This window comes from Microcaecilia unicolor, chromosome 4 (genome assembly GCF_901765095.1).
Source record: "Microcaecilia unicolor chromosome 4, aMicUni1.1, whole genome shotgun sequence".
NCBI lineage: Eukaryota > Metazoa > Chordata > Amphibia > Gymnophiona > Siphonopidae > Microcaecilia > Microcaecilia unicolor.
The window spans coordinates 102,047,718-102,624,433 of record NC_044034.1 but is presented as its reverse complement, the minus strand read 5'-3'; the positions used below and the strand labels follow the sequence as shown (position 1 = coordinate 102,624,433).

The 576,716-nt window shown below is 43.7% G+C and overlaps 2 protein-coding genes and 1 non-coding gene across 7 annotated transcripts; 1 reads left to right on the top strand and 2 right to left on the bottom strand.

Moving 5' to 3' along the window:
• Nucleotides 1-14,589: 14,589 nt before the first annotated feature.
• MTRF1 (mitochondrial translation release factor 1) lies at nucleotides 14,590-104,244 on the bottom strand. Of its 4 annotated transcripts, none has more exons than XM_030200552.1 (10): nucleotides 104,161-104,244; nucleotides 97,492-97,927; nucleotides 91,902-91,993; nucleotides 68,679-68,760; nucleotides 44,480-44,587; nucleotides 44,224-44,396; nucleotides 34,697-34,814; nucleotides 26,118-26,254; nucleotides 23,014-23,112; nucleotides 14,590-15,756 (listed from the first exon to the last, which is right to left on the bottom strand). In XM_030200552.1, the coding sequence occupies exons 2-10, from the start codon at nucleotides 97,907-97,909 to the stop codon at nucleotides 15,631-15,633; spliced, it is 1,353 nt and encodes a 450-aa protein (XP_030056412.1). In that variant the 5' UTR covers nucleotides 97,910-97,927; nucleotides 104,161-104,244; the 3' UTR covers nucleotides 14,590-15,630. The 4 variants fall into 4 exon arrangements, with proteins under 4 accessions (XP_030056412.1, XP_030056410.1, XP_030056408.1 ...); XM_030200550.1 differs by lacking the exon at nucleotides 104,161-104,244 and adding an exon at nucleotides 103,176-103,256; XM_030200548.1 differs by lacking the exon at nucleotides 104,161-104,244 and adding an exon at nucleotides 100,185-100,254.
• Nucleotides 104,245-109,110: 4,866 nt separating this feature from the next.
• Nucleotides 109,111-553,587, top strand: NAA16 (N(alpha)-acetyltransferase 16, NatA auxiliary subunit). 2 transcript variants are annotated; one of them, XM_030200546.1, is made up of 20 exons: nucleotides 109,111-109,461; nucleotides 142,521-142,605; nucleotides 176,798-176,902; nucleotides 203,597-203,754; nucleotides 241,041-241,175; nucleotides 284,467-284,620; nucleotides 329,352-329,471; nucleotides 345,063-345,158; nucleotides 355,204-355,310; nucleotides 400,612-400,684; nucleotides 403,217-403,386; nucleotides 421,563-421,715; nucleotides 435,611-435,739; nucleotides 462,534-462,747; nucleotides 487,927-488,120; nucleotides 505,320-505,428; nucleotides 525,027-525,125; nucleotides 526,544-526,687; nucleotides 546,524-546,621; nucleotides 550,198-553,587. In XM_030200546.1, exons 1-20 carry the CDS (start codon nucleotides 109,408-109,410, stop codon nucleotides 550,396-550,398), a joined length of 2,598 nt encoding a protein of 865 aa, XP_030056406.1. In that variant the 5' UTR covers nucleotides 109,111-109,407; the 3' UTR covers nucleotides 550,399-553,587. The 2 variants fall into 2 exon arrangements, with proteins under 2 accessions (XP_030056406.1, XP_030056407.1); XM_030200547.1 differs by lacking the exons at nucleotides 355,204-355,310; nucleotides 421,563-421,715; nucleotides 435,611-435,739; ... (5 more) ...; nucleotides 546,524-546,621; nucleotides 550,198-553,587 and having other exon boundaries at nucleotides 403,217-403,302.
• On the bottom strand, nucleotides 492,930-493,059 carry LOC115469808. Its single transcript, XR_003942072.1, has one exon. It is a non-coding gene; the product is annotated as a U8 small nucleolar RNA (small nucleolar RNA).
• Nucleotides 553,588-576,716: the final 23,129 nt, after the last annotated feature.

The window sequence follows — 576,716 nt, the reverse complement described above, 5'->3', positions numbered from 1 at the left end:
GTTGGAGGTGCATTGTAGGGTTTCAATAGGGCGAGGTAGAGCTTGTGTGCAGTCGATTAGATTTGTATGAGTCAGATTCCAAATGGGTAAGTAATGGTGTGCTGGAAGGTGAACGTAGTTGTGTGCTACATTGAGAGATTGGGTAAAGGGCCACTGGCGCTACTTGTGAGGATCAGGAATAGGCACAGCCAAGGGCTTTGTTCCATGATTGTGGTGTGTTGTTTCAGTATTCGTCACTTCGGTAGATAGGTCTTATGGTGCTAATATGAATTAGGTTGAAATCTAGGAGCATTCATGGTGCTAATATGGATTAGGTTGAAGTCTGGGAGCATTCAGAATCTTTTTTTTTTTTTTTGGCTATCAATAGCTCTGCTGTGGAAGAGCTCATTTAATGTGGGTTGAGTGGCCAACAACTGAGTCTTATTGTGGGCAGAGGGACATAACCCATATAGCTGTCTACCTCTCTGTAACTGCTTTCTTAACAAAGAATTCATTTATCTCTACTTCTCTTTTTATTACTGGAGTAGGCAATTTTCTCACCTCTCAGTATTGCCTCGGCCGTTTCCCAGTATAGGACTGAGTCTACTGCATAAAGGTGGTTATATATAGTAAAATCCTTCCATTTTCCAGGATATAGTCCCCAAATTTCCCACCCATATATAAGTCCAAGGGGAATTTCAAAAGAGGTCTCGGTTTCTCCATCCCATACCAGTCCAGTATAACCCTATGATAGCATGATCTGATATTTTGATTGGACCGATCTCAGCCGCAATTACTTTAGAAAACAGCTCCCGCAAAGTCAAAACATAATTGATCCAAGAGTGTGTAGAATGGGCTTGGTAAAGGTGAATAAGAACCCATTCCGCAGGGTGGAGAACCCTCCAAACATCCAACAGCTCAAAAGTGTTACACAAAAGAGGAATGCCTTTCAAGAAGTCCAGCTTCCCCACACCAGAGACTTGGGTTTCATCTAGGGAGGAGGGTCTACAACCCTATTAAAGTCCCCAAATATAATGGCAGGCATGTTGGTATAATATTGTAAATGACATATAAGTATTGTGTAAAATTGTTTATTTTAAGTATTAGGTGCATCTTTGTTATATAATAAAAGGGGTTGTCTCTGTATGGTCACCTTTGCTATAACGGCCTTCCTGGTCCAAAATAATCCTATTTTTTTCCTATGAGGAGGCCTTTTCTAAAAAGGATAATTACACCAGCTTTCTTTGCCATAGCAGTGTTCTCAATATAATCAACCACCCACCACATCTTAAGTTTGGCATGTTCCAGGGAGCCCAAATGTTTCTTACAGATAGGCTTTGATATAAGGGTGAAGGTGGAGTGCGGACACACAGAACTCAAAGTACTGGACTTCAGATGTACTGATTTTGTATAAAATGGGGGAGAGTACCTGAAGGAGGAGCTGTTGGCGTGGGAAGACATAGGAGAAGTGGAAAATCAGTGGTTAAGCTAAAGGTTGCTATAAATATGGCAACTGATTTTTACGCGAGGAAAATAAAAACAAGAGAAACAGGAAGCCTATATGGTTCTCCAAACAAGTAGCTGAATAAATAAGAGCAAAAGAAGCTTTATTCAAGAAATACAAAAGAACGCAACGAGAGGATCACAGAAAAGATTATTGGAATTAAACTCAAAGAAGCGAAGAGGGAAATACGGCTAGTGCAAGTGGAAGAAAAAACGGCTAAAGATGTAAAGAGAGGTGACAAGACCTTTTTCAGATATATTGGAGAAAGAAGAAAAAGATATGAATTGAATTGCAAGATTGAAAGATAATGAGAATGGCTAGGAGGAGAGTGATAAAGATAAAGCGAACATGCTAAACAATTACTTTTCTTCAGTGTTAGTGGAGGAAAATCCTTGTGAAGGACCGCGGTTGACTGCCGAGGGAATATCTGGGAATGGAGTAAATACTGCGCTGTTTACGGAAGAAAGAGTTTATAAACAGCTGGAGAATCTGAAGGTGGGCAAAGCTATGGGACTGGATGGGATAGATCCCAGGATACTGAGGGAGCTCAGAGAGGTCCTGGCGGGACCTCTTAAAGATTTATTTCATAGATCTTTAGAGATGGGAGAGGTTCCGCGAGATTGAAGACGAGCAGATGTGGTCCCTCTTCACAAAAGTGGAGACAGGGAAGAAGTGGGAAACTTCAGACTGGTAAGTCTCACGTCGGTGGTAGGAAAAATAATGGAGTCACTGCTGAAAGAATGGATAGTTAACTTTCTAGAAGGCAATGGGTTACAGGATCCAAGGCAACAAGGCTTTACCAAAGGAAAATCCTGCCAAATGAATCTTATTGACTTCTTTGAATTGGGTGACCAAAGAACTGGATGAAGGACGTGTGCGGGATGTAATCTACTTGGATTTCAGCAAAGCCTTTGATACGGTCCCCCACAGAAGACTCGTGAATAAGCTGAAAGGGCTGAACTTAGAACCGAAAGTGGTGAACTGGATAGGAAACTGGTTGACCGACAGGTGGCAGAGGGTGGTGGTAAATGGAATCCGCTCAGAGGAAAGGAAGGTGAGCAGTGGAGTTCCTCATGGGTCGGTGCTGGGGCCAATTCTGTTTAATATATTTGTGAGAGGTATTGCTGAAGGGTTGGAAAGAAAGGTTTGCCTTTTTGCGGATGACACGAAAATAGCCAACAGTGGATACCCAGGAGGGAGTAGAAACGATGAGAAGAGATCTCCGAACCTTAGAAGAATGGTCGAGGGTCTAGCATTTAAAATTTAATGCGAAGAAGTGTAGAGTGATGCACTTGGGATGCAGAAACCTAAAAGAGAGATACCAAATAGGAGAGGAGAGAATAGTAAGCTCGACTCAGGAAAGAGAACTTGGGGTGTTGGTGTCAGAGGATATGAAGATGAAGAAACAATGTGACAAGGCGATGGCTGAGGCCAGAAGGATGCTAGGCTGCATAGAGAGGGGTATAACCAGCAGAAGAAAGGAAGTGTTGATGCCCCTCTACAGCTCACTGGTGAGGCCCCACTTGGAGTACTGTGTTCAGTTTTGGAGACCGTATCTTCGTAAAGATGTAAAAAGACTGGAAGTGGTGCAAAGAAAAGCTACAAAAATGGTATGGGGTTTGCGTTGCAAACCATATGAGCAGAGACTTGCCGACCTGAACACGCATATCTTGGAGGAAAGGAGAAACAATTAAAATATTTGAAAGATATTAATCCGCAAACAAACCTTTTCCGGAGACGGGAAGGCGATAGAACTAGAGGACATCAATTAAGGTTGAAGGGGGGCAGACTCAGGAGTAATGTCAGGAAGTATTTTTTCACAGAAAGGGTGGTAGATATGTAGAATGCCCTCCCACGAGAGGTGATGGAGATGAAAACAGTAATGGAATTCAAACAGGCATGGGATAAACACAAAGGAATCCTGTTTAGAAGGAATGGATCTATGGAATCTTAGCGGAGATTGGGTGGCAACGCCGGTAATTGGGAAGCAAAACCAGTGCTAGGCAGACTTCTACGGTCTACACCCTGATCGTAACTAAATAAATATGGATGGGCTGGAGTGTTTAAGGGGCTTCAACGTTAGCTTCAGAACTTTTGGTAAAAGAACAGTGGTGGGCAGACTTCTACGGTCTGTGCCCTGAGAATGGCAAGGACAAATCAAACTTGAGTATACATATAAAGTATCATATACCATGTAAAATGAGTTTATCTTGTTGGGCAGACTGGATGGACCGTTCAGGTCTTTATCTGCTGTCATTTACTGTGTTACTATGTAGTCTACTGTGAGCCTGCAGTATCTTTTGACTCTTGAGAGGAGAGGGGTACCACTGGCATTGAAACAAACAACTTTTATTTTTTTAGTTCCAATAATTTTTATTTGATTTTATCAATGAAACAAAACACAAATGGCTAAAATGTTGGCCAGTATACAAATATGAACAATAAACTGAGAATCAAACAATATACACATTAGATACAAGATAAAATATTAATTATTATGATTACGGATTAGTAACGATGGGTAGGTAGTCATTAAACAGTTAAGAGTACATATCTACACAAGAGTACTAATATTTGATCTTGAAGGGGAGTCCATATTTTCCTGTATTTAGTTATTGAATTACTAGCCGTTAAGCCCGTTAAAACGGGCGCGTATTGGAATGTTTTTTTTCCCAAGGCCCCCTCCCGTTGCAGCTGCAAGGCCCCCTGCCAGCTCCAAGGACCCCTCTGTCCCTCCATCCCAGCTCCAAGGCTCCAGTCCTCCCCCCTTCCCAGCTGCAAGGCCCCCTGCCCGCCCTCCCTCCCTCCTAGTTCCAAGGCCCCAGGCCCTCCCCCCCAGCTCCCAAGGCCCCCTTCCCTCCCTCCCAGTTCCAAGGCCCCCTGCTCTCCCTCACAACTGTAAGGGGCCCCATTCCCTCACAACTGTAAGGGGCCCCCTCCCCCCCTGCCTGCCTGCCCGCCCCCCCAGTTCCGGCCCCCCCCCCCCCAAGGTAGCCGCTACCGCCCCCCACCCCGGAGTCGCCCCCGCCCCCCCTTCACCCGGCCCGGGCCCTCTCTTCGTTATTCAACTTACAGCAGCGCCAAAACAGCAGCAAGCAGCAGCTCCCGTTGGCCTTCCTTCACTGCCTGTGCCTCGCCCTCGTGTGACGTCACGTCGACGAGGGCGGGGCACAGGCAGGGAAGGAAGGCCGACGGGAGCTGAAGCTGAGCTGCTTGCTGCTGTTTTCGGCGCTGCTGTAAGTTGAATAACGAAGAGAGGGCCCGGGCCGGGTGAAGGGGGGGGTGGTGGCGACTCCGGGGGGGGGGGGGGGTGGGGGGCGGTAGCGGCTACCTTGGGGGGGGGGAGCGGTAGCGACGTCAGCGGTTCCCTCCCTCCACTTCCGCGCAGTTTCCCTCTCTGTCCCGCCCCCCTCCCCTCGTCATCACGTCTTGACGCGGGGGCGGGACAGAGAGGGAAGGCTCTACTGCGCATTTGCAAGTGAGTACGGTCACTTGCCTTTTATATGTTTGATACTTCTCAGCCACTGCATATTCATACTTGGCAAGTATGCATACTGAGTTCCACCATGTTAAGTAGGTAACCTTGGATAAGTCTTTCCAGCAGAAGAAAAGTATTCTTAAGGCCGTTTGGAGAAGTATATCTAGAAGTTGTGATTGATATTTATCCAGTGGGCAATGTATAGCTAATGATCCTAATATGGCTATTTAATATGAAAAGGACTCCGGGATCTTCAATGTAGATGATATGGTATTCCATATTGATCTCCAATATTCTTGTATGAAAGTACAGGAGTAGATAATATGTTTAAGAGTTCCTTTATCTTTATTACATGACCAGCATTTTTCCGTGTTGTTTTTGGGAACTGATGCTTTTAGTTTGGCAAGTTTACTTGGAGTCCAGAGAGCTCTATGTACCAGGTAAAACATGGATTGCGATGTAGATGCAGATCTAGTAGTATGTGTAGTTCTAAACCAAAATTTATTCCATAGTTGTTCATCAAGTTGAAGATTTAAATCATGTTCCCAGGATTCCATAATATGAATAGGTGCTTTGAATTCTGCTTGTTGAAATATTTTGTACCATTTGGAGGCAGCACCTTTAGATAACATTAAAGTTCTACAAATTTGCCAGCAACTAGGAAGATCAGTAGAAAGTTTAGTAATGTCAGTAGTAGCAGTTATGCAGTGCTTAAGTTGTATCCATTTATAGTGGTGGGTATTAGGAATACCAAATTTCAAACATAGCTGAGAGAAGGGAACCCAGGTTTTGTCTTTTATAATATCATTTAATGACCATATGCCGGCTTTTTTCCATAAAGGCCAGTTTATACAAGCTTTGTTAATTTTAAAGGTAGGATTGTTCCATATTGGGGTAAATATGGAATGTCTTATTGGCTTTTTAACAACAGTATCAAGTTCATTGAATACAGTATTAAGAGTTATAAACATACCATTCTTATTTAACTTAGCATATTGAGACCATGGGAGGTAATGTACAAATCCTATATAATAAAACTCACCCTCAACGTTCTGAAGACACTGACATCAGTGAAGCCAAGCCACTGACGTCACTTCCTTCAAGACGGGTTCGAAGGGTTCGTGGTGGTGAAGTCACTGAAATCGCCAAGTCTCGGGGCCCCGCCCTCGCGTCAAATGTGATGACGTTGAGGGCGGAGCAATGGCGTCACACACCGAGGGCGGAGCAATGGCGTACGGTGCGCTCAGGAGGTGCGGAGCAATGGCGTCAGAACGACGAAGGGGTCGGCAGATAGGTAGGGAAGGAGGGAGAAGGGGGGGGGGGGTGTTGGGGAGGAAAACCTTGCTAGCGCCCGTTTCATTTGCTCCAGAAACGGGCCTCTTTTACTAGTGTAGTAATAATAATGTAAAGGCACATCTTTATGTTTATGAGTTTCTATGTAGAACCAAGAAGGGTAATTAAGTAGTTCCTCTTTAAGCATAAATATTGAATTTTGTTTCAGGAGAAAAGATATGTGATAGTCATAAAAACTAGGAAAATTTACTCCACCATTTATTGGACTAGCTTTTAATTTCTTTATGGCTATTCTTGGGGTCTTATTTGCCCATAAAAATGTTATTAATTTTGATTCAAATTTTTTTTTATAAATTGTTGATTTTAATAATATTGGTAACATGCTGAGAGTGTAGTCGATTTTTGGTACAATCATCATTTTTATGGTTTCAAGTCGACCCCACCAATTAAGTCTTAATGGTGACCATTTTGTGTTAGGTTTTCAGTTATGTTAATTATATTAGTAGAGTTAAGGTTAAGAGTGTCCTCTATAGTTGGGCCAAACAGAACTTCTAAATATTTAATTTTTCATTCCACTGAAATTATATTGCTGAATTTCATGCTTTAAATGTACACAATTTTATAGGTAGTAGTTCCGTTTTTGTAGTATTTAATGTATATCCAGAGATCTCTGAATATTTCGATATTACCTTTAATAAGTGTGGAATTGAGGTAGGTGATGTGAAAATGAGTACATCATCAGCGTATGCAGCTAACTTAAAGTTTTGTTGATCAATCATTACACCCTGGCTGAGAGGATTTTGACGTATGGCTAATAACAAAGGTTCAAGCGCTACATTAAATAATAAAGGAGATAAAGAGCAACCCTGTCTAGTACCTCTAGTTGGATTAAAAGGTTTAGATATGACATCATTTATTTGTATATATGTAGTAGGAGACGATTCTGAAAAACCATACCATTTAAGAACTTGGAAAAGATATGGCCACTCAACACGATCAAATGCCTTTTCAGCGACTGGACCTATTGCAATCAATGGGTTGGAATGTTCTTGGGCATGCACTAATATATTAGAAAAGAGGCTGGTATTAACAGATGAAGATCTACCATGCATGAAACCAGTTTGATCTGCATGGATTATTTTAGGTAGAATGCTCTGTAATCTTTCAGAAAGTATTTTAGCAAATATTTTGGCATCTAGATTAATTAAAGAAAGAGGTCTATAATTTTATACTAAAGTATGATCTTTGTGTGGTTTCAGAAGGACAATGATGACAGCTTCAGTAAAGAGCCTCTGATGATACCTGTTCCTATCATATGATTAATCACAGATTATGGGATACAAAAGAGTTTTAAAGGCAGAGTAGAACTCTATAGGTAAACCATCAGGTCCTGGTGGGTTTTTTTGTCGCCGTGTTTTGGATAGCATCATTGACATCATCAGCTGTAATTTTTTTTTTTAGTGTAGTTCGTTATCTTCTGATGAGATAATAGGGTGTTCTAATTTTTCTAAAAAATCATACTTGGTTGGTTCTTTAACAAAATTAGATGTATATAGATTTTTATAAAAGGATTGGAATCTGTTAGTAATATCAGAATTATCAGTTAAAGAAAAGTGCTATAGTATTTTTTTCTTTACGAGATTTTAAATAATTAGCAAGTAGGTGACCTGCTTTATTACCTTCATAGTAGTATTGAGCATTTTTACTAAATATTTCCTTACTAGCTTTAGAGCCTAGTATGGAATTGTATTTAAGTTTTGCTAATTTAAGTTCTTCTAATATAGCTACATTAGATGTATCATGAATGATGAAATTAAGCTGGAACAAAAAGATATGGAAATGTTGAAACACATACCAGGAAATGGAAAGTGATGACCACAAATGCTCGCAGTCTTGGCAACAAAGTTCATGACCTTCAAGCCCTGATGTTGGAGGCAGACTTAGACATTGTTGCAATCACAGAGACATGGCTCAATGGTTCCCATGAATGGGATGCAAACATACCAGGCTAAAATCTATTTAGGAAGGATAGAGAGGGTCGTAAAGGTGGAGGAGTAGCTCTATATGTGAGAAATGATATCACAGCAACCGAAATGACAGGGACCTGGGGTAAGGAAGAAGCGATATGGATCACCTTAAAAAGAGATGATAGAACCTCTCTCCACGTGGGTGTTGTCTACAGACCTCCAACACAATTGGAAGAATTAGATAAAGACCTGATCACAGATATTCAAAAGTTGGGAAAGAAGAGAGAGGTGCTGTTGCTGGGAGATTTCAATCTGCCGGATGTAGATTGTAAGGTTCCGTCTGCGGAATCGGAAAGAAGTAGAGAGATTGTGGATGCTTTCCAAAGTGCTCTGCTCAGACAAATGGTCATGGAACCCACGAGGGAAGGAGCGACGCTGGATCTGGTGCTCACAAATGCGGATAGCGTGTCAAATGTCCGTGTGGGTGCCTACCTAGGCGGCAGTGACCATCAAACGGTTTGGTTTGATATGACGGCTGAAGAGGAGGGTGGCCACTCAAAACTCAAGGTCCTGGATTTCAAGCATGCTGACTTTAGTAAAATGGGGGAATACCTAAGGAAGGAGCTGATGGGCTGGGAGGACGTACGAGAAATGGAAGGACAGTGGTCCAGACTGAAAGAAGCTATAAATAGGGCCACAAACCTTTATGTAAGGAAAGTAAATAAAGCAAGAGAAAAAGGAAACTGCTATGGTTCTCCAAGCAAGTGGCTGAGAAAATAAAGGCTAAAGAGTTGGCGTTCCAGAAATACAGAAAAACTCAAGACGAGGAACACGGGGAGAAATACCGGAGGAAACTGAAAGAAGCCAAGAGAGAGATACGTCTGGCGAAAGCGCAAGCGGAAGAACAAATGGCTATAAAGGTAAGGAGGGGTGACAAAAATTTCTTCAGGTATATTAGTGAAAGGAGAATGACTAAAGGGAATTGTGAGACTAAAAGATACTGCAAACCGCTATGTAGATAATGATGAAGAAAAGGCAAATTTGCTAAATAGATACTTTTGTTCTGTTTTTACTGAAGAAAATCTGGGAGAAGGACCACGATGGACTGGCAAAAGTTCATTTGAGAATCGAGTGGATATAGCACCGTTCACGGAAGAGAGTGTGTATCAACAACTAGAAAAGGTTGACAAAGCCATGGGACCGGATGGGATCCACCCCAGGATATTGAGGGAGCTCAGAGAGGCTCTGGCGGGTCCTCTTAAAGATTTGTTTAATAAATCCTTAGAAATGGGAGAGGTTCCGAGGGATTGGAGAACGGCGGAGGTGGTCCCACTTCACAAAAGTGGTGATAGGGAAGAAGCTGGAAACTACAGGCCGGTAAGCCTCACTTCGATTATTGGAAAAGTAATGGAAGCGATGCTGAAAGGAAAGGATAGTGAATTTCCTGGAAGAAAATGAGTTGCAAGATCTGAGACAACATGGTTTTACCAAAGGGAAATCGTGCCAAACGAATCTCATTGAATTCTTTGATTGGGTGACCGGAGAATTGAACCGTGGATGTGCTATAGACATAATCTACTTAGATTTCAGCAAGGCTTTTGACACGGTTCCCCACAGGCGGCTCTTAAATAAACTGGATGGGCTGAAGATAGGACCCAAAGTGGTGAACTGGATTAGGAACTGGTTGACGGACAGGCGCCAGAGGGTGATGGTGAATGAAGTTCGCTCGGAGGAGGGAAAGGTGAGTAGTGGAGTGCCTCAGGGATCGGTGCTGGGGCCGATTCTGTTCAATATATTTGTGAGTGACATTGCCAAAGGGTTAGAAGGTAAAGTTTGCCTATTTGCGGATGATACTAAGATTTGTAACACAGTGGACACCCCGGAGGGAGTGGAAAACATGAAAACAGGATCTGAAAAAGCTAGAAGAATGGTCTAAGGTTTGGCAATTAAAATTCAATGCGAAGAAATGCAAAGTGATGCACTTAGGGAGTAGAAATCCAAGAGAGGCATATGTGTTAGGCGGTGAGAGTCTGCTAGGTATGGATGGGGAGAGGGATCTTGGGGGTGATAGTATCTGAGGATCTGAAGGCGATGAAACAGTGTGACAAGGCGGTGGCCGTAGCTAGAAGGTTACTAGGCTGTATAGAGAGAGGTGTGACCGGCAGAAGAAAAGAGGTGTTGATGCCCCTGTACAAGTCGTTGGTGAGGCCCCACCTGGAGTATTGTTTCAGTTTTGGAGGCCGTATCTTGCTAAGGATGTAAAAGAATTGAATTGGTGCAAAGAAAAGCTACGAGGATGGTATGGGATTTGCGTTACAAGACGTATGAGGAGAGGACTTGCGGACCTGAACATGTATACCCTGGAGGAAAGGAGGAACAGGGGTGAAATGATACAGACGTTCAAATATTTGAAAGGTATTAATCCGCAAACAAACCTTTTCCGGAGATGGGAAGGCGGTAGAACGAGAGGGCATGAAATGAGATTGAAGGGAGGCAGACTCAAGAAGAATGTCAGGAAGTATTTTTTCATGGAGAGGGTGGTGGATGCTTGGAATGCCCTCCCGCGGGAGGTGGTGGAGATGAAAACGGTAATGGAATTCAAACATGCGTGGGATAAACATAAAGGAATCCTGTGCAGAAGGAAGGGATCCTCAGGAGCTTAGCCTAGAATGGGTGGCAGAGCTGGTGGCTGGGAGGCGGGGCTAGTGCTGGGCAGACTTATACGGTCTGTGCCGAGGCTGGTGGTTGGGAGGCGGGACTAGTGCTGGGCAGGCTTATACGGTCTGTGCCGGGGCTGGTGGTTGGGAGGCGGGACTAGTGCTGGGCAGGCTTATATGGTCTGTGCCAGAGCCGGTGGTGGGAGGCAGGGATAGTGCTGGGCAGACTTATACGGTCTGTGACAGAGCTGGTGGTGGGAGGCGGGACTGGTAGTTGGGAGGTGAGGATAGTGCTGGGCAGACTTATACAGTCTGTGCCAGCGCTGGTGGTGGGAGGCGGGGTTGGTGGTTGGGAGGCAGGGATAGGGCTGGCCAGACTTATACGGTCTGTGCCCTGAAGAGGACAGTACAAATAAAAAAGTAGCACATATGAATTTATCTTCTTGGGCAGACTGGATGGACCGTGCAGGTCTTTTTCTGCCGTCATCTACTATGTTACTATGAATGTGTGCAGACTCTAATACTTTTATTGTTTTTTTTCTAATGTCAAAATTTCTTTATTTAATTTTTTATTACTAGTTGCTACAAAAGTAATTATAGCACCTCTGATAAAAGGTTTGAAAGCATCCCAGAAGTTGTGCCAAGAGGTATGCTGGGTGAATTAAAACGAAGATATTCTTCTATTTCTTTGGAAATTTTTTCTATGAATTCTGGGTTAGTTAATAATGTGGAATTGAACCTCCAACGAGGATTATTTGTTGAAGTTTGACCCATTTGAATTTGAAGTGTGATATAAGCATGATCAGATAGTAAAATATTACCAATGCATTAGATATTAGGGAAGAAGAAATTAGAAAATAATCAATTCTAGAGTAGGAGTTGTGAGGATTTGAAAAAAAAAAAAAGTATAATCAAGTTCTGTTAAAGGTGTAAGTCGCCATATATCACAGAGTTTAAATTGTGACATTAAGTCCTGAAGATTTTGTAAAGCTTTTGGGGATTTATATGGATATTTAGATTTCCTATCTATGTTGGGATTAAGTATTAAATTAAAATCACCCTTCCTCTGCAAGTAGATCAGCTAAAGATAAAAAGAATTCAGGAGTATCAGAATTTGGTGCATAAATATTTATCAAAGTTAATGGATTATTGAGTATTTTAATATTTACTTTAACCCATCTACCTATATTATCATTTTGTAAGACAGTATATCTATATTTTTATGTTTTTTAATACCATAACTCCATTTTTGTTCCCTATTGCTGGAGGGTAAAAAACGTTTAATACATATTTTACTAGATTCATTCGAACATAAATGAGTTTCTTGTAACATTATTATGTCAGGGGAAGATTTTGAAATATAGTTCTTTTGATGGGGTTCTTTAGACCTTTTACATTAAAAGAAATTATCTTGTTAGTCATGTTAGTATATACATATACAGTGGGGGAAATAAGTATTTGATCCCTTGCTGATTTTGTAAGTTTGCCCACTGACAAAGACATGAGCAGCCCATAATTGAAGGGTAGGTTATTGGTAACAGTGAGAGATAGCACATCACAAATTAAATCCGGAAAATCACATTGTGGAAAGTATAAGAATTTATTTGCACTCTGCAGAGGGAAATAAGTATTTGATCCCCCACCAACCAGTAAGAGATCTGGCCCCTACAGACCAGGTAGATGCTCCAAATCAACTCGTTACCTGCATGACAGACAGCTGTCGGCAATGGTCACCTGTATGAAAGACACCTGTCCACAGACTCAGTGAATCAGTCAGACTCTAACCTCTACAAAATGGCCAAGAGCAAGGAGCTGTCTAAGGATGTCAGGGACAAGATCATACACCTGCACAAGGCTGGAATGGGCTACAAAACCATCAGTAAGACGCTGGGCGAGAAGGAGACAACTGTTGGTGCCATAGTAAGAAAATGGAAGAAGTACAAAATGACTGTCAATCGACAAAGATCTGGGGCTCCACGCAAAATCTCACCTCGTGGGGTATCCTTGATCATGAGGAAGGTTAGAAATCAGCCTACAACTACAAGGGGGGAACTTGTCAATGATCTCAAGGCAGCTGGGACCACTGTCACCACGAAAACCATTGGTAACACATTACGACATAACGGATTGCAATCCTGCAGTGCCCGCAAGGTCCCCCTGCTCCGGAAGGCACATGTGACGGCCCGTCTGAAGTTTGCCAGTGAACACCTGGATGATGCCGAGAGTGATTGGGAGAAGGTGCTGTGGTCAGATGAGACAAAAATTGAGCTCTTTGGCATGAACTCAACTCGCCGTGTTTGGAGGAAGAGAAATGCTGCCTATGACCCAAAGAACACCGTCCCCACTGTCAAGCATGGAGGTGGAAATGTTATGTTTTGGGGGTGTTTCTCTGCTAAGGGCACAGGACTACTTCACCGCATCAATGGGAGAATGGATGGGGCCATGTACCGTACAATTCTGAGTGACAACCTCCTTCCCTCCGCCAGGGCCTTAAAAATGGGTCGTGGCTGGGTCTTCCAGCACGACAATAACCCAAAACATACAGCCAAGGCAACAAAGGAGTGGCTCAGGAAGAAGCACATTAGGGTCATGGAGTGGCCTAGCCAGTCACCAGACCTTAATCCCATTGAAAACTTATGGAGGGAGCTGAAGCTGCGAGTTGCCAAGCGACAGCCCAGAACTCTTAATGATTTAGAGATGATCTGCAAAGAGGAGTGGACCAAATTCCTCCTGACATGTGTGCAAACCTCATCATCAACTACAGAAGACGTCTGACCGCTGTGCTTGCCAACAAGGGTTTTGCCACCAAGTATTAGGTCTTGTTTGCCAGAGGGATCAAATACTTATTTCCCTCTGCAGAATGCAAATAAATTCATACACTTTCCACAATGTGATTTTCCGGATTTAATTTGTGATGTGCTATCTCTCACTGTTACCAATAACCTACCCTTCAATTATGGGCTGCTCATGTCTTTGTCAGTGGGCAAACTTACAAAATCAGCAAGGGATCAAATACTTATTTCCCCCACTGTATGCTCTGTATGACAACTTCCATATAACTAGAACATTTAGTTATTAATTATTATCATTATTACTTATTGTTAAGGGCTGTTATTTCAATTAATAATTAATTATCATAAGCATAACTACCACTAAATGATGGGAGCTATCTTAATCTCTATTTTTTTTCTTCTTTCTCTACATGTGCTTTCCATCCTGTTCCATTTTCCTTGTGCTTCTGTTTTATCTGCACAAGTTTAGTATCAATACATGTCTGAATTACTTAATAATTAAAACATACAAAATTTATTTCTCACTGTTGAAATGTCATATCGTGTATTACAACACAAGATACAGAGGAATCTTTAAAAATATACTAACATGACTAACAACTTTTATTTAGGTTATAGAGGATTACAAAACCAAAACACACTCCAAAATTTCCAAAAGAAGAACCATCCCAGCTTTCAGTTCCTCCTTCTAGTTTAAACTGGCAAGGGAGACCCCCCCCCCCCTCCCCAATACCAAGCTATCCCAAGATGGTATTTGGCCAACACATTTATGTATTCCTACCTCCACATCTATCCCCTCAGATCATCTCCTAAAACTTAAATATATAATAAATCCATCCCATCCCTCGTCTCCCCCTTCCTTCCCAACCCAATCCCCTACCATCCCCATTCCACTCATTTACCATTTGCCTCCAATCACCCCCCCCCCCTTTCATACCAGGATCCTCAGAGTTATAACCAAGGATTCCTTCACACAGTCCCTAAGAAGAGCCCGAAGCCCCCCTAAAGGGAGAATATAGAAGCTTAGGAAGTAGTAACAAAGCTTGCATAACCAGGCTATAGAAACAGGACAGCAAAGCCAAAAGCTGTCCCTTTATGCAGCATTATTGTCAGCTGAACCCAAGGAAAGAACCACTCTCTCTGGCATTTCCTGCCCAATGGCAATCAACTGAGGAGCTCTGTGCGCTATAGGTGGTTCAGGCACCAGTGCACTTTGCATTGACAAAGGCTCCACCGCCACTTTCTTAGCATTATCACTATCACCTCTCAGAGCAGGGCCTCCTGAGATGCTCCTGCAGTTTTGTGGCCGAGTCACTGAAGTTGATGCACTCCCAGATGCTTGTTTTCCCATATGGGATTCCCGTGTTAAAGTTTTCAGCAGGTTTTTAATTTCATTAGGAATGGATAAAAATCTCCTCTTGTGCGAATAGTGACCACTAACTTGGCGGGATACCAGAGACCTACTTGAAGCACCTTAGCTTGCAAACCTTTTTTATATTGCCAAATTTCCTTGTAGCATTGCATGGTCACTAGGCTAAGATCAGGGTAGATTCACAACTCTTGACCCTCATAAATAGTAATTTTCTCCTTCACCCTATCATACTTCAACCACTACAATAACAGTCCTTTGATTAGGGACCAGCTTCCTTTAGAACCCAGTATAAATGCACCTTGAACCTAGCCAGAACATGTTGCTGTTGTGCAATACTGGGAATTCCTCACAGACTGATCACAGCATACTCAGCCCCTTCACCAGCCTGAAGAAGAGGAGGAGGGAGCTAGGTCTGGGTTTGGAAATATGGCAGTGCTAATGAACCATAAAGCTGACTCCCAATAAAGGTGATTACATAAGAATAGTGATTAGCACTGTTGTGCAGTACTTCAAACATGCACAAAGGCAAACATCCGGAAATGTTCCTTTTCACTAAATACTGAAAGATATCAGTAGTTGATAGAAGGTTTATATCAACTGTTTTTCAGCATTAATGTTATTTTCTATAAATTCAAGGATCATCTCCGTGTCTGCCAACTTCAGCAGGTGGTCAATAAGCTCATCCAGTAGCCTTTCCCCGCACAGAAACTCCTGCTAAGAAGAGTCAGAAATCAGTTATCATGCAGCAGTTCAACCTAATTTATCTAGAACTAACAACTTTTTCCATACACACTAAACTAGAAGGAACCTCCAATTCTGAGCATAACAGAATTTGAAATTTTGTTATCTGCAGTTTCAAATCTCAAACATTTAAACTAGTTTTTAATCACTCTTAGGAGACTTTTGTGGATATCTGGGCGTTACTAAAAATATTTTGCATGGTCTGCCACAACAGTGAGAACCATTTTCTCCTTTTTCAAAACTAAAACAAACTGTATAACAAAGGATAAATAAATTCATACCCACACATTTCTAGGAAACTTGTTTTAGATAAGAACACTACCACATGTGAGCATGTTTAAATGAAGAAAAATATACAAGAGTAAGGGCCCTGTTTACTAAGGTGCGCTAGTGTTTTTAGCACGCGCTAACGCTAGAGACACCCATATGAATATATGGGTGTCTCTAACATTAGCACATGCTAATTTTTAGTGTGTGCTAAAAACGCTAGCGCACCTATAGCACGGCTTAGTAAAAGGGCTGTAATTGAGGTTGAGAGGGCAAGGCGGTGCCCATTTTATAAAGACACAGAGGCATATTTTCAAAGCACTTAGATTTACAAAGTTACATAAAGCGGCATTTTCAACTTTGGACGTTTTGCTGAAAATGTCCAAAAATCAAGTAGTGAAAATGACCGTTTTCAAACCAGAAAAACGTCTATATTTTTTTCTTTGAAAATGGCCATTTCCTAGATGTTGTTGTGTTTGGTGTGTAATGTTTTAGACCATTAAAAAAAATGCACAAAATCAAGCCATTGGAATATAGGAGGAGCCAGCTCTCCTAGTAGACTGGCCACACAGGCATCCTAGCAGAGCAGTGGGGCACCCTAGGGGGCACTGTAGTGGACTTTACATAAAAGGTCCCAGGTACACATCTCACTGTTAACCCCCCTTATACTGTATGATGACCCCTTCAAAACCCACCAAAAACCTACTAAACCCAACTATACACCACTACAGTAGCCCTTATGGCAGCAGGTGCCACCTAGATGTAGGTACAGTAGGTTTTGGGGGGCTGACACTTTCTACCACAAGTGTAAAGTTAGAGTGGATTATAGGCCTGGGTCCCCTTCTCCACAATGCATTTCACAGACCACTAGGCTATTCCAGGGACCTGCTTGCTGCTCTAATAGGACTGGCTATAACATCTGAAGGTGTCATACAGGCTGGTATGTGCTGTTTCATTTACATGTTTGGTGGGGTGGGAGGGAGTCAGTGATCACTGAAGGAGTAAGGGGGTCTCATTTCTTTATTCCTGCAGTGGACATCTGGTCATTTAGGGCACTTTTTGTGGCTTATTCATTAATAAAACAGGTCTAGACCAAAGCATTCAACTTATAGCCCTGGACGGTTTTATTTTGTTCCATTATGGCAAAAAAACGTCCAGTGTTAGGACACCCCTCACACACCCCCTTGTGAGTTGAAAGCACTTCTGACGGACTTCATAGAAAAACGTGTAAAAATTGGTTTTAAAAATACCAATTTGGACGTTTTGGGGAGAAAAACATCCAAATGCATATTTATGCCACTTTCTGGATGTTTTTCTTTTTTGAAAATGAGCCCCATAGTAACCTATGGAACTTTGTAAGTCTAAGTGCTTTGAAAATGAGCCCCATAGGCATCTAAGGGTAAACCATCAGTAATCACAGCTAAAGCCATGGATATTTACTCCTGCTCAGGAACAACTGTAAATTTTAGTGCATAAAGTACACATTTTATATAAAGCACATGACTTCACCCGTGCTCTGCACACCTTCCACCCCAGAACATGTCTACATGCAGATCACTTAAAAGTATACATAGTCAACATGCACATATGTACCCCCCAGGACAATTTTATAAAAGTCTTTATATATGTGTAAAATACAGTTTTACACATGAAAATAAATTTACAGAATTTCCCCCACTTTCTCAGTTTCAGAATTTGCATTTCTTCCATGTAAGCCTATTTGATAGTTTCATGCAATTGCTCTGGACACAACTTATTTACAGTGATGAAAATGACATTTGCTTTCATCACTCACTAAAAGCAGAGAGATCCACGTGAAATCTCAAAAGCTCATGTACTACAATATCTTTTCTGCTGATTCTTTAGATTTTATTTTACTTTTGTAAAATTAATGCTGGAGGCTATTAAATTTCTAGGAGATTATGGGTCTGATATTGAAAGGGGTTTCCTGCCCAGTTAAACCCCACTGAGCTGGCCAGCTGCTATTTAGAGGCATTTAAACCAAGTAGTGCTGCTGAATATTTCCACTAACGGGCCATTCCCTAACCAGCTAGATTAGAGGCGGTCTGGATTGAACCACAGTTTAGCTAGTTAACATCAATATTCTGTGAAAAGTACACTCTCATAAGAGTTCTGAAATGGAATTCACATAACTTGGCACTACAAGTTAATGATGGAGTCTAAAGCCCGACCGAACCGAGGATCTTCAATTTCTGTCGAAACTGAATCTGCAATTGAAATTGGCTGCTTGGGTTTGGCAAAAACCGAAACTGTAAACTGAACTCCCTCCCCATGTCTGACCAAAACCTCCCCCTCCTGAACCGCCACCCCCCTGGTGGCAGCCCCCTCTGTTTCCGTCCCCTCTCCCACAATCACTTCACCCCACCCAGTAGGTCCTCCCCAGGCCTACCTTAGGAAGGCCTGGTGGAGTCTTCGGGGGCAGGAATGAATCCCAATCATTTCTACCCCGTACTGCTGTTCCATTTGCAATGGCTGCCGAGACTGCTGTGGGAGGTCCTGGCAGCTATTTTGTGACTGGAACCAGCACAGACAGGAACGTCCTGCCTATGCTAGTTCCAATCGTAAAATGGCTGCTGGAACCTCCAGCAGCAGACTCAGCCATTGAAAATGGAACAGCGGTACAGGGCAGGAACAATTAGGGTTTGTTTCTGCTCCCGAAGACGCCACCAGGCCTGGGGAGGGCTGAGTGAGTTTCAGGTTTCAGCCAAAAATGTACAGGCATTTTTGGTCTAAACCCAAATCCATATTTTGGTCTGGTTTTGGTGCCAAAACCGAAACGGAAATTCAGTTGGTCTCTAATGGAGTCAGACTCAGTAACTGAATGAACTCCTTATTTGTTAGACATTGCCTAAAATCCATGACCCATTTTAAGGTCATTGCTGTGTAGTCCTTTGATAGGAGATTCCTGCGTAAGCCCTTATGTAACGTAGAAATAGACATAGAATTTTTTCAGGTGGATACCCCATGCCCTAAGAGTCTTGTAGCAGCCCCAACAAAAATAGCTGACTCTACACAAACTGGAGATATAATGAGCAATTTGTCTATATGGAAAAAAAAATCCTCTATGTTGCTGTGGCACTGTTGGAGCTCCTCCAAGGAACACAATGTGCCATCTTCCTGAAGAACTTGGTGTAAAGTATTGTATCCCTCCGATGCCTATATATGGAACGTTACTGAATTTATTCCTGGTTTAAAGTCTAAGGGCCCTGTTTACTAAGCTGCACTAGCGTTATTAGTGCACGCTAAATGCTAGAGTCACCCATATGTTCCTATGGGCGACTTAGTGTTTAGCACACGCTAAAAACACTAATGCGCCCTTAGCGCCGCTTAGTAAACAGGGCCCTAAGTTGCCAACTATAAGAAATAAATTGCTATTATATGGGCTCTGCTCCCAGAGGCACAGAAGCCTCTGAGCCTTCCATATCGGCCATACAAGGATACTAGATCTCAGATGTGGGGAAAGTGCTTGTGAACAGGCATGAAGTACAAAATTAAGGTGTAGTGGCACCAAGCCCTCTCAAATGACAATGGGGTAAAGATGTCAGTGTTTAGGATCCAATCCCTTAAGTGTCATAAAATACAAGCTTCACTGTATAAAAACAAGTCTGGTAATCCTAATCCCCCCCTTGACTCCACTTGATTAAAAATATTCCTGCTCAACCCCCTGGAATATGATTGGGTAGAGGGGGGATTTTGACTCGGGGCTTTAGGAATCAAGGCCTTCTGGGGATTATATATTATAGGTTTGGGGATCATTATGGCGGATGAGGTAAAGAGGTGGAAATGGGAGCTTTGGGTGGGTTTAGGTGCTGAAATTACATTTCAATTGTTGATGTTTTCAAACATTGATTGTGTAGGTTTATTGGTATGGAAAAACTCATAAAATTGTTTGAACATAAAAGATCTCTGCTCAAGTTTATAGTGCGTATCTATGTGAATGTCACTTTAGATTCATTCGCTGAGCATACCTGTCCCAGACTCAGTCATATAGGGCAGGCTGTGCTACACCTCAGTGTCTCAGGTGTAGGGTGGGGGAGAACAATTTAGTACATACTTTGTGGAAATGTGGTGGAATAAAAAAACGTTTTGGTTTCTGATTTTACAATATATGACTCGCTTACTAAGGGAACTGGTATAAACATCCTCCTTAGGATTTTTATTTTGGAGAGCAAAAGCTTGGGGGGATTCAGGGCAGAGGAGCCCATTTATTCTTTAGTAAGGCTAGCGTAGTAGGGAATAAATGTATTTTCCAACACTGGACCCAGGACACACCTCCTTCATATTGGCCCTGGTGGAATACATGCTATGCTATGTAAGTGTAGGATACTAAATTTACTCTTAAAATACAGGGAAGCCTTTTTGATGGTATGGGATACATACATCCAATCTCCTCCTCCAAGGGCCTGCCCTAGGATCTTCAATAATGTAAAAAAGGATGGGATATGACCACACGGTACTCACCTGACTACCTTGAGATTGTTATTTTTATTATTTGGTTTTTTTTTTTTGGGGGGGGGTGTAAGGGTGGTGGTGGGAGGGGGATGTTTGTAAGCATAGGAAGCTATAAGAATACAAGACTTTTACATTGTGGAAGTATGAATTTCTCTAATCGTTTATATACTGCCTTTCATTTTGGTAAAAACAAGGTGGTTTACAAATGTATTAAAATAACAGTTCAACAGAAAAGAACACCATAATTAACTTTGGGAAGGGGAATAAGAGAGCTAACTAAACTAGAAAACTGTTTGGTAATTTTCTGATGTTATTGTGTCAGTTTCAGTTGTACCAGTATCCTATATAATAATTTGCACCTCCAACGTTCTACATCTGGAAGCCTGGGTTTGTAACATCCATAACCACTCATTGCCCCGCCCTCGCATCAAAATGTAATGATGCCAGAGGGCGGAACAGTGAGAGGGAAGGGAAGCCAATGCCAGCCAGCCAGCCAGCCAGCCAGCCAGAGAACGTTCAGGTACAAATCGAGGGGAGGAGAGAATCACGGGAGAATTGCCCCCCAGAGGTAAGAACTTTTAAATTCTGGGCGGCACGCAGGAAGGCGACGGCCAGGCAGAGGACTGGGAGAAGAGGGCGGCCAGCGCAGGTCGGGCTAGCACTCGGAGGAAAGGGAGGGAGGGGGCCTGGAACTCGGAGGAGACAGAGGGGGCCTGGAACATGAAGGAGAGGGGGCCTGGAACTCGGAGGGGGGCCAGCAACTCGGAGGGAGAGGGGGAGAGAGGGAGGGGAGCCTGGAACTCAGAGGAGAGAGGGGGCCTGGAACTCGGAGGAGAGAGAGGGAGGGAGGCCTGGAATTCGGAGAGGGGGGCCTGGAACTCAGAGGAGGGGGGAGGGAGGGGGCCAGGCTGGAACTCGGAGGAGAGGGGGGCCTGGAACTCGGGAGAGAGAGAGGGGGCCTGGAACTCGGAGGAGAAGGAGGGAGGGGGGCCTGGAACGCAGAGGAGAGAGAGGGAGGGAGGGAGGGCTGGAACTCAGAGGAGAGAGAGGGAGGCCTGGAACTCAGAGGAGAGGGAGGGGGCCAAGCTGGAACTCGGAGGATAACCTTGCTAGCGCCCGTTTCATTTGTATGAGAAACGGGCCTTTTTTACTAGTCTTTTAATATGAAGGTATGCATGATTCATATTATTATTACCAATAATAATAAAAAAAAGTTTTAACCTAAATATTGTTCTGGAATTGACATACAGTGATGCAATAGACCACCCGCAACCAGTCAGCTGCGATGCATGTCACAGATGGAACAACACAGGACAAGCACAGGGGTAATAACATCCTGAAGAAAGCCATTTTAACAATTATTAGCTAACCCATGCAGAATTCATACACTAGTTTATGAAGAAATTCATCTTTTTAAACAAAATGATACTTCCATATTATCAAACAAGTGGGGAAAGCATGTGGAGCATGGCTTATGCAATTCTTTCCAATGTGCGCATACATGTGTGTGTGCAGCTGTGTTGTCTCATGCGTATTTTGCTTAGAGGAGCAAGGGGAGGGTAGCTTTGTTCATGGAGACTGTGGGGGCAGATACTTTAGCTTGTGCATCTATCCAACCCCCCCCCCCCCCCCCCCCCCCCCGAGATTTTGAAGTGTAGGGGATAGTTGTGGAGGTAATTTTGGGAGTATGAGTGGGTAGTTGAGGGGGAGATAGCTGTAAGGCAGAAGGAGCTGGGGGATAGTGTTGAGAGTGGGAGGTAGTTGTGATTGAAGGATAGTAGTAGGAGGTGGGTGGTGGAAAAGAGTAGAAAAACAGGGAAAGGCAATTTGAAAGGTGGGAGGAATCCCCTAACTGCTATATTTCACTGTATCAAAGTTTCTATGTTGAAGAAGCTGAAACTACTTGTTCCATAGAAATGCACTGAACCATTTTTTTAAGGAGGTGGGGGAGAAAAGGAGAGAGAGCTTGTTCTTTGGACCTCTTTGTCCGATTTGGCTCTTTTTTTTTTTTTTTAACTCCATACGCTTTTCCACCGTTTTTTTTCCCCATGCCAACTTTGATTCCAATCTATTACATTTTCAGAGAGTTAGTTCATCCCCAGACAGACATTCTCAATCCCTTAACTATAATTTTTTCCAACTTCCTGTGGGTTAGAAGGAATAAGAAAAAAGAAAAAAATGGTAACAGTGTCTACTGCCTCCAAGGAATATTCTTATTGCTCAAATACAAAAAGAAGTGTTTCTGTAAGTACTATGTGAATTATAGAAACATCACCCCTTAATCAGAAGGCATAAGAATAATCAAATTTATGACTGCTTTACATTTAATTACTATAGAGTGCTGCTATGCCAAAGTTATACTTATCATTACAGAAGTAATTCAGGGTGATGATCAAATCTCCAAATTGATCCCCAACATACCCAAAACAGAAAGCAAAAAAACTCAGAGAGAATATCCCAAGAGAAAACTTTTATTTTGATGAAATCTACCTTGATATTGCGAACTTCATAGGAGATTCTGTGATCTGTGATTCTGTCCTGAGTGAAGTTATAAGTACGAATTCGTTCCGACTGGGCTCTTGTTCCTACCTGTGCACACGAAAACATAAAATAAATTGTTCTACCTCGCAGATGTTTATTGCACTCAATAGGTTAAACACAAGTCAATTACCATAAATTACTAATACCCTTGAGAAAACTTACTAGCACTTAACTTGTGGCTGTTTTGCACATTTTATGATTGATATCTGCTTATTTCAGCTCCTGCACAGCCAATATCCCAATATATCCCACTATGTATGGAGTGCAGACAGGGATTAATGCAACTTTTTAGCATGACAGGAATTCAAATGAGATTCAAGAGACACTTTGTTGAATAATGGATAACGGTCTTCGTACTCATGTACAGCAGCATAATCGCTGTGGCATGTTAATTCCTATCTTTGAGGGCTACAAACAAATTTGTGTTCAGACTGACTCAAATATCACTATTAACCTGGCTTAACGAACAATGTATGTAAATATCTGTTGAACATCTCATCATAATATGAGGACCCTTACCAGGAGAATATCAGGCTCATTTTCGAAAGAGAAGGACGCCCATCTTTTGACACAAATCTGAAGATGGGCGTCTTTCTCAAAGGGTCGTCCAAAACGGTATAATCGAAAGCCAATTTTGGACGTCCCCAACTGCTTTCCATCGCAGGGACGGCCAAAGTTCAAGGGGCGTATCGGAGGCGTAGCGAAGGCGGGACTTGGGCGTGCCTAACACATGGACATCCTCGACCCATTATGGAAAAAAAGGGCATCCCTGACGAGCACTTGGACGACTTTGCCTGGTCCTGTTTTTCTTATGACCAAGGCCTCCCCTTACTCCCCCAGTGGTCACTAACCCCCTCCCACCCTCAAAAAACATCTTTAAAAATATTTTTTGCCAGCCTCAGATGTCATACTCAGGTCCATCACAGCAGTATGCAGGTCCCTGGAACAGTTTTAGTGGGTGCAGTGCACTTCAGGCAGGCGGACCCAGGCCCATCCCCCTCCCTACCTGTTATGTTTGTGGAGGAAATAGGGAGCCCTCCAAATCCCACCAGAAACCCACTGTACTGACATCTAGGTGCCCCCCTTCACCTGTAAGGGCTATGGTAGTGGTGTACAGTTGTGGGTAGTTGGTTTTACGGGGGGGTTGGGGGGCTCAGCACACAAGGTAAGGGAGCTATGTTCCTGGGAGCATTTTTTGAAGTCCACTGCAGTGCCCCCTAGGATGCCCCGGTTGGTGTCTTGGCACTAGAAATGCTGGCTCCTCCCATGACCAAAGGGTTTGCATTTGGTCATTTCTGAGATGGGCGTCCTTGGCTTCCATTATCGCTGAAAATCAGAAACGACCAAGTCTAGGGATGACCATCTCTAAGGACGACCTAAATTTCAAGATTTGGGCGTCCCCAACCGTATTATCGAAATGAAAGATGGATGTACAAAGCCAGGAACTTGGGGAGCAAGGTTCAGATATGCCCATAGAGGGACGACATTGGTGTAGAGATACGCTGTGAAAGCAGCAGAGCCTCACCGCAGGCTGAGGTCCATACAGGGCTGAGTGGAGAAGCATGGAGAGTGCAAGCACCCTCAATGCCGATGCACTAGAAAAAAGAAAAAAAAAAACAGCCAGCCAGCAGCTCATGGAGCAAGGTGCCTGGTTTTGATGCTCCGAAATGCACACAGTGGCACAAGCTGAGAGTCCTTCTGGCGTTGACACTCTTCAGTGCCCTGGAACTCGTGGCACCTGCATCCAGGGAGTTAGATGCTGATACTTTGCAATTCTAGGCATCCACAATCCTCAGTACCGACAAGGACAAGGCTGAAGCCTTGCGTCGATGTCGACATTGGTCAGTCCCAGAGGCTCTCATGGTGGCTGACGCCGAGGCAGGTGTCAATGCAATCACCAATGTCGACACCAACATCAATGCCAACGTCAAGGCCTCAGTGTCAAAAAGAGTTCCAAATGAGCCACTCTGGCTAAGTTCTGGTTTTGATCTGAAGATACAGAACCCAGTTAGAAGGGGTACGTTCAGACCCCAAACACAGAAAAATGCTGTGCCAAAAGTGGCCCAATGGCACAGGAAACAGTGGGAACTACCAAAGGAAAGAATCAATGGTGCCTCAAAAGGGACTAGGCACCAGTGGAAAGACAAGGGAAAAACCCAACCAGGGCTCAGGCCTAAGTGCAGCCTACTAAGTGCAGTAAATAAAGGTAAAAATAAAAGAAAAATCAAATGGGAAGAAATCAACCCGGATGAGCACAGAAGAAAAATAAAAAGGAAAAAGGAACTAAAAAGAAACTCTGTAAAAGAACCGAACCAAAGCTGTGAGAAGAAATAAAATGCATCCATTCCTCTCCTCACTGTGGAAAAAAACAAGACTGTTGTCCCGTGTTTGCACTGCAGGTAGGAAGTCACTCGCGCATGCACGGTGGAGCGTGACTCAAGCTCCAAAGAGCTCTGTTTAAAAGAGTGATACAAGCTCCAGACTGGGGCAACGAGGACCCCGCTATCCACATGTGAGAATATTAGCCTGCTTGTCCTCGGAGAATAAACATGATAGCTTGGATATATTTGTAAACTTTGATAAGCTAGTGTGGGAATTTGTGTCAAAGTGTGAAATTGGTGAAATTCACATTGGAATCAGGTGCTCAATTCATATTGTGTTTGTACCCAGCTGTATTACTTGATAAAACACTAAGGCGGTCTTTTACAAAGGCGCGGTAGTGTTTGTAGCATGCGCTAAACGCTAGAGACGCCCATAGGAATAGCGCATGCTTATTTTTAGCGCACGCTAAAAACGCTAGCACACCTTTGTAAAAGGACCCCTAAGAGAGACAGCAGAGCTCTATTTCTTATGTCTACTGTGTTTCTTCTCAAACACTTTGTGATTTGGATATCTCCTAATTGTGGGTTGGTCAGTTCTTAGATAACTGACGGTGGATGTTTGTTATTTAATATGGTATTATTAAGCACTGTTTGGTGACTGATTTTGTTATCTTGCAAAACTTAGCATAACTAGAAATAAAGTTATAAAGTTAAGAAAAAAAATTCACTTGCCTGCAGTTTTCGGGCACTCTTCCTGTGGCTCAGTTCTCTTTCTAAGGAATGTTCATATAGTTTTGCTCGTAGCATTTTTATGGCTTTTTCCCTGTTCATCAGCTGTGAGCGCTCCTGCTGGCACTCGACTGCAGTTCCTTTAGAAGTAAAGGAGAATGCTCAAAAGGCCCATTGTAATCATCACAACAGTTATAGGAAACAAATCAAAGAGCAATGCAAATGAAAGCAGTCATTTTACAAACATTGCATTTAAAATTCAGTTGGTAGCAGAACAAACAATATCAACATTTCCCCTTTTCTTCCTGGAGATTTAAATGTTATCCCAGTACACTTTCCTAGAACATCCTATAGGAATAAAATAAAATGTAGTTAACAACTGGAACTTATCTACCATGGACGAATAACCACCCACGTCAAACAAGCTAATACTTGATCCAATGAACCATATGTTTATAAAAGAGCACAAGATGTAGTTTGCCACCATAGTTTGGAGGGGAGGAGCAAAGAATAAGGAGGTCAGACAGGTGGGGAAGGGTGCTAATGGCTTGTCTCCTCCCCATTCAGACTGGCATGCGCTCTCCCTCCAATATTCACACACATTCGACCCCTCCCCCCTTCACAAGCCTGAAGCCATGGAGTTCAGAATAAAGAGGAAGCTCTAAAAACAAATGGAAGCCTTGGAATTAAGAGCAGGAATGCATAAGCCCCAACAGGAGAAGGGGGCTGCACAGGCAGAGTGGTGAGGGACTGCCCAGATAAGAGCGGCAGAAAACAGTGGGTTTCAGCAGCAAAGAGAATCCTCAAACTCCAGTAGCACAAGAAGGCTGTGAAAGATGCCAGGCCTTCCTTCCAACTCACCTGAACTCTTCCAGATGGTAGTGAAAGTACCACCATCTTACTACTACTAATCACTTCTATAGCGCTACTAGACGCTAACTCCGGGCTTCTGAACCCAATCCTTGGGGCACATCCAGTTAATCGGGTTCTTAGGATATCCACAATGAATATGTATGAGAGAAATTTGCATACTAAGGAGAGAGTGCATGCAAATCTATTTCATGCATATTCATTGTGAATATCCTGAAAATTCAACTAACTGGGTATGCCCCAAGGACTGGGTTGAAAAGCACTGTTGATAAGCATAGCTCAGGAGAGAGACCTCAGGGTGATGGTGTCCAAGGATCTCAAGGTGACAAAACAATGTGACAAGGTGGAGCCTGTTCCGGAAGGCATTTAAAAAGGAAAGACAGCAGCAGCTTTTAAACTAGAAGCTGGGGAAAGCTGACAGTCATTCAAACACACATGGTTCGGAACAAGGTATCTTTCAAAGATATCACCAAAACAGGGAAGACAGGGTATCCCGATAGCGAGGTTGCAAAAGAGACCATAGCAGATCAGGTGTCCTTAAATAAAAATCAGACAAAAGAATGCAAATTAACATTGTCAACTACTGAGCAAGATGTAAACAGGAACAACAAACATAGTTTGAAATGTCTATACGCGAATGCCAGAAGCCTAAGAAATAAGATGGGAGCGTTAGAATATATTGCACCAAATGAAAAATTAGATATAATAGGCATCTCTGAGACCTGGTGGAAGGAGGCTAACCAGTGGGACACTTGTCATACCAGGGTACAAATTACATTGTAGTGATAGGGTGGATCGAATTGGTGGAGGGGGAGTATTGTGTGTTAAGGAGGGCCTTGAATCAAATAGATTGAAAATTCTGCAGGAAACAAAACACATCTTGGAATCCTAATGGATTAAAATTCCATGTGTAAAAGGGGAAAAGGATAATGATAGGAGTGTACTACCATCCACCTGGCCAGGATGAACAGACAGATGTAGAAATGTTATCAGAAATTAAGGAGGTTGGGGGGAGGAAGTGATGTCACCAACTGTAATGGTCGCTTGAAATACCAGCTCCTGCTCCCTTTCTATTATAATTACATTTAGCGTCTTTCAGCTTTTGCCAACAGTGTGGAAAACACGAGCCTTTGAATTGGCTTGCTGGCAAGACTTGAAGCCTGACCTGAAAAGATGAATCGGCAGTCAGAATTATCGCAATATGGCTTTTCCGGAGTGGCCGCAAGCCGCGTGGTGGGCCCGACACCGGAGGATCCGAGGCAGACCTCGTGCTCGGGGGATTCGTCTCCGAAAGATCTGTTTGACTCCCAAGCAGATGCAGCAGCGCCGGATGCGGTACCTTTCTCTGAGTTTAAAGAATGGATGCAGGAGATTAGGAGAGATCTTAAGGCAGTACGTGACGAACTGGTGACCTTGGGAGCAGATTTGCGCGGAGAGATCCGCGAGCTTGGAGCGCGAGTAGAAGACACCGAAAATAGACTGGACGAACAAGTAGAGGAAGTCTGTGCTTTAAATCGGAAATTCTCGGATACACAGCTAGATATTCAGCAACTTAATGAAAAAATAGACCTCGAGAACAGAGGCCGGCGCCGCAACTTACGTTTTCGAGGTTTGCCTGAAGTTCCACTGTACCAGGATTGTGAGGCGACAGTACAAAAAATTGCTAGCTCGCTACTGGCGGCGGCGGGAACAACTGTGGAGCCGCACGAGATTCGGCTAGAATGATCACACAGAGCATTTGGTCCTAATCGAGGAAATCAGGCTAAAGACCTTATAGCCTGCTTTGAAGACTTTAAGCTTAAGGAGCAAGTAATGCAGGCAGCTCGAAAGGCTCAGAACTTCAAATGGGATACCTATGGCATTGAGGTGTACCAAGATTTAGCCCTAGCTACTCTGAAACGTAGAGCTGAGCTGAAGCCTGTCACCTTTAAACTTCGTGATCTGGGAATCAAGTATCGTTGGCGCCATCCTTTTGCGCTAGTTTTTTATAAAGATGGCCGACTGCATCAAGTTAAATCTCTCCAAGAAGCACAATTGATTTTGCCTGAAGAGAATGCAAAAGAAGCGACAGCTATTCAGAGAAGCGCTAGAGGGGCTTCAACGCCAGCACGCCCACAATGGCAGCGGGTTGAAAAAGGACATAAGCGTCTGCAGCGGCAAAAAACGGATGGCTGCCTAGCATGAATGACTCAACTCAAATGCTTTAATACCATGGTCAGGTTGTAATATTTGATAAGAAAATATTTCTGGTCAGGGAGTATATGTATATGACTTACCAAAAATTGGCTTATACTGTTGGGATCAGTTTGCTTATAATATATATAAGTGTGTTGATAGTTTAAGATTGGGAGGGGGCAGTGAGAGCACATCACTTTCCTCCGTTGGATATCTCTCTGTAGTTAGTCAGAGAGGATCAAAAGGTTATGGTTGGGAGGGGGGGGGGGAATATGTTCAACAAAATATGCTTGCTAACAGGTTCGATGATATGGTGGTTAAGAGAGAGAGGGGGGAGGAGGGGGTTGGGCACTCAAGCTTTGAAGAAACATTAAGCACAATAATATGTTATTCTAAACAGAGATGTCTGATATAACCTTGGTTAGTCTAAATGTTAGAGGCTTGAACACTCCAACAAAGCGCCAATTATTGTATAAGGAGCTGTTGCGCTTGAGGGCAGACGTTGCTTTTATTCAGGAGACACATTTGAAACCAGCCCATGAGTCACTTTGCAGACACCGAGGGTACCCCTCCCATTACTTTGCGTCCAGTAAAGACGGCACTAAAACTAAAGGGGTTCTTATTGCACTAGGTGAGTCGTGCCCCTGGACTGTTAATAAGGTGATCAGAGATAGGGAGGGCAGATATCTGTTACTCAACATATCTTTAGGGGGTTGTAATTATACTTTGCTGAATGTGTATGGCCCTAACTCAGATCACAAAAATTTCTTTTCTCAATTAGACCAGGTTTTACTGCAACATAAAACTGGACACTTGCTGATTGGGGGGGATTTTAATTTGACCCTTAACCCCTATTTGGACAATTCTACCACAGCAGTGATGTATGCGAAGAGGGATCGGGCATTGTTTCGGGATTTTTTGACACGCTGGCAGGTGTCAGATTATTGGAGGCACATGAATCCTGCTGCCCGGGAGTATACTTATTTTTCCCAGGTTCATAAGTCCTTCTCAAGGATTGATCTCTGGCTGGGAGATATGGAGATGATTCATAATATCCTTGAACATCAAATCACCAGTAGAACATGGTCAGACCATAGCCCCGTAATGTTGCGGTTGAATGTACGAGTGGAGCGGCGAGCCCGGCCAGAATGGCGCCTAGATGATTCTATCTTATCGGAGCTATCATATGTTGTGCAGTTGGAAACCCAAACAAAAGAGTATATTCAATTCAATGATAATGGTGAGGTTCCTTTAGGGGTGGTCTGGGATGGACTGAAAGCAGTGCTTCGTGGCCATTTTATAGCATTAAAGACTCATGTGCAAAAGGAGCGAAGGGCAGTAGAAAATGGCTTGAGGAGAAGATTGCTAGCAATTGAGAGGATTTTGCATAGGAGAGCTCCACAACATACCTCATTCTTGTTAGAGCAGATGCAGAAATTACAGCATGAGTTACAGGGACATCAGTTAGCTGATGTTGCTGAACACTTGCAGCGAGTACGACAAAATCAGTTTGAGTTTGGGAATAAATCCAGCAGGCTCTTAGCCTTTAAGCTTAAAAAGCAGGCTTTCCAGAATCATATTTCTGCCCTCAGAGCGGAGGACGGCACAGTTACCACAGACTCAGGTCCAATACAAGACATGTTTCAGCACTTTTATGAAAACTTATATACTCCAGATGTTGACCCCTCGGGGGAGGATATTTTGAGATTTTTGGATAAGGCTAAGATGCCGATGCTCTCGGAGGGGGCCCAGCATCAGCTGGCGCGACCTATTGAGTTGGATGAGGTTTTGGGGGCAATTCGCACTTTAACAGTAGGTAAAGCTCCGGGGCCAGATGGCTTTACGGCAAAATTTTATAAGACCTTTGCTAAGGTTTTGGGGCCACTACTAGTGCGCTTGTTTAACTCATTTGCTGATGGTCAACCGATCCCGACCACTTGGAACTTAGCGACTATTTCAGTAATATTAAAGCCGGGTAAAGATCCCCTCCATTGTGGTTCTTATCGGCCCATCTCCCTGTTGGGGGTGGATTACAAAATATTTACTAAGATCTTAGCTACCCGCCTGCAAAACTACCTCCCTATCTTAATTAAAGAGGATCAGGCAGGCTTCATTCGGGGTCGGCAGGCCTTTGATAATATCAGACGAGTACTCCACCTGATTCATTACGCTGGAATGACCGAGATGCCGATGGGGCTGCTTTCATTAGACGCTGAAAAAGCATTTGATAGGGTGCACTGGCCATTCATGTTCGCAGTCTTACAAAACGTGGGAATCCCGGATCAGTTCCTGTCTTGGCTTCTGCTTATATATAAAGAGCCTTGTGCTTCTGTGAAGATCAATGGGCATAAGTCTCCCTCATTTTTGTTGAGAAGAGGCACGAGACAGGGTTGTGCTCTATCGCCTTTGCTCTTTGCATTGGTGGTGGAGCCCCTGGCTTGTTATATCCGTGAACATCCAGATATTAAGGGGATGAGTATCAAGGGGGTAGAATCGCGAATCTTGCTATTCGCGGATGATATTTTACTGACTTTGACTGAGCCAGAGAACTCTTTTCCTGCCTTGTCAGCTGCATTGAAGTGGTATGAGCGGGTGTCCGGATTCAGAATTAATTTGGAAAAGTCGGAGGGTTTGAATGTCGGTTATTCTGATGTTCAAATAACATGGTTGGAATCCGACTTCCCTTTTCGTTGGGCAAAGAAATTCATTCGTTACTTGGGGATTAATCTAACTAACAATGTAACAGATCTGTATGAGGTAAATTTCCCGGGGAAATTACGAGAATTGTTTTCAGAATTAGAGCGATGGGAGGGTCTCACGATTTCTTGGATGGGCCGGGTGAATGCGGTTAAAATGATAATATTACCCAAGCTGTTATATTTATTTATAGCTCTCCCAATCTCTTTGCCAGACAAGTTTTTCCGAAATTTGAAAAAGAGGGTGTTCTCTTATATTTGGAAGAGGAAACCCCCAAGAGTGCGAGCGGCAGTAATGTTTCAAAAGCGGGAGCATGGGGGTATGGGAGTTCCTTCTTTTAGAGAGTACTATCAGGCGGCCCACCTACGGGTTTTGGCAGAGTGGCTCAGTGGGACAGGAAAAATGTGGCAGTCTTTTGAACAGGCGGAGCTTGCTCCTTACCCGCTGAGGGCGATTCCTTGGTTACCGGAGAGGCTGGTGCGAGGGGTAGCCCTTGCGGCCCAACCACTTATTAGATGGCCCCTGTTGACCTGGCTTGCAATTCGAAATAAGTTTTTCCCGGGGCGAAAATATTTCCTACACATGTACACTAGATTTGCACCGTCTTTTCTACCAGGGGCCCTTGATCCCTGTTTTCGTTCCTGGGAAAGACTAGGCCTATGTACATTGGGCCAAATTTGGGAGGAGGGTGAGATGATATCATTTTTAGAAAATCAGGAAGAGTTTGGCCTCCCACTATTCCATGAGTTTCAATATCAACAGGTACGAGATTTTGTGAGTCGGAAAGCCAAAAGTGAATTGAATCTTATGGAAACACCTTTAGAGAGGGCAATGATGAGTGGGGCAGCTAGGGGCTGTATTTCTAGAGTATATAGCGCCCTCTTAACCTATCAAAGACCGATAATGTATTACTTAACTAAGTGGGAGACTGCCTTGGGTGTGTCTTATGAATATAATCAGTGGGAACATATATTTAAATCTTTGCTTAAAGTGTCGATTTCTAGCAATTTGATGGAAAATGGCCATAAGATCTTGTATAGCTGGTACTATACACCAAAGAGGCTTTCCAAGATGTTCCCCACCAGCTCAGCACTATGTTGGCGTCATTGTGGATCGGAGGCGGACATGGTGCACGTTTGGTGGACCTGCCCGCGAGCGCAGGAATTTTGGACTATTGTACTGGACTTCGTATTTGCTCTTACAAAGACACGCTATCCGTTGAAAATGGAGCATTGCCTTTTACATGTTAAACCTTATGGAGTGAAGTCATCTATTCACCAACTGGCAGCCTATGTCTTTGTTGCAAGTAAGTTGTCATTGGCAGCAGCTTGGAAACGACCAGCCCTCCCCAATATACGGGAGATATTGCGTAAAATGGACTATATCAACTTAATGTCTAGATTGACCGCCCTACGTACGGGACAGCTGGGGCCCTATCATCGGGTGTGGGATCTTTATACGCAATGGACTGCGGAACCTGGTCCCTCATTATTAATGAAGTAAGGGTACTGGCTCATGTCAGCAGCAAGCATAGGGAGGAGGGGGGGGAGGGGGGGGAGGGGGGAATATAGAGCAATGTTTGTAATGTTCTTATATGCTGTGTGACTGACACAGGCATTGGTTTTTCTAAGTGACTTGATTGTTATGCATACTTAAAATCTAAAATAAAGATTTAAAAAAAAAAAAAAGAAATTAAGGAGGTTAACAAACTGGGCAACACAATAATCATGGGTGATTTCAATTACCTTGATATTGACTTAATGACTGGGTAAATGTAACATCATGGCATGCTAGGGAGGTAAAATGTGGGAGAGATACCAGTGCCAGAAATGGTATTCAAAGCTGGTAAGTCAGCGAAACTGATTGAAATCTCAATAAAGCTGGAGGATGGAATGGTGCAATTTGACAAATTGAAGAGTAGCAAATCTCCTGGACCGGATGGTATTCGTCCCAGAGTACTGATAGAATGAAAAATGAACTTGCGGAACTATTGTTAATAATAAGTAATGTATCTTTAAAAATCAAGCATGGTTCCAGAAGATTGGAGGATGGCTAATATAACGACGATTTTTTAAAAAAAGGTTCCAAAGGAGATCCAAGAAATTATAGACCGATGAGCCTGACGTCAGAGCCGGCCAAAATGGTAGGGACTATTATGGGACTTTATAAAGAACAAAATTACAGAGCATATTCGAAAGTATGGATCAATGAGAAAAAGCCAACATGGATTTAGTGAAGTGAAATCTTGCTTCACCAATCTATTACATCTCTTTGAAGGGATGAACAAACATGTGGATAAAGGGGAGCCGGTCAATATTGTGTATCTGGATTTTCAAAAGACGTTTGACAAAGTACCTCATGAAAGACTTCAGAGGAAATTGGAGTATCATAGGATAGGAGGTAGTGTCCTATTGTGGATTAAAAACTGGTCAAAAAATAGAAAACAGAGAGTAGGGTTAAATGTTCAATATTCTCAATGGAGAAGGGTAGATAGTGGGGTTCCCCAGGGGTCTGTGCTGGGACCACTGCTTTTTAACATATTTATAAATGATCTAGAGATGGGAGTAACTAGTGAGGTAATTAAATTTGCTGATGACACAAAGTTATTCAAAGTTGTTAAATTGCAAGAGGATTGTGAAAAATTACAGTGCCTCAAAAAACTTTTCAACAAGCAGTGAACACGTAATCAAGTCTGACATATTACTGCTCATTTCACTTGGCTATGTATTAAGAGTTTACTCACCTTTGATATCTAAAAAACCCCCACTAGGATCCTTTGAATCACGTTTTGAAAGGAACAGTAAGCAAAATGAAAATGCATATTTAGGTAACAGACTTACCAGTAGGGATGTGAACAATTCTCACAGCACTATCAGTTGTGTTGACATGCTGTCCCCCTGCTCCTTTAGCTCTACAAGTATCTATGCACAAATCCTTAGGGTCCAGTTTAATTTCAACCTGGGAATAAGAAGAAATGTGGTTTGCTTTTTATTATCTCTGCTGAAGTTAACATTGAATACTACTTTATTTTCAGCGCTGTATTATTTTACAAGGCTCAATCCTCCTAATTTGGCCAGGATCGAAATGATTTCATGTTCCCAGTTTGGTTCAAGTAACAGAGAATTAACTCTTCCCTCCAACCATACTGTATGAGTTTCTATTTCAGCCATAAGGTAAAAAAGGGAACACTTCCATTTCAGGATTCAGATCTTAACAGGTGATAAGTCAAAAAGGAGCTAAGAAGCGCTTTATGTCTTGCTTGTTAGTTAACTAAAGCAACCTTGTCCTGGAATTTGAAAACCTCTAGGAGACTTATCTTGTTAGCTCAATATGTATCATACAAGGGATAATTTAAAAACTACTACTACTACTACTACTATTTAGCATTTCTATAGTGCTACAAGGCGTACGCAGCGCTGCACAAACATAGAAGAAAGACAGTCCCTGCTCAAAGAGCTTACAATCTAATAGACAAAAAATAAAGTAAGTAAATCAAATCAATTAATGTGTACAGCTCATTTGCTGTTTTTACAAAGCTTTTTACTGAGAACCTGACAGTTCTATGTCAAGGTATACTGTGTTCCAAAGACTGGAATGCATTTGGAACCATAATGCGGCAACAAAGTTTTGAAGCCTAACATAAGAACCAGTCAAGCACCAGCAATAGCTTAATGGGATAAGGTCACAAACTAATAATTTCTTTTGCTTCAGTTTGCATGTCTTAGCTGCTGCACAACATTTATAAGTAAATGCCAGCGATGTTAATGTTTATTTTGATAATTTAGGGGTCCTTTTCTAAAGTGTGTTTTAACACGGGACGTTCCTATGCACTAAGCTCAGATTTAACACAACACTGTTTTATGGCCATTTATTTTTTTTCTTTAAAATTTGCAGGTTGTGCACTAATAGTTCCATTAGTGCATGGTACCTGCAACAAATTAACATGAGAGCACCCATTGCCTCCTATTTAGGAAGTGCTAAGTGCTCCTGCATTAACTGCATTATTCAGTTACTGTGTGATTATCCAAATGTCCTAGCTGGGTAATGTGAGAATGTCACAGGTCCCTTCCCTGTTCTTACTATGCCTTAAGGGCTTAACACCATTTAGTAAAAGGGCCTCTTAGGGCAAGATGCACTAAAGACTCGTTAAAGCCCTTTCCTTACCGATTCCCTTAGCGAATCGGTAAGGAACGGGCATGCATCAAGGAATAGGAATGCAAATGAGCTGCTCGTTGTAGCTCACTTGCATTCTCTATTCCGTCGTTAAACAGTCGGCCAGTCGAGCATGCGCAGAGCAGCCAAGCGTTATGCTGGATGCTCTGCGCATGCCAAGGACGTCCTTTATGGATGTCCGCCCCCCCCCCGAGATCGCCGCCGCTTCCCCCTCCCCCCTGCATTGAAATGACAGCTTCCCGCAGCCCCGGCCTCCCCGCTCCCCTCCGTCTGCCACCGGGCCGGGCCCTCACAGCGCCTCTCACCTCCGTGTGAAGGCGCTGCAGCAGGCAACAGCTGATCACTTCCCTTCGGACTTCCCTCGTTTCCTCCCTGGCCCGCCCTCGTCTGATGTAAGTTACTTACGTCAGACGAGGGCAGGCCAGGGAGGAAAGGAGGGTAGTCCGAAGGGAGGCGATCAGCTGTTGCCTGTTGCAGCGCCTTCACACGGAGGTGGCAGGCGGAGGGAGGCGGGTGGAGTGGTGGGGGCGGGGCCTCGGGGGTGCGGGAAGTTGTCATTTCAATGCAGGGGGGAGTGGGAAGTGGCGGCGATCTCGGGGGGAGGGGGCAGTGAAGGAAGTCCATAGGCACAGCTCGTCTTTTTTTTTTTTAATATATAGTGAAGCCCCAACGACAGGTACAGACCTCTCGTTAGATTTTCCAGCGTTAAGGCAATCCGAAAAGGTTAGTGCATCTCATTACAATAGGGTTTCTACACAATTTGCTGATCTCCATTCCGTTTTCATTAGCTGCTACCATCGTCGGAAAAAGGCTCGGAGAAACCTTTAGTGCATGCCAGGGTTTACTACTTGTACATAAATACATAAGTAATGCCATACTGGGAAAAGACCAAGGGTCCATCGAGCCCAGCATCTTGTCCACGACAGCGGCCAATCCAGGCCAAGGGCACCTGGCAAGCTTCCCAAACGTACAAACATTCTATACATGTTATTCCTGGGATTTTGGACTTTTCCAAGTCCGTTTAGTAGCGGTTTATGGACTTGTCCTTTAGGAAACCGTCCAACCCCTTTTTAAACTCTGCTAAGCTAACCGCCTTCACCACATTTTCTGGCAATGAATTCCAGAGTTTAATTACACGTTGGGTGAAGAAAACGTTTCTCCGATTTGTTTTAAATTTACTACACTGTAGTTTAATCGCATGCCCCCTAGTCCTAGTATTTTTGGAAAGCGTGAACAGACGCTTCACATCCACCTGTTCCACTCCACTCATTATTTTATATACCTCTATCATGTCTCCCCTCAGCCGTCTCTTCTCCAAGCTGAATAGCCCTAGCCTCCTTAGTCTTTCTTCATAGGGAAGTCGTCCCATCCCCGCTATCATTTTAGTCGCCCTTCGCTGCACCTTTTCCAATTCTACTATATCTTTCTTGAGATGCGGCGACCAGAACTGAACACAATACTCAAGCTGCGGTCGCACCATGGAGCGATACAAAGGCATTATAACATCCTCACACCTGTTTTCCATACCTTTCCTAATAATACCCAACATTCTATTCGCTTTCCTAGCCGCAGCTCATTAATGGCTCGTTAAAGCCTCGTTAAGTTTAGTGCATCTAGCGCTCAGTCTCTTTATTGCAGAGCTCTATGATAATATTGTAATTTAAAAAAATATATTGTTAATTTGCTGGTATATTAACTTTTTTTTTAATACTTTTTCCACTTTTCAGTGACCTAGTTACAAATATTTTGAGAGAAAAAGAAATATTATTTAACTGTAAAAATAAAACTATATTGTTTGGTTGACTGTATTTTTCTTAGAAATACTCAATGTTGTCATTATTAGATCTGGGATAACATGACATACAGTATCAAAACTCATACCAAAGCAAAGTTGCTTACCTTTAACAGCTGTTCTTCCAAGACAGCAGTTTATTCACATAAATGGGTCATGTGACTATACTGGTCATCAGACATTTGGTTTCAAAAATTCTAAGAAGGCCAAGGGTTTTCATTGCATGTGTTTGGGAGCTCCTGTGATGCTAACATCCTGTAGCTCTCTTCATTTTGTGACCATTTATAATTGTGGGTTGGAAATACTTCCCTTTTTGAGAGAGCTTAATATCCCTTGAAACAAGCATGGATAACGCTGATACTCAGCCTGCTCAGGAATAGGGGTATTTGTGCTAGAAACAATTACAACTATTTTAAAAAATTTCTATCACTACACCACCACCACATTTATTCTATTCTGTTCAATTGTTTCTATTCCACCTATAGCCATATAGGGGGAGATTCTATATATGACGCCTAAAAAAAAATTGGTGCTGAATCAGTGCTAAGTGTAGTCTATAATCAGTGCCTAGATTTAGGCGTCGATCATAGAATACGCTTAGTTAATATTTCAGCACCTAAATCTATGTGCATCCATTTACACCAATGAAAATGTGGTGTAAATCCCAGCACGTAGATTTAGGAACACTAAGCCATATTCTATAACTAGGCGTGTAAATTTCAGAATGCCCACAAAATGCCCATTTCCCCACCTATTAGCATGCCCCTTTTTGCCTGCACACATTAGAAGTTCAGCGCATATCGTTACAGAATACTCTTAGTGACTTGTGTGCCTAAATTCTATTCAGTGCCAATTAGTGCTCATTATTTCTTGTTGAGTGCTGTTATCAGTGCTCATTAGCATGTTAAGATTGTTAAATTACGAGCAGTGGTGTGCTGCAGCCAGCTCGCACCGGCTCACCAGAGCCATTTGTTATTTTTTAAAAGAATTTTGGGAGCTGGTTGTTAAACTTTAACAACCGACTCCCAAAATTTGGGCTGGGGTGACTCAGCTCCCCTCCTGGTGGTGTCACCGGCATCCAGCTGCCCTGTGGCTTGGGTATCTCATTTGCTGTCCTCCTCTCCGACCCTCGCAGTGGCAAAACAAGAAAACAGCATGAAACCATAGACAGGGCCATAACCAGCTCCCTTCCTCCTCCCTCTCCAAAACAGGAAGTTACATGATTCTTAGGGGAGAGAGGAGGAAGGAAGCCAGCAGCAGCGCGTGCAGGGCTACGGCCCTGTGCACAGTTTCATGATGTTTTTTGTTTTGCCTGCCGCGTGAGAGTTGCAGTTCGTGGTTCCTTCGGGACGCCGCAGTACCGACCCAGGAGGAGGAAGGAAGCTGGCAGCAGTGCATACAGAGCTGCAGCCCAAGGATGTCAGATTGAAAACAGGAGACGCGTGAAGTAAAAAAAGTTGAATCCACGGAGGATTGTCCCTCTTTTCCCTTCCCCACACAGCCGTCATCCCCGAACATTCAAAACAAAAGCAAACAGTCCTTCGAGCTGCTGCATCCACATTGTCATTCTGTAATGTTGGTAGCATTTTTATTTAATCTCACTTATATGTTCAAATATGCCAGCTTGTGCAGCCTACGGATGTACACAGAGGAAGCATAACAACAGAATAACTTTTCATAGGTAGAGTAGTAATTTGTTGTAAATCGTAATCAGTGTGTCATTTGGAGGGGCTGGTTATAGGGACACACTAGCACTGTTTGTGCAGAGATTTTTTTCTCCTAATAAAGGGCCACTAAAACAGACATCATGATATGAGAATCAGCTGCTCAACATCCAGAGTTTCTATCTATTTATTTATGACATTTATATCCCACATTAAACATGAATTAGGTTGAAACCTAGGAACATTTAAAATCTTTTTTTTTTCCTTTGCCTATATGAAAAGAAAAAGATGGTCGGCATCCCTGCCAGCAAAGGTATGCCTAGCGTGCCCGCATGGAAGGGAGAGTGAGGAATGCGTTGCCCCTGCCCTAGGCACCCCGGGCCCACTCCAAATTGTACGGCTGGCTATGCCCAGAGAAAGAGAGCCTGTTGTTAAAAATTTTCCAGCGCACCATTGGTTACATGCATTGTTATAGAATCTGTGTCAATTTTGGTGCAGATCTCTAGGCGAGCTATATAGAATCCAGGGGATAGTATAAAGCTTATTCCAGATTCTAGCCCCTTGGAATCTGAATGAGCATTTCCAATATACTTCGAGTTCATACCCTTTACAGACGAAAAAACCACTGTCGGTTTTTTCCTACCTATATGGCACTACAAAGCATACACTGTGCTGTACAGATATCCAGATATCTACAGAGCTACCGCTTATTTGACAGCCATGTTAGTTGGTCTCAACTCCCTACCTTCTATAGTTTAAGGAAGAGAATAGTTTGAGGGGGTGTATGTTAGATCATTTGGATTAAAGATGAACAATCAGAATTTATCCTAAATGTTTAGCAGATGACCAATCTTATACTAGTGGGAAGTCTTCCTGTACAGTTAGAAGAGTCAAATACAAAAAAAAAAAAGGATACCACGCATCATGGGATACATTTTTGGCCATCACATGGGTGTATCCAAAATCTTGGGGAGAAGTTTAAGTTCTCTAATTACTAGGCTATGAATAGTGCTATACAGCGTACCTACTTTCATTCTCAGGAATAATGGAAGGTTGGATACCTTTGTGAGTTGTAAACTGATCTGAGCGAATCCAGGGAAGACTGTAGGGCCTAAAACAAAGATGCATGATTTGAATATTGTTCCTTGATGTAGGAGAAGATTACTGTAGATGCCAAATATACACTGGTTGCCAAAACAACCAGGGAAAATACCTTACTGGCTAATTTTCTTTGAGTCCTGCCAGACCAGTCCAGAAGCAATGGGTTATGCCTGTCGACCAGCAGATGGACATAAAGGGCAAAGTACTAAGAACTTTTATCTAAGGGCACTGTACAGCTGAAGCTCCTTAGTATTTTGAATAACCAAGCAATAAAATGCTGTGAAAACATTTAAGTAGGGTTATATATTCCCTTCAACTCTGTTATAATAATAATCAAGTATAGTATTTATTTTTTTAATGAAACATCTAAAGAACACATAAGGCAAAAACTAATAACAGCCAACAAATTCTAGAAGGGAAGGAATCTGTACTGGTATATTAAGGACGATAAGGAAACAAAGATTTAAACTTTACTTGCTAATTTTCTTTCCTTGAGTCCTACCAGACCAGTCCAGAAGCTGTGGGATGTAATAAAGCATTTTTCAAGATGGGAGGGATTCTGATCTCCACCCTCAAAATGTCTGTTCCAAATGCAGCCTCTTCTCTTGCTGCCACATCTAGTACTTAACAAAGATAAGCAAAGAGGACTAAGTCACTACTCTGCAAATTATTAGAGATAATGCTCGAACCTCTACCCATGAGGTGTCTAGCTGGATAGTGGACTGAACTTTCAAACCTTTGGGGTGGGGGGTGGGGGGGAGTTGCTTGCTGTGAAGAATATAGGCTGAACAAATGATGTCTTTTAGCCAACAGGAAATTGTAGCCATAGAAGCTGCCAAACCTTTTTCATTATCCCCCAAAAGGACAAATAACCTGCCTGATTTGTGAAAATCATTAGTCACCTCTTAAGTATCTCACAAGTGTTCGTTTAACATCATGCAAATGCAAAGCCTTATATTCATGACCATAATCTTCCCTTTGAAAAGGGAGAACCACCAGCTGATTCACATGTAAAGGAAAGACCTCTTTTGGAAAGAATGATAGCACTGTCCTTATAGAAACTCCAGCTTCTGTAACGTGCAGGAAAGGATCTCTAGAAGAAAAAGAGCCTGGAACTCAAACTCTGCATTCTGAAGAAATAGCTAGAAGAAAAACTGTTTTCAACATGAGATCTTTAAGCAAAGCTCTTTTAAGAGGCTAAAAAGGAGAACAACCTAACAATCTGAGTAAGAAATTCAGATTCCATTCTGGACAAGCAGATCTGAGAGGAGGCCTGAGACTATTGACTCCTATGAGAAAATAAACTATCAGGGTGAGCTGCTAGAGAGAACTTCTGTAAACAAGCTTGAAAGAAAGCAAGGAGGTATTACCTGAACCTTTAAGAAACCTAGAACCAAATCCTTCTGAAGACCAATCTTGAAAACAGGCTAAAATGTGGGTGAGGGAAACTGAAAAAGGAGAGACTGCATATTCAACACACCAAGCTTTGAACCTACCAGACCCTAGCATATGTCACTGAAGAGGATCTATTTCTAGCTTACAAAAAATAGCTATCACTTCATCTGAGCAACCCTTCTATTTGAGGCACAACTGTTCAACAGCCAGGCCATAAGACAGAAGAAAAGCGACAGATCCATGATCACATCTTGAATCAACTCCCTCTCTTGAGGAAGCTGAAATGGTGGTTGTAGATCTGCAAGCCAAGGCCTCTTGGGCCACTTATTTACTTATTCTGGCTTGATATACCTCAAAATAGATCCAAACAGGCAACTAAGTGGTTTGCAAAAGCAAAAGAAATTTCATATTACACTGCAGATGAGAGCCAGAAGGGAGGTCAAGGGAGGCCCTAGGAGGGGGAAGTTTCAAAAGCCATGGAAAAAAGGTGAGTCTTAAGAAAGATTTTAAATGAAGGAAGGGAGGGAGGGGGTGGACCGAAGGGGAGAAGAGAGTTCCAGAACTTTGGGCCCAGATAGCTAAAAGCAGTGTCGTGAGAGATTGTAAGGTGAAGAGCGGTAGGTGAGGGGACACACAACAAGTGATCAGAAATGGAGCGTAGGAGATGGGATGGAGACTAAGAAATCAGGAGCTGTTGCAAATAAGCAGGTGTGGAAGGGAGGCGCCCTTTGAAAACTAGCAAAAGGAGCTTGAAGCGGATACGGAAAGAGACAACCAGCGTCCAAGGCAGAGAAGTGAAGTGACGTGATCAAAGTGGTGTGCACAATGAATGATTTTAACTGCTGTTGATTGCATAAGTTGAAGACGCTTTAAGGAGTACAAGGGCAGACCAGAATAGAGGGAACTGCAGTAGTCAAGTTTTGAGATTACCAAAGAAAGAAGAAGGGTACTGATGGACCCAATTCCACAGGATGAAAGTCCGCTGCACTGACCACTAGGCTACTCCTCCACTCCACTCAGTAACTGCTGTAATGAAAGCATCTACTTTAGGCAGTTCAAATGTATCCTTATAATCTGGTAATAAAGGAGCTCTGGATGCCGAAACATGTTGGGCTGTTTTTACAATTGTTTTTCAAGTTTAGTTATATGCAGCGGGAACCACCTTTGACCAACATCATTTGAGCCTTTTTGTTCTCTATTTAATTGGTGCTACCAATATTTGGCTTTAACAAGCACTAATTGGCACTAATTTATTGTTACGCACGTAATTGACAAATGCCCCTATAAACTTTTTTCTATAAACTTAGTGAGTAGAAATTAATCAATTTTTTTAACTCTTTCAAAAAGTACAAAGACTAGGGGACGGAACTCATTGCCGGAGGATGTAGTAACAACAGTTAGTGTATCTGGGTTTAAAAAAAGGTTTGGACAAATTCCTGGAGGAAAAGTCCATAGTCTGTTATTAAGATGGACATGGGGAAGCCACTGCTTGCCCTGGGACTGGTAGCATGGAATGTTGCTACTATTTGGGTTTCTGCCAGGTACTTGTGACCTGGACTGGCCACTGTTGGAAGCAGGATACTGGGCTAGATGGACCATTGATCTGAACCAGTATGGCTGTTCTTATGTTTTTAAGATTCTATGGTGTGCAGCTGCAAAGGGGGTGTAGACCTGGGAGGGGTCAGGGGCATGCCATGCAATTAAGCACTAAGTTATAGAATACTGTCAGTTTTGCGCCTAACTGCCAGAATTTAGGTACATCAGTTATTCACATGGTGTAAGTGCTTGTGACTAACGTGAGGCACTAAAATGAGGTGTTACACTAGTATTCTGTAATGGCAATTACACGCTTAATTGCCAAAATAGAATTCGAGCTTAGTGCCCAGCATTTTGACACCTAACTTTAAGTAACCTATATAGAATTACCTCCAAAGTATATAAATCTGTAGGGTTTGGGGGGGGGGGGGGTTTGGATGGAGACCTCCCCCCCCCACTAAAAACAGAAATGAGCAATGACAATCTCCTTTGAAAGCTCAAGATTACACTTTGATGCAGCCTAATAAGTAAAGGCACTTTTCCATTGACCCCAAACCTTGTATGCCCAAACTAATGAAAATAAGCTCTATTGAGCAGGGACTGTCTCTCTATGTCAGGTGTTCAGCGCTGCGTGCGTCTGGTAACGCTATACAAAGGTTAATAATAATAAGACTTGAAGACCCCGTTAATTTGCTATTTGGGTTACCTCATCTGGCTGAGGAAGGACAATAACCGTCATTGTACCAGTGTGAATACGCTGCATTCTGGAAGAGAGGCCAACTTCAGGGATTCGTTGAACTCTATGTGTCCCTCCTTCAAACTTCAAACGTTTATAAACACTTTCCCCTGAAACTCGGGCAGCTGCATGATGCAATCCACCTGGAAATGAAATTTAAGGTAAGTCACAAAATTCTCTCATCTAATATAGGTGGGTACAAAGGGAACATATTTCCTTATCATACCGTACTCAGATGTTGTATAGTTCAGGATTTCAAAAGTCCAGGATCTGTAATGTGCATAGCCCTGGTACATTTCAAACATTTCTTTGGTGAACTGCTGGCAGATGTCACCTAAAACAAACAAAAAAATTACTAGTATTGCCTATACTCCTGCTTCTTAATTTGCAGTGTGTATTATTAAAAGTATTTGCTTATATTCTTCTAGAAAAAGGTACCACCCTCCTTCATTCCTCTGCAAGCACAATAAAAATGTTCATGCTGAAATTTTGTAGGGTTACAGTTCTTTTCTAGTCAACTGGCAGAATCACATATTTGGAAGCAGTAGGTATTGCAATGCATACAAGTTACTGCTTTGCACTGCACATTTCAGTATTTAAAATATTTCTGCTAATGAAAAAAAAAGGCAGTCACTTAGAGCCTGATTTTATGTTTCAAATCATTTTTATTAAACCACAACTGGAAAACAGTCGACATCTGATAAGAAACAATAACTGTGGCTATACAATATATCCCCATCCCAACCACCCATCCCTTCCCCCCCTCTCGCCCTTTACGTAGCTAGCTCATATTCAAAACAATCCTGAGTTGGTCAAATGTTCAGCAGCCGACTTTTCACCACTGGAGACATGGTCGTCCAAAATGGGGACCATCTGTGTTGAAACTATAGGCCAGTAGCCGAGAAAAAGTCTCAAACTCCCAGCTGCTCCATTCTCATTAGCATAAACATTTGGCTACGCTACTGTTTTAGGAAAAGGCCGCATGTTGAAAGCCACTCCAATAAAATTACTCTTTTGGCCATGATGATAGCTCATGACACAAATTCCTGGAAATGAGGAACTGGTGGACCCAGACGCGGTTGGAAAAAGAGAAACAAAGGATCATAATGCCAACCAACCGCCCAAAGCTGCGAAACCTGGTGCAAGAGGCCTCTCCAAAAAGCACTGATCAAGGGGCAGGACCAAAACATGTGTTCCAACTCAGCTCCCTCTCCATGACATTTCAAGCAGGAACCAGTGGAAGACAATCTCATATGAAAGGCTCACCTTGGAGGCACATACAGTTGCAAGGCAAACTTATATTGGAGTTCCCAGTGAGATGATACCATCAATTGCCCATGCAGCAACAGAACATAGGCCTTGAAGTGTTGGATTGATATGGAGATGCCAAGGTCCGCACTCAAAAGGGTGGCCAATGTGCAAAATTAAGTTCTGGTGTAGTGTCTCTAATGTGATGATGGTGAAAGGAGAGGGGTACCTCTTGTTGTGCTCCTAAAGTATACACTGTGGAGAGTTCCTCTTGAACATCTTCGGCTAGGTCCATACAGGGCAAGCTATTGACAGTGTCATAACTGTTAATAATAGAAAATGTCTGTTGCTGGTATTGAAAATTCCTTTTGCGGGTTGATGAACGGTTTGATCCGACCCTCCTCAGTCACCACATGTAACAGATAAACAACACCTAAATGCCTCCATCTGCGAAATGCGGCATAATGGCAACCAGGAGGAAAGGCTGGGTTGTCACACACAGCCAGGAAGGGGCCACTTTTGAAAAGAAGTGGTGATGTCGACATATCCATTGCCAAACTGCTTTAGCTGTCAGAAAAATAGATGAGTGACGCAATACCAGAGGAATGTGCCCTCCCACCATAACAGACAGATGATATGAACGTCGGGAGACAGTTGCATTTCCAAGGCTGTGGCAGAGAAGTCCTGTGTTGAGCAAAATCAGTCATTGATATGTCTCATTCCACTGGCGATACAAATTCAATAGTCCAAGACCCCAATATGCCACAGGGATCTGTAGACATTGATTTAACCTTTTCTCATCTGAATTTTTAAGATACAGGGGTAAGATTTGAAAAACATAAAGCCAGCGAGGAATGATAAACATGTTAAACAGTGCCATACGCCCCAACAATGAAACTGGGAAGGCCCGCTAAGCTTGCACTTTGTACAAATATCATTAAGTAATTGTTGAAATGTTCATTGACTAACGTTGAGATAAATCATAAGGAATATATACTCCTAATATTTAAGGGAGTCTTCCACACATGCTAATGGAAAAGTCCCTACCCATTGTTGTTTCGTGCCTGGAAGAACTGAGAGCGCCTGCGACTTCCGCAGATTTAAGGTAAAGCCTGAGAACTGACCAAATTGCTGAATTATGTGAAGCAAGTTGGGCAGAGATCTATTAGGATTGGTCAAACCACTAACAAGTCATCTGCAAAAACAAGGGTTTTAACGTTGTCTTCTCCCAGTTCCACCCCCAAACCCCCCACCGCGGTCTTCAGGACACGCAGCAGGGGTTCCAAGGATAATATTGAGGACAAAGGACACCCCTGGCATGGGCCCCAGCAAATCGGAAAGGATAGGGCTCATATCTCATTAATATAGAAGCCATTGGGGCAGAATAAAGTGTCTGCAAGGCTCAATAAAACTAACCCCCAAATCCAATGTGATGTAATACTTGAAATAAGTAGTCCCAGCCCACTTTATCAAAAACCTTCTTGGCATCCAGGCTTACTACCCGAGAGGGTATCTTTCCATGTTGACAATGCGCCATAGCTAACAATAAGCAACGTATGATACCTACCGACTGGCAATGATGAATAAAGACAACCTGTCCTCTGCCCATTAATCGGCGAAGAATCCCCACCAAATGCTCTGCCAATACTTTTGCCAAGATTTTAAGATCTACACTGAGAAGGGAGATAGGACAACACAAGTCCAACCGATCCACTAGCCATCCAGGCTTCAGAATCAAAGACACTAAGGCTGAGTTAGCGTGCTGTAGGAACTCACCATCGACTATAACGTCTTCACAGAATGCGGAAAGAGGCCCTAGAAACTCTGGAGGTAACATTTTATAAAACTCTCCCGAGAAGCCATCAGGATCAGGAGCAGAATAAAACTTCAGTGGTTTAATGACAAATTGTATCTCCTTTACAGTGAGGGGAATTTTAAACTGCTGTGTCTCCTGAGGAGTCAGGTGTGGGAGCCCCGCTGCCTCAATACAAGCACTCAGAGAGACCTGGTCTAGCTGCATAAAGTATTGGGTAAAAATTTGAGATATATCCTCACTTTTGTTGAGTATTTGTCTGCGGGTAATCGCCCATGATTCCCCCCCCCCCACACACACACACACAATATCTAACCAAGTATGCAAGCAGGCGCCCCGGACTTATTTCCAAAATTCTGAAATTGAAATTTACGGAATAGAAGTGACTGTGTTGCTCGTTCATTTAATAAAGAGTTCAGGGCCACCTGGGTGGCATGGAACTGCTCCCGTGTAACTGGGCAGGACCTACGCCTATATACTTATTTTTAGCTTTCAGCAATTGTGATTCTAAGAGCAGGACAGTCGCTGACAGCCGCCTGTTTATTATTTATTTATTAGGTTCAAAATGAGAAATTCTGTGCTGTGGAGCCAGCGATGCAACATCACAAAACTCTCCACGGAGTCTCTTGCTACCAATTCTGCTTTGCAGGCCAATCCCTTCTGAATTAAAATAGCCACTCCCCTCCCCCTGACCCGGAGAAGAAGCAGAATAGACTTCTCCAATCCATGATCTTTTTAACTTCTGGTATTCACCTTCCGTGAGGCGTGACTCCTGAAAGCATGCAATATCTATTCCGTGTCATTTCAATGCGGACAAGATTTTTGTGCATTTTACAGGAGATGTAATTCCACCCACATTCCATGTAATAAACTGCGCATACCCGGGCCCCGCCAAACTGAACCCACTGTCTAGAAAGGACACCTCTTTTGGCCTGGAGGCCAAGAAAGAAAATTCAGTGCAGAACCCCTCCCCTAAGTTATGTGAGATGTTCAATCCAGTCACAGTAATGCCTTGTCTGAATTCAGCTGCCAATTCCCCAAGTGTTATCTTGAGCCTGACATGCCCTATAATCACACTTACCCTACCTTCCCTTCCCAACCTCCCCCAGAATTTTCCCCCCTCCCCAATCCAAACCCCTAACCCCCCCCCCCCCATAGTAGCCCGAAGGTTCCCTACCACAACAGTGAATGGGAAAATGATCATGGGTGCACCCCCGCACATACCACACACACACACACACATATATATATATATATATACACACACACAGTGCACTCCATTTAAGTGCACGTCGGATAAGCACATGCTCTGTTTAACTGCATGCCGTACTTCGGTCCCATTTTTGGCACCATCAATTTCTATGGGGGCAAACTTCGTTTTAGCGCACCACTGATAAGTGCAAGATTCACTTATATGCATGGTTCAAGACCGCTCCTCTGCAGCGGAGTCTTTCGACTCCGCATAAGCGCATGCATGGAATATGGAAGCCGATTGACGCGTGACAACCAAAAAGATTTCAAATTTACTGCCTCTTTAACTGCCACAGGCAGAATAAGCAAAGGAATGTTGTTAGAGTGTACACCGGGGTTGTTGTCACGGCAGCAGAACTATAAGACTTTAACACTAGCTGAACGAATAGAAGTTCTTAAAAAATTAGAAAACGGGCAGGAAAAGCTGAAGAGGTAGAAGATGCTCTTCTTCGTGGTTTTCTCGAGTCAGGAGCAGACAGTTTCCTGTCAGTGGTCCACTGCTTATGGAGAAAGCTAACCAGCTAGCTGAAAGTCTTGGACTAACTGAATTCAAAGCCACTGTTGGATGGTTGGAAAGATGGAAGGAGAGGAACAGCATCAAATTCAAGAAACAGCATGGTGAGAAACAAGACGCTGATGACTTTGGTGTTGAAAATTGGGTTGTTTCAGTTCTTCCTATCTTGAATGAGTTTGCATCTCGGGACATTTTCAATGCTGACGAAAACGGTCTCTACTGGCGAGCGATTCCTGATGGAACACTTGCATTCAAACATGCCGAAACTACTGGAGGTAAAACGTTGAAGGACCAACTGACGATCCTCCTTTGCTGCAATATGGATGGGAGTGAGAAGCTGGAACCCCTCTCGTCATTGGAAAGAGCAAACAGCCCCGTTGCTTCAAGAAAGTTAAGCGACTTCCTGTGTCATACGAGGCTAACGCAAATTCATGGATGACTGGGGAAATTTGGAAGCAGTGGCTAAAGAAGTTAGACACTAGAATGCGGGCACAAAAGCATCAGATTTTGCTGCTTTGTGATAATTGTACTGCACACAGGGATGATGTCAGGCTGTCTAACATCAAGGTGGTCTTCCTGTCACCAAACACTATCTCTCTGATCAAACCTATGGATCAGGGCTTAATAGCCAATTTCAAACAACATTATCAGGCTCTTGTGCTACGTCGTCTGATGAGCGTTATGGATGACCAGACTGGCAAGGATAAACGTGCTGTTGAACTGGTTCGTAATCTATCACTGTTGGATTCCCTACATATGCAGAAAGAAGCCTGGAATCATGTTACACAGGCAACCATTGTGAACTGCTACAAGCGGGCAAGCTTTGTTAAGGATGTGGAGAGGGACGAAACAGATGCAGCTGTTGCAAACGCGTCAGATGACGAGGTTATTGACATCCCAGCCGGTGTTACTGAAGAGGAGTTCCATTGCTATGTAGCTGTTGATTATGATCTACAAACAGCTGAAGACAGCACTGATGTCGAAATATGCGCCTACACATAGGCAACAACAGCTGATGATGGAACAGATGAAGAAATGAGCAGCGAGGCACATGCTGACGAAATTCAACAACCTCCTCCTGTCACTTTTGCAAGAGCGCTGGAGAGTCTCAATACCGTGTGGGCCTATCTGGAGGCCACTGGATGTCAGTGCTATGACAGTTTTTTTTTTTTTATTTGCATGAAGTCTTTATTGAACAGGACAACAATACAATTTTGCCTCATACATTTCAAACAAAGTAAACTACCAATATTTTTTAAACATACAAATGTAACATTCCTTTTTGCATTCCAGTACGTCATCCAGTATCATCATATTTAAACCTCTGTAAACTTCAATGTTTTAAGATACATTTTCTATAATTATATTTATCAATAAGGCCTCCTTCCCCCCAACTACCCCCCCTCCCCTACCACCCACATCCTCCCAGTCACTACCATATCTTATTTTATACAGTTAACAGGTTAGATCATTATTCTTAATCTTTGGATAACGGTTCCCAAACGGAATGCCATCTATTTAACTGGTGTTTTCTTTCAGCAAGCAATCGTTCCATCTCACAAATATATTTTAACTTATGAAGCCATTTTTTGATTGAAGGAACCCCTGTCTGCTTCCAATGCGATGCTATGACTATCTTTGCAGCCCCTAATGCCTGCCGCACCAAGATCCGCTGATGCATTTTTAAGCCCTCCAATCTTGCAGTAAACAAGAAAAACTCAGGGGACCATGGAACTGCACATCCCACCCATTTCTGCAACCTGGTCTGAACTGATTTCCAGTAAGCTCGTACTTTGATACAGCTCCACCACACATGACCCATAGTCCCCTGCTGCCCACATCCTCTCCAGCACAGGCCCGATGTACCAGGGAAAATGCGCCGAATACGGTCCGGAGTAAGATACCACCGAAATAGCACCTTCACCGCATTCTCCTTGAGGGGCACATGTACAGACACACCTATCGCCCCTCTTTCTATTCTCTCCCACTCGGTCCCCTCCAGGGCCACACCCAGCTCCCGCTCCCAACTAGACCTGTGTAGAGTGTATCGAGCACCCTGCGCATTAATGCTTCTATATATACGGCCAATCAATCCCCTGGAAGAAACAGCCTTAGCACATATCTCTTCCACTTCTAGTGTGTCCCGTTGAAAGACCTGACTGATCGCTTTTGTTGTAAGGAGATGTTTAAGTTGATGGTACGCAAATTCATCTCCATCCCCGATATCATATCGGGCTTGCAGCATCGTAAATGACATTATTGAATCATTTTCCATTAATTGTCCCCAGGTCTTCAACCCCCCTTTATACCATCGTGTAAACGGTCCAACTTCAGTCCCAGGCAAGAACAATGGGTTGAACGCTATAGGTGACATCTTTGTAAGGACACACTGCCCCCTAGGAAATAGACTATCCCAGTAGTGGAAGGTGACACACATGGACGGACATACCCCCTCCCCTATCTCCCGGAACTTCTTAGGCACCCACATAATCGCCCCCAGTGGCATCGATCCCAAGGCATGCTGTTCCATACACACCCACTGTCTATCAGGATATCCCTGGTACCATTCAATAGCAGCCTTCCCCTGGGCAGCCCTATAATACCAGATAAGATTCGGGACACCTAACCCCCCTCTTCTCTTGTCTTGATAGAGAAGCTTACGTGCTAAACGCGGACGCCTACCTGCCCAGACGAAACGCATTATAGAATCCTGCAAGGAAGCAAGGAAACGTCTGGGCATCATCACAGGCAGCGCTTGAAACAAGTATAGCAATCTCGGTAGCACGTTCATCTTAACTATTGCTATTCGCCCAAACCAAGAAAATTCCTGTTCCCCCCATCTTTCCAGGTCTGCCTTTATCTTACCAACCAGTCCCGTATAGTTAGCTGCGAATAGTTCAGAAAGATCAGATGTTATACTAACCCCCAAGTATTTGATACGCTTAGATGCCCATCTGAAAGGAGTCGATGTTTTCAGAGATGCCACTACATTTGTCGGAAGCGTAACGTTCAACGCCTCCGACTTGGTCATGTTGACCTTAAACCCCGACACAGCAGAGTATTCCTTCATAAGGTGCATTAGGGTAGAGAAAGCGGTCTCAGGGCGAGTAACATACAACAAAATATCGTCCGCAAAAAGGGCCATCTTATGCATGGTGTCCGCTATTCTGGCCCCCGAGATGCCCGGATCTGCCCGCACTCTTGCTGCAAATGGTTCAATGACCATAGCAAACAATAGCGGCGAGAGCGGGCACCCTTGTCTTGTCCCTCTGTGCAAGGTAAACAAAGCGGAGTTACTCCCATTCACTCTGACACACGCCTTAGGAGCTACATAAAATGCCTCGATCCACCGCCTAAATTGAGCACCAAACCCCATAACCTCCAATACCTTATACATAAAAGACCAGTGGACTCTATCAAAAGCCTTCTCAGCATCTAAACTAAGAAGGCATAACGGCTTTTGATTTCTCTTCGCAAAAAACATGAGATCTAAAGTTCGTCTAATATTGTCCATGGCCTTACGATGGGCCACAAATCCCACTTGATCTGGGTGAATGAGCGTCGGCATTATAGGCCCAAGTCTATTTGCCAGAACCTTTGCCAGGATTTTGACATCTGCATTCAGGACCGAAATTGGCCTATATGATCCACATTCCATTGGATCCTTGTCCGGCTTGGGCACCACCGCGATCCATGCCTCCATCGTTGAGAGGGGCAAAGCTCCACCCCTTCCCACCCGATTAAAGAGGTCTGCAAGCAACGGGGCCAGGTCAGAAGCAAACTTCTTATAAAATTCATTGGGAAGCCCATCCAACCCCGGGGATTTATTCGCTGGTAGGCTTTTAATGGCCATCTGAACCTCAAGAGGCGTAACTGCCTCTTCAAGCGAGTCCCTGTGACTAACTGCCAGCGGAGATAGCGGACAGTTCTCTAAGTATTCCTCAATATCTTCCCTAGTTGGATTTATCTCTTGGGCATATAGTGTTGTATAAAATTCCGCAAAACGATTACGGATCTGTTCAGATGTAAATAACGCCGTATTGTGCTCATCCCGTATTTGTTGCACCGTTCTATCCACTTTTTGCCTGCGCAATTTTATTGCAAGGAGCCTACCTGCCTTGTTAGAAAATTCGTAAGCTCCTGCCTTATACTTTGCCTGCAACATACTAAGGTGTTCTGAGTAGATAGAATCTAATTTCATCCTCTCCCCGCTCAATTGTTGCATGATCTGGGGTGACTTGTCAACTTTGTGCTGACCTTCAAGTTGACGTATGCGCTCCAGGCAGCGTGTTATTTGTTGCCTACGTATCTTTGCTCGCTTACTAGCAATTTTCAAAAAGTACCCCCTGGAAACAGCTTTCAGAGCATCCCAAATAGTAGCAAGAGGGGGCCCTGAGTCTATATTGAACTCCAGGTACTCCTGTAACATTGCTCGGTAACCCGCCTCCACCTCAGGCTCATACAGTAGACTAGTATTTAAAGTCCATCTCCTCTCTTTAGTTTCGGCTCTTATGGTTGGTAGGGTAACCCATATTGGAGCATGGTCTGAGATTGTTACACTGCCCAGTCCCGCCGATGGCCCCCTCTCCACCAGTGCCACATCTACAAATATGTAATCTATGCGGGAGTATGAATCATGAACTCTAGAATGAAATGTGTAATCTTTAACCGCCCTGTGTGTCAACCTCCACAAGTCTAGCGTTCCCAGGGAATGCACCATGGATTCTAAGGCCAATGCCTCCTTCCTCCCTCCGTCTATTTTAGGAGAACCAGATCGATCCAGGGCAGGGTTCATAACTGCATTAAAATCACCTCCCATTATTAACGAACCCCGTACAAACCCCGCCAAGGAGTTCCTCACCTTTGCAAAAAATTCAACCTGTCCAGAGTTAGGGGCATATATAGATGCTATCGTTAAGTCCACTTGTTTAATCTGAACATGCATAAAAATAAAGCGTCCTCCCGGGTCTTTCTTTACTGCCAGTACCTGCGCCCCAACTGATGAATGAATCATAATTGCCACCCCACAAGTTTTAGAAGCTTCCGTGGAAGCACATTGGACCCCAGAGTAACCCGAGCAGGAGAGAAGTTTTTCATATCTACGCTGAAGGTGTGTCTCCTGCAGAAGGACCACGTGTGGCTTGAGCTGTTGCAGCTCTTTATATATTTTCTGCCTTTTTTGGGGCATATTAAGGCCCTTTACATTATAAGACAATACCTTTAAGTCAGTATTCATAAGTTAATTCAAAATGAACATGTTACCAACATTTTTAACTTTAAGTTTGCATTCCAAATAACTGTATATTCAATCATTGTTTGTAGAACCATCCTCCAGATCATATCCCCATTGACTCTAACCTTATCCCCTAGCAACACTTCAACCCCCTCCCCCCTCCCTACCCTTCTATTCCACCCTCTCCCCATCTCTAACCTCCCATGATATGCCCCAATTCCCTCCCTTCCACCCCTCTCCCCCCTTCCAACCATCCACCAGCCAATGCCTCTCGGCACTGAATGGGATTTATAGGGGAAGTAATACACTAATCCATCTAGCCACTCATCCCCTCCCCCCCCCCGCATCAATCCTACACCCACGTCCTCTTTTACCCATCGCACATGTTACCCACTCATCCAGCACCCATCCACCACTGCATTAATAATTACCACTGGTGCATTGTCCAGATTCCAACCTGCGTTACATGTCCCAAGGTTAAGATATTGCTCAAGTCCATTGCTACGCAAGCCAACTCAGGTCCCTCGCTTCGAAGACTTCTGCCCTACTCGCTTCCACTTCTGGAGCTTTGCTTGTGTAACTGGTGCCAATCCCATCGGTGGCGTTGCCGTTGCAGTTAATCCCGCTTCATGAAGGCTCTGCCATGCGTCCTGGACTCGACGAAACCGAAGCTGTTTGCCTCTGAGCTCGAAACACACCGCAAAGGGAAAGCTCCAGCGATAAGCAATCTTCTCTTTTTGCAAAATTTCCAGGACCGGCTTCATAGCCCTTCTTTGCGCCAGTGTACAATTTGATAGGTCCTGAAATACAGTGACCCTCGCCTCGTTGTACTCCAACGTGTTGTTTTTTCGGGCCTGCTGCCAGACTCGCTCCTTGAACGGGTAGGAGGCGAAGCGCACCACTATGTCTCGTGGTCTGTTACCCATTGCCTTGCCCAAGGACCGATGCGCTCGCTCGATTTGTAGCTCGTTAGGGACAGCAGCTTCGCCTAGAATCTTCTCGCACAGGGTACGTATAATGGTAGGAACATCTTCTCCGCCTCCACTCTCCGGTACTCCCCGGAATCGCAGGTTATGCCTACGACCCCGATTTTCAAGGTCGTCTAGTTTGTACTGTAATTCCTCTGCTTGCTCCACCAAGTGTGACATTCGCGATTCCATCGCCACTGCTGTTTCAGCCTGCTCCTCTACTCGTTCCTCGAGAACCTCCACTCGCCCGCCCAGCTCTCTCAGGTCTAGGCTAATGGCGTCCACGTGCTCCAGGATCTCCAACCGCGAGGCCTTGATTTCTTCCCTGATCGCCTCAAGGCATTTCGTTAAGTCTTTAGTTTGACTTTTCTTTTTTGCAACTGTGTTTTGACGATCAACATGGGAAGATGCAGTATCAGAGTCGGACGATCTCCGTGTTTCTGGGGACTCGCGGCGGGATAGGCTCTTCACCAACTGTCGGGTGGAATGCCGCTCCCCCTCTCGTTGCTGCGACCCCGGCGTTTTGCTCATCCTGTTCAGTAGTAACTACACTACCTGCCGGTAGGTCAATCTGCAATTTTTATAGTGGTTGAGCCCAGATGGTAGTTCTATGGTGTAAGACAGTGCAGGAGCTAGAAGTTCAGGCAGCCATCCAGCTCCGTGACGTCACTTCCTCCAGTGCTATGACAGTTTTTACCGTCTGGCAGATGTAGTCTATGGAACTCACAGACCCAAGATTGTACAGAGGACTATAACTGATTACTTCAAGTAAGCCTAATGTCAGTTAACGGAGACTGTATACTGTACGTATAATAATAAACAGTACTGTACATATGTTTATCAGATGTCAAGCTTCTTTGGGTCACAATGGTTAAGTGCATGCTCTGGTTAACTGCATGCATTTCTTTGGTCCCAGACCCTTGCACTTAAGCGGATTGCACGGTATTTATATATATATAACTTTTTAAAGTTAATACCTTGAACATTTATTATATACTGAACTCTTGCATTATAGATATCTGCATTATTACATGGCAATCAAAATCTACATTCAGTCAGTGGGCCAGGAAGCTTAGATAGTCATAAAGGCTACTTCTTAACAAGGACTCCATGCCCAGAAGTATGGAGAGACCTATGGTTTAAGTATAACAAAATATCTGCGTATTTACATATAACCTGGTGCTCAATGCCAATCCATATTCAATCAAAGAGCCAGGAACTCAGGCCGCCAAAAAAGCAACACCATATCAAGGCCTCCCTGCACTGAAGTATGGAAAGAAATGTGCACTAAGTAACAGAAAGTATCTACATATTCATATATAATGCAGTAATAATTCCACATTCAAACAAAGAACCAAGAACTGAAAGAGTCATTAAGGCAACACCTTATCTAGACTTCCATGCTCTGAAGTATGGGAAGAGAAAAACATGCATTAAGTGTCTGAGGAAGGTGATTTCTGAAGTTCTTTCAAAAAGTCCTGGGCCTCCAGAGGAGTGCCATAAGCATGCCACTTTCCATGGTGGAATATCTTAAAGAAAGCGGGACAGATAAGCATGAAGTGCTTTTGTGGTTCAGGTAATGCCTTGCAGATGGGTCCAAAGTGGCATCTGCGCTCCTAGAGCGCCATTGAATAATCTTGGAAAATTTTTACTGGTGCTTCATCATAGGTCAAGGTGTCTCTTTTTTGTCTGAATCCACGCAATATTTTCATCTTATGAACAAAGTTAAGCACTTTAGCAACTATAACATGTGGCCAAGTCCCACCTTCCTGCTCACGGCTCACTCTATGTACTCACTCCAAGCACAAAGGACTTGTGCTGTCCAAGAGAACAAATTCAGTTTTCATCTAGTGTTCCAAAAATGTTGGCAAGGCTTGATCAGGGACCGACTCGGGTATACCCACAGGAGACTGTCTCTCCTAGATCTATTTTCCAGGTCATCTATCTGTGCTGCTTGGTCCCGGACTATCTTTTGCAAGGCAGTAAAAGCAGTTGTTGTTTCAGTCCTCGCATCCTCCATTACCGAGACCCTCTGTTCTAGCTCACCAGTATGGTGGGTGGTATCTGCCAAGAGAGCTTCAACGCTTGACAGCTACTCTGAAATCTGGCCCAACTGGGGTTCCAATGCATGCTCTACTGCCTCCGTTAACTGTTTTAATTGCATTGCTGTGGAAAGCAGGAGCGCAGTAGCTGTCGTCTGCGCCATCTTGAATTCTCTGGTACCGCATGCTTCTTCAGAGTCTTTTTTGTTGGATTTCCCTGGCATCGCTGCCTTGGACTGCATTACAAATGGATCCATACACTGGAGAATCAGAAGGCCGTAATTTAGTGCAGACTGCTCGCTTGTTTCACCAAGGAGCAGGAGCCCTTGTAGAAGAACAGAAAAACGTCCGCTCTCCTCAACTTATTATGTGATCCTCCACAGCCTGATTTTATAACAGAACGCCTAAGTGAAAGGCAACTATTTCTGACCCCTCAAGGAAAAAATCTAATACAAGACAAAATTGTTAAAAATTAATTTCAGCTAATACTTGATTTCACTTCATGCCGTGATGCATAACGTTGGCTGAAAACAGTTCTGTTCTCTTTAATTGAAAGACAGCACCCAGAACAAACTTCTGTAGCATACAGATGCCAAAGCACACATTTATGCCTGCTCTGCCCAATCTATGTCCATGGGAATGTCTAAACCTTTATAGTATTATTGCCACATCTAATATATGATGTAAATTTGGGAAAACAAAACCACCTGTCTTAACAAATGCATTCCTTTTAAATATTGTTTAACATGATAATTGTATTTAAATTTAACTGAACTTTTCTGGTAGCTGTATGGGAACTCAGTCTATGCCAGGGGTTCTCAACCCAGTCCTCGGGACACACCTAGCTAGTCAGGTTTTCAGGATATCCATAATGAATATGCAGGAAATAAATTTGCATGCCCTACTGCCATTGTATTCTAATTTTATCTCATGCATATTCCTGAAAACCTGACTGGCTAGGTGTGTTTCAAGGACAGGGTTGAGAACCCCTAGTCTACATTAAATATTGTAGAAAGTCCAAAAAAGGTGCCTTTATAAAAGGCAATGAAAAATAGTGCAGACATGGCATGTCCCTGGACTGCAATGCTTTCAGTGGTCCTAGACTTCTATGGACTTGCTTAACACTAATGTCCCTCACTGGGTCCTCTTGCTTGTCTCTCTTTAGGATTTCTCTGCAGCGTGCTTACACCACTTACATGAGGTCCCAAATCCAGCTCCAACAGCACACAAATGCTGATAGAAAAATTTAAACCTGCTCAAAAAAGGTGTAAATTTGTGTGTGAATTGCTGTATTCCATAAGAAAACTTTATGCCCTGGGAACTATGTGCATATTAAATACATTTCTGTGCATACATTTTACGTGACCACACAACTGTATAAAATTGTATAACTCCTAATCCTTACTCACTTGTTCAGTACCCCTATTTTATCATCCCCACCTTAGTAATTCCCTTATATCTTATTTGTCCTGTCTGTCCTAATTAGATTGTAAGCTCTGTCGAGCAGGGACTGTATCTTCATGTTCAAGTGTACAGCGCTGCGTGCATCTAGTAGCGCTACAGAAATGATAAGTAGTAGTAGTAGTAAAAGCCCTTTCTGCATATGAAACAGACTTTACAAAAAAAAACCTTTATGAATAACCTCAGGTATGGAAATATAGAGAAGAATGTTGGACTTTTATTATAGGGTTATGCTGCTGTTGTTTGGTATATAACATACTTATTTATCATACACAAGGGCAAATAATTCTCTTCTTTTCAGTCTCAAGTGGAAATTTAGCAGTTTTATCTTTGTATCAGTTGTAATTTTTTTGCATTTCACTATTGAGTTTAGACTTTTTGAGGCCTGTGATATATTTTACTTGGCTGCCCAAAAACATTTAGGGGGTCTTTTACTAAAGATTAGCTCGAGTTATCTGCTTCAGGGCCCATAGGAATAAAATGGGACCTGCTGCTGGTAACGCAAGCTAACCTTTAGTAAAAGACCCCTTAATGATTCGTGAATTTCTGCCACGCCCACTGGTCCCTACTTCAGACATTGTGGGACCAAAACAAGCTATCACAGTCTACAAAGATGCCAGATTTCTCTAGGGCCTACCCAGAAGTTAGATCTGCAAATTTAAGTTTTAGAACTGATCTGTGTTCATTTTGCAGAATTTGGGAAGACTCTGATGGGCCCAGTATCTTTATCTGCTGTCATTTACAATGCTACTATGATGCTTTGTGCTATAAAATTATATATATTTTTTAACATTCTATGCTTGTTTATAGTTTGTTTTAAAAATCTGTATGCAGTTTTATTGCTTCTGCTTCAATGTTATTTGTGGGAAGCAAATTATAAAATGAGCATAAAGACAGAGAAAATGATGGCAGGTAAAGACCATATGGGCTATCCAGTCTACCCATTAACACAGCTCCTCTGCTGTACAACCCTTTCTCTCCCTCAGAGGTCCTTAGTACTTGTCCTATGCTTTCTATACTGTCCTCTCCTCCATCACCTCCGGAGGTTCCATCCATTTACTAGTTCCTTTCTGTATGAAAATATTTCCTTAGAATACTCCTGAGTCTACCCCCTTTTACCCTCATCATATAACCCCTTGTTCCAGAGCTTCCTTTCCACTGAAAAAGGCCCAACTCCTATGAATTTAGACCCTGGAAATATGTAAATACCTCTATTCAGCTACAGACAGTAGTTGGCATTTTTTTTTTTAATGCTGGTTGCTGTTCCTGAAATTAGTCTGGATATTTAGTGCCAGTATCCACTGAGGTTATAGGTGGTATATATATTTTTCAAATAAATAAAATTAAAATAAATAAATAAATAAATATCCAGAGATTGTGGCTGGCACTGAATATTCAGGCTTCAGTGGCAATTGCCACTGCTATCCAGACAGCTAACCAGATAAAGTTAGGACAATTAGAACAGCCTCTTTACTGTCTTAACGCTATCTGCATAGTTATCTGGTTAGTAGACTGAATATCGCTACTAACAGGATAACTTCTGGCTCTGCCTTTGATCCACCCCTGTATCGTGCTAGCACTATCCAGATAGTGCCAAGGCAGTCTAATGATATTCAGCAGCACTCCCCGTCTCTGGATGGTGCTACTGAATATCTGCAGATAGCTGTGGCTGAGAAAAATAGTGAAGTTACTCACCTGTAGCAGATGTTCTCTGAGGACAGCAGGCTAAGTATTCTCATATCTGGGTGATGTCATCTGACAGCCCGATGCAGATGCTGATTAGCTATGTGTAGAACATTCTAGTAGCATCCCACCGCGCACGCTCTGGTGCCTTCCCGCTCGATGTGCAAGTGTGGGTCCCTCAGTCATGTAAAATAGCTGAAGAATACAACTCCAAAGGGAAGTGGGAGGGTATGTGAGAATACTTGGCCTGCTGTCCTCGGAGAACACCTACTATAGGTGAGTAACTTTGCTTTCTCCGAGGACAAGCAGGCCATCTGTATTTATTTCAATTTATTAATCGCTTTTATGAAGAGATTCACCCAAGGTGGTGTACAGTAGATACAGTTTAACATCAAACTCACAATTTTGTTAACGGCATAACAATAATAAAATGTACAAGTATTCTCACATCTAGGAATCCCTAGCTACCAGCCTCACTGAAAACAACAAAGCTAGGACTATAGGGACTCAAAACATCGGGGCCTTGAAGTCAATTGACCTTAAACTATATACAATCTAGTGCAGCCTGGAACACAACAAAACTAGGTTTAGGAGGGTGGAGTTGAATTCTAGACATCAAACAAATTCTGAAGTACTGTTTAACCAAACCGGCTGTCACGTCAGATATCCTGCTCATGGCAGTAGTGATATGTGAATCTGTGGACTGAAGACCATGCTGCAGCCTTGCAAATCTCTTCAATGGAGGTTGACCTCAAGCGGGCTACCAACGTAGTCATGGCTCTGATATTATGAGCCTTGACATGACCTTCTAGTGTCAGCCCAGCCTGGGCATAAGTGAAGGAGATGCAATCTGCTAGCCAGTTGGAAATAGTGCATTTGCTGATTGCTACCCCCATCCTGTTTGGGTAAAAAAAAAAGCTGGATGGACTATCTATAGGCTTTAGTGCACTCCAGATAGAAGGCTAAGGCTCACTTGCAGTCCAAGGTATGCAGAACACTTTTGCCAGGATAAGCATGTGGCTTTGGGAAAAACGTTGGTAGAACAATGGAGAAATCAGGTCTTACCTGCTAATTTGATTTCCTTTAGTCTCTCCAGACTAGCCCAGGATTGGACTGATGGGTTATGCACTCCTTCCAGCAAGTGGAGACTGAGAACATCTGAGTCTAGAAAGCCAAGCTATGCCACCATCTACCGGAACCCTATTGCGCTTCATGACGGCCGAGACCACTGTGTCAACCACCGGCACCTTTAAAAGAGACCTGTTGGAATCCGAGACCAGGTAAAGGCGCACCATGGATCTGGCCAGCTGAAAGGGGGAATCTGGCACATCCTACTGAGCCTGAATAATATCCCGAATGTCCTGATGCATAGGAAAGGTTTTCCCAGAGATCTATTACCTTTAACCAGCTAGTCCACCTTATAGACTTCAGGTACCAAGGGCTGCTCCTCTTCAAAGTGAAGCGTGGAGGCCACTAAGGAAATGAGTTCCTGAAGATCTTCCTTATGGAAGATCCAGATGACTGAGGGATCTTCTCCCGGTGGTAAGGGGTCTGAACTTGTCTCAGAAGAGACCTGATCCTGTAACTGTCTATCTTGCAGGCCTTCTTCCTCCTCCAGGGAGAGCATCTCCAAATCCGGGTTTAAAGTAAGGTCCTCCTCCGGGTCCCAGGAGACCCTAGCCCTCTTAGCAGGAGCCAATTGTCTAGACAAGTGATCCCCCACAGAAGCAGCCCCAGCGCCCAACTTTTTAAATAAAAAGGCCTGGTACATTTGGAGGACAAACTCAGAGGGAAAACCTCCTTCCTGTGCCCCCCCAGGGACACTGCAGCATTAACAGACGCTTGAGGAAAAACCGGAGCAACCCGATCCTCAGCAGTGTTCAGTGCTGACAAAATGGCGGATTCCCCCACCAAAACTGAGGGCCCTGGTAACTCTGAAGATGGACCCGAGGACGCCAACTGGATCGCAGCTGACGGAGGGGCTGGAGAGGGAGCCGCTGCCGGGTCCACCACTGTGTAAAATTTACATATTCCAAGCGCGTCAATGCTACGCCGCTGGCAGACGGTATATTGTTTGAGGTTCTCCACCATAGCACGGGAGCGCAAACTCCCCTGCCAAGCCTTTTTTTTTGCCGAAGAACCGCTCTACCGCAGTAAAGACCAAGATATAAAAACACAAGGCGTGCCACTCAGGACACCGACAGAGCTGACCTGCTCACTTATGCCAAGGGGAAAGAAAGCAATTTAAACTTTTTTTAAAATGAATTTAGAACATGGCTGCCTCACCCTGAAGCTACAATACTTCCCGTCAAAAGGGGGTGAGCTCTTACCTGCGAGACCAGTGGGAGACAAGAGGGGAAGGGACCCGGGAACTCCCAAGTGTAGCACCCCTGAGGCCGGGAAAATCCTCTAGCAAATGCAGCCTCCACAAGACAGTTCCTCAGTGCACAGAAAAGACAAAAAGGTTTTGTTTTTTAATCAAGAGCTAAAGAAAAGAGAGAGAGAGAGACTAAGGGCTGTTGACCGAGAATACTAAATCTAGGGTCACATGGCCAGGGCGCTTATTGGCTCTCTAGAGTCAGAAGTTCTCAGTCTCCACCTGCTGGAAGGAGTGTATAACCCATCAGTCCAATCCTGGGCCGGTCTGGAGGGACGCTAAGGAATGACTGGTTATGCTTGAACTCTGACACTACTGTAGGAAGGAATTTAGAGTGCACGTGGAGAACTACTCTATTGTGGTAAAACTTAGTGTAAGGTGGATCAGCTACTAGGGCCTGAAACTCATCGTTTCTGCAAGCTGAAGTGACAGTCACCAAAAACACAACTTTCCAGGTTAAATATTTCAGATGGCAGGAATCAAGTGGCTCAAAAGGAGCTTTCATCAGCTGGGTGTGGACAATGTTGAGATCCCATAACACAGTTGGACGTTCGATGGGAGCTGGGAGGGTTTGTCAACATCAAACCTCTCACGAGGCAAACAACTAGAGTCTGTACAGAGATGGGCTTACCTTCCACATGGAAATGGTAAGCACTGATGGCACTGAGATGTTCCCTTATAGAGTTGGTTTTCAAACCAGACTCAGAGAGGTGCAGGAGGTATTCAAGCAGTTTTTTTTTTTATTTTCTTTTTATGCAATTAAAAATAAATTTACAAGATTCCTCTTGATTCAGAAATACAGGGGGTCTTTTATTAAAGCTTAGCTCGAGTCATCTGCAGCAGGATCCATAGGGACAAAATGGGCCCTGCTACAGATAACTTGAGCTAAGCTTAAATAAAGACCCACATAGAGAATAATATAAGATAATGGGCAACATCAGCTTAGAACTAGAAATAATTCACTCTTCCTTAGACCACAAATTGTGAGGGAAGGAGGGAAAACAGCAAATAAAAAATATAGGAGTTATCTAAGGAAAACTGAAAAATAAGAAAGGCTTAACAGGTACACCCTTGCATCCTAAACAAACAAATGCAAACTAGCTTATACAACTTCCTTTAGATCTAGAAAGGCATGCAATTGTTCAGGCACAAAAAAAACAACAACATACTTTGATTGTCTATATCTGACTCTACATTTGCATGGAAAAGCCAATAAGAAGGTGGCTCCTAGATCTTGTCCACAACCGCAGCAGCTTTAAAATCTTGAAGACCTTTAACATCAGTTAGAATCTGCTTAATCTGTCCAGCAAAGTCCGATTTTAATATTTCAACATTCTTATTCATTACATCAAATTTGGAAACCAAAGAAGTTACTTCCAAAGCAGTTTTGCCCAACGTTGCATTGAAATCTTGAATTGCCTTCCAAATAAAGACACTGCCATGGAAGCAACCATCACTGCTTCTGCTCTCTCTCCTAGAGGCCCCATTTTCGGCGTCCCCTCCTCACCAGACCTAACTTCCCAGTGGTTTCAGGCAGCTGGGAATCTAGTGAATGTCATTTACAGTCCTCCAGAGTTGATGCATGCTGTTCTCTGGTGGACAATTCGGCCATAAGAGTCTGCGCATCCCCACACCCATGGCGGAGAGTCTGGATGCAATATCAAAAGAAATGTAAGTGCCTCTAGCCAGATACTTTCTGTACTTCAGCTACTTACTGGCCACCTGGTAAAGCTCTGCGGCCTGCTCCTGAGGGATAGAATCCGCAAAATTAAGTGTACTACATAGCAAAGATTTCAAGTAAAGGCTCATGTAGGGCTGGGAGGTCTGGATGTGGGCAAAAAGTATCGAGGCCCAGTGGCGTACCAAGGGGGGGGGGCGGTGGGGGCGGTCCGCCCCGGGTACACGCCGTTCGTTTCCATGCTCCCTCTGCCCCTTCCGGGGCAGAGGGAGCATGGAAATGAACGACGCTGACTGGCGCGCGGCACCCCCCCCCCCTGGCGTGCACCTGGGGGGGGGGGTTTGCACCCGGGGGGCGGGGCGCATCGGCGATCCGCCCCGGGTGTCAGCGCCCCTCGGAACGCCACTGTCAAGGCCTGATAAACCTTCCTCCCAAATGAGTCTAGTATCCAAGCCTCTCTATTTAGGAGAGCCAAGGCATCAGTCCTAGAGTTCCTAGCTCATTTGAGAACGTATTCAACTGTCATGCCCCTCATCGGGTTCAGGAATCCACTAGAGTCCTGCAGCATGTCGTGCCTAAGAGTTTTGTGAGTGTTAACTTTCTGCCTACTCCACTTCCCTTTTATAGCCCTAAACAGATGACTTCACTGTATATAAGCAACAGGCTTCCAGAATTGTGCCTCTCCAATGTTTGTTCCCTGGACAATTCCTGCTTCCAGCCCTGCTTGCTCCAGTCCTCCAGTCTTGCTGTTCTTAGCCTCGACTCTATCAGGCCAGCTCCCAAGGGCTTTTTTAAGCGCCAATCCCAAGGCTCTTTTAAGGAACCCGAACTATAGCTACGTAATGCAAGGTTCCACGTTAGGAGTCACAGTCCAAGAAAGGGATCTCGGCGTTGTTGTTCATGGTACGATGAAATCCTCTGCTCAGTGTGCTGCAGCACCTAAGAAATCAAATAGAATGTTAGGTATTATTAGGAAAGGAATGGAAAACAAAAGTGAGGACGTTATAATGCCTTTGTATCAGTCCATGGTGTGACCGCACCTTGAATATTGTGTTCAGTTCTGGTCCCTGCATCTCAAAAAAGATATATTGGAATTAGAAAAGGTACAGAGAAGGGCGACGAAAATGATAAAGGGGATGGGACAACTTCCCTATGAGGAAAGGCTGAAGTGTCTAGGGCTCTTCAGCTTGGAGAAGAGACGGCTGAGGGGAGATATGATAGAGGTCTATAAAATAATGAGTGGAAAGGAATGGGTAGATGTTAATCGTTTGTTTACTCTTTCCAAAATTTCTAGGACTAGGGGGCATCCGATGAAGCTACAAAGTAGTAAATTTAATACGAATCGGAGAAAATATTTCTTCACTCAACATGTAATTAAACCCTGGAATTCGTTGCCAGAGAATGTGGTAAAGCTGGTTAGCTTATTGGGGGTCCAGACAGCTTCCTAAAGGAAAAGTCCATAGACCATTATTAAATTAACTTGGAGAAAATCCACTGCTTATTTCTGAGATAAGCAGCATAAAATGTATTGAGTTTTTGGGGGATCTTGCCAGGTATTTGTAACCTGGATTGGCCACTGTTAGAAACGGGATGCTGGGCTTACTGGACCTTTGGTCTGTCCCAGTGCGGCAATACTTATATACTAGACAACCCTGTCATGTTCCATACTGTGTCTGCTAGGCACTGCGTATTCCTATACTTCTGCCTGTCCGAGTAAGGTCCTGCCTTTTCCAGCTCTTGGACTCTGCCAGGCGGTCCCATCAGCAATGATCAACGAGGGCCTGCGCAGCGCTTATGCTGCACAGATAGAACCAACCTTGTCATTGTCCAAGGGTTCACCTTCCCCAATCGTGACAGTGACAACCTGAAAGTGGTGAGGTACTTGTGCCTTAGGGTCTTCCTCCAAATCCCATGATCAGTCCTAGCCAGACTCCTCACAGACTGGACTGAGTGAGTCTGTGCCTGCTCTAGCTCAGTGGAACCATGTCCATGCCCTGAAGGGTACCAAGGTACAGCCCTACCCTCAAACTCTGGGGAAGCTTCCTCCCCCAACATTGAGAGTGTTACTGCATAAGTCGATGTTAATACACTTTGAGACGCTGGCATCAAGGATCTCTCCACGGGCATGGTCAGAGCCTCAGGAAAAATCTGGGGCTGATCCGCAGTTGGCACAAGCGCTCTTGATGCCTGAGCGGAGTGCAACTGCAGTATCTGCGCTAGCTCCTCCCTGAGCATGGCTCAGTACCGCTCATCGAAGGAAGGCATCGGCAAAGATGGGGGAGCCAGGACAAAGGCAACCTGAGAAGAAGTCAGTGCCAAATTGCAAGCGGGATCCTGGCTGCTTGAGACTTGCGCAACAACACCTCTACCAAGGAGGGGGAGTGCTCCTCCCAGTGCCGGTGCTTGTTGGGTATTGGTGATGCTGATGCCTTGGCGCTCCCAGTACCGTGCATCAAAGAGGGCTGACACTTATGCTTCCCACAACACTCAGCATCACGGTCCTTTGGTGCTGATGAGGATGCTGCTGAACCCATATGTGCCCTTGGTGTCGGGCCTGATGCTGACCGGTTCCCATGGCTTACTTTCAGTGCCCGATGACAAGAGAGGTGGAGACCTCCTCGATGCCAGTGCACTCTCATTGGTAGTCGAAGTCTGAGCAACCACTGAGGTCGATGCTTCTGGTGCCAATGTCAATGGACCAGCCTTTGAGGAGCTAAAAAGTTTCTCCTCCTGGACCTGCTACACCCTCTGTGTCCTCCGCTGCATTTTCAAACACAGAGAATAAGTGTTAGGCCCAAGGCACCCGATGCATCATGAGTGCGGGTCTATCACAGAAATCACGTGACTACATTGGACGCACCTCTTAAAACCACTAGGGGGTCTTCTTAGACATCAAAAATAGAACTGTGGAAAAACAAAGACTGAGGAAAGGCACCAGTGCATGCGTGGTGGGACGCTGCTAGAAATTTCTATAAACATCTCGCTAGTCAGCATCTACACCAGGCTCTGTCGGATGATGTCACTCAAATGTGAGAATATGGATAGCCTATATGTCCTCGAAGAAATCCAGATATTTCCCTTTGAACGTGGACCCTATACTTAGAGCTTCAAGTTTGTCCTCATATATTTTATGACAAAAGCTGCTAACTAGAGAATGACACGGGGACCAAGTTGGTCCCCATCTCCATGAACTCTGTCCCTATTCCCGCAAATTCTGTTCCTGTCCCTTTCCTGTACCTGTCAATGCGTGCTCTGTCTGATCCCATCCGCACAAACCTCGAGCAGTTATGATTTTAAATAATTTTATCAAAGTATTAAAAGAAACAATATTCTGTACAACTGTCATTTAATAAATCACAAACAATACAGAACAAGGATCAACAAAACCCCTGTCTCCCCTCCCCCCCTTACAAGCATCCTCTCTTCTATCAGGAAAACTGAATAAGCCAAATTACTACAGAATGCTACATAGAAAATTCATGCTAACAGAATACCTTGGTCACACACACAACACAAAATTTAAAAAAATGCATATTAGCTGATCACAAATGATAAATATAAATTAAACCAATACTGTGCAAAATATAAAGATCACACATGCCAGAGATGGTGTTAGGGGAGTACAACTAGGACAACTGCCCCCTGGCCAGAGAGAGCCTTAGACCTGCTAGAAGCTGAAGAAGGCAGGGTCTGGTGGTGGGTTTTAGGGTCCCCTCTCAAAATTTAACACCAGCTTTGGCAGGATACACATGGTAGAGGACCAAAAAAGGGGAGATGACAACATGGATGCGCTTGTATGGTTGGAAAATATCCTTAGCTGCAGCAATATAGGCAGATGTAACCAGGCAGGCTGAATGGGCCAGCTGGCCTTTATCTCTCAACATCTATCTTCGTTTAATAATGTCATTCTTTTCTGTATTAATGGATCTTAGACAATAGTTAAAGAGTATTAATACACATATGCATGGGTGGTCTAAATTTTGAAACAACTTCACATATTTGTTTCACATTATTGAGATTATCTTTTAAAATACAATTTCTGCTAATACCTATATTTGGATTTACAATTAAGAAAAATCAACTCTATAGAGAACCATTCTTGAGAAACTGCATGGAAAAATAATTTTTTAAAAACAATTTTTGAAAGATGTCCTGACCTCCAGTTGTTCTGCCAGATGTCACCTCCAAAAGAACATCACGGTCATCATATTTGTCCTGTGGCACTAGAATCTGGAAGAGCTAAGAATTGGGAGAAGGTATTGTTAGTACACATTTCATAAATTATAGTAAGCCTTTCAAAAAGGTACTAGCTACTGCTTTGAAATTCTCACAATCTTACCCAATAAAACAAACAAAAAAAAGTTAATTCACAGCTAACTAAAGGGAATCTCACTATGTGAATTTACTACACTCATGTGTCAGTCGCTCTGTTATATTAAAAAAAAAAAAAAAAAGGTTTGCCCTGCCTCTTCAAGAAAATGAATCAGTTTACTTTTCTTCTTCTTAGGACAGGACCCCCAAAATCAGTTGAGTTTTCAGGATATTCACATCATAAATTTGAATAGGTTGATCTCCAATTTATAAAACATTATCTAATGTATATTCATTGTGAATTATATATATATATATATATATATATATATATATATATATATATATATATATATATATATATATATATATACACACACACCAAGAACAGACATTAACCATTTGTGTGAATAAAACAGAGATTTGCACATAGAAATGGCTTATTACAAAACTGCCCAGAATATGTAGGTAGTATGTCATCCAGTTTTATGCATGCTCTTATCTACAATGTGCAGTGGCATACCTTAGGGTGGAATCTGGACCGACACACATACTTTGGATTTTCAAAAGAATATATATACATTTTCTGGAAAACTCTGTGATTACTAAAAGCTAGTTGTAAGGGTGTGCATGCAGTTTCATTGGGTTGTGCACATACACAAGGACTAACACTGACTGCATATACTGTACTGTAGCAGGACTTTCTTATTCACTCCTTCCCTGGCTGAGATTATATTCATGCACCTTTCTAACTTCACATGCAACTTCCTTTAAATGAGTCCCCTTATTTTCTAACTTAAAGACTGTGTTATTTCAGTGAGCATTTAATACTGATAGAGTTTGAGTTATCCAAGGTGTCTCAAGTTACTGTGCCTTGTGTAGAAGATAAGACATTTTTTTTATTAATTTTCACAGTAATACAAACAAATCCAGGTTGTAAGGCAATACAGAGAAATTTGTAAAAGGAAAAAAAAATTAGTTTAAACATACATACTAAACATATTAATCTTTTCACTCTTCCTTAGACCACCAAAAGTAAGGGGGAGGAGACCAAACAAATTTAAGGAGAAATATCACTCAAAGAAAAAAATCCTAGTTCAAATTGGCATAGTCCTGTTTTTACATTCTATTAATTCACTTTACTCGCTGATGTTGATCGTTCTTCCTATTCAGTTAGATGGATTTTTAGCGTCTAGAAAGGCCTTTAATTGAGGTGGCTCAAAAAATACATAATTCCAGACATGCAAATTATACATTTACACGGATATGCCAAGGTAAATATTGCACCCAATGCTCTCACTTCATCTCTCAGTGCTAAGAATTGTTTTCGCCTCTGCTGCGTTATCTTGATAACATCGGGATAGACCCATATTTTCTGCCCACAAAACAGGACAGAAGAATATTTAAAATACAATTTCATAATTATATTCAAATCCTGTTCAAATACCATAGATACTATAAGGGTCCCTCTTGATGTTATTTCTATCATTGAGTCTTCCAATAGTGCTGTTAAGTTCTGCGTGTCTATTGCAGGGGATTCAGGTGTCTCTCCACGCATTTGCAAATTAGGTAAATAATAAACCATATTACAAGGAGGAATATCCAACGGAGATAACTTCAGAATCTCCTGCAAGTATTTCTTAAGAAAGTCACGAGGGGTCAATGCTGGTGAAATAGGAAAATTCAGCATTCTGAGTGTGAGACGTCTGTTATAATTTTCCATCTGCTCTATTTTACGAGCAGTAAAAATTTTGTCTTTCATAAGGGAATCAACAGTTGTTTTAACCGTGTTAATTTCTTCTTTTATAGTGGCAAATTGAGTTGCAGATTCTCTTTTAGCTTCCTCGTAAGCTTCTGACATTAAAGTCAACTTACTTGCAATCGTGGAAACTTCTCTAGTGGATTTAGCCACCTCAATGGTCAGTCTTTGAAGCGCAATCCATATAGCTTCCATAGTCACCTCCTGGGGCATTTCTTGCTCCAGTGTGTTCTCAACCGCTATTCCAGGGGAGAGACCGCCAGATAGGGACAAGTCAACGACCACATCGGAACCCGCTTGATCCCCTGACTCCGCTCTGGCTCCAGCGGGACGAGGATTCAGCGTCGGCGGCGATAGCGTGGTATCTAGGCCCCTGATCGACGTCGCTCCTTCATCGTCGATCAATGCGGGGCTCGCCGAACCGGGTTCGAATGGTAAGCTTCTCATGAAGCGGTCCAATGTCTGCTGGATTGGGGACGACGTTAGTGCAGTTGGCGGTTGCACTTTTGTCGTCCCCTTTCTTTTAGTATGGGGCATACTTGAGTTAGAGGAAAATATCTTGAAGATTACCAGCAAACAATTAGAGAGTGTCCGTGAGCACAGCTAGGACGCCATCTTGTTCCGCCCCCAATACCACCTGCAGAAGGTAAGACATTTTGAGTCTAATAAGGTTATTTGAATTTTTGAAACCAATGTCAATTAATTGAATATTACTGCTGTTTATTGTTTTGACGTTATTTTGAAATTATGTAATCTGTTTAGGATTGTAAATTATTAAATAAATAAACTTCTAGTACTCTGTCTTAGGTCTATGTGTTCCACCTCTGCTTACACCTTATAATGTCTATTTAAATGTTTTATTGTGTATTATATTGACAATTTAAGTAGCATATTATGTATTGTTATTTGAATATGTTTACTGCTTTAATTGTTGCCTATGATCAATTTATTCTTCCTGTGGTATATAAATTACAATAAATAAATTTCCCTTTTAAAACTGGTCTAAGTTATCCGCACATTAGCTGGACAAGAGGCCTCTTTTTAAAAAAAAGGAGGGGGGGAGGTTATAATTTTTGTATTTTCATATTATAGAATCCAGCAGCCGACATACACTGTTTCATCAACATGCAATAGAGAACACATTATCAAGACAGCTTCTATTCTTAGGTGTTTAGGTGTTTTTACCAAATACTTAGGGTGTTTGTATCACTTACCAGTTACAATGTAGAAAAGGCACAAAAACTGAGTGGAGGGTGCAAAACAAGCTAGGAAAGAGTTGGTGGTTTCCAGTGTTTATCAATAAAGACCTGTTAATTTTCTTTGCATTGGAGCGTTTTATCAGTGTTTATCAGTTAACAGCTCACTACTAATCAACTAGAAATTCAACTTCCTTTTTCCTTTCTCGGAAAATATGGAACATTATACCTACATCTATCTGATCTGAATTTTCTTTTACTAAATTTAAGGAGCTTCTTAAAACACATTTTTTTCCAGCTCTCATTGGGAACTCCTTCTGCTTGCCCATAGATTGATGTACAACTAGCTTGTCTATAAATGCAATTACTATAAAACCTTATTTTGTTTTTTCAGTTCTTATTCCTTGGTATGATTTTGTTCTCTCCTACTTTAATTGGCATTCCTTTTCTTTAGTATTATTATTTTAAATTTAGTAATGTAAACTGCTGTGACCTGTGATCCAGAAATGGCAGTGTATCAACCTTTTAAATAAACAAAAATAAAACGTAAAATTAGAAGACCTAATTATACAGCATGCAACATAAAGAAAACAAAGCACAGTACAACTGCATCTGACCAACAAAAGATATACAAAGTAAATCCCTGTATAGGTCTAAGAAACGTTTCTATATGTCCAGTATCTGTACAAGGTTTTAAATCACTTGTTAGCATTCCTCCTAAAGGTATAAGTGATTTTCTCTTTTAGAGTTAATTTGTAGCGCTGCACCTTCCAATGAACTATACTGGAGTACTTTTCCCTAAGGCCCTAATTGTGTCCTCATAGCATCTATTTATTGATTAATAAGCAGTTTATCACTGGCTGAGAAAGCAGTGTCTCTTTTATACAGGGCTTTTTTTGAGGGGGTACTCGGGCGTACTGAGTACCGGCACCTTTTCCAGTGTCTCCTAAAATTGACCCATGGACCACATGTTTTAATGAAAGAGCTCAGGCTCAAGACACCAATTCTGCCTTGTCATATATTCTGTGACTGATTGCAGGGGGCCTGGCTATTGTTGAGTGAGTCCCTCAGTGATTACCCCACCCCTGAAGGGTGGCCTGGCATTTGAGTACCGGCACCTTTTTTGCTAGAAAAATTGTACTGCTTTTATATCACAGAAGTCCACCACATATGTAGGTGGCTTGCCATCTGTCCACAACCCATCAACACGGTGAGGAGGCTTACCATAGAAGTATAAGGGATATCTATAAGTAGATATAATAGACTAATCATGACTTTTACAGTAAATGGAAATAAGAGTATTCCTTTTCTTAAATGTCTTCCCAACCGCCTAACAGTAGAGCTTAAATTCTGGCAGACACATGGCCCTCTGGAATTTAGGTATATAGAGGGGCTCATTTTCAGACTTACACCTCCGAGTGTCTCTAAGCTTACGAATGAAACTTGATGATGACAAATTAAACTGGACATGGAGCCGTTCATAGAATTCAGCACCAAAAGTGGGTATTATATGAATATGATGGCAACAGCACAGAAGCACAGGTAGAATATTCATCTTAATGAGGTTTATGTACCTAGCCCACGAGATTGACTAGAAGGGCTACCCTTTCAGGTTCCTCAAATATTCAAACAACTCTGTCAAAATTGGTGTCACAGGCCCCTTAAAGTGTTTGTAAAAGTCAATGCGGTAGCCATCAAGACCAGGATTACCAAGAGCGTCTATAGCTCTTTGAACTTCTAATAACAAGATGGACTTTTTCAACTTCCCAATAGCTTCCAGTGGAAGTGAGGAAAAATCAATCTTACCTAGGTATTCTCTAAACCTTTCTCCTCTCTGAGTCCTGGTATTACCATACCGCTTCTTAAAGTAAGGAAGCATGAACTCTTCCAGTTTCTTCCCATTGCTAGTTGGCCTACCTCTCATGCATGTGAATATAAGTTTTAAGGGCCCTGGCTAGCAGGCAGCTTATCTTATCCCTACGCCCATATTAGTGTAGTTTAATATAGAATAAAATTGTCTCCATTTTATCAACCTTCAGTGCCTTAACTTTCTCTCCCTCTCCCCTCTGCTGTAGCTGCACATACATTTTTTTTTCCAAAAACAAGTCTGTTTAGATTTTCCTTCCAATTCAGCAACTGAACATTCTATTTGCTCTTGCAAGACCCACCTACTTCTATTTACATGGCTGGCATATCCAAGAATCCTGCCCTTAATAACCATCTTAAAATAGTTTTCCATCTCAGGGCTGGGTTGTATGCTTGGAGTTATGAATCTCCACAAACTCCTGCACTACTTCTTGAATGAGCTGCAAAACAAACTCTCTTTTTCCAAGAGATAAGTGCACTGATCCAAAGCCTTACTGGATGGTGGTCCAACATTTCACAAGAAGATAACACTCTTCACAAAAACAAACAAAACAAAAAAATCAAGGTGACTATGAGGGCTCATTTTCGAAAAACATGCAGAAAGTGTCATAAAGCACCATTTGGAAATTTTTCTTCTCAAAACGTCCAAATCGGTATTTTTAAAACCTATTTTGCAGATGCTTATCTATGCAATTCGTCTGCAGTGCATCCAAATCACATGGGGGTGTGTCAAGGGCGTTTCAAAGGTGGGGTTAGGGTGTGCCTAACACTTGGATGTTTTACAGCTATAATGAAACAAAACAAAAACTTCCAGGACTAAAACCAAGATGTTTTAGACTAGACCTGCTTTAAGAACGAATAAGGCACAAAAATGTGCCCTAAATGACCAGATGACCACTGGAGGGAATCAAAGATGACCCCCCAATACCCCCTCTGTGGTCACTCACCCCCTCCCATCCCAAAAAAATGTAATTAAAAATATGACTTACCAACCTCTAAGACAGCCTCAGATGTTAGACAGGTCTATTAGAGAAGCATGCAGGTCAGAAGCAGAGCCAGGTTGACGACACGGGGGGAGCGAGAGCGGACTTCCGCCGGCGCTGGCGCACATTTTCAATGCAACACATTGAGAAAAAAATAGGCGCCGGAGCTGGCAGAACTCCATTTGGGGGAGTGGCCGCTCCCTTGGCACCCCCCCTGGCTACGCCACTGATGCAGGTCCCTGGAGTAGTGTAGTGGTCAGTGCAGTACACAATGGAGGACTCAGGTCCCTTATCTCCCTCTACCTTTTACACTTGTGGTGAAAACTATGACCCCTCCCAAAGTCACCAAAACCCCATTGTATCTACATATAGGTGCCCCCTTCACCCATAATTATTTTCTGCATAGTGAATAGATGTTTGTAGAAATATGAAAGAGACTGCATATATTTATAGCTTTCTAAAGGTGCAGACTATGAGCCCTATTTGTTAAGCACCTTCCCCCAAAGACAGCAATTTTATAACCAGTTACTTAGGATGAAGGCCAAGTAGGTGCTTATTTTGAGGTTATTTTATAAAGAAACAGATGTCTATGTGCCTTTATAAAATTACAGAGCAAGATTCCTGAGGTTATCTTTCAATTCTGGATGATTCTATGCTACCACATGGGTTTTTTTTTCCTGTGGGCTGCAATTGGCTTCTTTTCAACTGCTTTTCCACCCCTCAATTCCAAAAGGGGCTAAAGGTTTTCTGAAATGTGCAACTCTACTGGCCCATAAATGTGTCCTGTTAAACTGGTCAACTCCTAAGGCCCCTTCTTTATCACAATGGAGATCATAGATGATATCGCTATTTTCTATTAAAATAATTTTTTTTGGGGGGGGGGAACTTGGACTCTCGCAAGGGACAAATGTTTTTGCGAGTGTGGGAGCCCTTTTCCGAACTCTTAACACACATGGCGCATAGTACAATATTAAATACATGGGGCAAGCATGTATTTTGTCATATGGTATACTTTCTTTTTTTTTTGTCTTACTATTTTTATTAAATTTTTCATACATAACAGCAAAACAGACATCAGCATTGATAAATTTTAACATAACTTCAGTAGTACAAGAGTATTAAAGTACTAGTATAAATTAAAATTAAAGGAGGGAAATAAAAAGTGAGAGGACATATAACACTATATGAATCACTGAACGCAACACATATGAAGAATAATTAGAAGACTACTTAGTCTTCCTTTAGGTACGAAACCAGGGAGGACCATTTTTTCTTATAAAATGCAAGGCGCATCAATTTTTTGGCATAATGATTTTCATATTGATATGTTAAAAAGAGTAAATTCTACCATTCTTGGTAGGTACCTTGGTTAAGGGATTTCCAATGTGAAAAAACTACTTTTAAGGCTAAAGTTAACAGAGTATTGACTAATAAACAATCATTGTCCTTTAAAGTATTAATAAAGCATTGATATTTGAGTATAACATATTTATATAGCATAGGACCAGAAAGATGAAATATATATGCCAATGTGGACCAAACATCTAGTCAAAATTTCTGGGAACTGTGGAACCCCTGGAGTGTGGCCCCAGTGTCCTAAAAATCACTGGGGAATAACCTGAGAGTGGGAGACTATCCAGAGTAGGGTTACCATATGTCTGGTTTTACTCAGACATGTCCTCTTTTTGAGGACACGGCCAGGCAACCGGGCGGATTTTCCCAGCCTGCCTGTTTGTCCAAATTTGTGGACGAACAGGCAGGCTGGTGGGCAGAAGGGCAGGCGGGCATCCTATCCTCCCCTCCTTTACCTTAGTGTGGTGCCCTGGTTGTCTACTGACCTCTTTGGGGCAGGAAAGAGCCCTCGCTTTCCTGCCTGGCGCATCTGCAGACTGTCTTTCTCCTGACAGAAGTCTTGCAAGGTCACTGCTTGAACTCTCAGCAGTCATTTTGAATTGGTGCCAGGAGAAAGACTGTCTGAAGACACACCGGCCAAGAAAGAGGGGGCTCTTTCCTGCCCCGAAGAGGTCACTAGACCACCAGGGCACCACACTAAGGTAAAGGAGGGAAGGGGTAGTGAATGGAGTTATGTGGTTGGAGGGAGGCTGGAAAATTGGGGAGGGGTTCTACATGGGGGAAGAGAGGAAATCTGGCTTTCTTTGGGGGGATCAAAGTGATGGAAGCAGGGCGGGGTGTGATGGGGCGGGGCAGGGTGCAACAGGGGGTGGGGCATTTGTCCTCTTTTTTTTCTTAATGCAGATATGGTTACCTTAGCCCAGAGGCAAATGGGACCAGTTGGTGGGTGGAGGGTGCTAGCATTGAGCACAAGCCCAAGTGCAGGCAAGGCTGGGCAGTGCTGGGCAGACCCTTCAGGTGGCCGCAGGGTAATCCTAGGTGGGTGCTAGGCATTTTGTGACACATAGTCAAAGCCGTGGGCACTAAAGAGGGATTACGTGGTCAAAGCGGTGGGCATGATGGAGGAGTTTAACAGCAGTGGATTGGATTAGTTTCAGGCATTTCAAGAATTAGAGAGAGAGACTGGGATAGAGGGAATTGCAATTGTCCAGATGTGAGATGACCAAGGCAAGAAGAGTGCAGATTTGAGAGAGGGAAAGAACAAAGAGAGGAGATTTGATGCATGGCGATGAAAGAGGAATGGACGATGGCATCAATCCGTGGCTTGAATGTAAGCGTAGAATCAAAGATAATATCCAGTGTGTTTATTGAGTCTTTAAATGGCAGTAGTTGACCATTAATGGAGGAAGGAGCAACATTTGTGAGTGACATTGCTGAAGGATTAGAAGGAACGGTTTGTCTTTTGTGAATACAAGTCATTGGTGAGGCACTACTTGGAGTTCAGTTTTGGGGCCTTATCTAGTCAACAACATAAAAGACTTGAAACAGTCCAGAGAAAAGTGACAAAAAATGGTATGGAGTCTGCACCAAAAGCCATATAAGAAAAGACTTGAGGACCTCAATATGTATATCCTAGAAGAGAAGATAGGGGAGACAAGATACAGACGTTGAAATACTTGAAAGGTTTCAATATACATATAAATCTTTTCCAGAGATGACGAAGTGGTAGAACTAGAGGACATGGGTTGAGAACTAGAGGGTGGTTGACTTAGGAATAACATTACAAATTACTTTTTCATGGAGAGGGTTGTGGATACTTGGAAATTTATTTATTTACAAAATCTTGATATGCCGCTGATTACAAATGTTACAGCAAAGCGGTTAACAAAATATAAAAGCTCAGAGGAAGGACAAAAAGAAAAAAAAAAAAGAAAAGAATATATATTGTGTTGAGGATGTGAATATGAAGTTTATGTGATGAAGGTTCAATTGAATAACAAGGTTCTGAAGAGTTTCTTAAATGTAGTGTAGGAAGGTTCAGTTGGTAATATGTTCCAGAGTCTTGTGGTGGCAAAAGCAAATGCTTTCTGACGGATTTTATCGAAATGTTAAAAAAGATGGTGAAAGGAGTTGTAGAAGCAAACTTTGGGAAGATTAATGTGTGCAAGCTGGAACATAAGAAGTGAATAGGTTAGAAATGTAATCTGGTGCAGAGGCCTTTAAGCCTGTATATTCCAATGTTATGAGTTTGGAATGAAATACACTCCTGGGAAAGGCGGTAGAGACAAAAATGGTGGTAATGGGGCCGTTAGGAAAGGTACTGTTCTCCAAATACAGCAAAAATACACAGGCTCCACAGAGAGTCAAATAATATCAATCAGGTACCTACATCAAGCAAACAACAAAACCATCCTCTCAAAGCTTATAGCACATCAGAGAACAGTATCTTTGCTTCAATACAGTGCTCTGACCCCTGAGGCAGGTGGTACACCTGCCAAAACATGGTCCAATGTTGGGACAGTTTACAGCTGTGGTGCTTATTAATGACCATTTCTCAAACACATTCGACTACAAGATTTCTTTGATCCACCTCTACTTTTTTGGCTTTGTTCTTGTTTGTATGTGTTTCCTTTTTTGGCTTGTGGAGACGAAAATGGTGACAGAATTCAAAAACACATGGGATAAACATAAAGAGGGGCATTTTCAAAAAAATTAGCTTATTAAGTCATCCCCCCCATCTATCCTAGAGCCATTTTTAAACAGGAAAAATATCTGGGTTTCCCTATTTAAAATGGTTCTAAGATGGATGTATTTTGTAACCAGGTCCCCCTTCCAGGTGGGAGCCGGGGTTGACCCTGCTTAGCTTTCACTGGCTTCCGTCTGCTTTCCTAGCCAGCCACCGCACTTTCACTTGCTCTCTCTCTCCACCTTGCCAGCTGCTGAGAAAATCAGTCCCACTCCAGCAGAAAGAGCAATCCAAATTCTTTATTGTTACAGATGTCAGCCTTGTCTAAACACCTCCAATTATCAGCAAACTATAATCCATTTTCAATTACAGGCTTTTGTTTTAAATTCTCCCTCCCCAAACCTCCAGCCACACTATCTTCACCGCAGATAGTTTTGGAGATTTAGCTGGAACCACCTCCTCCCTCACCTCTTACAGTTTAAGTTCCCCCAAAATGCACATGCCTTTCTGTCTTAAAGCCCTTCCCCCCCCTTCCACAGCACTACCTCTTGGGAACAGCCAATATGGTAGCAAGTTGTGCTTTCCAGTTGCTCCCCCACTGCTTTGCTCCCAGCTTCCCCCAACTCCACAACCGGGGCAATGCTGAGGCCACAAAAGCTCTCACCCTGTCTGCACGGGTTAGAGCCAAACCACCCACCTCCATACATTCCCCTTACCTTCTCCTTCTACCTCTGCTTTATTCCACTCCATCTCCTCCTCCTCCCCAAGCTCCACCAGCTGTTCCCCATCTCCAGGATCAGACCTCATCTCCCAATCAGTCATTCCACCCTCCCCCTCCTGAGAGTTCAGCTGACCCTGCACTGGCTTCTGGGGAGTGTAGTTTTTCTCCTGCATTACAGCTTTCCCTGGCAGTTTGATCCCTAGAGGGCGCCCTGCTCTCCTAGCTGGGCTGAATGACCGGGGATGATGCCGGCTGAAAGAACCACTATCCCCTCTCCCTCGTACCAGCCCTCCAGAGTGCTCACACACCCCCCGGCTCAAACGATTGCCAGTCTTCTCCTGTCCTGTACTGGCAATTCGAGAAAGAACATCCGCGTTTGTCAGAAATTTGCCTGATCTATGCTCCACCTTGAATTGATAGGGCTGTAAAGCCAGATACCACCTTGTGAGACGACCATTACTATTTTTCATCTGGCCTAACCACCTCAAAGGCGCATGATCAGTAACCAGAGTAAATTTACGCCCATCTAAATAGTAATGGCACATCTGCACTGCCCATTTTATCGCTAAACATTCTCTCTCTATGGTCGAGTACCGGACCTCATGGGGGAGCAGTTTCCGGCTCAGATACATCAGGGGATGTTCCTGTCCCTCGTGTACCTGAGACAACACAGCCCCCAAACCTACCCCCGAGGCATCAGCTTGCAGTACAAAGGGCTTATCAAAATCCACGGCTCTCAGCAGGGGTTCCTGACACAGGGCCAATCTCAATTCATTGAACACCCGAAGCCCTCCCTCCTCCCATCGTAGACTGTTGGGGGACCCCTTCTGAAGTTTATTAGTGAGGGGTGTAGCAATGGAGGCAAAGTGGGGTATGAACCTCCTATAGTACCCCACTAGGCCCAAAAAGCTCCTTAACTGTTTCTTATTTTTGGGGCAGGGAAAGTCCCGGATACTCGCTACCTTATCCCAGAGCGGAGTTATCTGACCATTCCCCACCCGGTATCCCAGATATTTAACCTTCTCCTGCCCAAAGCAACACTTTTGAGGGTTCAAAGTCAAACCTGCTTGACGGAAAGCCTCTAATACCGCCCTCACTCTTATCATATGAGAGGGCCAATCCTCACTCTGAATGATAACATCGTCCAGGTAAGCCGCCGCATATTGCTGATCTAATATAATAAAACGCACCGTGAACGTTCTAATGAGGACAACGTTCTGAAGCCATCTGACGTCACTCCCTGGCTGTAGGGTTCGTGGGGTTCGTGGAGTTCGTGGCGTTCGTGGTGTGAAGCCATCCAGCCGTCTCTGCCCCGCCCTCGCGCCTAAACAAACAAATACGGAAGCGAAGCGTCAGGGAAGGAGGCGGCGCTCCCGACCGTGAACGTTCTAATGAGGACAACGTTCTGAAGCCATCTGACGTCACTCCCTGGCTGTAGGGTTCGTGGGGTTCGTGGAGTTCGTGGCGTTCGTGGTGTGAAGCCATCCAGCCGTCTCTGCCCCGCCCTCGCGCCTAAACAAACAAATACGGAAGCGAAGCGTCAGGGAAGGAGGCGGCGCTCCCGACGTCTAGCCTTCCCTTCGCTGTGTTCCGCCTTCAAAACAAGGCGGAACACAGCGCTGAGCGAAGGGAAAGCTAGACGTCGGGAGCGCCGCCTCCTTCCCTGACGCTTCGCTGCACGAACCGCCACGGAGGTAAAGTTAAAAAGAAAAAAAAAAAAAAAAAAGGGGATGCATGGATGCGAAGGGGGGGGGGGGCATGGATGCGAGGCATGGATGCGAAGCGGGGGGCATGGATGCGAACGGGGGGGGGGGGGGGGAGAAGAGGGCGGGCCAGGCTGGGACATGGGAGAGAGAGTAGCATGGATGCGAGGGGGGGTCATGGAAGGGCGAGAGGGGATTTGCTGGAAAAGGATGAATGGAGGCGGCAGGGGACAGAGGAGCATGGATGGGTATGGATTAGGAGGGCAGGGCACAGGGAGAGAGGGGAATTACTGGAAATGGATGAATGGAGGGGGCAGGGGACAGAGGAGCATGGATGGGCATGGATTGGGAGGGCAGGACTCAGGGAGAGAGGGAAATTGCTGGATAGGGAAAAATGGAGGGGCCAGGTGACAGATGAGCATGGATGGGCATGGATTGGAAGGGCAGGACTCAGGGAGAGGGAATTGCTGGATAGGGATGAATGGAGGGGACAGATGGGCATGGATGGATATGGCTTGCAGAGCAGGCCTCAGGCAGAGAGGGGAAATGCTGGATAGGGAAAAATGGAGGGGCCAGGTGACAGAGGAGCATGGATGGGCATGGATTGGAAGGGCAGGACTCAGGGAGAGGGGAATTGCTGTATAGGGATGAATGGAGGGGACAGATGGGCATGGATGGATATGGATTGCAGAGCAGGCCTCAGGCAGAGAGGGGAAATGCTGGATAGGGAAAAATGGAGGGGCCAGGTGACAGATGAGCATGGATGGGCATGGATTGGAAGGGCAGGATTCAGGGAGAGGGGAATTGCTGGATAGGGATGAATGGAGGGGACAGATGGGCATGGATGGATATGGATTGCAGAGCAGGCCTCAGGCAGAGAGGGGAAATGCTGGATAGGGAAAAATGGAGGGGCCAGGTGACAGAGGAGCATGGATGGGCATGGATTGGAAGGGCAGGACTCAGGGAGAGGGGAATTGCTGGATAGGGATGAATGGAGGGGACAGATGGGCATGGATGGATATGGATTGCAGAGCAGGCCTCAGGCAGAGAGGGAAAATGCTGGATAGGGAAAAATGGAGGGGCCAGGTGACAGATGAGCATGGATGGGCATGGATTGGAAGGGCAGGACTCAGGGAGAGGGGAATTGCTGGATAGGGATGAATGGAGGGGACAGATGGGCATGGATGGATATGGATTGCAGAGCAGGCCTCAGGCAGAGAGGGGAAATGCTGGATAGGGAAAAATGGAGGGGCCAGGTGACAGAGGAGCATGGATGGGCATGGATTGGAATGGCAGGACTCAGGGAGAGGGGAATTGCTGCATAGGGATGAATGGCGGGGACAGATGGGCATGGATGGATATGGATTGCAGGGCAGGCCTCAGGCAGAGAGGGGAAATACTGGATAGGGATGAATGGAGGGGGCAGGTGACAGACAAACATGGATGGCCATGGATTGGGAGGGCAGGGCTCAGGGACAGAGGGGATTGCTGGAAAAGGATGAATGGAGGGGGCAGGGGACAGATGGCCATGGATTGGGAGGGCACGGCTCACACTGTCTCTCTCATATACAATGTCTTTCTGACTCTCACTCTCACACACTCTGTCTCACACAGTATCACATTCACTCTCTATGTGCCACACAGTCACTCACACACTCGCTTGGTGTCATACACTCACTCTCACAGAGAATCTGTGTCTCACACACACTCTGTCTCTTGCCCACACACACACACACTCTCTCTCACACTGTGTCTCACATACACACTTGCACACACTCTCATTCTCACACACACTCTCTCACAAACACACTCACACCCAGAGTCACTCTCTCTCTCACACACTCACACTTTCACTCTGACTCTCAAACACTCACTCTCACATACACTCTCCCAAACATACACACTCCAAGGAAAACCTTGCTAGCGCCCGTTTCATTTGTGTCAGAAACGGGCCTTTTTTACTAGTGTGGTCTTAAAACCTGATCTAACAACCGCTGGCAGGAAGCTGCTGCGGAATTAAGACCAAACGGCATGCGTTTAAATTGATAGAGCCCCATGGGTGTAGAAAAGGCTGTCTTAGGCTTGGCCTCCTGAGTCAGAGGGATCTGCCAATACCCTTTGGTCAAGTCCAGGGTGGACAGATATCGGGCAGTACCCAACCGATCCAATAGTTCATCGATACGGGGCATCGGATAGGCATCAGAATCTGACAGCGCATTAACTTGTCTAAAGTCGGTGCAAAACCGCCACGTACCATCGGACTTGGGCACTAACACCACAGGACTCGACCATGGACTGACAGATTCCTCAATGACCCCAAAATCCAGCATCTCCTGTACCTGTCGGACCACCTCTTGTTTCTTTGGGGGTGAGAGACGGTAAGGTCTCTGTCTGACCACCCGGCCCGGCTCCGAGATGATATCATGCATGATAAGGTGGGTTTCCCCTGGGCAAGGAGTCAGGACATCCCGAAACTCCTCCACAAGTGCCTGAACCTCTTTCTGCTGACTCCCTGGCAATGTAGTCGCAATCTGCGGTTCTCCTGCCTTAAATATCTCCGTGATCTGTGGTCCTAATTCTTCCTCAGCTTCTATCCTAGACTGACCAAATAGTCCCCTTCTCTCCTGCCAAGGTTTAAGCACATTAATATGATAGGTCTGCCCCCGGCCTTGCTCATTCCTTACTAAGTAGGTGACTGGACCTAACTTCTTTTCTATGACAGCAGGACCCCTCCAGCGTCCCGTGAACTTATGAGGTGAGTCTGAAACCATGATCAAGACTTTGTCCCCCACCTCCAATGCCCTCTCCTCCCCTTTCCGGTCATAATAGGCTTTCTGATAATCCTGACTCCTCTCCCAGTGTTGCTGAGCCCCGCGGCTCAATTTATGCAACCGTTCCTTCAGCTTCACTAGATAGTTCACTACATCCCGATCCTCCTCTTCCGGAGGAACCCACTGCTCCCTTAACACATCCAACACTCCCCGGGGTGATCTCCCATACATCAATTCAAATGGTGATACGCCCAGAGAGGCCTGAACATTCTCCCTACACACATACAAAACAAATGGTAACAATAGATCCCATTCCTCATGGGAGGAACCTAACCCTTTCCTCAACAATATTTTCAAGGTTTTATTGAATCTCTCCACCAGGCCATTAGTCTGAGGATGGTAAGCTGCGGTCCGAATATGCTGTATCCCGAAAGCCTCCCACACCTGGGCCAGGGTTCGTGACATGAAATTGGTCCCCCGGTCGGTAATCATTTCCCTAGGAAACCCCACCTCACAAAAGATCCGAATTAGCTGGGCCGCAATAACTTTCGCTGAGGTGGTACGAAGCGGCACGGCCCAGGGATACCTTGTGGCCATATCCATGATCACTAGAATATAGGAATACCCCCTTCGGGACTTATCAATGGGCCCGATCATATCCATTGCCATACGGGTAATAGGAGTCCCTATACGGGGAAGGGGTCGTAGGGGCACTCTGTTCGGTGTTTGCTCTGATACCCTCTGACACTGACCACAGGAGCTGCAAAATTGTTCCACCTCTTTATACACCCCGGGCCAGTAAAATCTGTTTAATACCTGCCGGAGAGTATTCTGAGCCCCCTTGTGACCCCCTAGGATATGATCATGAGACACCCGTAACACCAGGTCCCTAAACCCCCTCGGTACTACTAACTGTTTCTGAGGTTCCTTCCCCCCTGCTAAACAGGACAGCCGATATAGCAACCCCTTGTCACTAACAACCGAGGGAAGCTGGTTTCTCCCTCTTGATCTACCCGCTCCCACGCATACTGCAATGTCTGGTCATCTTTTTGCTCTTTGGAAAAATCAGGGAATCTCTCTAACACCTGTTCCGTATCCCCTGGGAACCTCCCCTGATGAAGGAGCTCTTGACAATGCTGCCGCCTTTGCTCCTGACCTCGTTTCTTTTGCTGAGAGCCTTTCCTGGTCTTCCCCGGCCGCCCCATAACCTCTCCCTGGAATGGAAATACTTGTGCCAGGGACAGTTCCTGCTCCTTCTCCTGCCTCTCCTGGGCCCGGGTAGATACCAAGGCTTGCTTACCACCAAGGCAGTATGTGAATGGAGCCCAATCCCGTCCTAAAATGAGATCCTGAGGTAGCCTAGGAAGTACAGCCACCCACACCCACTGAAGGCCCTCCTGGTCCTGTATGTCTACTAGCCGGACCAGATACCTTGAGGAGGCCCCGTGTATGCACTGAATAGCCACGGACCGGTCTCTCTTCCTACCCTGCTGACCCCCTTTCCGGGCAATCTGCCCCCACAACTTCTGGGAGCACATTGTCTGGTCCGCTCCTGAGTCTAAAAGTCCTTCCACCGGGACCCCTCCTATCTTAACCCAATGCGTAAACTGGGGTTCCTTAGAGGGGGTTACCTGAGATATGAGCCCCAACTTGGCCCTACAATCCCTCCTCACATGTCCCGACTTCCCACATCGGTAGCACATTCTATCATCCTCCTTAGGACCGTCCTCCCTCCACCCAGATCCTTTGAACATTTTACCCCGACCACCCCGCCAGACCCCCTCTCCCCCCCCTGAGTATTGTGACTCCAGGAAGTATTCAAAGCCTTTGATAGCTTCTTCCAGAGTCTCACATCCCTTCCTGATCAAATTAACCCTGATACTGTCCGGTAGAGCCTCTAACAACTGCTCCAGCACCAGATCCTGCATCAACTGAGTCACTGCCCTCTTATCAGGCTCTAGCCATTTGGTAGCCAAGTCCATCAGCTTCTGAGCCAAGGCCTTCGGAGTCTCCCCCTCCCTCCACCTCCAACTCCGAAAGCGCCTGCGATAAGTTTGTCTGCTTACCCCATACCGGTCCAAAATAGCCGTTTTCAGCTTCTGATAATCCACCACGTCCCCTGGCAACAGGCTCCGAAAAGCTGCCAGGGCTTCCCCCGACAGGGCAGGAGCCAGTCTAATGGTCCATTGCTCTGGAGGCCAGGCAGCCGCCAATGCTACCCTCTCAAAAGTCCCCAGATAATCCTCAATGTCGTCCTGCTCTATTAATTTGCCCCAAGGCAACCAATTAACTCGTCCAGGCTCCATGCTTCCAGGCACAGCTCCAGTAGCTGTAGACTCCAATGAAGTACTCTCCTTCCTCGGTAGGGGTACTGCCCGTAACAATTCCTGCACCACCTCCAGCACCGGTTGTATCTGTGCTCGAGAAGCAGCCAAGGAATCCTCTAGAAGTCTCTGAGCCATTTCCTGCTGCTTTTGGAACTGGTGGGCCATAAAAGACAGCAGCTCCTTCGACTCCATGTCGGCTTAGCCACTGGTACCTGTGAGAAAGGGAAAGACAAAGAACACTCTCCAAGTGCGGTATTACCACCACTCTGGCCCTCTATATCCCCCTCCTCCTGGTTACCCGAGTCCCGTATATGCTTACCGGAACTCGGAGTAATGCACGCTTCTTTATCCGGCGGGTTGTTCAGATGATCCCACCACTGCCACCACTTTGTAACCAGGTCCCCCTTCCAGGTGGGAGCCGGGGTTGACCCTGCTTAGCTTTCACTGGCTTCCGTCTGCTTTCCTAGCCAGCCACCGCACTTTCACTTGCTCTCCCTCTCCACCTTGCCAGCTGCTGAGAAAATCAGTCCCACTCCAGCAGAAAGAGCAATCCAAGTTCTTTATTGTTACAGATGTCAGCCTTGTCTAAACACCTCCAATTATCAGCAAACTATAATCCATTTTCAATTACAGGCTTTTGTTTTAAATTCTCCCTCCCCAAACCTCCAGCCACACTATCTTCACCGCAGATAGTTTTGGAGATTTAGCTGGAACCACCTCCTCCCTCACCTCTTACAGTTTAAGTTCCCCCAAAATGCACATGCCTTTCTGTCTTAAAGCCCTTCCCCCCCCTTCCACAGCACTACCTCTTGGGAACAGCCAATATGGTAGCAAGTTGTGCTTTCCAGTTGCTCCCCCACTGCTTTGCTCCCAGCTTCCCCCAACTCCACAACCGGGGCAATGCTGAGGCCACAAAAGCTCTCACCCTGTCTGCACGGGTTAGAGCCAAACCACCCACCTCCATACATTCCCCCTTACCTTCTCCTTCTACCTCTGCTTTATTCCACTCCATCTCCTCCTCCTCCCCAAGCTCCACCAGCTGTTCCCCATCTCCAGGATCAGACCTCATCTCCCAATCAGTCATTCCACCCTCCCCCTCCTGAGAGTTCAGCTGACCCTGCACTGGCTTCTGGGGAGTGTAGTTTTTCTCCTGCATTACAGCTTTCCCTGGCAGTTTGATCCCTAGAGGGCGCCCTGCTCTCCTAGCTGGGCTGAATGACCGGGGATGATGCCGGCTGAAAGAACCACTATCCCCTCTCCCTCGTACCAGCCCTCCAGAGTGCTCACAATTTGCACAGAAAGTGTCTAAAAAGAAAAGCCATTTTCCAAACTGACATGTCCAACTTATAAACACCAAAAAGAAATACAGGCACAATAACTTTTGTCTGGTATCATGAGAGAAATGGCCACACAGATGTGTCTGCAGATCAGTGGAGAAGCCTAGCGGTCAGTGCAGTGGACTTTAAACAATGGCACCCGGGTCAATTCCCACCATAACTCCATTATTTTGGATTGTGCACCCTGCAGGAACACAATAAAACTGTACCTAACTTACACCATGACAATAGCCTTCAAGCCTGCAGGCGACTCCTATATTTAGGTACAGTAGGTAATTTAATGGTTTTGGAGGGCTCGTAATTGCCACTACAAATATACTAGGTAGAGTGGGAATTGGATCTGTAAGCGCTGAATATCAGCACTAATCCAGTTAAGTACTGCCTCTGCACACAGACTACCCACAAAATAGTCAGTGGCCCGTTTTAGAGTTTAGAGAGAGTATTTAGTGGGGGTAAATGCCACTGAATATCCCTGGATAGGCAGCTGAGCACTATTTAACTGGTCAGGAACCTCTCCTACCCAATTAAATGGTGTTGAATACTAACCCTATACCTTTTATTTTTTATGACAGATTCTGAAGGGGACCTCTTTGATGTTGTATTTGGTGAAGATGGATTTATTGGTTTCTGATTAGAATTCTTGACATGGGGGATGTTGGATAAAACTCACTCACTTTCAGTAGTAGTTTAAAGCAAGTTGCATTCAGGTCCAGTACCAGACCATAGAGTGCCAAAACACAGCCAGTATCTTGTTCACAAACAATAAAGCTGTGTCTTAATTTCACTTGCTTAATAAAACAGCATTTTCTAAAAATCAAAATTACAAAAATGAATATTTTCAAATTAAAATTAAAATATCAGCTGTGTTAAATGATTACACCATGTACAGTGCAGTATGCATTAGAGCACCCTGCATTATACATGAAACCATAAAAACACAATTCCTTTACATTTAGAAACATTTCTGCTTTTGATATTTGAAAATCGGCATTTAGATCCATATTGCATCTACAACTCCAGTACATCCTTATAGCAAAGGAACCTGGTTCGGGCAGGACTAGGAAGGGGCCAAAATATGGCCATCCAAGTCTGATTGCACAAAGGGAATGGATGTCTCTGTCCAAAACAATGGATGTTGGTATTTATACCTGGTACCCAGCATGCCTAGGTTACAGAAAGGTGCTTTGATTGAGCCGCTCTCCGCTGGAGGGATTAAAGGAAGTCATCCCCTTAATCTCCCGGTAGTTGCTGTCCCCTCCCCCATCCCAACCTGGATATGAAACTGGAAAGGGATAGCAAGCTCAGTGACAGCTTCAGGAAATATGGACAGTCATGCAACTAATTTTTTTTTTAAATAAATTTCTCATATACCACCTGCAAGCCTGAAAGCTATTGAAGCAGTGCACATTCAGGCAAGGTTCTGTTCCTGGAGGGCTCACAATTATATATTAAAAACAAAACAAAAACAAAGAGTTGAAGTGGGATTAGAACGAGGGTCCTCAGGTTCTTAGCCTGCTGCTCTGACCACTAGGCCACTCTTCCACTCCACGTGGATGTCTATCCAGCTTATTTTTGAAAGAGACTGCCGGCCATCTTCCGACACAAATCGGGAGATGGCCGGCCATCTCCTGAACCCGGCCAAATCGGTATAATCGAAAGCCGATTTTGGCCGGCGCCAACTGTGTTCCATCGCGGAGCCAAACTTCAATGAGGCGTTTCGGCAGGGTAGCGAAGGGAGGACAGGGGTAGGACGGGGCATAGTTACGAGATAGCCGGCTTCGCCCGATAATGGAAAAAAGATGGCTGGCTCTGACGAGCATTTTGCCGGCTTCACTTGGTCCATTTATATTTAGGACCAAGTGTCAAAAAAGTGCCCCAATTGACCAGATGACCATCGGAGGGAATCGGGGATCACCTCCCCTTACTCCCCCAGTGGTCACCAACCCCCTCCCACCCAAAAAAAAAAAAAAAGAAATAAGAAAATTTTGCCAGCCTCTATGCCAGGCTCAAATGTCATACCCAGCTCCATGACAGCAGTATGCAGGTCCCTGGAGCCGTATTTAGTGGGTGCAGTGCACTTCAGGCAGGTGGACCCAGGCCCACCCCCCCCCCCCACCTGTTACACTTGTGGTGGTAAATGTAGAGCCCAACAAAACCCCCCAAAACCCACTGTACCCACATGTAGGTGCCCCCCTTCATCCCTTAGGGCTATGGTAGTGGTGTAGAATTGTGGGAAGTGGGTTTTGGGGGTGGGGATTTGGGGGCTAAGCACCCAAGGTAAGGGAGCTATGCACCTGGGAGTAATTTTTGAAGTCCACTGCAGTGCCCCCTAGGGTGCCCGGTTGGTGTCCTGGCATGTCAGGGGGGCCAGTGCACTGCAAATGCTGGCTCCTCCCACGACCAAAAGGCTTGCATTTCGCCAGGTTTGAGATGGCTGGGCCCAGTTTCCATTATGGCCAAAAATCGAAGCCTGCCATCTCTAAATCCGGCGATCCCTAAACCCGGCGATCTCAACATTTGACCTAAATATTGAGATTTGGCCAGCGCCAACCGTATTATCGAAAGAAAAGATGGCCAGCCATCTTTTTCAATAATACAGTTGGCACCACCCCTTTACGGTACCGGCCATAAAGATGGCTGACCATCTATTTGGCCGGCGCCGTTTGATTATGCCCCTCCACATGACCATTTTATAACATGGACATGCTTATGCTACTACAATGATGTTCATGCCCCTTGTTTTGCCCTGGTCATAGTTTGGATGCTTCAATTTGTAAAATTAATGTCTATGTTGGACATAACCAGCACATGAATGTCCATGTCTCATATATGTGACCGCCTCTGGGGAAAATATAAGTCACCAGAAACAAAAAATGAGGTTTCAATAAATTGTATTAGAGCAAACAATTTGTAATATAACATTCCAAACCTCAGCCTTTTATGTGAAAAAAAATTAACAAGTTACAGAAGTTCAAATGCATAACTTTTCCAGACTGCTTATGGACCCGTGACATGAAAACTGGCCATTCTCAACATTTTGGATCTGTTACTTTAGTCATGTTTTCCTAGAGACGGTCACATCTTAGAACAGGCTGTACATCGGCAGATCTAAACTACTAGTATCACCACCGACGTACTGATTTCGACAGCCTTATTCCAAGTTGGACATCCTTTCTAAAATGCCATGCTGTGCTTTTTGTGCACTTCCTTTTTCTACTTCTTTCTGATTTGTATCTGTTACCTGCTGGGAACAATGAGCTATCACTACTGAAGAGGGAAAAAAGTGATGTGCCACTGGTCAAAGGTGACCAGTCTTCATTTATTTTTTGGTAAATCAAGTATTTGGCTTGGCTGGTGTTCCCTTTGAGTCATATTCAACTCAATTAACATTTTTGGGTTTTCTTAATAAGCCAGCTTCTCTAAAAGTGATGTGGTTGCTATAGAGATCCACCCACTTATGAAGAAATATAGTAACATACATAGTAACATAGTAGATGACGGCAGAAAAAGACCTGCACGGTCCATCCAGTCTGCCCAACAAGATAAATTCATATGTGCTACTTTTTATTTGTACCTGTCCTCTTATCAATAAGTTGTTGGTAATATAAACTCACTCTTCTCTGTAGCTGTAATGTAACCTAACTTTCTGATATACAGATAATGTGTTCTTAGCTCATTAAGTACAAAGTAAGCCTGCTGCAACCGCATTGTTTCTTCACTGATCTGCAGAAGGGGGCCTAGTTTTTCAGAATTAGTCACAAATATATTAATTTAGTCCAATAAAAAGATATCACCTTTACTTTACCTAGGATTTTTATTCCACTCACACCAAATAATGGTTTAGAGCCGATTACATTTTTTAACTAACCAGTGACAACAACTGGAATATATAAACATAAAACAAGATTACTAATGAATAGCAGAAACTAGCATGGTAGAACGTTTCCTAAATAAAATAGTTCGGAAAACCAATCACAGATGTAGGTAAGATGTTCCAGGCCTTAGCAGATCAATAAGAAAACAAGCCATAAAACATTCTCTTTGAACGGAAGCCCTTAAAGGAAGGAAATGACAGCCTTAGAAATTTTTCTTGTATCATGATGTGAGGTTAAAACTATAATTAAAGAAAAAACATGTATGCCAGAGCAAAGCCCTGAACTATTTTAAATACAAAACAATAGAACTTAAAAATTATTCAGCAACCAGTGAAGTTGGACATACAGATGGGACACAAGATATAGCATGGACTGCTTAGGTGTCTCTAACAATAGACAATACATCAAATATTTAATCAACTTGGTAAGGATTGAGTGTACAAGGAGCTTTTACCACCTTGACAGTCATCTGTTAACCTGCTTCCAGTTTACCTTTCTGTACAAGCTGTAGATTACTTGGTTGATGGATTTTCTTTCCTCTAGAACTAGGTCCAGCAGCTGCCCCTCCTCTCTGCTGTCTAGATCTGAAGTTAAAAGTAAGGGAACGTTAAAAACTTTCATATCATCAACTCTACCCAAACTGCAATTGCTGAGCTTTACTAACTTATGAACAGTATCAGATTGTTAAAAGAGTTCCAAGACTTACAATCCTAAGGCCACGACATAAAGTATCACATACCATGTAAAATTAGTTTATCTTGTTGGGCAGACTGGATGGACCATTCAGGTCTTTTTCTGCCATCATTTATTATGTTACTATCAGACTGTCATACTATAGACCGCTTGCTAACTAGCATAGTGAAACATAACTGCTAAATCTCTGGTAAATACCTGCACTTATATTAAGTGTTCTCAAAGGAAGTGAGGTGGAATCGTGAGGTGTCTGCTACTACTATACTAACATTTCATTAAAACTGTGATTATTCTAGGAGTCACAGCAGTGCTGTACAGCATATATGATAGTATGAACGCTTTGGCATGATGTTTCAATTTATATAGTAAGAAATGTGGAACTATTTACTAAAAAAGTTACAAAATTATAAGATAAATTCATAACACCCATCCTTTTCCCTCTCCCTTACTCCTCACATAAAACAAAGCCTCCTAAAACAAGCATCATCTTCAGCTATGCTAAAAGTTAACTCCTCCCACCACATCAACACCTATTAGATACCTATTCACTACCCAGATACGTCTGTTTCAACTACCAGATCTTCACCAACCTATGGAACTGCAAGCAATCTGTACCTAACTCCTTCAGAAGGGAATTCCACAACAGGTGACAAATGAAAAAGCCTTTCCCATGGTTTCCTATGTTTCTGATCTGCCGAGAATAAAAAAAAACAACAACAACAACAACAAAACATTTCCTGACAGCTGGCAACTGGGCACATAAGCTTCTAATTTACCTCACAGCTATCTGAGGCGTAATCCCTCTAGGACCTTAAAATCTTGGTAAAAATGTAGGGGCAAAACAAGCACTATGTATAGACTTGCATGTACTTATATGGCCAAATATATGTCATAAATATATGGCACAATCCAGCATTAAAAACCTGATTATAACATGCAAACTCAGAGGTTTCATCTTTAGGACATGCGGAGACATCCAGTCTGATAAAGGCAAAACAACTGTTTGCAACAACTACTCTTGTTTACTATACTTGGGACAGAAGCTGCTGATAAGGTTCCCAATCAGGCTGTTATCAGAATTGACAGCCAAGGACAGAAAGTAGGTCAGCAATACAGCTACGGCTTCTGATTTCTCTATAAAAAGAGGCTCTTGTCAGAGATAGTGGCTGCTGTGTCAACATCCCATCCGAGGGATTAAGATCTGTGTTGGACCAGACTGATATCCGAGAGATACGCCGACATATGAAGGATGGCATCAGGTTGTATGTGCCATGTACCTTTGTAAGTGCTCTGGGCTCAGAGTAACTCTTTGTACTTCGGAGTCTAGTAAGGGATTTAGGTGTGTTTACTCTTGGGCTTTGTCTTCATTTCTGTCTCTTATAACATGTTTGTCGCTATTGTAATTAAAATAATTGCCCTATTTTTTTATAATACTTGGGTATGGTGTTAGTTCTTTCTATTGTTTTGGCGCAGTGGGCTTGGATCTAAGGAAAAGAGGAATACATTTGCACCTGACATTTCACTCACTAAAGCTGGTCCTGTCTGGGACCCATTTCTTTCAGAATTTATACTAAGTGTCAGGTACCCCAAAAACAGTGTTATCTGTATTGTGCCTACAACATAGAATATGTGATTCTAATTTCACTATGAGGTTCTTAATTTACAAGAGTCACACATATTAGACACAAGGGAAATTCTATAAAGGGCACCAATTTGGAGCCTGTTCTGTGAAGGAAAGTAGTAGGCACCTACTTTCTTTTATAGAACACTAGTGTAGCTGCATATATACATGCATATGCGTTTAGGCACAAGCACTTACATCAGCCACAGAGCTGGTATAAATGATTGTACCTAGATCAGGGAGATATCTGTGTAAAGTTACATGTATAAGTATGTGTTCTGAAGGTGGGTGTTCACATGGGCAAAGTATATGTTATTGAATATATGCACTTACTTACAGAATATCATGTAGCTGAACTATTATTTGAATACTTTTTTTTCCACATACACACATACATAACAATGATATGGGCATTTACGTGTGTATTTGGCACCTAAATCTACGTGGCTCCTTACAGAATTACCTCAAACATGAGAAAAACCTCTTCAGAAACAATGCCCGAGTGTAACTTATAGCTTGCACTTCAATGTCCTCAAATAATCTGGACTGTTTTAACTGATCATGGTAATTAAAATGTACCAACAAACAATTTAATCTAACTCCAGCACTAACATACATTCAAAATGAATCATGACTGCAACAGAACCAAGTTACTTACTTATTGGAGGTGTTTTCCTGGGAGGTCACCCGATGCAGTCCATGCATAGAACAGCCCTGCATCACTGCATGGGTCTACTTCAGATTTTTTTCTTTTAGCTTAACATGGAATGCAACAATATACCCAAATGCGCCCTCTGCAAACTCCAATTCAATAAGGTCAAGTGGGTGACAACTGAGAAACTCTACTACTAGTTTGCACTCTCCTGCAATCTGATGCCAAAAATGCCCTCAACGCTTTGCCCAAATCATTAATGCTGCTTCATTGCCACATGCAAGCTCCTAGTACTGCCCTACTTTTTCACATATGATACCGAGGTGGCATGGTTCAAGCATATTCAAACTACCTGTCCCACTACTTGCAAGAGAAAATTGTGCAGTGAAAGATCAATTGCACTCATCTGTTTATGGATCATGTTCTTTCCTTTAATGACCACTAGCCTGGAACAAGCCATCCCCGATAGTGGACTCCAATAGTTGCATCCAAGGAATTACCCGTTGCAGTGGATCCTACCTTTGCTTAAGTTCTCCCTCTTGGGAGCCACCACTTCAGGCTGCTTCTCACTTCCATCCTCAACAAGAGTCTCAACTTATACATAGAGTTCAAAGGAGCACATCTGACAAACAATGATCACTGCAATGACATGCGAGTTTGCGTCATTGTCCCCAGATACTTCAAGTAGTCTTATTATTATTATTTATTGCATTTGTATCCCACATTTTCCCACCTATTTGCAGGCTCAATGTGGCTTACATAGTTTTGTTAACATTGTTATTCCAGGATATCAGATACAGTTAGTATTGTGCAGAGATTAAGTAAAGGAAGAAAGAAGAAGGAAGGAAGGGAGTGATTAGGGTAATTATAGAAGGTGGGGTTTAAGAACTGAGTGGGTTGGTGAGGTGGATTAGTGAGGCTATCGGTTCTCATTGTAGGCTTTGTTGAAGAAATACGTCTTGCGCTTATGGGCTGCTGCTTTGTGCATGCAGTATCTATATCTGCTAAGTCTCATTCTGTATCAAACTAAGTCCTCAGGTACTCTAGTGACTGGGACAGGTTGAAACTGCTCTTACCTTTGTTCACAAACCAGCTTGGTGGATCACCATGACCATAAACTGTAAGCTCTCCTCCTCTGACTTTGCTCTTATCAGCCAATCAAGTATAGATGGGTTGGTACTTCTTCCCTTTTTAGGAAGGCTGCTACAACTACCTTCACTTTCAAGAAAATGTATGGGGCTGTAGCCATTATTCCTGAGTTAAATCAGATCTGCAGAGCCCTACACCCACTTCAGGATATAAGTATGTGCGTGAACGGCAACTGCCAAAACAGAACTACCCCCTATTTTCTCTAGGACTCTGAGGCCTGATCTCCAGTGAGCATGGTAACCTATTTCTGCTTTCCGTTTTGCTTTGCTGAACTAGTCACCCTGACCCCTCTGTTGGGGACAGAGCAAACAGTGGGGGAACACCTGGGATCCATTTGATGGCAGGAGGGCTGGATCCAATGGTATGGACTATCTGGAAAGATTGACAGGAACTAGGTGCTCTCAGCATCATGCTCTGATGAGGGCCAACATCTGTGCTTCTTTGCCTTCGCTTGATGCTCAACATCGAAAACCTTCAATGATGGTACCAAACACACAGAGAACTCTTTGTCTTTTTCAGATGGGTATCAATCAATATCTGATCACTCAGGGACTACCTGATGCTCACTGACAGACACTGATGTCTTCTTCACAGAAATGCATTTCCAGTATCCAGTGCAAAACAAGGGTCCTTTACATCTGATGCAGTAAATTCCAATCAACATGGATTTGACCTTGATAAACTAAAGAGCCTTTCCTTTTGTTCTTCATCGCTAAAAAAACATTTGTATGTCAGGCCTATGCACCACAAGCACCAGTTACGAGTATCTATACTGGATATTGCCTTACTTGCACCACCTTTACCCGTAGTTCTTGAAGCTGCTGCATCCTTTTGGGACATATCTCCAAAAAATAGATAAAATTTTATTTAAAAAATGGCCCAGCCATGCCATCAAAGAGCACCTAAAAATGGTGAGAGGCAGGTGCAAAAAGAAAAATGGAACCACTACCCCCCCCCCCCCCAAAAAAAAAAAAACCCACCCACAAGATAGCACAAAAACCTAAACTAGGGAAAGGTATGAGGAAAAAGAGATGACACATATGTAACGTAATTATATAAAAAAAAATGTTTACCATGAGCTAGAAGTATGTTTGACCTGCTCTGTGGAAAAACAAAGAACTGAGGCTACCCACGTGATGACGCAATGTGGGAACTAACAAATAAGGGCAGTCAAGCTCAACATTCTTAGACTTGAAAAGCTAGGGAAGACTTTTCCATGCATGGGCTCTACTAGATGACAGCATTCATTTGTGAGGGTATTCCATCTTGCTAGCCCTTGGAGAAAATCATCTACTCTCAGAAAGGAACAATAATTTTAAAATACTCTTTCAATCTGAATTCTGAATTATTCCAACAAGTCTATTAATCCGCATGTTAACACGTAAAATGTAAAGGCTTGCCAGGAGGGGTCTTTTTTATATGTTTCTCCTAAGGTGTCTTTGCACATCCCTTTTATTCCACACAAATATTATCATATCAGAGTCCTATTGCTTGCCCACTCTACCTTCCAAGCACAAAGTTTAGTCTGAGAAAGTAAAACCAAAGAGGGAAGTCTGAAACACCCTTGTGCCATAAAGGGAAAGGGAAATGGGACTTAATATATCGCCTTTCTGTGGTATTTTTGCAGCTACATTCAAAGCGGTTTACATATATACAGGTACTTATTTTGTACCTGTGGCAATGGAGGGTTAAGCGACTTGTCTACAGTCACAAGGAGCTGCATAAAGCATTTTTATCTCCTTCCCTTCCACTCCCAACAATATCTTCACAGAAGGTGGCAATTGTTGAACTCTTGTTCACACAAATGGTTTTTAGCAAAAAGAAAATAGGATTGTTAAGTCATTCTTAACTCCAAATTATCATGCTCAGTTCATGTTACAATTTTTGTTGGGGGTAGTCTACAATCTTAGAAAATGAGATACATCAAGTAAATATGGAAAATGGATCCTCTTCCATTTGTTACATACCTGCACACATGCTTTCTAATTCCTCAGCCTCTCTTTCTGCCTGCTGTATTTCTTGAAACACTTTAACAAGTGGAGACAGGTAAGCATGTCTTTTTCCAAAAGCCTGGCGTTCATCCTCACTGACCGATGAAAGACTTAGTACATGACTAATGCGTCCATGCTCTTGTGTCACAGCCTCCAAGTACTTCTGCACGGCTTTATGCTTCAATGGAGCTCCAGAATCCTGATGGAAGCATCTCTGGCTCTGGTTTTGAAATTTATGACAAGGTCTAACTGCTCTCAGAAAATACGCCTTCCTGAAAACAGCTAGCGCTGTAATCTGACCTCTCTTCTCAAAAGAATAAAGATAACGGTGACAGAGATGGCAAGAATTAGCAAGCAAACTTTTAAAAATGTTGATGCATTTGAGATGTTTCATCTTGGTGGCTTGTCTGACCTGAAATTAAGAAATACATACATAGTTAATTAAAAGGGCAATTCCAGTCTGGAACATTTCTGGGTTCAGCACCTGGTGTAGGACTGGCAAAAAACATCATTCCTTGTGGCAAAACCTAAGTAAAGAAGTAGCTACTGTAGCCACAGTTACAGGAAATAATTATAATTATCAAAGAAAGGTTCAACATAATTGAGACCTGTCAGCTAATTTCTGTCTATGCCAAGTTTTAGTCCCTCAGATTAATCATGGGACGTTAGTCCATTAGGCATTTTTTTTCTTTAACTTTAGAAAATTAAAAATCACAATATGCAAACATGTACATGATTCTACAGCAAGTGTGTTCAGTTGCAGGTCTTTAATACACCATGTGTGGAGTTACAATTTATATCTGCTTACTATGTTTATTTCAAATGTATATCCAATTATCACAGAGGGTTACAACTAAATATAGATAATGAAATACATGCAAACATAAAATGGTGTAAATGTCCATGGCTTCACCATGTGTGGAGTTACAATTTATATCTGCTTACTATGTTTATTTCAAATGTATATCCAATTATCACAGAGGGTTACAACTAAATATAGATAATGAAATACATGCAAACATAAAATGGTGTAAATGTCCATGGCTTCATTTTAGCTGTAATTTTTGTAGCTTTTGAGGCAATTATAATAGAAATCTTTTTTTTAATTATAATTATATCCCTCCAACCTCCCTTTCCTGTTTTGCTGGATTCTACTACCGGTACTTAATTGGGGAAACTGAGGATTCTAAGTGAGAAGATTGGCTGGTAGGGGGTGAAAGGAGGAAAGAGATCAGCTGGAGATAGGGCAGCAGGTTGATAGCAGAATATATAAGACAGGACTGAAACTACATAGTAGTTTAATGGATTGCAGACCAGAGAAGTCAGGGCTCAAATCCCATGTAAGAGCTTGGGAAAATCACTTCATTCACCATTGCCTCAGGTACAATTTAACAAGTGAGTTCACTTGTTCAGATAACTCACCTTGTGTTTGGAAAAGGCAAGTAATAGATCTAAAACTTAAAAATTAGATGTGTATGTGGAAAATCTACTTTGGACTTTCCCCTTTCCTGATATTACCCTGCCTCTTTTCTTAAGTGGGTACTTTAATCCATAGAGGGTGTGGTGATTTGGAGTACACTACTTACCCATGGGAAATGCTTTGAGAATAGAGAGCTGCATGGGAATGGGACTGCGGGATCTCCACTGGGATGGAAGAAGTTGCTATAGAATACCCATGAGAGTGTAATCAAAATCTCTGGTGACTCCATAATAAGGTTTGGAATGCACGGAGAGCGGCAACTGGAGCACCAAAATGAGGCTTGGAGCACATGGAGAGAGGCAGTTGGAGTGCTAGAAAGAGGACTGGAATGCCCAGAGGCAGCTGGAACACTCACTGGTTGAATAGTGAATACCATCCAAAAAACACTGGAGGCTGCTTGGGTTGGGAGGAAACAAAGGGCTGCGAGCAAATAAATAATAGGTGCCAACTCCTGCGGGTATGGGTGAGGATGGAGGAGATTAATTGTAGGAATGGAATGGATCTTAGTGGGTACAGGTGTGTATGTGTTAGATTCCATTGGGGATGGGTGAAATTTCTGGCCCTATGCAACTCTCTAATTGAAAACTGTCCTCATAAAGTATGCATTACTAACAGGAGGGGAGAGGGGAGAAGTTGGAAATGCCAATTGTTATAAGGAATTTGATTCACTCTGGTTGTTGTTCTTGCTATTGTTCTTATATATATTTGATGTTTTTGTTTACCGGATTATACAGTCAATAAAATATTTATTTAATTTATTAGGATTTATTTAACGCCTTTTTAAGGAATTCACTCAAGGCGGTGTACAGTAAGAATAGATCAAACATGAGCAATAGGCAATTACAGCAGTCAAAATACTCAAAAAACAATTCAAAGTATGGTATAGTATACTACTTACAATGTCAACACAATATGTAATAGAACATTATAACTGATAATGAAGGGTAAAGCAAAGATGGAACATATAGATAGGTAAGAGAGTAAGAAGTTAAAAAGTAGGTGGCTGGTTTAAAGAAAGTTGCACATGAGGTCAGAGAGATGGTTAAATATTATCTCAGCTAGGGTAGGAGTGGGTAAACATGTCTTGCTGCAGTAGGTACAGCCCGAGTCACTCCTTGTGTGTGCAAGTGAGACTAACACATTAGTTACTTCTTCCATTAAAGGTCTGGTTGAACAGCCAAGCTTTCACCTGCTTCCTGAAGTAGATAACCTTGTGTTCAGCGGAGCCTTTAAGGCAGTGCATTCCAGCTTGTTGGGGGCTACTCCGGAGAAGGCTTGCTTGTGGGTATCACATCGTGTAATGTCTTTTGGAGAGGGTGTGATAGTCCTTTAGTGGACCTTAGTGTCCTTGGCGGTGTGTGGAGGATCATCCTATTCTTCAGGAACTCGGGGCCATTTCCTTTCAGGGCCTTGAAGATCATAGAGTTTTAAATTTGGCTCTGTATTGTACTGGTAGTCAATGAAGTTTTTGCAAAAATGGTGTGATGTGGTCACACCGCTTGCAACCTTCTATCAGTCTTGCTGCTGCATTCTGAATCAACTGGAGCTGGTGCAGGCCCTTTGTAGTCAGACTATTGTATACTGAATTGCAGTAATCCAGTCTTGATGTTATCATGGAATGCACAACTGGGATAAGATTTCCATTCTCAATGTAAGGAGAGAGGCAGCTTACATTACTTATCAAGAATGTTCTTTTTTTTGTTGTTGTTTTTTTGCAGATTTGTTAAGATGTCTGAGACAACCCCATCTACCTGATCCCATCACCCTGCTGACTTTGTTTTGTTAGACTAGAGTCATATGAATTTTCAAATGCTAAAATGGGGTCATGTCATCTAAAACTTTGAATAGCAATGAGTTATAATATAACCAAAATCCTCCATTTCCATTCTGAACAGCCTACTTAAAAATTCAGCTGCCTAACCCAAATTTATCTTCCTCTCATGCTGTTATGACTGTGTTGCCCCTCTTCTCAGATTCTACATACTACTACTTCTCACTTGCAACTATTATTTGCTCTGAAGCTCCACTCTAATTCTCCTGTTCCCCTATGCTATATCCCTCTTCATAGCAGCCAATGTTTCAAACGATTAGACTATCTATATAAATAATTCTCACCTCCAATTCTGAAGCTCACTGTGTGGCAGGGAAACACTGAAGCCCTGTACTGTTGTAGGCTGTCAGCACCACTCACTCTCACTCAGACACCCGCCCTCAGCCACGCCCCATCCGGACATAATTCGTAACCGCAACGTTTTAATGAAGCCCCCAAGCTCCACCCACTTTCGTGAAGGGTTCGTAACTTCATGGTGGTGAAGCCTCTCCACTGCCCATGTCTCTCTGTCACGCCCTCACGTCGAACGTGATGACGTCAAGGGCGGAACAATTTCGGGGAACGAAAGGAACGCGAGAAGTTCGCCTCCGTCAGCAGAGGTACGCACAGGCTTCGGGGAAGGTTTTCCGGATGAAAGGCTGGTGTCCACAGGGTCGCGCCACGAGGGGGCCAGGCAGTAACACCAAGGGGGGTGGGGGTCAACTCGGTGGGAGGGGCGTGAACGGGGCCTTGAACTGGGAGGGAGTGGGTCTGCAACTCACCAGGGAGGGAGAAACGGAGGGACAGAGGGGGGTATGGAACTCGGCAAGGAGGGAGGATGGATGGGGATTTCCCTTGCTAGCGCCCGTTTCATTGCGTTTCGAAACGGGCCTTTCTTACTAGTAAGAATGTAAGTGTTACCATACTGGGACAGACTGAAGGTCCATCAAGTCCAGTATACTGTTTCCAACAGTGGCAAATTCATGTCACAAGTACCTGGCAAGATCCTAGAACAGTAAAACAGATTTTATGTTGCTTATTCTAGAAATAAGCAGTGGATTTTCCCAAGTCCATCTTAATAATGGCTTATGGATTTTTTTTTTAAGGAAATTATCCAAACCTTTTTAAAACTCTGCTAAGCTAACTGCTTTTACCACATTCTCTGGTAACAAAGTCCAGATTTAATTACCCATTGTCTGAAGAAATATTTTCTCTGGTTTGTTTTAAATTTACTACTTAGTACATTGGTTCCCAAATCTGGTCCTGGAGGCACCCCATCCAATCAAGTTTTCAAGATATCCACAATGAATATTCATGAGAGACACTGCCTCCACTGCATGCAAATCTCTCATATAAATATTCATTTATGCAATTCTAACAAAAGACCAGTTTCATTATTTATAGATTGGATTTTATTCTTCAGAACCTACTTTTGTCACCCGATTCCCGCTACCCTCAATGTCAGACATGTTTCCTTCACCACTTCCTCCATTCTCAGCACTGTAACCCGGGTCTCGCGATCCCCACTAGCTCAGTTTTCTTTACCACCAGATGTGTCAGGGGACCATACTCACGGTTCCAGATCACCTGCATAGTAACATAGTAGATGACAGCAGGAAAAGACCTGCACGGTCCATCCAGTCTGCCCAACAAAAACTCATATGTGCTACTTTTTGTGTATACCTTAGCTTGATTTGTACCTGTCCTTTTCAGGGCACAGACCATATAAGTCTGCCCAGCACCATCCCCACCTCCCAACCACCAGTCCCGCCTCCCACCACCGGCTCTGGCACAGACTGTATAAGTCTGCCCAGCACCATCCCCGCCTCCCGCCACCGGCTCTGCCACCCAATCTCGGCTAAGCTCCTTAGGATCCATTCCTTCTGAACAGGATTCCTTTATGTTTATCCCATGCATGTTTGAATTCCTTTACCGTTTTCATTTCCACCACCTCCTGGCTTTCTTGGGGGGGGGGGGGGGTTGTGACTGTATAGCGAGGTGCGATGAGGTGCAGCGGTGTGACAGGAACAGAGCTGGGTAGGCTGGGGTTTGGAATGGAGATTACTTGTGGAAGGGACAGGTTAGATTGTCACAGGGATGGGTGGGAACAGGTTAGATTCCTGTCCCCATGCAACTCTCTACTCCACTCTTTTAATATTTCACAAACTCCACCACTACTATCACTCCCCAAAGAAGCTCTCTATTTCTGCACTTTATCCTGCCAACCCGTTCCCTGGGCAGGCCTCACTATCTCACACTTCAGCCCACGGGCAAGAATCTCCCTATCCATGCACTTCTGGAAAAAAAATCTGACACTGCTGTCTCAATAGGGTCCGGGTAAAACACAGATCCTACGGATATTTTCCTCACCACCTTAACGCCAGTGTTTTGACTGGCGTTACTACTTTTTACCGATGCACACTGTCTCGCCACACCACAGTACAAGATCAGAGTCTGCCGGGTCCCCCTCCCCCCCGACGCATCAGTAAGAGCGTGAAAAAGTGGAGGGGAGGGGAGAATAAATCCACAGTGCTAAAAACATCAACACTTTTTTTTTAAAGCACAATATTTGTTCAACAGCCAAACAAGAAAAAGGTGAACTTTTAAAGGTTTTCTAAGAGGATCCGGAAGGATCCCACTGTATCCGTCTTTTACCATTTGATCGTGCATGGAGAGGCGTGGGTGAGAGGGCTGTAAAAAGGGAGGGAGGGAGGGAGCTGGAATAAATTTTGGTAAGGGGGACATACATGGAGAGGGAAGAAGGGAAATAGATCACATGGAATAGAAGGGGATGGAGAGGAGAGGGGGACATGCTACTCATGGATGGGAGGGAAAGGAAAGGGGACCTGCTGCTCATGGATTTTTTTTATGTGCATTATTTTAAAATTGTTATTTAGCAGAGTATGGAAGAAAATGTATTTACATTACTTTTACCAGTATTTATAATCTGGCTTTCTTGTTGGGGGGGGGGGGGGGGGAGGTTGTGACTGTATAGCGAAGTGCGATGAGGTGCAGCGGTGTGACAGGAACAGAGCTGGGTGGGCTGGGGTTTGGAATGGAGATTACTTGTGGAAGGGACAGGTTAGATTGTCACAGGGATGGGCGGGAACAGGTTAGATTCCTGTCCCCATGCAACTCTCTACTCCACTCTTTTAATATTTCACAAACTCCACCACTACTATCACTCCCCAAAGAAGCTCTCTATTTCTGCACTTTATCCTGCCAACCCGTTCCCTGGGCAGGCCTCACTATCTCACACTTCAGCCCACGGGCAAGAATCTCCCTATCCATGCACTTCTGGAAAAAAAATCTGACACTGCTGTCTCAACACAGAGCCTACGGATATTTTCCTTACCACCTTAACGCCAGTGTTTTGACTGGCGTTACTACTTTTTACCGACGCACACTGTCTCTCCACACCACAGTACAAGATCAGAGTCTGCCGGGCCCCCTCCCCCCATGACGCATCAGTAAGAGCGTGAAAAAGTGACGTTAACACGTTGAAACCAATTAGGTTAATCTGTTTCCACTCTCCCGTGCAGCCGTCATCCAGAATTGAACAAACTCAAAACGAAACATTGCAAACGTGTGAGCTGCTGCATCCATGTTGTCGTTCTTTATTGTTGGTGGCATTTTTATTTAATCTCACTTATATTTTCAAACGTCGGCTTGTGCAGCATACGGATGTAAACAGAGGAAGTATAAAACGGAATAATATTTAATAGGTAGAGTCATTTGTTAGAAACTGTAATCAATGTGTCATTTGGATAGGGCCATCCTAGCAGCACTGTTACATTTGTGCAGAGGGTCGTCGCCCCCCCCCCCCCGATAAAGGGCCACTAAAACAGATATCGTGGTATGAGAATCATGTGCTCCACATTCACAGTTTCTATTTATTTATTATTTATTACATTTATATCCCACATTTAATATTAATTAGATTGAAACCTGGGAGCATTTAAAATCTTTTTTTTTCCTGTGCCTAGATCAAAAGAGAAAGATGGTTTGTGGAATGCAGTGGTATATTATAAAAATTTAAGATCTGCGGGTCCGTATGATCTGTGCTTTACCCAGACCTGTCTTAGTAATACTCGTACCATGGGATATTACAGCACCAATAAGTTATTTCACTTTTTGACATCCAGACTCTGCTACACTAAACGCTTCCAATCTGCCAGAGGCTGAGCATAGGACTACACTTCCCACAATACACGCAGCAGAACCCAGGACCTGGGTAAAAAGTAAACTGTCCCTTGTTCTTTTGATGCCTTTTTATTTTTTTATCTTATCATATGAAAATGTTAGCGTAAGATCCTAAATTCTGTAGTGATCTTCCTAAAAATACTTAAGTCCGTATTACTTAACGAGCAATCAGCGGCGCAGCAAAAAAGTCATTCGGCCAGTTCTGCATATCGGCAACTAACTACTAGGACTTAACGCATCTACGCAAGTAGATTGTAAATTGTACAATTTAGATTGTAAGCTCTTTGAGCAGGGACTGTCTCTCTTTGTTAAATTGTACAGCGCTGCGTAACCCTAGTAGCGCTCTAGAAATGTTAAGTAGTAGTAGTACGCAAGTGGAGTGTTTTTGACACTTCCTACCAAGGTTACCTACTACTACTACTACTACTTATAATTTCTAAAGCGCTACTAGATGTACGCAGCGCTGTACACTTCCAAGAAGGAACAAAAAGAGATTTAATAGACAAGAATGGAAGAGAGCCTATCTAGTCCACTGCAAGCAAGGAAGCCAATCTGTTCCACTTCCCCGCGTAGAAGTCATATAGTACACTCAAAACAAAGCAATGACCCTGCAATTCGGAGGGAGGGAGGGGCCCCTGGCACACACTCTGATTCTCACACACACACTCTCTTTCTCACAGACACACTCACACCCAGTCTCAGTCTCTCTCTGTCACATACAAACACTCTCACACTCGCACATTCACTCTCTCTCATGACCCTGGAACTCGGAGGGATGGAGGGGGGAGGGGAGGGAGGGGCCCCTGCCACACACTCTGAGTCACACACACACACACTCTCTCTCTCACGGACACACTCACACCCTCTGTCACATACAGACACTCGCACATTCACTCTCTCTCACACAATCTCACACACACTCTCTCAAACATACACACTACGAGGAAAACCTTGCTAGCGCCCATTTCATTTCTAACAGAAACGGGCCTTTTTTACTAGTGTAGATATAAATATCATGAAATAACAATTGAATATCACTAACACTAACACAGATTTCAAAATTATTATAGCTAGTAGAAGCAAAACGGCTAAATCCAGGGGCGGGGAAACCTGTATTTTCAAAACAAGATGGGCATCTATCTTTCGTTTAAAAAATACCGTCAGGGATGTCCAAATCCTTAAATTTGGACGTCCCTAGATTTGGTCATTCCTAGACATGGACGTTTCTGTCCATTTGGTTGTGGGAGGAGCCAGCATTTCTAGTGCACTGGTCCCCCTGACATGCCAGGACAGCAACCGGGCACCCTAGGGGGCACTTCAGTGGATTTCACAAATTGCTCCCAGGTAGGGTTACCATACGTCCGGATTTACCCGGACATGTCCTCTTTTTGAGGGCATGTCCGGGTGTTCGGACGGATTTGGCCAGCCTGCCAATGGCTGCCGAGAGTTGAAGTCTCGCCAGGCTGCTTCAACTCTCGGTGGCCATTTTGAAACACCGAGAGTCGGACTCGCACAGGATACAGCAGGGCAGCTAGCAGCAGCTCTCCGGGCAGGAAAGAGGGGGCTCTTTCTTTCCTGCCCCGAGCGAAGAGGTACCTCTAGACCACCAGGGATAGTAGCGTAAGGGGAGGGGAGGTGACAGGGAGAAGAAAGGTGATGGGGGGAAGAGGGGGCGACCGGGGCGGGGCGATAGCGTGAAAGGGGCGTGGCGATGGTGTGAAAGGGGCGGGGCGAGGGTGTGAAATGGGCGGGGCAATTGTCCTCTTTTTATGAGGACAAAAAATGGTAACCCTACTCCCAGGAACATAGCTCCCTTACCTTGTGTGCTGAGCCCCCTAAACCCCACCCAAATTCCACTACCCACAACTGTACACCACTACCATAGCCCTTATGGGTGAAGGGGGCACCTATATATGGATACAGTGGGTTTTGGAGAGCTCGCTGTTCCCCCCACAAATGTAACAGGTAGGGGGGTATGGGCCTGGGTCCGCCTGTCTGAAGTGCACTACAGTACCCACTAAAACTGCTCCAGGGACTTGCATTTGCTGTCATTGACCTGAGTATGACATCTGAGGCTGGCATACAGGCTGGCACGACATATTTTGAAAGATGTTTTTTGAGGGTGGGAGGGGGTTAGTGACCACTGGGGGAGTAACGGAAGGTCATCCCTGATTCTCTCCGGTGGTCATCTGGTCATTTTGGGCACCTTTTTGTGACTTAGTAGTAAGAAAAACAGGTCCGAGTGAAAACATCCAAGTGTTAGGGCCGTCCTAGTTTTTTTCGATTATGGGTCAAGGACGACCAAGTGTTAGGCACGCCCAAGTCCTGCCTTCGCTATGCCTCCGACGCCCCCTTGAACTCTGGCCATCCTTGCGACGGAGTGCAGTTGGAGACGTCCTAAATCGGGTTTCAATTATACCGATTTGGACGTCCCTGGGAGAAGGATGTCCATCTTCTGATTTATGTTGAAAGATGGACGTCCTCTTTCGAAAATGAGCCCCATAGAGGCTCATTTTCAAAGCACTTAGCCTCCCAAAGTTCCATAGAAACCTATGGAACTTAGCCTCCCAAAGTGCTTTGAAAATATGCCTCATAGTATACTACTTACAATGTCAACACAATATGTAATAGAACATTTTAATTGACAGTGAACGGTGTAAGCAAAGATGGAACCTATAGATAGGTAAGAGATTAAGAGGAGTTAGAAAATAAGGTGACTAATTTAAAGAACAGTGCACAACAGGTCAGAGAGATGGTTAAACATTATCCCAGCTAGGGTAGGAGTGGATAAATATGTCCTGCTGCAGTGTGTGCAGCCTGTGTCACTCAGTGTGTGTATGAGTGAGACTAACAAGTTAGTTACTTCTTCCATTAAAGGCCTGGTTGAAGAGCCAAGCTTTCACCTGCTTCCTGAAGTAGAGATAGTCTTGGGTTAAGCGGAGCCTTTCAGGCAGTGTATTCCAGAGTGTGGGGGCTCGCTTGAGGGTATCCCATTGTGTAATGTAATAGTAGTAAAAAACAATATTAAGTGCATTTGTATAATATACCACTGCTTTCCACAAAACAAAAGGAACAAGTTCCCACAAACCATCTTTCTCTTTTGATCTAGGCACAAGAAAAAAAATTTAAATGCTCCCAGGTTTCAACCTTATTAATGTTTAATGTGGGAAATACATGTAATAACTATAGTGTGTTTTTTTTTTCTAGCAAAAAAAGTGCCAGTACTTAAATGGTAGGCCACCCTTCAGGGGTGGAGTGATCACCCTACCCACCTGGAGTGATCACTGAGAGGGACCCACCCATAGGAGCCGACTCTGTGGGTGCTGGGGGTGCTTGAGCACCCCCAATATTGAGAAAATTCCTTGTATGTGTCTGGGGAAGAGTTATTTCCACTGGGCTTAGCACCCCCAATAATTTAGAAAAGTTGGCTCCTATGGACCCACCCACCCCACAATGACCAGGTCCCCTGCAACCAGTCACAGAATGTATAACAAGGCAGAATTGGTGTGTTGAGCCTGAGCTCTTTTATTAAAATTTGGGGTCCATAGTGGTGTACTCAGTACCCCCTAAAAAAAGCCCTGCTTACATAAGTAAGTAAATAAATAAATAAATAGCTGGAAACTCTGAATGTTGAGCACCTTATTCTCATAACCTGATTTCTGGTTTAGAGGCCCTTTGTCAGGAGAAAACAATCTCTGCATGAATATAACACATGCTAAGGTGTCCCTATAACTAGCCCCTCCAAATGCCACACTGATTACGATTTATAATAAATTACTACTCTACCTATGAAAAGTTATTCCGTTATTATACTTCCTCTGTGTACATCTGTATGCTGCACATGCATGCTGGCATGTTTGAAAATATAAGTGGGATTACAAAACTACCAACAATAAAGAACGACCACATGGATGTAGCTCACAGGTTTGTGTTGAGTGTAATAGAGATGACGGCTGCGCTGGGGAGTGAAAACAGAGATTAACCTAATTGGTTTAAACGTGTTGACGTCACCTTGAGAAAGCTCAATTCTTGGGTGCACAGCGCGCATGCGTCTCATCTCAGTGGTAATATAGCAAAGGGCGCCTACAAGGAGGTTGGGTAGCCCAGGCTGTCGTTCACTGACATAAATTGGTTGCGCGCGAGCCGCAGGGAGAGGGTGAGGAGATGTGGGAGTTCGGCCTACCGGCAGCCGAATGAATTAAGCGTAGGAGGAGAGAGACCACTAGAAGCTGCAGTGGTGACCGTGGGGTGAGAGGGGGGGTTCCCGAAGCTGTCTGCCCCCTCAGTGCCGTCCACGGAGAGGCAGGAATCGCCGCCGTGAGTGACGGTTAAACGAGAACGAAGCCAACGGAGGAGACTGGCAAGAGAGTGCGTGAGCCCCTAAGTGGGAACCCGCAGCATGCCGTCTGTCCCGCTTCCGCCTAAAGAGAGCAACCTCTTTAAACGCATTCTGGTGAGGGTTCCGTCTATTCTACTAGCCTGAGAAGAAGCAGATATGAGAGCTTCAGCTCTGTGAAAAACACAGCGCGGGTGCTTTTTCTTTTAGGGGACATTCACACGCCGGGTTACTTGTTCTCGATCTTCTAATTCCGGAGCCTGCTAGGCCTGTCCCCCTTCTTTTGTTTGCGGTTCTATTGTAGTCTGAAGCTTTCTGGGGTAGGGCAACCCCTGAGTATGCAGCCCCTCTCTCTCATCATCAACCCCCACCCCCCCTGGCAACGATCAAGAGTCTTGCCCTCTCCCATGGTTTCTTCCCCTTCCCAACCCCACAGTGCTTGTCTCTAGGAGGTTGTGTGGCCACATTAGTTTGTGGGAATCAGTTTTGCTGAAAAATATAGTTTTGCCGTGTTTGTATGTGTTACAGATTTGGCACAGGGAGTGCTTTAGTTAAATTGCCCTATCTGGTAGCTGTCAAGGGACCTTTGAACTAGTTTGGAGGGAGTGAGACTTTGTCTTGAGTGTGCATGAACACCCGAGGCTCTGTGTTGGCTGTGATGAAGTTCCTTTAAACAAGCTGATGGCTTCTGTGCCACCTTGGAGAGGGTAGCAAGCAGACAGATGTGGGGTGTGTCACATACCCTTGATCCAGCCCCAAGTAATAGCGCAGTGTTAGCTGCACTGATTCCCTACTTTAAAAGCTAAGTAGAAAATGCCACGTTGGGGTGTGGTATGGGCACGAACTCTGAGCTGGCCCAAGGGTGGGGTATGGGCACGAGCTCTGAGCTGGCCCAAGGGTTGGGGTATGGGCACAAACTCAGGGCTGGCCCAAGGTTATCTTAACATCTTAGATGACACTTCAGGTATATGCATGCCACACCCCTGTAGTCCAGTGTCTCCTCGAAGTGTCCAGTATCTCCTTGTCAGTACCACCCCTCCCCTCCTCAAGTTATTCAGCATGTTCCCGTCCATACCACTCCTTGAGGTGTCCAGCATATTCCTGCCTGTATCAATCCTCCATGAGGTGTCCAGCAGCATCTCTCTTTTCTTCCTCCTGCTGTGTCCAGCTGTCCTTCCCCCCATCATCTGAGCAGGCAGCAGTACTGGGTTTTTGATTTCCTCTCACACTCTAGGCCTGAAGCATCCAGCTCCTTTCAGAGGTGGTGGGATGTGGCCAGCCTAGCATGCACATGAGCGCACAGAGGTCTGCTTCTGCAGCTGCTTTCTTGCCTGTTCTGTTGGCTATGCAGATGCTGTACTGCTTGCCCTCTTCCTCCCCCCCCCAAAAAAAAAAAAATTCTGCCACCGTAAGGACTGTGCCTTAAAGTGAATGAGGAGGTTATTACTAGGCTGACTGTTAACTGATTTCCTTTATCTGCCACCAGTTAACATCACCTCAAGAGGTGTAGTTAGCTGCACTGTGTGTTATCTGCTGTGTAGTAAAGAATTATTAGTGACTTTCTCTGAGTTAACAATATGATAACTCTTTCAGAAATGCTTGGAACAACCCCAAGAGTTAATTCAGAGGTTTTGCAGTTAACTATATGTTAACTGACTAATAGTATGCTACAGCCACAAAATCTTAGTGCACTTAAATTGTAGGCTTTAATAAACAGGTTCTTGGGGTGTTTTGCTTATGAAGAATAACTAATTTTTACTGGTTAAAGCATGCTTATAGGAGGGGCATTTGTTTTAAACTGTTGGTTTTAGTACTGCTGTACTCTTCTTGCTTTTTGTACTATAAAGGACTCATTTTAGCACCGATTATTCTTACCTGTTATAGACAAGCATTCACAGTACTGTAGTAGGTTTGTAGCATAAGTTCTTTGTTTTCAATTATCTTTATAGTACAAGCTTTGCTGGTAACTAATTTGTTGCAAGTCAGCTCATGTAATGTATTCTTTGAGTCTCAAAACTTGTATGGAAATGTTTGTGTAAATTTTTTTTTTTTCTGCAAAGAAATACACACATCTGTTTTTAAGGATATTTGTGACAAAAATATTTAGGGCCATATGTACTATATCAATTGTACTTTGAACTTTGAGTTTTGGTTATGTGTGTGGGGGGGGGGGGGGGGGAACAAAAAAACAAAACAAAACACTGGCCTCGTTACCCAAAAGTTCAGTCAATTGAAGTCTTTTTCCATGGATGTAGAATGGGAGAAAACTGTTGGGGAAATGCAGATTGTTTTTATCTCCTTTCTGATCTTGTTTTAAATTTGTTATATATGTAACCAGTGAATGGACTTTAACAAATGCAATGACAGGAAGGACATCCAACAAATGTGTGTCATCTTCCACCGTTATTCCGGCCTACCAGCAGGTAGTGACATCACCAGCATAAAGGGGCCAACTTTTAGAATGCTGGTGCTGTATGGAAAAGTGCAGAAAAATAACTCCCCAATGTTCAACACTAATAGCACGGAAATTATATTTAATTTCATTTATTTATTAGGATTTATTTACTGCCAGAATTCACTCAAGGTGGTGTGCAATAAGAGTAAATCAAACAAAAGCAATAGACAATTACAGCAGTAAAAATATTCAAATAATACAAAGTATGTCATAGTATACTACTAATGTCAACACAATATGTAATAGAACATTTTAATAGTGTAGGGTATAAGCAAAGATGGAACATATAGGTAAGAGAAGTTAGAAAATAAGGTGACTAATCTTAAAGTTGCACATGAAGTCAGAGAGATGATTAAATGTTATCTCAGCTAGGGTAGGAGTGGATAAAATGTCCTTCTGCAGTATATGAAGCCCGTGTCACTTGTGTGTGTGTGTGTGAGTAAGATTAACAAGTTAATTACTTCCATTAGAGGCCTGGTTGAAAAGCCAAGCTTTCACCTGCTTCCTGAAGTAGAGATGGGTTTGTGTTAAGTGGAGCATTCCAGAATTTGGGGGCTATTCCAGAGAAGGCTCTCTTGTGGGTAGTATAGAAGAGCAAACAAACTTCAATGAATACACTGTGAAAAAGCACTAGTAAAGCATAAATTAATGTAGCAATAATCTTTTGTTTACACACAGAATATTAAAATAGCAATAGTCCTTTAAAATTAGTTCTTCACTACAGATCCAAATGGAATAATTTGAAACATGTACTTATCTTCACGCTGCTGGGTAAGAGACATTCCCACCTGGCAGCTCCACAATCGCAGTGCCTTGGAAAACCGAACAGTAGCTGTGTCAATCCTAAGCCCCACCCCTACCCCCAAAACACAAAAACCCTGGTGGTCCATTAGGACCACTAGTTTCCTCCATCTGCCACATCAAAACAAAAACACCATGGTGGTCCAGTGGGACTGCTATCTAGTTAGCTCCCCTTCCCTCCCACTGCAGCCTACCTCTCTGTAATAGTAGATGGGAGGAGGGAGGGACTAGCACTCCCTCCTCTTTGGGCACAGTCTTAAAATGGTAGCGTCCCTACCTTCCCGGTGCAACCAAGTGTCTGTACCAGGTGACTTGCTGATCTCAGGGAGGCTGAAGTTTGTGGGGGTTTTTTTTTTCATGAATGTGGCCCCTTATTAACTCTGATCAGTGAGTTATTCAAATAGTCTGTATTAGATATGCCCTCAGCATCAGAAAATTCCAGATTGCCCACCAAGAGCTCATTTCTTCAGCTCTCATCACGAGCAGGTACTTGCAAAGGAGCTCTCAGTCCGTGATGCTCTCTGGATTTAATGGATGCATATACACACATCTCAATACTTCCAGCTCACCGGAAATATCTCCAGTTTCGGCTGGGAGCACAGCATGTCCAATACCGTGTGTTGCCCTTTGACCTCGCATCAGCTGCCAGGATATTTACCAAAGGTCTAGCAGTAGTTGCAGAGTCACTACAAAGACTGGGAGTCCATGTGTTCCCTTATCTTGATGATTGGCTGGTGAAGAGCACGTCAGAGGATGGTGCTTGGGAGTCCATGCAGAGGATTAATTGGATGCTCAAACTACTAGGGTTCAATTTAAACTACCTTGAGTCCCATCTTTGCCCGGTCTAGCAGTTGGAAGTTTTTGGAGCCCTACTGGATACACAAGAAGGTGTAAGCCTTCTTTCTGGGACAAATAGATTCTAGTCTCCTTGGCCTCTTGGGTTTGTACTTCTCAGCAAGTCATGGCCCGGCAGATGTTGCGGGGGTTTGGACACCTGGTGTCCACAATTTGTGATGCTCATGAGATGTCACATGAGAACTGCCTAATGGACCCTAGCTTCTGAGTGGTTTCAAGCCATGGGGAGTCTGGAAGATGTCATATTGAGTGTCCCTGAAATTTCACTCCCTGTTTTGGTGGACCATTCGATCCATTTTGACTCTGGGACTTCCATTCCAAATTCCTTAGCTGCAAAAATTGCTGACAACAGGTGCATCACGCCTGGATTGGGGAGCTCATGTGGCTGGGCTCCCCACTCAAAGTACTTGGTCTGCCTAGGAAACAGATCTCCAGATCAATCCTCCAGATCAGTCTCCTGGAGCTTTGGGCTATTTGGAACGCTCTAAAAGTTTTCAGAGGTTGGCTGTCTCACCAAATTGTACTAATTCAAACTAAAAATCAGGTTGCAATGTATTACACTAACAAGTAGGGGGCCACCAGATCATGCCATGTTAGGAGGCCATTCAAGTTTCGTATTGGTCTCTTCGGCATAGTATGCTCCTTTGTGCCACTTATGTGGTTGGCAGAAACAACAGCCTGGCCGACAGACTGAGCAGGGTCATTCAACTTCACAAGTGGTCTCTGCACATGGGCGTTGCCCACAAGATCTTCCAAGTGTGGGTTACCCCCTTGGTGGATCTCTGCTACTCGCATCAATCACAGTCCCTCGGTTCTAATCCAAATGTCAGGCCCATGACAGGCTAGTGTCGGATGCCTTCCTCCTTCATTGGGGGATAGGTCTTCCTTGTGTGTATTTCTCCATATCTCTTGTGGGGAAGACTTTGCTGAAACACAAGCAAACCTGCAGAACCATGATTCTGATTGCTCCTTACTGGCCTCGACCAGATCTGGTTCCCTCTTCTGGAGTTATTCTCTGACAAGCCATGGAGATTGGAGTGTTTTCTGACCATCACACAAAACGAGGAGTCTCTCTCCTTCAGCCCAACCCTCAGTCTCTGGCCCTCACAGCCTGGATGTTGAGAACCTAGAATTTGCTTCCTTGGATATGTAGGAGGGTGTCTCCAGGGTTTTGCTGGCTTCCAGGAAAGATTCCACTAAGAGTTGTTACTCTTTTAAATGGAAGAGGTTTGCCGTCTGGTGTGAGGGCAAGGCCTTAAATCCCATATCTTGTCCTGCACACACCCTGCTTGACTACCTTCTACACCTTTCCAAGTCTGGTCTTAAGACCAGCGTTGTAAGGGTCCACCTCAGTGCGATTAGTGCTTATTGTGTAGAGTATAAGCTCATTTCTGGGTAGCCTCTAGTTCACTTCATGAGGTTTGCTTTTGTCAAAACCCCCTGTCAAACCTCCACCTGTGTCGACGTTTTCTTCCAGCTGATGAAAGCTCCTTTTGAGCCACTGGATTCCTGCCGTCTGAAGTACTTGACCTGGAATGTAATTTTCTTGGAAGCTGTTAAGCTCATAGGGTTAGTGAGCTTTAGGCCTTAGGGTGGATGCACCTTATACAAAATTTAATCACAACAGAGTAGTCCTCCGCATGCACCCTGTTCCTGCCTAAGGTGGTGTCGGAGTTGTATCTGAACCAGTCGATTGTCCTGCCAACATTCTCTCCCGGATCTCATGCCCATCCTGGCAGAGCGCTTTGCACACCTTGGACTGCAAGCGAGTATTGGCCTATTACATGGAGTGGACTAAGCCCCACAGACAGTCTGCCCACCTTTGTTTCTTTTGATCCCAATAGGATGGGGGTTTCTATTGGGAAAATACACAATCTTTAATTGGCTGGTAGATTGCATTTTTTTTCACTTTTGTCCAGGCTGGGGTGACTCTGGAGGGTCATGTCAATGCTCACGATATCAGAGCCATGGTTGCGTTGGTATCCCACTTGTGGTCGGCCTCTGAAGGAATTTGCAAGGCTGCAATGTGGTCTTCGGTCTACACGTTCACATCTTAATGCTGCCCAGGATACCCAATGCGACAGTTGTTTTGGACAAACAGCATTGCAGAATCTGTTTGTAGTCTAGAATCTAACTCCACCCCTCTAGTCCCTTTTTCTTCTGTTCCAGGCTGCACTCTCACAAAGATTGTATATAGTTTAAGGATAATCTGTTATGTCTTTGTCGTTGCAAGGCCCAGTTAACCAATGGTGGTTTTCGGTGAGCCTGGATGCTAGGGGTTCCCCACTTGTGAGAAAAAATAGGCCTGTGTAGAAAATTAAAGTTAAATGGGAGCAGGACCTTGGGACTTCACTGGCATCCTGGGATATAGCGGCCTCACTGAAGGGGATCAGACAGCTAGTCACGGATGAAAGACTGAGAGAATGTGGGTACAGAGTCATACTAAGGGGATACATGACCAAAGCACAGCTGGCTCATATGCAGAGGTCGGAGAGCGCTAACTGTTCTAAGTGTGTTGGGGGACTAGGCACGTTTTACCATGCCCTTTGGCAATGTCCTAAGGTGCGGGCATTTTGGCAACGTGTTCGTGGATTTTTGATACAACTAGGAGTTAAAGTCCATGGAACTGAAAGGCAATTTTAGCTAGATCAGCCTAAGGCTTTTGTCCCCACCAGGGTGCCGGCGACTCTTCTATGCAGGAAACCGAGTTTGGTGGCTCGCAAATGTATTATGCAGTACTGGGCTTCTCCGGAAGCACCCGCCTACTGGCACTGGAGGAACCAGGTCCACCTCCTGGCCTCGTGGGAAGCCCGAGAGTCCAAAACATCAGTTAAACGTAGAAGGCAGTTCCTTCAGATTTGGTCTCCTTACTTACAATTGTTGAGCCCACGTGGGAGAAGTCTGCTCGTTAACTCCAGCTAACAACTACAGGGTCTGTTAGAGTTTACTGCGGTTACTCCCGACTCAGTCGTGCCTATCTAGGAATGGGTGGAGAGGGTGGGAGGGGGAGGGAGGGAGGGAGGGGGTGATTTGGGGTATATTAAGCTCAAAGTTTGTAACCCATGGAGTGCAGAACCGTGGGGTAAGCTGGGTGAAAGATTATGTTCCCACTGCTCTGAGAAAGCGCTGTAAATTTGATCTGCTCTAAGTCTCTGCATTATAGCCTGGTACGCAATAGCTGCTAACAGGCACCTAATTCTGTATGGCAGTTCTTCTTAAGAATCGCATCCAGTTATTTCACCAGTCACTTGAGCGTAGCAGTAAAGATCAGCAGTATGGAGTGCTCATATAATGGGCTTTTATAGAAGGAGGGGATATAGGTACGGGGCTATCAGAGACAAGGCCCTTTGCCTTTGCATTGTATTGTTTTGATTTGCATTGAAGATTTTGCTGCAGATTCTTTATGTATTGCAAAATGTTCACTTCTATGTTCACTTTGTAAAATTAATCAACAGATTTAAATATAAAAATAGGCCTGTCTTTCCTGTGAGAAAGTGAAGATACTTACCTGCAGGCCTTATATTTTCAGTCCTCTCACCTCCTCTTGGAGTTCTTTTTTTTTTTTTTGTCTTTTGTTCTGTAGTAGTATACTGCAGTAAAAGCGATCTCACGGTGGGCAGGAAGGGACTTGCACATGTGCAGTGGAGTGTACCTCGCACTCAAAACTCTTAATAGCTTGTAATAAGCTCACTACTGCATTAACCATCTGTGAGAATATAAGGCTTACTGTCCTTAAAGAATACCTGTAACAGGTATATATCTTCACTTTTGGAGTATGCAGGGTAGAGAGTGCCACTTTGTCATTTTATATTGTGCAGCTGCTGTGGTTGATAAGGCATGGGTGCATTCCATGAAGGGATTTTTGCTAATGTGACAGATGCATACTGGATAATTTCCAAGAGCACCACTAGCTAATACCAGCGAGGTCTCTGGTAAAACATAATCTTTCTCTAACTTCATCTTCTGGTAGAAGGGGATAACTCCTACTTGTGCAGAACAGTGTAGGTTACTAAAGGAGAGAAAGTTATCATATAAGATGTAATTTCTTAACTCCCAAATTGCAGTATGCTCCCATCATTTAATTTCTTTGTATTCTGGGGAACCTATTGGTAGTGAGTGGTGGATGGAAGAGACCATAGATGAAAAGGTACACAGGTCGGGCACTTGAATGTCACAAACAGCTCTAGTTATAAGGATTATGTAATGAATATATTTGTATACAGTAGAGGCAATACATGGATCTATTGAAAATCGGGTCTTCTGCAGTATTTGAAGACCAGAGTTGTGGGTTTTTTTTTTGGTAGTTTCAGCTAAGTGTGCAAGTACAAATAGGTGAATCAAGAGGTTTTTACCCGTCTACTTATTTTCTTTTATTTAAATGCTTTCCTTAATATTATTTTTGTAATTCACTTTAATACCTTGTTGTGCAGTACATCAAACATTTTCAAATGTAGAGACATGGAAAATATCCAGTTAAATACATCCTTCTTGTACAGTGGTCTACCATACTAGTAGTGTACTGAAGCATATTCTTCTAAACAAAATTTCCTTATCCTGATAGACCAGGGTAGACGAATAGGTTATACTCCCCAACCAACAGGTGACATTACTGAAAGCTTGGTGATTTTTGCCTTCATCAGTCTTCATTTTTCTTATGTCCTTACTTTTCTATGCTTGTATAGGATGTCTAAGGGAGAAGAATGGATAGTAGATGGCATGGATTGGCAGAATGGATAGGCCATGTAATCTTTATCTGCCTTCATGTTTTTCTTTTTGTATCCGTAAGTAGAGGTGCAGTCCTGTTGCAGTTTGGACTGGTGCAGCAGTTTGATCTTTGTTTAGGCCTAACTCCCTGACTCCCTGTGGCACAGTCCATGGACTGTGGCCCTGGGGGTGGCTGAACCCTTCAAGCTTATGGGATTGATCCAGGGCCTTCCCCTTGATTTGAGTGGTAGGAGGTACTCCTGTGATTGCCCGGGCTTTAGTCTGGGGAGGGAGTTTCCTGGCGGTGTCCTATGACCTGTGGTTCTCTGCCCTGGAGCTAAAGGTGCTCAGTTGGGGGCTCCGTGGAGTGAGTCCCTTTCAGCGGGGTTTCCTCTCCTTATTCTCCCACTCTCTCCTTTCCCTCTCTCTTTATCCCTTTATACCTCCCTGGGGTTGTTTGATTCTCAGAAGCATATAAAGAAGTATTTAATAAAAAAAATAACAAAAATCAAAACAAAAGAAGGCTGCAGGAGGCAAGGGCTTTTCAGGTGGTAGAGGAAACATGAACAGATAGGCCTGGGCTGCAGTTTCTAACTATATATATCCTTGGCATGGTGTTCCTAGGTGAGGAAATGGGCAAAAGCATGGTAAGCCTGTTGCTGTGGAGGTTGGCAAATGCTTTTGAGACATGATTGTCTTGCTCTGCTTTGCTGGCGTTGGGTCTGTGCTCTGGTTCATAGGGTGGCATTTAGTCTTGCTGGTTTATTCTTGGCTGGAGCCATTAGGGGCCAGTGTGGCTAAAGATTTCCTTCTGTCAGGGCAGTCACCATTTTGGATTTGACGTAAGGATACTGGCATCTAGTACAGCCTTCAACAGCTGGTAGCAAGCAGACAGTGGTACTTTTGGTCAGGGTGGACCCCTGGAAGCCCCTCCACTCTTGATCTGCGAGTCCCATATTTGTTGTAGCAGGATTTTCCCTTCTTGCATGCAGTTGCCTTCCCTGTGGATTCAGGGCCAGAGGAATCTGTTCTTGTATGTAGTTGCCTTCCCTGTGGATTCAGGGCCAGAGGAGCCTGGATCAGGTTTTACTTAGAGGCTGACCGAGACTCAACGTGTAATTAAACTCTGGAATTCATTGCTGGAGAATGTGCTAAAGGCGGTTAGCTTAGCGGAGTTTAAAAAAGGTTTGTACGGCTTCCTAAAGGAAAAGTCCATAGACCACTATTAAATGGACTTGAGGAAAATCCGCTATTTGTAGGATAAGCAGTATAAAATGTTTTGCTGACCTGAACATGTATACCTTGGAAGAAAGGAGAAACAGGGGTGATATGATACAGATGTTCAAATATTTGAAAGGTATTAATCTGCAAATGAACCTTTTCCGGAGACGGGAAGGCGGTAGAACTAGAGGACATAAATTGAGGTTGAAGGGGGGGCAGACTCAGGACTAATGTCAGGAAGTATTTTTTCACGGGGAGGGTGGTGGATATGTAGAATGCCCTCCCGTGGGGGGAGGTGGAGATGAAAACGGTAATGGAATTCAAACATGCGTGGGATAAACATTAAGGAATCCTGTTTAGAGGGAATGGTTCCATGGAATCTTAGCGGAGATTGGGTGGTGATGCTGGTAATTGGGAAACAAAACGGGAGCTGGGCAGACTTCTATGGTCTACGCCCTGATCATGACTGAATAGATAGGGATGGGCTGGAGTGTAAATTTTAAGGGGCTTTGATGTTAGCTTCAGAACTTAGTACAAGAACAGTACTGGGCAGACTTCTACAGTCTGTGCCCTGAGAAAGGCAAGGACAAATCAAACTCGGGTATACATATAAAGTAGCACATACGATGTAAAATGAGTTTATCTTGTTGGGCAGACTGGATGGACTGTACAGGTCTTTATCTGCAGTCATTTACTATGTTACTATGTTGCCAGGTATTTGTGACCTGGATTGGCCACCGTTGGAAACTGGATGCTGGGCTTGATGGGCCTTTGGTCTTTCCCAGTATGGCAATACTTATGTACTGAAACTGCCATCAAAACTGAAAGCTTTCAGCTAATACTGAAACTGCAGCCAAACCCAAAAGCTTAAGTTTGGTTGTGTAAATGTGAGCCAGTGAGGCTGCTGGTGATGTTGAAACTTGCAGTCTGCATCCTTCTGCTAACCCACAGTATCCAAACCAGACTATATCCAATTTAGATAATAAAAAGACCGTAGCTTAACCTCCAAGCAAAATAGCCTCCACACATATGAAACGTAGCTAATGAAAAGTGATACTAAAAGCCATATTAGTTTACAGTTACTGACTGTGCCACACATGGGTCCCTGTTTACTAAGGTGCATTAGTGCCTACACTTAGCAAGTGCACTAACTATGTAGACGAGTACATGGTTAACGTGCGTTAAAAATGTTAACGCGCCTATAACTCTGCTTAGTAAACAGAGCCCTTGGAGTGACAGCTGATGTCATAATGCCACAGAGAAGCTAATTCGTAATTGTTTTTTCCAAATTTACATATCTAAATTACTGCTAAAATATTGTGTTAAAAAAGAGTGTTTTGGAGCACTCTGTTTAGCATATAGATTGTTCTGCAAGATCATAACTGCATTACTTGCAATCACAGTATAAAAAATAAAAATACAAAGAATAACCCGCCCCCCCCCCACCCTCTGGCAGGAGTAACTGGGATCACTCCTGCCGTAACTACACGCCAAAATAACCATGGATTGTAAGATAAGCTCAGGAGGGCCTACAGGTGAGGGAGGAGGTATTTTAAGGGAGTTTGGGAGAAGGGGCAGCTTTTGTTTAGGAGGAGAGGGATGGAGACATGGGACAAAACACACTTTGTTTCCACTGAAAGTCATTTTAGTCTGAAAATTAGAATAATCTTTCAGCTGAAACCAGAACAAGGATTATGGTCTGGTTTTGATTGGTCTCTACTAGATTGATTGGGTTGGCTGATTTCTGTTTGGGGGAGGGGGATGAAAGAATGAAGACAAATAGGTCAAAGCACAAATTATTGGCTTTCATCAAAAACACATTTTCTGCTGAATCTGTAAACATGGCTGAAAATTAAAATAACTTTTAGGCCGATACCAAAACTAGACAGAGGATTTGAGGCTGGTTTTGGTGCCGTAACGAAATCTGGTCATACTCTAGTTTTACTTTGGCTGCCCTGGGGGGGGGGGGGGGCACTTTGGTTGTCCAGGTCCAAAGGTCTCTGGGAGAGCTTGGTGCTCTGCATTTAGCCTCCCTCCTCACATTACCAGGAGGGTGCAATATACTTTGCATGTCACAAAGTCTTTTTCAGGCTTAGTCTCATCCTTGAACTGCCTACAAAAATGCAGGATGTGTGCATTAATTTTGTTCTTCCATACCTACTAAATTATCCAGTTTACATTTCACTAGGGCAGGCATGGCATTCTGTCTTGCCTGGTAAAATAAAGGTAACATACTAGGATCATCAAAATTTTTCTCTGTCTGCCTCACCCACTGCTCCTGAAACTCATTAGTGAAAACTTGAATTGGTGTAGTTGTGGGGTCCCAAGCTCTGGACATTTGACTCCCCAAATCCCTTTGGGAAGGAAACTGTTTTCTTAAGGCTTCCCAGATATGGGGTCTGTTATTGCTAAAGCCAACCCCATCATGTGTAGAATTTGCCATAGTTGCTATACTCCTTCCTGCGTTATGAAATATACTGTCTGCATTGACCCCAGGTGATTTAGCTAATGAAATGTAATATCACATACACAAAGGGTCTGTCTTGCAATGTTTTTTTCAAAGGCAGCAATTCACATATTCTGTTTTCTAAAGGGGGAAACTGCTGAATCAGTGTAGTCAAATCTGTAAAACTCCAGAGGATGTATTTCTAAAGAACGTTCTATTCTGGCTGTTTACCAAATAACATAGGCAATTGTCTAGCAGCTTTACGTTCCTACTTTTGCCACACCTTCAGTCCAGCTGTCATATATTTCATATCCCACTGTGAGTTAGCCACTCCTCTTCTAATACAGAGGCTAGCTACATTATATGCTGGAGGTCAAATGAACCTTCTCTAGGGAAAGGCAACATTTGGCCTGCCATTGTCTTGGACCATTCTGCCACATTATTTACCCAGGGGTCTGTGTCTACAAAATAGTCTAACCTCTCTTCCTGGGCAGCCACCTGTTTGGGTGTCAATTGTACCATTTTGGGGTGCTAGATCAGGTTGAATACCATGAGTCTGAAAAGTATCCCGATGCTGAGCTCCGGAAGATTGTTTTCCTCTATACTTATTTCCTTCTATGATGCCAAAGAGAGAGGGAACGAGAGTAGTTTCCTCCTTATCCTCTGTGATCCCAGCTCTTCGTTAGGCGCCGATTACAGCATATGCGATGTCTACTGCACCCCAGGGCATTCCTTTGACCGGTACATAGAGGAGCCCCGGTCAGAAAAGTGAGATTTCACTTAGCCCGCGAAGTCCAGTACAGCAGGTACAAGGAGTGGGGAGCATGTCAGGAAGTGCATCTGGCGAGACCTCGGAAGTCGGGACCTTTGAACCGGCCAAGGAGGGGCTTTCTTCTGATATTTCCCTCTGAAAATCTGAGCCTCTGTTACCCCTTCGGTTGCTGGGTTGAATTTGTCAGGACTAGAGAAATTATCTGGACCGTCAATGGTAAGTGAAGTACAGACTAAATACAGACTAAACCTGATACAACTTTACAACCATTGGTGAGACCTGCAAAGGTAATGTTGGAGTCCTTATGGTCGGCTATGGAGTCCCTGCATAAGGTTTGTCTTTTGTTTCCAATTCAAAGATGAATGCTTCAATGATTGAAACAATCTCTACTAATCCATCAGGAGAATAATTTAAAGGACTATGAGTTATCTTTATCCCAAGTAAAGGAGGTAGAATATAAACTGCTACAAGGTGCAAATGTAGTTCATCGAAAACTGGAGAATCTAGAAAACGAAGTGTTCCAATATTCTGAAACTGGGCTTCCACCAGTACAAAAGATTTATTTACCAGTTTCTTCTATTCGGGAAGCTAGATTACAAGGTCAAGAGGTGGCTGAGTCATCTTCTGATAGTTTAAATGTTTCAGCTCTTTTAGAGAGATCACAAGAAGAGTTGCATTTTTGTGCCACCTTATTGGTGTCTTTTGTGTTTCTTCAAGACAAGGAAGCTTTGCTGAGACTTTGAGATCTGCTTTAGTTACTTTTATGGGCGGAAAGATCCAGGTTTTCCCTGATGTTTCCAGATGGACACAGGAAAGAAGGAAGAGGTTTCTCTCTATGCAGCAAGAAGCTTTGAATTTGGGAGCTAAATTTCAGTTAATCTTTCCATGTAAATGTGTATTATAATGTTTCTATTTCTTTGAACCTTCACAGCTTCATTATTTTTTAGATGCAAGAGCTCCTAAAACCTGACTTGTAATGGCTTTTGGACTTTCTAAAGAGTTTAGGTGCAGTTAACCAGACCTTTGAATATATTTTTTTCTTTTTTTGTACCTCTTCTCAGGTTACGGTGTATTGATCAGTTCTCCTTCTTGTGGACTAATGCCTGTAAAATTTGGTAAAAGGGATTTTTCCTTAAATATTATCTTTTGTACCTCAAGGTGCCTCCACCCCCAACTCCCCCCTCACTATCTCCCCAGATCCTAGCTGAGTTCTTCCACGACAAGGTTCAGAAGATAAACCTCAAATTCTCTACCAAACCAAACCCTCCCCTTGTCCATTCTCCTATTTCCTCAACCCCTCTGTCCTTTTTCTCCTTTCCTGAAGTCACTGATGAAGAAACATCACATCTTCTCTCCTCCTCAAAATGAACTACCTGTTCCTCTGATCCCATTCCTACCCACCTTCTTAACACCATCTCTCCTACTCTCACCCTTTTTATCTGTCATAGCCTCAATCTTTCTCTTTCCACTGCGACCGTTCCTGATGCCTTCAAACATGCTGTGGTCACACCGCTCCTGAAGAAGCCCTCACTTGACCCTACCTGTCCTTCCAACTATCGACCCATCTCCCTCCTCCCCTTCCTTTCCAAATTACTTGAACGCGCCGTTCACCGCCGCTGTTCTTGACCCACTCCAATCTGGCTTTTGCCCTCTTCATTCAACTGAAACTGCACTTACTAAAGTTTCCACCGACCTGTTCCTGGCCAAATCCAAAGGTCTCTATTCTATCCTCATACTTCTTGATCTATCTGCCGCTTTTGACACTGTTGATCACAGCCTACTCCTTGATACGCTGTCTTCATTTGGATTCCAGGGCTCTGTTCTTTCCTGGTTCTCCTCCTACCTCTCGCTTCGCACCATTAGTGTACACTCTGGTGGATCCTCTTCCACTTCTATCCCTCTACCAATTGGTGTACCTCAGGGTTCTGTTCTCGGCCCTCTCCTGTTCTCCATCTACACTTCTTCCCTTGGCTCTCTGATATCATCCCATGGCTTTCAATACCATCTCTATGCTGATGACTCCCAAATCTACCTCTCTACCCCTGATATCTCAACCAGCATCCAGACCAGTGTTTCAGCCTGCTTATCTGATATTGCTGCCTGGATGTCTCAACGTCATCTGAAACTTAACGTGGACAAAACCGAGCTTCTCATATTTCCCCCTAAAGCTACCTCTCCTCTCCCCCTTTCTCTATTTCTGTGGATGGCACTATCATTCTCCCTGTCTCATCAGCTCATAACCTTGGGGTCATCTTTGACTCCTCTCTCTCCTTCTCTGCTCACATTCAGCAGATTGCCAAAACCTGTCGTTTCTTTCTCTATAACATCAGCAAAATCCGTCCCTTCATCTCTGAGCACTCTACCGAACCCTTATCCACACTCTTATCACTTCTCGTCTTGGTTATTGCAACCTGCTTCTCACCGGCCTCCCTCTTAGCCATCTCTTTCCTCTTCAATCAGTCCAAAACTCTGCTGCGCGACTCATTTTCCGCCAAAGTCGCTATGCCCACGTTAGCCCTCTCCTTAAGTCACTTCACTGGCTCCCTATCCGTTTCCGCATTCAATTCAAACTTCTCTTATTGACCTATAAGTGCATTCACTCTGCCACTCCCCAGTACCTTTCCACTCTTGTCTCTCCCTACACCCCCCCTCGAGTACTCCATTCTGTAGATAAATCCCTCTTATCTGTCCCCTTCTCCTCTACTGCTAATTCCAGACTCTGTTCCTTTTATCTTGCTGCACCTCTCGCCTGGAATAGACTTCCTGAGCCTGTACGTCTAGCCCCGTCTTTGGTCGTTTTCAAGGCCAAACTTAAAGCCCACCTGTTTACCACTGCTTTTGACTCATAACCACTATTGCAGTCCTTTTATCCTCACCTCTTTATTCCTTTCCCTTATTCTGTCTGTTTACCTGTCTTATCTAGATTATAAGCTCTTTGAGCAGGGACTATCTTTTTGTGTATGGTGTACAGCGCTGCGTATGCCTTGTAGCGCTATAGAAATTAGTAGTAGTAGTACTTCTTGGTAAATTGCTTGACAAAGTTATCTTTGAATATTTGTAAATCTTTCTAAATAAAAATTTAAAAAGTACCCCTCAGATCCCTAACGGGGAACTCCTGCAAGAAGTGGCCTGGACCATGAACTACATATCCTGTTCCTTTTTCTTCTCTATCAAATTCACTCTCGGGACTTAGGTTCTCAAATTCCAATATTCCTTTTGTAAATACTTAATTGGGTCAGAAATGGATGTGGTTTGAACGGCTCCCGATATCTGAACCAGCTCTAGCAGGATTACCAGTTACTGTCCCACAAATTGTCTCCTGTGGACTTAGAATAGGAGGAATATTTTCTTTTGACGTTTTGCCTAAAACTATAGGCTTAACCGCCTCAGCAGTAACTTCTGAATGTATTACTAGATATAAGGAAGGGGGCTGGGTGCCTGTATCCTGGGGTGCATACTGCGGGATCTCTGATGCGTCCACACCAGAGCCCAGTCTTTCGCTCCCTTTGCCATAAGTCAAAAATCTCTGTAAATGCTTTACCAAACTCTTTCTTTCCTTTTCTTTCTCTTGTAGATTAAGTAAATTTAATAACATAGCAGTTAAGGAGTCCTCATTAGACCAAGCAAAAACATTTTTGTTTGTTAGTTTAACCCATTTGCCATTATGTCTTAATATCCTTCACAAGCAATGGATTAGCAGCACATACTTTTCCAAGCGGAGTACTCCTTGTCTAAATCTAAACAATACTTATACTTAAAGCACAACATTTTATACTTACAAGCTGATGTCTTCTTGTGAACTGCAACGATATGTCCTTCATGGACATTCGTCCGGCTACCTCGTATGTTCTCCCTCGTTCAGCAAGGGGCTTACCTCTTGATATGAATGGGGGGTCCTCCCTCCATTGGGGTTACCAATTGTTTAGCCCCCTCCTCCTCACCTTACCAGGAAGGTGCAATATTCAGAAGGCCAATGAAGGCTAAACCTTCAGATGCTTCTCACTGGATTACCTTTACCTATTGATCACAGGAAAAAGTTAATTCGTTTTAGTTTTCTTTTAGAAAGGGGAAAGAAATGTAGTAATACATTTAAAAAGAGACCACCAACATATTCTAAAAGGCAACAGCCAAATTTATTAATCAATAGGTTATAACACAGGAAAAGCAGTAAATTCTCCAAACAGAATGTTTAAAGCATAAATCCTTATTTCCTGTGAGAGGAAGTTTCAAGCAGATGACAGCAAGTCAGTGTAGTGTGCCCACAAATAACTAAATTTGCTTATCTCGCTCTTTCTTTATATTCTTTTATTTTCCCTCTGTCACATGATCATGTATTTCCCAACAAAAATCTCCTTTGGTCAAATTGTTCTTTTCCCCTTGTCTGGTTACTTTCTCATATTTGGCCCTAAATGTGCCTGTGTGCTCATGCTCACCTCTCACATCCCATAACTCACCACCTCTTTATTTCAATGTTGTTTCCTTGCAATGTCCTTGAAAATGCTGTGCTTGTGGCTTCTGCTCTACCTCTCCCCGTCATGTTGCACAGTACCCTAGAGACCTTGCTCCTTGTATTCTTCACCCTCAATGTGAGTCACTTTGGAATCCATCTTGGGATTCTTTTCTTTCAAGGTTCACCAGGCACACTAAAATGGCCAATTTCAGTGGCTAGTAAAACCCTGTGTTTATACATCTGGGGAGGGGATGAGAGCCAGCTTCCATCTCCTGGGCTGGGCTGAGGTGAGGTGGAGGAATAGATGAAGTAGAAGTAGAGAATGACATGGGGACCAGCAGTAACCACCGGGGTGGGGATAAACTTTGTCCCCATGTCATTTTCTACTTTGAAGCTTGTTAATTAACTGGACTGTTATTTATGCTTGAGTGATGCAGACAACGATATTTTGATTTTTAGTTTTTATCAAATTTTCACATATAATCAAGCATAATACTTGTACAGAAAAGTATAGTCTGACTCAACATTACCATGTTACTAAGAAAAAGAAACAAAAGAGCAAAGGAAAACCTTTTTTTGCTAGACATTCCTCAAGGCCACTAATCTAGATACAAGGTGTTAATGGAAATTCAAATTGTAGGATACATTTCAGGAATTTGCTTTGACTGATAACCCTAAAAGTACTGATTTAAATATTTATAAAGAGAGCTGTTTATTGGGACACCTCAATACTTTTTTAGTTAAGAAAGCTGTAAGTTGGGGAGGATCGAAAAACGCATACTTAATTGACTGGTATTTAATGATATATTTACAGGGATATCTTAAGAAGAAAGTAGCTCCCAATTGAAGGACACCTGGCTTCATCAGCAAACATTGTTGACGTCTTTTCTGAGTTTCCCTGGAGACGTCAGGAAAAAATTGGATTCTTAGACCCAAAAAGGTTTTGTCTCTTTAAAGAATAACTTCATTAACCAGTTCTCGTCAGGAGTCAAAGCAACTGTGTAAATCAAAAGTCGATGCCACCACCAAATCATTATCTGAAGAACAGTGCTGAAACAGATACAGATATATAGATATATATATATTTTTTGAAAAACAAGCAAACATGCTGGCCACAACTAGCCAAATTTGCATGGGGGATCTTGCACATCTTCTAAGAAGACATCTTCTATTGCAGGAAGGACTGTGGAAGACAGGAGAGCTAGACTGTGTCCTGAGATTGTTGATGATTACTTATTCATCCACAGATTAAAAAATCATAACTGTTCTGCATAGGGCATATTTCTCCCCTCTAGGGCATACAGAACAGGTTGTATTTTGTATCCCTGGACACTTTAACAGGGTGGATTAGGATTTCTAGGGGTAGTGGAAATCAGCTGCTGTTAGGGTTGGAAGGGTAGAGGGTGGTGGTCAGGAGGGTTATTATAGCTGCTTGCTGTTATTGTTTGTAATTTATACACAATAGTTGCACAGCATATTGTTCCTTTTTATCCTTTAATAAAAATATTTAAATATAAAATCATAATTGTTTGAGGCTTCTGCAGATGGGGACGGAGAGGGGGCCTGCGGGGATGGGGTAGGGATGGAGACGGAACCCACGGGGACAGGGTGGGGACAGACTGTGTCCCCGTGTCATTCTCTAATTAAAAGCTTGCTGGGTTGTTGGCCTTTCCCTGGAGTAGGTATCTTCCTTGGGCACGGAGAGGAGTTTACTTGATAGTTTCCAGTTGTGAGCTCTTGGCGTTCCTCAGCCTTCAAGGAGTTGTTGCCCTTCGATGTGAGGTTCCACGGTTGGCCCCGCTGGAGAAAATGCTCCCTGTGGCCTTAAGCACATCTGCGTGGAATGCAGATGGGTCCAGTTAGAGCAGTGGAATATCTATAGGAAAATCCTGATATCCAGTGGTGGATCCCTAGGACTCAGGAGGGAAAGGCAGGATTTGGGTGTTTTGATGCTGATATTAGTCATCATCCTGCAGGCAGTCTCTTTCAAACAGCTGATTTGGGGTCTCTTCTTGGAGGAGGCTGTCCTCGGAGAAGGAAACTTCTTCATATGAGGAAAGGCTTATGAGGTTAGGGCAGTTTGGAGAAGAGATGGCTGAGAGGGGAATATGATAGAGTTCTACAAAATACTGAGTGGAATAGAATGAGTAAATGTATATCGATTGTGTACTCTTTCAAAAAGTATATGAAGTTACATGTTAATCCTTTTAAAACAAATAGAAGAAAAATAACAAGTTCTGAAACTCATTGCCAGAGGATGTGGTAACAATAATGTATCTGGGTTTAAAAAAAAGTTTAACAAGTTCTTGGAGGTAAAGTCATAATGTGTTATTAAGAATGATGTGAGAGAGGCTACTGCTTATCCCTGGGATTGGCATCTTGCTACTCTTTGGGATTTTTCTAGATACTTGTGACCTGGATTGACCACTGTTAGAAGCAGGATAATTATGGACCATTGGTCTGTCTGAGTATCTGATTCAGTATGGCTATTTCTATGTTTTTTGTGTGTGAGATGAGGAGATAACAGGGAAAGGCAATTTGAAAGGTACTGCATTTCAAGCTTTTTCACCATATCTGTAACATCAAGTAGTACATGGTTGCACGGATCACCAGGTAGCAATGTACTACATAAGCAAACAAGGAAGGATGAGGTACCACTCCTTATGCAGAAACGCCTTACGGCTTTGGAATCTAGCTCTTTGTCATGGATCTCCATTGATAGCATCTTATCTCCTGGGAATCAAAACTGCATAGCAGATAGACTGCCATCAACTTCAGGCACACAAGTGGTTCTTAAAGACCACTTGTTCAATATCTGTTTAACATATGGGGAACACTAGAGATCTGTTTACCTCCCAATAGAACACTATAAATGCAGCAGATTCTGTTAAAGGTATCCAGCGAAGAACAGAGGAGAAGCTGCATTCCAACTGTCAAGGAAGACCTACCTTCTGTATGTGTTTCCTCCAATTCTGTTAACAGGCAAAATTAGAGAGAGACAATAATTTTGGTAGTTCCACGTTGGCCTTGTCAGCCATGGTTTCTGAGGTCTAGAATGTCTCTTACACCAGTATTCCTACCTCAGCAATAAGATTCTCATGCAGAATCAAGGTTAAATTTTGCATCCAAATTTGAAGTCGCTGAACCTTGAGGCATGGCTGATTATACAACTACAGAAGAGAGCACCTCTTTTTCACTGGGAGTGTGGATGGTGTCTAGGAAAGACTCCATGAGAGCTGTGGAGGAGTAGCCTTGTGTTTAGTGCAGTGGATTTTGATCCTGGGGAACTCATCCCACTGCAGCTCCTTGTGACTCTGGGCAGGTCACTTAACCCTCCATTGCCCCTGGTACAAAATAAGTACCTGAATATATGTAAAATGCTTTGAATGTAGTTGCAAAAACCTCAGGCAGTATATTAAGTCCCATTTCCCTTTGTATAATGCCAAGTGGCATAATTTCTAGTTATGGTGCAATGCCTTGATCCAATTTTAAGCCCATTGACAAGCCTGTTAAAACCATTTCCCGTCTTTAAGTCTAGGAGGACTGTTGTATGCTTTAGTATGAATGCATGTAGTGGTGGTGTCAGTTTACTATGATGTTATTGATAATGTTGCATTGTTACACATTGATAGTAAATTGCTCCCTCCAAGGGTTGCTTAGACTAAATCCACCCATTTGCCCTCCTACACTAGCATGTGACCTTAATGTGGTGTTAGCAGCCCTCATGTTACCTGCATTTGATTCGTTGCATTCTACATTACTAAAGTTCCTTACATGGAAAGTGGTGTTCCTTATTTCAGCAAGGCAGATAGGGGAACTTCAAGTTCATTAGTCCATACAAACTCGCCCAAAATTTCTTCCCGAAGTGGTGTCTGATTTTTATCCAAATCAGATGATAACCTTACCTTATTTTTATCCACCGTTACATAACAGTAACGGGGAAGAAAAACGCTATACATTAGATTAAGCGACTTCTAATATCTTCAATTCACTACTTTGCCTAATGAACTGTCACAGTTCCTTTCATATAGATCTACACTCATGCAGTTTCCAGAGACAAAAAGAACTCTCTCAAACTGGATAGTGGAATGTATCCATTTTTGTTACTTCTACTCGTCAATTGTAACAGCTCATGTCCGCTCAGTAGTGGCCACACAAGCATATCATTAGCCATGGCATAGGACAGTGGTTCCCAAACCTGGTCCTGGAGGCTCCCCAGCCAGTCAGGTTTTCAGGATACCCACAATGAATATTAATGAGAGAGATCTGTATGCATTGCCTTCACTGCATGCAAATCTATCTCATGAATATTCATTGTGGACATACTGAAAAACTCACTGGCTGGGGTGCCTCCAGGACCAGTTTTGGGAACCACTGCCATAGATTTGTAGAGCAGCTACTTTGGTCAATTCCTCATAAGTTTGCAAAAACCTATTGCATAGACAATTAGTTGACCTGTGGATTCATCTTTTGGACAAGCAGTTCTTGCCTCTGGCCTTTGACACTTCAACTGGCCTCCACCTCTGAGGAGAGCAGGTAGAGGTCATATACCTACATCTATCTGATGTGTTCATAACATGTATGCCTGCTACCTTGAGCTAGGGAGAATTCATTTGTGTGGCTCCAAGATCACTGGCCATGGAGAAAGTAGAGTTACTTAACCTGTAATAGACATTCTCTGTGGACAGACGTTCCAGCCACAAAAACCCTCCCTCCCTCCTGGATTTGAAGCTACCTCCTCATTAACTGAGTGAAGAGGGTAGGTACATTGGTTACATTGCAGTAGGAATACACACACATGTGCAGAAAGCTCTTCTAGAGTTTTCTGAGCTTAGAATTGCCAGGGTCGATTTACCTTGACATAACCATTTGTGTGGCTGGAAGATAATCCTGTTCACGAAGAACATCTGTTACAGGTAAGCAACTCTACTTTCTATAGCACAGAAACGTTCTCCAGATCACCACCCTTCCTGTGACTAGAGCTGCCTTGCCATTGGCTGGATCCTTACCTACACACTCTTAGGTCCTGCCTAAACATGTGGACATGGGATATATACAGAGTTTGTCAATGGCTTATTCTGACACTCCTACAGCAGCAGATATTACTTAGCAATACACACAGCAACCAATAAACCCCACCCCTATGATCCTTTAAGTAGTTTTCAGAGTGGAATTAACAGAATAAAATAGGGAGTTATTTATATTCCTTGTGTGTATGTATCTTTGGGGTCTGCATATGTTTGTGCATATTTCTGTCTTTGTGTGTGTGTATGTGCTTGGGGATATGTTGTATCTGTGGGAGAGTTAGTGTGGATGAGGGGGGGATTTGTGGGCAGTGAGTTTTAGAGTGTGGGGTAATTGTGGGGGGCTATTTTAACCTGGGACAATTTGTGTATGGGTGGGGCAGTTGAGGGTAGGGTAGTGTTTTAGTGTTGGGCATTTTGATGATGGGGCAGTTGCAGGGGAGTAGTTCCTGGGGCTCGGCAAGTTTGCAGGGGGTAGATTTTGGAGGTAGGGTGGGTGATAGTTGGTAGTTCTTGGAGTGGGGCAATTTGCGGGTGGAGGAGAAACTGTAGGAGGGAGGTAGTTTTGGATGTGGGGCAGCTTGTTGGGTGGTGGGGTAGTTTTGCATGTAGGGCTAGTATGTGGGTAGGTGGAGCAGTTGCCCATAGGGAGGGGATGGGGCACTGGCGTTGGAAGGGAAAGTACGTCTACCTTGTAAACTTCCTTTTCTGGTTTAACTGCTAAATTTGTCTAGCTTTTTGTGCTACAGAAGCTGTAACTCCTCGCATAGAAATGCATTGGGCTTTTTTTGGGGGGGGGGGGGGAGGAGGAGGAGGTAGTAGAGTTTGTTTCTTTGAAATCCCCAGTCTGATTGGACCCATTTTCAAACTCATATGTTTACCAGTTTTTCCCTCGTGCTAAGTTTCATCCTGTTAAGTTTTTGGAAAGTTATTTTGCCTCCTGGCAGGTGGATAGGTAGACAGACATTTTTAACCTCTTTTGTATAATTCTTTCCAACCAATTCTGATTTGGAAATAAGAAAACACCAAAATGCCAGTTGCTTCATTCTTAGATTTGGAGACGGGGACAAGTGGCGGAGACTATTATGCTCTGACCTTGGTCCAGAGGGGCAAATAGGAATCAGATGATTAGACATGTAGCAAGAGAAACCATTAAAGAAGCCTTTGTAGGCAAGCAGTAATATTTTTAAAGAGATCCTAAAACTGATAGGAAGCCAATGCTCCTTAACCATTAGAGGGGTGATGATATCAAATTTACCAGAATCATACAGCAACCAAACAGCAGTATTGTGGATAGTTTGCAGCTTTCTGTTTTCAAAATAGTCTTTATTAAACTTTCAAGGGCAAATCAGAGAACAGCAAACATACACATCATTGTCAAACATTGCAATCGGAAGAGCAAGAGGCACAACACAAATATAATACTTCAAGTGCTCAAGGAAAACACCTCCCCCCAACCAAACATCCCTCAACCCCACCTATGTTCCAAAAGTAAGAAGCAGCAGTGCTAGCTGTTTAAAATCTGACTACACTACTACGCTACTGTGGAGGATATATGTAAGATGGACTTTTTAGCCATGAGATGAAGCGCTTTAGAAAGGTTCGCATACCAGCTGAAGATTGGCTGTGCAACTGAAACGCATCAAAAGATGAGGTGAAGTTCGTCAGAGTATGTGCCAGAACTGAGATGTGAGCACAGCTGTGTCCTAAAATGCAGAATGTTGGGACAAGCCCAAAACGTGGCTCAGGTGTGCTCCACTCGCTGATCATTTAGGACAATCATCATTGGCTTGCAAAGTGGCATGAAAAGCTCTATGAGGAGATATGTGCAGTCTCTTAACAAACTTTAACTGTAATTCCTATAGAGTGTACTTACGAACATAAGAGTAGCCATACTGGGTCAGACCAATGGTCCCTCTAGCCCAGTACCTTGCTTCCAACAGTGGCCAATCCAGGTCATAAGTACCTGACAGAAACCCAGTTAGTAGCAACATTCCATGCTACCAATCCTGGGGCAAGGAGTTGCATCCCTCATGACCATCTCAAAACTGGACTTTTCCTCCATGTACTTGGCCAAACTTCTTTAAAACCCAGATATGCTAACCGAAGTTATTACATCCTCTGGCAACAAGTTATTACATCCTCTGGCAACAAGTTCCAGAGCTTAACTATTCTTTCAGTGAAAAAATATTTCCTCCTATTTGTTTTCAAAGTGATTTCATTGAGTGTCCCCTGGTCTTTGTACTTGTTGAAAGAGTGAAAAATCGATGATTTCCTACCTGTTCTACACATCTCAGGATTTTATAGACCTCTATCATATCCCCCTTCAGCTGTCTTTCCAAGCTGAAGAGCCTCCTTTCCTCATATGGGAGGTGTTCTACCCCCTTTATAATTTTGATTGCTCTTCATTGATTCTTTTCTAATTCCGCTTCTTTTTGTACGGAGACCAGAACTGTATGCAATACTTGAGGTGAGGTTGCACCATGGAGCGATACAGAGGCATTATTATAATCTTGGTCTTATTTTGCATCCCTTTCCTAATAATTCCTAGCAGTCTGTTTGCTTTTTTGGCTGCTGCTGCACACTGTGCAGAAGATTTTAACATATTGTATGCAATGATATCTAGGTCTTTTTTGAGTACTGACTCCTGAGGTATACCCTAGCATCAGGTAACTATGATTCGGATTATTCTTACCAATGTGCATCACTTCGCATTTGTCCACATTTAAATTTCATCTGCTATTTGGCTGCCCAGTCATCTTCCTAAGGTCTTCCTGCAATTTTTCACAATCCATGGGTGTTTTGACAGCTTTGAATAGTTTTGTGTCATGTGCATATTTAATCACATCGCTCTTTCTGATTTCCAGATCATTTATAAATGTTAAATAGCACTGGTTCCAGTATAGATCCCGGCAGTACTCCATTATTCATCCTCCTCCATTGAGAAAAATAGCCATTTAACCCTACCCTCTGTTTTCTGTCGAACCAATTTCTAATCCACATTGTGTCCTCTCCCATGAGGAACTCTGGTGGCCGGTTCAAATCCCGCTGCTGCTCCTTCTGATCTTGGGCAAGTCACTTAACTCTCTACTGCATGAGGTACAAACTTAGGTTGTGAGCCCTCCTGGGACAGAGAAATATCCAGTGTACTTGAATGTAATTCATCTTGAGCTACTACTGAAAAAGGTGTGAGCAAATCTAAATAAATAAAAATCTGTTGAAAGCTTTCTGAAAATCCAGATACACTACATCAACTGGCTCACCTTTTTCCACATGTTTGTTTATGCCTTCAAAGAAATGAAGCAGATTTGTGAGGCAAGACTTCCCTTGGATGAACCCATTCTGATTCTGTCCCATCAAACCATGTTCCATAATTTTATTCTTTATAATAGTTTCCACTATTTTTCTGGCACTGAAGTTGGGCTTACCGGTCTGTAATTTCTTGGATAATCCCTGGAACCCTTTTTAAAAATCGGCATTACATTGGCCACTCACCAATCTTCAGGTACTACGGATAATTTTAACAAGTTACAGATTACTATCAACAGATCAACAATTTAATGTTTGAGTTCTTTCAGTACCCTTGGATAAATGTCATTCGGTCCAGGTGACTTGGCATATTTTCAAAGCACTTAGCCTTCCAAAGTTCCATAGAAACCTATGGAACTTTGGAAGGCTAAGTGCTTTGAAAATATGCCTCTTTATCACTCTAAATTGTCAGATTGGCTCAGTACGTCTTCCAGGTTCTTTTCAGTTCCTCCATATCATCACCCTAACATTTCTGGTACAGGTAGATCTCTTACATATATTCACGCAAAGCAAATAATTCATTCAATCTCTCTGCTATGACCTTATCCTCCCTGAGTGACCCTTTTACTCATTCATGATCTATCTGTTCCATGGATTACCTCACAGACTTTCTGCTTCTGATGCACCTGAACAAGGTGTTTGAGGTTTTTATCTCCATGGCAAATTTTTCTTCATATTCTGTTAGCCTTCTTTCAGTGCTTACGCTTCTTATTTTCTTCATTTGGATCCTTTTTCTATTCTTTGAAGAATCCGAATGAATAAAGCCTTTTCTGCTTCAACTTTTAACCATGCTGGCTGTATTTGCTCTTCTTTCCACCTTTGTTAATACGTACTTAAATATTGCCATGCTGGGACAGACTGAAGGTCCGTCAAGCCCAGCATCCTGTTTCTAACAGTGGCCAAACCAGGTCATAAGTAACTGGCAAGATCCCAAAACAGTATATTAGATTTTATGCTGCTTATCCTAGAAATACACAACCTAGAGCAGACAAAACAAATTTACTACAACAGGAAAATATTGATTATTGAAGGTGTCTCATATCATCATATAGGCATATTAATGCCAAATTGCTCTTAAGCTCGCAAGCTTATGGCTTGGTATAATCACAGACCACCTCCAGCCAACCAATAGTGCACGTTAGCTGCCAATTGTGAATACCTAAATGTCCAAGTGTCCAAGTGTTTACTCAACTAAATATTTTTTTTCCAGCAAAAATTTTTTTAAGTGCACTACTGTTCAAAATGTACACACTGTTGCAATAAATATACTACTGATACAAAAATCAACTTAACTTGATAGCTCCGGGCATTGCACGCCGTTTTCTTAAGCTGGAGCTTATCACATTTCCAGAGTTCAATGTCTCCAACGTTCATACAGTCTCCGGTATCGCTGTGAGCCCGACAGGACCCTGTTTCGCGGTCAACTGCTTTCTCAAGGGCATATCATTCTGAAACACGAAGAACAAAACTTTACCATCGACATTGTCATAATTTCAGCCTACTTAGTACTTCAAGGCTGACAAAGGTGGAGCTGTCGTCGTACAAAATAAGTCCCAATATCTGGCTGAAGCGACTTTACAACTATCAGACAACACAGCTTATGCTGAATTACAACATGATTGCACTCAGCAGTTGCAACAATTGATACAGGATATTACCAAGGAGGGCTTAGAATTAGGCTTCCTTACCAATAAGGAATTTCAATTTTTGAACAACAAAACCCCCCTGATACCGGTCATGTATCTATTACCCAAAATTCATAAAGATCCGAATAAACCACCAGGCAGACCGATCATTTCATCAACAGGATCGCTTTTGGAGCCTCTTTCCATCTATTTAGACACATTTTTGAGGGACAATGTCCAACTATGCCCCTCATATATCAAGGATACCAACCATTTCTTGCAGATTTTGCGTGATGTAAGTCCACTGCATTCTCACTGTATAATGGCAACATTGGACATCAAATCCTTATACACGATGATCCCACAAGATGAACTGATCGAAGTGGTGAATACAGTGCTAGAGGACAGACAGAGACCACACGAGGTTCCCACAAAATTTTTAATGTCCTTGTTGAAATGGGCGCTATGCAAGAACTTTTTCAAATTTGGCAGTAATTTGTGTCTGCAGACCTCTGGTGTGGCCATGGGCGCTACGTTCGCCCCGACCCTGGCCAATTTATACATGGCAGCATTTGAAAAGAAATGGTTGTCTAATTCTTCTTTTAATCACAACTTATTGATTTGGCGCAGATATATTGACGACATTTTTGTCCTTTGGAAAGGCACAGTAAGCGAATTAAAAGATTTTCATCAATGGCTAAACAGTTGTCACCCACGCATACAGTTTACTGTTACCTTTTCAGACTACAGGATCCATTTTTTGGATGTTGAAATCATTTTAAGAGATCATACCTTTCAAACAAGGGTATATACAAAATCTACAGATAGGAACATGATCCTAGAATACGGCAGTTGTCACCCGAAAACGCTTCGTAAAAGTTTGCCTTTTTCCCAATTTTTACGCTTCAAGCGGATATGCACAGATGAAACCGATTTTCGTCAGCAAGCACACACATTTGGCTCTAGATTATTACACCGTAGTTATCCTAAGGCAGTTCTTAAACAAGCGTATACTAGAGCCAAATACTTAAACCGTGACCTATTATTACAAAGCACTATACCAGAGCCACAAGAAGATTTGGTCATGACCTTTATTATGAGATACGTACAAGGAGGGGAAGCAGCATCACAAATCATCAAACAACATTGGGATATTTTGCGAGTTCATCCCATTTTTGAGAACTATCGATTAAGAATGGCTTTCTCTCGAGCACGTAATCTCAGTGAAATTTTAAGTCCGGCTGATTTCTCTGCCACTGCAACTACTGATGTTACCAGCCAGGGCAGCCATAAAAAATGTAACAAAAGCGGATGTAAAACATGTCCTTTATCCATAGAAACGTCGAACTTTTGTCATAATGGCCAGACTTTTCAGCTTAGACACCAAACTACCTGCCGTACAACACACATCATTTATTACATTAGATGTCCTTGTGACAAGGTATATATTGGTAAATCCAACAGGTCATTAAATGCTAGAATGGTGGAGCATAGATCGAGAATATCCGCCAACTATGTTGGAGCTCCACTTGTGCAACATTGCATCACAAAACAACACTCCAGTGAGTCATTAAGATGTATGGTGATAGATTGTATTTTTCCAAATGCCCCTGGCGGTAATATCAACAGACTGTTGCTGCAAAAAGAAACTCAGTGGATTTATCATTTAAACACTGTAGAGCCTCATGGTCTGAACTCACATCTCCAATGGAACTGTTTCTTTTAACAAATCAGCAGATTGTGACGTAATGTGGTGATAGGCGGGGCTTAAAGACTTCAAAACAAAAACGCCAGCGCCATTTTGACTGGTTACAGACCGGTATTGGATGCTGTTGAAGTGAGACTAGTTATCGCCTTGATGTACTAAGTAGGCTGAAATTATGACGATGTCGATGGTAAAGTTTTGTTCTTCGTGTTTCAGAATGATATGCCCTTGAGAAAGCAGTTGACCGCGAAACAGGGTCCTGTCGGGCTCACAGCGATACCGGAGACTGTATGAACGTTGGAGACATTGAACTCTGGAAATGTGATAAGCTCCAGCTTAAGAAAACGGCGTGCAATGCCCGGAGCTATCAAGTTAAGTTGATTTTTGTATCAGTAGTATATTTATTGCAATAGTGTGTACATTTTGAACAGTAGTGCACTTAAAAATTTTTTTGCTGGAAAAAAATATTTAGTTGAGTAAACACTTGGACACTTGGACATTTAGGTATTCACAATTGGCAGCTAACGTGCACTATTGGTTGGCTGGAGGTGGTCTGTGATTATACCAAGCCATAAGCTTGCGAGCTTAAGAGCAATTTGGCATTAATATGCCTATATGATGATATGAGACACCTTCAATAATCAATATTTTCCTGTTGTAGTAAATTTGTTTTGTCTGCTCTAGGTTGTGTATTTGTGCAAAGATACAATTAGACAAAGCAGAGCCATTTTTTGGTTTTATTTTTTGTATCCTAGAAATAAGCAGTGGTTTTTCCCCAAGTCCATTTTAATAATGGTCTATGGACTTTTTTTTAGGAAGCCATCCAAACCTTTTTTTTTTAAACCCCACTAAGCTAACTGCTTTTACTACATTTTCTGGCAACAAATTCAAGAGTTTTATACGTTGAGTGAAGAAAAAGTTTCTCCAATTTTGTTTTAAATTTATTTCTTTGTAGCTTCATTGCATGCCCAGAGTCCTAGTATTTTTGGAAAGAATAAACAAGCGATTCATGTCTACCTGTCCCATTCCACTCATTATTTTGTAGACTTCTATCATATCTCCCCTCAGCCCTCTCTTTTCTCCAAGTTGAAGAGCCCTAAGCGCTTTAGCCTTTCCTCATAGGGAAGTCGCCCCATCCCCTTTATTATTTTTGTCACCCTTCTCTGTACTTTTTCAAATTCCACTATATCTTTTTTGAGATGCAGTGACAGAATTGCACACAATATTCGAGGTGCACACTGAGCAGATTGTTTCAACTTGACACCTAGATCGCTTTCCTGGTCAGTGACTCCTAATGTGGAACCTTGCAATACACAGCTATAATTCGGGTTCCTCTTTCCCACATGCATCACTTTGTACTTGCTTACATCAAACGTCATCTGCCATTTGTATGCCCAGTCTCGTAAGGTCCTCTTGTAATTTTTAAAATATAGAACAGGAAAAGTTCTCTACGATGACGAATTACAGAAGGCAAAAGTAGAGACTAATAGACGATTCACCACTGGAGACGTGAGTCCAACAGTCTTTATTATATAATAAAAGGGTCGTTATCTTTGATATAATAAAGACTGTTGGACTCGCGTCTCCAGTGGTGAATCGTCTATTAGTCTCTACTTTTGCCTTCTGTGCCTCTTGTAATTTTTCACATTCCTCTTGTGATTTAACAACTTTGAATAACTTTGTGTCGTCAGCAAATTTAATTACCTCACTAGTTATTCCCATCTCTAGATTTATAAAAATGTTAAAAAGCAGCTGTCCCAGCACAGACCCCCTTGGGAACCCTACTATCTACTCTTCTCCAGTGAGAATACTGACCATTTAACCCTACTCTTGTTTTCTATCTTTTAACTAGTTTTTAATCCTTGTATATAAGTCAAGAAGTTTTGATTTCAAAATACCATCAATAAACCAGGGTCATCTTATCTATGAGTCGTCTTCATATGTGCCATAGCATTCTTGCTATTGTAAGCTTCGTGAAAGTATTGTAGACAAACTGTGGCTGTGCTGAAGTTGCTTTAGAGCAGGGGTGGGCAACCTTTTATACATAGAGGTCCGTATGAACGATAGTAGTATCCCTAGCGGGCTGCAACATTATGTAATGTCAGAACTGAAAATACAGTGCTCCATAGACAACCTGTGACTAAAAAATTTGTAAACATTTTACTAAAAGTAATGAAAACTGCTAAAGGAGCTTCTGAAAATATTTGTGAAATTCAGCATTTAAAATCGCCAAAGCTCTGGTTAAAGACATTTTCAGACATTTTCTGTGTATACATCCTATGGTTTCGTGGGCTGTAGGTTACCCACTGCTGCATTAGAGGATACAGCCAGTGCTACATGTCTCTGGTGCAGGAAGAACTAATTCTGAGTGAGCTTGTAGCGTTCAAATTAATGAGAAGAGGTTTGGAGGAGGTATGCAAGCGAGACTGGGCAGAGAGAAAAATTAGTAGTGTTTAAAATCTAAATGTTCTAGCTGGTTGAATTTGTGCTGAGCATGTACATTGAGATGAGGGCATGCCTGCAGGAAAGTGTATGTGACAATTATCAGGTGACCTGGAAATAGCTGAAAGCTATTTGGTTGATGGCTCAAGCAGTAGTTTTAAAGAAGAATTGTATTCAAGATGGCTGGTGTGGAGAGAGATGGTGAGTGAAATTGCGATTTGCGTGTTTTTGCTGAGAAATATTGATTCCTGAACAAACACTTTGCTTGGATAGGAAGGGTGAATGATTTGTGAAAATATTTTTCTAGAACGTTTTCTTTAGTCAAATTATCAAATTTTAGAGAGTGGTGAATAAAACTCAATTGAAGATTTATCAGTGAGGGATAGATACAAATCAACTTATGCATTCAGCTTTTCTTACATAAGTACACAACTATGGAATGCTCTGCCCAAAACCGTGAAATCTATTCATAACCATCTTAACTTCAGGAAGTCGCTGAAAACCAACTTGTTTAGGAAGGCCTACTTAGCCCTCTGACCCAAATTAACTTTCTACTTCCTGCAACACAGCAAAACTATGGACCATATTGGACTTTTAACACCACTCCCTCTTTATTTCTTCATTGCTTTATACTTGTGTTACTTATATGCTTACTACTATATTATGTATTTGTATTTTTACCGAACTGGAGCCTGCCTCCACAGTACTGTGTAAGCCACATTGATCCTGCAACTAAGTGGGAAAATGTGAGGTATAAATGTGTTTGTTTTAAATAAATAAATAAATATATAATCCTTACATACCGAAGTCCGATTTAGCTGTTTCCTTCTGGCTTTCTGTTCTGACCGCTGTTGAAATCTGTGAAACTGTTGGCAATGGGAAGGGGAGGTAGATTTGAGAGAGAATGGGAGGGAACAATGTGGAACCACCTCAACTTATATGTGGGTCACAGCATTTTTAGTCCTAAAACTGCCCTTTACTTTTACACGAGTATATATGGTTTTCTCTTTAAGCAACGGAGTAATTTTATCAAGGCAGGTGTTCAAGGGCAAAGAATCTGGTGCCCTAGGATTTGTGAAGTATAATAATTGAATATCATCTGCATAGTAATATACAGAGATGGTGCAGGTCTGAATTTGGGTGACAAGGAGCCTCATATAGATCTTACAAAATGAATTGGGGACCTATTGCTTGATGTAAGTTCACGGGGATGCTTACTGATCTCAGAGGTAGGGTGGTTCAAAAAAATTTTTTTTTCTGAGTCTTAAAATGTCTGAATTATTTTCATGTCAAATTTACTATGGCAGCACAGAAAAAAGTTTCTACATGAAAGCATTTTAATGTAGCCTTCTTCCTCTTTTATGCAGAAATGTTATGAACAAAAACAATACAAAAATGGACTCAAGTTTTGCAAGATGATCCTTTCCAATTCCAAATTTACAGAACATGGAGGTGAGAATATGATTCAGAAACTCAATTGCTCCTTTTACAAAGCGGTGCTACTGATTAGTAGTGCGCTGAATGTGAAGAAGCCCATGGGAATTGAATTCGCTTCTTTACATTCAATGCACCACTAATCAGTAGCACCGCTTTATAAAAGGAGCCATCTATATGTGTTTAATTCAGAGTTAAATTTTCACTATTTAAAGTAAGCTCTTCCTTTTATTGACAGTAGTATATTAAATTAATACACGTTTATGTACATTTTGTTTAATCTGGAAAAGATAAATTCCTTGTCATCAGCAGCAGATGAATCCATTAACTGATGGGTTGTATCCACCTACCAGCAGGTGGAGATAGAGAACACTGAAAAACCACAGTGACCCTTGGATGGCTAGCCCCAACTGCCTTCAGTATTTCTCTTTCTCCCAGCAGGTGTGGACATAGCTTGATCAGCTCCTGGATTTCTGCCTGGGGTGGCTCCTGTGCTTTGCCAGTTGAGCAGGGGTGTTGTGGCAGCTGGTGCCCACTTTAAAGGCATATAGGTTCGCCCTTTCCCTGCCTTACCTATTCTCCCGTCCTCCCGGAGTCCCTCTGTTGCTGCCTGCCTCCCACTTTCCTCACAGTGTTAAAAAAAAAGTGCGCGCGCTTTTACTGCTTGGCTGTTCTGAGGCTTTTTCCAGAGATTCTGGTTCAGTGCAGCTTGACTGGAGTTCGTTGACTCGGTCTTCTGAGGTGAGAGTGGTGCCTAGCTCCTCCGGAGAGGTCCTGCGGATGCCGTTCCGAGCGGGGTAAGTTTTGGTGCGAAGCCGCCATTTTATTGCTATATTTCCGTCCAGTCAGGTGATTGCTGCTGAGGGAGTTACGCGCTGCTCCCGTTGTGGTAAACGCAGATCAGCAGCGGGGCTGTGCAAAACGTGCTCCTTAGATGCTCGTGCTAGTACGAGCATGGCGAGTGATGATTCTTCCCGCTCGATGGAGCTGGCAGCGGGCGCCATTTTGGAAGAGCCGCATATCTCGACCCTCGCGGTTGCGGAGGAGTCTGAGTGTAGGGGGACGCCTCATTTAGAGGCTGCCTGAGGAGCTCCAACATCCGTTTCTCCTAATTCGGAGGCGGAGGGTCAGGGTGAGTTTTTCTCCCCTGAGTTTGTGCTTTTAATGCATAAGGCCTTCATGCTGAAAAGAGCTCTGCTGCAGGTGTCTGACACTGCGTTGCATTCTGGATCCCCTCCGGCTGTTGATGGCCCAGGGCTGGCTACAGAGGTTATTTCTTCCCCCGAGCATTGGAAGGACGCTAAACGTAGATGGGTAAATTTCCCATCTGAAAGTGGCGTATCTCCCCCCCCCCCCCCCCCCCCCGGTGGTCAGGCTGTGGGGAGTATGAGGGATCGGGCAGGCCCTCATGGATGGATGATCCAGATGAGGGTGCCTGTTTGCCACTGGATTCGGATGATCCCATTGTGGTTTGGATTTTCCACTGCGACGAGCTTCCAGCGCTCATTACTGAAGCCTTGCAGGCCCTCTCGATTGATGATCCTGCTGAGGGCGATGCCTCCTCTGTTAATCTTAGGATGGCGAGTACTAAGAAGCCTACTCGGGCCTTTCCTGTGCATGACTCCATCCAAGAGCTTATTTCAGCTCAATGGTCTGACCCCGATGGGCCTTTGAAAGTGGCCAGGGCTATGGGTCAGGTTTACCCTCTGAGTGAGGAGCACTTGGCCCAATTGGGGATCCCTAAAGTGGACGCGTTAGTCACGGCGGTGACTAAAAAGACCACTTTCCCAGTAGAGGGAGGGGTCGCTTTGAAAGACATGCAGGACTGGTGGCTTGAATCCGTGCTGAAGCGGTCCTTTGAAATATCGGGCCTTGCCTTAAGGGCATCTATTTGCTGTTCCTATGCAGCCTGGGCATGTCTTTCCTGGTTATAACAGGCGGTGGAGCAGCCCGTGGATGGTGCGGGGTCCCTCTCTGAGGTGGCCCCGCGGATGGAGTCGGCCCTGTGATTTTTGGTTGACGCCCTTTAGGATCTGGTCAGAGCTTCGGCTAAACAGATGTCTGTGGCGGTTTCTGCCTGCCGCCTGCTTTGGCTGCAGCATTGGGCGGCTGACATGGCCTCTAAGCAAAGGCTGGTGAGGTTACCCTTTTAGGGCCTCCTGTTATTTGGAGAGGAATTGGAGAAGATTGTGAAAGACCTGGGGGATTCTAAGCCCCAGCGGTTACCTGAGGATAGGCCGAGGCCTTTTTCCAAGGGTCCTGCGTTTCCCTCCTCTTCCAGACCTCGCTTCCGTGAAGCTCGCAGGTATCGCCTGGGGCACTCTGCTGGGTTTTCTCAGCGTGCCCGCTTTCAGCAGAGGAACTCCTTTCGCTCAGACAAACGTTCTGCAGCGGCCGGTTCAAGGCCAGGAGTTCAGGGGCGTCCTCCACAATGATGGGACGCCGGTCTACTCCTCAATTTCCTGCTGTAGGAGGACGTCTTTCCCTCTTTCTAGAGGAGTGGACCAAGATTACCTCAGATTAGTGGGTCCTGGACCTGATCAGAGAAGGTTACCGACTGGAATTCGGTGCCCCGGTGAGAGACTTATTTGTGGAGTCCCGATGTGGCACTGCCATAAAATGGGCGGCGGTAGAGGAGACCTTACAAGTCTTGCTGCACCTCGGGGTGGTGATCCCGGTGCCTCCCGCCGAACGCGGCTGCGGCCGCTATTCCATTAATTTTGTCGTTCCTCGAAAAGGCAGGTCTTTCAGACCGATCCTCGACTTACGAAGAGTCAATGAGGCCCTCAGAGTACTACACTTTCGCATGGAAACCTTGCGCTCCATCATTGCGGCGGTACAGCCAAGAGAGTTTCTCACGTCTTTGGACCTAAAAGAAGCGTATTTGCACATTCCTATTTGGCCCCCGCATCAGCGGTTCTCCGGTTTGCGTTGTTGGGACAACATTTCCAGTTTTGGGCCTTGCCTTTTGGCCTAGCCACAGCTCCCCGTACCTTTTCCAAGGTAATGGTGGTGGTAGCTGCCTGTCTCAGGCGAGAGGGTATCAGAGTTCACCTTTATCTCAACGACTGGCTCATCAGAGCAGATTCGGCAACCGAAAGTCATCTTGCCACATCCAGAGTGGTTACAGTCCTGTGGGCGCTAGGCTGAGTGGTCAATATACCCAAAAGTCACCTGACCCCCTTCTGTCTCTCAAGTATTAGGGGGTCCAGTTCGACACGGCCTCGGGGTTTGTCTTTCTCCCCGACCAAAGGCGGTGCAAGCTTCAGAATCAGGTCCGTCTGCTCCTGCGGATGCCTAGCCCGTGAGCTTGGGACTTTGTCCAGCTGCTGGGGTCGATGACGGCCACCTTGGAGGTGGTTCCTTGGGCAAGAGCGCGTATGAGGCCTCTGCAGATTGCCCTGCTTCAACAATGGTCTCCGATATCCCAGGAATATCAACGCAGACTAACGTGGCTTCCTGCGGCCCGGCTCAGTATGGAGTGGTGGCTCTCCGACAGGATGCTGCGCCAAGGAATGCCTCTGGCGCTTCCTTCTTGGTGCCTGGTGATAACAGATACCAGCCTTTTGGGCTGGGGAGCGCATTGCCAGGGAAGCTATGCTCAGGGTCAGTGGACAACCGTGGAAGTGGGGGTGGTCCATCAATCGCTTGGAACTGAGAGCAATATTCCAGGCTCTTATGGCCTTCCAAAAGTCGCTGAAGGGGCTTGCTGTCTGGGTCCTGTCAAAGAACACGACAGCGGTGGCCTACATAAATCGTCAGGGCGGCACTCAGTGCCGGGCCCTGGCCGCGGAGGCCGCTCAGATTTGCCACTGGGCCAAGCTCCACCTGCAGCTTCTGTCAGCAGCTCACATAGCAGGTCAGAGCAACGTGCAAGCCGATTTTCTCAGCAGGCATCAAATCGACCCGGCGGAATGGGAAGTGGCAGAAGAAATTTTTCTTCAGATTTGTGCCAAATGGGGGACACCCGGAATGGATCTAATGGCGTCAAGTGCAAACACCAAAGTGCCTCGCTTTTTCAGCAGAAGGAGAGATCCTCACTCGGCAGGGTTGGATGCTCTGGCCCAACCCTGGCCCTCGGGCCCCCTGTATGTGTTCCCTCCTTGGCCCTTGATAGGGCGAGTCCTACTTCGGATTCGACTACACCGGGGATTGGTGATTCTTATCGCTCAGGACTGGCCAAGGTGTCCGTGGTATGCGGATCTCCATCAGATGATGGTGGAGGCTCCATTTCATTTGCCCCTGGTGCCGAACCTGTTGGTTCAGGGTCCGGTGTCTATGGAGGATACCTGCCGATTTGGTCTTACGGCCTGGCTCTTGAGAGGGCGCAATTGAGAGACGAGGGCTACTCTAACAAGGTCATTTCCACTCTCTTGCAGGCCCGCAAGCAGTCCACCTCCGCAGCTTATGCTCGGATCTGGCGTAAATTTGAGGCATGGTGTGTTTCAAAGGCCATCACTCCCCCATGGGCTTCTGTCTCGCCGGTGCTGGATTTTTTTTTAGGGTGGCTTACAAAAAGGCCTGGCTTACAATTCCCTGTGGGTTCAAGTGGCAGCATTGGCATGCTATTGAGGGAAAGTCTCTGGCTTGTCCCTTGCTGCTCATCCGGACATTGCCCAATTTCTCAGAGGGGTGCTTAGGCCTCGTCCTCCCATTGCAGTCCAGCCTGGAACCTGGGGCTGGTGTTGAAGGCTCTCCAGTGTTCGCCTTTCGAGCCGCTTAAGCGAGCTTCGAAGGATGTGACTCTCAAGACAGTCTTTTTGGTGGCCATGACAAAGGCTAGACACGTGTCTGAGCTTCAGGCGCTGTCCTGTCTGGACCCTTTTCTACAATTCTCGGAGTCCGGAGTAACGGTATGTACAATGCGTTCCTTCCTGCCTAAAGTGGTTTCAGCGTTTCACCTGAACCAGCCCATTTTTCTTCCATCCTTTTCTAGGGAAGATTTCCCAGACTCCTTTGGGCAGTTACATCTTTTGGATGTTCGCAGGGCGCTGTTGCAGTATCTACAGATGTCAAATGACTTCAGGACTTCTCACCTTTTTGTATTGTTGACAGGTCCTCGACGTGGGTGTCCGGTGTCTAAGGCCACTATAGCCCGTTGGCTCAAGGAAGTCATTTTTTCTGCATATCTGCTTTCAGGCCGGTCTCCGCCTGAAGCGTTTAAGGCGCATTCCACGAGAGCGATTTCCTTCTCGTGGGCTGAAACGGGTGCACTCTGTCTTCAAGAGATCTGTAGTGCGGCTACTTGGGCTTCTCAGCTCTCATTTGTCCGGCATTACAGGCTGGATGTTGCAGCGAAGGAGGATGCGATTTTTGGAGCACAAGTGCTTGCTCGCGGTGTGGCCTGTTCCCACCCTACTTACGGAGTGCTTTTGTACATCCCATCAGCTGCTGATGACAAAGAAGGGAAAATTAGGTTCTTAACTTGGTAATTTTCTTTCCTTTAGTCACAGCAGATGAATCCATGATCCCTCACTGTCTGACTTTGTTTTTTGTTCAGATATTTCATGCAGATATATATCTCATTGGGAGAAGTTGGAAGGGAGAAGTTGGAAACCAGTTCTCAGAATTTCTACATGATGTTCTACTACAGGAGGTTGAGATCATCCCTCCTTTGTATGGTTATTATTCCTGTTCTGGGGCGTTTGTTCGCTGTGAGGAAAGTTTATGTTGTTCTACCTTTATGGTTCACTCTGCTTTGGAAATATCAAATACTGAAGGCAGTTGGGGCTAGCCATCCAAGGGTCACTGGTTTTTCAGTGTTCTCTATCTCCACCTACTGGTAGGCGGATACAACCCATCAGTTAATGGATTCAGCTGCTGTGACTAAAGGAAAGAAAATTACCAAGGTAAGAACCTAATTTTCCCTTCATAATAGAGTTCAATTGAAGAAAGCGATTTAGGAGGAGCAGATATGTCTGTGAAGACTACTTGCATATAAAATCAAGGAAAAGTAGATTGAAGCCATACTAATTTACTGATATGATGTGTTCTCTGAGGACAAACAAGACAGTGGGTATCCTTACATATGAGTGACGTTGCGGATGCTGCCCGGTGTTCTATAGCTTTTCAAGGCTTTTGGCAGCGGCTCCATCACGCATGCATGAGTGTCTTCCTGCGTGACTCATGGGACTCTTTGTCTTGTTTTTGCTGTGGAGCCTAGAAGGTTGTATCTCATTGTTCTTGGTGCTTTTTCACTGCATGTTGTGACTTCCTGTGCAAGTATTTAAAACATTTTTGGTGTTCTCTTCCCTTCCTTCTTTTTTTTTATTTTTAATGCATTTAAATTTTTTACAAGTCATATACATACTTGAACAAGCAATACGGAACTTAAATTATAAACACAATTATATTTTTATAAGAAAAACTTTTTCCCCCCTCTTTAGACCACTATAGAGAAGGCCACATGAAAGAAATTACATGGAGAAATATAAGGAAAACATTAAACAATATAGCTTAGCACACATCTATCCAAACTAATTATACCCGATTAGTTGGTTCTAGCCAGCAACCAATTTCTTCATTTTTATAAATTCACTAAGATGTTCAGGCTGAAAAAAAATGTATTTTATCCCCAAAAATTTAATCACACATTTACAAGGATAGTTAAGATAGAATAACGCTCCCAGAGCCAAAGATTCAGCCCTAAGAGCTAGAAAAGCTCTCCTTCTCTCCTGGGTTGATCTAGTTACATCTGGAAACATCCAAATCTTTTTACCCAGGAAGAGTGTCTTTGAGTTTCTAAAATATAGGCGTTTAATTGCCTCCAGGTCTTGTTCAAATACAGACATCACTATCAAAGTCATCCTTTCAGATTCCTCGGAAATAGAAGCCTCTAGGAAATCAGTCAAATTCAAAGTATCTTTATGTACTCTTAGTGGGTCAGAAACCTCCGGAGATTGTAAATCTTTCTTTGGTAGAATATAGTAAATTTTACTTATAGGCGGAAAAGTTTCTGGGGAATAATGTAAAATCTCCATTAAGTATTTCTTAAATGCATCCAGAGGACTGACTCCCACGGACTTTGGAAAATTCAAAAAACGTAGAGTTAATCTGCGCTGAAAATTTTCTATTTGTTCTATTTTCCGGTGAATAGAGGTTCTATCTTTGATTGTAGTTATATTAAACTCCTGAAGAGTTTTCAATTCTAATTTTAAATCTTTAACCTGCGAACCAAGTTCTTGTTTTATATTTTCCATATTTATAGAAAGTGAATCAACTTTACTCACAAGAGATGAAACTTCTTTGGTTGAATTGACCACTGACATGTCCAAACGCTGGAGAGTTTCCCAAATTCTCTCCAGCGTCACCGTCCCGGTTCTAATGATTGAAGCACTTGGCTGAGGAAGGGGAACATTCTCTCCCTTCCCTCCGTCGGTAATCGCCACCTCCACTCCTCGCTCCAAGGGCCCCTGCAAAACCACTTCCGGTCCCGGGAACCCTGTCTGAGGGTAGCGTCCTTCGGGCTGGGGCGGTGGGTCGAGTTCCGGAGGCGATAAGGTGACATCGGGTCCAAAGCTCCGTTGGTCTCCTCCCAATGGGGCAGCTGGACTGCCTCCGGATTTCGGGGTAGATGTAGTCGTGGTGTATCGCTCCATTGTTTGTTGCCGAACGGGCTGTCTGGGCAGCGAGGACTCGCCCCTGACAGAACCTTTTCGCTTTGTATGCGGCATACTTAGAAGAAAAAGTGTTTTAGCAAACTAAACTCTGGAGTTCTCAACCCACGATCTTACGTGCCGCCATCTTGTCATGTGACCTCGCCGCTGCTTCATCTCGCCACTGCTTCATCCTCTTCCCTTCCTTCTAACTTAGTTTTTGGCTGTTAAGTTGTCTTTCTTTTTTTGCAATTTCCAAGATCCTCTTACACCGGAGTACCAAGCTCAATTTGAGGTAAGCCCCTTTTTGGCCACACCGTTGAGTCTTTTGATTTAGCCACTGTTCTTTTTGACATACCCCAGAATGTCCCAGTGGTTTCAAAGGATGCAGCTGATGCAATCGGGTGAGTTCTAGCACTGACCCACACAATTTGTGTGTGGGGTACCTGACCTGATCTATCTGTGTTCTTTGTTTTAAAAATGCAGAAAAGATCACAGAAAGCACATGGAGCCCCCCTGTAGAGGAAACTTTTTGGATCCTCAAAACCCAGTCCATTGGCATCGGACACATCAACTTTGGCTGCCAGGGCACCATCCAACACTGGGAGTGCATCTGCGTTGAGGAGGTCTCCACTTCCCTCAGCATAGGATCAGATACTGAGGACATGTGGATTTGATGATGTCCTCATTGGCACCGAGGGTCCCCGATGTCTGGCATCAGGCGAAGGCCAAGAAGCATTGTAATCGGTCCCCTTCAATGCATGGTGCTGGGAGCTCTGCAACGTTGGTGATCACCGGCACCCGAGAAGCGTCTGTGCTGTGAGGATTGCTCCCTCTCTTACCCTGGTGCTGTTTCCTCTGCCCTCGTGCATCGGGACCTTGTGTCCGATCTGGCACTGGTCCAACTGAGCAGGCTGTCTCCACACTGGCACTGGTCCCAGTCTTAGCGATGCTTGTCCTTGATGACCGGTTCTGAGCCATTCTAAGGGAGGAGTTAGCAGATCTTTTATAGTTACAAAATGCTCAGGCATTGAGTGCGCTTGTGCCTGTTGCAGCACTCAGCCACTCTGACCTTGAGGCTTATATCTCTCTGTGGAGTGGTCTCGTACTTCGTTGCCTTGAGAGGCATCGGTGTTGGTGCCTCTCCATGCATGGCAACACTGACATCAGGAGAAGAAGTTCCCTTAAAGTTAAGATGTGAACAGGCACCTTGGCACTTACTCCCAAGGCTTGGATTTGCTTCCAGTTAGTCAAGACAGGTGCAGCCTCAGAAGTCCCACCAGGACTATTTCAATGAGTGACACAGACTGTTCATGGGGAAGAGCTAGACTACCTCTCAGAGGAGGGGTTGTATAACATAGTGTTGGATCCTCTCCAAGTAGCGCTATAGAAATTAGTGTTGGATCCTCTCCAAATAGCGCTATAGAAATTAGTAGTAGTACTGATGAGCGAAGAAAGTCTTCACCTGAGCCTCTCTCCACCCCTTTAGTAAGAAAATGGCGGAGGCCATTCCCTTTAAGTTGGAAACAGAGGACAAACCTAGGGCTGAGTTGTTTCAGGTCCTACAGTTTGATTCTCCACCCAGAGATGCTGTGACAGTCTCTCTGCACAAGATTCTCTGGAATGCACAGATGAAGAACTGGGAGATCCTTCTGTCTGTGCAAGTGGTACCCAAGATGGTGAATTCCATGTATTGAATCCAGAAGGCTCCCAGACTTGAGAAGGCCTAGTTGCGACACCACTCCCTGATGGCCAAATCCACTCCCAAAAGGGGCTTGGAATTCCAAGTATCGTGCTTTGGTGCACCCACGCAGAGAGGCGTGGATCTTAGACACTTTTAGGAGGAAGGTTTATTAGGCCTCAGTGCTAGTCTTCTGCATCCAGGACAATTGGCTTTATGTGAGCATATACTTACAGTCCTTGGTTTGTAGTGTGCTAGACTTTGCAGACACTCTCCTACAGGAGCAGACTGCTGAGCTTGGCCAGCTGGCCAAGAAACAGAAAGAGTGGTGAAAATATTTGGCAAGGGGCTCATATAAAGTTGATATTGTGTCCAGACTCTCTGCTTTGGGTGTGGGGATGCAGAGACTCCCAGAGCTTCTTGTCTCTGACCTTGAACCCATGGTTCAGGAGAGGATAGTGGACATACCTTGCCAGGGAGACGACCTTTTTGGGGACAAGGTGGAGGAGTTTTTCTGATCTCAATAAGCACATTGTGTTGCATTCTCGAGGGCCTTGGCATTCTGTCAGGTCCTCGAGGCAGGACTGGAGTTCGTGAGCCCTTGGGCCACTGCCGAGGAGCGGCAGCGGCAGGCAAGACCACCTCGGGACTGGAAACACAGAAGAGCAGTACTGGAACTCTGGACTGGAGTAGTACAAGGCAGGCAACTAGAACAGATGAGACAGGAACAGCTTCACCTGCACCTAGCCATCGTTCCTCCGGAGTTGAGCTCCGAAGTGCAGGCGGCCGGCAGGACTTGCAGGATAAGGCAGGAACTGAAGATCCAGAGGACCCACCCTGGGTCTGGGATACACGAGGGCGACAGGGCACGGAACTAGACAGACAGTGTGCTGCTGCACAGCCACTAGCAAGACCCAGAAGACAGACCAAGGAACACAAGGCGTACAGAAGCTAGCAGGAGCAAGAACTAGGGCAGCAACACACTAGATTAAATGGGGATCCGGGAATACCCACAGGGTAACCCTCTAGCTAGGAGGAGACAGGATACAGGAATAATCACCCAGGAAAACACACTAGCCAGACAGATACAGGATTCAGGATATACCCTCAGGATATACAAGCAGGGTAGGCACACAGGCTAGGCAAGGCAGGGTTCAGGGTAAAGAGAGCAAACCAGGAATAACAGGCCAAGGGTCTTGGGCAGGCAGCACAGCAAACAGAGTAATCAGGAAGAACAGGCCAAGGGTCTGAAGCCACAGCCGTTCCATACACAGACTGGGGAACCCACAAAGGCTGAGGCTTCGCATACAGACAGAGAACAAACCCTGACAAAGGCTTCACCCCAACCCAGGGTAAGCCAGGAACAGAGGCTTCACCCCAACCCAGGGTAAGCCAGGAACAGAGGCTTCACCCCAACACAGGGTAAGCCGGGAGCAGAGGCTTCACCCCAAACACAGGGTAAGCCAGGAACAGAGGCTTCACCCCAAACACAGGGTAAGCCAGGAAGGACCCGCAGTCCACAGACAGACAGTGGCAGGGAAGACCCCCCACGGAAGGACAACAGAGACACAGACACAGAAAGAAACTGGGCTGGAACCCAGAGAGAGGCTAAGCAGTAGTGCAGCAGACACTTACTAACCTGACCTGGCCTAAGAGCATAACACTTATGCAAAGGCCCTGACTGCAAGCACAGCACTTCCTTATGAAGGCTCTCACTGATGAGTCACCAGCAGTAGGACAGAAGCAGGAAGTACACTGACCCCAAAGAGAGGCTTGACACACATAGGAAGTAAGCCCACAGGAAAGACAAGCAGGAGCCACCTTGGAAGCTGGCACAGAGCTGGTGGAAGCCATCTTAGATGCTGGCTTCCTAGAGAGGCATAGCCCACACAGGTGAGGTCTAGTGAAGCAATCAGCACAGAGACTAGAGACAAGACAAACACAGACAGAAGCCAGCAGAGCTGCTGACCCCCAGAAAGAAGGTAGGGCTGAGGGTGGTCACGGCCACAGACGTGACACATTGACACCATTCAGTCTCTCTCCTGGCAGCTTCCTTCTGAGGCCTCTACTACTAGGTTCACTGGTGGGTTTCGAAGAGGTTCTCAAGGCATAGGTTTACTTTTTCCACCCATTTTTGACAGCAGCCTTAGACCCAGCACCCTTGGGCCTGCTAGCAATATTCACAAAAGTCACACCCTGCTCCCTAGGCAAAAGTGGTGGCATGCTTCACTGGCTCCATGAGAGCATAGCAGCTGTCTGTTCCAGATTACCTGCTGGTAGGTAGGAAACTGATTTTTTTCCCCCCTGTAACCTTTGACCAGTGGCTTCTCCAAGAGTGGGGTACTCTCTTTTAGCAACTTAACTTCTACAAATTGTCCACCACGAGCATCTCTTCTCTGCGCTCAGCATGAGCAGGTACTTAACTTCTTGCCCTCCTTCAGGCCTATGTGGTCGATCCTGTCCCATCAGGGCAGGAGAGTCATGGTTTCTGTTCCACATGCTTGTAACCAAGAAGAAGGGGGGGGTGGGAATTTCATCCCATCCTGGACCTGAATAGATATTTGGTCAAAGTTCAGGATAGTTCCCTGGGCACCCTTCTCCCCATGATTCAGGGTATTGATTGGCTATGCAGTGTGGACTTGAAGGATGTATATACCCACATCCATATTGCTGGAAGAATCTCTGATTTCTAGTAGGGAAAAGCTAGTACTAGCACTGTATCCTTCCATTCGGTCTCGCATCCGCGCCCAGGGTATTCACCAATTGCCTTGCAGTAGTTGGCGGTGTTGCTACGCAGGCCGGGAGTGCGTGTTTCCCTACTTGAATGATGTGCTGTTCAAGCATCAATGGAGAGAATTATTTGGGTGCTGGAGTTACTAGGGTTTGTAATCAACTACCTAAAGTCTCATCTCCAACCAGTCCAGCAAATACATAGAGCCCTGTTAGATAACAGTGCATGCTCAAGCTTTCGTTCCTCAGGATTGGGCAGTGTCTGTCATCACAATCAGGTTTGCAGCAGCCATCAGGTAATAGCTCAGCAGATGTTGAGATTACTAGGCCACACAGCCTCCAGAGTACAATATATCGCACCCTTGGCACATCTCCATTTCAGGAGAACCCAATGAACACTAGCTTGTCAATGGCACCAGGCAATGGGGAATTTAGAGGATGTCATTGTGATCACACCACTGCTTAATCTCTCCGCTGGTGGCTAATTCAGTCCAATTTGACCCTGGGACTACCATTCCAAATTCCACCTCCCCAAAAGATATTGACCATAGATTCATCCAACCTGTGATGGGGACCTCGTATATATGGGCTTCACACTCAAGGGACCTGCTCTTGCCAGGAGATACCGTTACATATCTATCTCCAAGAATTGTGGGCAATATAGAACACTTCAAAAACTTTCAGATATCGACTGACTAACCAAATTATTCTAATTCAAATGGGCAATCAGGTGGCCAATATGGAACGCTCTAAATGCTTTCAGAGATTGACTGACCAAACTATTCTAATGCAAATGGACAATTGGGTTGCAATGTACTGTGTAAACAAGCAGGAGGGTAATGGGATCCTACCCCCTTGTATCAGGAGGTGGCAATGGGCTCTCAAGTACAGCATGGTGTTCAGGGCCACATACCTGGTGAGTGGAGGAGTGGCCTAGTGGTTAGGGTGGTGGACTTTGGTCCTGGGGAACTGAGTTTGATTCCCACTTCAGGCACAGGCAGCTCCTTGTGACTCTGGGCAAGTCACTTAATCCTCCATTGCCCCATGTAAGCCGCATTGAGCCTGCCATGAGTGGGAAAGCGCGGGGTACAAATGTAACAAAAAAAAAAATACAACTGTCTGGCAGACAAAGTAAGCAGGATTGTGCAACCACATGAGCGGTCTCTCGGTATGGCCTTTCCTTGCACGATCTTTTGATATTGAGGCACTCCCTCGATAGACCTCTCTGTCACTCATCTCAACAACAAAGTCCCTCATTTCTGTTCCAGACTCGGGTCACACGGCACACTAGCATCAGATGCTTTCCTCCTACATTTGGGGATGGAGGGAGGTCTCATGTATGTGTATCCTCCCATTCCTCTCATAGAGAAAGTTAAGCAACATCGGAGAACCATGATCTTGGTCACTCTCTACTGGACAAGGCAGATCTGGTTCCCTCTACTTCTGGAGTTGTCTTCTGAAGATTTGTGGAAGTTGGACTTTTTTTTATCCAACCCTCATCATGCAGAACAAGGGGTCCCCTTCTGCATCTCAAGATCCTGACCCTGATGTCCTGGATGTTGAGAGCAATAGAGTTTTCCTCCTTGCAACTGCCTGAGGATGTCTTAAAGATTTTACTGTTTTCCATGAAAGATTTCGCTAAGAAATATTGCACGTTAAGGGTTCCTGTCTGCTGTGAAGGGGAAGGCCCTAGATCTACTATCTCGACCTACACAAAAACTGTTCCTCCTCCTACCTCTCTTGAGTTTGGAATAAGGGTTCACTTCTCTGCAGTTAGTGCATATCGGGTGGAGGGCAAACCAATCTCTGTACAGCTTCTAGTTGCTCACTTCTTAAAGAGGTTTGATTGTTGATGAAGCCCTTTCTCAAACCTTCCAAGGTGTCTTGGCATCGCTCCTTTTGAGCCATTAGATTCCCATCATCTGAAGTACCTGACCTGGAAGGTCTTGTTTTTGGTGGCGGTCACTTCAGCTCATAGAATTAGCTTCTGGCCCTATTAGCTGATCCACCTTACACTAGATTTCATCATAACAGGGTAGGTCTCTGCATCCTGAATTCCATTTTAATTGGTCAGTCATTCTGCCAACATTTTTTCCCAAACCTCATGCCCATCTTGGTGAAAGTGCTCTGCATATCTTGGACTGCAGGCAAGCCTTGGCCACCTATCTGTGTTTTGATCCCAATGGGAAGGGGACAGCCACCGGTAAACACACATCCAGTTGGCTAGCAGATTTCAATTTTCTTTACTTATGCCTTTTCTGGGCTGGCTCTTGAGGAACATGTTGGAGCCATGGCTAGGTCGGTAACCCACTTGAGGTCATCCTCGATTGAGGAGATGGGCAAAGCTGCGATGTAGTCTTCAATCCACACATTCATATCTCATTACTGCCTCAAACAGAATACTTGACAGGACAATTGGTTTGGCCAGAAATTCTTGCAGAATTTGTACAGTGTCTAGAATCCAACTGTACCTCCTAGGCTGCACCTTCACAACCAGTTTGTATACAGTTTGAGGTTAATTGGTTCAACATAATCTTGCTGTTGCAAGACTCTTGTCCTACCGTTGTTTTTGGTGAGCCTGGTATCTAGGCATTCCTATGCTTGTCCTTGGAGAACGCAAAGTTACTTACCTGTAGCAGGTGTTTTCTGAAGACAGCACAACGGGTATCCTTACAACTCTCACACCTCCCCTTGGAGTTCTTTTGTCTCTTAGCTATTTTATGTTACTGAGGGTCCTGCACTCACATGTCAGGCAGGAAGGCACTCGTACATGCGTGGTGGGGCTGCTTCCAAAAGCCTCTAAAACTATAGAATGCTGGGCAGCATCCACACCGGGTTCCGTTGGGATACTACCCATATGTAAGGATACAGTGTTCTTTCCTCTGAGAACCACTCACAGGTAAGTAACTTTGCTTTTCTGCTGGTGCCAACATGAATGCATTGTATTGGAATTGGTATCTTGAACAACCTTATCCTCGAGCTTGCTTTGGATGATGCTCTGTTTTAATGTGTGTGTTTTATTTATTTATTGGTGTCATTTATAACATTACATCCCAAAATTTGCCACCTTACCAACAACTGCACTGTGACTAATATATTGAAGATACTATTCTCCCTCCCCCTGAGACTTCCCCTGCTATCCTCCCTCCTTTCCTCTGTAAAAGCAGCTGCTATATTATCCCAGACTATCTCTCCTGGACCCACAGAAACTTCAGTTATCAACATTGTCAATTAGCTCCCATTACAAATAACACTCCTACATCTTTTCATAAACATGTCCTATGCTTTGTCTCAGAGCAGAAGTTTATAATGCAGCAAAACTGCCAAAGTGGCATACCAACATGTTTCCAGAATTCACTGTCAGCTGAGCTGCTGCAAAATCCAGTGGTAGTAGTTTAGTATGGACCCTTTGAACTCCCTCTACTCCGCTATTTAATAAAGCACCTTCTATATCTATACAGAGAGATTTCCTAGTCATTGGCATGAATTGTATTTATCCTCAGCCAAAAAGGCCTCTTCGTCTCGCAATCCCACCACGTGTACTTAAATTTTCCTGTAGGTCCACAATCTGTTCCTCCAGCATAGACCTATACCTTCTGTGGTTAATAAATAAGTAAAAATTTAACTAGAAATGATGAAACCAAACTGCTATAGTGGCTATTCTGAAGATATTTGCGAAACTCAGTATTTAAATTCGCCAAAACAGAGGTTACCAGTACTAGACTGGACCTGGTAAAGTGTGAAGGTTTGCCCCACTGCCCTCTGTCACGCTTCTTAGCATCCACTGGGTGAGGGGGCTGGGCCCTACCAGAGAGGTTTGGGTGCACATCCCTCTTTACACATTGCCTGTGCACCTTGTCCAGGTGTTTCTCCCTGGATTCTGCCTGCAGCTCCCAGGCTAAAAAAAAAAAAAAAAAAAATCATAATTGTCTTGTGTGGTTTAGCTTTCTGCCCTTGTTGGGGCAATAAAGCTAATTGAATTAAAAAAAATAAAATTAAATCTGAAAGCACACCCCAGTGACTAAGGGGGATGGCTACCGGCTTTGTCTGCCCCACCTTTGGAAGAGGGTTGTGGGGGGGGGGGGGGGGGGGGGGGGGGGGGGATGCACCGTAGCTGCTGTGCAGGTTCTCTACGCAGAGGCATTAGGACCTATCGTCCTCATGTCATTGATGGGAACCCTGGCTATTTTCTCCTGCTGCAATTTGTGTGCAGCAGGAGAGTTCAAACCCCTTTCGGGTGTAGGGAGATTTCTGTCCTACCAAACCTGCTCTGTCTGCAGGGGCAGTCCCAATGGGCTTCCCTGGGGGATCTCCTAACAATTCATGCCTCCAGAGCATAATCCAGATGGTTCAGCAAGCCCTGCAGGTGGAGGCTGACCCCTCAGCAGTGGGACCCCTAGGGGCCAGGGGGTCCCCAGCCATGGCCCTGTTCTGGGGGCTATACGCTGCAGAAGGGACTGGGGGGGGGGGGGGTTCTCAAGCTTCGGATGGTCCCCAGTGGATCTGGATACTTTTTTGGACCCCCAGTTCCCTTCAGATTCAGACCTTGAGCAGAAGGCTCCTCTCAAAGAGGGGGAAGGGGAATGGTCCTATGTGATCCATCTCTTTCACTGGGAAGAACTGTCTCGTCTCATTGAAGAGGTTACTGAGGCCCTTGGATTTCTCAAGGCTCCTACTGCATATCCCTTGGATGGGGACCCTCTACTGAAAGGATTGGCTGCGCTCCCAGGTATGTTCCACTCCACAGGGCCCTCTCCCATATGATAGTGGAGAGGGAGTCCCCAGATGGGGACACTTTGTGTACCTTTGCTCTTCAAGAGGTGGAAAGGTACTGGACATTCCCCAAAGTAGATTCGCTGGTCAAGGCATTCACAAAGATGACCACCATTCCCATACAAGAGGGGCTCCACCCTCTGGAAGTTACACAAATACAGATAGAGCAGCATTTTTGGCTAGCTTTGGAGCTTCTGGTGTCCAGGCTGCCACTTGAGGCGGCAAGATGGACTTGGGGAAAATCCACTGCTTATTTCTAGGATAAGCAGCATAAAATCTGTTTTACTCTTTTGGGATCTTGCCAGGTTGTTGAGTGCCAAGCTAGCCAAAAGCAGCTCCCCCTCCCCCCCGGGGACCGCTGAGAACCCTTCTGCCTCAGCTCAGGAACATGGAGACTAAGCCTCCCCCATCTCCTTCACCAGTTTCTCCAGGTCCTCTCCAAACAGCAAATGCCCCCCCTCTCAAAAGGGCAATGGCGCAACCACAGCCAATAGTGACAGACCACAGAGGTGGCCACCATCTGGGAGGAAAGAGGCACCAGGTTGTATACCACACATCTGCCAGGAAGCCTGCCCCTGACTCCAGGCAGGAAACTTCTGGGGATTCTAGCAGCTGCTGCAGCATAGCCCAGGCCACGACTTTAGTTTAACTGTAGGTATCAGAACAAATTAGACACTAATATCTAATCTGCATCCTGGGATCCGACCAGACAAGGGATTCTTTGACATCCCTGTCCTTATACCAACACTAGGTTTACTGGATTCTATCTCTTCATCTGTTCAGAGTTGTATGTCTTTAATTGGTGCTTGGATGTTGAATTATATGCTCACATTAAACTCTGAGAAGACCAAATTTTTGCTCTTGGATAATAATCCTTATCCTCTAATTGACAATATTATTGTTGATAAAGAATTTACCTTGTATTAAGATTTTGGGAGTTCTCCTGCATGAATCTTTTTCATTAGTACCAATTCTTTGGTTAACTTTTTTTTTTTTTTTTTTTGTAGTTGTTTTTTTTCCCCTCATAAGGAGCTTAAGAATTGGAACATTTTTTGATATTGATCAGTTTACTTGTTCAAGCCCAACTCCTATCAAAATTAGATTACTATAATCTTAATCTCCTACGCTTACAAATGATTCAGAATTTGACAGGTTGATTTACTCTTTACGTAAATATGACAGGACTTCTAAATTTTATGTAGAACTTCACTGATTGTTGAGGCTAGGATTAGGTTCAATTTCTCCTGCTTCTTGTTTCAGGTACTACATGGAGAATGTCCAGCATATTTGCTAGCTCATTTTGAGCTTCTTGGTCCTAGAAGTAGAAGAGCTTGTTCTTCATTTTCATTTCCCTTTAGTAAAGGGATAAAACGGTTGAAGATTTATGATACACTTCTCGTTTATCAATCCCACAAAATATGGCACTCGTATGCTAACTTTCTGGATAATTATGATTGTATTAGCTTTAAAAAAACTTCTCTTTTATGGATTTCTTTATTTCTGCTTGAGTTTCAATGTTAGTTTCCTTTTATTGTTTACACAGATTGTATTGATTCTTATCTTATTGTAAACCACTTTGAACCAGTTTTTTGGTACTAGCGGTATATAAATTGTAACTGTAAGGTTTCTGTGAGTTTGGAGAGACAATTGCTTGATGGTGCCATCAGGTAATGTCAAGTTACTTGATATCTGCAGAGAAACTCCCATAACAGGGAAACTTCTTCACTTTATTTCATAGTGCCTACAAACAAAGTACATGTATCATTTACGGGCAGGCAGTTGGGGTTTATAGCAGTGGTGTAGTTATGGGTGGGCCTGGGTGGGCACAGGCCCACCCAATCTTAGCTCAGGTCCACCTAGCTGCAGCGCCACACTGCTCCCTTTCCTTCTGTCCTCCGCAGTGTCCTGGCATCTGCACTCTGGTCTCTGAACCCCTTCCCTCCCCAGTGGCCTAGTGGTTAGGGTGGTGGACTTTGGTCCTGGGGACTGAGGAACTGAGTTCAATTCCCACTTCAGGCACAGGCAGCTCCTTGTGACTCTGGGCAAGTCACTTAACCCTCCATTGCCCCAGGTACAAATAAGTACCTGTATACAATATGTAAGCCGCATTGAGCCTGCCATGAGTGGGAAAGCGCGGGGTACAAATGTAACAAAAATAAATACAGGTGTCCTCGGCGCCTGCAGCGATACATTCTTGCTACATGCACTGGCCCCACAGGCTTCCATCTGCCGTGTTCTGCCAGACAGGAAACAGGCAATGACATCAGCGAGGGCTGGACATGGCAGATGGAAGCCTGTGGGGCCGGTGAAAGCAGCGAGAATGAATCGCTGCAGGTGCCGAGGATGCTTGTACTGACATCGGGGAGAGAAGGAGTTCAGAGACAGGAGCACAGATGCCGGGACACTGCAGAGGAGAGGGAGAAGATGCGGGGTAGGTGAAAAAAAAATCTCTTGTGTTCTTAAATATATCCGGGAAGATATTTGTGCTGTGTGGTTGGGGGGAGGGGCACGGGGGTCATCCAATTGACCTCTGGGCCCATCCAAAATACTTAGTCTGGCTACACCTCTGGTTTATAGACTGGAGTGGAGTGTAGTTGATGATAGTCATTTGCCTTGTCTGTCTGATTTTATGAATGCTAGTTTGTGAGTTGCCTTGAATGGAAGATAGTGGGACAAATTTACAAAAATAAAGAAAGCATTGGTTAGAATTTAGTGTAGTCTTAAGAACTGTGTTTTCTTGAATGCAGAGATAGGCAGTCTGCTCTGTCTCTCTGGCAGGCCTCTTTGGGTTCTTCTGCTGCCTTCCAGGCTTTGGTTACCTGGCCACCTGGCCATTATCTCTTCATTGTTCCGGATGTCCCAGCATCTCTCAGCCTTACCTCTGCTGGAGCAGTAGCAGGTTCTTCCCTGGGTCCTTCTCTGTGTGGGTTGTCTGCACCCTGTGGGTGGTTCTCTTATGCACCCGTTTCTGCAGACTTTCTTAGATGGACATGCTGGGGAGGGGGGGAGGGTCACATTTCACGATGCCCTTGACTGTGGCAGGTGGGGTCTCTTGGACCTTGCTCCACTTCAAGCTGTCTCCTCTTGTCTGCCTTCCGCTTTTGTCTGTGCACTGGTCTCTGGTACTGCTTGTTGAGTGCGGCCTGGCTGGGGATCTGACCACATGCCTGATTTTTTGCTCAGCCTCTGGCCACAGCTCTGCCCGTTGGGGCTGAACCTAGTTCCAGCTCTGGCAGTTGCACTGGTCTGCATCTGGCCTTGACCGTCCAGTGTGGCCTCTCTTTTGGTGTTTTTCAGCAGGCCTGGCCTTCCTCTAGTTGTCGAGCTTTGTTGAGGTCCAGCCATTGAACAGTTCTGGTCGTCAGGTTGCACTGGATTCCAGCTTCATCCGTCACCCTTAGCTTAGGGATGGCACGGCCGTGGTCCATGGGGGTTCTTCAGGACCGGCTGCCGCACTTGGCCCTGGCCACGGGGTTGGTTTTCCTGCCTACCCTTGTTTCAGCTTCGGCTGTCAGGCCTTGCCTGCATCCAGCTTTGGCTGTCATGTCTGGTCATCGAGCCTTGCACCGACCTTGGCTGTTTGGCTTTGCCTAGATCAGGCTCTGGCGGGTGAATCCGATTTCCTTACATGTGTGGACATTCCCCCCCCCCCCCCCCCCCCGACCTTAACCATTTGGCTGTCAAGATTTGATTCTGGCTGGTGAGCGTTGCCTAGCTCCAGCCATCAAGCCTTACCTAGCATCTGTCCCAGCCCTCCGCCTACTTTTTTGCTGAGCTGCAGCTCTACTCATTGAGCGTTATTTTTCTTGAACTCTGGCCACAGTACTTTGTCTAGTTCCAACTCTGACCATAGAGCATTGCCTGGGACTGGTTCTTGCTGGGGGGGGGGGGGGGGGCTTGCCCGGCCCTGGCCACAGCCATAGAACCCAGCCTGAGTGGACTGTAGCCGGGGAGCCTGGCCCAGCTCCGGCTGCTGTTCCTGGCCTAACCATGGCGCTGGCTGTCCCATCTTGACAGCAGTTACCCTCGATTCCTGCATTTGAGCCTGACTTAGCTCCAGCTCTAGTCACTGCACTTGTGCTAGTCTGTCATTGCCTTCGGGTCTGGCTTGGCTCCGCTGCCTTCTGACTCTAGACGACGTTTCCTTCCTTGGCTCCAGCCATGTACCTGGAGCTCTGCCTCGCTTGCCTGGTTCTGGCTCGGGGTGGGGGCCCTTTTTTATGTTGTTGTTGCTCTTCTGGCATTGTCCTGGTTCTGTTCGTGTCCTTAGATTAGTCGTGTTTCCTTCAGCATGGGCTTGCGGCCTTCGCAGCAGCATGAGGATTGGCCTGGTGTTGGCTCTGGCCAGGGATGCATTTGTCTAAACGGCTGCAGTCCCTGCACGTTGCCTATATGGGGCGTACAGCGGGGTTGCGTTGGTCACGAGAATTTTTCTCCGGTCTCGGGATTTTCCCTTTCTCATGAACACGGATTACCTCTCAGTTTGTTGATCGGGATCCCGGGTTTACATGGAGAGCTCTACTCCTGCTGTGGTCACTCTTCCGAACACTCTCCAGTGGACCAGGTGGGAGCTCACCATACCCAGCTGCCAGCTTGGGACTTTGATCTCATTCTTAGATTCCTTTGTAGGCCATTTTGTTCTCTGCCACTGTGGCAGGTCACATTCCCCTGCCTTGCACCTTGTTCTTTGGTTCTGGTTCTGCATGCTCTCTGCTATGGGCCTGGGTGCTGCAGGGGTTTCCTTGCAGGTGGTGGATTCTTGTCTTTGTTTCCCTGTTTGGGACACTGCAGTGCTCGCCAGGAGGCTAAGAGTTTCTCCCGCTGTTTGCCCGGTCAGGTGTTGCTTGCCAGTGGTCTTTGGTCCTTGTGCTAGGTTCTGGTGGCCTTAGACATATTTCCCCAATTTCTGGATTTCCTTCGGGATTCACCTGACTTGGCTTGTCATGGGATTTGTTGCGCTTTCCCTCAAGCAGTGCTCGCTCTGGGCTGCTCAGCATTTGCGGCACCTTCTCTGATTGTGGGCTGATGGCCAGCAGACCAAGTTGTATTTGTCTTCAGGGATTGTAGTGTCTTGCCCTAGTTGTGGACTGCTTTTGTACATTCCACTCATCTCTGAATTGATCTGTGGGACGCTATGGAATGTAAAATTAGTCCTTACCTGATTAATTTTCTTTCCATTAGTCCCAATAGATCAATCCAGAGGCCCGCCCTTTGTTGTGTGCTTCTCCCGGTCATTCCAGTTCTGTTAGGTTCCTTGGTTCATTTTGATTTCCACCCCCCCCCCCCCCCCCCCCAAAAAAAAAAAAAAACAGACAAAAAAAAAGCCTACATGTGCTACGGTTACTTTGGATGTTCCCCTCCTGCAGGAGCAGTTGAGGAGGAGCCTACAGGGGCTTTATAAAGACAGGAGAGAGGCTTGCATGTTGGATTTACTCCTTCAACTGCTCTGGTATCAACAACACTAAGGTTAAGGTGGCTGCACATGACCACATATAGTAAACCTCTGAAGTTCTCTCTATCTCCACCAGCTGGTAGAGGGACATAACCCACTCGTCTCTGGATTGATCTGTTTGGAACTAATGGAAAGAAAATGATAAGGTAAAGACTAATTTTACCTTCTGCTTTAAGCACATTTATGCTTTGAGTATTTTATAAAGTTATTTTAAGGACTTAACAGTGCCACCTGTTGAAAATAAAAAGGAAAGCCCAGTTCTGGAACTTCTCCAGCATATTTCACCTCTCATCAGCTTAAAAATGTGGTCTTCAGTTGTTTCTCTAAGCAAACCAGGAATCATTGGATCTCGTTGATTTAACTGTTGTTCAAGGGAGAAGCTCCTGTTTCACCAGATTTATTTCATCAGTGATGACTTTTCTATATTATTTGCTAGCTTTTGGATTATTCCTGTAGGGATTCACTAGACTGGATATGTAAGAGCTACTTTGTAGGCCTCCCATTAGATCCTTCACCTACTATACTCATAAGCTCTTCTCTGCTGAAAGGTATGAACTTTATGAGTAAAAGGGAAAAAGAAGGTGTTCTGTTTTGTTCAAGAAGGTAGGAAGCCTAGGGCTGTTTGCAGTTCCTGTCCACAAGCTACATAAGCTGCAGTCGGTGACAGTCCTAATTTTTGTAATCCCATGGCTAAAACAGTATGAATTATAGCTGGGCCTAGACTTAGTACTATATAGCCAACCCATCATTTTGTCGCAGTGGAGATGGCTATAAAAAGCATGAAATGGATCAAGGAACACTCAACATTCCACTTGGGAAAGATCTCAAGATTGAGTCTTACAGAAAGCATTTTAAGTAGTAATGCTCAATCAAGGATAGTCATGATCATCTCTGTATAGTTCAATCCAGTATAAGTGAATACAGAAACAAAAAACATATTCAGAATAGCTGTATCAAGAAGACAAATGCAACACTTATTGTCATAGAGGAGTGTGAAGAGAATTTGACAAGATAAGTGTATGAAGTGTGTGATATCTGTTTGTATTTTGGTGGTCAGTAAGGAAAGATAGGTCTGACTCTTGGGATCTGGCCTCCCAGAAAGTGTCCATTTACTACTACTCTCTGTCGCCTTCCACTCAACCAATTCCTAACCCAATCAGTCACTTTAGGGCCCGTACTGAGGGCACTCGGTTTAGTTGTCTATGTGGAACCATGTCAAAGGCTTTGCTAAAATCTAAATGCACCACATCTAGCATTCTCCCTCGATCCAACTGAACACCCAGTCAAAGAAATTAATCAGATTTGTTTGACAAGACATGTCTCGGGTCCTGTAAGCCATTGGATTACAAAAACATTACTATTCTTTATTTTACTACTACTACTACTACTAACTAACATTTCTAAAGTGCTACTAGGGTTACGCAGCGCTGTACAATTTAAACATAGAAGGACAGTCCCTGCTCAAAGAGCTTACAATCTAAAAGACAAGAGAACAATCTAAAGACAAGTGAACAATCTAGAGGACGAGTGAACAGTTAATCTGATAGGGTGGATAGATTGGGGCATTCTATATTTCTCGAGTGGTTAGGCGCCGAAGGCAGCATTGAAGAGGTGAGTTTTAAGCAGAGATTTGGAGATGGGTAGGGAGGGGGCATGGCGTATGGGTAAAGGAAGATTGTGCCAGGCATAGGGTGAGGCAAGGCAGAATGAGCGGAGCCTGGAGTTGGCAGTGGTGGAGAAGGGTACTGAGAGAAGGGCTTTGTCCTGTGAGCGGAGGTTACAGGCGGGAACATAGGGGGAGATGAGGGTGGAGAGGTAGTGAGGAGCCGCAGACTGAGTGCATTTGTAGGTAAGGAGGAGGAGCTTGAATTGTATGCGATATCTGATCGGAAGTCAATGAAGTGATTTGAGGAGAGGGGTGATATGAGTATATCGGTTTTGGCGGAATATAAGACGTGCAGCAGCGTTCTGAACGGATTGAAGGGGGGATAGATGGCTGAGTGGGAGGCCGGTGAGAAGTAAGTTGCAGTAATCAAGGCAAGAGGTAATGAGAGCGTGGACGAGAGTTCTGGTGGTGTGCTCAGAGAGGAAAGGGCGAATTTTGCTGATGTTGAAGAGGAAGAAGCGACAGGTCTTGGCAGTCTGTTGGATATGCGCAGAGAAGGAGAGGGAGGAGTCGAAGATGACTCCGAGATTGCGGGCAGATGGGACGGGGAGGATGAGGGTGTTATCAACTGAGATAGAGAGTGGAGGAAGAGGAGAAGTGGGTTTAGGAGGAAAGACTAGGAGCTCGGTGTTGGACATGTTCAGCTTCAGGTGACGGTTGGACATCCATGCCGCAATGTCGGATAAACAAGCCGATACCTTGGCCTGGGTCTCCGCGGTGATGTCAGGTGTGGAGAGGTATAGCTGGGTGTCATCAGCATAAAGGTGATACTGAAAACCATGAGACGAGATCAGCGAGCCCAGAGAAGAGGTGTAGATTGAGAAGAGAAGGGGTCCAAGGACAGATCCCTGGGGAACTCCAACAGATAGTGGGATGGGAGTGGAGGAAGGTGCGGTGGGACAGATAAGAGGAGAACCAGGAGAGGACAGGGCCTTGGAACTCAAAAGAGGACAGCGTGGCAAGAAGTAAATCATGATTGACAGTGTCAAACGCGGCAGAAAGATTGAGGAGGATGAGGATGGAGTAGTGACCTCTGGATTTGGCCAGGAGCAGGTCATTGCAAACTTTAGAGAGTGCCGTTTCTGTTGAGTGCAGAGGGCGAAAACCGGATTGAAGTGGATCGAGGTTGGCATGAGAGGAGAGAAAATCAAGGCAGCGGCTGTGAACGGCGCGCTCAAGTATTTTGGAAAGGAAGGGTAAAAGAGAGATGGGGCGGTAGTTGGAGGGGCAGGTAGGGTCAAGTGAAGGTTTTTTGAGGAGAGGTGTGACAACGGCGTGCTTGAAGGTGTCAGGGACAGTTGCAGTGGAGAGAGAGAGGTTGAGGATGCGAAAGATGGAGGGGGTGACTGTGTGGGAGATGGTGTTGAGTAGGTTGGTGGGGATGGGATCAGAGGGAACAGGTGGTGCATTTCGAGGAGGAAAGAAGGTGGGAAGTTTCATCCTCGGTGATCTCAGGAAAAGAGGAGAGAGACCTGGGTAGGTTGGTTGAGGGAGAGGGTTAAAGGGTGAAGAGGAGGTGGTGGCTTGGTCGTGAACTCAAGGTTGATCTTTTGCACTTTGTCGCGGAAATAGTCGGCCAGTGATTGAGGAGAAAGAGAAGGGGGAGTAGGAGCGGGGGGCACTTTTAGGAGGGAGTTAAGGGTGGTGAAGAGACGACAAGGGTTGGAGCTGAGAGAATTGGTCAATTGGGTGTAATAGTCCTGTTTTGCTTTTAAAAGCATTTCCATTAATTTACTTACCACAGAAGTCAGACTTGCTGGCCTGTAGTTCTTGACCTCTTCCTTTCTCTTTTGTGGCAAGGAACCACATCTTTTCTTACCTAGACCTCTGGGACCACTCCTTACTCTAGACAACCATTGAAAAGGTCAGCCAGCAGAGAACTTCCCTAAGTTCCTTCAGTACCGTTGGATGTATGCCACCCAGTCCCATCACTTTGTCCACCTTTAGTTTAGCGTGCTCCTCACGAACACAGTGTTTGTCTTCTGTGGTCTTGCTCCTGACCCTTCAGCTGTGAACGCAGAACAGAAATATTTGATAAGCAATTCTGCCTTATCTTTATCAGCTTCTACATATTTCTTCTGTGAAGAAACTGTTTTAAGCCTGTAAAATGTCTTTGATATTTTCCTGCATTATGTTCTGAAGTGTATTTCTCGTATTTGGACAGCAGATGGTTCATGTTTATGCTTAAAACTGTTACAGAGGACTAACTTCTTTCTTTTAGTTGGCACACAGATAATAGGAAGTGCCTGTAGTGATCTAACCAGTTTTTATTTGAAACTTGACTGCTCAGGGCTCTGATTGGCCTGGAGTTTGAAATTACCCAGCAGAAGCTGGCTTTTGCTTCAGTTTCATCCTGGGAGAAGAGAGAGAGAGAGAGAGATCTCTTTGCTGAAGCTGTGTGATCTCCCCAGGTACTTTCTAGGAAATATGCTATGTTATCTAATCCATTTATCAGTTACTTGTAACTGTTGCTATTTGCACTTTAAAAAAAAAATTTTTTGTCCACTGTTTCAAGTTCTGAGAATAAACACGTTTGTTCGTTCTGCCTGTCAGAACTGATAAAGAATCCTGGTGGTTTGTGTGTTGGCTCTGTGAGTGCTTTCTGGAAACTGTGGGACCACTGGGAATGTGGCTCTAGTAATCTAGAAATCTCTGGGGATAATTGACAGCGGGAGACTTGCCCAGAGGTGGCTGTGACCCAGTTGTTGGGAGGAGGATGCTAGTGTAGAACACGAGCGGCAGGTGCAGGCAGACCTGTGCTGTGCTGGGGATAGACCCTCTAAGTGGCCTCAGGGTAACCCCAGGTGGGTGCTTAGGTGTTTCGTGACACCTCCCCTTCATCTTTGAGTCTCACAATGCCACTAAAGTATCTAAAAATATGTCTTGTCTTCCCATTTTACCATATTGGCTATTTTTTCTGCCGTTTGCATCTGTGCTTTTCATGATTACTCTACTAACTTGTCTTAGCTCTTCTCCAGATATTGCCACCTGTCTTTTTCCTTACATTTTCAGCTACTGCTTTTGAGAACCAAATTGGCCTTTTCCTTTTTTACTTTTCTTAGAAAAAAGACTTGGCCTTACAATAGGTCCTTTCAGTTTTGCCCACTGCTTTCCAGCTAATTCCAGATGTTCCCATCTAGACAACAATTGCTTGAGGTATTCCCCCAGCTGAAAGTTAGGTTAAAAAAAAAAAGTCTAGAACCTTCTCTTTTGAATGAACCCTTTCCACACATATCTTAATATTAAACCACATGATTTATTTATTTATTTATGGTTCATTTCTATCCCACATTTTCCCACAAATGCAGGCACAATGTGGCTTCCATGAATTACAAAAGATGATCTAGTAATAAGTCCAGTATGGCCTTTATCCCACATTGGTTCCATTACCGACTGCTGGAATAGTTCCCCCCCCCCCCCCCCCCCCAGAGAATCCAGGATATCCCTGCTTTTAAAACCCCCCGCAATAATACCCCAATCAACATCTGGCATATTAAAACACATTTTAGTAGTACTTCTCCTTCCATAGCTGTATTTTGAATGTCTTCAATTAAATCTTTCTACTTCTGCCTGTGAAGGAGGCCTGTATATCTCACCAGTGTAAATATATTTTCCATTCCCTCTTTCCAGATTGCCCCACAGTGCCTCTTCCTTACCCTGTAGGTCCTGTAGTTGTGTGGCTTTAATATTAACATATGCCATTCCCGGTATAACTATATCCCAGTCATTGTTCTTTTTGAATCTTGTCTCTGTGATTGCCACTAAACAGAGGCTTCTCTCAACTGGTATCTGCTGTAGACTGATGTTATTCCAAGCTCTAAAACGAAACCTTAAAATACTAAACTAGACTCTAAAACACTATTTCCATATCATCAAGCTGATCAATCCATAGACTGGTGGGTTGTGTCCATCTACCAGCAGGTGGAGATAGAGAGCAAAGCTTTTGCCTCCCTATATGTGGTCATGTGCTGCCGGAAACTCCCCAGTATGTTCTCTATCTCAGCAGGTGGTGGTCACACACAGCAGCAGCTCTGGCTAGGCCTCCAAGCCTAATTTTTAGGTTTTGTTGAGTGCCTGGGGTTGAGGGCTCTTTTGAGCAAGTGCAAACCTGGTGGTGCCAGGTCCCTCCTTTTCTCCCCCCTCCCGCTGGCTCCGTTAAAAAAAAAAAAAAAAAAAATTTGAACGTCCTTAAAGGCGTTTATTTCGACGTTTATTTAAGCATCTATTGCAGCTACTCACTGGGACACCAGGTCGTTACAGCTCGGAGCGGACAGCAGGTAATTTTTACCTTTTTATAGCGGGCAGGGGGTTCCCCGATTCTTCTCCTCGTGGCATATGGCGTCGGAGGGCGAGGGCGCAAAGGGTCGCTCCCCGGGTCGCTTGAGCGCTTCTAGAGGGGATGCGGGGGTCTTCAAGCCTGATTCGCCCTTGTTGGGTGACAGTTTCGTGACCGATGAATGTCCCGGTCCTTCCTCCGGCGTGGCGGTTTTTCCCGCCATAAACGCCCATCCCCCGCTCCTCGCCTCTGCCATCTTGGCCGGCCACGCGGCTCGGACGGCTTCTTCTTGGGCCGCCCTTGAGGTTGGAGACATTAATGCCATGAACGCCCTTAATTTGGGCGACGGCACAGAAGCGGCTAAAGTTAAGAGCCGTTCTTCCCGCGCGGCTCCTTCGCGGAGTTTCGCGCCGGACGCCATTTTGGATGCGCAGCATGTCTCTCCCCCGCTATTGCGAGCGCCGGTTGAGGGTGCGTCTAGGGCTGTTGCCCAGACTGCGGAAGTGCACAGTCTGGGGGGTTTCTCCCCCGAGTTTGTTTTGCTGCTGCATCAGGCCTTCCTCATGCACAACGCTGCCCCTGCTCCCTCGTCTGGTAAAGAGGTTGAGGTTCCCAGAGGTAAACGCCCTCGGGTTGATTCCCAGGCCTTGGAGGAATTTGTCTCCTCCGATGTAGATGAGGGCAGCGTGTCTGAGGTCTCCCAACGGTCCTTTGCGGATTCCTTGGAGGAGACTGATCCCCGCTCGGATGGAGCGGATGACCCCTCTGCAGCGCGGCTTTTTAGCCCAGAGGATTTGCCCAACCTGTTGTTACAGGCCATGGACACTTTGAAGATTTCCTCTCCGGAGGACATCTCTCCCTCAGCCCCTGTTGGCTCTGCCATTATGCTGGGGACGAAGCGCCCGCCTAGAACCTTCCACGTGCATGATGCCATGCACACCTTAATTTCGGCTCAATGGGATGTCCCTGAAGCGAGCCTTAAAGTGGCTAGGGCTATGTCCCGCCTCTATCCTTTGGCTGTGAGTGAACGTGAGGCCTATCTGTGGCCTACCGTGGATTCTTTAATCACTGCGGTGACTAAGAAAACGGCGTTGCCGGTGGAAGGTGGCACGGCCCTAAAGGACGCCCAAGACAGAAGATTGGAGGCGGCCTTAAGGTCGTCCTTTGAGGCGGCTGCTTTAAGTTTGCAGGCCTCAGTTTGCGGCTCCTATGTGGCCAGGGCGTGCCTGACTATGGTGCAGCGGGCTTCCCCCTCGGATCATTCCTTGAGGGCTGATTGGCCGGCCCTGGAATCGGGCTTAGCCTATTTGGCAGACTTGCTGTATGATGTCTTGAGGGCCTCAGCGAAAGGCATGGCTCAGACAATCTCTGCGCGGCGGTGGCTTTGGCTGAAACATTGGTCTGCTGACCACGCCTCTAAATCCCGCCTGGCTAGGTTGCCTTTTAAAGGCAAGCTGCTCTTTGGGGTCGAGCTGGACAAAATCGTGACCGATCTCGGCACGTCTAAGGGCAAGAAATTACCAGAGGTCAGGGCTCGGGCTAGTACTCGTCCCGGTACCTCCAGAGGACGGTTGCAGGAAGCCCGTCGGTACCGCACGGGCAAGTCGGGTTCCTCTGCCCCCTCTTCCTTCAAGAGGAATTTCTCCCCCAAGCAGCATTCCTTTCGCAGAGACCGCCGTCCCGGAGGTGCTCCCTCCGGTCCTCCCCCAGGGTCTCGTACCCAATGACGGGGTCTTGGTCCACGCCCCAGTGCAGATTGGAGGATGGCTGTCCTCGTTTCTGGGCGAGTGGACCACAATAACTTCAGACGCGTGGTGCTGGAAGTCATCAGAGACGGCTACAAACTAGAGTTCTGCCGACCCTTAAAAGACGGGTTTGTACTCTCTCCCTGCAAGTCTCCGGTCAAAGCTGTGGCAGTGCAGCAGACCTTGGACAATCTGATCCGCCTGGGCGCGGTCGTTCCGGTGCCAGAAAGTCAGCTTGGCAAGGGACGTTACTCCATTTACTTTGTGGTACCAAAGAAAGGAGGTTCTGTCCGGCCTATCCTCGACCTCAAAGGGGTCAATCGGGCCTTGAAAGTGCGGCACTTTCGCATGGAGACTCTCCGCTCTGTTATAGCGGCAGTGAAGGCAGGAGAGTTCCTGGCATCCTTGGACATCAAGGAAGCGTACCTGCATATTCCCATCTGGCCTCCTCATCAACGCTTTCTGCGTTTTGCAGTCCTGGGACGACACTTCCAGTTCAGAGCCCTCCCTTTCGGGTTGGCTACTGCTCCGCGGACCTTTTCCAAAGTAATGGTGGTCATCGCGGCCTTCCTACGAAAGGAAGGGGTACAAGTCCATCCTTATCTGGACGACTGGTTGATCCGAGCCCCCTCTTATGCAGAGTGCGGCAAAGCTGTGGACCGGGTAGTTGCTCTTTTGAGCTCCCTGGGATGGATCATCAACTGGGAGAAGAGCCAGCTGCGCCCGACTCAGTCCCTGGAGTACCTGGGAGTTCGATTCGACACCCAAGTGGGCAGAGTGTTCCTGCCAGACAATCGGATTGTCAAACTTCAGGCTCAGGTGGACCAGTTCCTAGTAGCCTCTCCCCTTCGGGCTTGGGACTATGTGCAGCTGTTGGGCTCTATGACGGCCACGATGGAAGTTGTGCCCTGGGCCAGGGCTCATATGAGACCGCTTCAACACTCTTTGCTGCAGCGCTGGACTCCGATGTCGGAGGATTATGCTGTGCGCCTTCCCTTGGACCCAGCAGTGCGCAAGGCGCTGAGCTGGTGGATGCAGACAGACAAGTTGTCTGCGGGAATGCCTCTGGTGACCCCAGAGTGGATTGTCGTCACGACGGACGCCTCGTTGTCGGGCTGGGGAGCCCACTGCTTGGGAAGGACAGCGCAGGGGCTCTGGTCTCCTGCAGAGGCAAAGTGGTCTATCAACCTCCTGGAACTCAGAGCCATTCGGTTGGCGCTTTTGGAGTTCATCCCGGTACTGGTGTTGAAGCCTGTACGGGTCCTGTCGGACAATGCCACGGCTGTGGCCTATGTCAACCGCCAGGGAGGTACCAAGAGCGCCCCTCTAGCCAAGGAGGCTATGAATCTTTGCCAGTGGGCGGAAGTGAACCTGGAGCAGCTTTCAGCGGCCCACATTGCCGGAGTCATGAATGTCAAGGCGGACTTTCTCAGTCGCCATACCTTGGAGCCCGGAGAGTGGCAGCTATCTGCTCAGGCGTTCTTGGACATCACGAAGCGCTGGGGCCAGCCGAGCCTAGATCTGATGGCGTCATCGGCCAATTGCCAAGTGCCGCGCTTTTTCAGCAGAGGACGGGACCCTCGATCCCTGGGAGTAGATGCTCTTCTCCAACAGTGGCCGACACAAGAGCTTCTCTATGTGTTCCCGCCCTGGCCCATGTTGGGCAGGGTGCTAGACCGGGTGGCAAAGCATCCCGGCAGGGTAATCCTGGTGGGTCCGGATTGGCCCAGGCGTCCCTGGTATGCGGACTTGATCAGGCTCTCAGTCGACGATCCTCTGCGGCTGTCAGTGGAGCAGGGCCTGTTACATCAGGGTCCCGTGGTGATGGAGGATCCCTCCCCCTTTGGTCTTACGGCCTGGCTATTGAGCGGCAGCGTCTGAGGAAGAAGGGCTTCTCAGACAAGGTCATCGCCACTATGCTGAGAGCGAGGAAGCGCTCTACTTCTACTGCTTACGCCAGGGTTTGGCGTATCTTTGCAGCGTGGTGTGAAGCAGGCTCCCTTTCTCCCTTCACTGCTCCAATTTCTTCAGTGTTGGCGTTCCTGCAAGAAGGTCTGGAGAAAGGCCTGTCGCTCAGTTCCCTTAAAGTCCAGGTAGCGGCTCTGGCTTGCTTCAGGGGCCGCCTGAAGGGTGCTTCCCTGGCTTCGCAGCCAGATGTGGTGCGCTTTCTCAAGGGAGTTAATCACCTGCGCCCTCCTCTCCACTCAGTGGTGCCTGCGTGGCATCTCAACCTGGTACTAAGAGCATTGCAGAAGCCGCCTTTTGAACCCTTGTCGAGGGCATCTCTGAAAGACCTGACGTTGAAAGCAGTCTTTTTGGTGGCTATCACTTCAGCCAGAAGAGTTTCCGAGCTCCAGGCGCTCTCATGTCGAGAGCCTTTTCTGCAGTTCACTGAGGCAGGAGTGACTATTCGCACAGTGCCTTCCTTCCTGCCCAAGATTGTTTCTCGCTTCCATGTGAATCAGCAGCTCTGTCTCCCTTCCTTTCGTAGGGAGGACTACCCAGAGGAGTACTCTGCTCTTAAATATCTGGATGCGAGACGAGTCATCATCAGATACTTGGAAGTGACCAATGATTTCCGGAAATCGGATCATCTGTTTGTCCTGTTTGCAGGTCCTCGTAAGGGTCTGCAGGCTGCTAAGCCTACAGTGGCAAGATGGGTCAAGGAAGCCATTGCAGCGGCTTATGTGGCCGCGGGGAAGGTGCCGCCTATCCAGCTGAAGGCTCACTCCACGAGAGCTCAGGCGGCCTCGATGGCAGAGGCCGGATCCGTCTCCTTGGAAGAGATATGCAAGGCGGCAACTTGGGCTTCGGCTCATACATTCTCCAAGCATTACAGGTTGACTGTGGCTGCACGGGCGGAGGCCCGGTTTGGAGCTTCAGTGTTGAGGTCAGGGATTTCAATGTCCCGCCCTGGGTGAGTACTGCTTCGGTACATCCCACCAGTCTATGGATTGATCAGCTTGATGATATGGAAGGTAAAATTATGTATAATCATACCTGATAATTTTCTTTCCATTAATCATAGCTGATCAATCCATAGCTCCTCCCAGATATCTGTACTGTTTTTATTCTGGTTGCATTTCAGGTTCAAGTTTAGTCTTCAGTTACTTCAGAAAGACTTCGTGTTCAAGTTTTTTCACTTGGATTCTTCAAGAGTTAAGACGAGTTTGTGTTACAGTGAGCTGCTGCATTCCTCTCCCCTCCGTTTTACGGGGCTGGATTGAGACTTAAAATTCTGCCGGCACTCCCTCCCGCTTCGTGCGGCTGTAGGGCAGCTTTGTACCCCTCCCGCTTCGGCGGTGTTAGGGTCAGTCAGCTCCTCCCGCGGTTGCGGTTGCAGGATAAGCCAGATCCCCCCGCATCGGCGGGTGTGGTGTCCCTCCCCCGCTCCGCGGGGATGAGCTGGACGGATTCCCCTCCCCCACTTGTGTGGGGATGAGCTGGGTTAATTCCCCTCCCCCGTTTCAGCGGTGGTGAGCTGGGCAGAGTGTCCCTTCGTGGGTGTAATTCTCTAAGTGCTGAGTCCTGCGGATGGAGCTTTGATATCGACATACTGAGGAGTTTCCGGCAGCACATGACCACATATAGGGAGGCAAAAGCTTTGCTCTCTATCTCCACCTGCTGGTAGATGGACACAACCCACCAGTCTATGGATTGATCAGCTATGATTAATGGAAAGAAAATTATCAGGTATGATTATACATAATTTTACCTTATATAAATCCCTAACAGAATCTTAAAAGGCTGCACTATTGCCTAAATGGAGTTTGTTAAATTACTCTACTTTATTTAGCAAAAAAAGGGCAGTAAAATTACCTATTCAACCCTAAGCTTACCTTTTCCCAAGTTTGAATTCAATTTCCAGCAGATAAGATACACCAGTGAAGTTTTCCTCCCCTTAGCAGATCCTCTCTCGGCACCTCTTCAGGAAGTTCATTTAGTCTGTCCTGGGCTAGAAAGAAATATCTAATTACTGGTGAACGAAAAGAGGTACAGAAAGATAAGACTTGACTTCAGCTATTGGGGTGGCCAGTAGAAGAGTTTTTTTTTTTTTTTAATTTAAATCTCATAACTTCTGACTTCTTAATTAGCTCTGAAACCTCTAAATTATATGCTTTCTCCCTGTAACACGTTTTACAGATTTACTCGTTGATTGAATTTAAGACCACTTGTGTTCCTAGCCTTTCTTTCTAGTTGGAAATTCTTTATGGTGTAGCTATTTGTTTTGAGATTTGTATTTATAGTTTGAAATGCATTTATGAGTGCACATCCGTTCCTATCGTTTACAGAGACCCTGGCTATGAAGGGATTGACGTTAAACTGTTTGGGAAAGAAAGATGAAGCATATGAATTTGTTCGGAAAGGACTTCGTAATGATGTGAAGAGTCATGTGTGTATCCTTTACTGATCTAATCATCTAAACGCATGGTTGCATCTTTCATGCTGAACAATTTCATGATCGATTAGTTAACATAAAACATATTTATATGGCAATTTAACAATCCCACAAGAGGGTGTCTCTTTTCTTTGGATGGGGGATCATTTAGGACAGTGGTTCTCAGCCTTGTCAGGTTTTCAGGATATCCACAATGAATATGTGTAAGATAGATTTGCATGCACTGACTCATTGGTACGCAAATCTTACCTCATACATATTCTTTGTGGATATCGTAAGAACATGACTGGCTGGATGTACCTTAAAGATTGGGTTGAGAGGCTCTTATTTAGGGGCCACAGGGATTCCTAGATAGTGGGATCTGTAAGCAGTGGTGTGCTGGAAATTTTTTTTTAACAGGCTCTGTCTCTGGGCATAGCCAGCCGTACAATGTGTGTGTGTGTGGGGGGGGGGGGGGGGGGGGGAAACGCACTCATCACTCTTCTCCCCCCCCCCCCCCCCCCCCAATACGGGCATGCTAGGCATACCTTTGCTGGCAGGGATGCAGACTATCTTTCTCTTTTGATCTAGGCACAGGAAAAAAAATTTTAAATGCTCCCAGGTTTCAACTTAATTCTTGTTTAATGTGGGATATAAATGTCATAAATAACTTAAAATAAGTAAATAGGAACTCTGGATGTTGAGCACCTGATTCTCATAACATGATGCCTGTTTTAGTGGCTGTTTATCAGGAGAAAAAAAATCTCTGCATGAATAAAACATGTGCTAGTGTGTCCCTATAAACAACCCCTCCTCCAAATGACACACTAATTACGACTTATAACAAATTACTACTCTACCTATGAAAAGCTGGCTTGTTTGAACAATGATCCATAATTGAAACTGTAACGCATCACTACTTACCTGATATCCTGAATGTTATCTCTCTATACCTGATTGCTTAATGCTTAATTCTATTATGTTATCCATGTTCTTTATGTAATACTAATTGTATCTTTTACTCTGGAATGGCGAATGCCATGAAGGAACATTGTAAGCCACATTGAGCCTGCAAATAGGTGGGAAAATATGGGATACAAATGCAACAAATAAATAAATAAATATAATTGAGATTATCTTTAAACGTTTTTTTATTGATGAACAAACATTTGGAACAAAATTATAAAAGGCAAACATTCTATAATCATAGTAATACATCATATGCGTTTATGTACATCTTAACTGTTTCATCAATTTGTTTTTTTCCCCCTCAACCCACCCCCCTCCCGAAACCTCTGTACGTGGACTTCTTACTTCATGGTATCTTCCTTCAAATTCTGTCTCCAGCCTACCTATCTAAAACAAGGAGCATATGTCTACTGGGTTCTTCACAAGTTAGGATTTGCCAAGATTATGAAGTACAGCACTTCTTGCTTTGTGAGAAATATTTTGCAAGTATGGCAGGGGCGCAGGCACGGGTGGGCCTAGGCCCACCCACTTAAGCCCAAGGCCCACCCAGGAATGGTGCACCCCGAGTCGTGGCATTCCTCCTTCCCTCCCTTGCCCGACCGTCAGACTTCCTCCGTTCCCCCCTCAGTTCCGTCCGTCCGTCCCCCCCCCCCCCCCCGCAAATGTTTTTAACCTGTCCTTTTTGTTTAAGCAGCGACCGACGTGAAGACACTGCTTCAAGTTCTCCCTTTCCTCTTCACTCAGTGTCCGTCCCGCCTTTACAATGACGTATTTCCTGTTTACGCGAAGGCGGGACGAACACTGTGTGAAGAGGAAAGGGAGAACATGAAGCTGGCGAGCGTTGCAGTGCCTTCACGTCGCTCGCTGCTACTGAAAGAAAAAGGCCAGGTTCGTGTGCGGGGGGATGGAGAGGACTCGGAGGGCTTTTGGGGAGCTGAGGGAGGGCAGGGAGACTCGCTGGCCATGGGTGGGGTGGGATGGGAGGGGGGAACAGAGAGGATTCGGAGGGCTTTTGGGGAGCTGAGGGAGGGCAGGGAGACTCGCTGGCCATGGGTGGGATGGGAGGGGAGGGGGGAATGGAGAGGATTCGGAGGGCTTTTGGGGAATTTAGGGAGGGCAGGGAGACTCGCTGGCCATGGGTGGGAGGGGAGGGGGGAACGGAGAGGATTCGGAGGGCTTTTGGGGAGCTGAGGGAGGGCAGGGAGACTCGCTGGCCATGGGTGGGATGGGAGGGGAGGGGGGAACGGAGAGGATTCGGAGGGCTTTTGGGGAGCTGAGGGAGGGCAGGGAGACTCGCTGACCATGGGTGGGATGGGAGGGGAGGGGGGAACGGAGAGGATTCGGAGGGCTTTTGGGGAACTTAGGGAGGGCAGGGAGACTCGCTGGCCATGGGTGGGAAGGGGGGGGGGGACGGAGAGGATTCGGAGGGCTTTTGGGGAGCTGAGGGAGGGCAGGGAGACTCGCTGGCCATGGGTGGGAGGGGGGAATGGAGAGGATTCGGAGGGCTTTTGGGGAACTTAGGGAGGGCAGGGAGACTCGCTGGCCATGGGTGGGAGGGGAGGGGGGGACGGAGAGGATTCGGAGGGCTTTTGGGGAGCTGAGGGAGGGCAGGGAGACTCGCTGGCCATGGGTGGGAGGGGAGGGGGGAATGGAGAGGATTCGGAGGGCTTTTGGGGAGCTGTGGGAGGGCAGGGAGACTCGCTGGACATGGAGAGGAGGGCGGGGGGGAGAACATTGCAGGAGGGAAGGGGACAGAGGAAATTGCTGGACATCAGGAGATGGATGGATGGAGGGGAGAGAGGAAATTGCTGGACATGGATGAGGGGAGGGCAGGGGCAGAAAACATAAGGACACAGGAGGATGGTGGACATGGTGAGTGAAAAAATATCAAATAGAAAGAAGACACTGCATAAAACAGAAGACAGTGGGACCAACGCAAATAGAAAAACTAAATGATCAGACAACAAAGGTAGAAAACATTTTTTAATTCAGAATTTATTAATTGGAATATGTCAGCTTTTGGAAATGTGCATCTGTGATATTTTGCATGTATGTTTCAGTTTTTCTAGTATTGCTGCATGCTGTCTGACTTCTTGAGATAACTTTCCAGTTCAGAAATTTGCCTTCATATCTGTTGTGTCATGTGTTTTTCATGTGTGATCAAGGTGCAGTATTCTGCTAGCGTGTAGTATTTGCAGCCTTTTTTGTTTTGTTTTTTTTGTTTCACTAGGTTGTGTACTGGTGTTTTAGAGCCCGGTGTAATTATAGTGCTGCCTTTCCACGCATAAGGTTGTAGCTCGTCCTGTCCTTGGAATTAGTGCTGTTATGGTTTGGTAAGGTTATAAGTGTGTTTTTGCACAAGTTTGTGTATAGTGTTTTGCAGTGGAGTATTTGTGTATTGGCCTTACTGAGGTGGCACCAAAACATCAGAAAGGGTGTAGAGCCTAAATCATGACACACTACCTCTTGAAGGATCTATATATGGTCGTTAATAAAAGGAGCTCATTGTGAACACTATCCACCCTAAAAAGGTGTTTTGTGGCTTTACATGAGAATTGTGATATGATCCCTTGTTTCATATTGTTGATGGTCTGCATTTTCTGTATCGGTATATTGGTGTATTAGGGTCTGCCCAGTGTAATATTTATGGTACAGTAAGGTTCTGAGTGTGTTTTTGCACAAATTTGTGCATAGTGTTTTGCAGTTGAGCGATTGTCGCTTTGATTGATGCTTTGAGCAGCCACTTTATTCTTTGACATATGATACATATCTAATATCTAAATTTATTTAAAGGTATTAATTGTCAGTGGGGTGGAGCTAGGGAGAGGTGCCAGACCATAGACTGGAGGCGTGGAAGGAAGAAAAGTGCTGGACTGATTGGTATTAATTGCCTTTGGAGAAAGTCTTCAGCTAACAAAGCTTGAGGATCCTCATTAGCTAAAGTATTTATATTTTGAGGTGGAGGTATGGCGGAGCAGTGATAATTTTGTGCCCACCCACTTTAGGCTCAGGCCCACCCAAAATTGGCTGTCTGGCTACGCCACTGAAGTATGGGTTCCATATAGTAATAAAATTCTTTCTTCTCTTTGGGTTGCCAAAGGCCGCCCTGGCTTCCCAGAGCATTAACTCATGGAACCTATTCCTCCAAAGCCACACGGAGGGTGGTTCGTCCTGCATCCAGTGCCTGAGTATACATTTCTTCCCCACTGCGTATGCCTTACAAAAGAGCAACTCCAAATTTTTATCTGAGATCCCAAATGCATTGCTTTTATTCAAAAGTACTCCTCTCCAGGAGGGGAACAGCCCTTGCCTTGATAATTTTTCAAGATATTTCTGTACTGCTTTCCAAAACAATTTTATTCTATCACATCTCCAGAATGCATGCATAAAGGTATTTCTTCCTCTGTGACATTTAGGGCATTGGGCTTCAGATATCCAGCCAGCCCTAGCTGCCTGTGACTGTGTAATGTACCCCCGATGGATAATCCTATATTGACTCTCCTGTAGCTCCGCCCCACCCACCTGTTTGGGTATATCTTTGATCAATTTAGCAAAATTTATTCCCTTCAGCTCATATCCCAGGTCTTTACTCCATGTATCTTTAAGCTTTTCATATACGCGAGGGGGACTGAGCAAGGTTAAAGCTCTATGTAAGCTTGATATTGACACTTGTCCATGTGCATCCCCTCTCAAGAATTCGCGCAATTTTTGTCCTAACCTCGTGTCCAAAGCTGCTTGGTCCAAGCTATACCAATAATGGTGTATTTGTCTATATGTATAATAATCTTTATTGGTAAGTGAGAGCCTCTGCTGCAAGTCCTGAAATCCATACAATCCCCCTACTTCATTCCTCAAATGTTCAAGCAAGGTAATTCCCAAATCCGACCACCGATCAAGTATCCCTTTCTCTAATCCCGGGGAAAAATCCCCGTTCAAATATAAGTGAGATTAAATAAAAATGCTACCAACGACAACATGGATGCAGCAGCTGTTAGACTGTTTGCTTTGTTTGGGATGATGGCTGCACAGGGTAGGGGAAAGAGACAAACCTCCGAGGAATCTTGACTTAATGTATCTTCTGTTCTCAGTCTAACCTCTTTGTCCTCCTGGGCTGGTACTTCGGTGGCCTGAAGCAAGATCCATGAGCTGCTATTCTCATGCTGGCAGCAGGCAAAACAAAAAAGCAGCATGAAACTGTGTGCAGGGCCGTAGCCCTGCACGCACCACTTCCAGCCCCCTTCCTTCTTCCTTCCCACAGGATGTAACGTCCTGTTTTGGAGAGGGAGAAGGAAGGGAGCCAGAAGCAGTGTGCACAGGGCTATGGCCCCGCTCACGGTTTCATGCTGTTTTTTGTTTTGCTGCGAGGGTCAGACTCGGAGTGAGACGTCCAGCCACAGGGTAGCTGGAGCTGACGCTGCCAGGAAGGGACCTGAGCCACCCCAACCCAAATTTTGGGAGCCGGTTGTTAAACTTAACAACTGGCTCCCCAAATTCTTTAAAAAAATTAACAAACTGCTCTGGTGAGCCTGTGCGAGCTGGCTCCAGCACACTACTGCCTGTAAGTTCAGTGAGATCCACAAATAGTGAGTGATATGAAAGATAGGTGGAGGACAAATAGGATATAGTCCATTAAGGTTATTAATATTGTGAAAGATTTGCAAAGATTTTTTTATATAATTTATAATAAAGATTAAAAAAAGCATTTATAAATAAGGAATGTGGTTACTTAAGGGGTATTAATAAAAGTCCTTGAGGTAGGTTTGACTGCATGTTAACCTTCTTTGTATGTATATATAGTTCATGGATATCCTGACAACCTGACTTGTTTGTAACTCTCAAGGACCATCAGTGAATACCACTGTACTAACTGGCCCACCGGAAAATCAATAGTTGAAAGCAGGGCAGGTCAGTTAAGTGAATAGGGAATTCATATTAAGGTAATCTGGGAAAAAAATGAATTTGACTGAGGCTATTTTATAATTGTTACAAATACTTCATAGTAATTCTTAGCTGAAATATCTGTTAGAACATGAAGTTGAGCAGCAACTGAAGGACCCCATGGAACTGGGATAGCTGTCCATTACAGGTTTATTGTTCTAACAGTTCCTCTGCTTCCCCCAGTGCTGCTAGGACAGTGCTATAAGGAAGCAAGAAACAGAAGTGTGGGTAGAATTTGGCCAGCTACGGCTGTAAATGTCGTCTGAGCCTGTGGAGAAAGTAAGAAAGATTTTTAAGTTTAAAGATTTTGTTGTACAATAATATGTAAAAAAAAAAAAAAAAAAAGAAATCAACTTGTATTTTATTTTATAGGAAGTCACGGACATAAATGTTAAGTGTTAACCTGCACTAGTTAGAATGTCATGGGGATTATGAGGTATCTTAAGTATTAAAAATAGTGTTTAAAGTGTATACATTCTTTAGCTGACAAGTCTTTTGCTATTGTTTTAAGTGGAACAAGTTTAGGAATCTGTGAGGTAAGAAAATGCAGAGTTCTATATTCTGTCATTCCAGAAATAATTTTCCCTCTGAGAATATTTGTCATCTTTGTACAGAATCTACATACATATACAACCTTAAGACCTTGGTGATCATTCTCGGTTCTTGAGGGCCGCTGATGAGCCAGGTTTTCAGGATAATCCCTAATGAATACGCATGAAGTCTTGCTTGCCTGGTGCCTGCACTGTATATAGTTCTGTCTCATACATTTTAAGGACATTGTGAAAACCTGATCCGTTTGACCTTAAAGACTGGGAGTGAAAAAGGCATCAAGAAGAACCTTCAGGACATCGATCTTAAAGAGAAATACTGCAATCCCATCTGTACTATTTAATTCAATTCTTACATGTCAGTGTTTATGGGGTTGTTACTTGATCAGTGTAGCTTACAAAAATAGGTACATATCAGAGTAATAAATATTAGAAAAATAATCAGATACAATTTACACATATGATTGTGTTAAATTTTATCTACCAGGAAAAAAAATTAAGTGAGAAATTATAATAAATAACGCCATACTTTCTTATTCTGCTAAACCCATCTTGACCAATAGGTTATGCTTCCATACCAGCAAATGGGAGGCAGAGAAATTTGATTATTGTAGTGACCTCCCCACTATAAGATGTGGTGCTGCCTGGAACACTTAGTATTTCTCTGTAATGCAGGTCATATGATCAAGCAATTAAAGGTGAGTGCCATCTATTTGGCTCTTCAACACTTTTTTTTCCCCCAATCCCGTCCGAGTTCCATACCCCCCCCCCTCCGATTTCCACTGCCCAGCGCCTCCCTCCCTCTCTCTCTCTCTGTGGCTTCCGAGTGCAAGCAGGACGTGTACGGCTGCCCCTGCCCTTTGTAAGTGCCGGTTGTTCTTTAAAACTTTTTACCTCCTGCTCTGCAGCCAACAGTGAAGTCCAGCACGCACGGACGCCACTTCAGACTGCCTTCGATCTTGCTTCTGTTCCAGCTGTGCCTCTGGTCCCGCCCTCATTTCCTGTTTGGGAGGGGTGAGGGGGTTAGGGGAATGAGGGGGGGTTGAGGGGGTTAGGGTGAGGAGGGGTGAGGGGGGAGGGAGCCCTTGCGCACGTTTCATTTCGCATAGAAACGGGCCTCTTTTATATTCTTTTATATTCTTTTCAGTGACTCTTAAAGATGTTTAACTTCCATAAAGTAACTTATGTCCAAAGCATTGCATTAAAACAGGAACAACATCCTAGTCATCATGCAAGGTTCAAGGCCATGCAGTCAACAACGGCAACAAAGAATGACAAGAAGTAGAATGCTGAAGGAGGTGATCAATCCAAAATTAGAGCCACCAGCGAAAACATTTATCCAAGTTCATTCAGCAGCTGTCTGCCCAGACCATGAACTAGTTCACAGAAAGTTTGATCATGAACTCTTGCTGCTGATTGCAGAAGATATGATGCTGCACGCAATAGTTGAACGAAGTGGCTTCAGAAAGTTTTCCAGTGATGTATTCCTGCTGTCCAACTTCCAAATAGATGGAATGTAACACAAATCTTAAACTGTATGACATTCTTAGTAGCTTGTTACAGAACTGTAACAGGTGGAATATGTTTCTGTAACAGCAGATCTTTGGAGCAGCCGCAAGCACAGTTTTGTTGGATTGACTGTGCATTACATAAACAAGGAGACACTATTGCACCATTCCCATGCTTTGGCTGTTTGAAGATTTAAACATTCCCAACTGGAAAGAAGATTATTCAAATGATGGCTGAACTGTTTGTGGAATTCCACATAATTAAAATCATCTGCTGTGTTACTGACAGTTCAGCAAATATTACAAAAGCCTTGCATCTTCTGCAACATTTGCACTGATGGCAATGAAGAGATTGTAGCAGTTGTCGACATTTGTAAAAGAGTTGGGCTGCAAGTGAATGTTTGATAGAGCCATGGGGAAAGTACAGGTTTTTAGTAATACAGACAACTGGAGTATCAAACATGCAGATGCAGTTGAAAAGGTGTCTGGGTCTATAACCTGCACGAGATGGGTTTCAGATACATAGTCATCAGTCGTCTGGTTACAATTGGAGTGAAAAAGACAAATGACTAGAACTGATGATTGATACTGAGATGGTGTACCAGAAGAACTACATCAGCGTCAGGAAGCCATTGTCAGCCGCAGCTGATATTCTGCAAGCTGACTGCTATATTGAACATATAAGCTTCACAATAATAGGAATTCAGTCAACATTATGGGGATTGGCTGATGATGTAAACATGGATAAGACAATGTAGCCAGTAATCACAGCTCTGACAAAAGGAATTGCTTCAAGCTTTGGTCCAGTATTTGAAGATGACTACCATATTGCAATGATGCTTGTTAAGAAGTTCAAGTTGATTTCTACCAGAAAAAAAACAGTATGAGAAGAGACAGCTGCTGCTCCTAATTGTGTAGGAGAAGGTGGTGGCATGCATTGGCTTGTATTTTAGTCCTTTACAGCTGAGGAAGTGCAAGTTGAGAAATTTGCGGGATGTTCTTAAGGCGTTTCTAGGAGGTAATTCCACGAGGTTTAGCATGTATATTGGGGCATCTGCGTGAATGATTTTGTGTACCATTGTACAGATCTTGAACGCAATGCGTTCCTTAAGTGGGAGCCAGTGGAGTTTTTCTCTTAGGGGTTTTGCACTTTCATATTTAGTTTTGCCAAATATGAGTCTGGCGGCAGTGTTCTGGGCTGTTTGGAGTTTTTTGATTGTCTGTTCTTTGCAGCCAGCATACAGTGCGTTGCAGTAGTCCAGATGGCTTATTACCATTGACTGTACCAGGGTGCGGAAGATGTGTCTCGGGAAGAAAGGTTTTACTCTTTTGAGTTTCCACATGGTGTAGAACATTTTTTTCGTCGTGTTCTTCGCGTGGGTATTGAGAGTGGTGACTTCCCGAACGCTGCCCCATTAAATTCCCTGACTCACGCTTTACTGTCCCTTTCCTTTCATTCCGTCTATTCTTGGACGCAAGAGGGGATATTCTCTCTGTGCGTCCATGATTAATAGGTCACGTTGTTACTTGCGCCCCTTCCCCTTTACTCTCTGTCCCATGGTTTTCTTTCTCTCATTTCCGCCATTTGTTCCCTCTTCTCTGATTCTTCAACACTCTGTTCTGACCCTTTTTCCACTCATTTTTCTTTCTTCTATTAAGTCATTTTTTGATTTGCGTTATATGCGCAAGACTGTGTTTGCTGTCCCTGTTCTCTTGCTCTTATTATTCTGTTCTTTCTTTCTGGCTCCCTGTGGATCTTCTTTCTTCTTCTGCCAGTCTTACTCCCCTTCCCCATCCTTTTCTCTGTTCTCCTTCACCCTCAGTTTTTCTGCCTCTACCTGTGTCCTTGAGATGTTAGCTCTCTTAGTTGTCCCGGAGTCCCTTCTTTCCCCCCCCTCGTACCCGTGACTGTGATCTAGAATTTCCTTTTCGGTTTCTCCTGTCCCTCATCAAAGCATTCTGCTTTCTCACTCTCTATGATTTCACCCTGTTCTGTGGTTAAGTCAGTGCCAATCTCCCTTCCGTTATACTTTCCTATCGCAGTCAGTGAACTCTGTCCGTCCTCTCGTATACTCTCGGCCCTGTTCTCCCGTCTACCTTTATCTATTGCTCTTGTGACTGGGTCTGTATGACTTCTGTGCGGCATTGCGCTCACAAGGTTGCACCATCTGTCTCTTTGTTTCTGTAGAGACTGTTCACTAGGAGGGTATCTTCATTTCCGTCCTCCCTTCTGTCTCACTTGCCTATTTTGTGTATTCCCGTTATGTATCTTATGTATGTCTACTAACGCTATTCTTCTGCCTTTATTTCACTGGACTGGCATATACCCTGGTGAAAAGTGCCCACTTGAGGGGTACTGGGAACTGGTATTCAGTCCGCTCCTTTTCTAACCCCTTCCTCTGGTACTATTCTGTTTTTCTGCTTTCTTCCTCTGTTCCCTTATCGCTTTCTCCTTCTGCGCTTGGCTGGCGCATTTGTTTTTCTGTTCCTGTCCTTTTGTGAGTCTGTCTAACGATTATTATGTGATAAGTGCCCTTATATCTTTTCTTTTATTCATCACCTATACCCTGTCCCTTTCGAGCGCTTGGTGTGTGCAAGGGTACGAGTGGCATCTAGGTTCTAGGCTGGGAGACCACGCCTAGCAGATGCTGGCTGTTTTTTCTCGTTTCGCCACGATTGTCATTAGCGGTCTCATGCTGGCTATTCTTAGCCTAACGCCTTGACATTTCGTGTCTTAAGTCTCCGTCCTCCCTTGAGCGAAGCTTCTCCTGTCTTATTAGGCTATTCAGTGTATGTTGAAGTTAATCCCCGTTATGTTTCCCACCTTCCCTACCTGTAGATCATGTGTTCCTACTTTTGTCTGAGCTCCTATTCACTGCAGTTCCCTGAAATCCTATATCTCTCCTTTAAAATCATTCTGTGTGTTTTCTGAACTACTCTTCAAAACTGACAGCCCACAGAACCCCCACCTCCTTTCCTGCCTATACACTTCTGCTTCTAGATCTCGTACGGAGGGAGTGTCCCTTCCCTGCCCTCCAAGAGATCTGTGCTTATTTCCTCTGTGCGGTACTTAAACCTCCGAGAGGTACTTAACCTCTACCTTGCATGTCTCTCTGATTCTGTTTCTGGCCACTGTTGATTTCTCCCCATCCTTGTTAGAAACTTTCCTGATGTGTCTTTGTGAAAGATTTATAGTTTAAACCTAACAATTCTTTGTCAGCTTCTTAGCTGCACTTCACCATTTTCTGCTTCCTTATTTTGCTGTTATTGTCAAGCTCTATGGGCAGCATTAGAACTATGCTTCAACACTGACAGGCTTGCCCCCACCTCTGTTCCTGCTCCCTCAGATGCTCGCTCTCGTCTATACGCTTTTGTTACCTCTGTCTGACCTTCAACTGCTTATAGACTAAATCTGTTGTCTGAAAGCTCCGGTTTACGGTGCTCAGCATTCTAGCCACTTACGGGCATAATACTTCTGCCTGTTTCCTATCTACGGCTGTGGTTTTTCTCTGCACTATTTTGTTTTTTTCTCTTGCTCTTTTTAGTGTCATTCTCCCAATTCCTCCCCCTTCCTCTATCTAGATTTCTTTTTTTTCTATCTTTGCATGCATTTGCGGTCCCATTTACAAGTGCGTAGCTGTTTAACTTTCTCTTTTCTTCTGTAAGTGCCTGGCTCCTTGGGTGGTGCCCACTTCCTTCCTCTTCTTTGCATTTTCTCCCTCTCGTATCTGCTAATCTTTAGCTTTGGAATCTATTATTAAATCCTGTTTCTAATAATCTTTTGTAATAATGTCTTGCCCTGTACTTTGTATTTGCCTCCGTTGGTTACTGCTACGGCACCTTCCTTTTCTTCTGGCTATGTTCCCTGCTCCTATATACAGGCTATCTGTCAGTAAGGTTACGTTTCCTTCTATGTTAGTTATTTCTCTGCCATACCATTTTGTCAGTTATTTCTTTGATTATAAATATTCCCTATGACAGGTCTGTTGCCAGTTCTAAGTATTGTTAACCGGTGTCTCTATTTTGCAAGTGCGTCTCATGCTTTGAGAGCTTGCTGTCCGTTCGTGCGCTGTAAATGTTTTGTGCCATTACTTTTGACAGACTGTCACCATCTTCCGCTCTGATAACTCTTTCTGCCCCCCCTTCCTTCCTGTCATACAGCTTTATACTTGATAAACCACACTTTCATAACATTAGAAATCTCCGCTTGAGAAGTCCCGGTCTGTATTCTGTCTCTGTTCCCCGCAGCCACTTAAGATGCTTCCGGGTTTAATTTTCGCTGCATAGACCCCGTCTCTGCCACTTTCGGCACCTTTCTGCCATACTCACTATATATGAAACTGTTACTATGCTCTAAGCCTTCTACCTTTGTATTTTGTCTTTGCTAAAAGTCCTGCACTAATCCTAACAGTTGTCTGCCTTAAGCTCCCGTTGTTACTGCTCCTCTGAGTGAATTTGCCACTTTTTTCCTGTACTCACTCTCTCCTGTCACAGCCTCGGTTGTAAGACTGTTAAATTTATCTCACTTCCACTTATACTTTTTCCTTGCAAAAGGTCTCTTGGCTACTATTTTCAGTTGTAATTTTAAATTTGTACTTGTCCTAGTAGCTGTTATCACACCCTTTTAATTTACAATTTGTTTTGGGACAATGTTATACTTTCAATTAATAATGCTTAAGGTTTGTCATTTATTTTCCTATTTGACATTTGCTTTTGGTCCCTTCTAGCTTGTGTATTCGGTTCTGAATTCACTTTTATATTAAGGTTTCCTGTTGTTGACAATGCCAGCCGATGTTTCTTTCTCCCAAGCTGTGCATAATTTCATATATAATTGCTGAGGTTTTCCTGAATTTGTCGTTTGAAATGGGGCTTTATTGTGACATAATTAGGCAACATGCCTTTACAGTTTGCTGTTTAGACACTATATAGATTATATCTTGCTCTCTCTCGTTATAAGCTGGGCGCTATGCTGTTCCCGCCCATCAGCTTCTATTGCTTGTACTATATATGGACATTTTACTGTTATTCACTCTCTAGATAAGATTCTCATATGCATAGCATTTCCGATACTCATATAGTTCTGGTTTCTTGTGCTCTGTTTTAATGGCGTACTCGTTAAACAGACTTATGGTATTATTTAAAGTCAAACCATTAACTAAAACGATATTTCTTTTAATCTTCAGGAAACATGGGTTTTTGAATCCTGGTTTTGAACAGTATTATAGATTGTCAGAACTATAAATTGTCCTCATATTTAAGTCTCATTTGAAGGATGCTTTTTGATAATTTTAATAACCGGTGAGCCTGACTATATTATAACGTTATCTACAGGAAATACTGCATTTCCTCACTTGCATTGTGGTTTTCGTCCTCCGAGTGCATACAACTTGGACTGGCTTATTTTTAACACTTGCAGTAATGACTTATGTTATAATGTTTCCTAATGAATATTTCCACGTCCTGAGAATGACCATCACTTTTAAATAATATGGTTCTATAAAGAATTAAATTGTGTAAGTCTTTATAACAAGTTTTCTGTTTTTACTCGACAGCATTGTGAACTTGGATATAACACAGAAAGACACATGAAATTACAATGGTTTATTGTTACATTAAGAGCTAGATAACCCCTTGTATAAATTATATGATAGTAGAAGTATTATGTACTATATAGAAACATTTCTTTGCTTTTACCTTAATAGATATGTATATAAAATAAGTTTTACCTTTCCGGTTGAGAAGATGATGGCTGCGTGCCATGAGAATACAGCGTTGCTTCACTTCTTCAGTTATTTCCTGTTGGTTCTTTATAACCCAACCCACCTTCTCTTTCCTTTTAATGCTGCAGCTGTCCTGTTTGTCATCATTTAGACATATCATTTCAGTCACTGATTAGTATGTATGTTTTATGCCGTATCATTGGAAGTTCTTGGTGTAAGAATCACATGCTTTAATTTGTTTTTTTTTCCTTTCACCTGTTTAGGCACAAAAGCTTCCTGCCATCGCATTCGGGCTTATTTTATTTACTATGTTCCTTTTCTGAGTGTATGGGTATTAATTTGTCATATTTATGGGTATTAACTTGTCATATTTGCACCACGATTCTGGTGTCCTGTTTCACAATTTATTATAATATATGCTTCTCTTATATTTTCCTGTTTAGATGCTACTTCCAACCTATCCGGTACCCGCCCCAAAAGCATTTAATATGTATTTACCTTTATTTCAATTATTCCAGGGGTATAGCTCTGGACTACACATGTTACAATGCCTTTCTTGTCTTTTGTTGAAATCGGTGTTTCATTAACATATATGGTTATCCCCTGTTACTCTTATTATAGTATGTAGAAGTCTCATGTCTTGTTTAGTGTCTATATTTTGTTTCCATACACAGCTCCCAAAACTTTACAGTTTATTTTCTGCCTTACATTACAAATTAGGTAGGCCCAGTTTTTACCATATAATATGTACACTTTATTTTTATTTCGCAGCTGGATCCTTAAAGTCTTCAGAATCGGCTGCTGCCCTTAAGGTGCCCTACAGTTCGTCCCTCATATACGTAAATATACAGACATGATGCCAAGCTCTGCTGTTACAGGCTGGAGATTATTGCCAGGTCCTTGTTTACATTTTGTAATTTAAAATTGGGAAATTTTTACTCCAATTCCCTATACTCTATACCTTTTCTATTTCTATATCTTTATCTTACAATAAGAATAATTGACAATTACTGGTACTGGCTGGGATTGCGGTAAAACACCCCATATTGGGACTAATATCTGCCATAAGCAAGTTAACCGTGGTTGGGGTGACAGTAACTAAAATTATAGATTTTGGAATATACACCTGTTTTAAGGTGTCCTCTAGTGAGGTGTTTGATTTTGCGTAACTGGTATATCTGGCCCCCTTGGATATACTTATAGCTGGTGTCGATCAGTTGCTTGGGTTTCACTACTGATCTAGAGGTTAGTCGGGAGGGTGCCTGTCCTAATTCCGGCAGGGTATATCCTGGATTTCTGAGTCTAGAACGCTTAGGAATGTTAACTGGGGGTGTGTATAGGTCAATGACTAGAATGTACACTATGTATAATCCCTAATCTTCAAACTTTTTTTCTTTAACACTTTTACTAATTTTAACGCTGATATTGGGTTGTGAGCAAATGTTAGTTCTCTGTCTCTCCGAATTATGGGGATTCCTTTACCATCCATTTTGTGAGTAGTTAAATCTTGTACAAGTACTTTGATGGTGGAGTGAGTTCTTATTTCTTTGGACAGACTACATAAGGTCTAGACATTAAAAGATATTTGAGTTATGAAAGATACGTAAGAGTTATTGGATTTATTACTGAGGATGCATAAGAGTTTTTTTGGAGTTATTACAGAAGATACATAAGATGTTTAATATAGTGTAGAAACAGTTAGATAAAGTTCAGGGACTGATGCTCTGCGAAGCTTCCACTTGCTGAGGGGCAAATTCTTGTGTTGTCCCTATGGTAGGTGACAGTGCCTAGTTAGGGATTGTTACAAGGTTTAGATACAGCTAGGGTACTAACACAAACATAGTTTTAGGGACATGTAAATACTTGGATATAGCTTAGGTACTAACCCGGATTTAGTCAGAAATAGTGTAGGGAATTTAGTAAGCATGGTTAGAGTAGTTAGGGAATGACGGAACGGACATTTGAGTCCTTTAGCATAGATTTTGCACGGTGCGGTGTCCCCCGCCTTATATCTATCTGTCTACCCAGCGCAGGGTAACACAGTAGTGGGGGTGTGCCGTTAAGGTATCCCCACCGAGACGGTGGTGTGACCTTTCGGATTTCCTCCGTGTACCTGTAGTTTATTGTCACGTTAGTTGTGATAACCTACGGTGTTGGTGATTTTTAGTTGTATTCATAGTTGGATTTCTATTGGCAATTTTATATTCGGATTTCTTGAGGAGATAATAGTAACAGATAGTAATGATATAGGTGTTGTATAAGACTAGATTTGCCAGTACAATTTGACACAACCCAGATATCGGTGTTCTACCATACCAGAGTTCTGGTACCCAATTCATTATGCTGCCTCTTGAAAGAGTGATAAATCACTTCCCAGGAGACCGCATAAATCTTATAAAGTTTTGCCAAATATGGCATTCCTGGAATAAGTTTCAGCCTGGACTCTCGTGGCCCCGTAAGGGCACCTTTAATACCAAAAATCTGCAAAGGTTATTAGACTTTATTTACACATACACACCCGATTCCACCCGTCATCTCCACTATCAGATTCTCAGTAGATGGGTATCGACTATCACTGATCACGTGATCCCAGACACTGTCGATCTGACATCGTTATTGATACCTGGTGAGGTCAATCTTAATCCGCGGCCTAGTAGACGGCCCCCTGCAAGAGCCGATTCACTCATTCCACATAAATCCAATGCTCCTAGTGCTAACAATCAGTGCCGGGACTATCGCTCTCAGCCTACTCCCAGCCACCGAGCTGAAGTACAGTGCAACCGTTGTTTCCAATTGGGACATTACGCCATGGAATGTCCATGCCGGCACTTTCCTCATAGTCAATACCGTCAACCTCCTTCAGACTCCCCATCGCTACGTGTCTCCCGGATGCAGATACCACAGCCACAGAGAGACCGCAGGCGACCGAGTGACCTCCCCTCGCTAGATAACCCACATCGCCAAAACTGTAGGAATGATTACCCTGATAATCGTGGCCGCCGGTCTCAACCTAAAAAAGGCCCACCCATCACTAATATACGACCTAGAGACTACCATTCTGGCCCTAGTCCTGATCGCTATCCAGATGTCCAATGTTATCGCTGTTACCAATATGGACATTACGCACGTAAATGTCCACAACCACCACGGAACAGACCTAGAAATCAATTCCGCCAAAATCCTCCGGATCGCCGGTCGTTCCCTTAGTGGAACCCGGATCAACGCCGTCCGCAGTGACCACAGACCTAGGGATCAATATTACCCACGCCATACTGACTGGGCGTAATCCGAACCCGATCTGATTTTGTTGCTCTGTTACTCATACTACTCAGCTCCTCATTTGATATCCAGAAACCATTTATCTGTATATGTGTTGGTGTGACGTTTCTGTTTCTATTACAGGTGATATGTCTTTATTTTATATTTTTCTAGGTTTAATTGCAAGTGTATATTTATGGTACCATACAAATGACCTAACTGAGTCAGCAAGTTATTTATTTGCTTTTATGCATACCTTCCCTGGGGAGTTCTTATCAACTGCAGGGATGAGCGATCCCCAGAGGATGTTCATTTTATGTTTTTTATATATATCTTAACTGACTTATTTATGCCATTTTACTTTATACGGGATCCCTTTTAAATAAAAGCTGTGTATTGCTCATTGTTAAAATGTTTGCTGCTTTTACTGTTACGCTGTTTAAATTGATGTGACATTCACTTCTTTAGTTTCTTCATGAATATAAAGCCTTTATTTTTGAAATCTCTTTATGGACTGTGTGATGTCTGAAAGCGTTTCATTATTTCCTTGTCTAAGAAAGAAGAAATATTTAATAACCATTATCCGTTATATGGAATAAATGCGAGAAATATTCCCTTGAACTGGCCATTTGGGGGAGCATTTTGCGCTGATCATAGATTTGGTAGTATTCTTGAACAGAGAATTGGTGAAGCTTTCAGACATAAATAAGGAAAATTATGCATTCCACCTTCTGATTCCTTTCTATTTAACATAGGTAATCACTATAACCCCTTGAATGCCAACTATTGCGCCTTTTATCTCTCTGTCTTTCACTGCGAGTGATTGTGAGAAAAACTGGTGTAAACTATTTGTATGCAACGGTCCTGGAATGTATGCTTTGTGTGTTTGACTAACACCTTGCTTCAACTAACTCTTGCCACGTGGTGGTTTTGTCTTGAAGCGATATGCTTCTTCCTACTTCTTTGATTGATTGAAAAGGGTTACTTAAACTCTATGTGAAGGTCAATCAAAGGTGGCTGCACTTTTGAAAGTTTTTTTTCTTCAATTTATCTTTTTCAAGGAACCTTTTTCTTGCATTGCCATCTGAATATGCCTTGCTGCAATTCAGATGTATAATATTTTGTTTTATTTTTATTTTTATTTTTTTTATCCTATTTTTATCTTACACCCCTCAGGATGGTTTTCTAAAATTTTTTTTTTTAATTTTTCATTTTCGATGCTTTGTTTCTTACCCTGCCTCCTTCCTGGCCCCCATTTATACCCACGACCCGCCTCCTAATTCTTGTATTTACGCAATGGTTCTTCATGACTCCCGCTAGCATTATGACTTCTTTCAATAAATTAACCACATAAATTGCACTACTGGTCTGTTTAAGTTTTGCCTTTCCCCAGATGGATACAGGAATTCCGTTGACGTCCCTCACCGAGGAGACGACTGCTAGCAAAGAAGAGCTACCCAATAATGTATCTGATCTGAAGGCTATGTTGCAGCAAAGAATCGCTAGATTAAAGGACAGATGCACAGACCCCAACATTACCCGGTGTGAGATATGAGACATTATTGAGCGTGAGTTTCAACAGATGCATCGATTGGTCCATGAGCGAAAGAGACAGGCTCTCCACTTACTGGAGTTGCAAGAAGCTTTGGCCTCTACCCTTCTTTCTGAATCATCTAGCTCGTAAGTCCTGCTGGCCTCCTGCAGCTGAGGGCCCAACCCTTGGTGAATGGTAGTCATCCCAGGTGAAGATTCCATACCTACTGGCGATAGATTGCAACGCATTATCCGTGCCTTTAGACTATTTTTGTTCACCATATTTTTGACCCTCCATACATCAATAACTCGAACAATCAATTTTTATTGTTAGTTTATTTGTACTCTTTTCTTTTGTTCCATAAACTTTACCATTGTTATTTGATCATCTCTTCGTAATGATTACCAATCTGTCTTGCACATTATGCAAGCCAGAAGTGGGGATATATTATGCAAATCCCAATTCCTAGTATTAAGAGGGTTGAAGTTGAAGCTCTGATCCCTACCAATCAGGAGATATAATTTCATATATACTATTGCTATTTATGTAAATTGGCTTTTCATTATTGAACCCTTATGGTTTCGCTTTTGCACTTAATTAGCACTGTTTTCTCCATGTTTACATTGTCTTTCATGTCTCTTGACATCTATATATTATTTTTGCTTATTCAGTTCACGCTGATTATGCCCACCAAGATATAGCAATGTATCATTCAGGCATACAGTCATTTTGCTTATTCCTTTGCCAGCCTCTGACTCTTGATGGACTGATTATGATGGTGCATGCCTAGAATAAAGACATGGAAAGATCCAAGTTTGTACACCACAAGTACGTCTTCAAGATCTATCCAGGCCCAAATGATGTTAGATCCCCCAAGGTTGTGGCAATAATCTTTACACCTTGCAAACTACTGGACCACAAGTCTTGGGTCCATGTGACAGATATACGGGTTTACTCAGCCTAACCATCTCAAGACCGGCCACTTCCTTCAGCAGGCCAGCCTGAAAACCCAGATCTCCGTCCAGATTCTTCAGCGCTTCCACCGCCTCAACCATGATCGATGAAAGAGAATTTAGAACTGATACTTCACTTGAGATTTACTGTTGCTGTTTAAGGACATTATAGATTCATATTTTGTTTTATTTTTAGTTTAGCAGTAATCCTGTCTATATATTGAAAAGGTTTTATTTTTATTTTCCTATTATTTCCTTTATTGTTCTAAATGTTTTTCCAAGAGTTTCCCCGTTATTTCTGTTTATGTAATTTAAATTGAAGTTGATATTGCTCAGATACAAGGGTAACATCAAACCCTAATACTGGCTATGATATCATAATGTAGGTGTAAACCCTGTTAGTATCAACCAGTTATGCAATTGTTTAACTTTGGTGTAGGCTTACTTAAGCTGCATGTCTTTCTGTATAAGGCAACCTCATACTTGCTATCCACTTTTTAGTGCTCATGATTGGATGCCAATGATGAGTAATAGTAAGGTCCAGGAATTCCGACCTGTTTAAGGATTCTGAATACCTACAACCTAAAACAGCTTGCAATCTGTGTACTAACCATATATTTGTTGAGCCACCATAACAATGCTTAATCAAAACCACTATTCCTTCCGAGGACCACTGAGATAGATACATTAGATTATCCCTCCATGCGCTATGCAACAGATATAACAGACGTCATAGAAAGACCTGAAAGTGTTTATTAGTATGATCCACCTGAAATTGCTAGTACCCGCATACCTATACTTCATGGGATTTTGTAGATGAACTCATGGATTTGTCCCATTCATAAAACCTCAAGAGAGATGACATCAGGATTAAGCCCAAGGGATTAGGTAATATAAAGGGAATTCCATATGCCCAAATAATATATAACCTAAGAATGAAGTTTCCTGTCTTGCACCATACCTTCCAGCAATTTTTAAGACCAAAACTCCCCCTCTGGTTTGATAGCTTGCCACCTTCTGGAATGGATGATGACGAGCTTGACGAGCTTTGTGTCACCCCTCCTCAGAGGGGGTGACAAGTGGGGAATGTATAATTATACTACAGCAAGAGGCCCTCACTGGATGCCCACCGGAAGGGTGGAAGGCCAGATTTTAGGACTCAGGCTGTAAAAATACCAGCTAGGTTTAAAAATCTATGACTGGCTGAGCAAGGACTTGCTTTTCCTGCAAGTTAATATGTGTTCTAGCTTAAGACCTATCCACTGGAATAGTGGTGGGCCAAGCTACATAGCTTTAAACAGCTGAAAAGCACTGAGTAGGCCTGATAACAAGATGATGGCCTTATAGCAGAGAGCCTGCAAGAGCAAGGACTGCTTGGTGAGTTCTAATGAAACCTGGTGCAACTTCCAAATTGAGTGTAACACATATGATGTAGAAATTATGGATGAAAATGGAAATTTTGGTTTGTAAGATGGAGAATATTTTTAATAAGTTGGCACCCAGATCACAAGATGATATGAACCTGATATATCCAAATTTAGATATCTTCATAACAAGAGTTGTTTTGTTCTTGTTTGGATGTTTGGATACCCGTATCTAAGGAAATGTTTACAAAAAGGGAAATGTCTCAATCTCTCAAAATAGCTAGAACAGGAAAGGAGATGGTACAGATGGACACCTGGCCGGAAAGCAAAGTATGATTCATAGATTGAGCAAGATTAGAAAAAAGTCCCTCTCAATAGACTTGTATGGGGACCAGATGGTATATAAGGACTGGTCACCCAAGCATATTTCGGAGGTTCTCCCCAACGCATCTAGGACGCAGAGCTCCAGTCAGCTTAATCCAGAATTTGTCTGATGAATGTATCTGATTAAAGTCTGATTTGGTAAGAATAAAAAGACTATTTCTTTAACTACACTGTTTCTGTCCTTGCTTCAATTTATTCTCTATCTTCTATCTGTTTTGCAAACGAACACACACACACACACAAGTAAGATTTCTCACTGAACATAAATAGCCAAAGATTCATTTAAATCCAAAGAGACAGAAAGCCGTGGTCATGGGAATAAGGTGTGAACTCCGCCTTCTGATGCCTTCCCAGAACAGACCCCCATGGGTAACCCTGGAGGGGTCTAAAAGGGGGGGCATTAAAACATGTGTTACTGACAGTTCAGCAAATATTACAAAAGCCTTGCATCTTCTGCAACATTTGCACTGATGGCAATGAAGAGATTGTAGCAGTTGTCGACATTTGTAAAAGAGTTGGGCTGCAAGTGAATGTTTGATAGAGCCATGGGGAAAGTACAGGTTTTTAGTAATACAGACAACTGGAGTATCAAACATGCAGATGCAGTTGAAAAGGTGTCTGGGTCTATAACCTGCACGAGATGGGTTTCAGATACATAGTCATCAGTCGTCTGGTTACAATTGGAGTGAAAAAGACAAATGACTAGAACTGATGATTGATACTGAGATGGTGTACCAGAAGAACTACATCAGCGTCAGGAAGCCATTGTCAGCCGCAGCTGATATTCTGCAAGCTGACTGCTATATTGAACATATAAGCTTCACAATAATAGGAATTCAGTCAACATTATGGGGATTGGCTGATGATGTAAACATGGATAAGACAATGTAGCCAGTAATCACAGCTCTGACAAAAGGAATTGCTTCAAGCTTTGGTCCAGTATTTGAAGATGACTACCATATTGCAATGATGCTTGTTAAGAAGTTCAAGTTGAGATTTCTACCAGAAAAAAAACAGTATGAGAAGATACAGCTGCTGCTCCTAATTGTGTAGGAGAAGGTGGTGGCATGCATTGGCTTGTATTTTAGTCCTTTACAGCTGAGGAAGTGCAAGTTGAGAAATTTGCGGGATGTTCTTAAGGCGTTTCTAGGAGGTAATTCCACGAGGTTTAGCATGTATATTGGGGCATCTGCGTGAATGATTTTGTGTACCATTGTACAGATCTTGAACGCAATGCGTTCCTTAAGTGGGAGCCAGTGGAGTTTTTCTCTTAGGGGTTTTGCACTTTCATATTTAGTTTTGCCAAATATGAGTCTGGCGGCAGTGTTCTGGGCTGTTTGGAGTTTTTTGATGGTCTGTTCTTTGCAGCCAGCATACAGTGCGTTGCAGTAGTCCAGATGGCTTATTACCATTGACTGTACCAGGGTGCGGAAGATGTGTCTCGGGAAGAAAGGTTTTACTCTTTTGAGTTTCCACATGGTGTAGAACATTTTTTTCGTCGTGTTCTTCGCGTGGGTATTGAGAGTGAGGTTTCGGTCAATAGTAACCCCAAGGATTTTCAAGTTTTGTGATACAGGAAGAGAACAGTATGGTGTGATTATGGTGGAGAAGTTTTTTGTGTTATGTTGAGAGGTGAGTACAAGACATTGTGTTTTTTTCTGCATTAAGTTTTAGTTGAAATGCATCTGCCCAGGTGTGCATGATTTGGAGGCTTTGGTTGATTTCGTTGGTGATTTCATTTAGATCATAGTTGAACGGGATGGAGATTCTGACATCGTCAGCATATATGTAGGGATTGAGGTTTTGATTGGCTAGAAGTTTGGCTAAAGGTATCATCATTAGGTTGAACAAGGTTGGTGAGAGGGGGGGGGGATCCTTGGGGGATTCCGCATTCAGGTGTCCATGGAGGTGGTCTTTCTGCGTTTGTTGTTACTTGGTATGATCTTGTTGTCAGGAATCCTTTGAACCATTTGAGGACTGTGCCTCCTACTCCGAAGTATTCTAGTATATGTAATAGTATTCTATGATTGACCGTGTCAAAGGCACTGGACATGTCGAATTGTAGGAGGAGTATGTTGTCACCCGTTGCAATTGCTTGTTTGAATGAGTTCATTGCGGACACCAGAACAGTTTCAGTACTGTGATTTGACCGGAATCCTGATTGAGAGTCATGCAGAATTGAGTGTTTATTTAGGTATTCGGTAAGTTGTTTCATCACTACTCCTTCCATGAGTTTGGTTATAAGCGGAATGGATGCCACTGGGCAGTAATTGGTTAGGTCCAGTGTGTTTTTCTTGGCATCTTTTGGTAACGGTGTGAGTAGGATATTTCCTTTATCCGAGGGGAAGAGCCCATTTTGAAGCCTGTGATTTATGTGGTTTGTGAGGTCTGTTTTGAATTGTTTGGGTGCAGATCTTAGTAGACTAGTAGGGCAAATATCTAGTTTGCATTGCAATTTGGCGTATTTTCCGAGCCAGTGAGAGATTTCGTCTGTTGAGAGGGTGTCAAATTTGGTCCATGATCGATCTGCTGGGTGTTCCCCGGGTTTTGGGTCTAGACTTTCAAGGGTGTCTGTGTAATCTGTTGTATTGGTAGGTATCATGAGTCGGAGCTTTACTATTTTTTCATTGAAGTAGTTCACGAGATTGGTTGCTGATGGGGTATCTGTGTTATTGGAGGTAACCATTGTGGTGTTTAGGAGCTTGGTTACAAGTGAGAAGAGTTTGTGTTTATCCTTGTAATTTGGTCCTATTTTGCTTTTATAACACGTCCTTTTAGTTTGTCAGATCGTATATTTGTATTTTCTTTGTAAATGTTTCCAGTTTTTGTGTGTGTTCGTCTTTTTTCTTGCTCCATGCTCTTTCCAATCTTCTGACCTGTGTTTTTAGTTCTTTCAATTCTTCGTTAAACCATGGTATTGAGGTTTTTCTGTGTGAGGTTCTGGTTTGCAATGGTGCTATGTTGTCTAGTAGTGTTCTGCATCTGTTATCCCATTCTTGGAGAAATTGGCTTGCAGATAATCTTGCAGATAGTGCCTAGCTACGTCTTAGTGTTAAGAATAAGCATCCCGCTGCTCTTCAAATGTCCATTTCTAGTTTAAACTTTACCCTCTGAAAGTAAAATAAGTTATCTAGGGGCCTTTTTACTAAGCTGTGGTAAAAGGGGTACTATGCTAGTGGTGGCCGCCATTTTTACTGTGCACGGAGGCCTTTTTACTCCTGCGGGTAAAAAGCCCAGAAAAAGAAATAGCCATGTGGTAAGTTTGTACATACCATGTGGTTTGTTGTAAGGGGGGCACTTACTGCCACCCATTGAAGTGGCGGTAAGTGCTCCCACACTAACCTGGTGGTAACTGGGCAGCGCCCAGTGCTGCTCGATTACTGCTGGGTAACTCCCTGTAGTAGTAATTTTCTGGAAATTTGTGGTAGCGCCAGAAATGCTGCATACTGGGGCGGAACTATCACTGGAGGCTGCGTTTGGCATGCGGTAGTTCTGATTTGCTGCTCGGGAAGCCCATTACTGCATGACATCCCTTTAGTATAAAGGCCCACTAATTTAGTTATTTCTTTAATACTGATGTATTCTTCCATTGACCTTATTTTGATAGAAAATTGTGTCATTCCTCTTGGCTAAAGAAGCAGGGAAATGTTAGTTCAATGTTGCATATAAGATGAATTATGATCATGTCCACAAGTAGTTCCTTGCATCTGTATCTCATATACTGAACATACCAGTTTACGCTATAGATGCTACATCTGCTTTCCTTACTGTATAGAAATATAATGTCTATTTACAGCCATAGTGAGCTGGTGAGACAGTAGATGGTCTGTTCATAGACTCTGCAAAATATTTGGGTAGATAAAAATTGGTGATCTAAAAACATTTAGGGGCCCTTTTACTAAAACACACATTGTGCTCTTTGTTTTAGGGGCTTTTTGTGGGTAGAGTTTGTTTGTGTGGAAGGTGCCTTAAGCTAGAATGCAGCTACCTTAGTTGGCACTTTTTCAGTTAGCTCAAGATAACTTACCACTTCCTATGTAGGAGATAAGTGCTTCTGCACTAATTCCAAGCAAAGTACCACATACTATGTGCTACTTTAAAGCATGGCCTTGAGCTTGGAGATGGCTAGTTTTTAAAAGCCTGTGAAACAATACTGCTAGTAGCCAATTGACGGAGTCCTGTGAAAGCCAGGCAGTGATCTTACATAAAGCCTGGTTTGGGGGCTGCAAGGCTGACTGAGAAAAATATTCAAGGCACTGCACAGCAAGAACAAGACAACACAGGGAAGAGGTGATAACTGTAGCAACACATCTGGAACTGAATTTCCATTTAAGGTAATAAATAGAAATAAAACAAAACAGTTCAATAGAAAGGGTATTTTCTTTTGTAACTTAATACATTTTTTGATTAGCTTGATTAGGTTTGGAGGAGTAGCCTAGTGGTTAGTGCAGTGGACTTTGATCCTGGGGAACTGAGTTCGATTCCCACTGTAGCTCCTTGTGACTCCGGGCAAGTCACTTAACCATCCATTGCCCCTGGTACAAAATAAGTACCTGAATATATGTAAACCGCTTTGAATGTAGTTGCAAAAAACCTCAGAAAGGCAGTATATCAAGTCTCATTTCCCTTTTCCCTTTCAAAGGTAACACTTCACAAGCAAATGTTGGTAAATAACAGTATAAATAAGTGAAACACCAAACCATTCCAATGACAGTCTCACAGGAAGAAGGTGGGGTGGATAAGGTGAGAAACATGGGGAGCTGGGTGGGTGAGAGACGGGGAGAGATGCTTAGTAGATAAGAGGGTGACAAAGCAGTAGAATTTTTATGGTTTATAATGGGCTAGAAAACCCAAATCTTAAGTCCTGTCTGGTGGGTGTCAGAATACTTAATCATTTTACTTCAAAGGTTTTAATGTTCCTGGATTGTTATAAAGTTTCCTTTTAGTATTCTTACTATAAAATCATTGATACAGTGGTGTTTTTGTAAAGTACTGTCCCACAGAGGTGAAATCCTGGCTGGCACTGACATTTTTCATGTATATATGTAAATTAAATATTTTAGCATCTGCTTTTTCTCCAATATAGTACCCATCCGCACACTTTTTACATTGAATGATATATACCATACCTGCTACAGGTAAGTAACTTTGTTTTCTTAGTAAATTTTGCTGAAGCATGTCATATATTGGTTGTTTCCTTTCCCCAAGGGAACTGAAGAGAAATTAATTGTATGAGATAAGCAGATCCTCTGTTGTGCAAACCTTGCAAAATATTTTAGCGTTTTGTGGGGCTCTGTTATTAACCTTGATGGTTTTACCCTCTAATTTTCTACCATAGGCAAGGTATTAATCATTTTTATGATGAAATTAAATTGAAATATTTCAGATAGTACCATCTTCGTGTTTTAGTCTTATACCACTGTCTTATATCTTGGTAATGGTTGTGGTTGGGAGGGGCTGTTGCTTAATTTGTTTTAAGTAAGGCACATATCTCATCTGAGAGATGCTTTTCTATTACTTTCCTTAATCTGTATCAGGCTGGCATGTTTATGGTCTTTTGCAGCGCTCTGATAAGAAGTATGATGAAGCCATTAAATGTTATCGGAATGCACTTAAGCTAGATAAAGACAATCTACAAATTCTCAGAGATCTCTCGCTCTTACAGATTCAATTGAGGGATCTGGAAGGTTACAGGGTAAGTGTATTTGTAATTTTACAGTTTGCTCTGTGTACACTTTTTGACCTGTAATTTGTGCCACATAGAGGGGCATTTTCGATATGACGTCTAAGTTCAACTTTGGATGTTTTGCTAAAAATGTCCAAAATTGAAGTCCAGGAATATAGCCTTTTTCAAACATGAAAATGTCCTCGCCCCACCCCACCCCCCAAGATGGCTATTTGCTAGATGGTTTTTGTGCTCTGTTTTTATATTTTTGGTCCATTTTTTGGAAAAAAAAAAAAAAAAGTTCCCAAGTGAAAAAAGCACTAAATCAAGCCATTGGGATGTAGTAGGAGTCAGTAGACTGGCCACACAGACATCCAAGTGCACCCTAGGGGGCACTGCAGTGAACGTCAAATGCTTCCAGGTACACATCTCACCATTGCTCCCTTATCTTGTCTGCTGAGCCCCCCCCCCCCCCCCCAAACCCACTACTGCCAAATGTACATCATTACAATAGCCCTTATGGTTGAAGGTATATGCGGGTACAGTGGGTTTGTGGTGAGTTTTGTGGAGGGCTCACAGTTTCCACTGCAAGTGTAACAGGTAGGAGGAGGTATGGGCCTGGGTCCACCTGTCTGCAGTGCACTGCATCCACCACTGGACTACTCCAGGGGACCTGCATGCTACTGTAATGGACCCGAGTATAACATCTGAGGCTGGCATAGAGGCTGGTAAGTAATATTCTTTAATCACATTTTTTGGGGGTAGGAAGGGAACAGTGACCACTGAGGGGGGGGGGGGGGAGTAAGGGGAGATCATCCCTGATTCCCTCCAGTGGTCATCTGGTCATTTGGGACACACATTTGTGGCTTATTTGTTGTTAAAACAGGTCTATATCAAAATGTCCAGCTTATAGCCCTGGATGTTTTTGTTTTGTTCCATTATGACAGAAAAAACAAGTGTTAGGAACGCTCAGATCCCACCCTTTAACACGCCCCCGACATGCCCTCTTGTGAGAAAATGGTCCAAGTACATCTTTATACTACTTCGACATTTTTCTTTCTTGAAAATGAGCGCCATAGTGTGCTGGACTATCAAAACTGTTAATTATAGATGTGTATTCAAATAGAAATAGAGATGGTGCCAGCACTTCCTATCCATGTTCAATGTTATGTATTTGTGGGGATATATTTTTGTTTTGTGAAGCCAAATAAGCATTAAATATTTTTTAATATCTTCATTTTCTGAAGTCTAAACCTGGCATAATATTTGTTCACCTAACTTTAGTAGTTTTCACTGTTAAAAGTAATAGAAACAAAACAAAGAAAAGTTGATACAGTTTTATTGCACTATCTTACATATTTTGATTAGCTTTTAAAGGCAATACCACCTTCTTCAGATCAGAAATGAACAAATGTTGGCAAATGCCAGAATATATAAATAAAACATAAAAGCATTCAGTGACAGTTTCAAAGATAAGGTGGGGGGGGGGGGGGGGGGAGGTGAAAAGCACAGAGATTGAGTGATTAGAGGGTGACAAAGCAATATAATTTTATGGTTTATAGTAAAAGTTCAATCTTGTATGGTGGGTGTCAAGGTGTCAAAATATTTCATAATTTTAACTTCAAAAGTCTTACGTTCCTTGATTTTTTTTAAATGTCATTTTAGTTTTCTCACCATAAAGTAAATGATGCAGTGTCCTGTTCTTGCAAAGTACTGTACCACAGAGGTATTGCCTCAAATTCCTGACTGAATCCTTCAAACAAAAGGGCTAAAATCCCAAAATTTCCAAGAAGATTGCCTCTCCTTAAAACACCCAGGGTAAACCTACTACAGTACAAAGAAAAGTAAACCACAGAGAGTGCTCCTTGTGACATACAGAACTGGAAAAACTAAGAATCATCATAATAGATCTACATCCACTACTCCAGGAGGATGAATTACTGAAAGAGATTCCCAGCTCCACCAGTGCTGTCCTTTTGACAGCCATCTAATCTGAAGCACAAATTAGTAAAAAGCAGACTCCCAATAGAAACTGGAAAAAAAAAGAGACTAGCACACGCCCTTGCAATGTATCAAACTGCAAACTGTGCAAACACATATCACAGGATCCCACATTGGAAAAACATTCAACATAAGGGGATTCTATACTGCTGATCTTAAAATGTAGTGTTTTTCTCTCTGAGGGCAAACAGGCCAGGTCATATTTGCCTGGTGCAGCACGTCTTCATAGAGTGTACAAATTTAAGAGTACGCGCCAGCACCTTCCCACCTGCAGCACAGGACCAGCAGTCTCTCCATCTACCATGAGAGAACACGCTGTTCGCTGCTCCTCGCAGTGTTGCATCTTTTTCAGTGAGTTTGTGCCTTTCTTTAGTGTGGGTTTTTGCCCTTTTTTGGTATTTTTTCTTTTTTGGAAGAATTTTCAACCCTTCCCTTGCAGTTTTTAGATTTTTGCCCTACTTTTAAGTTTTATTGTGTTCTTGCTGCTTACTTAGGCCCGAGCTCCAGTTGGATTCTTTTCTCTTCTTATTTTTTCTAGTGACTTGCCCCTTTTTGATATCACCATTGAGACATTTAATTAGACCATGGCAGTTTTTCCTTTCTTGTCATCGAAGGTTCCCAGTGGCCTCAAGCGCTGTGTTCGGTGCAGTTGGTACCTCCAGTATTTGGTGCCATAACATATCCCTTCCAGCTGTCTTCTTTGCCTGCATATACAGAAAAAGGCTCAGAGAAAATTTCTGGGGCCTGGTCCAAATTGTCAACATCGGTGTCGGTGCTTGCACAGGCATCGGGTGCATTGGTCCCCATGTCTGCTAGATCCATGAAAGACACCAGGAGGGGGCATGCATTGAGCAGGTCTGCACCTGCCTTGGCGCCAGCCCTGTGCAGGGCCCCCAGGACCGATCAGACCCATCACTGAGGACACTTGAGGATTCGACGTTGACACTGATGAGTGTTCATGCTCAACATCGGGCAAGGGCCAAGAAGCACAAGCTTTGATCCCACTCGACGCATGGTGCTGGGAGCACCAGGGCACAGGGAGTTCTGGTCCCAAAGAAGCATTTGCATCGGTAGAAGTGCTCTCCCTCCATCAAGGAGGTGCCAACGCAGGGGTCTCCATGCAGCCAGGACCAGGCACCCGCACCAACCCCGATGGTTCAGCAGGTTGTCTCTGATCCAATGCCCCAGCCTTTCCCATTGTTTGCCTTGATGAGTGCATCCGGGCTATGCTCCAGGAGCATCTGGTGGGGCTCTTCCAACAGAGTAGGCTGGCATCTGGGGTGCTTGCACCAGCCCATGTCTCTGCCTGCTGCCCCGCAAGGTTCTCAGCTTGCAGTGAGGTCTCAGACGCTGGTGCTGTGTGCAGTACCAGTGTCTACAGCCTCCTGTGCTGGCACCCCCTAGATGTGGATGGCGGAAGCTTTGCTGGAGTCGAAGGTGGAGCCTACACCTCGATGCCCTTCCAAGCAAGGACGTGATGCCTGTTTGTTGAGGCAGGCTGAATCTTGGCTCTCCCATGAGGATTTTTGTGCTGATGCTGACACGGAGTGCTCATGTACATCTGAGGAGGATCCCACATTACTTCTCAGAGGAGGAGTCCTATGGTATCCTTCTGACCCCTCTCCACCTGAGAGTCTTTTCTTCCCAGCTTTGTCAGGGAGATGGTGGCTGCTATCCCTATTCATTTGGAGATGGAGGATGAGCCAGGGTTGAGATGTTCGAGGTCCTGGACTACTACTCTCCTCCTGGAGAAGCTGTGACAACTCCACTTCACAAGATCTTGTGAGACATTCAGATGAAGAACTGCGAGTCCCCTCTGTTGGTCCTTGTCCTCCCCAAGAAGATACACCATGTATTGGATCCAGAGTTCCCCTGGATTTGATGGGTCACAGTTGCTGCCTCATTCCCTGGTGGTGGAATCCAAGCTTAAAAGAGCAAGGAGTTCTAGAGACTTGATTTCAGCACCCCCAGGCAGTGAAGCTCATAAGTACATAAGTGTTGCCATACGGGGACAGACCGAAGGTCCATCAAATCCAGTACCCTGTTTCCAACAGTGGCCAATCCAGGTCACAGGTACCTGGCAAGATCCCAAAACAGTACAATGCATTTTTTGCTGCTTATCCTAGAAATTAGTGGATTTTCCCAAGTCCATTTTAATAGTGGCTTATGGACTTCTTCTAGAAAGCTATCCAAACCTTTTTTTTAAACCTCGCTAAACTGATTTTACCACATTCTGTGACAATGAATTCCAGAGTTTAATTAAACGTCATCTGCCATTTGGATCCCATTCTCCCAGTCTCATAAGATTGTCTTGCAATTTTTCACAATCCTCTTTCGATTTAACAACTTTGAATTAACTTTGTGTCATTGGCAAATTTAATTACCTCACTAGTTATTCCCATATCTAGATTATTTATAAATGTTAAAAAGCAGCGATCCTAGTACAGACCCCTGTGGGAACCCCACTATCTACCCTTCTCCATTGAGAATACTGACCATTTAACCCTACTCTTTGTTTTATATCTTTTAACCAGTTTTAAATCCACAGTAGAACACTACCTCCTATCCCATGACTTTTCAAATTACCTCTGGAGTCTTTCATGAGGTACTTTGTCAACTGCCTTTTGAAAATCTAGATGCACAATATCGATCAGCTCACCTATATCCACATGTTTGTTCACCCCTTCAAAGAAATGTAGTAGATTGATGAGGCAAAATTTCCCTTCACTAAGTCCATGTTGGCTTTGTCTCTTTAATCCATGCTTTTGAATATGCTCTGTAATTTTGTTCTTTATAATAGTCTCTACCATTTTGTCTGGCACCAACATCAGGCTCACCGGTCTGTAATTTCCCAGATCCCGTCTGGAACCCTTTTTAAAAATCAGCGTTACGTTGGCCACCATTGACCCTCTGGAGTTTTTTGGGTGGAAGATGTTTCAGGACTCTATGCATCTCCCGAATACAGTCATACCAGCTCTACATGAGCCTTTGCTTATGGAACTTGGTGCGCAGTATGCCTGATGTTTGGCGGACTCGCTCCCACTGGAGTAGGCTGAATCTCTTCGCCAGCTGGCCAAGCAGCAGAAGATATGTTATAAGTTTTTGGCTAGGGGCACTTATGATACTTTTGATGTGACATACAGGATATCTGCCCAAAGTATAGCAGTGCACAGATTCACATTGCTGCGCGTCTCTGACTTGGACCCCATGGTCCAGCAGATATTGATGGATGCCGCAGGGTGGGGGATAACATTTTTGGAGAGAAGGTGGAGAAGGTTGTTGACCTCACAAAAAACCATACTGATGTCACTGATACTCTCTCCCGCCGGACTCCTTCTGCACCCTCCTCATCCAAGAGGTTTTCAGGCAAGACTGAGAGAGCTCCTTGCTAGCCTCAGCAGACTGAGCCCCAGCACACTAGTTCTTGTCAACAGCATGGCCTAAGGCCCAGCCGGCTCCCCAATCAAAATAGGGGACAAATTTTTGACTCCAGCAGAGCATAGCTGTTGTAACAGTGACTGTTCAGGGCATCCTCCCAGTGGGAGGGAGGCTGAGTTTTTCCAAGAAAGGTGGCCTCTTGTAACCTCCGATGTTCTCTTACGCCCTTCATTGACATCAAAAACAACCAAATTGCCCTTTGAGAGTGTGTTCCTTCAGCTCTTAGCACAGAGGGGAAGTACTTGTAGAGGATCTCTCCACCCTTATAAAGGCCCATGTGGTCAAGCCCATTCCACCAGGGAAAGAAGGACAGGGATTCTATTCTGGGTACTTGTCCCAATGAAAACAGGGGATTTGTCCTATCCTAGACCTAAAAGCTCTGAATAACTTTCTGGTCAAAGAGTTCATGATGGTTTCCCTGGACACTCTTAATTCAGGTTCAAGATTGGCTATGCTCTCTGAACTTAAAGGATACCTACACTTGCAGTCTGATGCTTCCCATTTGAAATGCTTCCTGTGGTCTGTAAAAGTCAATTCCAGTTCCACGTGTTGCCATTTGGCCTCACATTGACTCCCAGGGTTTTACTGTGTCTAGTGGTAATTCGCATTGTCACTAAGCAGACTGGGAGTCTCTTTGTTTCCCTATCTGAACAGTTGGCTGATAAAGAGCACGATGATGGATGATGCTCAGGAGTCCATGCAGTAGGCTGTCCAGAATAGGATAGTTCTCAGAGCCACATACCCGGCGGGCAAATCCAGCACCCTGGCTGACAGACTGAGCAGAGTCATTCAACCATACAAGTGGTCACTCTGCTCAATTACCTGCAAAATCTTCTGCGAATGAGGCACCCTCTCGGTGGATCTTTTGCCACACCATTCAACCACCAAGTTCCTCAGTATTGTTTCAGGGTCAGGGCACATGACAGATTAGCATCTGATGCCTTCCTCTTCCACTGGGGAAACGGTCTTCTGTATGTGTATCCTCCCATCCCTCTCACAGGGAAGACTTTGCTGAAACTCAAGCAAGACTGAGGAACCATGATTCTGATCGCCCCTTACTAGCACAGGCAGATCTGGTTTCCTCTTCTTCTGGAGTTATTCTCTGAAGAACCTTGGAGATTGAAGTGTTTTCTGACTCTCGTAATGCTGAGCATTGGATCTCTTGTGCATTCTAATGTCCAGTCTCTGGCCCTTGTAGCCTGGATGTTGAGAGTTTAGAATTTGCTTCCTTTCATCTTCCTGAAGGTCTTGCTGGCTTCTAGGAAAGATTTCCACCAAGAGGTGTTGTTCTTTCAAATGGAGTAGGTTTGCTATCTGGTGTGAAGGCAGAGCCTTAGATCTATTTCTTGTCCTGCACAGGCCCTGCTTGTATTCCTTCTGCACCTTTCCAAATCTGGTCTCAAGACCAACTCTGTGAAGGCTCACCGCAGTGCAGTTAGTGCTTACCATCACAACCATTCAGTACTGTTTTGTTCTTTGTGGGTTCAAACACCTTGAGAATTGTGAAAGGTAAGCCCATCTGTGGACAGCTTCTAGTTCGCTTCATGAGAGCTTTGCTGTTGACAAAGCCCCCTATCATACCTCTGCCTGTGTCATGGGACTTCAGCATCATCCTCACCCAGCTGATGAAAACTCCTTTTGAGCCGTCTGATTCCTGTCCTCTGAAGTACTTGACCTGGAAGGTCTTATTTTTGTGGCTGTTAACTTCAGCTCACAGGGTCAGTGAGCTTCAGGCCCTATTAGCGGAACCACCTTCACACTAAATTTAACAGAGTAGTTCTCCACATGCACCCTATGTTCCTGCCTAAGGTGGTGTTGGAGTTCCTTCTGAACCAGTCAATCATTCTTCCAACATTCTTTCCCAAACCTCATGCCCATCTTGGTGAATTGCACTGTACGCCTCTGATTTCAAGCGATCATTGGTCTTTTATGTGGAGAGGACTACAGACAGTCCACCCAGCTTTCTGTTTCTTTTGATCCCAACAGAATGTACATTTCCCCGATGGTGACCCCCCAATCTCCAATTGGCTGTTAGATTGCATTTCTTTTACTTTATGTCCAAGCTTATTTGACTATTGAGGGTCCTGTAAAGGCTCAGTGTCAGAGCCATGGTTGCATCAGTTTTCATCATGATGTGCTAAAATAACAATATTTTCATTTACCATAATATTGTCAGCTGTAACCTGTTTGTGCAATTCTCGAGGTGTTTGAACCCACAGAGAACAAAACAGTACTGAACGGTTGTGATGCTAACCTTTCGCCAACTAACAGCAATAAAATGCACTGCTTGTAAAAGTTCAATCTTTGCACTGACGACCTTTTGCTGTTGAAGATTTGAGCAAATTTTCTTCAGTATCTTCAAGGATGTAAGTTACCAGTTTAGCGCCATATAAGGTCTTCAAATTTTTTGATTCCCATGTCCTTTGGGTTGTACCAGAGATATGGTGTAGGGAGAATGAAAAATATGTAAAGATTTGATATGTGGGTATGCTGCACAAATCCTCCTTTGAAATTCAATGTCCCAAGTCATTAACCAGTTCCTAAAACTTTCACATCGTCCATACCTGTTAGCATGATACAGAACAGGTAAACTTTCCATACTGATCCATTTAGAACACAGAGACTTTACACTTTTTCCAATAACCAGTAGCTTATAACCTGTCGAACTGATAAATGTCCTCACATTTGTCAAGTACTCACTTTACACCAGTATTATGATGTTACATTTATATACTTTATTTAAATAGCTTGCAATGCCTTACAAACATTATTTTATTTATTTTGTTACATTTGTACCCCGCACTCATGGCAGGCTCAATGCGGCTTACATATTGTATACAGGTACTTATTTGTACCTGGGGCAATGGAGGGTTAAGTGACTTGCCCAGAGTCACAAGGAGCTGCCTGTGCCTGAAGTGGGAATCGAACTTAGTTCCCCAGGACCAAAGTCCACCACCCTAACCACTAGGCCACTCACTAATCCTCACTCATTCACCACTCACTCCAGCACTCCTAATACCTAGCCTTCTTTTCATATATAAACACCTCGCACCTGTTCTCAGTACGGGTTAATAATACAGCAGCACATAATATACAACACACAGTGTATAAACAGCTCACATATGCGCTTTCCTGTCTGTCCACGTTTGTTCTTATCTCAATGTCCCATATATATATATCACAATAGAGCCAAGTAAACAGTCCATCGGGATGCCGAATTGAGAGCTTTAAAAATCTGGTATCCAGTTATACAGCTGCATTCAATGTATATAGTCGTAGGTATAGGTAAGGCTGCTGGCAGTGCCACACCCATCCATTCAACTACTCTTCATAGAATCATTATGGTTCCCAATGCGTGACCGCATTTCGTCAGACTTCATCAGGAGAACCAAATCATCTTTTCTATAAATCAAATAAACATAATGTACGAACTTTGGCATGCAACGTCTCAACTCAGTTAAATTTTCCATTTAATACATCAAAATATATTAACGGCTATTGCATTATACCAGTTTTCATGATGTGGCTTTGCGAAAGGGTGTTCCTGTTGTGCAGTTTTTGAGATTGCGCCGTTTGTGCTCATCTTTGGATGAGTTTAAAATACAGGCGGAAGATATGATGATAAGGTTCAGAGAAAGAGGGTACCCATTGCTTAAGAAGGCATATAAGAGGGCCTGTTACTCACACAGGGCATGGTTATTGACTCCTAGCACTACATCGGTAGCCAAATCTTTGGCATGCGTCCTTCCGTTTTCCCAACAAGCACCTAAGATTGGACGGGCTATACATAAATACTGGCACGTGTTGTTAGTTTATCCGGATTTAAAGACCACCCCAAGATGGCATATCGCCGTAAGGCGAATTTGGGGGAATTGCTAAAAAGATCATTCTCCCTTACCTTTGAAGGACATCATTCTCCATGTGGCATTGTTAATTCCAGGATCTAAAAGGCGCTTTTATTTACAGTCTAATACGACATGTAATAGTGAACGTGTGGTATACTGTATAATGTGCCCATGTTTAAAGTACTATATTGGACACATGAAACGAAAATTGAAAAATAGACTTGCAGAACATCTTAGTAATCTGAGAAATCATAGAGCTGAAGCGCCCCTTGTAGCTCATTGGATTAGCCATAACCATATGGTTGAAGATCTGCAATGCTTGGTACTTATACAGATACCGCTGTCTGCACGTGGAAGTGATGTAAGTGAGCGGTTGTTAAATCTTGAACAAAGGTATATATTTCAGTGGAATACGGTGGCCCCTAGTGGGTTGAACCTTGAAGTTGAATGGGTTTGACTCCACAATTTGATAGTAGGGGGAGGAGTTCCAGCCCTATTTAAATATGGGTGTCAAAGGATCATGCTATTACGCTTTGAGGCAATTTCCGGTAATCCAGGCTTGTATTCCAGACCTGATGGTAAGCAGCTGTTAATAAATTTTGATGTATTAAATGGAAAATTTAACTGAGTGGAGATGCTGCATGCCAAAGTTCGTACATTACGTTTATTTGATTTATAGAAAAGATGATTTGGTTCTCCTGATGAAGTCTTTGACGAAATGCGGTCACGCATTGGGAACCATGATGATTCTATGAAGAGTAGTTGAATGGATGGATGTGGCACTGCCAGCAGCCTTACCTATGCCTACGACTATATGCATTGAATGCAGGATATTGAGATAAGAAGATCTAACAAACTGTGATATTTTGCTTGGTATACAAATGTGGACAGACGGGAAAGCGCATATGTGAGCTGTTTATACACCGTGTGTTGTTGTATATTATGTGCTGATGTATTAGTAACCCGTACTGAGAACAGGTGCGAGGTGTTTATATACGAAAAGAAGGCTAGGTATTAGGAGTGCTGGAGTGAGTGGTGAATGAGTGAGGATTAGTGACATGTTTGTGTGTAAGGCATTGCAAGCTATTTAAATTTTAAAGTATATAAATGTAACATCATAATACTGGTGTAAAGTGAGTATTAATAACTGTACTCTAGTTTAAGGCAGTTCCTCCTGTAGTAAAATCATTGAGAACTGATAAATGTAACAGCATAGCACTGTGACACAATCTGTCGTTTTCTTTGAGCCTGCTAGTTTTGTGTATTTATAAGTCAGGGAACCATCTGGTGTGGTACGGTAGAATAACCCTGTTTCATTGGCGTTGTAGATGTCGTCCGCACAAAATTTACAAAACAATGTTTTGTGGCTTTCCTTTGTTCAGCACTTATAGCATCAGCACTGTCTTTTTCACCATGTGCCCTCTTATACTTTATCCCAAACCTGCATTTCCACCGTGACAACCAGCCATCTGTTGCTTTAAAATCGTTGCGACTGCTTTTTGTTAACTCCTCTGACTTGCTTTTTAACATTGGTCCACATATATGAACACCTCATACTGTTACAATTGAGAACCATTGATTCAGGGCCTCTTCAACATCAGGATCCTTACCGTCACACTTCTGTTTTTGTGAAACTTCCTGTTTCTCATGTAATGTCCGTGCATTTCTCAGTTTCTCTTGTTGTACAATGCTATTGTAGATCTTGGCATTCAGTAATCTCTTCCGTTTGGTGCTGACTGGTATTTGGCGGCAGTTTTTCCAATCGTTCAAGCAGACCAATTTTTGTCTCCAAGTGTTAGGTCTTTCCTAGGTATTTTTGATGCACATGCGGTGCAATGTGACGCACCCTGCAGTAGCACATGTATGCAAACGCAGCTACCACTTTATACTTAATTGGAAAATGAAACATCAGTGACATTCTGTGATTGCTACTGGCCCAGTTAAAAGGCACGGTGTCCCAATTGAGTGAAAATTGTCACCCTTATAAATGTACTTTGTTTTTGTTCTCCTGGTATTGGACCAAATAAATGGCCACCCAACTTAACTGGTGTCCCGATTTATCCGGAATCTACTGTATGTAGTTTCAGGTTGATTTACTATTTTGAATTCGCTAGTTCCAGTTCCAGTATTGTTTTCAGTGAGCCTGGTAGCTAGGGATTCCATGGCTTACTTGTCCTTGGAGAAAGCAAAGATACTTACCTGCAGCAGGTATTCTCCAAGGACAGCAGATCTCACATACCCTCCCACCTCCCCTTGGAGTTGCAGTTGTTTTTGTATAGCTATTATACTGTACTGCTGGTTGCACGCTCTTGCGGCGGGCAGGAAGATATTTGCACATATGCAGTGGGATGCTGGTGCGTGCTCTGAAAGTTGTACATGCTAAGAAAATGTTCCACATTGGGCAAAGTGGATTAAGTCACCCACATGTTAGAATTACTGGCCTGTTGACCATGGAGAATACCTGCTACAGGTGAGTATCGTCACTATATCATTCAACACAAAAAATGTGAAAAAAGGTATGTGAAAGACAGATGCTTAAGACAAGAATCAACCTATATAAACACAATATTAAACACCACAAAGCTAACCAGGGAACACCTCTGTGGGAGAGTACTTTGTAAAACCAGGACATTGCATCAATGACTTTATGGTGAGAAAGCTAAAGCCTTGTAATGTAACAACTAAAGAGGAGGGGAAAGAATAAATTATCTACCAACAAAACTTCCAAAGTCGTCATAAAGCAAGCTAGACAGGGCCTAATTAATTTACCCTCTTTCGTTATTATCAATACTGCAATGTAGAGAGAGAGCTAAAAGGAAAATTAAACATTAATATGGAGGAAATAGCCTCAGAGCCCCACTTCTAGCAGTAAATTTTAGCGAGGCTTTATGGGCAGTTAGTTCATAGACATAAGACACCCGTAAATGATTCACACTCGGCTTTGTACAATGTAGAAATTACAGTGAAAGAATCATTTAGAAACAAATGTAACTTTTAACAGAACACTCAGTTTTGTTGAACTTCTGCTTAAGGGATTACATTGATCAGTCTTAGCAGCCACTGCATTCATTGAACAACAAAAAGATATAAACTTAAACCATTATCTTCTTACTTTAACCATTTAAATAACTACATGTGCCAAAGTTACTGCTCACTTGAAAATCGCACCACTTCAAAATGTCAGCTTCCTTTCAAACCATGGCCGCAGGGCATTTGCAGTGTTTAAAAAGACCCATGATATGTCATATCCTGTGTGCAGTCTTACTAAACTTTACTGCTAGGGGTGGAGCTCTGGAGCTTTTTCCTCTGTTTTACTATTTTTTTCATTTTAGCTCTCTCTTTACATTGCTGTATTGATAATGAATGTGGGTAAATTAATAGGCCCTATCTAGCTTGCTTTTTGATGGTATTGGGAGAGTTTTGTTAGAGAAAACTAAAAGGACATGTTTAAATAATCCAGGAACATAAGTACTCAGAGGACAAGAAGGCCATTAATTCTCACAGTTGGGTAACATGATCCCACATTGTCCAGTCTGAAGTGTAACAGAGCTTTGTGGAGCACGAGACAATGCTCCATCGCGCAGGCTCGGTTGCCTTCCCGCCTGCCATGAGGGCATGGTTATCAGTTCTTTTTCTGCTGCTGTGAGAAGACTGCATCTGTGGTTCTTCCTTACTCCCGGTCTGGACGAGCTTTTTTTTTTTTGGTGCATTTTGGCTTATTTTTCACTGTGCCTTTTTTTAGGCCTTTGTCCCCTTCTCTTCCCTTATATTTTTAATTTGCCAGTTTTTAAGTTGCCTTTATTTTCTGTGACTTAGGCCGCTTTTAGGTCTAGTCTCCAGTCTGGTTTTTCCTGTGTTTTTTTTTTTTTTTTTTTTTGTGTGTGTGCTGGTGCCTTGCCCCCTTTTTCAGGCACCATTGTGTCTTTTGATTTTGCGTCAGACGTTTTTCTGTTCATGTCCAACAAAGCTCCCAGTGACTTTAAGCATTGAACCTGCTGCAGTCAGACGATCTCTGGCACAAGACACCCATTCTTTTTTATTTATTTATTTTTATGGGTTTTAAGAATAATACACAAGATAACTCATGTATCAGAAATACAGAACATATTATTTAATAAGAATAGCAAATAATATAAACAAGAAACAATTTACTTTTCCTTAGACCACAATTATGTAGAGGAGGAGAAACCTGAGATTAAGTAGGAGACAAATCAAAAGAAGAACAAATTTACTAAGGAAAAAGCTTAACAGGCTATTCCTTAAGGTTAATTACATTAAGTGCAAGCAAAGATTGTATCATACTAATTTCTTCAGATTCAGGAATTCCCTCAACTGTTTTGGGGTAAAGAAGACATACTTTGCTTGTCCGTGTCTAATCCTGCATTTACAGGGATAAGCTAACAAAAAAGTAGCTCCTAAATCTTTTACTTCTTACCTCATAGCAAGAAAAGCCTTTTTAAGTTCTTGTGTTACCTTTGTCGTATCAGGAAATATCCACATTTTATAACAAAAAAAAAAATAAATCTTGAGAATGTTTAAAGTACTGTCTCATAATAGATTCTGCATCAGGTTCAAATACCAGTGACAATAAATAGTCATTCTCTGGGATATTTCACTAACAGTTTCTTCAAGGGTAGCTGAGATTATTCAGATTTAGAGATTGTTCAACAACTGACTCGTGGCCCATTCCACCTTGTATATTTTTTGTGAAGAAACTGGCAAATAGAAGATCTTGTTTATAGGGGGCAAAGCATCTGGGGAAAACTTCAAAACATCAGTTAAATATTTTTTAAAGAGATCCAAAGGTGTCATGGTCACCAGTTTAGGAAAGTTCAAGCTATGCAGATTAAATCTATTTTGATTTCTAGCTGTTCTAATTTACGTTGCGGCCAGGGGTGTAGCAAGGTGGGGGCATGGGCCCCCGCAGATTTAGCCCTGGCCCCCCTGCTTTCACCCCTCCCCTGTTGCCGACCCTCCCCCGCCACATTTGACCCCCTCTTCCCGTCGCCGTCAATCCTCCCCTGCCGCCGCCGTCTGGTACCTTTGTTGCTGGGGGTTCCCAAACCCTGCCAGCTGAAGTCCTCTTCAGTGCCGGTCGCTGGTGCGTTGCTGATCTGGATTCTGTTTCTGTGAGTCCTGATGTCCTGCACGTAGGAATCCAGATCAGCGAACGCGCCGAACTTAGAGACGGCGCTGAAGAGGACTTCAGCTGGCGGGGGTTGGGGACCCCTGCCAGCAAAGGTACCTGGCGGTGGCAGGAGGGGGAGTCGAAAGGGATGGGTGGGGGTTGGCGGCGCCGGGGGGGGGAGCTAAAATGTGCCCCCTCACCTTGGGCTCTGGACTCCCCTCCTGCCAGTCTGGCTACGCCCATGATTGCGGCATCAGTCTATCCACCACTGCAGAATCCTTAAATTCCTGTATAACTTCAGTCTGAATTTGATTAATTTGACCAGATAAATCCAACTTCAACTTCTCAAAATTGTTACTCATGTTATCAACTTTAGAGCCTAATGATGTTACCTCTGTAGTTTGTCTTGGTATTTCACCAAATTTCGGAACGGATTTCTAAATATGATCCAAAGAATCTGCCACAGAAGCCCCTGGTTCGGCTCTCTTATTTCTCTGTAGCCCAGTTTCCGGTGATTCATCCTCACGAAATGCCACCAACGCCAAACTTGTGACGAAAGATGTATTTTCCGGAATCACTAGTTTGGCCGTTGGACACAGTGGTATGCTTGCTGCTGGGGGAGATAGAAGTAATTGAGAACTGCCAAGGGAGGGGGCATTTTGCTCTTGTCTACAATCCTAGGACTGGCACCTGCAAGACGTCATGAGCAAGAGTTGCTATGGTTAAGTAGAGATAGTACTGGGTCAGCTGCACCCCGGGTGAGAACATCCAAAGGAGGGAGCTAGGGGAGAGTTTGGGGAATATGCAAAGTCATCTAATAAGATGCGCTCTGAGCATATCTTGTTTCTCCGAGGACAAGCAGGCTGCTTGTTCTCACTGATGGGTGACGTCCATGGCAGCCCCTCCAATCGGAATCTTCACTAGCAAAGTCCTTTGCTAGCCCTCGCGCGCCTGTGCGCACCGCGCATGCGCGGCCGTCTTCCCGCCCGAAACCGGCTCGAGCCGGCCAGTCTTCTTTCGTCCGCACTCGGTACGGTCGTGTTTTCGCCGTGTCGAGCCCCGGAAAGTCGACCTCGCGCGTCCTTTTTCGACGTGTTTTTTCTTCGGAAAATCCTTTAAAACTGTTCGGGAAGTGTTCCGGAAGCCCCCTCGGGTTTCGTTTTGCCCCTTCCCGTATTTTCAGATTTTGCCCCAGTAAGTTTTCTTTCGTCGTCGGGGTAGGCCTCTTTTCGGCCTCGGTCGAGATTTTTCTCCCTCAAAGTTTTGGTGCTCATTTTCGCCATTTCGGCTTTTGATTTCGCCGGCGTGATTTTTCCGCCCATGATATCGAAGCCTTCCAGCGGCTTCAAGAAGTGCACCCAGTGCGCCCGGGTAATCTCGCTCACTGACAGGCACGCGTCGTGTCTTCAGTGTCTGGGGGCCGAGCACCGCCCTCAGGCCTGTAGTCTGTGTTCCCTTTTGCAAAGGCGGACTCAGGTAGCGAGATTGGCCCAGTGGAACGTTTTGTTCTCGGGCTCTTCGTCGGCATCGGCACCGGGGGTATCGAGTGCATCGACGTCTTCAGCGTCCAGAGCTTCATCCTCGGCCGCCAGTGCATCGAGGCATCGGCCCTCTGCATCGGCGCCGAGACATCGGATAGCTGCATCGACGTCGGTGGTACCGGGACCTCGTCTGCTGATGTCGTCGGACGGTGGTGCATCGTCTGGAGTGCAGGTGAGGGCTGTCCATTCCCCTGCTGGTGGCGGTGAGCCTTCGGGTGGGTCTCCCCCTACCCTGAGGGCTCCTGCGGTACAGCCCCCCCAAGACCGACCTCCTTCGGCCTCGGCCCCGAGGAAGTGACGGCTGGATTCTACGTCCTCCTCGTCGGTACCGGGAAGCTCCGGTGACATGCTTCGTTCCAAGAAGTCGAAGAAGCATCGTCACCGGTCCCCTTCCCGTGTCGGTACCGAGAGCTCTGGGTCGCCGAGGGAGTCGGCCCCCAGCAGGCATCGGCACCGAGAGGACCACTCACCCTCTGTTCAGGAGGTGTCGATGCGCTCCACTCTGGACAGCCCGGAACAGCCTCCACGCCAGGAACAGGTTCTGACGTCGACGCCTGCATCGACTTCCATGCCTTTCTCTGCAGCCGCTCTGAACGAGAGCCTCCGGGCCGTTCTCCCAGAGATCCTGGGAGAGCTGTTGCGCCCTACCCCTCCGGTACCGGCGGTGCTTGCGCCACCGGTACCGTCGAGCGTGGCGCTGGCTGGCCCATCGCCCGAGGTGAGGTCTCCGGCGTCGGTGCCGCGTGCGGTGCCGGCTGCCGTCACCTCCCAGGAAGGCTCCCCGACTACGTCGGCGGAGGGAGCTTCGCCGATGCGGGTGAGGGAGTCTACCTCTCGACGCCCCCATCGTGGACGTGGCTCCACGGAGTCGAGTCGGGCACGGTTGCAGACACAGGTCCGTGAACTTGTGTCTGACACCGAGGGTGAGGCCTCGTGGGAAGAGGAAGAAGACCCCAGATATTTCTCTGACGAGGAGTCTGAGGGTCTTCCTTCCGATCCCACTCCCTCTCCTGAAAGACAGCTTTCTCCTCCTGAGAGTCTGTCTTTCGCTTCCTTTGTCCGGGAGATGTCTACGGCCATCCCCTTCCCGGTGGTTGTGGAGGACGAGCCCAGGGCTGAAATGTTTGAGCTCCTGGACTATCCTTCTCCACCTAAGGAAACGTCCACTGTTCCCTTGCACCATGTCCTAAAAAAGACATTGCTTGCGAACTGGACAAAACCTTTAACTAATCCCCACATCCCCAAGAAGATCGAGTCCCAGTACCGGATCCATGGGGACCCAGATCTGATGCGCACCCAGTTGCCTCATGATTCTGGAGTTGTGGATCTGGCCCTAAAGAAGGCTAAGAGTTCTAGGGAGCATGCTTCGGCGCCCCCAGGCAAGGACTCTAGAACCTTAGACTCCTTTGGGAGGAAGGCCTACCATTCTTCTATGCTCGTGGCCAAAATTCAATCTTACCAGCTCTACACGAGCATACACATGCGGAACAATGTGCGGCAGTTGGCGGGCTTGGTTGATGCGCTCCCCCCTGAGCAAGCCAAGCCTTTTCAGGAGGTGGTCAGGCAGCTGAAGGCGTGCAGAAAATTCCTGGCCAGAGGGGTGTATGACACCTTTGATGTTGCGTCCAGGGCCGCTGCTCAAGGTGTGGTGATGCGCAGGCTCTCATGGCTGCGTGCCTCCGACCTGGAGAATAGAATCCAGCAGCGGATTGCGGACTCGCCTTGCCGTGCGGATAACATTTTTGGAGAGAAAGTCGAACAGGTGGTAGAGCAGCTCCACCAGCGGGACACCGCATTCGACAAGTTCTCCCGCCGGCAGCCTTCAGCCTCTACCTCTACAGGTAGAAGATTTTTTGGGGGAAGGAAGACTGTTCCCTACTCTTCTGGTAAGCGTAGGTACAATCCTCCTTCTCGACAGCCTGCGGCCCAGGCTAAGCCCCAGCGCCCTCGCTCTCGTCAGCAGCGTGCGACTCAGCAAGGCCCCTCGGCTCCCCAGCAAAAGCAAGGGGCGAGCTTTTGACTGGCTCCAGCAGAGCATAGCCGACATCCAAGTGTCAGTGCCGGGCGACCTGCCAGTCGGAGGGAGGTTGAAAGCTTTTCACCAAAGGTGGCCTCTCATAACCTCCGATCAGTGGGTTCTCCAAATAGTCCGGCAAGGATACACCCTCAATTTGGCCTCAAAACCTCCAAATTGTCCACCGGGAGCTCAGTCTTACAGCTTCCAGCACAAGCAGGTACTTGCAGAGGAACTCTCCGCCCTTCTCAGCGCCAATGCGGTCGAGCCCGTGCCATCCGGGCAAGAAGGGCTGGGATTCTATTCCAGGTACTTCCTTGTGGAAAAGAAAACAGGGGGGATGCGTCCCATCCTAGACCTAAGGGCCCTGAACAAATATCTGGTCAAAGAAAAGTTCAGGATGCTTTCCCTGGGCACCCTACTTCCCATGATTCAGGAAAACGATTGGCTATGCTCTCTGGACTTGAAGGATGCCTACACACACCCCGATACTGCCAGCTCACAGACAGTATCTGCGATTTCAACTGGGCACACGTCACTTCCAGTACTGTGTGCTACCCTTTGGGCTCGCCTCTGCGCCCAGGGTGTTCACAAAGTGCTTGGCTGTAGTAGCAGCAGCACTTCACAGGCTGGGGGTGCACGTGTTCCCATATCTCGACGATTGGCTGGTGAAGAACACGTCCGAGGCAGGAGCCCTGCAGTCCATGCAGATGACTATTCGCCTCCTGGAGCTACTGGGGTTTGTGATAAATTACCCAAAGTCCCATCTTCTCCCAGCGCAGAGACTCGAATTCATAGGAGCTCTGCTGGATTCTCGGATGGCTCGCGCCTATCTCCCAGAGGCGAGAGCCAACAACTTGTTGTCCCTCGTCTCGCGGGTGCGAGCGTCCCAGCAGATCACAGCTCGGCAGATGTTGAGATTGCTGGGCCACATGGCCTCCACAGTTCATGTGACTCCCATGGCCCGCCTTCACATGAGATCTGCTCAATGGACCCTAGCTTCCCAGTGGTTTCAGGCTGCTGGGGATCTAGAAGACGTGATCCACCTGACCACGAGTTTTCTCAAATCCCTGTATTGGTGGACGATTTGGTCCAATTTGACTCTGGGACGTCCTTTCCAAATTCCTCAGCCACAAAAAGTGCTGACTACGGATGCGTCTCTCCTGGGATGGGGAGTTCATGTCGATGGGCTTCACACCCAAGGAAGCTGGTCCCTCCAGGAACGCGATCTACAGATCAATCTTCTGGAGTTGCGAGTGATCTGGAACGCTCTGAAGGCTTTCAGAGATCGGCTGTCCCACCAAATTATCCAAATTCAGACAGACAACCAGGTTGCCATGTACTACGTCAACAAGCAGGGGGGCACCGGATCTCGCCCCCTGTGTCAGGAAGCCGTCAGCATGTGGCTCTGGGCTCGCCATCACGGCATGGTGCTCCAAGCCACATATCTGGCAGGCGTAAACAACAGTCTGGCCGACAGACTGAGCAGGATTACGCAACCTCACGAGTGGTCACTCAACTCCAGAGTGGTGCGCCAGATCTTCCAAGCGTGGGGCACCCCCTTGGTAGACCTCTTCGCATCTCGAGCCAACCACAAAGTCCCTCAGTTCTGTTCCAGGCTTCAGGCCCACGGCAGACTGGCATCGGATGCCTTCCTCCTGGATTGGGGAGAGGGTCTGCTGTATGCTTATCCTCCCATACCTCTGGTGGGGAAGACTTTGTTGAAACTCAAGCAAGACCGAGGCACCATGATTCTGATTGCTCCTTTTTGGCCGCGTCAGATCTGGTTCCCCCTTCTTCTGGAGTTATCCTCCGAAGAACCGTGGAGATTGGAGTGTTTTCCGACCCTCATCACGCAGGACGAAGGGGCGCTTCTGCATCCCAGCCTCCGGTCCCTGGCTCTCACGGCCTGGATGTTGAGAGCGTAGACTTTGCCTCTTTGGGTCTGTCAGAGGGTGTCTCCTGTATCTTGCTTGCTTCCAGGAAAGATTCCACCAAGAGGAGTTACTTCTTTCTGTGGAGGAGGTTTGCCGTCTGGTGTGACAGCAAGGCCCTAGATCCTCGTTCTTGTCCTACACAGACCCTGCTTGAATACCTTCTGCACTTGTCTGAGTCTGGTCTCAAGACCAACTCTGTAAGGGTTCACCTTAGTGCAATCAGTGCATACCATTACCATGTGGAAGGTAAGCCGATCTCAGGACAGCCTTTAGTTGTTCGCTTCATGAGAGGTTTGCTTTTGTCAAAGCCCCCTGTCAAGCCTCCTACAGTGTCATGGGATCTCAATGTCGTTCTCACCCAGCTGATGAAACCTCCTTTTGAGCCACTGAACTCCTGCCATCTGAAGTACTTGACCTGGAAGGTCATTTTCTTGGTGGCAGTTACTTCAGCTCGTAGAGTCAGTGAGCTTCAGGCCCTGGTAGCCCAGGCCCCTTACACCAAATTTCATCATAACAGAGTAGTCCTCCGCACTCACCCTAAGTTTCTGCCAAAGGTTGTGTCGGAGTTCCATCTGAACCAGTCAATTGTCTTGCCAACATTCTTTCCCCGTCCTCATTCCTGCCCTGCTGAACGTCAGCTGCACACATTGGACTGCAAGAGAGCATTGGCCTTCTATCTGGAGCGGACACAGCCCAACAGACAGTCCGCCCAATTGTTTGTTTCTTTTGATCCCAACAGGAGGGGAGTGGCTGTGGGGAAACGCACCATATCCAATTGGCTAGCAGATTGCATTTCCTTCACTTACGCCCAGGCGGGGCTGGCTCTTGAGGGTCATGTCACGGCTCATAATGTTAGAGCCATGGCTGCGTCGGTAGCCCACTTGAAGTCAGCCTCTATTGAAGAAATTTGCAAAGCTGCGACGTGGTCATCTGTCCACACATTCACATCTCATTACTGCCTGCAGCAGGATACCCGACGCGACAGTCGGTTCGGGCAGTCAGTTCTTCAGAACCTGTTTGGGCTTTAGGATCCAACTCCACCCCCCGAGGGCCCTGTTTGTTCTGTTCCAGGCTACACTCTCAGTTAGTTGGTAAATTTTTTAGGTCAATCTCAGTTTTGTCCTCGCCGTTGCGAGGCCCAATTGACCATGTTTGTTGTTTTGAGTGAGCCCGGGTTCTAGGGATACCCCATCAGTGAGAACAAGCAGCCTGCTTGTCCTCGGAGAAAGCGAATGCTACATACCTGTAGAAGGTATTCTCCGAGGACAGCAGGCTGATTGTTCTCACAAACCTGCCCACCTCCCCTTTGGAGTTGTGTCTTCCCTTGTCTTGTCTTGCTACATATGGGACTGGCCAGCTCGAGCCGGTTTCGGGCGGGAAGACGGCCGCGCATGCGCGCGAGGACTAGCAAAGGACTTTGCTAGTGAAGATTCCGATTGGAGGGGCTGCCGTGGACGTCACCCATCAGTGAGAACAATCAGCCTGCTGTCCTCGGAGAATACCTTCTACAGGTATGTAGCATTCGCTTTATAGTTAGAGTTTGAGAATATGTGAAGTCATTTTGATCAATTGATAAGGTCCAAGAACCCTGGTGACAAAGCTAATGTCCATTGGAATCAATTGGGTCAGAATAGTATATAAGCAGCAGTTTGAGGGGTATTAGATCAGTGAGTGAAGGAGAAGGGAGAAGGAAGGTTACAAGAGAAGGAGTGTGACAGACGTGTCGTGAACTGCTGTTCAACCATACGAATATCTGATTTGCCTGTACTGCTATTGGTAAGATTGAAATAAACTATCTTCTTATATCCCAGTGAGTCCTTCTGATTATGGAGTTGGTTAATTCCTGGACTGTGTAAGAGCAGTCTGGGGGAGGATGAGGTCAGAATAGGTGGGGGAACACGCAAATTAAATACACTGCAGAGGGAATGTCTGGGAATGGAGCGGATACTGCACCATTTACAGAAGAAAGAGATTATAAACAGCTGGAGAATCTGAAGGTGGACAAAGCTATAGGGCCGGATGGGATACATCCCAGGATACTGAGGGAACTCAGAGAGGTCCTGGCTGGACCTCTTAAAGACTTATTTAACGCGAGATTGGAGATGAGCAGGTGTGGTCCTTCTTCACAAAAGTGGAGACAGGGAAGAAGTGGGAAACTACAGACCGGTAAGTCTCACGTCGGTGGTAGGAAAAATAATGGAGTCACTGCTGAAAGAAAGGATAGTTAACTTTCTAGAAGCTGAAGGGTTACAGGACCCGAGGCAACATGGCTTTACTAAAGGAAAATCCTGCCTAACGAATGTTATTGACGTTTTTGACTGGATGACCAAAGAAATGGATGAGGGACGTGCACTAGGTGTAATCTACTTGGACTTCAGCAAAGCCTTTGATACGGTTCCCCACAGAAGACTCGTGAATAAGCTGAAAGGGTTGAACGTAGGACCGAAAGTGGTGAACTGGATAGGAAACTGATTGACTGACAGGTGGCAGAGGGTGGTGGTAAATAGAATCCGCTTGGAGGAAAGGAAGGTGAGCAGTGGAGTTCCTCAGGGGTCGGTGTTGGGGCCTATTCTGTTTAATATATTTGTGGGAGATATTGCTGAAGGGGTTGGAAGGAAAGGTGTGCCTTTTTGCAGATGACACGATAATATCAAATAGAGTGGATACCCTGGAGGGAGTAGAAACGATGAGACGGGATCTCTGAACGTTAGAAGAATGGTCGAGGATCTGGCAGTTAAAATTTAATGAAACTCCAAACACAGCTTCACACACACTGCGTACAGAAATGCTAAATACTCCCGCTGTCGCCCAACCAACCACACGCAACGCTTTCAACAGTGGAGAAAAAAAAGCCTCAGTAAAGCCACCTGCAAGCCCTAGACTTTTTTTCTTGAGCCAGATGATGGTACGGGCCCACGCCTTATAGTCCAAAGTCTAGGGCTGGCTGGGTGGTGTTACTGAGGCTTTATTTTCCTCCACTGTTGAAAGCATCATGTGTGGTTGGTTGGGTGACAGAGGGAGTATTTAGCATTTCTGTACTCAGTGTGTGTGAAGCTGTGTTTAGAGTTTCATTTAATTTCTAAGCTTGAGTGGATTTTTAGTTAAAATTTAATGCCAAGAAGTGGAGTGATGCAGTTGGGGTGCGTAAACCCGAAAGAGAGATACCAGATAGGAGGGTAGAGATTAGTAACCTCGACTCAGAAGAGAGACCTTGGGGTGTTGGTGTCGGAGGATCTGAAGGTGAAGAAACAATGTGAGAAGGCGACGGCCGTGGCCAGAAGAATGCTAGACTGTGTAAAGAGGGGCATAACCAGCAGAAGAAAGGTGTTGATGCCCCTCTACAAGTCGTTGGTGAGGCCTTACTTGGAGTATTGTGTTCAGTTTTGGAAGCTGTATCTTGCTAAAGATGTAAAAAGACTGGAAGCAGTGCAAAGAAAAGCTACAAAAATGGTGTGGGATTTGCGTTGCAAACCGTACGAGGAGAGACTTGCTGACCTGAACATGTATACTTTGGAGGAAAGGAGAAACGGGTGACGTGATACAGATGTTCAAATATTTGAAAGGTATTAATCTGCAAATGAACCTTTTCCGGAGACGGGAAGGCGGTAGAAATAGAGGACATGAACTGAGGTTGAAGGGGAGCAGACTCAGAACTAATGCCAGGAAGTATTTTTTCACGGAGAGGATGGTGGCTATGCGGAATGCCTTCCCGCAGGAGGTGGTGGAGGTGAAAATGGTAATGAAATTCAAACATGCTTGGGATAAACACAAAGGAATCATGTTTAGAAGGAATGGTTCCATGGAATCTTAGCGGAGATTGGGTGGCGACGCTGGTGATTGGGAAACAAAACGGGAGATGGGCAGACTTCTACGGTCTTTGCCCCGATTGTGACTGAATAGATAGGGATGGGCTGGAGTGTAAATTTTAAGGGGCTTCGATGTTAGCTTCAGAACTTAGTACAAGAACAGTACTGGGCAGACTTCTATGGTCTGTGCCCTGAGAAAGGCAAGGATAAATCAAACTCGGGTATACATATAAAGTATCGCATACCATGTAAAATGAGTTTATCTTGTTGGGCAGACTGGATGGACTGTACATGTCTTTATCTGCCGTCATTTACTATGTGACATGGCTTCCACAGTATGTGACACGCCTTCACATGAAATCCTCCCAACAGACCCTAACCTACTGTCTACGAGAGAACTGGGAGATGTCATCCGAGTGTTTCCAGACCTTGTTAGCGCTGCTCTGGTGGACTGTTTGATCCAATTTGACCCTTGGACTTCCATTCCAAATTTCTCATCCTCAAAAATTACAGACAACGGATGCATCTCTTCTCAGTTGGGGAAATCATGTAGATGGGCTTTACACTTGAACATGGCCCTTTCTAGGAAACGGGTCCTTCAGATCAACCTTCTGAAGCTCTGAGTGATCTGGAACTTTGAGATTGGCTGGCCAACCAAATTGTGCTCATTCAAACAGATAACCAGGTTGCAATGTATTACACCAACAAGCAGGGTGCACCGGATCATGCCCTCTGTGTCAGGAGGCTGTCCGGATGTGGTCTTGGTTTTGCCAACACAGTATGTTCCTTTGGGCCACTTATCTGGCAGGTAAAAACCTTCACTCGACCCTACTTGTCCCTCTAATTACCGACCCATCTCCCTCCTTCCTTTTCTCTCCAAATTACTTGAGCGTGCTGTTCACCGCCGCTGCCTTGATTTTCTCTCTTCACATGCTATTCTTGACCCACTACAATCTGGTTTTCGCCCTCTCCACTCAACCGAAACTGCGCTTACTAAAGTCTCCAACGACCTATTACTGGCTAAATCCAGAGGTCAATATTCCATCCTCATTCTTCTTGATCTTTCCGCTGCTTTTGATACTGTCGATCACAGCATACTTCTCGATACCCTGTCCTCACTTGGATTCCAGGGCTCTGTCCTTTCCTGGTTCTCTTCCTACCTCTCCCTCCGCACCTTCAGTGTTCACTCTGGTGGATCCTCTTCTACTTCTATCCTTCTGCCTGTCGGCGTACCTCAGGGTTCTGTTCTTGGTCCCCTCTTCTTGTCTATCTACACTTTTTCCCTTGGTTCATTAATCTCATCCCATGGCTTTTCCTACCATCTCTATGCTGATGACTCCCAAATCTACCTTCTACCCCTGATATCTCACCTTGCATCCAAACCAAAGTTTCAGAAGTGCTTGTCTGACATTGCTGTCTGGATGTCTCAACGCCACCTGAAATTAAATATGACCAAAACCAAGCTTCTCATTTTCCCCCCCAAACCCACCTCCCCGCTCCCCCCGTTTTCTATTTCTGTTGATGGCTCTCTCATTCTCCCTGTCTCCTCAGCTCGAAACCTTGGGGTCATCTTTGACTCTTCTCTCTCCTTCTCTGCTCATATCCAGCAGATTGCCAAGACCTGTCGTTTCTTTCTTTACAACGTCCGTAAAATCTGCCCCTTTCTTTCCGAGCACTCTACCAAAACACTCATCCACACCCTTGTCACCTCTCGTTTAGACTACTGCAATCTGCTTCTTGCTGGCCTCCCACTTAGTCACCTCTCCCCTCTCCAGTCGGTTCAAAACTCTGCTGCCCGTCTCATCTTCCGCCAGGGTCGCTTTACTCATACTACCCCTCTCCTCAAGACCCTTCACTGGCTCCCTATCCGTTTTTGCATCCTGTTCAAACTTCTTCTACTAACCTATAAGTGTACTCACTCTGCTGCTCCCCAGTATCTCTCCACACTCGTCCGTCCCTACACCCCTTCCTGTGCACTCCGCTCCATGGATAAATCCTTCTTATCTGTTCCCTTCTCCACTACTGCCAACTCCAGACTTCGCGCCTTCTGTCTCGCTGCACCCTACGCCTGGAATAAACTTCCTGAGCCCCTACGTCTTGCCCCATCCTTGGCCACCTTTAAATCTGGACTGAAAACCCACCTCTTTAACATTGCTTTTGACTCGTAACCACTTGTAACCACTCGCCTCCACCTACTCTCCTCTCTTCCTTCCCGTTCACATTAATTGATTTGATTTGCTTACTTTATTTATTTTTTGTCTATTAGATTGTAAGCTCTTTGAGCAGGGACTGTCTTTCTTCTATGTTTGTGCAGCGCTGCGTATGCCTTGTAGCGCTATAGAAATGCTAAATAGTAGTAGTAGTAAAAACAACAGTCTGGCTGACACTGAGCAGGGTTATGCAACTGCATAAGTGGTCTCTCAATATGGGCATTGTCCACGAGATCTTCTGATAGTGGGGCACCCCCTTGGTGGATCTCTTTGCCACTCAGCTGAATCACAAAGCCCCTCAGTTTTGCTCCAGGCTTCAGGCCCATGACAGACTAGAGTCAGATGCCTTCCTCCTGGATTGGGGGACAGGTCTGCTGTATGCGTATCCTCCCATTCCTCTTGTGGGGAAGACTTTGCTGAAACTCAAGCAAGACCACAGGACCATGATCTTAATTGCGCCTTACTGGCCTAGGCGGATCTGGTTCCCTCCTCTGTGTTTTCCAACCCTCATCATGCAGAACGAGGGATCTCTTCCTGGATGTTGAGAGCCTTGAATTTGTCTCTTGGTCTATCAGAGGGTCTCTCCCGAGACTTGCTGGCTTCCAGGAAATATTCCACTAAGAGGTATTATTTTTCAAATGGAGGTTTGCCATCTGGTGTGAGGGCAAGGCCCTAGATCGTGCTTACTGTCCTACACTGTCCCCTGCTTGAATACCTTCTGCACCTTTTCAAGTCTGATCTTAAGACCAACTTCCTAAGGGTTGACCTCAGTGCAGTTGGACTTACACTGTACACATTGATGATAAACACTATCTCTGGACAGCCTGTAGTTCGCTTCATAAGAGGTTTGCTTTTGTCAAAGTCCACTGTCGAACCTCCCCATGTGTCATGGGACATCAATGTCATTCTCACCCAGTGATGAAAGCTCTTTCGAGCCCCTGAATTCCTGCCATCTGAAGTATTTGACCTGGAAGGTCATTTTCTTGGTGGCTGTTACTTCAGCTCACAGGGTCAGTGAGCTTCAAGCTCTAGTAGTAGATGCACCTTTTACTAAATTTCATCACAACAAAGTAGTTCTCCGCACACACCCTAAGTTTCTACTGAAGGTTGTGTCTGAATTCCATCTGAACCAGTCGATTGTCTTGCCAACATTTTTTCCCCGACCTCGTGCCCATCCTGGTGAGAGCACTTTGCACACTTTGGACTTCAAGTAAGCATTGTCCAACTATGTGGTGTGGACAAGGCCCCACAGACACTCCACTCAACTTTGTTTCTATTGATGGATGGGGGTCGCAATCAGAAAATGCACAATCTCTAATTGGCTAGCAGATTGCATTTCTTTCACTTATGTCCATGCTGGGCTGATACTGGAGGGTCATGCCAAGGCTCATAATGTCATAGCCATGGCTGTGTCTGTAGCCCAGTTGCAGTCAGCCTCCATTGAAGAAATTTGCAAGGCTGCAATGTGGGCATCCGTTCACACATTCACATCTCATTACTACCTCAAGCAGGATATCCAACACAATGGTTCGGGCACACAGTGTTACTTAATCTGTTTGGGATCTAGAATCCAACTCTACCCCCTAGACCTGTTTTATTCTGTTCCTGGCTGCACTTGCTCAGTTTGTATATAGTTTCAAGTTAATCCGAGTTATGTCCTTGGCTGTTGCAAGGCACAATTGACCAGTGTTTGTTTTCTGAGAGCCTGGATGCTAGGGATACCCCAACTGTGAGAATTAATGGCCTGCTTGTCCTTGGAGAATGAGAAGATTACCTGTAGCAGCTATTCTCTGAGGACAGCAGGCCTTATATTCTCACAAACCCTCCCACCTTCTGTTGGAGTTGTCTCCTATTTTTAATTTTTCTACTGTAGTATTTTACTTTGGTAACTGCGCCCTTGTGGCATGCAGGAAGGCACCCATGGATGCACGATGGAGTATGTCTCTCGCTTCACAAAGCTCTGTTAAGCTTGTTAAAAACTCCAAATTAGACAACTTGGGAGCACGTTACCCAATTGTGAGAATATAAGGCCTGCTGTCCTCAGAGAATACATACTACAGGTAAGTATCTTTGCTACCTTTGAAGTTAAAATGATGAAATAGTTTGACACCCACCAGACAGTACTTATCAAAGATCTGGGTTTCTTATCCCATTATAATGCATAAAATTAAATTGCTTTATCACCCTTTGATCACCCATCCGTCTTGCCTTGTTTCTCACCCACTCCTACCTCTGCCTGTGACGCTGTCATTGGGATGCTTTTGTACGTTCTGGAACCTTAGGAGGAGAGTAGAGGACAAAATGGCCTTCCACAAGGGGTAAAGTTTGTTTTGCTCAACACACCTTGTGTGGAAATTGTTGTTGTCCTCTACTTTCCTGCTTTATTGTGGACTTATATATTCTGACACTTGCCAACATTTGTTCATTTCTGATCTCAAGAAGAAGGTAATGCCTTTGAAAGCTGCTCAAATAATGTATTAAGTTTGTCCAATATTATGGTGTCATCTTATTTTCTTCATTTTATTTGTATCTATTACCTTTAGGAGTGGGCTACCACACACCACTTTATTCACTGTTAAATAAAAACAATTTTATATTTGTGATGTATACAGGCTGAACACTGAGCAGAGTCAGCCTTCTGAATTTTAAAAGTGGTATATCTTTTCTTTCAACATAAGTAGGTTCAGCAACTCATAGATGGGTCAAGTGATTCTGCTTGACTCAGAATGGGTGAATTTTATCCAGGGCTTTATGGAATAGGTAAAATCCCTTGACTGCTCATGAGTAGTAGTTTCCATGTGATAGTGGCTCCTCTTAGCTCCTTTTTGTTAAATGAGGAGGTTTGATTTTTTTTTTTTCTGCCTGCAGAGGTACAGAAATGTTTTTCTGCCACTGGAACATCTTAACCTTTATTTTCTTAAATTCTATTAAGTCAGTCCATATTCTTGAATTCAGCCATGTTAGGATGTCACTCATTTTGGATTTTTTTTTTTTTTTACTTCTGGACAGTTTTCAGTTGGAAGAAAATATGCTTCATGTAGTTTTGTCTTAGTGACTTGTCTACTTTTAATTTAGCTAGCTTATCACAGTCTTCTGAAAATTGGCCTGGGCTTACTGCACATCTTTTCCTATTTGTGTTTGTCTTCTGTAGTCCTGCTTCCCACTCTTTATTTGTAAACAAAGAACAGAAATATTTATTATGCAATTTCACTTTCCCTTGTCAGCTTCTCCATATTGTTGACTTTTACACTTGAGCCTCAAAATGCCACTTTTGCACTTCCTACTATCACTAATACATCTTTAAAAAAAAAGTCTTGTTCCCCTATTTTTCCTTATAGACTGTTTTTTCCTCCATTTGCATCCTGATTACTCTGCCAGCTTCTCTTTAGCGTTTCCACATAAGAACAAAAGAACATTAGCCATACTGGGTCAGACCATTGATCCATCTAACCCAGTATCCTGTTTCCAACAGTGGCCATTCCAGGTCACAAGTAACTGACAGAAACCCAAATAGTAACAACCCATGCTGGAAATCCCAGGGCAAAAAGTGGCTTCCCCATGTCTCAATAGCAGACTATGGAGTTTCCTCCAGGAACTTGTCCAAACTTTTTTTTTTTTTTTTTTAAATCCTCGATATCTAACCGTTGTTACTACATCCTCCAGCAAAGGATTCCAGAGCTTAACTATTAGTTGAGTGAAAAAATATTGCCTCCTATTTGTTTTAAAAGTATTTCCATGTAATTTCATGTGTGTTCCCTAGTCATTGTACTTTTTTGAAAGAGTAAAAAAATAGATTCACTTCTACTCGTTTTACACCACTCAAGATTTTGTAGACCTCAATCATATGTCCCCACAGCTGTCTTTTTTTTTTTTTTTCCAAGCTGAAGAGCCCTAACCTCTTTAGCTTTTCCTCATATGAGAGGAGTTCCATCCCCTTTATCATTTTGGTTGCTCTTCTTTGAACCTTTTCTAATATCTTTTTTTGAGATACAGTGACCAGAACTGAATGCAATACTTAAGATGCAGTCGCACCATAGAGCAATACAGAGGCATTATAGGATTCTCGGTCTTATTTATCATACTTTTCCTAATAATTCCTAGCATCCAGTTTTTGTCTTTCTTTCTGTGATCACTTGTAGGCTAACCTCTTTTTCCTTACCTTTTCAGCTACTCCTTTTGAGAACCAAAGCATTCTTCTTTTGCTCTTGCTTTTATTTTCTTTCCTCACAACAATGTTTGTTGCCCTTAAGATAGATCCTTTTAGCTTTGCCCTTTTCTGCTTCCCCCAGGATTTTCTATCTAGCTAACAATAACTTGAGAGATTCCTCTATTTCAAAAGTTATTATTTCTTTTAAAGTCTAGAACCTTTACTTTTGAATAAGTTCTCTGTTAATGTTGATTTCCTCTGTTCTGGCAATTAATAACGCAGCAAGCAAAGCACATCAAAGGATGCACAGTCGGCCTCAAGAAGAGGGGTATAGGAAGCAACTTCATTAGTGATCTGACATGGGCCATGTTCCAGTATATTGTGTGCATTGTGGATCATTAGACAGTAGGAGTCTGCAGTGCATTGCTTCCTAAATTCACTCAGTCCATAAAGTTAATCCAAATTGTAACATCATGAAGACTAAACTGTTCTTCGGTAATAGCAAAAAATGCTGTGAAGAAAATTTTTTTTTTTTTTGGTGGTGATTAGAGGAAAGCAGTTTTCAGTTTTATGCCTTTTGAAGTTGACAAGATCTTTTCACATTTGTAATGTCTTTTGCGATTACCAAAGAACAGTTTTTTTTTTCTTTGTGATTTTACAATATCAGATAAACTTTTAAGGACTGAGCAAATTTAGGAAGCAGTGTACCACAGACTTCTGTTTAATGATCCCTGTCACAGACAATATGCTGAAACATGGTCTGTGTCATCACCAATAAATATTGCTTCCTATAACCCTTCTTATGGCCAGCTGCGCCTCCTTTGATACCTTAATATTGAACACCACCATCTGGTGAGCACTAGTTGCCAGATCATCCACTAGAATTTCAGAAACTTTTTCCATTTGTGAGCACCAGGTCCAGTATGGCCCTGTGCTGCTTGGGTTCCTTTACCAACTGCTAGAACAGTTGTCCCTGTAGAGATTCCAGGATCTCCCTACTTCTAGATGACCATGCAGCAGGGATGTCTAACATCTGGCATATTGAAATCATCTATTAGTATTACTTCTCCTTTCTTAGCTGTATTGTGAATGTTTTCAATTAAATCCCTGTCCACTGCTTGTGCTTGTGAAGGAGGCCTGTATATGACACCAATGTAAATAGATTTTTCATTTCCTCTTTCCAGATTAACCCAGTGCTGCTTCCTTACTACACAAGTCCTTCAATTCTGTTGTTGTTATATCTTTAACATATAACAGCATTCCCCCTGCCTTACTCTGTCCTTCCTGAATGGATTGTATGGTTTCTTTTAACATTTGTTTATACCATCTTTACTAATCCAAGGTCAAAACGGTTCACAACAAAAGCAAATCAAAGAAAATAAGAAAGAAATGCCAGCAGATGATAGGAAAGATTACTAGCAATGCACACTGAAGAAAACAGAAGTCAAACGTTCTAGTGCTTTATAAACAATCAATAGCGTGGTAGCTTAGATGCACCCTTCTCTTCCCCCCCTCCCCCCCTTGCAATTAGCCAACTGTATAGCCCAGTATAGCTTTGCTCAATCGTGGGTTTTCTGTGAAATATGTCTCTCTAACCTCAGCTAAATCCAAGTCTGCCCCTTCCACATAGCCTATAGATCCAGAACCTTATTTCTCTTACTAAGGGGCTTTAGTAAAGGCTTTCCAGATGTTGCCCTTTTCCCCCATTTCTACCTGAGTATTTAGTGTTTTATTTAGCTGAGCGATTTTAATTACTTGGGAGCTTTTCACCTATCCCCAGCAAGTTCAGTTTGAAGCCCTCTTCAGTATGCTAGCCAGTCTGCTGTGGAAGACATTTCATCCCTTCTCTGATAGATGGGATACCATCTCTTCTCAGTAGCTCTTGGAAAATTATCCCATGGTTCAGGAAGCCCAATACACTGCTACTGTCCACACAGTCACACGTTCATCTCCAGGATGCCCACTTCTCTGCTTTGGCCTTTATTCTTGACGGAGGATTGACTAGAACACCATCTGTGCACTTTTCTGTTTGATTTTCTCTGCCAGAGCCATGAAGTCTCTTTTGATATGTTCAGTGGGACATTTAGCAATATCATTGGTGCCACTATGAATAAGCAGCACTGGATAATGGTCACTAGGCTTATGAGTCACAATAAACTCTCCATAATGTCTCAAATCTCGGCACCAGGCAGACAACACACTTGGAATATTATGTCTGGTTGGCAGATAAATGCCTATGTACACCTCAGAAGTGAATCACCATCCATCAGTACCCTTTGCTTCCTAATGATCAGTGATCAGTAACCTTGGGGTTTTTGAGCTTTGGTTCATCCTGTGCTTGTTCCTAGGATGTTCTCACCTCCTCCACTTCAGTGCTGCTTACTGGCTCTTCTGATTGAGGGAAGGTGACAGGGTATCTGTTCTGCAGGGTCTGGTGATCTGTGTCCAGTTGTCTTTCAGCACAGCTTCTTATTCTCCTTTGATTGAGATTCTCAATACCTTAAGTAGCATTTCATCTGTGTGTTTCTTGTCTGCTGATGATTCTCAGCCTTGCCAGCTCCTCTCTGTTCCTTCACTTTTTTTTTTTAAAAGAGATTCAACCTGCAGACATCTCACACACATGGAATTAGTTTCTCACCATGGATCATGTTTTTTTGTCTAGACAGAGGCAGAAGCTGTTCTGTGAGATAAAAGCAACTTGATACTTTTAGGTGAGATCTAAACCCCCCCTATTCTGTTTCTCTGTGTTCAGTTCTGCTTGCTTTCTCACTTATATTGGTATATATTGGTTTTATCTTACCTGACCAAACTTTAGGAATGTGTTATGTATCTGAAATGTGAAATCTAGTGTGTCCCTGGTGTAGGCTTAGTAAACTTTTACTAATTAAAGCCCCGAGCAATATTGTTTTCTTTTACAGATAACTAAAATATGACTTATTTACTGACTTGCTAGGTTTCCCTTCCAACCAATACCAAACATTTCTATCAGTTGCAAGCTGAGTGGGTCTCTAGAGAGTCTATATGCTCAGAAAAGCCTTCTAGGCTTTTCTGAGCCATACTAGAAGCTTTCTGCATGCCTGTTGGATGTTGTCTGGTTTTCACAGTACCTCTAATTAATATGTACATGAGAGATTGTATGCATACTACCTCTCTTCAGTAACATAGTCGGGAATTCTTTCGGAACAGGCAGTGGGTGATAGGGGTAGGCACCCATTTCCACTTACCTCCCCACTCCCCTATCAAACTTAAAAGTATCTTAGCTGGTGGGGATCCCTAAGGTTCCCTAAGCCCAGCTAGCTGAAGACATCTGGAGTCCACTGCTCCCATTCTCAAAAGTGCAGCCCCAGCACTGTGAGCATTCTCAGTGCTCATGCATGAAAACTGAGCATGTTTCTGGTGCCAGCATCAGTCACTCAAAGTGCTGCCGCCACCAATTGTGCTCTTCTCACTGGGAGCAATAGACTCTGCATGGTGTGCTGGCTGTTAGGTGGGCCCGAGTCAAACAGAGGGGTCCAGGCCCAACTGTGATTATGCCCCTGCCTATATTATATGCAGATTTGCTTCATGCATATGATTGATAAACTTTTTCTTGACCAATTCTCAATTACAATGCTCTACAATTAAAATTGTAATATATAGATAGTAAAATACATATAAATTGTGTAAAGGTTATGAATGGTGCTCAGTAGATCCCCACAATTTCCCTCAGGGATACTATGGATATATGATGAAAATCATTGCAATGTGAGACCATATATTCAAATCATTTAAAATCAACCATTGACATGCTGGCAATATGAAAATGATACTTACCTGTGATCTTCTCCACGGAGCTTACAGGTTGATCTCACTTTAGTCTCAGAGGGATAATTAAATAGCCACATGTCAATTTTTTATAGTGATATTGTGAAAAAACATAACCGAAGTTCATGAAAAAGTATATAAATCTGTGTATCCACAAAATACCAAAATCCAAAGTTTCTGTTATAAAAAATAGTTAACCATCCTGCTCAAAATTTCTCAAGTCAACCATGTCCAATGCTGATCCACTGTCCCAGATGAGACAAGAATTCCACTGTAAACCAATTTTGTCAAACAAATCTGTGTTCTACTGTTGTTATGGTTTCTCTCCAATATCTCTTCTTTAATCCAGCAACATTGAAGTCACAGGATGCAAAATGCTACTGATGGTATATCATGTTCGGTTTCAACATGGCTCAATGTTTCATTCCTCATTTCCTCAGGAGACCAAACTGGAACAAAAAAATAATAAAACTGATTCTCTAACTTCTACAGCTTAATCTACAGTCTAAACTTAATCACCAGTAAACTCACTGTTTCAGCTCCTCATATTGACTGAGACTCTACGAGCTGCGCAAGCATGGTATCTAACTCCTAGAGCACCAATGTATACACAGCTCATGTTTCCCAACCTCTCAGATCCATGGACATGTGATGATGAACTGAACTTGGTAACAGATCAGAGGGGTTGGGATTTAAGAGTCGCACATGTGTTGGTGTTTAGGAGTATGAAACCATGCTTGCGCAGCTCGTGGAGTCTGTCAATATAAGGAGCTGAACAGTGAGTTTACTGGTGATTAGTTTAGACTGTAGATTAAGTTGTAGAAGTTAGAGCATCTTGTTATAATTTAGTTTCCTAAAGAAGTGAGGAGCGAAACATGGAGCTGTGTTGAGACCGAGCCAGGTATCTATTCAGGAGCATTTTGTAACCTGTGACTTAAGTGTTGCTGGATTAAATAAGAGATATCTGTGAGAACCCATGGTAATTACAGTAGAACACTAAGATTTGTTTGACAAAATTACATAGTAACATAGTAGATCACGGCAGAAAAAGACCTGCACGGTCCATCCAGTCTGCCCAACAAGATAACTCATATGTGCCACATTTGTGTATACCTTACCTTGATTTGTACCTGTCTTTTTCAGGGCACAGACCGTATAAGTGTACCCTGCCTTCCACCACCGGCTCTGGCACAGACCGTATAAGTCTGCCCAGCACTATCCCCGCCTCCCACTACTGGCTCTTGCCACCCAAAATTGGTTTACAGTGGAGTTGTTGTCTCAGCTGGGACGAAGGATCAGGGTTGAACAAGAGAAATTTTGAGCAGGATGGTTAACTAAACATTTTTTTTAGGGCTGTTCATTTAATTTGATTAATTGCACTAAGAATGTTTGATTCGCACTGATAATTTTAACGCGATTAATCGCATCATGCTGCGCTCTCTTATGAGGAGGAAGAAAAATGGCAGGAAGTTGAATGTGAAAAATGTTATAGGGGAAGGAGAGAGGAGGCCCTGAAAATAGAATTCAGAGCACAGACAGAGGAACAGAACCAGAGAATGGAATAAGATGATTTAGAAAAATAAAATCACTAGACAACAAAGGTAAGAAAAATTTTATCTGTAGTCTATATTTTGCACTATACAGGTGAAAATGTGAGGGGGACACTTTATGCGATTAATCATGCGATTAAAATTTTTGATCGGTTGGAAGCCCTAATTTATTTTTAGAAATGGAACTTTGTATTTTGGTGTTTTGTGGATCCACAGATTTATATACTTTTTCATGGATTCTTCCATTATTAATTTTTTAATCTATCGTTATATAATGTTAATATGTGTTGTAGCTTAAGGCCTATCCACTGGAATGGTGGTGGGCCAAGTTACAGGACTTTGGTCAGCTGAGAAGCCTTGACTAGGCCTGATAACCCACTAATGGCATTACAGTTGAGAACCTGCAAAAGCAGGACTATATGATGAGTCTTTATAAAACTTGGTACACCTTACAAATTGAATATAGCACATATGATGATTGAATAATGGACTAAAATGGATAAAATCTGGTTTTTAAAATGAAGTTTGTGGTACTCAGATCATAAGAGCATATGAAAGTAGATATGAAACTGAGATGTCAATAATAGGATATTTTTATCAAGAAGAGAAAAATAAGATGTTGACAAAAGCGGAAACAGGTGCAGATATTTTTGTAATAAGAAAAAAACATGTTATTGACAATAGCGGAAATCTTGTAATAGCTAAAACCGGAAAGAAGAAGGTACAGATGGACATCTGCCGGAAAAGGGAAAAAAATGATTCAGAGGTTGTGAAATATTAAGAAAAAAAAGCTCTTGCCATTAACTTGTATTGAGACCTGTGCCTATAAAAGAGAGAAGATTTTGCCAGATAGTTGAAACATTCCCCAACTTGTCTTGGAGAACAGAAGCTCTGTTCCATTGAACCCAGAACCTGTCTGATGAATGTATTGAATAGAAGACTTTATTTTGGTAAGAATAAACAAAATCCTATTTCTGAAAACTATCCTTGTCTTTATTTCTACTTATTCTTTATCTGTCATTTATTCTACAAAGAAAACCATACACAAGAGATCCTCACTCCTTGAACTAACTAAGAGAAACAATGATATGTGGCTATTTAATTATCCCTCTGGGACTAAAGTGAGATCAACCTGTAAGCTCTGTGAAGATCATCAAAGCTAAATATTATTTTCATTTTCATATTGCCAGCATGTCAATGGTTGATTCAAAATGATTGTTTTAATATATGGACTTGCAGTGCGGTGATTTTCATCATATATCCATAGTATCCCAGAGTGAAATTTGGGGATGTACTGAGCACCATTTACACAATTTATATGTATTTTACTATATAAGGCTTTAACAATCATATTTTTGAAACTTTTATTGTAGAGCATTAATTGAGAAAAATTGGGTCATGAAATAGTTTGAGAAGCAGGCCTAATTTTGACATTAATACAGCCCAGATATATAGTGCATATTCTTTAGAGGTATACAGAAAACCTGGCCTGATTGTAGCCCTTGAGGATGGTTAGTGAGTACCACTTTGTTTTGGTCTATAGATAACACCTGTTGGAGCTAAAGAAGTCAATTATGCTGCAGTGAAAAAATGCTTCTGTTTTGATTGGCTTTGTTTTTGAGTTTTTCTTGCTCCCCCTTCCCTAGCCCTTTCACTTTTTTTTTTTTTTTTTTTTAATCAGAGATCTTGAATGTGTTTTGTGCTGGAAATATGTATTAGCCATTGGTGATTTCATGCTGTTCTTAATTTTTTTTCTTGTTAAAGGGAATCGGTGTCTAAAGTTTTGTAATTTAATTCAGTTTTGTGGGGGAGGGGGGGGTTGTGTATCTTGGAGGGAATATATAGGTAGACTCAGTGTGGTGTTTCTGCATTGTTTGTGTTTTTTTTTTTTTTAGGAAACAAGATATCAACTTCTTCAGTTGCGCCCAACCCAACGGGCTTCATGGATTGGATATGCTATTGCATACCATTTACTTAAAGACTATGATATGGCATTGAAATTGCTAGAAGAGTTTAGGAAGACTCAGCAGGTAATATATTTGTTTCTGGTGAAACAGGCCATCTTTGACTACATTTTGTACAAGTTGATGTTAATAATGAATGTTAAAGGTAGAATTATCCTCTGAGGACAAGCAAGTCAGAGAAATCCTTACACGACATGGGTGATGCTATCTGATGTAGCTCTGTGTGGGAACGTTTCTCAAGCCCTAAATGCAGAGTTTTTAAGCTCTTTCAACTGCACGTGTGGGCCTCTTCTGCCTGCTGCTGTCTTTAGTTTTCTATGGAGCATTTTTTTTTTTTGTAAATTTTTCTTCACTGTTGCTGTCATGTGGTTTTTCTTCTGGATGGTTTCCCTAGTTAGATATGGCCAGTCAATTTTGTTTCCTTTTTTTCTCATTAGCTTGTTATAGGTCTCTCTAGACTTTGAGCCACCCATCTAGGAGTTTTCAACATTGAGCCGTTGATTATGCTGTGGCTGTTTTTCCAGATAAATCCCCAAAGAAAACTCCAGTGGCTTCTAAAGTTATTCCCAACTTCACATACATTTGCCTCAAGATATGGAACGCATTTCATTACCTTCTAAGAAGAAAACACTAAAATCACACAATATACCATATAAAGACATTTTTATATTAGGCTAATATCCTTAATACCTTAGCAAGTTTTAAATTATTGAAAAAACTCACAAATACTAAGATGGAGTCAGAAGTCCAGCAGTGAGAGAGGTGCTATCCAGTCTTTTGCATTGAGTGTAACCAGTGGCGTACCAAGGGGGGGGCGGGGGGGGTCCGCCCTGGGTGCACACCGCTGGGGGGGGGGGGGGGGGGGGGGGGGTGCCGCGCGCCTGTCAACGTCGGTTTCCATGTTCACTCTGCCCCAGAACAGGAAGTAACCTGTTCCGGGGCAGAGGGAGAATGGAAACCAACAACGCTGACCGGCAAGCGGCACCCCCCCCCCCCCCAGCAGCGTGCACCCAGGAGGGGGTTCTTTCGCCGGGGTGGGGGGGGTCGTGCTGCACGGGTGGGGGGCGCTGCACCCAGTGGGGGTGGGGCGCATCGGCGATCCGCCCCGGGTGTCAGCGCCCCTCGGAATGCCACTGAGTGTCACATGTATTATCTCCCAGCTGGTGAGCGGTTATATGTGTGTGCCTGATGCTAGAGTAGCAGACTTGGTGGAGCTGAGGGAGACGAGAGGTACATACCTACAGGGATGTTGTAGAGAAGTCCCTCCTCCAGTCTGGTAGCCCCTGTGCTGCCTTGGAAGAGGGAGGTCTCCTAGAAGGAGAGCATCACCCTGGTGAAGTAGGAAGTACTCCTGTAGCCAGGACCTACCCACCAGGGTATGTACTATCCTCTTGCACCGAGGATATGTCTTTGAGAACTTCTGCCCAGGAGGGAAGGGTTAGGATAGCTGTTGTAGTTGGTGATTCGATCATTAGGCATATAGATAGCTGGGTGGCTGGTGGATGTGAGGATTGCCTGGTGGCTTGCCTCCCTGGTGCCAAGGTTGGACCCAAAAGGCAGGCAGAGTTCTGAAGTCAATGCGTAGTTCAGATGATGGTGCAGGGATAAGGGATTTAGATTTGTTAGGATCTAGGTGACATTCTGGGAAAGGGGGAGACTGTTCTGAAAGGATGGGCTCCACCTTAACTGGGATGGAACTAGGCTGCTGGTGCTAACTTTTAAAAATGAGAGAGAGCAGCTTTTAAACTAGAATTGGGGAGGGGGGAAGCCATCAGTCACCCAGGAGTGCATGGTTCAGTGTGGAGTATCCTTAAAGGATACTATTGAAACAGGACATTTAGGGAATCCCAGTAGAGAGGTTTCAACAATGCTTACAGTAAGCCAGGTGTGCTTAATGAGAGAGCAGGATAAAGGATGCGCATTATCTCCTTCAACTTTTAAGCAGCTTGTAGATCAAAGGGAAAAACACAATTGGAAGCAGGGGCGTATCTGCGTGGGGCCTCAGGGGCCTGGGCCCCCGCAGATTTCGCCCTGGACCCCCCTACCGCTGCCAACCCTCCCCCTCCGTTGCTCGCCTACCTTCGCTGGCGGGGGACCCCAACCCCCGCCAGCCGAGGTCCGCGTCCTCCTGCCGCTGCCGGCTGCCTTTGGTCCTTTAATTCTTCCATTGAAGCTGGCGCCGACGAAAGTTTCTTTTGAGTCTGACGTCGCTGCACGTTGTACGTGCAGGACGTCAGACTCAGAAATTGTTTCTGAGTCTGACGTCCTGCACGTACAACGTGCAACGTGCAGCGACGTCAGATTCAAAAGAAACTTTTTCGTCGGCGCCAGCTTCAATGGAAGAATGAAAGGACCAAAGGCAGCCGGCAGCGGCAGGAGGACGCGGACCTCGGCTGGCGGGGGTTGGGGTCCCCCGCCAGCGAAGGTAGGCGAGCAACGGAGGGGGAGGGTTAGCAATGGCAGCGGCTGGGGGGAGGGGGATCGGCAATGGCGGCGGGGGGGGGGGGGGCTATAATGTGCCCCCCCTCTCTGGCCCTGGCCCCCCCTACCGCCGCAGTTCAGATACGCCCCTGATTGGAAGTGCTTGTATACAAGTGCTAGAAGCCTAAAAAATAAGATGGGAGAATTAGAATATATAGCACAAAATGATGAGGTAAATATAATAGGCATCTCAGAGACTTGGTGGAAAAAGGACAATCAGTGGGACACTGTGTTAACAGGTACAAATTGTATCACAGTGATAGAGAGGATCAAATGGAGGTGGGGTTGCACTATATGTTATATTTAAACGGTTTTTATTAACACTTGCACATGTTATTACATTACAAGCTAGCATAGATCAAACCTCAGAACACATACCATGCCATAACATTTCAAGCATTTAACTGAACATTATCCAATGTTTTGTTTTTAATCTTTTCTCCCCCTCCCCCCCCATTTTGTTCCAATGCAGTTGCTGACAATTAAACATGTCGTGTAACTGCAACGTCCCCCTCATACTGCAGCTTATATGCAAATCTTCTTATATGAACACTTTAATAATACTAACATCAAATCAATTTTAATACCTCTCCCCCCTCCCCCCTCCCCCCTCCCCCTCACAATAAACTCAATCACCCAGCAATGTCGTCTGTTACATTAATTTCCATCTCATACATCCCTATCATACTCCTTCCATGCACACTGACTAACCCAATACATTTAAGACTTGACTCCGCGCTCGTGGGGATATTTTGCGTAAATAAGCCCCCCAAACTTTTATGAACCGCTGCCGCCTCTTTGGTGTGCTGCGGGCATCCTGCATTTCCCAAAACATAAGCTCATGTAGTCTGTTCCTCCAATACCAATAAGAGGGGCCACTATTCCATCCTCATCCTCCTCGATCTATCCGCTGCGTTTGACACTGTCAATCATGATTTACTTCTTGCCACACTGTCCTCTTTTGGGTTCCAAGGCTCTGTCCTCTCCTGGTTCTCCTCTTATCTCTCCCACCGCACCTTCAGGGTACACTCTCATGGATCTTCCTCCACTCCCATCCCACTATCTGTTGGAGTTCCCCAGGGATCTGTCCTCGGACCCCTTCTCTTCTCAATCTGCACCTCTTCCCTAGGCTCACTGATCTCATCTCATGGTTTTCAGTATCATCTTTATGCTGATAACACCCAGCTATATCTCTCCACACCAGAGATCACCGCCGAGACCCAGGCCAAGGTTTCAGCCTGCTTATCCGACATTGCTGCCTGGATGTCCAACCGCCACCTGAAGCTGAACATGTCCAAAACCGAGCTCCTCGTCTTTCCACCTAAACCCACCTCGGAGTCATCTTCGACTCCTCCCTCTCCTTCTCTGCGCATATCCAACTGACTGCCAAGACCTGTCGCTTCTTCCTCTTCAACATCAGCAAAATTCGCCCTTTTCTCTCTGAGCACACCACACGAACTCTCGTCCACGCTCTTATTACCTCTCGCCTTGACTACTGCAACTTACTCCTCACCAGCCTCCCACTTAGCCATCTATCCCCCCTTCAATCCGTTCAGAACGCTGCCGCACGTCTTGTATTTCGCCAGAACCGATATACTCATATCACCCCTCTCCTCAAGTCACTTTACTGGCTTCCAATCAGATACCGCATACAATTCAAGCTTCTACTCCTTACCTACAAATGCACTCGGTCTGCGGCTCCTCTCTACCCTCATCTCCCCCTATGTTCCCGCCTGTAACCTCCGCTCACAGGACAAATCCCTCCTTTCTGTACCCTTCTCCACCACTGCCAACTCCAGGCTCCGCTCATTCTGCCTTGCCTCACCCTATGCCTGGAACAATCTTCCTCAACCCCTACGCCAAGCCCCTTCCCTACCCATCTTCAAATCTCTGCTTAAAACTCACCTCTTCAATGCTGCCTTTGGCACCTAACTTCTCGAGAAATGTAGTATGCCCTATCAGATTGACTCTACACTTGTCTTTTAGATTGCACACCTGTCTTTTAGATTGTACACCTGCCTTTTAGATTGTAAGCTCCTTGAGCAGGGACTGTCCTTCCATGTTAAATTGTACAGTGCTAGGTAACCCTAGTAGCGCTTTAGAAATGTTAAGTAGTAGTATCTACTGTCCAATGATTAAGGATGCACTTTTCCCCCAAAATACAGAGTTTACTAAGAAAAATCTTTTCTTTTAGAGATCCTTTATTCCATGTCGTCATAGAGCTCAATATTACTCGCTCAAAGGACAGATCCACTTTATATCCAAGAACCCAACTTAGAAACCGGGAGAGAGCCAACCAGAGCCCCTGTATCTCCCTACACCGCCACATACCATGAAGAAACGATGCATTTGTAGCTGCACTATGTTAAAGAGGGAATTGAGTCAAATAAAATAAACATTCCACATGACACAGATAGTAGTTGGGAATCATTGTGGATAGAAATTCCATGTGTGAAGGGAAGGAGTATTCTTGTAGGGCTGTACTACCGTCTGCTGGGACAGAACGAACAGATGGATGAATAAATGTTTACAGAGATTAGGAAAACTGGCAAATTGGGCAATGCTATAATGGTGATTTCAATTATCCTGTTATTGACTGGATAAATGTTACATCAGGGAGTGCCAGGGAGAGAAAATTTCTAAATGTGATAGATTGCTTCTTGGAGCAGCTGGTCCAGGAACTGACATGAGGGGGGGAGCCATTTTGGATCTGGTCCAGTGGTGTGCTGGAGCCGGCTTGCAAGAGCCAGTTAAAATTTTTGGCATCTTGCGAGCCGGTTGTTGGAGTGCGAGCCGGCTTGCCTTTCCTCCTCCCCACCCCGTGAGCTGCAGGGTCACAGACTCCCAGTGCCGGCTCACCTGCCCGCCCTCAGCTCCCCGTTAGCCCTCCTTTCATTCCTGCCGCCGCCCTGCCTTTTAATATCTTATTTTACCTCGAGTCGCGGTGCAGGCACTGAAAGCAGCAGGCTCAGCTTTCCTTCAGCCTTCCCTTCCCTTTGTGTCCCGCCCTCGCGGAAACAGGAAATACATTGGAAGAGGGCGGGACACTGAGAGGGAAGGGAAGGCTGGAGGCGAGCCTGCTGCTTTCAGTGCCGGCGCCGCGACTCAAGGTAAAATAAAACATTTAAAGGCAGGGCGGTGGCAGGAAGGAAAAGAGAGCTATTGGGGAGCTGAGGGCGGGCAGGTGAGCCGGGGGTTGGAACTGGAACTCGTCTCAGGGGGCTGAGAAGGAGGGCAGGTGGAGGCTGGGGTGAGTCACTGCGCATGGATGGGAGGGGAGGATAGGGGGCAAAGGAATCGCTGGACATGGAGGGCAGGAGAGAGAGGAGAATCGCTGGACGTGGATGGTTGGCGGGGAGAGAGGAGAATCGCTGGACGTGGATGGTTGGCGGGGAGAGAGGAGAATCGTTTGATGTGGTTGGATGGCGGGGAGGGCAGGAGAATTGCTGGACGTGGATGGATGGCGGGGAGGGCAGGAGAATCACTGAACGTGGATGGAGAGCAGAAGAATAGCTGGACGTGGATGGATGGCGGGGAGGGCAGGAGAATCGCTGAACGTGGATGGAGGGCAGGAGAATAGCTGGACGTGGATGGATGGTGGGGAGGGCAGGAGAAATGCTGAACCTGGATGGAGGAGAGAGAAGACAGGAAGGAGATGCACACAGATGGAGGGGAAGTTAGGAGAAATGCTGGACATGGATGGAGGGGAGGGAGGGAAGACAGAGGAAGTAGAAAGGTTGGATATGAATGGAGTGGAGGGAAGACAGAGGAGGAGATGCACATGGATTTAGGGGAGAGGAGAAATTCTGCACATGGATGGAGGGGGGAGGGAAGAGAGAGGAAGTGAGGTGAACATGGATGGAGGGGAGGAGAGAGGAGAAATGCTGGACATGGATCATGGAGGGGGAGAGAAAAAAAGCTGGACATGGATGGATGAGAGGGAAGAGAGAGGAAGGAGATGCATATGGATGGAGGGGAGGGAAAAAAGAGGAAGGAGTTGTCTTGCGAGGCTGCCCTTGTAAGTCTTGGCAGCTATTTTAAAGAAAATGCAGCAGGCAGGAAAGACTGGGGATCTTTCCTGCCCCGAAGAATCCACTAGACTACCAGGGACGCTGCCTTCAGGTATGCGCTGGGAGTGGGACCCTTTGGCTCTGGGGATCGGGGAGGCGGTCTGTAATAGGTGGGGAGGGGAGGATACTGTTTAAGAAAAAAATTCTTATAAATGTCGCTGTCTTGTGTATAGGGATGTACACAGAGGAAGTATAATAAGGGAATAACTTTTCATAGGTAGAGTAGTAATTTGTTATAAATTGTAATCAGTGTGTCATTTGGAGGGGCTGGTTATTGGGACACCTAACCCTGATATTGGTGCAGAGATTTTTTTTTCTCCTGGTAAAGGGCTTCTAAAACAGACTTCATGTTATGGGAATCAGGTGCTCAATGTTCAGAGTTTGTCTATTTATTTACTTATTTATGGCATTTTATCCCACATGAATTACATTGGAGCCTTGGAGCATTTAAAAAAAATGTGCCCGGAGAAAGTAATGCATTGTCTTCCCCCCCCCCCCCCCCCAAAGGCTCTCTCGGGTATAGCCAGCTGTGCAAATTTTTTTTTTTTTGGGGGGGGGGGGCGCAGAGGTGGACCGAGGAGAGAGCCTGTTAAAAATTTACCAACACACCACTGATCTGGTCCTTGGTGGCGTGCATGTGGTGGTTTTGGGTCCCCTGGGAAACTGATCATAACATGATCAAGTTTGAGCTACTATCTGGGATGAAACTGTAAAAGAAATTTACAGTAGCTTCATTTAATTTTCGAAAAAGGGTGACTATAATAAAATGAGGAAAATGGTTAAGAGAGAAACTAAAAGGATCGGCTACAAAGGTTAGGACACTAAATCAGGTGTGGGCGTTATTCAAAAATACCATCTTGGAAGCCCAGTCCAGATGCATTCCACTACTTGCAAAGGTGGAAAGAAGAGAAAACATCAGCCAGCATGGTAAAAAGGTGAAGTAAGAGGCCATTACAGACAAAATATTGTCCTTCAAAGAATGGGAAAAGGACCCAAATGAAGAAAATAAGAAGCAACATAAGCACTGGCAAGTCAGATGCAAAGCATTAATAAAGAAAGCTAAGAGAGAATATGAAGAGAAACTTGCAGCAGAGGCTAAAACTCACAGTAACAACTTTTTCAGGTACATCAGAAGCAGAAAGCCTGTGAGAGAATCTGTGGGACTGTTAAGATCATGAAGGAGCAAAAGGGGTGTTCAGGGAGGACAAGACCATAGTGGAGAAACTGAATGAATTCTGTAAGAGATCTGCCTGTACCGGAAATGGTTTTCAAGGGTGATGATGTGGAGAAATTGAAAGAAATCTCAGTGAACCTGGAAGATGTACTGAGTCAAATTGACAAATTAAAGAGTAGTAAATCACCAGGACCGGATGACATACATCCAACAGTACTCAAAGAACTCGAGTTTGAAATTGCTGATCTGCTGTTAGTAATATGTAACCTGTCGTTAAAATCGTCCGTAGTACCTGAAGATTGGAGGGTGGCCAATGTGATGCCGATTTTTAAAAAGGGTTCTATGGGTGATCTGGGAAATTATAGACTGGTAAGCCTGATGTCGGTGCCAGGCAAAATAGTGGAAACTATTATAAATAATAAAATTATAGAACACGTAGAAAAACATGGTTTTAATGGGACACAATCAGCAAGGGTTCAGACGAGGGAAGTCTTGCCTTGCCAATTTGCTTCATTTCCTTGAAGGCGTGAATAAATGTGTGGGTAAAGGTGAGCCGGTTGATGTAGTGCATCTAGATTTTCAGAAAGCTTTTGATAAAGTTCCTGATGAGAGACTTCTGAGTCATGGGATAGGAGGGAAGGTTCTAGTATGGATTAGGAACTGGCTGTTGGACAGAAAACAGACGGTAGGGTGGAGGAGTGGCCTAGTGGTTAGGGTGGTGGACTTTGGTCCTGGGGAACTGAGGAACTGAGTTCGATTCCCGGCACAGGCAGCTCCTTGTGACTCTGGGCAAGTCACTTAACCCTCCATTGCCCCATGTAAGCCGCATTGAGCCTGCCATGAGTGGGAAAGCGCGGGGTACAAATGTAACAAATAAATATATATATATAGAGGCGTATTTTCAAAGCACTTAGCCTTCCAAAGTTCCATAGGTTTCTATGGAACTTTGGAAGGCTAAGTGCTTTGAAAATATGCCTCATAGTCATTTCTCTCAATGGAGGAGGGTGAACAGTGGAGTGCCGCAGGGATCTGTACTGGGACCGGTAATATTTAACTTATTTATAAATGATGTAGAAATCGGAACGACGAGTGAGGTGATTAAATTTGCAGATGATAAAACAATTCAAGGTTGTTAAAACACGTGTGGACTGTGAAATATTGCAGGAAGACTTTAGGAAATTGGAAGACTGGGCATCCAAATGGCAGATGAAATTTAATATGGAGAAATGCAAGATGATGCACATTGGAATGAATAATCCAAATCACAGTTACCTGATGCTAGGGTCCACCTTGGGGGTCAGCACTCAAGAAAAAGATCTGGGTGTCTTTTAGATAATACGCTGAAATCTGCTCGGTGTGCGGCAGCAGTGGCCAAGAAAGCAAACAGGATGCTAGGCATTATTAGGAAAGGGATGATGAATACCACCGAAAATACTATGCCTTTGCTTCGCTCCATGGTGTGTCCGCACCTTGAGTATTGTGTTCAGTTCTGGTCGCCGTATCTCAAAGATATAGAGGTATTAGAAAAGGTTCAAAGAATAGTGACTAAATGATAGAGAATGAAACTCCTCTCATATGAGGAAAAGCTAAAGAGGTTAGGGCTCTTCATCTTGGAAAAGAGATGGCTGAGGGGAGATATGCTTGAGGTCTACAAAATCCTGAGTGTTATAGACTGAGTAGAAGTAAATCGATTTTTTGTTTTGTTTTGTGTTTTGATCGTTCCAAAAGTACAAAGACTAGGGGACACTCAAAGTTACACGAAAATACTTTTAAAACAAATAGGAGGAAATATTTCTGTCAACGAAAAGTTAAGCTCTAGAAATCTTTGCTGGAGGAGGTTGTAGCAGCGGTTAGCGTATCTGGGTTTAAAAAAAAGTTTGGACAAATTCCTAGAGGAAAGTCCATAGTCTGCTATTGAGCTAGACATGGGAAGCAACTGCCTGCCCTGGGATTTATAGTGTGGAGTGTTGCCGTGATTTGGGTTTCTGCCAGGTACTTGTGACCTGGCTTGGCCACTGTTTTTGGAAAACAAGGATACTGGGCTAGATGGACAATTGTTCTGACCCAGTATGGCTACTCTTATGTTCTTATTACCAAAGGCCCTTGAATGCATGCAGAACTACTTAATATTCTGAAAACACCTGAAAGCTCACTTCAGAAAATTCTTCTTCGACCCCCAGATAATGGAACAGACTCACCAACCGCCGCACTATGATAACCTGAGCACTAGCAGAACATGAATCAAGGACAGATCTAACTACAAATGGCTATGTAATGTCTAATTGAAGTGACTTGTAAACCAAATTGAACAAATACCTGATTGGAAAATGTGGGGTACAAATGTATAAATAATAATGGGAAAAAGGGCTATATCTATTATGGATACTTATGGTTAGTGCCTGCAATATTTGGGACCCGAAAACACACAGCAAAAAATGGAAAGGCATCCTCCATGTGTAAAATACAAATGGGGAAAAAGCAGGGATGTACAAATAGCCCTCCAGACAGGAAAAAGTAGAGTTGCACAAATAGCTGTAGTTTTTGTTACATAGTAATGTATAACATAGTGAGCGATGGCAAATAAAAACCTGAACAATCCATCCAGTCTGCCCAATAATCACATTCATTATCAATCTAAAATGAAATCTACAGTGAACATGATATTATATACTTAATTCTCCGAGGACAAGCAGGCTGCTTGTTCTCACTGATGGGTGACGTCCACGGCAGCCCCTCCAATCGGAATCTTCACTAGCAAAGTCCTTTGCTAGTCCTCGCGCGCCCGCGCGCACTGCGCATGCGCGGCCGTCTTCCCGCCCGAAACCGGCTCGAGCCGGCCAGTCTTCTTTTGTCCGCACTCGGTACGGTCGTGTTTTCGCCGTGTCGAGCCCCGGAAAGTCGACCTCGCGCGTCCTTTTTTCATTGACGTGTGTTTTCTTCGGAAAATCTTTAAAAAATTGTTGGGAAGTGCTCCGGAAGCCCCCCGGGCTTCGTTTGTCCCTTCCCGTATTTTTCAGTCTTTGCCCCGGTAAGTTTTCTTTCGTCGTCGGGGTAGGCCTCTTTCGTCCTCGGTCGAGATTTTCTCCCTAAAACTTTTTGGTGCTCAAATTCGCCATTTCGGATTTTGATTTCGCTGGCGTGATTTTTCCGCCCATGACATCGAAGCCTTCCAGCGGCTTCAAGAAGTGCACCCAGTGCGCCCGGGTAATCTCGCTCACTGATAGGCACTCGTCGTGTCTTCAGTGTCTGGGGGCTGAGCACCGTCCTCAGAACTGTAGTCTGTGTTCCCTGTTACAAAGGCGGACTCAGGTAGCGAGATTGGCCCAGTGGAACGTTTTGTTCTCGGGCTCTTCGTCGGCATCGACACCAAGGTCATCGAGTGCATCGACGTCGTCAGCGTCCAGACCTTCATCCTCGGCCGCCAGTGCATCGAGTGCATCGAGGCATCGGCCCTCTGCATCGGCGCCGAGACATCGGATAGCTGCATCGACGTCGGTGGTACCGGGACCTCGTCTCCTGATGTCGTCGGACGGTGGTGCATCGTCAGGAGTGCAGGTGAGGGCTGTCCATTCCCCTGCTGGTGGCGGTGAGCCTTCGGGTGGGTCTCCCCCTACCCTGAGGGCTCCTGCGGTACAGCCCCCCCGAGATCGACCTCCTTCGACCTCGGCCCCGAGGAAGCGACGGCTGGATTCTACGTCCTCCTCGTCGGTGCCGGGGAGCTCCGGTGACATGCTTCGGAAGAAGTCGAAGAAGCATCGACACCGGTCTCCTCCCTGCGTCGGCACCGAGAGCTCTGGGTCGCCGAGGGAGTCGGCACCCAGCAGGCATCGGCACCGAGAGGACCGCTCACCCTCTGTTCAGGAGGTGTCGATGCGCTCCACTCTGGACAGCCCGGAACAGCCTCCACGCCCGGAACAGGTTCTGACGTCGACGCCTGCATCGACCTCCATGCCTTTCTCTGCAGCCGCTCTGAACGAGAGCCTCCGGGCCGTTCTCCCAGAGATTCTGGGAGAGCTGTTGCGCCCTACCCCTCCGGTACCGGCGGTGCTTGCGCCTCCGGTACCGTCGAGCGTGGCGCCGGCTGGCCCATCGCCCGGGGTGAGGTCCCCGACGTCGGTACCGCGTGCGGTGCCGACTGCGGCCACCTCCCAGGAAGGCTCCCCGACTACGTCGGCGGAGGGAGCTTCGCCGATGCGGGCGAGGGAGTCTACCTCTCGACGCCCCCATCGTGGACGTGGCTCCACTGAGTCGAGCCGGGCGAGGTTGCAGACACAGGTTCGTGAACTTGTGTCTGACACCGAAGGTGAGGCCTCGTGGGAAGAAGAGGAAGACCCCAGATATTTCTCTGACGAGGAGTCTGAGGGTCTTCCTTCTGATCCCACTCCCTCCCCTGAAAGACAGCTTTCTCCTCCTGAGAGTCTGTCTTTCGCTTCCTTTGTCCGGGAGATGTCTACGGCCATCCCCTTCCCGGTGGTTGTGGAGGACGAGCCCAGGGCTGAAATGTTTGAGCTCCTGGACTATCCTTCTCCACCTAAGGAAGCGTCCACTGTTCCCTTGCACCATGTTCTGAAAAAGACATTGCTTGCGAACTGGACCAAGCCATTAAGTAATCCCCACATTCCCAAGAAGATCGAGTCCCAATACCGGATCCATGGGGACCCAGAGCTGATGCGCACCCAGTTGCCTCACGACTCTGGAGTTGTGGATCTGGCCCTAAAGAAGGCTAAGAGTTCTAGGGAGCATGCTTCGGCGCCCCCGGGCAAAGACTCTAGAACCTTAGACTCCTTTGGGAGGAAGGCCTACCATTCCTCTATGCTCGTGGCCAAAATCCAGTCTTACCAGCTCTACACGAGCATACACATGCGGAACAATGTGCGGCAGTTGGCGGGCTTGGTTGATGCGCTCCCCCCTGAGCAAGCCAAGCCTTTTCAGGAGGTGGTCAGGCAGCTGAAGGCGTGCAGAAAATTCCTGGCCAGAGGGGTGTATGACACCTTTGATGTTGCGTCCAGGGCCGCTGCTCAAGGTGTGGTGATGCGCAGGCTCTCATGGCTGCGTGCCTCCGACCTGGAGAATAGACTCCAGCAGCGGATTGCGGACTCGCCTTGCCGTGCGGACAATATTTTTGGAGAGAAGGTCGAGCAGGTGGTAGAGCATCTCCACCAGCGGGACACCGCATTCGACAAGTTCTCCCGCCGGCAGCCTTCAGCCTCTACCTCTACAGGTAGAAGATTTTTTTGGGGAAGGAGGACTGTTCCCTACTCTTCTGGCAAGCGTAGGTACAATCCCCCTTCTCGACAGCCTGCGGCCCAGGCTAAGCCCCAGCGCGCTCGCTCTTGTCAGCAGCGTGCGCCTCAGCAAGGCCCCGCGGCTCCCCAGCAAAAGCAAGGGGCGAGCTTTTGACTGGCTCCAGCAGAGCATAGCCGACATCCAAGTGTCCGTGCCGGGCGACCTGCCGGTCGGAGGGAGATTGAAAGCTTTTCACCAAAGGTGGCCTCTCATAACCTCCGATCAGTGGGTTCTGCAAATAGTCCGGCAAGGATACACCCTCAATTTGGCCTCAAAACCTCCAAATTGTCCACCGGGAGCTCAGTCTTACAGCTTCCAGCACAAGCAGGTACTTGCAGAGGAACTCTCCGCCCTTCTCAGCGCCAATGTGGTCGAGCCCGTGCCATCCGGGCAAGAAGGGCTGGGATTCTATTCCAGGTACTTCCTTGTAGAAAAGAAAACAGGGGGGATGCGTCCCATCCTAGACCTAAGGGCCCTGAACAAATATCTCGTAAAAGAAAAGTTCAGGATGCTTTCCCTGGGCACCCTACTTCCCATGATTCAGGAAAACGATTGGCTATGCTCTCTGGACTTGAAGGATGCCTACACACACATCCCGATACTGCCAGCTCACAGACAGTATCTGCGATTTCAGCTGGGCACACGTCACTTCCAGTACTGTGTGCTACCCTTTGGGCTCGCCTCTGCGCCCAGGGTGTTCACAAAGTGCTTGGCTGTAGTAGCAGCAGCACTTCGCAGGCTGGGGGTGCACGTGTTCCCATATCTCGACAATTGACTGGTGAAGAACACGTCCGAGGCAGGAGCCCTGCAGTCCATGCAGATGACTATTCGCCTCCTGGAGCTACTGGGGTTTGTGATAAATTACCCAAAGTCCCATCTTCTCCCAGCACAGAGACTCGAATTCATAGGAGCTCTGCTGGATTCTCGGACGGCTCGCGCCTATCTCCCAGAGACGAGAGCCAATAACTTGTTGTCCCTCGTCTCGCGGGTGCGAGCGTCCCAGCAGATCACAGCTCGGCAGATGTTGAGATTGCTGGGCCACATGGCCTCCACAGTTCATGTGACTCCCATGGCCCGCCTTCACATGAGATCTGCTCAATGGACCCTAGCCTCTCAGTGGTTTTAAGCTGCTGGGGATCTAGAAGACGTGATCCACCTGTCCACGAGTTTTCTCGAATCCCTGTATTGGTGGACGATTTGGTCCAATTTGACTCTGGGACGTCCTTTCCAAATTCCTCAGCCTCAAAAAGTGCTGACAACGGATGCGTCTCTCCTGGGATGGGGAGCTCATGTCGATGGGCTTCACACCCAAGGAAGCTGGTCCCTCCAGGAACGCGATCTACAGATCAATCTTCTGGAGTTGCGAGCGATCTGGAACGCTCTGAAGGCTTTCAGAGATCGGCTATCCCACCAAATTATCCAAATTCAAACAGACAACCAGGTTGCCATGTATTACGTCAACAAGCAGGGGGGCACCGGATCTCGCCCCCTGTGTCAGGAAGCCGTCAGCATGTGGCTCTGGGCTCGCCGGCACGGCATGGTGCTCCAAGCCACATATCTGGCAGGCGTAAACAACAGTCTGGCCGACAGACTGAGCAGGATTATGCAACCTCACGAGTGGTCGCTCAACTCCCGAGTGGTGCGCCAGATCTTCCAAGCGTGGGGCACCCCCTTGGTGGATCTTTTCGCATCTCGAGCCAACCACAAAGTCCCTCAGTTCTGCTCCAGGCTTCAGGCCCACGGCAGACTGGCATCGGATGCCTTCCTCCTGGATTGGGGGGAGGGTCTGCTGTATGCTTATCCTCCCATTCCTCTGGTGGGGAAGACTTTGTTGAAACTCAAGCAAGACCGAGGCACCATGATTCTGATTGCTCCTTTTTGGCCGCGTCAGATCTGGTTCCCTCTTCTTCTGGAGTTATCCTCCGAAGAACCGTGGAGATTGGAGTGTTTTCCGACCCTCATCACGCAGGACGAAGGGGCTCTTCTGCATCCCAGCCTCCGGTCCCTGGCTCTCACGGCCTGGATGTTGAGAGCGTAGACTTTGCCTCTTTGGGTCTGTCAGAGGGTGTCTCCCGCATCTTGCTTGCTTCCAGGAAAGATTCCACTAAGAGGAGTTACTTCTTTCTATGGAGGAGGTTTGCCGTCTGGTGTGACAGCAAGGCCCTAGATCCTCGCTCTTGTCCTACACAGACCCTGCTTGAATACCTTCTGCACTTGTCTGAGTCTGGTCTTAAGACCAACTCTGTAAGGGTTCACCTTAGTGCAATCAGTGCATACCATTACCATGTGGAAGGTAAGCCGATCTCAGGACAGCCTTTAGTTGTTCGCTTCATGAGAGGTTTGCTTTTGTCAAAGCCCCCTGTCAAGCCTCCTACAGTGTCATGGGATCTCAATGTCGTTCTCACCCAGCTGATGAAACCTCCTTTTGAGCCACTGAATTCCTGCCATCTGAAGTACTTGACCTGGAAGGTCATTTTCTTGGTGGCAGTTACTTCAGCTCGTAGAGTCAGTGAGCTTCAGGCCCTGGTAGCCCAGGCCCCTTACACCAAATTTCATCATAACAGAGTAGTCCTCCGCACTCACCCTAAGTTCTTGCCAAAGGTCGTGTCGGAGTTCCATCTGAACCAGTCAATTGTCTTGCCAACATTCTTTCCCCGTCCTCATTCCTGCCCTGCTGAACGTCAGCTGCACACATTGGACTGCAAGAGAGCATTGGCCTTCTATTTGGAGCGGACACAGCCCAACAGACAGTCCGCCCAATTGTTTGTTTCTTTTGATCCCAATAGGAGAGGAGTGGCTGTGGGGAAACGCACCATATCCAATTGGCTAGCAGATTACATTTCCTTCACTTACGCCCAGGCGGGGCTGGCTCTTGAGGGTCATGTCACGGCTCATAATGTTAGAGCCATGGCTGCGTCGGTAGCCCACTTGAAGTCAGCCTCTATTGAAGAAATTTGCAAAGCTGCGACGTGGTCATCTGTCCACACATTCACATCTCATTACTGCCTGCAGCAGGATACCCGACGCGACAGTCGGTTCGGGCAGTCAGTTCTTCAGAACCTGTTTGGGCTTTAGGATCCAACTCCACCCCCCGAGGGCCCTATTTGTTCTGTTCCAGGCTGCACTCTCAGTTAGTTGGTAAATTTTTTAGGTCAATCTCAGTTATGTCCTCGCCGTTGCGAGGCCCAATTGACCATGGTTGTTGTTTTGAGTGAGCCTGGGGGCTAGGGATACCCCATCAGTGAGAACAAGCAGCCTGCTTGTCCTCGGAGAAAGCGAATGCTACATACCTGTAGAAGGTATTCTCCGAGGACAGCAGGCTGATTGTTCTCACAAACCCGCCCGCCTCCCCTTTGGAGTTGTGTCTTCCCTTGTATTGTCTGGCTACATACTGGACTGGCCGGCTCGAGCCGGTTTCGGGCGGGAAGACGGCCGCGCATGTGCGGTGCGCGCGGGCGCGCGAGGACTAGCAAAGGACTTTGCTAGTGAAGATTCCGATTGGAGGGGCTGCCGTGGACGTCACCCATCAGTGAGAACAATCAGCCTGCTGTCCTCGGAGAATACCTTCTACAGGTATGTAGCATTCGCTTTATGGTCTTTCTTTGGTGTTTCTGGGACATAGACCGTAGAAGTCTTCCTGACTCTGCCCTTATGTTCTAACTACTGGAGTTGTCGTCAAATCTCACTCTAGCCTATCCAAGTCCGTCTTGTAATTTGTGGGACACAGACTGTAAAAGTCAGCCCGGCACTGTCCTCATATTCCAAATATTTGGAGTTTTCGTCGAAGCTCTCTCTAGCTCTTCCTAAACTGGATCGCTATTTGTGGAACTTAGTCCGTGTATAAGCCAGCCCAGCACCGGCCTTTAGGTGATTTGCATCCAGATTTGCAATCTAAGCACCACTTGACATTCGAGCACATTAAAAAAAAAAAAATTAAAGGGTAGCATTTCATTCATTTTTCTAAATTAGAGATCCTCTGTGTTCATCCTATGCCTTTTTGAATTATACCAGTTTCCCTTTCTCTTCCACCTCCTTCAGGAGGGTATTCTAGGCCTCAACCACCCTCTTTGTGAAAATTAATTTTCTGGCGTTACTCCTAAGTCTACCACCCTGCAACCTCAGTTCATGTCCTCTAGTTTTACCATTGTCCCTTCGCTTGAAAATATTTGTTTCTATATTAATACCTTTCAAGTATTTAAATGTCTGTATCATGTCTCCCCTGTCCCTCCTCTCCTCTGGGTAATGCTTATTCAGGTCTTTCAGTCTCTTCTTGTACATCTTTTGACAGAAGCCCCATATCATTCTTGTTGCCTTCCTCTGGACTACTTCAAGTCTTCTTACATCTTTAGTTAGATATGGCCTCCAAAACTGAACACAATACTTCAGGTGGGGCGCCTCCAACAATTTGTACAGGGGCATCAACACCACCTTTCTTCTGCTGATTACACCTCTCTCTAAACAGCCTAGCAGCCTTCTGGCTGTGGCCACCGCCTTGTCACACTCATTGCCTTCAGATACTATAGCCCAAGATCTCTCTCCCTGTCTGTGCATATCAGCCTCTCACTGCCTAACACATAAGTCTCCCCTGGATTTCTATTCTCTAAGTGCATCACTCTGTATTAAATTTTAATTGCCAAACAGTAGACCATTCTAGCTTCTGCAGTTCCTTTTTCATGTTTTCCACTCCCTCCAGGGTGTTCACTCTGTTACAAATCTTGGTATTGTCCGCAAAAAGGCAAACCTCACCTTCTAACCCATTGGCAATGTCACTCACAAATATGTTGAGCAGAATCGGCCCCAGCATCGATCCTTGAGGCACTCCACTACTCACTTTCCTTTCCTCCAAGTGAATTCCTTTAACCACCACCTCTATCTGTTAACCAGTTCCTAATCCAGTTCACCACTTTGACACGATTTCTCATAGGAGGATATTGAATAAACTTGACCGGCTTTGCTGAAAGCTCAGATTACATCTAGCGCATATCCTCAATCCAGTTCTCTGGTAACCCAGTCAAAGAATTCAATAAGATTTGTTTGGCATGGTTTACCTTTGATATAAGTTGCAAGATCCAAGCAATAGTTTTGTGATACCAGGAAATTCATTATCCTTTTCCTTCAGCATTGCTTCTGTTACTTTTCCAGTAAGCAGTAAGGCTTACCGGCCTGTTACCACAACTTTTTTTTTTTTTTTTTTAGTGGCTGCACTAGCGTTTGCGCACTTGGTTTCCCACGCAGTCCAGCGGTGTTTGTGCTACTGATCATTTGCAAGGTCCATGCATGTACTTTTTTGCTGACACTACACCCTTCTGTTGCTTGTTTTGATAAATTCTGGTTAAGCAGGATCTGCAGATACACAGCTCCTAAGGCAGGCGCTGAAACACGGGTCTGTGTCTAATCTGCCTATATATTTACTGATATTCTTCAATAAAATACTTTCACCATTATCTGTGTCTCTGTGATTGGACTGGAGGGCTATTTGTGTATCCCTACTTTTTCATGTTTGTGACTCGTCCATGATCCCTCTCATTATTGACTTTGTTCTCGAATGTAAAAAAGAGGGGGATCCGTAGTAGAGAGAAGCAATTTTGAGAAACTTTCAGCACAGAAACAGCAAGCCGTTCGATGTCTGTATAGTAAGCACTGGTCTCAGTGGGTCCTAGAGCTCCTTCAGACTCTGGTGGTGATGCATTGGCATTGAGGGTTTCCTTGTCATCAGCAGCAGATGAATCCATTAACTGATGGGTTGTGTCCGCCTACCAGCAGGTGGAGATAGAGAACACTGAAAAACCATAGTGCTCTATGGACGGCTAGCTCCATCTGCCTTCAGTATTGCTGTATCTCCCAGCAGGTGTGGACGTAGCTTGATAAGCTCCTTGAAAAATTCTGCCTGGGGTGGCTCCTGTGCTTTTGCCAGTTGAAGCAGGGGTGTTGTGCCCACTTTGAAGGCATATGGGTTCGCCCTTTCCCTGCCTTACCCGCCCCCTGCCTACCGGAGTACCTCTGTTGCTGCCTGCCTGCCTCCAACTTTCCTCACAGCGTTTAAAAAAAAAAATAAAAAAAGGAATACACATTGGCTCTGCGTGGCTATTCTGAGGCTATTTTCCACGTGCAGCTAGACTGGAGCTCGTTTGACTCGATCTTTTGAGGTGAGAGTGGTGCCCAGCTCCTCCGGGGAGGTCCCGCAGATGCCGTTCCGATCGGGGTAAGTTTCGGCGCGAAGCCGCTATTTTACTTATATAATTCCGTCCGGTCAGACGATGGCTGTTGAAGCAGTTAAACGCTGCTCCCATTGTGGTAAACGTAGATCAGCAGCGGGGCTCTGTAAGACGTGCTCTTTAGACGCTAGAGCTGGTACGAGCATGGCGAGCAATGTTCTCGCTCAATGGAGCTGGCAGTGGGCACCATTTTGGAAGTGCCGCACGCCTCGACCCTCGCTGTTGCAGAGGAGTCTGAGTGCCGGGGGACGCCTCGGTTAGAGGCTACCAGAGGAGCTCCTGTTCCCGTTTGTACTGATTCAGAGACGGAGGGTCAGGGTAAGTATTTCTCCCCGGAGTTTGTGCTTTTAATGCATAAAGCTTTCATGCTGAAAAGAGCTCTGCTGCACGTGTCTGACACTGCGCTGCTACCTGGTTTCTCCCCTGGGTGTTGATGGCCCGGGGCTGGCTGATTCCCCCGAGCGTTGGAAGGACGCAAAACACGAGTAAATTCCCCGTCAGAGAGGGGCGCACTTCCCTTTTCCTCCCCGTGTTCGGGCGGTGTGGATTCTGAGGGTTCTGGCAGGGCCTCTTGGTCTGAAGAGCCAGAGGAAAGTGCTGGTTTGCCACTGGATCTGGATGATCCCAATGCGGTTCGGATTTTCCACCACGATGAGCTGCCAGTGCTCATTTCGGACGCCTTGCAGGCCCTCTCGATTGATGATCCTGCCAAGGGCAAGGCCTCCTCTGGTAATCCGAGGATGGCAAGTACTAAGAAGTCTGCTCGAGCCTTTCCTGTGCATGACTCCATTCAAGAGCTTATTTCAGCTCAATGGTCTGAACCTGAAGGGCCTTTGAAAGTGGCCAGGGCTATGGGTCAGCTTTACCCTCTAAGTGAGGAGCACTTGGCCTCTTTGGGGATGCCTAAAATGGATGCCTTGTTCACGGCGGTTACTAAGAGGACCACCCTCCCAGTAGAGGGAGGGGTTGCCCTGAAAGACATATAGGACTGGCGGCTTGAATCCACGTTGAAACGGTCATTTGAAATCGCGGGCCTTGCCTTAAGGGCATCTATATGCAGTTCCTGTGCTGCCCAGGCCTGCCTTTCTTGGTTACAACAGGCAGTGGAACAGCCTGTGGATGGTGCGGAGGTTGCACCGCGGATGGAGTCGGCCCTGTCATTTTTGGCTGACACCCTCTATGATCTGGTCAGAGCTTCCGCTAAGATGTCTGTGGTGGTTGCAGCCCGCCGCCTCCTTTTTTTTTTTTTTTTAAATCGTTTATTTATAATTTTTCATTTTACAAGGGTCACTTGCAAACAGTAATAAAGAGATGACTGCACATTAATACAAGATAAGAAAAAAACAATCCCAACTATAAATATATGCATTATATACAATCTTTTGCTTTCTTAGACCACAAAGTGAAGAAAAATAGGGAGAGTGAGATAAGACAAGGATATCAATTAAACAGTAAACAGAAAAAAGAAAACATGGTATTAACCTGATTATCCCCAGATATTATCTAATTCATTATTCCACATTGATCATCTGGTTGGCTTCTTCAAGACCAAATACGGTGTCAATTCATTTCATTGAGAACATACTTATTGTCCAGATTTTAGTTAGAAATAATACATCTGATTACATTCTCTCTCTTTTAAAAACCAGAAATTATTTAACAATACATATACTTAAGTCTCTAATTCAAATCCCACTGATTAAAGCAATCCCAGTTTTCACAGGCTTCACTCCTTTCGAAGTAATAATTAAGGAAATATTTCTGAGGAAAACTTTAGGAGTCATACCTGGAACTCTGGGGAAAAACAATAATCTCGACATTAATCATCCACAATAACATTCACCTTATTCAAAGTTTCTGGTCCATTATCATTTTCAGGATCATAACCACTTCTAGCTTATGTAGAACTTCATTTATTATATCAATTTTTCACTCTCAAATGGTTCAGTCAAATTGTCCATGTAACTCTCCAATAAGATTATATCTGAAACAAAGTTATTTACTACCGCCGTCAGGTCCCGAAGCGCCTTCCAGATGGCATTCAATGTAACCTCCACGGAAGCCAAAAACTCCAAGGTGATTTCTCTTGAGGTGTTTAGGAGTGGTTCCGCCGATTCGGGTTCTGCTGTAAACGTCCTCCGTTTCAGCATATGCCTCTAACTCACTCCTCCACTCCTTTGGACATGGTGGTTGAATAATTCGGGAGCGACGGAGTTGTTTTTCCAGGTCCAAGAGCGTTGACGTTCCTTCACCGGCGCTAATCAAAGGACTCGCCAACCCTTTCATCTGTGGGCAGTTTGACGCGCAGCGGTCCCGCACTTGCTGCTCAGGAGACAAAACACTGGCCATCAGCGGCTGACCGCCGGTTGTTCCCATCCTCTCAGTTAAGGAAAGTGCAATTGCAGAGAGGGAATTTACATAAAGAAGACAAAACTTCAGAGGGCAGCTGGGCCACTGGGCATACGAACTTCAGGTTACCATCTTACCACTCTCCCAGTTTGGGACACTCTTTGTCTGGTTTCTCCTCAGAGGCCTGTCTGATATGGGTAACCCTTCAGCATAGCGCTCTGAGTCATTGAAACACAGAAGCCCCTCCACCACTACAAGGTGGTGTCCCTTCAGAGGGGCGCCGCCTCCTATGGCTACGGCATTGGGCAGCTTACATGGCCTCTAAGCACAGGCTGGTGAAGCTTCCCTTTCGGGGCCACCTGTTATTTGGAGAGGAGCTGGAGAAGATTGTGAAAGACCTGGGGGACCCTAAACCCCAGCGCTTACCCGAGGATAGGCCGAGGCTGCCGGTCAAGTGTTCTGTTTGGCCCTCCTCTTCCAGACCTCGCTTCCGTGAACCTTGCAGGTATAACCCGGGGCACTCTGCTACGGTTTCTCAACGTGCCCGTTTTCAGCAGAGGAACTCCTTTCGCACGGACAAGCGTTTTGCAGCGGCCGGTTCCTGGCCTGGAGTTCAGGGGCGGCCTCCTCAATGACGGGGCGCCGGTCCATTCCTCGATTCCTCTTTCTCAAGGAATGGACCAAGATTATCTCCGATCAGTGGGTCCTGGACCTGAGACCTGGACCTGAGAAGGTTACCGATTGGAATCAGCGCCCTGGTGAGAGACATGTTTTTGGAGTCCTGATGCGGTACTGCTGTCAAATGGGCAGCGGTAGAGGAGACCTTACAAGTCTTGTTGCACCTTGTGCCTCCTGCTGAATGCGGCTGCGGTTGCTACTCTATTTACTTTGTGGTGCCTCGAAAAGGCGGGTCTTTCCGACCAATCCTCAACTTAAGGTCAGTCAACGAGGCTCTAAGAGTGCGACATTTTCTCGTGGAAACCCTGCGCTCCCTCATTGCGGCTGTACAGCCAGGAGAATTTCTCACGTCTCTGGACCTAAAAGAAGCTTGCTTGCATGTTCCTATTTGGCCCCCGCATGAACGGTTTCTCCGGTTTGCTTTGTTGGGAAAACATTTCCAGTTTCGGGCCTTGCCTTTTGGCCTCACCACAGCTCCCCGCACCTTTTCCAAGGTTATGGTGGTAGTAGCTGCTTTTCTCAGGCGACAGGGTATACAGGTTCACCCGTACCTCGACTGGTTCATCAGAGCGGATTCGGCGGACGAGAGTGGTCTCAGTACTGTAGTCTCTGGGCTGGGTCGTCAATATACCCAAAAGTCACCTGACCCCCTCTCAATCTCTCGGATATTTGGGGGTCTGGTTCAACATGGCCTTGGCGTTTGTCTTTCTCTCCGACCAAAGGCAGTGCAAGCTTCAGAATCAGGTCCGTCTGCTCCTGCGGATGCCTCGCCCGCGAGCTTGGGACTTGGTCCAGCTGCTGGGGTCGATGACTGCCATTTTGGAGGTAGTGCCATGGGCGAGAGCGCACTTGAGACCTCTGCAGATTGCCCTGTTTCAACGATGGTCTCCTATGTTCCAGGATTATCAACGCAGACTCACGTGGCTCCCTGTGGCCTGGCTCAGTATGGAGTGGTGGCTCTCCGACAGCATGCTGCGGCGAGGAATGCTGCTGGTGCTTCTCTCTTGGTGCCTGGTGATAACAGATGCCAGCCTGGTCGGCTGGGGAGCACATTGCAAGGGAAGCTATGCCCAGGGCCTGTGGACACCCGCGGAATCGGGGTGGTCCATCAATCGCTTGGAACTAAGAGTGATATTCCAGGCTCTTCTGGCCTTTCACAAGACTCTGGAGGGGCTGGCTGTCAGAGTTCTGTCAGACAACACAACAGCTGTGGCCTACATAAATCGACAGGGCGGCACTCAGTGCAGAGCACTGGCCGTGGAGGCCGCTCAGATTTGCCACTGGGCCGAGCTACATCAGCTTCTGTCAGCAGCTCACATAGCAGGTCAGAGCAATGTGCAGGCCGATTTTCTCAGCAGGCATCAAATCGACCCAGCGGAGTGGGAACTGGCAGATGAAGTGTTCTTCAGATCTGTGCCAAATGGGGAATGCCCGTAGCGGATCTAATGGTGTCAAGCGCAAATGCCAAAGTCCCGTGCTTTTTCAGCAGACGGAGAGATCCTCGCTCGGTGGGGTTGGATGCCTTGGCTCAACCCTGGCCTCCGGGCCTCCTGTATGTGTTTCCTCCGTTGCCCTGGATAGGGCGAGTCCTCCTGCGAATTCGGCTGCATCAAGGAGTGGCGATTCTCATTGCCCCGGATTGGCCCAGGCGGCCGTGGTACGCGGACCTCCAGTGGATGGTGGTGGAGGCTCCTCTTCCTTTGCCTCTGGTACTGAACCTGTTGATGCAGGGCCCGGTGACCATGGATGATCCCTGCCGCTTTGGTCTTACGGCATGGCTATTGAGAGGGCGCAATTGAGAGACAAAGGCTATTCTAACAAAGTCATCTCTGATCTCTTGCAGGCCCGCAAGCGGTCCACTTCCATTGCTTATGCTCAGATCTGGTGCCAGTTTGAGGTGTGGTGTGTTTCAAAGGCGATCACACCCACGAGGGTTACAGTCTCGCTGATACTGGAGTTTTTGCAGGATGGTTTACAAAAAGGCTTGGCCTACAATTCCCTGCGAGTGCAAGTGGCAGCATTGGCATGCTTTCGAGGGAAGGTCTCTGGCCTTTCCCTGGCCGCTCATCTGGACGTTTCCCGATTTCTAAGAGGGGCGCTCCGGCTTCGCCCGCCAGTGCGACTACCATGTCCGACTTGGAACCTGGGGCTAGTGTTGAAGGCGCTCCAGTATTCGCCCTTCGAGCCGCTGAGGTGAGCTTCGGAGAAGGATGCGACTTTTGGTGGCCATAACCTCGGCGAGTCGTGTGGCTGAGCTCCAGGCTTTATCCTGTCGAGACCCTTTTCTGCAATTCTCCGGGATTGTGTTTTTAACTTTTTCAGTTCATCGTTGAACCATGGTATTGTGTTATGTCTACATGAGGTTCGTGTTCGTGAGGGTGCTATTTCGTCTAGTATACTTTTGCATCTTTTATCCCATTCTATGAGGTAGTAAATGGAGTCGGTTTGTGCTGTCCAGTTGTTATTGTATATCTGTTGCCAAAATGTTTCCGTGTCTACTTGACCTCTTGTGTTGTAGGTTGTGAGTTCTTGTATACGGTAAGAACCCTTCTTCCGCCAGTTTACGGGTAAGTTTAGCTTGTAGTAATCGGTCCACTGTGTTTCTGTCTATTTGATGTCTGTTATTATTAGGTTCTGGTCTGTTGACAATTTGTGTGCGAAGAGATCGAGTGTGTGCCCTTTGACATGGGTTGCTTGCATATGTGGCCAGTTAAGATCCCATAGGTGGAGGAATTCCTTGCATTCTTGTGCGTTAGTAGAGTTTGGGTCTTCTAGGTGCAGGTTAGTGTCTCCTAGTACTAGTATATTGGAGTTGGTAACACAGGTGCTTGAATGAAGTCCATGAAGTTACTCTGGGCTTCGTTTCAATTACCTGGTGGTCTATAAAACAGGGCACAGTTCAGTTGATCGCGTAGAGTTTTGTTGTGGATTCTGATTGAGGCAGTTTCAAGTTGAGGTGTTATGGACTCAGCAGTGGTTTCAGCGGTAAAGTGGGAACGGCAGATTAGTGCTAAATGCCTCCGCCTCTCTTTTCCTTTCTGGTCCAGTGGATGATTTTGTATCCTGGAGGGCATAGGTCTAGTATTATAGGGTGCTTTTGATCATGGATCCAGGTTTCGGTGATGAAAAGTAGGTCAAGGTTTTCTGACAGTATCCAATCTGTTAATGTTGTTGTTTACAACGGATCTGGCGTTGATATAGCCCACTTGGATTGTTTGGTATGGGTCTTCTGTGTTTGGTGTTGTGTGGATTTTTGTTAGTTGTCGTTTCTTTGTTAGTGTGAGTTTATGACCTTTCTTTCCCTTTTGTTGTGGTTGACCACATGTTGGTATTTTTCCATTGTTTAGGGTATCAGTTTGATGAGGTGGGGTGTATCTGGTTAGTCTTTGATGATTTAGTAATATGGGTATGATGTTGCTTTCTGCAAGTGGGGTGGTTAGTGTAAGGTGGATCAGTGATAAGGAATAAATTACTAGGAGTAGTTTGAAGGTATTCATTTTGGTTTGATTCACTATGGCTACTAGTAGACCGTGTTTGATGAGGATGCGTGATAAGATATAGTTCTTTGGGATGGAATCTGGTGTTCTGGTCTTGTGTGTTTTTCGGCTTGCCTTTGAACTGTAGAGATCGGCAGTGATGGTTTTCCTTTAATTTGTCATCTAGCAACTAATTGCTTCCACTCTCCTTGCCCATTGATAAGGCTTTTGCTCTTTGGGGTGGGTCTGTTATTCTAGTCTTGTGTGTCATTTTAGCTAGCCCTTCCTGCTGTTGAGACTGGTGCTGGATCAGGTTTCAGTGATGAGTCAATTAGTCAGGGTCCTCCGTTAATCTGTTTCTTAACAGCTAAATGCTTCCCATCCTCATTGCCCTGGGAGCCTTAGTACTCCTAGTTCTGTGTTTCCAATCTGTGCTGCATCACCCTGGGGCGATCCCTGGGACATCCAGCAGACCCCCAGTCTGGTTGGTGTGCCACTTTTCACTCGCTGAGTGATCCTCTGCGGTTTACTCATGGTCTGGTGCTCAGTAGTGTGCCCTGGGGCATAGAGATCCGAGCCCTTTCCCCGAGTGGCCAACGTGCCAGTCCCTTCACGATGGATGGCGTTGGCAGTGTGGCACCGCTCGGACGAGCCTTACGAGCACTGCCGGCAGTTGCTCCTCTCGCCACCCTCTCCGGCTGTGCAGTCACGCTCCCTGACTCTGCAGCGGCACTCCCCGCTCTTCTCTTCACCCCACTGCCTCGGGCTGGCGTCCAGCCGGCTGGTGGCTCCCTCCATATTCAGCGGGGTTGGTCAGGCTCTGTGGCCTTTGATCTTGTCAGTCATTCTCTTCTTCTCTCACAATTCCTCATCTCTTGGTATCTCTGCTACTGTCCTTGGTTGGTTTACCTCTTTTTCTATGTGAGCACACTTGTACTGTTACCCTATCTTCAGAATCAGCTCCCCCCCCCCCCCAACACTCTTTTTCCCCTGTGTGGTTCCCCAGAGCTTAGTGCTATTGCCTTTTTAATATCTTTCTCGGCCCACTGACTACCCTCCAATGAAGAATCTAATATCACTGCTACATTTATGCAGATGACATTCTTCTAGTATCAGTTCCTACGTACCAGATATCTCCGTTCTGTAGTCTTGTTTTCTCATCCCATTGGCTACCCTCCAATCAAGAATCTAATATCCCTGTTAAATTTATGCAGTTGACATTCTTCTACTATCAACTCTTAATCCCTGCGTACCAGATCTCTCTTCTGTAGTCTTGTTTGGATTCAATCATTCGATGGATTACTTCAGATCCCTTGGTGCTTAATCTCTCTCCAAATCCCTAACCCTCTGGATCTCTGGTCACTCTTATTCTCCTGTTTCTCCTACCCTCCAGGGTGCCCTGCTATAATTGGTAGAGTCCCTGAAATATTTAGGTGTCATTTTAGATGCAAATTGTTCATTCCGTTCTCAAGTTTCCTCTGTTGCCAGATCGTGCTTCCTTTCACTACGCACCATTCGTTCATTGTGTCCATACCTCAATGTTAAATCTTGTGCCACAGTTGTTTATGCTCTTGTATCTTCCAGATTGGATTACTGTAGCATTTATTTTGCTCTTCTAGCCTCCCTTTTGAAATAATTTCAATTGGTTCAGAACACCTGTGTTTGTCGTTTTATTCACACACACCTCTATGACCATATTACTTCTCTTTTGAAGCAATATCACTGGCTTCCAGTTCCTTTCAGGATCTAGTATATTGTTTGACTTTAACTCATAGCTTTTCCCTCTCCTTGTCCCATACTGTGCTGCTCACACCCTCTTCCCCTCTACGAGTACCCAGTTTTCCATCCCTTCTGTTCATTGTTCATATCTAGAATCTACCAGACATTCAGCTTTACTGCATCTTCGCTTTGGAATTCTTTCCCTGCAAAACTTAGTGAAGCATTCCTGTCTCTGATTTCAGACATCTTTGAAGGTGCATTTATTTTGTGTAGCCTTCCCTGGAAATATCTAATTTAGCCGAGATGGCCAGGCTGAGGCACTGCTTTTCTACTGTGTGTAATTTTTAATTTTTTCCTTCCTCTTCTGCCCTATCATTACATTGTAGTTCTTTTCTTCCTTTATAAACTATCATATCGAGATTATAAGCCACTTTGATTTTAGCCTGAAAGGCGGTATATCAAGGATGAATAAACCAATTTCCGCTGTACCGGTATCTATTTCCAGTCTTTCAGTGGAGAAGCTTCACTGGTACATCGGGAATCAGCTTCTTAAGGACCACAGTCAAGGCCTTACATGGTGGAGTATTTTAATGTCTGATTCTGAGCACTGCTCCTGGTCTCCCTTCAGATACCTCCCCATCTCATGAGAGGCCTAGGTCCCCCACCTCTTAGTCATTGGTTTTTAAGAGAAAAATGGTGGATGCCATCCCATTTAAGTTAGAGATGGAGGACTACAGGAAAGAAACATTTGATATACTCCAATTTCTTGATCTACCCAAGAAGGCAAGGACAGTGCTCGTTCAAGAATCTTGAGAGGTTCAGATGAGAATGCGGGAATTCTCTTCTATTTCTAGTTGTCAAAAAGATCAACCTATATACAGAGTCCAGAAGGCTCCCAAATTGAGAAGTAGCAGCTTCCTCACCATTCCATGGTGGTTGAATCCACTTTGAAAATATCCAAAAACTCCAAGGCTTACTCCTTGGTGACCCCTGAGAAGGAGGCTCAGATATTTGGAGTCTCTTAGAGAGGATTTTTTTTTTTCATAATACTATGCTCACATCCTTTATAGCATCCTACCAGCTCTTCATAGGTGTGTACTTAAGTGACACAGTGTGCAGCATAGGGACGACTGGGGTCATATCTCCTGTGTTGGGAGATTGTCAGAATGTGGAAATGGGCTGCTTCTCACGGAATGTCTCTCATGGCCACATCTGGCAGGCAAGGGCAAGATCCTGGCAGTCAAACAGATGAGTTAGAGAGATCTTTTTCCATATGCAAGGTAGATACCTTTCTCCCTTATTGGGAAGGAGGTTTTCTGTATTTGTATATTCTGTTTCCTCCTAGCAGGACTCTTCTGAAGCTCAGGCAAGATCAGGGGACAATTATTTTCATAGCCCCCTGTTGACCCAGGCAAGTCTGATTCCCACTTCTGTTAGATCTCTTTATCAGAAGTCTGAGACTGGATTGTTTTCTAGCTTTGATCAGTCACGAACAGGGGACATTGTTGCACCTCAAAATCAAGCTACTAGCCCTCGTAACTTGGATGCTAGCACTTGCTGGCTGCTAGAAGAGATTCTACTAGAAGATCATATAGTTTTAAGTGGAAGAAGGTTGCTGTCTGGTGTGATGGAAAGGCCCTAGATCCTTTTTTGTCCACCACAAAAACTGCTTGAATACTTTTGCATCTCTGATTCAGGTCTCAAGACCAATTCTGTTAAGATAGAATTAGAATTTATTACTTCCAGTCCGCCCTTTTCCAGAGCGGAATACAACGGAACATATATAAAAACCTCAAATCACAAACACATGACAACAGCACATGCTTAAACAAAATATAGTCCAATTCAAAACTCCATAAATTGATTCCAGCAGTCAAAGCACGGATGTCCAAGCAATGTTCTTTGAATGGAGGTATAATAGGCCAGACATAGCAAGTACTCTTTCAGCTGTCTTGCAACCTTTACTCATTTTTCAGCTGCAATGGCAATCTGTTCCACTCCACATGGCCTATAACAGACAGGGCACTATATCTTGTCAGCTCCAATTGAAAATGCTGTATGGTGAGGACCAAAGTCCAATGCAAGTGTGTTTTGTGGCATCCTCTACAACCAGCCAATGGGATGAAGTCAGAGTCCTTTATTCAAAGCACCAGTAACTGGACCTGATATGGTCTGTGTTTTGTGGTAAAACCACCTGCTTCTGGGGTCACAGTGCAACTATATTAATAAGACAAAAAAATGTAATCTGAATCAAATATAAAATAAAAAATGTACATACAAAAGGAAGATATAAAAATGAAATTAAAATCAGTATAATAGTACAACTATAAGAAATGGTCAAAGAACAGTGTCAAAAAAATAAAACTCTGTATATTAATAAAACTGCATATGGCAGGGATTCAAATCATAAAACACTTATAAAATTAATTGGTTGCATGAACAGACCAAGGAACATAATCATAAAAGCACCATAGGCTTTAAAACAAATTCAACAAAGGAGTAAAAGGACACCTTAAAAAAAACTTTAGCTTGTTGAAAACTGATAAAGGAAAGCACAGCCTACCTTGCCAAGCAAAGGTAAGAAACAGGGAAACCTGGTGCAAAACACTACCACAGCCCAGTAAATCTGAAAAAAAACCCCCCCCCAAACAAGCCAAGAAGGATGGGCACTTGTAAACATTAGAACATCATTTTTGTTAAAAAAAAAAATAAAAATGAATATCAGAGGCACTAAAGCTGTACAACAGGCATGGACGCTGTTCAAAGATACCATCCTGGAGGCCCAGGCCAAACATATTCCACTAATTAGAAAAGAAAGACGGAACTCCAAAAGACAGCCGGCCTGGTTGAAAAGTGAGGTGAAGGAAGCTATTAGGGCTAAAAGAAATGCCTTCAGAAAATGGAAGAAGGAACCATCTGAAAATAACAAGAAGCAGCATAAGGAGTGTCAAAGCAAATGCAAGGCGCAGATAAAGAAGGCCAAGAGGGATTACGAAAAAAAGATAGCATTAGAGGCAAAAAAACATAGTAAAATTTTTTTCGGTATATTAACAGCAGGAAGCTGGCAAAAGAATCGGTTGGGCCGCTGGATGACCGAGGGGTAAAAGGGGCGATCAGGGAAGACAAAGACGTAGCGGAGAGATTGAATGAATTCTTTGCTTCAGTCTTCACCGAGGAAGATTTGGGTGGGATACCGGTGTCGGAAATGATATTTCAAGCGGACGAGTCGGAGAAACTTACTGACTTCACGGTAAACCTGGAGGACGTAATGGGGCAGTTCAGCAAACTGAAGAGTAGCAAATCTCCTGGACCGGATGGTATTCATCCTAGAGTACTGATAGAACTGAAAAATGAGCTTGCGGAGCTACTGCTAGTGATATGCAATTTATCCTTAAAATCGTGCGTGGTACTAGAAGATTGGAGGGTGGCCAATGTAACAACCATTTTTAAAAAAGGTTCCAGGGGAGATCCGGGAAATTATAGACCGGTGAGTCTGACATCGGTGCCGAGGAAAATGGTAGAGGCTATTATTAAAAACAAAATTACAGAGCACATCCAAGGACATGGATTACTGAGACTAAGTCAGCACGGCTTTTGTGTGGGGAAATCTTGCCTGACCAATTTACTTCAATTCTTTGAAGGAGTAAACAAACATGTGGACAAAGGGGAGCCGGTTGATATTGTGTATCTGGATTTTCAAAAGGCATTTGACAAGGTACCTCATGAAAGGCTACAGAGGAAATTGGAGGGTCATGGGATAGGAGGAAAAGTCCTATTGTGGATTAAAAACTGGTTGAAGGATAGGAAACATAGAGTGGTGTTAAATGGGCAGTATTCACAATGGAGAAAGGGTCGTTAGTGGGGTTCCTCAGGGGTCTGTGCTAGGACCGCTGCTTTTTAATATATTTATAAATGATTTAGAGATGGGAGTAACTAGCGAGGTAATTAAATTTGCTGATGACACAAAGTTATTCAAAGTCGTTAACTCGCGACAGGATTGTGAAAAATTACAGAAGGACCTTACGAGACTGGTGGACTGGGCGGCTAGATGGCAGATGACATTTAATGCCGTTGTATCGCTCCATGGTGCGACTGCACCTTGAGTATTGTGTTCAATTCTGGTCGCCGCATCTCAAGAAAGATATAGTGGAACTGGAAAAGGTGCAGCGAAGGGCAACTAAAATGATAGCGGGGATGGGACAACTTCCCTATGAAGAAAGACTAAGGAGGCTAGGTTCAGCTTGGAGAAGAGACGGCTGAGGGGAGACACGATAGAGGTATATAAAATAATGAGTGGAGTGGAACAGGTGGTTGTGAAGCATCTGTTCACGCTTTCCAAAAATACTAGGACTAGGGGGCATGCGATGAAACTACAGTGTAGTAAATTTAAAACAAATCGGAGAAACATTTTCTTCACCCAACGCGTAATTATTCTGGAATTCGTTGCCGGAGAACGTGGTGAAGGCGGTTAGCTTGGCAGAGTTTAAAGAGGGGTTAGACAGTTTCCTAAAGGACAAGTCCATAAACCGCTACTAAATGGACTCTGGAAAAATCCACAATTCCAGGAACAACATGTATAGAATGTTTGTATGTTTGGGAAGCTTGCCAGGTGCCCTTGGCCTGGATTGGCCGCTGTCGTGGATAGGATGCTGGGCTCAATGGACCCTTGGTCTTTTCCCAGTGTGGCATTACTTATGTACTTATGTAAAGCACTGTAAAAGCAGACACAGGATGCCTTTGCCAAAAAACACCTTGGCACCAAACCCAGAGAAAATAAAAACAAAATGCTGGTTAAAGTAATTAAGTGTAAAACTGGTTAAAACATCTGAATGCGAGATTGTGTATGATATAGAATAACTCACCTGTCTGTAGTGTTTGATGGATTCATAGGGTGAGGACCACCAGGTTACAGTCTGTTGATGACAATGAACATGTTGGCACATATTTCTTCACAACATTCTTTAAATAAAACAAAGCATGATTGTTCTCAGCACAGTGAATCTTCACTAACAATTTATACTTTAAATTACAGGCAGCCATTTCAATTTCTTTAAATACCCTGTAATATGTTTAGACCTCGATAGGCCAAACAATAGCCTTACAGCTAAATTCTGAGCAACCTGAATTGAGTGCATGCAAGTAGCTGATAACACCAAATAAATTGCACTGCAATAATCTATACTACCCAATGACATCGCTTGTATATGTTCAAAATCTGACCATTGTAAGACTTCAACTTGACATTTGCAATTTAAAATATACATGTCAAATTAACATTTGAACTTGCAATCTAAAAGTAATCCTGAATCAGTCAGAAAACCTAAATGTTTTACTCTAACAGCAAAATAGTATCTGCATTTGCAATACCGAATCTGACACAACATACATAATTTTAGGTGTTTTTTTTCCTTTTCATATTCCGTTTTAATCTTAACAATCAAGACTGCTTTATGGAGCAGCTGGTACAGGAGCCGACGAGAGAAGGAAAAATGTTAGACTTAGTCCTTAGTGGAGCACATGATCTGGTGCGGGAGGTAATGGTGCTGGGGCCGCTTGATAACATTAATCATAAGATCAGATTTGATATTAGCTTTGAAGTAAGTATGCACAGGAAATCCAATACGTTACAGTTTAAGTTTAAATAAGGAGTCTATGATAAAATGAGAAGAACGGTGAAAAAAAAGAGGAGCGGCTTCGAGGGTCAAAAATTTACATCAGCCGTGGATGCTGTTAATAAAATACCATCCTGGAAGCCCAGGCCAAATATATTCCGCGTATTAAAAAAGGAGGACGGAAGACCAAACGATAGCCGGCATGGTGAAGGAAGCTGTTGGAGCTAAAAGAAAATCCTTCAGAAAATGCAAGAAGGAACCAACTGAAAATAATAAGACAGAGCATAAGGAATGTCAAGTCAAATGCAAAGCACGGATAAGAAAGGCAAAGAGGGACTTTGAAAAAAAGATTGTGTTGGAGGCAAAAACACAGAGTAAAATTTTTTTAGGTATATTAAAAGCAAGAAGCTGGAAAAAGAATCGGTTGGATTGCTAGATGACTGAGGGGTAAAAGGGGCAATTGGAGAAGACAAAGCTATAGTGGAGAGATTAAATGAATTCTTTGCTTCGGTCTTCACTGAGGAGGATTTGGGAGAGATACTGGTGCCAGAAATGGTATTCAAAGCTGACGAGTCGGAGAAACTGAATGAAATCTCTATCGATCTAGAGGATGTAATGGGGCAGTTCTACAAACTGAAGAGTAGTAAATCTCCTGGACCGGATGGTATTCATCCCAGAGTACTGATAGAACTGGAAAATAAACTTGCGCAACTATTGTTAGTAGTATGCAATTTATCCTTAAAATCGAGCGTGGTACCGGAAGATTGGAGGGTGGTCAATGTAACACCAATTTTTAAAAAAGGTTCCAGAGGAGATCCGAGAAATTATAGACCGGTGAGTCTTAAGTCGGTGCCAGGCAAAATGTAGAGACTATTACTGTGTTTCCCCGAAAATAAGACCCTGTCTTATATTAATTTTTGCCCCCAAAAATGCGCTAGGTCTTATTTTCAGGGGCTGTCTTATTTTTCGGGGAAACATCGGGGTTGGATCGGGGTTGGCCCGCCCACCCTCCGTCGCTCCCGGAACTAACCTTAAATGCCTCCTTTCACCTTCGCAGCAAGCAGCAGCAGGGCAGGCCACTCCTTCCTTCCGTGTCCCGCCCTCGCCTGACGTAACGTCCGCAAGGGCGGGGCACAGAAGGAAGGAGAGGTCTGCCCTGCTGCTGCTTGCTGCGAAGGTGAAAGGAGGCGTTTAAGGTTAGTTCCGGGAACGACGGAGGGTGGTTGGAGGGGGGGCCCGGCGACCAAGGGTGGGGAGGGGGCGGCCTTGTCCGGCTCTCAGAGGCCCTGCTTTCAAACAAAAATTTGCTAGGTCTTACTTTCGAGGGAGGCCTTATATCTACCAATTCAGGAAAACCTCTATTACAGTGGGGGAAATAAGTATTTGATCCCTTGCTGATTTTGTAAGTTTGCCCACTGACAAAGACATGAGCAGCCCATAATTGAAGGGTAGGTTATTGGTAACAGTGAGAGATAGCACATCACAAATTAAATCCGGAAAATCACATTGTGGAAAGTATATGAATTTATTTGTGATGTGCTATCTCTCACTGTTACCAATAACCTACCCTTCAATTATGGGCTGCTCATGTCTTTGTCAGTGGGCAAACTTACAAAATCAGCAAGGGATCAAATACTTATTTCCCCCACTGTAGGTCTTATTTTCAGGGGATGTCTTACTTTCGGGGAAACAGGGTATAAAGAACAAAATTACAGAGCATATTCAAAAGCATGGATTAATGAGACAAAGCCAACATGGATTTAGTGAAGGGAAATCTGGCCTCACCAATCTACTACATTTCTTTGAAGGGGTGAACAAACATGTGGATAAAGGTGAGCCAGTTGATAGTCTATTTGGATTTTCAGAAGGCATTCAACAAAGTACCTTATGAAAGACTCTAGAGGAAATTGGAAAGTCATGGGATAGGAGGTAGTGTTCTATTGTGGATTAAAAACTGGTTAAGAGATAGAAAACAAAGAGTAGGGTTAAATGGTCAGTATTCTCAATGAAGAAGAGTAGTTAGTGGGGTTCCCCAGCGGTCTGTGCTGAGACCGCTACTTTTTAACATTTATAAATGGTATAGAGATGGGGGGTAACTAGTGAGGTAATTTGTTGACGACTCAAAATTATTCAAAGTTGTTAAATCGTGGGAGGATTGTGAAAAATTACAAGAGGACCTTATGAGACTGGAAGACTGGGTGTCTAAAAGGCAGAGGACGTTTAATGTGAACAAGTGCAAAGTGATGCATGTGAGAAAGAGGAACCCGAATTATAGCTACGTCATGCCAAGGTTCCATGTTAGGAGTCACTGACCAAGAAAAGGGATCGAGGTGTCGTCTTTGATACATTGAAACCTTCTGCTCAGTGTGCTGTGACGGCTAAGAATGCAAATAGAATGTTAGGCATTATTAGGAAAGGAATGGAAAACAAAAATGAGGCCGTTATAATGCCTTTGTATCGCTCCATGATGCGACTGCACCTCGAATATTGTGTTCAATTCTGTTCACCGCATCTCAAAAAAGATATAGTGGAATTAGAAAAGGTGCAGAGAAGGGAGACAAAAATGATAAAGGGGATGGGACGACTTCCCTATGAGCAAAGGCTAAAGCGACTGGGGCTCTTCAGCTTGGAGAAAAGACAGCTGAGGGGAGATATGATAGAGGTCTATAAAATAATGAGTGGCGAGGAATGGGTAGATGTGAAGCATCTGTGTACACTTTCCAAAAATACTAGGACTAGGGGGCATGCGATGAAGCTACAAAGTAGTAAATTTAAAATGAATCGGAGAAAATATTTCTTCACTAAATGTGTAATTCAACTCTGGAATTTGTTGCCTGAAAATGTACAGGCGGTTAACTTAGCAGAGTTTAAAAAAGGTTTGGACGGCTTCCTAAAGGAAAAGTCCATAGACCATTATTAAATTGGATTTGGGGAAAATATTTCTGGGATAAGCAGCATAAAATGTTTTGTACTTTTTTTGGAATCTTGCCAGGTATTTGTGACCTGGATTGGCTGCTGTTGGAAACAGGATGCTGGGCTTGATGGACCTTTGGTCTGTCCCAGCGTGGCAGTACTTATGTAAGAACGGCTTGAAAAATAACTTTCAATTCAGGGGCCACATGAAGATGGGATCCAGCAATGGGGAAAAAAAACACCCAAGAATTTCAATAATGCACACAAAGGCCTTAAATAGATGTTAAACAAAATTGCGGACAACAATGATCCTTGTGGTACCCCTGTGTTCAAAGGATGTGAAGTAGAAACTGCATTCCCCGTGTGCACCTGGTTCTGTGGAAAAGTCTCAAATCATTGTAGAACAACCCCCGTAAGGCCATAAGCATGTAGCCACTGCAATAGGCTTATGATCCAGTGTATCAAAAAATTAGTATGCTTGTCCAAACCCAGTCTCATTTAATCTACGGTGGTAGCTAGCAATGCCTTTGTGCTGTGGACTTTAGAAAAAGTCATATTGGAATGAATCTAACAGAATACATATGAAGAAAATCATTTAGCTGGTTGTACTCTGCTTGTTCTAGCACCTTAGCTAAAGTAGGCAAGATGGAAATTGGTTGATAATTAGACAAAACATTTCCCATCTTCATATCCTTAGTGCAGTTGGAACTTATGTGGAAGGTGACCCATCTTTATACAGCCTGTAGTTGTTGGTTTTGTGCAGGGCTTGCTTCTGTTGAAAACCCCTCCCCCCCATCAAGTCACTTGAAATGTCATGGGACCTCAATGTCATTTTAACCCAGTTAATGAAGCCTCCTTATGAATTGGATACCCGCCACTTGAATTACCTGATCTGGAAGGTCTTATTTGGTGGCAGTTAGTACTTTAGCTTGTAGAGTTAGTAAGCTTATATCTTTAGCGACTGATCACCTTACACTAAGTTTTTCAAAAACAGTGGTTCTGCATACTCATACAAAGTTCCTTCCCAAGATAGTGTCGGAATTACATCTTAACCAGTCTTTTTTTTTCCATAATCTTATGCTCACAAAGATGAGTGTACTGCACACTTTGGATTGTGAAGAGAGTCTTAGTGTTCTATCTGGAGCAGACTAAAGCCTATAGAAAGTCCACCCAGATTTTTTGACACTAACAGGATGGGGCTACTGTCAGCAAAAATGCGCTTTCCACTTGTCTAGCAGACTGCATTTCCTTCACTTATACCCAGGCAGTCCTGACACAGGAAAATCATGTCATGACTCTTAAGGGTAGAGATATCGCCAGTGGTGTAGCCAGAAGGCAATTCTAGGTGGACCCAGGGGTGGATTGGGTGAGGTCACACATTTTCTCTCCCTTTTCCTGCTCACTGACTACCCACCAAACATTAAAAATGAATGCCTTGTTTGGTTGGAATCCCCATGCTCTTCACCTGGAACCCTCAGGCCATCTGAATACCATGGTAGTCAATGGCTGTTTTCCCTGCTGCTGATGAGTGGCATTGCTGCACATGCTTAGCTCTTGCATATGAACTGAGTGGCTGGGAGTGTAGCCACTGACTGCCGCATTGTTCAGATGGGCCAGAGGTTCTGGCAAAGAGGTCTTTACTGATGGGGCTTGGGGATCCTGGCCTGCTACACAGATATTCACCTCTGCTGGGTGGACCACTGGCTGTGGTGCTGTCAGTGGCACACTTAAGTTGGGCCTTCATAGAAGAGATTTGCAGGGCTACAACATGGACTTCTTTCCACGTATTCAACTTGTATTACTGTCCAGAGCAATGTTTTTCAATGCAAGGCCTCGTCATTCTGACTTTTTTCCCTGTTATTCTTTGCCTCTCTACCCATGCTCTTGACAGAAATGGAGAGTAGATGGGAAGAGACATCTGTATACTTGAAGAAGGCATTTCTCAGTAGATGAAGAGAATGCATTTGGAAATGGCCACCTTCTTGAAAAGTTTGAGTGCAGTCTGATGGTGTAGATGTCATTAACAGATACTGGTTAGCAATGTTGCAGCGTCACATGGGAAGATATTTGGCAGCTCTCCTTCAGCTCACTGTAATCCATGGTGGCCCGGACTTAAAAAATTAGTGAAGACTGGTGGTCTACAAGATTCGTGACATGACAGTAGGTTTGGTCAGAGTCTTCTGAATCTATTTGATGTTTAGAATCCATCCCCCCCCCTCGTCCCATTTCATTCATTTTCAGGTTGCCTTCAAATATATTAAAAAATAAAAATAACCAAGAATTTTTGCTACTAAAAATATTTGTCTCTGCCTGTTGAATAGTGAAATTATTCCCTTTTTTTTCTGTTGAAGGCAGCATTTAGCTAGGTGTCTGTGTGAGGATTTCTCAGTCCTGCTTGTCCCTGGTGGTGTAAGGACAGCAGGACAGAATCCCTCAACTCCCTGAAGAGTTGTATTGTACTAAACTTGTAATGCACCGATGAGGTCCTGTGCAACAGCAGCAGGCGGGAAGAGGCAAAGGAGTAAGGGGTCAAGCATTTGATTATACCACCTTTTGTGGTACAACCAAAATGGTTTGCGTATTATACTCACTTTTTCTGTCCCTAGTGGGTTCACACTCTAACCACGCGTGATCAAGGAAGCTAAAAAGCTCTGTGTTCAGGGCTGGAGAACATTCCTATGCAGGGTTCTATTGGATGACATCACCTATATGTGAGGCTTTATGTCCTGCTACCCTTAGAGAACACCTTCTACAGGTAAGTAACTATTAAATTGTATTGTTATAGCTAGCTCTGTTTGTGTTGTGTATGTCTATGCTAGTCATTTTGGAATTGGTTCTATTTCAGGTAAAATAGATCTTATGCTGCTTATGCCACAAATAAGTAGTGGATTTCCCTAAGTCGATCTTAAATGGCTTATGGGCTTTTCTTTTAGGAACTTGTCCAGATCTTTTTTTTAATCCTGTAAGCTAACTGCTTTTACCACATTCTCAAGCAACAAATTTCAGTTTAGTTATACATTGAGTGAAGAAATATTTTCTCCAATTTATTTTTAATTTACTATTACTTCTTTATTGCATCATCCCTAGTCCTTAGTTTTTTAGGCTGTATGAGTTGCTGTTTGTTGAGAATGTATCTGCAATGTTGCTTTCGACATCTGCTGGCTGTGTGATGTGTTCTTCACTTGTTGGTCTCCCTTGGACTTCGTTAAGGTGTCACGATGGTGACTGTTTCCTTGTCTGTGCTCGCCTTGCCCTCTGGTGGCCAGAACCAGTGGCTGCTATGAACTGTCACCTGTTCCAGACTTCAGCCCAGTCCGGTCTAGATCTTCCGGGCTGCCAGACTTGCTCCTCTTGTTTGTGCCTGAACAGCACCCGTAGCTGCCTTGTGATTCCTGCATCTGAACTTCAGGAGCTGATGGGCTTTATTAATCACCTGGAAACTTCTGTGTTTGCCTTTGCATCGTCTAAGGTCCCTGGTTTATTGGTGCTTTGTTGCACTTCTGCCTAGTCTGGTTTCTTGTCTGGTTCTAGATAGTCTGTGTGTAGTTTAGCTTAGGTTTATTGCTTATTTCTTAGTCTTGTTTCTGGTTTGTATTCCTGGTCTAGTTTCTGTTTGTCTGTGGCTCTTGCTTAGTGGCTGCTTTGCAGCTTTCAGTCCTGACTCTTGTCTGTCAGTATTTGTACCCTGTTTCAGTGGCTGCTTGGCAGCTTTCAGTTCCTGTCCTTTAGCTTGTCCATTTCCTGCCTTGTGTAATATTGTCTGTCTGTGAGTCCTAGCCAGTTTCCTGCCTTGCTGCCCATGTATATTCCTTACCCCTCTGACCCTCAGTCCCTGTTCAGCCCAGTTGGTATCCAGTTCCTGCCCTGTCTGGTAAGTCCTGCCGGCTGCTTGCACCCAGGGGCTCAACTCCTGAGGAATGGCAGTCAAGTGCAGGTGAAATCTAGCTGTTTCTGTCAGAGTTCTGCCTTGTCCGGTAAGTCCTGCCAGCCACCTGCACCCAGGGGCTCAACTCCTGAGGGACGGTGGTCAAGTGCAGATGAAGTCTTGCTGTTTCTGTCAGAGTTCTGCCTTGTCTCTGGTGTGGGGTGGTTTTGCCTGCCACTGCCGCTCCTCGGCAGTGGTCCGAGGGCTCTCGAACCTAGTTTCTGCCTTGAAAACCTGACATAAGGTTTATAGATTTTGTGGAATGAGGTCAGAAGAATGTTACTGTTGCCCTTCAGTAATGTGAAGAGGTGGGTTAAGAAGCTGGGGACATCTCAGGTTGCTTAAAATACTGTGGAACATAGAGGCCCTTTTACTAAGCTGGGTTAGGCGCTTATGTACACCTAATGTAGCAAAAATGGCCTAACATGGGATGTGCTAAAGCATTCCATGTTTTATTTTACTATGAGTGCGTGCTAACCGTGAGCTAATTTTTTTTTTTTTTTTTTTTTTAGGGGGCTTGTTAGGGGTAGAAAGTTGGGCGTTCCTGTGCTAAATAGCACATCTACATTAATGTGCACTAACTGGTTAGTGCATAGGTATATATTGTAGGAGCCGTTAACGCCTACAAAATTGGTGGTGGTAAATGCTTCCTTGGTGGTAATGTTAAAAATGGCAACAGTAGCATGTATACACAAATATATGGCAAGAGTTCTCTTGTACAGTCTGATTTACAAGGAGGAAAAAGCCTCAAGAAGTTCACAAGTGCAATAAGCAACAAGAGCAGGGCTGCTTCATCATTGGCACAAAAAAACTCCTGCTGTGAAACTATAAAGCAGTCTTCGAAGAAGAGTACTTAACTTAAACCGGTCTTCCTTGCACTCCTCAAAATAAAGGACCTACAGTGGTCAATGTTTTGTTGCCTGCTTCAGGGTCCAACAGTCAAAAATTGTCGAGAGCCTAATCCATCTCTTCACAAAAGGTCTGTACAAGGTTTGTGTATATTTGAACTTAATTTTAGGGTTCCTTCCCTTACTTTTGAATTTAGTTCATAGTCAACAGTAGCATGTAGCCGTTAATGGAAAAGAATTGAAAATAGGGATTTTTACTGCTGCAGTATAAATGACCTTAGTGCATAGGACCCCTTAGAGGGTCTTTTACTAAGCTGTAGTAGCGTTTTTAGCTCACGGTATAGAAATATAATGCCAGCTGATTTCTACCACAAACTAAAAATGCTACCATGGCTTAGTAAAAGACCCCCTTAGTGTTTTAGCAGAGGCACTTTAAAAAAAAATCTGGTGGTGAAGAGTTTAGTGTTTAAAAAAAAAAAAGTTAAAGATATTTCCTCTTGCATTCTTACTTTTTGAAATAGACTGTAGTTTTATAGTTATAAATATTTTATCCATGTATAGCAGCAACATTAATCATGCTTACATAATTTCCTTTCTTAACCTGTTTTTTTAAATATATTTTTATTAAGTCATACAAAACAACGTAATGGGATCAGAAAACCATACAATACAGAATGCCATTAAGAATAAACCGTCCACAGCAAAACTACTGCCAAAGTTTTCACATTCTCACCCAGTTCCCGGCCTCTCCCCCCCCCCCCCCCCCAAAAAAAAAGTTTCTTTATCTGTTTTTTAATTTTTTTTTTGGAGATACCACATAGCTTACCATTGTACTCTTTCCATTTGGATTATTTTGAGCCAGTTCTGGTTTTCTATCTGCAAGCACTTTGACATTTCTTCCATTGGACTTCATATTGTCAGCGTAGAATAAATATCTGAAAAGTTTACAGATGGAAATGTAAATGCCAGGATTGGCTGGAAGTTTCCCAGAAGGTTTGGGCTTTTTTTTTTCTTACACATGGATATTAGGATGTTTAAAGCTTCTCCTGCTTCTCAGGTTTCATCATTATGAAACTAACTTGGGTTTTGCTGTGTTGACATAAGGAAGATGGGTTTAAAGAAAAGTAAATGTCTTAAGCTACTTATGCTAAAGTGAAAAAAAAAATGAGGCCAAAAAGAGAAAACAAAACAGCCATAAACCAACAGAACAAGCACTTTTTCTGCTAACCCACTTGCCCCCTTGTCTACACCTGTAGTTCTTTCAGGATTCTAGATACTGTCTGCAAGTAGAAGCAATATGTATCCTAGGAGTTTTATTTAGAACTGTCCTTTCATCCACAGATTTCCAAAGTAATTCAAACTGCGTCTAATCCGATCCATAGAATAGTTAACCTAGTCTTCCTCACGGAACATATTAATCCACTCACTAGTCGTAACACAACTGGATTACTGCAACTCTCTTTACACAGGAATTAGAACTAAAGATTCACTTCTATTGGAAATCATTCAAAATACAGCAATTTGACTCATTACAAAGATTAGGAGATAAGATCACATTACCCCTCATCTAAAAAACGCACATTGGCTACCTATGTCGCACAGAATTATTTACAAAATCCTACTATTAGTCTTCAAGATCATCGCATGAGCACTTTACCTTTCCAAGCTTCTTATTTCCTACTGTCTGACCAAATCACTTAGGTCCGCTCAACAAAACCAGTTTATTGTTCCAAATTATCGCATTATTGTTCATTAACATATTAGGGAAGCTACTTTTTCTTTACAAGTCCCTCAATTATGGAATGCCCTTCCCAGCTCGCTTAGATTGCAATCTTCAATGGCTATGTTCAAAGCAGATCTTAAAATTCACTCTTTTAAAATTGCAGTTCTGACAGGTTGACAATGTAGAATTTCCCTACTGTTCTATCCTACTCTCGCTCCTGTCTAGATTGTAGCTGTATCCTTCCTTTCCTATTGTATCACGTCTTGAGTTATTGCATTGATTTCTTTTTCTCTTCTCCCCCACTTTTATAGATTGTAAACTGCCTTGATGGTTTCTGGAAGGCATGGTAGTAAATTTTAATAAACTTGATATCATTATAGCCTTTTATTTAGTTGTGTCCATTCATAGCCAGTAATGTAGCCTAAAATGTAGAATGGAAGAAAGTAAGTCTGTGTTACTTGGTCTTTTAAATATGAATATCTTCCTTATAAATTCCAAGGAGAAATGAAGCCATAGGTAAAGTTCCCACAAATTTGTGGTAGTACTCCTTAAGACACAGAATTTACATTAGGAAAACCATTTTTTGCATAGATGAAAACTATTTTCATAGAACACAACTTTAAATTTTCCAAGTGGTTTGGTATATAAAGAAAAACTTGCAAGAACTTGATGCCATTTCAGTAGATCTGGCCTGTGATTAAGGCTGTCATTCTGGGAGATGAAATATGTAGATATGGGAATGTTTTAAGTTGCTGCATCTCCATTCTGCAGAGAAATGTGCATCTCTATTCTGCAGAGAAATGCACATAACATACTGTAGCTTTAAACTTGACTGTATAAAATTTTACTGCTAATTTACATGATATTACAGCTTTATTCTTGTTCTAGGTGCCTCCTAATAAAATAGACTATGAATACAGTGAACTGATACTGTACCAAAACCAAGTGATGAGAGAGGCAGATCTGTTTCAAGAGTCTTTGGATCACATAGAAACTTATGAGAAACAAATATGTGATAAACTTATGGTAGAAGAAATTAAAGGTAATGCTATATATCTTATCCTAAAACACACAAAACAGTGTGATCAGTAGTGCTCCAAGTTTTTGTTTTTCAACCTTTTCTATACTAGGTCCTAGCTACCTTCCTAAAAAAGATGTAGACAAACTGTGATATTAGATTAATGGAAGGGGGAGCTGAAATTGAAAAGGGCCCCTTTGTCATGTTCACCTCTGCAGCTTGTCCAGAACAGATTCAGGTTTGGAAGATTCTCATTGATAGAAAATGTGGGGTGGAGGGGGGAGGAGCATGTAATGTCCGCATAACGTAAGGCTCTTAATGATTTTGCTTTTTGTTTTTGTAAGGTTTTGTTCATTCTCTGGGATCAGGTGTTAGAAAATTGCTCCAGGACATCTTTTGTTTTTGACTGTAATTTTGTTGTATGTTTTTAATTCTTTGATGCTAAAAGATTAATTATTTTATATATACTGTATACTAGTTATATGATCCATCTTGTATGTGCCATCAAATTGAAAAGGTGAAATACAAGTTTATTATTAAATTCTTTAGTCCTAATCCCTTTTATATCCTTACCTTGCCTCCTACTAAATCTTACTTATGAACATCTGATGCCATTCTCTTCCTTGTCATCAAGCAGATGATGCCATTACGTATGGGTTGTGTCCATCAACCAGCAGGGGGAGATAGAGAGCACTCAACTTTTCACAGTGCCTCATGGCCAGCCAGCTCCACTGCCTCTTCAGTATTCTCTATCTCCCCAAGCAGGGTGGCTGCAGCTTCTTCGAGCTCCATCAAAAATCTGCCTGGGGGTGGCTCCTGGCTTGTCAGCTGTTAGCCGGGGTGTTAGAGGCTATAGCAGCTTCACTTTGAAGGCACATAGGTTAGCCCTTTCCCTGCCTTACCCATGCCCCCTTGGATGTGGACATATTAGCTTGCTTTTCCCTGTCCTTTCCCACTCAGTGGATGCAAGCACATTGGTTTGCCTTTCCCACTCATCTGAGCCTCCGGAGTTCTTATTACCTCTGCTTTCCTCACAGCGTTAAAAAAAAAAAAATGGAACAGAGGTTTTCCTTTGATTCTTCTATGGGACCGGAGCTGTGATACTCGGTCCGGTGAGGTTAAGAGTGTTTTCTAACTCCTCTGGGGTGGGCCCGCGATTGGGGCGTTTTTGGCGCGAAACCGCCATTTTGAATTTTCCCGCCTTTTTTGGCGATGGCTGCAGAGAATGTAAAGCGCTGTTCCCAGTGTGGCAAGCGCAAATCAGCAGTGGGGCTCTGTAAATCGTGCTGTACAGGTGTAAGAGCCGGCCCGAGCATGGCGAGCGATGATTCTTCCTGCTCAGAGCTGGCAGCGGATGCCATTTTGAATTCTCCGCATGGCGCGGCCTCCATGGAGACAGAGAGCCCTGAGCCCGGGGGGGGGGGGGACCTCGAATTGAGGCTATTCAGGGAGTGGCTAGCTCTGGACGGGATCTGGGTGTCCAGGGCGAGTTTTCCTCCCCTGATTTTGTGTTGTTATTGCATAAAGCATACATGCTGAAAAGAGCTTTCCCTCAAGGGTCGTCTGAGGCCCCTTCTATTGTCCCCCCCCCCCCCCCCCCGGTGGATTCTGGCTTGGGACTGCCCGCTGAGGCTATTTTCCCTGATAATTGGCATAAAGAAAAGTGTAGAAGGGCTAATTCCCCTTCAGATTGTGATGCACCTCCTTTTTTCCCCCCGTGGTCGTGCTGTGAGGATTCGGAGAGTTCTGGCAGGCCTTCGTGGTCTGAGGAGCCAGAGTCAGGTGCAGAATTACCACAGGATCTGGATGATCCCTCTGCGGTGAAGATTTTCCACCGTGATGAGCTGCCAGCGCTTATTTCAGATGCCCTACAGGTCCTTTCTATTGAAGAGCCTGACAGTGGCACGGCCTCCTCTGTGAATCCTAGGATGGCTAGTACCAAAAAGCCTGCTTGAGCCTTTCCTTTGCATGACTCCATCCAAGAGCTTATTTCCGCCCAGTGGGCTGACCCTGAGGGACCTTTGAAAGTTTCCAGGGCTATGGGGCAAGTATACCCTCTGTGTGAGGAGCATTTGGCTCGCTTTGCAAGGCCTAAAGTAGATTCCCTAGTCACTGCGGTGACAAAGAGAACTACCCTCCCTGTGGAAGGAGGAGTTGCCCTGAAGGATATACAAGACCGTAGGCTGGAAGCAGCACTTAAACGGTCCTTTGAAATTGCAGGTCTTACTGTTCAGGCGTCTGCATGCAGTTGTTATGCTGCTAGAGCCTGCCTGGCGTGGTTGCAACAGGCAGTGAAACAGCCCGGAGATGGAGCGGAGCCCTTCTCGGATGTGGCTCCGCGTCTGGAGTCAGCCTTGTCCTTTTTGGCTGATGCCCTTTATGATATTGTCAGAGCTTCGGCTAAACAAATGGCAGTAGCAGTGGTGGCTCACCGTCTTATTTGGCTACGACATTGGGCAGCGGACATGGCCTCTAAGCAAAGGTTGGTGAAGTTGCCCTTTCAAGACCTTCTCCTATTTGGTGAGTTGAAAAAAAAATTGTTAAAGGCCTGGGAGATCCTAAACCCCAGCGCTTGCCCGAAGATAGCCCGAGGCCTTCCTCCAAGGGCCAGGCGGTCTACTCCTCTTATAGACCTCGCTTCAGTGAAGCTAGAAGGTACCGTCCGGGGCGTTCTGCTGGGTTCACTTCTCGTGCCCGTTTTTCAGCAGAGGAACTCCTTTCACTCGGACAAGCGTTCCGCAGCCACCGGCTCTAGGCCTGGAGTTCAGGGGCGACCCTCTCAATGATGGTGCGCCGGCCCCCTCCTCGCTTCCTGTCATCGGAGGACGTCTTTCCCTCTTTGCTGAGGAGTGGGCCAATATTTCCTCAGATAAGTGGGTTCTGGACCTGATCAGAGATGGCTACAGAATAGAATTCAACGCCCCAGTAAGAGACGTGTTTGTGGAGTCCCGATGTGGTTCTGCCGCCAAACGGGCGGTGGTAGAGGAGACTTTGCAAGGTCTGATTCAGTTAGGGGCCGTGTCCCTGGTACCTCCCGCCGAACACGGCTACGGCCGATACTCCATCTACTTTGTGGTGCCGCGAAAAGGTGGGTCTTTTTGCCCTATTCTGGACTTTAAAGAATTAAACAAGTCTCTGAAAGTGCGGCATTTCCACATGGAAACCCTGCGCTCCGTCATTGCTGCGGTACAGCCAGGAGAGTTTCTCACGTCTCTAGACCTGAAAGAAGCTTACTTGCACATACCAATTTGTCCCCGCACCAGAAGTTTCTGAGGTTTGCGGTGTTGGGAAAACATTTCCAGTTCCGGGCCTTGCCTTTTGGCCTTGCCACAGCTCCCCGAACCTTTTCGAAGGTAATGGTGGTAGTAGCTGCTTTGCTCAGGCGAGAAGGTATCAGGGTTCACCCGTACCTAGACGACTGGCTTATCAGAGCAGACTCTGTAACAGAGAGCTATCAAGCTACAGCCAGAGTGGTCTCAGTACTTCAATCTCTAGGCTGGGTCGTCAATATGGCCAAAAGTCACCTGACCCCCTCGCAATCTCTAGAATATTTGGGGGCCAGGTTTGACACAGACTCGGGCTATGTATACCTACCCGAGCTAAGGCGGTGCAAGCTTCAGAATCAGGTCCGTCTGCTCCTGAGGATGCCCCGCCCGCGAGCTTGGGACATTGTCCAGCTGCTGGGATCGATGATAGGGGAACTAATCTCCTCCATATTTTAAGATATACAATGTAGTTGTTCAGGTAATATATTCAGAATAATACTGATAATTCAACAATAAGGAAAGGGGATGGTGTTAGATAATACTGCCTTACTGTGGTTACAATCAAAGCAGTTTATATATTATATACAGGTATTTATTTTGTACCTGGGGCAATGGAGGATTAAGTGACTTGCCTAGAGTCGCAAGGAGCTGCAGTGGGAATCTAACCTGGTTCCCCTGGTTTTGAGGGCACTGCATTAACCATTAGGCTACTTCTCCAGCATATAAGATTCAAAACAATTGGGGCATCCCAACCCCACATTATTAAATGTCTGTGTTGAAGAACAGATTTAAAAATTCTGTGAGCAACCCCTCCTATATTTCCCACCCATTGCCTTCCCTTCCATCCCGTTGAAGATGGCAACACAAAGAAACTCTATCCTGCTCTCCCAATACCCAAGATCCTTTGGATACTCTCCTAAGACCAGCCATATCTATACCATGGGCCCAAACCACCCTCATCTCCTCCCATTGAAATTTGAAACTTTTAATAATATATCTTTCCCAGCAATAACTCCCTAACATCAAAAGCAATGTTAACACCCCCATCTGTTCTATGGCAGACCATTGTAACTACTATTTCTTAAACCCTTAACCATAAACAATAAGATCATGAAATATAGATATGAAAGATGGCACACAAAAAGCATGCAAGAAAGAAAAGGATAGTTTAGTCAGACTTAATATATGGCCTAGTATGCAGATGTAAGTAAAATGAAGTGAGGAGAATCCAGGGAGGATATTAAAAAAAAAAACACCTTTTATTAGAAATACTAAAAACCAACCCGACACGGCCGTGTTTTTCCTCTATGGCCTGCCTCAGGGGTCTTGATCAATCTACATAAAAAATAAACATGAATATATTGTATGTAGTTTGAAAATAAATATATGTATTTATGTATCTTTGTATAAATATTACATTTAATAATTTTTTTCTATTTGATTATAGTGATCATTTCTATTATCTATGTATATATATATAAATTGTTTCCTAAAAAACTTTTTTATTTGTAAAGATATAATACTTATTTTATACATTTAATAACATTTATATGTATGTCATACCATGCGTTTCATTTGTTTGCTATTTGTTCACATTTTTAATGTTCATATTATAAATGATTTGTTCTATTTTATTCTCACTGATAATTCAAACGGTTTGTTTAATTTCACTATATGTTTATTGAGTAATTTATTTTTTATTTATTTTCAAAACTTACATACAACATATTCATGTTTATTTTTTATGCAGATTAATCAAGACCCCTGAGGCAGGCCTTAGGGCCGAAACACGGCCGTGTCGGGTTGGTTTTTAGTATTTCTAATAATGTTTTTTTTTTAATATCCTCCCTGGATTCTCCTCACTTCATTTTACTTACGTCTCACGGTTTCGTGAGGTTTTTTACCTCCTTTTTTTGTTTGTTTACTAGTATGCAGACATATCAAGGTAGTTTACAATGTATAAAAGAAACTTTAAAAGAATGAAAGGAACTCTTTCCTTGTCATCAAGCAGGTGAATCCATTACGAATGGGTTGTGTTCATCAACCAGCAAGGGGAGGTAGAGAGCACTGAAAAACCATAGTGCCTCATGGCCAGCTAGCTAGCTCCATCTGCCTCTTCAGTATTCTCTATCTCCCCAGCAGAGTGGACGCAGCTTATTCAGCTCCTTCCAAAATATCTGCCTGGGGTGGCTCCTGTGCTTTGACCAGTGGTAGCAGGGGTATTGGGGGCTATTGCAGCTCCACTTTAAAGGCACATAGGTTTGCCCTTTCCCTGCTTTACCCGGCCCCCGATGTGGTTGTAGACACGTAGGTTTGCCCTGTCCCTGTCTTTTCCCACACTCTCCTTTGTGGATGCAGGCACATTGGTTAGTCCTTTCCCTGCCTTTCCCACTCTACTGATCCTCTGGAGTTGGAAACTTGCCTCTATTGCTGTTGCCTCTAACTTTCCTCACAGCGTTAAAAAAAAAAAAAAAAAAAAAGTTGCGTCGCGCTTTAGTGCTGCAATTCCAGAAAAGAGGTTTTCTTCTGATTGTGCAGTGTGACCGGAGCTCTGGGACTCGGTCTGGTGAGATAAGTGTTTTGTAGCTCCTCCGGGGAGGGCCCGTGATCGGGATGTGTTTGGCACGAATCTTACAGCAGACGGAGAGATCCTCGCTCGGCGGGGTTGGATGCCTTGGCTCAACCCTGGCCTTAGGGCCTCCTGTATGTGTTCCCTCCGTGGCCCTTGTTAGGGCGAGTACTCCTGCGGATTCGGCTATATCAAGGAGAGGTGGTTCTCATTACCCCGGATTGGCCCAGGAGGTCATGGTATGCGGACCTCCGGCGGATGCTGGTAGAGGCTCCCCTTCCTTCGCCTCTGGTACCGAATCTGTTGTCACAGGGACCGGTGACCAAGGAGGGCGCCTGCCGCTTTAGTCTTACGGCATGGCTATTGAGAGGGCGCAATTGAGAGACAAGGGTTATTCCAATAAAGTCATTTCCACTCTCCTACAGGCCCGCAAGCGTTCCACTTCCGTGGCTTATGCCAGGATTTGGCGCCAATTTGAGGCTTGGAGGCGTATTTTCAAAGCACTTAGCCTTCCAAAGTTCCGTAGGTTACAATGGAACTTTGGAAGGCTAAGTGCTTTGAAAATGAGCCCCTTGGTGTGCTGCTAAAGCGATTACACCTATGCAAGCTTCTGTCTCGCCGATATTTGACTTTTTACAGGATGGTTTACAAAAAGGCTTGGCCTTTAATTCCCTGTGTGTTCAAGTGGCAGCCTTAGCATGTTTTCGTGGGAAGGTCGCTGGCCTCTCCCTGGCTGCTTATCCGGATGTGGCACGGTTTCTTAGAGGAGTGCTTCAGCTCCGTCCTCTCGTGCAGGCTCCGTGTCCGGCCTGGAACCTGGGGTTAGTTTTAAAGGCCCTTCAGTGTTCGCCCTTCGAGCCGCTAAGGCGAGCTTCAGAGAAGGATGTGACCCTAAAGACGGTCTTTTTGGTGGCCATTACTTCGGCGAGACGGGTGTCTGAGCTCCAGGTGCTGTCCTGTCGAGACCCTTTTCTGCAATTCTCAGAGTCCGGAGTTATGGTACGTACGGTGCCTTCCTTCCTGCCTAAGATGGTTTCATCGTTTCACCTAAACCAGCCTATTTTCCTGCCTTCCTTTTCCAGAGAGGAGTTTCCGGAAGCTTTTGGGCAATTGCACCTCCTAGATGTGCGAAGGGCTCTGTTGCAGTATCTGCGCATGTCAAATGCTTTTAGGACCTCTGATCATCTTTTTGTCCTGTTATCAGGTCCGCGCAGAGGGTCTCCAGCGTCTAAAGCCACTATAGCCCGTTGGCTCAAGGAAGCTATTTTTTCAGCCTATCTGCTGTCTGGCCGGCCTCCGCCTGAAGCTTTCAAGGCACATTCCACAAGAGCGATTTCCTCTTCTTGGGCTGAAACTGGAGCACTCTCTTTTCAAGAGATATACAGTGCAGCAACATGGGCTTCTAAGCTGTCTTTTGCCCGACATTACAGGCTGGATGTGGTTGCCAGGAGAGACGTGCATTTTGGAGCACAAGTGCTGGCGCGTGGTGTGACTTGTTCCCACCCTATCTAGGGATTGCTTTGTTACATCCCATTCGTAATGGATTCATCTGCTTGATGACAAGGAAGGGAAAATTAGGTTCTTACCTTGGTAATTTTCTTTCCTTTAGTCATAGCAGATGAATCCATGAGCCCTCCCTCAGTGATTCATTGTGTGATTGATGTTGATTTATGTTCAGATTTTTCCTGTAGATATGTTCCCTCATTGGGAGAAGTTGGAAAACAGTCTTTAGGATTTCTGTTCTGTTATAGGAGGTTGAGTTCGTCCCTCCTTTGTGTTGTTGCTCCTGTTCTGGGGCGTTCATCCGCTGTGAGGAAAGTTCATGTTATGCTACTTTGCGGTGTAACACTGCTTTGGAAGCTTCAAATACTGAAGAGGCAGATGGAGTTAGCTGGCCATGAGGCACTATGGTTTTTCAGTGCTATCTCCCCCTGCTGGTTGATGGACACAACGCATTCATAATGGATTCATCTGCTATGACTAAAGGAAAGAAAATTACCAAGGTAAGAACCTAATTTTCCCATGAATAAATAGGAAAGATCATAATATACCTAAGTGCAACAGTCTGTCCTGGGATAAAGATCCTGGGCTCAGCTTGTCAACATGTCTAATCACTTTAACCATTCTTCTGAATGAATTGGGAAATGCTAGTTGGAAAAAAATGGGTTTTTAAAGCTGATTATAAATCATGTATAAGAGGACTCAGAACATATGGAAAGTGGCAGGGCATCCCATAATGATGGTGCTAAAAAAGAAAAATGAGTATCGGTAATATGGCCTCCGGTTGGCACAGAGCCAAAGTGCTCTGTGACCCTGAGCTGATTCGGAGCACAGGGGAGAGTCGGTAACCACCGCAAAGCGAGCGCAGTAGACCGGCAACACCAAAATCAGCCCAGGCATGGGAGTGACGCTGAAACCTCAATGAACATCAATGACCTCAGCAGAGAGGAACGGCAGATTGGACACGTGTCCAGTTGACACCTAGGAGCTGGGAGAGGAAAGTCGATGCCTCCACAGCGAGGGAGAGCCCCCCACAACTGCCGCACAAAGTTCTGCCACTTACCTGTGAACAGGAGCCAAGCTGCCGAAGTAATTGCTGCAGGGTGAGTACTGCAAGTGCGAGAGTCGGGTTCAGTGAAGGCTTCCTGGCACCAAACCCGAAGGGTCTCATCTCGGTGGCCAGAGAGCACCGAGGCAACATGCAGCGGTAGGAAACGCGACTTTCTGTTGGAGGTATGGGAAGCGAGTGGCAAACTTAGGGAGACCTACACGGCCAAGATTCGTGTGCAGTTGGAGACCAGCTCACTTGAGACCCACATGGTTGAGACGCGTGTGCTTTTGGAGAGAGAGCCCGTGAGCAGTGAGAGGAAATGCGGCTTTCTGTTGGCATCACGGAAAGTGAGTGGCGAACCCAGGGAGGCCCACACAGCTGTGACGCGTGTGCAGTTGGAGAGAACCAGCGCATCAGAGATGAGCAGGCATTCCAGGGCACAGGAGAGTGGGAAATGGATGTACAAAGCACACAGCAAGACACAGAGCAAACTAACTGAGACCGTAGACACACACACACACACACACACACACACACAAAAAAGCTCTCCCTAGAGGAAAATATCCAGAGAATACTCTGTCACGAAACAGGGCTGACAGGACCCACAGTAGGACTTCCAATAGGTAGTCCGACGCCTAAACGCGTTTCAGAATGGCCAACGTAAGAACATGGGCTACCTACTATATGACAATAATATGGATAACAGAGATACTAGCAACATCACCTAATGAATGGAACAAAACCCTCATATGAATCACTGAAAAAAGACCCACTGTCACCTGGAAGAACCAAAAAACAACCCTCGCAACAAAACGGAGACTAAATCAACAACCATCAACAAAAAGGCAAGCCAGAAGAACACACAACAAGATCACAATGTTAAAGTAGACAGACCGCACAGACAGCTACAAATAATCATACAAACCAAAACCAGCCACAACACATACACCGAAATATCCACTGGATACATAAACGCACAATCGGCAGTAAAGAAGACAGAACTACTGAGAGACTGGATTGAAATGGAACAACTAGGGCTACTGCTCATAACAGAAACGTGGCTGCACCTGGAAGATGACCCAGCACCCATAAACTGCTACCAAGTCCATAAACCGCTACTAAACGGACTTGGAAAAATCCAAAATCCCAGGAATAACATGTATAGAATGTTTGTACGTTTGGGAAGCTTGCCAGGTGCCCTTGGCCTGGATTGGCCGCTGTCGTGGACAAGATGCTGGGCTCGATGGACCCTTGGTCTTTTCCCAGTATGGCATTACTTATGTACTTATGACCTGTGCCTGCCAGGATACAAAACAATACACATCAACAGAAACAAAAAGAAAGGAAGGAGGGGGAGTTGCAGTAATATACAAAACCACTTTCACTGCAGAACCTGTCGCCAAACATTCATCCACAACGTTTGAAATTCTGGCATATTAAATCACTGACACAACATTTGAAGGACAATTATGTATCATACTGTTTTATCGACCCTCCTTCCCCCCAGGGAACTGGACAAGCGCCTTGGGGAAGACTTTCCTTGGCCATCATTTACCATATTTCACAATTTCAAATTAGGCAGATGGTGACGTTGGCAAACACCTCCCACAATAGGCAACCTGCTTTTAGATGTGGTGTCAAAGGGGCATGCCCCTTTGTGAACCCCTTTGTGAGCAGCTTCACAAGCAGTTAGCAAAATACACTAATGGCCTAAAAATTATTGGTCAACACAAGAGGAGAAATATTGGAAGTATCTTCAATTTCCCACAACTGAACTGCAAGTTCGTTATGATACTTTCTACTATAACAGTCAATGTTCTAAATATTAAGGTAACTTATTTACAGTGTTATTGCACTATTGATTACTATTCTTCATATTACATTTCTTCTTGAGTTATCATATATATGCTGTAGATGAGTTTTTCAGTATCCCAGCACTTAATTTTTCTGAACGAAAACTGAAAAGACCTATTGTTCCTGTTAAACCACACTCCAAATGCCAACTTTCTAATATCACTGATGGACTCCAACATAAGGTTTAGCATTCAGATCATTACAAGGAGGAGTTTCATCCAAATAATCTAAAAAAAATATATATATATGACAGCTTAGTTGTGAAAATACCATCAATATCACCTTTATCCCTATCCCTGTTGGGTACGTAAATGCCTGATCCGTTAATAAACCTGAACTGATTAAGGACTGGATTGTTGAAGACAGTCTAGGTCTAGTTTTCATCAGAGAAACATGGCTGAAATCCAAGGAAGATCCAATCATAAAGAATTTATATCCCCCTGGTTACAAATTACTCCACATCCTTAAAATCAAGAAAAGGGTTGGGAGGCATTGCTGTTCTTTACAAACCATTTTTCTTAATTGACTTAAATTGAATCAATCTGATTTCTCATCTCGTACACTCAAAATATTGGCCTGTAAAATCAGATGATTCCTTACACAGTCACCTAACTGCAATTCTATTTTATTGGCTCCCTGGAATTGGACTGAGGCTCAATCATTTATTGAATTTTTGTATCTAATATATGCCTAAATGCTCAAAACACTATTCTACTAGGTGACATTAACATACAATTAGATAATCCAAATGATCCTCATACTAAGGAACTTAACTTTCTAAGTTTTTATTAGTCCTCCAGCTCATTCTTCCCATCAGAAAGGATATCTTTTCGATTTATTTACATACAGGTTCACTTCTCAGAATTCACATTTCATAGATAATTATGATGGGAAGTCTACAACAATGCCAAACCACAAAAAGCTAACATTCACACTTAATTGGAGTGAAATGTCCCCAGAATCTAAGACTCTTCACTCTATCACGACTTAAGTAACAAGGGGCAAAATAGACATAACAGAATTTTGGTCCCAGTTCCAAGTCAATTTAAATTTATTTCTAGATAATCCAAGTAATTTTTTCACAGTTCTGGGATGAAACAAACAAACAAAAAAGACCTTAGACTGCATAGCTCTGAAAAAATAAAAACAAAAAAGAAAACTAAATCACCGTGGTTTGATACTAACACTGTGAATGCATAAAGATTATGCAGAAAACTTGAACGGAAATGGTGCGAAAACAAAACCGAGTGGGGGAAAAGCATTAAAAAAATACAAATCGGCTATAAACTCTGCCAAATTCAAATATTATGAAAACTTCATTGGAGAGGGTCACAAATCTAACTATTTATAATTTAGTTACTACTCTACTTGATACCAAAGACCTCCAACTATCAAGTGAATCTGTTCCATCTTCCCTTGACCTAGCAACATTGTTCGAGCAAAAAATTACCAAAATTAGAACGTCTAATTAGCTTCAATCCTTGTAGCAGTTTCATCAACTACTTGAATAGAATATCACACATCAATATGAAGACATAAAAACTGATAGGATTTGCCCCTATTTCAGTCCTCCTACCACAGAGGTCAGATTCTTTCTCAGCAAATATGCTTGCATTGTACTCTTGACACATGCCCTAGTTATATTACCTCAAAAACCCCTGTTTTCATCAAAATCTTACATAACTACATATGCTCCATGTTAAAAAGTGGCTCCTTTCCAACTGAGAAGGTAAATATATAATTTTAACTCCTATTCCTAAAAATCCTTTAGGTAAATTGAATGAAACATCCAATTACAGATTGGTGGCTTCAGTACCCCTGTTCTTAAAGGTAATGGAGGGCTTGGTAGTAAAACAACTAATGGAATACATATCGCACTTCTCCTTACTTCACTACCTATAATTGGTATTTCATTGGTATCTAAATTCAGATGAATCTTAACCATGGGTAGGAAGATTATTATACTACAATTCGACATGTCCATTGCATTTGATGTGGTAGATCATAACATCTTATCAACAATTCTTGATGCAGTGGGCATCTGTGGAGATGTTCATAAGTGGTTCATGGTGTTCCTCAAATCCAGAACATACAATGTCAAAATGGGAGGATCTACTTTTCCAGCCTGGTCCCCAGATTGTGGCGTTCCACAGGAATCTCCAAAATCTCCCATTCTCTTTAACATCATGATGGAACCCCTGAGTCGACTCCTAGAGGCTAAAAAGTTTGCAGTTTTTTAAAAATATACATTGGCAACGTGACTATATATCTTACCTTTGAAACTCAAATTCAGGGTATCCTTTCCTACATGCAGTCAATCTTAGATCTCATGGAGAATTGGGCAACATCCTTCCATCTAAAATTAAATAGGGAGAAAACTAAATTTGTCATAATTTGTAGTCCTAATGGCTTCCACAGTCAGACCAGTTTTACCATCCATCGGGCGAATTATCCATTGGAACATAATTTGAAAATTCTGGGGATCATCATCGACTAATTCCTATCATGTGAAGATCAAATGAATTTAGTAGTAACCAAAACCTTTAGAACTTTATGGAAGCTGAAAAGAATCGGATCTTTGTTCCCGTTTTGTTCATTTTGTTCCCTTGTACAAACATTAGTCATTTCACAGTTGGATTACTGCAACTCAGTTTATTTAGGGAATAAGGAATTCCTCATCAAAAAAACTTCAAATTAGCATAAATACTGCTGCTAGATCCATATGCAAAGCTTCAAAATTTGATAGGGCATCCCTGCAATTATCTAAATTACATTGGCTACCAATCAACGCTAGAATCATCTTTAAAACATGTACATTTATCTACAAAATTAGCTATGGCATGAGCCCAGGTTACATGATAAAGCTGTGATAGTTTCTTGATCTAGTAGACGTATTGAAGGTAGGTAAATCATCTCATACTACATTTTCCTAGCTATAAAAACATCAGATAATAATCCTTTTTATCTCACTAGGGATAGAGTTCCACCATTTTGAACTTGAATGTGAGAAATCTCTGTTCAATATGGATTTATATCTAATATTTTGCAAATTACTCAAGGCATTCCTTTTTAACAATTTTTTGCATAGTTAGTGAACTAAACCTCAAATGTTATCTTTTTGTTTGCTCTTTTCAAAAGCTCGCTGGTTTTCTTCAAACTTGTAAAAATATATTTGTATGCATTTCTAGTCTTAATTATTGTAAGCCACATAGAACTGAATAATTAACATTCGGATTATGTGGGATATAAACACCAATAAATAAATAGATAAATAAGAGACTGTAGCTGGGTAAAGATTACGGACTGTGTGAGTTTTTTTGAAAGGAACTGTAGATTAGAAATAGGACAGTAGTTTGACAGAATGGAAGGCTCTAAGGAGGCCTTATCCAGTATTGGGCAAACAATAGCAAGCTTGCTTTTGAAGATGGTTCTGTACCTGTTGAAATGCTGTTTGATACAATGTGATGTATAAGTGGTATTAAGCCTAAGGAGGGCAGTTTCAACCAAGTGGATGGGAAAGGATAAAGAAAAACAAGTTGTTGGATTTAAATTAGCAAAAGAGCTTACAGAGGGAATATTAAATGATGTCCAAGAATTGCTATTCAGTCCTCTCACAATAACATTAAACTATGAACATCTCGTACTTGCAATAATCATGGACAGAGAAATATAATCGAAAAGAAATACCAGAACATAGTCTTCACTCCTCTACCAATAAGGTGGCATCCCATAATGCTGCTGATGAAGATATAATGTCTGGGAGTAGTGAAACAGAGAGGAGAGAAAACACAAAAAAAAAATCTTTACATATCATGACTGGCTATACATTGGGATCTTCCAATGCTAAACCAGTTTCTGAGGAGGATTGGATCCAGTATCATGACAAAGGCTGTTCTTATGTCTCTAATCTCCAGAGTACATAGCTGAGGATAACATGCATACCAATGTCCCAATCATTATCCAGCATGAAGTCAATCTCCAGATTTAGGAACACCCAAAGAAATCAGTGCTGCAGCAAGTGTTGGTCGCTGTCCTGCATCTGTACCATCTGATCTTTTCTTCCATAGTAATGCAACACCCTGAATGACAGGTTAAGCCTATCTTGATGGTATCCGAGAGCCGAAGAGTAAATACAAGTTCATAAGTACATATGTACATAAGTATTGCCATACTTGGAAAGACCAAAGGTCCATCAAGCCCAGCATCCTGTTTCTAATAGTGGCCAATCCAGGTCACAAATACCCGGTAAGATCCCAAAAATGTACAAAACATTTTATACTGCTTATCCCAGAAATAGCAGATTTTCACCAAGTCCATTTAATAATGATCTATGGACTTTTCCTTTAGGAAGCCATCCAAACCTTTTTTTAAACTGCGCTAAGCTAACCGCCTTTATCACATTCTCTGGCAACGAATTCCAGAGTTTAATTACACGTTGAGTGAAGAAAACTTCTCCGATTCGTTTTAAATTTACTACATTGTAGCTTCATCGCATGCCCCCTAGTCCTAGTATTTTTGGAAAGCACAGACGCTTCACATCTACCCATTCAACTCCTCGTTATTTTATAGACCTCTATCATATCTCCCCTCAGCCACCTTTTTCTCCAAGCTGAAGAGCCCTAGCCACTTTAGCCTTTCCTCATAGGGAAGTCGTCCCATCCCCTTTATCATTTTCATCGCCCTTCTCTGCACCTTTTCTAATTCCACTATATGTTTTTTGAGATGCAGCAACCAGAATTGAACACAATATTCGAGGTACGGTGGCACCATGGAGTGCTACAAAGGCATCCTCATTTTTGTTTTCCATTCCTTTCCTTATAATACCTAACATTCTATTTGCTTTCTTAGCCGCAGCAGCACACTGAGCAGAAGGTTTCAACATATCAACGACGACACCTAGATCCCTTTCTTGGTCCGTGACTCCCTAACGTGGAACCTTGTGCATTGTGTGTGATGTATCCAAAGAGTCTCTGCCAAAAAGAAAACTGGCAGCCCAACCACACTAGTGGCAGAAAATTACCTTTGATTTGATGTTTCCATCTGGTCCACATATTTTGCCATCTCTGCTGCAGAATCAAAAGTTTGTGGAGTGCTGTTATGTGCAAATCTCAAATGAGCTGGGTATGCCAGATCTAAACGTACCTGCATCATACCAATTTTGAGCAGATGGGGGAAAGTGCTTTTCTGGCATTGGAAACAGCACATGAATAATCTTGAAAACAGAGAATCATTTTTCCTTTATATTCCAATGATTTGCCTTTTCAAAGCAGTTGCAAAATCTCCAGTTTATGGACATTGTTGAGACATTTACTACTACTTATCATTTCTATAGCGCTACTAGACACATGCAGCGCTGTACACTTGAACATGAAGAGACAGTCCCTGCTCGACAGAGTTTACAATCTAATTAGGACAGACATACAGGACAAACAAGAGATAAGGGAATATTAAAGTGAGGATGATAAAATAAGGGTTCTGAACAAGTGAATAAGGGTTAGGAGTTAACCTACCGTTAACCTACCTAAACCTAACTGCAACCTATCTCTAACCATCACACTAACCTGATACCTACCCTTAGTTTCAATCCATAACTGTAATGATTTATACTTGTAACTCTAATTTTGACCCTAAATATGGCCTTAACCAGAACACTTCTATATTGGACCAACTCTAATCTCTAAATGTTATCCGTAATCCATAACCCCATTACAAATCTAAATCTAGCTCTGCCCCATGGCCTAACTCATAACCATTAACATAACCTCTAACCCTTCAGTCTTATCCCAATCCTCCAGCCTGTATTGTGCATTTGTAGATAAGATTGTCCTGTCTAATGACATATGTATTTTGAACTGCCAAGAAATATATGTTTGTCAGTATTAACATATTTGAAATAAATGAAATAAACTGTTGGCTATCCCTAATCCTTCCTCTTGCCCAGCCGTGTGCTGCTTCTTGTAAATAAGGAAAAGGCTTCTATTGGAAACATTACCACTTTCCAGTCATTCCTCACCCAGTCTACCCCCTTGCATCCTCCCCTCATCGCCCCGATCTCTCTCTTTTAACGTTCTTGACCAGATTAGAATCTAAATTCCAGCAGCCCTCCAGATTGGATCTGTCTATATGGAGGTACAATAACTCTTCTTAGGGTGAGCTGATCAGGATCAAACCCTAGATGAAGGTCAACCTTGGGCCTGGACTTTACCCCATTGAAATTTACCTCCGTATGGGTGCATTTTCTACTGCAGGAGTTCTCAACCTAGTCCTCAAATAAACTAAGTTAGTCAGGTTTTCACGATATCCACAATTAATATGCATGAGATAGATTTGCACAATGGAGGCAGTGAATGCAAATTTATCTTCTGCATATTCATTTTGGATATCCTGGAAACCTGACTGTCTGGGTGTGTCCCAAGAGCCCCTGTATAGGCACTGGAAAATTCAAGCATATGCACAATCCTGATTTCCTTCTATATTTGATACAGGAAGTAAGGCTTCTATTTTATAATCAAGAACAGGATATGACATCACCTTGTCTTAACATACGAGAAATGACATCATCTTCACCACAAACTACCCGTGACCACAGGCCTAGTCAACAGGGGAATCATCACATAGTTTCTCCCTGGGGGATGTTAAAGAGCCCAGACTGTATTTGAGTTTGACAAAGACAAGGCCCTGCCTCAGTCTGTGCTAAGTACTGCAGAAAGCTCTTCTCTTTTCAGGCTTTGTTGGTTTACATATTAATGATGATTGATTATCATGGGTTTGCGATGGTAAAGGATCTGTAGGCAGACAAGGAGGGAAGGCTAGAATCTGTTTGCCTGCTTGAGGCCTGAGCTTTTAAAGTCTGACATCACAACTGTCTGTCATCAGAAACATAGGGGAAAGGGGAACACTGGGGTTAAAAATTCCAAACCCAAGATATAGTTAAAGTAAAGCAGATGGAGGAAAAAACCTAAACTAAATTAAAAAGAAAGTTGCAAAATAAGTCTTCCTCCAAAAAGGACATTGAGAAATCTTGGAAAGGACAATTTAGCCTCATGAAAACAGTATGTTCCTAAAAAGATCACAGCCCTTGGCCTTGCCAAGTTTTCCTGCCTTTGGCTTAGGCGATGTCCTATTCGAATAGGGCCTGCAGAATTGATAAATTCTTCTTTGTTCCTTTCTCAAAAAAAAAAAAAAAAAAAGTTCGAACAGCATAGCAGCTGTGGAGACTCTCATGGAATATATTAGCCATAACACCTCTGCGCTATATGTTCTCTGTTACCCAGCAGATAATACGTTATCTGAATAAAATATGTTCCTCGGCAATCAGTGTCCTCGTCAGACTATATTGACAGACTGAATTAACAGTTCCAAAATGTTCTTGTCACCTATTATAATCCATTAACCCTTCAAAGAATTCAATATTGCATGTTGATGTGGCAGGGAAGTCATTAGCCACTTTTATCATCATAAACTGCGGAGTTTTTCCAAGATGGTGAACCTGAAGTTTTGATGGATACAGGAGGGTGAAATACATCTTGCTGGCATAGCGATGAGTGCACACTGGGGCAAACTTGCATCTCGGTGCTAATACTTCAGTTGAATAATCTTGAAAACATAACACATTTTTACCCTCCTGCACGCAAGGCATATAGGATCATCATTTTATGTGCAAAATTAAACAGCTTTGAATATTATCTCTCTGGGGTCCCACTCAGTGTGCTCGCTCAATATAGGGAGGCCCTGCCTGAGATCAGGGCTGGTGCTAGGGTTTCTGGTGCCCTCCTGCAGCCTCTAGGCAGGTCCAGTGTCAGAGTACCTTGACACAGGTTGTGTCTGACACTGAGCAGGAGCGCTCGTAGGAATCCGAGGAAGATCCCAGGTACTTCTCTTCTGATGAGTCCTTTGGGATTCCCTCTGACCCTTCTCCTCCTCTGGAAAGAAGACTGTCTCCACCAGAGAGTCTGTCTTTTTCCTCTTTTGTCCGGGAAATGGCTACGGCTATTCCCTTCCCTGTGGAGATTGAGGATGAGCCCAGGTCTGACATGCTGGAAGTCCTGGATTATTCTTCTCCACCTAAAGAGGGTGTGACAAGTACCTCTGCATAAAGTACTGAAGGAAGTCCTTATGAGAAACTGGTCCGCCCCTCTGTCTGGCCCTGTGGTTCCCAAGAAAGCTGAGTCCCAATACTGGATCCACGGTGAACCTGGATTGATGAGGTCCCAATTACCCCACAATTCCATGGTGGTGGGTTCCGCTTTCAAGAGAGTTAGGAGTACTAGAGACTATGCTTCGGCGCCCCCAGGCAGAGAAGCTAGGATTCTTGACTCTTTTGGGAGAAAGATGTATCAGGCCGCTATGCTCATTGCCAAGATCGTTATACCAGCTCTTCACGAGTGTACACTTGCGGGACTTGATAAATCAACTGTCCAGCTTGGTTGAGGCGCTCTCTATGGAGTTGGCCGAGCCTTTTCGCCAGGTGGTCAGGCAGCAGAAGGCGTGTTACAAGTTCCTGGCCAGGGGTACTTTTGACACTTTTGACGTGACATCCAGGATCGCTGTTCAAGGTATAGTGGTGCGCAGACTCTCAGCGGATGGCGGATGTTCCTTTCCGAGGGGACAATCTGTTTGGAGAGAAAGTAGAGGATCTCGTTAATCAGATTAAGAAGCATAATGATGCTATGGATTCTCTCTCCCACCGGGTGCCTTCTGCTACAGCCTCCTCATCTATGAGGTTTTTTGGAGTGAAGAGAAGTGCTCCCTATTCCTACTCTAGGCGTAGGTACACTCCTGCTTCTTGGCAGCCTGCCCAGGCTCAGCCCCAGCGCGCTCGTTCTCATCAACAGCGTGCAACTAAGGCCCACTGTGCTCCTCAGCAAAAGCAAGGGACGGGCTTTTGACTGGCTCCAGTTCAGCATAGCCTCAGTAAAAGTGTCTGTACCGGATGAAGCCGGTAGGGGGGATGTTTTTTCACCAAAGGTGGCCTCTCATAACCTCTGACCGGTGGGTTCTTCAAATAGTCTGGTTAGGATACACCCTCAATCTGGAATCCAAACCTCTAAATTGACCCCAGGAGCTTAATCTTACAGCTCCCAGCACAAGCAGGTACTTGCAGAGGAACTCTCCGCCCTTCTAAAGGCCAGTGCGGTCAAACCCGTTTCACCAGGGGAAGAAGGGCTGGGATTCTATTCTAGGTACTTCCTTGTGCAAAAGAAAACAGGGGGGATGCGTCCCCTAAGGGGCCTGAACAATTATCTGGTTTGAGAAAAGTTCAGGATGGTTTCCCTGGGCACCCTTCTTCCCATGATTCAGGAGAACGATTGACTATGCTTTCTGGACTTAAAGGAGTTATGGAGAAGACAGCCTCAAGGAAAGTGAGAGCAGCCCCGGAGAGAGATTAAAAGACATTTGCAAATGTACCCTCTAGTGGCCAAGAGACCGATTAGAATAAGGGATAAGCCTAGGAACCATGATTCCCACAATGCATCTGACCCAATACAAGACTCACAGGAAGTGGAGGGGGAGGAGCAGGATTGGGAGATGGATTCTAATCAGGGCGATGAGGAGCAGCTGGAGGAGCCCTGTGAGGAGATAGAAGAGATGGAATGGGATAAAAGGGAGGAGAGTGAGGAGGAGAGTATGGAGGTGGCTGCATTTACACAGTCTGCTGGTGCTAAGGTGAGGGGTTTCTTGGCCGAGGTAGTTCCCCAACTGTCTGGGATAGGAAAGACAGAATTGATGCAGCTGGGAAGAAATCTGTGGCAGCAAGCAATTCAAAAGTTTAAGGGTGCCAGAAGCTAAATACTGTGTGTTGTAAGGAACTGATGATTAACAGGCTGATTAGTGACCAACTAGGAAGAAGAGAAGGATGGTGTTACAGAACATTGGACTATGTCCAGCAAACTGACAAGAAAAGCTCTGTCTGGCATTGTGAACGTGGAAATTGTCAAGAGTTTATGATACAGTTTATTGCGCTGCTGAAGTTACTACAACTGGATGGATGTGAATAAAAGTGAACCCTTTATTATAAGACTGTTGGAGTTTCTGTCCGTTTGTTGGGGTTATCACTGAATGGTGAGCTAACTGAACAGTTGCTCACGGAAGCTGTGAGCAGAGGGGTAGAGAACTGGAATTAACTGGTGCTGCGAGGGAGAAAGGCTAGCATTGAAGCATATCAGCTAAGCAGGGTCAACCTGGGCTGAAGAGCGAAAGGGGGACCTGCTGACAACACATATCTCGATTTTTCCAGCTCACAGGAAGTATCTTTGATTTTGGCTGGGAACTCAGCACTTTCAGTACAGTGTACTGCCCTTTGGTCTGGCGTCTGCGCCCAGAGTATTCACAAAGTGCCTGCTGGTAGTCGCAGCGTCGCTTCGCAGACTGGGAGTGCATGTGCTCCCTTATCTCGACGATTGGCTGGCGAAGACCACCTCGGAGGCAGGCGCTGTACAGTCCATGTGAATAACTATTCAGGTGCTAGAACTACTGGGGTTCGTGATCAATTATTCCAAGTCCCATCTCAAACGAGTTCAGAAATTGGAATTCATTGGAACACTGTTGAACACAAGGACAGCTCGAGCTTATCTCCCTGAGGCGAGGGCAGGCAGCCTCCTGTCCCTAGTGTCCTTGGTTCGAGCATCTCAACAGATCACAGCTTGGCAGATGTTGAGACTTCTGGTGCACATGGCCTCCACAGTTCACGTGACTCCCATTGCACGCCTACATATGAGATCAGGCTTGTCGTCGAGGCATGTTTCTCCAAGCCACGTATCTGGCAGGCGTAAACAACAGTCTGGCCGACAGATTGAGCAGGATCATGCAACCTCACAAGTGGTCGCTCAACTTGCGTGTGGTGAGCAAGATCTTGGTGGATCTTTATGCCACTCAGCTCAATCACAAGGTCCCTCAGTTCTGTTCCAGACTACAGGCCCACGACAGACTTGCGTCAGATGCTTTTCTCCTTCATTGGGGGAAGGGTCTTCTGTATGCATATCCTCCCATACCTCTTGTGGGGAAGACTGCTGAAACTCAAGCAAGACCGGAGAACCATGATTCTGATTGCTCCCTGGCCGCATCAGATTTGGTTCCCTCTTCTTCTGGAATTATCCTCCGATGAACCGTGGAGATTGGAGTGTTTTCCAAACCTCATAACTCAAAACAAAGGGGCGCTTCTGCATCCCAACCTTCAGTCTCTGGCTCTCACGGCCTGGATGTTGAGGGCGTAGAGTTCGCCTCTTTGGTTCGTTCTGAGGGTGTCTCCCGAGTCTTGCTTGCTTCCAGGAAAGATTCCACTATGAGGAGTTATTCTTTCAAATGGAGCAGGTTTGCCATCTGGTGTGACAGCAAGGCCCTAGATCCTCTTTCTTCTCCTACACAGACCCTGCTTGAATACCTTCTATATTTGTCAGAGTCTGGTCTAAAGACCAACTCCGTAAGGGTTCTTCTTAGTGCAATTAGTGCTTACCATCAACGTGTAGAAGGTCGGCCTATCTCGGGACAGCCTTTAGTTGTTCGCTTCATGAGAGGTTTGCTTTTATCAAAGCCCCCTGTCAAACCTCCTACAGTGTCATGGGATCTAAACGTCGTTCTCACTCAGCTGATGAAGCCTCCTTTTGAGCCACTAAATTCCTGCCATCTGAAGTACTTGACCTGGAAGGTCATTTTCTTGGTGGCTGTTACTTCAGCTCGTAGAGTCAGTGAGCTTCAAGCCTTGGTAGCCCATGCTCCCTATACTAAATTTCATCATAACAGAGTAGTCCTCCGCACTCACCCTAAGTTCTTGCCGAAGGTGGTGTCGGAGTTCCATCTGAACTAGTCAGTTGTCTTGCCAACATTTTTTCCCCGTCCTCATACCCGCCCTGCTGAACATCAGTTGCATACATTGGACTGCAAGAGAGCATTGGCCTTCTATGTGGAGCGGACAAGCCCCTTCAGACAGTCCGCCCAAATGTTTGTATCATTTGATCCCAATAGGAGGGGAGTCTTTGTCGGGAAACGCACCATTTCCAATTGGCTAGCAGATTGCATTTCCTTTACTTATGCCCAAGCTAGGCTGACTCTTGAGGGTCATGTCACAGCTCATAGTGTTAGAGCCATGGCAGCGTCAGTGGCCCACTTGAAGTCAGCCACTATTGAAGAGATTTGCAAAGCTGCGACGTGGTCATCAGTCCACACATTCATATTTCATTACTGCCTTCAGCAGGATAGCCGACGCGACAGTCGGTTTGGGCTGTCGGTGCTGCAGAATCTGTTTGGGACTTAGGATCCAACTTCACCCCCCTAGGCCCATTTTTGTTCTGTTCCAGGCTGAACTCTCAGTTAATTGTTTTCTTCGTAGGTCAATCCTTGTTATGTCCTCGCTGTTGCGAGGCCCAGTTGACCTTTCTTTGTTGTTTTGAGTGAGCCTGGGGGCTAGGGATACCCCATCAGTGAGAACAAGCAGCCTGCTTGTCCTCGGAGAAAGCGAAGATACATACCTGTAGCAGGTATTCTCCGAGGACAGCAGGCTGATTGTTTTCACAAACCCGCCCGCCTCCCCTTTGGAGTTGTTCCTTTTTTTGATCTTTGCTTTTTGATCTAACTGGTGTCCCTGCGCATGTGCGGTGTGTGTTCCCACGCGCAACCGAAGGCTCTAGCAAACTTTTGTTGCTAGGTAGGTTTCCGGACCTCAGGGCTGCCGTGGACATCACCCATCAGTGAGAACAATCAGCCTGCTGTCCTTGGAGAATACCTGCTACAGGCATGTATCTTCGCTTTCTTTTCAAAAAGGAAACTAATGTAATGAATTTTATTTGTGTGCTTGCTCCTGTTATTTAATTGAATTTAATCATGTTGTGAAGATTTGTTACCATGCGGCCCCAGCAGTTACAACTTGCACCAAATCATGTGTTTACTAAGGGCTATATCTAGAATTGCTCCTGAACCAGCTGCTCCATGGAGCAGTCCTTTATTTCATCTAGGAATATTGCTTCCCTAGCGTGCCCTTATATTACATTTATTCTGCCAATATGGGGATAAATGGAATCAAAAACACACAAAAATAAATACTGCTATAACTATCTTGAAGGTGAGAGGTTTAATAATTTACTGAGCTTCCACTGAAAAAAAACTAGTATGTGGAATCCCTCATTTTGGAGGACTGTTTTCACAAAATCCATTGATTGTAATACAATTCTACGCTTTGATAATATGGTATTCTTCTTTAGAATATCATCAGATGTCTGTTTTGGCTGAGAAATTGAGAGCAAAAGTATACCCCAAACAGATATGAGCCCGTAAAACAAGCACTATGTAATAATCATGATAGCTCATTACAAGATAGGGTGCCCTATACTGATAACATTACAGTAGCGTAAGCGTTAAAATCCAGTATTCTTATTTCAGAACATTTTGTGCAAACAAGATGCATTGGAAGATTCTAAAGGTTCTTGTTTGCTTTTCTTCTAAATGTTGCACAATTGCATATACTAGAAATAAAAATCTGAAAGACATCTTGTGTAAAGCTGATGTATGGATGGGGCATACCTTCAGGGTAGCTGGGACATACATGTGGGCACTGTACCATATGTGGAATTACATTGGAAGGAGATCAGTGGATAGACCCCAAGATGGGTTGGGTGATATTTTTTTTAGATATGCTAAAATATGTGTGATGATGAATGGGATATATCTGTATTTTGTAATTTATATTACTTTGGGCATACTTGTTGAACCTTTGAAATCAGAATGATTGTACATAAGAATTAAATTTTGTGATAAAAATTTGAGGAACCTATGGTACGCCGTTCTTTTTGAGCAGCTGAAATGCATTGTGATTGATCACATACCCAGTTCAAGTCACAGAAGAAATAAATTTGTCCTTGTTGATGGACAACCTATGTGGATTTTTCAATTCCACACCATTGAACCTTTGAAACATTTAGAATGGACTGCATTTTATAATTAATACATTTGGAACATGAGATTTATGCACTTTGTTTTGGGAGAGTGACGTCAGTTTTCATTGGTTTGAATGGTGCTAATTGAATTAGTTGAACTTGGAGCTTTTCGTTTTAAGGGTTGGCCATCTTGTACCTGCTTATTGTTTTCATTTACCTCTTTCTGACTCCATCACACGGGGGACTAAAGGTACTTATTTCATATATCAGGTTCTGTATAGTTTCTCTAACCTCCATTGTCACCCAATCATAAGGATCTGTTCTAGGGTGGCATTAGGAGTTGTAATTTAAAACTAATTCCCATAACTACTACTTTCTGTCCAAAACTGAGTGTCACTTGTATGTGATCTACCTTGTAGGCTAAATGTTAGGTAAAGAGCAGATAGAATCAATAAAAATAAAGACAGAGATAGGCTTAGATAGATAGGTACATTTTATTTCTTACCCAAAGACAAGTCTTCAAGTTGATACAAATACAGACATCAGATTCTGCTTTCAACCGCACAGGGCTTCGCCGTCTGACAAGAGCTCTGGAGATAACTCTCAAACTTAAGCGAAAATCTCCCATCTTTTATACTCTTTTCTCTCCATAGAAGTGAATGGTGGGAAGTGAATGGTGGGATACCTAGCTCCTAATATTTCGCAATTTCTGAGAGCATACTTTCCCATGCGATCTGCTGTCTGATGTGCCCACCTCCTTCCGTTCTCAGCTACTGCTAATTATCAACATGTTTTGGGAAGCGTTGAGATAACAGTTTCACATCTTCCGGCTGCAATACCTTTCTCATGAACTCTGTATTACCTCTGTATCATTGTATACCAAAACTAATAAGCTCCATTTTATTCATCTGATCTTTCATTACAGGTGCTATATTCGAATTAAAAGTTGTACCAGTTTGTAATCAGGACTCATTGCTCAGACCTGCTTTTTGCAGATTCTCAAATATTAAATCACTTGCTTGCTGTTTGGCCTACAGTTGTTCTAGGCTGCATAGCTCTGGCCATCACTATTCCAGTGGTAGCCTTAAAGCTAGGCCATATATTAACATTCCCCTCTTCACCCTATCCCATAGGGTGACACCAGGGTTAACGTACCTTGGTACCATCCATTCCAGAAGGTATTCTATGAGGCCATAAAATTATCTGAGTCTTAAGATCACCTGGTACAATTTGTTTCGTGTTCGGTTTGAAATTATCATCTTGGCAGTACTTCAATTAGGTCAATCCTACTAAAACATATAGTTACTACGGTTTTATTTTTCTTCAACCTTTTAATATGCAGGTTCTATCTTATTCTTATCTATGTGAATATATATATATATTGATATAAATCACAAATTCTTTGGTTATATACCGATTATATCTTAATTATACATTTGCATAGATTTGCACAATTGATCACATCATCTTATACAGCTTTATATGGTTACATTATATCCCTGTGCGCTATTATCTGATTATACCGTTGCAGACATCTCTCCAGTGTCTCTAACAGTTGCATAGCGATTGGTACTTCTCGGAGGGAGATAGTCCAATGTGTTTTCTCCTGTGGTGTTGGGAAGGAGATTTTCGTACAGGGCATATTGTCCTGCTGTGGTCCTTTTCATTATTGCAGTTTCAATTAAGCGTTCTACTAAGCCTCTAGCACAAGGGATTATGCAACATCCTACTAAAACAAAAATTGCTACCACTATGATTATAGTCGTGGCTGCTGAAATGATAAATGTTTTCCATTTACCAAAAGCTCTATCCATCCAACCTGTCCAGGATGTATCAACGCCAGAGTTCTCTGCCAATTCTTGCGACAGTGAAGTTAAGCCTTCTAAAGCTCTGGTAATTGATCCATCTGGAGCTGTATTGTTGGGGATAAAGGTGCAACACTGGGTACCTATCTTTTGGCACACCCCTCCATCCGCTGCTAGAAGTTGGTCAAGAACTAATCTATTTTCCAACGTCATCCGGCTAGTGGCGTCTAATTGTGTTGCAATTCCTTGAACTGCATCCCTAGTGTAATTCACAAATCTCTGCTGATTGTAATATATATAGTTGATCCAGTCAAGGTTCTTATTGATAGTCGCCCACCAAAAGAAAACTGATTCAAATCCTGCGGCTATCTGGTTTCTAGCTTTAAACTCATCAGGAACCCCTCTTGGAACTCCAATAGCATCTATATAGACCCGATCATCAAAAGATCCAGGCATTGCATTTCTCTTCACTCGTGAGGGAGAGCTGCTATGAGGAGGAGGCAAGGATGCTATAATGATTGGAATGACCAATTTGACTAGGGCACATCTGCCTGTCCAATTGTTAGGAAGTGTATGGCGGATAGTGCGGGTTCCACAGTACCACCATATGTCTGCTCTAGCTTGTGAGAACCGTGTTAGGTTCAGATTTTTCAGCGTCCCATTTCCTAAGGTTGTGTTACAATTGGTTAAGTTTCCTAAAAACCGTGTCTGTTTCACCCCATATCGTTCCAGACATGTATGATATCTGGTAGCAGGATTTGGAATCCTGAATGCAGGTGGAATCCTCATCCGAGGGGGTAAGTAGGGGTGGTGCTCGTCAAGGTGCTGACAAGACTGATTAATGTCGTCTTTAGTCTGCAATAACTGCAACATACACCAAAATCCATCTGGATCATTTTGGAGATCTAAGGGGAAAGGAACAACTGTTGGTTCAGCTCTTGCATGGGAACAAAAATAACAATTGGAGACATTCAAACTGTTTGTAGTATAATGTGCCCATTCGAGCCATAGGTTTGTCTCTCCAAATCCTGTCTCCAGTGCCACTAAATCTTTAGAATTATTAATTGGTACAATCTGGTAAGGAATTTTTATTTCTGGGATCTTTGTCGGCACTAAAGGATTGGTCGCTGTAGGTTGGGCTGGGGGTGGAACAATCTTGAATTTTCCAATGGGGTCTCTACCTGTGGCATCAATTCCTATGGAATAAGTTCTGTATGTAACATCCGTTACTCCTCTAAAAGTGATAGCCACTGGATTACATTTGGTCATTTGGCAGAGGCCAGTGACTCGCAATTTCATGATGGAAATGCTCCTTTTTAGATCTGGAATCTCAGTACCTGAGTAGGGAACCCAAGAACCTGTATACCACCATACTTGTGCCCAACTTCCACAATTGGGGAAGGGACACAGGTATACTTCAAAAGCTGACAAAGATTGCTGCACAGGATGTTCCCCACACATTGTGTAAGCACATACATCAAGGGTGATAGTGGTTGTGTCCTTGGTAGTGGGTAATGTTATTTCATAAGTGGTTGTAAATTGTTCTTGAAAATTTGCTAGGTACTGTGTTCCATGTGTCATGGGTGTGGTGAGCACACACAACAGGAGGGCTAAACACTTCATGTTGGTAGTTTTCATAATGAGGCACTGTATCACAATTGTACGAAGGGTAAGTAACGGCTACTGATTAAGGACAGCGACAAAATAATCCCAAGGGTTTTAGCAACAGCTATTTGGGTATGGGGGGTAAATTCTAATAGCCCCTATTTCAGTAGGTTCTGGGATTTGGAAAATACCATATACTTCCAAAGGTCTCAATCCAACCTCTCTGATAAACAGGAAGGGAATCCAGTCAGTGCCCAGTACGGCGTATGTAATTACCCAAAAATCTACAATGTCACCAGTTTGTGGCCTGATTAGGAGGTCGTCTGTTTGTTCAATTTGTAAGCCTAAGGTTCCTCCAAACAGTGACTGAGTGTGTGTAACCGTACGGCTAGGACCTAATGTCCAACTGTCAAACAAAGGTTCACACAGTGTGTGGTATCGGGTGAAGGGGTCCCAATGAGGATGAATCAATTGTCTTAGATATTCTGGGGGTTCAGGCGACGGTGGGGGAGAATCAGGTGGAGAAGGCGGAATGTCTGGTAAATTCTGGGACATATATTGATGGTCACTTAGGCGTGTTGGGCTATCTGGGAGGACGAGTGGCTGGGACGGTGATGTTTGACGTGGCTAAAATAGTATGTGTGGGAGGAGGAACGCCACTAGCAGGAACCAAAGAATAAAGAGGAGGGGTAGGTCGTAATTCAAGCAAGGCAATATTATCCTCAAAAGTAGTTGTACAATTGGGGACAATATGGACCGAGCTACTGATAGGATTGGGAACAGTTGTAGAATACAAAACAGGAGGATCAGTGAGGAAAGGAGTAGTTGCAGAGGTTTCAATAGGCTCTGGAGGATTGCCAGTTGAAAAGTCTGTCGTGGCAGATGTGTCTGCCCAGGGGGTGGGATGACTGGTGGCAGCGGGGCTGATCTTTGAGATCGTCTGGGGGGGGCTATATCCAAACGGGCGTGTGAATGTGGTGTACTGTTGGAGCTTTGTGTAAGATGCTGTAGTGGGTGGTGGAGCAGGAGTGGAAGCAAATACAGAAGTAGTTGCAAGTATTGCTGGGGTAGTCGCAAGTACTGAAGTAGTTGCAAGTACCGTAGCGTTTCCGGCTGGCAAGGTAACGTTGCCAGTGGGAAAGGCAGTAAGTGGAAACAAGGTAGTGAGAATCAAAACCAAACCTATACACAGTATGATCATGCACATGAGTCCAACAGCAAACAGTCTGGCAGATGGGAAGCAGAAGAAGAGGGTGTACTGATGTAACACCGTTACAGCAGAGGCAACACTTGGACGAGCGCTGGTTCCGTTCTTGTCGTCAGAAATGGTGTCGGCTTCCAGATAATTGTCATCAAAATCGGTGGACCAATGGGAATTTGTATCAGATACCTGTTCAGTGTCACACTTATGTAGAGAAACAGTCTGTAAGGGGATAAGTTCTTCTGAAGTGCACAGCTGTGGCATTTATCTGACTTGATTCGGGAAATACCGATGTAAAATGTCGAGCAGCTCACATGTGTTGCTGTGCAAAATGTTTACTGTTGAAAACACAATGGACTCTCGTACTTCCGGGGTCAACTGTCCTGCTAGGCTGCGGACTTGGAGGAGATCGTCTGCCAGATTACGGATTCTGATGAGGCGGATGCGAAGATCCACGTAGGGAAGTGGAAAAACAGGAACTGTGGGAGGTGGAGGTGAAGAAGGCAACTCAAATACTGGTTCAGATACAGGTGGTTGTTCAGATGGTGACTCTGGAGATTCTGCGAAGGCTTGGATAATAATGTCAGCCAGATCAAGGAGGTGTGATTCAGGAGAGGGGGTAAGGTGGTTAAGTCTTTGGTCAAGTTGATCAAGATGATTCAAAAGTGTTGGGTGCGGGGTCGGTGGTCTCGGGCTCAGTGGCGGTGGTGATGGGGTTCGTGGTGGGACTGGTCTCTCCAGTGACTGCTGTGCTGGAAACAATGGCGGTGGAGATGGGGTTCGTGGGAACATCAATGAAAACATCCAGGAGACCTGATGGGGTATTTGGATAAGCTCGTATATCTTTCAGATGGACCCAGGATGTGTGGTCCTCCAGCTTTGCAGCTGTGGCTGACAGGGCTTCTATCTTGAAGGGCCCAACGTAGATCGGATCTCGCCAGGTCTTGTGCGTGTAATAACGCCGGTGCACCAGATCACCCACTTTATAAGGGGGGGATCTATCGGCATCACAATCCCCTCTTCTGTCCGAAATGGCCTGTGGAATGGAGGACAGAGAACTTACAATAGTCTGCAAGATATCCCAATATACTGAGTATTGATCGGGTACTTGAGTGTCTGGATTGCCAGGTATGAGTCGCATCTGGCGACCTGTACATAATTGAAACGGCGTCAGTTTAAGGGAAGAGGATGGAGTGGCACGAAGAGATAATAGTGCCAAAGGAAGGGCATCAAGCCAATTCTTTATCCCATTTGCCATAAGCTGACGCATTTTTGTTTTGAGCAAGCCATTGTATCGTTCAACCAGACCATTACTGGTGGGTTTGTAAACACAGACAGTTCTGTGAGTAATGCCGAGTGCAGGAAGAAGGTTCTGCAAAAGTTCATTTACAAAGTGTGTACCATTATCTGTGGTAATTTTGCCAGGAATCCCAAATCGAGGAATAATTTCAGTGCACAGTGATTGTGCCATAGTTTGGGCGGTTTCTCTAGAGCAAGGGAAAGCTTCCACCCACTTCGAGAAAGCGTCCACGCAGACAAGCAGATATCGTTTACCACGAACGGGCGTCTGCATATCTGTGAAATCGATATACCAATGTTGGCCAGGTCCCTGGACAACAGGTAAATGACCTGAAGGAATAACAGGTCCTCGTTTAGGTGTGTACAGAAAACATTTGTAACAATTATGAACTACGGTGTGACACATGGGCATCATTTGGGGAGCCCATAATCTGGAAGACAATTGATCATACAGTGTAGTAGCATTTAAATGTAAGGGGTAGTGGAGGGCATGCAAAAGAAGAGATAAAACATGCTGTGAAACACATAATTGCCCATTGGGATGGGTCCAAATTCCATTCGGATTCAGGAAACATCCTGCCTGCTTCCACAAAGTGAGTTCTGCTTGTGAAAGGGAGGAAGTAAGGGTAGTAGAGAAGTCTGAGATTAAGGATTCTGAGGGAGGGGACGTTACCGGGGGCTCAGCTTCAGGAGATAGCAAGGAGGTGATGACAGGAGGGGTTTTGAAAATAGGTGGGATGTCAGGGGAGGAGGATTCAGAGGGTGATGAATCCGTGGGAGTAGAAGGGGGCGTCTCAAAGGGAAGCGCTTCGGATGCGAGTACAGGAAGTGTAACATCGCAAGTGGATATAGTAGGAAGATTGGAAAAGGAAGTGACTTCACGGGCTAGTTCATCTGCAGCATGGTTACCATTAATGGCGAAAGAGAAAACTGTCTCCTGATGTGCTTTAATCCAGGAGATACTGGTGCGAAGGCCTTTTTGATGGCGCTTCTCCAGTGCTTCAAAAAGTGCAGTCCACAAAGGTAAGTGACTTAGGGGTTGCCCGGTAGAGGAGATCATACCCCTCTGGTTCCATTTGCGAACATGGGAATGCAAGGAAGTGAATACATAGTCCGAGTCGGTGACAATACTCAAATCTGAGTGTAGTGCTTTAAACAGTAAGACATACAAAACCGCTGCAAGTTCTGCGGTTTGGGCTGTGAATGAATCAGGTAACCTGAATTGTATAGGATCCAGAATATCTTCATCTGGTGTATAACGGAGGGCGGCAAAACCGGCTACTCCGTTTTGCTGAGAACCATCTGTAAACCAAACCTCGCCACTTTGCAAGATTTCTGAATGTAGATGGAGTGAGTCAGGAACAGATAATCGGGTAGTGCATTCATGGGGAAAAATAGCATTCTGTGCTGTCTCTGTTATAGTGAGTAATGGATCCAGGCGTTGAAGATCAGTTAAAGTTAATGGGTGAATAGAGTGCACTACACTGAACAAAAGCACTTGATACTTTTGTAACCGGCAGACAGTCATATGACTGATCTGTTTATCTAATAGATATTTAACATCATGGGATGTGTGAAGAATCACCGGAAGGTGAGGAATGTAGCTGTATAATTTTGTAACAGCTGTGCTGGCGGCAACAAGGCCTTTCTCACAAGTAGCAAAGGCTCTTTCAACAGGTGAAAAAGTACCTGAGAGATAACCACAAGCGAGGTCATCATGTTCTTGAGTGATCAGGCAAGACCAGGTATTCTCAGTATGCACAACCCAAAGGTGCACATCCTGAGAGACATCAATGGTTGCCAATGGTGAGGAAAGCATAACATCCTTTACAAGGGCCATAAGATCAGCTGTTTCTTGAGGTGTAAAAAGAACGGGTTCATGTTTGGCTTTCTGTTTGCCTTGTAGTTTTATATAAAAGGGCTGGGTCCGGGCTGAATAATTTGGTATCCACAGGCGACAAAAATTTAACATGCCAAGGACACCTCTGAGATCAGAAATGGTGGTGGGCATCCGCAAGGAGGAGACATGTTGGAGAGTATCGGGACCCAGGCCCTTCTGACGGGGGCCAATGTGGTGGCCAAGGAAGGTAACATGTGTCTGAGCAACTTTTAATTTCTTTCTGTTAACCTTGTAACCCTTCGTAGCAAGAAAGCCAAGAAAGTCACAGGTGACCTGAACACATGTGTCAAAATCGGGGCAGGTGATGAGCATGTCGTCTACATACTGAACAATGGAAGTTTGTGGTGGGAGGCTATATCTGTACTGTTTGAATTCCTGTATATGTGCTGCTAAGGTCTGGGAAAAGACTGTAGGACTGTCAGTAAATCCTTGAGGGAGGCGAGTCCACTGATATGTTGTGTTATTGAATTGGAAAGCCGTTAGCGGGCGGCTTACGGGGTCAAGGGTGATGGAAAAGAAGGCGTTGGACAAATCAATGGTGGAATGATATGTCTGCAAGGAGATACTATTGAGGAGTGTGGTTGGGTTTTCCACGTTCGGGAATACCGCGTAAGTGAGGTCATTTAGCGCGCGTAAGTCCTGTACTATACGGAAGGCGCCAGGTTCCTTCTTTGGAACAGGGAATAATGGAGTATTGTATGGTGAATTACATTTTTCAATGATACCTTGCTGTAATAAGGAATCAATTTGTTCTTGAGCTCCAGCAATGACTTCAGGTTTCAAAGGGTACTGGGCAATTTTAGGACCTTTACAACCAGGTAACAGCTGAATACGATGGGGAGGGCCTGCAACCTCACCATAGGGTTTTTCTGGTGTGGCCCAAAGAAAACCCGGTAGGTTATTCAATGCTACCTTTATTTGTTTTTCAACCATAGAGGTGACAGCCATCAAAAGTGAAGTGGTTTCACTAGGGGAAGGATCAAAATGAATGTCAAAATGGAACAGTGTCAATAGATCTCTTCCAAGTAAATTAACAGGGCATAGCGGAGCATATAAAAAGGGAGCAGATAGTTGTTGATCTGCATATTTAATTGGCAGGGGCTCAAGCAGTGGTGTGTCCGTAGGAACACCATCAAATCCTGTAGTGGTAACATTGTCTGGAGAAACTTTAAGAAGTTTCTGTAGTTTGTGTGGGACGTGGGCTAGCACAGAGCGAGAAGCGCCTGTGTCAATTAAGAAGGGGACAGGAACTTCACAGATAAGCAGGGTGATCATGGGATCATCCAGTCCTGCAGCAGTGTGGACTACGCCTAGTCACTGTGGGCGGCGTTGGTCTGGGTTCCATAAAGGGAAAGACTGGCGTTCTTGTTGACGTTGACGGATCTGACTTCTCGGAACAGTATGTGGACGTTGTGAGCATTCACGTGCATAATGACCATATTGGAGACAGCGATAACACTGAATGTCTGAATAGCGATCTGGACTAGGGCGAGAATAATCGTTTCGGAACCGTCTGTTATCATTAGGAGGGCCCCGTGGAGGACCCCGCAGCGGTTGGGCGCGACGACCTCTTTCTTCTGGGTAATTATTCCTACGGTCTGGACGGTAGGGCCGTGGGCCCTGATTTCGGCCGTTGTTGTCATAGCGTTGGTCAGCATACATAACAATAACAGGGGGAGAAGTGTCAGGGGTATTGGTATTAGTGTCTGAGCTCTTAGAGGCTCTTTTCTCTTTGAGATCCTCAGTCTGTAGCACTTCCAGGTTAGTGTGTACTGTCTTACGATGTTGGGCTTCATCTTGCTTGCTTTTAATAAGCCGTCTGCAATGATGAAGGATGTGTTCACGAATTTTAGGCCATTTTTCCAATTGGAGACCCACTGTATTTTCCAACTTCAATTTAATCTCTGAGGGTAAGGTTCCCTTCAGTAAATGGTAGAATACTGGGAGGGCATTATCAGAGTCAAATTTTTCCTCTGTCTGTTCTTTATATAGGTCTTGGAGTCTGAGTAAATAAGCTTCAATAGGCTCTGAATCCATTTCCCATCTTTGGGAAGTGATGACTGAAAAGTCTTTAAGGGTCGGATACATGGTCCGAATTTCCTGAAATACTTTGGTCTGAATTTCTGTCAAAGGGTTGCCATCATACTGAGTATCGGTGGCAAATTTTGCATAGCCCGATTGAGTGAATATGTCAGTGACACTAGCGTGTGGGGTTCTGCCCAGGAGCGCTTTCATATCGCCGACTGATAGAGTAGTCCCCAGGGTTATGTCCTGTAATTTCTTTAACCATCGATTGCCTCCCTGTGCAATATCCGGGAGCTGTAGTATGAGGCTATTCAATTCAACAGCTGAAAGTGGGGTGTATTCCGTATGAGGGACACCACCTGACATTTTATTCAGCAGGGGAAAAAGTTTCACCGATTTAAGGAGATCAATCGAGGTGGTTGGGGGAAACTGATTCTCATACTTTTTCCAAACCTGAAGACCTTGGATTAGATAGAGGGTTGTTTTCTGATCCCAATGGGGGTCGGGGTGGTCATAAATAAGATCTCTTACAAGTGAAAGCTCGTCTGATCGTAAAGATCCTTCACGTGGGAAGAGGGCGGACTGGGGCTGGAGCGCCTCAGACCATCCTGCGAGATTATCAACCCATGGTTGAACATAATGCCATGAATTCTCATGCAAAGCCACATATTGGGCAGGTGTGTTGGGTGGACCAGATAGGATGGGTTCTGTACTGATATTCAGTCTTGTGGGGTGTTGGGGACTGTCAATGACTGCAAGGCAGCGGCTAGATCCTTCATCAGTAAGATAACTGTGAGGATCGCGTTGTCTAGTATGATGAGAAATAGCATCATGTTGTTGGGGTATCTGGGGTATTTCGGATTTAGATGCAGAAGGTGCAATAGTGTCAGGGAGTGTTGACATGGACTTACGTAGGGAACGAAGTCCTTCTGAAACGTATACGAGATCATCTCCTATACTGGCTAAGGTGAGGGCGGGTGGCGGTAGACAGCCTGCACCTGAAGGAACTGGCGTGTCAAGGGGAAGGGGCTTGGGTAGGTCAAGGTGAGAAGAATTTCCTTCCATAGAGGAGGAGAAACTTAGTATCGGGGGGGGTTCGTTTCGAATATCCATCAAATCTGTTTTAATTGGAAGTTGTTGTTTTAAAACTTCCCATGCTTCTTCCAATGGGGAAGATATTACTTTTGGTAGACCCCCAGTACCTGGTTTGGCTGGAAGTATGAGAGGACGGCGGAGAAGAGCCAGATCCTCTGCTAATTGGGGAATTTTATCCTTGGGGCGTGCACCCAATTGATCCCATCTAGGAGGAGTAGAACACTCAGGTTCTAGAGTAGGCATGGAAGAGTTCACTGGAACCGGGGGTGCTTTAAGGAAACCCCGATCATAGAGTTCCTGACAAATTGCCCGTGTCTGTGTGGCAGGACTACATGGAATGAAACCCATCTGTCGTAATTGGGACAGAATAGACTGTAGGGATTCAGCGGGCAAGGGACCAGTTTGGACAGAAGAGTCCAAATGTAGTGGTGGAGGTGATGTCTGAGTTGTGTGCCCCATATGTGGGTAGGTAGAAGTTTGGGTGGTCATGTGTGAGGTCAATCCTGATCCTAGCCCAGGATAAATGGAGGTCTGGGCGGCCACATCAATTTGATTGATAGCAGGGTGTTGGACGGTGACCGGAACCGATGGGTTCGGGACACAAGGATACTGCTCAATAATGGGTGGGGGTATCTCAATCTCATAGCCTCCAATAGTACGATATACATGAGGCGGTGGTGGGGTTAGCGTCTGGGTTGTTACTTGCATCGTTGGAGCAGTAGCAATAGCAGGCAATTGAGCGGTGGTCGTGGTCACTGGGATTGTTGAAGGGGTTAGGGGCGTCTGAGTTTGTGCCGACCCATGGGATATAGAAATTGAGTCTTTTTGTGATGAGGGAAGAGATAGATCAACTACACCGGCAATGTGCACGGTAGTGGGTGGGTCAAATATCATAGGAGCGGGAGGTACCGCAGGCAGCGAGGGTATCACTGTCTGAGATCCTTGAGATAAGGGGATCTGTGTCTGAGATCCCTGAGAAATCTGTAGCTGAGGTTTATCACAATATCCTGGGGGTATTGGTGTATATCCCACTGCACATGGTAGAAGCTTGGTAGTACCTGCAGTATCATAAGGCGGAGGGGCCGTAGGTGTTATTGCCTCTTGGCAAGGGGCTTGATCGCAATCAGACTTCGCTAGGGCTCTGTCATGCTAGTTTTGTGCAATAAGTATAAATTTATTAATAGCAGCTAAATGCTTATCCCTAGATTTGCCTGTTTTGTTGGATTCATTGTAGCAGACCAAGGCTTGGAGCTTGCCCTGATCAAATGAACCCTTTGTTGGCCATTCTAGTCCCGGGTCTTTAGCGGACCAAACGGTATGCCAGGTCTGACATAAACGGGAAAGTTCTTTTTTATCAGCGGGGAAAAAGTTGAGAACTCTTTCCAGGGGGCTAGTGGAAGACTGAGTAGACATAATGGAATTAGGGATAAGGGGAAAACAATCCACATAGGTGGAGGTGTGCAGTATAAAATGGCAAATTAAATCTCAAGTTGGATCCGAGTACAAAAATTTACAATAGGTGCCTCTAAAAATATATATATAAAAACGTGCAAAGGAAAATTATTTAAACGAAAACATGCATCATGCGTACAGAAAACACCTTTATACTCACGCGTCTTCAAGAGCGTCCCAGAAATGGAACCTAGAACATAAATTACTAATTGGCGGAAAGCCCAATGCTTTTGCCGCAGGTTAAATAAACAGACAATTGAAAGGCACAAAGGTGAAAAGAGGGTGTAAGCAAAATAGAGCAGAAGGTGATTAGTGTCAGCTATTATATATTTATACTACTCTTATCCCAAATTAATAAAAACTACTCCCCAGAGTGTGCTTCTAAAAACAAGAGTAATCCCAAACTATCTTGTCTGCTAACAACTGTCCCGGCTATCAGCCATGAGTATAAACCCATGATAGAGCCCCCAAGAAGGGACATTGCAAACACTCCCAAAAAGAACTCAAAAGACCAGCGAACAAGGTCTCGCAAGTTGAAGAGTAGCGGTCCAACGGGGTTCCGCTGTTTTAGGGAATCACACGCAACTAACCATCCCAATGGACCTTTAAAGCTTTGGCGGCATCCCACACAATAGCGGCATCCACTCAGCACCCAAGCATGCAAAAATTTCATGGCTAGGCAGCATCCACATTACCTAAATGTCCTAAAAATAATTTAGATGCCCTAGTCAACCTGTATACAATCGCAACGAAAGTCGTTAGACGTCTCTTTATTAACCCCGCGGTCATCTATACAAGTAACTCATAGGTGGGCAATAGTGCCGAAACCGCAGGCCATTCCGAAAATGGAATGGAAGTCTGCTCCTACTAATCGAGATACCGTCATCCATTGAAGGATTCCCTTCAATGCATGTAAGTCCCAGACATCGGTATCAAAGTTAATTGCATGACACTACTACAATAAAGTAGAGAAAAAATTAAGAAATAAAGGGAAAAAGAAAAAAGGAAATAATAAATATGGCATGTTCCTAGAAAGAACCTCTGAAATCTAATCCAGAAGTAGCAAGCAAAAAAAATTGTTTTAAAAGGGGAAAAAAACATGTAAGCCCTTCGGATAAGGCACAGTAATCAGACAACATAGAATAAGTTTGCCACATAGCAAACTATGAAAGGAAAGCTTGAAGGTGGTAGAGCAGAACAGGAAGGAACGGTTTTGGTATACGTAGCTTAATGTTTTCTTGTATGGCTGATAAGATTAGTGTTATAAACATGTAAAGATTATAGATGAGCAGCGGACCAGCGCAGCCATCACGAAGGTAAAAGGTATGAAGATTTGAGCACAAATATTTTTACAATATGCCTTGAAAACCACGCTATACCCCTGTGTCATAGAACACAAGCACAATATGATATCATTTAAATAGAACAATAAAACAAAATATGCAACAGCCTTCCTAAAATACTGCTGGTTAAGCATTTAGCAAGAAATACATTATAGTGGACTATTAAGACATATATCTAGGAAGTGAGTAATACCATTTACAGTATAGGTCATGGGGGGGCCACTAGGACAAAGAAGGAGAAAGCCGGTTTTTTTTATTTTTTATTTATTTTTTTTTTTTTTAAGGGAAAAATCAAGTAATGTATGTTTGAAGGAAAGATACCCTTTTAAAACTTTGTAACCACATGGTGTAGTATAATAAGGTCTATCAAGATGTCAATTGCAGCGCAAAAAAAGAAAAACCTGTCTCGGGGTTAAAATCATGGCTCAGAGACAGAATAAGAAAGCCTTTGTTTAAGGGAGATGGAATGAAATAGAGAGCAACGCCCAAAAGTCAAAGCAGTATGAGCAGTGAATTTTGGGGAGTGGGAGATAACGTCCTAATAAAATGACACAAAAGAGGAGAAAAAAGTATGCCCTGATAAAAGGAGAATGCAGAGTAAGACTAAGATACAGTGAAAGCAAAGAAATACATCCGTACATTCTTATATGCTCAGAAGTGCACTTACAACGGACTTGGCAGCATGGGGCATGAAAAGATAAGTCATTTTACAATTATGGTGCCTGCTTAAGGAACCAATTTTGAGGGGAAACCGGAGTTGAAAGATATGAAAAAGATATGAGAGGGAGTTAGGTAGATAGATTTAGGAGCAATACAGTTGACAGAGGATAGACAGCGAGAGGTTAAAAAGAATACCTGTGTAAATGACTGTTTAACTTGTACCACTTCAGCATAGAACAGGGACGAAAACGAACGGAAAAGGGGGAGAGGAAAAGAAAAAAAATCACTTTCTTAGCTTTTAAAAGTGAACTGTAGAGCCTCTTCTACCAAAGCAGTGCTGGACTGATAAGACAGCTAAAGTGGGCAAGCTTCCCAGATTCTCATGTCCTTGAGATAGTGAACTACAGCACTTGTTAGGGAAAACCTTTAAAAGCTACAGCAAGAAATGGCAGTTTCGGAAGCCTGGATAAGGATATTAAAAAAAAATGTGAGAAAAAAAGGGGTTTAGAACTTACAGCTCTTTGGGCAAGTTTAAATAGATTTACAAAGGCAGATTTGGAGCCCAAGAGGGAGTATATATTTACTAGTAATGTAATAAGCTTTGTTCCGGAAAGAAAATTAAAACTGACACCACATAGGACTGAGAAGGAAAAAGAATAGTTTTATAGGAAATCAAAAAACAAAAAAAAATAATTTCTGGTTTGCACAAGAAGCCAAAAAGGTGTATGTTAATGTTGAAATTCCCTGACAGAGCCCTTGTCAGGAGATGTAGATATGATGCATCAATAATAAATTTTGGCTTTGTGATTGGATATGATACATCAACGATAAATGTTGGCTTTGTGATTTGTATTGACAAGTGGGGCTATTATATTTGGAGAGACTTTGAGCTATTTTGTTCTTTTTGAACTTGAAGCTGACCAGCACTTTTTTTTTTTTTTTGCCCAAGAATTTTTGTTAGCAACATAAGCAGCATAAAAGGAACATAGAAAACAGCTTACAGAGATGTACATATCAGTTTCCATATGAAGAAACAAAGAAGATATTGTAATACGGTATGAACATTGTCATTCATCTGAAAGAAAAGTAGCAGTGATACTAGCAAGATAAGTTAGACTGGGACTAAATTATTTGTTTGCTTAATGTCCCTTTTCTCTACTTTGCTAGATTTTAATGAATTCTGGTAAATCCAGTGATTATAGTTCTTTATATCCTACTGTTTTATATACACTGAGGGATTCCACATCCCAGTTTTGTCTGTGGAAGTTCAGTAAATTATTAAACCTCTCACTTTCAAGGTAACTGTAGCAAAATCGTCCTGCGCGTCCAGTTTCACGTACTTAAGTACTCAAATATGGAATTCATTACCAAAAAGAGTGAAAGCGATACATGACCATCTAGAATTCCGGCAAACTTTATAGACCTATTTGTTTTGTAAGGCCTACCCTTCTGAATCTGCCTAGCTGCCTCAACCCTGCACTGATTTAAAAGACAATGTTATTTCTTATTTCCTTTGTCATTTGTTGTTCCCATCTACCTCTACCTTCCCTTTCCCTGTTTCTGATTGTATTTGTTTAACATTGACCCAGTACGGTGTCTTGTAAGCCACAATGAGCCTGCTAGTGTGTGGGAAAATGGGGGATACAAATACTGCAAATAAATATAGTTTTTGTATGTTTGATGTCTGCTCTACTATCCCATTTTTTGTTTAGGTAATTGAAATCTCCCACTATTATTGTTATCTAATTTGTTAGCTTCCTTAATTTCTTCTAAGACTTCAACATCTGTTCATTCTGGCCAGATGGATGATGGTATACCCTGCTCGTTATTCTTTCCCCTTTTACGCATGGAGTTTCTATCCATAAGGATTCCAAGGCATGTTTGTTTGTACAGAACACTTACTGGTCATTGATTCAAGGCCCTCTTTAACATATAGTGCTACCCCTCCACCAATTTGATCCTGTATCACTGCAGTATAATTTGTACCATGATATGACAGTGTCCCTTTGGTTATCCTCCTTCCACCAGGTCCCTGAGAGATCTATTATATCTAACTTTTCATTTAGGTCTATATATTCTAACTCTTCCATTTTATGTTTTAGGCTTCTAGCATTTGTATATAAGTACATAAGTAATGCCACACTGGGAAAAGACCAAAGGTCCATCGAGCCCAGCATCCTGTCCATGACAGCAGCCAATCCAGGCCAAGGGCACCTGGCGAGCTTCCCAAACGTACAAACATTCTATACATGTTGTTCCTGGAATTGTGGATTTTTCCCAAGTCCATTTAGTAGTGGTTTATGGACTTGTCCTTTAGGAAACCATCCAAACCCTTTTTAAACTTTGCTAAGCTAACCACCTTCACAGTGTTTGAACATTATCACAATCAACTGCTGAGGAAGTTGACAGTCTTTCAAGTCTTCTCTTTATTTAAAGGCACCTGGTCTACTACTACCTTTATTGTAACCTGTTGGATTTCCCTGTTTTGATGATATTCTTCAAAGATACCTTATTTTGAACCATGCGCTCTTGAGCGACTGTCTGCTTTCCCTGCAAGTTGCAGTTTAAAAGCCAGTATTGTCCTTTCTAGTTGAGTCATCTCTATGAAAGCTCATGAAGTTAAACATTCACTGCAAAATAGAAAATTTTAAGAATGAGTTTTAACTAAGAAATGATTTTAACTCCCTCCCTGCTTTCCTTACCTTCTAAATAAACTAAACCCTACCACCACTCCCCCTTCAATTTAAAGCAAATATAACATTGTATGAGAAGGAAACAAGGCTAATCCCAACATGATAAAGCCAAGAAATAAACTTTTATATAAGAACTGTTCTTAGAAAAGGCAGTCTTAACTGCTGGCCCTGGACTAGTTAAACTTTGTGCGTTTTTTTTTTTGTTACATTTGTACCCCGCGCTTTCCCACTCATGGCAGGCTCAATGCGGCTTACATTGGGCAATGGAGGGTTAAGTGACTTGCCCAGAATCACAAGGAGCTGCCTGTGCCTGAAGTGGGAATCGAACTCAGTTCCCCAGGATCAAAGTTCACCACTCTAACCACTAGGCCACTCCTCCACTCAGGTGTGGTGGTGGTGGGGGGGGGGGGGGGGGGAGTTGAGAAAGCTTTATGGAACTGTTCAAGAGTCAGCTACACAATCTGGAGGTTAGAGAGTTCAGAAAAGCGCTCTAAATTTTTAAAAATCGTTATCTTTTTCCACCCCACTCAAAGCACTTATAAACGTTCCATCAGTAACAAAGTGTGTATTTATATTCTGTCATGTAATAGTAGGAGGCTCCAGGTAAATCCATTGAGCACATTTCTTAGCCATCAAACATGATTTTTTGCACAAATAATACCTGCTCATTTCTTAACTCCAGCTCATCATCAATATCTAAAATACAGAATTCAATAGATTTAGGAAATTCTTGATCCATTAAACATGGTAAGTCCACAGGGTGTCCCAAAAGGTGTCAATATAATCATACTGCTAAAAGTAATAAATGTATGTGCCCTCTGCAGTGGAGCACTTAGGACAGGAAGGCAGCACATTTTTCCAGACTTTGTGAGCCATGGGGAAAGGATTGACTTATATTTATACCCCTTATAATATTTACCGTATTTTTCGGACTATAGGACGCACCTAGGTTTTAGAGGAGGGAAATAGGAAAAAAAAATTTTGGACTATAAGACGCACCTTTTTCCTCCTCTACAACCTAGGTGCTCCGGTGCGTCTTGTCCGAATATCTCCCGTTTCCAGGGTCCCCCGTTTCCAATGTCTCCCTCCCGAGTTCTGGGATGACCAGCCCGCCCTCCCTCTGAGATCGCCCGCCCTCTTTCTGAGATCCCCTTTTCTTCCTCTGAGTTCTAAGTAATTTTACCTAGTCGGGGCAGCAGCAGAAGCGAAAACCATGCAACCTCGGCACGTCACTCTTCCCTGTTCTGCTTTTCTCAGCTCTGGTCCCGCCCACTGAGGGCGGGACCAGAGCTGAGAAAAACAGAACAGGGAAGAGTAATGTGCCGAGGCTGCATGGTTTTTGCTTCTGCTGCTGCCCCGACTAGGTAAAATTACTTAGAACTCAGAGGGAAGGGGATCTCGGAGAGAGGGCGGGAGGGAAGGGGATCTCGGAGGGAGGGCAGGCTGGGGATCTCGGAAGTCGAATTTCTCTACGTTCCGACTATGACGCACCCCCCATTTTCCTCCCAAATTTGGGGGGAAAAAAGTGCGTCTTATAGTCCGAAAAATACGGTACCTGTGAGCCCTCATAAGTTTCTCTTTCTTGTGACCAACATGTATCAAGCCTTCATCATTCCACACCACTGAATATTGCTTCATAAGTATTTGTGCACCTGAAGATGATCTCACGCTCTCTCAGCCAACCTGTAAGTAGCCCCCAGGAAATCAAGACTGACTTTGGAATTTATCATTCTCCTTCAAAAACTGTACTCTAGTAATGCCCTTGGTTTTCCCATAAACTAAATCCCTATACCTTCCATCTCTGCCATTTTTAAATGTTGATTCCAGCAGCCTGGTTTCATCCTGGCTGCTAGCATAAATACTGAAAATCTGTAGCCCTCACAGCATGGAAATTGAGCAGTGTTTAGTCTGTACTCTCTGTTTACCAACACCATCCTGATAGATACAAGAAAATTTGCATACCTTTTCAGATGGATGAGGTTTTCTGTCTGGTGCTTTACAAATGGTTACAAGCCTGCTATGTGTCCCTGACCCACCATACTTCACTATTTGTTTCATTTATATTCTCTTGGTTTCCAGACATTTTTCATCAGAGTGCATCTTAGTACCCTCTTGGCCTATCATGCTCCAGTTGATATGCTTCTGCTTACTAGTGTCCTATTGTTTTCATGAAAGAACATTTGTATTAAACCACCACTATAGAATCCTACTGTTCCCTGGAATCTTAATATTGTCTTAACTTCCCTAATGAAGTCTTCATATTAACCACTGGAGTCTGTTTCTCATAAGTATCTTAAGTGGAAAGTGCTCTTAGTGGCTGTTAGCTGTGCTAGAAGAATAAGTAAACTCCAAGAACTTAAGGAAGTTCTACAAATTAAGTTTGTGCTTATGGTACTACTTCTTTGCACATCAATGAATGGTGCTTCCCACTTCCTGTTTAAAGCCTCATAAAAATTCTTCTGAGAAATGCCTTCACACTGTGGACAGGCCCTTGCATACTACCTTAGAAGAATGGAGTCAGTCAGAAAGTGTGTGCAGCTCTGTCTCCTTTGACCCTAACAGGATTGACATACCAGTTGTCAAAAGAACTACTGCAAATCAGCTGACATCCTGCATCCAATACTGTTAAGAGTAAGTGGGTACTCCTGTGAGCTCTAAAGTATAGCTTCAACAACTTAAAGCCACCATAGCTATAGGACCTCTCCTAAAGTCTGCTTCATTTGAATACTATCTGTAAAGCAGTGACTTGGTCCTTCCTTCATTCATTCACTTCACAATACTGCTTAGACCAAGACACAATAAAGGACAGTTCCTTTAGTCAAGCTGTGCTGGCCAACCTGTTTGTATAAAGTAGTAACTCTTGCCTTTCTACTGTTGGATACTCTTGTATGGGACAATGCAGAAAGAAATGAACAGCCTTAACCTTGTACTCCTGATTCAGCTCAACTAGATGAAGGAAAAACTATTGTTGCTCACCTGTAACAGATCTTTTCTGTAAACATCAGGGTTGATGAGGCACACAATCCCTCCTGCCTCCCTGAGACTTTCCTGAATGTTTTGAACTTTGGAACTGAGAGGCCGATGCACAAAACTAACTGTGCTGTTAACATTTTCTTTAGACTGGTTGTAGCCAGTCTAAAGCAAACGTTATTTAGTCAGTAATGCACAAAGGGGCCTTCCGTAGTTCTAATGTGTGCTGTTAGCAGCCACCGAGAACCCCATGCAAATGTATTAGTGAGCTCATTAGTGTTCTAATGAGCATTCTGGGTAATGCACAGCTGCAGAGCACAACTTAATAAGTTTTACTGAGAGAGCCATATTTTACTGCTGCTTTTGTGCATCGGGCCCTGAGTAGCTGAGGAGACTGCTGTGTGCAGGAAGGAATTTGCATGCTCAGAACCTCTGAACTCTGGGCGAGCTGTTCATCTTGGTGCTCTTGTTTGACGACATACACTCCTGTGCCTGATCAGTACAGTCTGTGGAAAACACCTGTTAAAAGGTGAGCAACAGTTTGTTTTCCTGCTATATTTTCAGTGCTCTTCTATGAACATAGATTTCTTTTGAATTTGTAGGAGAAATGTTGCTGAGATTAGGAAGAGTTTCAGAAGCAGCTAAAGTATACAGGGACTTGATTGATCGGAATGCAGAAAATTGGTGTTACTATGAAGGCTTGGAACAGTCTCTACAACCCAGTAAGTAATTTACTCTAAGTGGTGACAAATCCATTACTACTACTACTACTATTTAGCATTTCTATAGCGCTACAAGGCATACGCAGCGCTGCACAAACATAGAAGAAAGACAGTCCCTGCTCAAAGAGCTTACAATCCATCACTATATGCAGCAACTTGGGTTTAAGCAGTAGTGAGCTGACTGTTGGACAAGAACCCAGGAACAACTTGCTAATACTGGTATTTATTTTTGTTCATGTCTTGGGAAATAAATACACTATATGAAATTTTCCGTATGTTGGCACCTGTTAGCTCAGCAGAATAGCTTCAGTTGGGAAAGAAGAGTTCCTATGTTGCCTCCTCTCTAGAATCCCTTTTGCTGCTGCTGCTACTACTGCTTCCCTAGTCTTCACCCAGGTATGCTTAAATGCGTAAACTGTATACTTTTGCTGCTGTTCTCTTCTGTATGGGAGTTTAGTCTGTGTTCTATTTGTACTTAAGCCTATCTGAAATGCTGTAGAGGTAGTATGACAAATCTTTCTAACAGAGGGGTCTACATTAGAGCTTGATATAAGTTGCAGGGTTATATTTTCATGCCCAAAATTTGCCTGCAGTCTTTTTTTTTCCATCCCTGGATATTGCAGGATGGAAGTGTTGCGCACAGCCTGAGGGTCTGTGCCCAGAGTAGCATATGGTGGCAAGCTGGGTCATGCTAGATCAATGTCCTGTGAAAACCACCTTGACGTAGAAAGGCATGTGTCTACTCCTGAGATACACTGTATATATAGGTTTAGTTGGCCCACTGAACCTGCCTGATTGCTACAGTATTGTAGCTTTCTTTCAGCTGTGTGCTTGCATTTTTTTTTTTAACATCCATACGAAGGTTCTGATTTCAGTTCCAGAGGTAGCATGTTCCAAAGTTTGGGAGCTGCATAGCCAAATGTGACTTCTTGAGGGACATTTTTGTGTATAAGGGAAGGGGGGAGGGGGAGAAATTTGCAAAAGTGCATGTTGAGAAGGTGCAGGGAACAAGTTGGAAAGGGGATGAGGCTTACATTCAAAGTGGTTTACACATTATATACAGGTATTTATTTTGAACCTGAGGCAATGGAGGGTTAAGTGACTTGCCCAAAGTTGGAAGGGACTGCAGTGGGAATTGAATCCAACTACCCAGGTTCTCAGTCCACCATACTAACCACTAGGCTAATATAATCAGGAGCAGAAGACTGTAGACGACATATACTAGTGTTTATATGTTCAGAAACTGATAGCCAATGTTGAATTTTAAGTAAAGGTGCCATATGGTCAAACATGTGAGCATTATGTAAAAGTTTGTTGTTGTGGACTCTTATTAATTGACGTTATTTAAGTGATGTGAGAGGGAGACCAGAGAATAAAGAATTACAATAGTCCTAATGGATAATGACTAAAGACAAAATTAAGTGATCAGATGCATGATAAATGACCAGATGCATTGCAGTGCAAAAAAGGAAGCTTGGAGGATGTTATCAATATGCTATTTAAATGTTAAGTTATGATCAGAAAGAACCCCAAGAAATCTAACCTGATCTTTATGAGTCTGGAGAACAGGGTGCGATGGAACTATATAAAATAGATTGGAGAAATGTATTGATTCTGATTTGGAGATATGGAGAGACAGTTTGTGAGTTTGTTGCCAGGTAGAAGCGTGTTCAAGACAAGAATTTAAAGGTTTGGTATCAGTAGAATTGGATGAAAATGTAAAGAGACTTAGTATATCATCTGCATAACAATATGGACTGCAGCCGTACGAATGGATCAGGGTAATAAGAGGGGAAATAGATTGAAAAGAATAGGTGCCAAAATAGATCCTTGAACTCCAGAATTATAGTATTTCGCTGAGAAATTATCAGAAAATATTTGGTAAGAACACAGAGAAGTAGGAAGTGAACCAGGACAGTACAGTACTCGAAATACCCATTGATGAGAGGCTATGGAGAAGCAAATCATGATCAATCATGCCAAAAGCTGATGTGAGGTCTACAGAAACCACAACCACAGATGATTTTTGATCAAGAAAGGTAGGTAGTTCATTGTGAAAAGCCATGAATAGTTTTGACGTTGTGGGCTTTTCTAAAGCCAACTTGTCTAAGATGAAGAGCAAAAGTTTTTATCAGAGAAAGAAGTAAGTTAGGCCAGGACTACCCTTTCTAAGAGCTTAGAGAAGAAAGGAAAGTTAGAAATCGGATGATCGTTTATGGAGATAGTGGGGTCTAAACTTGGTTTCTTCTGAATAGGTATTATAGTTGCAGATTTCCATGTATCTGGAACAGTGCCAGATTCTAGTCTCTTAGAAGGAAAGATATCAGAGTGAGATGAAAGCGCTTAAACGTGTTGGCCAAGGATCCAGGGAGGGGGGAATTTAAATGAAGGTTAGGGAAAATGGTTAAATGATCTTGCATGGAGGGAATATTAAATGAAATACCATTGATTGTTAAGAGAGCAGTTTAAGTCAAGGATATCTGTGAACTTAAATTCAAGCTAAGACTGGTAATTTATGCTGCCCTGCTAATGCTAAAGTATTTAGTGAAGGAAAATAATCAGGTTACTGGAAGGGGAAGATGTGACACAGGAGGTTTTATTTAAAAGCTGAATAATTTTTGTAGTTAATTGTTAGCATGTTTTATAGACTAGATAAAGTAATTAAACATAAATAACACCTCACCATACGTACCACTAAATGTAGCTTTATAATGAAAGTAGGCAGAGATGGAATGTTGTTTGTGCCATTAAGTAAGCCAGGGTGAAGTGTCAAGAAGAGCAGCTTAAATTGCTCTTAATAGGAGCTGAGGTGTTAAGGATTTTAACAAATATTCTGAAAGTCCACAGCCTGGTCAGAAAGGGATAGGGAGTAAGATTCTGTTTGGCATTATTGATTTTAGTTTTTTTGTTTTTTTTTTCATCCTAGAGTTCTAGTGTAGGTAGTAATAAGATTGGTGGAATTGGGAGGAAGAGAGAGAATAACTTGGAATGTAAGTAAGACGTGGTCTAACTATGGAACAGAAATATGGGTGAAAGTAAGGGAGGAGAGAAGAGAGGAATTAAAGGACAAAACTAAATCCAGAGTATTATCAAGGGAGTACATGGAAAGTCAACATGTGTGTTGAGAGTAGCTAATGTTGAGATTTACATGTAAATAAGACAAAAAATATGTGTTTTTTTAACCTTTTCAATTGCGTGGTTTTTTTTTAATTCACAGGGTAGTAGGGAGGAGAACCAAATGTTAAGCTGATCAGTTTAAAGGGGTAACTACCTGTATCTTTTTTTGTAATATTTCCTATATCCAACTTCCTTTGGCGGTAATCATGGATCGCTCTTTTATTTGTGGACTAAATAACCAATTTAATTTACAGTTGTTTTTTCTCAGAATGTATTTCTTTTGGAAATTGTTGTATTGTTTCAAAGATTATAGTATCTTTGTATTTAATTGAAAATTTATAAATAAATAATAATAAAGAGAGTAGCCAATGTTAAGTAATGAGAGAAAATCAGAAGAGGAACTTGTAAAGGGAGATTAAAATTACTGAGTAGGAGAGGAGAAAAGGAAATCCTGCGTTCGGAAATAAAGGCCAACAGCTCTTCAAGGGAAGCAATAATAGCTGGGGGGGGGGGGGGGGAGATAATAGATTAAGGCTAGATTAAAAAGTTGGATTGGAGGAAGTAAAACTAAGAATACCGACATGGATTGTCCTATTCTTCACTTCTGGGCCTTCTTCCTCCTGGGTGCTCAAAACAAGCAGAGGAACAGGAGGAGAGAGGCTGCATGCCACACTAGTTCTCACTGCTGGAGGGGGAAGGGCTCTGTATAGAGAAACACAAACTTCTTTAAAGCATTCCATGTTCTGGACCTGAACCATAATACTTCTACTAAGTGTTTTGATATTTTTATTCTTAATTTGTGAACTTTCAGTCTACAGGTTTATCTATTCTCTGGACTTCATTACTTATTGCTTAATTAATTTGTCCTGGTGTACTTCTGTCTTCTAATCCAGACCCTAAAAAGACAAAAAAACATTCTCTTCCTTTCTGCCTAGCTCTGATAGTAGCATAGGGTTTTCAAACTGTTTCTTGTCCTTTACCTTCTAACTCTTGCTGTAACATTCTAACTTTGGCTACTATACTGTGGCCAAGTTCTGCTAGGTTTATTTTCTATTGCTAGTCCTAGGTAAAAAAAAAAAAAAAGCAGCTTTAGTCTTAAAACTGGCTTAATTTGCATTTACATTTTAGGGACTGCTATAATTGGGACTATTTAGATTTACAGCAGAAAAGTTAGTTTCTATCTGGATTTGACTGTTGTATCAAACTGAATTTGATTATTTTAGCAAATTTTTTTTATAGAGAACTTGGCTGGCTCACTGAGACTTATAGTCCCACTCAACCTCCCCACACCCCACCATCCCCAGAGTTTTCTACTCATATATAGACAACCCAAAAATCATTAACGTTACTCCTCAGTCATACACAGGCAATCATACTGACTTAACCCTATCATAGTACACCTGTTCATACCCATTCCAACCAATCAAGATGATTTTTATTCTGTGTAATAATCGTGGTGCTTTAGTTCCAAGGCACACCATCTGGAGGCTTAAAGCTTGTCTTATCTGTTTTCAGTTTTTTAGTATAAAACAGGAGCTCAGCAAACTAAAGTAGGAATTAGATGCAATTAAAGCAGCTTCTATTGCTGCACAGAATCATACCAATTTATCACCACTGCCCCAGAGAATAAAACCACCTAATAATAGATGGATCATAGTAGGCTTAGGTAGACTATGACATGTGGCACAGAAGCATCCACCACCCCCCCCCCCCCCCACAATTGTTGCCCCTACAGAATTCTTTTGCTACATTACAGCACTATGATGATCCAGAAAACAGAACTGAGGTGGAACAAAAAGTGTCCCAAGAGAAAAGACAACCTCAAAGCACTAATAAAGAATCTCATACCAGAGAACTGTTGTTGCTGGGCATTATCTTTGAAACATAGTTCAAGGGGTCCAACAAAGTGAAATACCTTCCAGGCTACTTGGCTACTAGGAGAACCAGACAGGTACTGAATATAATCAGAGAAGAAACTAAGGAGTGTAACACTGATGTAGATATCCACCTGGGAACAAATGACCTGGCCACAGTGCAGAGAGTTTTTTCAGGAGCTGGGGGAGGGTTTACAACTTTTGGTACAAATGGTAGTTTTTTCTGAAGTACTACATACTTTTGGAAAAGGAGAGAAAAGTTTACCAAAATACTGAGAATTTCAATAGGTTGATCAAAGCCTGGTGTCATCAAGAAGGTTTTAGATACATAGGAGGATGGGGGCAATACATGGAAAAACAAAAGACTATATTGTAACAATGGACTATATTTCACTGTGGCAGGTAAAATCCTTGTGTCAGGTTCTCAGGTTCAGAGCCCGCGGGGACGGGCTCTTGGAGCAAACGTGAGCCCTTGGGCTGCAGACGAGGAGCGACAGCAGCAGGCAAAACCCACCAACCAACGCTGGGCAAGCACACCGACACCGGCAGGGACTGCAGGCACTGCCCAGCGAGCCGGAACACACAGACTAGAACCCCCTGGACTGGAACACACAGGACCGGAACACACTGGACTAGAGTACACCGGACTGGTCCGCACTGGACTGGAACACACTGAACTGGAACACACCGGACTGGTCCACACTGCTTCACCTGCACTTAGCCACTGTCCCCCAGGAGTTGAGCCCCTGGGTTCAAGCAGCCGGCAGGACTTACCGGATACCACGGGGGCTGGGATACTAGAACAAGCTTGACAGTACCAAAACCAGAAATGGGACTAGGACTGAGGGACCACCTCAGACCCTGGAATACCACGCAAGCTTGCACAAACCAGGAGCAGAGGGCCAAGACAAGACGGAAGTGCTCCCAAGCACCAAAAGGAAAGGCAGGGAAACCCAGCAATACAGAAGTGTTCCTATAGCATAACCAGACTGAAGTGCTCCTAAGCACCTAACCACACAAGTGCTCCTAAGCACTATACGAACAGAAGAATGCCTAAGCACTAAACTAACAGGGGTGCTCCTAAGCACCAAGCTACAGCAGTGCTTCACAGCACTAAACTAACAAAGGGGAAGCAGGTGAGCCACAAGGAGAAAGTAGGAAAGCTAAACACATAAACTAACAAAGGTGCTCCTAAGCACTAAGCTACAGCAGTGCTCCACAGCATTAAACTAACAAAGGTGCTCCTAAGCACTAAGCTACAGCAGTGCTCCACAGCACTAAACTAACAAAGGTGCTCCTAAGCACTAAGCTACAGCAGTGCTCCACAGCACTAAACTAACAAAGGTGCTCCTAAGCACTAAGCTACAGCAGTGCTCCACAGCACTAAACTAACAAAGGTGCTCCTAAGCACTAAGCTACAGCAGTGCTCCACAGCACTAAACTAACAAAGGTGCTCCTAAGCACTCCACCAACAACAGTGCTCCTAAGCACTAAACTAATCAGGAGTGCTCCTAAGCACTCCACCAACAACAGTGCTCCTAAGCACTAAACTAATCAGGAGTGCTCCTAAGCACTCCACTAACAGAAGTGCTTCTAACAGCACCAAAACCAGAAGTACTTCTAACAGCAAAACAGAAGTGCTTCTAACAGCACCAAAAGGGAATGCAGGGGAGCCACAAGGAAAAAGCAGGGAAGCTAAACACAAGTCAAAAGTGCATACTGCACCAACACTAACCTGGACCTAAAGCAAAACGTTGCAAAGGCCAAGGCAGCAAGTTCCCAGGTGGCTAATAAGCTCATCACAGCTGAGCTCAGCTGCAACAATCACAAGGCAGCTATGGGTGAGGCTAGCTGCCAAACTTCCACACAAGACTGGAAGGCTAAAATATCTGGACCGGAATGAAAAGAGTCTGGAAAGTCTATGGCAGCCACCGGTTCTGGCCACCAGAGGGCGAGAGGAGCACAACCCAAGGGAAAAAAGTCACAAACGTGACACCTTGGAAGGAAAATCGGACAATATATAGGCATTTAAACTAGAAGGTGGGGGTGGCAAATGGAGGCAGGTCACTTCCAGTGGTCAACCCCAGCTAAAGACAAGGTGTGACGACAGTAAAGAAAACAGCAATCTTTTCAAATCACTTCTTACCAACACAGCAGGAAGTGACAAGACAAAACTAAACAGGAGATGTGACTGCCACTGAAATGCAGCTGGAAAGCGATGACCACAAGTTCTCGCAGTCTAAGCAACAAAGTTCATGATCTGCAAACCCTGATGTTAGAGGCAGACTTAGACATTGTTGCTATCATGGAGATATGGTTCAATGACTCACATGAATGGAATGCAAACATACCAGGCTACAGTCTATTTAGAAAGGATAGAGATGGTCATAAAGATGGAGTAGCAGCTCTGTATGGGAGAAATGATATCGCAGTGACTGCAATGCCAGGGGCCTGGTGAAAGGACGAAACGATATGGATCACTTTGAAAAGAAATGATGGAACCTCTGTCCACATGGCTGTTGCCTATAGACCTCCAACACAATCTAGATAAAGATCTGGTTACAGATATCCAAAAGTTGGGAAAGAAAGAGATGCTGTTCCTTGGAGATTTCAACCTTCTGGATGCAGATTGGAAAGTTCCATCTGCGGAATCGGAAAGAAGTAGAGAGATCATGGATGCCTTACTAAGTGCTCTGCTCGGACAAATGGTGACAACCCACAAGGGAAGGAGCTATGCAGGATCTGGTGCTCACAAATGGGGAAAGTACGTGTAATGTCTGAGTGAGTGCCCACTTGGGCAACAGTGATTATCAAACAGTTTGGTTTGATATAACAGCTAAAATGGCGGGTAGCCACTCAAAATTCAAGTCCTGATGTCAAACATGCTGACTTTAGCAAAATAGGGGATATTCCTGAAGAAAGAGCTGATGTGCTGGGAGGACATATGAGAAGTGGAAAGGCAGTGGTCCAGGCTGTAAGGAGCTATAAATATGGATACTAAACTTTATGTAAAGAGAGTAAATAAAAACAAGAGTAAAGGGAAACCAATATGGTTCTCCAAGCAAGTGGCTGAGAAAATAAAGGCTAAAGAGTTGGCATTCATGAAATACAGAAAAACTCAAGAAGAGGAACACAGAGAGGAATACCGGATGAAACTGAAAGAAGCCAAGAGAGAGATATGCCTGGCAAAATCATAAAGGGAAGAACAAATGGCTAGTAATGTAAGGTGAGTTGACAAGAATTTTTTCAGGTATATTAGTGAAAAGAGGAAGACTAAAAATGGAATTGAGACTGAAAGATGCTGTGAATCACTATTTGGAGAATGATGACAAAAAAGCAAACGTGCTAAACAAATACTTTTCTTCTATGTACACTGAAGAAAATCCTGGAGAAGGACCATGATTGACTGGCAAAGGTACATATGAGAAAGAAGTGGGTATGGCACCATTCATGGAAGAAAGTTTTTATGAATATCTTGAAAAATTGAAGGTGGACAATGCTATGGGACAGGATGGGATCTATTCTAGGGTATTGAGGGAGCTTAGAGAGGTTCTGGTGGGTTCTTTTTAAAGATTTGTTTAATAAACACTTGGAGATGGGGGAGGTTCCTTGAGATTGGAGAAGAGCGGATGTGGTTCCTCTTCACAAAAGTGGTGACAGAGAAAAAGCTGGAAACTACAGTCTGGTAATCCTCACTTCAGTTACTGGAAAAGTAATGGAAGTGATGCTGAAAGAAAGGATAGTGAATTTCCTGGAATCCAATAGACTACAGGATCTGAGACAACATGGTTTTACCAAAGATAAATTGTGCCAAACGAATCTGATTGAATTCTTTGACTAAGTGACCAGAGAATTGGATGAAGGTCATGCGCTAGATGTAATCTACTTTGATACGGTTTCTCATAGGAGGCTCTTGAATAAATTTGACAGGCTGAAGTTAGGAGCAACACCAAATGGTGAACTGGATTTGGAACTCGTTGACAGCAGAGGTGGTTAATGGAATTTACTCAGAGGAAGGAAAGGTGAGTAGTGAAGTGCCTCAAGGATCGGTGCTGGGGCCGATTCTGTTCAATATATGTGTTTGCGACCTTGCCAAAGGTTTAGAAGGTAAGGTCTACTTATAGCAGATGATACCAAGATTTGTAACAGAGTGGACACTCCGGAGGGAGTGGAAAACATGAAAAAGGATCTGCAAAAGTCAGAAGAATGGTCTAAAGTTTTGGCAATTAAAATTCAATGCTAGGAAGTACAAAGTGATGCACTTAGGGAGTAGAAATCCAAGGGAAACATATATACTAGGCAGTGAGAGACTGATATGCAGAGACAGGGAGAGGGATCTTGGGGGGGATGATAGTATCTGAGGATCAGAAGGCAACGAAACTGTGTGACAAGGCAGTAGCCATAGCCAGAAGAATGCTAGGCTGTATAGAGAGGTGTAACCAGCAGAAGAAAGAAGGTGTTGATGTCTCTGTACAAGTCATTGGTGAGGCACCACCTGGAGTATTGTGTTCAGTTTTAGAGGCTGTATCTTGCTAAAGTTGTAAGAAGACTTGAAGCGGTCCAGAGGAAGGTGACAAGAATGATATGGGGCTTCCACCAAAGGACATATGAGAAGAGACTGGAAGACCTGAATATGTGTACCCTAAAGGAGAGGAGGAACAGGGGAGATATAGCAACCATTTAAATACTTGAAAGGTATTAATATAGAAACAGATATTTGCCAGAGAAGGGAAAGTGGTAAAACTAGAGGACATGGATTGAGGTTGTGGGGTGGTACACTTAGGATTAATGTTAGAAAATTCTTTTCTTTTTCATGGAGAGGGTGGTGGATTCCTGGAATGACCTTCCAAGGCAGGTGGTAGAAAAAAAACTGGTGGAATTCAAAAAGGCATGTGATGAACACAGAGGATCTCTAGTTAGAAAATGAATTATATAAAAAACAAAACTTAAAGGGTTGCATGTGTTTGCATGTCAAATGGTACTTAGATGGCAACTCTGGCTGCATCAGCTAAGACCGGTGCTGGGCTGGCTTGTACAGTCTTGAGTGCTGCATATGGCAGTCAGGTTTAGAATGGGCTAGAGAGCGCTAAGATAAACTTCAGTGGTTTTGGAATGTGAGAACAGTGCCGGACAGACACTTACGGACTTTGTCCCGCAAATGACAAATCGAATTTGGATAGGCTGGAGTGGGCTTTGACGGCAACTCCAGTAGTTGGAACACAAGGACAAAGTCAGGTGGACTTCTATGGTCTATGTCCCAGAAACACCAAAGAAAGACCATGATCAATTATATAATATCACGTTCATTGTTTTAAATCTTGAATTGTTAATGAATGTGACTCTTGGGCAGACTGGATTGAACATTTAGTTCTTTATCTGCCATCACTTACTATGTTACTATGAATTTGGATCATGCAGGACACTGTGGAGCCCAATGGTTTGAATTCAGCAGTGAGCCAGTGAGGTGGAAGTTCAGGATCCGGCATGACATGCAGCTGGTCTCTTCCTTTTCCTCCTCTGCTTGTGTTGATCACTTTTCTTCTTGGAGGAAATATGTATGGTGGTTATTGTCTTCCTTGCATACCTTCTCTGGATTCTACCATTTGAATGTCTCCGTTCGGTAGGATACATTTTTTTGGAGTATCGATTCTACCTGCGGGAGCTTCAGGTTCCCACCCTGCTTAAGGACTGCTTTGCTACATCCCAAAAGTCTCTGGATTTATCTGCTGCTTATGCTAAGGAATAATTTTCTTTCCTTTAGTCGCAGCAGATGAAGAGGCCCACCCTGCCTTTTTCTGGCAGTTTCTATTGGTTAATTCCCTGTTGGACTGTGTTGCTGCATTTTTACATTTTAGATGGATGTGTTACAGTTCTTGGTTTATCCTTTTCCTTGTGGAGAAGGAGAAAGGCTATAATTCTGTTTCCTTCTGCTTTGTTATGAGAAATACTGACTGACCAAGGAGCATTCTGTCCTTTAAGACAGTTCAGCACACTCTAGCTCAGGGGCGTATCTGCGTGGGGCCACAGGGGCCTGGGCCCCCGCAGATTTCGCCCTGGCCCCCCTCCCCGCCGTCAACCCTCCCCCGCTGCTTACTCTTGCTGGCGCCGAGGTCCGACCCGCAATCTCCGTTTTTCGTCTTCCTCCGTGGCCATGCTTCCAGGAAGTAACGCTGCAGTGCTGATTCGTTGAATCCAGTTCGGGGTCTGACGTCAGACGTCGAACTGGAGTCAACGAATCAGCACTGCAGCGTTACTTCCTGGAAGCATGGCCACGGAGGAAGACGAAAAACGGAGATTGCGGGTCGGGACCTCGGCGCCAGCAAAAGTAAGCAGCGGGGGAGGGTTGACGGCGGGGGAGGGGGTGGAGAGAGGCGGCGGCGGCGGTGGGGGGGGGGGAGGGAGGCAAAAATGTGCCCCCCCTCTCTGGCTCTGGCCCCCCCTACCGCCGGATTCCAGATACGCCCCTGCTCTAGCTCCACTTTAGATGGTCACAACCCACAAGTCTCTGGATTCATCTGTGACTAAAGGAAATTACTAGGTAAGACATTATTTTTTCAGTTCCTATCTTCTTGGACATATGCCTTCAACCAGTCAGGGAATCCATTTTGATCTGGGGTGATGGTAATGTCGATCAGGACTTAGTGCACAGTTCTTCCGCACCTTGCTTTCTTGCACCACTCAGCAGTGCCTATTTGTTAGCTGTAACAGGCCCCGAAGCTTTAGTATTTCTTGATCTTAGAGTATCTTTCTCTGCCAGAAGTGGTGGGGACCCTGCTTCCCTTATTGTAAGCATTATAATCCAAAAATTTTATAAAAGATTCGATTTCCTTATGTGATTGCAAAAATCTTCTCTTCATTAATGACCAACTTTGCTGGAAACCAAATTCCTGCATAGACTCCTCTGTCCTGCAGAGCCTGTTTGTATTTCAACAAATTTCGTCTCCTGTGCGTTGTTTCTAGTGCCAAATTGGGGAAGATTCTTTTTTATATTATCAAATTTACACTCCCACATTTGATGAGCTTGCTTAAACACATAGAGGCATATTTTCAAAGCACTTAGCCTTCCAAAGTTCCACAGGTTTCTATAGAACTTTGGAAGGCTAGGTGCTTTGAAAATATGCCTCATAGTCTACTTCCTGATATTGTAGTAACTTCATGATAATGTCTGTGGGAGGCAGTTATGGATTGAGTTTTGCCCTCAACTCCCCGGTGTGTTCTGTCCATTTCATATTGCAGAGTCACCGGGAAACAGTGGAACATCAAGTTTTTGCCTTGCTTTTGAATACACTTTTACACGTTTACTGAAAATGTGACTTAAACAGGTGCATAGTAAATCATGTTATGGAATAAAATGTGCAGGTTCCCTTTTTTCCTCTTTACAGTGTAGTGTAAATATCACACAGAGATCATTTTTGCATGATAGGAAAATAAGAAAGCATCAAATTCTGGTGGTCTATTAAGCAGTGTTGCTTAATATTTCTTTTGGTACGTTAACCCAATTTGCATAAATTACACTGTTTAACAATTAAAATTTACATGGTATTAAAATAATTTCATACATCAGGGGAACCAAAAGACTGAAGAAATAAATGAGTTTTCAATGCTTTTTTTAAACTGGTCCATATTTTGTATTGAATGAAGTTCAATGGGCAGAGCATTCCATTCTAAGAGAGCAAGTAGGTTGATAACATCTTAGAGTGACACTAAGAGTTGGTGAAATATTACCATTCAATATTTTGAAAACTAGCAATAAAACTTTAAATTCAATGCAAAATTTTACAGGGAGCCAATGCAGTGATTTCAAAATTGGAGTAACATGATTATAACAAGAACCTTCCTTAATCACTTGGGCTATAGCGTTTTGAACTACTTGTAGCACCTTCAGCAAGTTACCAGTAATCCCTATTAGCAAACCATCACAGTAATCTAACAGTGGTCAAACTACAAACTGGACAATTTTACGAAAGTTTTTGACAGAAACCCATGATCTAATACGCCGTGCAATTCTTAATTTATATAAAATACAATAAAATACCTTTGCTATTATGTTTCCAACCTGGTTTTTCATAGATAATGTAGTGTCAACTTGCAAACTCAAATTTCAAATCTGATGGACAATAGAGAGATTAGCAGAATCAATGTTAAACATCTTAGGACAATTTTGTACCAGAGAGGACAAGAATTTGAATTTTCATAATGTTCAATTTCAAAAAGATTTTCCTCCATCCATTGCAATATTTTTGAAATTCAATATTTTTGAAAGGTAAAATCTCAGTTTAACAAAACTATCTTTAAAAGAGTTGTCGACAGGCAGTACAAACTGTATGTCATCAGCATAAGATGATACCTTTTTTTCTTGGACTAACTTAATACATCTTTTGATTAGCTTTTGAATATAACCCTTCTTCAGATCAGAAATAAGCAAATGTTGACAAATATCAGACTATATAAGTAAAACAAAAGCATTCCAATGACAGTCTCGCAGGAAGAGGGAGGGGTAGATTAGGTGAGAAACGGAGAGCTGGGTGGATGTGAGTTGGGAAGAGATGAATGGTTAAGATGGTGACAAAGCAGTAGAATTTTATGGTTTATAATGAGCTAGGAAACCCAGATCTTTGAGTTCTGTCTGGATGTCAAAATATTTCATCATTTTGACTTCAAAGGTCTTAACGTTCCTGGATAGTCTTAAAATTTTCTTTTAGTATTCTTACCATAAGATGATTGATACAGTGTTCTGGTTTTGTGAAGTGCTGTCCCACAGAGGTGGCATCCTGGTTGGCACTGGAATGTTTAATGTTGTATCTATATAAATTGAGCCTCGTCTTTAGCATCTGTCTTGTTTCTTCAACATAACATCGTTCACACTTTTTGCATTTGAGAATGAGCATATAAATGATCCCTTTATGCTGAATGTTTTTCCCATGTGAGTGTGGGATTCTGTGAAATGTGTTGGCACAGTTTGCAGCTAGGCATATTGCAGGGATGCATGCCATTCTCTTCTTTTTGAACTTGTATTGGGAGTTGCTTTTTACTAATTTCTGTTTCAAATTAAAGGTAATCAATAGAAATAAAACAAAATAAAACATGGAAAAGAAAATAAGATGGTACCTTTTTTATTGGACGTAACTTAATACGTTTCTTGATTAGCTTTCGTCAGATTGGAAATAAGTAAATGGTGGTAGATGACAGCATATATAAGTGAAACATCAAAGCATTTCAGTGACAGTCTAACAGGATGGGGGTGGATGGGTGAGAGACAGGAAGAGTCGGGTGGATGAGGGACAGGGAGATATGCATGGAGATAGGAGGGTGACAAAGCAGTACAATTTTATGGTTATTATGGGCTTGAAAACCCAGATCTTTGTTATCCTGTCTGGTGGGTGTCCTGTCTGGTGGGTGTCAAAATATTTAATCATTCTGACTTCAACGGTCTTATGTTCCTGTATTGTTTTAAAGTTTCCTTTCAGGATTCTTACCATGAAATCACTGGTAGTGTTCTGGTTTTGTAAAGTGCTGCTCCACAGAGGTGACATCCAGATTGGTACTAGCATTTTTCCTATGGTGTCTATGTAAATTAAATCTCTTCTTTAGGATCTGACTTGTTTCTCCAATGTAGCAGCCTTCGTTGCATTTTTTACACGGAATGATATATACCACATTGGAAGATGAGCACGTGAAAGATTCCTTAATGTTGAATATTTTTCCTTTGTGAATGACCGTAGGGTCCTGTGAAATGTTTTGGCATAGTTTGCAGCTGGATATATTGCAAGGATGTGTGCCATTCTCTTCTTTTTGAATATGTGTTGGGAGCTTACTTCTAATTAGCTTGTGTTTTAAGTTGGATGGCTGTTGGAAGACCAGCACTGGTCCTTCCCGTGCACTCCGCTCCATGGATAAATCCTTCTTATCTGTTCCCTTCTCCACTACTGCCAACTCCAGACTTCGCGCCTTCTGTCTCGCTGCACCCTACGCCTGGAATAAACTTCCTGAGCCCCTACGTCTTGCCCCATCCTTGGCCACCTTTAAATCTAGACTGAAAACCCACCTCTTTGACATTGCTTTTGACTCGTAACCACTTGTAACCACTCGCCTCCACCTACCCCCTCCTCTCTTCCTTCCCGTTCACATTAATTGATTTGATTTGCTTACTTTATTTATTTTTTGTCTATTAGATTGTAAGCTCTTTGAGCAGGGACTGTCTTTCTTCTATGTTTGTACAGCGCTGCGTATGCCTTGTAGCGCTATAGAAATGCTAAATAGTAGTAGTAGTAGTAGTAGGATGGGAATATCTCTTTCAATAATTCATCCTTTTGCAGTAGAGGCTGTAGATCTTTTATGATTTTTCTTAACTTTTCCAGTTCTGGGTTGTTTGTCACTATAAGGGGAATTCTGTCTGTGGCTTTTTTTTTTCTTTGTGCACTGGTGCACAGAAATAACTATCACAGTTGAATTGGAAATGAATCTTAGGACCGTTTTCTAATCTTTCCATGTTTCTCCATCCTTTCCTTTAAAACAGCAATCCATGCTGTTGCAACTACTAAAATATTTTAAACTATCACACCTTTCTTCTAATTTTTAACATATAGTCTTTCCCCAATAGGCACTTTAGAAGAGAGACTTCAACTGTATGAAGAAGTTAGCAAGAGGTACTCCAGAGCTTTGACACCTAGAAGGATTCCTTTAAACTTTGTTACAGGTAATAAACAGCCTATAGTAGCTTGATTGTATTTAAAGCAGCACTTAAATGTAGCTGCCTTGAAAGCCTCATTTAAGTATCTTCCCATAGGTTTATAGTGCTGTTATATATTATAAAAGTGACTTCTTATTTTTGAGCATCTTGCAAAATGGTAGAGGTTTGCAGCAGTCTCTTTTGGTGTGTTCTCTGATGACAAGCATTTCAATGGAAGCCATGTACATGGGGGTCACATTACTCTTGGCATGGAGGATGCTTCCAGGGCATTTATCTCACTTGATTACTCACCTTACCAGATCTCAATGCATGGCTGCATGGCAGAATAAAATATATTTCTTTTTGTCCTCAACAGATCAGCCCAGAACTTGTGGATTATGACTATCTACCAATGGATGAAGACAGACAAAAAGTAGTTCTTGGTGATTTGTCCCTCAAGGGTATTGTGCAGCCCATGGAATTCTTAGTATTTTCTCTGTTCAGCTGGTGATAGATGGTGCATAGCGCAGCACCTTCACAGATTTGTCTCTATCAGTTCCTAAACTAGTTATCAGTAGTTTTATTGGGCTAGCGTTCTTCTGGATATTCAGGAAGAACAGAGCAGTTTCTGTGGACATAGGTTCCTAGTCCCTTTCCTTTCTCTCCCTGCCCCTGGTGGGTTTTTGGGGCTGAGGTGTCTCCTGATAGTTTCCTGGCTGGGGAATTTCCTTAATCTAGTGGATAACACTTGGCGGTGCCGAGTCCCTTCCCTTCTCTCCCACCTTGACATGAGGTGCTGCAGACCAAGACCTTCAGCTGCAAACAGCAAGCTGCTTCCAGTTAGCTATGGCTAATTTATAGCAGTCTTGTAATCTCTGTGTAAATAGAAGTTAACAGTGATATATACTTTCTTTGACTTTTTTGTCCTATTCTGCTGGGCTGATGTTGCCATTTATATAAATCCCTCCTTTTCTCCCTGATAGACCTCTGTCAGCTTTAATAATAATAATAAACAAAAACAACAAAAAATCGCAGGGTCTTTCTTCAGTGTCGGTACACTCCCATTTTTATTTTTGATGAGTGTTTTTCTGCAGGATCGTGGTAAACCCGGTGTGCACCCTGTGTGACACCCCCCCCCAAGCACTGCTGATCCTTACCACACCCTGCCCACTTTATAAGGGAAACCAATGGTAGTGGCACAATTTTTGCGCCCCAGTTTCCCCTGTGCCCTGTGCTGCTGCACCGCCCGCACATAGCTTGCTGAGGCCCTGTTTTTCTGTCTGTACAGCATTGGCGTTTTTTTCTGTACTCTGTCCTTCCCACCAGAACTTTCATTTCCAATCTACCATTTTATTCTCAAAGCATGCATCTCTACCTGGTATTGGATCCCGGCAGTCCCTTCTTTCTTTCTTTTGTCTCAGAGCTTATTTCCTCCTTTCTTCAGTACTACAGGCTGGTTAGTTTTGCATCTATTGTGAAATTCTTAGAGAAAGCACATTACAAAAAAAAAAAAAGAGGAGGACCAGACCAGAGAGCTCTTTTTCAAGATTCACAGTTTTTTGGCCTATGTCACTTTTGCAGTTCTCAATTGATGTTTTCTTTTGGTTTATCACTCTGAGGTTTCTCTTGATTTTACCTATCAATTCTCTGGGCTCTTTTTTTTTTCTTTCTCACCAGCAGCTATTGTACACCAGCTATGCTGGCTCTACCTGAGTAGGCTGGATGTGTGCTATTACCTGAGCAATCCTACTTCCTTTGCATATGTTGCTTGGTCACGGCAGCTTTTGTTTTCATACTGTTCTATTGTGCTTCTCTAGCATTGATCTCCTGGGGCTTTCAGCTTCCACATGAAAGGAGTTGTCTTTCTTGAAGCTTTTGCTGATTTCAGCATTACTTTCAGGTTGTGTGCAACTAAGAATGTGGGTCTATCATTTCTTTTATTTATCTGGCTGAATTTGACCATTCCAGTGTGTTTTTGGTTCTACTTCACATGGCCACATTATGACTGGAGGATTTCCCATTCCAGTTCACTGGACAGTCTGGCTTACTGTTATTCCGGCACACTGAACCCATGTTACTGGTCCTAGATATATTTGTCCATCTGTTTCGCATTTAAAGACGTTGCCTCCATTAAACACCTCTCTTCAGATAGGTCTTTTAAATATTTGATCTCTTAAAGGGAAGCAACATTTGGTTCATGACTTTGTAATGTTTACTAGAAACTTTATTTAAAAAGCCTGAATTGGCCTATTTCACAGTCAGCCCCCTCTGGTTATACCTTCCTAAAAAGCACCAGATTAGATAGGAAAGGGGGTGGGGGGAACTAGGTATTTCCTTAATTGTAGAGCGATGGATATCTTTAATCTCAGTGCAATCAGGCCCCTTAGAATCGTTTACTGTACACGTAACCTCTCGCCCATCTGTAAATCTATGTTGGTATATCTCCCTCCTTTTATTTCTTCCCATTCCTTTCAACTTTTACAAACTTTGGTTTATTTATTTATTTGTAGCATTTATATCCCACATTTTCCCACCAATTTGCAGGCTCAATGTGGCTTACATTTGCCGTAATGGCGGTTGCCTTATGGTTAGCTCTTATGTTCTTACCTCTTCAGTTCTGTTGATTTTGGGAGACTTTAATATTCACTGGGATGATCCTGTGGTGCCCTGTACCATGGATTTTATGACTTTATCCCAGGATTTAGGACTCTTCCAGTTTGTTGTGGGTTCAACCCATGACAGGATTCAACTCGTAGTTCCTTTGGTTTGGGTAGTTGCTTCAACCCTATTGTGAGCTAATCATTTTGTTTCTGTAGTCTAACTTTGTGGAATACACTGCCACTCGATGTACACCAACAGTCATCTGAACTGTATTTTAAGAAACAATTGAAGGCCTTTTTATGTACAGCAGTCTTCGGTAGTTAATTTTTTATTTGGGAGTGTTTTCTGTTATGTTAAGATTGGGAAAGGGGAAGACACCTGTGCAGGCATCTATGCATCTGCTGATACAATTTGTGTGTTTTTTGCTTTGTTTTATCTTTCCTGTTTAAAATGGTGGTTTTGTTTTTCATTTTATGATTTTTTATTATTATTCTGGGCAGTATATCAAATTTTAATAAACTTGGAAACTTAGAAGGGCATATCTGGGTGAGTATCTTAAATTTCTTTCTCCCTTTGTTTCGCGCTTTTTTTTTGAGTGGATGGAGGCTGAAGTGGTCAGACACTGCTCCCACTGTGGGAAGCGGCAGGCAGCATCAGGGAAACGTTCAGGGGACTTCTTAGAGCTGTTTACAAGTGAGGGAGTAGGCCACATAGATGACGGATGTTTTTCCTACACAGACGGTTTGCTGAGGCGCGCTCCCTGCGACACAGTTCTCCCAATGCGGTTTCGTGTCTTGCACCCGGCTTCAAGTGGCTCCCGCATTTTCTGTCTCTTCTCCTCCCCCTCCCCTGTTTTCCAGTTCTCGGATCTGCTGGTCATCTATCTCAACCCTTGGAGGTTAAGGCACCGATGCCAGACACTGCTGCTGCTAGCTGTCTGCAGACTTTCTCTGGAATTCATTCTTCTCCACCAGGCTTATCTTCTCAGGAACTCAGTCTGGGCTGCATATATCCGGGTGGCATTCTACTAGCAGTGCCTCTTGTAGCTTGCCTCTACTACTGACAGTGTCCCTGTATCTTGCCACCTTCTGAGCCTCTGCCTGGTCACTACTTAGCCAAATGGAGGCATTTAGATCCTGTCCTTAAAGGTGTGAAGCTCTAGCTCCTCCATCTCTTCCTCATTCAGAGACTGGGTTATCCTTCTCCATCGCTGTAGGCCCACATTTCTGAGGATTTTTAGGAGGGAGATTTGCTTCCTGATGAGCATGGTGATCCTTTAGCTGTTCAGATTTTCCATAAGCAAGAGCTGCCTTTCTTTATTACTAAAGCTTTGCAGACTCTCAATATTTCCACCTCGGAGGAGCAGGACGCTGAGGTTTCCAATCCTAAGATGGCTAGCACTAGGCAGCCACCTAAGGCCTTTTCTTTACAGGAAGATATTCAGGAGCTCATATCAGGCCAGTGATCCCCCCCCCCTAATGTGGGTCTGAGGGTGTCACAGGCGATGGCTAGGCGTCATCTTTTAGTGCCAGTGGAACTGGAAAATTGCCTGAGGTGGGTGCATTGGTGGCAGCACTCACTAAGAAGACCACTCTGGTGGAGGGTGGCGTAGCTTTAAAGGATGTACAGAACAAGAAGTTGGAATCTTCCTTGAAGCTGGCTTTTGAGGTCTCTGCACTTAATCTACAGGCGGCTGCCTGCAGCTCTTATGCTGCTAGAGCATACCTTAGTTGGTTTCAGCAAGCAACAGATGCGTTGGCATACACTGACTATCCTTATTTCCTTGAATTTCCCTTCTTCAAAACGGGTCTTGCTTACTTGGCAGACCCTTTATATGATATGGTTAGGGCCTCGGCCAAGCAGATATCATTGGCAGTCACTGCCAGACGTTTGCTATGGCTTCGTCATTGGGCTGCAGATACGCAGCTTCTAAGCAACGCCTGACCAAATTGCCTTTCTGTGGTTGTCGTCTTTTAGGGGAAGATCTTGAAAAGTTGGTAAGAACTTGGGGGACTCTAAAAACCCAGCACTTGCCGGAGGATAAGCCAGGGTCCTTGTTTAGGGCAGCACAGTCATGATCTCACCTCAGGGTTGCTAGAAAGTATTGTCCCGGCAAGCTTCCTTATGCTTCAGCCTCTGCCAAACCCTAGTTTCGACAGAGGCAGTCCTTTCATTCGGACAAGTGTCTTGCAACCCAGGGTTCCCGAGTTGCCCTGTCTCCAGAATTCTAAAATGATGGGATGCCGGTCCACTCTGATACTCAAGATCAGGGGATGGCTGTTCCTTTTTTATGAATTGTGGGGCCAAGGTTACCACAAATCAGTGGGTACTTGAAATTATCACAGAAGATTACAAATGAATTCTATTCTCCCATTGGACATTTTTTTCTTGAAGCTCCGTGCTCCGCTTCTGTAATGAAAGCAGTGGTTGTCTCCACCCTTTCTTCCTTACAGGAGTTAAGAGCACTGATTTCAGTGCTGGAACATGATCTCAGGCAGGGCCCATTATCCTAGTTACTTCATGGTACCAAAAGAGTCCTTCCATCCGGTTTTGGACCTCAAAAAGTTCAACGAGTTTCTTCACAAAACATTTTTTAATAGAAACCTTGCACTCTGTCATGGCAGCAGTACAGCTGGGGTAGTTTCTCATGGCACTGGATCTCAAGGAGGCTTACTTGTACATTCCCATTTGGCCTCTTTATCAGTGTTTCCTTTGGTTTGCAATTCTGGGCCGCCACTTTCAGTTCCAATCTTTGCCCTTTTGGTTTAGTTACACAGCACTCAGGACTTTTTCCAAAGTGAAGATTGTGTGGCTACGTTCCTCAGAACAGGGAGAATATAGGTTCATCTGTACCTGATTGACTGGCTGATCCTGGCGTCTTAGCTACAACCAGAGTTGTCCAGCTGTCACGATCTCTTGAGTACTCAGTTTACCCAGAAGTCATCTTCTTCCCTCTTAGTCTCTCGAGAATTTTCGACACAGCTCAGGGCAAAGTCTTACTGGATCAGAGGATCCTCAAGCTGTGGGCCCAGGTTCATCTTTTGTTGCAGGTTCCGAATCTCCACACGTGGGTTTATGTACAAGTTCTCGGGTCCATGGCTGCGACTCTGGAGGTGGCGCTTTGGGCCAGGGCGCATATACGACGGTTACAACAGTCCCTCTTGAGTCGTTGGTCCCCAGTTTCTCAGCATTACGAGGTATGTCTGACGCCGCAGGCCAGGCACAGTATGGCATGGTAGCTGAAGTTGGGTCACCTGTTTCGGGGAATGCCACTCATGAGACCGACTTAAATAGTGGCGGTCACAGATGTCAGCCTTTTTGGATTGGGGGCTCATTGCAGTACTCGGGCGGTGGAGCAAGGCGGAGTCTGGTGGCAGATCAATCATCTGGAACTCGGGGCGATCTGGCTGGTGCTTTGGGCAAGTTGGTTTGAGTTCTTTTGGACAACATGACTGCTGTAGCCTACATCAATTGGCAGGGAGGGACTCGATGCCTTTCTCTAGCAATGGAATCTTGTCTGCTCTTCCTTTGGACAGAGGAGGTTCACTTGCGACAGAACTCAGCTGCACACATAGTGGGATCTCTCAATATTCAGGCAGATTTCCTGAGCAGGGAGTCATTGGATCTGTCAGAGTGAGAATTTTTGGCTGCGGCCTTTCAGTAGGTGGCTCAAAAGTGGGGCAAGCCCATCATGGATCTCATGGTGACTCAATGCAATGCCAAGGCTCCAAGATTTTACAGCTGAAGGAAAGAATGCAGTTTGCAGGCAATAGATGCTCTCCTGCAGCCTTGTCTGGTGTCGCAACTTCTCTGTGTTTTCCGCAGTGGCCCACAGTTGAGTCCGGCATCCTGGTCTGGTCATTCTCATCACTCCAAATTGGCCCTGACTGCTGTGGTATTTGGTTCGCCTTGTGCTGGACAAAACCGTTGGTGGCTTCCTTTGGATCAGGGTCCGATTCCAATAGATGATCCCTTCTGCTTTGGTCTTAAGGCATGGCTCTTGAGAGGGTGCAGTTGAGAAAGAAGGGATAGTCTGACTTGGTTATTTCTATCCTTCACATCAAGAAATGGTTTGTCAACAGCCTATGCGAAGGTCTGACGACTTTGTGAGTCATTGTTTTCCAGGTCGGCTATTTATCCCTTTAAGGCATTGGTTCAGCACATACTGGCTTTCTTGCGGGATAGACTTCAGAAAGGTTTGACCTATAACTTGCTTTGGATTATTATTATTACTATTATAGGGGATGATTGCTCCATTCTTCTTTGGCTTGTCATTCAGATGTGGTGCGTTTCTTGAAGGGAGCTAACCATCTTCATTCATCCTCTTCGGATTTGCCCAAAGTGGAATCTTAATCTGATGCTCAGTTCTCTGCGGAGCGCTCCCTTTGAGCCTTTGAAAAAGGCTTCTTTGAAAGATCTTACCCTGAAAACAGTTTTTTTTTTCTGGGTGCAATCTCCTTGGCTCACCGAATTTCTGAGTTAAAGGCCTTGTCCTACAGGCATCAATTTCTTTGCTTTACCTTGGCAGGGGTCTCTATATATCTGAGTTTTTCATCTGGTTTGCAATGACTGCTCCCCAGCTGTGCAGCAGGAAGTTGGGAATCCCCTCCAGATTGTGTGAACTTCCTCCTCTCACCCCTTGGGGGTCTCTCCTGTCCACCACAATTTTTCAAACTGCAGTAGCCAGCAGGTATTAGAACAGGCCTTCCTCTGATCAGCCCCAGGGTCCTTCCTTCTGACATGACTTCCTTTTGCCACACAGCAGGGATACAGCAGAGGTAAAGCCTTGGGATTGCCAGTTTTGAAGAATTGGCGCAGAGATGAGAGAGAGGCCCAAGTTGTAGGAGGAGGGAGGTAGGAAAACAGCTTAGACCCGCTAGAGAGGGGAGACGGGCTGCACATAAAGGGGAGAGAAAAGGGGAGACCAGATTGATTTGAGAAGGAGGCAAAGAAATTGAAGAAAGCTGAATGTGAAAGATCAGTACCAAACAGACATATAGAGCAGGAGGTGAGAAAATAAATTGCAAATGGAAAGGAGGCCCTGGAAACAGAGTTAAGAGCACAAACAGAGGAAAGCAGAACTAAAGATTGGGAACAAGATGACTGGAATAATAAAATCACCAGACTACAAAAGTAGTAAAAAATTTTATTTTTAGTATAGTGATTGAATTTTGTCAGTGTTGAAAATGTACATCTGTTGGCTTTGTGTTTGCACTGTACAGGAGGATGTGCATTTCTTTGTTTCTCTGATGTTGCACAGTATGCAGAGTCCTGTATCTCTGCTTTCAGTTTTGTCTGCATGTTTTTTGTGGTTCCCTGTTTTGTATGAAGCAAGTCATACTCTGCATATGCAATTGAGGTAAAAGATTCTTCTGGCATGAGGTGTCCGTGTAGGAATCTTTAACAATCCATCTTGTTCCAGTTTCCCAGTAGCAGGTATATTGGTGCTCTAATGTATTTCAGTAGCGTAATTGAATGAATTAACTACTTCCGAAGGCTACAGGTATGGGTGAGGATGGAATGGATCTTAGCGGGGATGGGCGGGTATGGATTAGATTCCGGTGGTGTGCCTTGACAATTTTGCACCTTGTAAGTATGCTACGAGATGAAAAAGGTTGAAAATCACTGCTCTGTACGAACAGAAAAGGGATTACAGCACTGACTTCTGGTCCTTGCATTTGTTCGATGTTCATCAGGCACTTCTTCAGTACTTGACAGCGACTAGTTCCACTGCTGTGTCCATTTTTTTGTTCTCCTCAGGCCCCAGGCATCATACGGCAGCATCCAAGGCATCCATTGCACATTGGATCAAGCAAGTGGTTTCTGATGCTTACCTTTTGTCTGGCAAACAGCTTCCATTTTTCTTGCATGATCATTACGCAAGAAGTAGCCACATCGTGGGCCGAATCCACCTCTTTTTTTTTTTTTTTTTTTCCTTGGAGGATATCTGTAAGGCAGTTACGTGGTCCTCTTTGTATACTTTGTGCAGACATTATCATGTGGATGTCGCAGCGCAGGAGGACTCTTCCTTCTGGTGGGTGGAGTTCTTGGCGGAAGTGTCAGTTTCCCATTAGACCTTAGGACTGCTTTGCTACATCCCACATGTCTCTGGATTCATCTACTGCAGATGCTAAGGAAGAAAAAAAATTGTCTTATCTGATAACTTTCTTTCCTTTGGTCACAGCAGATGAATCCAGAATCCCACTCTTTTTGGGTTTTTTTCCAGATACTGCTGCGCTGTGCGTTAGTTTTTTCTCTGTTTCAGTGCTGCTTGTTCGTTTGCTTTTTTTAATTATTTCAAGTTCTCTCTGTGAGGAAGGGGACAACGCTGTCTTGTTCTTCCTTCTGCTTCTGCTTTGTGATGAGTTATACTGACTGACCAGGAGTATTTGCCTATAAGACAGAGTTCAATTCAGTGCTCGCTATCTCCACCTGCTGGTAGATGGTCACAACCCACATGTGTCTGGATTCATCTGCTGTGACTAAAGGAAAGAAAGGTTTCAGGTAAGATATAACTTTTTCTTCTCTGTTGCCTCATGTTCAAACTTTTAGTCCTTTGGGACAAGGAAAATATCTACTGTACTTAAATCTGTCTCCTTGTGCTACCAGTGAAAAGCTGTGAGCTAAGTAAAGAAAATCACAGTTCTTGATCTACATAGTTTGAAGTCCAGGTGACTACTCGGCTAACGCCCTAATTTGCAGAATACTAGACAATCTGGCTACTGGTTTAGTTTTTTTTTTTGTTTTTACATTTTTTTCTAACACGATGGAAGTTGGAAAACATTATACATAAAGGTTCAAATTCTTTCAGGGTGCATAATAAAGTTTTTAACAGAATGAAGTTAAAGTTGGTATGTGGGGAAAAATAGTGAAAAGATGACAAATTTTAAAATGGGTCAGATTGGGACTGGAAGTTTCAAAAAAAATAACCCCCCCCCCCCCCCCCCCCAAAGAAAAGAAATGACCCAGTGCATTTCTGTGGAAGAAGCAGCTCCAGATGCTGGAACATAAAAACTTAAAAAGCAGTGAAACATAACAAGGAATTGCTTCTTTCACACTACTACCCACCCTACAATCTCTGTAACTACCTTCATTCCCACCCCTTACATCCACCTCAGCTACTCCATCACCGCCCCAAAACAGCCTACATTGCCAAATCTACCCCACCCCCTGCTTTCTGCCCCTTCCTGTAGGTCACACACACACATACATTTTGGAGGTATTGGAAAGAATTTCATGAATCATCCTCTGTGTGCTGTCCCCACTTGTTCATCTGTACTATAGTGGTATATCCTGCTATTAGTACCACATGGTTACCCCATGGCCTGCAGTGTTGCTGGGTCATACTCTTGCTCTCTCTTCACTTTTTGCAAATAAAGATTCTCTGTGCTTATCCCAGGCCTGTTACTCTAACTGTTTTAGAAATGCTTTTGTAAGTTAAATTACAACCAAGCGCATGTTTGTTTTGCAGGGGAAAAATGTCAAGAACTATTGGATAAGTTCTTGAGAGTTCACTTCACTAAAGGATGCCCACCATTGTTTACCACATTGAAATCTTTATATAATAATTTAGAAAAGGTAAATTGTTTTCATTTTGTGTGATCATTGAATTGCTAGCTAATTTAAATGTACAAATATGGTATTTGTTATGGCAGCATTGTTGTGTTGCTGCTCTTTGACCTAGGGATTATTTCATTTTCTATATTGTAAGAATGACTACATTGTCTTACTTTAATAATCTGGTGATAGTTAAAACCTGTGCTGAAAATAAAAACTTCTGTAGTTAATCATTGGTGTTGAAGAAATGGTAAAGATTGCTTATTTAGAAATAAGGCACTAGGGCTGGCCTAGTGACTCAGTGATAGTGTTCTACATTCCCATATGGAAATCCTGGGGTTTTCTCCAGGATACAGCCTCTTCTCCCTAGGTCATCTGGGGTTGAGAATACTGTAGAGGCAGTGTTTGTAGAATCTTAGGGGTATGGAGGAACACCAGTTCTTGTTCAAATGTTAACAGCTACTGTACAAATTTAGGGCTAATGACTTGAGGGTTCTGTGGAGAGGGTAGAACCCAGATACTTGGCCCACTGCTGAGGACTGTTGCTTCAGTGACTGGGCTAAGCAAATTGGGAAGGGATAGATGAAAACTCTGGAGTACTTGAAGAAAGGTGTCATAGTTCAGTAAAGGTTGCTTTTGTTTGAGCTGTAAGCCCAAAAGAATAGGAAATAGCTAGGCCAAAAATTTTTATATAAATAGATTACTTATACAGAAAACCCCTTTAAAGAAAAAATAAGGACCTGGACTGGCCTAGTGACTCATTGGTATCTGGAGTACTTCAATCTGATGTACAGGTTCAGTTTCTGCTGACTGGGGACTTACTTTAGCAGCCCATACAGGGCCACTGAGAGACAGAGCCAGGCCTGGGCTTCTACCATCTTCCCCTGCCCTGGGTCTCGACACACAGGAGCAGGAGAGAGAGAGACCAAGGGAGCATAACCTTCTTTCACTGGGCCCCCCTTGGAGGCTGAGTCTGAGGAATCTTGCCCCCCACCCCCCTCTGTGGCCCTGTGTCCATATGGGTGGAAGAAAGTCCATCACTCACTGGTAACATTGAGTCCATAATATATAATAGTCATCAGGGCCCAGCGTAATGGGAAGATCCCCTGCCACCGAGCAGGCAGTCCCTCCGCAAGGCTTTAGGCTTCTGACTTTTCCATATTGATCCAAAGCCCCAAAACATGGCCAAAGTCTACTGAGACATGGCTTTAGGGAGGGATAGATGAGGCTCTGTGAGTGCGATTAACAGATCACCTGCAAATAAGGCATGCATAGGGCTGCTTCCCCTGCTGGAGGAGTGGCCTAGTGGTTAGGGTGCTGGACTTTGGTCCTGAGGAACTGAGTTCAATTCCCGGCACAGGTAGCTCCTTGTGACTCTGGGCAAGTCACTTAACCCTCCATTGCCTGCCGCATTGAGCCTGCCATGAGTGGGAAAGCGCGGGGTACAAATGTAACAAAAAATAAATAAAATCCCAAATTTCATCATCCCCCAACATCTTCAGTGCTAAACGCTCAATTCATAAAATAGGGTGGGGGAAGGGTAGCAAATGGGGAGGAAAGGATGCCATTGACCAGGACCTGCGACCATGGTTCACAGTAAAGAAGGGTCCCTGAAATCCGAAGCAAGTGAGTACTTCCCAAAATTATGGCCACGAAACATGATCAAAGGCATTTTCCAAATCAAAATTGACCATAATACATCAAGGTGATGGGTCTATATGTATTCCATGGCCGTAATGAGTGTACGGACGTTAATCACTGCAGTGCGTTGTTTGCCAAAACTGGTTTGATGGTGACCCTCTAGGGTGGGAATAACATTAAGCGATTCGCAAGGATATTGGCATATAATTTAAATGTTAGCATCTAAGAAGGAGATGGGCCGATATGAGCTTGGAAGCTGAGGGTCTTGACCTGGGTCAGAATTGTGGGACTATTGCTGCTCCCCCGCATGGTTTGTGGGAATCACCCCAAAAGTAAATCATAGTCATATACTGCTAAAAGTGTAGGCAATAGTGGGGCATTCAAAGGGGAGCCCATCAGGTCCGGGGACTTATGTGCAGGGGAGATTCGAATTGCATGTTGCACCTCGCCCAAACATAGGGAGAACCTTCAGGTCTTGTGCAGAGATTTGGGGCAAAGAGAGTTCCTCTAAGAACTGAATGTCCAGAGGGCCCTGGTCTGTGGGAGCTGTATACAATGTGTGAAAGTAATTGCAAAATAATTGGTTAATCAACTTATCTGTTAATCTGCTCCCTGCAGATTAAAGCACAGGCCTGCCATAGTGTGGGCCAGGTGGGCCAAGCAAGTACCCATTCAATTGTCATAGCGAAAAAACTTATGTTGGTTATATCTCAAATTAGTTAGCATGTGCTAATGGAGTAAGCCATTTAGCGCAGTTTGTATCTGGCAGTACTGCTTATTCATCGCTGTCAAATTATGCACCAAGTCCCTTTGCCCATGTCCAAGCTGCTTCTGTAGCAATAAAATTTGGCAATTAAGACACTTCCTGCAGGAGGCCATATATGAGATAATCTCTCCCCTCGTAACGGCCTTGCCCGCCTCCCAAAAGAGGCCTGGGGTAGAGCTATGACATGCATTCATTTGGCTGTAGTCTTCCCACTTTTGAGATTAAAAAGTTCTGAAATTGGACATCATCCCTCAGATAATGGGGCATGCGCCAAAGTGGTCGGGTTCTTTAGGAGGGATAGTCAAAGCTAAATGCCCACCTGCTATATTCAAACCATCCACATTCTCAAAATAAAATGCAGACATGAGGATATAATCCAGCCTATTCTCAGAAGTGGGCTCAGGATACATGAGTGAAAGCATACGCCCCTGGATGAAGCATTCTCCAAACATCCAAGAGATCAAGGCCTGACCATAAAAGATCCTCCTCTCTCCCCCAAGGGAGAGGAAGGAATCCAACACCCAGCGAGAGTCTTTCTATCCATAGTTGGATCAGCTACTGCATTGAAATCACGCTCCCCCCCCCCTCCAAGGGAACCAAGCAATGAGGGAAGAGAAGTACTTTTCTATCATAGATGTTAGTGGCATAGATGCCAAAAGATAGGGAAACCCGTACAGAGAGCAGTGTACTATGACCCAGCGGCCCTGTTCATCTATACAGCATTGATATTTTTCAAAGGGGATGGCTTTGATCAAAATCGCTACCCCCGCCTGTCGATGGATCAGGGCCGAGTGGAAACAATGATCAACCCATTCCTGTCGGAGTTTGGAGTGTTCCAGATCACTAAGATATGTCTTCTAAAGCAGCACCACCCTTGTCCCATGACAACGCACGGCCATCAAAAGTTTTTTCTACTTTATATGGGAATTACCCCACAAACATTCCAACTGGGGACTTTAAAGGCCATGGCGTCAGAAGGGAGGGGATGAGCCACGAGTGGCAGCCCCAGACCAGTCAAAGACACCCCAATGGACACTAAACTGCAAGGAAGACTCAGAAGGCTTGAAGTGTAACGCTGAAGACATTGCTAGGAAAAAGTTTAACACAAGGTATCCCATGCCCACCCACCCACCCCCCCAACCACCCCAAAGAATGCCCCTGCCCTTTACCATCTTACTACCCTTCATCCCACCCCCACCCCCTTTTTGCCCCCAACAAAGATCATAGTAATAGGTATACAAGGGAATTCTCCTGAATAAAGCTAAAAACATCCAGTAATAGCAACTATCAAATAGTCATCCCAGGCAATTTAATACCATCTCAAAGGGTGACAGAACATTGAAACAAACCAAAGCAAAGTTAAGAACTGGAAGAAGTTCCTGTTTCCACAGACTGGTGTTTCAAACTGTTCCGAGTTGGAACTCTTTGCCAGCTGGGAGTGGGTACTCTTGGCGGGAAAGCTGATGTAGTGGATGATTCAGGCTCCGTCCAAAGGCCTGTGCGGTGTAGACAAGTTTGCGCTGCCTCCATTGTTTTAACACTGTGGGGATTTGCCTTGGAGCAGGTATGCAAGTCCAAAATGAAGAAGCAATCTATATTTAATATGCTCCCGCTACAAAAGACGCATGACAGGTTGAAAGTTTTGGTTCTTTTGTAAGGTGATACTTGAAAGATCTTGAAAAAGAGTGACATCTACTCCATGATAAGAAACAGAGCCTTTGTTCTGTGCTATAACTAGAATCATTTCTTTAAGGGAAAAGGAGTGAAAACAAGCAATTGTGTCACTGAGTTTATTTGTCCTTAGGGATACCCAGTACACGGTGCAGTCTGTGCTTGGCAATATCTTCTGTTCAAGAGAGACTGAGAAAATCCTGGAAGGCCAGCAAAATTTAATAACTTATGGCCTGCACCAGTGCCACACAGTCCTCCACCCCATTTGGTTCAGGGAGGCCTCGGAAGTGAATGCTGACTCGACTGGCTCGGTTTTCTAGATCTAATTTGTCTGTTAATGAGGAGCTGGTCTGTGTCAACATCCACACATGTCATGAGGAAGGTCATGCATTCTGTATGGTCATCAGTGCGTTCTCCAAGTGCACCCCTAAGTCCTCCAACCCACTGCAGAGATACTGCATGCTTTGAGTTCATTCATCCAATTTGCGGCATCTGTTGCAGTGGAGTTTTGAGTTTGTGCAATAAATGCTGCAGGCAAGACAGGCAAGGCTTAAACGGAAGGCATAGCTGCTGAAGACCTGTTGCAATGGCAGCAACTGAGAGGCAGGAACCCCCTGAAATACTCCCCAGCCTGGAAGTGGAATCTGGAGCATCCCTCCTGTGTCCCGGTCTGGCGGATGAGCGAAGTCCTGGTGCGCATGTGTTAACATGCACCCCATTTCTGGAGATGGTCAGGACCAGAAGTGCTGTCGCAAAGTGGGCCGCAGGCCCAAGGCGCTCCGAAAAGGCTGACCACCGTGGGAAAAGGGGCTTGTGGGTGTCCTCCAATCTCTCTGCATCTCGTGACATTGAAGATACGTTCTCATCTTCCATAAGCAGTGTGAATGGATTTGCTCCACCGTAGATCCGCTGGGTTCTTCATGTGGCTGGGAGGAAAAGCACTGTTTTATCTCACTGGGGTGCTGTCTCGCATGATACCACTGGCTCTGTAGAAGTGTGCTGGATTACTAAAGGGGACAGATGTAATCAAATAGGGTACAAGAGGCTGGGATTCGCTGATGACACGGATGATCCAGGGGTTTCACTCGAACCCTCAGGCTGAAGATGCCATCGCTCAGATGATGTCACTGGAAGTCCGTAATCAAGTATTTTTTTAAATGTTGGGAGTGTTTTATTTTTGCATCAGCTTTTAGTGCTAGAAAAAACGAATATCACTGCTGATAGTTTCTTGTTGATTGTGACCAAACTCTGCATATTGCAGTCAGGTTTATCACTGTTATATTAAGATACTGGTTTTTTTTAAATTTTAGTAGTATATTAATACATTAACCAAGCCAAGACTTATACAAGTACAGCTATAAGGTTAATCATAAATCAAAACATACAAGGAAAAGAAAATTTGGAAGGTAATTAATATATCCCGTGTGGCTTAAAGTCCTATACAGAAAGAGTCATAAGAAATAAATATTACGAAAATGGAAAATAATCACTATACCCCAGCCACCATCAATTTCATATTATGCAAAGGTACATAGAGTTCCTTTTATTAAGCTACAGTAACAAATGGCCTTAGCGTGCCCTTAGACCATGGGTAGGCAACTCCGGTCCTCGAGAGCCGCAGGCAGGTCAGGTTTTCAGGATATCCACAATGAATATGCAGGAGATAGATTTGCATACCATGGAGGCAGTGCTTGCAAATCTATCTCCTGCATATTCATTGTGGATATCCTGAAAACCTGACCTGCCTGCGGCTCTCGAGGTCCGGAGTTGCCTACCCCTGCCTTAGGCGAGTTATTCCTGCATACTAAGAGACTGGCCAGGGCAGAGCACTGTTGTAGGTAATAAGGGCTCCCAGTTAGCGCACGGTAATGTAGGTGCTCTAACTGGTTAGTGCAGGAATGCCCACTGTTACATGCAATTAGCACTTATCACAACTTAGGAAAAGGACCCCTTAATAAAGTACTCATAGACCTTTTACTATTAATAAAAACTGAGTTGTGCAGGCTCAGAGAATAAATATTTGATTGAATTTAACAACACATTTGCATAGATATTTCAAGAAAAACAAAGCCCTTAATTGAAGCATTATTCTGCCTCTTGGTATCCCTAGTCATCTCTGGAAATATGCTGACTGGACAAGAGAGACATCTTAAAAATATTTGGGGTGGCAACGGGGGAAGCTAGGTATAGGGTGAGACAAGACAAAGGGAAATGGGACTTGATATACCGCCTTTCTGAGGTTTTTGCAACTACATTCAAAGCGGTTTACATATATTCAGGTACTTATTTTGTACCAGGGGCAATGGAGGATTAAGTGACTTGCCCAGAGTCACAAGGAGCTGCAGTGGGAATAGAACTCGGTTCCCCAGGATCAAAGTCCACTGCACTAACCACTAGGCTACTCCTCCACATTTCCACACATCATATCCCTCTTTTCCCTCACTTTTAAATTAGAAATATGACACAATAGCCTCCTATATATATTTACTACCACACAAAATGAAAATAAGTAAAATAGAAATGTGGGAGGAGAGAAGTATGAGGAGGCCCCAGTTACAATTATAAGTCATATGGGTATAAATTTATTCTAAGTTCGTTACCTCAACACATAGGTAAATTTACTCTAAAATACATGAGGGGGGAGATAATGAAAAGAAATATAGACTAAAGTGAAGCCTTGCTGTCAGGACTCACAGAAGCGGAAGAATCAAACTACATATTAGATTTTAGTTGGCAGTGCCTTAGAGAAAAAAAATTATGCTTTAAGAATTGCCTGAACTTAGTCAGAATTATTTATCTCTGCATTTGTACCCAGCATTTTCCAACCAAATTGTCAGTTCAATGTGGCTTACAGTTTACATCAATTAAACATATTACATTGTTGTTGGAAGTGTCCATGTCATTGGTTGCTTTCTGATCGTGATTTCGTTCTTCGTAGTGTGTGTTTGGTTTTCGGGGTTTTTTTTTATTGTGCAGTTACATAGAAAAGAGATTTGCTGAAGAAGTGGGCTTTTGGGTGTTTCTGGAAAGTTAGGTAGCCATGCATTTTAGGACTGTTGGTAGTGTTTTCCATGTCCCAAGATTTTAGGCCTTGACATCTTGGGAAGTGTAGGGTGAAGTAGGTTCTTGCACTTTCTATTGCGTATAGTACTTCTGTTAGGTTAGTCATGTATTCTGGTGCAAGGCTGAAAAGTATTCTGTAGGCCAGGGTACAAATCTTGAAGGATATACTTGTTTTGATGGGTAGCCAGTGTCATTTTTGGAGCAGTGGTTATGCACGTTCGAATCAGTTTGTTCTGAGTATTAATCTAGGAGCTATATTTTGTGCTATTTGTTTCTTTAGTAGTTGTTCCCTGCATCCTGCATAAGCACCGTTGCAGTAGTCTGTATGGGTGAGGACCGTGGATTGGACTAATGTGCGGAATACGTCTCTCGGGAACTAGTTTTTGATGTGTTTCACTTTTCATGTGATTTGGAACATTTTCTTTGTTGTGATTGAGATTTGGTTGTCGAAGGATAAATAGTGATCAGTGGTGACCCCTTACGATTTTTAAGTTGTCTGATATTGGGAATGATGTACCCATGGTGTCTGTGAAGTGTTTAGTGTTGTATGTGATGATGCGAGTATCAGGCAGTGTGTTTTTTCCTTGCTCAATTTGAGCTGAATGATGATGTCCCGGATTCCATTATGTTTATGCCATCAACAATCCTGGTTGCAATTTCATGCAAATTCTTTTTGAAGGAGATGTAGATTGAAACGTCATCAGCTTATATAAGGGAGTTAAAGCCTTGATTTGATAGTGTATGGGCAAGGGGGGGCCATCATCAAGCTGAAAAGCGTTGGTGAGAGCAGCAAGCCCTGGGGGATCCCACATTTTGCTTTGGGGGAGAGAGCGAGGAAGTTATCTTCACTTGATAGTCGTCTTGACTAAAAGATTCTAATATCCAATCAAGCATCTTCCTGCCAATTTATTTATTTATTTATTTGTTACATTTGTATCCCACATTTTCCCACCTATTTGCAGGCTCAATGTGGCTTACATGATATCGTAAAGGCGTTCACCAAGTCCGGTAGAGGAACAAATATAGGGTTATGTTGTGGTCGAATAAGGTAGGTATGCTTTAGGCACATTAGGGTCGAAGATAGGGAAGGTTATATAGTGTCCGATATCAAGTATTGTTTTGAAGATTTGATGTTCGATCATGTTGAACGCATTTGACATGTCATTCTCCCACTACAGTGTCAAATTGTAGTAGGAGAATGCTTGTTCCAATTGAAATTTATTTTTTGAAGTTATCCAGTAATGTAATCAGTACTGTTTTGGTACTGTGATGAAGTCTGAGGCCTGATTAGGATTCATGTAGTATAGAGAATTTGTTAGTGTAGTCAGCTGGTTTGCCATTATTACTTTCATTATTTTAGTTGTTAAAGGTATGGATGCTACTGGTCTGTAGTTTGAGGTGTCTGTGATTTTTTTTTTCCCCCTTGGTGTCCTTCGGTATTGGTGTAAGCAGTATATTGCCTTTTTTCTATGGAAATTGGTCTTTCTGAAATGTATTTTGAAGTTATCGTCTTGTGAGAGTTTATAAGCTAGTAGGTCTATTACATGACCTTTTGCATGGGCCATGGTCACTGGTTGCTGAGTCCCATAGTTGAAGGAATTCAATGCATTCTTTGGGGCTGTCTGCTTTTGTGTCGTCAAGATAAAGGTTAATATCTCTATTAGCAAAGTGTTGGGATTGTTAACACGTGTTTGAGATGAAGTCCATGAAGTTTGTGTTGCTTTCCAATTCCCTGGGTCTGTAGAAAAGGCTGCAGCACAATTGGTTGAGTAGTGTATTTTCCCTGTTTTTTTATTATCTGTTTATAACAATTCTTCATTTACTTATTTTAAGATGTCCCTTTTTTAGGCATACAGCTTTATATACTTCTCTTGTCTCCAGTGTTAATAAACATCCATACATCATATCTGTTTTCCAACATAACAGTTTATTTCATATGAGCAGATATCTGGGGTGGGGGGGTCCCAAGATGTTTTTCCTTCTCTAGGTATACAACATTATATATAGTATCAAAAAGGCTAGCTAGGAAGTCCATACATCCAGTAGAAGGTAGTATTATTTACCATTTCTGCATATTATGTCCAAGTATGATCATATTTCTGTTTTGACTTCCATCATCTATACTGTGTCAAGATATCTCTGTATTTATTTATATATGTACACATGCATTTTTATTGTTTAACTCCTGAGGCATGCCACTTTTGGCTGAAACATGACTCATGTCGAATCCCAGATGTTGTAAATATCACTTCAATATATTGGACATTGTCTGCTGTTCAGTCTTTTTGTCACTCTCGCTGTGTTTGACTTGTTTGTGAGACTGTGAGGTTCTGTGTTCTAATGTTTCTATTGCCATATTCTGTTGGAATTATTAAAACATGTGATTGAGTCCAAGAAGGTTGCGTTGTTTTCCAATTCTTTGAGGGTCTGTAGAAAAGAATGCAATACAATTGGTTGAGTAGTGTCTGGTCCTTGATTTTAAATGATGATTTCAAAGTTGTGGTGTTATAGATTCTGCTGTGGTTTCAACTGATAGAAAGGATCTGTATATCAGTGCGATTCCTCCACCTGTTTTCCCTTTTCTGATCCAGTGTAAGATTTTATAGCCTTGGGATTTTGAGACGGTTCTGGGCAAGCTCACTGTCATTGGGTGAGACCTTCAGTCTCTCTCCCAAAGACTTTGAGAGAGAGAGGGAGATCTTGGTCGGGGTCCAGTCTGATCAGACGAGGTCACAGAGATGACTGCTCCCGTGTCTAACCGAGTTCATGTAGCTGTCTGTTCCTAGTCGGCGGCCAAAACAAGGAAAGTGATCAATAAGTTCTCAATTAGAATCTCAGTATAATTCCATTCTGTTGGAATTATTAAAACATGTGATTGAGTCCAAGAAGGTTGCGTTGTTTTCCAATTCTTTGAGGGTCTGTAGAAAAGAATGCAATACAATTGGTTGAGTAGTGTCTGGTCCTTGATTTTAAATGATGATTTCAAAGTTGTGGTGTTATAGATTCTGCTGTGGTTTCAACTGATAGAAAGGATCTGTATATCAGTGCGATTCCTCCACCTGTTTTCCCTTTTCTGATTCAGTGTAAGATTTTATAGCCTTGGGATTTTGAGACGGTTCTGGGCAAGCTCACTGTCATTGGGTGAGACCTTCAGTCTCTCTCCCAAAGACTTTGAGAGAGAGAGGGAGATCTTGGTCGGGGTCCAGTCTGATCAGACGAGGTCACAGAGATGACTGCTCCCGTGTCTAACCGAGTTCATGTAGCTGTCTGTTCCTAGTCGGCGGCCAAAGCAAGGAAAGTGATCAATAAGTTCTCAATTAGAATCTCAGTATAATTCCTGAAGCTCCAATTCTGTATCATAAATTGCGTATTCCCCCAACAATGGAATTATCTCCCTTTCTACTCGCCATACAAAAGCAATATTCAAATTATGATGATCACCTAAGGAACAGCACATACTCCTTCCACGCCCAGATACTTTAAAGCATATGGGTTTTGTATGATAACTCTACAAGATGCGGTGGCTGCGAGTCTTGGCCATTTTTATTTTGGGTGACAAGGCTGCCCTTGCCCAGAGCCTGCTTTCAAATACAGCCAAACACTTTGTGAAGTAACACACAGCCCTGCAGAAAGCCCCTCAAAATCTATGTAGGAAAGTTAACACACCATATCAGCCCTACCCCACCTATGGAAAGACAATCCTACAAATATTACACTGGGCCCTAGAGGGTGAGAGAGAGGGAATAATGAGGGATTAAATCACATATAGATGTATATAGAGACAAAGAAGAGAACAGTGACCCCCCCCCCCCCCCCCCCCCCACACACACACACAAAGATCAGTTGAAGACAGATGTAGAGAACAGAAGAAATGAAAAAGCCGACCTGTAAAGAATGTGGGAAAAGACTGACACATGCGATGCTAGGATCTGCAGAAGAAACAGCAGACCACTAAATGAATGGGCCTTTCTGTGGTTTTTGCAACTATGTTCAAAGTGGTTTACATATTATATACAAGTACTTATTTGTACCTGGGGCAGTGGGAGGGTTAATTGACTTGCCCAGAATCACAAGAAGCTGTAGTGGGAATCAAACCCAGTTCCCCAGGATCAAATTTTGCTGCATTAACCACTAGGCTAACCAGTTATAAATATGTAAATATTCATTTATTTATCACATTTGTATCCCACATTTTCCCACTGATTGCAGGCTCAAAGTGGCTTACAATAATACTGTAGTAAAGTTACAATGCAAGAAGTACAATTTTGCAAATTTAGAGCAACATAGGACAATTGAACAGCAATAGGTATTGAGAGTAAGATAGAATAAACAATCAGTAATAAATAAAGAAGATAATAAACGTGTAATTAGTATCCATTGGATCATATAATAGTAAGGGATAATTCTGATTATGTTGAAACTGGGGAATAAGCCTTCTTAAACAGTACTGATTATAAACATAATAAATATAAACATTAAAGTAAGTCAAACCAACAAACATGCAAATTACAATGATTCAAAAGATGTTCTATATATCATATTGTCAAATGGGTTGCACATTACGGAACAGTGTGGTGTTATCAAATAATAGTAGTGAATATGTACAGGACGTCCATGAAACTATCAATTTTTACATTTAGCAGTACAGGAGAAAATGCAATTCTGTTTCTCTTTTTACCAGTATTGCACTTCTTATAAAGTGTGGCTTTCTAGAGGGAGATGAGTCTGTTTCAGGTTTTTGTGGTTCCCTATTCTGTATCAGGTGAGGTTTTGTCCATGTTCTGCATGTGTGGCTGAGGTGAAGAATTCTGCTAGCATGTACTGTCCGTGTAGGAATGTAACAGTCTAGCTTTATCCAGTATCTCAATAACAGGTATATTAATAGTGTCCAGTTCTTTAGGTTTACTGGTGATCTAGAGCCCAGGGTGATATTTATGACACTGTTTTTTCATTGTGTGTGTGTGTGTGTGGGGGGGGGGGGGGGGGGTTAAGGCTGTTGTGGTTTGGTAAGCTTTCTATATACCATATTTTTCGGACTATAAGACGCACCGGACCATAAGATGCACCTAGGTTTTAGAGGAGGAAAATAGGAAAAAAGCTTTTGAAGCAGAAAGTATGGCGGAGATCTGCTGGAGGACCACAGGTTGTGTAACACTCTTGTATGGGGACAGCAGTTTTGCACAACCTGTGTGGCTCTGCAGTGGAATTTGTCCTCCCCTGCCATCCATGTCCAACGATTCTCCTCTCTCCCCTGCCCTCCCCTCCCTTCCCCTCCATGTCCAGCAATTCTCCTCCCCTCCCCATGTCCAGCGATCCGTTCAAACCCCCGCCCACCTGCCCGCCCTCAGCTCCCCAACTTTCTGTTCGGGGGGGGGGGGGGGCGGGCACCAGGGCCGGTCTTAGGCCGAGGCGAGCGTTGTGACCGCATAGGGCCTCGCGCTCAAAGGGGCCCCATGCGGCGTGCCTCAACTCCGCCCAGTGCTTTTTTTTTTTTTTTGTGAGGTTCGGCTCACCTGCCCATGCCCTTCCGTTCGTGCAACCATGCTCCCTGCCTTGAAATCTTTAATTTACATACCTGAAGTCGCGGCGAACCAGCAGTAAGTAAAAGAAGCAGGCAGGCAGGCTCGCCTCCTCGTTGCTTCCCTTCCCTCTGAGCGCGTCCCGCCCTTGCGGAAAGGAAGTTACATCAGAGGAAGGCGGGACGCGCTGAGAGGGAAGGGAAGTGACGAGGAGGCCTGCCTGCTGGTTTTACTTACTGCTGGTTCGCTGTGACTTCGGGTATGTAAATTAAAGATTTCAAGGCAGGGAGCATGGTTGCAGGAACGGAAGGGAGCAGGCAGGTGAGCCGGACCTCACAAAAAAAGCACTGGGCGGAGTTGAGACGTGCCGCACGGGGCCCCTTTGAGCGCGAGGCCCTATGCAGTCGCAATGCTTGCCTCGGCCTAAGACCGGCCCTGTCTGCCCCCCCCCCCCCCCCAGCGAGCAGGTACACTACATTCGGACTATAAGACACACCCACATTTTCCTCCCAAATTTTGGGGAAAAAAAGTGTGTCTTATAGTCCGAAAAATATGGTAGGTTCTGAGTGTCTTAAGTAATGCCACACTGGGAAAAGACCAAGGGTCCATCGAGCCCAGCATCCTGTCCACGACAGCGGCCAATCCAGGCCAAGGGCACCTGGCAAGCTTCCCAAACGTACAAACATTCTATACATGTTATTCCTGGAATTGTGGATTTTTCCCAAGTCCATTTAGTAGCGGTTTATGGACTTGTCCTTTAGGAAACCGTCTAACCCCTTTTTAAACTCTGCCAAGCTAACCGCCTTCACCATGTTCTCCGACAACTAATTCCAGAGTTTAATTATGCGTTGGGTGAAGAAAATTTTTCTGCAATTTGTTTTAAATTTACTACACTGTAGTTTCATCGCATGCCCCCTAGTCCTAGTATTTTTGGAAAGCGTGAACAGACGCTTCACATCCACCTGTTCCACTCCACTCAATATTTTATATACCTCAATCATGTCTCCCCTCAGCCGTCTCTTCTCCAAGCTGAAAAGCCCTAGCCTCCTTAGTCTTTCTTCATAGGGAAGTCGTCCCATCCCCACTATCATTTTAGTCGCCCTTCGCCGCACCTTTTCCAATTCTACTATATCTTTCTTGAGATGCGGCGACCAGAATTGAACACAATCCTCAAGTTACGGTCGCACAATAGAGTGATACAACGGCATTATAACATCTTCACACCTGTTTTCCATACCTTTCCTACTAATACCCAACATTCTATTCGCTTTCCTAGCCGCAGCAGCACACTGAGCAGAAGGTTTCAGTGTATTATCGACGACGATACCCAGATTCCTTTCTTAGGATGAATACCATCCGGTCCAGGAGATTTGCTACTCTTCAGTTTGCTGAACTGCCCTATTACGTCCTCCAGGTTTACTGTGAAGTCAGTAAGTTTCTCCGAATCATCCGCTTGAAATACCATTTCCGACACTGGTATCCCACCCAAATCTTCCTCGGTGAAGACCGAAGCAAAGAATTCATTCAATCTCTCCGCTACGTCTTCATCTTCCTTGATTGCCCCTTTTACCCCTTGGTTATCCAGCGGCCCCAACCGATTCTTTTGCCGGCTTCCTGCTTTTAATATACTAAAAAAAATTTTGCTATGTTTTTTTGCCTTTAATGCTATCTTTTTTTCGTAATCCCTCTTGGCCTTCTTTATCTGCGCCTTGCATTTGCTTTGACACTCCTCATGCTGCTGCTTGTTATTTTCAGACTGTTCCTTCTTCCATTTTCTGAAGACGTTTCTTTTAGCCCTAATAGCTTCCTTCACCTCACTTTTCAACCATGCCAGCTGTTGTTTGGACTTCCATCTTTCTTTTCTAATTAGTGGAATATGTTTGGCCTGGGCCTCCAGGATGGTATTTTTGAACAGTGTCCATGCCTGTTGTACAGTTTTTACCCTCTCAGTTGCCCCCTTGAGTTTTTTTTTTAAGCGTTCTTCTCATTTTATCATAGTCTCCTTTTTTAAAGTTAAACGCTAACGTATTTGACTTCCTGTGTATAGTTACTTCAAGGTTGATATCAAAACTGATCATATTATGATCACTGTTATCAAGCGGCCCCAGTAGCATAACATTCCTCACCAGATCATGCGCTCCATTAAGGACCAAGTCTAGAATTTTTCCTTCTCTCCTCGGCTCCTGCATCAGCTGCTCCATAAAGCTGTCCTTGATTTCATCAAGGAATCGTACTTCTCTAGCGTGTCCCGATGTTACATTTACCCAGTCTATATTTGGATAATTGAAGTCACCCATTATTATCACATTGCCCATTTTTTTTTGCGTCTCTGATTTCTTTTATCATTTCTGTGTCTACCTGCTCATCCTGGTGAGGTGGATGGTAGTGCACTCCTATCACCGTCCTTTTCCCTTTTATACATGGAATTTCAACCCACAAATATTCAAAGGTGTGATTTGTGTCCTGCTGAATCTGTAATCTATCTGAGTCAAGGCTCTCGTTAATATACAATGCTACCCCACCACCAGTCCGGTCCACCCTATCACTACGATATACTTTGTACCCCGGTATGACAGTGTCCCACTGGTTATCCTCCTTCCACCAGGTCTCAGTAATGCCTATTATATCCAAATTTTCATTTAGTGCAATATATTCCAACTCTCCCATCTTATTTCTTAGACTCCTAGCATTTGCATATAGACATTTCAGAGTATGTTTGTTGTTCCTATTTGTATGATGCTTAGTACTTGACACTATTGGTTTGCCATCTTTTGTCTGATCTTTAGTTGTATTTAAGGGCACCTGGCGTACCACGGTCTGTTGTGCAACCTCACTATCCAGAAACCCTATCTTCCGTGTTTGTGAGGTATCCTTGCAAGATACCTTATCCCGAACCATGCGCTTTTGAGCGATTGTCGGCCTTCTTGCAGGTGTGTTATTTCTGGCCCTATTTGAAAGCAGGCTCTGGTGCAAGAGCTGACGTCACCCAAAATAAAAATGCTCTCCAATTGAGTCTGATTTTGTTTGGTTTATTAGGTTTTGTCACTACTATTATATATTGTAAACAGTCACAAAAGATACATCAAATAATGGATAACTAAAATTAAAAATGATCATATCAAACTTTTAGAGACCCAGAGTGGCAGGAATACAAGTTAGTGAGCCAAGAGTGGTACAGCTGCATCACGTTTCTAAGAAGACTGGTGTAACCTGCATTGAAAAACCATGGTTAAAAGCTGAACATCAATTAGCACGGAATGGCTGGATGTTGTTAGGAACCTTTTTAGTCTTGGTTTTGAGTGTTCTATAAAGGGACATTCTGATCAATTCAAGTGATAAAGGAGAAAAACACAAGAATGGCATTGATGATGGAGGTGTCAGTGCCAAGAGACAATTCTGCACAATAAAAGTACTACAGTGAGCATTAGCAGTAAGTTTGAGAGATTGTACGCTATTTTAGAAGTGGGGTTCCTTACTGTCATGGTATGTGCAAAACTAACCCATTTGAAGACATTTCCTTGGAAGATATGATTTGAAATAGCCTAGCAGCAGAGGTGGTGGATAGTGGACATCAGGTTCTATAACAGAATTTATGCATCATTGGTTCAGGTTGAGATTTATTTATTGATATTAACCACCTTTATTAAGAGATTCACCCAAGGGTGGTGTACAGCAGGTACAGTTTAACATAACACTTATTTTGTTAGCAGCATAACAATAGTAAAATGACCAAGTATAAATATGAAAATGAGGTAAACTTGAAAACAACAAATTGAAACCTAATAGGACTACCATGAAACAGGATAAAAAATATACACATTTAACAGCACTGAAATTCAAATAACAGATATAATACGATGTCAGCATAATACTAATGAAATATCTAATAAGCACACAATTAGAACACTCAAATAACATAGCTATGATACTAATGAATTTCTACAATACAGCTTACCATATAGATGGGGACAAGATGTATAGTACATAGTCATTTGGGGTAAATAGATGGGTGGCTAAAGTCAAGGCAAGTTCTTTGTACTGTTAAACAAGATATTTATTTGTTTATTTATTTATTTTTGGTACATTTATACCCCACATTTTCCCACTAGAGCTAGCACAATGTGGCTTACAATGTTACAAAGATTACAATATAAGGAGGGTAAGGACACAAAAGTCTGAAGGACGGTAAAGAACATGAGGGCAATACACTTTGGCTAAATGGGTATTGGTAATATGAGGAAGCTGAAGACTGAGCGTTAATTGGGGGGCTATGCTTTCTAGAATAAAAATGTTTTTAAGGATTTCTTGAATAGCTGGTGGTCGTCAATCACTTTTAGATGCCTTGGTAGGACGTTCCAAGACTTTGGGCTGACTTAGGAGAAAGAAGATGAAAAGTGCAGTTTGTATTTTACAGACTTGCAGCTTGGGTAATGTAGATTAAGGTAGGATCGAGCAGTCACCGACACATTTCTTGATGGTAGATCTATCAAATTTAGCATGTAGGCAGGGGCTTCCCCATAAATTATCTTGTGAGTCAATGAGCAGATTTTGAAGGTAATACAGTCTATAATGGGGAGCCAGTGTAGTTGATAACGAAGAGGTTGTGCATGATCAAAGCGCGATTTGCCTAATATTAGTCTTGCAGACGTGTTTTGAGCAGTCTGGAGTTTTTGTAGAATGAAATTTCTGCAACCAGCATAAATACCGCTGCTGATGTAAGGAACTGATCTAAGTTAGTGTGTTGCAAGCTAGCCCAAGTGCAGAATGAGTGTATAGTCAGTCACCCTATGTATTAAAGGCTTTGGAGAAGTGCCAGGCTTTCACCTGATTTCTGAAGGCAAAGGTAGTTTTGAGTTATATGTAGACCCTCTGGGAGTAAATTCCAGAGCGTGGGGCTACTCCTGAGAAGGCTCGCTGGCAGATATCACATCATACAGTTTCTTTTGATGAGGAGACAGACAGTGATGATCCTTGAGAAAACCGCATGGGTCTCAAAGGTGTGTAAAGGGCTAACTTATTTAAGTGCTCTGACCCATTTTATATGAGAGTCTTGAAAATCAGAGTTTTAAATTTAGTCCTGTAAAGATACTAGTAGCCAGTGTAGTTTTTGCAGGAAGGATGTGATGTGGTCACACCATTTGCAGCCTTCTATCAGTCATGCTGCAACATTCTGAATTAGTTGGAGCTGCTGCAAACTCTTTTGGGTTTGACCAATATACAGGGCATTATAGTAGTTTAATTGTGTTGTTGTCATGGCATGGACCACTGGTAAGACTTGTCTTTTCAGTATGTTGATAGAGATTTCATAGCTGCCATAGGTGATAGAGACAATTTTTAAAGGTGGTATGAAATTTGCGGGATCAGATTGAGTGTAACTAGCAGTATCCCAAGATTCTTGACCTGTGATTTTAGGAGGCGTTCATACTTCCCAAAAGGTATTTTGAAAACAGGTATTTGTCCACTTGTGTTAAGTACCCAACGAGTTTCTGGTTTTTCTTAGGTTCAGGCAGAGTTTGTTGTTTACCCATTCCTGATTTGCAGTGACAGTCAGTTTACAGTCAGTTTATTTAAGGCTGTGTGAAGATCTGTTTCAATGGATATGAGTAGTTGCACATCATGATCATAGCTGTGGAATTTGGTGTCCATTGACCGAAGCAGCTCATTCTCAGAGGCTTGAGGTATACATTAAATAAAATGGGAGTAATTATGGATCCCTGTGGCACCCCACAGTTTAGTGCCCAAGGTAATGATCTGTTGCTGAACAGCACTGATTGTTGTCTGTCTGACAAATAGGATTTGAACCATGTAAATACTGTGCCACTGATACCTGTTTCTTCCAGTTTTATAAGCATATAATATGATCCACAGTGTTAACGGCTGCTGAGAAATCCAGCAACACTAGATCATCAAAAAGAGACAAAAGAACTCTGTGTGCCATACCCAGGTCTAAAGCCAGATTGACATGGGTCTAGTCAGTTACTTTCAATTAGCCAGTCATTGAGTTGAATGCAGACTGTATAAATTATGCCAGGAAAGGAATGTTTAGAGACTGGTCAGTAGCTTTCAAGCTAGTCCTGGTGTAAAAGATACGGGAGGAAGGGAATTGATTTAAGCATTGGAACTGGGGTAATAAATGGTAAGCAGTCTGTTCTCTTTACTTATCTATTTAGTTAAAATATTGTGAACTGCTTTGATAATTTATAAAAATTTGATATATTAAGTGTAGTAATAAACATAAATCTGTTCTATCCCAGATGATAGAGAACAAGAGATGAAGATAATTGGACAGCTTGGATGGCCCTTAAGGCTTTTATCTGCCATAATCTACTGTGTTAAAGCATCATAAGTACATAAGTATTGCCATACTGGGTCAGACCAAAGGTCCATAAAGCCCAGCATCCTGTTTCCAACAGTGGCCAATCCAGGTCACAAATACATGGCAAGATCCCCAAAAAAGTACAAAACATTTTATGCTGCTTATCCCAGAAATGTTTTCCCCAAGTCCAATTTAATAATGGTCTATGGACTTTTCCTTTAGGAAGCCGTCCAAACCTTTTTAAAACTCTGCTAAGCTAACCGTCCGTACCACATTTTCAGGCAACGAATTCCAGAGTTGAATTACATGTTGAGTGAAGAAAAATTTTCTTCGATTCGTTTTAAATGTACTACATTGTATCTTCATCGCATGCCTCCTAGTCCTAGTATTTTTGGAAAGCATAAACAGATGCTTCAGGTCTACCCGTTCCACTCCACTCATTATTTTATAGACCTCTATCATATCTCCCCTTTGCTGTCTTTTCTCCAAGCTGAAGAGCCCCAGCTGCTTTAGCCTTTCCTCATAGGGAAGTCATCCCATCCCCTTTATCATTTTTGTCGCCCTTCTCTGCACCTTTTCTAATTCCACTATATCCTTTTTGAGATGCAGCGACCAGAATTGAACACACTATTCGAGGTGCGGACGCACCATGGAGCGATACAAGGCATTATAACGTCCTCATTTTTGTTTTCCATTCCTTTCCTAATAATACCTAACATTCTATTTGCTTTCTTAGTCGCTGCAGCACACTTTTCAATGTATCATCAACGACAACACTTAGATCCCTTTCTTGGTCAGTGATTCATAAGGTGGATCCTTGCATGACGTAGCTATAATTCGGGTTCCTTTTTCCCCACATACATCACTTTGCACTTGCTCACATTAAACGTCCTCTGCCATTTAGATGCCCAGTTTCCCAGTCTCGTAAGGTCCTCTTGTAATTTTTCACAATCCTCCTGCGATTTAACTACTTTGACATAACTTTGTGTCGTCAGCAAATTTAATTACCTCACTAGTTACCCCCATCTCTAGGTCATTTATAAATACATTAAAAAGCAGTGGTCCCACCACAGACCCCTGGGGAACCCACTAACTACCCTTCTTCATTGAGAATACTGACCATTTAACCCTATTCTCTGTTTTCTATCTTTTAACCAGTTTTTAATCCACAGTAGGACACTACCTCCTATCTCATGACTCTCCAATTTCCTCTGGAGTCTTCCATGAGGTACTTTGTCAAACGCCTTTTGAAAATCCAGATACACAATATCCACCGGCTCACCTATATCCACATGTTTGTTCACCCCTTCAAAGAAATGTAATAGATTGGTGAGGCAAGATTTCTCTACACTAAGTCCATGTTGGCTTTATCTCATTAATCCATTCTTTTGAATATGCACTCTAATTTTGTTCTTTATAATAGTCTCTACCATTTTGCCTGGCACCGACATAAAACTCACCAGTCTATAATTTCACGGATCTCCCCTGGAACCTTTTTTTAAAAATCGGCGTTACATTGGCCACCCTCCAATCTTCCAGTCCCATGCTCGATTTTAAGGATAAATTACATATTACTAACAATAGTTCTGCAAGTCCATTTTTTTTAGTTCTATCAGTACTCTTGGATGAATAGCATCCAGTCTAGGAGATTTGCTACTCTTCAATTTGTCAAATTGCCCCATTACATCCTCTAGGTCTGTAGAGATTTCATTCAGTTTCGCCAACTCATCAGCTTTGAATACCATTTCTGGCACCGGTATCTCTCCCAAATCCTCACTGAAGACAGAAGCAAAGAATTAATTTAATCTCTCCGCTATGGCTTTGTCTTCCCTGATTGCCCCTTTTACCCCTCGGTCATCTTGCGGTCCAACCGATTCTTTTGCCGGCTTCCTGCTTTTAATATACCTAAAAAAAATTTTTTTAAATGTTTTTTGCCTCCAACACAATCTTTTTTTTTCAAAGTCCCTCTTTGCCTTCCTTATCAGCGCTTTGCATTTGACTTGACATTCCTTATGCTGTTTATTATTTTCAGTCAGTTCCTTCTTCCATTTTCTGAAGAATTTTCTTTTAGCTCTACTAGCTTCCTTCACTTCACTTTTTAACCATGCCGGCTATCGTTTGGTCTTCCGTCCTCTTTTTTTAATATGCAGAATATATTTGGCTTGGGCTTCCAGGATGGTGTGTTTGAACAGCAGCCGTGCCTGATGTAAATTTTTGACCCTCGAAGCTGCTCTAAGGTGTTTTTTTTTTGTTTGTTCATCATTATTCTCATTTTATCATAGTCTCCTTTTTTTAAAAGTTAAACGCTAACATATTGGATTTACTGTGTATACTTCAAAGCTAATATCAAATTTGATCATATTATAATCACTGTTATCAAGCGGCCCCAGCACCATTACCTCCTGCACCAGATCATGCTCTCCTCTAAGGACTAGTTCTAGATGGGATGGTTCCCCAGAATCTCACCCAGGATCTTTTCAGCCTTTTCCATATCACAGAGTACTCACTATGGATTCCTCCTTGGTAGGTTGGAGTGTTTATCTCGATGGTCTCCATACAACAAGGTTCTTGGTCCCCACAGGCAAAAAGCCAACATATGAATCTCCTGGAATTGCGAGCAGTCTGGAATACCCTCAAAACTTTCCATGACCGCATCCTCAATCAGATAATTCTTGTTTGCACAGGCAACCAGGTTGCAATGTATTATCTGAACAAACAAGGAGGAACAGGTTCTTACCACCTCTGTTGACAAGCAATCCAGATACGGACTACTACTACTACTACTACTACTACTACTATTTAGCATTTCTGCAGCGCTGCACAAACATAGAAGAAAGACAGTCCCTGCTCAAAGAGCTTACAATCTAATAGACAAAAAATAAAGTAATCAAATCAATTAATGTGAACGGGAAGGAAGAGAGGAGGGTAGGTGGAGGCGAGTGGTTACAAGTGGTTACGAGTCAAAAGCAATGTTAAAGAGGTGGGCTTTCAGTCTAGATTTAAAGGTGGCCAAGGATGGGGCAAGACGTAGGGGCTCAGGAAGTTTATTCCAGGCGTAGGGTGCAGCGAGACAGAAGGCGCGAAGTCTGGAGTTGGCAGTAGTGGAGAAGGGAACAGATAAGAAGGATTTATCCATGGAGCGGAGTGCACGGGAAGGGGTGTAGGGAAGGACAAGTGTGGAGAGATACTGGGGAGCAGCAGAGTGAATACATTTATAGGTTAGTAGAAGAAGTTTGAACAGGATGCGAAAACGGATAGGGAGCCAGTGAAGGGTCTTGAGGAGAGGGGTAGTATGAGTAAAGCGACCCTGGCGGACTTCAGCAGCTGTTGAAACATCTCTATAAGAACTGTTTAGCTGGCAAACAGAATGCTTTGGCAAATTGAGCAGTGTATTTCATCTTCATGAATGGTCCCTCAGTGTGCCTGTAGCTCATTGAATAGTCCAGCAGTGGGGGACCTCAGCAATAGACCTGTTCGCCTCTCCTCAGAACAACAAACTTCCCTGCTTTTGTTCCAGAATCTATGCTCCCAACCATAGGCGCCCCGTATAAGAGGCTTGGGGAGGCTAAGCCTCCCCAGCCCAGCTGTGACCTTTCCCGCCCATGCTGCATTGGCTCCCCCCCAAAACGTAGCCACTTTCCCTCCAGGCCCGAGGCCCGCTCATCCAGACCTGCCAAGTTGGGGAGTCTCCCGCACTCCCGAGTCTGGGCCGGCAAAGTGGGAAAGTCTCCTCTTCGCGATAAAACAAAAAAAAAAAGAAGCAAGAGCGGGGCCGTGGCAGCCTTCAACCATGGGCTGTCTGCACCACAGCCGCTCCTCTCTCTGCCCCTGGAGGAGCAGGAAGGAAGTTGACATCGACTTCCTGCTCTGCTCCGGGGACAGAGAGGAGCGGCTGCAGTGCCGATAGCCCATGCTGAAAGCTGCTACGGTACAGCCCCGCGCTTGTTCCAGCAACCAGCTGTTGCTCCTGGGGGCTCCAAAGCGGTTGAAGCTGCGTGTGGTGTCGGTCCTCCCAGCTGATTCCTGCGCTTTGGGGGCGTGTAACGCGTGTTACCTTTTTTTTTTTTTTTTTTTTTTTTTGTCGGGACTCGGGGCGCTGCTGCTGAAGAGGAGAAGCAGCAGCAGTGGCCAACAAATTAATACCGGGTGGAAGGGGGAGCGGGAGGCACTAGGCAGATATAATGGAGAGAGTGGGAAGATGGGGAGAGAAGGAGGGGACATGGAGAAGGGCTGGAGTTCTGGAGAAAGGGAGAAGCTGCTTAAAATGAGGAGAAAGTGGGAGGGGGGATGAAAGAGGGAAGACACTGGAAGGAAGGGTAGGGAGAGAGAAACTAACAGGAGGAGAAACATTGAAGGATGGGGAGAGAGAGGGGGGCATGATGAATGGAAAAGGGTAGAGAGTGAGACACTGGATGGAAAAGGGGATAGAGAGAGAGAGACACTGGATGGAAGGATTGGGAGAGAGGGGGGTAGACGTTGGATGGCAGGATCGAGAGAGGGGGTAGACGAATGGAAGGACATGGAGAGAAAGAGGGAAGAGGAAGACAGAAGGATGGGGAGATAAAGAGGGAAAACAGATGGCAGGATGAGGAGAGGGGGTAGACGGGACAGGGGAGAGAAGAGAAATCACTGAACTGGACATGTAGGGGAGGGCAGGGGAGAGAGGAGAATTGCTAAATATGGAAGGATGGAGGGGTCAGGGGAGCGAGGAGATTTGCTAGATGGATGGATGGAAGGACCAGGGGAGAGAGGAGATTTGCTAGATATGGATGGAGGACAGGGGAGGGAGGAGAGTTGCTGGACACGGATGAATGGAGGGGAGGGCAGGGGAGAGAGAAGAGTTGCTGGACATGGATGGATGAATGGAGGGGAGGGGAGTGAGGAGAAATGCTGAATATGGATGGAGGGGAAACTGCTGAATTTAAGGACTGGATCGAAACGCTTTGAGGGCAGATGCTGCAACTGGAGGAAGGATAGGGACAGGGTGCCACGGATGGTAGACAGAACGCATAAGGACACAGGAGGATGGTGGACATGGTGAGTGAAAGAATATCAAATGGAAAGAAGACACCATAAAACAGACGACACTGGGACCAAAGCGAATAGAAAAACTAAATGCTCAGAAAACAAAGGTAGAAAAAAGTATTTTATTCAGAATGTATTAATTGGAATATGTCAGCTTTTGATATTTTGCACGTAAGTTTCAATTTCTCTAGTATTGCTGCATGCCAAGTCTGACTTCTTGAGGTAATTTTCCAGTTCAATATTTTGCCTTCATATCTTTTGATTTCTAGTTCCTTTTGTCATATCTGTTGTCATGTGTTTTTCATGTGTGATCAAGGTGCAGTATTCTGCTAGTGTGTACTATTTGCAGCCCTTTTGGTTTTGGTTTTTTCACTAGGTAGTGTATTGGTGATTTAAAGCCTGGTGTAATTACAGTGCTGCCTTTTCATGCATAAGATTGTAGCTCGTCCTGTCCTTGGAATTAGTGCTGTTATGATTTGGTAAGTTTCTGAGTGTGTTTTTGCATAAGTTTGTGTATAGTGTTTTGCAGTGGAAAGATTGTTTGTTGGCCGTACTAAGGTGACATCAACACTAAATTCATTTTGGTTTGTTTGTCATAATATCAGACATGGTTTTATAATATTTTGGAGGATCTGATGTTGAATTGTTAAAGGTATTAATTGTGACTATTTTACTTTTATTTATTTTTCCTGTGTGTTGTCGGACAATTATGGATGTAAGCCCCGCCCCCTGGTACCACCCATAACCCCGCCCCCTTTAGCCTCCCCAAACAGTTGGGCCACCGACCGCCTATGCTCCCAACTCTATAACCCTAGATTCCTCACTGCTCTATTGGGGATCAGATCTTCTATTCGCCTTTCCTCTACTGCCTCTCATTTGGAAAACTCTTCTCAAAGTACATTGAGACCGAGGGACTATGATCCTAATTGCTCCCTACTGGCCACATCAAGCTTGATTCCTTCTTCCAGAGTTAGAGGTTAGATGTTTGTTTATAAAGCTTGATAACCCGCTCACCTTTTCCAGACCTGATCAGTTTACAATTAAAAAAAAAATCATGAAGTTATCATGAAAATGAATAAAGGAACTCTATAACATGATAGGCCATTCCTACAACTTGCACACAAGAATTACTCATCTTAACAGATATCAATAGCAAAGAAAGCCTTCAAATTGCTCTACTGTCTGACTACAGATTAAATGTTAGCTTAAAGAAATACGTTTTCAGTAAAACCTTAAATTTCTTAGTTTGTCTCCCCACAGATTTCCTTAGGCAAACCATTCTAAAGAACGGGAGCCCATGAAAAAAAAAGTTCTATTCCTTAAGGCCACCCAATGGGCCTCTGTTAAGGGTGGGTTCCTCATCCTAAAATCTTGTGAAGACCTTAATTATCTAGTAGTTGTGTATAATATCCTATGCTTACTCAAATATGGAGGTTGCCAATTCCAAAGTGCCTTGTATGCTAAGCATAAGATCTTAAATTGGCTCCTATAGAAGATGGGCAGCCAGTGGAATTTAATAATGGTGACACGTGATCAAACAATCTTACATTCCCTAAAAGCTTAACTGCAGAATTTTGTAATGTTTGTAGTAGCTTGAGCGGGGCCTTTGACAGACCCTAATATACTGCATTACCATAATCAAGTCTAGAGGTAAACAGAGCATGGATCAAGGTCTGAAGCACAATTTCATTAAAATAACCCTTAATGTACTGCAATTGTGTCATCAGATAAAATTCTTTTTCTAACCTTAATAGCAACAGAGCCAAGGGATCCCTCCTCAATCCAGACCCTCACTCTCTGGCTCTGATGACTTGGTTTTTGACGACCTAGACTTAAATTCCTTAAACCTTATAGTTTCTAGAATACTCCTAGCCTCTAGGAAGCCTACACATAAATGTTACTGTTTCAAATGGAGAAGATTTCCCTCTGGTGTACAGCCAGAGCACTAGATCCTGATAGATGCTCTCTTCCTACTCTTAAGGAGTACCTCCTCCATCTTTTGGATTCTGGCCTCAAAACTAAGTCAGAATGCACTTAGCGCTTTTCACACTAGGCTTGATAGTATGCCAGTTTCACTTCATTCCTTGAAAGTGTTAGGTTCATGGAAGGTTTATTTCATACCAAACCACCAGTCCACAACACCTCTAGTAGTACAGGATCTCAGTGTCATCCTCACGGCTCTCATGAAACCTTCATTTGAACCACTTCATTTGTGCTCTCTGAAGTTTCTCACATATAAGCTGCTATTCTTAATAGCATTTACTTCTGCCAGAAGAAAAGAACTTCAAGCCCTTGTGGCAGACCCACCTTACGCCAGGTTCTACCACACATGATTGCTCTCTGTACCAATGCCAAATTCTTCCCTAAAGTGTTATCAGAGTTCCACCTCAATCAGGCCATTGTACTTCCTGTCTTCTTCTCTAAGCCACACTCCCATCCTGGAGATGCAGTAATGCATTCCTTAGACTGCAAGCATGCTCTAGCATGTTATCTGGAGCTTACAAAACCTCACAGGAAGTCCTTCAACCCTAACAGAATAGGGATGCCCATCACCAAATGTACTATCTGTACTTGGCTGGCTGATGTATCTCCCACACGTATGCTTGGGCTGGGCTTGACCCTCATAGTTGTGTCACCATTCACAATGTAAGAGCCATGGCTGCTTCATTAGCCCATTTTCACTCTGCCTCCATTTAAGAAATTTGCAAGATGGCAACGTGGTCTTCTATCCATACTTTCATTGCTCACTACTGTCTGGAGCAGCATTCCAAGTGGGATAGCCGGTTTGGACAAGCAGTCCTGCAAAATCTTTTTACTACTTCTTCCCTCCGGCCCTTTTCTTCCGCCAGGCTCACTTTGTCTTAGTTCCCAAGATGATGATTATAATTGTGAGCCTTGAAACTAGTGAGTCCCACATGTGAGAATATCATGGCTTCTTGTCCTTGGAGAAAGCAAAGTTACTTACCTGCAGTGGGTGTTATCTGAGGACAGCAGGCATATATTCTCACATCCCTCTGGTTTCTCCTTTGAGTTGTCATCTTAGCTTTAGTATTATACTGCTAGTCCTGCACTTGAGCGTCTGGTAGGAAATCACCCACACATGCATGGTTTGGGGGCCCTGCCTCAAAGTTTTAAAGTGACAGTGCACTATCGCAGTGTCCGGACTGGGCTCCGTGGATGTCACTCACGTATGAGAATATATGTCTGCTGTCCGTGGAGAACTTCGCTATAGGTAAGTAACATTGCTTTTTGGTCACTTCAGCCCAAGGGTCAGTGAGCTTCTGGCCTTAATAGCAGATCCAACTTGCTTGCATAAAGTTTTACAATAGTCGTCCTGTGTGCACTCATCCTAAGTTCCTTCCTAAGGTAGTGTTCTGTCTTAACTAGTCAGTTGTCCTACCAACAGTTTTTCAGAAACCTCATGCCCACAAAGGTGAAAGTGCACCTACACACTTTTTTACTGTAAGAGCTTGGGCTTTTCTATCTGGAGTGATCTAAAAGTCATGGAAAGTCTACCCAGCTTTTTGGTTTTTTTTTTTAAAGCCAAACAGAATGTGGACTGCCATCAGCAACCACACTTATGAACTTAATTAGCACGTTCCATTTCCTTCACTTATGCCCAGGGTGGGCTGATTCTGGAAGGTCATGTCACAGCTCATACTGTCAGAACTATGACTGCATCAATGACCAACTTGGGATTAGCCTCTGTAGAAGAGATTTGCTGAGCTGCAGCATGGTCTTCGGTCCACACATTCACTTCATATTACTGTTTGGAACAGGACTCGGACACAAGTTGCTTCGGCCAGACAGTTCTTCACAGGTTATTTGGGGTTTGGTATCCAACTCCACTCCACTTCCCCCATGTCCCATAACAGATTCATAAAGTTAACATCAATCTATTCTTAAACCTTGCCTGTTGAAAGGCTATCAATTTATTATTCTATTTTTGTTTTGGTTGAAGGCTATCTCCAGCTAGGGAGTCCCACATAAGAGATTATGATATCCTGCTTGTCCTTGGAGAAAATGAAATTATTTACCTGTAGCATGTGTTCTCAAAGGACAGCAGGATACATGCTGTCCTTCCTAGCCTTTGGAGTTGTACTCAAAAAGCTTGAAATTCGAATGACTAGGTTCTGCGCAACAGCAGCAGGCAGGAAGGCATGTGTACATACAGTGCAATACTGAAAGCAGGCTGGAGAGTGGTTCTTGTGCAAGGGCGCTGTCATATGATGTTACCCACATGTGAGACTATGTATCTTGCTGTCCTCAAACATCTTGCTACAGGTGTAACTTTGTTTTATTCAGAATTTTATAGGAGAAGGTAAATTGGCAGACTAGGGCTTAGTTACCAGAGGATGGATTAAGAGACATTGTGTTTAATTTATGGCCACTAGTATGATTTGACTCTGTATATTTGATATAGCAATTCTGTTCTTCTCTAAGGATAAGCAGGATAGTAAGTCTTCGGAATTAGGTGATGTCATCCAACAGAACCTTCACAGATAAGCCTCTCCAGCTTAGAAGCCTTTTAAGAGGCATCACCACGCTTGTTATTGCATGGGACCTCATAGGTCTCTATTGTTCAGCAGAGCTGGTAGGGTTTACCTGCTTTTCTCTTTTTTTTTTTATTTTTAATGAGATTTCATTTCTTTTCTCAAAACCATGTTTATTGCCCATGGACATCTTTTTTTTTTTTTTTTTTTTTAATGTAATCTTTGATAATCTGGCCGGGCCTTACTTTTCAGAAGAAGTCATTTGATTTCATATCAGCTGTCTTTTTTGGCAAAAGCTCTAAGAAAGAAGCCTCTAGTGATTTTAAGAAATGCAGGCAGTGTGGGTACCCATAATTGGTGATTGCACTGCCTTGGGCGCGATTATGAACCCTTCAATGCCATTTGTATTGATAAACGAGACTAAGTGAGGAATTCTGAGCCACAAAGAGCAAGTGAAAAGATATTAAGCACTTCCATTTTCAACAGTCAGCATCTGCATCAGACACCTGTTCCAAAGAGTTCAGGAGATCTACTGGATTCTGAGAATATATTGGCTTTGAAGGGGCATTGATTTCCCTCAACACTAAGCATCAGAAGTTATGGGGAATGGACACTGACCAATTCCTATCCAGAGAAGAGGAAGGATTCGTCCTCTTTAACACCAAGGACTCTTGATGTTGAGCAAAGACACAAACACTGACATCAAACCTTGGTAATGGTGCCTCTTGTAGTTTCAAAATGCCCTCTGACAGAGGTCTCTGTGTTGGGGGTCATGCCAGCCTTCCAGTCACAGTACCTCTCAAGACTCAAAAGGACATGGCCTCTCTTGTTACACCCTCTTTGAGGAGGAGCTCAAGAAATTTGATGAAGGCTTACTCCAATTCTTGCTCAATTGAATGTCTTGGGGCATCAGCAACATCAGTACAAAGATCCCACAGCTAATCTTCAAAACCCATGCTTCCTCTGGAGGTGGTTCATCAGCACCCAATACTTCAAAGTGGCCATATTACAAAGGGGTTGATGCAGAAGGCAGTGCACAGTTAACAAGAGCTCAACATGTTTCTTACTTGGTGAGTGTTGCAGAAATGGGTTCAGTACAGTAGTTAGCTTACTTGGTAGACATTGGTATGTAGCATATTAAAATAAATAGTACTGTAACTATTAGTTATTCAGCCCCAATGCAGAGAAGTACACAGCAAATATTTACCTCCAGGTTTGAGAAGGTGTAGAAGGGTTAACTTGCCCTCTACATCGAGGCAAAAAAGTTAGAAAACTAGGGGCAGAGTCAGGATGGTGGCACCAGCCTGCACCTTGCTTGGCACTCTTCTAAGATTTTGCTGTGGGTAAATTCCATGGGAAGATGAGGGTCTACCCCTCTGAGCCCAGCGAGACGTCCAAGACCGGGACCAACTGACTCCTTTGTGTAACGTACTAAGATATTGAAGACCAGAGTGACAAACCTGATTGAGCAGTACCCAAGAGCAGGAGCTACATCTGATTCTCCTGGGCTCGGTAGAACCTTGAGCCCAGAGTTGACACCTTTGTCGCAACCACACAGTACCAGGTATCCAGGTTTAGTTGTCACAGGAGCAGGTTAATCTACTGAAGAAGTGTGGGCATGTATCCTTGGAGGTGGTGAGATCAAGTCTTGAGTTTCTGCAAGATGCAGCGTCCCAAGATATGGAGAGTTCAGCATTGGGACAATACCCGTGAGCCTCTGTGGAGGGAGAAAGTCTTTTCTTCAGCACCTTGCTAATGTTACTTTGGAATCCATTTGGGAAGCTTTGACAGAATTGGGGAAATTACTTATTCCCCTTAACAAATGTGCTGAAGAAATCAAACAGATTGAGATTAGTGGATAAGTGCTCTGCAGACTTGACGCAAGGTACTGCTAAAATGGAACAATTTATTGATTTGTATATTGCTTACACTTTTTCAGTAGTATCTTAAGGTGAGTTACATTCAACTACACTGGGTGTTTCCCTGTCCCTGGAGGGTTCACAATCTTAAGTTTGTACCTGAGGCAATGGAGAGTTAAGTGATTTGCCCAAGATCACAAGGAGCAGTAGTGGGATTTGAACCTAGCACCTCTGTATGTCAAGACCAGTGCTCTAACCACTAGGCTGCTTCTCCACTCCAGTTGAAGGAACTGGATCGAATTAATACAGTATAAAATCTTTTGGTTAAAGGTTCAGTGAACAGTTATGCAGGTCTCTTTTGCATTAATCTCAAACAAAGGGTGTTTTTTCTATTGAACACTAACAAAAGTCCTTAACTTTGAAGATAAATGTTTTTCCTGATGTGTCGAGATACCCAGAGGAGGAGGAGGAGGAAATTATTTCTCCTCCTAAAACCTTGGAGGAGGAGGAATGGTATGTCCTAGTCTTAAAATTTCCATGCAAATGTGTAATTAAATACTAATCTGTGTGATACCTGTTTTGATCCATCCCATCTGATTACTTTCCTGTCAGCTAAGACACCAGTTAGCACTGTTCCTCTCCCTACTGTTGATGCTTAGGAGGATATTTAGTCTTAATATGTGTAATGATATCCTTTTGCTTAGATCTGTCTGCCTAACTGTTGTTCACTTTATTTCTTTAGTAGTTTTCAGTTTGCTGCCCCTGATATTGAGGACTTGAGTGAAAACATGAAAATAGTAGAAATTTCCTTAATCTCCTTGCTGAGACTTTTTCAGTAAATTTTTGTTTTCCTTTTCTGTAGAAGAATGTTTTGTTGAAATTGTTAAATTTTCTATAACTAAAAAAAAAAAAAGTAGCTGTCAGACCTCCTGATTCTCTGATAACCCACATCCCAATCCCCCACCCAAAAAAACATCTTCTCCGAGGACAAGCAGGCTGCTTGTTCTCACTGACGGGTGACGTCCACGGCATCCCCTCCAATCGGAATCTTCACTAGCAAAAGCCTTTGCTAGCCCTCGCGCGCCGATGCGCACCGCGCATGCACGGCCGTCTTCCCGCCGGAAACCGGCTCATGCCGGCCAGTCTTCTTTTGTCCGCGCTCGGTACGGTTGTGTTTACGCCGTTCGCGCCCCAAAAGTCGACCTCGCGCGTCTTTTTTGGACTTCGCTACGAAGAAAAAAAAAAAAAAGCCATTCGGAAGGAGACCTTTTCGGTCTGTTCCCCTTCCTATATTTCTAGTTTTAGCCCCGTTAAGTTTTCTTTCGTCGTCGGGGTAGGCCCCTTGGAGGCCTCGTTTCGAAGTTTTTCTTCCCCTTTTTTGTGGTGCCATCTTCGCCATTACGAGTTTTGATCTCGCCGGCGCGATTTTTCCGCCCATGACATCGAAGTCTCCCAGCGGCTTCAAGAAGTGCACCCAGTGCGCCCGGGTAATCTCGCTCACTGATAGACACGCATCGTGTCTTCAGTGTTTGGGGGCTGGGCACCGCTAGCAGGCCTGTAGTCTGTGCTCTCTTTTACAAAAGCGGACTCAGGTAGCGAGATTGGCCCAGTAGAACGTTTTGTTCTCGGGCTCTTCGTCGGCATCGGCACCGGGAGTATCGAGTGCATCGACGTCGCCAGCGTCCAGACCTTCATCCTTGGCCGCGATTGCATCGAGTGCATCGAGGCATAGACCCTCTGCATCGGGGCTGAGACATCGGAAGGCTGCGTCGGCGTCGGTGGTACCGGGACCTCCTCGTCTGCTGATGTCGTCGGACGGTGGCGCTTCGTCTGGAGTGCAGGTGAGGGCTGTCCATTCCCCCTGCTGGTGGCGGTGAGCCTTCGGGTGGGTCTCCCCCTACCCTGAGGGCTCCTGCGGTACAGCCCCCCCGAGACGGACCTTCTTCGGCCTCGGCCCCGAGGAAGCGACGGTTGGATTCTACGTCCTCGTCGGTGCCGGGAAGCTCCGGTGACATGCTTCGTCCCAAGAAGTCGAAGAAGCATCGACACCGGTCCCCTTCCCGTGTCGGCACCGAGAGCTCTGGGTCGCCGAGGGAGTCGGCACCCAGTAGGCATCGGCACCGAGAGGACCGCTCACCCTCTGTTCAAGAGGTGTCGATGCGCTCCACTACGGACAGCCCGGAACAGCCTCCACGCCCGGAACAGACTCTGACATCGACACCTGCATCGGCTTCCATGTCTTTCTCCACAGTTGCTCTGCACGAGAGTCTCCGGGCCGTTCTCCCAGAGATTCTGGGAGAGCTGTTGCGCCCTTCCCCTCCGGTACCGGGGGTGCTTACGCCACCGGTACCGTCGAGTGAGGCGCCGGCTGGCCCCTTGCCCGGGGTGAGGTCTCCGACATCGGTGCCGCTTGCGGTACCGACTGCAGTAGTCTCCCAGGAAGGCTCCCCGACGACGTCGGCGGAGGGAGCTTCGCCGGTGCGGGCGAGGGAGTCTACCTCTCGACGCTCCCACCGTGGCCGTGGTTCCATAGAGTCGAGCCGGGCACAGCTTCAGACACAGGTCCGCGAACTTGTGTCTGATACCGACGGTGAGGCCTCGTGGGAGGAGGAGGAGGAGGATATCAGATATTTCTCTGACGAGGAGTCTGATGGCCTCCCTTCTGATCCCACTCCCTCTCCTGAAAGGCAGCTTTCCTCCCGAGAGTCTGTCTTTCGCTTCCTTTGTCCGGGAGATATCTACGGCCATCCCCTTCCCGGTGGTTGTGGAGGACGAGCCCAGGACTGAAATGTTTGAGCTCCTGGACTATCCTTCTCCACCTAAGGAAGCGTCCACAGTACCCATGCATCATGTCCTAAAAAAGACATTGCTGGCGAACTGGACGAAGCCACTAAGTAATCCCCATATTCCCAAGAAGATCGAGTCCCAGTACCGGATCCATGGGGACCCAGAGCTGATGCGCACTCAGTTGCCTCATGACTCTGGAGTTGTGGATTTGGCCCTAAAGAAGGCTAAGAGTTCTAGGGAACATGCTTCGGCGCCCCCGGGCAAGGACTCTAGAACCTTAGACTCCTTTGGGAGGAAGGCCTTGATGGAAAATATGTGGGAGGGGAGAGAGAGACTGGATACAGGAAGGAGAAATACTAGACCATGAAGGGGTGGTAGGAATTGAGAAGAAGAGATACTGGACCCAGAGTAGGGGATGTGAGAGAAAGGGTAGGGTCATAGTGAAAGGCTGCTGGGCATGGAGGGAGACATAGGGGCAGGTGAGGGGCAGTACTGGACAGAGAGAGGGTAGGGAGAGACAGGAACAATGCTGGACATGGGGATTAGGGCAATGCTGATCACAGAGACGGATAGGAACATGGAGGAAATGCAGGACAGGTCAAGGTTGGCACACAGAGGGGAGATGCTGAATATAGGAAAGGATAGGGACATAGAGTGCAGATTCTGAACATGGAGGAAGGAATAGGGGCAGGGACATGGGAGATGCTGGATGGGACAGATAGGGATGCAGAGGTGGACGTGGAGAGACAGGGAATGTCAAATAGGTGACCCTGCAAGGACAGGAAAAAAAAAAAAGCAGACCCTGGGACCAAAATGAATAGAAGAATAAAATGCTCAAACAAAAGTATAAAAAAGTATTTTAGTTAGAATTTATTAATTGGAATATGTTGGATTTTGGAAATATAGACAAAACAGGAACAAAAAAAATCCTTACGAAGTAGTCAATATAACAAAACAGCAAGGATGGCCTAGAAAGAGTCAGGGTTGTCCAAGGATAAGTGCAAAAAACAAACAAAAAAAAAAGGCTAGTTGAAAAAATATGCTGTATTAATATCCACTACATGTCCATAAAATCACAATCGTGCTTATAAAGTAGAAACATCCAGTGATTGGAGAACAAGTCTCTCAATTGGAGAAGAGGAGTGTGGTAGCCGTGTTAGTCCACTCTTAAGGTTATCAATAGAAATCAAACAAAATAAAACATGGAAAAGAAAATAAGATGATACCTTTTTTATTGGACATAACTTAATACATTTCTTGATTAGCTTTCGAAGGTTGCCCTTCTTCCTCAGATCGGAAATAAGCAAATGTGCTAGCTGACAGTGTTTATAAGTGAAAACATTCAAGCATTACTGTGACAGTCTGACAGGGTGGGAGGAGGGGGGTGGGTAGGAAGTATGCATGGGGACGTCAAAGCATATCATTATTCTAACAGGGTGGGTGTGGATAGGTGAGGGGAGGGTGATCAACAGAGACATACAGCTTTATGGTTTATAATGGGCTACGAACCCCAGATCCTTGAAAGGACTTAACAAGGATCTGGGGTTCCTAGCCCATTATAAACCATAAAGCTGTATGTCTCTGTTGATCACCCTCCCCTCACCTATCCACACCCACCCTGTTAGAATATCAATGATATGCTTTGATGTCCCCATGCATACTTCCTACCCACCCCCCTCCTCCCACCCTGTCAGACTGTCACAGTAATGCTTGAATGTTTTCACTTATAAACACTGTCAGCTAGCACATTTGCTTATTTCCGATCTGAGGAAGAAGGGCAACCTTCGAAAGCTAATCAAGAAATGTATTAAGTTATGTCCAATAAAAAAGGTATCATCTTATTTTCTTTTCCATGTTTTATTTTGTTTGATTTCTATTGATAATCAATTGGAGAAAAAAGACGCAACATGGCTGTGCGTCAGCAGAAACATCTGCAGCAAGAGTCAGGTTACCCTGGTGCCTGGAAATGACCTTGGCCCTGGTGATTTTGTGTTATCCAAAGGTTTTGGCTGCCTACCCTGCAGAAATGTACTTTCCTTCTAACTACACTGTGCAGCTACCAAGCTCTCAGACAGTTTGAGCAACAAGGTTCATAAAGAGCCTGTTGATCTTGCAGCTCCTAATCTCATGGGACAGCAAAATCAAGAAGTTCTCTGAAGGTAAGAAGAAGGGAGAAGATGTGTGTGTGTGAGAGAGAGAGAGACGGAGATGGTGGAAGACTGTCTGTGAGTAAGTGGGATGACAGAGAAAGAAAAGCTCGCCCGGCCTGACCGATCACCTCGCTAACAGCGGAGCCTGCCGAGATTGGCCCAGGCAGAGCAGCCATGGCGGGGTGAGCCGGCGCGAGCCCAAGCCGAGGAGGAGCTGAGAGGCGCCGGAGCGGGTGGGTGGGAGACTTCAGGGCTAATTGGGATCGCCCACCTAGCGCACCCAAGCCCAGCTGATCGGACCACAGCGAGGGTCGTCGCGGAGAGCAACCGGGGAAGCTGGCACCTCCTCGGATCGTGCTCGGTGCGCCTCTGGAGCTCAGACGTACAGAACGGGAAATTGAGAGAGCGACCATCGCCGAGGACTGGAAAGTGAAAGCACACCGCATGAAGACCCAGAACACACCCTTAGACCTCTGCCGCACAAGTTAACCCCTGTTTGACTGCCTGCCAAAATATTATAGCAAAAACTCTAGTGGAAAACTGTAAGCATAGATGCCCTAATCGAACTGCTGGTAGCTGAAACATCGTGTAAGATTCCTTCTAGAATCTAACGGGCATATAAGTTTTAACTGCATTGTTACTCTTAAATGCACCCAAGATCTTACAAACCTTGCTTCTAGCAGCCTTACTTCTAAATGCTTTAAGTGCCTTGTATTATAACTGACTGCTACACTGATTATCTAAATGCTAGCATAAATGTTTTATTTGCATTACTGCCTTCAAACACATGCTAAAAGCCTCTCATATTGTTTTGCTTCTAAATGCTCTTATATGTCCATCTTATAAATATCTTATAAATAACTGCTAGACATTTAATAATCACAAATACAGAAGAAACCTGTCTTCGCAAAAAACAACAATGATCAAAAACAGCGAAGATGACGCAAAAAACGTAAAAAGTGGAAAAAATGAAAACTAAAAATTAAATGAAAAACAGAAAGAAAGGGAATGAAAAATTGAAAAAAATCCACACAAGAAAAGAAAAAACACTGAGAACAAGATAAAAACCAAAATATAAAAATCAGAAAAAGACGACACAAGAAAAATAAAAAATGAATCAATTTATTAAGGTGATTTGACTCGACACAGCTGTGTTTCGGCCCAACTGGCCTGCGTCAGGAGTCTAAATAAAACAAATTTAATTTAATTTAAAACATGTCAATTTAGACTATAAACAAAGATAAGTGAATATACAACAAAACAGATGTACTATAATCATTGGTCCAATGCTTTCTTGCAGTACGTTTTTGACGCAGGCCAGTTGGGCCGAAACACAGCTGTGTCGAGTCAAATCACCTTAATAAATTGATTCATTTTTTATTTTTCTTGTGTCGTCTTTTTCTGATTTTTATATTTTGGTTTTTATCTTGTTCTCAGTGTTTTTTCTTTTCTTGTGTGGATTTTTTTCAATTTTTCATTCCCTTTCTTTCTGTTTTTCATTTAATTTTTAGTTTTCATTTTTTCCACTTTTTACGTTTTTTGCGTCATCTTCGCTGTTTTTGATCATCTTCATAGACATTTAATAATACCATAAGGAGGCACGTTCTTTCACCTGTTATATATATTTAAATACATATCACAGATCTCAGAATAACAGCCAATATGAACACCAACAACTGATTATGATAATTTACTTCCTCTCCTTAATAGTATTATACTGAAGCAAGTTCTGTACTACTCTCAACTGCTGACCTGACGTCACACACAATATTGCATCTAAAACTGTAATTTAAATGACTCTTAATTGTTTGCTAGACCTTCCATAACATAGTAACTTAAATATCTCTTAAATGTTTGCTAAGCTCAGGTTAAGCACGGCTAGTATTACACACTGCCATATTTTGTTGATCCAACTACTGTTATGGACCAGTTGTTAAGACTGTTGATGCACCACTAACATCACCAACACCGCCCAACACTCCCACGAACACTGCCCACAAAAACTACTGATACCACCAACAATACCCAACACTCCCACGAACACCGTCCACAACAATCCAACATGAACACTAACAAGCTACTGATAATAATCTATCTCATTCCCATAATCTACCACGCATGGACCACCCCCAACACCAACAACAACCCAACCACAATTCACCAACTCTATTTACAACCTACTAACAACTCACCAGACCAAAAATTCAATAACCAACCAAAAGGAAAAATTTCCACATACGAACACCACCAACAGAAAGAGAAAAAAAAACACGACAAATTCAACCACCGAGGAAACAGACAACTAATTAAAATAAACACATCTAACCTCCCTACAGAACCATACCACTCAATCCGAATAGGATACATCAACGCTAGATCAGCAGTAAGCAACTCAGTAGACATACTAGACTGGATTACCACAGAGAATCTAGACCTTCTATTCATCACGGAAACATGGTTCCACGGCCCTTCAGACCCCGCCATCAAAGAGACTTGCCCACCAGAATACAAAATCACCCACTGGACAAGAAATGGAAAATGAGGTGGTGGAATAGCCATAATCTACAAATCCGAGTTCACCATCACAACCACTGGCGAATCCACCTCACCACAACTCGAAATCGCCTCAACAAGAATCACTCATCCGAACCTACAAGAACACCTCAATGCAATCCTATTCTACAGACCACCAGGAAAATGGAAAGACTCCCAGACGCAACTCATGGACTTCATCTCGAACACATGTGTCTCGGCCTCAAACATCCTCATAATAGGAGACATCAACCTACACCTTGAAGACGACACCAACAGGCACACAAGAATGCAAAGAATTCTTAAAACTCTGGGATTTACATGCACCTAATACTCAACCAACACACGTGAAAGGACACTCACTAGACATCATTACACACAAATTCGACCCAGACTCAACTCTCCTACTTAAAGATGGACACCCACACCATGGACAGACCACCATAAAGCAAATGTCTCCCTCCACTGGCGAAAAATACACAGAAACGCAGTCAACAAACATGAAAGAACAACATACACCACGAGAGGAAAAATAGACCCCACAACATTCTGGCAACAGGTCTACCAAAACGAATGGTCAACAAACACAGACACCATTCAATTCCTCCAAGAATGGGATGACATATGTAAGACAACATTAGACACAATTGCCCCAATCCAAACCAGAACATCACATAGAAAAAAATCAAATCCATGGTTCACCGAAGAGCTGAAAAAACTCAAAACACAAGTCAGAAAACTAGAACGCGCATGGAACAAAAAGTAAGATGAACACACACTGAATGCCTGGAAATCACTTCGGAGGAAATACAAATATACCATAAAACAGACTAAAAGACTACACTACAAAACAATGATTGGACCAAACTACAAAGAGACACACAAACTCTTCTACCTTGTAAATAAGTTGCTAGACACCACTCCAGTTACAAACAACAGCAAAGATATACCAGGGGTCGACGACCTCGCGAAATACTTCAAGGAGAAAATCATACAACTACGACTTAAAATATCCACCAGCCCTATTGAATATGCCACACTCCTAAACTGTCTAGACCCAGAAGACTGAATATATCCAGCAGACAGGATCTGGACCGAATTTGAATTACTGTCAGAGGAACTCATCTCTAAAACGCTCAAAAGATTCGCCAAATCCCAATGCAAACTACATATCTGCCCAAACAACCTCATGAAATCAGCTCCTCAACAATTCATAATAGATCTAACGAACCACGTGAACTTCATGCTACAAAACGGACTTTTCCCTAAGGAAAAATTTTACTCACCCCAATACCCAAAGACACAAAGAAAAACGCAAGCAAAATAACTAACTACAGACCAGTAGCATCTATACCACTAATAACCAAAATAACCGAAGGGATGGTAACCAAACAACTCACAAACTATCTCAACAAGTTCTCAATACTGCATGATGCCCAATCAGGATTCCGGTCAAATCACAGCACTGAAACAGTATTAATTACCCTAATGACCAAATTTAAACAAATGATTGCAACCAGCACCAATATACTCCTCTTACAATTTGACATGTCAAGTGCCTTTGATATGGTTGACCATGGAATCCTATTACACATACTTGAATATTTTGGCATTGGAGGCAATGTCCTAAACTGGTTCAAGGAGTTCTTAACCTTACGCTCATATCAGGTCACATCAAATTCAACTACGTCTGCTGCATGGACACCTGAGTGTGGAGTACCGCAGGGATCCCCCCTCTCGCCAACTATTTTCAACCTAATGATAGTCCCCTTGGCAAAACTTCTATCAAACCATAACCTTAACCCATATATATATATATATATATATATATATGCCGATGATGTAACGATATATATTCCTTTCACACAAGACATTAATGAAATCTCCAACGAAATCAACCAAAGTCTACACATCATGAACACCTGGGCAGATGCATTCCGATTGAGACTGAACGCAGAAAAAACTCAATGCCTCATACTTACCTCCCAATACAACACGAAGAAATTTACCGCTATTAACACACCTAAACTAAATCTGCCAATCTCAGAAACTTTAAAAATCCTTGGAGTCACTATTGACCGCCACCTAACACTTGAGACTCACGCGAATAACACAACCAAAAAGATGTTCTACTCCCTGTGAAAACTGAAAAGAATAAGACCATTCTTTCCAAGATCTGTCTTCCGCAGCCTAGTGCAATCACTTGTACTCAGTCATCTGGACTACTGCAGCTCACTATTCGCAGGCTGCAAAGAGCAAATACTGAGGAAACTTCAAACAGCCCAAAACACAGCAGCCAGACTCATCTTCGGAAAACCAAAATACGAAAGTGCAAAACCCTTACGTGAGAAACTACACTGGCTCCCACTCAAGGAACGCATCACCTTTAAAGTATGCACATTAGTTCACAAAATCATTCACGGTGAAGCCCCTACATACATGTCTGATTTAATAGACCTGTCACCCAGAAAGGCTAAAAGATCATCCCGAACTTTCCTCAATCTCCACTTCCCTAAGTGCAAAGGCATAAAATACAAAGTACTGCATGCATCAACCTTCTCTTATATGAGCATGCAATTCTGGAATACACTACCACGCAACCTGAAAACGATCTACGAATTAACTGACCTCCGCAAACTATTGAAGACTCATCTCTTTGAGAAAATTTACTGCAAGGATCAAAACACATGAAATCCATACACACTAATAGAAATGCATCAATACACTCTCTTCTGAATTCTCTTCCCCCATACTTTCACCATACTTAAAACTCTACCCACAGACAAAATTGTTATACCCTAATGTTCTCTTGCTATTGTTCTATCGCCCTAACATTTCCCTATTGTTACATTCCATTGATCTATTCCCAAATGATATTTTGACTTTGACTCTGTCTTCCCATAACTCTTCACAATGTAACCCATAATTGTACTGTGACAAATTGTATTTTCGTCATTAACAATGTATTGTAAGCCACACTGAGCCCGCAAATAGGTGGGAAAATGTGGGATACAAATGCAATAAATAAATAAAAAGCGGCAGACTGTGGGCAAGTGGGGGGTGTGAGAGAGAGGGGGCAGACTGGCTGCAGGTCTCTCTGGAGGAGCAGGCATAATATCCAAACTTTTTTTTTTAATCCACATAATTCAGTTGTCTAAGATTAAGATATAAACACACATACTTTCCACGGTTTAATATGTACGTCTAGCTCCATCTCTACCTGTTTTCAAATCTATGCTGAAAACCCACCTTTTCACCACTGCTTTTGGCTCCTAGCTACTACTCAATTGCCTCCCCTTGTTCCTTCTCACCCAGTAGGCCCTCGCCCTTAATTGTCTTGTCTGTCTGTATTATTTTTAGATTGTAAGCTCTAATGAGCAGGGACTGTCTCTCTATGTCAGGTGTTCAGCGCTGCGTGCATCTGGTAGTGCTATACAAATGCTAATAATAATTATAATTTCTGATATTTCCAATACATTTATGTTGATATAAATGTAAAAATTTAATAAAAGAATTAAAAAATAATAATAATAATAATTAATATTCTTGCCACTTTATTCCTTGACACATGATACCTTTTTATTAAATGTAGATATTAAATATGTATTGCAACTATTTTACTGACCATTCTTTCTGTATGTTGTCAGACAATTGTGGATGTAGGCCCCTGGCCCCACCCCCTTTACCCTCTCCAATCAGCTGGGTCACTGACCGCCTATGATTGTACCTATCACATAATATGCAGTTTGACAAGTAGTAATACCCATTTTGTATTACTAGTTTTAAGGCAGTGCTGTTTGAATTCTTGCCTCTTTGTATGTGGATGTCCCTCATTGCCAGGAATTATGTTGATGAGAATGTGTGGCAAATACCATTGCTTATACTGAATGAACTAAAAATGTGTGTGATGTCATATGTGACACCTGAAATCACAGCCACACATAAGGAAGTACTATAAATATTTCAATAAGAATTTTAACTAATATGAAAGCAAATATTAGTGTCTCATATTTACTACTGGAATATTGTACAATTTTCTTAATCTTTTGGCATGTATTAATGGTTTGGTTCTGAAGGGGCATTTCATATTGTTTTATAACTGTATTTCTTCCAAAACACGCTATGGGAAGCCACCTCTATGTTTAATATATTAACTTTTCTACCATTCTCTTTCCTGCTTGACATGAGCACAGTAGAATGACACTGAAAAGCAACTGCAGGCAGATGAAATTTAATGTGGATAAATGCAAAGCGATTCACATTGGGGAAAAATAATCCAAATCATAGTTACCTGATGTTAGGTTCCACCCTGGGAGTCAACACCCAAGAAAAAGATGTACAGTGGGGGAAATAAGTATTTGATCCCTTGCTGATTTTGTAAGTTTGCCCACTGACAAAGACATGAGCAGCCCATAATTGAAGGGTAGGTTATTGGTAACAGTGAGAGATAGCACATCACAAATTAAATCCGGAAAATCACATTGTGGAAAGTATATGAATTTATTTGCATTCTGCAGAGGGAAATAAGTATTTGATCCCCCACCAACCAGTAAGAGATCTGGCCCCTACAGGCCAGGTAGATGCTCCAAATCAACTCGTTACCTGCATGACAGACAGCTGTCGGCAATGGTCACCTGTATGAAAGACACCTGTCCACAGACTCAGTGAATCAGTCAGACTCTAACCTCTACAAAATGGCCAAGAGCAAGGAGCTGTCTAAGGATGTCAGGGACAAGATCATACACCTGCACAAGGCTGGAATGGGCTACAAAACCATCAGTAAGACGCTGGGCGAGAAGGAGACAACTGTTGGTGCCATAGTAAGAAAATGGAAGAAGTACAAAATGACTGTCAATCGACAAAGATCTGGGGCTCCACGCAAAATCTCACCTCGTGGGGTATCCTTGATCATGAGGAAGGTTAGAAATCAGCCTACAACTACAAGGGGGGAACTTGTCAATGATCTCAAGGCAGCTGGGACCACTGTCACCACGAAAACCATTGGTAACACATTACGACATAACGGATTGCAATCCTGCAGTGCCCGCAAGGTCCCCCTGCTCCGGAAGGCACATGTGACGGCCCATCTGAAGTTTGCCAGTGAACACCTGGATGATGCCGAGAGTGATTGGGAGAAGGTGCTGTGGTCAGATGAGACAAAAATTGAGCTCTTTGGCATGAACTCAACTCGCCGTGTTTGGAGGAAGAGAAATGCTGCCTATGACCCAAAGAACACCGACCCCACTGTCAAGCATGGAGGTGGAAATGTTATGTTTTGGGGGTGTTTCTCTGCTAAGGGCACAGGACTACTTCACCGCATCAATGGGAGAATGGATGGGGCCATGTACCGTACAATTCTGAGTGACAACCTCCTTCCCTCCGCCAGGGCCTTAAAAATGGGTCGTGGCTGGGTCTTCCAGCACGACAATGACCCAAAACATACAGCCAAGGCAACAAAGGAGTGGCTCAGGAAGAAGCACATTAGGGTCATGGAGTGGCCTAGCCAGTCACCAGACCTTAATCCCATTGAAAACTTATGGAGGGAGCTGAAGCTGCGAGTTGCCAAGCGACAGCCCAGAACTCTTAATGATTTAGAGATGATCTGCAAAGAGGAGTGGACCAAAATTCCTCCTGACATGTGTGCAAACCTCATCATCAACTACAGAAGACGTCTGACCGCTGTGCTTGCCAACAAGGGTTTTGCCACCAAGTATTAGGTCTTGTTTGCCAGAGGGATTAAATACTTATTTCCCTCTGCAGAATGCAAATAAATTCATATACTTTCCACAATGTGATTTTCCGGATTTAATTTGTGATGTGCTATCTCTCACTGTTACCAATAACCTACCCTTCAATTATGGGCTGCTCATGTCTTTGTCAGTGGGCAAACTTACAAAATCAGCAAGGGATCAAATACTTATTTCCCCCACTGTAGGTGTCATCATGGGCAATTTGCTGAAATCTGCCCATTGTGTGGCAGCAGCCATAAAAGCCAATAGAATGTTAGGAATTATTAGAAAAAAGAAAATAAGGCAAAGAATACTATAATGCCTCTATCGCTCCATGCTATGACCTCACATTGAGTATTGTGTGCAATTCTGGTTGCTGTATTTCAGAAAAGATATAGCAGAATTAAAAAAAGATTAAAAGATTAAAGGGAATGGGGCTTGATATGCCACCTTTCTGTGTGTGTGTGTGTGTGTGTGTTTTTGTAACTACATTCAAAGCGGTTTACATAGTATATACAGGTACTTATTTGTACCAGGAATGGAACCCCAAGATGCCTGGTGACAAACCTATTATTATTCTCTACAGATAGATAACATTGCAGTGATATCACCTGGCCTTGCAGGGAACTCAGGTTTTTCCATTCCTGTATTAGGAATAATTGATAAGTAGCCATTAAGTCACAGTTGGTATGATAAGCAGTGTTTTAGGGGAAATAAAAATATTTGGTGTTTTATTAGTTGACAGACTAAGCTATTGACGAAATAACCAACTTCCGCAAATCTTTGAAGACACATCTCTTCAATAAGGCCTACAAAGAGAACCCATAGCCTCACAAAACTACTTCACCAATCCTTCCAATTATCAAAGTCCACCCCCATACTAACCTACCTGACACCTTTCTTCTCTCTTCCCTTACTTACACTTAGTGTTATGTAGAGTTTATCTGATATCATGTAATGACAATGTCATAACAAACTCTGTAAGCCACATTGAGACTGCAAATAGGTGGGAAAATGTGGGATACAAATGCAATAAATAAATTTAAAAAATCATAGTGACAGTAGTAAAAATTGAGATAAATACTATTATATTCTTATCAAAGGTTGAATTTCAAGATGGTTAATGCCACCATTTTACACTGAACCGGTATCTGTTGACTGGCAATATTTGCTTCTGCTAAGCTGCAGTACTGTACCTTTATGGCAGCCAGCAGCACTGCTAAGTGACATATACTTACTGTCTTAGGATGTAAATGATTTATAATCCATTATTAATGACTTATGTTGACTTCTACAGATCTAAAATTTTTTTGTAAATCACCTTTCAATGGGCCATTCAGCAAAACGGTCACTTTACTGGTCTAATTGCCATAGAAATAGTTGTTTTAATCAATTTCCTTAGTTACATGCTCAGTCTAGTTAGCATGCCACATATTGGTGGTAGTTTATAATATAATACTGTTATTTAGTTGTTCATAAGCAGCTTGATTTTGATGTTTGCTCATGGAAGCTCTTTGGTTACCATTAAACTATGTATTTGTGAACATTCTACAGAATTTATTTATTTATAAAGAATGTGTTGAAATTGTTTTATACCCCCTTGTGTCTTTCAAAACTAGATGTTTGAACTCTTGGGGTTGGGGTTTCAGAAAGAACTCTAATATAGTTGATTCTAATTTCTCTTCTTTGGAAGTCTATAATATCCTTTAGACATTCATATGTTCATAATCTACATCAACAGTCCTAACTGTGCTTTTTTGCTGTCACATAGGTTTGTATAATCCAAGACCTCATAACTAGTTATGAAGTTTCGCTGAAGACTTGTGATTATTTTAGTCTTTATGGTAAGTCTCTCATTTTCTATTTAAATTAAGCACTGTACTAATGAGACATTATACATGTTGTTTTTACAGTTCCTGTTATATGCAATGAAACATGTACTGATAGCACACATTAATAGCAAATGTGATATCACATTTTAGTTAAACTTAGTCCATTGTCAGCCATATTTTCGAAAGTGATGGGCGCCCAGATTTCGACCCAAATCGGGAGATAGGCGCCCATCTCGCAAAGGCGCCGAAATCGGTATAATCGAAAGCCGATTTTGGGCGTCTTCAACTGCACTCCATCGCGGGAATGAACAAAGGTGTCGGAAGCGTGGTGAAGGTGGGACTGGGGTGTGTTTATCGACCGAGGAGGGATGGGCGCCTTCGGCCAATAATCGAAAAAACAAAGGCGTTTTTAGCGCGAATTTAGGTCACCTTTTTTGGACCCTTTTTTTTCACGAACAAGTCCCAAAAAAGTGCCCTAAGTGACCAGATGACCACCCCTGACTCCCCCAGTGGTCACTAACCCACCCCCTCCCACCAAAGAAAACAAATTTAACAGCTTTTTTTTTCCAGCCTGTATGCCACCGTCAAATGCCATACCCAGCTCCATCACAGCAGTATGCAGGTCCCTGGAGCAGTTGTTAGTGGGTGCAGTGGACTTCAGGCAGGTGGACCCAGGCCCATCCCCCCCCCAAACCTATTACACTTGTGGTGGTAAATGGGAGCCCTCCAAACCACCCCCAAAACCCACTGTACCCACATGTAGGTGCTCCCCTTCAGCCATAAGGGCTATGGTAATGGTGTAGAGTTGTGGGTTTGGGGGGGGGGGGATTTGAGGGGCTCAGCACCCAAAGGAAGGGAGCTATGGACTTGGGAGGTATTTGACTTTTTTTTATTTTATTTACAACTGCCCCCTATGGTGCCCGATTGGTGTCCTGGCATGTGAGGGGAACCAGTGCACTAAGAATCCTGGCCCCTCCCAAAACCAAATGCCTTGGATTTGTTCGTTTTTGAGCTGGGCGCCTTCGGTTTCCATTATCGCTGAAAAACGAAACCACCCAGCTCAAATCTGCACAAATCCGATGCATTTGCCGGGCACAAACCATATTATCGGAAAAAAAGATGAGCGGCCATTTTTTTCGAAAATATGGTCTGTCCCGCCCCTTCATGTACCCGTTCTCGGACATAGACGCCCATGGAGATGGGCGTTCGCGTTAGATTATGCCCCTCTATGTATACCTGCAATTTTGTTTTCTAAAGCAGGTGAGTGGGCTTCAGATCTGAGTATTGATTGCAGGATAAGCTTGGTGACTATCCTTGCAAGAAAGAATATCTTTGAGGAGGTGTTCAAGAATTAGTGGATCAGACAAAAGATATTTTCATAAAATACTTGATAGGGACATGCACAGGATAAAAGTTTGGTTCATATTTGGAAAGTTTTGGCTCTTTCCTTTATAGGATTTCTTTCATATATTTTAAAATAATATTTTACATTTATTAAAGCATAGGTTCTCAACACATATGTTTACCCAAGTGGTGCACGGCACCCAATGTAAGATCTTCCTCATCGCTCTTCTGCTGCAACCCCCACCACTCCTGCTGCTTCCTCCATCACGCCTGCTTCTCCAGACCAGCAGTGGCCACAGTCTCCATACATGCACTGTTGGCTTTGCCGGACCGCTTCCCCCCTTTGAAGTCAACTTCCTGTTCTGGGGCAGGGGACCAGCAGAGCTGAAGGCTTGTGGCCCTGTGACTGCTTATTGTTTTGCTGCTGCTGCTGCTTTCAGTCTAGAGAAGCAGCAGCGGGGGGAGGAGGGACAAAAGATCTGAGAGTAGATATGGAAGGGGAGAGAAAAGCCTTGGATGGAAGAGGAAGAAACAGGAGACGCTGGGTGGAAGGATGGGGAGAAAAGGGGGGAGACACCAGATGGAAGGATGGAGAGCGGAAAAAAGGAGAGATGCTGTATGGAAGGGGGTAAGAAGACAGTGAATGGGGGAATAAGAGGAAGGAGAATTGATGGAAAGCTGTAGGTAGATACAGTAAAAAGAGGGTGATTGAAGATTGGCTAGTAAGAACAAATTAAATCTGGACAGAAACAGAAAAATAAATTGAAGAAAGCTGAAAGGAAAAGGAGGAGAGAGAAAAAAGTCAAGAGTTATGAAAGATGGAGAAAAGCAGATACCAGAGCTCAGATCAACACAATTAGAAAAATAAATGACCAGACAACAAAGGTGAAAGTCATTTTATTTTCTATTTCTTGGTTAGAATATGTCAGTTTTTGAAAAAAAAAATCATTTCAGAATCTCTGTTGATCGGAGCTTGGAAGTACTCTGTTGAAATTTAGTAGGGTACATGACTTGAAGTTGAGAAGCACAATGTTTAAGCTCACAGATTTGTAGGTTAGCATGTGTGAAAATTGGTTTCATGTGCATTAAATTGTTAAGGCGCACTAACACACATCACACTGTACTTGGAATTTTGCATCATTGGACAGTATTTTGCCTTGTCATAGCTCACGTTGTAACTATGTATCTATTCTGTTGTAGAAAATGGAGAGAAGGAGCCTCCTACAACATTACTTTGGGTTCAGTATTTCTTGGCTCAACACTTCGACAAACTTGGCCAGTTCTCATTGGCTTTGGATTATATTAATACTGCCATTGCTAGCACGCCAACATTAATAGAACTGTTCTATGTAAAGGCAAAAATTTACAAGGTAAAACACAGATCAGTTTGAACAAGATAACTTCTAAAAATAAACAAATGTTGAACTTATTCACCTTAAAAGGGATGTTGTTTTTGGTTTGTTATAGCTAAATTAGATTTGTATCATAATCTGTGGTTATTAGACAAATGCATCTTTCAAAGTAGAGTACTTGTAGTTTTGGAATTTTATTTTTAAAACAGCTTTATCTTTTATAGGAATAGACTTTTCAAAAATGCTTGTGATATCTCATCAGAGCAAGCAATGGGTCAAATAGGCTGAAAAAAAATTTAGATGAGTCAGATGGATCATGGGTTTGTATGTTTAAAACATGACCAGTCTCTTTAAAGTTGGGACATACTCTTCAAGCTCACTTTCAAATATCACTTCACATTTATCTGTCACAGTTGTCCTTTTGAGGAGAAATTTGTGGGGAATGGCATTTCCACAGTTAGCAAGGTGGCAGAATGCTTGGGGACAACATGCTCTTTGTTAAACAGTTACCAAATTAATTGTCATTGATTATGTTCAATATTTTATGAGAGGTTCATGGATAATGTGTCATATGGTAGGTTCATGTGTCACTAGTTACATAGGTCAAAATGGTAATGGGTCAGCTTGCGTGACCCATCGTTCTGCATCTCATAAGTATTAGTCCTTACCTGTTGGAAACATTTTCTGGATTTATTACCTCAAATTTTTTAAACTAAAAATAAACAGGTTTGCTTTGTTAGTCCCACAGGGATTGCTATGCTCCTTCATTCTTGTTTTAGTGCACTGTATCTCTTGATGTTCCATAATGCAAATACACATGGAAGAGCTGAAGAGTGCACTAGGGGCATGGTGTAAAGAGAATCTTAAAGAATTGTTTTTTGAAGTGTGTGTTCCCCTTATTTAAATAAATGAGTAAAATATAGCCGAAGGATTAATAGATCATGGATGCCCCACTCGTATCTAAAATGAAAGACCGCACATATGCATCCTGATCTGAGCGCCGCTTCAGAATCTGGTAGGTCCATTCCACTTCAAAAGGGAATTTAAGAGTAAGCTGAAGAAATTTTGGGAAAAGACACTGGTTGTACCCCTTCAACTCCTAGCACACCCAAAAACCTGATATTATTGTAGCGGCTACAATTATTAGCATCCATCAGCTCTTTCTGTAGTTCTGTTAGGACCTTGTGATCCATCCTCCATAGCTGCGCTTCATCCTCTAGATTGAAAACCTGAGTCGCTCTTTTCATTGCAGATGGTGAGATGAGCAACCAAACTTGACATTTTCTGCTGTAAAGCTGTAATATTTTGTAAGCTATCCTGTATTATACTCCTTATAGTTCCTAACTCTGCCATAATTGGCTCGATTACATCTTGTAGTTCATGCGGTGACCCCATTTTTAGGGGAGTAGGGAGGTCTTGCTTCTGCCTTTTTCTGCCATCCTGCAATCCAAATGCCGTTTCTATTTTGTTCTGTTTGCCAGAAGCATTCTTGCTTATTAAATACTATGACAGTACGGTATAGAAGAAAAATTTTAAGGTGCTGACATCAAAAATCAATAGCGAGTAGGGAGAACAACAGTTTGACAGCATCGCATAGCGCTGCAGGGTCTGTTCCCCCACCTCTCTCATCTGGCCAAAGTTAAACTAGTTTGTGGTTCTGCACTGATACATAAGTTATATTTGTTTCCCCACCTTGAGTATTGCTATTGGTTGCACTAGGCTGCATTGGAAGCTAATTGTTATACGCTGTGCTGCAGTCTTCTTTTACATTTTGAAAGTTTTATCAAAAGAAACACTTTGTAAGGTAATAAGAGTACACATGAAACATATGAATCAACCAAGACTTATGGATCATACACACAATGAATCTTTTACATGGTCCTCACAACTAGACCACATTGATGGAGGGAAACAAATCCAAAAGCCTAAGGAAAATGACCTGGACAAAAGCAACCCTTTATACAATTTCAACCACAGCCAAATGACTCTACAGCTACTTCTCTTGAAACCACCTTCCCTCCAAAATAAACTGTAATTGAGATGGGTTGTAAAAACCATATTTTACATTCTCAAACAAAATTACACATTTGTAAGGGTATCTTAGTTGGAATCTAGCTCCTAATGACAAAGTTTGGCCACATAAGTCCAAGAATGTCTTCCTCCTATCTTTTGTCTGCTTGCAAATGTCAGGAAAAATAATAATTTTACCCCCCCCCCCCCCCCCATAAACCTACAATCAGAACTACAAAAAGTCTCAAAAGACCTTCCTTATCTTGAAAAAAGATGCAGAAGACCAGTAAGGTGGACCTCTCCTCCACCTCTTCTGTAGAACTTTCTAGAGCCTCTATCTGAATATTATCCGAAGAAACCTCTTTCAGAAATCTCTGAACCTTTTCACGAACTTGACAACTCTTAGGAATGTAATATATTTTTTTGTAGAGGAGGAAACTTTGGATCAGCATATTTAAAACACTCCAAGAATCACTGGAATAATTCTCTTGGTGTAGTTGTCAATGCTCTAGGAAAGTTCAAAAGCCTCAAATTAAGAGAACAGGTATAATTAGAATTCTCCAGTGTTCTTTGAAAAATCTCACCCCCTCCCCTGTTTACTAAGCTGCGCTACTGGCTGGTGGTGTGCTAATGCTGACACAGCCCATTCTGAGCGGCAATGGCTAGCACAGCTTAGTAAACAAGGGGGTTTGTGTTGAATTAATAGTTTCGTTTGCAGACACTGTTGAGATAACTCGACATTCTGTTCAGTAGTCTGTTCCACCTTTTGAATCTTAATAATCTGTGAAACATTAGAAGATAGTCCAGCACATATCTTGTAGATGGCTTCAAGTGCTACCCATATAGATTCTAGCATTATCTGTGTAGACTTTATCAGAGGAGGTAAAACTGAATCCAGCTTCCTTTCCTGCGATTCTGCAGCCACATTCAACAATGCTTCAGCTTGCCCGAAATACCTTTTGGACTCCTTCATAGTTGATACAGCTGTAAGGACATCCAGCAACTGGGCTTCACCTGAGGTAGCACTTGGCAGTACGTTCTTCGCTACCTCACCTTGCTGCTCCACAAGTAGCTGTGTTCTTGCCACCGAGGGTGGGGCTGGTCCATGTGGGCAGAGTAAAATATTTCTCCCTAGTTCAGGGCTCTTCCCTATGCCCTGAAGAACTGGTATGCCCTGTTGATCCATGTTGCAAAATGTGGGGATCCCCATTTGATGAAGGGGAGCTATAGTATGCAGTCGGGAATGTAACTGATGTTTTCCCCAACATTATGCATCTTGAAGCAAAGCAAATAGGAAAATTTTCCCAGAGGAAAACTGACAGAGATTAACAGCATCTCACTTGGTAGTCACCTTGTTTCCCCCCCCCCCAGTCTTCATTTATAATCAATGTGAAAAATGACCTAAAGAAAAACTCCTGTTCATCTTATGTTTTTGAATAATCTTCTTTTGTACTTGTTTCCATTACAAAAGGAGTATTTAGAATGGAAGCACAATTACATATAGCTGTAAGTTGTTGGTAGTAGACCTTACCATGCATTTAGAGTAATGTACCTGTTAAGGCAGTTTATTTGTTTGTCTGTGTTTACTTAGACTTACTATGCCACCTTACCTAACTGGCAAATCTAGGCAGTTTATTGACGATGTAGGTTTTTAGTCTGTAATTTCAAAAGAGCTACAAATCATGATGGGAAAGAGGCTACATGAAATCAAGAGAACATACACACTGAGAAAGAAAGATAGGGTGAGAATAGTTGGTAGCGAGGGAAAGGTAATGGAAGAATAGGGAAAAGGATGCAGGCCAGCAGGTGGTCAGCATTGGACTATCTAGTTTAGGCCAAATGCCTATTTTAAGAAGCCAGGTTTTTGAATTCAGTATGAATCGAAAGGGGAGGGAATTCCAAAACGATGGTGCTGTAAAGAAAAAAGACATGGTGTCAAGTGGACTCAAGTTGGGCCAATTGGGGTCCAGGGAGAACTAAATGATAATTATTAATGAACAAAGCAACCGAGTAGGCAAGTAAGGAATGATGAGAGTAGCTAGATATGAAGGCAGACCTAAATAGAAAGCCTTAAACGTCAGAGTAAGAAGTTTATAAATTATACATTGTTTAACGTGGAGCCAATGATTATTATGTAAATGAGGGGAGACATGGGCTGATTTAGGCATAAGAGGCAAATAGTGGTGTTCTGGAGAGATTGAAGTTTCTTTAGTGTCATTCGGGAACATCCAAGATATACAATGTTGTAGTAGTCTAACCTAGTAATTAGTAGAGACAAAATAAGAGAGTGAAAATCTAAGTCAAAAAATCTGAGCGTAGTTGTCTCATCAGCACAAAGAATCCAATGTTACATAGATTTAGATACCTGCGGGGAAAAGGTGAGGTGAGAATCGAGGATACCTAAGTAGCGAAAGGAGGTGACAGGTTGAATGTGATTGCCAACCAGGACCAATGTGGAATTAGAAACAGGGAGAGACCCAGTGTGAACCAGCAAGCCACTGGTTTATGCTTGTTGAGGACCAACGTGGTCAAAAAGCCTGTTTGAGATTAATTCAAGATGATCTTGTAAGGGGGTTAATAGAAAGGGCAAACGGTTTAGTAAGAAACAGTTGAAGAATGTCATATGCATAAAAGTGAAGAGAGATACCAGTAGAGTGGATAACTTAGGCAAGAAGGGACAAGAACAGGTTAAATAAAAGAGGAGATAGTATTGAGCCTTGAGGAACACCATAGGACACAGGGGTCAAGAGGAGGAAGTCATAGATGTGGTAGCCACTGTGTAAGAGCAATTTGAAAGGAAGGAAGTAAACCAAGAGAGAACTGAATCTGAAAGTCCAAGAAATGAGAGATGGGATAAAAAGCGAGTGGTTAACCAAATCGGGTGCAGCTGAGAGATCCAGAGAAATTGTAGGGACAATGTTATGTTTATCTAGATAAGAATAGATTTCACTAAGTAAAGCAGTCAAGACTGTCTCGGTACTAAAATGAGAACAAAAGCCCGACTGGGATGGAGAGAGAGATTTCTCAGTGAAAGATAGAATGTCGTGAGATGGGACCTGGGGGCCAAGTGAAGGTTTTTTTTTTTTTTTTTAAAAGAATTGGGTGTATGACCACAAATTGTCAGGAAGTTGGGACCTGATCAGCAGAAAGACTTATAAGGGAGAGGACCTTTGGTAAAAGTTGCAGTTCCAAAGTATTGAGGAGTGTCTGGAGATATAAGAGTGCGAAAGGTGGAAAAGAATTCTTTAGCCTAGTTTGGGTCTTTTGACATATGATCAGAAAAATACTGAGCTTTAGCTTTCCTAAGATGAAAATTGAAATCCATAAGCTTGGATCTAAAAGCCGACAGGTCAGAATTTAACAGTTTTCTTCCACCTACGTTCAGATCTATGAACGTCTCTTAATGTGAGGCCACAGTAGTACATTGATTGGCTTTTCTTGGCTACTGGGGGTTATAGAAATTTTAATGGAGCTGTCTGATCAAGGACATTAGAGTGTGTAAGCACCATGTTTGGGTATCCAGGGGCAGGGTCTCAAAATCGGGAAGAAAAGCGAACAGAGAGAGAGGGAGACTGTGAGAGAGATGTCTACTCCATTTTGGAGAAGTGTAGAACAAAATAGTAAGGAAATGGAAATAAAAAAAATGGATGGCTGAGTGTTCGGACCAGGGAACCTGAGTGGAAGAGAGAAATTGGTGAGAACAAGGAGTCCTCGGGAGGAAAAGACATGATGCAGTGTGTGTCCAACGATGTAAGTTGAGGTCAGAAAGAAGAGAAATAAAGTGTCAGGACAGAGGATGGTCATGGATGTCAATGTGGGTTTGAAATCACCCCAAATTATAATTTTAGGGTGATGAATGGTGGCATCAGTAAGTGTCTGATAACAGTAGTCCCATTGCGCTTGGGCCAATGAAGGTGGACAACAGAGAAGTAAAAGGATAAGACGAGTCTGAGAATTTATTCAAACCCATAAGGGCTTCAGGAAAGGGGATTGAGGGGAGGGGAGGGGAGGGGAGTTTGACTGCTTGCAATATGGTGGAGTAAACAAAAGCAGAGAAACATCAAAGCCCTCTTTCAGTCAAATAGTGTTCTTCCTTTTAAATCCATGTCTCAGTTAGAAAAAAGACGTCTAACCCAGCAGATTCAATAAATTTACGAATTAGAAAGCTTTTAGATCGTAAACCATTGGAGACATGCCTATCTCCTAGAACAACTTTTGGAAGATGATGTAAGTGGTAAGACTTAACGTACCTGTGAATAGGCTTGCAGTTTGAAGGCTTAAGTGGGGTGATTTCCAATAATTACAGGGATGAAGGAGCCCTGTAGTGAGCCAGTTGGAATGGAAAAAAGATTACAATAACTAAATGAGAAGTGCAGCAGGAGGAGGAATAAAAGTAGGCAGAAAACATTTCTAAAGGAAAATATCATTTTAAAGCAGGAGAGAAACCTCACGGAATGGAGAAAATGAAAAAAATATATATATTGGTGCACACCCCCAAACTAAGCACAGTAAAGAAAAATAAATATAGTGGAGAGGTATTAGGTCTAGAGGAGATATGCTTACCTTAGCGGGTCACATGACCTGAATAGGTCGGAAGCATGGGCTGGTGTAAGAGAAGGCTTTGGCTGACCATTTCTGACCACTGTGATTCCTAGAGAAACAAGCACAGCAAAGATCACATAACAAGCAAGTAAAATAACAGCACAATAAAGACAGGCAAATATATTACTGGGTGTAGGGGAGACGTGCTTACATCGATGGGTCATGTGACCTCAATAGGCCAGGCGCAAGAGAAGACTTCAGCTGTACACTGCTGACACTGCAGTTCCTAGAAATACAAGCACAGCAAAGATCACACAAAAAGCAAGTCAATTAGATAGTGTAACTATAGTGCTTTCTTAACGGTGCAGTCAGTATCATCCTTACCAGTGCAGCCCCATTCCGTTTTACAAAAATAAGTATGACTGTGCTATGGGCAATTGCAAGGATACCGGGGTGGGGGTGTGGAGTGTCAACACGGTGAACTGTAAGCCCATCAGTCCACAGTGCTGGTTTAAGCAAATAGTCTGAACTTAAACCAATCATTTCTTTTTTTTTCCAAATATAATTTTTAGTGCTTTTATATAAATTTAACAAGTTGCAATAAGGTATTTACAATCAAATTTTATTATTAAATGATGTAAGTATAATCTGGAACAATGTAACTTAAAGAAATACCGTCATATTTTCTGTATAATAACTGATTTCCACCATAAGAAAATGGAGAGAGAATTATCTTTCCAGTGTTATTTTATTAATTTCAGTACTATGGAGATGAGGAAATTGAATAGGAAAGCATCCTTATCCTAAAGGAGTTTAGATAAAGAGATTTTCAAGTATGTTTAAAAGAGAGTTTCATTAAACTCCAATATTCCTAGTGTTTTGGACAACATATGGACTGTGAAAAATTGCTGGAAGACCTTAGAAAACTGAAAGACTGGGCTTCCAAATGGCAGATGAAACTTAGTATGGACAAATGCAAAGTGATGCACATTGGGAATAATAATCCGAATCATAATTATGTGATGCTATGGTCCACCTTAGGAGTCAGCACCCAAGAAAAAGATCTAGGTATCATTGTAGACAATATACTGAAATCTGCTGCCCAGTGTACAGTGGCAGCCAAAAATCAAACAGGATGCTAGGAATTATTAGGAAAGGGAGGGTAAATAAGACCAAGAATATTATAATGCCTCTGTATTGCTCCATAGTGCGACCTCACCTTGTGTATTGCATACAGTTCTGGTTGCAATATCTCAAAAAGATATAGTGTAATTAGAAAAGGTTCAAAGAAGAGCGACCAAAATGATAAAGGGGATGGAATTAATCTTATATGAGGAAAGGCTAAAGAGGTTAGGACTCTTTAGCTTGGAAAAGAGACGGCTGAGGGGAGATATGATTGAGGTCTACAAAATCCTGAGTGGTGTAGAACGTTTTTTTCATGCATTCAAAAAGTACAAAGACCAGGGGACACTCAGTGATTTTACATAGACATACTTTTAAAACAAATAGGAGGAAATATTTTTTAACTCAATAGTTAAGCTGTGGAACTGTTGCCGGAGGATGTACTAACAGCGTATCTGAGTTTTAAAAAAGGTTTGGACAAGTTCTGGAGGAAAAAGTCCATGGGGGAAGCCACTGCTTGCCCTGGGGTTGATAGCATGGAATGTTGCTACTATTTGGGTTTCTGCCAGGTACTTGTGACCTCGATTGGCCACTGTTGGAGGCAGGGTACTGGGCTAGATGGACCATTGTTGTGACCCAGTATAGCTATTAAGTTTATAAATGCCTAACCAGAATGAATAAACATTGTTATAGTCAATTTTTTATTGCATAGTACTTTGTTTATTATTTTACGCATGTGCCCCTCCCTTATCTGACCCTATTTATTAATAGCCACATTGAACCTGCTTGTGTGTGGGAAAATGTGGGATACAAATGCTGCAAATAAATATTTAATGTTTAAGTGTTCCTTTTTGATGTTTATATGACCAACATAGATCATTATTAGAAATCCCACTTTTAAGGGATTTAATGGAAGTTCAGTATGACCTGTGCTGAAGAAGAAAATAAAAAGTGATTGGGTAATAGCAGAGGATAGTGACAGTGTGGGACCATACAACCAAAAAAGGGAACATTGTTGAATGCAAGTCACATTGAACTGACACTGTTTTGGGTAATGTGGGGTATAAATGTCAATAAATTGAAATGAAATTCTCTATCTGGAAGTGATTCATCTATATAATTTCCCTAGGCTTTTGGGGAGGCTATACAAAATTGCTTTGATTGTTTTTGGAAAAGCTTATAGAATAAAGATGCAGAGTGTTTTGGGGGTAGGATGGGAGTCTAAAAGGGACTTATAAGGGAGATTAGATTATATATACTTTTTATATTTAAACTAGTATGTTTTAGGACTTGGCATAGTCTATACCAATTAAAAATTGAGAATCAAGAATTTGAAATTCCAGCTGCAGTTGGGCAAAGGTCTTATATACTTCTATATAGATGAGTTGAGAGATAAGCCAAAGATGATGATGATTATGTCACTGAGGCCAGTTGAAGAGTTTATTGTTATTTGTGGGTTATTCTAAATTGGCATCGCTCTCTTCTCACCCATGAGCCAGGCCTAGCATAGAAAGCTTCCAAGTACTGTAATGAGGAGAAAACAGGTGGTCAACAGTTTAAGATTCTACTAAGAGCTGTAGAAGTCAATGCGGACCAGAAGGGCTCCCAAATTGCCTGGAACTGTCAAACAGGAGGAGTTGAATTCGCTTCCTCTCCATTGTATCATTGCCACTCTCCACTGCTGGACCAAAGGGGCATCTTTAGCTAGCCAAGCTGTTAAGACCACCTTCAAAACCATCAGTGTCGCCCATCAGAGAAATTTGGTGGTCTCCTGTCTGCGAGGGGCCAGCTCAGGTACAATGCCAAAAATTAGTCTCTGTTGAATTTGCACTTGGAGAGCTGCAAGTCGAGAGACAGATGTTAATACTGACTACCACAGAGCTTGGATCACTGGGCAACTTCTCATGTCCACATTTAGGACATGCCTCTGAGGAACAGATTTTCATTAAAAATGCTCTTAGGAGAGTAATAGTCTCATATTCAATTTGTATTTTAACTCCCAGTAGGGGATCTGTAAGGTCCTGCAGACCCCTGATCCTGGATAACAGGTATCCCTCCGGCAACTGGTGCCCAAATCCGCTGCCCACGTTTGTTCTAGATGCACGAAATTCTGTTGGATGGCATGGTCCTTAAGGTGATGATGATGAAAGATCAATGGGATCTTACGCTGATATTCCAAAGTCAGGGCTGTGTCCAAAGTAGAGAATAACAATATTACTGTATTTACTACAGGTGTGGGTATAACATTTTTTACCACCCTACAGAAGCGATAAAAAGCCTTGCTTCCATGGAAAAAAAAAAAAAAGTGGGTCTGGCATCTCTGTCTGTCTTCCTTCCTCTTTCCCATTCCCTGCGGCGTCTCTACCTTGCACTTGCATCCACAAGGAGGATCCGCTTGCTCCAGACCTCTCTGTCAGCTCCTGCCTTCTGATGTAACTTCTGTTTCACGAATGAGGAAGTTACATTGTAAGGCAGGAGCCAGCAGAAGGAAGGCCCTGGAGCAGCCGAAGTGCAAGATAGAGAGACTCGGCGGGGAGGGGGAAGGAAACAATGTTAATGCTGGATCCTGGGGGGGCAGTGTGGCAGGGTAGAGATGCTGGAGCTGAAGGGGTCAGCGATACTGGACCTGTGGGAAGGAGGGGAGGGCCTGGAGCTGAAGGACAGAAGTACTGGACTCATGGGAGGGAGTGGGCTGGTATTGGATCTGCAGGAGGGAAGGGGGTTGAAGCTGAAGGAGATTGAGGCAGTTGATCCGTGAGGGTGGGGGTTGGAGCTGAAGGGAATGGTAGGTGCTGGAGCCCCTTGTAGGGAGGAGGGGGCTGGAGCCAAAAGGAGGCGAGAGGTGCTGGAGTCCCATGAGGTGGGGTCTGGAGTCAGCGAAGGGAGAGGGGTGCTGGAGTCCCATGGAGGGGGGGATGCTAGGGGGAAGGAAGTGAGAGGGGAGAATAAGGACAGGGACACAAAGGGGCAATGCTGCATGAGGATGATATTTGGACACAGAGGAGCAATGCTAGACATGGAGGAGTTTAGGAATACAGAATGGAGATGTTGGACTTTGGGAGACATAGGGACACAGGCGTGATGCTGGACACAGCGGTTGAAGATAGAGACATAGAGTGGTGTTGATGAATGTGGGAAGATGGACATGAACAATTTGCTGGATGGGGAAAAATAGGAAACCTAAAAGAGAAATTCTGAACATGGGGAAAGATAGGTTCAGAGAGACAGAAGATGGTGAGCATGGAGAAACAAAAAATGTCAAATGGACAGGAGACCCTGGCGAGTGAGTTTTAAAGACAGGGAAGCAGAAACCAGAGCCTGGGACCAACAATGACCAGATGACAAAAAGTAGGAAAAAATAATTTTGTATTTTGTGATTAAAATGTGTCAGCTCTGGCAGGATACACATTTCAAATCAGTGTTAGATATGGCTGGGGCCCAGGACAGAAATTTGGGAAGGGACCCCAAATCCCACTACGAGGCTGTGCCTTCTTCAGCTTCCAGCAGCTTAGTTCTCTCTCTCTCTCTCTCTCTTGACAAGGGCAGTTGTCCTAGTTGCAGTCTTCTAACACCATCCCTGGCATGTGTGATCTTTATTTTTTGCATAGTATAGGAGAAAATGTATATATCATTCTATTTCTGTGGTGTGGCTTCTTGTGGTTTTGGGTTAATATGTTTATCATTTTTGGTCAGCTATTAAGTATTTGGCATTTATGTTCTGTATGTGACACTGAGGTATTCTGTTAGCATGAATTTTCTATATAGCATGCTTTAGTAATTTGGCTTGTTCTGTTTTCCCGATAGTGGAGGGGATATTTGTGAGGAGAGAGAGGGGCTTTGTTGGTCCTAGTTCTCATTTGCCATTTATAAAACGACAGTTGTACAGAGTATTGTTTCTTTTTATACTTTAATAAAATTATTTAAATATAAAATCATAACTCTTCGAGGCTTGTGTGGATGGGATCAGGCAGAGCTCATGGGGACAGGGACAAACTTTGTCCCCGCATCATTCTGTAGTCTAAAGTCTCATAAATCGCCCTTGTCGAGCAGTTTTTTGGAGTATTGTGTTCAGTTTTGAAGGTTGTGTCTCGCTAAGGGTGCAAAAAGATTTGAAGCAGATCAGAGAAAAGCAGTAAAAATGGTATGGGGTTTGCACCGCAAGATGTATGAGAAGAGACTTGATATGTACTCTGAAGTGGAGTGGAGGAGTGGCCTAGTGGTTAGGGTGGTGGACTTTGGTCCTGGGGAACTGTGGAACTGAGTTCAATTCCCAGCACAGGCAGCTCCTTGTGACTCTGGGCAAGTCACTTAACCCTCCATTGCCCACCGCATAGAGCCTGCCATGAGTGGGAAAGTGTGGGGTACAAATGTAACAAAAAAAAAAAAAAAGGGAGAGGAGAGATGGGGGTGATATGATAAGACATTCAAATATTTGAATGGTATTAACCTACAAGCAAACCTTTTCCAGAGGTAGCAAGGCAGTAGAACTAGAAGACATGAATTTAGGTTGCAGGGGCATCGACTCGGGAATAATATCAGGAAGTACTTTTTCACGGAAAGGGTGGTAGATACCTTGAATGCCCCCTCCTGCGGAAGGTGGTGGAGATGAAGAGTAGCAGAATTTTTAAAATGTGTGGGATAAACACGAAAGAATCCTGAATGCAAAGAGAATGGAACAAAACTTAGCGATGCTTAGATGACAAATCCAGTAATTGGTAGAGATCAGCCTCCAAGGTGGAGAAACAAAAACATTACAAACTTAGCAAGAAACATTCAAAGGAGTAGTACAGAAGAATGACACTTCCAAACACATGAGGGAGCCAAAGTAGTCATACACAGAATTTATTCAACTCACAGACTTGACACTGCACTGGTTGCGCCTGCCTAAGGAGTCTAACCATTAGAAATAACAATAACATTTAAAAATTTATTCAGTAAAAATTATAACAACAATTATAATAAAAACATCTTATTCATATATTAAGATTATATATGAATGAAAAAAAAAATAATAAAATGATGACTCATAAAAGATGAAACAACAAAATGCTATTCATATAAAATATGTAGATAAGTGTAACCTAAAACAAATAAATCACTGCATTTTTCTACAGATTGCTTTATCTTGTGCTTGCAGACAGCCTTTGACAGCATTCTGTCTGACTCGGGTACTTTTCAGTATAGCTTCCTTTTATTCTCCCTTCGTTTTTAAATGGGTCTCATTGGATTTTCAATTATAAGCAGTTTTTTTTAGCCTTTTTTTATATATATTCATATCTCACTTGGTTTTAAAATATTTGATTTGAACAAATTTTAGACAGCCCTAATGCTGATGCATCATTGCACTACTTACATAAATATTGTCCAAAAGGCTTGTTATGATGCAATTTAACTGCTATATTGCCAACATTTCAAATCGATATTTCTCATGTTTTTCTGTTTCAAAAGAATTAACATATAGGGTTGGATTATTTTCTTCAGAATTGCAATAAGTGTATTTTATTTTATTTTTTCTAATACATAGTTTAATTTGACAGTGTATACTACATTGCATTCAGTCTTGTTGTATCCTTGACCAACTACATTTTTTGACAAGAACACCATAATTCCTATTGTACAAACATTTCTGTCCACACTACATCCTTAATGTTTTGCATTTTACTATACTGTCAATATATTTGGATTAGGTTACACTTATATGTACATATTTTATATGAATAGCATTTTTAAAATCTTTAATGGTTCATTGTTTATCATTGTATTGTTTTCCATTCATATATAATTTTAATATATGAATTGTCGGAACATTTAATGTGTTGTTAACTTGATTAATGCGTTAAAATTTTCCCAGTGAGTTAAAAGATCACTTGGCCAGGTCTCTCTCCCGTTCTTTGTTTTCTCCCGGGACCTTACCTCTCCAATGCTCCAGTAGCCCCCCACCGTCTTCTGTGCAGTCCAAGTCTCTCTCTGTAACAGGAAGTTCTGTCAGAGGGTGTGGTACTTCCTGTTACAGAGGCTTTGGGTGAGGCAGGAAGAAGGAGCCACTGCGAGCAAGCACGAGGAGGAGTTGCTGAATCTTGTTCCACCCCATGCCAGCGCTGTGAGGAGCTACCATGTGGGACCCTGAGACAGAGAAAGAGGTTGGGGGGTGGTCCCACCAGACTGCCAGTTGCTAACCTGACCAAGAGGGAAAAAAAAAGATGTGGGTGTACAGAGACTTCGGATAAGGCAGGGAGAAGGAGCCGCTGCATGCCAGCGCCGTGAGGAGCTGCCAGTTGAGACCCTGCGATAGAGTGAGAGAGACGAATGGAGGAGGGACTTCAGACAGTGGTGGGAGAAAGAGGGATGCGGATGGGGGGGTGACCATAGCGGGAGAAAGAGGAAAATAGATGGGAGGGGGGCAGCAGCAGGAGAGAGAGAGATGGGGAGGATGGAGGAATTAAAGAAGGGAAATGGTGGCCATAGAAGGGAAGGGAGGAAAAGGGGAAATCATTTTAATATAAGCGGCTTTCTAGATTGAAGGAGCAATACCAATCTCTGCAGGGCTTGTGATCAAAAATGGAGATTGTGCCAGGAGAGGGAATGGGAGAAGGGAGATGGTGCCAGGGGAGAGGAAGAGAGGAGATGGTGCCCATGGTGGGGAGGGAGGTTGGAAGAAATGGTGTCGGGGGGGGGGGGGGGGGGGGAGAGGGAAAAAGGAGGAGATGGTTCCCATGGAGGGGAATAGATAGTAAGAGAGGGTGCCTGCCTCCTCTGACAGAACGTCCTGTTTCAGAGAAAGGCTTGGAGGCAGGTGAGAAGCAGTTTGCTTTCACTGAAGCGGTCAAGGCCGAGGGCTGTGAGGAGCAGGGAGAAAAACCGCACAGAGGAGAGGTGGCTGCTGGAGTTCTGGGAGAGGTAAGAAAAGGTACTGGGGGGGGGGGGGGGGGGGGTAAAGAGACACATGCTAGAAATAGGGGATGGATGGAAGAATAAAAAAAGGGATATGGTGGCCATAGGGGAGAAGGGGAAAATGATCATGGATGAAGGGAAGGGAGGAGAAGGTGCCAGGGGAGAGGAAGGAAAGGGTGGACATGGTGCCCATGGAATGCAAGGGGGGGGAGAAGGGAAGATGATGATGAAAATAAAATCACCAGACAACAAAGGTACTAAAAAAATTTATTATTTGGTAGGGCTGCACAATTAGCGCCGGCGACCCCACACAGAGCTGCCAGAGCCACCAACCCCACTCGGAGCTGGGTCTCCCCCCTTCACAACTGTGAAGAGAAAATGGCAACGGACAACGATAAAGTTTTGCTGAATGGTGAGGTGACTTTCATTTCAAGGACAAGACAACTGTTTGTTTTGTTTGCAGATATTGTGGTAAGGATTTCAAATACCATAGAAGCCTCACTACACTGACCTACCACCTTAAGATATCCTTTTACTCACTCATCAAAAGCTTTGGTTCCTGGAACTTCAGATTCATCTGACAACCAGAAAATTGAAAAATTCTTCAGAAAATCAACTGTTGTAAGTAACGCAAAAGCTGATGCAATGACCAACATTGATACAATGGATTTATTGATACAGTGGATTGCTATGGACTGCATAGCGGTTAATGTTGCAGCAGATTCAGGGCTGCAGAGACTTCTCCAAGTGGCCACTTCTGACTTTACTTATGTGTTGCCTTCACAAGCTACCATTAGGTAAAAGTTATCTGAACTTCCTTGTCATCAGCAGCAGATGAATCCATTACGAATGGGTTGTGTCCACCTACCAGCAGGGAGAAATAGAGAACACTGAAAACCATAGTGCCTCTAGGACGGCTAGCTCCATCTGCCTGTCAGTATTTGTCTATCTCCCAGCAGGGTTGGACGCAGCTTGTTCAGCTTCTTGAAGATTCTGCCTGGGGTGGCTCCTGTGCTTTTGTCAGTTGTAGCAGGGGTGTTGTGGCTAAGTGGAGCCCACTTTAAAGGCACATAGGTTCGCCCTTTCCCTGCCTTACCCTTCCCCCTGTGTGGATGCAGGCATATAGGTTCGCCCTTTCCCTGCCTTTCCCACCCTCTTCTGTCTCCGCAGTACCTTTGTAGCTGTTTGCCTCCAACTTTCCTCACAGTGTTAAAAAAAAAAAAATCGTGCTTTGACAGCGCTGCTATTTCTGAGGCTTTTCCTGACTGTGCAGCGTGACCAGAGCTCGTGGACTCGGTCCTTTGAGGTAAAAGCAGTACTCAGCTCCTCCGGGGAGGGCCTGCGGACGGCGTTCCGATCGGGTGAATTTGGCGCGAAGCCGCCACTTTGAATTTATTCCGCCGTTTTTCGGTGATGGCTGCTGAGGGAGTTAAGCGCTGTTCCCGTTGTGGACTTCTGTTGGGAATGAGAGCTATCTTGGTACAACTGTGCATTTCATCGATGAAAACTGGTTTCTTCATTCGATGGCTCTTGGAATTTTTAATTTTAAAGAAAGACACACAGATGAACATGTGGCTGACCATGTCAAATATGTACTACTTGAATGACATCTTTGGGATACAATTTCTACTTTCGGGACTGACAATGCTAGAAATATGGTGAAAGCATTCCTTCTGCCATACGAGTACATTCCTTGTAAGGCGCATGTACTACAGCTCTGTGTAAATGCTGCTATACAAGAGGCTGAAATTGATGTGGCTCTTGCAAATGTTGAAAGATAGTATGTCACTTCAAACACTGTTCTGCCAACACTTCAAAGCTTCATAAACAACAGTGATTTAAAAGAATTGCCTGAAGAGCAGCTGATCCAAGAGGCGCCAACAAGATGGAATTGTACCTTTTGATATGCTGGAACGGCTGCAGGAACACAAGGAGCCAGTAATGTCAGCTTTGGCAGAGGATAAAAACTCACTTGCATTCTTAAAGGCAGAATGGGAGAAGATTGAAAAACGTTGTAAAGTGCTTGAGCCATGCAAATTTGCTACAGAACACCTTGGTGGTGAGAAATATGTATCCTATTCTGCTCTGTCTACAATTTGCCATTTCATGCGTGAGTTTACCATACCTGATGATGATTCTGCATACATAATTCGCTTTAAGGAGGCATTTTGGTGCAGAACTTAGCAGGCGCAAGCAGAGTTTCAGTGCTAAGTTTTTATCCATAGCATGTGCTTTGAATGTGCAGTTCAAGAAGTTGACATTTCTTAATCGTACAGAACATGAAGATACTTGGGTTTCCATCAAACAAGTGCTTGCTGCGGAAACTTCAAGCCTTAGACCTTTACTTCCATCTCCCAAGAAACAACCACAGAAGAAAATTAAATTCAATCTGCCACCTAGCTCTGATGATGAAGACGAGGAACAACCTGTTGGTGAACTGTAACTTTATAAAGCAGAGCACACTTCAGCTGGAGAAGTTCATGTTTTAGACTGGTCGAGAAGATGCTGCACTGAATACCTAGCTCTCTCAAAATTGGCAAGATGTTACCAAATATTTAGACCTGTGATTGATAATGGTCCCCTCCCTTTCAAAGAGATGGTTTGGACTTTGCAGATATGATTAGAGGGCACATTGGAGTGGGCGAGGCTTAGACTAGTAGTGTAATGTCATGTTTCTATTACACTCTTTAGCTGGTAAAATGGTTGCAGTTGAATGATAAAGTTCTTAAACTGTTAGTGTAGACCAGGGGTGTTCAACATCGGCCCTCACTTAGTCAGTTTTTCAGGATTTCCACAATGAATATGCATAAGATATAATTGCATACAATGAAGGCAGTGCATGCAGATCTCATGCATATTCATTAGGGGAATCCTGAAAACCTGACTGGTTGTGGTCCTTGAGGACCAAGGTTGGACACCCCTGGTGTAGACTATGGTAATAAGTACTCTGGACTGTTAAAATGCCTGGGTGGTTCAGATGTAAGGAGGAGGATGCAGGCTCCACCATCACTGGCCAAACTACACTGGCTCCCATTGAAAGAGAAATGTAAAATTAAAATCCTGATGCACATCTTCAAAATTTTGAGTACTCAGAGATCAGGTTATTTAAATAAGTTGGTTAAATGCGTGATGGGTAGATGCTTTCAATCATCCCTGCTTAGTGTTTCATCTGTTAAAATCTGTGGCAGGCTAAAACATTTTTAAGTGGTGGCTCACAGGTTATGAAATGCCCTCCCATATGATGTACAGGCATTGGATACTTTACTTTTCTTTAGGAAACATGTTATACTGTGTTTCCATGGCAGTGATCAGGTAGGGGAATATCACTTTTTTTCTGGTAGTGAAGTGGCAAGGCTTGATGGTAGTGTTGGGGTGGGGGGAAGTTCTCTTGCAGTTGAAGATATGTGAAATAACAGGCTTGCCTCTTTTATCCTTCTATACTACCTTGAATAATGCATGTCAGATTGGCTGTATATAAGTGTTTATAAATAAATTAATCCATCATATGGATGCTGAGTTAAACATCTTAGTAACAGTCTAAATGTGTAAGACTACGTTACATTTTAAAAATGGATGGAAATATAGAATAATTTTGCATCTGTATGTTTACTTTATTCTGTCTAAAACAGCATATAGGTAACCTGAAGGAAGCTGCCAAATGGATGGATGAAGCACAGTCTTTAGACACAGCAGATAGATTCATCAATTCCAAATGTGCAAAATACATGCTGCGAGCTAATCTGGTGAAAGAAGCAGAGGAGATGTGTTCAAAGTTTACAAGGGTAACAAACATTTTCTTTTTCTTTATTAATGGGAGCAGGGCTATAGTTTTTGCCTGGAGTGGAAATTGTGAAAAAAATGTATTTGTTGTAGTAAGTGTACTGTTTCATTTCTCTCCAGTGCTGGAACTATTGATTGAAACCTAATATGGCTTTGTATAGTACAGAGGTCAGCTCGCAGTTGCAGTGTTGGTCTCTGCTGGGTATTCTTATTTCTGGAATCTCAAAACTTAAACTGAATTTTTGTTTTCCATTGAAAAGCAGGATGAATCGGGCACACAAGTGGGTGACATCCAATGGTGCTGACACTCTGGCTCTCTGAGTAAGTTTGGGCTGTGACAAAATGTCAATCTAAAGTCAGTCGCCTTTGAAAATTGTAAGATTGCAACATGGAGTTTAGTTCACACTGTTGCAATAGTAAACTTGGACTGTCTACCCTCCTCGGCTTTTTCGAGGAGTATTGCCAAATTCTTTTCATTCTAGAGCCCATATGTTTTTGGGTTGTCCTTATTGATTTGAAAAAAGAAAGACAAAATTCAGAAGAGATTTCCCGAAATAATATTCCAGCCTGTTGGTGTTTCTTGCTGCTCTTTGGGTTTTTTTTTTCCCTTTTCTGCTTTTAAGTTTCAACAGTTTATTGATAACACAATGTAAGAAACAACCAATCAAATCGGTGAATAGCAGCTTAGATCCAGCATATTGAATTTCAAATAAGTTAGAGTTAGTCATCAAACAATTTTACAAAAATTCCTTCCCCCCCCCCCTGCCCCCCCCCACCCAACCTCTAACCCACCCCATTCCTTTCCTTTTCACTATTAATACAGCAACTCTTCTTCTAAACAAAAAAAAGGGGAGAGGGGAGTTTGTACTGCCCACCATACTCTCTGCATACAATCAGAGTCCTCTAAAACGTCCCACCCATTCTGAAAACAGTCTCCTCGCACCATCACAAAGGCACAAAAGCCAATTTGGATTGAGAATCAGGCTCCTGGCTCTATGTGACAGGAACAAATTTACACATCCCACACTTCATGAAACACCTTCAGGCGTTTGGGGGAGCACCTCCAAAAGCATCAAAGCATCCATACAGTTTCTCCAAGCCCAGAAGGAAGGAGCCTCCTCCCCTACCCACACCCCCAGAATAATTCTCTTGCCTATAGCTCCTGCTTTGAGGACAAACAAAGCCTGAAAGCGATTTCGAATATGGAAGACTTCATATTTATCCAATTAAAGTCCTACCAAAGAAAAGGGTACTGCTTGGCCCAGCAACTTAGATAATTAGCGACATCAAGCCAGAACCTCCTTATCTTTGGGCAACCCCAAATTGCATGAAAAAAGGAGTTCTGACCCTGTCTACATTTCTGGCATGTTGGGGAGTCTATCGCACCCAGCTTAAAGAGTTGTTCCTGCATTAAATATGCCCTATGTAAGGTACGAAATTGACACTCTCTCAGTTCCACACTTACTGAAATCTCTGGGATACGCTTAACAAGAGTACATGGGTCCACCAAGGCACCCGACCTCCCCAAATCTCGACACCATTTAGCAGTAAGGTCTCCATAATTCCAAGCAGGTAAGATAGCTTGTACCGCCTTGTATAAGGCAGACATGGACAGTCCCCCCTGTCTGAACTTGTCAAAAAATGCCTGTAGACTACTACCTAGAGAAGAAGACAATGCGGGCACATCCAAGGAACAAACATATGCCAGGAAGTCCTTATTCTCTGCTACCCCCATCACACACAGTGTGTGCCAGGGAAGCATATTACCTTGACTATCTAGCACATGCTGCAACACAAAATAACCCTTCTTCTCCCAATGCTTAAAGCTCCCATTATGTTGTCCTGGGGAAAATTGCAAATTACCTACAATCAGTAACTGATCCGAAATTGGTACCAAATAATGCTACACCTGTCTCAGCGATCGAAGTATTACACTACGACGAACCTCTGGTGGCAGAAGACTCGTCGCGCAGTGCAAAAGGGAATTAACATGCCATGGAAAATAATAGGCTGCCTCATAAGTGCGCGGCGTATAATTCTGCTCTTCCAGTATCCACTCCCCCAGGTGTTGAAGCAAGCAAGCATAATTATACAAACGTAAATTTAGGAGGCCCATTCTGCCATGTCTCCAAGAGCCAATTAAATATTTAAAGGACAACTTTGTTTTTTTCCCAGCTCAACAAAAGTAAGACAGTAATTTCTGTAAAACAGCTAAGTCTCGTTTTAATAATTTAAGAGGTAATAACTGAAGGACATACAACCACTTGGGAAACAGTACCATGAATCGTCAAAGGAAAATGTGCCCATTTAGTCAGCACCGCGTGTGTATAATCCAATAATACAGAGAGATTGATCTTATAAAGCAAGGCCATAGTTTTCGGTAAGTGGATACCCAAGTATCAGAAAGAAGAAACTTCACAATGCAAGGGAAATGGTCCCACTCATCCATCCTTAACCGCCAACTTAGTGGGCATCGCAAAGGATTTGTCTAGATTTAATTTAAAGCCCGCAAAATCTCCGTATTCACCAAAACTCTCCATCTGCGCCTCCAAGGACGCCTGTGGATCAACAATATGTACCAGTAAATCATCTGCAAATGCGGAGAGCTTAAACTCCTGGGAGCCTATATGGACCCCTTTAATACCCTGATTATTACCAATCTTCCTAATCAGAGGATCTAATGATAAAACAAAGAGCAGGGGCGACAACGGGCAACCTTGACGAGTGCCCCGACAAATCTCAAATTCCGAGGAAAATATTGCATTAACCTGGAGCCGTGCTCTAGGTGACTTATAAAGAACATGAATCGCCTCCAAAAAGAACCCCGATATCCCATAGCGACGAAGTACCGCAAAAGGAAATCCCCAAATCACACGATCAAATGCTTTCTCTGCATCAAAGCTAACCAACAGAGAAGGCTGATCTGTCCATTCTACATGTTCCATTGAGAGGAGAAGCTTTCTCATATTTTGAGTTATAGTCCTTCCTCTGACAAATCCCACTTGTGGCCCCACAATCACATCCGGCAGCACCTGTGCTAACCTATTTGCCAATATTTTTGCAAAACATTTTGTTTCTGTGTTCAACAAAGAGATCGGTCTATAAGAAGAAGGTTGCGTAGGGTCCCAGCCTGGCTTCAGCAACAAAGTAATTTGCAGAGATTGTGGGAGATCCCCTGCAGACACAAACTGAGAAAAAAAGGACTGTAGGGTTGGCACAATTGAAGGGGACAAAAGTTTATAAAATTCAGCTCTAAAGCCATCCGGCCCTGCCGTCTTCGTCAAGGCACTTTGCTGGATCACCAAGGCAGCTTCATCTTCCCCAATTTGGGCATTGAGCCAAGCCAAAGCCTCCACCCCCCCATCAAGGTAGGTCCAAACTTTGAAGTATATCTCCCCATCCAACACTGTATCCTCCGGTTGAGCATATAACTGCTGATAATACCTTTGAAAAACTTCAGCAATCTCTCGATCTGTTCGTACTTTAGTACCATCTCCTCTGTCAATGTGAACTATGGCTCGTGAGCCCCCAGACTGCTTAATCAAATTAGACATAAGTTTCCTAGCTTTATTCCTGTGAAAATATTTATTTTATTTGTTACATTTGTATCCCACATTTTCCCACCTATTTGCAGGCTTACTTAGTACCGTAAAGGCGTTCGCCTGTTCCGGTATGAACAAATACAGTAATGTGGTAGAATAAGGTTTGTGTGTACAGACACAGGGAATCATAGAGAGGAAGAGTTATTATATGTCCATTACGAGCTTTGTTTTCGATGTGTTGCAGCGTACAGGCATTTAAGTTGAGTCGGTAGGGTATGCCTTTTTGAACAGGTTAGTTTTTAATGGTTTCCGGAAGTTTAGGTGATCATAAGTTGTTTTCACTGCTTTTGGTAATGCGTTCCATAGTTGTGTGCTTATGTAGGAAAAGCTGGATGCATAGGTTGATTTGTATTTGAGTCCTTTGCAGCTTGGGTAGTGGAGGTTTAGATAGGTTCATGTTGATCCTGTTGTATTTCTGGTTGGTAGGTCTATGCGGTCTGTCATGTATCCAGGGGCTTTGCCGTAGATAATTTTATGAACCAGGGTACAGATTTTGAAAGCAATAGGTTTTTTGATTGGGAGCCAGTGCAGTTTTTCTCGGAGGGGTTTGGTGCTTTCGAATCGTGTTTTTCCAAATATAAGCCTGGCTGCTGTGTTTTGAGCGGCCTGAAGTTTCTTTATAATTTGTTCTTTGCATACCGCATAAATTCCATTACAGTAGTCTACATGGCTTAGTACCATTGATTGTATCAAGTTGCAAAATGTTTCCCTCAGGAAGAATGGTTTCACGCGTTTGAGTTTCCACATTGAGTGGAACATTTTCTTTGGTGTAGATTTCATTTGGTTCTCTAGTGTGAGGTTACGGTCGATTGTAACACCGAGAATTTTCAGGCTGTCTGAGATAGGGAGGGTATAATCTGGGGTGTTTGTTTGTGGGTTTGTTCATATTGTATTGGGATGAGAGGATGAGACAGTGTGTTTTTTCTGTGTTGAGTTCAAGTTGAAATGTGTTTGCCTATGAGTCCATGATATTCAAGCTGAGCTTGATTTTGTTGGTGATTTCTGTCAGATCACGTTTGTAAGGAATGTATATTGTGACATTGTCTGCATACATGAAAGGGTTAAGGCCTTGGTTGGATAAGGATTTGGCTAGTGGGGTCATCAGGTTGAAAAGGATCGGTGATAGTGGTGATCCTTGAGGTACTCCACATTCTGCTTTCCACGTTGGTGATGTTTGAGCTTGATTTCACTTGATATGTTCTAGTGGTTAGGAAACCCTTGATCCAACTAAGTATGTGTCCACCAATCCCGAAGTAATCTAGGAGTCTTAGTAGTATTTTATGGTTTACCATATAATTGATATTTATAATACTGAATTGATTTCAATGCCCTCTAATGAAGGAGCTCTTGGAGAGAGGATTGGAGCGCAAGTAGTGAATTTTTTTAACCCCACAGTCGATGTTTCTGCGTAATGACGCCGCACCTGTACCAATTGTTTTTCTAATTGCAATATTTCTCTATCTCTTGCCTTGCGCTTAAAAGAATGGGCCATTATCTCTCCTCGTAACACCGCTTTAGCCACTTCCCAATAAATAATTGGTTAGTCTTTATAGCCTTCATTATGAAGCTGATAGTCCATCCATTTTTGCATTTAAAAGCTCTCGGAAGGCCGGGTCCCAGTATTTTTTAGGAGGAAAATGCCATACATACTGAGCACCATTTGGACTCTTCAGGTCTACCGAACACCAAATGTAAGCATGGTCTGAGACACTGTACACTCCAATTCCAGCCGAACCTACAGAGGAGAACAATTCCGAGGACAAAGCCAATAGTCAATCTGGGATTGTGAGCCATGCGCCCTTGATAAATGCATAAAGTCTCTGTCCATTGGGTTTAATGTTCTCCAAAAATCCAGTAAATCCAAACTGGAACACAACAATGGAATTCCCTTTGTTACAGAACCCACCTCTCCCCCAAGCATGGATCTGTCCAAGGCAGGGGTGTGAACCATGTTAAAATCACCCCCCATAATGATGGGTATATCTACAACTCCGGCCACCTTACGTATTATGGACTTCATCCAATTGTGGTCATAGACATTGGGTCCGTACACATTGCAAAGTAATAGGGGTTTTTTGTTTACAGAAACTTTAACTAATAAAAATCTACCTTGGGTGGTCTCTCATAAGTTCATAAGTATTGCCATACTGGGAAAGACCAAAGGTCCATCAAGCCCAGCATCCTGTTTCCAACAGTGGCCAATCCAGATTACAAATACCTGGCAAGATCCCAAAAAAGTACAAAACATTTTATACTGCTTATCCCAGAAATAGTGGATTTTCCCCAAGTCCATTTAATAACGGTCTATGGACTTTCCTTTAGGAAGCCGTCCAAACCTTTTTTAAACTCCGCTAAGCTAACTGCCTTTACCACATTCTCTGGCAACGAATTCCAGAGTTTAATTACACGTTACCGCTATTATATCTCCTCTCAGCCGCCTTTTTCTCCAAGCTGAAGAGCCCTAGCCGCTTTAGCCTTTCCTCATAGAGAAGTTGTCCCTTCCCCTTTATCATTTTCGTCGCCCTTCTCTGCACCTTTTCTAATTCCACTATATCTTTTTTGAGATAAGGTGACCAGAATTGAACACAATTGTTTGATGTGTCACCAGATCCAATCCTTTCTGGAAAAGAACCAGGGGACCAGCCTTATGACCCACTGCTGGGGCCTCTTCCACATGTCCAACCCACCAACGCTTAAACTTGGAATCCTCTATAGATGACAAGTGGGTCTCTTTTAAGAAAACAATATCAGCTTTCTGACGATTCAAGGCTTGCAGAATCTTCTGTCTTTTAATGGGCAAGGAGACTCCATTCACATTCCACGACACCAGTTTGAGTGGCATCACTAATATGGACCAGCAACAATATCTGCATAAATGCATCCATTAACCTTACCCTCGGGCAGTCGTCCCAGCCAGCAACCCCCCAATCAGCACAGGACTGAAAAGAATCATTGGGCCCGACATCACACTCCACACCAACACACATGTCCTCCTAGCACACACACCCAAAAACAAAAATCCCCCAAAAAACCTGCTTACACACCCACTCCCAACCTAAAAGTCCCCTCCCCCTACAACCCCCCCCCCCCCCACAAAACACTATTCCCCCAATCCCCTTTTCCACCCCCTCATATCCCATATATCCAAGATGTCCAATCAACTATTGGATGAGGTCCTGTGTGAGAAATCCCCCAACCCACCCTCCTTAACACCTTTACAATTCGAACCAGCATTAATACAATAGACTTTTCCTGCAAAGTACAATAGAACCCAGAAGCTTCCATAATTAAAATAAAAAAAATTTGACATTACCATGTGCACTCCAACCGCAACAGTCAGCACTCATAAGTTGCGGTGTGAGCACACGCATAGCAGTCTGGACCCTGTTGCAAGAACAAACATATTTCACCATCGTGCACAGCAGCTTTGTCCAACAGCTCAGAACAACGATTCTTCCCATCAACACAATGATCCAATTAAGTTTATAGAGCCATATATCCAGATCTTCGACCAGGACCGCATCAGAGCTTGTTTCACTTACTCCACTATCTAGTGCATCATTTTTGTTCAGCAGCTCAGGTCACCAGTGCTTCCAGTCAACACAATGCTTCAGCTGATTTTTATATCCGAATAGCCAAATTCATGGCCACTTGCCTATAGACGAAAATCAAAGCATGATCTACATATTCCAAAAAAAAAAACCAAAAACCTTTTTTGTCTTCTCTTTGCAGTGGAAAAACCAATTTTAACATTAGACACTATTAAACTTTGATACGGGTAGACATATAATAGGTACGTCCACAGGTCAGAGACACAGCAGGTTTCAACATCGTATACAGCGTTCTTGCTCAGCCACTCTAGGCACTTTAGCCTCCGATCAGCACAGCCCTTTGCTTGGGTTTTAGCTCCAAATAAATATAGCCCCAGTATTTTACTTACAAAAGAACTTCCGAAGGCCAACTTGCATATGTGGCTGTGCTAAATGCTTGTCAAAATCAATTTACAATAGCTTCATCCGTAAAGAAGAATAGATTTAGGTAAGATATAGAAATCCACCCATCAATACCAACACAAATCTCACCGGCCAAATGAATAATCTTGCTGAGCATTTCCAATCGCAGGGGGCCCAAACCAGCAAAATGAGTACTCAAAGGTCCAATTCGATTCCACGTTTCTGCTTTCAGATGGCGATTACCTCCCATCAGGTCATATCCATAGATGTAGGCAGATCTTTTACAAAGACTTGAGCAGCTTCGGGTGTGTCATAGAATTGGGGCCTTCCCTCAGTAAAAATCTTGAGTTCAGCCAGGTATAACAAAGCGAACTGCATGTGTCTTTCGGTGTAATTCAGCGCAAACCGGGGTATAAGCGCGTATCAAGCCCGTGACCCGAGTTGAAAAGTCTTGAAAGCATACGACCTTTTTGTTGTCATAACAAAGAGGACCCTTAGATATTATAGCCCGCAGGATTCCAGTTTTATCCAGTTTTATGTGCAAAGTTTAAAATCTTAAATATGACCACCCATGGGTGCGACTCCTCCTGTCTCTTATGGTCTAATCGATATGCCCGCTCGATACGGAGCGGGCCCAACTCCGACCGCAGCCCCAGATTAGAAACCAGCCAAGATTTGAGATGTCTCAAATCCACTTCTGTAATGCTTTCAGGGAGGGCCGACCAAGTGTAGATTCCCCCTCCGGGAACGGTTCTCCATGTCATCCACCTTATCCTCCAGTAATTTCATTTTGCCTTGTAGAGTGTTGGTCAATGTAGAAAGCTGCAGCACCTGGTCTTCAAGATCAGAGACGCGCTGACAATGTGTAGAAATTCACCTTTTAAAGATTCTAATTTCCTGTCCACCGTATCTAACTTGTCCGCCACTTCTTGTAAACGCTTATCCAAAGAGTCTGCAATCGCCTTTTTCACCTCGCTACCACTTCAGCCACCCATGGGGATCTTATGGAAGAACTACCGGGGTCCTCTCCTGCCGCCATTTTACAATCGTTATGTGGCGCCTTCTCCTCTCGACGTTGTGACTTTGCGGACATGGCTATGGCTCAAAGTAAGTTGTTTTTCGCTGCCCCGCTGCTTCATCAGGTCTTTGCCCCTGAAGTACTGGTTTAGAGCTCAAAATGCTGGTCATGGAGGGTGCGTTTTGCGATCCGGGCCTGGGAGCTCTCCCATTTGTGCCCGCTCTCCTAGCACGGTATCACGTGATCTCCCTTTTCTGCTTTTAAGGGCAGCTGTTTGAACCTGCGTGAGAGAAACTCTTCCTTATGTGTTTGCTAAATGGTGACTGAGCAGCACAGTAGAACTGCTGCAGCTTAGAAAGTCTTGCACATGGCAGAAATGCTTAGGGGTCCTTTTAGTAAGGCGAGCTAATTAGTTAGTGTGTATTAAGTGCCATGCTGATACACAGTGTGCTGCATAGCATTTAGTGTGTGCTAAATCTGTTAGCACACCTTAGTAAAAGGACCCCTTAGTCTCTTTTAGAAAGATGTGGAATTTTGTTCACTACTTCATCACATGAAGTCATGTAATTTGCTAACAGCCTGATGTGACGTTAAAATATCCAATACAGAAAAATTCGGGTGAGGATTGCACCTTGCAGTTGGTTTAGAGGTCGCTACTGCATGGTAACTAACAAAACAGGTAAAGCAGGTACAGTTAGCTACACCTCCAGAAGATCATTGCTCTGCTTTAACTGCACAGCTGCCTTTCCAAAGGTGCTGGAAATGCCCCCAATGGATAGCGAATAAGTTGTGCACTTAATGTGCCTTAACTTTAACTGCTAACATACACAACCTTAGTGAAAGTTATTAGATAGGGTCCCTTGTTGCTTACCTCAAAAGATGAATTGGTCAGTATAAATGTTTTAGAATAACTGGTATATGGCAATATATTGGTTAAAGGTTAGAATTGGCCTGGTATGTGTTAACATTATTCAGCACATAATTACTTTTCATAGACATCATATTGATTTTGTTTATTTTTGTATGGGGCTACCAAGTGAAATCTAGCTCTTTAAGCACATATAATAGTCTCTGCTGCTTTCTGTCTAATAAAGACATATAAGAAACCCAGAGAAAACATAGCAGGTAGAGCTGTATTGAATAGCATATTTTACTATTCGGCTGAATGCGAATAATAAAAAACATTATTTGACTGAATACAAATAATGGGCATTGAGCTTTAACATAACAAATAATAAAAAAGAAGCAACATGAAATCAGAGATTCAAGTGTTTATTTCAGTAGTATTTAGCACAGTAGAGCCCAGATTATTTGTATTCAAATTTAAATCACTATTTGACCGAATATTATTTGGGGCATGATTCAGGGCCGAATCGATTGCTTATATTTGGTTCTCCCTGTTCTGATGTAAAGATCTTTACCTCCTTACTAGGGCTGGTTCCTCCATTCTGTCAACTAGCCACATAGGGCAGGTCAGCACAGGCCATGTGCATGTTTTGTTTTGTTTTTTTCAAATACTGTAACCACTAGGATGGCTGTCGGGAGAAGAGATTTATGGTTCTTCCCAGCCTGAAGAATATATGGGAGTCCTTTTAAGAAAGGCCTCACTCCTTGGTTTCTAAATTTTCCTTTTCCATGTTACTCCGAGAATAGTCTGTCCTGCAGACTCTGGGCTCCAAGTTGGATGGTGTGGATGTTATACCATGCGCAAGGGTACACGTGCATCTCCTACATTTTGCTTTCCTCTGATGCGATCTCTTGCATATATAGTTACTATTGGGAGTCCAGAAGCTCGCAGCAAATGGCTCTCCACAGATTTCTCCTGAAAGGAAGGAACAGGGGACACCCTATTTTGTCACATCAGCTCTCAGCCTTGTAGGCTAAAAGGGAAGTCCTTGTCTAGGAGAGACCACAAGATACCAGTGGCTTCACTGAAGTATGGGGTAGGGGATTGTAAGTTGTCTATAATCTGACAATTTTGGTTGTAAACCTGGATATTTGTCTATCCAACTCCATTAGTTGATAGCAACATGCTGGGAAGCAATTCTAGCCGTCCTCTACTTTGGGAGTAAATCGTCCTTGGGCCAGGATGTAGTTCCCTTTAGAGCTTGCTATGGCTTATATAACCAGCACCATTAGGGTGCAGTAACGTTTTGCATGAACCAACATTCTTGGCACTCCAAAATATTAGTCCAACGGTTACTATTCACAATTTCTTTTTTAATTGAAGCTGTTTTCACTTGGGATTTTGCAATATTGTTGCTCTGCAACACCTGTTTCTCCATGAGCAGGATCGGATGAACAGTATACAAATAGTGTGCACTGTATTTTGACTCTTGAGGCAGGCACTTATGCACCAAAACACAGCTGCTGAGTCAATTCTTTTACTGTATTACATTTTACATACAAGAATCATTACATCTCCCTCATGTTCTTTGGAAGAGCCTACCCTCCCTACTTTTTGGTTTGTGTGAACGCCCTACTAAGAGTCATATGGGAGCGGCTCCTGTAGCCAATTTGCCAAAACACCAAGAGGGTAATGTAAGCATTTTCCCCTCAAATATGTTTTTCTTGGAAACCTCACTCCATTTTATCAAGATCTTGGCCATTGAGAGGCTTAGCTTTCATAGGGATTCTTTTCAGTGTATTTGCAACTTTCAGTTGATGCGAGGAAGGTTCATGTAGTGGATCTACATTAGAGATTCAGCTTTACTGAGGAGGCAGTATTTCCTCTTATGGTTTAACATAAAATAAGAATTGCTATATTGGGCCAGGGTAAAGCTGAATATCCTGTTTTCAACAGTGACCAAATTAGGTCATACGTACCTAACACAGAAATAGAAGATTGTAGGCAGATAAAGATTGTATGGCCTATCTAGTCTGCCCATCCATGCCATCTGCTCTTCCCATCAGAGATCCTGCCAAGATTCTATGCTACTTATGCCAGGGATAAGCAGTGGCTTTCCCCTGGTCTGCTTTAATAATGGTTTGTGGACTTTTCATCCAGGAATTTGTTCAAACCTTTTTAAAACCCAGCTACTCTGCTTTTACCACTTCCTCCAGCATCAAGTTTCAGATCTTAACTACACTTTGAAAAAATAGTTTCTCCTACTTGTTTTAAATGTGCTACTTAGTAACTTTATAGTATGGTCTCTAGTTTTATGTTTTGAAAGAGTATTTTATAGACCTCTATCATATCTCTCCTCTAAGCTGAAGAGCTATAACCTCTTTTTACATTGCTCATATGAGAGCCATTTCATTCCGTTAATCATTTTGGACTCTCTTCTTTTGCATCTTTCTAATTCTGCAATATCCTTTCTGAGATGTGATGACTAGAATTGCACACAGTACTCAGTGTTCACAGAAACATTGTAGTAGACTTCATTTTATTCTGTTCCTTTCCAAATAATTCCTAACGTTTTTTTTTCCTGCTGCCCACTCAGAGCAAATGTCCACAAAGAAACATCAATCCTTTTCCTACGTGGTGACTAATACAGAACCTAGTATCATGTACCTGTATTTGGTTTATTCTTCCCTATGTATGTCACTTTGCAGTTATCCACATTTCTTCAGTCTGGTTCATTCTTCAGAGAACGTTAAATGGAGGCACAGTGTGTACTTCTCATAAAAGGCAGTCTTGGCTTATTGCAAGGGAGACAGATGTTTTTCTGAAGGGATTTTTTTCTTCTCAGGAGAGAAGCACATGAGACCCCATTTTGAGGAGTCTTTTCCTCTTGGAATTTGAGCCTAGACTTTGGTGGTGCTGACCTCTCTTCCTCTCAGGTCCTGTAGGGTGCCATCTCCATAAGTTTGCTTTCTATGGATAGTGCATCTTTCCATGAATCCAGGCTTATCACTTCCAATTGTAGGAAAGTCAGGTGAGTGCAGGGACCTTAATACTCAAGTTAAGCATAGATCCTCAGGCTCTTCCATATTAAGGTAAGCTCCTATGGCTATGCAGGGGTCTGAAAAATGACAGTGATCTCTTGGGCATTGTTCTCATTGGGAATCAAGGAAGTGACTGCCTTTGACTTCACCAGTAAAAGTTTTTTTGGGGTGCTAGAGGGCTGACAAGCTTCTTGAAAGGCACAGGAATCCTTGAGGCAGAGTTTAAAAAAAAAAAAAAACCTCTTTCCAGATGATGATGATAGCAGGACACAGGCGTTGCCTCCATTGCATTCCTATTCTAAACACTTAAGCTTGGGTGTTCAAGCCAGGAGAGACTCCAAACTCCTTATGGCTTCCTCATGACCAGTCTAGCTGGAGCTAAGGTACTTCTCATTTTTCAACGCATTGCACACCTGTTTCCCCTTCACGTTCTTGTAAGGTGACTTTACATCAGAATGATACCTGTTTGAAATGTTTACAACCACCAGCCACCTTAGGGCATATGTTTTGGATTTGTCCTAGAATCTTGCAGTTTTGGACTTGTGTCTGTGTCAAAACATGTGGAGATGTTCCTGGAGTCCAACTGCTCTAATATAAAATTCATTGTGTACACTCAGCACCAAGAAGGTATTTGTAATTTGTGAAATGTGCTATTTTGCTGAGGAAGAAGTGTAAATTAAACTGTTTCTTACTGCGGACACTCCATCTATAGTGCAGTGGCATTCCTTTACAGATGTCGGAGCACTGGTCATTTACAGACTTGGACTCTTCATTGGGGCATTCCTTTACCAGGATCTGGGAACCTTTCTTGGGCCACCCTATTGCCACTGGCACGGAGCAGACTTTTGAACTATTCATATTCTACAGCATATATGGCTTGAGCCTTTTCAAAACCTGCACAGAGCCTTGGGGCTGGAGGGGGGGTGTAGGTGTTTCATTGTAAAGTTTTTATTGTTGTTCTGATCTTTGTAGTTGTCTGCTTTGTATTTGAGAAATGATAAAAAAGGAATTTTAAAAAAATGACAGGTGGCAGACCTTTTTCAATTGAAAGGAAATTCTGGAACAAGGTGGCATAGAATGAAAGTGAAAAACAATAAACTCAATAGTAATGTAAGGAAATATTTCCTTACTGAAAAGGTGGTAATGTATGGAATGAGCTTCCAGTGGAAATGAGGACTGTACCTAGATTCAAGACCACATGGGACAAACGCAGACAATTTCTGTGGGAGAGGAAGGGATCATAGAGCTTCGTAGTTGGTATGGATAGGCAAACTGGACAAGGCCACATGGTCTTTATCTGGTGTCCTTTTCTATCATATAAACTACTTGGTAAACCAGGAGTCCGTCTTTTTTTTTTTTTTTTTCTGTCATGTATGTACAGGTAGGAATAACTAGTCTGGTTTCTTATTCTGTAAATCTTAATGTTTACTTTTCAGGAAGGGACATCTGCTATGGAAAATCTCAATGAGATGCAGTGCATGTGGTTCCAAACAGAGTGTGCCTCAGCTTATCAAAGATTAGGGAAATATGGAGATGCCTTAAAGAAATGCCATGAAGTTGAAAGAGTAAGTACCAAAATGGGAATAATGTTTGATTTTTGAGTTGCAGTTCCTTATTTACTTAAAACGGTTTTTGGTGATATATTTTGAAATCCAATTACGTTGAACATCAAGGGGATTCTCCAATTCTTTATTCTCCTATTACTCTTGGGAGCATTCTGCACAAAAGTTTTGAAAATTCTGCACACAATATTTAAAAATTCTGCAAAATTTAGCATTCTCCGAGGTCAAGCAGGCTGCTTGTTCTCACTACTGGGTGACGTCCACGGCAGCCCCTTCAATCGGAGATCTTCACTAGCAAAGACATTTGCTAGCCCTCTATGCAGACTGGGAGTGCACGTGTTCCCTTACCTCGACGATTGGCTGGTGAAGAACACCTCCGAGGCAGGAGCTCTACAGTCCATGCAGATGACTATTTGACTCCTGTAGCTACTAGGGTTTGTGATACATTATCCAAAGTCCCACCTTCTTCCTGTTCAGAAACTCGAATTCATAGGGGCTCTGCTGGATTCTCAGACTGCTCACGCTTACCTCCCGGAAGCGAGGACCGACAATCTTCTGTCCCTTGTTCCTTGGGTACGAGCATTGCAGCAGATCATAGCTCGACAGATGTTGAGATTGCTCGGCCACATAGCCTCCACAGTGCAAGTGACCCCCATGGCCCGCCTCCACATGAGATCAGCTCAATGGACCCTAGCGTCTCAGTGGTGCCAAGCTGCTAGAGACCTAGAGGATGTAGTCCTACTGTCCACGAGTTTTCTTCAGTCCCTCCATTGGTGGACAATTCGGTCCAATTTGACTCTGGGATGTCCTTTCCAAATTCTCAGCCTCAAAAGGTGCTGACGACGGATGCGTCTCTCCTGGGGTGGGGAGCTCATGTCGATGGGCTTCACACCCAAGGGAGTTGGTCCCTTCAGGAGAAAGGTTTACAGATCAACCTCCTGGAGTTACGAGCGGTCTGGAACTCTCTAAGGGCCTTCAGAGATTGGCTGTCCCATCAAATTATTCAAATTCAGACAGACAAACAAGTTGCCATGTACTACATCAACAAGCAGGGGGGCACCGGATCTCGTCCCCTGTGTCAGGAGGCCGTCAGAATGTGGCTTTGGATACGCCGGAACGGCATGTTTCTTCAAGCCACGTATCTGGCAGGCGTAAACAACAGTCTGGCCGACAGATTGAGCAGGATCATGCAACCTCACGAGTGGTCACTCAATTCCCGAGTGGTATGCGAGATCTTCCAAGTGTGGGGCACCCCCTTGGTGGATCTCTTTGCCGCTCAAGTCAATCACAAGATCCCTCAGTTCTGTTCCAGACTTCAGGCCCACGGCAGGCTAGCGTCGGATGCCTTCCTCCTGGATTGGGGGGACGGCCTCCTGTATGCTTATCCTCCCATACCTTTGGTGGGGAAGACTTTGCTGAAACTCAAGCAGGATCGAGGCACCATGATCCTGATCGCTCTCTTTTGGCCGCGTCAGATATGGTTCCCTCTTCTTCTGGAATTGTCTTCCGAAGAACCGTGGAGTGTTTTCCGACCCTCATTACTCAGAACGAGGGGGCGCTTCTGCATCCCAACCTCCAGTCCCTGGCTCTCATGGCCTGGATGTTGAGAGCGTAGATTTTGCCTCCTAGGGTCTCTCAGAGGGTGTCTCCCATGTCTTGCTTGCTTCCAGGAAAGATTCCACTAAAAAGGTACTTCTTTCTATGGCGGAGGTTTGCCGTCTGGTGTGACAGCAAGGCCCTAGATCCTCGCTCTTGTCCTACACAGACCCTGCTTGAATACTGACTTGTCTGAGTCTGGTCTTAAGACCAACTCTGTAAGCGTTCATCTTTGTGCGATTAGTGCATACCATTACCGTGTGGAAGGTAAGCCGATCTCGGGACAGCCTTTAGTTGTTCGATTCATGAGAGGTTTGCTTTTGTCAAAGCCCCCCCATCAAACCTCCTACAGTGTCATGGGATCTCAATGTCGTTCTCACCCAGCTGATGAAACCTCCTTTTGAGCCACTGGATTCCTGCCATCTGAAGTACTTAACCTGAAAGGTCATTTTCTTGGTGGCAGTCACTTCAGCTCGTAGAGTCAGTGAGCTTCAAGCCCTGGCAGCTCATGCTCCTTATACCAAATTTCATAATAATAGAATAGTCCTCCGCACTCACCCTAAGTTCTTGCCGAAGGTGGTGTCGGAGTTCCATCTGAACCAGTCAATTGTCTTGCCAACATTCTTCCCCCATCCGCATACCCGCCCTGCTGAACGTCAACTGCACACATTGGATTGCAAGAGAGCATTGGCCTTCTATCTGGAGCGGACACAGCCCCACAGACAGTCCGCCCAAATGTTTGTTTCTTTTGATCCCAACAGAAGGGGAGTGGTTGTCGGGAAACGCACCATCTCAAATTGGCTAGCAGATTGCAACCTCTTCGCTTACGCCCAGTCTGGGCTGACTCTTGAGGGTCATGTCACGGCTCATAGTGTTAGAGCCATGGCAGCGTCAGTGGCCCACTTGAAGTCGGCCACTATCGAAGAGATTTGCAAGGCTGTGACGTGGTCATCTGTCCACACATTCACATCTCATTACTGCCTACAGCAGGATACCCAACGCGACAGTTGGTTCGGACAGTCGGTGGTGCAGAATCTGTTCGGGGTTTAGATTCCAACTCCACCCCCCTAGGCCCATTTTTGTTCTGTTCCAGACTGCACTCTCAGTTAGTTGAATAAGTTAGGTCAATGTCAGTTATGTCCTCGCCGTTGCGAGGCCCAGTTGACCGTGTTTGTTGTTTTGAGTGAGCCTGGGGGCTAGGGATACCCCATTCGTGAGAACAAGCATCCTGCTTGTCCTTGGAGAAAGCGAAAGCTACGTACCTGTAGAAGGTATTCTCCGAGGACAGCAGGCTGATTGTTCTCACCAACCCGCCTGCCTCCCCTTTGGAGTTGTGTCTTCCCTTGTCTTTGTCTTTGCTATTTACTGGACTGACGAACTCGAGCGCGTTCGGGCGGGAAGACGGTCGCGCGTGCGCACGCGAGGGCGAGCAAACATCTTTGCTAGTGAAGATCTCCGATTGAAGGGGCTGCCGTGGACGTCACCCAGTAGTGAGAACAATCAGCCTGCTGTCCTCGGAGAATACCTTCTACAGGTATGTAGCTTTCGCTTTGTTTTAGTGTGTTTGCACTGAATTTCCCCAACATAAGAGCAGGCTCCAGCCTCCCCAGTTTCACCTTTCACTCAGACTGCAGTTCTCTCTCCCTCTAACTCCCAGCAAAGACCCCTAATTCTGCCCCCCAAAGTCTTCTCCCACATTCAGTACCCTCACCACTCATTCTCCCTCCCTCCAGACACACACCTTCACTTCTCATTCTTTCTCCTTCTCTCTTTCCCATAGCCGCCGAGAGGGGGGGGGCAGGAGGTCAAAGTTCCCTGAGCCTGGGCCTCCAAGGGGGGGCCCGGCGCCGCAGTCCCACCCGCCCTCCGTCGTCGACCGTCTGCCACCGGGCCGGGCCCCCTGCATTGAAATCACAGCGCCTCTCACCTCTGTGTGAAAGCGCAGCAGGGCAGCAGATCGCCTCCCTTTGGGCCTCCTTCCTCCCTGTGTCCCGCCCTCGTCTGACGTAACTTCCGTGAGGACGGGACACAGGGAGGGAAGGAGGCCCGAAGGGAAGTGATCTGTTGCCCTGCTGCCTGCAGCGCTTTTACACGGAGGTGAGAGGTGCTGTGATTTCAATGCAGGGGGCCCAGCATGGTGGTGGATGGGGGGGGGGAGGGCAGGGGCAGCCTTGCCCTGGGCCTGACCCTGCTCTCTCCTGTTATCATTCTCTCTCTTCCATCCTTCCCTTGGCACACCCTTAAGCTTGATTTCCCCCTACACTAGTGGCACAGTCTGTTCTCCCCCCACCCTCATGGTTACGCTTAACTTTCTCTGCCCCCTACCCTCCCCATGGTTCACTCAGCGTGCTCGGCCTGCTCCTCCTGCCCTTCCCCATGGCACACTCAGCTTGCACCTCCCACACTCCTCATGGCACATTCACCTTGCTGTACCTGCCCACTTCCTCCTCTGCTAGCTTAGACTCAACTGTGAGAAGGGCCAGTTTTAGACAGGCTGGTGCCCAGGGCAGAAATTAAGGATGGGGCCCCATCCCCCCAATCTCCTTAACCACCATTACTGCCACACATAAAACAACTTTAAATGACTTCTTCACACACGAAACACAGACAGACCTTTACCAAATACAGAACCAAGGGATCAGAAATTAGAAATAGAACTACGAACAACAAAATTGAAACCTGGTAAGCTCTGCAACACTGAAGAAATAAAAATAGACCTGCACTTCCTTTTGTATTGAACACAATGGGTAGCGTCACCACAGGGGGCCTGAGTCCCCCCCCCCCCCCTCCAACTTTGGGTTCAGCTCCCCACCCCCTGGAGTGGAACAGGTGGATGTGAAGCGTCTGTTCACGCTTTCCAAAAATACTAGGACTAGGGGGCATGCGATGAAACTACAGTGTAGTAAATTTAAAACAAATCAGAGAAAATGTTTCTTCTCCCAACGCATAATTAAACTCTGGAATTCATTGCCAGAGAACGTGGTGAAGGCGGTTAGCTTGGCAGAGTTTAAAAAGGAGTTAGACGGTTTCCTAAAGGGCAAGTCCATAAACCACTACTAAATGGACTTGGGGAAAAATCCACAATTCCAGGAATAACATGTATAGAATGTTTGTACTTTTGGGAAGCTTGCTAGGTGCCCTTGGCCTGGATTGGCCGCTGTCGTGGACAGGATGCTGGGCTCGATGGACCCATGGTCTTTTCCCAGTGTGGCATTACTTATGTACTTGCCGTGGCTGGCAGGGGTCCCCAAGTTGTACCAATTGAAGACCACCTTCTCTAGTCTGGCAGCCAGAGATCTCCAAGCTCTGCAGCTAATGGCTGTGTCCTCAAAGTACTGACACCATTGCGGGGCCCCCCCCAATGCATGCTCAGTTTTCATGTATGCAGAAAAACCAAGCATTCACAGGGGTATCAGCTCGGGGATGCTGCCGCTGGCTGCAGAGCTTGGAGAATTCAGGCTGTTGGAACAGCAAAGGAAGGGCAACCTGGAGGGGCCTGGAGATCCCTGCTATCTCTGCATTTATATGTTGCATTCAGTTGGGGGCAGGCAGCAGAGAGAAGATTTGGTGCCACCCACATTTGAGTTTAGCGCTGCCCCCCTCTAATCAACTGTCTGGTTATGCCTCCAAACACGATACAAAGTAATCTGTGATGCACAAATCCCAAAGTTAACTTATGCTAACTAATAGAGAATGACACGGGGACAAAATTTGCCCCTGTCCCCGCCCTGTCTCCGTGGATTCTGTCTCCACCCCGACCCCACAGACCCTGTCTCCGTCCCTGCCCCGACCCCACAGGCCCTGTCTCCGTCCCTGCCCTGTCCCCACAGGCCCTGTCTCCGTCCCTGCCCTGTCCCCACAGGTTCTGTCTCCATCCCCCACTTATGATTTTATATTTAAATCTTTATATTAAAGTATAAAAAGGAACAATATGCTGTGCAACTGTTGTGTATAATTTACAAGTAGAAACCAATAATAATTAGCAGCTATAATAACCCTCCCACCACCACCTTCTACCCTTCCAACTCCAACAATAGCTGACTTCTACTTTCCCAAGGAATCCTAATCCACCCTGTTAAATTGTCCAGGGGTACAAAATACAACCCGTTCTGTATGCCCTAGAGATGAGAAACATGCCCTATGAAGCAATGTTATGATTTTTTAATCTGTGGATGAATAAGAAGTCATCAACAATCTCAGGATTCAGTTTAGCTCTCCTGTCTTCCACAGTCATCCCTCCTGCAATAGAAGGTGTCTTCTTAGAAGATGTGCTGGTAGCAGGATGTACAGGATCCCCCATTTAAATTTTGCTAGCTGTGGCATGTTTCCTTGTTTTTCCGAAAAATAAAAATATTGTTATCTGCATCAAACAAACATAGATAACAGTCCAGTTCATTAACAGGCTTCAAAGTAGAAAGTGACACAGGGACAAAGTTTGTCCCTGTTCACGCGGTCTCTGTCTCCACCCCTGTCCCCATCTCTGCGGTTACTGTGGGTCCCCGTCCCCATATCATTCTCTACTTAGCTAATAAAACACTTTTTATTTTTCCATCATGTTGTTCCCAGTTTCTGCGTCTGTCTTCTACTAATTTTCTTTCCAGTGACTTTGTCTATTTGTCTTTTCTTCTCTCTCCTTTCTTGCTCTATTCCTTTACTACACCTGTCTCTGACATATTGATCCTTCCTTTATTGGGTTTTCCTCCTTTTTTTCTTTTCAGGCTCTCTATCCAGTCAAATTTCATCTTCTTTCTCACCTTCTTTTAACTTTTCAGCTATCTATTAACTTTCCCCATTTCCCATCACTCCGGCCCCAGCCTACTGTTTCCTAACATCTTTCATCTACCCTCCATTACTACATTTCTTCATCTGTATTCACTATCCTTCTTTCATTCATTATCTTTCCACCCCTTCTTGGCCTCTCCCAAATGGTTCTGACATTTCCAGTATTTCCCCTCCCTCTTCCTACCTCCACTCTTGTAGCCCAGTATTTCCTCTCCCTCTTCCTTCTCCCTCTCCCCCAATGGTCCAACATTGCTCCCAGGGCCGGTCTTAGCAACTGTGGAGCCCTGTGCAGACCAGTTCGCTGGGGCCCTCCCAGTCCCACCAGCCCTGCCCCTTGTTGACAAGATATGTTTTAAACATTTTCTTTGATTTCAAATAAAGACAAATCAAGCAAAACGTACACAAAAACTAATTCAAACATGAAAAATGCTATAGTAGGAAACCTTTGGGTTTAAAAAGCAAAACCATATGCACGTAAGGACTAGATAAATGAATTAAAACAAATCCCCTTAATATGTAATACTTGGTAGCAATAATGAAACAGTGATTGAATATTCAGATAGCAACAGATTTATTTTCCACTGAACATAATTAACTTTGTATGAACTTGGCTGCTAATAGTGTGCTGAACTGGACAATGTTGGCACATTTAACCACACCCTTTTACCAGCCATGGCGCATATAAACAGTATTCATTGAAAACATTACACCAGTACAGGATAAGAAAAATAACTTTGGGGGGGGGGGTTCATTATAAATAATTTCTGTAAGCTATTACAGCTCCAGAATACCCCAAATGACACAAACCAAATTAGCATACAGACTCTGCAAGCAGCACAATACCAGAAAAACAGAACATTGCTATACATTGCAAAATAAGACAGCAGATGTAAATTCTCAAATTGGACATATTCCAAACACTAAAATGAAAATAGAATGATTTTTTCCACCTTTGTTGTCTTGTGACTTTGTTTTTCTGATCATGTTGGTCTTGTGACTTTGTTTTTCTGATCATATTGGTTTGCTGCTCTCTATCTGCTCCCTTAACTCCACTTTCAGGGCTTCCTTTCCATTTATTTCTTTACTTTCCTCCTTTCTTCTTCATTTCTTGCCCTACATCATAGGTAAAAGCTGGGTCCTCTGCAGACTTGACTGGAGGAGGTATAGAGTGGATCCAGCTTTTGCCTATTTTCTCCAGCCATGTGCAGTTTTTCTCCTCTTTTCCCTTTCCCTCATCTCTGTCAGGATGCATCTCCTTCCTCTCTCTTCCCTCTCTATCCATGCCCAGCATTTCTCCTCTCTCTCCTCCATCCATGTTCATCTCACTTCATCTCACGTCCTCTCTCTTCCCTTCCCTCCATCCATATCCAGCATTTCAATTCTCCCCTCTCCTCCATCCATGTCCAGAATTTCTTCTCTCCCCTCCAGCCACGTGCATCTCCTTCCTGTCTTCCCTCACTTCCATCAATGTCCAGCATTTCTCCTGCCCTCCCCTCCATCCATCCATAGCAACTCTCCTCTCTCCCCTGCCCTCCCTACCCATCCATGTCAGCAGTTCTCCTCTGCCCTCCACTTCCATCTATGTCCAGTGATTCTCCTTTGCCCCCTGTCCTCCCCTCTCATCCACATCCAGTGATTTTCTTCTGTCCCCTGCCCTCCCCTCCCATCTGTCCAGCATTTCTCCTCTCTCCCCTCCCCTCCATCCATGTGCTTCTCCTTCCTGTCTTACCTCACCTCCATCCATGTCCAGCATTTCTCCTGCCTTCCCTCACCTCCATCCATGTCCAGCATTTCTCCTGCCCTCCCCTCCATCCACCCATGTCCAGTATTTCTCCTGCCCTCCCCTCCATCATCCATGTCCAGCATTTCTCCTGCCCTCCCCTCCATCCATCCATGTCCAGCAACTCTCCTCTCTCCCCTGCCCTCCCCACCCATCCATGCCCAGCGATTTTCCTTTGCCCCCTGTCCTCCCCTCTCATCCACATCCAGTGATTCTCCTCTGTCCCCTCCCATCCCATCCATGTCCAGTGGTTCTCCTCTGCCCTCCCCTCAATGTTTAGTGACTCGCCCGCCCTAGCCCCCAATTTAACTTACCCCCCCTTTCAGCCCCAGCCCCATCTGTGCCCTCAGTTTTCCTCAGCTGCTTTCCTTCCAGCTGCCCTGTGTTTAAAATGTCATGGCAGCGAAAAAGCAGGCTTGCCTCTAGCCTTTAAGCCTTCCCTTCCAGTGTGCACTGTGCTGCCTTCGCGGAAACCAGAAACAGGAAATTGCATCATAGAAAGGCGGCACAGTGCATGCTGAGAGAGAAGGGAGGCTTAAAGGTTAGAGGGGAACCTGCTTTTTTGCTGCTACCACTGCGATTTTTTAAACGCAGGGCAGGAAAGCAGCTGAGGATCAATGGCAGGGAGCGACAGGAAGCACCGCGGGGCCCCTGGAGGCGCGAGGCCCTGTGCGACCACTCCTGTCGCCCCTGCCTAAGACCTGCCCTGATTGCTCCCTCTCACTTTCCTGCTGTTGTTCTCTCCCCCCACCCTATCCCACATGAGTCGGCATCTCTCCCTCCATCTTCCCTCCCATTGTGCCAACACTTGCCTCTCCGTCCCTTCCTTTCCTGGGTCCAACATCTCTTTCTTCCCAACTGCTCTCCCATCTAGCATCTCTCCCTCCCTCCCCACCACTCATGAGTCCAACAACGTTCCTTCTCTCTTCCTTCCTTCCACCTTGTCTGCCATCTCTCTTCTTCCCCTCTGTTCCCAGACTCATCATTTCTTCCTCAATCCCCTCCCCTACTCACATCCCCTTATCTTTCAAACCATTCCCCCAGTCTACTTTAAGATAGCTCCAAGGGAGCCCCATGGTCCTCCATCTTGTTCCCTTTTTGCCACCCTGATCCGAGGTCACCTTCCCTTCCCCTCAGCTTCCCTGTCCAGCTTACATTGTTTTTGTTGACGGCAAATCAACGCAGCAGCAGTTCTGATGTGCTGCCTGTGACTACCATGATGCTGTTCCTCTGCTGCCTTCTGCCCCCTTCTGACACAACTTCCTTTTTCAGTGGAACGTGGCAGAGGAACAGCACCAGGGCAGTCACAGGCAGCGTATCAGAATCGCTGCCATATCGATCCCCTGTCAACAAAACATGGTGTAAGCTGGATAGGGAAGGTAAGGGGAATGGAGGGAGACCTCAGATCAGGGTGGCGAGAAGGGGAAGAGATGGTGGCCCATAGGAGCCCCCTTAAGCTGTGGAGCCCAGGGCAGCTGCCCTGTTTGACCCCCCTCCCCCCCAATGCTGACCCTGACTGTGAGGCTGATGCTCAAATGCTTGAGGTAGTTATTCTACCGCGAAACCAGTGCAAAAATCTTGCTGCGGTGTGTTCAAAGTAATGGGCATGCAAATTTAATGTTGTGTTAAAACTGCGGTAGTAATCTGCTTCTCAGTTCTAAGTTTCCTGTCAGTGCCTGAGTGATGTCTGTCTGGCTCAGGCACGGACAGGAAAGTTGACCAAAAAAAAAAAGAAAAAAGCATGCTGCGGCAGGCCTCTTACCCCAACCCAACCTGACACTTCTTACCATCCCTGCTGCCTCCGCAAACATATCCTTGGTGTCTAGTGGCACCTATTCCAGCCTCCCTCCCCCCCCCAAATATTATAAATGGCCCGTGGGTGATCCCTCCCTCCAGATACTTAACCCTGGTGGTCCAGTACCCTCTCCCCCGGTCACCAATTAACCTGGTAGTCCAGTGTAAACATACCTCCACCGGGCTAGGGGCCCCCCTTTCTCTCTTCAGTTACCAACAGTCCAGTCGCTCGGCACAGCCTGGCCCTCCTTACCCCACCATCAAAAGTTGATCTGTTGGTCTAGCGGAGGTTGAATACCTCCCCTCGCCCATACCTTGTAGTGAACAGGAGCAATGATCTTCAAAATGGCAGCACCCTGGGATACACTGGGTGGTGTCTAACTACTATATAAGAGAAATTCCCTTATATGGTAGACCCTGCACAATGCATCCCAGGATGTTCCGCATTGGGCAAGGTACCACAATTTTGAAGATAGTATTTGAAGAAGCAGGAGCAAATGGGCCACTCCTGCTTTCTGTGGGGGAGGGGGGTTAGCCAGCCTTCACTAGACCTCCAGATCAATTTTGGATTGGGGGAGGGGGAGTATTGGACTACCAGGGCAAGGATGGAAAGGAGGGACCACTATAGTGTTCTTTCTTGTTGTTGTAATTTAAGTGTGACTTATAATGGGTACTATGTATTTTTTCTGAACAGCTGGTTCATCCTTATTGTTACTCGCAGTGAACTACAAGTGGTATTTGTAGGTATAAGTCTTGGGTAATGTAATGTACAATTTATTTTTTTAATTTGGGGAGAAGGATGGGTGGAGCTAATGCTTGAAATGGATCGAGAGGGGAGTCCATTGTTTGGTTGGTTTTTGTTTGCTTTGTTTTGTTCTTTTTAGGGGGGGGCACTGCAGCAGTGAGGTCAGTTTGGAGGGAAAGAAATGGTCCAATAGACACCTCTTCTCTCTACCCAACCCTTCCAATGCTGCCCTGGACCTGGCAGAAAGGTTCCTGTGCTAAATGCGCTTAAACATTTTTTTTTTTTTTTTTTTTTTTTTTGAGCATGGCTACAGGTGTATAATGACTGCATTTAAATGTATTTAAAGGTGGACAGTACTAATGGTTTCAGCACTGCACTGAAACCATTAGAGCATTTTGTGCACAAAAATGTTCACACTAACCTGGCACTTAAACCTCTTTTAGCACCGGCATTAGTTTTGAGGGTCGGCCCCTGTGTATGTGAACCACAGGGCTGTAGGGAGGCCTCTTGTGGTTCACATACACTGTCAGGTCAAAGCCAACAAGGAGGTGTAAATAACCTGTTGGGCAGCAGTGCAATTCCTTCTCCTCCTCTCGCATGATCTCTGTAGGAGAGAGCAGCTGATGTTGGCAGCTTTGTAGAATTCTGCAAGTGCAGAATTTTATACATTCTGCAGGGGTGGGGAATTCTATACAAATTCTGCTCTATTAGCTCTCCTAAGGGATAGTAGAAGTTGCTCCTGCTGGTTGCTGAGCAGGACTTTAATTGTACTCTAATATTGGATGGGCCTCTTTGAAAGTATCAAAAAGGGGGCAAAGATTGTGATTTTTTTTTCTGTGTGCATAGTGTGATAGTGTTTGCTAAATAAAACAGCAAACGAGTATTGGCTTATATTGAGAAAGGTCATGGTGCAACTGCCCTTTGAGAACTCTTTGCAGTTTTGGTTATTCCATTTCAAAAAAGATACACTGAAACCAGAAAATGTACAGATAAGGGAAAACAAAATTATGGACAATTGGGTTGAAGTCTTCAGCTCTGTATGCATCAGCAATCAAAACAAATAGAATTTTTAGGAATTATTTAGGAAGCACATGGTGCAACTGCCTTTTGCGTACTGTGTGCAGTTTTGTTTACTCCATCTCAAAAAGGATATTTTGGAACCAGAAAATGTACAGAGAACAAACAAAAGGATGATAAATGGGATCACACAGCTCCCATATGAGGAAAGGCTTAAACAGGTTAAATCTCAGTTTGGAGAAGAGGCAGCTGAGGATATGATAGAAGTCTATAAAATCATGAGTGAAATGGAATGGATAAATAGAGAAAGGTTATTTACTCTTTCAAACTGTACTAAAATGAGTGCACACTTACTGCTTGGTTTCTTTAAGCTCTAATGAAACAGTTTGGCCAATTATATTTGTGTTCAACTATAAACTACTGAAAAGAATCAAGGAGCCATTTTACCAAACTATATTAGGTGTTAACACACACCAAACATGGGCCATGCTGGAGAGTTCCAACTTAGTTTTGCCATCTGTATGCACTAAGCATGTGGGTTTAAAAAAAAAAAAAAAACTTTTTGTAATTGCGAAGAAGCTTATTATGAATAATTGGATGCAGGCTGAACCGCCAGATTACTGGCTTTGGAGAAACAAGCTGTATGAGTTGCTGCTGCAGGAGCGTAGGGTGGTGGGGTCCTCCCCAAAGAGAAGAAAGAAATTCCTGGAGATATGGGACGGTTATATCCAATCGCTATCTCCGAGGGCGCGCAGTTTTGTGTTAAACAGATTATGAAGGATGTCAAGGGATATATATATATATATATATAAGTTGTTTTTTTTGGGGGGGGGGGAGGGTGGTGGGAGGGGAGGAAAAAGAGGAACTGTTTTGTATAAAACTTTGCTGAAACTATAAGGTGCATTGTTATATCGGAAACTGTTTCAAGTTCTACCTGGTTGTTTTGAACCAAAATGTTGTACCTGATTGATTAATAAAAGAAGATTTAAATTTAAAAAAAAAACTTTTTGGAGAAGGGGCGCATCATGGGCAGAGAATGGGTGTGGAAGCGCTATTCAGCTAACATTCTGACAGCGTGCACTAACTGAATAACAATGACTTAATGCAGGAGTCTAAGTGTTTTTATTTATTTATTTATTTATTTATTTGATTTATATCTCACATTATCCCAATAGATCAGGTTCAATGTGGCTAGCAACATTGTGATTAACAGTACAAAAAGTGATGTGGGATTGTATACATTAAGTAGTAACAAAGTCAATGAGGATTGAGTAAATTTAATATGAAATACGGAACTCAGAAATTGAATAATTGTACAATTAGAGGTTTAATTATGATTATCTGTGAGAAATTGTTTAAGCAGAGATGCTTTAAAGGTATTTCCGGAGTATATAAAATAATTAAGTTCCCATATGATGAATTTCTGGAGGGAATTCCACTGTTTGGTAGAAAGGTAAAGGAATCCTGACATGTAGATTGACTTGTAGATTACATTTTTGCAACTGGGATAGTAGAGGGTTATATAATCTATTGAACCAGGGAGAACATTGCAAAGGGGGAGATCAACCAACTGGTCAGGGATTAAGCCATATAGAGTTTTGAAAACAAATGTACATAGCGTAATTTTTTAAGCAAAGAGGTTAAACTTTTGAATCTTGTAGCCTTGTAGACTAATGGCTGCTGTATTTTGAGCTGTCTGCAGATTTTTCAAGGAAGATTCCTTACAGCCAACCTAAATGACATTGCAATAATCGATGTGTGATACTAATGTTTGTAGTAAGCTTATAAACATATCATTAGGGAATTGATGCCAGATTTGTTTTTTTGTTTCCACATTGCTTTAAAGGTTTTTGTGATGACTGCTTGGATTTGGATGCCGAATGACATGTAGGAATCAATTATTATGCCAAGTATCTTTAGCTGGGACTCCAATTGATAAGTTACAATATCAGTTGTGAAGTTTTGACTGTTTATCTCGCAGTGAGGGTTAGATAGTAACAGAAATGTTTTCTCTCTATTCAATTTTAATTTAAAGGTGGAGGCCCAATTCTCCATCAGGTTTAGATTTGATGATAGCACTTCTTCAATAGAACCTTTGAAAGGGATGTAGATGGTGACATCATCCACATAAATAAAATTATTATAACAATGGGCATTGATCACTTTTCCTAAGGGGGGCATCATAATTATTTAATTATTGGATTTATACCCCACTATCATCTGAGTTGAGAACTCAGTTCTATGTGACTTATGTAAAATAACGCGGATATACAATACAGTTTAGGGATGCATGGTAGGGCAGTGAGCAATAGAGTTGTGGTTCTAAGAATAAGATGGGTACATAAGTACATAAGTAATGCCATACTGGGAAAAGACCAAGGGTCCATCGAGCCCAGCATCCTGTCCACGACAGCGGCCAATCGCACCTGGCAAGCTTCCCAAACGTACAAACATTCTATACATGTTATTCCTGGAATTTTGGAGTTTTCCAAGTCCGTTTAGTAGCGATTTATGGACTTGTCCTTTAGGAAACCGTCCAACCCCTTTTTAAACTCCGCTAAGCTAACCGCCTTCACCACTTTCTCCGGCAACGAATTCCAGAGTTTAATTACACGTTGGGTGAAGAAAAATTTTCTCCGATTTGTTTTAAATTTACTACACTGTAGTTTCATCGCATGCCCCCTAGTCGTAGTATTTTTGGAAAGCGTGAACAGACGCTTCACATCCACCTGTTCCACTCCACTCATTATTTTATATACCTCTATCATGTCTCCCCTCAGCCGTCTCTTCTCCAAGCTGTATAGCCCTAGCCTCCTTAGTCTTTCTTCATAGGGAAGTCGTCCCATCCCCGCTATCATTTTAGTCGCCCTTCGCTGCACCTTTTCCAATTCTACTATATCTTTCTTGAGATGTGGCGACCAGAATTGAACACAGTCTGGAGCCCATTGGGGGGAGATTGAATTAAGAGATTTGACTTGATAGGATCTAGATTTTAAAAATCCTTGGAACCCATTTGGCACAGACCCTCCTATATCTAAATTGTCCATTAGTGCAAGTAGCAAATTTTGATCTACCATATCGAATGCATGTGACATATCAAATTGTATAAGGATGATTTCCTGCCTCGGCTAATTTCTTTCCTGAAGTTAGCAATTAATGTGGTTAGGACTGTTTCTGTGCTGAGCCTGCCATGAGTGGGAAAGCGCGGGGTACAAATGTAACAAAAATAAATAAAATAAATTGGATCTGAAGCCAGATTGTGCATGGTTAAAAAGGGAAAAGGACAGATAATCCATAAATTGGTGATAAACTATGCCCTCAATCACCTTTACTGGTGAAAGGATAGAAGCCACTGACCTGTAATTTGTTGCATCATTAATTTTTGCCATGGGACTTTTAGGGATGGGGGTTAGCATTATAGATCCTTTTTCTGCGGGGAAGTGACCTAAGGGTATGGAAATGACTTGAGGCCACATGCTAATCCTCAGCAAATAGGAAAACGCTCTTTTTGATGGCTACATTAAAAATGGTGCATAGCAGACAGGAAAGTCCCACGAAAGGACATGCTAAGCCCATTTCTTAGTACAGCTTAGTAAAGGGCGCTCAAGATATGTCTGTGTTATGTCTGAAGAAGTAATTGTCACTTGTATTGCTGAAATGAAATCTTTCCTTTGTAATCTCAGCAGAATTTTAGCTAAATTCCAATGTTTTCATGTGTATCATGTACAGAGGAAATAGCAGTGGCCACTACTATCTAGCAACTAAATTGTGTTGATATGATCTTAAACTAAGTGGAACTTGTGAGATCAAAAATCTCCAAATTTCTTCCATTAAAGAGATAAATAAAATTCAGACACACAGTAATGTTTTTTCATGTATAGTCCCCATCCTTTGGAAACGTTTGCCCTTAAAACTCAAAGAAATGAAAAAAAAAATACTATTTTCCACAGGTCATTTAACAACATGGCTGTTTGCAAAAATATTTAGTTCAAATTTGAGTATGATTTGATTTTTATATTAAGATTTTGATAAAGATCTGTTTTATTTTATCGTTTATATTGTTTGAATGTTTATAAGTATTGTAAACCACCTTGTCTAGATTCCAGTCTGTAAAGCATGGTTTATACATTTTGTAAATTAATGAGTGCAACTGCTTTATCTAGCCCTTCGGTCCACACACACTAGGCATTTAAGTGTAAGAGCAATACTTGGCTTGTCTTTCCCAGATTTTTAACAAATCATAAACCATGTTTAACAATGTTAGGTTTTATTAGGAAAGGAATGGAAAACAAAAATGAGGATATTATAATGCCTTTGTATCGCTCCATGGTGTGACCGCACCTCGAATATTGTGTTCAGTTCTGGTCGCCGCATCTCAAAAAAGATATAGTGGAATTAGAAAAGGTGCAGAGAAGGGCGACGAAAATGATAAAGGGGATGAGACGACTTCCCTATGAGGAAAGGCTAAAGCGGCTAGGGCTCTTCAGCTTGAAGAAAAGGCGGCTGAGGGGAGATATGATAGAGGTCTATAAAATAATGAGTGGAGTTGAACGGGTAGATGTGAAGCATCTGTATGGGTGAGAATTCTGATATTGCTGCAAACAAGCCACAGATGCAGCCAGCTCACCATATTGTGCTGAAGCTGATCCACAGGAGTACTGCCTAAGCATAATCACTTGGTTATCGGGGTTTAGTTGTACAGTGGCAAAGCATGCTAGTCGCCTGCCTCCCTCATACTGGCTACTGCCATCAATATATACTGTAGGCAGTACCAGTTCTCTAAAGATTATATGATTGGGGGTACTTGGTGAGGACTGGTGGTCATGGGGTTGCCCCTCCAGTAAGATTATTTATTTATTATATCCCACCTCTGGCAACTTGTACTTTAAGCTCTTTTAGTAATTCAAACTTTACATTCTGTGCCTGCAACATCAGAGTCCAATGGACTATTCTGTCAGTCCTAATCTTACTACGAGCCAACTTGCCCTCCACAATGAATTTGGGTGGGGTGTGGTAGCTGCATACCAGTGATGTGTGTAAACTTTTGCATAATCACATAAGCAGCCAGTACATGTTTTTCACAGGTTCCCATTTTCAGTTCAGGAGAAGTGAGAACTCTGGAAAAGAAAACAATTGGGCAATCTGCCCCTCCTAGGCACTGTTAGGGCTACACCTACACTGTTCTTTCCAACTGCTGAGTATAGGAAACAATTCTGTATGTGGTCTGGGAGAGAGGGTCAGGACAGGAGCAGAAGTCAGTGTGCTTCAGTTTAATCACAGCCTCTATGTGATTCTCCTCCCAAACATAATCTTTACTTTTCAGCAGGGTGTACAATGGAGCTGCCACTTCATCATAGTTATGCATAAATTCCCGGCAGAACCCCGTGCATCCTAGAAAGGACTGTAGTGATTTCTGATATGTAGGAAGTGGTAGTTTCTGTTATCAGCTCTACTCTCTGAAAATATACAGACTTACCATCCTGGCCAATGGTAGCCCCTAGAAAGGAGATCTGTGACTTACACAGCTGGAATTTGAAAAGATTCTAAAATCTCTCCTACATGAGCCCATTGTGCAGCTTCATCCTCAGACTGAATTAAAATGTCTACATATTGTATGGCATTTTCTCTGCAAGACATATGTGCCAGGGCTTCGTGCATATATTTGTGGAAAATAGAGATTCTTTGTAACCCTGGAGCAGCACAGGCCATGTACAGTGGGGGAAATAAGTATTTGATCCCTTGCTGATTTTGTAAGTTTGCCCACTGACAAAGACATGAGCAGCCCATAATTGAAGGGTAGGTTATTGGTAACAGTGAGAGATAGCACATCACAAATTAAATCCGAAAAATCACATTGTGGAAAGTATATGAATTTATTTGCATTCTGCAGAGGGAAATAAGTATTTGATCCCCCACCAACCAGTAAGAGATCTGGCCCCTACAGACCAGGTAGATGCTCCAAATCAACTCGTTACCTGCATGACAGACAGCTGTCGGCAATGGTCACCTGTATGAAAGACACCTGTCCACAGACTCAGTGAATCAGTCAGACTCTAACCTCTACAAAATGGCCAAGAGCAAGGAGCTGTCTAAGGATGTCAGGGACAAGATCATACACCTGCACAAGGCTGGAATGGGCTACAAAACCATCAGTAAGACGCTGGGCGAGAAGGAGACAACTGTTGGTGCCATAGTAAGAAAATGGAAGAAGTACAAAATGACTGTCAATCGACAAGATCTGGGGCTCCACGCAAAATCTCACCTCGTGGGGTATCCTTGATCATGAGGAAGGTTAGAAATCAGCCTACAACTACAAGGGGGGAACTTGTCAATGATCTCAAGGCAGCTGGGACCACTGACACCACGAAAACCATTGGTAACACATTACGACATAACGGATTGCAATCCTGCAGTGCCCGCAAGGTCCCCCTGCTCCGGAAGGCACATGTGACGGCCCGTCTGAAGTTTGCCAGTGAACACCTGGATGATGCCGAGAGTGATTGGGAGAAGGTGCTGTGGTCAGATGAGACAAAAATTGAGCTCTTTGGCATGAACTCAACTCGCCGTGTTTGGAGGAAGAGAAATGCTGCCTATGACCCAAAGAACACCATCCCCACTGTCAAGCATGGAGGTGGAAATGTTATGTTTTGGGGGGTGTTTCTCTGCTAAGGGCACAGGACTACTTCACCGCATCAATGGGAGAATGGATGGGGCCATGTACCGTACAATTCTGAGTGACAACCTCCTTCCCTCCGCCAGGGCCTTAAAATGGTCGTGGCTGGGTCTTCCAGCACGACAATGACCCAAAACATACAGCCAAGGCAACAAAGGAGTGGCTCAGGAAGAAGCACATTAGGGTCATGGAGTGGCCTAGCCAGTCACCAGACCTTAATCCCATTGAAAACTTATGGAGGGAGCTGAAGCTGCGAGTTGCCAAGCGACAGCCCAGAACTCTTAATGATTTAGAGATGATCTGCAAAGAGGAGTGGACCAAAATTCCTCCTGACATGTGTGCAAACCTCATCATCAACTACAGAAGACGTCTGACCGCTGTGCTTGCCAACAAGGGTTTTGCCACCAAGTATTAGGTCTTGTTTGCCAGAGGGATTAAATACTTATTTCCCTCTGCAGAATGCAAATAAATTCATATACTTTCCACAATGTGATTTTCCGGATTTAATTTGTGATGTGCTATCTCTCACTGTTACCAATAACCTACCCTTCAATTATGGGCTGCTCATGTCTTTGTCAGTGGGCAAACTTACAAAATCAGCAAGGGATCAAATACTTATTTCCCCCACTGTATACTGCAGCCACTGAAAAGCTTATACTGGCATTCGAGGTCCAGAGGCAGACTCCAAAAACCATTAGGTATGTCTAAGACAGAAAATCTTTACAGTTGGGGTTCAGTTTACAGATCTTTTCAGGGTATAAGGCTACCACATGCACCACAGATTTTGAAACTTGATTTAGGACCTACAAGTCTATAGTGAGTCTGAATGAGCCACTCTGATTTAACTGCCAGCCAGTTGCATGTAGAAGACAGAGGTCTAATCATACCCATCTCTTCCAGTATCTTTACAATCTTAGTTACTGACTCTGTTGCCTGATGAGGTACTGGGCATTGTTTCTTTGGTAGAGGATCCTCTCCTTCCAACAGGATTTCAGTGAGCATCCTGCCACAGTCTAATTTGTCTTGTGCCCGAACTGAAATGTCAGCCACCTCTGAGGGAACTGCACTCAGATCATACTGCTGATCTGCTTTTGTGCACTGCGTAGCCAATTGCATGGGAATGACTTCATGCACCAAAGTTTTTTGGAAGCATTGGGAATTCCAGTGCACTGTCACAATGTAAGATTAGCCATATCCACTACCAGATTTAACTGGTTGAGGACCTGAATTCCAATTCTGTTCTCACCATAGTGGGGGGGGGGGGGGGGGCAGTGGTTTCTAAAATGTCATTGGCCTGTTCACTTTGCACAGGGAATACCCCATTTAACTGGGATAGCCACACAGTTTGAAGCTGTCATTAATACCTTGATTTTCATAACTTTGCACATTTTTCTGGTCTGCAGTGGGAGAAGCTCAATTTGTAAAGCTAATTTATTCTGACCCCCTAGCCTGCTGTTAACATTGTGTTATGATTGGGGTCTGAACCCCTCTCAAACTTACCTCTTTCCTGGGGGTCAGCTTCTTAGCTGGCTTCTGTTTCTTTTCTCTGTCCTTTCTGAGCTGGCTCTGTCTCTCTGTGCTGGCAGCTTCCAGCAGCATGGCTCTAATTGTTTCACTATACTGCACCTGTGTGTGTGTTGCCTGAGTTGCTCTATCTCTCTTTGGGTGTACTGGCTTCAAGTGCTTCACAGTGTTGCATTGGTGTGGGTTGGGCCTCTCTGGGTCAGTGTGCTTTTGCCTAGGTCTAGGGAGTGTGACATCATCAGGGAGGGCCTTGATAAGGTAGTGGTGTTGTTTCCTTCAGGGCCTTTGCAACAGTGGTGTTTGCTTTAGGTAGGGTGGTGCAGTGTGCACTTCTGACTTTGTGTCTAGTTTCCCTGCTTGCTTTTGCTAAGGGCCAGGTTAGTGTTAGTGCAGTGTGCACTGGTGACTGTGTGTTTAGCTTTCCTGCTTTTCCCTTTTGGTTCCCCTGCTGTTCCCTCTTGGTTTTGGAAGCATTGCTGTGTGTAGGGCTTTGGAAGCTCTGTTGCTGATAGAAGTACTTCAGGGTTTGGTGTTGTTAGGAACACTGCAGAGTTTGCTGTTAGAAGTACTTCTGGTGTTTGTGCTATTGGGAGCATTGCAGTCTTTGCTGTTGGTGTTTGGTGATTTAGAATCACTTTTGGCTTATGTGTTAGCTTCCCTTCTTTTTCCTTGTGGCTCCCCTGTCTTCCCTTTTAGTGCTAGGAGCTCTTCTGGTTGCTTGCCAGAGTAGTGCTTAGGAAGCACCTTGTTAGTTGTATCTAGCTTGCTAGAGCAGTGCTTAGGTAGCTTGTTAGTTTTGTGTTTAGCTTATTAGTGTAGAGCTCTGCTTGTAGCTTGGTGCTTAGTAGCACCTGTGTTAGCTTTGTGTTTAGTTCCCTGCTCTGTTAGTTTAGGGCTTAGGAAGTCCCTTTCTTGAGCAGGGCTTAGGAGCTCCTGTTTAGTATAGGGCTTATGAAGTCCTTTTGTCAGTTTACTGTTAGGAACACTCCTGCTGGTTTAGGGCTTGGGAGCACGTAGATCAGTTTAGGGTTAGGAGCACTTCTGTTTCCAGTCCTGGTCCCTATGTCATCCGGTATCCAGTAAGTCCTGCCAGCTACTCGAACCCAGGAGCTCAACTCCTGGGGGGCTTAGTAGCTAAGTGCAGGTGAAGCTGTACGGACCAGTCCAGTGGGCTCCAGTCCAGTGTGTTCCAGTCTGGTGCGCTCCAGTCCAGTGTGTTCCGGTCCGGTGTGTGTTCCAGTCCTGTGTCCTCCAGTCTGGGGGATTGCAGTCCATGTGTTCCGGTTCACTGGGCAGTGCCTGCAGTCCCTGCCGGTGTCGGTGTGTTTGCCCAGCGTTGGTTGGTGGGTTTTGCCTGCTGCTGTCACTCCTCGTCAGCAGCCCAAGGGCTCACGTTTGCTCCAGAGCCCAGCCCTGTGGGCTCTGAACCTGAGAACCTGACACATTGGGGCATCCACAAGTGTCCAATATCAAAGGCATCACAAACCTTAATCTGTATTCTGAGCCTGTATCCTTCCAATCATCCTAAGGTGCTTGAAGTGAGTCATCAAGTAAGTGAAAGGAGTCAAACTAGACAAGGAAGGCTTGGGATAGTTTGGTATTTGGATACTGGAGATCAGGACATCCCTATTCTTTAGTTTTCTGTTTCCCCTGGACAGCTTTCAAGTCGCTTTTGTCTAATTGTAGCTGCATTATTTATTTATTATGACATTTCTACCCCACATTTGCCCTAGAAAGCTCAGGTTCAATGTGGCTTATGTAACAAATTAAGAAGAAGCATTACAAGGCAATATAATATAAGAATACAACTATTTAAAAAAAAATTATTTTCATATTAGCTGAACACAGATCTAAAGAAGTGGGCTTTAAGTAAATTTCTAAATGACATATTGACTGTCTGATAGAGTTCCAAAGTTTGGTACTTTGGTAAGAAAAATTAGCTTTATGGATAGTTTTGTAGGTTAAGTTTTTACAACTTGGGAAATTTTATACAAGATATTCTCTAGATGATGAGGTGGCATTTCGTGGTGATAACTTAGTGAGATCTATCATATAAGATGGTAAGATACCATAAACAATCTGATGAACAAGAACACAAAGCTTAAATGAAATTCTTTCATTGATAGGTAACCAATATAGATACTTAAGAGGAGAAGCTTTAATGCAGCGATCTATAAGGTGGGCAGCCATGTTTTGTGCAGTTTATAGTTTTCTTAGGAGACTCTGCTTAATACCTGATAATTGAATTACAGTAGTCAAATTTGGTTAAGACTAGACTGAACTAAAGTGTCAAACACTGATCTTGAAAAGAATCTTTAAGTTTCCACAATGAATTAAAGACTTTCAAAACTAATTTGGAAATTTGGCAATCAAAAGAAAGAAACTGGTCAGTTAAGATCCTCAAGAATTTAATTGTTGAATCCAAAGAATAAGCAACATCAAGCTTACAATTTCAGATGGTTATTTCTATCTATTGTCACTGAAGGTTTAATGCAACTAGTTGTGAAGTGCGCTTAGTGTGTCATTTCTAACATGGCCTCATTCTGCCTTCACAAGCATAAGGCAAGATTTGTTCAAGGCCACAGGCCTGAGTTTTACCATTTTCTGTTGCCTTAGCAGCCTTTCCAATCATACTTTAAACCTTATGGAAGCCTGGTGCAGCATGAGCTATGGGAAGGAGAAAATATCCTCACATTTAATCAACTGATCACAGAATGAAAAACCATTCCATTCTGAAATACCCTTAACTATTCACCAAAACCAAAAGGGTCTTGTTGAATGGCATGATTAAACATTCAGCCTGTTTCTTTAAGAGAGAAGTTACATCAATAAACAGACAACTGCATGACAACTGATTTCACATATCTGAGACTTGTCAACTGTACAAAGGGGTAAATACTAACAAAACACAAGAGGCAGTGAAGCTAGGTTTAAGAAATAGTGCTAGACTTCCTACAGCATGTAAATGCAAAAGTTAACAGGACCTAGTAAATTAGTCACCTTTGGGCAAGAAAGTAGCGAGCTATTGATTCCTCTCAAATCTGGTCAGTTGTATGCAGTGAGTGGCCAGTTCAGTATTTTTTTTTTGTTTGTTTTATACTAAGGAGCCCTGCACACATGCTTTGGATGAAAAGACATTTTCTTTTATTTGCATTCTTTTTGTATTATTGGTAATGGTTTACCATTTGTTTGTGGATATCGTACCATGAACCTTCAGGGAATTCACCCTCATAGGGGCCTCCCTTGTTCTTACAGTATGTCTGCACAATTTCTGTCAATTATTTAATATCAAATGCATCCATATTTGAGACTGCAGAAAACACTGAAAATGGTACAGGGGCCGTAAACATTTATTTATTGAACTATATATGTGCAATCTTGGATTTAGAAACACTCCCTTTTATGAAGAAGAGAGACTAGAGAGATGGGCAGAAAAGTGGAGGTTAAGCATGTTCGGCAAGTGGTACCAGCATAACAACCATGGGTACCACCTTTAACAGGGTGGGAGTTTCGAATCAAAATATATTAAGCAAGAGGATTGTTGGAAGATTTGGAGTTAGATATCAGTTCCAGCATCGGCAAATGCACACTTTCAAATTGGATAGCAGACTGCATCTCCTTTGTTAGCCCAGACAGAGTTGACTCTTGAGGGACATGTCACGGCTCACAATGTTAGAGCCCACCTGAGATCAGTCTCCATTGAGGAGATTTGCAAGTCTGCAACATGGTCTTCAGTCCACTGTTGTTTGGATCAGCATACCGACGTGACAGTTTGTTTGGACAGGCAGTTCTATAGAATTTGTTCTATGTCTAGAATCCAACAAATCTTCCTAGGCCCTGTTTTATTCTGTTCCAGGCTGCAGGGCCGCCGAGAGGGGGGGACAGGGGGGACAAAAGTCCCCGGGCCCGGGCCTCCAGGGGGGCCCGGCGCCGAGTCCGTGGGTGGTCGCCCCTCCGTCCGACTCCTAGGTCCCTCCCTCCCTCCGACTCCCAGGGCCCGCCCTCCGTCCCTCCCTCCGAATTGCAAAAGCGATCTTGTTCTTACTTCGTCGGGGGTTACGGCGAGAGCAGCACGCAGACGCAGTGAAAAGCGTGCAGGCTCCCGCTTCAGCCTTCCCTCGTTGTCTGTCTCTCAGCTCTGGTCCCGCCTTTAAGGGCAGGACCACAGACAACGAGGGAAGGCTGAAGCGGGAGCCTGCACGCTTTTCCCTGCGTTCTCTTCTGCATGCTGCTCTCGCCAACCCCCAACGAAGTAAGAACAAGATCGCTTTTGCAATTCGGAGGGAGGGACGGAGGGGGGCCTTGGAATTCAGTTGGATGGACGGAAGGAGAGGGGGGCCTTGGATCTGGGAGGGAGGGAGGGAGTTTAGTAGCGCTATAGAAATGATAAGCAGTAGTAGAAGGGCCTTGGATCTTGGAGGGAGGGGGGAGGCCTTGGATCTCGGAGGGGGGGGCAGGCCTTGGATCTCAGAGGGGGGGAGAAAGAAGAGATTGCTGGACAAGAGGGCAGGGGGGAGAGAGAAGAGATTGCTGGACAAGAGGGCAGGGGGAGAGAGAAGAGATTGCTGGACAAGAGGGTAGGGGGAGAGAAAATAGAAAAGAGATTGCTGGACAAGAGGGGCAGGGGGGAGAGAGAAGAGATTGCTGGACAAGAGGGCAGGGGGAGAGAGAAGAGATCGCTGGACAAGAGGGCATTGGGGAGAGAGAAGAGATCGCTGGACAAGAGGGCAGGGGGAGAGAGAAGAGATTGCTGGACAAAAGGGCAGGGGGGAGAGAGAAGAGATTGCTGGGCAGGGCAGAGGGGAGAGAAGAACTGGTGAACATGGATGGATGATTGGAGGGGGCAGGGGAGAGAGGAAATTTACTGGATATGGTTGGATGGAGGAGAAGCCAGGAGAGAATGAGGAGTTGCTGGACATGGATAGATGGAGGGGAGGGAAGTCAGGAAGGAGATGCACATGGATGGAGGGAAGGGAAGAGAGAAGAAAAGCTGAACATGGATGGATGGAGTGGAGGGCAGGGAAGAGAGAAGAAATGATGGACAAGGATGAAGGGAAGGAAAGACAAAGGAAGGAGATGCACACGGATGGAGGGAAAAGGAAGAGAGGAGAAATGCTGGATATGGATGGAGGGGAGGGAAGACAGGAAATACATGCACATGGATGGAGGGGAGGAGAGTGAGGAGAAATGCTCAATTTAAGGGCTGGATCGGAACACTTTCAGGACAGATGCCGAAACTTGAGGAAGGATAGGGACAGGGCTACAGATGGTAGACAGGACGCATAAGGACACTGGAGGATGGTGAGAGAAAAAATATCAAATGGAAAGAAGACACTGCATAAAACAGAAGTTGGGACCAAAGCGAATAGAAAAACTATGATCAGACAACAAAGGTAGAAAAAAGTATTTTATTCAGAATTTATTAATTGGAATATGTCAGCTTTTGGAAATGTGTATCTGTGATATTTTTTATGCAAGTTTCAATTTTTCTAGTATTGCTGCATGCTGAGTCTGACTTCTTGAGGTAACTTTCTAGTTCAGTATTTTGCCTTCATATTTTTTTATTTCTAGTTCCTTATGTCATATCTGTTGCCATGTGTTTTTCATGTGTGATCAAGGTACAGTATTCTGCTAGTGTGTAGTATTTGCAGCCCTTTTTGTTTTGTTTTTTATTAGGTTGTGTACTGGTGTTTTAGAGCCCGGTGTAATTATAGTGCTGCCTTTCCACGCATAAGGTTGTAGTTCGTCCTGTCCTTGGAATTAGTGCTGTTATGCTGTTATGGTTTGGTAAGGTTATGAGTGGGTTTTTGCACAAGTTTGTGTATAGTGTTTTGCAGTGGAGAGATTGTGTTTTGGCTTTACTGAGGTGGCACCAAAACATCAGAAAAGGTGTAGAGCCTAAATCATGACACACTACCTCTTGAAGGATCTACATATAGTGCAAGGGCCCGGCAGTGGGGGGGGGGGGGGGGCCCAGGGGCGGCCTTGTCCCGGGCCCGGCCCAGTCTCTCGGCGGCCCTGCCAGGCTGCACCTACTCCTAGCATGTATATAGTTTCAGGTTGATTAAGATTTTAATCTCAATGTTTTGAGACTCCATTATCCTAGCTTTCTTGTTTTCGGTGAGCCTGATAGCTGTGGGAATAACTCAGCCTGCTTGTCCTCGGAGAAAGCAAAGATACTTACCTGTAGGTGGTGTTCTCCGAGGATAGCAGGCCGCTTATTCTCCCATCCTCCCACCTTCCGTAGGAGTTGTTTTTGGTTGTACTCTTTATGCTTTTCACCTGACTGGGGGACCTGCACTCAAGCGTAGGGTAGGAAGACACCAGTGCATGCACAGTGGGGTGCTGCTAGAACTTTCTCTAGTGCTAGCGAATCGTCATCCGCACCAGGGCTGCATCAGATGATGTCACCCTCATTTGAGAATAAGCAATCTGCTGTCCTTGGTAAACACCAGCTACAGGTAAGTATCTTTGCTATATGCTATAAAATATCTTAGAATTCTGTATGATCATCAAAGATCAAATTAAAAGTAATGTTGCAAGGAACAACAGAATATGTATCAGATATGGAACTAAGAAAATTGGTGAAAACCACCAGAATGACTGGCTAAATGCAGGAGGACACACTAGGCAAATAAAATAAAATTGAAATGCTATGTTCCACACCGAGTATATCCAGTGTTCCTTTACACATATGGTACTGAGTTGTCAAATATGTACCATATCTTCAACAAAGTCCATGTTGAATTGTAGATCAAGAGATGACATATGTTCCAGTTTCAACTCATCTTTGACTTTTGCACTTCAGCTCATCCGCTCCATTTTAACCTTGTAACAGTTTTTTGCTACACTGTCTGATTTTTTTGTATTCTTTCTTATTTTAAAGCATTTTTTTGAGATAACGGATGATCAGTTTGACTTCCATACATATTGTATGAGGAAGATGACCCTACGGGCCTACGTGGATCTACTGAGATTGGAAGATGTGCTTAGGCAACATGTGTTTTACTTCAGAGCTGCTAAATCAGCAGTAGAAATCTACCTAAAGCTGCATGATAATCCATTAACTAATGAAAGCAAAGAGCAGGAAGTGAATTCAGGTAATTCCTTGTAAATGTGGGAGTGCTGATAGTAAATGCTATATCTGTTTGAGTATTGGTTTGCTGGGAAATTGTTTTAAAGCTGTGAAAAGGACAGATAACTAGTAGTCACCAGTGATGATTTGATTTTAGATCAACATATTCTTTGATGTATTTATTCATTGTTGTTCTTAAGATAAGAGGGAGATTTTCCAACCTAAGTCAATTGAGGATTCATATCAAGTGGATATTGTAGTTCTTTCATTGGTTATTGATTATACCAACATAAACTACACCAAGTAATTATAAGGGGTTTTAAATCAGATTAAGCATTCCCAGAAAGAAAGAGAACTTTATTGGTTTCTAGGGAAGAGCCATTACAACTGGCATTTTGCTCATTAAGTAAGTAGGTAGCTGGTTGACTAGTGGATGTGAGGATCACTGGTAACTTGCCTGCCTGTTGTAAAGGTAACTGACCTCACATGTCATCTAAATAAGATTTTAGAGAGTGCTAGGAAAGTGCCAATTGTCATGGTACATTTTGAGTACCAAAGAGATAGGAAGTTGCAGAAGGGGAGGTTCTGGGAGCCAAATATAGGTTTTTAGGTAGAAAACTGAAATCCATAATCTCCAATATAGCTTTCTTAGAAATGCTTCCCATTCCACATGAAGGACCTCAAAAGCAGGCCAAGCTCCACAGTCTGAATGCATAGATAAGATGGGCAACATTTTTGAGAAGGCAGAGCCTATTCCAAAAGGATGGGTTCTGCTTTTAACTAGGGTGAAACCTGTCTGTTGGTACCCAAAGGATACCAGCAAAATTGGGAAGTTAGAGTATTCTGATAAAGAGGTGGTGATAAAGGCTGAAGTAGCCCAGGTGCATCTGAATGAAAGTAACATTTTAAAATATTTGGAACTATTTATACACAATACCAGGCATGTTGTGAATATACATTAAAAGAAAAAAGTAAACTAAATTGACAGAGGCATATTTTCAAAGCACTTAGCCTTCCAAAGTTCTATAGGTTTCTATGGAACTTTGGAAGGCTAAGTGCTTTGAAAATATGCCTCTATATGTAAATGCCAGAAGTTTAAAAGATTACAGAGTTAGATTGTGTAGCGCTAAATGAAAATAGACCTCAGAGACCCTGGTGGAAGAAGGATAAACAATGGAGTTCTGCAATACCATTTGTAGAATTTAGTTTATTAAAAATTTGATATACTATCTTTCATACAATAGCAGAGAAACAGTTCACAGTAGCCATTAATAAAATGAAACACAAAAAAAGAAACAGAACAGTAATACAAGGAACACCTGTAATAGAAATTAACCACATAGTTGCCTCGGGGATCACTTTCAATGTATCAAGTTCTGAAATAATTTTAAAAATGTTTTCTGATTATACAAAAAACAACAACAATGGGCACATTAAATTAGAATAAGCAAGTACCTGAAAGCCAGCTGCCAGTCCAAGATAGATAGTATTTATATGAAGGTACTGAAGCTAGCCATTACTGAAGATAAATCTTTCACCTACAGTATATGAAATTTTGAGCGGTGTAAATAGGGAATGTTGTTTATACTTTCAAATAGTACAAAGCTAGGAAAAATCCCATTAAACTAATACGTAGCATATTCAAAACAATTTAAGTTGTGGAATTTGTTGCTGTAAGATGTGGTGAAGGCAGCTAGCATAGCTGAGTTCAAAGAAGGTTTAAACAGGTACCTGGAGGAAGATTAAATAAGCTATGGCTATTATGAGCCATGTAAACATAGGAAAGCCACCACTTATCTCTGGGTGCGAGCAACAAGCAATGGATGTACTGTTTGGGATCATGCTGGGTGATTGTGGATTGGCCACTGATAAAAACGGGATGCTGGGCTCAATGGACCTTTGGTCTGACCCAGAATATTATGTCTTATATTCTTGTGAGTTGTGAAAGTGACTTAAATTCATTACTGTCATGATAAAGTCTGCCAGCTGCCATGGTCAGGAGAGACGGATGTGGTACAACTTTGTTGCCAAGCCACATATTTTGACCTCTGTTAATGTGCTTATATGCACTGTTCTGGATTCTGCAACTGCTTGCATGGACAGTTTACAGGGTAGATTTATCAAACTTTTGCTTCAGAACTTGCTCCAAATATGTCAATAAAAAAATAAAAGCAGTAAACACCCTAAACCAAAAGTAGGATAATTTTTGCAGTAGAACAAAATGTTGATAAATTCCTCTAGTATTGTTATTGTCTTACTGTGTGAAAATACTAACGTGGATATTTTACCTCGGATGTTACCAAAGCACTGATTTTAAAAGAACATAAAAACTTAAGCGTTGCCATACTGGGACATACCTGCATCTTATTTCCAACAGTGGCCAATCTAGGTCACAAGTGCCTGGCAAGACCCCAGAACAGTAAAACAGATTTTATGCTGCTTATCCTAGAGCTTCCTGTCTCTCCTCCTAAACCAACCTCTCCTCTTCCCCCATTCTCTATCTCTGTGGATAACTCATCTTCCCTGTCTCATCAGCTCCTTAACCTTGGGGTCATCTTTGACTCCTCTCTCTCTCTTTCTCTGCACATATCCAACAGGCTGCTAAAACCTGACGTTTCTTTCTCTGTTATATCAACAAAGTTCATCCTTTCTTTTCTGAGCACACTGCCAAAACCCTTATTCACTCTATCACCTCTCACTTTAGACTATTGCAACTTGCTTGTCACAGGTCTCCCACTAAGCCATCTCTCTCCCCTTCAATCTGTTCAAAATTCTGCTGCACAACTTATATTACACCATTGTCACTGTGCTCATATTAGCCCTCTCCTCAAGTCACTTCATTGCTTCCCTGTCCATTTCCGCATACAGTTCAAACTCCTCTTAATGACTTACAGGTGCATTCACTCTGCAGCTCCTCAGAACATCTCCACTCTTATCTCTCCCTACACTCCTCCCCGAGTACTCCGTTCATTAGGTAACTCTCTCTTATCTGTTACCACCTCCTCCACTGCCAACTCCAGATTTCAGTTCCTTTTATCTTGCTGCACTATATACCTGGAATAGACTTCCTGAGCCGGTACATCAAGCTCCATCTTTTGCCGTCTTCAAATCTAGACTAAAATTCCAGCTTTTGATGCCACTTTTAACTCCTAACCCCTATTCACTTGTTCAGTACCCATGTCTGTTTTATCATTCCCACCCTAGTAATGTCCATATCCCTTATTTGTCCTGATTAGATTGTAAGCTCTGTTGAGCAGGGACTGTCTCTTCATGTTCAAATGTACAGTTCTGTGTACGCCTAGTAGCACTATAGTAATAACTAGTATAGTAGTGAATAAGCAGTAGAGTTTCCCAAGTTCATCTTAATAATGGCTTATGGACTTTTTAGGAAATATTCAAACTTTTTAAAACCCTGCTAAGCTGTTTTTACCACATTCTCTGGCAACGAATTACGGAGTTTAGTTATGATTTATGGTTTATTTCGATTTACTATACTGCCCTTCCTGTGGGCATGGCAGGGCGGTTTACAATATAATTAAAAAAAAAAAAACACACTACAAACTAAACTAAGAAAATGAATGTCAGGATAATGTAGGACAGAATCTTTCATACAAGAGAGATTATAAAAGAGAGAAAGGAGGGGGGTCAGTGATAAACACTCCATATTTACATCTAAGAAATAATTTTAAAACAAATAAAAAAGGCACAGTGTCTGATATGTCCCTGACAGAAGCCATACTGATAAGAATGAAGCACCTTCTGTTTCTCAAGAAAATCATCCAGCTGGTACAAGAAAATATTTTTTGTTTGTAAATATCACACTAGACAGTGACTCACAACCTTGGGTTGAGTTTTCCTATAGTGGTCAAACTGTTGAGTATTAGTATATCAGAGAATTTTGCCTCAACAAACAAAGGCATTAGTCATCTGTAAACTCCTCTTGCTGTGGCTGATGGGAGGATTCTTAATTCTGCTTTCTTAAACAACTGAATGAGGATAATATTCATGGGAGGATAGCTATGAAGAAACCACTCCTGGCTGAAAAGAATATTGCTTCCCACACTAGGCTCACCAAAGAGCATCTGCATGATTCATAAGACTTCTGGAATATTTTCTGGATAGATAAATCAAAATTTGAACTTTTCAGTGGCACAGACCAAACAGCAGGAACATCATTCTGACTGTCAAGCATATGATGAGGAAGGTATCGTGGTCTAGCGCTCCTTTACATCAGGACTTGAGATAGCCTGCTGTCATTGATTAGAAGCATGACTTCTGTTAGATATTAGAAATATTGTACAGGAGAATGTCAGGCCACCTGTCTGTGAACTGAAAGGTAATAATGCAACAAGACAATGACCCTAGTTCAAGTAAATGTTATTTTTAGATTAGGATCTAATTGCATTTTAGTGTAAGTTGTGTATAAAAACACACCTTCCTATCAGCACTGTATTTTCTGTTATCCTCATTTAATAGTTTATAATCCACCTTCCTATTCTTCTGTATGATCCCATTCAAAAGAAAGTATAAAACAAAATTTAAAACATATGGCATAAAGCTCACTTAGGACAATACACTTAATGAAGTGTATGATAGGTAGGACTATAAATGTTTTAAATAAAAATAAATGAGAAACAAATGCCCGCCTCTTTAAGAATAGCACAGATCATAGTGATCCCGAAACCAGGGAGGGATATTCAGAAACCTGAATCTTATAGGCCAATATCATTGATTAACTATGAGGCTAAATTATTCGCTAAAGTCTTAGCAAATCACCTATCTCGAATACTGCCAGATATTATTGAGGAATCTCAGGTGGGATTTGTACAAGGCAGAACTATTACCAAAAACATGAGAGATTTTGGCGACCTTGTTGAAGGTGTCTACACAAGCCACGCCGTCAGTATTAGTTAGTTTTGATGCTGAAAAGGCGTTTGACAGGGTAGTGTGGGGTTTTTTATTTGGAACTTTAGACGCCTATGGTATAAAGGGATTTTTTCAAGAAGCGATTCAAGCTTTATACTATTTACCACAAGCTCAGGTGTGGGTTAATGGTATTCTGTCTTCTCCCTTTCCCATATATTGGGGATCTAGGCAGGGCTGCCCACTGTCGCCCCTATTATTTGTTCTGACTTTAGATCCATTAATAAGAAATATCCAGCAGACACCCGATGTACAAGGTGTTCAGATGGGAACAGAAACTTTCAAAATAGCAGCTTTTGCTGATGATTTATTAGCCCATGTAATCCACCCAGAAGCATCATTGACGGCTCTCTTAGAGTGTATGACAGAATATGGCGACTTCTCTGGATTTAAGCTCAACCTAGAGAAGTCTGAAATTTTGCAGAGGGAGGGAGACCAACTAAGAGAGAGGCTGAGGCGATTACCATTAAAGTGGGCAGAGGAATCTGTTAGGTATCTGGGAATTCGTCTGACAATGGACACCACCAAACTTTATAAAATTAATATAGAAAAGCAATTACAGGATACTCGACATTCTCTTGAAAGATGAAACCATTTACCGATATCATTAATAGGGCGAATAAACCTATTTAAAATGATCATATTCCCAAGATGGCTCTACCTCTTGCAGGTACTGCCAATACATTTGGTCAGTAAAGATTTACGACAGCTGGATAAAATCTGTCAGGGATTCCTATCGGGGGGGGGGGGGGGGAAGAAATCCAAAGTGTGCTTTGAATATCTGAATGATGGATGGGCATGGGGTGGGCTGGGATTACCTTGTATTAAACGGTACAATCAGGCATGCCTTCTGAGACATCTTAGGGACTGGCTGTGTAACACAACTCAATATACACCAATCAGTTGGGAGCGAACACTATTTAGGCCTTGGCATCTGAACTTTTTGTTAGAAGCAAAAACAAAAAGCTTACCACTTAGTATTCGGAACAGTGTACTCCTTCAACCTCAGCGAAGTGCTTGGAGATTTCTTATGCAGTCTTGGAAATATAACCCCAACGTTAGTGATTAGCTCCCACTGCGAGAGAATGGGGATTTCCCACCGGGGCTGGAGAAGGGATTATTTGAGAGATGGTCGGCACAGGGTATCACTTTGCTAGAACATTTAACGAACGAAGAGGGTGTTCTGTACAGCTTTCCGGACCTGCAGCAGAGATTCTCTTTAGCCACTTAAGATTATTACCCATATCTGCAATTACATAACTATTGGTACAGTATGGATCAAAATGCACTGGGCACGAGGTTGGGCTCTAGGCTTCGAGATTTTTTGAAAGGGGATGCATATGGACAGGTGTCAATATCGAGTTTACATAAAGTGTTGGAAGCTCTTAGCCCTCCCTGTGCCTACGAGACACTTGAGAAGTCATGGAGCAAAGATTTGGGTTATGAGCTGAAAGGAATAAATTTTGCAAAATTGATAAAAGATATACCAAGACAAGTGGGAGGGGCGGAGTTGCAGGAGAGTCAATACAGGGTAATTCACAGGGGGTACATATCACAATCACAAGCAGTAAGGGCAGGATGGATATCTGATACTCAATGTCCTAAGTGTCATAGAGATAATACTTTTTTGCATTCATTTTGGCGATGTGATCGAATAAAACATTTTTGGGAAATGTTACAGAAGTATCTTGAACAACTATTGGGACATAGAATGCTTCCCTCTTGGAGGGGAGTGCTTTTGAATAAAAGCAATGCTTATGGGATCTCAGACAAAAATCAGGAGTTATTCTTGTGTAAGGCCTATGCAGTGGGGAAAAAATGTACACTCAGACATTGGCTGCAAGCTGAGCCACCCTCTTTTTGGTATTAGAGAAATAGACTCCATGAGCTAATGCTCTGGGAGGCTAGGGAGACTTACGGTAATCCAAAGAATAGGAAGATATTTGTCAATATATGGTCTAAATATTTACAGCATATCTCCCATAAGGCTAGAAGTGCAGTGCTTAACAAATTGGAAACGTCCTAGATGGTGAGACATCTAGCAGATATTGGCTCCGGATTTTGGACTGGTTAAGATCTGTAACGGATATAGCTAGTATTATTACCATGGAATAAGTAGACAAAGGTATAAGAGCAAAATAAGGGGGAGGGTGGGGGGGGGGGGGGGGAGAGAATGGGGGAGGGGGGAAATGTAAAATAATGATGATAATGTTAGACTTGATGCATATGTACAAATTTGATATGACTGAATATTTACACAGTTTGATTTTATTGGTTTTGTTTGACATGATATATCATCAATAAAAACAGTTAAAAATTAAATAAAATGAATGATTTCCAGTTGTAATTAATGTCATGTTCTGTTCCACCATTGAACAGGGCAAGTGCTGCTTCTCAACTTTTTTTTGGGGGGGGGGGGGGCGGGGGAGGAGAGATGGGGAATTAGCTTACACCTTTTCAGGAGTTACATTCAGGTATATGCGGTATTTCCCATCCCCAGAGGGCTTATCTGGGTTCTGTACTTTAGGCAATGTAGGGTTTAGTGACTTGGATATTATGACATTTCCCTGGCCCTCATTGTGCAGTGTTTCAGCATGGCAGAGGGAAGGCCCCAGAGTAGCCAGAGACGGCAACTGAATTAAAGCAGACTGAAAAAAGTGTTTGTAGATGATACCTATCCCTCCATAGAGGCCTGCAGCCAGTCCTGTCTCCCTCACTGTCATACACGTATATCTCACCTGCCCTCAGCAAGTCTTCTCCTCCTCACACACACCATCTGCCCTCAGCCAGTCTGCCTGTCCTCTCTCATTCTCTCTCGCACACACTTGCCACCTGCTTTCAGCTAGTCTGCCCGCCTTTCTTCACTCTGAGAGCTTGTTGATTTTGCTGTCTCAGGAGATTGGAAGTTGCAAAATCAGCAGGCTCTTCCTGCACCTCAGCATATGTTGGGTACTGCAAACTTGTCATAACATACAGGGTTTTAGAAAAACTAAACTTATATTAAAGTTTGGTATCACTTCAGTAAGGCCAACACACCATCCTTCTATGCATAAACTTGTGCAAAAACACATTCAGAACCTAACCTTCCCATACCATAACAGCACTAACTCCCAGGACATGTAAAGCAAGAACCTTATGTGTGAAAAAGCAGCACTGTAAATATTACACCAGGCTCTGAAACACCAATACACCACCTAGTGTGAGAACAAATGGGACTTCTACTGTTGCAGGAATTGATGCATGAATTTATGATACTTCAGGAGTCAGACAGCACACACCAGAATGAGAGAGAAATCTTCTTTATTTGCCAGCAAACAAAGTAGAACATCAGCATTAAGTCTCTTCTTCTCTTTCTCAGCTCTCTGTGTCTTTCTCTCAGCTCTCTGTGTCTTTGTCTCAGCTCTCTGTGTCTTTGTGGCTTCTGTCTCAGCTGCTTCTCTTCTTATGCTGTCTTCTTCTTCTTCTGTCTGTTCCTTCTGTCCTTCTCTTTCTTCTGAGCTCCTTCTGACGTATGCTGCTTCTTCTCCCACTTAAATACAGTTCTATCTAGCCTAGCCTAGCCCCCTTTCTCTCCAATTGGTTAAGGAATAGATTGATTACCTTGCCTCAACCAATCAGCTCCATACAAATATCAGTTACATAGGTTCCAGACATCCTAAACTGACCTGTGACCTGGGGCCCCTTACACCAGACATTTGGGCTCCAGTCTCTTACATGTTATTATGATTGATTTCTCATATTCCTAGTACTAACTGCTAACTAAACTCTGGTATTCATTAAAGGGGTCAAGGGCCAATCTTACTTAATAGCATACATATCAGGTTATTACTTTCAAGACCATTTCTACATTTTACCTATAATTAATCAAGGAGAAGAGAGCTGACTAGTCCTGACCTCTTTCACCTATCAGCTTATACATTGAACCAGCCAGAACTGCAGATAACTTAAAACACATGTTGGCCTCTTCACTGCAGTCCTTGCTTAGAAAGTCAGACAAAGAATTGAACAAATATTCTACATAGAAATTACAGAATAAAACATATTCTAAAATAAGCATCCTTATAAAACATATTCTAAATATCAAGAACTTCTAAATAATATTTCAGCCTATTCCTTAAACTACAATGTGTCATATGTCTGGCTCATGCCTGCTTACAAAACTACAGTATGCCTAACAGTATACAGATGTTGAGCTAGTATTGGCAATCCATCACTCACAAGGGTGAAAGAAATTCCTGTCTCTGACCTTTTTAACCTTTTGCTCGGCAAGCTAGACATTGAGTAATTAACCTGAACCATCTGGCATTCCTTCATTTTAGTTGCAAAACTGAGAATTTAAAATAGTATTTGAGCACCTTTAAACAAAATTAACCCTTAATATGATTTCTTATATATATTATGCCCATGGCTGCCTCATTCCCCCCCTTTGAGACTAAAATCAGCTTATGCAGAGATAAGTCTCACTACTCAAACTCTGGAGATTATAGTGATCCTAACTAGGAATAGACTTATGAACCACCATTACCCTACTTGTTAAGGTCCGACGGCATACTGCCGAAGCACATGAGGCCAGGAAACAAAACAACAACCCTGCTAAAACTAAGACTATTAGGGAAATGAACAAAGGACGTATCCAGGAGGTCAATGACCACCACCAGGAGGTAAGGTCTAATCCTCCTCGGTAATCCTCCACATTGAGGCTGGCCAACTGTAGGACTTTATCCATGGCATGCCTAACTACATGCGTCCTATTTATGACAATGGTACAGCACTCTGAAGAATTTAGCACTGTGCAGAGGCCACCCTGGGCTGCAAAGAGATAGTCAAGACCCATACGGTTATACCGAGAAACTATACTTAATTCATTAATTTGATCCTGCAATGCATTGACTACCACGTTCAGCTCATGAACTAGAACATGAAGTAGGGATTGAAGTCTCCGGGTGGCCATACCTAGTTCAGTAATACCCGCTACCGGGCCCCCAATTGGAATCCAGGCCGTGGCAGAAAGGGCTACAAGTCTCTTTTTAGTCAGAGGATAAGTAGAATTGATATACTGGAGGGCTAATTCAATCGCCTCATCCTCTGTGGCAACGGAGGAGGGTAAGGACAAGGCCTCTCGCTTAGAGCGGTGCGGGGATGGTGGCTTGAGAAGAGGAATAACTTTAGGAAAATAATTCAAAGTTACCAATACACAAAAATCATATGTGGGGGGAAGAATCATGTGGAGGACATTATCACAGAGCCAGTAATGACCAAGGAGAGGGCGACGAAAGTTCCCAATAAATGTAGGCACAGGATGGAGATTAGGATGCCCATAATGCGAGCCCCTATCCCAGGGGGAACGAAGAAGAAATGGAGACTTTGTACACCATAGGTGCCAATCCCCAATTGTAACAGACCGCTCATATGATGCAACCCCTTCATACCCCGGGGACTTATGAAAGTAGAAAATAGGATGGGACACTATAGTCTTCTCAGTAGTATAGTTAGGAGCCAGATAATCACCTTGGTCATAATCTGCAGGTATGGTAGTAGGGCACATAGGAGTACCTGGAGAAACTACCCACACAGGTTCCTCCTTCTCTGGGAGAACATTAGTATAGTTACAGGGAATGGGAAGAACAGTTGAGATGTCTCTTGTTAAACAAAACACTCCAGAAGCTGGATAGGGAGACATAAAAACTGGCCTTAGAGAAGAGTCAGAGGGGGAAGTAGCATTATAAAAGGACCACCAAGTATAATCCTGGCTCCAAGGGCCTGAACTCGAAAAGTAGGGAGGTATAAGAGCTGGGAGCTGCACAGGAACAGGAACAGCTGGGACATCTGTAGTATAAGGAGAAAATCGGGAACACACAATACAAGGGGAAGTAATCTTTGCCTGGCTAATTAGTTCCTGGACAGAGTGTAACCAAAGGTTGGAGCGAGTTGGGGTTTTAGGAACAAGGAGGCAAGGAGTAGAAAACAACAAAAGCATCCAAACTACTAACATTTTCTTTCTTCCTAATCTAAAACAAATACAACAAACTAATTAAGCAATAATATTTCAACAGTCTGTGCTAATCACAGATTACTCTCATATAATGTTCTCAGTCTTTGAGTTCTTATACCAGTTGGGATAGACCCTCAACTGACAAGGATCAAGCTCTCAAATTCCAAGAAAGCCAGAATCTGGACAGAAAGAGTCTCAGTGTGAAGCCGAAGTTCAGCAGCTCCTGCAGTATGCAGTTGACCCTTCTTTTCAGCTAGTAGATTCTTTGGTTCGGGTCAAGCGCAACTTCAATGGCTCCGCTGGATCTCTTTCTGCTCTCCACTGTTTAGGCTCCGTCTGATCCGTGCTGGGCTCAGTCTGGTCCGCAGACTTAATTCGAGACCAATGGACCCATGGAGTAATCCCTGCGACCTTCACCGCTGCGGGTAGAAAGCAAAACAGTAAAAGGTCCTTTCCATCGGGGCCCCAAAGGCTGGAGCCTCCAGTCTTTCACCCAAACTCTATCCCCTGGCAGGAAGGAATGTACCTGAGCCTGGAAGGGGACAGGGTTTATTTCTCTCACATAAGACTGAAGCTCAGAAATTATCTTGCCCAAGAGGGCTACCTGCTCCTGTACCTGGGCAGACCCTAAAATCCCTATGTCTCCCTTAATTCCCTGCAAAATGGCTGGGGGCTTCCCATACACAATTTCAAAGGGAGAGAGGGCTGTTCCTTTAGTTGGAGTGCATCGGAGGCGGAAGAGGGCTAGTGGCAGTGCCTGTGGCCATTTCAGTTGGGTTTCCTGACAAATCTTTGCTAGGCTATTTTTCAAGGTTCTGTTTGCCCGCTCAACCTGCCCTGAACTCTGGGGACGATAGGCACAATGCAATTTCCAGGTAATGCGCAATGCGCGGGACAGGGCCTGAAGTGTAGCTTCAACAAAGGCGGGCCCATTATCTGAACCTATGGCAAGGGGCAGTCCATACCTGGGGATGACATCCCTAAGGAGGGCTCGAGCTACTTCTGTGGCTTTCTCAGTGACTGTAGGATATGCTTCCACCCACCCAGAAAAGGTACAGACCATGACCAAGAGGTATCGGAGCCTACCGCTCCTGGGCATTTCTGTGAAGTCTATAACTAGAGACTCAAAGGGTGTTAGTCCCCTAGACTGAACTCCTGGTGGAATACGGGTCCCTGACGAGCATTATTCTGGGCACAGAGAGTACATCGGGCAGAGGCAGTGGCAACCAGACTATCCAATCCCTCCAGCACCACTACTCGACTGAGTAGGCGGGCTAGTGCTGTTTTCCCTAAGTGTGATAGGTCATGAGCTTGAGACACTACAGGCCAAGCTAGGTGGCGTGGCACCAGAACTCTGGTATCAGGGAGATGTAACCAGCCATCAGGTCTCCTTACTGCACCTTCTTCTTGAGCCCATTTCTCTTCCATTTGGGTATACATAGGCGTCCATTCTTGCAATCGAATCTGGAACAGGGGAGTCACAGTACTTGCTAGGGGTCCTCGAGCAGCTTCCTTGGCCACCCGATCAGCATGGCGGTTCCCTCGGGCCACTGGAGTATCTACCCTTTGGTGTCCCCTGCAATGAATAACAGCTACCTTCTTAGGGGCCCACACAGCCTCTAGCAGCTGAAGTATTTCAGGTCCATACTTAACAGGTTGGCCTGCAGCATTTATGAGTCCCTTTTCCTTATACAAAGCTCCATGAGCGTGTAGAGTTGTGAAGGCATACTTGGAATCAGTATAAATGTTGGTCACTAGTCCTGCTGCTAACTCCAGAGCTTGTATGAGGGCCACAAGTTCTGCTTTCTGGGCTGAAGTTCCTTGGGGCAGGGCTCTTGCTTCTATCACCTTGTCTTCTCTCACCACAGCATAGCCTGCCAATCGCTTGGAGTTCTCCACGTAACTGCTTCCATCTGTGAAATAAATTACATCTGGGTCCCTCCACGGAACATCTTTAAGATCTGGTCGACTGGAGTACACTTCATCCATGGTTTGGATACAATCATGATCCGGAGGTCCCTCAGATGCTGGCAAAAGAGTGGCGGGATTGAATGTAGCCACTGTTTCCAGGTGTATCCGTGGATTCTCACACAAGCTAGCTTGGTACTTAACCATGCGGTTATTTGTAAACCAGTGGTTGCCCTTATACTCCATGAGGGTAAGAACTGCGTGGGGGACTTTAACAACCAGTTCTTGCCCCAAGGTCAGCTTATCAGCTTCCTGGACCAGTAAGGCTGTTGCTGCAATGGCCCTCATGCAGGCTGGCCATCCTTTAGCCACTCCATCCAGCTGTTTAGACAGGTATGCAACAGGCCTCTGCCAGGATCCCATCATCTGGGTCAGCACTCCCAGAGCAACCCCCTGTCGCTCATGGACATACAGTGAGAAAGGTTTCTCCACATCAGGAAGGCCTAACGCAGGGGCTTGGAGTAGGGCTTTCTTTATGGCAATGAAGGATTGTTGAGCAGTAGGTCCCCATTCAAATGGTTCCTTTTCACCCCCCTTTGTGGCTTGGTAAAGGGGTTTCGCCATCAATGCAAAATTTGGAATCCAAATTCTGCAGAATCCGGCTGCTCCCAGAAATTCCCTAACTTCTCTTCTGGACTTGGGTTGGGGAATTGCAGCAACTGCTTGCTTCCTACTGACATCCAGTCTCCGACTTCCCTGGGAAATACAGAAGCCCAGATACTTCACTTCTGACTGACAAAGTTGGGCCTTTGAGCGTGAGACCTTATAGCCTGCATCCAAGAGTAACTCCAGCAATTCTCTGGTAGCCTCAAAACACTCTTCCTGGGTCACTGCTGCAATCAGGAGGTCATCTACATACTGGAGTAAAACTCGCCTGGAAGGCTCAGATTTAAAAGTCTTAAGGTCTTGTCCTAGGGCAGTCCCAAAAATAGTGGGGGAATTCTTGAACCCCTGTGGCAGGCGGGTCCATGTATACTGAAGCTTCCTTCCTGTTACTGGGTTTTCCCATTGAAAAGCAAAAAGCAGTTGACTGGCGGGGGCCACCCGAATACAAAAGAAGGCATCTTTTAGATCTAGTGTCGTGAAATGGGTAGCTCCAGAAGGTATCAATCCTAGCAAGACATATGGATTAGGCACTACAGGGTGTAATGAAATAGTGGATTTGTTAACCACCCGTAAATCTTGGACTGGCCGGTAGTCCTCAGTCCCTGGCTTCTGAACTGGCAATAGTGGCGTATTCCATGGAGACTGACAAGGTCGAATAATTCCATGGGATAACAGACGATTCAGGTGTGCTTGGATCCCTTCCAGAGCCTTTCTGGGAATTGGGTATTGGCGAAGATGGATTGGCCGGGCATTTGGAAGTAAGTCTACATGGACAGGAGGAATATTTCGGGCCAACCCTGGGGGATTATCTTCTGCCCATACCCCTCTGACTTGAAAGCTATCTGCCAGGGGTAGGTCAACTTGGCCATGTGACTGATGCAGCCGCCATTCTTCTTCAAGGGGGCAGCAGAAACTCAATATACCCTTTGGGCTAGATGTCGGGGGCCGAAAGGAGACTGAAGTCTGGCCATCAGAGTCAAAGGAAATTTGGGCCCTAAGCTTGGACAGCAGGTCTCGACCTAACAAAGGGATTGGACAGTCTGGCATATACAGGAATTCATGAGTGACTGTGTGTGAGCCTAATTGGCATCTACGGGTTGTCAGGAAGGGCCTCCGGTTCTGCACCCCCGTGGCTCCCACCACTCGGACAGTTTTTCCAGACACAGGCGCTAATCGCTCCGTCACAACAGAATGTTCAGCTCCTGTATCAATCATGAATGGAATTGAGCGGCTCCCTATAATTAACTTGACCATAGGTTCCTGGGAGCCCAGTTTGTAGGAACCCGGTCTGTCCTATTCGTCCCATTCTGCCATCTCGGCTATCCCGATGATGTCAGATTCAGGAGGCTCATATCTTCCCTCTCGAACTCGGCCTCGGCTTCCTCGATCTCCTGGTCCCCTTCTCAGTCCCTGGCGCCTCTGGGGGCATTCATCTTTCCAGTGCCCTCTTTCCTTACAGTAGGCACACTGATCCCTCTCCAATCTTGGTCTGGGATTCTCCCCCCTTGGCCGGGATTGATTGAAGGAATCTCGGGGCCTGGCTGGTGGTCCGGGGTCCCATTTTGGCTTCCCATTAGCTAGAGGTCGACCTCGATTAAGGGTGGAATTAGTAATGGCTGCCGCTAAAAGGTCGGCCTTCTTCTGCATCTTCCGGTCAGCCTCTCGACGCACCTCCTGATCTCTATTAATGAAAACCTTGGTTGCGATCTCAATTAGCTGGGTGGTATTCATCCCTGCGAATCCCTCTTGACGCTGCAACTTCTTCCGGATATCTGGCATACTCTGGGCCACCAATGCACTATTCACCATTCTCTGGTTTTCTAGGGCTTCAGGATCAAATGGGGTGTATGTTCTGTAGGCTTCAATTAGTCGCTCTAAAAAGGCCCCAGGGGATTCAGTTGCCCCTTGGAGAATTTCAGAGACCTTTGCCAGATTAATGGGCCTCTTTATGCCTTTCCTCATACCTTCCAGCAAGTCCCGGCAATAGCCAGACAACAGTTCATAGTGCTGCCCATTATTTGGATCCCAAACTGGAGCTGCGCGAGGAAACCGAGCTCTAACCCATTCCTCTAGGTTCTGTGTCCCCTCGGGGGCACGCGCTCGCGTGATGGCCTCAGCATTTTGCAAAATCTTCCGCCTCTCCTCAGTTGTGAAGAGGGTCAGGAGAAGTTGTTGACAATCAGTCCAGGTTGGGTTATGGGTGGCCATAATGCTAGCCACTAGGTCCACCACTGCCTGAGGCTTTTCAGTATAAGAGGGGTAATGCGTCTTCCAATTCAGGAGATCGGTGGTTGTGAAGGGTACATACTGATAGGCCTGTGCCTGTATAACCTGACCCTGATTATTAGGATCCGGTCGAGTGGTAGTTACCTGTCGGAGTGGCAGAACTCTCGAGGAGGTGGGAATGGAATCTGAGGTAGAGCTAGGAGCTACCCTCCTATCATGCTCAAAGGTGATTGCAGCAGGTCTAACCCATTCAGGGGAGGTAGGTTGAAACCCTGAGGGATGGGGAGGGGTACTCATAGACTGAGAGGTGGTCACAGGTGAGTCAGTCCATTGAAAGGGATGCCGGGCCCCTAATGAGTGGGGAGGGGTATTAGAAGGAGAGGCTGGGCTGTCAGGAGTTGAGGAGTCAGGGAGTGGAGCCCAAAGCGGGTCTTCGGAGGTTAACAGGGAAGGATGTGGCAGAGGAGGGTAGAGACTGGCTGAAAAGTCCAACCTAGGATGTGGTGGGGTTCGCACAGTGGGGGAGGAACTATCCGGAGAAGCCTGTACTGGAGAAGCTTGGGCTGGGCGGCGTGGATCTCTAGGGGCGGCACGGAACCCCAACAATGGGCCATAAGGTGGTGGCTCAAGATCTGAGGGGTCATCAGAGAGTATGGGTTTCTCAGGCAGGGTAGGGGCGGAAGCCACCGATTGAGTGGTAGGCTTCCTGGGGCTCTTTCCCTCTTCTAGTTTAGATTTTCTAATCTTTCTTTGAGCACGGCCTAACATGAATTTTACTGGGGATCCCATATAAGTTTTCAACCAAGAGGGAGGGTCAGTCACAAGGCTATCCCAGGAATCTATATAAGGGAGTTGTTCAGAATATTCTGGTTCTCCTACAACTATGCTGTAGACCTTCCGGATTACTTCAATATCTAAGTTGCCACTAGGGGGCCACCCCACTCCCATAGATGGCCACTCAACTTCACACAAGGTTCTTAGAGTACTTGAGCTTAAAGTCTGTCCATAGTCATTAATTAAAAATCCTTTTTTAAAATTCTTAAGCATACAGTCTAGGGGAGTATCAATTTGTCTAGACGATTTCCCTCCCATAATGCTTACAGTTACAACACACAAAGAGGGGGGGAATTTTTGAAAGTGCAGTAAGGGGTCCGCACTCTCGAGACACTAGGTAGACAGACAGCAATCGCTTCCTTCCGTTGCTGGCCAATTGAACTCGCGTTAATTGGAAACGCAGCTATAAGAAGTCCGCACTCGTTTAACATTCACGCATCACACATTCTGCACAAAAAATCCCACCCAACAATTTCAGATTTCTCAGATACAGATAAGCTCAAGCGGTTTCGCTTCTAATCTCCACTAGACTAGAAGGTACTAGGGCCTTCGCTGAGAGTTGATCAGGCTCTCCTTCCCCCAATTTTTGAGGGGCTGGTTTACAACTTTCTAGCTAGAATTATAATACAGAATACAAAATACATACCCGGCGAATGTTCTCCAGTCAGTTGGGTGCTGGGATTAATGCAGGATTCAGAATCCCACCGCTGCCACCAAGAATTGTTGCAGGAATTGATGCATGAATTTATGATACTTCAGGAGTCAGACAGCACACACCAGAATGAGAGAGAAATCTTCTTTATTTGCCAGCAAACAAAGTAGAACATCAGCATTAAGTCTCTTCTTCTCTTTCTCAGCTCTCTGTGTCTTTCTCTCAGCTCTCTGTGTCTTTGTCTCAGCTCTCTGTGTCTTTGTGGCTTCTGTCTCAGCTGCTTCTCTTCTTATGCTGTCTTCTCCTTCTTCTGTCTGTTCCTTCTGTCCTTCTCTTTCTTCTGAGCTCCTTCTGACGTATGCTGCTTCTTCTCCCACTTAAATACAGTTCTATCTAGCCTAGCCCCCTTTCTCTCCAATTGGTTAAGGAATAGATTGATTACCTTGCCTCAACCAATCAGCTCCATACAAATATCAGTTACATAGGTTCCAGACATCCTAAACTGACCTGTGACCTGGGGCCCCTTACACCAGACATTTGGGCTCCAGTCTCTTACATGTTATTATGATTGATTTCTCATATTCCTAGTACTAACTGCTAACTAAACTCTGGTATTCATTAAAGGGGTCAAGGGCCAATCTTACTTAATAGCATACATATCAGGTTATTACTTTCAAGACCATTTCTACATTTTACCTATAATTAATCAAGGAGAAGAGAGCTGACTAGTCCTGACCTCTTTCACCTATCAGCTTATACATTGAACCAGCCAGAACTGCAGATAACTTAAAACACATGTTGGCCTCTTCACTGCAGTCCTTGCTTAGAAAGTCAGACAAAGAATTGAACAAATATTCTACATAGAAATTACAGAATAAAACATATTCTAAAATAAGCATCCTTATAAAACATATTCTAAATATCAAGAACTTCTAAATAATATTTCAGCCTATTCCTTAAACTACAATGTGTCATATGTCTGGCTCATGCCTGCTTACAAAACTACAGTATGCCTAACAGTATACAGATGTTGAGCTAGCATTGGCAATCCATCACTCACAAGGGTGAAAGAAATTCCTGTCTCTGACCTTTTTAACCTTTTGCTCGGCAAGCTAGACATTGAGTAATTAACCTGAACCATCTGGCATTCCTTCATTTTAGTTGCAAAACTGAGAATTTAAAATAGTATTTGAGCACCTTTAAACAAAATTAACCCTTAATATGATTTCTTATATATATTATGCCCATGGCTGCCTCACTACAAGATCTCTACACAAAAAAAACTGCATGCTAACAGAACACAGACTCCAGTCACATGCGCAACTTTTCAAGTTCATTAAAAATTTGTTATACTGTTCATGAGAGCTTCTTTTAGAGCAGTTTACAATATAAAAAAGCACAGAAGACCCTCAAATATGAAACAAGGGACCACAGATAAGTAATAGAGATATGAAAGCATAAACTGAACTGGAAACTTAAAGAATCACTCTGCATTTCCTTAGCATCATCAGCAGATGAATCCAGGTGGAGATAGAGAACACTGAAGAGTAAGCAGTGACCCTGGACACCCAGCTCCTTGCTCCTTCAGTATATCTCTATCTCCAGCAGGTGGTGGACAGATCTCTCCAGCTCCTGGATTCTTGGGGGGCTCCTGGGCTGTTTAGCCAGTTGAGCATGGGGGTGGTTGACAGTGCCTTCCTTGAGGACATACTTGTTCCGCAAGTCCCTGTCCTACCCCAGTCTCCCCGGCTCTCTGAAGCCTCCCCTTTCTGGCTGCTTAAAAAAAAAAAAAAAAACCTTTCGTCACAACTGCAGCTCACAGCCAAAAAAAAAAAATAGCCTGGAGCTGTTTTTCTTCCATTCTGTGCTCCTTTGAGACTGTCTCTACTACTACTACTAACTAGCATTTCTAAAGCGCTACTAGGGTTACGCAGCGCTGTACAATTTAAACATAGAAGGACAGTCCCTGCTCAAAGAGCTTACAATCTAAAAGACAAGAAAACAATCTAAAGACAAGTGAACAATCTAGAGGACGAGTGAACAGTTAGTCTGATAGGGTGGATAGATTGGGGTATTTTATATATCTCGAGTGGTTAGGCGCCGAAGGCAGCATTGAAGAGGTGAGCTTTAAGCAGAGATTTGAAGATGGGTAGGGAAGGGGCATGGCGTATGGGTGAAGGAAGAGTCTACTAGGCTGTGGGGAGGGAGGGAGCCTCGTTTGGGCTCCCTGTGAGAGCTACCGCCGCTTCTCTGTTTTCTTCGGCTGCTGGTGAGTGCCTTTGTTTATTTTTAGCTGCAGCGGTGCCGGTGGTCGATATTTTTAGTAATGGTGGCGGAGGTGGTAAAACGGTGCTCCCGCTGTGGCTCTCGCCGTTCCGCAGCGGGAACCTGCATGACGCTGTTCCAACGTGTGCTGCCAGTGATCAAGGGGCCTGTGAAGACGGCGGGTGAGTCTTCCCGCGCTCAGGAGAATGCAGCCCGCATTTTCTGTACCTGAGCCTGAGGCATTTTTACATCCCGCGCTTTTTGATTCCTCTGAGCAGTCCTGTCTTGCTGGTTCTTTGGGCGGGACAGGCACTAGTGTTGGGACAGCTTTGGTTTCCTCATCGGCTCTGGCTGCAGGTCGTCCTATGAACTTGGGTTTCTCTCCGGATTTTTTCCTTCTCCATATTTACTTAAAAAGGATTTGCCTGCTTCGTCTTCCTCTACTCTTCAGCCCTTGTCAGAATGCAAGGAGAACCTTTCTCTCCTGGGCCCTGAGGATGTAGTTGTTAAATGCAGGCCCTTGTCTTCTTTGCCTGAGGGGAGGGTCTGTGGCCCCTGTTTCTCCTCCTCCCTCAGTGTTGATGGGGTCTGGGCTCTCTTCCAGACCTGCTAAGCTTGAAGAATATGAGGATGGGGAGCCTTTTCTTGGGGAACAGGATGATCTCTCTGCTGTAAGAAGTTTTCATCATGAAGAGCTATCTGAGAATATTGCTGAGTCTTTAGCAGCGGTGAATATCTCAGATCCTGAGGATCAGGCTGTTGCTTCTGTTAATGTGAAGATGGCTAGTACGCGGAAGCCATCTAAGTCCTTTCCTATGCATGAGTCCATCCAGGAATTAATTACAGTGCAGTGGATGGACCCTGAAGTTTTTTCAAGGTAGCTAGAGCTATGAATCGTCTTTATCCGGTGACTCCAACTACCTTAGACACCTTTTCTTTACCTAAGAGACGCTTTAATGATGGCTGTCACTAAAAAGACCACGTTTCCTGTAGAAGGAGGAGTTGCACTTAAGGACATGCAGGACAGGCGTCTGGAAGCCTTACTCAAGCATTCCTTTGAGGTGGCGGCATTGGCCTTACAAGCTTCCATTTGTAGCTCCTATGCATCTAGAGTTTGTCTTTCTTGGTTTCAGCAGAGCCTAGAGCAAGACCATGAGCAGGATTTGGCTTCGGTATCAGTGGTTGGGACACCTATTGAATCAGCATTCGCCTATCTGGCGGATGCCCTCTATGACTTGGTCAGAGCTTCGGCCAAGCAGATGGCTCTAGCAGTGTCAGCCCGCCGTTTGCTTTGGTTACGCCACTGGTCTGCTGATATGGCTTCCAAACAGCATCTTAAAAGGCTTCCTTTTTGGGGGAAATTGCTTTTCGGTGAAGATCTAAAAAAGATTGTCAAGGATTTAGGAGACTCGAAATCCCAGCATCTGCCAAAAGACAAGCCCAGATCTAGCGTTAAGTCTAGCGCTTCTAGACCTTGCTTTTGAGACGTCCATCGTTATAGACCTGGCTGTGCTTCCTCCTTCTAGCGTTCCAGATTCCAGCAGAAGTCTTCCTTTTGGAATGACAAGCATACGTCAGGAGCTCCAAACAGATCTCAAGCTTCAGGTCGGGCGGGCCAATGATGGGGCGCGGGTCCACTCCTTAGCAGTTCCCGTAGGGGGTCGATTATCCCTCTTTTACGAGACATGGACCAGTGGATCTTAGAACTTTTAAGAGATGGCTACAAGTTAGAATTCGCATTTCCTGTCGCAGACATATTTTTGGAATTTCAGAAGGCACGCTGTCAAAGCTACATTGCAGATGTTGCTGGATCTCGGAGCCATGGTTCCTGTTCATTGGACCGAATGGCGCACCGGCAGTTATTCCATCTACTTTGTGATTCCTCGAAAAGGAGGTTCATTCAGGCCCATTCTCAATCTCTGGAAGGTGAACGAGTGCCTTTCGGTTCGCCATTTTCGCATGGAGACCGTTCATTCGGTCATTGCATTGGTGCAGCTAGGGGAAGTTTCTCACAGCTTTGGATCTAAAAGAGACGTATCTACACATTCCTATTTGGCCCCCTCACCAAAGGTTTCTTCGCTTAGCCGTTTTGGGTCAGCACTTTCAGTTCTGTGCACTTTCCTTTGGCCTAGCCACTGCTCCTTGTACCTTTTCCAAAGTTATGGTAGTAGTGGCAGCCTTCCTCCAAAAGGAGGGGATCAGAGTTCACCCATATCTTGATGATTGGTTGATTCAGGCGGATTCGGAGCAGGCCAGTCTGGCTGCCACCTCTCAAGTCCTGGAGTTCCTTCAGTTACTTGGTTTGGTGATCAACTTTTCCAAGAGCCGTTTAATTCCCTCCCAGTTGTTGGAATATCTGGGGGTTCTCTTCAATACAGCTCAGGGCTGAGTCTTTTTACCAGAAAGCAGAAGAATTAAGCTTTGTGCTCAAGTTCGAGACATGTTGCTTTCTCCCCAGCCTTGAGGCTGGGATTACATGCTGGTCCTGGGATCTATGACAGCTATTCTGGAGGTGGTTCCATGGGCCAAGGCTCACATGCGCCCCCCTGCAATGCACGCTGCTGAGTCATTGGTCCCCTGTTTCTCAGGATTATCACTGTCTTCTGCCATGGCTTCCGATCGCAAGGGACAGCATGACCTGGTGACTCTGCTCAATGAATCTCTTCAGAAGGGAATGCCCTTGGTGGCACCTCACTGGATCATTGTGGTCACGGATGCCAGTCTCTTCAGTTGGGGGGGGGGGGCTCATTGTCTCCACCAGGTGGCTCAAGGTCGGTGGTCTCAGAGTTGAAGTGATCCATCAACCGATTGGAATTGAGGGCAGTGATGCTGGCTCTCCAGACATTTCAGGAGCTGCTGGAAGGTCAAGTGATTAGATTCCTCTCAGACAACACCTCAGTGGTGACTTACATCAATTGCCAAGGAGGCACTCAGAGCGCAGCCTTGGCCTCGGAAGTGACCGGCCTGTTGCAGTGGTCGGAAGCCCATCTTCTCCACCTCTCAGTGGCTCACATTGCCAGTCAGAGCAATGTACAAGTGGACTTTCTCAGCCACCATCTCCTGGATCCAGCAAAGTGGTAGCTAGCAACGGAATCCTTCCTTTTAATTTGCCAGAAGTGAACTCTCCAGTTATGGATCTCATGGCTGTCAAAATGCAAAAGTCCAGAGGTTCTTCAGCAGAAGACGGGAGGTCAACTCTGCGGGTTTAGACGCCCTGCTGCAGCCTTGGCCAGGGGTAGGTCTTCTCTGTCTTCCCACCTTGGCCTCTGATAGGTCTGCTGCTTCGGATCAGACTACATTGGGGCCTGGTCGTGCTTGTAGCCCCGGATTGGCCGCATCTTCCGTGGTATGCAGACTTGGTACAGCTTCTTGTGGAGTCTCCTCTGGAGCTCCAAATCTTTCCCGGGCTGCTCCATCAAGTCCCGGTGCAGTTGGAAGAAGTCTCCCGCTTTGGTCTTATGGCTTGACTCTTGAGAGGGCGCGATTGAGAAAGAAGGGCTATGAGGATTCTGTGATTACCACTTTGCTTCGAGCTCGCAAACACTTCAAGCATATGCCACACCCTGGCATAAGCTGTAGTCATGAAGTGTGTGCTGAACATGCTTGCTTTCCTTTCAAGGCTTCTGTCTTCCAGATGTTAGCCTTTCTGCAGGACGGCCTTCAGCGAGGATTAGCTATTAACTCTCTCCGGGTGCAGGTCACAGCCTTGGCCTGTTTCCTTGGGCTTATTGCCGGTGTTTCTCTGGCTGCTCATCCTGACGTGGCCTGGTTTTTGAAGGGTTCTCTTCACCTTCGTCCTCCTCTTCGTCTTCCTTGTCCATCTTGGAAGTTGAATTTCGTTCTTAGTGCATTACAGGGCCCTCCTTTTGAACCGTTGTGTTCTGCTTCCCTTAAAGATCTTACTGTGAAGACGGTGTTTTTAGTGGCTATTTCCTCTGCACACAGTTTCAGAATTACAGGCCTTGTCGTGTCGAGAGCCTTTCTTGCAGTTCTCAGAATCTGGTGTTTCTTTGAGAACGGTGCCTTCCTTTTTACCCAAAGTTGTGTCTGCCTTTCACTTAAATCAGCCTCTTTTTGTGCCTTCCTTTCGCAGAGCAGATTTTCTGGACAGCCAAGGTGATGATCACACGTTGGCTTAAAGAGGCCATTTTTTCAGCTTACCTGGTGAAGGGCTCCATGCCTCCAGAGGCCTTGCAGGCCCATTCGATTTGGGTCAGGCGACTTCTTGGGCAGAGATGGGAGTTTTTTCCTTGGAGGAGATTTGTAGAGCATCTACCTGGGCTTCTCGCCATTCTTTTGTTAAGCACTACAGGTTTGATGTAGTGGCCAAGGAAGATGCTCACTTTGTGGTGGTGGTGCTCTCTCAGGGAGCGGCGGCTTCCCACCCTACTTACAGATTGCTTTGGTGCATCCCACCAGTTCCTGGATTCATCTGCTGCTGATGCTAAGGAAGGCAAAATTATGTCTTACCTGATAATTTTCTTTCCTTTAGTCGCAGTAGATGAATCCAGGATCCCTACCCTTGTGCTCGCCTTGATTTACAGACCGTTGAAAAGCAGAAGTCTTTGACAGTCATGACACAGTGATCTCTACAGTTTGTTGGATGTTGAGTGCCGTTTCACTCAAGTTTCCGTTAATGTTTGGCAGTTGCCGGTTAGTTGTGAGAAGAGTGTATTTTTTTTCCTGTTAGCTTCTCCTTTCTCTCTGCTTTTGGATGTGACCTATACTGAAGGAGCAAGGAGCTGGGTGTCCAGGGTCACTGCGTACTCTTTATCCACCTACTGGTAGGCGGATACAACACACCAGTTCTGGATTCATCTGCTGCGACTAAAGGAAAGAAAATTATCAGGTAAAACATAATTTTACCATCAGCAATACTAGAGAAATAGAAACTGAAATACAAAATATAAGAGCGATGCACTTCCAAAAGCTGACATTCCAATTAATATATTCAGAATAAAATACATTTCCTACCTTTTGTTGTCTGAATACTTTGTTTTTTTCTAATTCATTTTAGTCCGTGTCTCTCTCCTGCTTTTCTCTTCTTTTTTTCTCTCCCCCCCCTCCCCCCGTCTTTACAGGGTCTCCTGTTTGTCAATTTGGTCATCTCCACTTTTTTCTCCATTTTCCTATTGCTCTACAGTGAGGGTAAGATAATAGCACCATTTCATAGAGCATTTTCCTTAGTATTGTCCATTCACGTTTTCTCAAAGACTAGATTTCTAAATATATTTTATGAAGTAAGTTTATGAAAAAATATTAGCTTTGTTTATCATGCAGGTAAGTTTGTCAAATCAAAGCTCTTCTAGCAGTGTTGGGAAGGTACTTTACATTCATTTTCACCATTGTTTGGTACATTCTTTGTTACTGCTTAGGCTGCAAATTGTGAGCTGCTATCCAGGAATTTGATTTATCAAATGGCACGCTGTGGCTCATTTTCAAATCACATAGACTTACAAAGGTTACATAGGTTAGTCTATGTGCTTTGAAAATGAGCACCTACTTAGATTAAATATTAACACGATTTAAATGGAGTAGGGGAAGGGGGGAGTTGGGGGGGGGGACAAGGAGAGGTAATTGGGGTTAGGTTTGTAAAAATCAACTTTTGTGGATCTGTTTGATTTGTATTTCTTTAATAAAAATTGTTTCAACATAAATATTAACAAAACATATGCTTTTAGGTATTGACTTCAGCAGTGTAGCACTATTTGTGACCCAAATTTTCATGCAATTTGCAGAAAATCTTTCAGCCAAAGAACTGAAGAAAATGCTTAGCAAGCAAAGAAGAGCACAAAAGAAAGCTAAACTTGAAGAAGAACGAAAGCATGCAGAAAGAGAACGGCAACAGAAATATCAAAAGAAAAAGCGCGATGAGGAAGAAGAGGAAGCCAGTGGTCCAAAGGAAGAGTTACTGCCTGAAAAACTGGAGAGGGTAGGACAGTTCTTCATCCTTTCATTTGATTACTTTACATATAGTACAATTTCCTTTTTAATTTTCTTATTTTAAAGATGTATAATTCCACCTCTGCTTGCAGCACAGTCAGGGCCTCTTTTACAAAGCTGCACTACTGATCAGTACTACAAATGAGAGCCTATTCAATTCCTATTGGTTTCCTCTCATTTGCTGCGCTGGAATAGCTAGCGTGGCTTTGTAAAGGAAGCTCTTAATTTTTTCATTTATATTTAAATGCATTTTGCATATTGTTCTTGAAGAATTTTGTTTTACTTCCCGTCATAGAATTTTGGAAAAAAAATATTCTGGGGCAAAACAACACACTGAAAACATTATTGAATGGGACCAAATTTGCCATGAAGGGGGAAAAGCAGTGCAAAGATTTATCAGGTTTGTAAGTAGGCCAGATCATCCCCCCCACCCCCCAAAAAAGGCCCAATACATTTCTGCAGAGAAGCAGTTGTAACTTTTGCGATGTGAAAAGCAGTGTTGTTAACCTGTAACAGTTTTTTTCCCATAGATAGCAGTATAGTAGTAGTATTGTTAAAGTACATTTCTGTGTGATATCTGATGGTGCTGAGATGAAAATGCTCTCCAGAGTTCAGAACCTAAAATTCTCAGCATGCTAGCCCCCCCCCCCCCCCCCCCCCCCCAATATAGCAGTTTGTTCCAAAGCTATAAAAAGAAAAACAATTTTGGGGAGGTGGATGGGATTGTCTGCGCTTGATTTGCACTGTGATGAGGTACATCCAAGGAAGAGTAACACTGAAGAAAGACTGAGCATGGATCACATTGAAATTTAAGGTATCAGGAAGAATGTTTTATCGACTGGTAAGGAAAACAATATGGAATAGCTGTTTTGGATTACAGGGTGTATTGCACTGGAGTGCCTATTCTTTAAGTTTCAACAGTTTTATTTCTGACAAAGCATGCAAACACGAGGAAAAATGATAACCGAAGTGGAGTACGACAGCCAAACAACTGAGACTCAGCAGCAGAAACTAGTCATCAAGATTTTAAACCCCACCCCGCACTCCCCCATAAATCTCTAACATCGGCAACAAACAGGATCTGGAGGAGTGGCCTAGTGGTTAGGGTGGTGGACTTTGGTCCTGGGGAACTGAGGAACTGAGTTCGATTCCCGGCAAAGGCAGCTCCTTGTGACTCTGGGCAAGTCACTTAACCCTCCATTGCCTGCCGCATTGAGCCTGCCATGAGTGGGAAAAGCGCAGGGTACAAATGTAACAAAAAAAAAAAAACAGGATCTGTGAACCCGTACTCTTGTAGCCCCAGCCCCCTAAGAAACAGAGCATGAAATAATCCTCCCCCGTCATATCCGCAGATACAAATCCCCATCCTTGGCAGCAGCTCCCCCCTCCCCAAAACAACTCGGACAATAGTGCCATTCCAGTTAGTTACAAATGACTTGGCAATAAACTATGCCCCCTAGGACTCAATGTATGCAGATAGGCAGTCCACACCAGAAGAAACAATTTCTTCCACTTCACTGATCCTCTGGCCATTCTTGCCTTCCACATGGCCAACTGGTGCACTTGATTTCGCCAATGCCACACCAAAGGGGCTTCCACTGAAGTCCAAGATTGAAGTATACATTTATGGGCAACAAGACTCAGCTTCTGAAACAACAAAACTTAGCTCTTGGTCCCCACCTGATGGGCCCCTTGTATGTCCAAGAGTAACTGTTCTATCGAACCAAGAGCAACCCCACCTAGACCAGAGACCATGTAATGTATCAAAGGACCAAAATTATTGAATCTTAGGACAATCCCAAAAAGAGTGCTCCAAAGTACCAGCAGCCCTGCCACATTTAATACAAAGCAGCGACTGCGCTCTACCCATGTGGAAGAGCTGCACCTGGGAGAAATAAGTGCGGTGAATCACTGTAATATTACATTCCTGAAGCAAGGCCCCGGATACCAAATGAGGAATAGTCTCAATGCCAGTCCGAAGATCCCAAATATTTAAAGCCTTCCTCAGCTTGCCGCTCATCCGTCCTGAAGGCCCAACAGGTCCCATTCCGTCCAACGTAACCAGAGAGCCCTAAGCAGACTAGAGACTGACAATGCTCGCAAGAAAAGCGCCTGAAAGAATGTACCTGTTTTTTAATCATCAGTGAAATCTTTTCCAGAGTTCATTTTATAGAAGTAAAATGAGCCAGTCCAGGTTTTCCAGTTATCCAAATGCTTTTTTTTTATTGTATTTTTCCACACAGAGTTTTGAGGCAAAAAATAATACCCCCAGTATCAAAGCCAAACAAAACCTTAGCTGAAGTATATGCTTCTTAGCAGCAAAATTAAATACGATTCTAGTCAAGAGTCTTCCTTTCTTTTCTACAACTGGGGTTTAAGCTTAACTCCTAAGGCAAAACTCTTATGCCTCATTTGACCAGCAGTCTGATACACAGCGAGCTCCCACCACTCCACGCGGGACAAGGTTTCAATAAATCTTTTCCTTAGAGAAAGAAGGCAGCAGGAGGAATGGACAGCTAACATCCAGGGCTAGAGAATCCTGTTGCCTGCATCTGAGAAGCAGGTCTCGGGCTGATTCCTGGGGGAAAGGTCCCCAAAGGAAAAAAGACAGAGATGGGACAGAAATCAGGACTTAAGCCATGGAAGCTAAGAAACTCCCTTATATGGTGTGAAGCCCCGCCCAGCATATCCCAGGATGCACTGGGCAGGGCTGGGCACCGCCATTTTCGATGTGGCGCAGGAGGGGAGGCCACCTCCCTCCTCCAATGAAGATAGGAGGGTGGGGAACGGCCGCTAAGACCACCAGGTGGGGGGTTGTGGGTGGGGATTGACTCGCAGCCCACTGGGCCACCAAGGTTCTATTTGAGGGGCCGGTAAGGGGGGGCTGGAGACCCATCAGATCTCCCCCCCCCCCCCCGAAATTGTGTCGGGGGGGCAGTGGGACTGGAGGTCTGCTGGACCTCCAGCCCCCCCGTGTCGCTTGACTTGGAGTGTGGGGGTACTTGGGGTCTGGTGGTCCCATGGACCTCCAGCTCCCTGTGTTTGACGGGTCTGGGCTTTTGACAGTCTAGACCTGTCAAACAAGTGCAGGAAGATTGTGCCCAAGCGCATGATCAGGCACAATCCTGCACTTTTACCCTATGATCAGAGAGAATAGCGTGCTTAAATTTGCATGTTATTATCTCTGATCATAGGGACGGTAAAGCCCTGAGCTGTTGCAGCACAATCTGTAGAGCGCCGTTTGGAACAGCGCGGGTCTTTCGATCATCTGCCCATACATCTTCTGTACCTATTGAGTGTTACGATCCTCCCCGTTCCTGAGACCTGTCCAGTTCTGGTCACCGTATCTCAAAAAAGATATAGCGGAATTAGAAAAGGTTCAAAGAAGAGCGACCAAAATGATAAAGGGGAGGGAACTCCTGTGAGGAAAGGCTAAAGAGATTAGGGCTCTTCAGCTGGAAAAGAGACTGCTGAGGGGAGGGGGGGGGGATATGATTGAGGTCTAAGTGGTGTAAAATGGGTGAAAGCAAATAGATTTTTCACTCTTTCAAAAAGCACAAAGACCAGGGGACACTTGATGAAATTACATGTAAATACATTTAAAACAAATAGGAGGAAATATTTTTTTCATTCAAAAGAGTATTTAAGCTCTGGAACTCATTGCTGGAGGGTGTGGTAACAGCGGTTAGCGTATCTAGGTTTGGACAAGTTTCTGGAGGAAAACTCCATAGTCTTCTATTGAGACAGACATGGGGGATGGCACAGCTTTACCTGGGATTGGTAGCATGGAATGAGGCTGCTATTTGGGTATCTGCCAGTTACTTGTGACTACTGTTAGAACTAGGATACTGGGCTAGATGGACCATTGGTCTGACCCAGTATGACTGTTTTTATGTTTTCCTCTGACCCTAGTGTTTCAAACCTGTCTTACAGCCCCCTTGGAGATAATCCTGTAGTGAGAAGGCAATGGAGATACAAGGACATGGGATCTATCACAAAGGTCAGCAAGGTTGGCATAATGAACTCTGAGTGAATAGCTCAAACATGCTCTCTGTTGAGCTGAGTTCTGGGCTGCTGGAAAAATAAATTTGAATTTATTTCAAATCTTTTTGAGATGCTTTGAAGCTTGTCACAGAATTCTAACATAATCATCCATCATCAATATTATGCTTCATGGTGACATCCATTACATACAAATCCTTTAAATTTTCCCTTATTTTACTGCCCTCCCTTATATTCCTACATACGCACCCTGTCATCTCCAGCCAGCAACCACCACCTCCCCTTCTACAACTCTTCCATTTGGAAGATTTTATTTTAATAGTGTTTAAGAATATGTCTATAAAGGAGAATGGAAAGTTAAGAAGAAACTGCAAGATCTGAATAAGAGCAATTCTTTTCCTCAGGCGAGTTGACTCATGTCTGTATAGTGAGACACCAGTTTTCCAGATAGATAAACACTAGAAGCTCTTGCTCAGGGATAAACGTAGCTCTTCATGCTGAGACGTGGATGAGGTACTTGTATCAGTTTCCCTTAGATGTAGAGTACAGGCACGATCCCATACAGTGAATAGAAGAGTAGGAAATGGGGATTTGAGATTTTCTACTGAGAGTCTGCTGAGGTATGGCAAAAATCCCTCTATGCCATCTTTCCATTCTTCTATTATTATTTTAAAACTCATACTAGAATGTTGGTTACTTAGTTGTATTGTGAAAGAAAGTGGATTCCTTCTTCCAAAAAGCCGATATGGTAGAAAAGAGTAGGTAGTGAATGAGTTTGGAAAGATGGTGTGTGAAAATCAGACCAGAGATCCTAGAGTGTTGCTTAATCCAAAGATGGGGAGACAAATCACACAGTTAACCCGCTCCATTCATCACACTCTGCTTCTTCTGGAGGAGGAACAGATAAAGATATACTTCTCTCGGGATTTGATGATTGAAATGGAATGTTTTTTTTGGGAATAAGGAGGTAAATAATACATCCACTGTAGTCTTCTTCATAGTAAGGCAATGTAACAGACTTGTGTAGCTTGAATCCTCCAAGGACTTGGTAGGGTGGCATGTTGACAGCACCAGAGACTTGGAGAGTACTGATTCTATGAGCTGACTAGCTCCTTCTTAGGTTAGCTGAAAGAAAAGGTTGTGGTTGCCCTGGAGGGGGAAAAAAAACAACTTCATTCATATTAATGTTGTTTAAGGCAATGCTCCTAGAATAGCATGTAGGAGGCAAGGTAGATGATAATGATCCTTTGCCCTATGTGCAGTTGTTTTAGCTTAAATATTGTTTTATTTTTTTAAGCTTATTTTCACCTGGAATAGATATTAGGATAGATGAGATCTAGGCAGATATGATATGATTGCGTTTTGTTGGATTAGAATATTCAGATCAGGGGTTGAAGGCATTTTCTTTGCTAGAGACAAGAATGGGCATCATAGTCATCAGCCATAGGAATGGTGAAGAATGAGCATCATAGTCATCAGCCATAGAAATAACGAAGACAACTCCACAAAAGAAAATGTTTCCTTTTTATTTAATTATATATTTTAATGCATTTTAAATGTAACTACATCCAAAATACTTGAATGAAAACAAAATCAAAGAATTGGTGGAGGGGGCAGCATTGTATGTTAAGGAGGGCCTTGAATCAAATAGATTAAAAATTCTGCAGGAAACAAAACACATCTTGGAATCCATATGGATTGAAATTCCATGTGTAAAGGGGAAAAGGATAGTGATAGGAATGTACTACCATCCGCCTGGCCAGGATGAACAGACGGATGTACAAATGTTGAAGGAAAATAGGGACACTAACAAACTGGGCAACACAATAATAATGGGTTATTTCAATTACCCTGATATTGACTAGTTAAATGTAACATCTGGGCATGCTAGGGAGGTAAAATTCCTTGTCAAAATCAAGGACTGGTTTATGGAGCAGCTGGTATAAGAGCCGACAAGAGAAGGAAAAATTCTAGACCTAGTCCTTAGTGGAGCGCATGATCTGGTTCGGCAAGTAATGGTGCTGGGGCCGCTTGATAACAGTGATCATAATATGATCAGATTTGATACTAGCTTTGGAGTAAGTATATGCAGGAAATCCAATACATTGGTGTTTAACTTTCAAAAAGGAGACTATGATAAAATGAGAAGAAAGGTAAAAAAACTTAGGAGGACCGGCTGCGAGGGTCAAAAATTTACATCAGGCATAGATGCTGTTCAAAAAGGAGACTATGATAAAATGAGAAGAACGGTAAAAAAAACTTAGGAGGACCAGCTGCGAGGGTCAAAAATTTGCATCAGGCATAGATGCTGTTCAAAAAGGAGACTATGATAAAATGAGAAGAACGGTAAAAAAAACTTAGGAGGACCAGCTGCGAGGGTCAAAAATTTGCATCAGGCATAGATGCTGTTCAAAAATACCATCCTGGAAGCCCAGGTCAAATATATTTGTGTATTTAAAAAGGAGGATGGAAGACCAAACAACAGCTGGCATGGATGGTTAAAAAGTGAGGTAAAGGAAGCTATCAGAACTAAAAGAAATTCCTTCAGAAAATGAAAGAAGCAACTGACTGAAAGTAATAAACAACATAAGGAATGTCAAGTCAAACGCAACGCGTTGATAAGGAAGGCAAAGAGGGACTTTGGAAAAAAAAGATTGCGTTGAAGGCAAAAACACATAGTAAAAATTATTTTTAGGTATATTAAAAGCAGTTGGACCGCTAGATGACCGATGGGTAAAAGGGGTAATCAGAGAAGACAAAGCCATAGCGGAGAGATTAAATGAATTCTTTGCTTCGGTCTTCACCGAGGAAGATTTGGGAGAGATACTGGTGCCAGAAATGGTATTACTACTACTACTACTTAACATTTCTAGAGCGCTACTAGGGTTACGCAGCGCTGTCAAAACTGATGAGTCAGAGAAACTAAATGAAATCTCTATAAACCTGGAGCATGTAATGGGGCAATTTGTTAAATTGAAGAGTAGCAAATCTCCTAGACCGGATGGTATTCATTCCAGAGTACTGAGAGAATTGAAGAATGAACTAACTTGTGGAACTATTGTTAGTAATATGTAATTTATCTTTAAAATCGAGCATGGTACCGGAAGACTGGAGGGTGGCCAATGTAATGCCGATTTTTTAAAAAGGGTTCCAGAGGAGATCCAGGAAATTATAGACCAGTGAGCCTGACGTCTGTGCCAGGCAAAATGGTAGAGACTATTATAAAGAACAAAATTACAGAGCATATTCAAAAGCATGGATTAATGAGACAAAGTCAACATGGATTTAGTGAAAGGAAATCTTGCCTCACCAATCTGTTACACTTCTTTGAAGGGGTGAACAAACATGTGGATGAAGGTGAGCCAGTTGATATTGTGTATCTGGATTTTCAAAAGGCGTTTGACAAAGTACCTCATGAAAGACTCCAGAGGAAATTGGAGAATAATGGGATAGGAGGTAGTAGCCTATTGTGGATTTAAAACTGGTTAAAAGATAGAAAACAGAGAGTAGGGTTAAATGGTCAGTATTCTCAATGGAGAAGGGTAGATGGTGGGGTTTCCCAGGCGTCAGTGCTGGGACCGCTCCTTTTTAACATATTTATAAGTGACCTAGAGGTGGGAGTAACTAGTGAGGTAATTAAATTTGCTGACGACACAAAGTTATTCAAAGTTTTAGTTGCAAGAGGATTGTGAAAAACCACAAGAGGACCTTACAAGACTGGGAGACTGGGCCTCTGAATGGCAGATGACGTTTAATGTGTGCAAGTGCAAAGTGATACATGTGGGAAAGAGGAACCCAAATTATAGCTACGTAATACAAGGTTCCACGTTGGGAGTCACTGACCAAGAAAGGGATCTAGGTGTCGTCATTGATGATACGTTGAGACCTTCTGCTCAGTGTGCTTCAGTGGCTAAGCAAATAGAACGTTAGGTATTATTAGGAAAGGAATGGAAAACAAAAATGAGGATGTTATAATGCCTTTGTATCGCTCCATGGTGCGACTGCACCTCGAATATTGTGTTCAAGTCTGGTCACCGCATCTCAAAAAAGATATAGTGGAATTAGAAAGGATACAGAGAAGGGCAATGAAAATGATAAAGGGGATGAGATGACTTCCTTTTGAGGAAAGGCTAAAGCGGCTAGGGCTTTTCAGCTTGGAGAAAAGATGGCTAAGGGGAGATATGATAGGGGTCTATAAAATGAGTGGAGTAGAACGGGTAGACTTGAAGCATCTGTTTACTCTTACCAAAAATACTAGGACTAGGGGGCATTTAATGAAGCTATAAAGTAGTAAATTGAAAACAAATCGGAGAAAATGTTCCTTCACTCAACGAGTAATTAAACTCTGGAATTCGTTGCCAGAGAATGTGGTAAAGTCAGTTAGCTTAGCAGGGTTAAAAAAGGTTTGGACGGCTTCCTAAAGAAAAAGTCCATAGACCATTATTAAAATGGACTTGGGAAAAATCCACTGCTTCTTTCTAGGATAAGCATCATATGATGTTTTGTACTTTTTTTTTTTTATCTTGCCAGGTATTTGTGACCTGGATTGGCCACTGTTGGAAACAGGATGCTGGGCTTTGATGGTCCTTTGGTCTGTCCCAGTATGGCAATATTTATGTACTTATGAGAGCAAAAAGCAAATTACAAATCTTTATTCCACAAAATACTAGTCCAAGAAAGGAAATAAACTCTAAAGAGTCTTGATGTCTTAGAAGTGAGTTAAGGAGGGAACAGCAGATGGTTAAGAAGAAACTCACAGCAATTCCTCTCTACTGTCTAAATTTCCCTAGCAAATAAAATGTCTTTGAGCTCTTTTGTGGAAAAAACAAACAAAAAAAATCATACCAGTGCACAAAATAACAACAAGGAAATTTAAAAAAGAATGTACCATCCAGAGAGAGAGAGAGAGAGAGAGACTCAGCTTCAAAGCCAGAAAATCCTTCCTTCTGGCTTGTTATAAGAACACTAGTAAAAAAGGCCCGTTTCCGAAACCAATGAAACGGGCGCTAGCATGTGGTTTTTTTTGTATGTGTATGTGTAACAGAGTTATTTTGTGTGTGTATGTGTGTGTGTGTGTGTGTGTGTGTGTGTGAGTGTGTGAGGGTGCAGTGTGTGTGCAGGTTGTTGATGTGTGTCTTTTTTTGTTTTGTTTTGTTTTTTGCTTGGGGGTTGGGGGATATGCTGGCAAAGTGGGTTGGATTGGTGTGTAGCTTTGAGGGTGTGTTTCTGTTGTATTGTGTGTGTGTGGTTTTGTCTGTCAAGGAGGTTTGTGGAGGGGGGTCTTTCTGTTGGTGAAATGTAAATGTGGTTGTAGGGGGTCAGCCTTTGTTGAGTGTTGTTTTTTTTTTTCCATGTTTTTTTTTTGTGTTGTGCTGAGGCAGCAGTGTTGTTTTAGATGGGCGGAAGGTAGAGGAGCACGTTCTTTGTCGGTATTTTTTGGCCGTTTCAGGGCTGCTGTAGGGGAATGCTGGAAGAGAAATGTGCTGTTGGAAGCAGCGCCATCTTTTTCCATTGGGCTGGGGTTCTGGGCATCCTGGAGGTGGGTGACGGCTTGCCTGAGGACGGGGATGGTTGTTTTAAGTTGGCGGAAGGGAGAAGAGCACGATCTCGGGCCATCGGGGGGTGATACGGTATGTTTGGTACATTTCAGGCCGGCTTCAGGGGAATGCTGGAACATTTATGCGCTGCAGGAATCAGCGCCGTCTTTTTCTGGGTGCTCGGGGAATCCCCGAGGTGGGAGACAGCTTGCCTGAGGCTGGGGATGGTTGGGCACGTCCTTGGCCGCTTCGGCAAAAGGGGAAGAGGAAGGGGGTGGGGAGTTACCTGCAGCCGCCTGAGAAACCATGTATTCTTTGTTTTGTATAGTTTGCATTTCTGTTGAAGAAAGAGTGGATGCCTTTCGAATGATGGAGGTGGTGCGTCGGTGTGCGGTTGTTTCGTTAGTTTGGCAGCCAGTCTCCAGCGATTCCTAGGCAGGGAAGGAGTACTCCTCCCCCTTCCTTGGTCGCTGTTTGCTGCTGGCTGGGTCGCGGGTAATCCTTCCAGCTGGGCCGCAGCTTGTCCTGTTCGCCCACGTCCCAGATGGTGACGGGCACGTTGTTTTCCGGCTCCTCTGACTCCATGTCAAGCGATCCCAAATATAGTCTGTAGGCATTTAAAAATTCCCCCCCCCCCCCACCTCCCCTGGTCTATTTTTGCACATACCCACAGCAGGAATATTCTTCTCTCATTCCAGCGGTGGTTCTGTGCTCTCCGTGCTGCACAGATAATGAGCCATTCTGCTGGGGAATGCTCCTCCCTTATTGTCACTTAGTTTCCTCTGATTGGTCTGTCTTACGTTGCCTAGTGTTGCCTGGGAACGGTGTTGTGATGGTCCTTTGTGTTTCAGAATGTTGAGGGTGTTTTTTCTGATTGGTCCGTCATGCGAGGGCGGGGCAGAGAGACATGGTCAGTTTTGTGGCTTCACCACCATGAATCCATGAACCCTTCAGTGAGTGACTGAGTGACTTCAGAACGTTGTCTTCAGAACGTTGAGGGTGAGTTTTATTATAGTAGATAAGCATTGCCATACTGGGACCAACCAGAGATCCATCAGGCCCAGTATCGTGTTTCCAACAGTGGCCAATACAAAATAAGACCCTCAAAACTGCTCATTAATGTGTCTAAAGTAGTTTTAAAACAGTATTATTGTAAGGTTCAAGTATAGATATAGCCGGGAGAGTGGTTCTTACAGTTATTGGCTCTAAAGAGTTCTCAAGAAACTTGATCAGATTCAGATTCTTCACAAGGTCTATCCTGACCAGTGGCTGCTTCCAGTCTTCTTCCAGAAGGCAATAAATATACAGCTGTAACAACAGGAGGAAGATTACTGTAAATCCCAGCATCTCCCTCGAATACCTCTTAACCATTCCACTAGTAGAGCTAGTGGAGACTTGAGAAGGTTAAGAAAATGCAAAGTATTCCTTGTACTGTGGTTTTCCAGATGTTCCAGTGTTTTCTGAAACACATCCTTTTCTTCAACTTACAAGGAATTAGGGGGCCCTTTTACTAAGCCGCGGTAAAAAGTGGCCTGCGGTAGTGTAGGCATGTGTATTGGGTACGTGCTGGGCCAATTTTTACTGCATCTACAAAAAATGGCTTTTCTTAATAGGATTGGAAAAGAGCCTGCTGTAAAAATGAAACCAGCGCGCGCCCAAAACATGCCTGAGCCCTTAATGCCACCCATTGATCTAGCGGTAAAGGCTCACACGCGGTGACTGGTCGGCACGTCCCAAGTGCCGATTACCATAGGAGGAAATAAATAATTCATCCGTGCATTATGGGCGTGCGCCAAATCTGAAATTACCACCAAGAGGGTGTGCTGGCCTGGCGGTAGTCTCATTTGGGCGCACGCTACATGTGCGTAGAGCCCAACGTGGCTTAGTATAAGGGCCCCTAGGTCTCTATATATCTGTCACTTGAACTTTGAGTTAATGTTATGTTATATGTGTGGAGGAGTGGTGGACTTTGGTCGTGGGGAACTGGGTTCAATTCCCACTGCAGGCACAGGCAGCTCCTTGTGACTCTGGGCAAGTCACTTAACCCTCCATTGCCCCAGGAACAAATAAGTACCTGTATATAATATGTAAGCCGCATTGAACCTGCTATGAGTGGGAAAGCGCAGGGTACAAATGTATGAAAATAAATATGGGATGTATAACCCACCAAATCTTCAATATAGAATTTGAGGCAAGATAACATAGAGATACTGATGTATTTCACCAGGATGTAGCAAACTTAAAAAAAAATAAAACTAGTACTAGCTCAGCTAGTTAATTAGAAAACAAATGTGTTTTTAAAACCTTTCTAAAAGTGAACAAATTTGATAAATCTGCAGGTAAATCATTCCACAAACGAACTGCGTAAAATATAAAAGATCTAGAGAATAAAGACTTTAAATGGATTTCTTTAAACTAATGGAGGAGTGTGGTAGCCGTGTTAGTCCACTCTTAAGGTTATCAATAGAAATCAAACAAAATAAAACATGGAAAAGAAAATAAGATGATACCTTTTTTATTGGACATAACTTAATACATTTCTTGATTAGCTTTCGAAGGTTGCCCTTCTTCGTCAGATCGGAAATAAGCAAATGTGTCAGCTAGCACATTTGCTTATTTCCGATCTGACGAAGAAGGGCAACCTTCGAAAGCTAATCAAGAAATGTATTAAGTTATGTCCAATAAAAAAGGTATCATCTTATTTTCTTTTCCATGTTTTATTTTGTTTGATTTCTATTGATAACCTTTAAACTAATGGAAAAGCCAACTTTAAACAATTGCATGACCTTCATAATACTGTGCTTTTTAACAGCTGAAAGCAGTTCACAAGATCAGCAGAACAAAAGCCTTGAATACATTTAAATATTAGGCATAACACCTTAAATGTAACTCTAGTCAGGACTGGCAACCAGTGTAGCCTAGCAAGTAATGGAGAAACTGTCATATTTCAAGCATCTAAACATCAGCCTGGCTGCAGAGTTCTGTATCATCTGTAGTCTAGAAATTTGTTTGGCCTTGAGTCCTACATACAGAGAATTGCTATAATCTAATAAGGGAATAATTGATAGCAGCACTATAATCTGAAAGTGTTCACATGAGAAATAAGAACGTATTAAACAAAGTTGTTTGAGTTTATAATAAGCTTTATGTATAATATTCTTTACCTAAGATTCCATAGATAATGAATGGTCAAGTATTACACCTAGCACCTTAGATTCCCAATCTACTCAAATTGAAAGTTCATCATTAACTTTGATATATTGAGGAATAGTTGAAGTGTCCAAGCCGAACCACAATACTTTTGTTTCATCTTCATTTAATTTTAGTCTAACGGCTCTGGATCATTCAATTATTTTTGATACATAAGTATTTATTTCAGAGTAATACATGTCATTCACACTGTCAGTGGAAATCAATAGAATAATATCAGCGTATGACCATTGTTTTTCGTCAGAACATAAAGAAATATGACCCAGAATGCTCATACATAAATTGTATAAAATAAGAGACCCCTGAGGGACCCCGCAAGTAAAACACCAAAATGTTGATAGTTATTTTTTGTTACTGAATAAGATCTTTGGGCAAGAAACAATTCAAACCACTTAAAAAATGTGTTCGTTAATCCCAAGAAAGAAATTAAATTTAGTAGTAAAACATGATTCACAGTATCAAATGCTCCAAACCCACCCCAAATTCCTTCTTAAAGTAGTATCAGAATTTCATCTTTATCAGTCCATTGTACTTCTGTCGTCTTCCCTAAATCACACGATAAACCTGCAGAAGCAGCATTGCATATCGTAGACTGCAAGCATTCTCTAGCATACTATCTAAAACACAAAAATTCATAGGAAGTCCTCCCAGCTTTTTATCTCCTTTGACCCAAACAGATTGGGGATTCCCATCACCAAACGTACAGTCTCAACTTGGTTGGCTGACTGTATCTCCTACACGTATACTCAGGCTGGGCTTGACCCTTCATGGCCGGGTCACTGCTCACAATGTAAGAGCCATGGCAGCTTCAGTAGCCCATTTCCGCTGTGCCTCCATTGAAGACATTGCAAGGTTGGGTACATGGTCTTCCATCCACACTTTTACTGCTCACTACTGTCTGGAGCGGAATTCTAGGCGGGGTAGCTGGTTTGGACAAGTGATCCTGCAGAATGTTGTTGGTTTTTTTTTTTTTATAACTTTTCCATATTTACATAAAGATGATAATACATCAAAATGTATGAGAATTTGAAATATAAATTTAAACACTTAAATGCAAACAGAAATCAGTCCTTATATTTTGTCCACAATTGGAGGATCCAAGAATAAGAAAAATCAGAATATAAGAAATTAAACATATTAATATCATATATTGACCGGAAGGATATCAGGATCATGCAGCCTAGACAGTACATTTAACTAGAAGATACCATCTCCGGGGCATCCCGCATACCCTCCTTAGAAGTGGTAAATTCTTGTAGTTTCATAGGACAGAAAAACAGGTAATTAACTCCATTTAAAGAAATCATGCATCTACACGGATATCTAATAGTAAAAGTACCACCCAGGGAAAGGATTTTTGGTTTAAATACCAGCACTTCCTTTCTCCTGGCCTGAGTTTCTTTAGCCAAATCTGGAAAAATTTGAATTTTTCCACCCATGAAAATAGCATTCATTTTTCTGAAATAAGTACGCAAAATTAAATTTTTGTCCTTCTCTAGTGCAAACGTAACAAGCAATGTAGCTCAATCTGATATTTCAGATCGTTCTAGAAAATCAGTTAAATTCAAGTTTTGAGGAGGTTCTGGTGCTGTTGTAGGCGGCAAAGCCTTTTTAAGATATTGCGTTTTAGTCACTAAAGAGTGACTTTCTATAGGCATGTCCAAAACCTCTGAGAAGTATTTTTTCAAAAGTTCAATTGGTGAGACGAATGGTGAAATCAGAAAACTCAATATCCTAAGATTGTTCCTTCTAAACTGATTCTCTATATATTCCATTTTTCGTGCTTGGGCTTTGTTATCCTTTATGACAGCCACCACTGTAGTTTGCAATGATTTAAAGTCAGAATCAAGGGTTTCCAATTTAGTTTGATGAGTCTCAATTTTAGTGGTTAACTGTCACTTTTTTCCTTCAGTTGACTTATTTCAGTCTGAGCATAATTAAATATCCGCTGGAGGGATGCATTCACCCCTTGTATGGCTTCCCAGATCGTGTCCATAATGACTATTTCTAGTTTTACCATACCACCTCTTAACCCAGGAGATATCTCTTCTTGGGTTAAGGCTAGGGGCAATAATCCCCTTTCTGTTGTACCAGTACTTGGAGTAGAGGCGAAAGCTGGTCCTCCTACTGCCGATGAAAAGTCGCCTACTTCGGACGCTTGTTCGAACGACTCATTCTCAGCTTCGCTGTTTCCTTCCGGGTTGTGGCGGGGTTAAACCAGACGGAGGGCTCAGTGTAGCTCCCTCTGTACTGTGTTCCATAGATAGCAATGTGGAAGTTCTAGAAGCAAGATCCCTCGATCCCGGTGGACGGATTCCAAAGCTGTCGAGCATGGGTTGCAACAAGGCGGGACCAGTAACTGCGCCCAAGGAGGTAGGAGCAGCTGCAGAATGTTTTTACCACTTAAAAGTCAACTCCTCCCACCGGGTTCACTTTCAACTAAGTTGCAGAAGTAATTTATGTTGTGAGCCTGATATCTAGTGAGTCCCACATGTGAGAATATTATGCCTGCTAGGCCTCGGAGAATACTAAGTTACTTACCTCTAGCAGGTGTTCTCCAAGGACTGCAGGCATATATTCTCACATCATTCCTGCTTCCCCTTGAAGTTGTCTTCTTAGCTTTAGTACTGTACTGCTGGTCCCGCATTCAAGCATCGGACAGGAAGGCACCCGCATATGCATGATGGGCGCACGGCCTCAAAGATTTAAAGTGATAGTGTGTTTGGCAGTGTCCACACTGGGCTCTGTAGGTGATGTCACTCACATATGAGAATATATACCTGCTGTTCTTAGAGAACTCCTGTTACAGGTAACTAACTTCGCTTTTTCGTCAGTTACTGGATGTTGGAGTATTATGCTCTTTTTCAGATTTACAGGAGGCTTCATGATGTAACTGATTGTGACCTTTTTCCTTAACTACAAGTTAAACATTTTATTGTAACAGGTTGGCTTCAGGAAGACCCTGAAGATAGGGAGCACCTTGAAAATTGTGGTTAAGGTCTGAGAGTGGCTATGTGGGGAAAAGTTTCGTTCCACCCCTGTTGTGCAGATAGTTCGAGGGGATGACCCCCACTCTTTTTTGGCTGTTGGGCTATTTTTGGTGCTCTCAGAAAAGAATATGCACGCAGCAGGTCGCTCCTTAGAGGGAATACTGCTTGGGACTGTGGCACCCAGTAGTTAGTTTGAAATCTGTTGGCAGTGACATCTAATGGTTAGATAAATTAGCACACCTAGCTTCATTTTATTCTTCCCAAACCTACAGAATAGATACCATGTTATTCATACCTCCCTGTCCAGCTCCCTCCAGATCATACACACACAGGAGTTGGAAAGATTTTCATGAGCCATGTTCTGCACACTTTACCTACTCGTGTGATATGCAGGCAGGCTAGCAACTTTTCTGTTTGTTTAATTCATGTGAGAACTCCTTCACGTCTGTAATACATAAGGTTAAAAATAATTTCTTTCAAATCAATTCTACCTTACTATATAAGAAGAGTAAACCCTTGATGTTTAATAATGAGTTTTTTTGATAACTTTGTACATTTTTATCATGTTGAAATGATTAAGCTGCTCAAATATATTACTTAAACATAAACATTATCCTTTCTGTTCTAAGTGTAAATTACTCCTGGGGGAACTCTATGCAAAAAAAATTGAAAATTCTGCACTCAATATCTTAAAATTCTGCAAAGTTTATTTATTGTGTTTTGTGTAGAATTCCTCCATCATAAGGCCTGAAATACCTTCCTGCCTTTTTTCAAGCTCCAGCCTCCTCAATTCCCTCTGTCACTCCAACTGCAGTTCTCACTTCCACTAAATCCCAACAAGACCAGTTATTCTGTCTGCCCACAAAGTCTTTTTAACCTCTTATTCTTTCTCCTTCCCTCTACACTTATCATTATGTCTGTTCCTCCACCCTCCTCCATTGTGCACACACAGGTTTGATCACCCAGTCAGCAATGGCACACCTTCAGCTTGTTGCTCCCACCCCCATGACAGTCACCTTTTTTTCTGTCCCCTTCTCATTTTCAGCCAGGGGTAGCAGCAGTTCTCACTTTCTCTTCCCCTCCTCTGCTGAGCTCTGGCAGCAAGGGGGAAGTGAAGTAGTGCGCATCAGTTCACTTCCTCCTCCTCCTCCTGTACTGACTTAGACACAGCTGTTTATGTGAACCACAGTACTGCAGTTCACATAAACAGTTGGGTCTAAACTGGCAAAGGAGGAGGAAGTGACCTGATGTGCACTGTTTCATTTCCTCCTCATCTTGCTACCCTTGCCTGCACTGAATTCTGTGCAAATTCTGTGCTGCATAGTTGCACAGAATTCCCCCAGGAGTAGTAAATGAAGTATTTTAATGTTGTGCTTTCCCTGGATAAAAATGTTTTTCAAGAATTACATTTTGTTTATGTAACAGTAATTTTATTATTTCTTAAAACAGGTAGAAGATCCGCTAGAAGAAGCTATTAAGTTCCTTATGCCACTTAAAAGCCTTGCAGCAGACAACATTGCTACCCATCTATTAGCATTTGAAATCTACTTTAGAAAAGGTAGGCTATATAGAACTTTCCATAATCTTCTACAGACTTCTCCATCCTTTATATTTCTTTCGGTTCTCATTATTAGCTACCCATGAACTTGGCTCCAGAGCAGAATTTCTTGACACATCTCAATAAAGAAAAATGCATGTGGGTTAACTTGTAATATTGAGTTTCCCATGCTAAAAAGCAAAGTTACTCATGTTCTCCAACACAATTAATCTAAAGCAGCCTTTCCAGTCTTTTATCCAGTATGTCCTTATTTTAATTCTTGAAAATTCACACAACCTCACATTATGACTACAACAAAATTGTTGATCTGAAGTTACTCCGTTCCTTCCTTTACTCATTCTTTCGTTCCACTGATCTAAATTTGGGAAACAGCAGCAACAGGGGATTCAGTGACAGCAGTTGGTACTTACTTGTATGTCAGAAAATGCTCATAGGCCCCAACTCTTAAAAGGGGTTTCTTGTCTAACAGGAAGTCTGTGGAGGAAGAGGGCACAGGATCCGTAGTGCCCATTGGTTCACAGGCTCTATGATGATTGCTGCAGATTGAAATGAAAGCTCATAGAGAGGGAAATGAGCCTGTTCTTCAGATCCTCATTTGGGGTTTCAGCGCACAATTTGGGAACTAGTTCTCTAAATGCAAACTAGCACGGAGTAGCTATTGTACAATGCTTTGTTTTCCTAACTATTGCATATAATTTCTAACTCTGTTTTCTACTGCATACCTCTAGGAATACTGATTCTGTGCATTTATGAATTCAAAACAAGTATTTTGACAAGAAATATAGTAGTTTACTTCTCTGCATTGTCTGAATCTTCTCTCCTTGCAATAATTGATTTTGTGAAGTATAAACAGGATTGCATGACCATGATCTTTACTATCAGTTGTTTTACTCCACATATAAGAGAGATGTGTTTATGCATACTTCTTTCAATGGGTAGGACAAAAATGAAATTCTTTGCAGTTCCAGAATTTTGTTAGTTGAAGTCTATGGGTATAGACATCTTTCCAGTGATAAGCAGCTTAAATTAATCCCATGGTATTTTTATGTTTAAATTTGTTTATTAATTTACAACATATTCATAGTAGAAAATATTTTGCAGTACATCAGGGGAAAAAGAAACACAAATAAACATGTTTTATAACAAACTCTTCTGTGCGAATAAAACAGTACAGTGCAAAGGCAAAGGGCCTTATCTCTGATGGCCCCATACCTATACCTCCGGCAGCCAGAAAGGCTACTAAATGAGCAGTTCTTGCTGCTGATCCTTACTGCCATTCTCAAGCGGACCTGTGTAACCGCCAGAGGCTTTGCTGAAGAAAAACTGTCATACCAAATTAGGTGTCTATTATCACCCCCAGCTCACCGGTCCATACTGCTAAGATTTGACCAAAACAAGTTTACAGCGCTTTCCAGAGTAAAGAAAGTATTGTCACGCACCCCTCTTACATCGTAGTACTGCACTCCTAAGGTTATATAATGTAAACTTAACATACCTCAGTTCCCCCTTCCCCTCCCTCACCCACCTCCCGCCCTTCCCACCCCTCCCCTTCCCAGATAAGCATATTTATATTTCTATCGGGAGTAACCGCCTTCGGTTCCAACACATCTTGTGGAAGCTAGCCAGAGTTAACGAGCAGACTTCTCCCACGGGGGCTTAACATCTGTAAGTAAGGAGACCAGATTTGAAGAAAGCGCTGTCGGCGTTTAACTGAGGATTTAGACTCTCGGGCTTCCCAAGAAGCCAGGAGATGAACCTGGTTCCTCCAATGCCAATAGGCAGGGGCCTCCGGGGAAGTCCAGTATTGCATAATACATTTACGAGCCACCAAACACAGCTTCCTCCCTAGAAGGGTCGCCGGTGCTCTATTGGGAGCAAAAGACCCGGACTGGTCGATCAAAAATTGCCTCTCATTACCCTGGACCTTGACACCCAGCCGCGCCAAGAGGCCTCGGACACGCTGCCAAAATGTCCGAACCTTAGGACATTTCCAAAGAGCATGGTAAAACGTGCCCGGAGCTACTTCACATTTAGAACAGGTATCACTCCCTGACCTTTGCATGTGGGCCAGCTGCACTTTGGTCATATATCCCCGTAATATAACTCTATACCCACACTCTCTCAATCTTTCGTCTGTAACTAATTGTCTAATCCCTTTCAAAGAAGCCACTATATCCCAGGATGCCAATGAAGTCCCAAGGTCCTGCTCCCATTTAACTTTAATTTTCTCATACTGTTGTATCGGCCTCCTACGAGCCAGGGCCCCATATAAATCAGATATCGCATGTCTTTCCGTCGCCAGATCCCTGAAAAACTCCTGTATCTTGTCCCCCAATTGCCCTTTCAAAGCTTCTTGGGGCATTGCCTGTATATAGTGCTGAATTTGTAAATAAGCAAAATGATTTCCCCAATCAGACCCTATCTTCTGTTGTAAGACAGCGAACGACACTAGACCCCCCCGTTCCGAAAGCAGATGTTTCATCTTTGTAATACCACGCTGTCCCCAACTCTGAAATATTGGGTTACCCATTCCCGCTTCAAACGCTACATTCCCCACAATCGGAAGTTGGTCTGAAATATTTGGATGTCCCCCCAACTGTTCAACCCACCACTGCCATGTTAACCGGAGAGGATTGAACAGTACACTGTTCCTAAGATGTGGGGGTATATTATTTCGGGGTAGGTGGAGCAGTGCAATCATGTCATGTGGCGCTAGGCATGCCCGTTCTAAGTGTACCGGCGTATAGTACTGTGTTAAATCAAGCCAATCTCGCACGTGTCGCAGCAGGCATGCCTGATTATATAGGAATAGATCTGGGAACCCTATGCCCCCTTGTTTCCAGCCTCCCACCAGCAAGCCCTGCAGCAGCTTTGCTTTCTTGCCGGCCCAACAAAATTGGCCACACAAGCGATTTATATGCTTTAGATCTTTCTTTGTTAGACGTATGGGCAAGGTCTGTAAGGCATATAGCCAGCGTGGGAAAACCACCATCTGTATCAAATGAATCCTGCCCATTAAAGACAAGGGTAAACCCCTCCAAGAGTCCAATTTATCTCTAGTGTAATCCAAGAGGGCCTTAATGTTTAACCGATGTAGTTCTGTTGTTTGCATCGTAAGACGAATACCAAGATATTTAAAAGAATGAATTGCCCAACGTAAAGGAAACTCTTCCCCCCACTCCTCTGCGCCTATCGTTGGGGATGCCAGTGCCTCAGACTTATCCAAGTTGATCTTGAAGCCTGAGTAATCTCCATACTCCCTAAACGTTTCCAGTAGCGTCTCTAAAGACACCTCCGGGGAGGTCAAGTGAACGAGAAGGTCGTCCGCGAAAGCTGCAATTTTAAATGTCTGTCGGCCCATGCTCACTCCTTTAATCAAGGGATTTTCCATAATGTCACGGATAAGAGGGTCCAGCACCAGCACAAAAAGGAGGGGAGACAGGGGACAGCCCTGCCTAGTTCCTCTCCTAATAGGAAAGCTCGCCGAAGCTATTCCATTGACCCATATCGAGGCGCTTGGGTTGGCATATAAGGTTTGAATTGCCTCAATCAACCTGCCGGAAAAGCCATAACTTTCCAACGTGTCAAAAAGAAATGTCCAATGCACCTTATCAAAGGCCTTTTCAGCATCAAAGCTGACTAGCAGACACGCCAGACCCTTGCGTTCCCCATACTCTAATGATGCTAAGATCGCCCTCAAATTTTTGCTTACCACTCGTCCCCCCACAAAGCCCACTTGGCTCTCGTGTACCAGCCGGGGCAGAATTCTTGCCAATCTATTTGCCAATATTTTTGCCATCAACTTAGTGTCATAGTTTAACAGAGATATGGGCCGGTATGATGTTGGCTCCAATGTATCCCTCCCCGGTTTGGGTAATACTATAATTTGTGCTCTATTCAGGTCAAGCGGCATAGCTTTCTGATCTATCATCTGATTTAAAAATTTAGATAGATCCGGAACAATAACCTCCCCCATCATTTTGTAAAATTCAGCCCTTAACCCGTCCGGGCCTGGGGCCTTTAACAAGGGACTCTGCGTTATGACCATATGCACCTCATCTTCCGTAAATGGTTGATTCAATTGTTCTCGCTCTCGTTGGGTAAGCTTGGGGAAATTGAGGTTATTTAGGTACATCTGGCTCCCCAGACCCTCGTCCTCTGGGGGGGCGTAAAGATCTTTATAGAAGGTCTGAAAAATATTACAGATATCCCTGTCTGCGGTTTTAAGACCTCCTCCCATCCCTCGAAGGGCTAGAATATGTTTGGCACCCCCTTTTTGTTTGAGAAGCTTGGCCAGTAGTTTGCCTGCTTTGTTACCGTGCTTATAAAGCATGTATCTATAATATATGTGCGACTTGCGTGCTCGCCTATGCAAGAGTTCGTTCAGTGCTGATTGTAGATCCAGCACCTGCTGTTTGGCCTCTGCCGTATGTGTGTCTCCAAACCTCATCCTCGCACGACAAAGCTGTGCACTTAATCGCAGTATCTGCCTATCCCTGGTAACCCGAACATAGTGCACGTGGCTAATAATTTCCCCCCGGAGCACAGCCTTTGCGGCTTCCCAGAATAAGACCGGGTCTGTCTGATGTTCATGATTCTGTGTCGTGTATTCCACCCAGCTAGCCTGCAAGCGCCCTTTTAGTATGGGGTCCGTATAGAACTCTATGGGGAATTGCCATCTTCTGTCTCTTCGAGCCTGGCCACGTGGCTTCCACTCCATATAAACCCATGCATGATCAGATATCACATATGGCCCTATCTCTGCCTTTACAATTTCCCCAAACATCTGACTGGAAACCAAAATATAGTCAATACGCGACTGTGTTGAATGAGCCCGTGACATATGCGTGTAATCCCTCATACCCGGATGAAGTACCCTCCAGACATCCGTCAGGTCTAATAACTGGCTCATCTTCAGTAGACCTCTATTATTATGATATGTCGCGGAGTTGCTTGGGACTGATTTGTCTAGTGAGGGATCCCAAACTGCATTAAAATCGCCCCCTATTATGAGTTCAGTGTGTGGCTGCTTAAGGAGGAAGTTAGTTATCGTTTGGAAAAATTTTTTGTCGTAGTTGTTAGGGGCATAGATATTACCAATAAGTACTTTTTGCATACCTACCGTGGCCTCTAATAAAACATATCTTCCCAAGGCATCTACTAAGAGAGGGCGTATCTCCAGTGCTACACCTTTACGGATCAGAATGGCCACTCCACCTTTTTTCCCCTGTGCATGCGCCGCTACACATTTATCTACCCACCACGTATTAAGTTTGGCATGCTCTGCCTGCGACAAATGCGTCTCTTGTATCAATGCAATGTCTATGTGATGTCTATTTAATTGCTGCAAGATCTTGGATCTTTTAATAGGTGAATTTATCCCCCCTACATTCCAAGTTACAATGTTCACCATACCTCAAAATTAACCAAAATGGCATATATTGCAGAAAACTGCGATAATTGTGGGAGGGGACATCCCAGCCTCTGTCTCCCCCCGTTCGCTCTCCACCAGCTACTCGTTGGCCAGCCTCCGTAACATGCATCCCCAGCCAGACTTTTTCCATCGTCAGTGCCCGCTTACCTATCTGACTCCCATCCAGCCAAGCATACAAAGGGACCTGCCTAACCGCGATTACTCCCGACTCCCAAAGGCCTAGCTTCAATCTCACCCCTTCCCTTCCCGCTCCTTCCCTCCCCCCCCTCCCCATCCCCGTTCCCCCCCCTCCCACTCCCCAAACCCTTAGAACCGGACCCACTTGCTGGGACCATAACTTCCTACGTCTCTCCCTCCTCCCCCCAGAACCTCCGGGCAGGCTCCAACTATTCTCCAAACCAAGGCTTAATACCACCCACTTGTTATTTCTTCTATTAAACATTCCTGTGTAAGTCTGAACCTATTAACTTACAAACTCATATAACTTTAACCTTTAAACATATCCCATAACATTCCTCATTAGATCAGTTCTTACGCCCGTGGGCGCCCGTTGATATACCAACTCTCCAGATCATCCTCTATTCATGCTCTGGTCTGCCTTCCTCTGCTGACAGCTCCACTCCTTTTTCAGCCGTCCTCTGGTCTATCCATTTCTAGCTGCTTTAAAAGTTCTTGGGCGGCTGCTGCAGTCTCATATATCTTAGTGGTACCTTTATAGGTGACCCGCAGCTTTGCAGGGTATTGCAGCGCAAATCTTATTTTCCTCTGAAACAGCTTAGAACATAATTCCGAAAATTGGCGCCGTTTTGCTGCTACGCCGGCGGAGTAGTCCTGAAAACATCTAATTGTCACTCCTTCATAGATCAGGGGGTTCCCGGTTCTGAACCGCTGTAAGATCTCTTGCTTTTGGGCATAGTCCAAAAATCTCAGGATGATTACTCTTGGCCTGCCAGCTCCTGCACTCTTCTGACCCAGCCGATGGGCTCTCTCAATGCGAATCGGCCCTAACGTTTCTGGGAGTTGTAGTTCTTTACATATCCAGGTAGCTAAGAAAGTCTCCAGGCCCCGTTCCGGGATACTCTCCGGGAGCCCTACCAGACGTACATTGTTCCTTCTCGACCTGTTTTCCAGGTCCTCCACTTTATTTTCCAGCGCCCGCAACTGATCTTGTATCTGGCTTTGTGACCCTTCGACCACTGCAACGCGGTCTTCCACTTCCGAGACTCGCGATTGAAAGGCCACACAGTCTTTCGACAGCTCCATAAGCTGCGTCTGTACGCGCTCTAATTTAGCGTCAATCGGGGCTAACCGGCGATCCAGTAGGTCCTCCATCACTGTTCTCATTTCTGCTGTAATTTCGGCTATCCATGCCGATGAGACCGACGATCCGGGCGGGCTTGCGGGCGGCGCCATTTTGTCCTCTCCTACCCTGCCACGGAGTCTGTCTTTCGGGGCGGATTTCGCCGCCATTTCAATGTCAGGCAAGACAAAGAGGAAATCGCCCGAACTGTAGCTCTTTCTTCCGCGAACCCCGGAGAGTTGTTGTCAAATTTATCTGTTTTTCACGGCTCTTGGGGGGAGATAGGAGCCGGAGAGATTTCCCTTTCAACCTCTCGCGGTCATGACGTCACCGGAAGTCTAATCCCATGGTATTTTTAAAAGAAATTCAGGTCAATGCTGAGAGGATACTAAGGGGTATGTCTACAAAAACATGTAAAGTCCTAACGAATGCTTAGCATGCACAAAACGCATTAAAAGCATTTTGGGGTAAGTAAGCTGTGTGCAATAAGCGCACAGTATTATTTCTAGAGGGGACATGTTAGGGGTGGAGAATGGGCATGGACATACTATCCAGCTAGCGCGTTCCAAATTCTACATGCTGATTAATACGTTCATAACGCAGGAGCCTTTAACACCTCTGAAATAGGAGGTGATAAGTGCTCCTCCATATATTTTTTTCAGATTACACGTGCTAATGTGAACACTAGCGCACTGCTTGAGAGAAATACTGAAAATCCCATATTTCCTGGGAACTAGAAATTAATTTGGTGTGCAGGAAAGTTCCTTCTCACACACTAACTCCTTCTACCAGCCCACATGATAGACACATCTCAAAGTGTGAAGGAGGCAAGAAAATTCTATATCTGTGCTATGCAGGCTGCCTTCCTACACTTTGAAGGCACTGAAGCTTGACAGCAGTCTAGTTGCAGAGAAACAGTGAGTCTGAAATATACTGCTGGTTTAGTCAGTTTCATTACTGATTACTGTAGATTCTCATATTCTGAAACCTTTTTTGCTTTTAAGTTTAATAAAAAAAAAAAAAAAACCCAAAACTTTCCACAATACTTTTCTAAGGCGTGTTTTTCTTATGTGTACTAATTTAATCTCTCAACAATACTGTGACTTCCATTGCTATAGTTTGCTGCTTTATCAAAGGTGCTTTGTTATTTTTTTATGTGTCTCAAATTATTACAGAAATAAATATACTGAATTAGTACATAAAGATACACGTAACCTAAAGGGTCAGTTTTCAAAGCTGCCTTTCTAGGTAAAACATAATGGGTTATTTGAAAATTGCCAGCTTTGTGTGCTGATAGAAGGATGTGCATTGTTTAGTTCATTCTTTAGTAGGAAGCAGAAGGTTAGAGTGGGGGGATGAATTTTCTGTTCCAAAGCAATCAAATGACATATATCAACTTAAATATTCTTACCACCTTGATGCGACCCCACTCACTCCAAATTTAACAGTCTAGCAACCACAGGTACTTTGTTATGTCGCTGCCGCTTTTAAGTGCTCGCACTTAGGCAAACTGTATGGCAGGTGTAACTGTGGGTGCCTAAATCTTAGGTGCATTGATACCGAGTTAGGCTGCTATTCTATAATGGAACCTAGTCACCTAGGCTCTTTTATAGAATAGGCTTCTACCTTGGGGTACCTAAATAGAGGTGCCCAGTTGTAGAATTGCCTCCATGGTGAGCATGTGCTAACAGCAGGTATGTGTGAGCTCTGCCACTCATCCATGTGATGCATGATAGCCACACCTTGACCCATATGTTAGCTGAGCTATGTATGTGTGTACTCCATTATTTCCTATACCATATTTTGCAAAAACACATCAGAGTGGTTTACAATATTAAAAAAAAAAAGGCAGCTCAGCCAGAGGAAAGGAAAGAACATGAGTAAGGGAAAAGAAGGATAATAGGGGATAAAGAAAAATGAGATTGAGCAAAAAAAGAAAAATAGCCAGTCCCTGGCTAACTCCTGGTCCTCCCTTTATGCCTGACCTCAACAGACTGCCAACATCTCAAAAGCCTGAAAGAAGGAATAGATTTTAACTCTTTCTTGAAATGTGAAAATGAGGGTTCACACTACAAAGGTGTGACAAAATTGAATTACAGAGAGAGAGGCCCGGAAAGAAGACAGCTAAACAGCATGTAACCAGGACGTGTGAGAGCTGGGGCAGAAACTGAGAGAATGTTCCATGCTTTGAATGAAAGGTTCTGGATGGAACATAAGGAATCAGGGCATCACAAAGGATTCAGGTGGGTCTGTGTAAAGTAGGGCATCACATAGGATTCAGGTGGGCCTGTGTAAAGTGAGCTTTGAGTACTAAGGGTGACAGGTAACCAGTGCTTTTTTGGCAAGGATTGGTGATGTGATAGAATTTGTGGGTATGAAATAGCAGCTTAACTGCAGTCTTTTCAGCACATGCGTTTCAGACCATTATATAGGGAACAGTAGTCAGTATGATGCATTACATATGCATGGATAAGAGTGTGAAGAACAGCTTCATTGATATAGGATCTAATAGTACAGATGCTTTTGAGTGCAAAGAAGCAAGCCTTAACTACTGATAATTATAATTTAATGATCAAATTTCATCAGTCAAGCAAGTAGCCCAGAATGGATATGGAATTGAGAGGAACTGGGAAAGAGTTAGGTGAATGTGGCTGGCCTGTGATCCATATTGCACAGGATTTTTCAGAATTATGTTGTAATCCTATTGTCCTTAAGCCATTGAGCTACTGCTGTTGGGAGGGTTCAGGTCCTGATTAGATAGATAAATATATGACACTAATTGAACTTCATTGTCAAAATGTGGCTTGGGTGGGGAGGTCCTGATAGGGGGCTTGAGAGTGAGTTGTCTGGAAAGAGATCAGGTGTAAAGTGGATGTAGCTAAATGAGAGGAAGAAGCCTTGCAAGGTAGGAGTAAATTAGTGGTGTAGAGGATCAGGTACAGGAGTGGCATGGTTTTATTAGTAAAGCTTTGGATATGGTTGCACGAGTTAAGAGTTCATATGTATTATGCCAAACAAAAGGGTTGGCATTCACAAGAACCAAGGGGAAGGGTGTAGGATTTGATATACTGCCTTTGTGTTTACGGTCAAAAGTGGTTTACGTATTATATACAGCTACTTATTTTGTACCTGGTGTGTTGGAGTATTAAATGACTTCCCCAGAGTGGCAAGGAGCTGCAGTGGAAATCGAACCCAGTTCCCCTGCTTCTCAGGCCACTGCACTAAACATTAGGCTGCTACTCCACTCCAAATGTAAAGTGAGACAATTGGAAAGGGTCTGGAATAAAAATGGGTAAGATGGAGAGTCCAAGAAAAGAGGAGAAAATCTAAACCTCATGAACAAGCAATAGCAAACAAAAGAAGGGAGGCAGCAAAAAGGACGAGGATTCCAAAAGATGAATATAGAACCTTTAATCTTGTTAGCAAATCTGATTGTCTAACCTATAAACAGACTCAACACAGCCATGTTTCGCCATGTTTGCCTGCGTCAGGAATAAAGTACTTGACACAATTCCTGGCATGGTATTGTTCTGTATATATGTAAGATATACTTGCAATAACCAGTGTTTGACAGCAAAAAAATGAGAAGGTCAACAGCGTTTTGACTGCGGGAAAAATCTGGCAGCGTTTTGTATGCAAGTTGGGATGAGAAGGTCAACAGCTTTTTTACTGTGGAAGAAATCTGGCAGCATTTTTCACACAAAATGCTGCCAGATTTCTCTCATATATTTTTTGTTGTGAAGCATCAGTTGTTGCAAGTATATTACTACTACTACTACTACTATTTAGCATTTCTATAGCGCTTTTTTGTATATATATAATTATAACTGACAGTTGGCAGTAGTGGAGAAGGGAACAGATAAGAAGGATTTATCCATGGAGCGGAGTGCACGGGAAGGGGTGTAGGGAAGGACGAGTGTGGAGAGATACTGGGGAGCAGCAGAGTGAGTACATTTATAGGTTAGTAGAAGAAGCTTGAACAGGATGCGAAAATGGATAGGGAGCCAGTGAAGCGACTTGAGGAGAAGGGTAGTATGAGTAAAGCGACCCTGGCGGAAGACGAGATGGGCAGCAGAGTTTTGAACCGATTGGAGAGGGGAGAGGTGACTAAGTGGGAGGCCAGCAAGAAGCAGATTGCAGTAGTCTAAACGAGAGGTGACAAGGGTGTGGACGAGGGTTTTGGTAGAGTGTTCGGAAAGAAAGGGGCGGATTTTACGGATGTTGTAAAGAAAGAAACGACAGGTCTTGGCGATCTGCTGGATATGAGCAGAGAAGGAGAGAGAAGAGTCAAAGATGACCTCAAGGTTTCGAGCTGAGGAGACAGGGAGAAAGAGAGAGCCATCAACAGAAATAGAAAACGGGGGGAGCGGGGAGGTGGGTTTGGGGGGAAAAATGAGAAGCTCGGTTTTGGTCATGTTTAATTTCAGATGGTGTTGAGACATCCAGACAGCAATGTCAGACAAGCACGCTGAAACTTTGTTTTGGATGCAAGGTGAGATATCAGGGGTAGAAAGGTAGATTTGGGAGTCATCAGCATAGAGATGGTAGGAAAAGCCATGGGATGAGATTAATGAACCAAGGGAAGAAGTGTAGATAGAAAAGAGGAGGGGACCAAGAACAGAACCCTGAGGTACGCCGACAGGCAGAGGGATAGAAGTAGAAGAGGATCCACCAGAGTGAACACTGAAGGTGCGGAGGGAGAGGTAGGAAGAGAACCAGGAAAGGACAGAGCCCTGGAATCCAAGTGAGGACAGGGTATCGAGGAGTACGCTGTGATCGACAGTGTCAAAAGCGGCGGAAAGATCAAGAAGAATGAGGATGGAATAGAGTCCTCTGGATTTAGCCAGTAATAGGTCATTTTATTTGGCAAAACCCACTCCAGAGTAATAACTTCATTCTTTAGTAAGCGCAGTTTCGGTTGAGTGGAGAGGGCGAAAACCAGATTGTAGTGGGTCAAGAATAGCATGTGAGGAGAGAAAATCTTAGGTATATCTTAGATATATACAGAACAACATCGTGACAGGTACTTTACTCCTGATGCAGGCACACATGCCCAAAACACGGCATGTCAAGTCTCTTGTATGTTAGACAATTGGACTTACTAACAAGATTTAAGGTTTCATATTCATCTTTAGGAATCCTTGTGTTTGCTTGCTTGTTTTTTGCCTCGCTTCCTTTGTCAAGATGGAAGATGAAACAGAAATAGAGGAAGGAGGCAAATGTCTATTTGCAAAAGTTGCAATTGGCAAAGAAGAAGGTATTTTCACAATGTATTGAAAAAGCCATAAACAAACCTAGGAGGTTATTTTTCAATGTGGGAATAAGGAGAGGGGCAGTGGGAGCAAAAGTGACTAAGATGGTGTCAGTGGAGGAGTTGGCAAAATTGTTTGTTAGGAGCATAGGAAGGTTAAAGGAAGGATTACGGAGTGGAATCAGGGAGGTATCCTAAAAGATAAGGAGGGGTGGTGAAAGGTTAGATAGATGCTTTTTTTATTAAGTTATTGTTGAAAGAGTGAGGGTGTTAGTTACCTCCATGAACACTATTTACTCATCATTGGGTCTGGCTCATTGTTTTATTTAAAGAGGGTGCTGATTATGATGGTCTGATTTTCAGGTTTAATGAATGCACACTGCTGGAGCAGGGATTTGTTTGAAGGAGGTAGATGTGATTCCAGGCCCCCCAAAAAAGCAGGGTTGAGCAGAGACTTGTATGAAAATTTCAGGCCAATTTCTAATCTGGCAAGGGAGGTTGTAAAACTTGGCCCAGATCCAGTAGATCATTACTCTCCAAATAGAGCCCAAGTGGGTTTTAGGAAGGGTTGTGAGACAGAAACTGTTAGTGATGATCTTCGATAAGACTTTTTAGGCTTGCTTTTCTGAAATAGGCTCTGAAAGCTGTAAAGCTGTTTATAGCTATTCTGTTTCCTGTGTTAGATTCTTTAATTTGTAATTTTTCACTTTGTATTTTGCATTTCTTAATCTTTTCATTACTTTTTATTATTTAATTTTATTCATTTATTTTTTTTTAGAGTTGCATCTCACTTAGACTACTGCAACTTGCTTCTCACAGGTCTCCCACCAAGCCATCTCTCTCCCCTTCAATCTGTTCAAAATTCTGCTCAAGACTTATCTTCCACCGGTATCGCTTTTCTCATATTAGCCCTCTCCTCAAGTCACTTCATTAGCTCCCTGTTTCTGCATACAGTTCAAACTCCTCTTATTGACTTACAAGTGCATTCACTCTGCAGCTCCTCAGTACCTCTCCATTCTTATCTCTCCCCCTACACTCCCCCCAGGGAACTCCGTTCACTGGATAATTCTCTTTTATCTGTAACCTTCTCCTCCACTTCCAACTCCAGATTATGTTCCTGTTATCTTGCTGCACCATACACCTGGAATAGACTTCCTGAGTCAGTACATCAAGCTCCATCTCTGGCTGTCTTCAAATCTAGGCTAAAATTCCATCTTTTTGAGACTACTTTTAACTCCTAACCCCTATTCACTTGTTCAGTACTCATGTCTGTTTTATCACTCCCTTATCCCTTATTTGTCCTGTTTGTCCTGATTAGATTGTAAGCTCTGTTGAGCAGGAACTGTCTCTTCATGTTCATGTGTACAGCACTGTATATATCTAGTAGAGACTATAGAAATAAGTAGTAATAGCAGTACATTTTGGTTAAAATTTGCAATCACAATCGTGCAGTGCTATCCCCCCCCCCCCCCTCCCATTGCAGCTCCTTGTGACTATGGGCAAGTCACTTAACCCTCCATTGGCCAAAGTCAGAAGAAGCTGCAGTGGGGAAAAATAAATAACATGCCTTTTAATTGTGCGATTAATTGCAATTAACACTGTTATCAAAATGCACCCCTAAGATTTATTATTGCTGGAATAATGGATGTAAAGCACTGCTTATTTCTATGGATCTCACAATGGCATGATGTTAAAAATGTGCTTGGCTAGAAGAGGTGGTTTTGCATTGGATCAAATCATTTATGGCTGGTAGAAAGTATAAAGTTGAGTTTAATGGTTATAGGGTTATGACTTGAGTAGGAGGTGCCTCGAAGTCTCTGTCTCTCTCTGTCTCTCTCTGTCTCTCTCTCTCTCTCTGTCTCTCTCTCTCTCCTTTAATAATATATAGGTAGATCCACTGGGTAGTATTGTCCAAGAACATGGTTTCTCATTTTATGCTTATGCTGATGTACAATTCTCTTTAAACAGTGATAAAAATCTACAGCAAGGATTAATGTCGACCTGTATTGACAGTGTAAGGCAGTAGTTATTCTTGGAGGACAAGCAGGACATATAATCTCAAATATTGCTGATATCATTTACAGCACAGTGTGGAGACACTCCCCAGCATTCTTCTCGAAGCTTTTAGAAGCACCTACTATGCATGCATGGGAGATGAGCAGTCTTACTTCCTTATTGGAGCAGAGAGGACATCTCGGCTTCTTCTCCCCTCAGCTCGTGTCTTCAGCATTTTTAGGGGTAATTTCACCAGGTTTTGCTAGTTCTTCTTGTATATACGTGCATGCATTGGCTGTCGGCTCTGCAGCCGCTCCTCCTCTCGCCTCCACGTCACTGCCCCTGGAGTAAGACCCCGGAGGACCGCAGCGACGTGAGAGGCGAGAGGAGGAGCGGCTGCAGAGCCGACAGCCAATGCCTGATGGCTGTCTGCGGTGCTGCGCTTGATGTTTAAAAACATTTATTGCTTTTTTTCTTTTTGTAGCGGCCGCTGCTGCTCAACAGGAGAAGCAGTAGCGGCCAGACAGCATTACCAGTGGCAGCTGCGGGTGGTGAGGGGGTTTGATGCGCAAGGGGGAGGGGAGGGCCGCTGGACATGGGTGGCTGGAGGGGAGGGTCACTGGACATGGGTGGCTGCAGAGGGGGCAGGGGAGAGGAGGGTCGCTGGACATGGATGGCTAGAAGGGGGGCAGGGGAGAGGGAGTTGGGGAAGGGGGTACTGAGACCAGAGAGGTGGGGTTGGGAGGGCCCTACGAGAGGGGGGTGGGGGACCTGCGAGAGGGGTGGGGCACACATTCACTCTCTCACATACACTCTCTGACACACTATCACACTCTATCTCTCTGTCTCTCACACACACACACACACAAACACTCTGTCTCTCACACACACACACACACAAACTCTGTCTCTCTCTCATGCTCTCTCTCTGACACACACACTCCATCTTTCACACACACTCTCAAACATACACACTCCGAGGAAAACCTTGCTAGCGCCCGTTTCATTTCTGTCAGAAACGGGCCTTTTTTACTAGTTGTTTATAAAGGCAGTAAGCCATTTTAAGATTTGAGAAGGAATTGCCTTTAAATAAAAAGATGGACAAATATCCAAAGGACTTCCTTTCTTGGCCACCTTTCCCAGAATATTTCCTATCGTAGTAGAAGAAACAGGGGAAAATTCATTCCATAATCTATCTGCTGATATACCAACTGTCTGGTTATCTTGTCGTTCAAACAGTGCTAAATCAGCATCAGTATTATTTAATACAAATAACTGTCTAATGTTAATTCTAAATTGAAAAATGAGTAAGTTGATCTGCTGAAGGGCTGAGATAATTCAGAAGAATTCCTGGTTCAATCAGTACTAATTAATTCAATATAAATTTTGAACAGTGTTTTGGAAGCATTTTTAGAATCGTGTATCTTTTTATCATAGAATTGAACTTTTGCTTCCTTTATTACCTTTTTATCATACTGCAAGCATGATACAAACTATACTCAAGTTTTTCTTCATTGTCGTTCTATCACTCTGCATTTCCTTTTCAAATCTGAGTCATATCAACTCGGCGCAGTGCCAAGGTTGTCCGGTTTTTGAGCAGAAGGAAGGAGCTTGGCTCGAAGGGTATTGATGCCTTCCTCCAGCAGTGGCCGGTGGCCAATCTGCTCTATGTCTTCCCAACTTGGCTCATGATTGGCAAGGTTCTGCATCATATTCGACGTCATCCGGGGCAGGCCATTCTGACTGCCCTGGTTTGGCCCAGGCTTCCCTGGTATGCAGATCTGGTGCTGCTCTTAGTGGCCGAGCCATTTTTGCTTTTTGTGGACCATAGCTTGCTGCATCAGGGTCCAGTTCCCATGGAGAATCCCTCCCACTTTGGTCTTATGGCCTGGCTATTTAGAGGTCAAAATTGAAGAAGAAAGGTTATTCAGAAGGCAATACTGCGACCTTGTTGCAAGCAAAAAAGCATTCCATCTCTACAGCATATGCTCAAGTGTGACAGGTGTTTGAAGGTGGTGATCCAAGAGGACTCTTCCCTCTTGAAGGCAGCCTTGCCACACATTCTGGTCTTTCTACAAGACAGACTGTTGAGGAGTCTGACCTATAACACACTCCAAGTGCAGGTAGGGGCTATTTCTTCTTAATTGGGGCCGCATTCTCAGTTCCTCTTTAGCTTCTCACCCAGATGTGTTGCACTTCTTGAAAGGAGCCTAGTCATCTGTGTCCACTGATTCGAGCTGCATGTCCAGGAAGGAGCTTTGATTTGGTTCTCTGAGGGTTAAAACGGGCTCCCTTTGAGCCATTGAAGGTGGCTACCTTTGAAAGACCATACGCTGAAGATGGTGTTTCTGCTAGCAGTATTGTCAGGCTGCCAGATATTCGAGTTGCAGGCATTGTCGTGTAGGGATCCATTTCCTTTTGATGCATGTGATCCTAGGCCTAAGATGCTGGAATGTCTTGATATGGTCATGGAATGGATGTCACAGCACAATCTGTCTTTGAATTCATCAAAAACTGAGATTATGTATGGTGGCAGAACTTTGGATCCTTGTTTACCCTCAATTTTAGAATTTTGTGGGGTGAAACTTAAATTAGACCGTTTATTTATAGTCTTGGAGTTTGGATGGATAAAAGCTTTAACCAGCTTTTTTTCAACTTGCTGAGCAAATTAAAGGGGATGGTACCGCCGTCAGATTTCTGAACAATCATGCAGAGCCTGGTTCTTACAAACATTAATTGTAATTCTTTATATCTAGGCATGTAATCTTTTAGATTCTAGGCTCTGCAGGTCATCCAGAATGCAGTGGCACAGCTGATTACTGGCACTTCAAGATCAGCACATATTACTCCTCTATTAAAAAAGCTTCATTGGCGTATATGGGAAAGTACCTGTATACTTTAGTAATATTTTAAAGATACATTGTTCAGTTCATTGAAGTCTGAGAGATCAATGTAATTGTGCTTACCTCAGGGCGTAGCCAGACCTTGAAGTTGGGGGAGTGTCCAGAGCCCAAAGTGAGGGGGCACATTTTGGCCCGCTGCCTCCCCCCCTTTTCACAGCAACGCCACATACCTTGGCTGCTGGGTGTCCCCAATTTCCACCAGCTGAAGCGTTTCTACAGTGATGTTTTCTTTACATTGCCTGCCCTGCTTCCCCTCACATTGTGCATGCTTGATTTAAATGAAATTGAGCATGTGTGGTGTCGTGCATGCTCAGTTTCACTAAAACCGTACATGCGATGAGAGGAAAGCGGAGCAGGTAATGTAAAGTGAGCAGCACTGGAGAAATGCTTCAGCTGGCAAGGGGTTGGGGACCCCTGCCAGCCAAACCAGGGGCCCTGGATCCATTTTGGGGGAACAGGCCCCCGTGGCTCCCTGTAGCTACACCACTGGTTTACCTTCAGCTTTGATTTATTATGTAGAAACTAGAATGTGTGCCTTTTCTGTTGCTGGTGATTTATTTTGAGATGATCTTCTAGCCATTTAACATTGTGATATAATATTTTACAGTTTCAGTGACTTTTGAAGACTCATTGCTTTGTAAAGGCCTTTTTAGAAGAATGAAATGTATTGAAGTGACAGTGAATTGAGCTGTTTATGTTCCAAGTTTCTGTATTGATTGTGGATGGATTCATGGTATTTTAATTTTGTTTTTACTGATATGGATGGTTTATTGTTACCCGCTTTGGGTTGAAGCGAGAGATAAATGCAAAGAAATTAATTAATTTCTCCAGTTCAGAGTCTGGGGTGATAATTCACATGGTTCCATCTTTCTTGCCTAAAGTGATCTCAGCCTTCCATGGCAACTAACCACTTCTTCTCTCTTCTGTTCACTGGGAGGATTATTTGGCAGAGTTTCCATCTCTCCGGTCGCTGCATGTGCATCAGACACTTCTTCAGTATCTCGCATCACTAATGATTTCCATTGCTCTGATCATCTGTTCTCCTATTGGGCCTGAATCATGGGGCGGCATTGTCTAAAGCGACCATTGTGCGGTGGATCAAGCAGGTGATTGTGGATGCTTACATGCTCGTAAATAGACAGCTGCCAAGTGCATTATGGGCTCATTCTACGTGGGCTGTAGCGACGTCAAGGGCGGAATCCTTCACGTCTTTTTTGAGGACATTTGTAAGATGGTTACTTGGTTGTCCCTTCATACTTTTGTGCGGCATTATCATTTGGATGTCGCAGCTTGGAAGGATGCTTCCGTTGGCCGGTTGATGATGGTTGTGAGGGTAGCGTTTTCCTACCCGATGTGAGGCCTGCTTTAGTACACCCCACAAGTATCTGAATTCATTACCTGCTAACGCAAAGGAAGGAAAAGTTACGTCTAACTTCTTTCCTTTAGTCGCAGGAGATGAATCCAGAGCCCCCCCCCCCCCCCCACCGCCTACCCTTAACGTCAGAAGTTTCAGCCAGTTGGGAATGTCACTTGTCTGTTTGTTGTTATAATGTGGTTCTAGGTTTATTTCAAGATTCTTGGGGTTATTCGGAGAGGAAGGTTAAGTGGCTATATTTTTGGCCTTAATTGATATACTGAAGGTCCAGGAGCAATACCATCCTATATGACAGAGTTCAGTACTCTCTATTTCCACCAGCTAGTAGATGGCCACAACCCAAGTATCTGGATTCATTGCTGTGACTAAATGAAAGTAAATTATCAGGTAAGAACATAACTTTTCAAAGTTCTTCCATTATTGTTCCTGAAACTTCACGCTGATCCTGGTGAAAGCGCACCGGCACACCTTGGACTGCAAGTGAACCTTAGCCCTCTATCTGGAGCGTATTAAAGCCCACAGACAGTTCACCCAGCTTTTTTGGGTCTTTTGACCCAAACAGGATTGGGGGGAGGGGGGCAGCCATCAGTAAACGCACTCTGTCAAATTGACTGGCAGATTGTATTTTCTTCACATATACCCAGGCTGGGCTGACTCTGGAGGGTCATGTCATATGGCTCACAATGTCAGACTTCATTAGCTCACTTGAGATCAGCCTCCACTGAAAAGATTTGCAAAGCTGCAATGTGGTTGTCAGTCCATGCATTCACATCTTATTATTGTCTTCAGCAGAATACCTGATGAAATAGTCAGTTCAGTCAGACAGTTCTGCAGAATTTGGTTGTAGTCTAGAATCCAATTCTGCCCTCCTAAACCCATTTTTATTTAGTTCCAGGCTGCACCCTCACAACAAGACTGTATATAAGTTAAGATTGGTTGCTGGTTGGCCTTTCCATTGCAAGTCACTGTTGTCTTTGGTTTGTTGTTTTCAGTGAGCTTGGTAAAATTCCCATATGTGAGAGACAATGTCCTTCTTGTCCTCAGAGAAAATAAAGTTACTTACCTGTAGCAGGTGTTCGCCAAGAACAGCAGGACATGTATTATCACATTCCCTCCCACTTCCCCTAGGAGTTGTAATCTTTTAGCTTTGATATTCTACTATACAATGCTGCCAAAAGCTTCTTAAAGTAATAGAATGCTGAGTAGCATTCACACGGGGGCTCCGTCGCATGATATCACCCATATGTGCGAATACATGTCCTGCTGTCCTCAGAGAACACTTGCTACAGGTGATTAACTTCTCTTTCTTGACTAACTTTTTTTTTTTTTTTTTTTTACAGGAAAATTTCTGTTGATGTTGCAGTCTGTCAAAAGAGCTTTTGCTATCAACAGCAATAATCCATGGCTACATGAGTGTTTAATTAAATTCTCCAAGTCTGGTATGTACAATGATGTCAAGAATGAATGTATTTTAATTTTACAATACAGGGTCTTTTCAGAATTTGCACCTACAGGACCTTACAACCACATTAAAATGGCTTCTGCTGAACACCATGGTGCTCATTTTCAAAGCACATAGACTTAAAAAGGTAACCTATGTAACTCTGTAAGTCTATGTGCTTTGAAAGTGAGCCTCTGTATCTCACATTAAAAAAAAAAAAGAACTCAAGTATTTTCAGGGACTGGTCACAGACCGAAGGTTTTGGACATCATAATATCTAGCTCTAAAAACATTAGTTTGAGTTTAATTAGGAATAACTAAATATGATTTAAAAAATAACAGAAATCTGAGGAGATAAAAGTATTTTGTCAACAGTTTGGAGATCTGCCCAATAAAGTGATGTTTATTTCCACTAACCACCGTCACAGTAGGCTGCTGTACAATAAAACTTTCCAGATCAAGGCAAAAAGATTGTTGGGAAAACCATCTGATTACAGCTTCTTTAATATGACACAGGTATAACTTTCACCAGCCATGAAGGCAGAGTCTAGCTGTTTGAGGTTAATTTGTAGAGTAGTTCTTGAGTAAGCTCTGTCTAATGGAGAGAAGGTTGAATAGATACAGTATATACTGACTTGCTCTTACTGTTTATGTATTACTTCAAAGCTCTGTTACCAGATCATCATCAATTTAAATTTTGTGTAACCAGTATTAATACTGTGGTTAGGCTTATTCATTTCAGCCACCGCAGTTGATATTTTTTTAAATGCCAACCACAGTAGTTTAAAAAAACCTGGATATTCAGCACCACTACCTGGGCAGTGAACAGTGCTAAAGATCCAAATAGAGAAATGACTACCAGCATTCAGGAAAACAACAATAGTTCACCACCTGGGTAACTTAAGATAGGCTTTTCACTTTCCTAAATTATCCAGGTGGCAGATCGAGTATCGCCACCATCTGAATAACTCTCGGGATCACCCATACTCCACCCTGGCAGCATCTGGTTAGTTCTGGAGCAGTCCATAATGATTCTTAGCAGCATTGGATAGTGCTGCAGAAAATTTGTTGTGTAGATCTGGCTAAATGTTTTTAAATATTGGAACTTAAGGGGTTTTCCCCCCCCCTGCTGTTTTTCCCCCATGGATATAGAATGAAGAAAAAAGCTTTGGTAAATCAGGCATTTGTTTGATGTTGAAGGAGAATAGTGTTTGCTGTTCATTCATTGATCAATTATTGCTATCAATCAAACAAAATTTGAATTTAGATTTGAGACTTGGAACACAAACTTGAATTTCGTTGCATGTGACCTCGGTCTTGTAATATTTTTGCACAAGTTTTAATACTGTGTTCATGTATGTCACTTAAAGGATTTATGTAGCTTGATGGTGAAAATACAAATCTTTGTTGTTCCAGTGTCAGATCTTAGTAACCTTCCTGAAATTGTTAACACTGTCCTAACCCAAGAAATGCAGAAAATCTTTGCCAATAAAGACTTAGAAGGTTTTAATGAAGAATTTCTTGAACACAATACTACCTCCATTCAGCATCTTCTGTCAGGTAAGTTTTTATCTTGAAAGGCTAACAGCATGATACACATTCAATTTTATCTTGTAAACAAGTGAGTTATATGCTTTTCAAGTAGCTTGTGACACTAAGCCAGAATGCTTTTTTTTAAATTTTAACTTTAGAGAAATTGATATATAGAAAAAAATTTACATGATACCAAATCTGTAGGCATAAATATTGCTGCTTGTATTTAGAACATGGGTATGATATATTCATGTAGAATAAGAACAAAGACAAAAAATTACTCTAGATCAAATATATTTTCCATCAAATCATATCTCCAGCAGCATGTCCTCCTAATATGAGATGGCTGCTTATATCTAATTTATACTTTTAAGAGTCAAAAATATCCTCCAAGGAAAAGCAAAATTTAACATTTCATACATGAGTGATATGGTGAAAGCAGTGCTTACAAAGCTATTAGAAATGTCTAAAATGCTCAATTGCATATACATAGGATGTTTCACTGGATCAGCTCAGTTCTTTTACCTCTGTGTTAGGTGTATTTTTGTGAGTAAACTTTACACACTTCCTCTTAGAAGTCCTTTAGGGGTCCTTTTACAAAGGCGTGCTAGTGTTTTTAGCACACACTAAAAATATGCACACGCAAGACATGTCTCAGATCCTTAGTCATTTAGAGATTCCCTACAATAAATGTACAAGAATCTAAGAAAATACTGTTTCATGGAAAGGGTGGTGGTTGCATGGAATGACCTCCCGGTGGAGGTCGTAGAGATGAAGACTGTGTCAGAATTTAAGAAAGCGTGGGAAAGGCATGTGGGATCCCTTAGGAAAAGGAGGAGTTAGTGGTTACTGAGGAAGGGCAGACTGGATGGGCTATTTGGCCCTTATATAGGTATCTCATAGAAACATGACAGCAGATATCTGCCTATGGTGGAATGGCCGGGAGCTTAGTGAAAATATTACACAGTTCTAATGAGTAAATATTGTTTGTGTAGTTTGTCTGGAAAAACCCCACAAAATTACCATTGTACTTTTTTATTTCAAAGTAAAAAAATTCAGTAAAATTTCAAACATATACAGGCTCAAGCCAAGCTAAAGTTGCCTCATCTTCAGGTTCTGATAATAGGACAGGAGCAATATGCTCAAACATAAAAAGGCTTAAACTAAGCTTAATATGTGCTGTCTTCAGGTTGGACTCTGCTATCTGATGCTGCTGGAGAGAGGTAGCACTGCTACTGACCTGAATTAGGAGTTCAGGTGTGAGGAAGTAGAATATTTACAGAAGTTAAGGGCAATCTGATTACTGAGTTAGCTTGAAAGGGTCTGTTTGAAGCAGTCCCCTTAGATTCAAACCTATATAGAGAGGAAAGGTCCCACTTTCTTTCTGAGACGTTCTGAGAGAAAGGAGATTTCTCTGGTAAGTGAACATTATTTTGCTCTGTGCTTTGGAAACTTAAAGATTGGCGTTTAAAGGGGAAATTATAGGTTATTGATAGGTAGCATTAAAAAAAAAAAACTTTATCAACTAATCTCCATACCCTTTCCCCCCTAGTTTTAAAACTTGAACTTTGAGCTAGGCCCTGCTAGAGGCTATCTGTTAATGCTGTGGTCCAGAGTCTTGGGGAGGGGGGAACAAACATTGTGAACTAGTTTCCATAGTGTACAACCCTTTCCCCCATAGTTTTAAACTGAAACTTTTTCTAGAGGTAGAACTTAACAGCCAAAGAAAATTAAAAAGGATGATAGCAAGGCTCAAATTTTGTTCTAAAAGACAGTTATTTTCTGTTCTTTGTCTGCTGGAGAGGTAACACTGCTACTGACCTGAATTAGGTGTTAATTAAGGTGTGAGGAAGTAGAATATTTGCAAAGGTTAAGGCAATCAGATTAGTAAGTAAGCTTGAACTTTCTGTCACAGCCTACAACATTAACAGCCTCTAGAAGCACAGCGGGACCTAGTTGAGTCTTCAACTCCTGCCCACCCCTAGTACAACTCTTCATTTATACTGAATTATTCTAATTAGGATAACAAGGGAGGAGTACTTTTAGAAATTTAATTACATTTTATTACCTTCTAAGAAGAAAACACTAAATAAATCACACAATATACCATATACGCTTAAAGACTTCTTTATTTTAGACTAATATCTTTAATACCTTAGCAGCGAGACGGGTGCTATCCAGTTTTTTGTATTGAGTGTTACATGTATTATTATCTCCCAGTTGGTGAATGGTTATATGTGTGTGCCCAATGCAAAGAGCTCTTAGCTCTCAGAGGATGGGTCTGCTCTCTTGAGTCTAGAGTAGCAGACTTGGAGGAGCTGAGGGAGACAGAGAGTTACATAGAGAAGACCTACAGGGACATTGTAGAGAGGTCCCACCTCCAGTCTTGCAGCTCCTGTGTTGCCTTGGAGGAGGGAGGTCTCCTAGAAGGAGAGCATCACCTTGGTGAAGTAGGAAATACTCCAGTAGCCAGGACCTGCACTATCTTCTCACACTGAGGATATGTTGCCAAGAACTTCTGCCCAGGTGGGAAGGGTTAGGACAGCTGCTATTGTTGGTGACTCGATCATTAGGCACATAAATAGCTGGGTGGCTGGTGGACGTGAGTATCACCTGGTGATTTGTATGCCTGGTGAGAAGGTGGCGGACCTCACGCGTCACCTGGACAGGATCGTATTACCTGATGACGACTGCCTGGTGAGAAGGTGGCGGACCTCACGTGTCACCTACACAGGATCATAGTGCTAGGGAGGAGCTGACTGTCTTGGTACATATGGGTACCAATGACGTAGGAAAATGTGGAGGGGGGGTTCTGGAAGCCAAATTTAGGCTCTTAGTAGGAAGCTGAAGTCCAGATCCTCCAGGATAGCATTTTCAGAAATGCTTCCCGTTCCATGCACAGGACCCGAAAGGCAGGCAGAGCTCCGAAGTCTGTCTGGTTGAGATTATGGTGCAAGGATGAGGGATTTAGATTTGTTAGGAACTAGGCAACAATCTGGGAAAGGGAGAGACTGTTCTGAAAGGATGGGCTCCACCTTAACCGGGATGGAACCAGGCTGCTGGCGCTATCGTTTAAAAAGGAAATAGAGCAGCTTTCAAACTAGAATGGGGGGGGGGGGACCGACAGTCACCCAGGAGCGCCTGGTTCGGTATGGAGTATCCTTTAAGGATACTATTAAAACAGGTCATTTAGGGAATCCCAGTAAAGAGGTTTCAACAATGCTGAAAGTAAGCCAGGTGTGCTTAATGAGAAAGCAGAATAAAGGATTCACATTATCCCTTTCAACTTCTAAGCAGCTTGTAGATCCAAAGAAAAACAACAATCTGAAGTGCCTGTATACAAATGCGAAAAGCCTAAAAAATAAGATGGGAGAGTTAGAATATATAGCACTAAATGATATGGTAGATAAAATAGTCATCTCAGAGATTTGTGGAACGAGGACAATAAGACACTGTGATAACAGGTTACAAATTGTATCACAATGATACAGAGGAACATATTGAAGGGGAGGTTGCGCTATATGTTAGAGGGGATTGAGTCAAAAAAACATTCCACATTAATCAGATAGCAGTGTGTAGGACTGTACTACTGTCTGCTGGGACAGAATGAAAAGATAGATGAAATGTTTACAGAGTTTAGGAAAGCTGGCAAATTGGGCAACACTATAATAATGGGTGATTTCAATTACCCCCAATATTGATTGGATAAATGTTACATCAGGGACCCAAAAGGCAAGGAGATGATAATTTCTGGGTGTAATAAAACAACTGCTTCTTGAAGCAGCTGGTCCAGGAACCGACTAGAGAGGGAGCCATTTTGGATCTGGTCCTTGGTGGCGTGTTGGGTCGTCTGGGAAACAGTGATCATAACATCGTTTGAGCTACTATATGGTATAAACCCACAAAGGAAATCTACTGTTGCTGCATTTAGTTTTCGAAAGGGCAACTATAATAAAATGAGGAAAATGGTTAAAAAGAAGCTAAAAGGATCCAGCTGCTAAGGTTAGGGCACTAAATCAGGCATGGACATCTTGGAAGCCCAGACCAGATGCATTCCACATATTTGCAAAGGTGAAAAGAAGAGAAAACATCAGCCAGCATGGTTAAAAGGTGAAGTGAAAGAGGCTATTACTGCCAAAATATTGTCTTTCAAAGAATGGAAAAAGGACTCGAAGAAAATAAGAAGCAACATAAGCACTGGCAAGTCAGATGCAAAATATTAATAAAGAAGGCTAAAAGAGAATGTGAAGAGAAACTTGCCGCAGAGGTAACTTTTTCAGGTAAATCAGAAGCAGAAAACCTGCAAGGGAATCCATGGGACCGTTAGATCATGAAGGAGAAAAAGGGGCACTCGGGGAGGACAAGGCCATTGCGGAGAAACTGAATAAATTCTTCAGTCTTTACAGAAGATGATGTAAGAGATCTCCTTCTACCGGATCTGCCAGAAGCTTCTAGAATAAGTAGAATACTGAGCAGCGTCCATATCAGGTTCCATGGACAACATCAACTACATATGAGAACATATGTCCTGCTGTCCTCGGAGAATACCTGCTTACAAGTGAGTAACTTCACTTTACAAAATCTCTCTGCCTTCTTGACAAGTTAGTTTCTCTTTATAGCTGTACACTAAACTGGAGTAAGTGCACACAGTGGCTTTCACAAGGAGCATTCCACATATGTTTAATTGAGCACCCTTGAAAGTTATGTACTGAATTCCAAAACCAGGCTGATGTCAACCAAGTATGAGGACTGACATTCTACTGTCCTTGGGGAACAGTTGAAATTGTCATTTTCTTTCTTAGAATTTTCAGTTCTTTGATGAACATTTTATGGTATTTTATTAGCATTTGTCTGCCTGTATTAATGTATTATGTGTTGATTACTGTAAGTTTGCCAGATAGCAGCTTGCACAAACATTGTGGCAAGGATGTTGTCATTTTAAACACAATATTGTGCTTGTTGGGCTACAGCTTTCTTTCCAGGTTTAATTTAAATTGCTTTGTCTCACATTCAAGGACCAGAATGATATGGATCCAAGTTATTTGACAGAATCTAATATAATAAAACGCTCCCTCAACGTTCTGAGGACAACGTTCTGAAGTCACTCAGACTCTCTCTCAGAACGGTTCGTAAGTTCGTGGTGGTGAAGCCACTGACGAAGACTCGCTGCCCCGCCCTCGCGTCAAACGTCATGATGTCGAGGGCGGAAAAAAAAACAGCAGCGAAGCGTCAGGGAAGGAGGCGGCGCTCCCGACCTCTAGCCTTCCCTTCGCTGTGTTCCGCCTTCTTCTGACGTCAAGGATGACGTCAAAAGAAGGCGGAACAGAGCGAAGGGAAAGCTAGACGTCGGGAGCGCCGCCTCCTTCCCTGACGCTTCGCTGCCGGAACCGCCACGGAGGTAAATTTAAAATGAAGAAAAAAAACAAAAACGGATGTTGGGGGGAGAGAAGAGGGTGGCCAGTAGTAGTAGTAGTAAGGGCAGGGGAGAAACGATAGCATGGATGCGAAGGGGGGGGGGGGGGGAAGAGGGCGGCCCAGGCTGGAACATGGGAGAGAGAGGAGCATGGATGCGAGGGGGGGTCATGGAAGGGAGAGAGGGGACTTGCTGGAAAAGGATAAATGGAGGGGGCAGGGGACAGAAGAGCATGGATGTGCATGCATTGGGAGGGCAGGGCTCAGGGAGAGAGGGGAATTGCTGGAAAGAGATGAATGGAGGGGGCAGGGGACAGAGGAGCATGGATGGGCATGGATTGGAAGGGCAGGACTCAGGGAGAGGGGAATTGCTGGATAGGGATGAATGGAGGGGACAGATGGGCATGGATGGATATGGATTGCAGGGCAGGCCTCAGGCAGAGAGGGGAAATGCTGGATAGGGAAAAATGGAGGGGCCAGGTGACAGAGGAGCATGGATGGCCATGGATTGGAAGGGCAGGACTCAGGGAGAGGGGAATTGCTGGATAGGGATGAATGGAGGGGACAGATGGGCATGGATGGATATGGATTGCAGGGCAGGCCTCAGGCAGAGAGGGGAAATGCTGGATAGGGAAAAATGGAGGGGCCAGGTGACAGAGGAGCATGGATGGGCATGGATTGGAAGGACAGGACTCAGGGAGAGGGGAATTGCTGGATAGGGATGAATGGAGGGGACAGATGGGCATGGATGGATATGGATTGCAGGGCAGGCCTCAGGGAGAGAGCGCAATTGCTGGATAGGGAAAAATGGAGGGCCCAGGTGACAGAGGAGCATGGATGGCCATGGATTGGAAGGGCAGGACTCAGGGAGAGGGGAATTGCTGGATAGGGATGAATGGAGGGGACAGATGGGCATGGATGGATATGGATTGCAGGGCAGGCCTCAGGCAGAGAGGGGAAATGCTGGATAGGGAAAAATGGAGGGGCCAGGTGACAGAGGAGCATGGATGGGCATGGATTGGAAGGGCAGGACTCAGGGAGAGGGGAATTGCTGGATAGGGATGAATGGAGGGGACAGATGGGCATGGATGGATATGGATTGCAGGGCAGGCCTCAGGCAGAGAGGGGAAATGCTGGATAGGGATGAATGGAGGGGGCAGGTGACAGAGAAACATGGATAGCCATGGATTGGGAGGGCAGGGCTCAGGGAGAGAGGGGAATTGCTGGAAAAGGATGAATGGAGGGGGCAGGGGACAGATGGCCATGGATTGGGAGGCCACGGCTCACACTCTCTCTCTCATATATAATTTCTTTCTGACTCTCACTCTCACACACTCTGTCTCACACTGTATCACATTCACTCTCTATGTGCCACACAGTCACTCACACACTCGCTTGGTCTCATACACTCACTCTCACAGAGAATCTGTGTCTCACACACACTCTCTCTCTCACCCACACACACACACTCTCTCTCACACTGTGTCTCACATACACACTTGCACACACTCTTATTCTCACACACACACTCTCTCACAAACACACTCACACCCAGACTCACTCTCTCTCTCACACACTCACACTTTCACTCTGACTCTCAAACAGTCACTCTCACATACACTCTCCCAAACATAAACATTCCGAGGAAAACCTTGCTAGCACCCGTTTCATTTCAGTCAGAAACGGGCCTTTTTTACTAGTGGTTAAATATTTCCCTAGCTATTACCTGAGATCAGGTAGGGAAGGCCTCTTCTATTTGATCAATTAAAAAGTACAGTTGGCAAGACCAGGATCCCAAGATCTAAGACTTATTTTATGCATCCCTCATGATGCAGAATAAGCTTCCAAAAATTAAATTAGAAAACATTTCTTAAATTCAGATGTATGTTGTATAAATTTTTTAAAATTTATTATGGTATGTTATATCTATTTGGGTTATTATTAGTCATCCAGTGCAACTATCCCCTGTCCCAACAACTGGACAGAAGTTTATTACTCTCTAATATCAGTTGTAGGGGTGATCAATATCAATTTATTGTTTGTATGCTGCTGTATCCCCCATAGGGTTCAGTATAGTTCACAGCAAAACTGGGTGATGTAATATCCCAACCTTGATACTTTTGCATTTTTTTGTCACACTCGCAAAACATGCCAAATTGAGCAACGCTCCTTCAGTTCTCTGTTTCTTTACCTTTCTTGTACAGCAATGCCAGTAGATTCCCTGAATCCATCCATCTGTTTTCTATCTTAATTCAGTACTGGTCCAGATGCCTGCATTCCCAAAAATGGGCTATACACAGTTAGGCAGCTCAGTAATAACTCTTAAACTTTGGCAAGGGTAACCCTCCCTCCTTTTTTCCCCACAGTTTTAATGGGGGAAAAATACCCAAGGCTATATTTTATTCCAGATATATGCTCTATTTAGCCTGTCCAACTCTTTAAAAAAAAAAAAAAAAAAAAAAAAAGAGTTGGGACAACAGCAATATCGTGAAGAGAAATTGAACCTTGTGAAGGATACACAGTGTGATGTGAAAAGGCAAGAATAAGAATGAATCATGTCTAGGGATTGGGCACACCAGAAATAGGTCCCAAAGTTCAAACACCTTATCTTGTGATAGCAAGTATACACCGGAAGTATATAAAATTCAAGATTGTTCAGCACAGTAACATAGATAATGGTAAAAAAAAAGTTAAGTTTTTTCTAAGAAAGCCATTTAAGAACCTTAACACTTTAATTCCTGATACAGATACTTAGTATAATGAATGATCAGGTATCAGATGGTTTCAACACACACTTCCTACTGGCAAAAGCTAACTGACAACCACAGAAATGAACATTATAAGACCTTTTTATGTCAGTAAAGACAACATCTTCACAATGGTAGCTGGGTAAGTAGGCCTGTCCCAGAAGGTGGTACCTCAGTGGTGATAAGGTGATTCTCTCAATCTTGATCTTCTGATCTTTGCATGTCCTCAGGGCCGGTCTTAGCAAGTGCGGGGCCCTATGCAGACCAATTTGGTGGGGCCCCATCCTAGCCCCACCCCTATCCTAGCCCCGCCCCCGCCCATTGATAAGATTATTCAGTTTTTAGAAAAATTTTTTATTTATGAAATTTCAAATAAAGACAAATGAAGCTAAACTTGTACAGAAAAATTGATTGAAATAATAAGCACAATGCTATCATGAAACCCCCTCTCCCAAGAAATTATTCATGTCCACAATTAGTAGTTCAAATTCTCATAACCCCGGGGGGTCAGAGGTGCGGACACACAATCTCTCCACTGCAAAACACTATACACAAACTTGTGCAAAAACACAGTCAGAACCTTACCAAACCATAACAGCACTAATTCCAAGGACAGGACGAGTTACAACCTTATGCATGGAAAGGCAGAACTGTAATTACACCAGGCTCTATAACACCAATACACTACCTTGTGAAAAAAAGGGCTGCAAATACTACACGCTAGCAGGATACTGTACCTTGATCACACATGAAAAACACATGACAACAAATATGAAGGCAAAATACTGAATGGAAAGTTACCTCAAGAAGTCAGACTCAGCATGCAGCAATACTAGAAAAATTGAAACTTACATGCAAAATATCACAGATGCACATTTCTAAAAGCTGACATATTCCAATTAATAAATTCTGAATAAAATACTTTTTTTCTACCTTTGTTGTCTGATCATTTAGTTTTTCTATTCGCTTTGGTCCCAGTGTCTTCTGTTTTATGCAGTGTCTTCTTTCCGTTTGATATTTTTTCTCTCACCGTGTCCACCATCCTCCTGTGTTCTTATGTGTTCTGTCTACCATCTGTAGCCCCCTCTCCCTATCCTTTCTCCAGTTTCAGCATCTGCCTTCAAAGTGTTCCGATCCAGCCCTTAAATTCAACAATTTGCCCTCCATACACATCCAGCATTTCTCCTCTCTCCCCTCCACTCCATTTCCAGCAATTTCTCCTCTCCCTGGGCCCTGCCATCCCATCCAAGTCCATCCTTGGCCCTCTCTACCCTTCCCTCCTCCATCCACATCCAGCAATTCTCCTCTCTTCCCTCCCCTCCATTTCCAGCAATTTCTCCTCTCTCTGGGCCCTGCCATCCCATCCAAGTCCATCCTTGGCCCTCTCTGCCCTTCCCTCCGCCATCCACATCCAGCAATTCTCCTCTCTCCCCTCCCCTCCATTTCCAGCAATTTCTCCTCTCTCTGGGCCCTGCCATCCCATCCAAGTCCATCCTTGGCCCTCTCTGCCCTTCCCTCCTCCATCCACATCCAGCAATTCTCCTCTCTCCCCTCCCCTCCATTTCCAGCAATTTCTTCTCTCTCTGGGCCCTGCCATCCCATCCAAGTCCATCCTTGGCCCTCTCTGCCCTTCCCTCCTCCATCCACATCCAGCAATTCTCCTCTCTCCCCTCTCCTCCATTTCCAGCAATTTCTCCTCTCTCTGGGCCCTGCCATCCCATCCAAGTCCATCCTTGGCCCTCTCTGCCCTTCCCTCCTCCATCCACATCCAGCAATTCTCCTCTCTCCCCTCCCCTCCATTTCCAGCAATTTCTCCTCTCCCTGGGTCCTGCCCTCCCATCTGTTCCTCTCTCCCCTGCCCCCCTCCATTCACCCATGTATCCAGCAATTCCCCTCTCTCCCTGGGCCCTGCCATCCCATCCAAGTCCATCCTTGGCCCTCTCTGCCCTTCCCTCCTCCATCCACATCCAGTAATTGTCCCCTCGCCCTTCCCCTCCATTTCCAGCAATTTCTCCTCTCCCTGGGCCCTGCCCTGCCATCCCATCCATGTCTCTCTTTCCCCTGCCTGCCCTCTTCTCTCCCCCACGATGCACGATCGATCATCGATCCTTTCCTTTTTCGCTTTTAAATTTACCTCCAGTCCGGCAGCGTCAGTGAAAGCGCTCCCAGCCAGTAAAAGCGCTTCTCTTCGCTGTGTCCCGCCTTCTTCTGACGTCATGACGTCAGAAGAAGGCGGGACACAGCGAAGAGAAGCGCTTTTACTGGCTGGGAGCGCTTTCACTGACGCTGCCGGACTGGAGGTAAATTTAAAAGTGAAAAAGGAAAGGGATCGGTGATCGATCGTGGGGGAGAGAAGAGGGCGGGCAGTTCGGACGAGCGGCGGCGATCCTCGGGCAGAACTAGGTCAAGGCTGACTGAGGCACGCCGTGCGGGGCCCCCCTAAGCGCGGGGCCCTATGCGGCCGCCTCGGTTGCCTCGGCCTAAGACCAGCCCTGCATGTCCTTCAAGTTGGGATAGTTCCATGATAGATGACTGGCAGGAGTCCTTTTGTTGTGGCTAAGCCCAGTCACAGGAATGTCCCTCACATCCTCTCCAGATATCCCTAAAACTAGGGTTACCATCCCCCACGTTGTCTGACTATGCATTATAGTCCCTATCCAAGGCTGTCTGCATTCTTCCAAACTGATTCTTAGATAGGTAACTGGATAGACAGTTTAATCAAGGTCACAGTTGTTACCCTTATCTAATGCAAGGGAGGGCAAAAGTCTCTTTGCACAGAGCATTCGTGACATCACAGCCTTCACTACAAGCTTGGTCAGATTAAGTTCAGTGATACATAGGTTAAATTGTGGCAGGGGTTATTTCTCTAGGTAAAATATTAATTTTTTTAATCATTTATTTATAATTTTTCATTTTACAAGGGTCACTTGTAAACAGTAATACAGAGATGACTGCACATTAATACAAGTTAAGAAGAAAACAATCCCAACTAGATATATGGATTATATACAATCTTTCTCTTTCTTAGACCACAAAGTGAAGAAAAATAGGGAGAGTGAGATAAGACAAGGAGATCAATTAAACAGTAAACAGAAAAAAGAAAACATGGTATTAACCTGATTATCCCCAGATATTACTCATCTAATTCATTATTCCATATTGATCATCTGGTTGGCTTCTTCAAGACCAAATATGGTGTATAGTCAATTCATTTCATTGAGAACATACTTATTGTCCAGATTTTAGTTAGAAATAATACATCTGATTACATTGTCTCTCTTTTAAAAACCAGAAATTATTTAACAATACATATACTTAAGTCTCTAATTCAAATCCCACTGATTAAAGCAATCCCAGTTTTCACAGGCTTCACTCCTTTCAAAGTAATAATTAAGGAAATATTTCTGAGGAAAACTTTAGGAGTCATACCTGGAACTCTGGGAAAAACAATAATCTCGACATTAATCATCCACAATAACATCCACCTTATCATTCAAAGTTTCTGGTCCGTTATCATTTTCAGGATCATAACCACTTCTAGCTTATGTAGAACTTCATTTATATCAATTTTTCACTCTCAAAGGGTTCAGTCAAATTGTCCGTGTAACTCTCCAATAAGATTATATCTGAAACATTACTACCGCCGTCAGGTCCCGAAGTGCCTTCTAGATGGCATTCAATGTAACCTCCACGGAAGCCAAAAACTCCAAGGTGATTTCTCTTGAGGTGTTTAGGAGTGGTTCCGCCGATTCGGGTTCTGCTGTAAACGTCCTCCGTTTCAGCATATGCCTCTAACTCACTCCTCCACTCCTTTGGACATGGTGGTTGAATAATTCGGGAGCGATGGAGTTGTTTTTCCAGGTCCAAAAGCGTCGACACTCCTTCGCCGGCGCTAATCAAAGGACTCGCCAACCCTTTCATCTGTGGGCAGTTCGAAGCGCAGCGGTCCCGCACTTGCTGCTCAGGGGACAAGATGCTGGCCATCAGCGGCTGACCGCCAGTTGTTCCCTTCCTCTCAGTTAAGGAAAGTGCAATTGCAGAGAGGGAATTTACATAAAGAAGACAAAACTTCAGAGGGCAGCTGGGCATACGAACTTCAGGTCACCATCTTACCACTCTCCCAGTTTGGGACACCTTTGTCTGGTTTCTCCTCAGAGGCCTGTCTGATATGGGTAACCCTTCGGCATAGCCCTCTGAGTCATTGAAACACAGAAGCCCCTCCACCACGACAAGGTGGTGTCCCTTTGGAGGGGTAAAATATTAATTTTAACAACATTCATTCTAGTTAGAGAAGTGGAAATGAATTTCCAGTGATCTAGGTCCCTTCGAACTTCAGCAGATTAACTGCAATGATAAAGGCTCTCTTGTTTTAGTGTCCTTGCCCCAATACTTTCGAATGTCTCACTTTATATATTTGTCAAAAATTCAAATCTGCCTTAAAAGCTTATTACTTTTGGCTGGCATTCCAGCAGTTATGAGTGAGGTCAGGGCCGGTCTTAGCAAGTGCGGGGCCCTATGCAGACCAATTTGGTGGGGCCCCATCCTAGCCCCGCCCACCCTAGCCCCGCCCCAGCCTGGCTCCGCCCACACCCTAGCCCCACCCCATTGATAAGATTATTCCATTTTTAGAAAAATTTTTTAATTATGAAATTTCAAATAAAGACAAATGACGCTAAACTTGTACAAAAAAACTGATTGAAATAATAAGCAAAATGCTATCATGAAACCATAAACAGCACTAATTCCAAGGACGAGCTACAACCTTATGCGTGGCATGGAAAGCCAACTTTAATTACACCGGGCTCTAAAACACCAGTGCACAACCTAGTGAAAAAAAAACAAAAAAACAAAAATGGCTGCAAACTATACGCTAGCAGAATACTGCACCTTCCTTGATCACATCTGAAAAACACATGAAGGCAAAATACTGAACTGGAAAGTAACCTCAAGAAGTCAGAATCAGCATGCAGCAATACTACAAAAATTGAAACTTACATGAAAAATATCACAGATGCACATTTCCAAAAACTGACATATTCCAATTAATAAATCCTGAATAAAATAGTTTTTTCTACCTTTGTTGTCTGGTGACTTTGCTTTTCTGATCATGCTGGCTCAGTATCTGATTGTGCTGCTATCTGTCCTCTTAACTCCGTTTCCAGGGCTTCCTTTCCATTTATTTCTTTACTTTCCGCCTTTCTTCTTCATTTCTTGCCCTACATCCGTAAGTAAAAGCTGGGTCCTCCGCAGACTTGACTGTCCAGTGGATCCAGCTTCTGCCTATTTTCTATATCCATGTGCACTTTTTCTCCTCTCTTCCTTTTCCCTCACCTCATCTCCTTCCTCACTCTTCCCTTGCCTCCATCCATGTCCAGCATTTCTTCTCTCTCCTCCATCCACCCATGTCCAGCGACCCTCCTGTCCTCCCTGCCCTCCCCTGCCATCCACCTATGTGCAGAAACCCCCTCCCCTGCCATCCACCCATGTCCAGCGACCCTCCTGTCCTCCCTGCCCTCCCCTGCCATCCACCTATGTGCAGAAACCCCCCTCCCCTGCCATCCACCCATGTCCAGCGACCCTCCTGTCCCCCCTGCCATCCACCTATGTGCAGAACCCCCCCATCCCCTTTGCCCTCACCTGCCATCCACCTATGTCCAGAAACCCTCCTGTCCTCACTGCCATCCTGTCCAGAAACCCCCTCCCCTGCCACCATGTCCAGCGACCCTCCTGCCCCCCTGCCATCCACCTATGTGCAGAACCCCCCCATCCCCTTTGCCCTCACCTGCCATCCACCTATGTCCAGAAACCCTCCTGTCCTCACTGCCATCCTGTCCAGAAACCCCCCTCCCCTGCCACCATGTCCAGCGACCCTCCTGTCCCCCCTGCCCTCTCCTGCCATCCACCTATGTGCAGAAACCCCCCCCCCCCCGTCCCCTTTGCCCTCCCCTGCCATCCACCTATGTCCAGAAACCCCCCTCCCCTGCCATCCACCCATGTCCAGCGACCCTCCTGTCCTCCCTGCCATCCACCTATGTCCAGAAAACCCCCCTCCCCTGCCATCCACCCATGTCCAGCGACCCTCCTGTCCCCTCTGCCCTCCCCTGCCATCCACCTATGTCCAGAAACCCTCCTGTCCTCCCTGCCTGCCCCTGCCATCCTGTCCAGAAACCCCCCCTCCCCTTCCACCATGTCCAGCGACCCTCCTATTCCCCCTGCCCTCTCCTGCCATCCTCTTCTCCCCCCCAACCAAGGAAGGTTAACTTTTCTTTTAAATTTACCCTCCATCGCCGCTGGAGCAGCGTCAGTGAAAACGCTCCTCCCCTCCCGAATTCCCCCAACGTCTGTAGCAGAACAGAAGCTCTTCCTGATTCGTTCATTCTCATTGTCCCGCCCTCGGGGGCGGGACAATGAGAATGAACGAATCAGGAAGAGCTTCTGTTCTGCTACAGACGTCGGGGGGACTCGGGAGGGGAGGAGCGTTTTCACTGACGATCGCTGCTGTGCTGGATTCCGGCGACGGAGGGTAAATTTAAAAGAAAAATTATCGTACGTCGGTGCCCTGGGAAGAGGCTGACTGAGGCGTGCCGCGCGGGGCCCCCTTAAGCGCGGGGCCCTATGCGGCCGCCTCGGTCGCCTCGGCCTAAGACCGGCCCTGAGTGAGGTGACTACCTTAGTGGAGCCAGTGGGAGCCTGCTGTCACTTGTGGTATCCAGCAATGTCTTTTTAATGTGTCTTACTTTTTAAGTGGGTAACATTCAGCCCATGGCTATAAAGTACCTTGTAAGCCACTCAGTCACAGGCTGAACTAACCCCGGATATTCAATACTGGAGCATGCACAGCTCCCGGCATTGAATATCCCAAGTATGTGCACTGACCCAGAAATTAACCAGGCACCGGCTGATATTCAGACTGGGACAACCTTTTTTCTGACCTAACTTTATTCCTTTGTTTAGCCAGTTGGCGGATTGAATATTGCTGCTAACTAGCTAAGTGCTGGACTCACCCAAGCTCCACTTCCAGACAGCCTCTAACCTAACCTGTTAGGGAATAGCCAGTTAGTGAAGATATTCAGCGGCACTACCTGGTTAAGTGAAAATTGGAAGGTGGCCCATGTGATGCTGACTTTTAAAAAGGGTTCCAGGGTTAATCCGGGAAATTATAGACCGGTACGTCTGTATCAGTGCCAGGTAAAATTATAAAAAATAAAATTATGGAACACATAAATAAACATGGTTGAATGGGACAGTCAGCATGGTTTCAGCCAAGGGAAGACTTGCCTCACCAGTTTGCTTCATTTTATTTATTTATTTGTTACATTTGTATCCCACATTTTCCCACCTCTTTGCAGGCTCAATGTGGCTTACAATACATCATGAATAGTGGAAATAAGAAGAGAATAAACATTTGGTATTACAGAAGGATTTTGGGTTACATGATAATGATAAAGCATAATAGTGATATAACAAGAAAACAATTATAAGGCATGAATAAACGTGTGGATAAAGGTGAGCCGGTTGATGTAGTGTAGATTTTCAGAAAGCTTTTGACAAAGTTTTTCATGAGACTCCTGAGAAAATTAAAAAGGCCTTTGAAATAAGAATGATTGAATATTTTGACACCCAACAAACAGGACTTAATAAGGATCTGGGTTTTCTAACCCATTATAAACCATAAAGCTGTATTTCTCTGTTTATTACCCTCCTCTCACCTACCAACACCCATCCTGTTAGAATATGAATGAAATGCTTTGATGTCCCCATGCATACCCCCACCCTCCCACTCTGTCAGACTGTCAAAGTAATGCTTTGATGTTTCTCTTATATATACTATCTGCTAACACATTTGCTTATTTCCGATCTGACGAAGAAGGGCAACCTTCGAAAGCTAATCAAGAAATGTATTAAGTTATGTCCAATAAAAAAGGTATCATCTTATTTTCTTTTCCATGTTTTATTTTGTTTAATTTCTATTGATAACCTTGAATTTATTAGAGGCTGACCGCATTTTGATTAAGGGGTCAAAACCGACCCAAATTCCTTTTTGTCCCAGTTTTAGCTTTGGCTGAAAGGTTATTTTAATTTTTGCAAATATCCCTTGCCCCAAAAACTATAAACTTCACTATATACTGTAAACTGCCATGAGTGAATTCTTTCAAAATGGCGGTAAATAAATCCTACTAATTAAATATTATTTTAATTACTTATAAAGAGGAAAGACCTCAATGACATCTCATACCCCCATTAGGGATATAACTGGCCTCACAAACATTCCACCATCGTCAGTCAAAAAAAAACCTCATAATTGGTGTACTATAATATAATCACATTTAATTCACTTTCTATTCACATTTAATACAATGCACAACCCTTTACTATGGGTGGCTCAATGGAGCTATCCATGTAGCCTAAAAATGGCTTCTTCAGGAGCTTACTGTAAAAATGCCTTCCCAAACAATTATTGACACAGTTTTTCAGTAGAGACAATCACACACATTCTACCTTTCCTGACTACATCACTAGACCTCCAGAAATTGTAAGATAGTCTTTGAAGGGGATAGGGGGGCGCTACTCGTATTCTTTTCTTTGCATTTTTTTTTCCATACTGCGATTGCAAGTAAAGCAGTTATGATCTTGCACAATAGTTTATATGGTAAATGGAGTGCTCCAAATAAATGCTTTTGATACAAGATTTTAGTAAGAATTTAAGTTGGTAAATGTGGGATGATGAGCCCTTTAGGAATTAGCCTCTTTGTGGAGTTATGATGTCAGCTATCACTCCGATTGTGGCGCAGTGTCAGCCACTGTAAGAGCAATGTGGTTTTTAGTTTTTTTGTTACCTGAACTCCATGTGCAAGTAGGCTATTTTGTTTAGAGGTAAAATAGTCTTTCATTATTTACATTATAATATTCTGGCTTGGATACTGTGGGTTTTGCAGAGGGATACAGACTATAAGCTTTGATAATCCCCAGCGGCCCTCACTGGTTCAAATTCACACAACTGAAGTTGAGTTTTCGGCTTCTGCCGAAACCAGGTGATGAATTTCGGCTGCAGTTTAGGTTTCAGCTGAAAGCTTGACATTTTTGGTGGCAGTTTGTTTCTACAGGATATACAAAAGAGAATGTGGAAGACCTCAGTCTTGATACTTTTATCAAGAAGATAGACACAAAGTACCCAGTTGCTATTTTAATCCTATTATTGAATCCACAAGTTGAAGTCTCACAGGCAGATGATCTAAAGCAAACGCTGGCGCTAGATTTTGTTAGCACCGTACTAGCGCCGGCGTTTGCTATCGCCCCATGATCAGAGCCCTCGAGCGCGTGAAACTACCCGCTCGAGGGCTCTTACCACAAGTATCGTGCAAATGCATGCTAAACGGGGCTTAACGCATTCATCCCCCATGATCAGCAACCAGTGCGCCAAAGATTGGGGCGCTGGCTGCGACAAACCCTACGCCAGCTCTGAACTGGCATTAGGGTTTGCAGATCATTGGGGAGGAATGGTGAGGCCTGTCCACCATGCATTTGCATGCTGGCAGGCCCCCATTCCCCACAAAGATGCAAAGCACCCCCCCCCCCCGGACGATCCCACCCCCCCCCCCCAGGTTCAGGGAGGGCTGGAGATCCGGTGGGTCTCCAGCCCCCCCCCCCCCAAACCCCCAGAAAAAGACTCCCTGGTGGTCCAGTGGCCGCCTGTCAACCCCCTCCCTCCCTCCCAGTGAGCGACAGGGGTGGGCGGACCTCCAGCCCACCCCAACTCCCAGAGTTGTCTGCTGCCGAATCCCTGGTAAAAATAACCCTGGCCCCCCTACCTTAGTTGGAGGAGAGACGCAGCCTGCCTCCCTCGTCTTCCTTCGACGCTGCAAAATGGTGGCGCCCAGCACCGCCCACTGTATCCTGGGCGCCGCCATTTTGCAGCGTCGAAGGAAGAGGAGGGAGGCAGGCTGCGTCCCTCCTCCAACTAAGGTAGGGGGCCGGGAGGGTGTTCGGGGTTATTTTTACCAGGGATTCGGTGGCAGACAATTCGGGGAGTTGGGGTGGGCTGGAGGTCCACCCATCCTTGTCGCTCGCTGGGAGGGGGGGGTTGGGTGGCGGCCACCGGACCACCAGGGAGTCTTTTTCTGGAGGTTTGAAGGGGCTGGAGACCCACCAGATCTCCAGCCCTCCCTGAACCTGGGGGGGTAGGATCGTCAGCGGGGGACCAGAGGTCCGCCGGACCTCCAGCCCCCGTTGCTTGGGGCAGGGGTAGTCAGGGCCTGGTGGTCCCATGGACCTCAGCCCCCTGTATTTGACAGGTTTGGGATTTTGACAGCCCAGACCTGTCAAACAAGTGCGGGAGGATTGTGCTGAGTGCATACTCTGCACAATTCGCCCGCACTTCTACCCCATGATCAGAGATAATTGCGCTGCTTAAATTTGCATGCATTATCTCTGATCATTGGTGCAGTAAAGCCCCGCGCTGTTCCAGTGCTATTTTAGAGCGCTGTTTGGAGCAGCATGGGGCTTTTGATCATGAGAGTGTCATTCTTTAGTTCTCTGGGGTAGAATTTCCAAATCTAATCTTCTGTTACAAGTTCTTTCACAATGTGTACTTAGCTGTCATTCAGAGCCTGTCAGATTTATGTGATCAAGTACAAGCTTTCCATTATGGAGGGTCCCTAAGATTTCTCCAAGTTTCTCTCTCCAGAGAAACAATAAAAATTAATTTATCTAGTGAGGAGCATGGGAAGCATCTGGTCCATTCCAATGTATAATGCTTTCAAAATGACATTAAGAGTTTCTGCCATAGTTCTTGGCATTAGCAGTCCATAACAGTTGTGAGCTTTAAGCCTTGGAATATGCTGGACAGGCTTTATGTGCCATGTCATGCAGAAAACCATTTTAGAGACAAGATCAAGGAATCAGATATTGTTATAGATAACTGTTAACTACTGTGTACCTTATTTTGGCTGATGGAGCCATATGGTAATCCTAGATATCCAAGCCCCAGCAGCTGAAGGCTCCAGACTTATCTGCCTCTCTTTCACTCACTAATCTGTCACACACACCTTTTAAAACTTCCCTTCCAGAGGTCGCTGGCAGTGAGCAGCAGTTGACACAAGCTGCTCACACCAGCTCCAGCGCCTTCCCTCGAATGCAACTTCTTGTTTCCACAGAGGTGGGATTATAACAGAGGGAAGGCACTGGGACTGTTGTGAAGAGCTTGTGTGAATCGCTGCTGGTGACATCAAGAAGAGAGGTTTTTAAAGATACATGGAGGAAGGGGGAGCAGATTGAGAGATGGGAGAAATTCCAGATACCAGTGGGGAGAGAAGTGGGAGAGAGAGATGCTAGACCACAGGTGGGGGAGGAAGGAATAGAGGGTGGGGGCAGAAAGAAAATTTCAGACCCACCCAAAATTGGTCCTCTGGCTACACCATTGCTGGAAAGAGAGGTGTATTGAATTATAGTATAGGGCTTCCACAAATGTCAGAGTAGGCTAAAAAGAATATACAAAACATAAAAGACCAGTAGCAGGCAATTTAGCTGTAAGACCATGAAACGTTCCAGTTTAGCTTGAACCTTTAGAGATAAAATTTATTTAGATTTTTACTTTAAACATCTTTTTAACTGTCTCCTTAGTAATGTTTTCCTTAGGATACTACCAAACGTGTGAAAACAAACTTAACATGTGAAGATTGTTTGTTTTTTTTTTGCTTTCTTGTAGGTGCTAAGATGATGTATTTTTTGGATAAGTCAAGACAAGAGAAAGCAATTGCTATTGCCACTAGATTGGATGAAACTATGATAGATAGAAATGTAAAGGTATGTTTTCTTATCTATATGCATGAAAATAGTACATGGTTTTAAGGTCTGCCTCTCTCTTCATCTAGTCAGCTTTAAATACCTACAAGTGCCCAATAATTCTCTCATTTATTTATTTAAAAATTTTCTATTCCACACAATTCTACAACTCTCGGCAGATCACACCATAACATACATGGAGTACCTTGTTAAATTTATCCAGCTTAAATGCATCAAATTGTGTCTGTGGGTTTTTGAAGAAAAGTAATATAGAGGACTGTGATGTTCTAAGAGAAATGTTTCCAAAATGAAATAAAATCTAAATTTTAGGGCCGTTTACTAAGATGCGCTAGCGTTTTTACCGCACACGCTAATGCTAGAGACACCCATAGGAATATATGGGTGTTTCTAGCGCTAAAAATGCTAGCCATGCTTACAGCACAGCTTAGTAAACAGGGCCCTTAGTTTGTTTTATAAGTCCAATATGTTTTTTCCACTTTTTGTTAGTGATTTCTTTATAAAACGTTGGAAGGTTGGTGACCCAAGGAACCCAAATATCCTTTTGGTACTAAGAGGAAGTTATGTCTGAATTTTAAAGATCCAAAGGAGGTCTTTTACTAAAGCTTAGCCCAAATTATGTGCAGCAGGGCCCATAGGAATAAAATGGGCCCTGCTGCATATAACTCGAGCTAAGCTTTAGTAAAAGACCCCCCAACTGACCTAGAAGTTGTCATGCAGAGATTGTTTTTGTAAATAGGCTGTCAGTGTGGAAGTACATGAACTTGAAATAAAGGATATTTTTATTTGATTCCTTAGATTTGATGGCTTTATTAGAAGCATCCCAGAATGTTGTTTCCTCATTAGCCACCCTTTTGGTTACCCTCATCTGAGCAGGAAAAAAAATAGATTTTTTTTTCCAAAGATAACATTTAAGCAAACTGAATTATTTTATGGCCAGTCTAATCAGATTTTCCTTGATACTGCACAGGCCACTTAGCTACAACAGAAAAAAATCTCTTCAGTTAAAGAAATAGGCCCTTGCTTTGGGAGCTTCTTTATTTTTTTTGTTTTGCAGTTCCCCTGTAAGTACATGGTTAAATATCAGGAGGCTTAATAAATTCTCTTTGATCCTTCCAAACTTGACAGTTCCTAATTGAAAAGGACATGTGTTAGAAGATGGTATAGTTAATTTGGGTTTAGGAATGTGGCAGGCTATTTTGGATATATATCCTTTTTTTCCAGGTATTTGTGACCTGGCTTGGCCACTGTTTGGTAGACAGGATACTGGGCTAGATGGACCATTGGTCTGACCCAGTATGGCTACTCTTATGTTCCATAGGTTAAATTGAATGTTGTATTCTCTATTACAATATATTTTTCTTTAGGATGTATATCAAGAGTGATTATTTAAAAAGCATATTTTTGAATGTAAAAATTGCTTTTGGAGTTTGCCCTGTAGTTGGGGGGTCCCTGTCTGAGACCAATTTACCCTCTAAGGAAGTGCATTTCTAGTTGCAGAGCACTGGCATAAAAAGGGTATTTACAGTTTGTGGAGGAGCAGAAAATTTATTGAAAGCAAAGGTAAAGGAAAAATAAAATGACTTCCTAATACTTCTTAGTGTCATCTTTCTCTTCCCTTTATAGTAACATAGTACATGACGGTCCGTCCAGTCTGCCCAACAAGATAAACTCATTTTACATGGTATGTGATACTTTATACCAGAGTTTGATTTGTCCCTGCCTTTCTCAGGGCACAGACCGTAAAAGTCTGCCCAGCACTGTTCCTGTAATAAATGTTCTGAAGCTAACATCGAAGCCCCTTAAAATTTACACTCCAGCCCATCCATATCTATTCAGCCACGATCAGGGTGCAGACAGTAGAAGTCCACCAAGCACTGGTTTTACTCTCCAATTACCGGCGTTGCCACACAATCTCTGTTAAGATTCCGTATCCATTCCTTTCTAATCAGGATTCCTTTGTGTTTATCCCACCCATGTTTGAATTCCATTTCCGTTTTCATCTCCACCACCTCCCGCGGGAGGGTATTCCACGTATCTACCATCCTTTCCGTGGAAAAATAATTCCTGACATTACTCCTGAGTCTGCCCCCCTTCAACCTCAATTCATGTCCTCTAGTTCTACCACCTTCTCGTCTCCGGAAAAGGTTCGTTTGTGGATTAATACCTTTCAAATATTTGAAAGTCTGTATCATGACACCCCTGTTTCTCCTTTCCTCCAAGATCTACATGTTCAGGTCGGCTAGTCTCTCCTCGTACGGTTTGCAACGCAAATCCCATACCATTTTTGTAACTTTTCTTTGCACCTCTTCCAGTCCTTTTACATCTTTAGCAAGATACAGCCTCTAAAACTGAATACAATACTCCAAGTGGGGCCTCATCAACAACTTGTAGAGGGGCATCAACACCTCCTTTCTTCTGCTGGTTATAACCCTCCCTATGCAGCCTAGCATTCTTCTGGCCACGGCCGTCGCCTTGTCACATTGTTTCTTCACCTTCAGATCCTCGGACACCAACTCCCCAAGGTCTGTCTCCTGAGTCGAGCTTACTAATCTCTCCCCACCTATTCGGTACCTCTCTTTTGGGCTTCTGTACCACAAATGCATCACTCTACACTTCTTGGCATTAAATTTTTAACTGCCAGACCCTCGACCATTCTTCTAACTTTTGGAGATCCCTTCTCATCGTTTCTACTCCCTCCAGGGTATCCACTCTATTGGCTATCTTCATGTCATCCGCAAAAAGGCAAACCTTTCCTTCCAACCCTTCAGCAATATCTCTCACAAATATATTAAACAGAACAGGCCCCAGCACCGATCCCTGAGGAACTCCACTGTTCACCTTCCTTTCCTCTGAGCAGATTCCATTTACCACCACCCTCTGCCACCTGTCAGTTAACCAGTTTCTATCCAGTTCACCACTTTCGGCCCGAAGTTCAGACTAAGTTCAACTATTGAAAGTGCACCTTTTATGAGTAAAAGGTGCACTTTCAATAGTTAGTGAGCTTTTTATTTTTGTTGCCATTTGGAAAAATTATTGGAGAGTTGCAGTTTCAGTAGAGGGCACCATACATATACAAATGAAGCTTACTTTGAGGTGCAGTAGAGAACTCAATAGTGTGTTATATATATTATTTATGTATTTACTTGCAGAAAACCTGATATACCACTCATTTGGACCAAAACACTATCTCAGCAGTTTACAGCAGAACATGCACAATTTGAGCAGAATTACAACAGACAAATAAGCTATAGTAAATTTACTAAACCATATTAGTGATTTAAGGGGGTAATTTTATGAAGCTTTTTGTGAGTAAAACAGTTTTTCTGCCTATGTACATAAGTAACTATAAAATTGGCCAGGAGATAGAAGCAACAAATTACACACTATGTACAGCAAATATGTTCCTATGATATTTATATTAATTTTTTTTTAACTGTTAGCCTAATCAAGGTGAAGATAGACCATACAGTGTGTTACACACATGAAGGTACCTTCATTAGCACTGGTATTTCTCTTGGCTCTCGTGTCTGCAGTTATTCCGTTTCCTGCTTTAAACTAGTGCTGGTTTTCTTTTAGACTTTAACAATGGTCTTGGAGGCGCTGTTTAATAGCAGCTTTGGAAACTGCAATACTCAGTATGAAGAGTATCGGACAGCATGTCATAAACTCTTCTCATTTACGCCAGCTTTTCTACCTGCCACAAATGAAGAGGACAGTAGCACTGCATCACTGAACCACACGACCCTTAACCATGATGTGCTCTCCAATGAAATCTGAAACATTGATGAGACTAAAACTTCAGCTTACCACAGACTCTCGTAACTACAGATCACTACAGATGCATTTTAATATTGCACTCCAAAAGAGAATGAACATTTGGCTGGTTAAGTGAATAACCAGCTAGCTTGTCTCCCGCTTTTCCCCTCCTCACAAAAGAACTGCCAATGGTTATGTAACAATCTCTAATCAGCACATGTTAATACTTGTACAGTTTTATGTCTTTTAACAACAGAATCCCCTAATTATGAACATTATATTTAAGGACTCTGTTTTCATCCAGGTTTTTGCTACATAAGAAAATAAATGAGGTAATTTCTTGTCAATGAAATACATCAGTGTAGCAGGTTTAGAAAAATATGAATACTGCTTGAGTTATGTTCCACAGTTTTTCTTTGAGGTTAATCTTTTAAAAAAAAATTATTTCATTCAATTTTTTGAAAAACACTGAAACTGTTGGCTGTTTTGCACATATTTTATCCATTGCATGCTTACATGCAGCAGTGGTTGATGGATATGTACATTTAGAGCCTCTTTTATTAAGCTGTGCTAGCAGCTCCTGGTGCAGTAATGCCAACAAAGCCCATTCACTTTGAATGGACTCGGTTGGCATTGCCACTCAGTAACCACTAGCATAACTTGATAAGAGAAACCCTTAGTTTGCTTAACTCGTTGCAAGTCCTAGATTGGGTATATTTAGCAAATGGCAGTTTCTGATTTTCAGTTGAATGCTTTTATAGGCAAGAAAAACAGAATGCTTAAACACATTCATTGTGTTTCACATGCATATGTATTGTGTGTCCTTGTGTTATTTTTTTTTAATGGTTGAAGTATAAAAATGGTTCTAAATGAACTCTTCCAAGTAAGGAGAAAGTTCCTTCAAATATTTGTGAATTAATACTGTTTAACATAAAATGCTTTATTCTGTTAAATGCATGTTAGTGAAGTTTAAAAGATGATGAAGCTTTGAGAGTCCCATAAGTCAATAGTTTACTTGGTGCCTAATTATAAATAACTTCTATAAGACTCCCTTTCTTACTTAAGGGATAGGAAATGCTAATTATACTTCCTGTTTTGAGAGAGACTAGGAAGTTTGCTTAAAACTGTAACACTGCTTTGGTTTCTTCAAAGCAATTGATGATTGGTATTTGTGTTGACGGTTTTAAAGTTCCTTCAAATCAGCACTTAGAAAAGTTTGTAAATTAGAGAGGAACTCAACAGTAAGGGTATTTTAGCACATTCACTATTAAGTGCATAAAGATATCAACAAAATGGCATTTGAGTTTGAACCGTTAAAAGCTAATTAGCTGTTAAAGTTTGTAATTTCAAGATAGAATGACTGAATTTCAATAATTGTTCATTGTACAAGTGTCTCACTTTTACAGAACTGTGACTCCTTGTACAGAGAGTACAGCTTCTTCAGTGGGTAACGTTTCTTGCAACAGAATCATTATGTTTCTGAAGCATGATCAGCTCAAATGGGTGATGGTGTCTGGTGGCATGAACACAGAGCTTTTCCACAACTGTCTGATAAACCCTAGATGGTGTCTTACTCCCATGTCACTTTAGTCATTTTTTGTCCTTGGAGACTCTAGAGGTGTATTCTAGCACTGAGTTTTTTTCTTTTTTCTGTGCCTATTGTACCCCCATACTTAAGCTTTATTTTCAGTGCTAGTTACTAGCTCTGCAATGAGTGAAATGTTTTATAAAATGATCTTTGGGTCGCTGCTTTGTTATGGCCTTGCCTTTAAATTTATCACTGTGAAATCTAGCCTTTCTTCAGCTGTTTTTCCCACCCTGGCCAAGAAATTTCACTCAACTTCAAAATTTGCTCTCAGTCCACCTTTGATTTATCTCATGGATCATCACAACATCTTCATGTAATATTTGAGGCTAAGACCTGATTTTTCTTGTGACATCTACTCAAGTCTGCTGTACCAGTTGCCAGAGATGTTTAAGCACTGAGGGAGCCTCTATCTAGTTTAGTGTCAAGGAGGACTTAATTTCTGGGTGAACTGCCAGAAACATTATTCCACTTCTTTCCAGACATCAAAGCCCCTCCCAGTCAGGCTCTAGGGCAGAGGAGGGGAAGGGGTAAACCTGGAACAGAACAAAGAAGTCATTGTACTCCTCATCCTGCCCCACTTCTTCCATTGCTCCTGGCTTGCCATTTCCCTAGAGCCACAGTTCCACTTATTTTGGCCTATAGATTAAACCCTGAGTTAAAGTCTTAGGGAGCCTCAGCATATTTTAAAGCATTGGTGATCTCAGCTCTATCATTGAATGGATCTGAGCGCACACAGATTTGAACTGCCCATGATCCACCTCCTAAATAGCTACAGCAGGAGGTTAGTTTATCTTTATGTATCATAATTCTACCTGGTGTATGATGATTTAAGTATTTGTATTGTGCTTATATAAATTTCTAGGCAAGTTACCATATTAAAAACAATACAATATTAACACAAAGTAAAATCAGACAGGAAAATGTGTTCAAAAATTTCTCTTTACACCATCTTAATTATCCCCAGAAGCCTCCGTGTTTAATAATATTTCCTAAAACAATGAAAATCCGCATCCTAGCATTCCCAAGAAATTGATTTCAAGCTATTGAAAACAATATAACCAATTTTCAAGTCCAAAATCCCTGCAAACTAGAGTACAAAACATATGCAGGAATGTATAACTAAGGTTCCACTAAGCTGACTCAATCTTATATTATGAACACTCTTCCAAACCAAAGTAGTTTAAACTGAATGCAAAAACGTACTGGCAGTCAACATAGCTCTGTAGAATATGATATATTGTGATCACACTCGGGGGCCTGGTGACAATTCTTGGAGCCACCTCCTGTAGCATTTTGAGGGCCACTCCTGGTAATTCAACATTTTACTTATAAACGTAAAGAAATGGCAAACCCTTCCATTATCATCTCCTTCCAAGTAACTGAATCATATAATCTCAGGCTATCAAAGTGTTTCTAATGTAAATCAATTCAAAACTAAACCCATTCTCACAGAAGGTAGTGTAGTAGCTTGACTGAAATTCAGAAAAACGTATCAGTATACATTCAGCATTCTGTCACATTTCTTAATGCACACAGGGGTAATAAATAGTAAGAGGGTGAGGACTGAACCCTGTGGTACTCCATATTCACAGTCCGTCCATTCTGATATGGCAGCCCCCATCCTAACTTAGGCTCTACAAGATATTAAAAAAAACTATTGATAAATCATAGAGTACATATGTAATTCTGAACATCTATGTAATAGAATAATATGGTTAACTATAGCAAAATCACTTTTACTATTGTTACAGGGAGCACTAAGTTTATAACTGAAACTAATATTGTCTATGGTTTGGACAGAACCCATGTTGGTTTGTATCTAGCAATGCATAAGTATCCAAAAGTCTTGCAACTGACTTCTGACCAACTTAGCTAAGAAGGAAAGTCATGAGACTGAATGATAGTTCTCAATCTTCTAAGGAGTTTGGCCTGTTTTATTTTAAACCAAGCAAATGCAAGTGTTTCTAGATCCAAGACACTAAGCCCTCAAGCAAACAAACTTTCATTAACATATGCAGAAATGGGGCCAGTACAAGCCATGCCATTTTCATAATATCCACTGCAGAGCCTTATGGAGACTAGAGGTAGTATTTGTAGAAATAACTTTCAAGGGCTCTTCTTGGCTAACTTTGTAAAATGAACCCATGACTGATGTATTGCAGGCTAAAAATGAATCAGGTGGTTGTAACAAAATAAAATTCATCCCCACCTCCCCCACAAACACCTTTTATTCTTTACAAAAAGGAAAAACACAGATTGTGTTGTCCTACTTGTAGTGGTAAAATTCATATTAGGAACCTGAAATAAAAGATTTAAATATAGTATGTAAGAAGGGTTCAGTCATTCACAATTGACATCTGTCCTGTGGCTACTGAATTACTTTGGTATGAGTCTTAGAGGACTTTGAGATGGAGGCCTGTTCAAGGCATTAACAGCACCTTGAGCACAGGTTTGGAAGGAGATCAGTTGAAAAGTACCAGCTGAGCTAGTGTTTTAACACCAGTATTAGTTTTTCGTACTTTGAGTCTTTAGTGGCAGTGTGTGCACTGAATAAAAGCTGAACAGCTTCAGAGAAAGGAAGACTTTTTATACTTTTATAGATAATAGTGGTTGATCCCTAGAGGCCCTTTGAGGCTGTAACTCTAGGGTAAATACTTTCTGAGACCTTGGATCCACTTCCAATATCCATATTCTGAATCAGAGTCATCAAGAGGGTTCGCTTCTAGATCTGAAAAGTGAGAGGATACAGTCCCTCTCGGTTGCCTCTCATCTTCAGATCAGGAATATATCTTCTGAAGTCTGCCCCTTCCCAGCTTTTGTGCATAGAGAATGAATGACACCATTTCCTTTAATTTAGAAGTAGAGGATAAAATCATGGCACTTCTATTAAGGTTTCTAAAGATTCTCAATTCCCCTAGGAAGCTGGTGTCAGTATTTGGCCACCAGCTTTCTCAGAGTGTACAGAGAAGAATGTTTCAAATGCAACCTGCCCCCCGGTTTAGTAAGTCCCAGTTACCACACCATTCTGATAGTTGAATCTGCCTTGGAAAAGACCAAGAGGTCAAAAGCTCATTAAGCATTGCTGAAAATCCAGTCTGATCAGCTGATTCACCAAATAAGAAGAAACAGCTTAGTTTGGTCTTCCATTCAGTAGCAAGAAATGTGTAACAACTTGATCCAGGGACTCCAAAAAGTCTAATCATCATGTGATATTAACCTAGATATGTATGTGTGTGGGTAGATACATACATATGTTCTTATACAGAGTATCAGTAAATACTCTTGTTAGGAACCAGGTTAAAGAACCAGACCAATTCTGCTCAACTTAAAAATGTACCATCGTTTTCTTTTAAACTGGAAAAGTCTACATCCAGCATGTATATATGCATATAACACAGATTTTCTTTTATTGAGACAAAAGGCAAAGATACATGTTGAAGGTGAATCTGCATGTGCAATAGTCTGATTAACAAAAATATTTTTTTTATTTAGGCTATACACATTGGCACATGATGGAGGTGCACTTTTGATCTCTATATTTATATATCAGAAATTAGGGTACATGATTTTTTAGTTAATTGACATGTATGCTTTGTTCCTGTAGTTCTAGATTATTGTGTTTTACGCTGCCGCTGTCTAGGTTTTAATATTGGAATCTGCGTTGATCTTGCTGGTCAAAGCTGAATATATTGCTGAAATTAAGGTAACTTGTGTACTATCCCTATATATCAAACTTGAGCTAAAAGCAGTCTTCAGTGCTCTCAGAACTTTTGCCAGTGTGCTGTCAGGAAAACAAATTTTGATCTAGACAACCAAGTGGCAATGTTGACTATTAACAAACCAGGAGGAACTAGCTATGAAACGGTCCTCCAGTTCTTGAATTTAACTGCTGTTTAGCAGATGTGCCTTCCAACAGCATGACTTCTGGGAGTACAGAATGTGATTGGAGATAGGTGTTACCTGGAAATTTATGAATGATCCATGTGCCAAGAGGTAATAGAAGATGTTGGCTTCCAGTAGATTGTCCCAGCAATAGATCTCTTTATGTTGGAAGATCAGAAGCTTCAGTACTTGCATTCCAGGAGACTGGGTGAATACAAACTGACCTTGGACCCTTTGAACAGATATTTGGGGAGTACTACTTCTTTATGTCTATTTCTCTCCCCCTCCATTCTGGTACTAAGACCACAGAAAATAAAACAGGAAAGAACTCTGTAATAGCAATAACCCTGCCCTGGCCTAGTCAAATCTAATATCTTTATCTGGGTCAATTATCTATCAAGATACCAGTTCATCAATTGAAATTTTCTACTCCTTAGTCAAGATCAAGGGAGGATTCTATTCCCTCTTATCAGTTTCTTAGTGCTCATTGATCTGATGCCTCTACTTTTCTTAGAAAGTGGAGGATATCTCAATAACTTTTAAAAGCAATCCACAAAATAATATTACAGTTTCAAATCCCAGAAATTCTTTATCGGGTGTGTATAGGAAAAGCTTGACTCAATCACCTACTTCATTGCTGTCCCACCTTTCATCTTCTGGTCAGTGAAAGGGCATCTAAATACAGCACCATACCTTTCTCACATAGTTTGAAACACCTGTCACTGCATCCATTAGTGACTAAATTCATGAAAGTGTTGTAGAAAAAAAATAATCAGGAGACCACAAGCTCCATGGGACCTCGATATGGTTCTAGTTCAGATCATGAGCCTGTGAAATTAGCACAACTGAAATACCAACCTTGAAAGATTCTCTTCTTAGTAGTGGAAACTTCCACTCAAAGGTTATCTGATTTTTATGCACTCATCTGTTTTTCATACCTTCTGTTCTTTCACTCAATGTAGTTTTTATCAGAAGTACTGTCAGCATTTTATATCAATCAATCATTCAATCATAGTGCTTACCAGAGGAGATGTGATCAGAGCAGTTAGCAAGCTGGGTGTAAAGGGGATTAGACAAATTCCTGGAGGAAATGGCCAGAAGCTGCTATTATCCATCTAGATTTTAAAAACCACTGTTTATCCCTGGGAATGAGCAAGAAGGAATTGATCTATTCTTTAGGATCCTACCCTGGTACATGTGCTCTGAAGTGGTCACTATTGGAGACAAGATGTTGGGATTGACAGACCTTTGATCTAAACCAGCCTGGCACATCTTATGTTCTTCTCAGGCCCATAGGTACACAAACCTTGCAAATGTTGGTTTGTAAAAGGGTGCTGACATAGCCTTTCCTCCTAGCAAACTAGGACCAGCAGTGGCTAAAATAACTATCAAACTGACTAGCAGACTGCAAATTCCATTGCTATGTCCTAGCAAGACTTGCAACTTGCCACAATAATGTCACTTGCTGTTCTTCACTTTCAATTGAAAATGTGGAATTTCAACATTGCCATTCATTCATATGTATCTCATTGCTATCTAGACTGAATGTCATAGAATGCATTTGGAGAAGGTCTACAAGGCTTTTCTAATGAATAGTTAACTCTTCTCACCACATACTTGGCCAGCTTGACATTAGAAATTAAGTATATCAAAACACAGCAAACCTCAGCAATGGGACTATTCAATTGTGTAGTTGATTCATCCTGCTTGTTGACAGAGAAAGGAAGATTGCATACCTGTAATGGGTATTCACTTTAGGATAAATTGGACACAGATGCTCACTTGTATTCCCAGGGTGTGGATTCCTTAGCTCTGTAGTAGAGGTTAGGGGACACATGAAGCAGCAGGTGCAAAAGAACTCCCTCAGGTGCTTTTAAAAACTTTTTGGGAGGGGAGATTTCTGAGTTTGTGAAAAACATTCATGTTGGTGCCATCAGTTGACATCATCCACTTACATATCTGATTTATCCCACAGCTTTCACTGTGGAAAGCAGAATAATCCATTACACACTGTTTCTCAATTAGACTTTATATACAAGTCTGAGGAGGCCTGCATGGTGGTGGTTATATGACAAGTCCTGCATATACACAGAAAAACCTAGGATTTTTCCAGGCAGCTGTGGAAATGCTCTCAAGTTGATGCCATTAGAGGACTTGTGTGGCTGATTATTCTGAAGTCCATGGAGATCACCTGACAGGTAAGCAAACCTTTTCACTGCACGTATTTAGCTAGCAATTACCAACATTCAGCATGGAAAATATAGGTTCATAAAGGAGGATTTTATTAAGACAAATTGTTCTAATAAAGATAATCTCCTTTTTTTCCCCTGTTTGGATTCAAATCTGGCAAAGGGGAAAAGTCACTGTAAAATAATGCCAACATGTATTTCTGTAATAAATTATTTTGTATACAAGTGTGCTCCATTTTGTTTTTATCAAATTACAAATACAGAAACATTAAAGTGGGTGCTGCTAATTTCAAAGCAATTGTATAGGTCAGCAGTTCCCAATCTGTAAATTATGACCCCAAATACAATCAGAAAACTCTCATTTTGGGGTGGCAATCACAGTACCAAAAAAACAAAAAACAAAAGTGATGTCAGCCCACAGAGGCTGATAGAAAGCTAAAGCTTGGACCACATGGGATCAAAGAAAGGCATTATCAGCTGATGCTATAAATCTGCATGGAGTGTGAGACACATGGTGGGGCTCGGGTTGTGCAAAGTTTTCACATGTTAAAATGGAGTCATAGGCAAACAAAACCTGGGAAGCATTGGTACAGGCAAAGAGCAAAGTGTTACCCCTTGCTGCAGATGCAAAAATATGGAATTGAATTTGGGAGCGGATGCAAACACTAGCAGAAAAAAACTGATTGTTGATTTATAGTTTAAAGCTTAACACTTAGCAAAAATGTGTTGTCAGTTCTTCACTTAGAAAAGATAAGAACTCATTCATTTACAAAAAAAAGACTATAATTTCTGTAGTCAGACTATGTCAAATGTAGTTAATGTGCTATTCATACAGAAACAGACATAATACAACTGGACAGATATGATAGTACACACAAGTTGTTGAGATGGCACAAGTCTGAAACTGTCAAACATCTCAACAAGGATTCTAAATTTGCTCACTTCCTTTTCAAACATATATTTTTGCACCTGGCTCTCAACAAAGATTTACCTTTAACAAACATTGCAGTGTCTTCATTTTACCTCTTTCTGTATTTAGTCTTGGGGCCTATTCTAGTATGCCTCCTCTTTTCAGGATCTTAAACTCATTGTACTTGCTTATGAGGGATGTCTGGTAAGACTTTTGATGCTTTACATAGGTTGGGGAAGGGAATATGCAAGAATACATTGAGTGGAGAGATGTCTAGGAATGTATATGGAGGTTGGAGGGTATTTTGTATTGGTAAGGTATTTGTGTAAGGGTTTTTTTTGTTTGATTAGAAGAGGATGGTTTTGAATAAGAAATGCAGAGGAAGACTTTGCCAGCTGCTTCATTTTATCTTGAAGTATCTGATCGATAGCCTCTGACTGCCTTGCTAAGCATTTTTAGGATAGTTTTCTCTTAAAATATTGAACTGATTCTGCTTTTTAAATTCATCCAAACTATTCCTTTTTCTCTTAGTTGACTCTTTACTGGTGATGATGAGAGTATGGCCTTTTTATTTAGATGGTTTTTTGTTTGTTTAAACAAGCGCCATAATACAATAATCAGAGGCCCCCCTTTGTTGTAACAACAAAGTTACAAAATAAAACTAGATAATAAAAGCTACTAAATTCTCTCCATGGGGGGGGGCGTGTCAAGATGGCGCCGTGAGCGGTAACGTTTGAAGTGCTCTCCGCTTCACAGTTGCTAAACTTGTCTTTTCCTATTGCCTCAATTACAACATGCCCCATACAAAACGAAAGGGAACGATTCGGAAGAATCCCCTACCTTCTGGAACGTCCACGCCGGTAACTGTGGGCCTGGAACGCTTCTTCCCCGCTCTTTCCCGACGAGGTGAAGTGGAGTCCATAGCGGGAGGAACCGGTGAAGCGGTTCCCCCGCTGGAAATTGAAACATCTCTCTCCCCACCAAGCTCTATGACGCCTCCTTGCCCTGCAACTGCTGCGATTCGAACAGGGTTCCCTGTGGAGCCCAGAAGGGGCGATCCCGAGGAGCCCAGAGGGGAGCTCGAATCTGGAGAGAATTCTGCGGTTGCCGGAGAGATGGAGGTGAGCCTGGGTAAGATTTGGCTGAAGCTGGTAGAAATGGACAAAATATTGAAACAATCTTCTGAAGAGGTAAAGATATTGAATGCAAATATACAGGAGGTGAAGAACTCCCATGAGTTGGTGAAACAAGATTTTTCTTTGAAAATGGAGGCCTTGCAGGGACAGTCTAAACAAACTGAAGAATTTAAAATCGCTGTGATAAAAGATAATATGGATTTAAGAAGGAGGATAGAGCAAGTGGAGAACTATAATAGGAGATTAAATCTCCGAATATTGAATTTTCCTAGACTGTTAGGAGTGTCCCCGAATGACATGTTTTGCAGGTATTTAAAAGAAAATTTGAAATTTCCCCAAGAAGTGTTTCCACCGTTGAATAAAATTTATTACATACCATCTACAATGAAAAAAATAGACTCAGAGAAGTCAATAGACCTGCAAAACGTTAGATATTTTGGAACAATCAATTGAAGATGTAACAGAAAGAGGGACATTAATCGTTTCATTTGTATTTCAGCAGGACTTAAATGCAATAATGCGTTTGTATTTTAAATCAACTGACCGTTTGTTTGCTGGGGAAAAAATTTGGCTTTACCCGGACGTGACTAAGTCCACTCAAGAAAGACGAAAAATATTTCTTTCTATGAGACCAAAAGTTTTGGAATTGGGGGCTTCATTCCTCCTGGCCTACCCTTGTAAATGTATTATTAGACTAAATCAGATAAAATATGTTTATTATTTGCCTAACCAACTCCAGACCTTCCTAGACAGTAAGTAATCTGTAGAGTAATAAAGAAGTAAGGAACGACGGAACCATAATTAGATTATAATGATTTATGTATATTGTGTTTAACTTCACTATATTCCTACCCCCCCCCCTTTTTTCTTTTCACATTGAGGTCTAAGGAAGCCATGTTATAAGAAGAGAACATTTTCTTGATTTCCTGATTTGTAAAATTTATTACTTAATGGCTGTATTATACTTTGCAGTATTATAATATCTGTATAAGTATTAAAATCTAATAAAAATTATATACAATAAATTCTCTCCATTGCTACCTAAACTCCCAATAGAAACTCTACTTCCTTCCCCCAAACCACATTCCATCTTCTCAGCCAAACCACCACAAATTTGACCCCTTTAACTCTCAGCCATCCTCCTCACCCACAACCCGCCCTCAGGGAACCACAAAAAGTACACAGCAACTACCACTTTACGGCACAAAACTAAAGAACAAAATTACAGAACATATATAGAGGCATGGATTAATGAGACAAAGCCAACTTGTCTTGCCAATCTACATTTCTTTGAAGGGGTGAATAAACGTGGAGAAAGATGAGCCAGTCAATATTGTGTATCTGGATTTTCAAATGTTATTTGACAAAGTATCTCATGAAATCCTGAGAAAATTAGAAAGTCACGGGACAGGAGGTAATGTCCTATTGTGGATTAAAAACTGGTTAAGAGAAAACAGAGTAGGGTTAAACGGTCAGTATTCTCAATGGGAAAGAGTAGATAGTGGGGTTCCCCAGGGGTCTGCACTGGAACTGCTGCTTTTTAACATATTTATAAATGATCTAGAGATCAGAATAACTAGTGAGGTAATTAAATTTGATGATGACACTAATTTATTCAAAGTTAAATCATAAGAGGATTGTGAAAAATTGCAAGAGGAACTTATGAGACTGGGCATCCAAATGGCAGATGATGTTTAATGTGAGCAAGTGCAAAGTGATGCTTGTGGGAAAGAGGAACCCAAACTATAGCTAAGTGATGCAAGGCTCCACCTTGAGAGTCACTGCCCAGGAAAAGGATCTAGGTGTCATCGCTGATGATACATTGAAACTCTCTGTTTAGTGTGCAGCAGTGAATAAGAAAGCAAATAGAATGTTGGGAGTTATTAGGAAAGGAATGGAAAACATGAGAATGTTATAATGCCTTTGTATCACTCCATGGTGTGGCCACACCTTGAATATTGTGTTCAATTCTGGTCACTGCCTCTCAAAAAAGATATAGTGGAATTAGAAAAGGTGCAGAGAAGGGTGACGAAAATGATACGACTTCCTTATGAGGAAAGGCTAAAGCGGCTATGGCTCTTCAGCTTGGAGAAAAGACAGCTGAGGGCATTTATGACAAGAGGTTTATAAAATGAGTAGAGTGGAAAGGGTAGATGTGAAGCGTCTGTTTACTCTTTCCAAAAATACTAGGACTAGGGGGCATACAATGAATCTACAACGTAGTAAATTTAAAACGAATCTGAGAAACTTTTTCTTCAGTAAACATGTAATTAAACTCTGGAATTTGTTGCCAGAGAATGTGGTAATGGTGGTTAGCTTAGCGGGGTTTTTAAAAGTTTGGACAGCTTCTTAAAGGAAAAGTCCATAGACCTTTATTTATGGGATAAGTAGCATGAAACGTTTTGTACTTTTTTGGGATCTTTCCAGGTATTTGTGATCTGGATTGGCCAGTGTTGGAAACAGGATGCTGGGCTTGATGGACCTTTGGTCTATCCCAGTATGGCAATACTTTTGTACATGCTCAGCACAAACTTTCATCCAGCCAGAAGATTTACAGATTTTATTTTTATCACTCCCCAGTCTCACTTGCACATCTCCTCTAAACCTTTTGTCTTTAATTTGAACACTGTATAAGCTCACCCTGAATTAAGAGTTCTTCCCACACCAGGGGCATATATAACACTGGCTATATCCTCTGAAGCAACTTCAGCACAGCCACTGTCTGCTGGCTTTATGGAAGTACAATAATCACAAGAGTGCTATGCACTGATGAGAATGACCCATAGATAAGCCCACTTTGGTTTATTGATGGGATTATATACAGCATATGTGTACAGAACTGTTATCAAAATGTTTGAGAGGAGAGCTGACCTGAAAGGGAACTCCCTGCTCCTTTTGCCCACCAAGGTGGGTTTCTGCCACTCCTAAGAAAATCATTTATTTTTTCAACTGTTTACAATATCGTCCCTATTCACAAAGATGAAAGCCTCAAGCCAGACTGTATAAGCACACCTTTATGGAGATCTATTGTTCAGTGCTAGCCTTAAGCAGAGGCAGCCACATAGAGCTGTGCACTCCAAGGGGATCCATGTCCTGCCAGAGGAAGCAATGCTTTACTTGCAGCCTGGCGGTTGATGGTGCCTTCCTTGGGTCACAGCCCTTCTTCCCCCATGGGCCTCCCCTGTGCATTCTCAGCTTCTTGAAAACTGAGTATTTTGGGAGGGGGAAGGGTCTGGCACACTGAGGCAGACTATCAGTCCCAAGGGGCGATCCCAATCAAACTGGTCCACACATGACCCCACAACAACTAAGATCGGCTCTGCCTTTTGTTGCACAAATTTGTATTAGGGCTGAAGATTCGAACTGAGCCTTTTACAAGTGCACACTTCAGAAAAAAAAAAAAAGAAAAACCACAACCTACCACTATCATGATTGAGCCCTGAGATGGTGATAGAAACAAATGGTCTTAAGCAGTTGGCAGCCATGAATGGAGACCTATAGTACTTCAGTGTCTTAGTTTCTCATGATGTGTGTGACTGGGTGCTCAAGTCAAAGAGGACTACGTTCAAGACAGGAAAAAAATGTTTTATTTTTCCAAACACAAATGATGTAAATGAAAGAAAATATGCTTCCAGAATGGTTGGACTAGTTTAAACCCAGTTTCCCTTTTCTTTGCTGGTTCAGTACCAGTCAGGTAGTAAATGAAGGACATTTCGGATCGTTGCAGTGCTATATACACTGTTGCATCTCACTGCCAGCAAAACTTGATTACATTTTATAAATAAAAATAATTTTTCCTGTGCTTTGCTAGCTGTGGGTACAAGCTATTAATACAACTGGTTCATGTAGTATAAACTGCCTGTCTCAATCTGCAAGATTAAAAATGTAAGAAGAAAATACAGGTTGTGTCACTAGTCCTTAAAGTGGTAGAGATGTGGTGTGTAGTGTCACAGCCTGGGAAGGATTTCTGTCCCCCTCCCCTCCTCATATTGTCCAAGGCACTCACATTAGCAGCTTTATGAAAGGTTTAGGTTACAAACTAGGTGCTAGATATTTCCACTGATAAACAGGTTATCAATAGATAAACACTGATAAACAGCAAATAATAAATGAGGCCTGTGAACCTGCAGTGACAGGTACATGAATGGAGGTAGTTGAGCCAAAACCTATAGATCAGAGCTCCCCTAAAGTGTGCAACAGCAACAAAATTGGTGGCAAAAATCAGCCAGAGAACATTCATGCAGCTGGAGTCAAGATATTTCAGAAATCTGTGCATGGAAACATTTTCTTCAGAAAGAGGGTGTATGAAATCAATGGTATATGTTTATACAGCCTATAACCTAATGGATTGTATGGAAAATATGTCATCAGCTGTTCACAGCTTACATTGGCTTAGATATGACATTTTCATGTCTTCTTGACATGCTTAAGTACTTGATTGCAAGGCATTTCTTAATCAATGTTCCCATAGTTCATATAGAAGAGCAGTTGCTGTGAAGAGCATTTAGGGTATGCCCTGTACTACTAGGTTTATTCTCAGAGCCAGGTTATGGGCCCTAGTTTCTTGCAGCAGCTTGGTGAAAGGCTCAGCAGCAAAGTTTTCTGAAATTCTTTAGTATATTTTTATAACTATGAATCATTTTACCTATTAAAATAATATAGATTTATTTTGCATAATGTGACAGGTACAGGACCTGTCATGACAGGAAAAGGAGCTTCCATTTTAAGAAAACCAAAACTATGAGTTTGTAATGCATTTTTCAAGGGCAAATATATCAAAGATGTTCCTAGGTAAGGGAGATGACCCTTTTAAGAATGGGTTAGCTCAAGCTGAGAATAACTGGGAGGTGTGGCCCAGAACAGTGGGGACAGGGAAGCCTGCAAACCAGCTGGAAACTCTGCCCATATTTGGAAAGGCTGGGGAGGAACAAAGCAAGTACTCTAATTGGGGAATTAATGAGTCAGGCTTACAGATAGGTTGTGAACAAAGAAGAAGGGAGGGGTTGATACTCTGAGGTTCCTTGAACGTATCTCCCAAGAGGCAGAGAATGCTAGAAGGAGGAAGGAAGAGAGAAAGTGTCCATAGCTGTGAGACTTGAAGAAGGCCTGACTGAAGAAGCCCTGAGGAGGAAAGGTGGTTAGGAAGACCCAAAGATGGATAAAGAAGGAAACTATGAAACGTACTTACCATGGAGGTGAAGAATAGGATGCTTAAATCATGTTGAGATTTGCCCTATCCAGGGTAAAAAGGCAGTTAGATTGAGCTCCTTATACTAACTCAGTGTGTTTTGGACACTGTTTTAAAGAATGTAAGAGAGAGAATCCCCACCCCCAGCCTGCTAGAGGACAGCACATTTGCAAATAAGGCTGTAAAGCCAACAACGAAAACTGAGGGAACAAAAGAAGAGGAAACCAAAGCTAGATCAAATGTAGAAGATTTTATTGCTTCCAAAGTATTGTAAGCCGGTAGTCGAAAGATTCAACATGGCCATGTTTCAGCTAGTGTGCCTTCGTCAGGAGCCTGATTGACCACAGAAACAATATTGTAACAATGAAGATTGATACAATGTAATACACATTGAACTAAAATATGCCGTGCAGCACCACTGAACAGCAAACTGATCTAATTTGCATAATCAAGGAACTCTGCTATGCTGTATTCCTGTTTTTCCTCTGTCAGGAGTCTCAGAAGTATGGAATAATAAAGGAATTATTCTATCTTTGCAGAATGAGTAGTGTAGAATTTGGAGAAGCAGCTGTTTGACCACTGGTAGGAATTCACCATGCGTGCACAAGGTACCATGTCCTATCCTTGGTACTGAAGGACCAGTGACCAGACCTGTCCCCTAAGCCAAGGGAGACAGGTCTTTTAAACTGTTCCACTGTAGTACTGAGGACCAGTGGCTTTGTGACAGTAGTTCAAATATGATAGTTTTCCAAACTTCTTTTGTGTCTGCTTAACTTATTTTGTTCTTCTGGGTGCATTACTGTGCACAGCAGAGAAAAGTGTTCTTCACCTTCAGCAAACCTCTCAGCAGCCACAGCTGCAGGGGAAATCAGCCTGCCACATCTGAGAGGGAAGTACTGGAGCAAAGAACCCCCTGACAGCAACAGTGCCTGGCTGCCAGAAGGAGTGGATCAGGAATCAGGGCTGCTTCAGAGAGAGTGACAGATACAGTACTGGTAAGCGCAGGAATCAAGATGAGCTCCCATACTACAGCTGCTGCTGCAGGACATGACATCAGAGAAGCCCCATGTGAGAATGTGGCTATGTTGAGCAAGTTGAATCCTTCACGTTGTTCCTTGGATAATTGTTCTCTATCAAATATTAAATCTTTAAAAGCTGGCTTGTTGAATCCTTAATCTACTATCATGAACAAGTCACTATTGGAGCAGATCATCCCTGTGACTTTGAAACAGGTTTTGTTCTTTTCTATCTGAACGTTATTTTCGAGTCTGAGTGAGGAGAACTCATCTTGAATACCAGTTACTATGGGTGTACTGCAGGGGTGTGTTCTTTTGTCTGTTTTATATCTACTTGATTCCAATTTGCCGTGTTCTTTCTGGTATGGGTATGCAACACTGACTTTATGCTTATTATATTCAGGATATTTTCCTCAGTAAAGTGTTCTGTCTCTGACACTCTCTTTTTTGAAGATGTGCTTTCAGAAGTTAAGATCCTGGTTTAGCACCAATAGGTTGAAGTAAAAGGTATGGAAAATGCAGATATTCGAATCATTCACATCCTGAGCGCTGGCCCAGTACATTCAGCTTTGCAGATACTGAGATTGGAATTCTGTTAGACTCTAAGCTAACTTGCAAATTTCAAGTAAGGAATGTTTGGAAAGCCTTCTTCAGGTTAAGATTAAGATGTGAAGAATTTGTTATGAGGTAAATTTCCAGACAGTTTTGCAAGCTTTGGTATTATCTGTTCTGGATTACTGTAACTCCCTGCATTTGGACGGCTCTAAAACGACGATTCATTCTCTTCAAATTGTACAAAATTCTGCTGCTAGGCTTCGGACAGGATTGTCAAAATCTGATCACATTACATAAGCTTTGAAGGATTTTCACTGGCTTCCTGTACTTTGGCGGATTAGGTTTAAAGTGTTGACCTTGATTTTTAAGGCCTTGAGCAATGATGCACCCCTGGCATTAGCTTTATCTTAAGATTGTATCAGCTGTCTCATAGTTTACGTTCTGCGGATAAACTTTTATTGGATATTCCTTCTACAAAGTGTGTTAGACTTGAAGCTAACCATTCAGAAATGCTTCAGATTGCAGGCACATCTCTTTGGAATTCTTTGCCTGTGAACATACACATTATAACTTTGATCCTTCAGTTTAGGAAACAAAATCATTTCTTTTTGCCCAGACTTTTTCAATTTTGCTTGAGTATTAGGCTTGCAGCCGCAAGTTTCTAGTCTTGGTAAGGGGAGTTAATTTGATGATTCATTGTTGTAGTTTTTGTGTATTCTGCTATGCTTTTGGGGTCTTTTATTATGTATTTTCCTGATGTACACCATCTAGGACTAATGAATTATGTGGTTTAGAAATGTTTCAAATAAATAGATAAATAAGTACATAAGTATTGCCATACTGGGACAGACCAAAGGTCCATCAATCCCAGCATCTTATTTCCAACAGTGGCCAATCCAGGTCAGAAGTACCTGGCAAGATCCTAAAAAAGTACAATACATTTTATGCTCCTTATCCTAGAAATACTGCCAACAAATGCAGCTACACTCTACGCAAAAAGTAGCTGCAACGTTGAAATGAGACTTTGCCCTTAAACCTCCGATACACTGGTACTCCTGGTAGCGCTCTACTAATTTTGTGTGTGTATCCTAGAAATAAGCAGTGGATTTTCCCCAAGTCCATTTTAATAATGGTCTATGGACTTTTCCTTTAGGAAGCCATCCAAACCTTTTTTAAACCCCACTAATCTAACTGCTTTTGCTACATTCTCTGGCAACGAATTCCAGAGCTTAATTACATGTTGAGTGAAGAAACACTTTCTCTGATTCATTTTAAATTTACTACTTTGTAGCTTTATTTCGTGGCCCCTAGTCCTAGTATTTTTGGAAAGAGTAAACAAGTGATTCACGTCTACCCTTTTCCACTCCATTCATTATTTTGTAGACCTCTATCATATCTCCCTCAGCTGTCTTTTCTCCAAGCCATACACATCTGGGTCCCTCCCAGACTTATATAGCAACGTGACTTATATAGCACTGCCAACCTCTTTGAGTATGGTAAAGGGGATCTTTTATCTAGGGTGTTAACCTTGGCTCCTATACTCAAGTATTTATCTTATAACACTTATTAGTAAAACAGTCTAGGCCCGGTGGCAAGCGCGTAATTGCCTGCAGTGTTTCTTCTATTGTTATAGGTTTGGAAAGTTGCTCAGCATCTCCTGGCATTACTTTATCTAGGGTAAAACTTTCCAAATAATTATATCTTCCTCAATTACAAGGGATTTATAAAAGCTGTGCCAATCCCCTGAGTGTTGCAGCCCTAATTTATTTATTTCATTTTTTGCTGTTTGTTTTGTGGAAGCAAATGTGCAAACAGTCCACATTCAGCAGACTGTAAAGCACCTTAGTATTTGAACCCCAAAATACTTGCCTGGGCTGTCTGTTGTTCTGGGAAGCACGGAGGTGGCTTCCTGACCAGGCCAAGATGTCTCTCAGTACCAGTGAAAGAACCATTTAGTCGCCTCCAGGATGCGATTCAGGAGTTGGAGAGACTACAGTTTTGCTGAAACTGGAAGGAGAACAAGCACATTATCTTAAAAAGGACCTGACCCAGTTTTTTTTTTTTTTGGAGGGGGGTCCATTGGTGAAGCAACCTGGCAGAAAATACAGTGGTGCAATAAAAGGTAGAAAATTTGGAGAACTATACACAGGCTGTCAACTTGCGGATTTAACATTTCTCAAAGGTCCTGCTAACTCATCTAATGGAGACGTTTAAAGTATCTCTACTACTACTTATCATTTCTATAGCGCTACAAGGCACATGCAGTGCTGTACACCATACACAAAAGACAGTCCCTGCTCAAAGAGCTTAAAAGATTTGCTAAATCCCACTGTAAATTAGACATATGTCCTAACAACCTTTTAACATCGGCCCCTCAACAATTTATAACAGACCTCACAGAACATCTGAACTATATGCTACAAAATGGTCTCTTCCCAAAGGAGAAAGGAAATATTCTACTCACCCCATACCCAAGGACACAAAAAAAAAATGCTAGCGAACTAACTAACTACAGACCAGTGGCATCTAGTCCCCTAATAACCAAACTAACGGAGGGAATGGTAACCAAACAACTCACCGACTATTTAAATAAGTTCTCAATACTCCATAATTCCCAATCAGGATTTCGTTCTAACCACAGTACTGAAACAGTACTAGTTACTCTCATGTCCAAATTTAGACAACTGATCGCAACTGGCAAAAACATACTACTTTTACAATTTGACATATCCAGTGCTTTCGATATGGTAGATCACAGTATTCTACTACATCTCCTTGAATACTTCGGAATTGGAGGTAACGTTCTTAATTGGTTCAAGGGATTCCTAACCACAAGATTTTACCAAGTGACATTTAACTCGACTACATCTGCCACATGGACACCTGAATGCAGAGTTTCACAGGGATCCCCCCTCTCGCCGACTCTATTCAACTTAATGATGACACCCCCGGCTAAACTACTATCTAACCAACACCTCAACCCATACATATATGCAGACGACGTAATGATCTACATCCCATTCAAACAAGGTTTACAGGAAATCTCCAGCAACATCAACCAGGTCTTAATATCATGCATTCATGGGTGGATGCATTCAAACTGAAACTTAATGCAGAAAAAACCCAATGCTTAATACTTACCTCTCAACACAATACGAGCAAATTCACCACCATAAACACACCTAATTTGACACTCCCTATCTCAGACACCCTAAAAATTCTTGGAGTGACCATCGATCGTCATCTAACACTTGAGAGTCATACAAATAACACAACCAAAAAGATGTTCCACTCAATGTGGAAATTAAAAAGAGTAAAACATTTTTTCCCAATGACAGTCTTCCGTAACCTGGTACAATCATGGTGCTCAGTCACCTAGACTACTGTAATGCACTGTACGCTGGATGTAAAGAACAGACAATCAAGAAACTTCAGACAGCCCAGAACACCGCAGCCAGACTTATATTCGGAAAAGCAAAATATGAAAGTGCTAAACCGCTACGAGAAAAGTTATACTGGCTCCCACTCAAAGAACGCATCACATGTAAGATTTGCACACTAGTTCATAAAATCATCCATGGAGATGCCCCAGCCTATATGTCAGGCCTGATAGACTTACCGACTAGGAATGCCAAAAGATCAGCCCGTACATTCCTCAACCTTCATCTCCCAAGCTGCAAAGGTCTAAAATACAAACTTACGCATGCAGCAAACTTTACCTACCTGAGTGCCAAGCTATGGAACGCACTGCCGCACAACCTGAGAAAGATCCACGAACTAACAAACTTCCGAATATCATTGAAGACCCATCTTTTTAACAAGGCATACCACACAGAAAAACAAATATAAATGCATGCATCTCCTTTTTTTTTTTTAATAATATCTGTTTGTTCTAAACTTCTACTATGTTACTCAAAATCTCTGTGCAACAATATGTAATTATTTTATAATATCTGCTTGTGTTAAACTTTTACCATGTTACTCTAATTCTCTATGTAACACTAAGTAACTATGTTCTAATCCACTAACACCAAGAACAATACATTGTAAGCCACTTTGAACCTGCAAAAAGGTGGGAAAATGTGGGATACAAATGCAATAAATAAATAAAATAAGACAGGTAAACAGACAGAACAATAAGGGTAAGGGAATAAAGAGGTGAGGATAAAAGGACAGGGCAAGGTAGTAGTGGTTAGGAGTCAAAAGCAGTGGTAAAGAGGTGGGCTTTAAGTTTGGACTTCAAAACGGCCAAAGACGGGGCTAGACGTACAGGCTCGGGTAGTCTATTCCAAGCGTGAGGTGCAGCAAGATAAAAGGAACGGAGCTGGAATTTGCAGTAGAGGAGAAGATATATATATATATATATATATATATATATCTGAGAGGTATAGCAGTGGTGAAACCATTCCTTTGCTGGTGACCTTTATCATATAGGCAAATTTGAAGATAGTGGGGGGAGGGGGGTTAGAGAGAAAGGGAGAGATGGCCAATCAGGGGCAGGGAGGGGAGTGGAGGAGAGATACTGGACTTGGTAGGCTAGCAGCAGGCAACCCCTACCAGTGGGCAGCCCTGGGCTTTTTGCCAGGCTCACCCACTGATATCTATGCTCCTGGGTTTGAGGGGCCAAGAGAGCCAGAGGTGATACTGAGAGCTCAGGAAGGGAAAAATGCATCAGAGACGGCATGATGGGGGAAACATAAGAGGGAATAATTAGAGGTGAGAAAGTCAAACTGGGTGGGAAAAGCTATAATGAGAATGCGTGAGAAAGATGGTGAGGTGCTGACATGGAGGGATTATAGAGGATGAAGGGAGCCAGACAGTAGGAGACTGCAGGAGGAGCAACCAGTGAGGAAGATTTGGAGGGATGTGAAGAGCAATGAAGGGAATGGAGTTTCGAAATATGGAGAACTGATGAGCCTGTCCATAGTTCTCCAAACTTTCCACCATTTTGTGCACCACTTTTGTCCTTTATAAACTGCATCCAAGGCCCATGTTAAACATGAGTGAGAGATCAAAAAGGATAGAAGAGTGAGGGAAAGGGAAAGATAAGATTCAGATGTGAGTGGATAGAAAGACTGCAGTAATACTGTTATAAAGGATAGATCTAGAGGTAGAGAACAGAGAAATGAAGAAAAATTACATGAAAGGGAAAATTAGATGTCAGAGGGAGGAAGTGATAAAGACAGGAAAGAATACTTAAAACGGAAAGAGAAGCTTGGAAAAATAAGAGCAACATCGAACATGATGGCAGAAAAAGATAACACAGACAGACTGCCCATCTATACCAACTGTTGAGTTCTACTATTCCCTTGGGAAGAGAGAGAGAGACAAAGGAAAAGATCCAGATAACAAAGGTAGATAATTATATTCATATGAAAATAAAATGTTTTTGAAATATGTAGCAATGCTTAGTAACCGTATGGCTTCCTGCAGTAAACTGAATTATCTGAATTTTGTGTTGGCTTTTATTGGATCAATGGAAGTATTCTGTATATGAGCTATCAGGGTCATGCAGCTCCTTAGGATGCTACTTCAGTAAAAGGTTTCAGAATCTGCCAAGAATCTCATGATTAGAATGCAGTTTTCAGCGTTAGTGTATATTCCTATATGTAAGGAGGATTAAGGAAACCCTTTACTAATTATTATTATTATTATTTGTTGCATTTGTATCCCACCTTATCGCACCTTTTTGCAGGCTCAAAATGGCTTACAATACATCATGACTAGTGGAAGAATGTTAGTAATATAAACATTTAGTATTGCATGATCTTGGTCAGCATGATGATAATACAAAGTAGTAGTATACAAGCAGATTTTAGGAAACAGTTCTGAAATTAAATAGGCGAGTTGTGCATATTCACTTGGGTTGATCTTTTTGGTATGCTCTTTCAAAGAGATGGGTCTTCAGTAGTATGTGGAAGTTCGTTATTTCGTATATCGATTTCAAGTTGCGCAGCAGTGCGTTCCATAACTGTGTGCTCAAGTAGGTGAAGTTTGACGCATACATTAGTTTGTATTTCATTCCTTTGCAACTTGGGAAGTGTAGATCAGGGAATGTGTGGGATGATCTTTTGGCATTCCTAGGTGGTAGGTCTATTAGGTCAGACTTTATTGTATTTTGGTCTTGGATATTAACTCAGTATCTGATGGCAGCTGTGTATTTATCTTTGGTATCACTATGATATACTATGTGAAAGTATGTGTAGATGGCATCTTCTACCTGTAATACCTTGGGAGAGGACAGCAAACTGTGATTATGTTATTTAATAGTAAATAACTCAACGAGCAGGGGAAGGGGATTATTGTCTTTCCCCCTCTTTTCTGACACTCTTGTGTGAGTGTCAAGGAGCTCAGGAGAGAAGTTCTTGGCCTAGGGCAGTGATGGCGAACCTTTCAGAGACCGAGTGCCCAAACAGCGACCCAAAATCTAATTATTTATCACAAAGTGCCAACAGGGCAATTTAACCTGAATAACAGAACTTTAAAAGCATTTGGCATGCTTTTGAATAATTAATGTGATTTTTGCTGTTGCATGCATGCTAATAACTTGTCTAACCTTGGCTCATACTTTCCTGTCTCCCCTGCCCTCTCCTCCATCCACCCACCCATGTCCAGCAACTCTCCTCTCCCCTGCCCTCCATCCATCCATCCACCCATGTCCAGCAACTCTCCTCTCCCCTGCCCTCCATCCATCCGTCCATACCCAGCAATTCTCTTCTTTCCCTTGTCCTGCCCCCCTGCATCCATCCATACCCAGCGATTCACTTCTCTCCCCTGCCCTCCCGCTCCCATCCATGCCCTGCATGTAAATCTTTTTTATTACCTCCGTCGAAGCAGCCACGTCTTTGAAAGCCCTGCCCGTCTCTAGCCTTCCCTTCATGAGTTTGTTTCCTCAGAGTCAGTCCCGCCCTCACGGAAATGATGTCAGAATGCGGGACTGACTCTGAGGGAACAAACTCACGAAGGGAAGGCTAGAGATGGGCAGGGCTTTCAAAGACACAGCCGCTTCAACGAAGGTAATCAGTGCCAGCGGCGAGGACATATGAGGGGATGTTGGGTGGGCGGGCCTGGAGGGAAAGTGGCTGGGCCTGGGCCAGTCCAGGCCCACCTGTGGCTACGCCCCTGGGCGACGGCATGTGTGCCAACAGAGAGGGCTCTGCGTGCCCTCTCTGGCATGCGTGCCATAGGTTCGCCATCACTGGCCTAGGGAGATTTGGGTCCTGTTATTCCAAACTTGTCTACAAATAGAGAAAAGGGAGGTGTAATCCTTCTTCCCCATACAGATGAAGGTTGGGGTTAACAGCTGGCTTAGCCAGACCCTTTGGAGTGAGGGCTTGGGGCCAGGAAGCTGCATGTTAGAAAAAAAGTAGTCTAAGGAGCTACTTTTGGATACGTTTTTGTCTTTGCTCTGAAAACCTTCCTGTATGGTGTCAGCATTCAAGGTCAGAATAGTTGGACTACCAGGAGAAAGTCCTAACTGTTAAGGTGATAAAAGGGAGAAGTTATCTATGTAGGCTACTGTTAAGATGTGTTATTTTATCACTAACTCATGTTATTTTAGCACAGGTCCAGACCTAGTACTTAATAACCCAGGTTAGCAGTAAAATAAACTGTCTTAACAGTGGCCCACATTAATAACTAAAGAAATAAGGAAAAAAAAGAACTTACCCTAAGTTGTCATGAAAATATTAATTAATCAATTAGTTCACAATTATTAGATAATGGAACCAAGATTGAGGAATTATAATTAAGGAGAAAAAAATTTAACAGAATCGACGCCAAATTCAGGAACAGTCCTCAGCCAGCCTAAAAATATTCCCAAAAACTGCAAGAATCATGTCTGAACTTTCAATTCCTCTTTAGAAACCACAAACTCTAACATTTGCTTAGGATTAATAAAGACAAAAGAGTTATTTTGAAAAGTAACGCAACAAGTGCAAGGAAACTGAAACAAAAAAAAAAAATGTATTCCCAGAGCTTGTGCCAGTGGAGCTTTAATGTAAATAAATGTCAGGTCTGGCTACACCACTGCTCCCTGGACTGGCAGAAAACCCCTAAGAAGCAGGGCTGCTGAGAGACTGAACCGGGCCCAGGGCAGAGCCGCTGCCGCCCCCCCCCCCCCCCCCAATCATCCACTACTGCCCCCCTCTGATCGCTGTTGCCCCACATTGCTGCCACTGCCATCCCTCCGATCGCTGCTGCAACAGGATTGAATTGAAATACCTTGGCTGGCGGGGATCCCGAGGCCCTGCCAGCAGAAGACATCTTCCTCCAGCGGTGACTGCCTGCCCTTGTGGCTGCTTTTCCTCTTGGGACATGCTCGGTTTCAAAACCGAGCATGTGTGCCTGAGAGGAAAAGCAGCCGTTCAGCAATGGGCAGAAGAGCAGCGCTGGAGGAAGCTCCGGGTCCTCCCAAGCCTCCAAGGGGGGCCCAGTGCTGGAGTTTTCTTTCTCCTGCTCCTGCCGGGATGCAATCACTCAAGTCCCATCAGGAGCAGGAGAGAGAGAGAGAAAAACCATGGCGCCGGGCACCCCTTGGAAGCACATGCCTGGAGAATTTTGCACACACCCCCTCGGTGGACTTGGTAAGAAGCCCGACTTCATTCCCCATTGCTACTGGATCTCTATTCTGGACCTTGACTCACACCCAAGCTTGATTGGAGAGACTGTGCAGTATGGGGAGTGAGAGAGTACAGCGCTGTGAAAGAAAGAGAGAGAAATATTAATTTTCTATTGTGAGACCTGGGTCAGACGTGGGAACTGAGCTTCTGGTGGTGCAGGCGAGACCTGTGTTACATTAGTATGTGTGAGGAGTCCCATGTTGGCAGCACTAGGCACCCTGACAACTTCTGCGTTAGCAGGAGCGCAAGGAGGGGAGTCACCTGGCAGGGAATTTCTTTGACTGACAGAGCTTTGGCATCTCCGTCAGCGTTTTAGTGGGTGCAGTGCAGGTTTGGAGGGGGTCTGAGCCTAAATTGGGGGGGGGGGGGCTCCCCATACCTACTGAGGCTACTCCATTGTGAAATGTGGCCCCTTTCATTTTTGGCCTCCACACAGCAGAAGAGTCTCAATTCTTGACCTCTTTTGTATATATTTATTGAAAAGGACTGAAACGTAAATTCAACCTTTTACAGGTTAATTTTGTCCCTTCTGCTTTACATTAATATTTTATTCTGTCCCAATGAGCTGGGAATCAGATTTGGTAAAGCTGCTGGGTGGTATTAGAATATGCCACAACACTGTTCCCACTGTGGAGTGTCTTGGGATTGTGCACGGTTCGGCAGGCTCGCCGCACTGCAGGACACGCCGTGCAGCCGAGGAATGTTCCGCACGCGGCCCCGCGCCGAACGTCTCCACATGAAAAGGAAGCGGGGGTGGCTCGGTCTCTGCTGCCGCGTTCCGTCGCGCGCAGCGCACTCACTTTTGCAAGTTTTGCGCAACGTAGACAGCACCACCCCCTCCTCCTAGGCGTCTCCAAAAATGGGCTGAATACCTGGGTAATGGCTACACGGTTCTACAGTGCCTGTTCTTTACCTTTATGTGGCCTTTATATGAATAAATTACGACTGAATTTGCAAATGCCATTCATGGGTTGTTTGTACCGTAGCAAGAACGAAAAAAAGATGAGGTAAAAAATCAATGGCAAATGGGAAAACAAGACAATGCGAAATGAACTGGGCTGCCGTGGCCCTTCAGTTGGCGCTCCCTTTTGAGCTTGTGTCATCTTTCTGACTTTTTATACGCCTTATTTTAAAGCAGTGTTTTGCAGCTAGCAATCCTAAGTTCAGCTTGTGCTTTCCTTGATTCGTTTTACCGTACTGAAGGCTGGACGGGAACAGTTTTCAATCTTGTTTTGAAGGGCTACCCAGAAATGT

Bases quoted from the DNA above. Each gene is read 5' to 3' on its own strand.
- MTRF1 (XM_030200548.1), bottom strand. From the start codon at position 100,238: ATGCACTGCCTTAAAGGCTCCGCTGAACACAAGGTTATCTACTTCAGG. The intron at 68,761-91,901 runs GTAAACTGGAAG...CCCAATTCTTAG, and splicing joins TCTACAGCTTGTACAGAAAG to CTCTTCCAGATTCTAGTGCC. The intron at 26,255-34,696 runs GTAAGTCTGTTA...TTACTTCTAAAG, and splicing joins AATTGTTCACATCCCTACTG to GAACTGCAGTCGAGTGCCAG.
- NAA16 (XM_030200546.1), top strand. From the start codon at position 109,408: ATGCCGTCTGTCCCGCTTCCGCCTAAAGAGAGCAACCTCTTTAAACGC. The intron at 355,311-400,611 runs GTAAATTGTTTT...GCTGTCACATAG, and splicing joins TATATAATAATTTAGAAAAG to GTTTGTATAATCCAAGACCT. The intron at 400,685-403,216 runs GTAAGTCTCTCA...ATTCTGTTGTAG, and splicing joins TGATTATTTTAGTCTTTATG to AAAATGGAGAGAAGGAGCCT.